Consider the following 576,716-nt stretch of genomic DNA (forward strand, 5'->3'; position numbering starts at 1 on the left):
GGACGGACATACATAGCTAGATCGACTCAGCTCGGCGAGCTAGGAAGATCCATATATACTTTCCTATATGGGAAACCAATATTTCGAGGTGTTACATAAATTCTGGCCCAATCAAACTTATAATACCCCCAACACATAGTGTTGTAGGGTATAAATATATATATATTTGACTCAATCACTATGTTTCTGAAAGTGGAGGTATGTGTTAAAAAAATTGAAACTGATTCCTAAAATTTAAGAAAATTTTCCGGTAGAATTAAAAAAAAAGTAAGTAACGGCTATAGTCGTGCGGGGCCGACCATGTGATACCCTACAACACTACAATATTTTCGAAGTCCCCTTATATCCAAATCCATTTAGGAAGATTTCGTTTTTGAAGTAATGCCAAAGAGCCCCACCCAGAGGTTACCCTTAATTTCTTGGCCCGGAGAATTGGGCCAATATTTGCACACTCCGTGGTTTTGTAAGTATTCAAAGCAATTTCACACGAAAGTTGTGGTCCATTTTACAGCTAAATATTATTCAATGGCCATCCAAAATACTAGACTTCTTCCCTGTCCTTAACTCTCTTCTGATGCGAAATTCCGTGTGGATTAGTTTTCAAGTGTGGCCTATGAAGCCACTACAAAAATAGGAAAAAACATTTTTATAAAAGTTATAATAGTATTTTATGACATAGATACCCATGGGACAACTCATGCTCACCCATTTTGTAAAAAAATGCATAATTTTACAAATGTGGGGTTCTCATCACAGTAGAAGCATCACTGTTCACAAGTGGGCTTACATATTACTTATAACTATCCATCCTCTTGGCCCGAGTTTTCAGTCCGTTTGTTTTAAATGTTGGACATACGTCTACACAACCAAGACCACACTGGGGTACAGGGTATTATGTCTTTGTGGATTTGTTTGTAACACGAAGAAGGAAACGAGGTAGACCCATGGTTCCTTTCGAGGATCTTCTTAGAATCATTATCTGAGTCGATTTAAGCAAGCACGTTCGTAAGTCTCTCAATGTATTTTTGTAAACAAAGTACATATTCAAAAACGATCATAGTTGGTATGAGCTACTGCACATAAATTGAGAGTAAGATCTTTTCGGGTTTATGATCTACAGAATATATTTACCGAAAATGACCAACCATATTCGGATTTCACAGAAATTGTTACATATTTCGAGGTGTACTTACATCTCCTTATGTAATGATAACACTAAAAAAACTCAAAATAAAAATATGTTTGAGCCTTAAGAGCATTTGAATCTCCAATATTTTCGATATGAATATAAAGGAAGCAACAAAGTCAAATGCCATAATTTTTACATTTTTGTAGCTTTGTAGCATTCTTAGCTCCCACATTAATTCTAATGAGATCTAGAAAATCAAAAATTAAATTTCTTCAAACGTCCTAATTTAGTTAGGGATTTGTTGAGCTAAACTTAGAGGTATCTATGAACGGGAATGAAACTCTTTTTCACATATTCGCACATTTCGTCGCTTACCCATTATTGTAAAAAAATTTCATGAGTACAAGTTCGCCATAAGTTAATCGTATCAGGAAGTCCTATAATATATCTTGCATTGACAAAAAAAAACTATTAAAAATAAAAAACTATCTATCTTGAAATTTACAGTTCGAAATTTATTAGAGTTTAAATAAATTCATGATTTAAGCGACATTACTCACCGTAAATGTTTCAAATTTGGTACTTGAAGTTCGTAATGGATACTACAGCCTATGACTGAAAATTGTTCGTGCAGGTTCACGCCTTCGTATACCCCCCATATAAAGGCACCTCCCGATATTCGGCATTTTGATGATCGTAGTGACAATATTCACCGAAAATGTTTCAAATTTCGTATTTGAAGCTCGTAATGGATACTACAGCCTAAGACAGAAAATTGTATGTGCATGTCCATGTCTTCGTATAGCCCCCTTTTAATGGTACCTTCCTATTTTCGGTATTTTGATGATTTTAGCGACAATATTCACCGGAATTATTTCAAATTTGGTATTTGAGTTCGTAATGGATACTACAGCCTAAGACAGAAAATTGTCTGTGCAGGTCCACGTCTTCGTATACCCCCATATAATGGCACCTCCCGATATTGTGTATTTTGATGATTTTAGAGACATTATTCAGCGGAATTGTTTCAAATTTGGTATTTGAAGTTCGTAATGGATACTACAGCCTAAGACTGAAAATTGTTTGTGTTTGCAGGTAAACGTCTTCGTATAGCCCCATATAGCAACATTATTCACAGGCTTTCCTTGTTTTTATTTATTTGTGTTTCTCCTGCTCAAAAGGTGGTTGAAAGTTGTTGTTACTAGAGGGGATTAAAAAAATGTTTTTAATTTTGATTTTAAAATACCATACGAATGTGTTTTTTTGTTAAAAAAAAAAACAATGTTCTATCTGTTTTTCCTTTAATTTGGAACATGAACTACATTACCAACAATAGAAAAAATCTCGCAAAGAAGGTTTAAATCGGATCATATCCAAAGATACGTACATCCTCAATTCTATATAAAATTGTTTAGCAAAAATCTAAATCTTGTTTATTGAGGTAAGAAATCTAAATGTTTAATTTCAAATCGAAATCACCAAAATTACGACCTTTATAGTGATTGCAAAGTTAGGATAAACTCTGGATGGAGAGGAACATCCTAATTGACTAAGAACTGGATATGGAGACGGAATAAAAGTATAATAAACTTCTTATACCCTCTCAAACTGTGCTGTAGGTTTAAAAAAGTTTTGTGGAATAGATAGAAACGAATATGGTTGTCTCACCGAAAGAAAACAATTTATCCCAAATGTGAAAAAATATCACTTGTTTACAATATTTATAGGAAAATTAGTTTATCACAAAATAGTTGTAGAATTGTGGATCTTTAATTTAAGTCGCATTCACAATCATTTTATACAATACTCTCTAAAGGTGTGCGTAAATAATTACAAATACGCGTACATACACGAGATACCTGATTTTCTACAAAAACAATATGGCGTAAGCAACTATGTACATACATACAAACGGTCAGACACTCGCACTCAAACTATGTATCATATGGAGTCATTTAATGTATCATTCTTCAATTATACGCACGCAATTCGTCAATCAAACCACAATTTCTTCTACAACAAAATACATTTTATTTACCTTTTATTTGTTTGTAAGTAACATTATGAAAGGAGAGTAATGAATGGTGAATGTAATAAGACTACGCGCACCGCTTTCAAAGTATGAAATATTTTTTTTATTTTTCCTTTACTTTTATTACTTATGACTTTGTGTATCGCGTATAAAGAAAATATTAAACAAAAAAAAAAAAAAAAAAAAAAAAAACAACCCACAATGATATGCTTATGGTGAAGGCCATCATAACTCTTTCCATTTCGGCAGATTTTCCATTTGTTTTTCATCCAACACATAAAACCGTTGCAGATGTTCCACAAAAGTCGTTATGATATGCCGTTTTATTTCTAGGTCTGGTTACAATGGATAAATATTCCGCAATAATTACTGTAGATTGAGAAAAGTGTATATATGTCTATACAAATGTCATTTATTCGTATGTCGTAGAGAAAAAATAGTGATGGTGATAGTGATTTACTTTCGTATTTTAAAACAATAACTTAATGCGACTGTATTCAAATATAGGTTGAATTTATTTTTAAAGTTCTTTGTTCTGAGCTTTATAGACGGATATCCATTTACACCATTTATTTCGGAGTAAATTTCAAATCCAAAGAAAAAAATATAGTTATCGTAAACTGTGATCAATATATTGCAGGCAATCTCTGTTAAACAAAGAACTAGAAATTTAAATCTTTTGCTTAATCTTTTTTTAATTTCGTAGAAAGATTCGCAATACAAGTTTACATGCTAAATAAAATTATTATTCAAGTGAATTAAAAAACAAGTAAACAAATGCTATAGTCGTGCGGGGCCGACCATGTGATACCCTAAAACACTACAATATCTTAGCAGCCTCTTATGTCCAAATCCATTTTGGAAGATTTCGCTTTTTTTAGCTAACATCCCCTTCCTTTGTATATATATATATATCTATATTGTATATATTTCGCTATATATATCCGACATATTTACTATCGGCATCTACGTAACGGTCAGAATTGACCTTTTCGTCTAGTTGTGATTTTGCCGGGATTAAAAATATTTGCGGTAAAATGAAAATTTTACTTTTATTTAACACACATGTTATGGTCTATTTCACCCACTAAACATTACCCGATGACGATGAAAATTGGAAGGCTTCTGCCCAGCCCTAAGCTGTAGCCCCATGCCAATTTCCGTTTCGATTGGTCTATGTTTGCGTCCTGAAGAGCAACTGCAAAATCAGGATTTTTTTTTGTTTTTGGTCCATTTCAACCCTTAAATATTATGCGATCATCTCAACAGTAATAGGCTTCTATTTAAGCTCTAGCCCCACCTCCATTGTAAATTTCGTGAAGATCGGACCATAATTGCGACTTGTAGATCGACTCAGCTCGGCGAGATAGGAAGATCCATATGTACTTTCCTATGTGGGAAATCAATATTTCGAGGTGTTACATAATTTTTGGCCCAATCAGTCTTATAATACCCCCAACACATAGTGTTGTAGAGTATTATTATCAAATATCCATCAACAAATTACCTTGGCCTTTATAAGGCAAACATTTCAAGTAAAAATACAATATTCAGTAAACACTTTCAACAATGAAAAATGTTTTATGACTTTAAAAATTTCTGTGAACAAACTTTTTCATTCTCGGTATAAACATTGTCAAATGCCATCAGTATTTCAAAAAATATTTCACAATTCATTCTCATTGGCTGAACTTTTAGCAAAAAGAACAACATCCTGTAAAATTTCACTCAAATGGTCGAACATATAATACCCTGACCCTCTATATATGTATTACTACTACTTAAAAAATGCTCCTAAAATGCTAAAAATATAACGGCTCGTTTTCTAAATTTAGATAGATATTTTCCATTCAATCAATCCTCATATATCTGAAGCCTAAATTTTTCTGAAGAATACGTTCACTAGGAAAATATTTCATGTATGACCCATTAAATTCTTGCAAAATGGGTTGTCTTGGATTTTGCTGCAACCCCGGCATAATCAGCATCATTGTAAAAGTCAGAAATTTTCTTTTCATGTAGGGTGAGTGTGCCTAAGTTCGGCATGTCCCAGTAGTCGGCACTTTTTATTTTTAAGCCCAAATAAATGAAACTATTATAACTAAATGCATTTTGTTTACTTCAAATATATTGTCAGCTATCTTTGTGTACAATTTCGCTAAGAAAAGATGATTTATTCTAATAAAAATTAAATTATATTTTAATGAATTAATTTATTATTATTAATAATTATTCTTACAAAAAAATTGGTATGCCGACTTTTGGAAAATGCCATACCGACAATTGGCAAGTGGTGCCGACTACTGGCAAAAAAGCATTGTTTTAATAAAACTACAAATTTATGAAATTTAATAAAAAGTTATTAAAACTTTATTTATTATTTCAAAAACTATACAAAATTTCGAATCTGAATAAATTAACTTTGTAATAATTGAAAAGTTCCACTGAGAATGGTGAGCGATTAAAAACGCGAAAATCCAAAAAGTGCCGGCTACTGGTACACATACCCTATATGAGATTTAGCTTTAAAATAATTTTTAGCGTCTAAAATGTTCGCAGTTGAATGAAAATGTTGGTATTTTTCACACGAAAGTAAGTTTATGGTAGGTCTCTACCATATGCTAAACACTTACCCCATTCAAAATTACAAGTCGATTGGGCTATTATTGTGATTTGTAGAACGACTACAAAATCGACAGAAAAACAGTTTTATTTTTATTATTTGTATGTAGTTATATACAATAGTTAGCCAATTGGGTTCAACGTTAAAAAGTAGTGTCTTTTACGAGATAGGTATATCCATGGTACAATGAAGAGAAGGTAGGTCAACTTTGAAAAAATTGCAAATATAGAGGTCTACCTGTTTGGCTTGTAATGTCAGAATTACTATCAAAACAATAAAAAAGCAAACAACTTGTTGCATTGATTTTGAATAAATAATTTAAAACCGCGAAAACTGAATGAATGGTCAAAATTTCTTTTCAATATCAAGTTCTACATGTCTCTTATGGTTTATTTCGCGACAAAAACTGTAGATTTTGTCGATGCATTCGTTGCAATAAGCATTTTGAAAACACCCGAATTTGAATATTTTCTGAACAATTATTTATTATTGAAAAGAATACGCACACATAAAAAAAAATATAGTTGACATATTAAGCCAGAAAAATAAAAAAAATTGAAATCATATGGTAGTTCTGCCCTACCTTGAATTCATTGTACCATGGGTATATCCTGTTTTATTTAGGGTCAAGAAAGAACTATTATATTTTCTCAAAATTCTATTTTCGACATCATCTCTGAGGCATATAATGCGATCTTTAAAAATAGGACGTAAAACATACACTGTGGCTTCGGCTGTGTAGTATATAGCGCCGTCCTGTTGAAACCAAATGTTGTCAATATTCTCCTTTTCAAATTTTGTGTGCGACAAACGATGGGATAATTAATACTGAAAAAAGATATACAAATTTAACAAAATTATTTTTAACAAAATTTAGGATTAGAATAAATATTTTTTGTAAGAAATTGCAAAGTTTAATGAAAACTAATAAACTAACATGAAAAAAAACAAGTAAGCAAAGGCTACAGTCGAGCGGGGCCGACAGTTGAATACCCTACAACACTATAATAAAGGATACAGTTTATATAGGCGAGATACTCGAAAGAATTCCACAAGATATTTTGACAAATAATAAAAGATAACCATCAGATTTCGTTCTCTAATTTTCGAATAATAGCAACTTAAACTAATTTGCTGATTTCCAATTTATTGGTTGATGTTCCTAGATCTGGAACCAATATTTCCCAAAGACCTATAATTTCTCAGAAGTGGCAAAAGATTAACATTTATTATTGGTTTTTGACTGAAACGCATCTATATGAGATACAGACATTTGACTATATTCTTCAACGAAATCAGCGTTAACGAAGTAGTCAGAAATGAGTCTTTCCTATATTTGTGAATTCTCCAAAAAGTCACTAGAATGGACATTTTCGTATTTTGTCTACAAAAGTTGGAAAACTCCTTAACACATTGAATATTTTTGGATGGCCATCCAAAACTGTTTGGCTTTTGGAATGTCCGGTAACCCCCATTCAAATGTGCGTGAGGATCGGGCGATAATTACGACCTGCTGACAATTTTGCAGTTTTTTTTTGGTCCATTTCAACCCCTAAATATATGGCGATCATCTCCAAAAAGAGTAGACTTCTATTCTGACCCGCATCTTATTCCCATGAAAAATTTCGTAAGGATCGGGCCATAAATGCGATCTGTATATGATATCCTGACATCCTAACTACTTAGTTTTGTTAGCTGTAGAAATATTACCAAATGTTTAGTTCAAAATGAAAACATGCCAAAACTATCACAAAACTAAAAAAATATGAGAAAATTTTACAAAATCAATATTATCATCTTTAGAGAGATATTTTTATGCGATTTTTTAGACGTTTTTTCTTTCCTGCCAAAAGGCCATTCTGAATTAATGAGAACTGTCGAAATCAGTTCAGCCGTTCTCGACATATATGAGTTCTTTCAAGCATATCTTCTTTGATAGACATATATATCGCACATATTTTGCTATATATCCGATTTGTTGGATGTTAACATCAATGTAAAGATCAGAAGTAACCCTGTCATGGCTTTGTGATTTCGCCGGGATTTAAAATATTCGCGGCTTAATGAAAAATTTTGAATTTTTTTTTAACACAAAATATATGGTCTATTTTACCCGCTAAATATTATCCGATGACCACCCAAATTGGTAGGCTTCTTCCCTGCCCTAAACTCTAGCTTCCGCGTCAGTTGGTCTATAATTGCGACCTGTATAGCTACTGCAAAATCCGACATTTTTTCAGTATTTGGTCCATTTCAACCCCTAAACATTTGGCGATCATCTCCAAAAGAAATAGGTTTCTATTCTGATCCAAACCTCACCTTCGTGCAAAATTTCGTAAGGATCGGGCCATAATTGAGACCTGTAGCGTGATTACAAATTAACATGGACAGACGGACGGACATACATAGCTAAATCGGCTCAGCTCCGCGAGCTAGGAAGATCCATATATACTTTCCTATATGGGAAACCAATATTTCGAGGTGTTACATAAATTCTTGCCCAATCAAACTTATAATACCCCCAACACATAGTGTTGTAGGGTATAAAAAGTACAATAAAGACGTCGAATCAGTTTAACTAAACAAAAATATTATATTTTAATAACGAATTAATTTATTATTAATAATAATTATTCTTACAAAAAATTGGTATGCCGACTTTTGGAAAATGTCATACCGACAATTGGCAAGTGGTGCCGACTACTGGCAAAAAAAGCATTGTTTTAATAAAACTACAAATTTATGAAATTAAATAAAAAGTTATTAAAACTTTATTTATTATTTCAAAAACTATACAAAATTTCGAATCTGAATAAATTAACTTTGTAATAATTGAAATGTTCCACTCAGAATGGTGACCGAGTAAAAACGCGAAAATCCTAAAAGTGCCGACTACTGGTACACTTACCCTATATGAGATTTAGCTTTAAAATAATTTTTAGCGTCACAAATATTCGCAGTTGAATGAAAATGTTGGTATTTTTCACACGAAAGTAAGTTTATGGTAGGTCTCTACCATATGCTAAACACTTACCCCATTCAAAATTACAAGTCGATTGGGCTATTATTGTGATTTGTAGAACGACTACAAAATCGACAGAAAAACAGTTTTATTTTTATATTATTTGTATATAGATATATACAATAGTTAGCCAATTGGGTTCAACGTTAAAAAGTAGTGTCTTTTACGAGATAGGTATATCCATGGTACAATGAAGAGAAGGTAGGTCAACTTTGAAAAAATTGCAAATATAGAGGTCTACCTGTTTGGCTTGTAATGTCAGAATTACTATCAAAACAATAAAAAAGCAAACAACTTGTTGCATTGATTTTGAATAAATAATTTAAAACCGCGAAAACTGAATGAATGGTCAAAATTTCTTTTCAATATCAAGTTCTACATGTCTCTTATGGTTTATTTCGCGACAAAAACTGTGGATTTTGTCGATGCATTCGTTGCAATAAGCATTTTGAAAACACCCGAATTTGAATATTTTCTGAACATAAACAAATATAGTTGACATATTAAGCCAGAAAAATAAAAAAATTGAAATCATATGGTAGTTCTGCCCTACCTTGAATTCATTGTACCATGGGTATATCCTGTTTTATTTAGGGTCAAGAAAGAACTATTATATTTTCTCAAAATTCTATTTTCGACATCATCTCTGAGGCATATAATGCTATCTTTAAAAATAGGACGCAAAACATACACTGTGGCTTCGGCTGTGTAGTATATAGCGCCGTCCTGTTGAAACCAAATGTTGTCAATATTCTCCTTTTCAAATTTTGTGTGCGACAAACGATGGGATAATTAATACTGAAAAAAAGATATACAAATTTAACAAAATTATTTTTAACAAAATTTAGGATTAGAATAAATATTTTTTGTAAGAAATTGCAAAGTTTAATGAAAACTAATAAACTAACATGAAAAAAAATCAATATGAGTACTTCTCACATACAAGCATGGTACAATAAGGAGGTAGAACAGCTTCGTAAAACTACAAAAATACAGCCCTGAGGCTATGCCCGCTTCCTGTCAAATTTGCATGCAACAAGTTGTTTTAATTTATTCAATATTTTTCCTCATTTTTTAAAATCAATTAAAAAGCGGGAAAATTAATGAAATGCCTGGATTTTCTTTCAAAAATAAGATCTAAACAGTTCTATCTTTCAATTCCATGGCAAACCTGGCGAATAGCTTTAATGCGCGTCTCGCAATTTACGCTTCTTCCAATCCTTGATTTTGAAAATATTGTGTTTTTATTTTTCAAAACAATAAATACATACACAAAATTGGCAGAAGACGGGCACACTTAGAAAAAAATTGTAATCAGCTGGTAGCTCTACCTTACCTTTTTATTGTACCATGCATACAAGTGATTTTAACTACAAAGTTTTATTAAAATACTTAACATTTTTTAAAAGTCAACACTTATCAGCCATAAAAATCATTATCAAATTTATCACTGTGATAGTGGGCTTGTTTCGAATGATTCCAATTAAAAATCATATTTTATGAATATAAATGACTATTTAAACGGAGTTTGTGTACAATACAAAAACACGGTGTATGCTTTATTAATATAGAGTGGTATATAACACAAACACATACACACAAACATTGATATGTTAATTAAGTTATTATTAATTGGATTGTCGCTTAAATTTTTAACTTTCATTTCTTTTCAGTATCTTAAAATTAAACAGCTCAATTAATTTTCACAGGTTACAACTTATTCGAAAAGATCTCTTTGTCTCGCTGTTGCCGTCCATTTTTATAACGAACCTCTGTCGGAATTCGAGTCAACCAAAAATAATAAAAATAAAACAACAACAGCCATTGGCGTACGTACCTTTATTCTGTCTATAGCGTTTTTGGAATATGGCACCAAAATAGAGGAGCAAGAGTGGGAAGGAGACATTTGCCGACATAAACCGTCGGAGATTCGAAGGTATTAATATACAATTTCTTAAGTATTGTCACTACCGCCATATCCGAATGATACAATCATTGATTGTTGTTGTTTTGTTTTTATTTTTTCGTTCGGTTTGTGTTTTTACTGATAACGATCTTAAGAAAAGGATCTTGTTAAGTGTTTTATTTACTTTTTTATTGGTGTTCGAAAGAGTTATTTAGTAAGCACCTAACAATTTTTAAAGACAGAGAAGATACAAGATTTTTTAAGATGGAAATATGTGCTAAGATTACAAAACATTTCTTTTAAAGGTAAAATATCTTACTTACTCTTTTTTGACAGGAAATAAAAATTATATTTGGACTAAGATTTTCATTTATGATGGTGCTCCATCGATTTGGGATGATTTTTTCGAATATATTTATAGACTAGATTTCCAAAGCTCGTAAAAACCCATTGATCATAAGGGAGTATGTAAATTACACATCAAAATTTACCCTTACAGCTCTTACTCTTGCAATGATGCTAAACAGAACACCAAAACCTTCCTCCAAGAAAGTCCAATGCCTCTAATTATGCGCCAGGCAAACGGCGCCAGGCCGTTAGTCTCACTTTATTTCAAAAATAAAATTTAACATTTTCTTCGATATATGCAATAACCCTCTTATGTGCACACCTCAGTTAAAAATGAATATGTGCGAATGTGTTTTGTCGCTGTTTTGGTTTCATTAAATAAATGAGCTTCATTATAATGTGACAACTTAAAGTTCTGGTGAAAATTGTTTGCAGTCACTCTTAAATTGAAAATATTTGTATAAATTTATATGATAAAACGATTGATTGCTGGTATTTATCATTTAATTAGTTTGTTTCCTTTGTTTTTTCATTGTCCACTTCAATGTATTTCGCAGAGAACAGATGAATCGACCAAATAAATAGATCTTACAATGCTTTGTAGACTATACCAAATATTTAATAAGAAATAAGCATAAATTCGCATTTAAATTATCTCTACGGTTTCAGCTATGAGTTATTTCTTGGCTAGTTTTATTCTGTAGGTTGCACTATGGTTTTTTTTACGTTTATTTTGGCATAAACTCTAATTTTTAAGCTATTGAATTGAAATTTGGTTTGTATTCATATTTTATTCTCCCAAGATGACCTACCAATTTTCATATGATTTGGGACACTATTTCATATAGCTGCTATATAGCCGATCTGGCCGATTTGCCCCAACTTTTTTGTTTATGAAGCTATTGAAGTGAAATTTGGTTTGTATACATTTTTTATTCTCCCAAGGTGATTTGGAGAAACATACTGCTCATCCATTACTATAATTATACTTTTGCTAAGCCATTTTGAATGTTTATTGTAAATCGCTCTAATTTACGGTTGCACTTTGGCAAATGCTTTTTTATATAATTAACAAAAAATTTAACTTGTTTTGATATCAAACGCATTTGGTCTTCATTTAAACTGATATTATTGATATTCTGTAACACATATTTCACAAGTGCATCTTCTGAGCGATTGTTGCTGCTCCAAATTTCAATAAGCGCTGCATGGGCAAAAACATGTTTATCTGCAAAACATGTGTTGGCACAAAATAGAACAAAAAAGGCTAGTTACTCATTAATTAACACACTTTTGTTAATAACTTGGCATTTATACCTTTTTGCAATGCTTTGCCATTCACAAGTTACACTCCACGGAACACAACTACAATTTATAGATTTTATATAAAGTTATACATAAACAAAACATTTCACATTATTACAACAACAGACAATTATGACAAAAATTGCATCTCGTCTTAATTTTACATACCTGCACTAACGTTTTCCATAATTACACATTTTAATTTTTTTCAATTTTGTCAAATCACACTAAGCTAATCTTTACCGCCAGTTGTACCAAAACAAGGTGACTTTCAAACAGCTGACTTTAAAAGCTCGCCAGCAAAAAAGGGCTGTCACCCGCATTGATATTAAATATTTTTTTTCTAATATGGGTATCTACATTTAGGAAATCAGTTTAATTTCAAAATATGAAACTAAAAAAATGACTTTATGCCAAAAAATCATACTTTTTACCCACAGTGGGTTGTAGGGATTATAAGTGATTTATTGAAAGTTTCTAAGGACTTAACAAGTATTAAAGAATGAATATGGTCTGTCCGAGATCTTCAAATGTGCGCCAAAACCTTGTAAAAAATTGAGTTCAGTAAGGTCGAACTTTAATAATTTCAATTTTTAAAATTTTTTTATACGAGAACTAAACGATAACGTGTATTCCAAAAACCAAGGCTATAATAATTCTGTTAAAAATTGCTGAAATCGGGAAAAAATAGAATATCGAATAGTATCATTAGATAGGAGATGTGGGCAGTACATATAACTAATTTTATGTCATAGAAAGTGGTACCAATTTCGAACTCCAAATACCAAGTTTGAAAACATTCCGGTGATATTAAATTTATGTATTTTTTGCATGCCTAAAATTGTAGTTATAGATCATCTTTTCCTCAGTTTCTAGATCACATTATCCTTAGAAAAGGAAACCAAAATTCCCATATCCGTGGAGGAAGTAAAGAACAGTGTGCTTAAAAGAAAATGTGTGTGAGAGAATCTTAAGAGGGGAATGTTAGGGTGACTATTTAAAATATATATATATATATATAAACTTGTACATATATCATTCAGTGACTTTAGGTATACACCAACGTGTTTTCACGTCAGATATAGATAAACTTCCTTGAGTATTGATTTTTTCCCTAGATTGTCATGTAATGTATATAAGAAAATTGTAAACTTCTAGGCACCTACATAGTATATTTATAATAAAAACATTGTTTTTAATGATTTCTTTATTAAAATAAAAAAACAATACAACAATAAGAAAAATAACAATAAACTTTTTTTATAAGAAAATGACTCCAAAAGAAGGTGTGTAAAAGCATTAATCAAACTATTAAAACGCCATTAACTTTATGCGCCAACCTGGCTTATAACAATAACAACAACAACAACATCACCATTAAAACAGAACAAAAAAGAACCCCAGGCACAGGTAGCATGGAACCTCTAAGACCAAACAGGACGGCAGAGAATGAATTGCAAATATATCATCGTACACGTCATCGTCGTTATTGTTGTCGCTATAGCATGTCTCATGACTACAGTGTTTTTTAATGATTTGAATTTTAAATTAAAAGAACAAAACTTTAAAATTGTTGTCTGAATATTGGGAATGCTGCGCTGAAACACAGTGTATCGCACGGATGGTTGATCGAATAAAATATTTTTGCATGGCGTTTCAGTGAAATTAATAATTTCGTATGAAAAGCAGTAAAAATTGCTTCAAGTTGCCCTAACCTAATGCTTAATAACCTTCATCTTGCGGGAATCTTATATTTCTGTATAGCACAATACCTCTTAAGGGCTATATAGAGAAGTTAATCGGTTTTAGATAATTTTTTGTAAGAAGTTTCATTCTCACAAATACTATCATTCAAAATAAAGGCAATTCGGATATGACTTCTGAATGATTGGAATTTGGATGTCGCATGCTACACTAAAAACTAAATTTTTAATAATAACTAACTCGATTTCAACATTGTATTGGTAATCCCGGGAAGAATTGCGGGGAGCTAAAAAAGTGCAGAAAGTTATTGAATCGACAGAGAGCGAATGAAACACGGGGGTATAGACTTAATATGGTACACGTTGATTTCACTAATCCAGGCACTAACAACCTCGGTGGAACAGATCCAACATCGACACCCGGGGATCTAGTATTGTGGAGCAGTTCTTTTCGAGTGTAACTGGGTTATATTAGTATCATAGATTTGACTCTCTAAACGGGTCAGTTAGATACATTTATTTGGCGAAGAATGGTTGTAATGGTAATAGTTACATTTAAAATTTAAAATCAGTAAAGAAATTATAAAAGTCGGGCGGGCCGATTATATGATACTCTACAGAACTATGTATATTTAGTAGAGCTACCCGCTACAAATAATCGTTTATATTGGGAAATTATTAAAGTAGAACGTATCAATTATGGAATTATAGCTTCAGAGCAGTTGTATTTGAAATCAGAGTTAACTAATATTTAGGAGGTATACCAAACTCTGAATCGGTTTCCATCAAATTTAACGGAAACATTTGTAAACTCGTACCAAATATCATTGCTATAGGGTGCACAATATGACTTCGAGAAGGAAAAATTTACATATGAGCAATAGATACAGGGGAATCGAGTTTCAAGAATTTCGTACTTCCTTCCAGAATAAATACACTGGAATGTAAAAATCCATCCAATTCGGGCTGATATTACATATTTGGTGCACAATAACCAAATCAGATGAAGATATATGTGGGAGAATATTTGTGTAGAGGTATTTCTGAGCTGTATCTGATATCTGGTTGTGGAGTAAATATTACGAATGTGAGGTACTAGAACACCAAATCGGATGAACATACCTTAAACGATTTTAACCAACTGAAGTATTTGCTTTAAGTCTGAATTCGGTGGTATGTGCCAAAATCCAGTCCATTTGAGCTAATATAAGCCATATGGTGGCTTTATCCAAATCTGATCCTATTGTCACTAAAATAAATAGAGTTCGTCCTTTAACCAAACAACTGATTTCTGCAAAATTTAATCTGGATCGGACAATAAATGCGACCTGTATTTTGCTTAAAAATACATGAACGGATGGACTACAAAGGGATTCTATGAGGATCCTCAAATGTAACGATCGGTCAATCTCGTTTTTTTGCATGCTACAAAGAAATGTGCAAAGGCATAACTCCCTGTACCACTGTGTGGCGAAGACTATAACAATATGCTCTAAACATTAAATTGAGTAAGGACCCATAGATGCGTGTAATGATTTTTATAGAATCAGTCGGTTTATTATGTTGGAAAGGGGAGTTGTATACTTTAAAGTGTACGAAATGCACTAAAAGGTTTTTGCAATTTTTCATAAGCCTCACTCTTGGGGATAAATCAAAATTTTCGGAATTCCGTGCTTCAACGTCACGAGACGTAATTAAAAGTTTAACATTGAACTGAAACTTTAAACTTTAGCATGATCCCACTTTAAATGTTGTAAATTTTCATTATGGATCGTTAGGTAGATTTTGGAAATTTGGTTTGAAGACCAGCCTTAGTTAAGATAAGGTGGGATTTTCGAACTTTCATACCCTAAATCAACGAAACTTGTTAAAATTATAATACGGCATAAAATTGTTATTAAAATATCGAGTTAGAACAAGTTAAAAAGCAGTAAGTTCGGCCGGGCCAAACTTTGAATACCCTCCACCATTTGGAACGAATTTGGAAATTTAAAACAAATAAAATCCTTAAAAAATTCTGTTAAATTTTAAAAATACCGAATATTGCCGTTATATTGGGGTCTATACGACGTGGACCTACATAGGCATTGTTTGCCATTAGCCATTACCATATTCAAATTCGAAACTTGAAATAAACGGTGAATAATGTAGCTAAAATCATCAAAAGACCTGGACCAGCATAGACAATTTTCTGTCACAGGCTATAGCATCCATTACTTACGTCAAATATGATATCTCAAACAATTTCGGTGAGTATTGTACCTAAACTCGTCAAAATACCGAATATAGGGAGATACTAATATATGGGGCCTATACGAAGACCTGGACCTGCATAGACATTTTTCTGTCACAGACTGTAGTTCCCATTACAAACTCTAAATACGTAATTTGAAACAATTCCGGTGAATAATGGCGCTAAAATCATCAAAATACCGAATTTTGGGAGGTACGGTTATATGGGGGCTATACGAGGACCTGGACCTACATGGCCTATTTACGAACTTAACCTGCCTACTGGAAAAATAAACACGTGTGCAAAATTTTAGCCTTCTATCTCAATTCGTTCGAAAGATAGAGTGATTACAACAGACAGACGGATAGACAGACAGACAGACGGACATGGCTAAATCGACTTAGAATTTTACGCTGATCAAGAATATATATATACTTTGTTGGGTCTGACATGAGTATTTCGAGGAGTTACAAACGTAATGACAAAGTTAATATACCCTCCATAGTATGGTGGAGGGTATAAAAATGGTACAAATTGTTATAGATAGATTGATAAGAGCATGATTTTAAATCGGGACAATCTAGTCATAAAGGGACTCGATAAGGGAGTTTTTAGATATATAGTACTTTAAGTGTACTAAATGTACTGAAGGCACAAAGTGATACAACGTTATTATTGAACGATCCGATTTATTGAACGAATACGATTTATTAAGAAAAACCATGAAACCATGAAACCTAACATTAAGCGTACGAAATGGTAGAAAACTGTAACACATTTCTAGGGATCAATCGATAGCAACTTCAATTTTGCATGGGGCCACCTTATATTTAATGAGCAGGGCACTGCGGTATTTTCGGGACTTCATATTTTAATGGTACGAAAAGTACATTTTGTACAATATAGATTTTGTCGATCGATTAAAGCTAGAACTTCGTAGACTAAATTGTGTATTTATTATTTTCTGCCATTCAAATTTGTATTTTGTAAGTACCAAATACCTGAAATTGTTGTTGATAGAATTTTCATAATATTGAAATTTTACGGTATTAGTTGTATATACATAAATAAAGCAGAATCTAAGTAACATTAATCCAAACTTCGTTGCATTACATCTTCAGCTACAACCTATTGCAGCCGATGTGATAATTTATCTTCTTAGAAGTCATGGTATGTATCTTATATCAATAAAATTCTGTACGAGACATTATATACAGCCCAGAAATTCGTCTATTAACTTAGGTTGATATCATTCCAGCATACTACATACGTAATACCCATGCTAAAATGAGAATATTTAGTATGAGATTTATAACTACCCGTGAAAAATTTATATATTGTATTCTCCTGATATCGCAAATTGATCCAACGTTCGCGTTAAGTAGGGTATCGTGTAGTTGCCCCCGTCAGTCTTTGCCCTCTCCTTACTGGCGCTATTACATAGAAATGCATTACATATTTTCATTACTCACACATTTTATTCCAGAATTTGTCGTTCTCTAACCAAAGCATGATTTTCACATTTTTTTTTAATTTTCAAGTTTGAGTTTCAAATATACGCATGGTTTAATGTTTTTGTTTTGAAATCATAATCGAAAATTGATACCAAATACTAGAGTTTCATTCAACATGGGCTAAATATGAGAACAGCTAGAGCTACAAATACAGCAACAACGAATTGTCGGACAAAACGGAAACAAATGCTCAAAATCATATACCTACGCACATACAAACAAACACATTTGTGAGTATGCAAAAGAAAAATGAGCATTTTGCTGATGGCTGACGGAATGCTGCCTGCAGGATGTCAAACTAGCTGGGGTAGGAGTATCCTTTTTTGTGTTTTGTCTTTTCTCCACAGTTTGTGAGTATTTCGTTATTTCAGTTGAATATTTCCTTTCACATGCTGCTCTTGTTGTGAACCGCTAGCTGGCTCAGCTCCCTGCACGGGTGCCTTTGTGCGCGTACGGACATATATACGATTGTATGTGTGCCACTCGCTCAGATATTCCTTTCTCTTCTGGGTTATGGGCACGAATGACAAATGGCGACGAATTCGTCAATGTCAAAATCAGACTGTTACAAAACAGCTTAGCTTGTATGCGAGGAGTGCGGAGCATTGTAGCATTGGTATGTATCGGCTACTGCTGCTTTTGTCGCTGTCATTTTTGTTGTTATTTTCCAACCATGTTGCGTAGCATGACGACATGATGTTACGCGACTTTTGGATCAGATGAATATGTATGTATGGATGTGTGTTTTTATTGGTAAGGCAATGTGAGCGCCTGGGATGCATTACAGGAGCGAGCATTGGGAAAGACACCGCAAACAAATTCAACTGAACCGAATTAAACCAAATGAAAAGATAAGTAATTTTATTTTTCTTTATTGTTTTCCATTCCTTCTGCCTTGGTTTGTTTGCCACGATGTGTAACAAAATTATGTATTGAATCTCATAATTTCTTCTGATAGAATATTGTATTAAATGAAAATGTCTGTGTCCATTGCAGTATTTTTCTTTATTTAGCATCCCGATTGTAAAAACTGGTTCTATGTGTTAAATGCCAAGTCAAGACTATTACCGCTGATCTTCGAATATCGATCTTCATATCTCTAAGAACTGCGCTATGTTTGTCCGTCAGACTGTCATGCTAATTGGTAATTGTTCTGCAGTTCATATTTATGGTCTTGGACATACAGTTGTTTTAAAACAGAATCCTTGGACATACTTAAAATTTTATGATTCAATAATTAGAGACAATGCCAATTACTGGACCTAAATTTAAAAAAAAAATCGTAAGCAAATAACCTGAATTCAAAAAAAAAAAAACACGATTTGTCAAACATTTTCTGATTTATTTAGAATACCGAAAATTAGGAGGTACAATTACATGGGAGCCTTAAAAAAAACGTGGACAGATGTTGCCCATTTTCAATATCAATCATCCTATATAATATTGTATGCAGAACACGTATAATATAATATATGGAAGCTCTAATGAATTTTTGAGGTGTTAGTCGCGAAATAAAAATGTTGAAGCAGAGAATCTAACTTCCCATACATGTTAAATATTTTGCGTGGATGCAAAATTCAATCTAATTCTAACAATTTAAAGTTGTCTATATTGTTAGAAAACTTTACGTTTTTAAAAAGCCTCATGATAGGAGGATACTGTCGATTTGATAGTTTTTTATACCCTCCACCATACATAGTATGGAGGGTATATTAAATTCGTCATTCCGTTTGTAACTCAACGAAATAATAATTTTAGACCCAACAAAGTATATATATTCTTGACCAGCGTAAAATTCTAAGACGATTCAGCCATTTCTGTCCGTCTGTTGTAATCGTGCTACGGTCTAAACGAATTAAGATAGGAAGCTAAAATTTTGCACAGATTCCTCTTTTGTCTGCAGGCAGGTCAAGTTCGAGGGGCTATATCGGTCTTTGATGATTTTCGGTATTTTGATGATTTTAGCCTCATTTTCTAATGGAATGGTCTGAAAATCCACACAAGAAGTTCCTTGTGGTACTTTATCCCTTGGAAGAGAATTATCTATATAGGTCCACGATATCGTATAGTCCCCATATAACGGTACCCTCTGATATTCGGTATTTTGATGATTTTAGCCACATTTTTCCACGGAATTGTCTGATAATCCACACAAGGAGTTCCTTGTGGGTAAATTATCCCTTGGAAGAGAATTATCTATATAGGTCCACGATATCGTATAGTCCCCATATAACGGTACCCTCTGATATTCGGTATTTTGATGATTTTAGCCACATTTTTCCACGGAATTGTCTGATAATCCACACAAGGAGTTCCTTGGGGGTAAATTATCCCTTGGAAGAGAATTATCTATATAGGTCTACGATATCGTTAGCCCCCCATATATCGGCACTTTCCAATATTAGATATTTTAAAGATTTTAACAGAATTTTTAATGGATTTTATTTTTTGAAAATTTTCTAATTCGTTCCAAATGGTGGAGGGTATTCAAAGTTCGGCCCGGCCGAACTTACTGCTTTTTTTACTTGTTAAATATTATGTCTTTTAAAGGATTTTTCTTTCAGATGGTTTTTTATTATGCTTCACGTTTGTCAAAAAGCCTTCCAAGTGGAGGATACTGTCGATTTCATAGTTTTCTTAATATTATAGTTTTCTTAATATCTTTTAAAGGATTTTTCTCTCATTATTGTGTCGATCCCTTCTACAAAAACAATTAGTTTTCCAAAAAGTTATGCTCCTCTTTTATTTCCTAAGAGGGTTAATCTAACAAAAAACATTGCATGTAGGCAAACGAAAAACGTTACATGGGGTGCTTCACGAAGACTTCACAATTTTCTCTCATAGGCTGTAGTATCCATTACGAACTTCAAATACCAAATTTGAAAAATTTCCGGTGAAAAATGTCGCTTTAATCACCAAAATACCAAAAATAAGGAAGTATAATTATAAAGGGACTATACTAATACCAATAGTTCAGCAGACATAATATACATTTGAGTAAAATTTTATCAACATACAACATTTCGTTCGGAAGCTAGAGTGATTTCAACAGTTAGAGTGATTTCAAAAGTGCAAGAACTTACACCGCAACAGAAAGAAAATAGACTCAAAAAAGCTAAAGATTTGCTTCGCTTGTCCGAAAATGGTAAACTGCCGACTTTGGTTTTCTCCGATCAGAAAATATTCGTTATCCAGCAGTTTGTAAACAAACAAAATAATCGTGTTTACTTGTCAAAGAGGTCAGCTGAAAATGTGCACCTTCGGTTGACCTCCAGAACTCAAGTGCCGGCCATGGCGATGGTGTGGGTCGCCATAACAGCCGATGGTCGCTCTCCGTTTGTATTAGTCGACCGTGACATCAGAAAAAAAATGCCGGATATTATCGCGAAAATATTCTGGAGGGTGTATTAAAACCTTGGGCATGCAAACATTTTGGCCGGAGACCTTGGACATTCCAACAGGACTCAGCACCATCGCACTCAGCACGCGCCACCCAAGAATGGTTACAAAATGAGGTTCCTCGCTAAGTGCCGATCATATCAAGCAAGTGCTTCGCCGGGAATGATCCAAAATACCGCAGAGCAACATTCGGGCAGCGTGTGACGGTTTCATTGGCAGATTGAAGGCCATAATTCGTGCCAAAGGTGACCAATTCGAACAAATCTAAACTTATTCTAAAATTTGATGCTATTTCCGACATTTTTTGCTTTCATTCAATACAATTAAAAAAATTAAAATTATGGCGTTTGACTTGGTTGCAGTTTTTTTTATCTAACTCTATATATAGCTGCCATATATTTTCCAGGCGAATTGGGACATTTTTTGGGGTTTTAGTAAAAATTTTCAAACGAGTTCATTGCAAAGCTTCAGTTTCTGTTCTCAAATCTATCCACACATTGTGGTGTGGATCCCGTATTAAGGAACCACCCGATATTCGGAATTTAGACGATTTTAAACACATTTTCTCCAAAATGTTATATGAATTCACACATATAATATAAAAGTACCTCTGCCGGTAGTTGGTGATTTTAGACAGAATTATTTTGGCACATTTTTCAACTGAAATATTTGAAGTATATGTCTTAAAGTTCTGTTGGATACTGCTGAGAAAATATGAATATAGTCCCTGCATTATACAGAAAGTTTCTAATAACAGATATAATATACTTCGGTCAAAAACTGTACTTCGGCACTTTAAGAAATATTAAAAGGTGTAATCTTGTAAATGATGGAGGGTATTTGAAATACGGCCCGTCCGAATATAACACCTCGTTTGCTTTCTATACCGTACACCACAAGGTGGTCAGGGTATTATGTCTTTGTGCATTTGTTTGTAACAGGCAAAAGGAAACGAGATAGACCCATAGTTCCTTTTGATGATCTGCATAAAATCACATTCTGAGTTGATTTATGTATGTCCGTCCGTCTGTCTGTCCGTCCGCCTGTCCATGTATTTTTGTAGACAAAGTACAGTTCACATTTATTACCCTATCCAAATGAAATTTTGCACAAATCCTTTTTTGGCCCAAGGACGAACCCTATTGAAATTGGCGATAATCGGTCAAAGTTTAGATATAGCTCCCATATATATCTTCGTCCGATTTGCCTTTTATTGTGCACCAAACGTGTAATATCAGTCCGAATGGTATGGGATTTTGCACGTACGATCAGATTGGATATATATATATATATATATATATATATATATATATATATATATATATATATATATATATATATATATATATATATATATATATACATATACATATATATATATATATATATATATATATATATCTATATATATATATATATATATATATATATAGCTCCCATATATATTGTTCATCCGATTTGTTATTTTTGTCCTCCGCAGCCGTAATATGCACTTTAGTCCTTTGAACTTTAAATTATAATTATAATCATAGCGTGTATGATTGAATTCTCCCATAAAAAATAATTATTATGCGGAGCTCTACTAAATTAGCAAAGTGGTGTAGGGTATCATAAAATTGGCCCCGCCCGACTTTAAGACTTTCTTCACTGGTTTTATTTAAAAAAAACGTGTTTATTGGAAATATATTTAAATTAAATCATCGAATGCCTTAGCCAAATTGAAACCACACAAACTGAATTTAATTATTAATATACCAATATTACATTTCATGTAAACAGTAAAGTGTGTAAATGATATGTTCTTTCGTCAATATGTGATATCTGTTAATTACAACTCTACATTCATTTGTTGTACACCAATGAAGAAAACGTAATTTGGTAGCTCAGAAAATAATGGTTTGACAAGTGGAGAACATCTAACCTACAGGCTATTAACTGGTCGGTCATCTACAAGAATGTATGTCATTCAAAGAGATAGTGGACAACACAAAACATGGACGAGAAACTACACCAAAAATAACAACAAAGGTATACAAATAAAGACAACATCCAAGAGACATGTCAAAACCAAATTACCGCGCACTCGGTCATTATCACAATGCCATAAATTGCTGAAATTAATCTAATGTTGGACTTGGGTTGGTTTCTTTATTCGCTGTTCAGTTTGTTTTGGGTAATGTTGGTTTTGTTTTTGGATTTCGATATTTCTACAATGCGGTCGGCGTTTTGAATAGACAACAAACAGATAATTTGAAGTTTCAGCCCTAACTGAGATGACATATTTCGGTGTGGTTTTTTTAATGTTTTGGTTGCGATGATTTTTATCTATGAAATTAGTTTTCCGTTTTTAGTTATTTTTTTTTTTTTTTTTGTAAAATGTTATGCTAAATTACACAAAGAGAAAACATGGAAGCAAAAAATTAGAATCATGATAAAGAAAAACTGTTATTAAACGCCATTTTGGTTTACTTGTTCCCAATGTCAGTGCTCATGGGGGATTTTTATTTCGGGAGCAAAAAGGGATGAATTTGAATGATGTGCTTTATTTACTGCAAATACTTGTTTCAAACTTATATTCGAATAACAGTGGGAGAAATAAAAAACAAGTAAAAAAACATTAAGTTCGGCCGGGCCAAACTTTTAATACCCTCCACCTTAGGGTAAAAGAAACATTAGAAGAAATGTGGCAAAAACCATTAAAATGCCGATTATGGGGAGGTACCGTTATATGGGGGCTATACCAAAACGTGGACCTATAATTACAATGTTTCGCCACCGGAGCTGGAACCCATTATGACCCACAAATACCAATTTTTAGACAAATCAGTGAAAAAATGTGGCAAAAACCATCAAAATACCGAATATCGGGAGGTACCGTTATATGGGGGCTATATCAAATCATGGACCCATGCATGCAATGTTTCGCCACCGAAGCTGGAACCAATTATGACCAACAAATACCAATTTTCGAACAAATCCCTGAAAAAATGTGGCAAAAATCATCAAATTACCGAATATCGGGAGGTACCGTTATATGGGGGCTATACCAAAACGTGGACCTATAATTACAATGTTTCGCCACCGGAGCTGGAACCCATTATGACCAACAAATACCGATTTTCAGACAAATCCGTGAAAAAATGTGGTAAAAAAACTAAAATACTAAATATCGGGAGGTACCTTTATATGGGGGCTATACCACAACGTGGACCTATACATGCAATGTTTTGCCACACGCTCAGGGACCCGCTATGACCTACAAATACCAATTTTAAGACAAATCCGTGAAAAAATGTGGCATAAATCATCAAAATACCGAATATCGGGAGGTACCGTTATATGGGGACTATACTAAATTATGGACCCATACATGCAATGTTCCGCCACCGGAGCTGGAAACCATTATGACCCACAAATACCAATTTTTAGACAAATCGGTGAAAAAATGTGGTAAAAAAAAACTAAAATACTAAATATCGGGAGGTACCTTTATATGGGGGCTATACCACAACGTGGACCTATACATGCAATGTTTTGCCACACGCTCAGGGACCCGCTATGACCTACAAATACCAATTTTAAGACAAATCCGTGAAAAAATGTGGCATAAATCATCAAAATACCGAATATCGGGAGGTACCGTTATATGGGGACTATACCAGAACGTGGACCGATATATCTCATTTTCAATACCAACCATCCTAGACACAATGCAAATAGCTCCGCTAAATTTTGGAGCTCTACGTCAAATAATGTGGGCTGTATCGTGATTTCAACAGACAGACAGACGGACAGACAGACAGACAGACGGACAGACAGACAGACGGACATCCTTAAATCGACTTAGAATTTTATGCTGATTATGAATATATATACTTTATGGGGTCTAAAACGAATATTTAGGGATGTTACAAACGGAATGACAAAGTTAATATACCCTCCTTTCCAAGGTGGAGGGTATAAAAACTATGAAAAATATTGTGTTATGTATTTTACAAATATCTTATTCTTTTATAGAATATTACCATTAATACGCCAAATAATCCTAGAGGTTTGTCAGTGCTGTAAAATTAAGACCTACAATTTAGTGGGAAGTAGCAGGCGCCTTAGAACGAAGGAATTTATACACACTGAAACTAAGATTTAGCATTCCAAATTTTAGAATATTTTATATTGTGATGTTTAAAATTTCGGTAAGTATTAGGAAGAGATATGGCCGCTATGCAAAGCAATATTACGACATAGAATGTTCAATCAATTCGGGCACTGCTTTCATGTTGTATGAAATTGACGAGTTTAACATTGTTTCCGATTTTATTCAAGAGATGGGGTTAATAAGCCTATGTTCAAAATTTACCTAAGTTTGGTCCGAGAAGAAGAGGTTATATTTTCATCGTTTCGAATATCATTCGATTAATCGCGATTTAGTAACATAGAAAGATGAGTTCCATTTTGCCTAAAGAGAGTCATTTATCACTATTTGATTCGTATAAACAATATAGCTATAGCCTTTACTTGTTATTTTTTATACCCTCCACCATAGTATGGAGAGTATATTAAGTTTGTCATTCCGTTTGAAACACCTCGAAATATACATTTTAGAGACCCACAAAGTATATATATTCTTGATCAGCATAAAATTCTATGCCGACTTAGCGCTGTCCCTCCGTCTGTCCGTCTGTGGAATCTATTTTGCTTCCGAACGAAATAAAGTAGGTTGATAAAATTTTACTCAAATGTATGTTATGTCTGCAGGACTTTTGGTATAGAAAATGGGACATGTTGTTCGAATGTTTGGTATAGCCCCCATGTAACGGTACCTCCCGATATTCGGTATTTTAATGATTTTAGCAATATCATTCAACGGAATTGTTTAAAATTTCGTATTCGTAATGGATACTACAGGCAATGACAGAAAATTTTCTTTGCAGGTCCACGTCTTCGTATAACCTCATATAACGGCACCTTCCGATATTCGGTATTTTGATGATTTTAGCGGCATTATTCGCGAGAAATGTTTTAAATTTTGTATTTGAAGTTCGTAATGGATACTACAGCCAATGGCAGAGACATGTCTTTGCAGGTCCACGTCTTCGCATAGCCCCCATATAATGGTACCTCCCGATATTCGGTATTTTGATGATTTTAGCGACATTATTCACCGGAATTGTTTAAATTTTGGTATTTGAAGTTCGTAATGGATACTACAACCAATGACGGAAAATTGTCTTTGCAGGTCCACTTCTTGATATAGCCCCCGTAAAAGATACTACAACCTATAACAGTGAATTGTCTTTGCAGTCCAAATGTTGGTATAGACCCCATATAATAGTACCTCTCTATATTCGGTATTTTGATGATTTTAGCTACATTACCCACCGTTAGTGTCGTATGGACACCTAGTATAATGGCCACATTCGGCATTTTTAAGATTTCAACATAATTTTTAATGGATTTTATCTTTTTCAAAATTGCCAAATTCGTTTCAAATGGTAGAGGTTATTAAAAGTTCGGCCCGGTCGATCTTACAGCTTTTTTACTTGTTTTTGATTCGTGATTTCAAATGTATTTTTTTTAAATTTCTGACTTTTTTAACTTTTTAAAATTTGAAACCCATATTGGCAAGTAGGTAAAATTAAATGAAACTATGTACCTTTTGTATTAAGAGAGTGAATTCACACAAATAAGATAGTTTATTGTTATATTATGGAAACTTTGCTACAGCACATCATCCCCCACTGTACACACATAACTCAAATGTCGAAATTTAACTTTTGACAAATTACCTGATTGGACATTGAAACATTTTATCTGCCCATGCGTTTCCATGGGGATTTTCAAGTGCTATTCTGGTCATTTATCTGGACACTTACAAATCAGCCCCCTATGCCTACATGTTGTGAGTGAGGGGATTTTTATCACAGGTTGGATTACTATCGTGTATTGTATACAAAAGTATGTGTGCAAGAGCATAGACAAACTTGCTATTTGCTATGCCTCATATGTCTCATACATACATACCCTTCAACGTTCATTTCATATGTACGTACGTACGTAACGACGCACAATGCCTCGACCGTGGCGAAAAATGGTCAAAACCAAATGCCTCGTAGTACAATTTTTCATGGAAATATATAGAAAACATATCAATTAAAAAAATCTGAATTTTGGTATTGATGCGTCAAGTATTTTCCTATATGAGGACTTAAGTCCGACTATTGTATTTAATAGATGTTTTTTGTACCTTTTTGTCTAAAATTAATGTAGTATATTATGATCAACTATATGAAAACTTAAAGCATCGGTCGCTACAAATGTAATTAGTAGGCTTTCTTGGAATGTAATAAGCCTGGCTCAACTTTTATTTGGGTGTAAAACATATCATATGGTGTTTACACTTACACCGTCTGTCCGTCTGTGGAAATCACTCTAGCCTCCGAACGAAATGAAGTAGGTTGATAAATTTTCACTCAAATGTATGTTATTTTTGCCTGACTTTTGGCATTGAAAATGGACCATGTCCACTTTTTGGTATAGTTCCAATATAATGGTACTTCCCTATTATCGGTATTTTGATGATTTTAGCCACATTATTAACCAAAAATGTTTCAAATTTGGTATATGAATAGTGACATTAAAACGAGCTTTTAATTTAAAATATCCGTGGAGATGATTTCCAGAGGAAATCGAAATATTAGATGACGAAAAAAGGAAGAAAATCAAAAATAAAAAAAATGGTTTTTAATGACCTTAAGTCCAGCAGGTAATAAGTAAAATAAATATAACAGGTCAACAATATACAACAACAACGTTTGTAATACATACTATAGAGAAAATTGTCCGTGCAGGCCCACGTCTTCGTATAGCCCTCAAATAACGGTACCTCCCGATATTCGGTATTTTAATAATATTAGCGACAATATTCACAGGAATTGTTTCAAATTAATATTTGAAGTTCGGAAAGTTGAATGGATACTAGAGCTTATGATACCTCCCTATATTCGATATTTTGATGATTTTAGCTACATTATTTAACGATTTTTATACTCTCCACCATACATAGTATGGAGGGTATATTCAGTTCGTCATTCCGTTTGTAACTCATCGAAATAATAATTTTGGACCCAACAAAGTATATATAATCTTGATTAGCGTAACATTCTAAGACGTCGTTTGTAATCACGCTACATTAAAAACGAAATAAGATGGGAAGTTAACATTTTGCACAGATCTGTCTTTTGTCTGCTGGCAGGTCAAGTTCGTAGATGTGCTATATCGGTCCATGATATCGTATAGCCCCAATATAAAAATATCGCATAAACCCCCCCCAATTTATCAACACCTTCCGATATTCGGTGTTTTTAAAATTTTAGCAGGATTTTTAATGGATTTTATTTTATTCAAAGTTCGGCCCGGCCGAACTCATTGCTTTTTTACTTGATACTTTTTATACCCTACACCACACGGTGGTCAGGGTATTATGTCTTTGTGCATTTGTTTGTAACAGGCAGAAGGAAACGAGATAGACCCATAGTTCCTTTTGATGATCTGCATAGAATCACATTCTGAGTCGATTTATGCATGTCCGTCCGTCCGTCCGTCTGTCCATGTATTTTTGTAACAAAGTACAGGTCGTATTTATTGCCCGATCTAGATGAAACTTTGCAAAGATCTTTTGTTTGGCCCAAGGACGAACCCTATTGAAATTGGAGATAATCGGTCAAAATTTAGATATAGCTCCCATATATATATTCGTCTGATTTGCATTTTATTGTGCACCAAACGTGTAATATCAGCCCGAATTGTATGGAATTAGGCCTGAAAATATGTATGCCAAATTTGATCGAAATCGGTTCAGATATAGCTATAGCTCCCATATATATTGTTCATCCGATTTGTATTTTTGTCCACCGCCGCCGTAATGTGCATTATACAACAACAATATTTGGGGAAATATATCAAATACAGCTCACAAATACATTTGCTAAATTTTATCGAGATCGGTTCAGATTTAGATATAGCTCCCATATATAACTTCGTCCGATTTACCATTTATTGTGCACCAAACGTCTAATATTTGTCCAAATGGGATGGAATTTGGCACTTACGACCGAATTGCGTCTAGAAGCTAGTATGTCAAATTTGGTGAAGATCGGTTCAGATATAGCTATAGCTTCCATATATATTATTCATCCGATTTGTTATATTTGTTACCCACAACCGTAATATGCACTCCGTAACAACGATATTCAGGAAAATATATCAAATACAGCTCAGAAATATCTTTGCCTAATTTTATCGAGATCGGTTCAGATTTGGATATAGCTCCCATATATATCTTTATCCGATTTCAATTTAATTGTGCACCAAATGGGCAATACAATTCCGAATTTAAAAGATACAAAGGCTTCGGCATATTTAGTCCTTTGAACTTTAAATTATAATTATAATCACAGCGTGTATGATTGTATTCTCCCATAAAAACTTTTAATTGTTATGTGGAGCTCTACTTAATTAGCAAAGTGGTGTAGGGTATCATAAAGTCGGCCCACCCTACTTTAAGACTTTCTTTACTGGTTTTTTTTTTAATTTTGCATTTGAATATTTTTATGGATTATGACAAAAGTTACCTATGCAGGTACATCTTAAGAGAATTTTTAAAGGATTTTATTTTATTTGAAAATTGCCAAATAAGTTTCAAATGGTAGAGCGTACTCAAAGTTCGGCCCGGCCCCAGCTTTTTCTCTTGTTTAAGTTAAAATCGCGAAGTAACATAAATCTAGGGGGCAAGAACCCCAATTCTTATTAATTTTTTGTAAGTTTTCCGATTAAGATTACTTGAGTTCTTTATGTTTTAGCTATATAGTGCTATTGGTACTAGTAAGAACTAGGCGAATTTGTATATTGTTGTATTTGGTTTAAGGCAATCTTCCGACAGATCATCCCGCTTTCTACACTTTTCCAAAAAAGGTACTTTTGATATTTATTGGTAAAATCCAATCCAATCGTAATCCATGCGTAAGGAACCATATTTCCTTTTGATGATCTTCATAGAATCACATTGTGAATTTATATGCATGTCCGCCCGTCCATGAACTTTTGTAAGCAAAAAACAGGTCGAATTTATTATTTGATTCAATTTTTGATCAAATTTTATATATATATATATATATATATATATATATATATATATATATATATATATATATATATATATATATATATATATATATATATATATATATATATATATATATATATATATATATATATATATATATATATATATATATATATATATATATATATAAATATTTTTGTAAATAAATAAAATATTATATTTTACAATAGTAGTAATTGGAAGCTAAATATTTAACGTTATTTCACTCACTCTAAAAAATATACTATTTTGTATATCACCTGCAAACATTTCGGTATACGAGCAACTAATATGGATGCCATATAACCAACCCCCACAATACGGTCAAACATGTAAATGCAACTGTTTTTAATGAGAAAGTAATTTAGATAAATCTGTTGATAATTATGGCGCCAGTCAGGTATAATTCTATGTGATATCTTACAGAAGTACGATAAATCGACATCACCATCCCCAATCGAAATCAGAACGCACATTGGACATTAATTTGCTTTGGCCGACCTTTGAAGTTGAATGAAGGTGAACTATGTACCGACGTATAAATGTACAAAATTGACTGCTTCTGTAGTTGAAGTTGAAATAATTATTTTGTATTAAGTGTAATTAGTTGGTTGTTGTAGTCGCTCTCATTGAACCATACAGCTGTGTATGTATGTTTGTGAAATTTATTTTGTATATATATTTACCGAACTTCTTTGTTATTGGCCGTTGCTTTTAAATTGGAAAGAGAAAGTGAAAAATTGTACATGTGTACTTACATATGGGTAGTAACGGCGCAATTAGTTTAATAAGTCTCATTTGCCGGGAGTTTTAATAATATCCCATTTCGATTCTACTGTTTTTGAATAATAGTTACCTCACCCCCTTTTAGTGTGGGTAATGGTAAGAATTTCGAAATGGCGCACCACTCACCAAAAACATGCCATGAAACTGATCTTTTCCCCGATTAAAGTAGTCATTTTGAAGTTGCCGACTAGATCGATCATCCAACTTCATACCACAAAGGAACTAACATGAACAATTTGAAATACCACTGTGTCTCATATTTTCCACAAAAAATACGTCATTTCATTTGACAGAAGATAAGCCACACAAGATACAAACAAATATAACAGCCGATCTCATGGTGCTCTTCAGCAAAAAGTTTATCACATTTTATAGTCATACTTCTTAATAAATTCACTAAAAAATGTTAACACCCAATCTTGATCACTATATATCGGTGGTAGTGGACCGATATTGTCTATTTTCGCACCTGATCTAGCATTGATGAAAATATTAGGATTTGAATAATTGGAGCAAAATCGGATTATCGTTTCTCTTTATGTGCAGTCAAATATTTTTTGAACATTTTGACTCCAGAAGGAGTTGAACGATATTGCACATCTCCGAACTCGATATAAGTTTGATAATAATATTGCGATGTATCAAGTTTGGACCAAATCGCATACTCCCTTTCAAAGTTATTGTGCGCACCAGCCAGACAGACAGTTTCGAAATGTCCTGAAACGAATTTGGTCCAAAGAGACCCAGGTATGTCATGTTTTGGCCGTATCAAAATATATATATATCTCTCTAGCCAGAAATTTGATAATTAAAACTTACCCAGAAAATAAATCTGTTTTGTGGAATGTTTGAAAGAATATGAACATCAAAGCCCCGTATTTTTATCAAAGTAAGAAAAAATTCACTACTTCTTAGGTTTTAGATCAATTCTAAAAGCTGACCCATTGACAATCTCTTCCTCCCAATTCTTCTATCTTGCAGATTGCACTAAATTTTATCCAATAGTACAATAAAAGAAAATTATAAAATTCTCTTCAATTTGACTAAAATGCATTATAGGAACTTCGTATACATCATTCCGTCAACTAAATGTGAAATAAATGCTGATATTTTTATTTGTTGGCATGTAAAACAAAACCGAAACACAGAAACCGCGACGTTATACTATAAGGCAAACATAAAAAACTGAACTCCAAGAATTATTATTAATTGCTTTGTCTCGAGAATTCTGTGTTCAAATAACGAGGGACAACAAAGTTTTGATTTCAATACCCAAAATAAGTCCCACTGCCATACATTAGCATTACAACACAAGAATGCGCCTGTCAATGGTGGAGTCTCCAGAAATGTAAAACTTATTTTAGTGTTGGTGAGGCAAGAGAATGGAAACGAAGATCCTAAAAACTTACAAACACTTTGTACTTTATCGAATTACAACAACTACAATATTATAAACAATAACTGCATTACAGTCTGTTCTTACTTTCGATTACTTTATGTATATATGTATGTATGCATTTGTGAATATCCCTTAAAGTCATTTAGACGTGTTTCCTTAAGACTGCGGTGTGACAATAGTTATTAATCAGTTCTCAATTGAGAATTAAGTAAGACAAGACATTTTTAAATTCAAAATACAATGTTCTAGAGGAACAACAGAGGGTGTGTGTGTTCAGAAATATTTAAATTTTATATGCCTGCATTGTTTTAGAGTATTCAAGTAAAAATATATTTACTTTTAATTTGGGTAGGTGTCTGTATTTTTATACCCTCTACTATAGTATGAAGTTTGTCATTGGAGTAAGTTTGTCATATATTCTTGTTCAGCATAAAATTCTATGTCGATTTAGCAATTTCCGTCTATCCGTCTGTGGAAATCACTCCAGCATCCGAACGAAATGAAGTACGTTGATAAAATTTTACTCAAATGTGTATTGTGACTTTTAGTGTTGAAAATGGACCATGTAGCTCCACGTCTTCGCATAGCCCCCATATAAAGGTACCTCCCGATATTCGGTATTTTGATGATTTTAGCGACATTATTAATCGGAATTGTTTCAAATTTAGTATTTGAAGTTTGTAATGGATACTACATCCTAAGACAGAAAATGAGCCATGTATGTATGTCCACGTCTTCATATAGCCCCCATATAAAGGTACCTCCCGATATTCGGTATTTTGACAATTTTAGCGACATTATTTACCGGAACCATTTCAAATTTAGTATTTGAAGTTCGTAATGAATACTACAGCCTATGACAGAAAATTGTCTGTGCAGCTCCACGTCTTCGTATAGCCTCATATAACGGAACCCCATATTCGGTATTTTGATGATTTTAGCGACATTATTTACCGGAATAATTTCAAATTTTGTATTTGAAGTTCCTAATGGATACTACAACCTATGCCAGAAAATTGTATGTGCAGTTCCACGTTTAAAACCCCCATGGTGCCTCCTTTTATTCAGCATTTTAGCTACATTATAAACAGATTTTTTTCAAGTTTCACATGTAATAACATGTGACAAAAGTTACCTATGCAGATCCACGTCGTCGTATAGACATTCGGTATTTTTAAGATTTTAACAGAATTTTTAACGGATTTTATTTTTTTGAAAATTGCCAATTTTGTACCAAATGGGTATACAAAGTTCGGCCCGGCTGAACCTAAACCTGTACGAATGTATGTGTGTTTGTAGGCAAATTTTTGCAAAATTTTCTGAAATTCCTTAAGCCCAGTAGCTTTATTTTGACATTACGCACATCAAACTGCCAAACCCAACCCGGTGTATCTATTTAATTTTAAAACACTCACCAACACATCTCTTTTTAATTAATTTCAAAAATGAAAATGTACAATTCATATATGTTAATTTATTTATATTTAAATATTTTAGCAGTATTGTATTCAGTGTGTGCTGCATATGCCACGTCGAACTTCGTTAATTGTGAGATATTTGATACGAATCCATGGTTCATTGCGTTTAGAAAATTCCGTGATGTTTCAAATTCCAATTTGAAATGAATATGACGCACAGGCAACATATGGCGTCATATCGCCTTCCGAATTCTTCCAATTGATTAATTGCCATACACGAAGTGACAACAACTGGAAGAAAATTAAAAAAAACATATTATTTCATGTAATGAAGGTAATGCGCAATATTTAAACAGTTTTTGAGATTGTGTATTTAGTCAAAACTAGAAAGCATAGAATATTTTTATGAAATTTCGGATATTCGAACACTTAACCTATTTTTCAATGAATTCGACTTCTGCAAAGTTAGAAACACCCTATCTTAATATAAACGAAGAATAGTTGTAAGAGAAAAATTTAGATATGCATGGGATCTCCATTAAAAGGGTGAGGGTCCATCGTCCACAAGTTTAGTTTTTTTCTCATCCATACCACATATGACACACGTCATTTACCGGTTTTGTGAAAAATTCGTTTGCATATAGCATTTTTTTGGAAATGAGTGAAAATAGTGTTATATGCGACTTGTATTACTAAACATAATATATGAACTAGTTAGAGAGGGTTAGAGAATAACTTACTTACAGTGCTAGTTTTTCTAAATCAACAACTTACCGTATATCGAAACACGTTCATAGTGACGGTGGCCAAAAATAGGAGTTGGCAAAAGTGAATGAATTCCCGATATACGGTATTTTATCGATTTAAATCTCATCTTCTAATGTATTTTGTTTCATATTCGGTATTTAGATTTCCTAGTGGATTCTACCACCTTTGGCAAAACATTGTCTATATATCTACGTTTTCCTGTAGTCCCCATATAACGGTACCTCAAGGTATCCAGTATTTTTATGATTTATGCCATATTTTCACCGAAAGTGTTGTTTGGATTACTGTCTTTAAATTCGTCCACATGTGACGACGAAACACTGTCTATATAGGTCCACGTTTTTCTGCATCCCCCATTAAGGGTACTTCCCGATATCGCGAATTTTTATGATAATTGTCACATTTTCAATGTAATTATTACAAAACCCTGTAACAGAAAGTGATCTATGTGGGTTCAAGCTTTGCTATGTCCTTTTATATCATTGCCGCCCCTTATAGTATTTTAAGATTTCAAGTTTTTAACATGTTCTCCAACAGAGTTATAAGGCATTGACAGTTTAAATAAGTATAGCTTGTTTGAGTACTGCAGGCTCTTGGGATAGGTATTAAAAGTTCTGCACGGCTGAACTTAACGTGTTGTTAATTCTTCATATTTTCGACAATAAACAAACAAAATGTTGTTATAACTTCCGTCAAAGTCGATGATACTATTTACCCAATTTATCGGTGTATAGTTCTGGAGGAACTTTCCATGTAGACAATAAACGTGAGTGACCTCTTAATGTAGAGTTATAATAATAATAATAATAATAATAATAATAATAATAATAATAATAATAATAATAATAATAATAATAATAATAATAATAATAATAATAATAATAATAATAATAATAATAATAATAATAATAATAATAATAATAATAATAATAATAATAATAATAATAATAATAATAATAATAATAATTTTCTTAATACTTTGTAGTAATTTCAATCATAGGACAATATTTTTTCAGATTTGGATATTATTTTATTAGGAAACAAAGACCACCACGCCTTTGCAATGCTATTAGGCTAATATTAAAAAAAAAACTACACAATAATTTAATTGAGGCTACGATTCTCACGGGAAGAACGTCGGTTCAGTTGTGGTGCTACATCGAATCCCTCTAATAGGAACAGAAACCCAGTTCAACTTTAAACAAGTAAAAAAGCCCTTCACCGTTTGGTAAAAATTTAAAAATTTTCAAAACAAAAAAAAAAAAAAAACGTTAAAAATTTTGTTAAAATCTTAAAAATACCGAATGTAGTCGTATATTATGGTCTATACGACGACGTAGACCTGCATAGGCAACTTTTGTCACAAGCTATTACAATATTCAAATGCGAAACTTGATAAAAATCTAAAATCATCATGGGGGTTATAAAACGTGGACCTGCACAAACAATTTTCGATCATAGGCTGTAGTATCCATTACGAACTTCTAATACAAAATTTTAAAAAAAATTCCGGTAAATAATGTCGATAAAATCATCAAAATACCGAATATCGGGGGTTCCGCTATATGGGGGCTATACGAAAATGTGGACCTGCACAGACAATTTTCTGTCATAGGCTGTAGTATTAATTATGAAATTCAAATACTAAAATCATCAAAATACCGCATTTTGGGAGGTACCGTTATATGGGGGCTATACGAAGACGTGGACCTACATGGCCCATTTTCAATACCAAAAGTCCTGCAGACATAATACACATTTGAATAAAATTTTATCAACGTACTTCATTTCGTTCCAAAGCTAGAGTGATTTCCTCAGACGGACAGTCGGACGGACATTGCTAAATCGACATAGAATTTTATGCTGATCAAGAATATATATATATATATTTGTGGGGTCTAAAATGTATATTTCGAGGTGTTACAAACGGAGCGACAAACTTAATATACACTCCATACTATGCTGGAGGGTATAAAAATGCAGTTTCCTCTACCCTTGGTATTTGCTGTGATAAATAGTAAATCGCAAGGACATTTTTCTTTAAAAACCACAAATTATTCGTATATAAAATTTTGAATGCATATAAAATCAAAAAGTGTAGCGAAGCGCCCCGCGTTCCGCTAGTTATCTATACAGGTCCAATACGTTCGTATGATACCCATATGACTGCACCTAACGAAATTCGGATTTTTTTATGATTTATATCACGGAATTGTTTTAAATGTGATATTTGTAATTTGCAATTAGTAACACTTCCTACTACCACATAGCATCACCTCCCTATGTTCTCAAACTCGAAATAGGCATCGCCTTCGCAGGCAGCTAATTGGTTTCAGAAGTGCACGTTTTCATATCGCCTCCATTAAACTGTGCCGCCAGATATTCGGAATTTTAATAATTTAAGCTGTAACTTTCAACTACATTTTTTGAAATTTTGCAGTTCGGCCGAAATTAATTGCGTTTCAATGCATCTATATATATGTGGATATACAGAGACTGTGTAAGGAATTTCCTGTCATAGAAGGTACTAGAAACTGCAGTTTATAAAATTTTAAAAGAATAAATAAAACAATTCCATTGAATAATGTAACTAAAATCGGGAAGTACCGTTGTGTGGGTCTATGCGAAAACGTGGACCTCTGTGGTCCATTTTCAATACTTATAATTCATTTGAGTAAAATTTTATTAATCTACTTCATAGCGTTCGGAAGAATTATGTTATATATTTTGTGTGTATGTATACGTACGATTTTTATTTTTATTTATTAGCCACAAAAACATATACCATTAAATACATATATTCTATAACAACTCTAACCAAAACAGAATATAAAAAAAGTTAGTTAAACACAAAATCCTATCTACTTGAATTTCTTTCGAATTCTATTCATCCCTGTGTCCTTTCCACACGCTGTCTTTTTTTGTGCACACTTTGTTCTCGTCATGTCCATCGAGTGATTTTGATGAATAGCTGTCATTAATCTATGACGTACACAGCTCGAATAGTACGAGTTTACAAACAACAAAAAGGATACCAACCAACCATCACTACCATGGATAGCATCACCATCATCCTAGCAATCATCTCCAGGGTACCACCACCACAGCTATTTCTGAAGGCTATGTCTGTCTCTGAATGTTTCAAAGTATTCCTGTAATCTCACAGATGAAACTCTTATTATGGCCAAAGTTAAGCTACGCAACTAAATTTTGCCGGCATGACCAGAGCGGATCATGGCATGAATGTGAATCTTTTGCCATTGCTATTGTTGTTATTGTTGCTGTTCACTTAGAAATTCAAAACGAAAATTCGTAGCAATCATATCAAGGGATTACACAATGGCATAACCGACAAAAAGGACCTCAGGGTGGTTTCGATTAAGCATTAAAAGTGATGCCTGTGCCACTGCTGCTATTGTCCAACTTCGGTGTAACTCGTAAGAGGAGCTGGCGGGAAGTAGGATGGGCAGTAAGCTAGCTTTTTGGTATGATAACATATTTTGTTTTCAGACGATTCCATCATGCTCATTTTCTTCTGTTGGGTATCCTTGAAAAATATATGATGATTGTGTGTAATTAAAATTACTATGTGTGAAAATAGAATGAATTGAAACAAGTTGTGGCCCGAATTGAAACATTAACATCTGTACTAGACTTCTTTGTTTGCAATGGTAGGTTTTTCATTTCGTAAATTGAATTTTATTCGAATTTTATTAAATAAGTAATTTGAATTGAAGGTTTCTCAGGGGCGTATAGTTTAATTTTCCAATGTATTTGTTAAAAAGGTATAGCATGTAGGATATGCTATTTTACTTTCAATGAGAGATCAAGAGAAGTTCTGTAAATTATTTAATCTTTGTAACAATTGTTAGCACTGTGGTTCAAATTGGCGCTCAATACTTGGGGTGGAATGCGCTATTTGGATGATAGCGTAAATTGAAATGTTCTCTACTAGAGTAAGCTACTTCGTCGGCCAAAATTCAACTTTCCAATTTTAGTTTCGATTCAAGTGTGTTAAACCTTTTTAGTATTCAAAGTGCTAAATTTTTTCAGTTTGAACAAATTTTTTTAATCAAAACCTCATGCTTCGTACTAGATTTTCAAACATTCAAGGTGTTAATTATTATTCACTTATTATACCCTACAACACTATGTGTTGGGGGTATTATAAGTTTGATTGGGCCAAAAATTATGTAACACCTCGAAATATTGACTTCCCACATAGGAACCTATATATGGATCTTCCTATCTCGCCGAGTTGAGTCGATCTAGCTATGTATGTCCGTCCGTCCGTCTGTCCGTCTGTCCATGTTAATTTGTAATCACTCTACAGGTCGCAATTATGGCCCGATCTTCACGAAATTTAGAATGAAGGTGGGTCTAGGGTCAGAATAGAACCCTATTTCTTTTGGAGATGATCACATAATATTTAGGGGTCGAAATGGACCAAATACTGAAAAATGTCGGATTTTGCAGTAGCTATACAGGTCGCAATTATAGACCAATCGACGCGGAACTTCGCATGTAGCTAGAGTTTAGGGCGGGGAAGAAGCCTACCAATTTGGGTGGTCATCGGATAATATTTAGCGGGTAAAATAGACCATATCTTTTGTGTTGAAAAAATTCAAAATTTTTCATTAAACCGCGAATATTTTAAATCCCGGCAAAATCACAAAGCCATGACAAGGTTACTTCTGATCTTTACATTGATGTTAACATCCAACAAAACGGATATATAGCAAAATATGTGCGATATATATGTCTATCAAAGAAGATATGCTTGAAAGATCTCTTATATGTCGAGAACGGCTGAACTGATTTCGACAGTTCTCATTAATTCAGAATGGCCTCTTGGCAGGAAGAAAACAACGTCTAAAAAATCGCATAAAAATATCTCTCTAAAGATGAAAATATTGATTTTGTAAAATTTTCTCATATTTTTTTCAATTTTGTCACATTTTTAGCATATTTTCATTTTGAATTAAACATTTGGTAATATTTCTACAGCTAACAAAACTAAGTAGTTTGGATATCAGGATATCATATATAGATCGCATTTATGGCCCTATCCTTACGAAATTTTGCATGGGGATAAGATGAGGGTCAGAATAGAAGCCTACTCTTTTTGGAGATGATCGCAATATATTTAGGGGTTGAAATGGACAAAAAAACTGCAAAAGTGTCAGCAGATCGTAATTATCGCCCAATCCTCACGCACATTTGAATGTGGGTTACCGGACATTGCAAAAGCCAAGCAGTTTTGGATGGCCATCCAAAAATATTCAATGTGTGAAATAGTCTGCCAACTTTTGTAGACAAAATACGAAAATGTCCATTCCAGTGACTTTTTGGAGAATTCCCAAATACAGGAAAGACGCACTTCTGACTATTTCATTAACGCTGATTTCGTTGAAGAATATAGTCAAATGTCTGTATCTCATATAGATGCGTTTCAGTCAAAAACCAATAATAAATGTTAATCTTGTGCCACTTCTAAGAGATTATAGGTATTTGGGAAATATTGGTTCCAGATCTAGGAAGACCATTTAAGTGCAACATCTACCAATAAATTCGAAATGAGCAAATTCGTTTAAGTTGCTATTATTCGAAAATTAGAGAACGAAACCTGATGGTTTTCTTTTATTATTTGTCACAATATCTTGTGGAATTCTTTCGAGTATCTCGCCTATATAAACTGTATCGTTTATTATAGTGTTGTAGGGTATTCAACGGTCGGCCCCAATCGACTGTAGCCTTTGCTTGCTTGTTTTTTTAATAATAGTAGGAAAATGTTTACATTTACCATTGCAAATGGACCCACATCCAATTTTTCTGCCCAAAACAATTTCAGCGTCTTCATATGTAAACCCTAGAAACCAACAGTGATCTTAATATCAAATATAAGAATTTCAGCTCTATCCATCCAATACCAAATTTAGCAACAAACAATCGATCAATCCATACTGAATCTAAATTAGTACCATTTTGTACCCTATAGAACGCATTTGCCGCATTTTGCATGATTTCTGGTGGCCAACCGAAGGTGCACATTTCAGCTGACCTCTTGGGCAAGTAAACACGATTATTTTGTTTGTTTACAAACTGCTGGATACCTTATGTTTTCTCATCGGAGAAAACCAAATTCGGTAGTTCACCACTTTCTGCCAAGCGAAGCAACTCTTTAGCTCTTTTGAGTATATTTTCTTTCTGTTGCGGTGTAATTTCTTGACCTTTTTGGAATTTCAATGGCTTTACCCTGAGCTCATTTTTCAATATTTGCCGAATGGAATATTGCTACCACTTCCTTGACAAATCCACCTTCAATAAATATTTCAAATTGATATTCGTTTAAATAAATTTATTGTAACCGATTTCTACCTAAAAATATGAGCTACACCTTGATCTGATATACTTTCTTTTATAAAATATAGTACCATTCAGTACTTTTCGTACAATTATATTACATATTATCGAAACCAACTTTATATGTTTAGGCTACACTTGAATAGCGACCCTAATACCAAATTTTATATTTCAAGAACAATCTGTTCACCCAATACTAAATTGTACCAAATATACTACTACTACACACACTTAGTACACATTTTCAAAACCAACTCTGAAATTTCAACTTCATCCGTTCACCCAAAATCAAATTTATTACAATTTAGTGCAGTTCACCACTTAGTACACATTTAAAAATACAAAATACCAAATTGTACAATTTTGGAAAATTAGTACCATTTTAGAACTTTTTCCAAAAATTTCCAAATTTTCAAAAACCGTTTGGTACATAAATCCTGCACTCAATCATTCAAATTTCAAAATTTAATTTCTTTTCGTTTGTCCAATCAAAGTATTAAATTTTTAGTTCATTTTAGTACCCCTTTATTTCGAATTTCCAAAAACCAAATATTAATATTCTAGTATCGGGCGTTGATTCCCGATTGATATTGATAGATCGAAATTTATGTGTTATTTTAACACATTTCAGGGAAGGCATGTCTTCAATCGAATCAAACGTGGAATAGTTTTGAAACCCATTTTCATACTTTTTTTCTAATATATTAAAATAAATTACTTTTAAAGAAATAGGGCGGGCCTAAATTTGTTCTCTGATTTTCAGTTCAGAACAACATATCGTGCAGGCATTTGCACTGTCTTAAACTCTAACTGCATTGGTCGATTTGGTCCATAATTTGGACCTGTAGTGCGACTGTAAAATCAAGAAAACTTTCGTTTTTCGATCATTTCATTCTCTTAATATTTTGCAATACTTTTCTATTCTGGCACTTGCTCTGATCGGACCATAATTGCCAGCTGTAGTCACTACAAGTTAACATTAATAGAAAGACGGATTTTCATAGGTATGACGAGATATGTATGATGATCGGTGTACTACATGGGGGGTTTAGGATCAATATTTCAAGGGTTTATAAACATTTAAGCATCAATATATACCAGAGCCCAATATATTTCAAAAGTAAATATAACATAATTTATGAAAAATAACTTCGTATCGGTAATTTTTTTCCGACTGGCTTAAGATGTTTACATTCTATATTTATTATAATATTTAGAATTAAACTCTATATGAATTTAAAATTAATACAGATTTTTCATATAAAATACTATGTCATAGTTTCTATATTTTTCCTTATTCTTACGTCACTGCAACTCCAAAAATAACAACAGTTGTTGGATACAAATTGACAGCAGGCATTTATCAAATCAACAGTAGCAAATCATACGGAATGGCACTCTACAATGTTCACGCTTCAATAACTTACATTTTCTCATTAAAAGAGACTTTCTTATACGAAAATCCACCAAAAGTAACTACAATTCCCACCATCATCCAGATGCAAACAATAACTATACCCCTAGCATGGAGAGGGGGTGAAGCTAACAAACCCTGAATGCGCCCATCAGTAGCTGCCTTCTTAGAATTACAAAGTATGCACTAGATTCGAATAGAAAAATGACTAATGCCTCACACATGCCACAACGTGTCCCCCAATGTCAATATCCATCCACCTAAAGGTGAGGGTGGGTGATGATGGTGGAGTGCTGATGTCTACCCAAAAGAATGCAAATATTTGTAATGGAAAACAATGGAATTCAAATGTGGCTTGAGCAAACACACACACCGATTTTACTATCCCCCTAAGAGAATTTCAAAGATTGACACTCCCATTTAACACCAAGAAGAATATGGACAACAGAAAGAGCACGAAGCCAATTTTGGAAAATAATTTTAATAAAAAAACGCATAACAAAAATAAATATTTGACAAGGAATTCGTCAAATTCATGAAGTTTACTACACTTCTTCACTACACACTGGAAGCCGCAGAAGGGTGATTCATTCACAGTGGTTTGCGTGGCTGTTTTCGCGTCTTCAACAGTACAACCAATAAAAACAAATTAACCTTGATTACAATATTAGAATACGAGGTTTAAGTTTCGATATGTTATTGATCATATTCTTTAATGTTGCTGGAAAGTTCGGCGCTTGTTGATTTATATTAGTCTCATTTATACAATTTTTTTTCAACTGTCAGTGGAAGTGCAATAGTTTTTCAGCGCTGAAAGATTACAAGATTTTATTGAAGCTATTTACAGATTTTATAAGAGCGATTTGATCCATTAAATGTTGATTTCAAAGGTATATATTTTAAGAGCCATAGACCCACTAAATTTAAATTATTTGAAGCTATTTTTCAATTTATTTGAAGGTAGTTTTATAAATGTTTTTTTTTTTACATATTCTTAAAAGTCCATTTTTCTAACAATATATGCTCTGTTCCAGAACTACAAGAATGTGAAAAGTTTCACTACTAAAATTGCAAAACTTGTACATTTTTGCAGGTTCTGGAACAGAGAAATAATAAACGTATTCTATGGAAAGGGTGTTGAATAAATGAAAATTCCTCAACAAAGCATTAGGAAAAACATGGCATTATATTTCCGTTAAAAGTAAAACTATACGAAAACATTCGAATCAATTTTGAAGTACCCAAAGAGAAAAAAATTGCAGGTGCCAAAAAATGTTCATATCAAGGAGAGGGATAGACGGGGCCTCCGACCCCCTCCCCTACTTCTTTGTAAATACTGTAACCATTTTGAAATTGTATATATGGTGAGGCTAAAAGAAACATATTCTGAAAAATTAAAATCAAAAAGCATCGTTAAGAAGAGTATATTTCAAAAAGCAGACCTAGGTTGTACTGATTTTAATAAAGAGGGTCTATATGATCAGAACCAAGGATATGATATTTTTACCGGAGTCTGACTAAATTGCACTCTACTCCCAAGTTAAACAATTTTTTGCCTCGTAGACATTTTTATACCCCCCGCCATGCTATGGAGGTTATATTAGGTTTGTCATTCAGTTTATAACTCCTCGAAATTAGCACATTATACTGCAAAAAGTATATGATGAAGAATCCATCTATTCTATGTGGATTTTGCTATGCCCATCCTAGTTTTCGAACGAAGTGAAGTAGGTGGTTGTTGGGATTTTGGCAATAGTTATACACTGAATTGACTGTAAATCAGCGGTTGGATTTCCAGCGGAGAACTGTCCATATACGTCCAATTTGTAGTAGGTATTTGGATCGTTTAAAATACATTATTTTAGGGAATTTTCCCAAATTTAATATTTGGAATTCGTAATAGTTTCCGCTATCTGCGGTAGAATATTTGTCTATCCATTTTTCAATAGAATGGTTTCAAGATTGGTCTTTGGAGTTCCCAATAGGTACAACCTTCTAAGGCAGATAATTGCCTATACAGGATCTAGTCTTTTTGTAGCTCCCATATAACAGATCATCCTGAATCTTAGTATTTTCAGAATTTGAAGAAGGTGAAGGTCGCATTTATTATCTCATTGTGATTAAATTTTCCACAAATCAGTTGTTTGGCCCAAGGACGAACCCTCTTGTGAGAATCGATCCAAATTTAGATTTAGCTCCCATTTATATCTACGTCCGATTTAAATTTTATTGTGCAACATATGTTTAATATTCGTCCAGGATGTATTTTAACACATACCACCGACTTCAATGTAGGAGCAATTACCTTGAATTTGGTATGTTTCATCTATTTTGGTATATAAGTCTCTTTCACACATCACACGCTGCCCGAAAGTTGCTCTGTCGTATTTTGGCCCATTCCCGGCGAAACGCTTGCTTGAGGTGATCGACACTTCGGTATTTTTTAGTGCCAACCTTGCTTTCCAAAACACTCCAGACACAATAGTCCAACAGATTGGTATCAGGCGATTTTGGTGGCCATTGTGCGCTGGAAATGAAGGTGGAACCTCATTTTGCAACCATTCTTGGATAGCGCGTGCTGAGTGCGATGGTACTGGCCAAGGTCTGTGGCCAAAATGTTTGCGTGACAAGACTTTAATACACTCTCCAGAATATTTTTGGATAATATTCGGCATTTATTCTGATGCTACGGTCGATTATACGAGCGGAGAGCGATCATTGGCTGTTATGGCGGCCCACACCATCAACATGGCCGGCCCTTCAGTTCTGGTGGCTGACAGAAGGTGCACATTTTCAGTTGACCTCTTTGGTAAGTTTGTTTGTTTACAAACTGCTGGACAACGAATGTTTTCTCATCGGAGAAACCCAAAACACTTCACCACTTTCGTCCAAGCGAAACAACTCTTTAGCTCTTCTGAGTCTATTTTCTTTCCTTTGCGGTGTAAGTTCTTGCACTTTTCAGAATTTCAACGCATTTTTAATGTAATTCGCCTCGAAGCCATATCAAGCACTCTATAACAAGCTTACAAATTCTATAACAATGTTACAAAAACATCTGTCAAATTTGGTGCAAATCGATTGGGGGTTATAGAAGTACCTCTCGTATATTATTGATCTAAAGCTATGATACGCTTTCCAAAAAGGCTCACATTTGGTATTATATACTTCATATAAATTCTCAATATATCGGTTTATTTGTTATGTAGGATATCATATAGTCGACGTTGACCTACTTTTGATCGTTCCAGACTTTTTTTTAACTTAGTATACCATTGAAATAATGGCCGTGTAGCTTTCCAAATGGTGGAGGGTAAAAAATAACTGATGAAATGGTATGTACTCTTTTCTCCTGAAGATATTCCCCTATGTACAAAAATGAACTCAGTCTTTAAAACCAATGTCATTTGAAGCAAAATTTCTAATGAATTTTGAAAAATCGGCTTACTGAAATTGTCCTCGCCGTTATACACGGCACTTTAATATCACTTCAATAGTGACAAAAACACAAATATCTGATATGGTAAGGGCAGTACGAAGAGCAACCCCCAATGAAAATTTCCACATTTTTTTTTTTTGTCAAGTTGTTATGCGTTTTTGTTACACTCCTGCCATTAGAAATTCACTGAAACAGAAAAAACAAAAATGTCTGACATTGACAAATGCCATCCGTCATTGTGAACATAAGATTGATATAGATTGGAATGTGACATACACACAGAGAGACATCTATCCATCCAGTCATCTATTTAGACACCATAGGAATAAGTAAAGCAACCACCACACCAATACCAAGAGCCTTTATAGACAATACCACTGCCACCACCACCGCCAATCTCATCCTTGTAGTTGTGATCATCATCAGGCCATAATCATTGGGAGTCATACAGCACACTCACTCACACACGCACAGCCCATAATCTGTGTGTTTCGAACAATGGAGTATAACAATGAATACAAAATACGCATAATGGTGCGTACTGCGTGGCGTACACACTGACACAGACACAAGTTGACGAGCGACGACGTCTGTCCATCACATCAGTCACCCTTGTCCTGGTCGTTCCATTGCTGTCGTATGTTTTTTTTTTTTCTTTTTCAAACATTTCACGTTCCGTCATATGGCTGAGAACGTTCGAAGGACAGCATGTTTCAATGAAATCCTGCATAAACAATAGAAAGAAGATTAGTTCCCCCCCTCGCCCATAGAAATGTGTGCTAATCCACGATAAAATTATGTAGATTTTTATGTATTTATTAAATTGACCCTCCACAGATTTCTGGCCAATTTAGCCAATAATGCAATATCCAAGATATAGTAATAGAAATCTACGGCCAACCTCAAGGGTGTAACCAAACATTCTTTTTACAATGGGTAAGAGACTATAAATTACAAGAAGTCAGTAAATGTTGATTTAATTTTTTTAATTACTTTAAAAATAATTCGGTCCTGCCGAAGTATGTATGCCCACATCCATGTAAAAACTTAAATTGAATTGGAGGATAGTTTTACATTGTCGATATACGAATATCAGTAAAAACTAAATATTCCTGCTAGATACTTACCAAATTGTAGCTACGACCTTCAAAATGTCATTAACATGAGGATACCGTTATATGAGGATCATTGTTTTACATGAATCAAAATTGAACAGTTTTTAAAACTAAACAAAAAAACTTGTTATACCCTACAACAATATGTGCTGAGTGTATTATATAAGTTTAATTGGGGCAAAGTTTGTAACACCTCGACATATTGGTGCTGGACGCACGAAGTTATGTATCGATCTTTCTATCTCACCGAGCTGCGTGAATCTAGGCGTGGTAAAATAATTACATGGTTGGGCAGAATGATTAAATTTGAGAAACACAACCCTCTACCTAGAGACTTGTAACTTCTAATTTACCAATGACATATGCAACATTTTTGTTATCTTAAACTTTTTTCCCAATATAGAAAAGTATATATATTCATAATGACTATAAAATTCTAAGTCGGATTATTCTACACGGAGTAGTCTAAAAATTGGTATTTATTTGCCATAATGGATTCTAGCTCCGGCGGCGAAACATTACATACACGCAAGTCCAGGTTTTGGCACAGCCCCCATATAACGGTACCTCCCAATATTCGGTACTTTGATGGTTTTTGTCACATTTTTTCAGGGATTTGTCTGAAAATTGGTATTTTTAGGTCATAATGGGCCCTAGTTGCAGTGGCGAAACATTGTATGTATAGGTCCACGCTTTGGTGTAGCCCCATATAATGGTACCTCCCGATAATCGGTATTTTGATAATTTTTGCCGCATTTTCCCACGGATTTATCTAAAAATTGGTATTTGTTGGTCATAATTAGTTCTAGATCATTGCATGTATAGGTCCACGCTTTGGTATAGCCCCATACAATGGTACCTCCCGATATTCGGTATTTCTATGATTTTTGCCATATGTTCCCACGAATATGTCTAAAAATTGTTATTTGTGGGTCATAAGGGGTTCTTATATTTCCTTTATCCAAAGGTGGAGGGTATTAAAAGTTCGGCCCGGTCCAACTTAATGTTTTTTAATTGTTCATTCTAAAACGGAAACATTTTTTTTAATTATTCAAAAATGTGAATATAAAATCCTCCTTATATTCATATTTGTTTTTAAATTGGAAATTAATACACTTTTTGAAAATTAGAGAATGAACCTCGGAATATTCTAATTATGTATCCCAATAGCTTGAGGGAATCGTTTATTCTACAGCAAAAGTAGTGTTTTAAGGTATCAATTTGTAGGTCCCGCCCGACTGAAGCGTTTTCTTATTTGCTGTACTAGTATTTTTAGTAATTCTGAGAGTACAATCCATGCAGTTAGACTCTTTTCTCACAACTTTCTCAAACTTGTCTTACCTTACATTTATTATACCATCGGTATAAGTTCGTTTTTAATTGGTTAAAAAGATGACTTCCAGAATTTGCGCAATAAGTGGAAGGAAACTTCCCAAGACGAGGTTAAAGAGATATTTGACAGGTCAACAGAAGCAGCTATAGCTCTCATGATTTTAATTCCTACATATTGTCCTGAAATGGCAGCCTACTTAATGATAAATTTTGAGAGGGTATTTTTCTGTTCAAAAGTTATGCACTTTTTACCTAAAAAAAACTATTCCGAATGTTTCTGCGTCATAACAAATTAGGGTCACAATCTCCATGCTATTGTTGCCCATTCATATGAAAACGGCCGGATTCGATGAATTTCAGATTCCAAATTTTTCCATTAAACGGTTCCTCCAATGCCGATTACTATTTTAAGCCGATGTGATAAAGATCAGCTTCAAACATCTCCCATTACTCGGTTCCAACAATTCTGAATACTATTTTCATTTGCGGATTTGCGCGAAATATTGTGGTTTGGATTGATAATAGACAGCCTTTGGAATTACTCCAATTCCTATACTCATAAAATCAGTTCTAAGAGCTACCCTCGTATTTATGATTAAACTTTACGCCAAACTCAATTTGAGTATCTCCTTCTTCTATGCTTAAAAGTTCCCTTACATACATTCTTTATTAATGTGTCTTTCAGAAACCTTGCGCCAAATTATTTTAATCATGTAAGTCGTTAGTCATTCTATAAAAGTGTTGAAAATTCCCTGAATAATAATCAAGTGTTAATTATTTTATGGTTTTCAAAACTTAAACTTTTCACATTTGTTGTACGTTTGTCGTCTCGCCAAAGCCGCCCTCCAAGAACACATACCGCAAATTATCATTCAAGATAACCATCGATATCACCAAAGAGCTTTTCATCTAAAAATAAACGAGAAGCCGAAAAGCGTTTACACAGGAATACACAAAACGACGAACATTAGCTACTTACATTTCCTTTCCGGTATAATAATGAAATTTCCGGCTTCTGGGAGGACACACACATCCAATAAGTTTATATCAGTGCTGTCTTTGTTTCGGCGTTTGTATAATGGCGAGTGCCATCATCTTCATTCTCATTATTTTTTGGCTGGCAAGTATAACACCCACCTCTTTGATGTTACAACTTTTCTTCTTTGTATTTTGAATTCGAGGCGGTCTTCCAAAGTAGTGTTCTTCACTTTTAGTTGTAATGGCTGGTGCAAAAATAATGTGATGCCATCAGTTGACGATGGCATTCAGATTAAGCTTCTGGCAATGACTGAATGAACTCTAAGCGGTGATAAAAACATTAATCATCGAAGACAGTAAAAAATAGAAACACCAGCAGCAACAATGACGATAACTATTAGAGAATTTCGTGGTAGCAGCACTGAAGTTTATAGTGTGAACATTCCAAACAAAGGTTGAAGGTGTGTTCTCTCCCGGGTTGGTGAGTTGACCGATTCGTTTCAGAATATATCAAGCTGACAGTAGTCTAAAATGTAGATGGTTTATCTGGAAATTAATTAAAATTAAATTGTTAATTGCTAAAGCGGAGGAAAAGTTATTATATTAAATTTGAGATTAGTTTAAGTCAATATAATGTGTCCTTTAAAATAAATTTTGCCTGAAAATAAAAGTTTCTATGTCCGATTAAAAAATCAGAACTACTTTCTTATAGAAGTTATTAATTAAAAAGTAAGCAAAGGCTATAGTCGTGCGGAGCCGACCATGTGATACCCTACAACACTACAATGTGTTAGAAGGCCCTTTATATCCAAATATATTTTGAAAATTTTCGCTTTTGAAATTATGTCACGGAGTCCTGCCCAGATATTACCCTTAGCATTTTGACCAGGGATATTTGCCCAATATTTAGGCAGTCCATCGCGCTGTTAGTTGTTATAGCTAAATATGGTCATCCAAAACGCTAGACTTCTTTCCTGTCCTTAACTCTTTTCTCATGCAAAATTCTGTGTCGATTTGTTTCAATTGTGTGATCAGGAAAATTTTTCTGTTTTCGGTTCATTTGATCCCCGAAATATTTTGCGATCATCTCCAAATTCAAGAGACCCCTCTGTATCTCAAAATTTGGACTCATCTATATGATTTGCTCGTCTACAATATTTCGTCAACGAAATCAGCATAAAAAAGCCTTTTGTGTATTTCGGATATCACCTGTAAGTAATGTTGGTATTTTTTCACACAAAAGTAGTGAGCAATTCCATCCGCTGTCCTAACTCTAACTTCAAGCGAGATTCCGTGTCTTTTGGTTTATATTTGTGACTTTTATAACGGCTGCAAAATCGGGAATATTTTTAGGTGTTGGTCCATTTCAACCTCTTAATATATTGCGAACATCTTTGAAAACGATAGACCTTGCCATTCTGAACCTAACCCTACCTTTGTGAAAAATTTCGTGAGGATCGGACGATAACTGCAATCTGTATATAAAAACCCCAACCTGTGTTGTAAAGTGAACAAATATTACAAAATGTTTACTTTAATATTTCAAGTCAAATTGAAAAAATCGCATGCGATAAAAAATATGAAAAATAAAAAAATGTCACAAAATACAACAAAATCTATATTAACATCATTATTGGCATCTTTTTATGCGATTTTTTTGGATTTTAATCTTTATGCCAAGAGGGCATTCTGAATTGACAAAACATGTCAAAATCGGTGCAGCCATTCTTGAGATATAAGCATTCTAGTTAACACCCCATTCTTTTGTATATAAACATTATACATATTTCGCTATATATATCCGATATATTTACTGTCTATCAGAATTGACCTATTCGTCTATTTGTGATTTCGTCGGGATTAAAAATATTCGCGATTTAATGGAAAATGTTATTTTTATTTTACCCAAATGTTATGGTCTATTTCACCCACTAAATATTACCCGATGACCATCAAAATTGGAAGGCTTCTGCCCAGCTCTAAGATCTAGCCCCATGCTAACTTCCGCTTTGATTGGTCTATAATTGCGACCTGTAGAACAACTGCAAAATCAGGAATTTTTTCAGTTTTGTCCATTTCAACCCCTAAATATTATGCGATCAAGAAATAGGGTTCTATTCTGACTCTAGCCCTACCTCCATTCTAAATTTCGTGAAGATCGGACCATAATTGAGACCTGTAGAGTGATTACAAATTAACATGGACAGACGGACATACTGACGGACGGACATACATAGCTAGATCGACTCAGCTCGGCGAGATAGGAAGATCCATATATACTTTCCTATGTGGGAAACCAATATTTCGTGGTGTTACATAATTTTTGGTCCAATCAAATTTATAATACCCCCAACACATAGTGTTTTAGGGTATAAAAAGCCTGTAGATATTTTTTTTAATCACCAAGGTATTATTAGGTATATTAGATTTAGTTAATAAAGCCACAAGAGACGAATTGGAGTATTCGTTTTTTTTTTGCCTTCAGCAACCTTTGAGTGTAAAACATAACTAAAATCGCCTTCTTTTCGCCGCAAATATAAAATTGGCTCAAACATTGAACCAAATTGGATACCAGTTCAGATGGTTTTAAATCCATGACATTTCAATATTTTTGACAATTGACTTAATTTTCTTTTGTATAATATGGTATTAACGTAATTTCAAAATTATTGCCTTCAGTAAGAGTAGAACCAAAGCGACGAATGTCATAATTGGACTCCTTTGCACCTTTAGTGTGATGCTTATTAAAAATTTCGAATCCTTGTATATGAGTGATAAAAAGAATGGGGTTAAAATTTTAGATTTTCGCAACTGATATAATCTCAAAACATTCTACCCTCTTTCTATAACATACAGGGTGAGATAAAAAAACTGCAAGAAAGTCAAACGCCATAATTTTTACATTTTTTTAATAAAAAAATAGCATCACATTTTAGAACAATTATAAATTTGTTCGAATTGGTCACATTTGGCACGAATTATTGCATTCAAATGGCCAACCAGCCTTGCTTTCCAAAATAATGCAGACACAATAGTCCAACGGATGGATACCAATCCGATTTTGGTGGCCATTGTGCGCTGGAAATGGAGCGAGGAACCTCATTTTGTAACCATTCTTGGCCCAAGGTTTTAATACACCCTCCAGAATATCTTCGCGATAATATTCGGCATTTATTCTGATGCCACGGTCGATTAATACGAGCGGAGAGCGACCATCGATCAAGTTGGTTTCGACCAAGTTAATATACTATGGAGGGTATATTAACTTTGCCATTCCGTTTGTAACTCCTCGAAATACTCATTTTAGACCCAACAAAGCATATATATTCTTGATCAGCGTAAAATTCTAAGTCGATTTAGCGATGTCCGTCTTTCTCTCCGTCTGTCTATCTTTCGAATGAATTGAGATAGATGGCTGAAATTTTGCACACATGTTTATTTTTCCAGCAGGCAGGTTAAGTTCGAAAATGGGCCATGTAGGTCCACGTTTTCATATAGCCCCCATATAACGTACCTCCAGATATTCGGTATTTTGATGATTTTTGCGACATTATTCACCGGAATTGTTTCAAATTTGGTACTTGAAGTTCGAAATCGATACTACACTCTAAGACAGAAAATTGTCTATGTTGTCTACGTCTTCGTATAGCCCCCTTATAACAGTAACTCCCAATATTCGATATTTTGATGATTTTAGCGTCATTATTCACCAGCATTGTTTCAAATTACGTATTCAGAGTTCGTTATGGTCTGTGACAGAAAATTGTCTATGCAGGTCCAGGTCTTCGTATAGGCGCCATATATCATTACCTCCCTATATTCGGTATTTTGACGATTTTTGGTACAATACCCACCGAAATTGCTTGAGATGTGGTATTTGAAGTTCGTAGTGGATGCTACAGCCTGTGACAGAAAATTGTTTATGCATGTCCAGGTATTCGCACAGTTCCGATATAACGGTACCTCCCTATATACAATATTTTGATGATTTTAGCTACACTATTCACCGTTTATTTCAAGTTTCGAATTTGAATATGGTAATGGCTTATGACAAATGCCTATGTAGGCCCACGTCGTATAGACCCCAATATAACGGCTATATTTGGTATTTTTAAAAACTTAACAGGGGCTACGCTACCAGTATCACGGTAACGAGTGATGATACAAGACACAAAAGATTTATTCACATTTAAATGCTAGAGTGTTCTACCGATAGTCAGTTGTGATTTTCCAGCCAAATAAAATTTTTTTCTTTAAAATTCTCACCAAAATGCTTTTGTACGCTTGTAGACAGTATAATAAGCTGTCCCTAAAATAATTTTAACAGCTGTCGGACGAGTGGCTTAGAAATGATTAATTTAATCATTTGCAAGGGATGTACAAGAAAAAATAGAGGAATTTATCCCATTTTCACGAAATATTCAATGTTGAAGATCCGTTTAATTTATATCTGATTGACTTTGATCATTCGTGGGAAAGGTATAACAAAATTGTCCAATTTATCCCATCCAGTATTGGCGGAAATATTGAGATTTACGAAACTGTAATCTTTTCATGTACTATGAGAGTTATTACAATTATTTTTTAGCCCACCGGGGGAAATAGCGGAGGAAGATATATTCTGTTTGTCTGACGCAAATTTTACGATGAGCTTAATTGGAATCTACATTCCGCAATACAATTTATATGTACAAATTATAATATTCAAGAATTGGGCTAAATCGCATTTCAACTTGTGGGTAAGATGAAAAAACTTCAACCAACTTCAGATTGTCGCATTTCTAAGCCACTCGCCCGACAGCTGTCAAAATTATTCCAGTGACAGCTCATTATATTGTTTACAAGCGTTTAAAGCATTTTGGTGAATAAATCTTTTGTGTCTCGTACCATCGCTCGTCACCGTGATACTGGTGCCATAGCCCTAAGTCCAAGAAGTAAACAGTAACATCAGCAGAAACGGTTCGAAAAATAAAGAAGCGACTTGATCTAAACCCACGTCGCAGTGGCCGAAAAATGGCTCGTGAGCTGAAAATATCGCAATATTCCGTTCGTCGTCAAATATTGAAAAATGAGTTCGGAATGAAGCTATTGAAATTGCAAAAAGTGCAAGAACTTACACCGCAACAGAAAGAATATAGACTCAACAGAGCTAAAGAGTTGCTTCGCTTGGCCGAAAGTGGTAAACTGCCGAATTTGGTTTTCTCCGAATAGAAAACATTCATTGTCCAGCAGTTTGTAAATAAAAAAAATGATCGTGTTTACTTGCCAAGTAGGTCAGCTGAAAAGATGCACCTTCGGTTTGCCACCAGAACTCAAGCGCCGGCCAAGGTGATGGTGTGGGCCGTCATGACAGCAAAGGTCGCTCTCCGCTCGTATTTTTCGACCGTGGCATCAGAATAAATGCCGAATATTATCGCGAATATATTCGGGAGGGTGTTTTAAAACCTTGGGCACGCAAACGTTTTGGCCGCAGACTTTGGACATTCCAACAGGACTCAGCACGCGCCACCCAAGAATGGTTACAAAATGAGATTCCCCGCTTCATTTCCAGCGCACAATGGCCACCAAAATCTCCGAATACCAATCCGTTGGACTGTTGTGTCTGGAGTATTTTGGAAAGCAAGGTTGGCACTAAAAAATACCAAGCAAGCGCTTCCCCGGGAATGAGTCAAAATACCGCAGAACGACATTCGGGCAGCGTGTGACAGTTTCATTGAAATGTTCTTGCTAATAAAGGATGAGGTTATATCATTATATAGAATAGATAGAACATGACAATAGGTAAAATAATACATTTTCAAAAGAAATACAAAAATTCATTCGAAGAATACAAATATTAATTAAATTTTATTTTAGCATTCTGCAGGGTCACTTGTATGAAATAAAATATAATTTCATTACATACAACCAGTATCATTAATTTTGTGTAAAACAGACCATTACGATTATCCGAAAACAAAATGTCCAACTTTTAATTACATTATTAGGAATTATTTAATTTAACGCATATTAAACATGGAACACAAAAATCATTATCATTGATCATTAATCATTGGTCCAGAGGTTGCATTTCGGAACACCAAGACCTTGGAACAAATGGAGAATAAAAGTGTTGTAAAGACAACAGGAACTGTCAAAACAATGCCACGACATCATTCAACATAAGGCGCACCAATAACGCAAAATACCATTAAAAAGGGATTCCCAACCATAACAACGAACACCCATGCAGCAGCTATGCGCCTCTCTTTCCACCTTTGCAGATCATAACAAACAAATAATCATTTGTACAAATAGCCATTCAAAGAAAATGAAATTAATGAACTGAAAACTTATTTTTCGATATGCAACGTGAAATCAACAGAAGCAACAACAACAACAGCAACAAAGACAACAGCAATGCTATGAAAAAGCAGCAGGTCAATTGGCTGTCGGTATACAATGATTATTGTATGACCTAAGATGTACAGAGTATTTTTTTAAAACTTTATTACAGCTAAATGTTTGCTCTTTATGTTTGCATGATTGCTTTGGTAAAAAATATTCCTAGGTACCGTTATATGGGACCATACAAAAACGTGGACCTATACATACAATGTTTCGCCACCGGAGGTAGGACCCATTATGGCCAAAAATTACAATTTTTAGACAAATCCGTGAAAAAATGTGTCAAAAATCATCAAAATACCGAATATCGGGAGATATTCCCCCTGTATGGGGGCTATACCAAAACGTGGTATAGAATACAATTGTTCTCCACACAAGCTAGATCGCATTATACCAATTTTTAGACAAATCCATAGAAAAATGTATCAAAAAGCAACCAAATGCCGAATATCGAAAGGTACCGTTATATGGGGGCTATGCCAAAAACGTGGACAGATATATCTCATTTTCAATACCAACAATCCTACAAATTGTTTTGCTAAATTTTGACGCTATACGACAAATAATGTAGGCTGTATCGTGATTTCAACAGACAGACGGACATTGTTTAATCGACTTGGAATTTTATGCTGATTATGAATATATATACTTTATGGGGTCTACGATGAATATTTAGGGATGTTACAAACGGAATGACAAAGTTAATATACCCTTTTTTCCATGGTGGAGGGTAAACAAATTATTCTATTTCGTGATAGATTGACCATACATTTTGGTCGATGTGGTTACAAATATACATATGTATTATCTTAGGCTGTGGATATATACATATCTGTCGGAGAACCGACCAATACTTTTTAATGTGTTTTTAATAAATTGAAAAATGTTAATGGTATATAACAATAACTTCGTCAAAAAAGCCTGTAAAAAATTGCAGCTGAACATACAAATTGTAGGGCTCAACCAAAAAAATGTATATCCCATTTGTAAATCTGGAATTTTATCATTATTATACAATCAACATTAACTCTAACACCCAACAATATCAACAGATAAGGAATTACTAAACACTTAAATACATTCTGTTCAACATCATTAATAACAAAACGCAACAAGAATTTTCAAAATTAATGAATTACTTTTCAAAATCAACGGCAATGTCAGGACCAACGATGTGTAGATGTTGTGAAGTGTAACTTTCCACCGTAACCAAATGGAAGGCAAATAAAACACCCAGCGAGTTGATGGAATGTTCTCTACTCCGTTACGTATATCAATATTTGCTGCCAAACAGTCTGCCAGTAGTCGGTCATGAAGGAGATTTTTAGGCGGTCCGGACAGTGAGTCAAGCACATTCCAGACAACCTATTAAAGTGCATAATAAACTGTGTGCTAACTACTTTTGCCACACTGAATCGATCTGAGACCATTAAAAATTGAAATCCTTAAGAGGAAAATTAATGAACTTTTGTTGAAATATCAACGAAAACATCATTAATGAGTGGGCCTACAATTGAAGAAACATTGAAAATGCAACAACAACACCCGAAAATGCAAACAAACGATAACACAACAAACAACAAAATAACATCATTAACAAATTTAAAAACATTTAGTAAATTTCGACAGTTGCTATGTGGACGTTTCCAGCCCAAAAGTGTGTCGAACATTTTAACACTCGCCAAAAGCAATTTGGGAACTGAAAAATGGGTGGATGCTTCAACTCGAGTCATAAAGTCTACTGCAGAATCTTATCCAAAATTGGTATATCCCTATCATTGCCAGACAGCTTGATGATTATATTTATTTGTTTGTTTGGCTGGCGTTTAAATATCGGCCACTTATAGTGGAAATCAAAGCAAGTATTTAGTTTATGTGCAGTTCATTGTGCTAATGATTGTATACGCTTAAGTACTTGACAAATTGTTTGATGTATTGCTTCACTAGAAACTTTAAATTCAGTATTTATGCAGGGTACAACCAAAACCAAAACTTATTTAGATACGCTGTAGAACTAAATGTCTTGCGGTACCACCCTATAGGAAATGAGGAAATGGCGCTGTATCTCTATTTCAAAGACAACGTATTTAGAGGAAAATTTGATCAGGAATTTCTATAACTCTGGACACATTCCGTTACAGAGGACACATACCGTTAGTTATGGCAAAAAAGTATGTCTGTTTCGTTCACACCATACTCTCCAAAGTAATATCCAGTTTGGACCAAATTCCTTAAATATTTGACAAATTTGGATACAGTTCGAAGCTGAGTAATATCAGTAAACTCCTCTACCTTTTGACACCTCTTCAAATATAAAATATTAATAATATTATAAAATTTGGAGTGGAAATTTTTTGTAAAATATGAATTAAATCACAGATGTTCTCCAAACTTTGTGCGTTCCAATATTTCTCTCAACACCACATATACGACAACAATTTTACAAATTTGTTTGTAACTTTCACATTGTTGATCTCAAATCAAGAAATACCGAATTTTAGAACAATGTGGTCTAAATCGTAAAAATATATGGAGGGCTATTATATGTGGTCTATAGGAGAACATGGACCAGTATAGACAATGTTTTGTCACAGGAGTGTGTTTTCCACTACAGACGTCAAATACAAAATTTCAAAAAAAAAATTGGGTAAAATTTGGCTAAAATGATTAAAATGCTGAATATTGGTAGGTACCGTTTAATAAACGTGGCTTAAAATGTCAAAATACCGAATGTCCGAAGGTGTTACGAGTATATGGGTGCTATAGTAAAACGTAGACATGCCTAGATAATGTTCTATTCTAATGTTCCTATATTAACTCTAAATATAAAATTTAGAATAATTCCATAGAAATTTTTGGCTAAAATCGTCAAAATACAGAGTATCAAAGGGTTCCCTTATACGAGGGCTATAGGAAAATTTGGACCTATATATCTTTCAATTTTAAATTCCCATCATTCTAGACACAATGCAAAGTATCATGCCATATTTTAAAGCTCTACGTCAAATAATGGGGGCTCTATATTGATTTCAACAGACAGACATCGTTAAATCCGACGAATATTTGAAGAATCTACGAACATAATCACATAAAAATAACATCCACCATAGTATGGAGGGTATATTAAGTTTGTCATTTCGTTTGTAACATCTGGAAATATACATTGTAGACCCCACAATGTATATAATTTTTAATCAGCATACAATTCTATGTCGATTTAACGATGTCCGTCCGTCAGTCCATGTGATTTTGGTGTGCAGGACTTTTGGTATTGAAAATGATTAATATCGGCCCACGTTTAGGTATAGCCCCCATATAACGGTACCTCCCTATATTCGGTATTTTGATGAGTATTCACCGGAATTGTACCAAATCTCGTATTTGCAGTTCGTAATGGGTGCTACAGCCTGTGACAGAAAATTGGCTAGGCAAGTCTACCTTCTCGTATATCCCCTTATAACGGTGCCACTATATATTCGGTGTCGAATTTGAATATTGTAATAGCCTATGACAAAATTTGCCTATACAGGTCCACGTCTTCGTATAAACCCCAATATAACGGTAATTCCCTATTCAGTATTTTTATGATTTTTAACAGTAGTTTTCAACGTATTATTTTTTTTTTTAATTTCCAAATTCCTTACAAATGGTGGAGGGTATTGAAAGTTCGGCCTGCGGAACTTATTGTGTTACCAAGAAATGCACCCGTAAGGGTTGTTTAAAGCCTTATAACTTCGTCAAAGCCAAGCTGTGGTAGAGGGTACTATGTCTTTGTGCATGTGTTTGTTTTTAAACGCAGAAGGAAACGAAGTAGGTCTATAATTACTTCATAGAATCACATTCTGAGTTTATCCATATCTTTCCGTCTGTCTATGCATTTTTGTAAACAAAGTACAGGTCGCATTTGTTGTCTGATGAAATTCTCTACAAATCATTTGTTTGGCCCAAGGACGAACCCCATTGAAATCCCATATATAGCGTCGTCCGATTTCATGAGCATTGTGCACTAAATGCGTAATAACAGACCGAATCAGAAGAAGTTTAGCACATAGCTCCCATATGTATGTTTCATCCGATTTGGGGCTTAAGTCCCTCATATTTGTAATATACACTCCACAACAATGAAATTTGAATCCTGATATCAGATATACCCCAGTTGTTCCTGTGTAGAAGTAAATACTTCAAAGTTGGAGAAAATCGGTTTAGATAAAGCTATATCTTCCATAAATATGTTTCATCCGATTTGGTGTTTTAGTCCCTCACATTCGTAAAATGCCCTTCACAACAATGATATTTGATATAAGATACCAGATACAGCTTAGAAATGCCTCTGCCAAATTTTACCCATATCGCAGGAATTCATATACATCAAAAACTCATTTTATTCAAACGGTTTTTTCGAGATGATTCATAAAGGTAAAATAAAATTTCTTTTTGGGCAGAAAGAGCCAAAAAAAGAAATACCCTGCACATAAATTTCGTGTAGTGTATAAACCATATATCTAGGTTAAATAGTTTTTTAATAAAACTACATTCGAAATTGTTATATTACAATAGGAAATTATGTTCAAGTCTGTATACCCTCTACCTCGGAATATACATTTAAGACCTCACAAAGTATATATATTTGATCCGCATAAAATTCTATATCGATTTAGCAATATACGTTCGAATATCTGTCTGTATGCCTGTGGAAATCGCTATAGCTTCCGAACAAAAGAAGTAGATTAATGTGTTTTAGGTATGCAGGATTTTTGGTATTTAAAATGATACACGTTTGGGTATATCCCCCCATAAAAATTTACGTTCAGATTTAAGGTCATCAAATAAACCACCAAAAGTTTAGTCACCGAATATGCTGTAAATTGGCATTTTGTGTCCCCATGGATAGTACATAGAACTATCCATAATAGTCTAAGTATTTTGTGTAGTCCCCAAATAAATGTACCTTCCTATATTCGATCCATGCCTTCGTATTGTCCCCATGTAACGGTACATCCCAATATTCAGCAAATTTTCTGTACAGATCAACCCTTTGATTTGTGTCACTCTTTTCATTGGATTTGTTCAAATTTGCCATTTGGAGTTCGTAATGAGTACTATATACTGTGACAGAAATTTTTCTGCGCAGACCCACACGCCTTCGTAAAGCCCCATATAACGGTACCTCCAATATTCTACATTTAAAAGATTTTGGATAATTTTTTCAACAGAATTATCTCAAACTAAGTATTGGAAGTTCGTCTTGACCTTCTCTGGCAGATAATTTGCTATAGGCCCATACGTTTTCATATAGCCCCCATAAAAAATACATTCCTTTATTCGGTATTCTGATGAATTCGAATTCGTATTTTGATGATTTTGGTCCAAATTTATTGACGAAATTTATTGAAATTTGGTATTGAGAGTTTGTAATGGGTTCTATCTCTAGTGGCTGATAGGTCCACATCCACTGTCGATATTCGGTATTTTTACTATTTAGGCCACACTATCGGATTTGCTTCAAATTCGGAATTTATAGTTGATACAATATTGGTTCCATATCGGTTCAAAATGTCCAAGTAATGGTACCTATTGATATCCGGGTTTTGATGGTCCAAGCCACATTCTGCCACAGTGTTTTGTTTATTGCAATTGGCTGTAGATGTTCATATTTTCGTATTGCCATATACAACCGTAACATCAGATTTTCGAACTGTTCAAAATTATAGTCGCGTTTTTCAATGATTTGCGATGCGAAAACGCCGATGTCATAATCTTCTTGACTTTTTCGTGTAATTATTGAAAAATTATATTTTGTCTCAGGATGCATCTAGCGGTATAAATATACTTAAAATCTAAGATTGGCAAATTTAAATTATTATGAGTTTTTGTAAAATTACTACTGACTAGTTCGAAAACTAACGTTAATTTTATACAGACTGTCAGTCTCCCTAAATAGACATGTAATGTCCTGCTAACAAATGGTAGTCTTTTGTGTTACAAAGAGAACGTCTACCATTTAATGGATCGTATATACTAAATATGTCCTTCCGAAGGATCATTTAAACGACCCAAAAGCATATCTTCACAAAAATTTCATCGTGTGTATATACTTTATTAAATTAAATTACACTTTATAAGTGAATTACATTCAATTCTGTTATAATTCTCGTTAATATACGAAATACTACTAATTCTTATCAGACACCAATAACAAGGAAACAATTTCAAAACAGTAATACCCAAAAATAAAAGAATATAAATGATAAGCTCTCATTTATAACCATTTATGTTTTTCCCTTTCATTATTATTTTTTGATAAATGATGTGCTAAACAATTCATTCCTTTGTATCGCCAACAAAACGCAATAAAAACAAGAAGCAAATGCCAAAACCACGAAAAGAAATCATTAAAGTGAAGTGGTAAATAACAAATGACAGATCGATTGATTTGACGCTTAGCACTAAACGCCTCATGCTACTACCAATACGAAATATTGGACATCACACAACAATGTTCGATGTTTGATCATTAACTTTTTACCACTTTAGTTCTTTTTTCGCGCTCATAAAAGATATATACCATGAAATATGGTGGACAGGGACGGATCTACTTACTGGAATCGCCAATATAATAGTCTATGCCAGAAAATCGATAATAAAATAAATAATAATAATAGCCAAAATACTAAAAATATGAATATGGTGTATTCATAATAAATGCGTTCCCTTGAAAAATAAAATACTATGGACAATAAAGTAGCAAAACTAGTTTTTATAGTATGAGAAACAGTTTGAAGCCTTGCATCCGAAGAAACCACCCCAGAAAACCTATAATACGCCTTAACACTACACCCCTTGTTCCGCTCCTGTACTTCATGCATCAACAAAGAACCACATCTCCACCCATTGATATGTTCGGCTACAACTTATTCCACTTATTCAGTCCTTTCAAATGCCTTCAGCAAAACTGAAGAGCTTGTGTTGCACGAAAACCTATCAATCGATCGCCATAATGCAACGCGATCACGACTCATTAATTATCCTTAAACGGTATGTGGCAGCAGTGGATGTTTGTTTGCATGCTGGCGCATTAGTCCAACTTCTTTGAAATAGTTTCGCTTGAGATGTTAAAGTTCCTTTCGCTGGTGCTGGTGGTGTTATTGCTTTGGCAGATACTTGTTTCTGCTCTCGTTAAGAGAAAAAAAACTCCACTTATTCTTAAGTTCGATTGATGCTGGCCAACCAACAACAGGTGTGCTGTGAATGGCTCATTTTTTATATTTCGAAAATATTGATTGATGTCGTGTTTCTGTTCGTACTTTGGAGAGGTTTATTTTTAGTGTAGACTAAGATTTCTAGCTAAATGGTATTTGAAAAATCGTCTATTTGTTCAATGACTGCAACTGTAGTGTATGAACACAGTGCTTAAGTACTCTTATGGGAATTTAAAAATAGCACTGTATTTCCGGGTAATATTTTTGGAAAATCGTAAAATGATTTTTCGTTCAATATAATACTTTTTGTTACTTCCTAAAACTACGCCTTATTTATTGTTCTTGTCATTTGTTCTGGTAGTACAATTTGTTTGTCCTTTTATCAATCTGTCCATGCTAATTTGTAATCACTCTGCATGTGCAATTTTGACCCGACCCCAACAAATTTTGGAGACTGGGTTAGGGTTAGTTGAACAGGAATTCACATTTTCCAATATTGTATTAAATGTTATTTACTACGATAGAGGACGGAAATATGAAGCAATTGGAACGTTATTATGACTGGCCCCGCCTTTAAGATCAAAAACCATGTTAGCTCTTTTACATGACTACACGACATCGTGTCGGGAATTTAAATGAACCAAAGTAAAACTTACAAGGGCATGAAGAACATGATAACTTGGAAATCAGAAATTTTTGATCTTTCCGGCAGAGAGAACTCAGAACGATCGTAGGTTTTTGTTAATAATTTTTTTCCAGGTATATGAGGATTATACGAAAGGTGAACCCAAAAACCACAAAATCTGGCTTTTAATTAGAAATGAACTCATTAGTTATAACTCCTAATAATAGAAAACTTTTTCTGTATATGTCCATGTTTCCCTGTAACAGTAACTCACGATAATCGGTATTTTGATAATTTTGTTCCAAATTGTTGCCGAAATTTATTGAAATTTGGTATTGAGAGTTTGTAATGGGTTTTATCACTGGTGGTTGATAGGTCCACGTTTTACTATATCTCTCATATAACGGTATCTTGGGATACTTGGCATGTTGTTGATTTAAGATTCATTTTTTTCTATCGAATTTGTCTAAGATATTTGTACTTCGTATTTGGTTCTAGGTTCAGAAAATTGTATCGGTCATTGTAGCACATTTATTCGCAATTTTTAATTTGGTTGTTACAGTTTTTTTATGGGCTTTACCTCTCGTGGTATATCATTGCTCATATAAGTCCACGTTTGACACGTTTGAACCACGATACATTTATTATTATTAATTTTTTTTTTTTTTTTTATTTTATTTTATTTTTTTTTTTTGTAATAAAAGATCGAACCTGCCGAACTTAATGTTTGCGTGTAGCCCTCAACAATCGTTATTTTGATGATTTTTGGCCAATTTTTCACGTATCATTACCATTACAGGGATGCTCAAAACAAAAGGTACAAAAAAGTCAATATTAACTATATCGAGGGTCCCCAGGTCGCCCCAATGCGCACGATTTGGTTTTGAAATTCCCTATCGGTTTGTTTAAAATTCGGTATTTGTAATTTGTAACGGTTTATAGCTCCGGTAGCAGAACATTTGCTATATAGGTCCACGTTTTCATATATCCCCTATATGACAATACATTAGGTCATTCCGTGTTTGAATTGTTGTAGCCACATTTTTCAACCGGACCGTTTTAAATTTGCTATTTGAAATTCGCCATTGATAACACCACCACTATAGCAGACGTTTTTATATAGCGCCCAACAATGCGGCGGCCGCAATGGTAATTGTACTGCCAAATAGATTTCAATGACATTTGCTGCTTAAAATGGAACCTGAACAAACATTGATCCAGGTGTTTGAATGTTTATATGATTTTCTTAATTTATATGGGAGAGTCATAAACCGTTTTTATACCCTCCACCATACATAGCATGGAGGGTATATTAAGTTCGTCATTCCGTTTATAAGTTATCGAAATAATAATTTAAGACTCAACAAAAAATATATATTTTTGATCAGCGTAACATTCTAAGACGATGTCCTTTCGTCTGTTTTCGTCTGTTGTAATCACGCTACAGTCGAAACCAATTAAGATAGGAAGCTAAAATTTTGCACAGAACTGTCCTTTGTTTACAGGCAGGTCAATTTCCACGATATTGCATATCCCCCATATAACGGCGATATTCCGTATTTTTTTGATTATAGCCACATTTTTCAATGGAATTGTCTGAAAATCCACACAATGAGTTCCTTGTGAGTATTTTATCCCTTGGAAGAGAATTATATTTATAGGTCCACGACATCGTATAGACCCCCACATATCATATAATATTCGATATTCGGAATTTTGATGATACGTCAAGGAAGTGGACGGGAGGAAGCAAGAACATCAGCAGAAATGGTTCGAAATGGAAAGAAGCGACTTGATCGAAACCCGCGTCGCAGTGGCCGAAAATGGCTCGTGAGCTGAACATATCGCACTATTCCATTCGGCAGATATTGAAAAATGAGCTCGGAGTAATGCAATTGAAATTCCAAAAAGTGCAAGAACTTACACCGCAACAGAAAGAAAATAGACTCAAAAGAGCTAAAGAGTTGCTTCGCTTGGCCGAAAGTGGTGAACTGCCGAATTTGGTTGGACATTCCAACAGGACTCAGCACCATCTCACTCTGCACGCACCATTCAAGAATAGTTACAAAATGAGGTTCCTCGCTTCATTTCCAGCGCACAATGGCCACCAAAATCTCCGGATACCAATCCGTTGGACTATTGTGAGTGGAGTATTTCAGAAAGCATTGTTGGCACTAAAAAATACCAAATTGTCGATCACCTCAAGCAAGCGCTTCACCGGAAATGGGCCAAAATACCGCAGAGCAACATTCGGGCAGAGTATGGGGGATTCATTGGCCGTTTGAAGGTCATAATACGTGCCAAAGGTGACCAATTTGAACAAATCTAAACTTATTCTAAAATTTGATGATATTTCCGACATTTTTGCTTTCATTCAATAAAAATAAAAAAAAAGCAAAAATTATTGCGTTTGATTTTGATGCATTTTTTTTTATCTCACCCTGTAGGGTGATACGTCTTCGTATATCCCCACTTAACGGCTTTCATTTAAGTGGTATTTTTGACGGATTTTTTTTTTTTTTTTTTTTGTTTTAAAAAATTTAAAATTTGTTTCCAAATGGTGGATGGTATAAAAAGCTGCTTAGCTGATTATTTACTTGTTCATGTTAGTTTTCAAGTTTCTCATTTATTTATTCGATTGTCCTCGAAAGGAGTACCATATTTTGTTTTACCACTTTATTAGCACTTTAGATCGATTAATACAGTATTGCCATTTTTTCATTTAACAACTAAAAACTACTAAAAGTTTGACCACGCCAAACTTTTTATAGCCTTTACGATGTTGATATATGGGGTCGAATTCTTCAAAACACGCAAAATTAGGGGTCTTTATATAGGGACTGTCACAGAAATTAGCCTAATGTCTAATATTATTTCAAGGAGTTTAACTACACACAGAGAACTTGAAATATTATATTTCAATTAATTTGGATGGAATATCATGTCAGAACCTTCAAAATACCTAAATATGGACCGATATACCAAATATCTTACACAAACATCTACGACATATATTATTATTTTATTTTTGTATTTTTGTTACGTCTATATTTGTTCAACAGGCAACTTTGAATTTTGTACTGACTAAGAATATATTGAATTTATGGGGTTTTTGATGAATAGATGTTATAAGCGTTTTGACAAAAATATGAAAAAAATATTCACTTACCGAATTAATATAGTCTTGGTTTAATTCGACTTTAAAATTTTGTTTCCAAAAAAAAAAAAAACGCCAACCAAACTCCTCCTCTTTCGGTTCATGTGTATTATAGACAGGTTCGCCTGGACTTTTTCTATTCAAAAGACTAACGCATTAGCCTAATTGCAGGATTTTGTTATTTATTACGTGGTCATTGAAATGAATGTGTACCAAAGCATTTATATTATTTATTTATATATTTACATTTATCTTCCATATGTTTTAATACTTACAAAAACTTTCCAAAACCGTTGCTGCAGAAAATCCGAATGCAACAAGTTGAACACTACGCTACTAAAACGGTACTGAAGTCAGACATGCAGTTGTCCAACATTAGGACCCACAAAAACTACTGGAATTCTTACATTATTCTACTGTTTGTTTGACAACTGCTACCTAGTTTCACATATGCAAATAGTGAAATCAATTGCAGAATTTTCTTGACCTATAGCACGACAATGCAAGGAAGGATTGGAAAAAGAAAGTGAAAAGACCATATGCAATAAAATGGAAATTGTTCCAGATTGTAGACAAAACAAAATCAATAGAATCCGTCGGATTAAAACTAATCTGGGAAAGTTATTTTGCCCGATAAGGAGATACGATGTCGTAGACGTGACCTTAGCATAACCAGCAGTGGGTCAGTCTTTGTTGACATAGTAGAAGGATTTCATTTTAAAGGGATTAACTTTTCCTTTTTCTCCCTCTATGTGGCAATTCTTGACTTTGTAAATATTTGCGTATGCATTTGTTACACAGCCACGCATTCACTACCCGTTCGTTTACTACACTCACTGCCAGTCAGACAGGCAATCAGCTTGACATCATAAAACAGAAGAGTCAAGGACTATAAAGGGATTAAGAGGATTTAAAAGTCAATTGTAGGCGGTATGTATTTAAATGTAGTTCAGCAATTGATCCTTCGATGAATGATGGACATCGAAATGGAAAGTGACAAATATTTGGGTGATGGTGATTGAATGTGTGTGTGATGTGTGTTTGTGCAGTAGATTAAATTCCCGAGGATGTTTGTTTAGGATTAGTATTATGGAAAACATACTCTTAGCCAACGTGGGAAGAATATATTCTTCCCAAAACTAAAGAAGTTTATGACTTTTCGATCAATGACTTGTTTTGACAGGAAATGATCTACATCGAGATCATTATTTCGGAATAAATTTAAAATGTATTAATATTTAATTTTTCTTATAAATCTTAAAGGTATTGTGTTTTTATGTGATACTAGTATAGAAGGCGGAAAGAATAAATAACTGATTTTGGGCAAAGTCAATAAAAATAGATAGCTTAAAAGTTATACTACTTAAATGTTAATGGATAATACATGCACTTACGATAATCATGGAAATAACATGTAAAAGATTATTTCCTTTTAGCAAATAAATTATGTATGTGCATTAAAAATATTCCGAAATTATGACCAGAGATCAAAAAACAAATATATATATAAATATTTTGCGATCATCTCCAAAAGCAAGACCCCCTACGTATCTCTAAATTTAGACGCATCAATATGACTGGCTGGTCTACGATATTTGGTTATATTTATCAACGAAATCAGCATAAAAAGCCAGAAGTTCACCTTTTTGTGTATTTTGGATATCGCCTGAAAGTTATTTTCAGCGTTTCGGCATAATGGAAATGTTCGTATTTTTCACACAAAAGTATTGGTCCATACAACACGCTGTCCTAAACTCAAACTTCACGCGAGATTTCGTGTCCTTTGGTTTCTATTTGTGACCTTTATAACGGTTGCAAAATTAGGAACAGTTTTAGTTGTTGGTCCATTTCAATATCCAGTTGTTGATCCATTTCAAAAAATATATTGCGGACATCTTTAAAAGCAACAGGCCTAACCCTTCTACCCTTATGAAACGATAATTGCAATCTATATATAATAACTCCAACCTGTGTTATACGGTGAAAAATTTTACAAAATGTACACTTCAATATTATGAGCCAAATTAAAAAAAAAACGCATGCGATAAAAAATATGAAACAATAAAAATTGTCACAAAATACTACAGATTCTATATTAACATAATTTTTGGAATAATAATTTTTGGAAAAACCGCATAGGTTTTTTAAAATTAATATTTTATGCCAAGAAGGCATTCTGAATTTACAATATTTGTCAAAATAGGTTCAGCCATTTTTGAAATATAAGCATTCTGGCTAAAATCTCTTTCCTTTGTATATATACATTTTATATATGTCTCTATAAATATCCGATATAATAACTATCGGCATCAACGTGACGGTCAGAATTGAGCTGTTCGTTTGTGATTTCGCCGGGATTAAAAATTTTCGCGGTTTAATGGAAAATTTGACTTTTATTTAACACAAATGTCTATGGTCAAAATGGTCTATTTCACCCACTAAATACTACGCGATGGCCATCAAAATTGGAAGGCTTCTGTCCAGCCCTAAGCTCTAGCCCCATGCTAACTTCCGTGTCAATTTGTCAATAATTGCGACCGTAGGGCAACTGAAAAATCAGGAAATTTTCCAGTTTTTAGTCCACCCCTAAATATTATGCGATCATCTATAGCAATAGGCTTCTATTCTGGACCTAGCCCCACCTCCATTCTAAATTTCGTGAAGATCAGGCTATAATTGCGATCTCTAGAGTGATAACAAATTAACATGGACAGACGGACGGACATACATAGCTAGATCGACACTGTTCGGCGAGATAGGAAGATCCATATATACTTTCCTATGTGAGAAACCAATATTTCGAGGTGATGTATAATTGTTGGCCCAATCGAACTCATAATACCCCCAACACATAGTGTTGTAGGGTATAAAAATAATAATCCTTTTAATATGAGAATTTTTTTATACCACTCGTATAAAAAATTATGAAAGCGAAATATGTTGTGAAAATTTAGCTTTGTTTTAGCAAAAAATCACAAAATTCAATTTCCTTCACATATTTTAATTTGAAACAAACATCACATCATCTAAAATATATCAAAATATGATTACTACTTTCTTTTAAATTTCACCGAAATTAAGATCTAGAAAAGGCGTGGAATAAAAAAAAAATAATGAATAAAAAGTTGAATTTGCAAACCATCTTTGTAAAAAATTATATTTAACGAAGTCACAAATAGTTTTTCTTACATTATCGCTTTTATGAAAATGGGATCAATAAAACTAAACAAACGGTAGGGCCACTATGCTAATATTATGTTACAAGGAGAAATTTGTCAGCATTGTTTTTACCTACGCCACAGTGTTATATAGGAAAGTCAACTTATGCGTGTCCACGTCCGTCTTTCCGTTCGTCTGACCATATATTTTTGTAGGAAAATAACGGATTTCATTTGTTATTGTCGATTGCAATAAAATTTATTGGTTTAAGAATTTGTTTGGTTTAAGAATTTGTTTTGTTTAAGAATTTTTCTTGTTGAAATTGGTGGTAATGGGTGTAGATTTAGATATAAATTTTATTTAGTTTCCATATATAACTTCATCCGATTTCGAAATGTATGTTTTGGCACATATGACAGATTTCAACCTAGATGGATATTTTTAATCTTATTTTCTGTTTACATCCCCAAAGCCGTAATATATCAATAAGTAAGCAATGATTATAGTCTTGCGGGGCCGACCATGTGATGCCCTACAACACTACAATATGTTCGAAGTCCTCTTATGTCAAAATGCATTTTGGAAGATTTCGTTTTTTTAAATAATGTCAAAGAGCCCTGCACTCCGTCTTGTTGTAAGGTATTCAAAACAATTTCACACGAAAGTTGTAGTCCATTTTACAGCTTAATATAACCCAATGGTCGTCCAAAATGCTAGACATCTTCCCTGACATTAACTCTTTTCTGATGCGAAATTCCATGTCGTTTTGTTTTCAACTGTGGCCAATAGAGCGACTACATAGAAATATGTAATTATACCCTACAACACTATGTGTTGGGGGTATTATAAGTTTGATTGGGCCAGAATTTATGTAACACCTCGAAATATTGGTTTCCCATATAGGAAAGTATATATGGATCTTCCTAGCTCGCCCAGCTGAGTCGATCTAGCTATGTATGTCCGTCCGTCCGTCTGTCCATGTTAATTTGTAATCACTCTACAGGTCGCAATTATGGCCCGATCCTAACGAAATTTTGCACGAAGGTGGGGTAAGGGTCAGAATAGAAGCCTATTTCTTTTGGAGATGATCGCCATATGTTTAAGTGTTGAAATGGACCAGATACTGAAAAAATGACTGATTTTGCAGTAGCTATACAGGTCGCAATTATAGACCAATCGACGCGGAATTTCGCATGTAGCTAGAGTTTAGGGCGGGGAAGAAGTCTACCAATTTGGGTGGTCATCGGATAATATTTAGCGGGTAAAATAGACCATATCTTTTTTGTTGAAAAAATTCAAAATTTTTCATTAAACCGCGAATATTTTAAATCCCGGCGAAATCCAAAGCCATGACAAGGTTACTTCTGATCTTCACATTGATGTTAAGATCCAACAAAACGGATATATAGCAAAATATGTGCGATATATATGTCTATCAAAGAAGATATGCTTCAAAGATCTCATATATGTCGAGAACGGCTGAACTGATTTCGACAGTTCTCATTAATTCAGAATGGCCTCTTGGCAGGAAAGAAAAAACTTCTAAAAAATCGCTTAAAAATATCTCTCTAAAGATGAAAATATTGATTTTGTAATATTTTCTCATATTTTTTCAATTTTGTCATATTTTTGGCATATTTTCATTTTGAATTAAACATTTGGTAATATTTCTAAAGCTAACAAAACTAAGTAGTTAGGATATCAGGATATCATATACAGATCGCATTTATGGCCCGATCCTTACGAAATTTTGCATGGGGATAAGATTAGGGTCAGAATAGAAGCCTACTTTTTTTGGAGATGATCGCCCTATATTTAGGGGTTGAAATGGACCAAAAAACTGCAAAATTGTCAGCAGGTCGTAATTATCGCCCGATCCTCACGCACATTTTAATGGGGGTTACCGGACATTGCAAAAGCCAAGCAGTTTTGGATGGCCATCCAAAAATATTCAATGTGTGAATGAGTTTGCCAACTTTTGTAGACAAAATACGAAAATATCCATTCCAGTGACTTTTTGGAGAATTCACAAATACATGAATGACGCACTTCTGACTATTTCGTTAACGCTGATTTTGTGGAAGAATATAGTCATATGTCTGTATCTCATATAGATGCGTTTCAGTCAAAAACCAATAACAAATGTTAATCTTTTGCCACTTCTGAGAGGTCTTTGGGAAATATTGGTTCCAGATCTGGGAAGACCATTTAAGTGCAACATCTACCAATAAATTAGAAATGAGCAAATTAGTTTAAGTTGCTATTATTCGAAAATTAGAGAACGAAACCTGATGGTTTTCTTTTATTATTTGTCACAATATCTTGTGGAATTCTTTCGAGTATCTCGCCTATATAAACTGTGTCGTTTATTATAGTGTTGTAGGGTATTCAACGGTCGGCCCCGCTCGACTGTAGCCTCTGCTTACTTGTTTTTTATTCCACTTGAACCCTTAACTGTACATCTTAAGAACAGTAGGCTTTAATTCTAACCCTAACCTTACCCCAATGAAAAATATCGTAGCGGGGTGTACAGATTTAGAAAATTTACAATTCAAAATTGTAAATCAATGTGACTAAATCGCACGCGACAAAAAATATGACAAAAATAGAAAAAATATATTCAATTTTATTGGTATTTTTTTATCCCTTTCTAGCAAGAAACCATTCCGAATTGTGAAAATCGGCTCAACAGTTCGGGACTTAAAAGCAGAATAAATAAGATATATTTCTTTTACATATATATTTTACCTATTTTGCTATATATCCGATTTCTTTGCTATCAGCGTCACTTTAACACATTTTAATGTATTTTTGATTTAGCTGGGATAAAATATATTCGCGGTGTAGTGGACATTTTCGTATTTTCTTATATAAAAATTAGGTTCTATTTTACACTCTAAATATTGTCCGACTACCATCCAAATTGGTAGGCTTCTATCCTTAACTCTAACTCCATGCAAATTTCATAACTGTGGTCTATAGAAAACTGCAAAATATGGTTCTATACTGACCCTAACCCCACCTTCAACTTCAATTTCGTAAGGATCGAGCCATAATTGCGACCTGTAGCTTGTTTACAAACTAACATGGACAGGCGGACGAACGGACATACATAGCTAGATCGATTTAACTCGGCGAGATAGGAAGATCCATATATAGGTTCCTATATGGGGGACCAATATTTCAAGGCGTTACAAAATTTTTTGCTAAATCAAACTTTCAACACCCCCAACACATAGTGCTGTAGGGTATAAAAGCGGCACAAAAATATATTTGCCAATTTTTTTGGAGATGGGTTCTGATTTTGATAATTTGATGTAAATGAGAAAACAACGACGCTACGTTTTTCCAATTACGATAATTTACGGATCACATGATCGATTTAAGTTTGACAAAAGGATTACTAAGTACACTCCTTTCTTGAGTTATTTTCCTTGGTAGTCAACGGAAGATCGATATCATATTTTGAAAACTCTATAAAAAATTATATTTAGCTTAAAATGCATAGAAAATCTTAAAATTCAAAAAAAGTTTATTGAACTTTTTTCCTGTTTATAGCTTAAAAAACGTTTCCATCATGATCAAATTTAATACAATTTCAAAATAGAAAAAAATCGGTCGGTGTCAATATTTTCTCTTTTACCTGCCTTCAAACACATTGGCCACATAGGCAACAAGCACCATCACAATCGTCAGCAACTGCAACGGTATCATCCAATGATCAGCCATTGACCTTAAAATTATTTACAAAATACCTTTTGTGTTCACCTTTAACCAGTTTCCATATTACTTTTGTTGTTGGTTCTTTTGTCTCCCCTTTGATCATCCTCATGGACTTGTATCGCATTTGAGTCGTAATGCTCTAACGCTCGTACCGAGTACGCCACCATTACTGCTGAACTACGCACCATTTGAGAAACACAAAGGTATAAATTTTCTACCTGTCAATAGAAAGCCACTGCCAACAACTTGCCGTACCCGTGTTTGGTGGTGGTGGTTATGTAGCACCATAGTGGCTTAAAGTGCCCTTAATTAGATGTAGCTGGAAAGGAAGGTGTTCGCAGCAGTTTCAAACAAAAATTTAGTTAAGCCAACATTACACACACACTTACACAAATATTTCCGCTAAATAACCCTAACAAATATCTCCAGTCGGTTGATCAAAAATATGCCGTTTAGCCGTCTAGAACATGTTATAATGATGCCGCCTTTATACACCATACGATACACCAAATCTTATGAAGAGCTGACCAATTTGGTGGATAGCTGTGCATCGAACGAAGTTCAAAGTAATATTAAACTAGACAAATATTTAGACAAAATGGAGGTATTGCTATACTCTACTGGATTTCTGAGTGAGCTCTTTTACGGGGAATGGTGGAGATATGGAAGGCTATTGAGTTTTTTCTAATTATCATAAACAATTGATTTTGTGGATTTTTTAAGTGCTAAAAAATTTAACCCGCCGTAAACCTTCTCAGAAACAAGATACACTTTTCAGTTAAATATATGAAATAAAACTAAGGAAAATAATGATTGAGTTCTTTGAAAATATGTCAACCAAACTAAAAGTTGAAAGTTTCTTTTTTGAACCGATATTTGTTTCTTATACCAAGATTTTAAAGAACATTATTGTTTCTATTTTCTTATGAATTTTGCAAATTAATACAATTATTAGAACTATTGACCCTTGGTATTTCGATAATTTTTAAAATAGTTGAATTTTGTTTCAGATGTCTAAAGGGATTCCACCTATCATGCATTATATTCAATTGTAAACCTTTTAAAGAAACTTTATCTAAAAAGAAGTAAGCAAAGGATATAGCCGTGCGGGGCCGACCATATGATAACCTAAAACACTACAATAAGTTAAATGCCCCCTTACGTCCAAATCCATTTTGGAAGATTTTGCTTTTGAAATTATTTCATAGAGCACTGGCTGTTCAAAAAGCTAAGGGTTTTTAACAGGGAACATTTGCCCAATATTTACGAACTCTGTCGTGCTGTTAGTTGTTGTGGTCCATTTTACAGCGAAATATAATCCAATGTTCATCCAAAATGCTAGACTTCTTCCCTGTCCTTAACTCTCTTCTCCGTGTCGATTGGTTTCAATTGCGTTATCAGGAAAATTTTTCTTGTTTTTGATACGATACAAGAAGTTCCTCTGTATCTCCAAATTTAGACTTATCTATATGATTTGCTTGTCTACGATATTTGGCCATATTTGTCAACGAAATCAGCTTATGCCAGCCAGAAATTCTCCTTTTGTGTATTTTGGATTTCGCCTGTAAGTTAGTTACTTTTTACACCTTAATTTTGTGACGTTAATAACGGCTGCAAAATCAAGACCATTTTTAGGTGTTGGTCCATTTGAAGCCATAAATATATTGCCGACATCTTAAAAAAACAATAGGGTTAGACCTTATGAAAATTTTCGTGAGGATCGGACAATCTGCAATCTGTATATAATAACCCCAACTTGTGTTGTCAGATGAAACAGTATTACAAAATATACACTTCAATTTGAAAAAAATCGCATGCGATAAAATATATGAAGAAAATAAAAAATATCACAAAAACCTACAAAATATATATTAACATCATTAGTGGCATATTTTTATGCGATTTTTTAGATTTTATTCTTTTATGCCATGCGATTGACAATTTTTTTCAAAATTCTTGAGAAGCACATTGCATATATTTCGCTATATATCCGATATATTTACAATCGGCATCCATGTAAAGATCAGAATTGACCTTTTTGTGATTTCGCCGGTATTAAAACTATTTGCGATAATGGAAAATTTGATTTTATTTAACAGAAATGTTATGGTCTATTTCACCCATTTAATATTACCCGATGACCATCCAAATTGGAGAGCTTCTGCCCAGCCCTAAGCTCTAGCCCCATGCTAACTTCCACGTCGATTGGTCTGTAATTGCAACCTGTAAAACAACTGCAAAATCGGGATTTTTCCATTTTTGATCCATTTCAACCCCTAAATATTGTGCCATCAAAACAATAGCAATATTCTGACCATAACCCCACCTCCATGCAAAATTTCGTCAGGATCGGGCCATAATTGCGACCTGTAGCGTGATTAAAAATTAACATGGACAGACGGACCGACATACATAGCTAGATCGACTCATCTCGGCGAGATAGGAAGATTCATATATACTTTCCTATATGGGAAACCAATATTTCGAGGTGTTACATAAATTTTAGCCCAATCAAACATATAATCCCCTACCCCTAACACATAGTGTTGTATGGAACAAATATTGGAGTAGAATGCCGCATGGCCTTATTTTAGGGCTTAACGTCTATATATGGGCTCTATAAACCAGTAAGGAAAGGTCAAAAATCGGACAGGCCGACTGTGTGGGGTATCAATATTTATATTTATATAGGGAATATATAAAAATTTATATAGGGAATTTATGTATTATACATCAAGTTAATTTGAAACCGAAAGGAACTAACTAAGAGGTGGCCTCCTATCATGCTATAAATTTTACGATTGGCAATTGCATCCAAAAAACATCGGAAGTATACTTTTGTGCCACCTTGTATGTTAGATATACCATACATTACATCGATTGAATCGATAAATTTTACCGCGGCATTTGGGTATTTCGACTTTGTTAAAAAAGTTAAAAAATTCCCCCAAAATCTATTCTATTTGAGCTGATATTACACTTTTGTTGCAAATATTTGTTTGTGCAAAATTTCACTTCGATCGGACAATATATGCGACCTGCGGCGGCCAGACTTCCATAAATCGACTGAGAAAGTGATTTTATATAGATCCTCAAATGTAACTATGGGTCTACCTCGTTTCCTTCTCACAGTTACACACAAATGCGCAAAGAATGCACCCTGACCACAGTTTCATAAAATTCAAAAAAAATCTATTTTTTAATGGTCCATCTATCACCAATTTCTAACGATAACAATTTTAGAAGATCTTATATTAATTTTTGGTATCTTATATACAATTCGAATCGAAACTAGAGAAATCGTTTAATTTTATAAAGTAGAAATTCGAGTTTGGGGTCATATCAACCATTACGTATGGAGAGGGAGATTTGGAAATATTATTATAGGAAATCTAGGCAAAGTTGTCGAGGAAAAAAATTTGAAAAAAGCGTACGTTCTCTTAGCGTACTTTTCCAGCTTGAGCGAAATCTTTATTTAAAATACTGAAAAATAAGATTCTTACAGAGATTTCATCATTCAATACTCTGTTCTACTCCATTATTAAATTTCTCAGCATCACCGAAGACAACATTGTACAAAGATCACGATCCTTTCGCAAAAAAAAAAAAAAACGACATGCCGCACACATGCATCATTTTATATTTTGCATCTGTTTAAACTTTTTGTGAATACGCGCTGTTAATGTATATTATCCTTCTGTGTAATACCAATTATATTGCGTCCTTTGTAAGGCTACATGTTCAATATGATTAAGCCATTAAAATATCACCCTTATTATTATTCGCATGTTTGCAATCGATTGAAGCGTATCGCTTCTCCACCGCTCATACAACAACAACACCAACGCTGTTATCATCTGTTTCAGATTCTGAGCTCATCACAACAGAAATGATAGTGACCAGTAACACCAATGATCAGCATTGAGAGAAAGTTCATTTAACCTGAAACATTCACAAGTGCTTCACAGATTGAAGCCTACTATGGAAGTCAAAGCCACAATGTGGAATGTCTTCATTTCGACCATGTCCGTAGGGCCACCATTTTATATTGCACCGGAATATAGTAATTTTGCTGTGCACAGAACTCATGTTGTATGAATATCATTTAATACAAATTATTAAAGCCAACTTATTTTTTATTTAAACATATGTACATATATTATCGTTGGCCGTGGATGACGACGTCAATTTAAACCAATGCGCAAGCAAGGTGCAACAAAACAATTTAAATATAATTACTGCCATTCTTGTTAATCATACATTTTGCACCACTTGGCCCCATGTGCATGACAAGTTTATTCTCTACAGTTCTGTTTTCCCTTGCGCAAAAAAAAAATTATTATTATAGACATGGAAACATATTCATTTAGAACTCATTTAAAATAACATGATGCAATATATTTTGTTCGCATCCAACAATTTTATATGGATGCGTTTTTACAGTGACCCTTGGTGGTAAAGGCTTCCTATATACAGTGATGTAAAATATTATTTATTTATTATGTAACTTTGGACACACAAGATTTGGACGATAGCCCGTCAATCTAGCGATAAAACTAAATACAACTTTATATATCAGTCTAACTGTTCAACCTTGATTCTAAATGTCAATAGAACTTTTCGTAACCTTAAAGTTTAATTTCCCCAAACCTCTTTTGTACATCTATCCTCCATCAGTGACTCTCATTCCAAATTCCGGAATTTTAGCTCATTTCGTTCGTCCAATACAAGATATTCAATTCCTAGTAGTATATTGTACTTTACTTACTTCTTTAGTACAAATTTCCAAAAATCTAGAATTATCACACGCCTATGCACCAAGACTAGAGCTCGTGCAAAATTTCACGATTCTAGCTTCAGAAGTTTTATAACCTTCATTTAAATATTAAGTTCAAGGTATGTGGTAAACGTAGGGTGACATCTATCTTCCGATTGCAGACAAAAGCTGGACATTTACTTTAGAAGGTCCTGAAGAAAACGCTAAGGATTTTACCGTAAAAAAAATCATATCGTCAATACTATGGTCGTTGACGAAACAGGTATATAATGTGCCGATCAAAAGAATGTATTTAATCTCCCAAAAAAAATTGTACTGATCAATATCGCGAATATCCAAGTTTTTGTAAAAACGAGAATTTAGAAATCATTATTGATATTCGCTAACAATTTTGCAAAATTCCGTTCAAAAATGTACCTAAAATCGTTATCAAGATATCATATCGTTATTGCATATGTAATGTTTTGTCATAGGCCATAGTACCCATTACGAACTTTAAATACGAAATTTGAAACAAAACCGTTAAAAATAGAGCCAAAATCATCGAAATAGTGAATATCGGGGGCTATTCGATATCGTGGACCTATATAGACAATTCTCTTCCAGGGGGTAAAGTACTCAGAAGGAACTCCTTGTGTGGATTTTCAGACAATTCCACTGAAAAAATTGGCTACAATCATCAAAATACCGAATTTCGGGCAGTTTCGTTATATGGGGCTTTACGATATCGAAGACTGATATAGCCCATCTGCGAAATTAACCTGCCTGAAGACAAAAGACTGATCTGTGCACAATTCTAGCTTCCTATCTTAATTCGGCTCAAGCGTGATTACAACAGACCGACTGACGGACAGGGCCAAATCGTCTCAGAATTTTATACTGATCAAGAATATATATACATTTTTTGGTCTAAATTTTTATTTCGATGTATTACAAACTGAATGACGAACTTAATATATCTTCCATACTATGTATGGTGGAGGGTATAAATATATGGAGTAATATTCGTAAAAGAAATGGGAATTACTAACCAAAAAAAAAACATGTAAATATGCTGTAAGTTCGGTCGGGTCGAATTTTGAATACCCTCCACCATTTGGCAATTTTACAAAAAAAAATCAAATCCGTTAAAAATTCTGTTAAAATCTTAAAAATACAGAATGTAGCCGTTATATTAGGGTCTACACGACGACGTGGTCCTGCATAAGCAACTTTTGTCATAAGCCATTACAATATTCAAATGCGAAAGTTGAAAATCGGTGAATAATGTAGCTAAAATCTTAAAAACGCCGAATATAGAGAGGTACTATTCTATGGGGGCTACACAAATACGTGGACATGCACAGACAATTTTTTGTCTTAGGCCGTAGTACACGGAGGGAAAAATTGTCTTTCTAACATATGTCTCCAAACTTATTTTGCAGCAAACATATATATGTTTGCTACAGTCTTAAACATATAATATTTTTGGGTACTACAAGTAAATATATGCTTAGATGCAAATATATGTATATGCTTGGATGCAGGTAAAGTTATGCGTGGATACAAGTATATATATATATATATATATATATATATATATATATATATATATATATATATATATATATATATATATATATATATATATATATATATATATATATATATATATATATATTTATATATATATGTTTGGATGTAAGCATATATGTACTTCAATACAAACACATATATGAGTAAAGTAATAAGTATATATATGTTTGTATCGAAGTATATAATTTAATATATATGGAACAGTATTGGCTTGTTTCTTCGGGATACCATAGTATTTTGTTGTTGCAAAATGGTCAGTCTTAATCCCTTTATTGTTGTTAAAAAAAAAAAAAAACAACGTTTGTTTATTAGTGGAGAACGATGGTAATGTTTACTATGGGGTAAGGCAGGGAATAAAAATGTGTGAGAGCGCTATTATTACGCTCTGTATCACAAAAATTTTCTCTCATTCGTAAAAAATATTTTCTAACATAAAATATATGTTTGAACCCAAACAATTAAAATTTAAATATGTTACAAAATGTTGCAAACTCATATATACTTCGACCCAAGAATAATATGTTTGCATCCAAATATATATTTGTTTGCAAGCAGCCCCAAATATATACATACTTGGATCCTAATATATTTCGAACGTTTCTGCGTATATCTATTACGAACTTCAAATGCCAAAATTGAAACAATTCCGTTGAATAATGTCGCTAAAATCATGAAAGTACCGAATATGGGGAGGTACCGTTATATGGGGGCTATACGAAAACGAGGACCGACATGGACCATGTCTCTTATGAATATTTCGAGGAGTTACAAACGGAATGACAAAGCTGATATATCCTCCATAGAATGGTGGAGGGGATAAAAACGCATATTTAAAGTTATGTCATCACAGTGTTCGGTTCACTGGGTATTATGTATGGACCTACTAAACTTTTCCGGTGGCTTAGTCTTATTTATACTCGAATTATACAGTTTCATCAAGTGTTAATTTTTCAACTAGTTTCTATTTCTATTATTTTTAAATAATATTACCACAACACCACTGTATATAAAGTGTCTCCTCTAAAGGTTTTGTTGCTGGAATATATATTTACTGTAATTGTTGTACTTTAAATGCAATCTGCAAAATAATTACTAAGTTAATTATAAATGAGGAACAACGTGTATATAAGAATGTAACAAATTAAAAACTTTTAGTTGGAATTTATAAAATTTTATAAAAAAAATACTAAATTTGAATTGCGTAGTATATCTTTAAAATGTTTTATATTTTTGGAAAGGAACAGATTCATATAAATTATTGAAACATTACCTACGCACTCGCCATTAATTGCTAATGTTGACTAATACATATTTATTGATAATTATTATAATTAAAGCACGTTAATTGAGCGAATTTCATGCATCGTCAACAGCTTTGCTACTGTTGCTGACGTTGATGGTGTTAGTTGTTACTTTTTACTCAGTCTATGTTATTCATTCTCCCCTATGGGGTTGTACGAACATTTTCATCGGACAATATCGAACAAGTGCCGGCCGACTCGTTTCCCACTCCAAACTTTTCTCGGTTTATAATTATTAATTGCAATTCAACAGTCATGGGAGACCCCTTTTTAAATGAATTTGCATATTAATGGTTTAAACGATTTACGAATCACCTGAACCGTTAATAATTTTATATGAGAAATTTTAATTACTTGTACTTTCACAAATAATTGCCGTGGAAATCAGCTATTAGGGGTTTTTGTCTGATTGAAATGATTTCAATAATAATCACAGTTAATTTTAAGAATGCTAACAATTTAATAAATTAACTTTCTAATGTTTCAACATAAATCAAATTCTAAATCAAAATAATAACAGTAACTGCACACAGATCTCCCTATGAAAGAGCTCAAGTGGTCTTCAATGGTCTCAGTATTATTTTGGAGCAATAAAGTATGGCAGCGATGTCAGTTGAATTGTTCAAAGAATACAAATGGTTCCTTTGGCTCATATGTTGCAAGCCATTTGAAATTTTTATTTTCTCTCTAATACAAAGTTATAACCATTGTCTACAAGATAAAAATTGTCAGGGTATTTTTTATACCCTAAGCCTTATGGCTACAGTGGGTATATATCAGTTTATATGGCTAAATCGTGTCTTATCAAAATAACGGTTTGAGAACCTAAGACTCTTTGGATCAAATCCGTTTAAGGACGTTTGCATTCGATAAGTTATTTTTATACCATAAGCCATAGCTACAGAGGGTATAAATCGCTTGATATGGCCAAAAGGTGCCTCATCGAAATAACGGGTTTAGACCCTAGGTCTCTTTGGACCAAATCCGTTTTAGGACATTTGTCAAACTTAGATCAAGTTCCGAGATAGGCAACATCGATCCACTAATTTCCAGAATAATTTACCTCATAGAAAGGGAATAGACCATTCGATTTTGTGCAATCCAGTATGTTTGTCAGTGCTAGGTGTTAGGTTTGACTCCCAAAAGGATCCAAATTTTCGAATAACTATCAATATCTATAAAAGAGGAAAATATTTGTATGTTTGCTTGTTTGTTTGTAATTTATGGACTCGAAAACCACTGCACAGATTTTCCTGAACATCGCCTGAAAGTATCATAGGCTATATAAATATTGAAATTCCTCTTGGAACTGGAGATAAAGCATCACAATGAGAGGCACCTGCCAAAAATTTAGATTTTATTTGCACATATCTATTGATCGATTACAGATACAGTCTTTAAATTTAGAATGCATAATGGAATTTGGAGCAAAATGTGCGAAATTTTATTGAAATCGGTTCAGATTTAGATATAGCTCCCATATATATTTTCGACCGATTTCACGAATTTGATGCATTTAATACGCTGTGTATGCCACATTTTCATGAAATTTGGAGTGTGTAATGATGGGAATTTGTATAAAAAATGTATTTTCAAATTATAAATCGGTATTTGGATATAGCTCCCATATACTCTTTCGGCCGATTTCATGTATTTGATGCACCAAACACGCTATGTATCTCTAATTTCAATGATATTTGGAATATGTAACTGAATTTAAAAAGATTTGGATATAGATCCCACATGTATTTTCGACCGATTTCGTTTATTTGATGCACAAAACACGCTATGCATGTTATATTTTAATGAAATTGGGAAGTAGTGACAGGATTTCATCAGAAAATAAATTTGTCAATAAAATATGTAGCGAAACGTACCTGGTTCAGCTAGTAACTCTTATAAAATGAGAAGTAAGATTCCGATTGTCTAAAAATTCATACATTCCAATATATTTATTAACACAAGTTCAGGTGTAAAGGTGGGCTATATCGCACCCTCTTCTGGTATCTCCCCCACAACGGGTCAAGATGAAGTTCGTAAAATACGAAATAAGTATCAAATTGTCTTCCAATTTATAAATCCCAATATTTCAGTCAACGCCAAACCAGGTGTGAAGTTGGAATATGTCGGACCATTCGTCTTGGAACATCTCCCACAACTGGTAAAAATTTTGAATAATTGTATCTTTCATTAAATGGGATATAATTTTCCACATCAAAACATTTCAATTAACACAAAACTAGGTTTGAAGAGGAAATATATCAAACCAATCCTTTTGGTTCTCATATTCATAAAATGCGACAGAAGCCTCAGATTCTCTTCAAATTTCACATATTCCGATATTTTACTAACGCAAGGCTTACCCTCTCTGGTACCTCTCTTCCTTTTGGTTCTCATATTTATAAAATGCGACAGAAGCCTCAGATTCTCTTCAAATTTCACATATTCCGATATTCTACTAACGCAAGGCCTACCCTTTCTGGTACCTCTCTCACAAAGGTTCACAGTTTCGAATGCTCATATCTGTCATAACGTGCGAAAAAAAGTCGGCGGTTCTTTTCGAACTTGGTATATTTACATATGTTTCTCAATCAAAGACCTGATGTGAACATGGAAATTATCGGACCACTCCTTTTGAATTACACACCTTATACAATGTACTGCAACATTATGGGAATCATTTAGTTGTTGTGGCCCAATATTTGTTTTTTTATGAACGCGCTATTACTACTGTAATGCAAAAATAGTTTAACTGTGTAAGGCCATGATCTAACAGTTGAGTTAAACTTCTTAGGTAGCGAAACAAGAAGCGTGTAACAATGTCTTTTTGTATAGATGTCAACGATTTAATTTGTTCTTGTGACAAATTTGCATGGTACATTATGCAACTTGAAAAATAGCACAATGTAAGTATTACACAATCGAATTAAGAAGTGTGCCGAAGATCAGCATGATGCCATAAATAGGAACAAAACAGAAAACACATGTTTTAAAAAGGAAAAGTGAAAGTGACATTTAAACAGATTTTACAATAGGCGCTCGTCTTGCTGTATCTACTTCGTCATAAAGTAAAAGTGTTTTGTGAAAAACGAATTCCATTTGATTTGAAAAGGAAGAAATCTCAAAATGAGTGCACGTACTATGTCCAATTTTTCGTACATTGTTTTTCATGTCATGTATACATACGGAATATAATTGGTGCAACATATGTAGGTATTAGTCATACAATTAAACAATTCGAAGAATGATAATTTTTGTTAAGTTTTATTAAGATTAGATATTAAATGATAGGTTATGTATAAAAACACTAGGCAGTGAGTATATGGATTTAAAAATACGCTGTTCTACAAATAGATGTTTCTATATCGTACAAAACTAAAAAATTAAATCTTTTATTTGAGAGTTGGACCTTGACGGCAAACAATTGCTTTTAGCATACACGAAGGGTTTGACCTTCGGATTTATTAATTTCATAGCAAATGCCAATAGTGCTTTAAAAAATTCTATGCGGCAACATACTTCCCTGTAATAATTGTATCATCAATTAAATTGTTGTGTAGTTTTTTACTGGTAGCCTAATACTATTACAAAAGCGGTGTGTGTCAATGCTTCTTAATAAAATCATATCCATATCTAAATCGATTTCAATATAATTTCACAAAATTTACTTTTACACCAAATTCCGTCACACCTTATATATTTCATTGAAGTCATGCCGTGTTTGGTGCATCAAATATGTGAAATCGGCGAATACATATATATGGGAGCTATATCCAAATCTTAACCAATTTCTAATTAATTTATCAAATTTATTATTGTAACCAAATTCCTCCTTCCTCCTGAATTTCATTGGAATCGGACATACATATCGTGTTTGGTGCATAAAATACATGAAATCAGCCGATATAGATATGGGAGCTATATTCAAATATCAAAGGATTTCAATATTATTTGACACATTTATTATTGTTCAAATTCCGTCACTCATTCCGAATTGCATTGGAAGCAGACACATATGTCGTGTGTGGTGCATCCAATATATGAAATCGGCCAAAAATATGTATGGGAGCTATATCCGAACCTCAACCGATTTCAATATAATTTGACGAATTTATTTTTGTACCGAATTTCGTCATACATTCCAAATTTCCTTGAAAGTGGGGATACATAGTGCGTATGGTGCATCGAATACACGAAATTAAATCCTAAATTCCATCACTTATTCCAAACTTCATTGGAATCAGACATTCATATTGTGTTTGATGCATCGAATATATTAAATCGGCCGAAAAAATATATGGAAGCTATAACAATATCTAAACCGATTTCAATATAATTTTACAAAATTATTTTCGCTCTAAATTCCGTTACGCCCTCTATATTATAAGACTATATATGTACACAATCAATAGATATGTGCATACAAAATCTAATTTTTTTGGAGGTACATTTGCTTACAAACTCCAGTCGCTTCCGTTGTTGAAATAAAATTGTTGAAATTTTAGACCATATAAAATGTTGTTCTAAACTACATATGCATTTATTTTAAAATAAGCTGTAAAGAAAGCCTTAAAGTCGGGCGGGCCCGACTTTATGATACCCTACACCACTCTGCTAATTTAGTAGAGCTCCACATAACAATTAAAAGTTTTTATGGGAGAATTCAATCATACAAGCTATGATTATAATTATAATTAAAAATTTAGAGGGCTAAATATGTCGAATTTGTATCTTTTAAATTCGGATTTGTATTGCCCATTTGGTGCACAATCAATTTGAAATCGAATAAAGATATATATGGGAGCTATATCCAAATCTGAACCGATCTCGATAAAATTTGGCAAAGATATTTCTGAGCTGGATTTGATATATTTCCCTGAATATCGTTGTTACGGAGTGCATATTACGATATAAAAAATCGGATGAAAAATGTATATGGAAGCTATAGCTATATCTGAACCGATCTTCACCAAATTTGACATACAAGCTTCTAGACTCAATTCGGTCGTAAGTGCCAAATTCCATCCCATTTAGACAAATATTAGACGTTTGGTGCACAATAAAAGGTAAATCGGACGAATATATACATATATATATAGCTATATCTAAATTTTGGCCGATCCAACCCTTATTTCAATAGGGTTCGTCCTTGAGCCAAACAAATAATCTGTGCAAAATTTCATCTGGATCGGGCAATAAATGCGACCTGTACTTCGTTTACAAAAATACATGGACAGACGGACGGACGGACATGCATAAATCGACTCAGAATGTGATTCTATGCAGATCATCAAAAGGAACTGTGGGTCTATATCGTTTCCTTTTGCCTGTTACAAACAAATGCACAAAGACATAATACCCTGACCACCTTGTGGTGTAGGGTACAAAAATGCACACATTACAAAGTTAAAGTAAAACACAAGAATATTTAAAAACATAAGGATAACAGTACATGGAATCAACATTATGTTTTTTATAAATGATATGCCATTACGATTTTCATTACAGCCATTAAAAATTGTGTGTTCTTCAATTTTTTTCGAAACCTTTTAACTTTTGAAAAAGGCGTTAGAAACAACAACAACACATGGCAGAAATAAGAACAGTAGCTGAAATAAAAGAATAAAAAGAAAATAAACCTCATTTCTTGCGTTTGTATTGTTGTGGATGCTGCCTTAGGTTCTCAAATACAGTCTAATGGTGTTCCTTTTGAAATGGACTGCTGCTACACCTCCTCCCACTCTTAACAAGTTGACTTCAAACAAGAATGGAATAAAGACCGACATCATGCGTCGTAGTAAGGGTACAAAACAAAGAATGAATGGAAAAGAACAAAATTAATAGAAACGAATGTAAAAACAGCTCTTAATCAAATGGTTGATCGATTACTTGCGAGTTAAAAGCTCACCATAAAATGAATGTTTTTCAAATGCAATCGTCTTTAAAAGCAGAAATGTGTCACATACATTGTGGAAACCACATTGGCTAGTTTCAATGTGGTCAGGGTGGTCAACTCGCTAAAAAATATTATGTTTTCTTAGTCCAACATTCATTAAAAAAATGTTTAGTTTTTTTTTTTTAGATTAATTCCATAATTATCATCATATTTCAGGCAATTTTCAATTAAATAGTAAAATGTATGTTGTTGTTTGATAAAGAATTTTGTGTAGAATTGTTCCATAATGGCTTAATCGAAAAACTAGAAATTCTTAGTGAAAAAAACTTTGAAATTTCCAACAACTCGATAACAATTAACAAAAGCCTGTATGATATGTCATTCAAAATGCGAACAAAAAATCAGTGTAAGGGAAAATATTAAAAGGTTCTGCTATATGAGGAATTTACATATCTTATATATATATATATATATATATATATATATATATATATATATATATATATATATATATATATATATATATATTTTAATTCTATAATAAAGCGACAACGGACAAAACTGTTATTTATTAATTTTATGTATTTATTGGGTAAGTGGGATTGTGCGAATAATATAATTTGGAAGATTTCGGTTTTGAAATTATGTCACGGCTGTCGGCTGCCGTCGTGCTGTTACTTGTTGTGGTCCATTTTACAGTTAAATGTAATCCAATGGTGATCCAAAATGCTAGAATTCTTCCCTGTCCTTAACTCTCTTCTCAGGCGTCTAGATTGGCTTCAATTGTGTGATCAGGAAATTTTTTCTGTTTTTGGTCCATTTCAACCCCTAAATATGTTGCGGACATCTTTGAAAACATTAGGCCTAGCTCATCTGAGCCTAACCCTACCCTTGTGAAAATTTTCGTGAGGATCGGACGATAATTGCAATCTGTATAAATAACCCCACCTGTGTTGTAAGGTGAAAAAATATAAAAATATCAATATTAAGTCAAATGAAAAACTCGCATGCGAAAAATATATAAAAAAAACAGTGTTGGCTTGTTTGTTCGGGATACCATAGTATTTTGTTGTTGCAAAAATGAAAAATATAAAAACAAATTCACAAAATACTACAAAATTTATATTAACGTCATTATTGGCATATTTTTATGCAATTTTTAGATTTTATTCTTTTATGCAAAGAGGCCATTCTGGATTGACAAAATTTGTCAAAATCGGTCGGGCCATTCTTGAGATATAAGCATTATAGCTAACATCCCCTTCCTTTGTATATACACATTGTATATATTTCGCTATATATATCCTACACATTTACTATTGGCATCTACGTAACGGTCGGAATTGACCCGTTCGTCTATTTGTGATTTCGGCGCGAGTAAAAATATTCGCGGTTTAATGGGAATATTCGCGGTTTAATTTTACCCACTGACCAACAAAATTGGAAGACTTCTGCACAGCCCTAAGCTCAAGCCCCACGCAAACTTCAGTGTCGATTGGTCCAAGAATCGGGCCAAAATTGCGACTTGTAGCGTGATTACAAATTAACATAGACAGACGGACGGACGTACAGACATACATAGCTAGATCGACTCAGCTTGGCGAGATAGGAAGATTCATATGTACTTTCCAATTTGGGAAACCAATATTTCGAGGTGTTACATAATTTTGGAATTCTGGATTCCTATGCCAAATATTGTTAAGATCCTTGTATAGTTTTGACTCTTATAGTTCGAGATATATTTCACAATAAATATAATAGACCTTAGAAATTTGGTAGAGATCATTGAATTACATTCAGAATTATTGGTACAGAAAATGGTCATATCGGTCCACTTTTTTAACTTCGAATTCTAATATTTTTGCCGTTTTGGTCACTTATTCCATTTAATTTTGCCAAATTTATATTTTGAGTCCTTATTATGTCCTTATTAGTCCTTATTATGTAGAAAGTGTTTTTACAAAGTTTTTGCAAGGGTCTTGGTCATATTTTCCAATCGATTTGGCTTTATCTTGGGTTGGGGATTTTTGGCGAATTAAAAAAGGATGCTTCATCCTTTTTTAATTCGCCAAAAATTTCCCAAAAGCCGATCAGATAGTAGTATTCGTTTTGTAGATCAAACCAAAACCTAATTTCGGTTTTCCAGGTCAAGATTTTTAAGGCCTTTTTGTACCCTTAACCATCTCCCCAATTGATGAAGATATGTTAGCAATATTTAATATCGAGAGATGAGGTTTTATTGATAGCTTTGGATTATACAAAAAATCATTGATTTTAAAAAGTGGGTCACGTCAGTCTACTTTTTGGCATAAGATCGATATTAGTGTTAACCCCGATTTCAAGTATATATACGTTTGATATGTTGAGTTCTTACTCATATTTTCTTCATTTTTTTCTTTTCTAGGTTTCTATATATTCTTATATCAATAGTTAATTGTTAATACTCTTTTTAAATCTCTTTTTTTAAGATTTTTCGAAAGCTATTTTTCTACACGATATTGTTTATCATAGTAAAACCTACATTTACAAATTAAAAAAAAAAAAACTTTCTCTTCACGACACTCTTTAGTGGCCATTACTAAATTCTTAAATACTTATTGAGATACTAGAATCCATTCGATTTTACTTTTTAGGCCATCGGAGCGACAAGAAAAAATATTTCTAAGTCATTGAGATACTAGAATCCATCCGATTTTACTTTAGAGCCTATCGGAGCGGCATTTCAAATACTCCTCATTAAACAGAATAATATTCCGAATCTGCAATTTCTTTCTGATCCGCACCAAAGAATTACAATGTTGGACCAAAAGCTGCATGGCCACTCTGTCGAATACAATGCTTCACACCAAATGGCAATACAAACTCATTGTCCGTACCTACAAACATCCATTCTTGTATTTAATGGCTGTATCCGTTTTTCGTCTTATTTTGATTGCATGAAGCTTTCTATCATTGTCGCTGATGTTGAATTTTTTTTCTTTGATTTTTTTTTATTCCCATTCATTCCTACAGTTTCAACGTAGCATCGTTGTTAAGATTGTGTTTTGTTTTTGTCCTTTTCATTCTATATAAAGATTTTATTTATTTCGATGTTTGCTTTCACTCTGGAACTTTTGTCAAGGATATGTGTGGGTGTTTGTGTGCGCTCAAATTGTGGAATTGTGTAAATCCACAACTCCTGCCAGTGTGAATGAATGAACGAATGTGTGTAAGGGTGTTTGTGCAAATGTTAGATTGTTTTGCTTCTTTACAGAATACAAAGATAAATTGGTTAATTTCCCCTCGTCATTGTTGTTCACCCATCAATCGATGCCTCAAGTTGTAATGGACTGAACTTATTAATATACTCCCATTCTTCTATCCATCTTTTTGTATGGGCCCTTAACACCCCGCACCGAGGCAACATACCAAGCAAGCTGCTACCATGTAAATGTAAAGGTTTATTCTATGCAAGTCCTTACCAAGAGGAGTAAATTCTTTATGCCAATGTCACCTAAAGTGGCAGAGGAGTCACAAGAAGGCAACACTTTGAAGAATTACTGCATATTTTAACAAATATTTTGAAATTCAATTTGAATTCTTTTTTCATTCAGAAAGTAGAAACATTTTAATAGAATTCATTCGTGAAAGACATGCTGCTGTAGTTTAACACTTTACCTGAAGCTCATCTCGGAATTATAAGAGTCCACCAACTCATTGTCAGTTTTTCCTATAGTCAAGGCTACTCCTTGTCTATTCTCCATTTCCCCAGTCTTTTCACAGTTTCTTCTGTAATACACACGCACATGCCACCATTAACCCACCATCATTATTGTAAAAATCTCTTCTGGCAGGATTCTGGGTTGAGTTGGGTTGGAGGACTAACAATCAACCAAAGGAAACAAGCAAGTGAAACAAAACCGACAGCAACAGCAACAACAAACAAAAAAAAACTGAAATACTGTTCCATCATTAAATTTAATATCGCTCCCATTTAATGAAATTGCTGTCGATTTGTTTCAAAAACACTCAAACCCAACCGAATATTGTATGTGTTCAAGCTGAAACTATTTCATGTTGTTCTACGTGTTTGTTCCGTTTTCCAGAATTCTCAGACACTCTACAAAAGTAAGGAAATTGAGTTGATATACCGATCAGGGTTCTTTCAAAAATTTCATATTAAAAAAGCTCCACATTCTTAAATATATAATGCTTTACTCTAAGGTTTTATGACCTTAGTCTGTATTTGCTTTTTCAAGTGTTGACTAACTTTTTTAGATATACAATCTTAATTCATGAAATGGTTTGTAACATACATGCATTCGTTTTGGTGCTTTTCATAGAATCAAATTCTGAATTGTCCTATGCATATCCACTTGTAAACGGTGGCAGTACACGTCACATGTATTGTCCGGTTGAGACGAACATTGTCACAGTTTATTTCTTGGCTCATGGAGCAACTCTATTAAAATTCTTGATAGTTGGCTCAAATTAAGATATAGCTCTCATATATATTTCGTTTTCAAGTTTATTGTGTACCGAACTTTTCCTAGATGCAAGTATGCCAAATTTGGTAAAAATCGTAGCTATAATTAAACCGATTTTTATCAATTTGGCAATCTTTCATATGCACCATCTGATTTGATATTTAAGTACCCTAAAGCAAATATCAGATAAACCCTTGCCAAATTTTATCGAGATTGACTCAGATGTTGATATCTCCCTCCAATTCGGTATAAATGATACGTTTGTCTAAGTAGGTTAAACTTTTGATCATACAACCAACTTTCGTCTGGAATAAAGTCTGTCAAGATTAAACCAAGTTGATTCAGATATATCTTAAAATCCGATATATATATACGATATATAACGCACTCTATAGCAAAGATATTTGATGTGAGACGTAATATACAACACAAAAATGCCTACATCAAACTTCCATATGCAAGTTCCATTCACTTTCAAATGTATACCGTTCTAAAAGGTAACACGAAATCAGTAGCGATCGCAGTTTGAATGATTTACAGGTTAAGATAAAAAATTGCAAAAAAAACAAGTAAGCAAAGGCTACAGTCGAGCGGGGCCGACCGTTGAATACCCTATAACACTATAATAAACAATACAGTTTATATAGGCGAGATACTCGGAAGAATTCCACAATATATTGTGACAAATAATAAAAGAAAACTATCAGGCTTCATTATCTAATTTTCGAATAATAGCAACTTTAACTAATTTGCTCATTTCCAATTTATTGGAAGATGTTGCACGTAAATGGTCTTCCGAGATCTGGAACCAATATTTCCCAAACACCTATAATCTCTCAGAAGTGGCAAAAGATTAACATTTATTATTGGTTTTTGACTGAAACGCATCTATATGAGATACAGACATTTGACTATGTTCTTCAACGAAATCAGCGTTAACGACATAGTCAGAAGTGTGTCTTTCCTGTATTTGTGAATTCTCCAAAAAGTCTCTGGAATGGACATTTTCGTATTTTGTCTACAAAAGTTGGCAAACTATTTCACACATTGAATATTTTTGGATGGCCATCCAAAACTGCTTGGCTTTTTGAAATGCCAGTAACCCCCATTCAAATGTGCGTGAGGATCGGGCAATAATTACGACCTGCTGACAATTTTGCAGTTTTTTTGGTCCATTTCAACCCCTAAATATATGGCGAATATCTCCAAAAAAAGTAGGCTTCTATTCTGACCCTCATCTTATCCCCATGCAAAATTTCGTAAGGATCGGGCCATAAATGCGATCTGTATATGTTATCCTGATATCCTAACTACTTAGTTTTGTAGAAATATTACCAAATGTTTAATTCAAAATGAAAATATGCCAAAAATGTGACAAAATTGAAAAAAATATGGGAAAATGTTAGAAATTCAATATTGTCATCTTTAGAGAGATATTTTTATGCGATTTTTTAGATGTTGTTTCTTTCCTGCCAAGAGGCCATTTTAAATTAATGAGAACTGTCGAAATCAGTTCATCCGTTCTCGACATATAAGAGATCTTTCAAGCATATCTTCTTTGATAGACATATATATCGCACATATTTTGCTATATATTCAATTTGTTGGATGTTAACATCAATGTAAAGATCAGAAGTAACCTTGTCATGGCTTTGTGATTTCGCCGGGATTTAAAATATTCGCGGTTTAATGAAAATTTTTGAATTTTTTCAACACAAAAGATATGGTCTATTTTACCCGCTAAATATTATCCGATGACCACCCAAATTGGTAGGCTTCTTCCCCGCCCTAAACTGTAGCCACATGCGAAATTCCGTCGATTGGTCTATAATTGCGACCTGTATAGCTACTGCAAAATCCGACATTTTTTCAGTTTTTGGTCCATTTCGATCGATCATCTCCAAAAGAAATAGGGTTCTATTCTGACCCTAGCCCCACCTCCATTCTAAATTTCGTGAAGATCGGGCCATAATTGCGACCTGTAGAGTGATTACAAATTAACATGGACAGACGGACAGACGGACAGACGGACGGACGGACATACATAGCTAGATCGACTCAACTCGGCGAGATAGGAAGATCCATATATACTTTCCTATGTGGGAAATCAATATTTCGAGGTGTTACATAATTTTTGGCCCAATCAAACTTATAATACCCCCAACACATAGTGTTGTAGGGTATAACAAACGCCATAATTTTTACTTTTTTTTTATTTTATTGAATGAAAGCATTCAGATATTCCCGACAAAACGCTTGCTTGAGGTGATCGAAACTTTGGTCTTTTTTAGTGTCAACCTTGCTTTCTAAAACACTGCAGACACAATAGTCTAATGGATTGGTATCCGGAGATTTTTGTGGGCATTGTGCCCTGGAAATAAAGCGAGGAACCTCATTTTGTAACCATTCTTGGGTGGTGCGTGCTGAGTGTCATGGTGCTGAGTCCTGTTGGAACGTCCAAGTTCTACGGCCAAAATGTTTGGGTGCCCAAGGCTTTAACACACCCTCCAAAATATTTTCGCGATAATATTCGGCATTTATTCTGATGCCACGGTCGATTAATACGAGTGGAGAGCGACCATCGGCTGTTATGGCGGCCCACACCATGGTGTCCAACCGAAGGTACACATTTTCAGCTGACCTCTTTGGCAAGTAAACACGATCATTTTGTTTTTTTATAAACGGCTGGACAAGGAATGTTTTCTCACCACTTTCGGCCAAGCGACGCAACTTTTTAGCTCTTTTGAGTCTATTTTTTTAGTTTCGGTGTAAGTTCTTGCAATTTTTTTGAATTTCAATGGCTTTACCCCCAGCTCATTTTTCAATATTTGCCGAATGGAATATTGCGATATGTTCAGCTCACGAGCAATTTTTTGGCCACTGCCTCGCGGGTTTCGATCAAGTCGCTTTTTTACTTTTCGAAAAATTTCTGCTGATGTTGCTGTTTTCTTCTGTCCACTTCCTTGACGTCGAGCTACGCTACCAGTATCATGGTAACGAGCGATGATACGAGACACAGAAGATTTATTGTAACGATATCCACTTGTGGTTTTCCAGCCGAATATAAAGAAATCACACTATCACGCTTGAATTCCATTACGAATAACTCTTTTTCTGGAAAATTCTCACCAAAATGCTTTTGTGTGCTGTCGGACAAAATGCTTTTGTACGCGTTGGACGGGTGGCTTAGATATGACAGCAGTCTGAAGTCGGTTGCAGTTTTTTCATCTTAGCCTGTATTTCACTTTTTTTGTCAATACAAACGTTTAGTATTTACTGGTAGCTCTATTAAGTGTACATAGTGGTGTAGAGTATCATATAGTCGACTCTGCCCTTTTGTTCTTTCTTTGCTGGTTTTAGATTCAATATGTTATCACAAAAAAGGGGAATATAGTAGCCTGTTTTGTAACCTAATCTGTCGTGATGCTATACTTCGCGCCCGGTACCAAGAAATTAGCAATGCGGCACGCTACTAAAAGCATGGATGCCATGGATCTTACTAAGCCCCTCCACCCAAGACTAAAAAAAGCTACGTGTATTGACACAATGGCTTTGCACGTTATATCCACACTCTAAAGTCGAGAACTTAACCGGACCCTGAGGGTGAATAGTGAACCTGCGATTGAGTTTAAAATGTTGGTTTATTAAATGTATGTCTTGACGCCATTCACCGGCATAATTATCCCAACCCAGGAATTGGAATCCGGGATTTTTCCAATATGCTGTGATATCTCCAGATCTCTTCCACCCATGATTTACCATGCACAGAAATTAAGAACTGATATCTAGCGACCTCTTTGCCAATAATTGGGTAATGGCAATATATTATTTTGTAAAAGAATTTATTTAATTCGGAAAACCAATAGGACATATAAATCCACTATATTAAAATAATATAAAAAAATTCCTTGCAACATGTTACTTTTATTTCATATTCAAAGTTGTAAAGAACGACGAAAGATGTAGCTTGAAATACTATGCTTAAAATTGTCCCAATTATTTTCCATCAAAGCTGTAAACCTATGCCCAATTGATTCGCGACTTTAATGTGCTTGCGGTGAATTTGTGCTTACATCGCAGCACGATGTGTTCAATAACTTCCTCCCTAATTAGCACAGCCAGATTCGCTGACTATACCTTCTAATGTAACATAAGATTACAAAACTTTTCTTGCATACTTCTATTAAAAACTACTTTCAAACCCTGAAAACCTAAATAAAATGTTCAACATACATAGTTCACTATAAAGTCGACTTTCTCCATGGCAAGTAGAACAGGAACTGGTGCTCAACTAGTTTCATATGTTTTAAGTACGTATTTATTTCCGCAATACATTAATGCTGTGTGAATATTGTGTAAAAGTGCTTTATTCTACTCATATCCTTACATCAATGTTCTTATTCTCACACATAGTACATACATCTCTACCTACTGCTTTGCTTCTTACCATCCATTGATGTACCATGTAAACTTATCATGATGACTCTGTTACCCATGGTAATAAAGAGAACACAAAACTAAAGTTAGTTGGCTAGTTACGTCCAGCCATATATTGTTTGTTGTCTACGTATATGTGGGTGATTCTGTGTATGTGTTACAAATGTCGGTATGTATGGGTTTTATTTTGCAATAAAAATCATACGTATTAACAGCGTTCACTTGCATACAAAAAAAAAAACAAAGTATATATGTCTGTGTTTTTGCATGGGTGTAAGGTTGCATTTGTCAAAAAGGAGAAAAAAATTTCGCAGTCTTAAAACTGTTAAGTGTTTGCTCATTAGATTCAATGTTGTCTCTCTTGTAGTGTTTTTTCTCATTGTTGATATTGTTCCATGGTTATGGCAACTTGAAGACAATATTGCAGGACATTTCAACATTATTTACATACATACACGCGCTCTCATAGAGGAACTAAAAGTGGGTAGCATAATGTAAGAAATTACATTGGATTACATGTTAAAGTTGAGGAAATCTAGAAGCCAATACTGCAAATGGCAGCAATGCCAGTGTCAATGTCGAACTTAAAAATTAACCACCACTATCATTAGCACTTTAAACCACATATTATATTATGGGTGTCTATATATCACTTTAGCGTTGAGATAAAAGCTTGCCCACAATAAACAATTTAACTTCTTAACGAGCGTGAGAAATTTAAATGTTCTTTATAAACCTATGCCAACAATGTATATTATGGCACAGAAGTGATGAAAATGCGAACAGATATTTGCACTAAACGTCGTAATAGTTCTAAGACATGTCTAATTATTGGAGTAATATTTAACACAAATAACACTAATTTCAATATTATTTAAGGAAAATGTGGGATCTGGGACAAATTCTCTCATTATCAATTAATTAATAGTTTTTGTGGAAATTTGTGCAGATAAAAATGTCCTCAGCAATCGTTAGTAGTATTATTCTTATAGATCCACTAATATGACTATTGCATTTAAGTCAAAACGAAGTTTCACCCAGAGCTATCTACCTTCCTTGTCCTTCATATTTATTGATGATACATATTTTTATTGATGATACATTAATAGTTTGCAGTTAATTTCATTTAATATCAGATTTACGGCCATATTTAATTGTGGTAGCAATATATGGAACAATTTGTATCATTTTTACCTAAAGAGGTTTGTAAATTCTAAATTGCATCCAAATCGGTTAAAAAATAACGCTAACATTTTTAAACAATTTAATTTGAGGTATCTGTACTTTAAAGTGTAGCCATTTTGTCAAATTTGCTTCCTATGAAGAATCGAATTTTCAAAGTTACAATAAAATTGAGTGAAATAAGTTTTGTATCATATCAATCATATATGGGTGAGATACTTAAACCTTTTGCCCATACCGACAATAAGTGGTAACTTTTCATATAAAAATTGAAATAAAAGTTGCAAATATTGTTTCCATCGGTTCGACTTGTCAACGTCGCAAATTACCCAAAAAATTTCGTAATTTACCGAAAGCAATTGATGTTATAAATATTTGTCTATACTAGTTACAGGTATATAAGTACTTATTTTCATAATTAACTTACCCAACAAAAGTATATAAAACTCTCAATCCTTGAAATCCACCCACTTTTAATATATTACCAGCTTTTCGATCCGTTCTTTCATTACGTCTAAATTGAAGTTGTCAGACGAAAAAAAATATAAATCCACCAAATATATCTCAAATTTTTCTCCAATTTATAAATTTAATTAATTCGCCTGAAAGTTTTAAATTGCTGCAGTTATAACATAATTTTATATATATTAATTCTCATACGCAGGTGTTTTAACGTAATTTGACACATTATTTGGACCAAGTGACTTTCTAATACTTTCCGATAAATTATGGCATATTTACTCCATAAGGTACATATATTCCTGATCTGCATACAATTCTAAATCGATTTAGAGATATCCATCCGTTCACCCGACAGTCTATTGAAACCATGATAGAATTACGGAATATATGAAATTTTGCATTGGTGTATCCCGAATATGTTTGTATTGAAAATGGTATGTCCCAAAATCCATTCCATTTGCGCTAATATTAACCATTTTGTGGAAAATAAACTTGAATTTTGATAAAGATATCCAAATCTAAACCGATTTTCAAAAAATTTGAGAGATTATTTGTGGACTGTATCTGATATCTGGTATAAAATATCATTGTTGTGGAGTGCATATTACGAATGTGGGTATGGTAAAAATCAGGGAGTGTTGAAAGTTTTAACAAATGGTAAAATATATTTAAATTCCAAAGTGCAAAGAAACCATAACAATTTTACCACAACCATTACGAGTATTTTTATACCCTCCACCGTGGAAAGAAGGGTATATTCACTTTGTCGTTCCGTTTGTAACATCCTTAGATATTTATCGTAGACCCCATAAATGTCCGTCCGATGTCCGTCTGTCTGTTGAAATCACTATACAGCCCACATTTTTTTTTTTTTTTTGGCGTAGAGCATTAAAATGTAGCAGAACAATTTGTATTGTGCCTAGGATGGGTGGTATTGAAAATGAAATATATTGGTCCACGTTTTGGTATAGTTCCCATTTAACGGTACTGCTCGATATCCGGTATTTTGTTGATTTTCACCACATATTTTTACGGATTTTGTCCATCAATTGGTATTCGTATGGGTCAAAATCGGTTCTAGCTCGTATGGTGAAACATTGTATGTATAGGTCCACATTTCGGTATAGCCCCGTATAACGGTACCTCCCGATATTCGGCGTTTTGATCATTTTTGCACATTTTTAAAGGATTTGACCAGAAATTGGTATTTGTAGTTCGTAATGGGTTGTAGCTCGTGTGGCGAAACGTTGTATGTGTAGGTCCAAGTATAAAATTGTCTATAGAGGTTCCCTTTTGGTATGCCATATAACGGCCTCACTCACCTTATGTTTTTTTATAAGTTTAACTGCATTATGCAAAAGGTATTACAGGTATAGGATGTTTAAAATCACGCTTGAATTCGGAAACTTTTTATAAAAATGTTTCCTTAACCCTAAGGTTACCCTATTAAAAGTTTTTTTTTATGTTTCAAAATTCCATAGTTTCGAGTGAAAGTTTACTATTGTATTAAATTCAATACAGCTAGATAAAAGAACAAAATTTCAATAAGTTTTTATTAAATGTTATAATTTTCTAACTGAGTGGACATTGTCGCAAATCAATTTTGTTTGTTTGTTATAATTTTCTAACTGAGTGGACATTGTCGCAAATCAATTTTGTTTGTAAAAACTGAATTTTTTATATAAGCGTTTATTTGAATTTAATAAAATTGATTTGTTATTGTAAATTTTAATTCATTAATTCAAAACTCTGCCGATCTTAGGGCCTGTTGTTATCCTATAGTCGGATGCGGCACTCTCACTTTAAAGGTTAAAAAAATAGTAAATAAACACTAAATTTCATTTGCTGTTTGATAATATTTTAAAGTTTCATTTACTAATTTGCAAATTTTTGGCTAGTTAAAAAGATTAAAATGCTCGCATGTCGACTTTAGGCGGAATCAGTTGAATAATTATAAATATGTTATAATAATATTCTTGACTTAAGAGTAAAGTTTTTAAAGTTCGTTAAAGTTATTTTTACTTAATTAAGAATCCTTAAAATTTAGCATCTCCAATATTTTCTTTTTAAGAATAAGCTTGGTGTCCATGAGGTCATAATGTAAATTCCAAAAGATTTTATTATCTTTTCTGAACCAAATTTTACTCAAAGATATCTGACAACCTGTTCGAAGCTAATATCAGTTTAATTTTCACATTAACTCATAAAAAATATTATTTGTGTGAGTTGAAATGTATAAAATGTTCGACTACTTGGATAATGCCGACTTTAGAAACGGTTTTGTACAAATGGAATCTTTAGAAAAACATTTATTAATTTTTTTTTTTTTTTCACAACAATTATACCTTAGGTCTGACCTTAAAATTAACCATTAATAGTTTTCTCACAAAAAGTCGCCCATTTAAACAATTTAGAAAACTAACATCGAACATTAAGATATTCAAATCAATGTCAACACTTAATAATTTATAGTTCATTGTGTGGCGGTTTAGCAAAACAACGAGCCAAGCATGGCGCTAAATGAAAATAGCCAACGGATAAGCAAATGACACAGACATACAAAGTTCATTATTTTTGTTCTGTGAATTTTATTTTTTATATATATTTTTTTTTTATACAAATGTCAAAGTAAATGAGGCGTGCGTTAGCTGACAGTTTCAAATTTCACCCTCACGAGCAATGTGGTGGCAGATGGAAGCATACCCAACATTATCCATATGTATTTTTCGTTGGGAAGGGAGGCAAATTCCTACTCCATCAAAAATTCCCAACAGTATGAAGCACACATTTCTCACACATGTTTGTTGTTCCTGCAGCACAAAAATTGGGCAAATTGGGGATCCCCTCAGCAAACGCTGGCATCCATCCACTGTTTGCGAAGTATCTCATTTCTTTTCCAGAACAAAATGCGACGGATAGCTACTGTTTGTTTAATGCCGTTGGGAGTTCACGTGGGTGTGCAAGTGTTGGTGTTGTGTATTTCAGAGGAAATGATGGCGCTCTCTGTTCAACTCTCCTACACACAATCAGCATACAGCGCCATACAATACAATCAGCCATATTGGAATTCATTGAAGTATTTCGAAATTAGTAGGCGGAGTTTTGTACGATGTCATTGTGTTGTTGTGCTCTTTGACAAGCTATTGTGAAGCAAGTGTTTGTTTCTTCTCTGCGACAAGTGAGAGTGGTAGCAATACCACAGAGAGTTTCTTTGAATGTGTTGCGACAGACAAACACACACAAAACGCTTCGAGTCGCTCGTTCAGTTTTACAAGGGGACGTGTAAGCTACAACCATACACAGTAGAAAGAGATGTCGACTGTTGCATTTGTTGAAATCGCCTGAATAGGGGTTGTACACTTTCGACGGAAATGAGAATTTTGATGGTTGCTCTTGACACGCATGCTCGATACGTAAGAACGACGTTGTCGGTACCAGGACTTTTTGACAAACTGATTGCCTATTTCGAATTTTGAGCCAAACTCTAGGTATTCGAAATGTGATGACATGAGGTGATGAGTATGTGTGTGTGAGAGTTTCAGACATTTAACTTTGTAGTGGTAAATGAAAATTTTCGAAAATTTCCTTAGTTCTTCTTTATTTAATTTCAGAAGAGAGGATAAAATTTAAACAGATTTTCGAAATGGAATGTTCGGTCTTCTCTTAAAATATTTAAACTTCCTCTTTCGAAAATAAAATAATTCACTTACACGTAGGTACCTGTCCACACATTGGTAGATAGGGTAGGCAGTATCTTCGTTTTAGTTATATTCTTGGTAATTTCATCAACAAATATCCCAAAAACCACAAACGATATTAGATTATTTACTTGAATTTTGCTTTTTATTTGGTTTGTTAGCCGCTGTTGTTGTTGCTGCTCAGCTTTTTGTGTAGATCTTCTTCGTTGTTGCGGCAAAGTTAATATTCTATTAAAGCTTCATTTGTGGCGATTGCCATCAAATGTGGCCAAGGATATTGCTGTATTGTAGGTCTGTTTCCTGTTCATATGTAAAGATATGCGCTTTATTTTTCTGTATTTACCGAATTCAATGTTGTTGCTGTTGCCGCTGTTGTTGTTGTTGGTAATGTATACTAATGTCCTTAGTAATTATGCCTGAATTTCTATTTTGTCGTTGTTTCGTTTGCCATTTCAGTCATTAGTTTAATGGCAGTGCAATTTTTCATTTCGGCCACATCAACTCAAACATACTACTCGCTCACACATTTGATTTGAATACGCTTTTGTATTTTGTTTTAATTCATTCATACACACTTTAGAGGCCGAATTGAAGAATTTTGTGGAGGATTCTGTGGAAGATTCTTCATTGGTACTTAGACATACATTCGTAAAAAATAAATAGTTGTTAACTATAATGGACTTTGAAGCACTGTAAGATAAACTTAACAAAATTTTAATAATTTTTTGTTAAATTGGAGAAATTTTTAAATTAGCTAGGTAAAGTAGTGTTTCTGTGCTGATAGTCGGCACCACTTTCCAATACGGCATGACTCGTTCTTATAATCTCTAATGTTGTGAGGAGAAAATAATATATTCGATAAAATATTTATTTTTATTGTTATTACTAGCTGGCCCGGTCCGCGTTGCCGACCCGTACTTTTACTTTTTAATGCATATTTTTTTGAGTAATGAATCCATAGTAATTTCTAAATAGAAATAAATATTCATGACAAAAATTATAATAGATTTTCGCCTACCGTTGGTGTCAGATATTTTGAATAGCCTGATCTTATTTTTCAGCTATAACCTTTGATTTGACTGTTAAAAACCTATATGATATAGAACATTTATAATATCCCCAGATGAAAACCCAGTTCAGTTTTCTGTATTATAAAGAGCTTAGAAACATTTTCCATTCAAATGTGCTGTAATTTGGACTTTGTATTTCGCGGTATTTAATTTTGTCTAACTCGTAATTGAGGGCAGAATGATGTTAGAATAGTCAAAGATAATTACTCTTTTATTCCCGTAAGATGGGAACTATTTTTTTCTTGTCACTTAAATTGTGTGTTGGAGACCCCATAAACTCCATATTTTTCATATTAGCATAATTCGATTATGATCAAACAAATGTTTGGTCACGTGCTACTTTCTTATATTCGTAATTTTTTCATGTTTCTGCCGCAATTTCCGACTAAATGAGTCTTAGTTTCACATTTTGGAGTTTATTTCATATGCACGTACATCCCAAATCTACATTCCCATTCAATATTTTTTGGGTGTCACAAATTTAATAGAATACAAAAATGTCTATTCTGGCCACACATGGGTTGATAATGCCTAGGTAGACAATTATCTGTAAGATGGTTCTCTACCCCAGAGTAGCCTAAATACAATTTTAAGCCAAATCAATTGATGAATGTGGTCAAGACCAAAATGGGCCCTACCATGGTAAAATTAAGAAGGTAAAGTAATTTCAAATTAGCATACCCATCTCTGCATTTTTCTGTAATTTACCTTGTCAAATTTCACTTCACATATGTTTGCATGTCTTTACCTTCTTCATTCTACCATGGACCGTACTCAGAAAATTTTAAAAGATGCCAAATAAGGGCCAAAAAATGAAAAAAAAATGGCCAAGACCTCAAAAGTAGATTAAATCATATGAAGGTTTTACCAAAACCTAATAATATTTTGCAAGGATGGTTTCTTCTCAAAAAATTTGCTGAAATTAGACTGAAGAATATATACTTGAACTCTGGTAGTACCCTTATCCGGAGTTATGACCCATATGATGACCTGCAAAAGCGATTTAAGTTATATTGAAAGTTTAGGAAGAAATCCATTTCCTACTAAATGTCCAATCCGCTCTACTATTTTGCATCCTTTATATTCCGTATTTCACTGACTGCAGTCCCAATGAATTTTGCATTTTGAGTTCTCATTGGACGGATTATTGTCATGTGAAATTGAAAGGTAAATGCTACTTTTATACATGAGCGATCGCCATTCACATTTTTATTGGCAAATTTTCACGGGATTTATTATTATTATTATTATTATTTCTTTTTTTTTTGGCAAGATACCATTTCGAAATTATATGAATTGTTAAATCCGTCAAGCCGTTCTTGCGTTTTAAGCGTAGTAATTAACATTACTTTATTTAATATGGTGGAAATAATTCTATATTTTCTATCCCCTTCTAAATACCTTAAATCTATAAATAGCATTCTGTCCATTGTTGCTTTATATTACAGTAAAAAGACTACATATCATATTAATTTTTTAAAAACAGATCAAAAATTAAAAAAAAAAAACTACAAATGTACATTTGAAAATAGTAAGTCAAAATGAAAAAAATCATGCAATATAAAACATTACTATTGTACATTTTAAAAGTCAAAATGAAAATGTTCAAATTTCACATTTTTCCCGCGATTTGCTTGGATTTTATGCTTTTCTGCCAAGATCAGATCGGCGGTTCTTGAGTTATAAGCGTAGTAACTAACAGAACTCTCTTTTATATATAATTAGATGTATGGATAGATTAAAAAGTAGGCGTGGTCAGTTCCTCAGCCCCCAAATAAATACTTAGGGTTGGTGGGAAAGTCAACAGTATCTCGTGTAATAATTTTTAAACCGATATCTTCATTATTTGGGAAATATAAGGATTTTAGATAAATCGAAATAGTGGGCGTAAAAGGAGGCGTGGTCAATATTTTCTTCTTTAAGAACCTAACTCGGGGTATGACGAACTTTTGTACCGAAAATTATGCAAATCGGTCCAGCCGTTTTCAACTGATTCCATTACCAACAAACAACAATTGATATTTATATATATAGATTATTATTTTTTATCCATATAATTTAGACAAACAAAATTAATGAATATTTAACTTTCTCTTTTAGAACTTCTGTCGACTTTGGAATTGCTGTTATCCGTCATACTGACTTTAAAGGTCGCAAAAGATTTTAGTTTTAAAATGTGCCGAAAGCGGACAAACGCTCTAAAATAATTTCATTTGTCAAGTAATAAGATTTTGAAATGTTTGTTTTGGTTCATACGACGGCATCAGAAAAACACCCTTATTATTAATTATTTCATAATAATATACTTAAGAAAGTTCTTTAATATTTCAAAACGATCCTCCAAAGAGAGACGGAGCCTATATGATTTACATTCACATATAACATGAAAATATTTTTATACCATCCACAATTCTATGGAGGGTATATTAACTTTGTCATTCCGTTTGTAACTCCTCGAAATATTTATAATAGACCCCACAAAGTATAAATTTTCTGGATCAGCATAAAATTCTAAGACGATCTAACGATGTCTATCTGTCTGCATGTTCGTCTGTCTCTTTGTCCGTCTGTCTGTTGTAATCACGCTATCTTTCGAAAGAATTGAGATAAAAGGCTAATAGTTTGCTTACATACATAGCTTACCAGTAGGCATATAAAGTTCGTAAATGAGCCATGTCGGTCCACGTTTTCGTATGGCCCCCATATAACGGTACCTCCCGATATTCGGTATTTTCGCGATTGTAATGACATTATATACCGAAATTATTTCAAATTTCATCTTTAAAATTCGTAATGGGTACTACAACAATTTTTGTATGCAGGTTCACGTCTTCGTATAGTCTCATATAACGGTACGTCCCGATATTCGGTATTTTCATGATTTCAGCAACATTATTCACCGGAATCGTTTCAAATTTCGTATTTGAAGTTCGTTATGGGTCCACGTCCTCGAATTGCCCCCATATGACGGTACCTCTTGATACTCGATATTTTTATGATTTGTGAAACATTATTCACCGGAATTGTATATATATCTAAAAATTAAATATCTAAAAATTAAATATCTAAATATCTAAAAATTATTTAATAAAATTATATTAAAAATTAAACTAATAGAAAAAAAACGAATATCTTCAAAATAATTACACAACATTGATGTATTTTTAGTAAATTTAATATCATTGTATCATGTTTTTTTTTTTTTTTTTTTTAAATAATAATGTCAACAAAATCATTTTATTATTGAATATTTTAAATATGTTTTGATTTATAGCCCATTATTTCAGATCATAATATATGAAAATACTCCTACAAATAATGTGAAAGATGATGTCTTTAAATTAAATTATAACATGTATATATTGACTTCTCATGTAATATGGGTGTATATTAAAATTTATAGAAATAAAGCAATTAGTAATTGATTGTGTTTACATATGCTGAATCGATTTTTTAGAATATTGCTGTTCTTAAAAATATACGATCTATGAAAGTGCTGTTTCATGGATGTACAAGGTCAAATTTGGGCAAATGTTACAAACTTAGCACTGAGTTCTCTTCTATTATATTATATCTCTTTCTGGGACAACTGACAACTTTTGTCTGAAGATACTTTCTAGCCAATCCCCATGGAAAAATATTTAATACATTTTTAATAGAAAAAATTAATTTAATATGCGCTTAAAAGTTGTTGTAAAAAAGTTTTTGTTATAATATCAATTTAGAATATTGTCACAATAGTTCGTATTGTGTCCGTTTCTGAATATATGGAGCCGATCTAGTTATATCCATTTATCCTTCCACCTGTCAAGGAAATATTTCTGCCAAAATTGGTTCGGTACACTCCTCCTGTTCCTTCACAACCATCGATCAAAAGCACGAATCCCCCACAAACGACCAAAAATACCAAGAGAGAGAAAAAATTTAAGTCAGAAGCAATAATTTTTAATATCCTTCACCATGAAGTAAAGAAATCTTAACAAATAAAAGTATCGGGATTGATTTGAATATTTCAAGAATTTAAATCGGTTGGTAAAAAGTCTTCAAAATACCGTAAAGTCGATAGTACCGATTTTCTTGTTACAGTAGTTGTAATCCATTGCGAGTTCTTTTAAATAAAAAAGTGGTAAATACCAAATATTATGAGGTACCGCTATATGTAAATGTATACATAGAGTGTCTACAATCATCAGAATACCGAATATCGAGAAATACAGTTATATGGGGGAAGCAGTCTTTGGTCATATAAGGCAGAACCCATAACAAGCTCTACATACTGAATTGTAAACGATTCCACTGAAAATATGGCTACAACCAGATAAGAAAAGCTTTAAGTCAAGCGAAATTTGTGTCTGAACCGATATTCATAAAAATCCATCCTATGATATTACATAGCTGAAATCCATAGCTGATATTACATTTTTTAAGCCCAATAAACATGAAATCGGATGTAAATATAAATGGGAGCTACATCCACACCTGAATCGATCTCTGGAAAATCTAGCAGAGGTATTTATTTTACGTATGTGATAACTGGAGCCAAATGTCGCTGTTGTGGTGAGCATGCACTTTCTTCCAGGCAGAATTCGTTCCTATGTGCCAAAATCCATTCAATTCGGGCTTATATTTAACAATTGGTGCGCAATAAACTTGAAATAGGGTAAATAGGAGCTATACACAAATCTGAACTGACATCGATATAATTTGGGAAAGGAATTTCTGAGCTGTATTTGGTATATCTCCCCGAATATCGTTGTTACGGAATGCTTATTACGGTTGTGGAGAACAAAAATAACAAATCGAATTTTTTTAGACTAATATTACACATGTTGCGCACATTAAAATGTAAATCGGATGGGAGCTATATCTAAATTTGACGGATTATCTTCCATTTTAATAGGGTTCGTTAGGCCAAACAACTGATTTGCACACAATTTCATCTCGATCGGGCATAAATACGAGCTGTACTTTGTTTACAAAAATACAGGGACATGGAATGTGATTGTCGCTTCCTTCTCTATGTTACAAGCAAATGCACAAAGACAGAATGCCCTGACCACAGTGTGGTGTAGGGTATGATCATCAAAATACACAATATCGGGATATACATTATCGTATAGGGGTTATAGGATAACTTGGACCTATGTCAAAGTACTGAATTTTAAACGAATCTTTTAAAAAGTGTGACCTACATCGACAAAATGATATATATATATATATATATATATATATATATATATATATATATATATATATATATATATATATATATATATATCTCAAATGATATATATATATATATATATATATATATATATATATATATATATATATATATATATATATATATATATATATATATATATATATATCATTTTGTCGATGTAGGTCACACTTTTTAAAAGATTCGTTTAAAATTCAGTACTTTGACATAGGTCCAAGTTATCCTATAACCCCTATACGATAATGTATATCCCGATATTGTGTATTTTGATGATCATACCCTACACCACACTGTGGTCAGGGCATTCTGTCTTTGTGCATTTGCTTGTAACATAGAGAAGGAAGCGACAATACAGCACGACGGAGTGCGAAAATATTGACCGAATTCTCCGGGTCAAAAACCTAAGGGTAACGAAAACGAAATCTTCCAAAATGGTGTTGTAGGGTATCATATGGTCTGACAATGATATATTGTAAACTTATATATATATATATATATATATATATATATATATATATATATATATATATATATATATATATATAAGTTTACAATATATCATTGTCAGACCATATGATACCCTACAACACCATTTTGGAAGATTTCGTTTTCGTTACCCTTAGGTTTTTGACCCGGAGAATTCGGTCAATATTTTCGCACTCCGTCGTGCTGTATTCAAAACAATTTCTCACGGAAGTTGTGATCCTTTTTATAGTTAAAAATAATTCAATAGTCATCCAAAATGTTAGACTTCTTCCCTGTCCTTAACTCTCACCTAATACGAAATTCCGTGTCAATTAGTTTTCAATTGTGGCCTATAGAGCGAACACAAATTTAGAAAAATTTTAATTATTTTAGTCCATTTGAATCCCTAAATGTACATATTAAGAACAATAAACTTTAATTCTGACCCTAACGCAACCCCATGAAATTTCGTGAGGATCGGACGATAATTGCGACATGCATATAATACCCTCAAAGAGTAGTATTGAGGGGTGTAAAAATTTAGAAAATTTAAAATTCAAACTTGTATGTCCAATTGAAAAAATCGCATGCGATAAAAAATATGACAAAACTTGAAAAAAATGGAACAAACGATATTCACTCATTTATTGGCATATTTTTCCGCGATTTTCTTAGATTTTATCCTTTCTTTGTGAAAATCGGCCCAGCGGTTCTGACTTATAAGCAGAATAAATAAGATCTATATACTTAACATATATATTATTCCTATTTTGCTATATATCCGATTTCTTGGCTTTTAGCATCACTTTAATGGTCAGAAGTGATTTGGCTGGGGTTAAAAATATTCGCGGTTTAGTGGAAATTTTCGTATTTTCATACATAAAAGTTAGGGTCTATTTTACCCGGTAAATACTGTCAGATGGCCGCCCAAATTGGTAGGTCCTAAACTCTGACTCAACGTAAATTTCCGCGTCGATTGGCTCATAATTGTGGCCTATAGAGAAATTGCAAAATTAGGAAAATTTTCTGTTTTTGGTCCATTTTAACCCCTAAATATTTTGCAATCATCTCCAAAAACAATATGGTTCTATTCTGACCCGAACCCAACCTTTATTTTCAATTTCGTGAGGATCGGGCCATAATTGCGACCTGTAGAGTGATTACAAATTAACATGGATCGACTCAGCTCGGCGAGATAGGAAGATCCATATATACTTTCCTATGTGGGAAACCAATATTTCGAGGTGTTACATAATTTTTGGCCCAAAACCCAACACACAGTGTTGTAGGGTATAATGAGTATTTATAAATCCATTTTATATTGTAAATAGATTTTATTATTTTATATCACCCCCGTCAAATTCCGTTGACTTTTATATCTACCGAATAACTGTAGTCTAAGAAAAATTTTAAAATTGTAATTATTTTATTCTGATATAATAATTGAATTTTTCTTATTGGATGATGAATTATTTTCTGAACTCACTATAAATTGATAATATGGATGACTACCAGTATAATTTTTTATATTACGATTTTGCAAGAAATTTACAAATATATGTGGCGTTCATATTGCCAGTTCATTGATTATCCTTTTAAATTTGTTATATTATTTCAAGGTATCGAATTTATTTTATTACTGACATTTTTAATTCCAAAGAAACTTATGTTACTTGAATATCAATTTTAACTAAAATCTGGCAGTATTAAGTCAGACTAATTTAAGACTAGATTGGTGTCATTTTCTTTTAATTTTTAATAAACTCTCTATACAACATTTTCAATTTCTAACGACATAATACTTTTGTATACATCCGTTGCATAAAAACGCCAATCTTACATGGCCGCAAACAACAAATCCACAAATGCATCATCAAACCCTAAAACAAAGTTTTTTTTTAATAATAATTAAGTAATCCATTGATGGTGATTCAGAGAAAAATATATTATTGTTGTGTATACAAAACACAACACGACACTGAATTCTCATAAATCATTAATCAATGCTCAACTTAAAATAAAAAGGAGAAGAGTAGAAAAAAAAAAACATGGAATTAAAAACAACAACTACACATGTCAATGCACATGCTGAGGAAGATCAAGATGAAGATGAAAATCAAATGCTGGCTGGCGGTGGTGTCAATGACGTACTACAAACGTATGATAAAGTGTAAAATGGTGATGGAAAGAAGGTGGAGGGAGGAAGGTAGGTAGGCAGGCAGTGAAGAAAAAAGGAAGATATCTGTCGTTGACTCGAAGCCACTTGAGCTAATGTTGGTGAAGAAGATGAACAAGTGATCATCATCATCACATGGACTATACGACCATCGGCTCTTGTATGCAGATGTACCTAGAGAGATGGTCCGTCCGACATAGGCATATATACGGACGCACAGACTGCCAGCAGGTTCACACAATCGATCATTACAAGATCAGTCAAGCGATCTTCCCAATTTGAAACGAGAAAAAAAAAACACAAACTAAACAATTAACGAAAATGCTATTGGTTGTTACAAGGGCTCATTGTATACCCGATCAGATATTTTCAATGTATTGCTTGATTTTGTTTTCTAGATAATTATATTCACATAAGTTGGGAGATGCTCAACACTTCCACAGCATATTCGAGAACATCATTAATCAGTATCGTTGTATTGCATGAAAAAACAAATGTTTAGAAGAAAATTGAGTTGTTTTTAGCACATGCAAGCATACATGACCGACAGACAAAAGTGTTTTCTAAATATTAGGTTACATTATATATTCTAGATGGTAACTATATTTATAACGATATTTGAATGAAAACTGCCGCAATTATACTCGAAATAAATTTACATCCTGTTATTGGAGTAGGCTTCATGTACTGGAGTTTGTGCTGGTAGTGTCAGGAGCTTTTGAATAGATTCAGAATATGACTTTGGAAACGACTTTCATTCACATTAGTTCAATTAATAAAAAATGAACTTCGTAATAGAGCCTTATTATAGATAGATAGATTTTGAATAGATTTTGAAAGAATGCAAAAATTGATTTAGCTATTTAAAGTGTACTCAAGAGTGTTGAGGTTTTTGAGGAGATATTTGTTTATACCAAAACTGTAAAATGTGTTCCCTTTAAGGTCGAAATATAGTTCTTTTAATTGCATTTAAGGTGTAGCTTTATTATACCTTCTGTTGTTGTGCCATTTAGGTTGCTAATGGTTGGGAGGAATAAATGTCGAAATATGTATCCACAATTTCAACGAAATTTGCTACAAAAAATAAATTCACCAAATCACATTGAAATCGGTTCAGATTTTTGATGCAGTTCCCGTATATATTAACTCTCTAATTTCAGTGAAATCTGGAATGTGTAACTGAACTTGGTCTACACATATATTTGTCAAATTATATTGATATGGGTTCGGATTTAGATATAGTTCCTATATAAATTGTTCGGCCGATTTTGTGTATTTAATGAACCAAACACGGTATGTATGTCAATTTTCAATGTAGTTTGGAATATGTTTCGGAATTTGTTCTAAAATTCTTACAGTAAAAAGTAAACAACAATTTAATTGAGACTACGATTATTACAGGGATATATATATAGGTTCCTATGCATTGCTACACCGAATACCACTTTTAACAAAAAGATTGCAGTTGCCTGTATATTTGGCGTTTACTATGACAATAAATCCTAAGCACAAAGTCTCCGTGTACACTAAATAATTTAAAATTTAATTTATTTAATATTTTTTTACATTGCTAGATATAAGTTTTTTTTTAATTATACCCTACAACACTATGTGTTGGGGGTATTATAAGTTTGATTGGGCCAAAAATTATGTAACACCTCGAAATATTGATTTCCCACATAGGAAAGTATATATGGATCTTCCTAGCTCGCCGAGCTGAGTCGATCTAGCTATGTATGTCCGTCCGTCCGTCTGTCCGTCTGTCCATGTTAATTTGTAATCACTCTACAGGTCGCAATTATGGCCCGATCTTCACGAAATTTAGAATGGAGGTGGGGATAGGGTCAGAATAGAACCCTATTTCTTTTGGAGATGATCGCCAAATGTTTAGGGGTTGAAATGGACCAAATACTGAAAAAATGCGGAATTTCGTATGTAGCTAGAGTTTAAGGCGGGGAAGAAGCCTACCAATTTGGGTGGTCATCGGATAATATTTAGCGGGTAAAATAGATCATATCTTTTGTGTTGAAAAAATTCAAAATTTTTCATTAAATCGAGAATATTTTAAATCCCGGCGAAAACACGAAGCCATGACAAGGTCACTTCTGATCTTTACATTGATGTTAACATCCAACAAATCGGATATATAGCAAAATAGGTTATATATCGCATGTCTTTGATATGTCTATCAAAGAAGATATGCTTGAAAGATCTCTTATATGTCGAGAACGGCTGAACTGATTTCGACAGTTCTCATTAATTCAGAATGGCCTCTTGGCAGGAAAGAAAAAACGTCTAAAAAAACCGCATAAAAACATCTCTCTAAAGATGAAAATATTGATATTTTAAAATTTTCTCATATTTTTTCAATTTTTGTCATATTTTTGGCATATTTTCATTTTGAATTAAATATTTGGTAATATTTTTACAGCTAACAAAACTAAGTAGTTAGGATTTCAGGATATTATATACAGATCGCATTTATGGCCCGATCCTTTCGAAATTTCGCATGGGGATAAGATGAGGGTCAGAATAGAAGCCTACTCTTTTTGAGATGATCGCCATATATTTAGGGGTTGAAATGGACCAAAAAATTGCAAAATTGTCGGCAGGTCGTAATTATCGCCCGATCCTCACGCACATTTGAATGTGGGTTACCGCACATTGCAAAAGACAAGCAGTTTCGGATGGCCATCCAAAAATATTCAATGTGTGAAATAGTTTGCCAACTTTTGTAGACAAAAAATGCCCATTGCAGTGACTTTTTGGAGAATTCACAAATACAGGAAAGACGCACTTCTGACTATTTCGTAGAAGAATATAGTCAAAAGTCTGTATCTCATATAGATGCGTTTCAGTCAAAAACCAATAATAAATGTTAATATTTCGCCACTTCTGAGAGATTATAGGTCTTTGGGAAATATTGGTTCCAGATCTAGGAAGACCATTTACGACATCTACCAATAAATTGGAAATAAGCAAATTCGTTTAAGTTGCTATTATTCGAAAATTAGAGAACGAAACCTGATGGTTTTCTTTAATTATTTGTCACAATATCTTGTGGAATTCTGTCGAGTATCTCGCCTATATAAACTGTATCGTTTATAATAGTGTTGTAGGGTATTCAACGGTCGGCCCCGCTCGACTGTAGCCTTCGCTTACTTGTTTTTTTTTTTTTTTTTTTTGAGAATGCATATAAATGCGGAAGGAGTAGCGAAGAGTGCCGGGTTCAGCTAGTACAGGGTGAGATGAAAAAATTCTAACCAACGTCAATTCTAAGCCATTCGTCCGACAGCTGTTTAAATTACTCCAGTGACAGTTCATTGTATTGTTTACAAGCGTACAAAAAACATTTTGGTGGGAATTTTCCAGAAAAAGAGTTATTCGTGATGGGTTTCAAGCGCGATCGTGTGAATTCTTTATATTTGGCTGGAAAACCACAAGGAGCTATGGTTAGAGCACTACAGCTTTTAAATGTAAATAAATATTTTGTGTCTCGTACCATCGCTCGTTACCGTGAAACTGTTAGCGTAGCCCGACGTCAAGGAAGTGGACGGAAGAAAACAGCAACATCAGCACAAATTGTTCGAAAAGTAAAGAAGCGACTTGATCGAAACCTGTGTCGCAGTGGCCGGAAATGGCTCGTGAGCTGAACATATCGCAATATTCCATTCAGCAAATATTGAAAAAATAGCTCGGGGTAAAGCCATTGGAATTCCAAAAAGTGCAAGATCTAACACCGCAACAGAAAGAAAATATACTCAAAAGAGCTAAAGTGTTGCTTCGCTTGGCCGAAAGTGGTGAACTGCCGAATTTCTCTGATGAGAAAACATTCGTTGTCCAGCAGTTTGTAAACAAACAAAATGATCGTGTTTACTTGCCAAAGAGGTTAGCTGAAAATGTGCACCTTCGGTTGGCCACCAAAATACAAGCGCCGGCTAGGTAATGGTGTGCCATAACAACCGATGATCGCTCTCCGCTCGTATTAATCGACCGTGGCATCAGAATAAATGCCGAAAATTATTGCGAAAATATTCAAGAGGGTCTATTAAAGCCTTGGGCACGCAAACATTTTGGCCGCAGACCTTGGACATTCCAACAGGACTCAGCACCATCAAACTCAGAACGCGCCACCCAAGAACGGTTACAAAATGAGATTCCTCGCTTCATTTCCAGCGCACAATGACCACCAAAATCTACGGATACCAATCCGTTGGACTATTGTGTCTGGATAATTTTGGAAAGGAAGGTTGGCGCTAAAAAGTATCAAAGTGTCGATCACCTCAAGCAAGCACTTCGCCGGGAATGGACCAAAATATCGCAGAGCAACTTTCGGGCAGCGTGTGACGGTTTAATTGGCCGTTTTAAGGTCATAATTCGTGCCAAAGGTGAGCAATTCGAAGAAATTAGATGATCGCATGATATTTATATGATATGATATATACAGGTCGCAATTATAGACCAATCGAAGCGGAAGTTAGCATGGGGCTAGGGCTTGAGACTGGGCAGAAGCCTTCTAATTGTGATAGCTGTAAAATGGACCACAACAACTAACAACCCGACGGACATAATTTTAAAAGAGAAATCTTCCAAAATGGTGTTGGACATAAGGGGCTTCTAACATATTGTAGTGTTGTAGGGTATCACAAGGTCGGCGCCGCACGACTATAGCTTTTGCTTACTTGTTTAGTTCTTGAATTTGTTAGGTTTGTTTTTTGTTTTTGATGTAGCGAAAAAGTACCGAAGCGTGCCGCGCTCAGGAATTATATAAAGACACTGCAAACACTTATAGTTTTGTGTCTGCAAGTCTTATGACATTGAAAATAGGATATATCGGATTATATTTGTCATAGACCTAGATATAACGACACGATCAGTTTTCAAGTGTTTTCAAAATTTCCAGCGGAAATAGTTTTGATGATTTGGTTTGATGCTTTTGTTTTTTGATGATTTGACCACATTTTCATACGGAATTAACTATTATTCAGTACTTGGAACTTCTGCGCTGCACAAATAAAAGGAAATATAACAGCTCAGCCTGATTTTAGGTATTTTAAAGATTTCTATAGATTTTATGTATTTTAAATGGTATCGATTCATGTTACACTACTTGTTTAATTTCAAATATAATTTTCATTAAATTGCGTTAACATTACATATTTGTAATGCGGGTGATTTTTATCCTCCTTAGGTAATGTCTTAATACGACTTTGTACTTCGTACATAATTTCAAAGGTAATGACATTTCCTAAGGAGTGACGTTTTGTAATTAACGCCTTTACAGTATTCTGCCGACTCTTCGAGCACAAACAAGCATAGGCTTACGTCCTACTGCCAAAAACCCTTTGTACGAAGGTAATCTTGTTCCACGAACAGCCACCATATAAAATGTATTCAGTCCACTACTCTAGTTGGAAAAATATTAATAATTTGTGTTTTTATTTTTATCCAATTTCTCCATTTCATTTTGCTACACAAACTACTTTTATTTACATTTTGCTATTTCGACTTCTCAAGGGATATTAAACTTCCTAGCAAATTGTTCGATACAAGTCTATGTGGCCACATAACCACATATTTGAAGGGTTTACATAACATATCAGAAATCGTATGGAAAATTTTGTACCGGGTGTATTCGGCCATATTTTCCACTGTTTTCATGTCATCATTGCAGAGGATATTTTGAATTCGACCGCGAAATTGACTCATTTTTTTCAGTAGATGTAAAGTGACTTAATATCCACAGAAACATCTTCATAAACAAGTTAAAAAAATATAAGACGGTCTCCTGGTATACCCTTAGCTTATGGCCGCTTATGGTATACAATATTTATTCGAAAGCCAAGAAATCTGTTAAAATTCATTTTTAATAAAAACCCAAGAAGTAAAAAATAATTAAATCATTACCCAAAAATATTTCACCGGTGTAACATGTAAAAGATTTTAAGAGTATTATTACTAAAATATTTTTTCTTTTTATTTAACTGATTCTTGAACAACGACAAATTATGTACAAATGTCTTGAACAACATAAAACGAATTGATTGCTGCTATGTCCTTCTTATGGACAGATAACGAAACGATCTCAATAATCTGACATCATAATAAGTCATTAATCAATTGGTATTATAATGAATTTATTATAGAGTTCCTATGATTGGTGAACAGACTGACCGGCTAGCTGGGTTGCTGGTCGACTGGGTAATGGAGGGAAAGAAAAAGCCTAAAGCATGATCGTATATTTCACAAATCGCCACCGACAACCAACTACTGTGAATGAAAGGCCGCGCTACGGCAAGAGATATTCTTAGAATATCAAATGTTGTTGCATGCAACAACGAGACAAGATTATTTAACAGCAGCGACACCAACACTGCCATCGCCAGCAAAATTGGCATAAGCATCAATCCGCAAGAAATATTTATTCACAATTGTACGATTGAACGAAAAATACAAACAAGAATTTATATTTTTATTGTGAACTAAAACACATTCAATTAATAAAGATACCAACTGTGAGTCGACAACCGAAGTATCCGAGTATATTTCAAACTTGGGATGTTGTTGCCATTATATGGTGGGCACCGTATTTCAAGTATGAAAAGGAGTTTAAAATTTTTAAAGAAATAATTTCCGATTTATCAAAGTAAAAACGTGTCAAGCATATGTAATGAATATTAAAAGGAGTTCCAAGATAGACTGCAAATTCCAAGGAAGTAGGTTAGAAAATGGAGTTAATCCTTTAAAAATTCATAAAGATGGGGTTACGGCTATATATATGCTACACAAAATCGTAACCCTAAAATTTCAGCTACAGTGTTTGAAACTACTACGAACTCAAAACATCAAGTTTGAGATAATTCTGTTGAAAATCTAGCCGAATTTGAAACAATTCTGTTGGAAAAACCTAGCTAAAATATTTAAAATACCGAATCATTTTTAATACCAAAAATCCTGCAGACCTAAAGCACATCTGAGTAATACTACTTAATTTAGGTCGAAAGATATGCTTGACACGGAGTAGCGGAAATCACTATTACTCCGTGTCAAGCATACGTATTGAATATTCAAAGGAGATTCAAGATAAACTACAAATTCCAAGGAAGTAGGTTAGAAAACGGAGTTAAACCTTTAAAAATCCATAAAGTTGGTGGCACGGCTATGTATATTCTATACAAAGTCGTAACCCTAAAATTTCAGCTATAGGGTTTGCAACTACTACGAACTCAAAACCAGAGATGGGCATAATGCACAGTATTTTTAGTGCACTAATAATTTCACTATCACTGTTCATTTAGTGGTAGTGCAATTTTTAATTCCACTACCACTAAAGGGTTAGTGGTAGTGAAAAATAAATTGCACTACCACTAACCATTTAGTGATATTTAAAAAAATTGCACTACCACTAAGTTCTAGTGGTAGTGAAATTTCAATAGCACTACCACTAAATTTAGTGGTATTTAAAAAAACTTGCACTAAATTAGTGGTATTTAGAAAAATAATCAAATTTTATGAATATGTACTATATATTCTGGATTGTTGTTTCCTACTCACTTCAATAAACTTCATTATAGCTGGTATAATACTTATATAAATAGTGTTTTTTTTTTGGCTTCTCTAAAATTTAGTGCTAGTGCAATTTTTTTTTTTGAAAAATCCCTAAATTTTGTGGTGGTGCTATTAAAATTTCACTACCACTAAAATTTAGTGGTACTGCAATTTTTTTTAAATATCACTAAAGGGTTAGTGGTAGTGCAATTTATTTTTCACTACCACTAACCCTTTAGTGGTAGTGGAATTAAAATTTGCACTACCACTAATTATTTAATTCTAAGTGCACTAAAAATTAAGTGCAATATGTCCAACCCTGCTCAAAACATCAAGTTTGAGATAATAATAAAATCTAGCCGAATTTGAAACATTTCTGTTGGAAAAACATAGCTAAATCATTATATCAAATACCGAATATTAAGAGGAACCATTTTCAATACCAAAAGCCCTGCATACCTAAAGTACATCTGAGTAATATTACTTAATTTAGTTCGGAAGATATAGTGACGAATATCAATATAGAATTTTAACCTGATCAAGAATATATATAATTTGTAAAGTGTAAAATGTTTGTAAAGTGTGATGTTTCGAGGTGTTACAAACGGAATGACAAACTTAATAAACCTTCTATTCTATGAGTCAGGGTATAAAAAGACAAGGTTTACAAAAAGGCAAGACAAGAAAGTCCATGGTATCCCATCCAAAAATCCGTACCAGTTCCGGTGGGGTTTGTTTGGCGATATTTTCTGTAAGTAATCAAAATCCACAGTAGGGCGGGCCGATACACTACAATACTGCAATAATACAATACAGATTATAAGGTCATGATACTCGAACAAACTCCTCCGGATATTTTGAGAAATAATACATAAACGCGTTTGAAATATTAAAGTTCGATCTCTAATTTAGTAAAGCTTACAATTTTTTATTGGCATAGTTTTTCGTGATTTTCTTAGTTTTTATTCCCTGTCAAGAGGCCATTTCAAATTGGTGAGAATTGCATATATATGGATGTATACACAGGATGAGATGAAAAAACTGCAAGCAACTTCAGACTCATTTCAAAGCAACTCGTCCGACAGCTGTTAACATTTTTCCAGGGACAGCTCATTATATTGTTTACAAGCGTACAAAAGCATTTTGGTGAGAATTTTCCAGAAAAAAAGTTATTTGTGATGGAATTTAAGTGTGAATAAATATTGTAGCGTACCCCGACGTCAAGGAAGTGGACGGAAGAAAACAGCAACATAAGCAGAAATGGTAAGAAAAATAAAGAAACAACTTGATTGAAACCCGCGTCGCAGTGTCCGAAAAATGGCTCGTGAACTGAACATATCGCAATATGCCATCCGGCAAATATTGAAAAATAAGCTCGAGGTAAAGCCATTGAAATTCCAAAAAGTGCAAGAACTTATAGGTCAACCGAAAGAAAATAGACTCAAAAGAGTTAAAAAGTAGTTTCGCTTGGTCGAAAGAGTTGAACTGCCGAATTTTGTTTTCTCCGATAAAACAACATTTTTTGTCTAGCAGTTTGTAAACAAACAAAATGATCGTGTTTACTTGTCAAAGAGGTCAGCTGAAAATGTGCACCTTCGGTTGTTGTGGGCCGCCATAACAGCCGATGGTCGCTCTCCGCTCGTATTAATCGACCGTGGCACCAGGAAAAATGCCGAATATTATCGCGAAAATATTCTGGAGAGTGTATTAAGGCCTTAGGCATGCAAACATTTTGGCCGCAGACCTTGGGCATTTGTGTCTGGAGTATTTTGGAAAGCAAGGTTGGTACTAAAAAATATCAAAGTGTCGATCACCTCGAGCAACATTCGGGCAGAGTTGTGACGGTTTTATTGGCCGTTTGAAGGCCAAAGTTGACAAAGTTGACGAAAAAAAGGGAAAATTATGTTATGCGTTATACTTTGTTGCAGTTTATATATATATATATATAAATATATTTATATATATATATATATATATATATATATATATATATATATAAACATCGACCTACATTGAAAACTTTCTTCTACCCCTTATACTCTAAGATGACAAATAGAGGCCAAATCAAAAATATAGCGGAACAAGATAGCATGTCATAGCATTTCGCGTGATTTAAATAAGTAAAAATAGTTTTATTCACCTCATAATTGCGGGCAGAATGATAAGATGGGAATTAATTTTATTTGTCATTTAAATTGTAAGTTGGAGACCCCATAAAGTCCATATTTTTCATCATAGTATAATTCAATGATGATTAAACAAATATTCGGTCCCGTGCTACTTTCTTATATTTGTAATTTGTTCATGTTTCCACAATTTATTTCATATGGATGCACATCCCAAATCTACGTTCCCAACCAATATTTCTTGGGGGTTAAAAATTCAATAGAATACAAAATTTTCTTTTCTGACCACACATTAGATGTGAAAGTGGACTTGGGGATACTCCAATGTGGGGACTTTACTTAAATAAATTCCTATGTGGCAATTATCTGTATGATGGTTCCCTACCCCAGGGTGGCATAAATAAAATTTTTTAGCCAAATCAATTGATGAATGTGGTCAATACCAATATGGGCCCTACTCTGAAAATTTCAAATTTTATGCGAAGAGGTTATCTAACCCTTAGAAACAAAAATGTCAAATAAGGGCCAAAAAATGAAAAAAATGGCCGGCCAAGACCCCAAAAATAACTTAAATCATAGATGGTTATATAAATATGAAATCGGGTTGTTCCCTTATCCGTGAGTTATGATCGATATAAAGACCTGCAAAAGTGATTTTAGGTATTTTGAATGTTTGGGAAGAATTTCTGGAAGGATATAAAACATTTTCTTACTAAAAGTCCCATTCGCCCTACTATTTTGCACCTTTTATTTCAATATTGGTATATTACTTATTATTCTCCCAAAGAATTTTGCATTTTGAGCTCTCATTGGACGGATCATTGTCACGCTTTGAAATGAGCCCCACTAAGCTTTTTCGGTCATTTTTTTTGTTTAAATGTGTTCGCATCTTCCAGCTAACCCACGATGTAGGCCCTGGAGTTGAAAGGTAGATGTCAGTTAACATCCTATTTCGCACTTATTTAATTTTTTAGTGAAAAATGATTCTTTATTTTGTTCACAAAAAATCCACTGAATTCAATATGATAATACAAATTGAAATTGACAAAAAAAGAATAACAAATTGAAAAAGTCTTCAACTTTTTCGCTGATTTTTTACAGCAAATGTTTTAAGATCCTTCCTTACAAAGTTTGTCAATAGAATGTACTATTACTTTAAAATTCGATTCCATTGAAAATGTTTTTTTGATTTTTGCAAGGAGATCTTTTTTTCATGATTTTTCAGCGATTTAGAAAAAGTAATTATCTTTTAACTTTGGTGTGACCGCGTTAAATTATTTCGATATCATCTATTCCGTTTCGCCACCACATAATTCGCTACTACACTTCCATGTAACCCGCCATCAATTTCAGTTCTCAAGAAATCAAGTCAATTAAATAAATTGGTATAAATATTCGAATTCAAAAATAAAATATAAAAAAACACTACAAATGTACATTAGAAAAAAGTAAGTCAAAATGGAAAAAAATCATGCAAAATAAAACATTACTATTGTACATTTGAAAAGTCAAAATGAAAATGTTAATATATCACATTTTTACGCGATTTTTTTGGATATTATCCTTTTCGGAGAGTAGACAACTCCGAATTTGTGTGAATCGTTAAAATTAATCCAGCGGTTCTTAAGTTATAAGCGTAGTAACTAACACAACTTACATTTATATATATAGATATATATATATATATGGGAAAGTTTATATATATATATATATATATATATATATATATATATATATATATATATATAAGTTAACACACAATAATCCAATAAAGTATAGTTTCTTTTATTAATAATTATTCCAAAGCAATCAATTCTCATGAATCTGCATTGCAGACGTTTGTCTGCTCCAAATATTTTCCCAACATCAAATTCCGATTAATTTTAATGAACCCAAAAATGCATTTCCGGTAGTTGACTTCGTCAACCCATGCAATGCTTTACGCGTGTAGACGAAATTAATAAGAATTGTTTTTGGTAACAGCAACTAAATTTTAAACAACAGAGTGGCATGATTTCATGGAAAATAATTTTGTTAAATAGGCAAATTAATTTTAAAATTTAATTCTTACTCGAATATTGTAATGTAGTTTTTAAGACACTCTTTGATCAGCAGCCAACCAATAAAGTTGATTTTAATAAATAGAAAAATCGTGGTTTTAATAATAAATGCTGCAGTAAGTTCAATTTCGATAATTGCAACTTACAGGATCAAAAGTAGTCCGCGATCCTTTTTGATAAAGTGACGCGTAATAAAAGACAGCGGTAAGTGCAATTTCGATAATTGCAACTTACAGGATAACATTAAATCGCGAGCCCTTTTTGACAAAGTGTCGCGTAAGGATCACGTTGATCCAAATTTTTTTTGATACCTTATCACGTAAGGATCTAACTGGCGCCCGAGCAAATCAGTGTCGCGTAAAGAGTGAAGAAACGGCCCCTTAGTACAAATTGGGAAAAGGACGCGTTGCACGCTAGCCACTTCACCCGCGATAAATAATAAACAAATAAATAAGAACATTTTTAAAAGGATATGTAAAAAAAAAAAAAAAAACAACAAGTGAAATTTTTAAAATTCTGTTGAAGACAGACGAAACGTGTTTAAAAAAAAAAAAAAAAAAAAAAAAAAAAACAAAAGTTTTACTAAAGCTAAAAAAAGCCGATTCAAAACAAAAATACGTTTTTATTTTAAGGATAACTCAAATAAAGTGTCAAAACACCAAGTGTAATTATTAACTTGTTAAAGGAGAAACGTATACTAAAAAGTAAAAAAAAATTAGTGAAGTTATTAACATTTAGTTGGATACGAATCCCATAAAAATCATTTACAAAAAAAATCTAAATTAACTTATTTGTGAACTCAAAAAATCACAATCTGTGAATGACCAAAAACCAAAATACAAAGTGTTTGAAAAAAAATGAAAATATTTCCAAAATAAATATACGAACAGTGTTGAAAAAAATAAAACATTTTTTATATTTTAAAAAAATAAATTTGCAAATTGGTGAAAACATCAAAACAAAATTACAAAAATTGGTTGAAAAAAAATTAAAAAAAAAATAATTTTCCAAAATACATTAAAACTGTTCTATAAAACTAAGAACTTAAAAATTGCTATCTGTGACCCCACGACACAAACATCCCAATCTAAGAAGAAATCTTGCAGCTACGAAAAGGATCAACAAAGTTTTGAGCCCCACAATAGATGACCAATAACATCGTTACAATAGAAGGACCTACCAACATGACATCTTTAAACCTGCTATTACTATTGTAAGTTATTTTTATATTTATAATAAATTATAAATAGACATAAAATAACCGCATAAAACATACAAAATATTTGTAAACTATATTAAAAAAATAAGCACTTTATACCTAAATACAAATACAATTTCAATACCCTTGTTAAAAAGAAACTTAATTCGTTTAAACGTTGTAAAAAATACAAAAGTTAAATTTAAAAATAAATAATTCTTAAATTGCATCTGAATAGAATTATTTTTAAAATAAAATGGCAAATCCTAACAACCTAGTCCGTCCACCAATTCTAAACGCACCTACACCAAATCCTTCCCATCCCCCAAACCAATCTAACAGACCTGAACCAGGACAGATAAACTTAACAGACCTTAGGAATATTATATTAGAAATAGTCAATAGTCAGTTACCTCACGTACTACAAGCTACATTAAATCCGAACGCAATTCAGACAAACGCCGTCGATCAAACCATTGACGCGGAACACGTAGGCAGTATAAGTGACCTAGATAAGATCCCCGATGTTGTCAAATGTCTGAGGGAATTTTCAGGGAAACCAGGAGAGTTTAACTCTTGGAGAAAGAGCGTGGAAAGAATTTTAAAAATATATGAAAACCTGAAAGGTACTCCAAAGTACTACGGTATTTTGAACATAATTAGAAATAAAATTGTAGGTAATGCGGACATAGCATTGGAGTCATACAACACTCCTTTAGATTGGCCAGCAATTTCCAAGTGCCTTACTCTACACTACGCCGACAAACGAGATGTATCCACATTAGAATACCAGATGACAGGTCTAATTCAAGGGAACTCCACAGTACAGGAATTTTATCAGGCAGTTTATTCACACCTATCCTTGATACTGAACAAACTAGGAGGTTTAGAAGCTGGAAATGAGGCTCTATGTCTACTAACACAAACTTATAGGAGCAAAGCCCTCGATACGTTTATAAGAGGATTAAATGGCGACCTACCAAGATTACTAGGAATGAGAGAACCAGCGGATTTACCCCAGGCTCTTCATTTATGTCTCAAATTAGAAAACCAAAAATTCCGTACTAACCATGCCCAAAATCAAAATATTCAACCAATTAAAAAAACCTATTATCAAACAACTCCGTCTCAAAGATATAATTTTCAAAGGAACAAACATCAGTTCAATCCAAACATAGCCTACATACCTAACCCACAAAATATTCCTAAAATGAACAATAATTATAATATGGGTATTCCAAGTTTCGGCCACCCAAGACAGCCTCCACCACGCCCAACGGCACCAAAGCCAGCGGAGCCAATGGATGTTGATCGCAGTATTCGATCCCAACAAATCAATTACGCAAATAGACCAAATCAAAACCAATTCTTAGGTAAAAGACCACCCAATCCACCGTCAAAACAAAACGTTAGTCCACCGAAAGCCCAACGAACATTCCATATAAATACAGATACAGGAGATACATTCGAGCCCGACAACATTAATTACGAAGATTATTCTGAAGAACATACACCACAAAATTACGACCAAGATCCGGAAAACTATTTCAATGACTCTTATCTAGAAAATAATATACCAAACTATGAAGCAGATTCCGAACTTGATGACATTCATTTTTTAGAATGACAAGCTCTTCGCTTCCATATTTTGAGTGTCGGACGAAGAGCGGGAAAATCTTAAGAATCTTGATTGACACGGGATCTAGTAAAAACTACATCCAACCGGACTTAGTAAAAAAAATAATTCCAAATGAAATTCCATTCTTTGCAAAATCTGTTGCAGGTGATGTAAAAATCACATCACACACGTACATAAACCTTTTCAAACTAGACGACAAACTTAAATTCTATCTAATGCCTAGTCTAAAATCCTTCCATGGCATTCTAGGTAATGACAGTCTAAAAGCCTTAGACGCAGTTATTTACACAAGTAAAAATTACATGATCGTTCGCAAGCATACGAAGGTTCAACTTAAGCAACATGCCAGTCAAAGTGTAAATACTATAAAATTACGAGATGACCATATGAACCCCAGGCAAATGAAAGCCATGAATTGTTTAATAGATAAATTCTCTAACCTCTTCGCAGAGCCAGACGAAAAATTAACTTACACAACCAAAGTAGTTGGAGAGATCCGTACATCAAATGATTCTCCAGTGTATACCAAATTCTACCCTTACCCGGCTTCATTAAAACGAGAAGTCGAAATGCAAGTAGAAAAACTTTTAAGCGATGGAATCATACAACCATCAAGATCACCATACAATTCACCTGTATGGATAGTTGATAAAAAACCTGATTCCCAGGGAAATAAACAATATAGAATGGTCATAGACTACAGAAAACTAAATTCCGTTACAATTTCAGATAGATATCCAATTCCTGAGATATCCGATGTTTTAGGAAAATTAGGAAATAGCAAATTCTTTTCTGTCTTAGACTTAAAAAGCGGATTCCACCAAATTCCATTAAAAAGCTCTGATGTAGAAAAAACTGCATTTTCTATAAATAATGGTAAATACGAGTTCACTCGCTTACCATTTGGTTTAAAAAATGCGCCGTCGATATTTCAACGAGCTCTCGATGATATTCTCCGCGAACATATAGGGAGAATATGCTACGTATATATCGATGATATAGTTATATACAGCAAATCTGAAGATGACCATATTCGGGATATTCATAATGTCTTCAAAACTTTAGAAGAAGCTAATATGAAAGTCCAATTGGACAAATGTCATTTCTTTAAACAAGAGGTAGAATTTCTCGGATTTATAATATCCGAAGCAGGTATAAAAACCAACCCCAAAAAAGTGGAAGCTATTGCAAACTTTCCACAACCCAGAACTATTAAAGAACTTCGATCCTTCCTAGGCCTTGCCGGATATTATCGCCGTTTTATAAAAGATTATGCAAAATTGGCAAAACCGCTGACGTCACTTTTGAGAGGTGAAGAGGGTCGAATATCGAAAAGACAATCGTCTAAAATTTCTATAGAGTTTAATGCAGAGGCGGTAGAAGCTTTTACAAAGATAAAAAATTCCTTAATATCAAGAGATATTTTGTTATACTATCCAAATTATGAGAAGCCCTTCGAGCTAACAACTGATGCCTCAGATTATGCTCTCGGAGCAGTTTTGTCTCAAGGAGACAAGCCCATTACATTTATATCAAGAACTCTGAATAAAGCAGAAGAACATTACGCTGCGAATGAAAAGGAGATGCTTGCTATTATATGGGCCCTTAACAGTCTTAGAAATTTTCTATATGGAGCGGCCAAAGTGAAAATATACACAGACCACCAGCCACTCACCTATGCTCTAAGTAATAAAAACAACAATAGCAAAATGAAGCGATGGAAAGCCATATTGGAAGAATATGACTATGAACTCTTTTATAAACCAGGAAAGAGTAATGTAGTGGCAGATGCCCTTTCCAGAGTGCCTGAAGTGTCGCAAGTTAATTCTATGTCGGAAATGACGCATAGTGACGATAGTTCCTCACATAATCTTATTTATAGTGTCGAAGCTCCAATAAACGTTTTTAAAAACCAAATAATCTTTGACCCTAACGCAACAAACTCCTATAAATTTGATATTGTATTCCCAACCATCCACAGGCATACACTTCCAGAAACCGATTATACCCCTGAACAGCTAATCCAAATTTTGAAAAAATACTTAAATCCCTCTGTAATAAATGGCATCAAAGCACCCGAAACATTAATGGGAAAAATTCAAGAAATTTTTCTACAACACTTTGCAAAATATCGTATTAGATTTACTAGCCTCCAAGTAGAAGATATTAAAGACAATACCCAACAGGATGAAATAATTATCAGCACACACAAAAGAGCTCACAGAAATGCCAGAGAAAATAAAATACAGATTCTCGAAAAATATTATTTTCCCAGTATGAACAGTAAAATTAACAGAATCGTCAAGCAATGTACTACCTGCAAAGAAAACAAATATGACAGGCATCCTCCGAAACCTGAACTAAGGGAAACACCAATACCCTCATATCCTGGAGAAATCCTCCATATTGATATTTTTAAAACGGAAAATAAACTTGTCCTCACAGCGTTGGATAAATTCTCAAAATACGCACAGGGCAAAATTATTATGTCAAGAGCTATTGAACATGTAAAAGAACCTTTACGAGAATTAATATTTTTATTCGGTGTTCCAAAAATTATAATTTTTGATAATGAGAAATCTTTTAATTCAGCTTCAATAATTTTTATGTTACAAGACCAATTGAATATAGAAATCTACAAAGCTCCACCATATACGAGTGTTGTGAACGGTCAGGTTGAACGATTTCACTCCACCTTAGCTGAAATTATGCGTTGCCTTCGAACTGAACGGACATATCCTACCTTTATAGAACTTTTAGATAGAGCAATTTATGAATACAATTACACAATACATAGCACAACAGGACAAAGACCACTCGAAGTATTTTTCGGACGACGAGTTAGCATAGACCCCGAAATGTATGACAAAGCGAGACAAGATAATATTCAAAGATTACGAGACAAACAGATAACTGACCTTAAAAACCATAATAAAAAACGAGAACCAATCAAACAATTTGACCCAGGTGATGAAATTTATGTAAAAATCCATAAGCGTTTAGGGACTAAATTGTCTCCAAGATTTAGAAAAGAAATAGTAAAAGAAAATAACACTACAACAATACTTACAGAATCAGGAAAAATAGTACATAAAAGCAACATCAAAAACTGACTTCATTTTTATATATTTCCTTTTACAGAACATTAACATTTCACTACACTTCTTCACAAAGCAACACACACCTTTTTAACTTTACACAATCATACCTTGTACCCATTCATAATGGACTATCAAAAATTCAGCATGCAAATAAAACTAAGATTTACAAAAGAAGAACTAACAAATATTAAATTTGGAATACAATGGGCTAAGTTAAATATTGTAAACACATTTTTGTTAAATAAAAAAGAAATGACAATTGCATTAGGAAAAATTAAAAACGATAATATTATTGTAACATCAATAGAAGAAGCCCTAGAATTTGCAAAACTAAAAGTAATGTATAATCAAGAAAAACTTTTATATATTATTAAAATACCATTAACTAATAAAGAAAACTATCAAAATTTTTTGATAAAACCTGTAAAAAGAAATAATAAAATCATAAATATTAAATTTAATGAAATTATTAAAAGTAATAATAGCATATATGGCGTAAAAAATAAATGCATAATGACAAAAAATGTAAAAATTTTTCAAAGGGACCAATCAGTAGATATTTCCAACGATACTTGTATCCCACCGTTACTAAACGGAATGAATTCATCTTGTCAAATTACTCATGGGTATCATATTCCTCAGATAGAAACTATTTCGCCGGGTATTATATTTCTTAATGATTTTAGTGGGACAGTAAATAATAAATCTTTAAATGGAACATTTTTAATAGAATTCCAAAATGTCACGCTGCGTATTAATGACAAATTTTACGAAAATTTAGAAGCTCCATTTTCAATAATTAGTCCACCAGCAATACAGCAAACACCCGACGAAGATGAATTCATAAATCTTTTATCTTTGGAAATGTTAAACTATTTGCATATTAATAATACTAAATTCATCCATGAACTCAAGTCGGAATCAGTTGTTACTAAATTTACCTTTTTTTCTTTATTTTCGATTTTTGCTATATTTTTATTGATAATTGGGTTTTTAACAAAGAAAAAACAAAAAATATTCGTTCATACAGTTACCCCTAGCCAAGAATTAATACAGGTCCCAGTCACTCGAAACACAGTGCAGGTACCAGGACCACAAAAGGTCGATGACTTACCTTATTTCTAACGATTGGGGACAATCGTTTTTAAAGGGGGAGGAGTTAACACACAATAAGTTGTTAATCCAATAAAGTATAGTTTCTTTTATTAATAATTATTCCAAAGCAATCAATTCTCATGAATCTGCATTGCAGACGTTTGTCTGCTCCAAATATTTTCCCAACATCAAATTCCGATTAATTTTAATGAACCCAAAAATGCATTTCCGGTAGTTGACTTCGTCAACCCATGCAATGCTTTACGCGTGTAGACGAAATTAATAAGAATTGTTTTTGGTAACAGCAACTAAATTTTAAACAACAGAGTGGCATGATTTCATGGAAAATAATTTTGTTAAATAGGCAAATTAATTTTAAAATTTAATTCTTACTCGAATATTGTAATGTAGTTTTTAAGACACTCTTTGATCAGCAGCCAACCAATAAAGTTGATTTTAATAAATAGAAAAATCGTGGTTTTAATAATAAATGCTGCAGTAAGTTCAATTTCGATAATTGCAACTTACAGGATCAAAAGTAGTCCGCGATCCTTTTTGATAAAGTGACGCGTAATAAAAGACAGCGGTAAGTGCAATTTCGATAATTGCAACTTACAGGATAACATTAAATCGCGAGCCCTTTTTGACAAAGTGTCGCGTAAGGATCACGTTGATCCAAATTTTTTTTGATACCTTATCACGTAAGGATCTAACTTATATATATATATATATAAACTTTCCCATACCTCACATTGGGCTATATATGGATCATCTTAGTCGATCTATGTCCTTTTGTCCGTATCAATTTTTGATCGCTCAAACCTTGGAATATTACCATCACAGAAGCCGACTGAAGCACTTTTTCATTGCATCGTTGCACTTCAACACTTGCATGTGTTGCACTTCAATTCATGATGTGGTGCACATACAAACTTAAATTTGTTTTTCTATATGTCTCCAGAACACTATGCACAGTTTCTCCGGTTTCTCATTTCGGTTTCATTCTGCAGTTGACTGCTGTTAACTTCAAAGTGTGTGACACGAAATGAAATGAAAAATTTCTGAATACATTTTTCATAAATGTATTTAAATACTTTGCAAACATACGTACATATGTATATATTTCTCGGCTTTTCTCATATGTTTGCTTGTAGGCCGAACGAATTTGTCTCTTTATTACTTAAAAATGTTTATGACCTATGCTTGATATTTTTGCTAATGTTAATCTACAATACGAAGGGATACGTTTTTGCCGACAAATCACAAGAGACCGTATATGTTGTTTTACTTTCTTTTTTGCTGAGAAGACAAAATAAATTAAAAAAGGTGTAAACAGAACATCAGAGATTACACTGAAAGAATAAGAGATGAAACTTAATCTAGATATGTAGCAACTTAAATATAGTGAATGTCCATTTGTAAGCAATGCCCTTCCAATACTTAAATGTATACTTTACACTCTGTATGTATAGTAGTAATGAAAAATTAATATGCGTTTTAGAAATATACAGTCAAAATAGTCTTTGTCAAACCATAAGTGATTCAACTTACAAATATATTTTACATTAAATGAGGATATCAAAAATCCAGTTATTTTGCTTAATTAATACAGAACGCTAATAAAATTTTTCCAAGTGTATTGTAAAAGGTGTTGTTACAGTTGTTGATGTCTTTATATAAACATGGATGTATTTTTAGTACTGGGAGGAGACATAGACACACATTATGCATTTTGAATATTAGCCAATAAACTAAAAAATATTATCTAACACGACATTTGATATCACTACTAGACCTTTTTAAATAGTGCATTACCCTGGGTATCTCGATTGCAACTCGAATTTTCCACTTTATGTTTGAATTATTCGATTAGAAATTCGATTTTTAATGAGCTATTCGGATAATGTAATTTGCAAAAATAATGAAAAAAACGTAACTACTATTTCCAAATTTCAGGTGGAATAAGTCAAATTACGAATAGAATAATTCGAATTGAAGTGGAAAGTTCATTTGGCAAATTAAGTAATTCGAATTTTAAATGGTATTCTTCAATTCATTGAATTAAAAAGTCAGGAAAGACAAAAGTATGGCTGGGCCGACTATATAACACCCACACCACAATGCAATAGCAAAAAGTAAACTTTTCAATGCAATATATACAAAAAAATTAAAGAAAAATAACTTAGATAGCGTATGTCCCTGATCCTAATCGTTTTCCACCAAATTTATGTTTTATGTAACATTTCGTGTCAAAACCATTGCAAAATAGTATATGATATAACATTTAGAAGGCTTCAATTTAAAGCCAGGTGAAACATATATATCGAAGCTAAATCTATATCCCAACACATTCGGTCAAAACTTGTCTGACTTGATCTTGGAATGGAACCTAATTTGACAAACGAAGCATGGTTTACATCAAATTAGAAGGAAATATGTATGGCTGTTATGTCCATATCCATGTTTCTTGGCTGTGTCTGATATCTTACACCCAAAATAATTATTATCGAGGGCATATTGCGGCTTTGGGGACTTATATAGCTGCATTTTTTTTTAATGAAAAGTTTAAATCTTTAGTTTGTATGTTTAAGCTTAAGACAAGATAAACTAGTAACAATAAAAAAACATTAAGTTCGTCCGGGCCGAACTTTTAATACCCTACACCTTAGGGTAAAGGAAACATTAGAACCCATTGTGACACACAAATACTAATTTTTAGACAAATCCGCGAAAAATGTGGCAAAAATTATCAAAATACCAAAAATTGGAAGGTGGCGTTATCTATATATATACTATATCGTGGACTTATCTATATATATACTATATCGTGGATTCATACATATAATATTTCGCCACACCAATACCAATTTTCAGAAAAATCCGTGAAAAAATGTGGCAAAAATCATCAAAATACCGAATATCGGGAGGTACCATTATATGGGGACTATACCAAAACATGGACCGATATATCTCATTTTCAATACCAACCATCCTAGACAAATTGTTCTGCTAATTTTGATGTTCTACGGACGGAATCGACTTAGAATTTTATGCTGATTATGAATATATGGCGGTCTACGACGAATATTTAGGGATGTTACAAACGGAATGACAAAGTTATTATACCCTCCTTTCCAAGGTGGAGGGTATAAAAAAGAAGCTAAGATCGGCCCAGCCGATTTCAAAATAAAATCCGTCGAAAAATACTGCTCAAATGAAAACCGTTATATTTGGGGCTATAAGAAGACTTGGTGCTGCACAATTTGTCATATGTTGTATTACCGATTCCGAACTTCAAATACGAAATTTGAAATAATTCCGGTGAATAATGTCGCTAAAATCATCAAAATATTGAATATCGGAGGTTTCGTTATATTGTGACTACACGAAGACGTGGACCTGCATAAGCAATTTTTTGTCATAGGCTGTAGTACCATTACCAAATTAAAATACGAAATTTGAACATTTGAAAAAAATTGCTGAAATCATAATCGTATAGCACCTATACGAAAACGTGGACCGACATTGCCCATTTACAAACTTAACTAGATATGAAAAAAAAACTTTTGTTTGAAAAATGAAAAGCTCGAGTACTTCAGAAAGGGTTGTCATATTCAATTTAGTAAATGACTTTACCTCTATTGTTTTGCCATGCTTACTTCTAAGTTTGTTCGTTCTATTTGTGCTGATATTATAAATTTGGTTCGAAATTAAATTCAAATTCTACAGAAGCTATACCTAAATCAGACATGATCTCAAAAAAAGTTGAAAAGATATTCCCAGGCTGTATTTGTCAAAAACATCATTGTTATGGAGTTTTCATTAGGAATTTGGTTTTATTAAATATAAAATCCTTATTTAACCGATTTTCACCAAATCCGATATACATTCTAATAGGTTATCATCAATTTTGTTCTAATTTTATAATGCTCACCAAAAACATGATATATTTTATTGTCTCTTGGCAACACCTTGTTAAAAAGTTAAAAAATCGAAAATTGATTTGCAGCTTAGTTCAGGTCAGTTCGAACTTTCTATACCCTCCACCATTTGGAAGGAACTTGCAAAATGTAAAAATAGTCCGTTGACAAATGCCGCTATAATTTAAAAAATCAGAATTTCAGGTGTTCCAGTTATATGGAAATATACAGCCAATTATGTGACAAAGAGGATGGTGCGCATTACGAAATATAAACACCAAATTTATGATAATTCTGTTGACGAATATAGTTTAAATCATTAAAATACCGAATATTAGGAACTTCTGTTATGTGGGTCCTATAGGAAGACGTGAATCTCTATAAGCAATTTTAAGTAAGAGAAATAAGTAACCAAATGCCAAATTTAAAAAGAAAATCTGGTGAAAAGTGTGACACGAATCATCAAAAAACAAAATATCTTGAAGTACAGTAATATGGGGCATATGCAAAAAAGTGGACCTCTATAGCCAATTATATGGCAGAGTAGGCGGTGACTATTACGAACTTCAAATACCAAGTTTGAGATAGTTATGTTTGAAAAGAGTAGCTAAAATCCTTAAAATACCGAATATTACAATCATCCAAATACCGAATATCTGGAGGTACAATTATTATACAAAACAATCAATACGCCCTAAATCTGACGGTAAAGTTAAAACGTGAACCTACTTGGCACACTTTCAATGCCAAAAGTCCAGCAGAAAAAAAATACATATAAGTAACAATTTATCAACCTACTTCTCTTCCTTCAGAAGCTGGAGACTGACAGGAAAACGGACTGAGGTCGACATAGAATTTTATACTGATCAAGATATATATACTCAATGGAGCATAAAATTTATATTTCGGGATTTTACAAACGGAATGACAAACTTAATGTCGTGGCATAAAAAGAGTTGAATTTAATTTTATAGAGCTTTATTCTTACACCCTCCTCTACAAATTGAAGGGAATATTGACTTTGTAATGCCGTTTGTTACACCTCGATATAATCTGGTAGTACCCAACGAATTTTATATACTTGGTCAGTGTATTGCGTGTCTATCTATCATTCCGCTACCTTACGAAGAAATTGTGATGGAAGTAAAACTTTTTTTGCCACAGGATTATTTCAACTCCTGCAGCAGAATCTTGTTTATGTCTGTTCCGTTTTTATAGTGTATATGTATTTGAAGACTTTAAGTGCAGTTCAAAATGCACATCGTTCGGATTTCAGTCCCGATAATATATTTTTAAAGGTTTCTTCACCGCATGATGCAGAATATTAAAATTTCAGCCTAGTTGTATTTATCGGTGTTTACGTGCTCATTTTGTTCGTTAGGTTTCCTGGGAAAAGGTTGAACTGGCGATCCAATTAATGGGTTTGTGATCAATTTCTGACAATCGTGACTTCTTGCAAATAAACCTAACCCATTGAGTATGTCGCCGAATTAAAAGCTTATTCTTTGGACACTAAATTTCGGCAAATAAGTATAACCAATTATTTATTTTACGAACATGAAGGTTTCTTTTTCAAGTCTTACATCTACATCAAGTATTTAATGTATCTTATTTTGTTTTTCTTTATTTGCCGATGCCAAATCTCGAACTCACCGGAAAACCCAGAATTTTACTAGTAAGGCGGAAGATAGTTTATTTTATATACTTTATCTCATATAACGGTATTTTCAACGTTTAAACCTGAAAACATATTCCTTATATGTTATTCAATATCAATAAAAAGTAAAATTCTAGCCTTCACGCAGAAAGTTATTACAACTATCTACAATGATGAAAAATACACTAAAATTCGAAGGTATAGTTTATAGTTTTTCAAAAGTGAATTAAACCTATTCCCAAACCATCTAAATGAATGGTTTACTGCAGTTAGTGATACACTTGATTTGTGTTCTGTTTATGAATATTACAAAAACCCGATAGTAATTAAGACATTATTTATTTATTCAGAACAAGTTTGCAATAATTATTATTTATTGTATTAAATTACTTTCTAATGGCGTCAATAAATTTCATTCAGCAAATCGTATGACTTTATAGGGAATCCAGTTGTGTCGTTGTCAACGTTCCAATGCTAATGTTCATGCATCACATTCATCACAATCGCATCTCTGCCTTTCATGTTAGATTTGTTAAAGAATTTGTTAAAATTTTCGGTCTGCTGAAATTATTTTAAAATTCTTGTTTAAATAAACGATGTAGAACGATAGGAAATTTAATTAAATCATTTCACAATTAAACAACAAAATCTTGTCGCTTGTTTTCCTAAGACTAGTCTCCCGTGGTGTCTACCGATTGAACTGATGCTAGATTATGCGCCGAAGGAGGCGTGAATGTTCTCGCACAAATATTTCACATTCACGGATATGTGAAAATTAATGTTGGCATTAATTCTACGTACATAAATTACAATATAATTGGATAGATTGCAATTGATTTTCCAAAGCGAAATATTATTGTTAATTCTGAAAGGAGAGAAATTAATGTAGGCCAAATGATTATTTCTGGTGGAATAGAATACATTTATTTGTAGTAAAGATATTTTAAATACATTGTTCAAAGAACATTTTGTAAAAAGTAATATTAATGTGATTCTAATTAGAGCCATTTTATACACAATAAAAAAAAACTGTAAAGAAAGTCTTAAAGTCGGTCGGGGCCGACTTTATGATACCCTACACCACTTTGCTAATTTAGTAGAGCTGCGCATAACAATTAAAAAAAAATTGGCGAATTTTGAAAAAAATCGATAAAATTTGGCAAAGATATTTCAGAGCTGTATTTTATATATTTCCTTGAATATCGTTAATGCACTCCATTTTACGGCTGTGTGTAACAAATATGACAAATCGGATGAACAGTATATATGGGAGCTATAGATATATCTGAACCGATCTTCACCAAATTTGACATATTAGCTTCTAGACTCAATTCGGTCGTAAGTGCCAAATTTCATCCAATTTGGGCAAATATTAGAAGTTTGGTGTACAATAAAATGTAAATCGGATGAAGTTATATATGGGAGCTATATCCAAACCTGAACCGATCTCGATAAAATTTAGCAAATGAATTTCAGAGATATATTTGATATATTTCCTCAAATATTGTTGTTACAGAGTGCATATTACGGCTGCGGAGTTCAAAAATAACAAATCGGATGAACAATATATATGGGAGCTATATCTGAACCGATTTCGATCAAATTTGGCACTGATATTACACGTTTTGTGCACAATAAAAGGCAAATCGGGAGCTATATCTAAACTTTGACCGATTATCTCCAATTTCAATAGGGTTCGTCCTTGGGCCAAACAAATGATTTGTGCAAAATTTCATCTGGATATGGAAATAAATGCGAACAGTACTTTGTTTACAAAAATACATAGACAGACGGACGGACAGACGGATGGACGGACATGCATAAATCGACTCAGAATGTGATTCTATGCAGATCATCAAAATGAACTATGGGTCTATCTCGTTTAATAATACATAATACATAATCCCTGACCACCTTGTGGTGTAGGGTATAAAATTTAAAAGAAAAGTATTCAAAATCAACGTGTTAAACGAATTCTCTTCAAATTATTTGAGTTATAATACATAAAAATTGACTAAATATACCCACATCTCACTGATGAAAAGTTAATAACTTCTTAGTTCATTTTGACATTTTTTTGTCTTGAACAACCTTTTTTGTCTATATATGTGTGCTCTTCGGTCTGAAATTAACATCAAATTTCAGGCCGCATTTTTAAACTGATTGCCTCGCATACCAGGCTTCGATATAATGGGCTCCAACAGTTTTTGGTGATGAGGGCAAAAACATAATTTTTTGCACGACATTAAATTTTATGTACAGAGTGAGATGAAAAAACTGCAACCAACTTCAGACTGCTGTCATTTGCAAACGACTTGTCCGACAGCTGTTAAAATTATTCAAGTGACACCTCATTATATTGTTTACAAGCATACAAAAGCATTTTGGTGAGAATTTTCCAGAAAAAGAGTTATTCGTGATGGAATTCAAACGTGATAGTGTGATTTACTTATATTTGCCTGGAAAACCGCAAGGGGCTATCGTTAGAACATTCCAGCACTTAAATGTGAATAAATATTTCTTGTCTCGTACCATCGCTCGTTACCGTGATACTGGTAGCGTAGCCCGACGTCAAGGAAGTGGACGGAAGAAAACAACAACATAAGCAGAAATGGTTCGAAATGTAAAAAAACCGGCGTCGCAGTGGCCTAAAAATGGCTCGTGAGCTGAACATACCGCAATATTCTATTCGGCAAATATTGAAAAATAATCTCGTGGTAAAGCCGTTGAAATTCCAAAAAGGGAAAGAAAATAGACTCAACAGAGCTAAGAAGTTGCTTCGCTTGGACGAAAGTGGTGAACTGCCGAATTTGTTTTTCTCCGATAAGAAAACATTTGTTGTCCAGCAGTTTGTAAGCAAACAAAATTATCGTGTTTAATTTCCAAAGAGGTCAGATGAAATGTGCACATTCGGTTGCCCACTAGAACTCAAGCGCAGACCATGGTGATGGTGTGGGCCGCCATAACAGCCGATGGTCGCTCTCCGCTCGTATTAATCGACCGTAGCATTAGAATAAATGCCGAATATTATCGAGAAAACATTCTGGAGGGTTTATTAAAGCCTTGGACACCCAAACATATTGGCCGCAGACCTTGGACTCCGCACCATCGCTCTCAGCACGCGCCACCCAAGAATGGTTAAAAAATAAGGTTCCTCGCTTCATTTCCAGCGCACAATGGCCACCAAAATCTCCGGATACCAATCCATTGGACTATTGTGTCTGGAGTATTTTGGAAAGCAAGGTTGGCACTAATAAAGTCCAAAGTGTCGATCACATCAAGCAAGCGCTTCACCGGGAATGGGTCAAAATACCGCAGAGCAACATTCGGGTAGCGTGTGACGGTTTAATTGGCGGTTTCAAGGCCAAAATTCCAGCCAATGGTGACCAATTCGACCAAATCTAAATTTATTCTAAAGTTTGATGCTATTTCCGACATTTGGAGTCAATCTAGGGATGCTCGTCGTTCGTCTGGCTGGTGCGCTCAATAATTTTCCTAGGGAGAATCCGATTTGTTCCAAACTTGGTACATCGTAATCGAGTTCGAAGATGGGATGTATCGATTCACTCCTTCCGGTGCCTCAAACATTTTCCAGAAAACTTATAGAACAAGAAAGGAAACTTCAAACTTGGCAAAATCATAATATTTTATGAATTTTCATTAACATAAGACTAAGTGTAAAGATGGAATATATCGGACCTCTCCTTCTGGTACCTCCCTCACATAACGGGTCAAAATTTTGAATAATTATATCTCTTATAGAATACAAAATAGGCATCGAATTCTATTCAAATTTCACTCTACTCAAAATTTTTATAACGCTGTATCTGGTATGAAGATGGGATAAATCTCTCCACTCCTTCTGGTACCTCACCCACAAAAGGGTAAACATTTAGAATAACCATGAAGCTCATAAAACGGAAAATGAGGATCTCAATATTACTTTTAACACAAGATATGGTGTGAAGATAATAGATTTTTAATACTTATATATCTCATAACTTGCGAAACAAGTCAGCAATTCTATTGAAACAGGGTTTATCTCAATATTTCTCTCAATCAGAGATCTGAGGTTCATATGGAATTTTCTGCCCACTCTTCATGGAACCTTAACTTAAAAATGTTAAAAATTGGATTTACAATTATTCACTTTATGTTGGGAAAGCTACAGCTACCACATATATATTTCATCCCATTATATATTAAAGTCCCCTAAAAGTCGTTATTTATATGCACTCCAATGCAGTGATATTTTATATAAAATATCAAATGCAGTCTAAAATACGTTTTCCAAATTTTATCGAGATCGGTTCTGATATCCAAGCTCTACAATATATTTTCGACCGATTTCAAGTTTATGGTGTATTAAATGTTTAGTATTAATCCGAATAGGATGACTTTTGACACATACCACGGTGGTCCCACATGTAGGGAAGGTGTGAAAATAATGTTTCTATAAAACCAATCGATCTGATTTTTTTATAGCAACTTCATAATGAGTAAAAAATAATGTAGTCAAAAACGATTTATCGTTTGGGTATTAATCCCAAATAACAGTACCCTCCGATTTCAAGAAATTTGGAGATTTTAGGTACATTTTTAATTCAAATGACATCTGGAAATTTGACATCTGGTGTTATTAATGGGTACCTGAAATCCTTACAAAATAATGTTTATATTGGTACACAATTTGATTCAAATTGAAAATGTTTTTGAATTAGATCCTATAGAACTCTACCCCCAAATTGAGGGATATTCAATGTTTTGGCAAAAATTGTCAACAGATTTTGATGTATTTTAGATTATAAATACAACATATACTTTCTTACAAAACATGTTTGTAAGAAACGCATTTGCCGTATTTTAAAGGTTAAAAGAACATTTTGTAGCCCAAGTAGTATCCAAAGATGCGGATGTATGCATTTGAAACCAATTTTTTGCGGAATCTACACACTTTTTCAGTATTTCAAAAACAACTTTTGATAGTATACAGGGAAAAAATGCTAAATATGGGGATCCCTAAGAGTTTATTTCTACTGCTGTTAGAAATTAAAATATAAATATGTCTTTGAGTATAAAATATCTATATTAAACTTAACCATAACATTCCATCAAATATTTGGTGTGATTTCTTTTTTGTACTGACTATACTGCAATGAGTACTTCAAGTTTATACAAAATCATAGAAAGATAATTCAAATGCCTTCTTTGGGTTACCAAAAGTGGTTGTAAAAGTAAAAAAAAAATGTTGGAATATTAAAAATTTATATGTTAAGAAAATATTTGGAGCGCTAATGTAAAAATTGTTATGCATTTAAATTTTTGATTTTTGCCGCTGTTTGCCATAAGGAGTGGCCGTTACATTATTGAGCCACGGTCAATGAATTTTTGTTCACTAAAAATTGAAGAGGTGGATATTGGCAACATTTGGTTTCAACAGGATGGCGATACGTGCCACACAGCCAAAGCTACACACGATTTGCACCCTTTATTATTCTTTAAAATTTCTAATGCAGAATTGCAATAGTGTATTCCCTCGACCCAAAATAAATTTTATATTGGCTAGAAACCATCTGTTTGAATTAACAGAATTTAACTGAAAAATCTTTTCCGTAAAATGGTTACAATTCACAGTATAAAAATTGTCTTAACTCCCTTTTCAATCCTTACTTATTTACCAAAAAATTGGGAAAAAGTTGGCATCCAATACATTGTTTTAAATATTGTTTAAAAATAGCGAATACCCTGACACACTGACTATCAAAACACCTTATTTGTATTTTAATATTTTTATTCTTTTATTTCAGATTTTCTTTATTCTAAAAATTATATTTACAGTAATAGTTTTATTTGCATCTTGTCTGTTTATAATATTACAAATATTTCCATTTTTTAATTTAGTTTGTATGTAAATACATTAAGAGTTTTTACTTTTTGTTCATTTTATTTATTTATTTTTTACTTTTTTTGTAAAATGCTTTATAATTTGTTGTTATTCTTGTTGTGGTTTCATCATTATTGATATTTTCTTATAGAAATAGGCCTAAAAATTTACGTATTTTCGGGAGGTTTTCTCATTTGTTTTTGCTTGTGCCAAATATGATTCTTTTTTAATTTAAAATTAATTATCGATAATAATTTTGCAAATCAATATTTTCTTATGTTGTTTGCCAATTTTTTTCATAAATTTAGATTTCTTTAAAATTCAGTGAATTAATTCGAATCGTTTTGCTTTGATTTAACATCACAATTACAATTGAACCAACAAAATAATAACCATACAATAATATTGGGTTTAGGAAACAATCACATTTACTGAAGTTATTATGTTATTATCAATTGTAATCCCTTTTTTATATTTGTCAAAAGTTGAAAAAAAGCAAATAAAAAAGTTTCTTGAAATAATGCATAAAAAACATACAAAAAAGCATACATTTTTGCCAAAGTGAGTTAATTAATCAATTTATTTTATGACGACCTCACTTTTGACGTCATCTTAGTCCTATTGGTATCGAAATTTAAACAGTGTTCCCAATTGAACCCAAATCAAAGAAATTAAATACTTCTTAAAACCGAGGAATGAGTGAATCCTAATGCTTGACTCCTAAGTATTTTCTTCAACAATGTGAGTAAAGCAATTCGCCCTCAAATATTAAATTACAAAATCATATTCTCCTTTAAAGAATCCTATTGGTCTGTGCCCACATGCGGTTGTTTTAACAGTGTTCGTTTTTCTGCTGCGATGGATGTTCTCAGAGTACCTCATTGCATTGTTCTAGATCCATAAACTCATTTCTCTACATATGAAGACCTCCTGACCTGGCTCTCTGAGGGAATTCCATGTTGGAATGCTGCTATAAAATTTCGTTGCAGTGATGTTGTAGATGATGGGCATTTTAGCGAGTCCAAATATTGTTCCGTAAAGTTGAACTTATTCCAAGATGGTATCCAGCGGCATGTGTATCATGCTTCTACTTCAGAAGATCAAGCGGATTTTAAACATTTCACTTATTATTTTGGGGTAGTTAATGGGCGAAGTCTTAACATTATCAACTAATATATTGAAGTGGAACTGGATTTTACATTATATTCATCAGATGACACTAATGCTACCGATAGGTTATGTTGGTGTTACGCCGTTTATATGGTCTTAGAATATCAGATATTTGGTAGGTAAGCGTACCTTTCACTTCTTATTTCTGAGTTCAGATATACACAACTAAACTCCTATTTTATTCAATTTTTATTTGAAAAATTGAAAATTTAATTCGCAAAAGTGTGTGGTAGTCGTGGAATTGATTTTACATTTCTTCATAGTAAGTGAAGAAGTTTTTCAATTTTGTCGTCATTTTTCTCTAAAATTAAAAATGCATATTTTCTCTTAGTTATTCAGAACGACAGAAAAACGTACATAAACTGGTGCTTATTGGAATTTAATGTAACCCTCAGCATTGTGCCATTTTACTTGCATGTTTTCTTCAATATTTTCAAATTAAGCACATTAGTAATCTGGGTAGTCAGAAAACACGTTATCAGAACAAAGTTCACTACATGGTTCTGGGTTGGTATTTTTTTATATTAATATCTTAACACACATTCTTCTCAAAAGACCAAACTCTCTTCGCATATGAAGTCTTTTATTATTGATATCTTCGGATGGATGGGACCTGCCAAAAGAATACTGATAATATTGTTACCTGTTTATATAAAATACCACCTTATATTATATTACTTTAGAGAAGAAAGGAATATACTTTTAAATAGCTTGTATGGAAGAAACAAAAAGTATACTACACCTAAGTCTGTTTTTACACGGTAGATTGGTTCCAGAAGAAGCCGTGTAAAAAAGAAACGTGCAAAAAAAGACATTGATCTTATACAAAAATGGGTGATTTGTTCCTAATCTCTAAAACCTATTAAAATTAATGAAAAACAAGAATTTTAATTTTTTCTTTACCAAACGCGACTTATTGCATTGACAGTTTACAAAATATTAACACGTTTCAATTACTCTGACCAGTAAATTTTATTGTATGCACATAAAGGGAATTCCCCTAAATTAGTGCTATTCACATTTGCTTTGACCAGAAAAAATTGTTTGTACGCGCTAAAGGGGAATTCACTTAAATCTTTAAGCTAGTGTTCGCAAACTATCGATACTATCGATGGTTTCAGACTTTTTTTCTTTCATAAATACTTTTTTGTGATATGAACATACTTCGCAAAAATTAAATTTGACAAAACAAACTTAAGTACATAAAATTTCAAATCGTGCTAAATGGAATAAAATCGTGTAAAAAAATTAAAAATATTCAATTTTCAAACCGTGTTATATCAAAACCGTGTACAAAAAGACCGTGTAAAAACAGACTTAGGTGTACTTATATCTGTGTTATTTTGGGCCAGATCCAATGACTTTTTTACCAAGGCTGTATTCGAGGTTTCCTAAAAAATAAGCAAAAAAGATGAAGTAAAAAGGACGTTAAAATCGATCAGATCGAACTGTGTTTACGGCCCACCATACCACAAAATCTTAATTATAAAGAAATCAGTTGTCTAAAAATCTCTAAAAATCAAATTTTTGTCATAGACTGTAGTACCCATTGCGAACTTTAAATATGAAATTTGAAATAATTCCGGGAAATAATGTCGCTAAAATCATGAAAATACCGAATATGAGGGATATAAGAAAATGTGGGCCGACATGACCTATTTACGAACTTTACCTGCCTTTCGTTAGAAAGATAGCGTGATTGCAACAGACAGACGGACAGACAGACGGACATCGCTAGATCGTCTTAGAATTTTACGCTGATCCTTTGTAGGTTCTATAATGAATATCTCGAGGAGTTACAAACGGAATGACAAAGTTAGTACACCCTCCATAGAATGGTGGAGGGTGTACAAAATGGGCAATACCTTTATTGCGACAGAAGCTCCTATAATGTCTTAAAGCAAGAGGTATATTTATAGGGTGGTTTAGCAACTACTGAAGCTATGCAGAAACTTGTTGCGAGGAAAAATGTAATGCCGTTGGAAAATGGTTCAGAATCTCAACAATACGGAAATTAATAAGGTATCCTTATAAGGGAATTATGCCAAATAGTGGATTTGTATTAATTATTATTATTTTTTTTTTTTTTTTTTTTGCTAGCAGTAAGCACGTGAAGATTTAGTTCATTCGATTGGATATTTTTCCAAAAACCCTGAACATTCCGAAAATTAGGAGGTACCGTTATATGTGGGCAATAGCAAATACTGCACCTATGTACGAGAAGAAATGCAAACTATTTGAGCCCGAAATGTCAAATATAAGCTCGCTGTAGCAGAAAACTCAAAAACAAAAAAAAACGGTGAGTGCAGTAAGTGTAGTAAGTGGACAGAAGCAAACAACAACATCAGCAGAAATGGTTCGAAAAGTAAGGAAGCTACTTGATCGAAAACCGCGTCGCAGTGGCCGAAAAATGGCTCGTGAGCTAAACTTATCGTAATATTCCATTCGGTAAATATTGAAAATAGACTCAAAAGAGCTAAAGAGTTGCTTCGCTTGGCCGAAAGTGGTGAACTGTCGAATTTAGTTTTCTCCGATGAGAAAACATTCGTTGTCCAGCAGATTGTAAACAAACAAAGTGATAGTGTTTACTTGCAAAACAGGTCAGTTGAAAATTTGCACCTTCGGTTGGCCACCAGAACTCAAGCGCCGGTCATGGTGATGGTGTGGGCCGTCATAACAGCCGATGGTCGCTCTCCGCCCGTATTCATCAACCGTGGCATCAGAATAAATGCCGAATATTATCGCGAAAATATTATGGAGGGCATGCTAAAGCCTTGGGTACGCAAACGTTTTGGCCGCAGACATTGGACATTCCAACAGGACTCAGCACCATCACCATAATTCGTGCCAAAGGTGACCAATTCGTACAAATCCAAACTTTTTCTAAAATTTTATGCTATTTCCGACATTTTTTGCTTTCATTCAATGAAATTTAAAAACAAATGTATAAATTATGGCGTTTGACTTTATTGCAGTTTTTTTATCTGATCCGGTATAAGGTATACTTATATGGGAACTACGACAAATAGTGGAACTGTATTGATTTTTTTCCTAGAAGAAAATATACCTATGAAGCACTTTAAGATTTAGCTCATTCGATTTTTGTATTTGTATTTGAAAAAATATCCTCATTAATTGACAAAAGTATGCTGTACTATTTACAAATTTTCTACAATAGAAAATTTATTGAACTTTGGTATGAAAACGAAAAGGCGAAATATCTTAACAAATTAAAAAAAAAATAAACAATGCTAAAACTAAATTGAAATATGTATGTGGTAACCAAAAAAAAAAAAAAAAAAAAAAAAAAAAACATTCATAATGAATGTGGACATTTTCTTTTTGTTTTAACAAATGTATGAGATTAACTTGTCTAATTCGGTATACATAATATCCTGGTATTATACGTCATCAAATTCTTTTCGTTTTTTGTTTGTTGGTTTCTTTCTTAAAATATAGCAATATAATGAGTTTCGAAACAGGATCTAAGAATATTAAGCCAATTTGGAAACAAAGAAACTATATAAATTTTTCTGGGCTAAATATAAGTTTCCTTTTGTTTTTTTAAGGGAAAAGGGGGTAGGTTTTTGTTGGTTGTGTGAAAAAGAAAAAAATGTTTTTTTTTTTGTTTTATTTTTGTAATAAATTTATTTAATAATTATTATTGTATATTGTTTGGTATATCTTTGTCTAAATGTATAATCTTTTTTAACTTATTGTGTGTATGGTGTGTTGTGGTTGTGTGTATGTGTTAAAGTGTAATTGTAAAAGTGCATGCCTTCGTTTATTGTTTTGCATGCTCTTTTGTGTTATTTTTTATAGTTAATAATATTTTTTTTAAATATTAATACATTACAATTTTTTTGTTTAAATTATGATTTAATTTTTTTTGTTCTTTTGTTTTGTTTATAAATATAAATAGATTTGTTTTTTTTTTTTAATACACCATTATTAATTATTTTTTCTTTTTATACATTGCAACTTTTTTCGTTTGTTTGTTTGTTTGTTTTATAAGTAACTTGGTTTATCATCTTTCACTAAGATTAAATCTAAGCCTATGTGGGGGTTTTCTTGTGTTTATAATGTATATATAATAGCTTACTTATACATAGATTATAAATAAAATTATTACATTATTTTTTTATAATTTGTGTGTAGGTTTTTTTCTTATTTTGTTTTAGTATAATTATCATTAAATAACTTATACAAATTTGAGGTCACATGAGTTGGTTTTGTTTGAGTTTACTTTACTACTATTATTTACTTGTTGCTATTTGTTTTAAAGTTAAATTAAAAGATCGTTATTTTTTACAAATTTATTAATAAAGGAAACAAAATTTTAGTAAGATATTGAAATTATGGAAACTGTAATAAATAATTTGTTGAAGAAATTTAAAAAATATAAACAATAATTAATTGAAGTTTAGGCAGATGTAAATTTTGACCCAAAATGCTTTTTTAAAATTCTAACAAATGAATATTTTTTGAAATATATAATAACATATACCGTGGGGAATTATAATTTCAGCAATTGTCTTTTAAGTGAAGAGAGGTTGTTGTTTTCCTGACCTCTTTCAACTACAAAATTACACTTGAGACAAATATCAATGCCTAATGTAAATCAAAATTAACATCTGACCTTTCTTAAACTGAGTCTCTTTTTGTAAAACATGAGTTTTCACTGTTTAATTCTGATTGACAAGCAAAACAGGAATATTGACCAAAAGTTATTTTTAACAAATGTAAAGAAGGATTTTTTTTCATACTTTTTTCATAACAAAATAAATAAAGTTTCCCACTTCAAAATTACGTGTTTGGTTTTTTTTTTTAATTTTGCCTATGGGTTTTCAGTTTGTCAAGATGTAGTATAGTAAGTTTTAGTTTCTTTAGAATATTTTCCAATTTTTTTTTTTTTGTGTAATTACATTTTTAATTTTTATTGTGGACTATTTGGTGGTGTAATCTCATCACCTTCGCCACCGGATCCGGGTTCACCCTTGGTCTTGTTTTCCTTTTTCCATTTCATGCGGCGATTTTGGAACCAGATTTTTATTTGTCTTTCTGTCAAACACAAGGCATGGGCAATTTCGATACGTCTTCTACGTGTCAAATAGCGATTGAAATGAAATTCTTTCTCCAGTTCCAGAGTTTGATAGCGAGTATAGGTTTGACGGCCACGTTTGCGTTCTGTGGGGGGTGAATAAAAAGAAATTCCGAAAATTATTTTATTTGTAAAAAAATTAAATAGTATACACCATTTATGCTACAGAAACATGCTAACTAAAAAATGTAAAAAAAATATATACCAACAACCAAAAAACACATAAAAAATCATTTTTTCTTATTTCCTTTTTCTGGAGTCTATGGCCTCCATTCGTATTTATACTTGTCAAATTCACAACATGTGTTGCTTTAAAGAATATGGGGCTTCTTCTTTTTTAGGTTTTTGTTTTTGTCTTTTTCATCTTCTTGTAATCCAAAATGGTATTTTATGCTTATTATAAAAAACCCGAAGAACCGCCAAAGCAGCATACAAAATCATATGTAGATTATAACATAATCATCTCCAAATGCAGGGAGTGTGCATTATTTTTTTTTTTTTTTTTTTTTGTGGAACATCAAACAAGCCATGATGACTTTGTGACTTTATTCCCAGCTCCTATCATACTGCTCGCATGGCTGGCTGTTGATCACAAATACGTATAATAATAATAATAATATTGTGCTGGTGCTGATGAGGAGGAGCCCTCATCTCTCTCTACGTATTCAAATCAAAAACTTTAACTAATTATATGCGTAGCCTTAAGACATTTATTAAAACTGTAACCATTCCACCTCGAAATTTGTAATGGTCGTGATTTGATGTTGATGCTGCTGCCTTTTCGTCTGGTGAGCTATGCTACCGAGAATTATACATATGCACTTTGCACGTTTCTAAGACATTTGTAATCAATCAAGATTTTGAATGCAAGTGTCACAAAATGATGATGATGAACACATGAATTTTAATTGTACAACGGTTTATGTTTTTGATGTGATTTTGAAATATATATGTGTATATAATTTAGAGAAAAAAATATCAATGATCACATGGATGAGCGATTTTTATATATGCCATTGAATTGCTGATTTAATTTCATAATTATTGGAAAATTACATCAGGAGATTTTTACAATTGCTAGAAGGTCCTTGATAAAAATAGGTTAAAAGAACTGAAATTTGTACAGATCAAAAATGTCTGCCACAGTTGGCGAATGAAAAAGGACTCCATTTTTAGGTAGATCATAAAAAATTATTTTAAAAGCTCAATCTAAAAGTTAACACTCCTACAAAATAATGGCATATATACCGGCGGCTTTTGCAAACGTTGCATGCTAATTAATGAAAGACTCCATGATAAAAAAGGATACATTTTGTGGTTACCATATAAGTCTAATGCCATTGGCGATGCTAAAGTCGATGATATGCATCTTAAATGTTTTTAGCATCTTTTTTGAGCTGGAGCTAACGTACCATGTACCAAACCCAAAATCAATTGTCTCTCAAAACTGACATATTGGTCTCTCAGTTGCATGGCCATGAAGAAAAGGAATTTTATTTTTAATTGTCAAATTTGAAATATTTTAAATGTCAGATTAGAAATATTTTTAAAAATGACATTTATTTGTTATTATGCTAGAGTTTTATATGACCTTTATCAATATTTTCATAGATAATCAGGGATACCTTTAAGCACCTTTTTTAGAATATTTTCTAAAATGTATAGAAAAAAATCCAGATTTTCCGATTTATATTATCAGGATATTTTAAGAACCAACAAAAAAATTATAGATTTTCAGTGATGTTTTCGAACTAGATATGGGTCAACTTGTAGTTTTTCGAGAGAAGCAATGCGTTTTATTTAAATATTATTTTTTTCAAAGTTTGCAGATTTTTTTATAGAAACAGAACTCATGAAATTCCGAGTCAATTTATGTGAAACGTCCATGGTATTGTCGACATATAATGATTTTGTATACTATAGGATGCTATTGCAATCCTACAGGATTTGCGTTGATATATTTGCTGATGGATGGAATTTTTGGGGATATTTTAAATAAAACGTAGAAGCAAGCTTTGTAAATACTTGAGCCTATTGTTAAGAAGCAATGCTTGTGAATATTCAAGGATATCTTCGCAGAAGCAAAGTTCGAAGATTATGAAGAATATCAACCTAAAACAGTAATTGCAGATTTTGCAGAATATTTTCTGAGAAGCAAAGCAAAGGCTTATAAAGAAAATTGTGACGGAGCAATAAAAATTTGAGAATAAATGTTTTTGTACAACCTTGGGAATAAAGACTAGTTCATACTCTAAGATTGCATTCTATAATTCTGAACGTGGTTGATTTTGAACCATCTTTGCTTTTACCATTGTTTTCTTGTGTATTTTCCCTCTCTCCCAATCTTCGCCTTTCTTTAATTTCAACCATAATTAAAAAGTAATATTAATTTATACTGCAAAAACCCATAAAATGTAATTATTTTTAATGATTTCCTTTGAGTTTAAGTTTCTACACAAACATTCGGACCACAGCAAACGCACCCATTTACCTTTCATATCATCATCAACAAAAGCGACAACAACAATAACAACTCAAAAATGTTGGTGGTAACTCTCTAACATTGGCCCCCAAATGGTTATTTGGCCAGCCAGCCTGTCGGACGGCCGGTTGGTCGGTCGGCCGGCTCGGATCCGTCAGTCAAATTAATATGGAGAATGGCTTTTGATATTAAAGAAATGGAAGTGATGGTAATGGTGGTGGTCGGGGGATACCAAAACTACTGAAATTTGTTATTATTTTTGTTGTGGTAGTTGTTGTTGTTGTTGCCTTTATACCAAAATGGTGGCCTAATCGCTATTTAATTACAATATGCTTTCATATCAAAATAAAAAAAAAACAACGTAAAACAACATTACACCAATAACAACATCAAGTAACAATCTAGCCAATGTAAAAGAGTATAACGCAAAACTCTATTTAATTCTGAATAATTTTTGTGTTTCTATTTTTTCTTCTTCAAACTATTTGATGGTTCCTTTTTCAGACTTCATCTATGACATGGGATGCGTGAGCATTGGGCCACAAAAAGTAATGCTCCTCTAGTAAACATATTTTGCCTTGTTATTATTATTTTTACCCGCTAGTGTGTTTCAGTTTAATGCCACAAGAGCGATTTTTCAAATCAAAACGAATTTGAACGGCAAAGAAAAGACGAAGAACACAAAAAGCCGCTTCTAAAAATTTACTAACATTTTTTCCCCGTCTGATGTTTGACGTTTGAAGTTTGATGAACAATATCAATTTAATCAAATTTATCACTTTGTCTTTAACCAAGAAAAAGAAACCAGCCAAAAAAACGGGGCATTAAAAAGGCCACGAAGTAGAAAAAAATGATTAACGCGTTAAAGGCGCCTTGTGCCATAAGGAAATTTATTATATTTTTAGATTTGTTTTTCATGCAAACGCACACACTCATTCATTCCAACAAAGACACAGGTCATCTCTCATTGTGTCTGGCCAGTTGCTCCTCTAAGCCAGAGTCATTAAAATGTAATTTCGCTTATGGTGGCTCTACCCCCCAAAAAAACAGCAGAGACCAAAATTGCCAGCCTTAAGACAAAGTCGTCTTATTCATTTCTTAAAAGGTCCAGAGAACACAAAAAAACGAATAAAATTCAGAGAGGAAGGCCAGTCGATACACGAGGACAAAACACTAGGTGGTAAGGGCCACAGTAATCCAAGGTGTAAAACTCATATTTATAATGTTTTCTTTATGATTTCATAAGATTTTGCGTAATTTATCAAGTGTATTTAAGCCACTCATTTCATTTCGTTTCATTTCATTTTAGTTGAGCATCGTTGGAAAAAAGTCATTCAAAAAAAAAAAAAGAAAAAGCCCAGAAACCTGACAACCAGCATATCAAATTGATGCTGGGTATTGAAATGAGCCAAAGGAAATAAAATACGACCAGGGTTACATCTGCCATTAAGAATGGGACCGGCAATGCAATAATGAAATAGAACCAACGGCCGTTGTTCTTTTTTTTTTTAAAGGGCTATTAGGGATTTGGACATGATGCAATCCTCCATGAGGAAAATATTTCCGAATACACCAGTTCCTAATTATTTGATTTCCGACTATCTAAATTGTAAAATATCTTTAATTTTTTCACAATTGCGATTGGTGAAAAAAGAGAGTGGTAAAAAAATAGAGTCAAATATTCTAAATGGAAATGTACAAATCGGATGTACCATTACATATGGTATGTTGATCCTTTCAATAGCTGGAGTGATTTCCACAGACGGACAGACAGAACAGTTCAGTTGAATTTCAGTACACCCTTTTTCCCTTGATCGAACACAATGCGATCTCTGATTTATAGTTAAACAAGATGTTGCACGGCTATGAAGACTTGCTTAACTTTCTAGACTAAAATCTATCGGTTTTGTAGTCAAACACTGTTTTGTAGTCAAGCAGGCACACTCTGTGCTTCTGTTACTCACTACTTTGTAACAGTAATATTTTTCCCCATAGTATCTAACCTCCTGGTAATGCAAAAACTAGCTTCATGTGGCTTCCGAATTTCAGTTTATATCCACTTAATTGGAAAAATGGCATCCACCAATTTGAGATAGTAGTGACCAACAAAAAACAAATTTTCCCGCAATTTAGAATTTAAGACATCCACTAATTTGAGATAGTAGTGACCAACCAAAAACAAATTGTCCGACAATTCAGAATTTTTTCCTTTGATTGAGCATAGATCTCCTTAATAAAAAAATGAGACGAAACTTTTGCTACAACTCCATACTTCCTCAAAATTAATGATAAAGTACCAAAGATTTAGGTTGCAGGGGGAAAATCTGACCAAGGAAAATGTCCAATTAACGGAAATTACCCCAAAATTTCATATCCCTTTTTTGTTAAACAAAAACCAACGAAAATATGAAAATAATAAACAAACAATTCTCCAAGGAAAACAAAAACTAATTTGATTTACATTGGCCCTCACTCCATCCACAAATGGAAAGATGAAATTTAAGGTCCCATTATACCGCACAGGAAATGTTAATGTATACACGTGAAATTTTCGTTAAAAACCCCACACCACAAACCCCCCCGTCCCAACCAAATACAAATATTCTTTGTGTACAAAGAAATCATTGCTGCTGCTTGATTACTAAATGGCGTGGCCATATTACAAAAGAATCCAAAATAATTTCATGTTTCTTTTTTGGGCATTTCGAAATGTTACCTTTACCGTTGATAATTAACCTTATTTTCCGCCAGAAAGCAAATAAATGCCCCCGCACAAGAAAAGAAAACAAAAATTAAAAATGTCTGATGAAAATCCCACGATTGACATATTTTTTTTCTTCGCCTTTTTGTTGAGTTTCGTATAAGTTTCTTTTGTATTGTGGGCGCCATAATTACATTTTTTTTGTTGGCAAAGCTACGCAGCCATTGTCAATGCCATATAAATGTCATCAGTCTTAGGGTTTTGGTTATTTTGTATAATACACAATATTATCAATTTCTATCTTTCCATCAAAAAAAAAAAAACTGCTCAGAAAAATAACATAAAATCACCACCCGCATAATGACGATCATTTGTTTAATTATTAAAATAACAACTAACGGTGTGCATTGAATGCTTGAAAAAATTAATATTTATAATAAAAAATGCAGCTTTCGTAAAATCAAAAGTAAAACAAAAGTGATATGAAACCTGTACCCAAACTTAAGACATTTGAATAAAAACCACAACTAGGCACTTTTGTTTGTAAAAAAAGAATTCAAATTTTCCGTTTAATTTAATTTTAATTTCCAAGTTATTTCATTGTGAAAATTGGCCAACACTTGTGTGTCTAAAACCTTTGACTTTTGTTATGATTTATTTAAATTGTCTGTATTAATTGCGGAAATTAAAGATTTAGAACATGAATACAAGTGAAATGTCACAACAATTTCTTAGTCATTGGAGAACAATGTACCACAACTATGATATCTCATATATGAGAAATGCCATGTGATATAAGCCCACACAACAAAAATATGGTCGTCACAAAAGCAAATTTTCATACTACAAGTAAAGACAAGATCATATCTTTTGCATTACAATTTAGTTGAAAAATAATCAATTATTACTTAATTTTTCCAGCAAAAATTAAATAATCCATTACAAGGTAATATGAAGAAACTACAGTTTGTATTAGCAAAAGGTTGAGAAATAAAGGTTTATTTAAAAATTAAAAATGATTATTCTTTACTAATTACCATATAATGAGTAATTGTGGAACATGTTGCAACAATGCAGTGTGTTCTGAGTGCGATACTCAACGTCGGCAAACAATAAAAAATAAAAGCGAAATCGAAGAACTTCTGGTGAAGATGTAAGACTTCAAACAACGCCCAATAAGTACCTGAAAGCTATATGAACACAATTGCCGACTAAGATGTATGTTTAAAAAAGCGGGTTAATCTTAAAAAAAAATCAAAGCAAAATAACTTATTTTCCTCATTACCGAGCAAGGAGTGACGTGAGCACAGAGTGAAATACGATAAGTCTTTATTGTAATTGTAAGTATCTAAACAATCCGTAGTTTATTTGAATGAGTTCGAACAAATAGAAAAGTGGATTCTAAAAAATAAAACAAATAATTATTTGCGACAAAAATACCTACTTATTTCGGGTAATATAGCCTTGTAAAAATATGGGTTTAGTAACCTATTATTTGGTAATGGAAAATATTGCTAGGAAATAATGGTTTTTAATAGTGGTACAGTTTGTAGTATTTTTGAGTGTGACATGCCTTGATGCTGTCCGAGAAATGACTGTGTATATACAGGGTGAGATGAAAAAACTGCAATCAAATGCAAATAGACTCAAAAGAGCTAAAGAGTTGCTTCGCTTGGCCGAAAGTGGTGAACTGCCGAATTTGGTTTTCTCCGATAAGGAAACACTCATTGTCCACAGTTTTTAAACAAACAAAATGATCGGGTTTACTTGCCAAAGAAGTCATCTGAAAATGTCCATCTTCGGTTGGCCACCAGAACTCAAGCGCCGGTCATGGTGATGGTGTGGCCGCCATAAAAGCCGATGGTCGCTCTCAGCTTGTATTAATCGACCGTGTCATCAGAATAAATACCGAATATTATCGGGAAAATATTCTGGAGGGTGTATTAAAGCCTTGGGTATGCAAAAATGTTGGCCGGAGACCTCGGACATTGCAACAGGACTCAGCACGCGCCACCCAAGAATGGTTACAAAATGAGATTCCTCGTTTCATTTCTAGCGCACCAAAATCTCCGGATGCCAATCCGTTGGACTATTGTGTCTGGAGTATTTTGGAAAGCAGAGTTGGCACTAAAAAATACCAAAGTGTCGATCACCTCAAGCAAACGCTTATCGAAGTAAGGGCAACATTCGGGCAGCGTGTGAAGGTTTCATTGGCCGTTTGAAGGTCATAATTCGTGCCAAAGGTGACAAATTCGGGTAAATCTAAACTTATTCTACAATTTGATGCTATTTCCGACATTTTTTGCATTCATTCAATAAAATTAAAAAAAAAAATTAAAAATTATGGCGTTTGACTTTGTTGCAGATTTTTTTATCTCACCCTGTATTAGTTTTTATAGGTGTATTATCGAACCCACTATATATTTTTGAATTCGGTAATGTTAAAAATTATCATTAAATTTGAATTTTTAACCCTGTGCAAGTCCAGACTGTGAATTTTCTTAGAATCTACACTATTTTGACTAAATTAACCATTTAAAGTTTTATAAAATCTCTCACATGTGAAATGCTTAAGAAACCAGGATGAAAAACCATTGTAACATGTAACCACAGGCATTATTAATGTGTATAAATTTATTATTAAACAAAAAAATAAAAGCATTTCGCAAAGGAATATAAAAATTCGTGTGTGGCATTTGTAATGTCATCAACAATACTCAGAGAGGCACACACACACTCACTCAGATACAAAACAAATGGACATATTGTCGGCAAACAAAAGATGCAACATTCAATTTTAAAGAAAGAAAAAAATGAATGAAAAAAACCTGCCAAATCATTTTGTCTTGAGTTTTTGCAAATCGGAGAAGAAAAAACTGGCGAGGGGAATAAGCCAAGATCATTTAGTAACAATGTCAGATATTCCATCCAAGGAAATAAGAAGCGATGAAACTGACGATGATGATGATGACTATGACGATTGGCGGTGAGTATGTACAACACTTGCCACAGCGATTAAAAACTAATAAAGAATTTTTAATTGTGATTGCAAAATAATAAGCAAAGCTGAAGAAAAATTAGCTATGAAAGTTTTGTTGTTGTTTGCGTTGTGTGTGTGTGGTAGAATAAAAATGATATTTCATTATTTCAAATAAATGAAATAAAAAAAAAATAAACTATATTCATAGAAAACCATAGAAAGAAAACAAATCACTTGGACCTTTAGAGACCTACAATGGGGGAATTTTTCCAGACCACACACATTCATACAGATGTGCTGTTTTCCATTTGGCCTTTCTGGCTTTTATACTCCAAGGAAAAGCCATGTAAATGTGTAAGTTTTGTCTAATATGTTTCATATATACGTACATCCATACATGTATTTTTTTAATCTTATTCTATTTTTCAGTTTAGCCATTTGGTTTTGTTCCATTCCCATATTAAACTCTTATATTCTACAACGCTTCGTATTCCCCAAAGTCAGCTTCCTCCCAAATTGGAAAAACAAAAACTTTCATTTTAGTTTTTTGACACATTTCAGCTGTTATGTTAACTTTATGTGAGATACTTTTTTTTGCTCTCGTTTTTTTGAAGGGTTCGTTTTTGTTCATTTCAGTTCACATCAAAAAACCTAACACCAAACCAAGGCTATTTTATCTATGACCTCATAGAGGGCCAATGTTGGGTACAGCTTAAAAAAATTTTATTTTTATATTTTATATTTGAATATTCAAATTTGGTGTGTCTATGCTAAAATTATGTTTTTAAATAGAAAAATAAATTAATACACCTCATTTATAAGGAAATTGTAAGAATAGTAAAACGATTACTAGAAATAAAACTTTAGCAGATGATAATTATTATTTGGTGGGATTTTTTCTTTTTCTGAAAAAGTACGTAACTCCTAAATCAATGCATATGCGATTAAAGCTTTTTCTCAAAAAGAACGTGTTATTTTATTTTGATCGGTTTATTTTACGATAAAATAAATAGATTTTTTAAGATCTTGAATCTATTTAAAAAAGCTGGAATTTTTTTTTTTTTTTTTTTTTTTTTTTTTTTGGACCAACGTTTTCAATAATGTACAATAATTTACACCATCCAATTTAACTGATTTTTTTCAGAAATCCACAGAAATATTTATTTCTTTAATACCTCCTTTTATGAAAAGGTTGTTCATCACTGTTTCGCATGTCATATTTTTTTTAATTTTTTATCCTGGCAGGACCCATTGGACGAGGGGGTGGGTTAGATGAACAAAAATTGTAACAAATGCAAAAATGGTTTGATGCCTCTTGACAGTGTCTGACCAAAGCATATCCGATGAAAAAACCAACGTTTCACAACTACCATTGGAGAAAGGGAAAAAAAAAACAGCAAACCCAAATACCAAAGTGGGTTGTGATATCCATCAACCTCAGCAACCAAATGGTAGTAGGCAAAGGACATCCCAAAGTGACATGGTGGTGTATACATTCATTTCCACCACTTCTTTTTTTTCTGGCAGTAAGAATTGTTAATTTCACTCAAAGTCATTTCCAGGGATTTGGTGTTGAGCTTAAAAAATATTTTTTAATTTTCATAAATTTTGTTAATAAATAAAAAGAAAAATATGTTGCAGGTTTTAATTAAGATTTTTTTTTTTGGTATTCAGTACATTTTTTAGAGGTTGATGGGAAAATAAATATTCAGTTATTTGCTTTCATTTGTTCACCCCAGGCCCAAATGGGATTTAAACAACCTGTTTGGTGATTTTTATAAAACCGAATTACTAATTTTCCTCCCTAGACTTTCTTATCAAATTAGGATTGAATGTAAAAATCAAATGAAAATCCAAATTATCTTTACTTTTTTCTCAGCCCCAATCATCAACATGAGAATACGAGAGAGTATTTTCCCAAAAAGGGTCTTCCTTCTATATCTTCTTATTATTTTTCATTTGATTTCTTTGTTAATTTGAATTTCTTTCTTTTCTTTTAGTTTCTTACTTTTGTTTTTGTTGTTGTCAAGAGGAGAAATATTCTAGTTTGGTACATATACACACACACATAAAGGCAGTCATATGTACATGCATATACCCAATACAATACGATTTTGGAATTTTTCAGCTTGTCTTGGAACCCATGTCAAAATATTTGACAGCTGACTAAAACATGCCATGTGAAGCCATGTCCCATTGCGAAGCGTCCAGTGAAGCGCACAAACAAATAATAGAGCAAACCAAAGACCAGAAAAAACAACAACATTAACAACTACAGGACTGAAGCAGTGGCAATGGTTCAAACTAAACTCATTTCAAAACTATGGCTGACTGTCTGTAACCTAAAGCAATCATCCAGGCAAGTTGCCCCGGCCATTTTAACCAACCACAATTGTGGCACAAAAAAAGGTTTGGTATTTGGTCTTACCTAGCATTGAATTAATACCATTACCAATGGGGGTGACTGGTGGAAGAATATCTTTGATGATTTTGAAAAAATGAAGTTTTTTTGTTAAACAAATGAAGAAAAATTGTTTTTAATTTTGGAGAAGAAAGGTAAGAGGTGTATAGGAAAATATTAATTACTGGGGAGAATGTCAAAAATGCAAAACATATGAAGTTCAATGTTTTAAAATTTCAAAAAGATCAAATCGAATCAATTCAAATCTTACTACCCAAAAACTGTGATTCAGTATTTTTTGCTAGCCAATACCCCAATATTGACTTCATCGATTCCTAATTTAGATACGGAATAGGATAATAAGAATATTGAAATTAAAAAATCAAAATATTGGAATGTTTAGACATGGCATGATCGAAAAGACGATGCCATAAAATGGTGGCTTATTAAATTTGTCATTCTGTTTGTCAGAACGCGAAATATTCGGCAAAGGCCCAGTGCGAATCATTTGGTATGATTGGTTCAGAACTGTAAGAATGTAAAAGTTTTTACAACGATAATCGTTTTTCCTTTCATGAAAAATTGCAAAACTAGTAGACTCTTGCAGGTTCTGGAACAGAGCAATTGAAAATTAAACATATCGATCCAGGACATTTGTTGGATTTGGTCAGAAAGCCTTACCAATTTCAGGAAAATTGTTAACCTGTAGATGTATTTAAGCTATCAGCAAGTGATTTTTCATTAAGAACCGAGAATGAAAAAAAGTTGATTTTTATCTGAATTTCTTTAGTCTCCACTGTTTTTTTCCAAAGAATCAAATAAAGTTCATTTAAGAAAATTATATACTGTGACTTTCCCATATTCGCTTTTGTTATTTCAAACTGGCCCACATATGCTGGCCATTATTGTCAGTAAAATACATAAAATCCATAACTGCTTGAAATTCATGATGTAGCTTAAAAACAAGAATTTCCAATACAAAAACTTTGTAAACTGTTTTCGTACGAGAGGAAAATTGGTGAAGAAGACACCAGAAAAATCTTCACGCAACTTGAAAATTATCTTTTGATCCGCGCACTTAAATTTCAGCAAAAAAGAAAAACAAACAAAAAACACCAAAGGAAATTTCAACGGAAACGGAAATAACCAAGGAAAAAGCATGACTTAACAAGAGACAATCAGCATTAAAGTTAATGGCGATTGTTTTTTTTTTTTTTTTTGGTAATTCTCAATATAAAGTGACTTTCAACAAGCCAAAACCATAATGATGCTACTCCAAACATAGATTGATGTTTTAGAGAACAAAAAAAAAAAACACATTGTCATTTTCCATAATTTCGTTTGTTTTTTCTGTTTCCCAAGATTTTGTAAACCCCCAAACCCAAAGTTTGTAAAAACACATTAAAGTAAAGTTTGGATTGTCTAGCTTTTCTGCTTGTTCTGCATCTTCCTTTCTTCTAAAATACTTTGAAGCATTTTTATGCTACATAGGAGTTTAAGCTTAGAAAATCATGGCCTTAAGTAGTTCTTGTCTTCATGAATATCCTTGATATTTACGTTGAAATGTTCCAGCCAAAAGTTTGTTGGAGGGGGTGGGAGTAGAGGTCTGCCATACAAAAAATAAATTCCAATAGCTTTGCGTAGTTAAGGCCAAAATCCTTAAAAAAACGAAGTTTTGAAATGTTTTACTGGCCAAAGTGATTCGATGAACTTCAGAGCGTTGGGAAGTGGAGATTTTGAAGTGACGAAGAGCAACAACAATACTGACAAAGCAATAAAGTTTTATATTTTTCTGCTCTTTTCATTTGCTGTGTTTTTGGTTTTTGTTTTTGAGCAAACGAGCGTTGAAAACTTTACTTCGATGTTGACTTTCAAATAGTTGGAAAACAAAAAATAAAAATATTAAAGAAAAAAGTTATTGAAGTCGGTCTATAAAATGCTTATTTATAATAATCATAGAAATTCGAGTTGTACTTGAGGAAGTAGAAGAATAAGGAAAATTAAAATTTTAAAAGAAATTTGGGAATGTAGATTTAGTATGAAAGTTATAATAATAATTCTAATAATAATAATAATAATAATAATAATAATAATAATAATAATAATAATAATAATAATAATAATAATAATAATAATAATAATAATAATAATAATAATAATAATAATAATAATAATAATAATAATAATAATAATAATAATAATAAGATTAATAATAAAATATAATTCAATAATTTAATCAACGAATAGTTGCAAACTTTATTTGTTATCACAGGGCACGAGTAGATGTTTAAGAAGTTTACCTAGCTGAAATAGTTGGAAATGGGGTTGGTATTTCTGAAGGACTTGAACGCCTCTAGACGTGTTGTCAGGGTTTTAAACGATGCTTTTTTGTAATTACAAAAAACTTTACAAATCACTCATTGCTTAAAAAGTTAAATATTATATTAGCAAATAGAAAATGTATTTAAATTCTGCCTATTAGATTGGAAAACTTGTCGCATATATCCCAACTTATAATTCGAAAAGTTTGGACAAAAATTGAAGGTAAATATGCTATTTTTTGGCTTTGAAAATAATATTTCCCAATAAATTTAGAGTTGCAATTTTTCTCTATAGATTTTGCAAAAAAAAAAGTTTTTTTGTCTATCCTACTTAAGGGTCAGGCAACCTAAACCTTCAACTTTCTAATAATTCCCCCAGGCTCATATTTCCGTTAAATGACATTTAAAATAGATTTCTTATGCGTGCTGAAATATATCTAACACCATCTGCCTTCTGTTTAAATTTGAGTTCAGGATATATTGCAATTTGGGTTTTTTCTTTCTTGCATTAGCCATTTACATGAACATCTCAATTTAAGAAGAGTTTCAGTTTGCGATTTGGTTTTTTGTTCACTCAAATCGTGACCTTAAAGTTTAAAGGAAAGCAAAAAAAAATACATTTTTAAAAAAGTTCCGTACTACTACTTTTTTGTCTTATTGGTGTTGCTGTTGTTTTTGTTTATTTTAACATATTTTAGAACTTAGTCACGTTTGCAAAACTAAGGCAGGCAAACACCAAGCCAAGTTTGCCCTGTGCTATGTATATCTGCTTGCAATATTTTTTGGTGATATTGGAGACCCATAGCTGGTCATTTATAATTTTAATGGATACAAGCAACTTAAACAGGCGTTAAGTGGTTATAAACGACAAAGACACTGTGGCATGGTTTGGACATAATTCGTTTTAGCAGTTAACGAATCTTTGGCGAAGTTCAAAAGAATTTCGTTTGAGTGAAACACTGTTCAGCAAAGAAAGAAATCGAAAAGGAACATAGTTTTCGCATGGATTGCCTGTGGTTTGGATGTGATAAACACTGGGGTTTTTTCGCAATAACCCAGCAAACCCAGCGGAATACGACATAAATTTTCAAAACATGTTTACCAAATTTTGAAAATTAACAGAAGTTGCTATTTGACAATAATACAAATAAATTTATACAAAATTTATTAAAATGGTCATTAAACTCATTGAGGTTTAAATAAATTTCTATTTGAAAAAGAGGATCTGCAATGAAAACAATCTTTACAAAAATCCGATATTATGTAAGGAATACCAAAATTTTAATTTTTGTTCTCCATCATTTACAATAAGTCTTCCCGTCAGCTTGAAGAACTTGACAACATGAACATAGCATCATTTACTCAAATAAAAGACACATTTCAAAAAATTTAAAAACTCATTTTAAGTTATCGATTTAAATTTGACATTCCGAATTTAGAATATTGTTACAAATATATATATATTTTTTTTTAATTTTTTAATTTTGTTTTCAAAAATTCCCAAAAAAAATAAAGACATTTATTTGCAACGAGATTACCAAATATCAGTGCTAAATGTATATGGAAGATCAAGTATGGGTAGAGGTATTTAAGTGTTGTTTAGTTGACTAATGCCAAACTCCAAATAAAAAAGCTGTAGCTTCTTGAGTTCAACAGATATAAACATGCCAATGTGATAGAAAAATAAAAGAAACAAGAATTTTTAAATTAAGCCACCCTTTGAGTAAATGAGCGATGTATGTTTGCAAGTGGAATCTAAAAGGAATTGAGAATTCGTAAAATTCAAGTCAAAAGCGCATTATAAGACCGGCTTTTGATCGCTTTGCCTCTCTCATTTATCACTGGGTTACTATTGAAAATTCATGCATTTAAGGCTTGCAGTTCATTTTTTTGTTTATTGTCACTGTTTCTTGGCAAAAAAAATAAGCCACAACGGATCTGCACTTCAACTCCAGCCAGCCAGCCAACCAACCAGCCAGCATCCAGCGGACAATGCGTGAGTTTAAACTTGAGAATAAGCAAAGGCTTAGCAGAAAAACATGAATGAATAAATGAATTTGAATGCACAAAAGGATAAAGTCAAACAGGCCAACACTGAAAACAAACAAACAAATAGAAGCAAAAGACGAGCGAGAGTAAAGTACAAACCAAAATACATATAACAAAAAAAAAGCGAGAAAAAAACACTATATAAAAACGCGAACCGTCGTGTTCCAAAGATTAATAAATTGATGGCATCCATTGCACATAACGTGTAACTAATGGCTGTAATCAATTTTGCTTTACATCTCAATCTACAAACGAAATGGAAGAGAGCAAGGAATAATAACAGCAACAACAACAAAATGGCCATATAACAAACAGAGAAATATCCCTGAACTCTGAAATTGAGAACAAAATACAAAAATCGGCAGACAGACAGACAAACAGATACAACCATCAAATGGAAGGCAAAAGTAAACAAATGAGAATCCTGTCTAAAAAATATAGGTATACTACAACTATTCACAAGGACTGTTGGAGTTATTGGGAACAGAAGAAATGTATCATAAGGGGGCGAGAAGGTGGAAGGAAAATCATTTGCTGGCCATTAATAAAGCGTTTTTGTCAAAGGGTCAGATATTAAAATAGGATATTTCACGAATTATCCAAAAAAAAAAAAAAACAAAAAAATTATAGGACTTTGTGAAATGGGCGAAACGAAACGAAAGAGAGAGAGAGAGAAATAATTTTTATAATATATATAAATTTGTTACTTGTTTTCATTAAAATTAAAAATGTTTTTAAAACTTATTTTGCAATAGGACCAAGACTATTTAAAAAGAACTGTATTCCCACCTTATATGTAATTACTTAATTTCTTTTAACGAGCACAAATTATTTAATGAAATTCTTTAAAACCAAAAGGTCCACCCACTCACTCACCTTTTACTTTTATCTTCACTCCTCTCTCACTCTTTTTATCCCTCCCTTTCTATCCCTCACACAATAATTTACACTGGCATTACACAAAGAAGAAAGCAGACATGAAATAATGTATCCTTTTTAACCTTGACTTAAAATAAATGTCTTTACATTTAGCCTTGATATACCCCTTAAATGAAAACAGACAAAATTTATGGACCTTCACCAATCAATCAATAGTTGGGAAATTTTTTGAAATGCAGAAAACACCGACCACAGACTTTCGGACAGACAGACAGACAAGTAGAATACCTGACATTTGCGAATTACTACAAACACACACAGACTCACCCTAACTCGGCATACTGCAATAGCAATAAAAGTGAAATTGTAACAAAACCCATTCTTGTAAAATAGGATTAAAGGTATTTAACTCTAAAAAGAGGATAATAGCTCTAAATAAATCCCTAAACAAAACCAACAAGGGTAATGTTTTGAAGAAAGGCGGCTTCCAAAAGGATAATGTGGCGAATTTTGCAAATTCAAGTAAATGGCAAAACTAGAGCGTAACTAATGTAATTGCTGGAAAATGAGAGAAGGCAATGTGTTTTCTTCGTTTTGTCAGAAGAGAAAGGCAAAGAAAAGGACGTAATACTATCGATTCTGATGTAAACTTCTGCAATGATTGGCATATGTCAATGCTGTCGATTTATTTTTTTCGATTTATACAACAAAAAAACTGGTATTTTAATAAAGCTTTGAATGCAAACATTCATGGGAATTATTTAATCGATTTTATAAATTTATGAAATTGTATTGTTTTAGTTTTCGCACGTTCTTCTAAGGGTCTGCATTTGTATGACGAATGCGAAAGAAAAACACCATTCCAGATTTATTTTTGGAATTTATTATTTAAAGTGAAAAAGATTAAATATATTAAAAATGTATTTGGAATTGTGTTTTATATCTCCCTCACTGACGTATCGTTATATAGAAATTATCCTTTATTTTGAAACAAAAAAATTAGCATATTTTCAGTTTCGTATTTTCCATCTACCACACCACTGTGCTGTACGCTATCTCCACCCTGCGGCAATTTACGTAACTATATGCCACCGCAGTTAGCAAAGACAACAACCTAGTAAACAATTTCAATTTTTTGTTCTTCTTATTGGTAAAATATTCCATATAGGATCTCTCTATGTATTTCAAATTAGAAAAGATGAATCACAAACTCAAAATGTAAACGCCGAAAAAGTTTTCCTAACAGATTTTGTGTTTTAAAAAATAATATTAAGGTAATGCAACTTAAAATAATGTATAAAAAAATCAAAACTACTTTGTGTTCAAATTTAAATTATACTACATAAAACACAACGTTTACAAAAAAATAGGGATGCCAAATTGGGGTATATTGAAAAACATATTTTTTTCTAATATGAATTTAAATTATTTGTATAATATAAACATTTCTTCAAGAAATCTGAAATTTTTACAATTTTTTTGGTCGCTATCTGTAAAAACCTTTTTTCTTAAAATTTTAAACGCCATACTTCTGTTCAAAGCCTTTCTGTTGTAAATAATTTCTTGCATAAAAATAGAAACATTATATATCATATCTGTATGCGCTTTAGATGGGAAACTTTAAAAACCTGGTATTCACTTCTTCTATTATAAATTTTGTCAGCTATTTATGATGCTAAATTTCGACAGACAGATAAAGGCATTCTAATTCAATTTGCCAAAAAACGTGTTTATAAGATCTAAGATGGTTGTGATTGTTGACCGTTCTACCACGGTTACTACAAGGTAAAATTATTTCTGCAAAAAAAAAATATTTTCTAAACGACCTTTTCTTAAGTAGATTAACATCACTTTAAGAAAATTTCCCAAAAAAGTATTATCTTTCCTTATACTAGTAGTTTTATGACCTATTGAACTCTTTATAGCAGATCTATATCCATCAAGTGATGTATAAAACAACGCCTGTTATTCTATTTCATGCTGTCAGTGTGGAAACAATACTAAATTAATTATGGCATTTTTTTCCGGTAAATAAACCTGAACCCCTTTATTAATACATATTCAGGAAATTGTCCTGAGGCAGTGCTAGCATTTGACAGTATTTAGTTATATTTTGCTAATTAGGTTTCCCTTTTCAATGCACACTAATAATATTCCAAAGTTCACAGACAACAGCCGATACGTAACCTTGTATTGAGTATGCATTACTAGACTTTGCATACGATTTAAAAGTCCAAATCGACTTTTCATCTTGGTTTTGCTCTATATCTAGTGTAGAAAACGATGTAATCGATAGACGCATAAGTCGAATTTGTATTTGAAACTAAAAGTCGAAAAGTGTAAAAATCAGCTTTTCACATGGTAACATGGGATTTCTCAGAACTAACGATCTCTTATATATTTATTGTTGTTAATGACCTTTTTTTCAAATATCTCAAATTGCAAAATATATGTAAACAGTCCTAAAAGAATTTCTCACATCTCCTAGTATATTCAAACCAATCCCCTCAATTTTATAAACAATTTGGCATCCCATATTTTGTATCTCTTTTACTTTGGTGCAACCGTCAACCATGTAAAACAAAATAACTAACCAAAAAAAATGCAACTCTAACTACACTCAAACAACTACTTTTCGTTGGTAGAAGAAGAAAAAATTCCACTACTTTGTGTGGAATGGCGATCACTTTCCTTGACACTTACCAAATTGACTTCGCATCCAGGGATACAGAGGCGAAGGCATCCCTGATGGTTGTGAATTTGGATTTTGTGATGGTGGTGTATGCTGGCCGGGGTGTCCTTGGTGCATTTGTGGTGGTCCTTGACCCTGGTGCATCATGCCCTGAGGTGGTCCGCCAACTTGGGGTACGCCGGTTTGTTGTTGACCATACATGCCCATGTTGTGATGATTTTGATGAACCTTAAAACGGAGGAGATTAAAAAATGTTTAAAATAATTGTTATCCACAAAAATATGAAACTACTGCAAAAGAAATAAAAAATCTAAACTACAAAGAGTAAGATTGGTAAAGCCCAATTCAAAAGAAAAAAACATTTTACGTGAATAAAGGTGTAAGTACATAAGAAGCTTGAAGTCATGACTAGGCATATTTTGTGACGTTTCATAAAGAGATTACAGAGCCGCACTAAAATCCTGCCATCGTTTTCCATTATAATTTGACATTGATATGCCTAGCTATGACTTCAAGCTTTTTATGTTCAAGTTTTTCTCTTTCGACATATTCCAAACAATCGCTTGCTTAAACTTCTTTTCACATTATAATCAAGTTAAGGTGGGAATACATAAGCAGCTTGGCAGCGTTCCAAGGCATATTAGAGCTAAATTATAAGCATAGTGACGTCGGAATTCAAGTACGACTCGGACATTTCTTTATAATGTATCACATAATATGCCATGCGACGATGGTTATGTATTCTCGCCTTTAGCAAGTTCACTTATAAATAAAATATATCAAAGGAAGGGAAAAGTCTTGATGAATTTCCTTATGTTCGATTTTTTGAAATTTTGGGCTAAGTAAACAGAAAATAGACTAAAAATTCCTTGTTAATAAAACGAACCAAACTACAATCTCTTTTGGTTTTCTAATCCAGGTTATTTACACAATTCTAAAAGGACACATTTGAAGAAAGAATGTCTTACCTCCGTAACATCGGGTACTCCGACATCATTGTAACCCAACTAAAATAAATATGTAGACAAAAATCGCGAAGTGAATAAATAGGTTTACATGATATAAAATAATAAGAAGAAAATTAAATGTTATATTACGGAATTGAAAAATAACTTGACTCCATATCTGAAATGTCTAAAGACATTTGGTAGTCAACTAAATAAAAATACCTAGAGGCATTTCACTAACACCGAAAATGTGTTGGAGGAAATGTGGAACCTTTAGGTGACAACTAAAACATAAATTTAGAGTCAAGTTGTAATAGAAAATAAAATTCATGCTGATAGTTGCTTTTTTTTTTATTTGACATTTTTCTTACCTCCGTAACATCGGGTACTACGACATCATTGTAACCCAACTAGAAAAATATGCAAATAAGATCGGGATGTGAGTAAATTTATTTTGAAGTTAAAAGAATTAGACACGAAAAAACACACAAAACTGAAGAGAACACACAGAAAATGAATTAAAGTATCCCGATCCAATTATGGTGCCAATTAACAATTCTCATTTCATCGACTAACTTGAAACCATATAACAAGTTGATGTCGTAGCAATCTTTTTAAAATGTTACAAAAATTCACTCAATTTTTTAAACATAGGTTCCTTGTCTTCTCATTAAAACTTTTAACATTTTATTAAAATTTGAACAGATCGTTTTACAACTATCGATGTAAGTAGATCTGCATAACCTATGTTACCTCCGAATAAGTATTTTAAAAATTTATTTTCGTTTCATTATCCACAACTAAAACGACTGAAAGATTTGTCCGTGGCGTCGCGTCTAATGTTGCCAACCAAGCGAACACAGAAAATCAATGCGAATCACTTCTTTCTCTGAACGCAACACAAAGATCAAGTGTTAATTGGGCTTGAATCTTTCACCGGATTCAAGGGGATATCATGAGATATAAGGGGATATCATAAATATTTTTCGAATCCAGCGACCAAAGGTCCGATCATGTAGTCTTGAAAACCAAAACACCGAACAATATGAAGTCAACAGAAGCGATACCAACTATATCTGATGATATGTGATTTAGCGGCAAAATTTCAAAATTTATTAACATTATGTTAACAATTCGCTTATATTTTGTATTTTAATTTTAATAACAGTAAGTGTTTTTGCACCTGATCAAATAATAATCTGTGATAAATGGAACATCTTTTTTTTGCCATGCTCCGAATAATGGAAAAATGTTGTATGTTTTGTTTAAAATAACTGTTAGTTTTGCTTTCATTTGTGATTTCAATAACAACTCAAGGACAACAAGGTGAGTACCATCTTGTTCTATTATGATCTGATCTAAAGCCATATAATATAATGAGACATTTCGTTTTTGTTTTGATTCAATAGATGGTGTTTGTAGTAGAAAAACATGTTATAACATAACATAGCTGACACTTTTATAGGATTTCCAGTGATTTTTATCGATTCCATGTACAAGATAGCGCTCTGAATTGAATTTTATGAGCATGTATCTGTTGCTTTTCTCAGCGGTTTTCCCCATTTTTTTCGCGTTTTTGGAATAACATATTTCTGTAATTTTTCAAATGCATTGACACAAATTTCGTCGACTTTATATTTTCTACAAAATATAAGACCTATCCTTAATTTTAAATAGTTGGGTTTCTATTTCTCAAACAAAAAATGAACAAATCAAAATTCGAAAAGTGTCTTGCAATTAAACACTTGTTGTTGAACGCGAAAATATTATGCCTCCACCGACAGAATAGATTAACACAATTTTCTTTTTGTTACTCACCTGAGCCTGTGAATGCTGCATATGATGCTGCATGGCCATTTGAGGATTCATATGATGACCGCCAACCATTTGATCCGCCAACGGTGGAGAACCGCCCTCATGTACCATACCCAAACCGCCGACAGCCGCTTGCAGTTTACAGCTAGCATAGACGACAGGTTGATGTTGTTGCTGCTGCTGTTGAGGATGTTGTTGATGCGCCGGTACTTGTTGCTGTGTTACCTGTTGTTGCGTCACCTGCGGATGATGTTGTTGGTGGGCATCGTTTAGCGGTTGTTGTTGCGGTGGACCCTGTTGTTGTGGAACCATTTGTGCACCATTCGCCTGCGATGGTGGCACACAGCCACCCACCTGACTTGAGGGACTGTCGGGTCGGGAATAGACACCATGTTGGTCCATACCCTGGCCATTGTAGTAGGGCATACGATCATAAGGCGGGAAACGTGGATAAGGCATATTGCCCTGATGATTTGGTGTCTGACTGTAGTGATGCATCTGTTGGGCATCGAGATCGGCAACACCGTTACCCGGATAGTGACCATGGTGCATGTCGGCACCCATATAGCTGTTTGTAAAGTATGACGTCATACTTTCACAGTTATTTGTACTCATAGTCATCTTGAAGCTTGGAGTTCTGTTGCTGTGTACGCGAGAGGGAGTTGGTGTTGTGCAGGTGTTGGTTGTTTTTTTGGTGAATCTTACGATCTAATGACTTCTTTTGCTAGAAAGCAAATTTACTTTATTTAGTTATTGTTCCGGGTGGTTTTTGTTTACACAAGAATTTACAAACTAGGAGTTTGAAATGTTGCTTGAAGCTAATTGTTTTTGTTATGTTTTCTTGTCTATACAACTTATATTTAAAATATAATATATGATGTTGATTTTGTTTTAAATATTTTTTTTTTCTCTCAGTGGCTTGTGTAAATCTGTAACGGGAAATTTTTGCAATTATTAAATGAATTCTTTAGTTTTTTTTTAGAAATGTATACTTACCTTATTGTTAACACTTAAGTACAAAAATTTACAATTTAAAAGTGTTGAGGTATAAAAATGATTACGTTTTATCCGATGTTCCTTTCAGTTGCTCGGCTTTGTCTAGTCCTTGTATATGATGATTTGGATAGTATGAAATTCTCCCAGGAAAACAAATATAATAGTCAGCAGCAATTTGTAGTTTGTAGAAAAATTTAACTAAGTATAGTTATTTTGAGGCGGGGCAGCAAAAAAGTTTCCAAAATTACTTTTTATACGTTCAGGCTTTTCAGTGATATAGTTTATCCAAAAAGAGGTGTCTTGATTGTGAAACTCTAAAAAGAATTATAAAAAATTGAGGGGAAAGTAGTGATATGAGTATATACTTAAAAAAACCGACGAAAAATAAATAATTTTTTTTATTATTAGTTTTTTTTTAATTTTACAAATAATTATATATTTATTTTTTTTTTTTTTTTAATATTTAATCCATAATTATATAATATTTCTCGCAGTGTAATGAAAATCGCTATTAGTTGAGGGTCCGTGCTGAAAAGGTTCGTGTCCATGATATAATTTTTTAAGGTTTCACTTGGCAACGTTTCGTTTATTGTGAATGGAAATTAATATCAAGGTTCGCGTCTTAAATGTTGGTTATACTAACTTAGGTAATGAGTGTAGCCCAATAGTTTGATTATGTATCAAAGAAAATAACCATTGATATTTTCAAATAATTGTGAACGGGTAATAACCTCATGGTTGATAACTTGGAACTAAACTTGGCTTTCGACTTTAGTTGGTAATACTAATTATTTTAATGTTGGAAATTTTTTCCACTTTATAAGATAATAAAGTGAGGGTAGATGGCTAGAGACAGAGCTGAGTTTCGAATTTACTAAAAAAAATATCACATAAGGTGGATGTGCGAAAAAAATTTACCAGTGTTACCAGCTCTGGATATACCGTGATTACTATTATTGGGAATGTCTATTTACTTTTCCAGCAAGATTTGCTCCCTGAGTTTTTTAGGGATAGACCATGGTAGAAAAATACAGGTAGATGCATCAACGCTTAGGAGCATTGATATGTCAAAAATTTTGAAATTTCTTTTCAAATAAAAGTAGGTTTTTATATGTTTTCTTATACGACGTCATTCGGGGGTTATTATAATATGCCCTTTTCAACAATTTTTACAAATTTAAATAATTTTTCATTTAACATTTTTAATTCCAAAATTGGTTTGACAGTTCATTGTCTCAGCAGCTGCGTCGATGCGTCTACCTATATTCTTCTACCATGGGATAGACGGAAGATGGTTTTCTTTTTGTATACAGAGAAATTGGTAAGCTCTAGGATCATGAAAATAAACAGCTTATCAAAAAACTACTGATCGAACATTGTTCTCCTGCATCGTCCAGTCATCTCTCAGCACCAGTGTTGCCGTTTGAAATTTTTATTTCAGCCCATATTTTACGTAGATACCGATAGTAAATATATCGGATGTTTATAGAGAAATATATACAATGTATATATAAGAGGGAGGGGGATGTTAGCTAGAATGCTTATATCTCAAGATTGGCTGTACCGATTTCGTCAAATTTTGTCAATTCAGAATGCCCTCTTAACATAAAAGTATAAAATCTAAAAAAAAATCTCATAAAAAGATGCCTATAACGATGTTAATATAGATTTTGCAGTATTTTGTGACATTTTTTTATTTTTTCATATTTTTTATCGCATGCGATTTTTTCAATTTGACTTATACTATTGAATTGTACATTTTGTAATATGTTTTCATTTTACAACACAGGTTGGGGTTATTATATACAGATTGCAATTATCCTCACGAAAAGGGTAGGGTTAGGCTCAGAAGAGCTAGGCCCATTGTTTTCAAAGATGTCCGCAATATATTTAGGGGTTGAAATGGACCAACAACTAATAATGTTCCTGATTTTGCAGCCGTTATAAAGTTAACAAATTGAATCCAAAGGAAATCTCGCATGAAGTTCTAGTTTAGGATAGCGGGTAGAATGGACCACTACTTTTGTGTGTAAAAAAACCAACATTTCTTACAACTTCTGGCTTTTTTTTGGTGATACAGATGGGCCCTTTGCTATTGGAGTTGATCGCAAAATATTTAGGGGTTCAAATGAACCAAAAACAGAAAAAAATTCCTGCTCACGCAATTAAAGAGAGTTAAGAACAGGGAAGAATTCTAGCATTTTGGATAACCATTGGTATATGTAGCTGTAAAATGGACCACAACAACTAACAGCACAATTGAGTGCGTAAATATTGGGCAAATGTCCCTGGTCAAACCGCTAAGGGTAATATCTGGGCAGTGCTCCATGACATAATCTCAAAAGCGAAATCTTTCAAAATGGATTTGGACATGAGGGGGCTTCTAACATATTGTAGTGTTGTAGGGTATCACATGGTCGGCCCCGCACGACTATAGCCTAATGTATTATATATATATTACTAAAAAACTTAACAAAAATCTATAAAATAAATAACGATTCATCTCAATAAAAAAATATAAAATTCAGTTAGTAATAAAAAAAATTAAATTACATAAAAATAAACAATGAAAAATAAATTTGTACCCAATATGGAAAAAATCCGCCCAAAATCCGCCCAAACCACAAAATTTATCTTTTTTCCGCCCAAATTTGAGCGGAAACGCCCAAAACGGCAACACTGCTCAGCACACAACGATTAAGATTTTCCTCTCATTTCGCTTTCTATTACAGATATTTACGACCAACATCGTAACAACAAATTCAGTACCATTTTGAAAACATGTTAAAGAAATATCGAGTATATCAAACAAGTCCAAAGTAATGTTAATCCTATTTCATTACCCAGTTTGTCTATAGAAAATATTTTTTTCTTAAAATAAATTATAAATTATTTAAACATTAGTAAACCAAAAATTTTTCTATTCAAACTTAGTTGTTTAACCTAGACCATTTATTAATATAACATTTGACCCCATAAATCATAATATTTAAACACAATAACCCGTTCAACAACACAAACAGATAAGCAGACAGAAGCATAAAATGGAATTTAAACAATTTAAATGGATATTCCATTTCGCTATTATGTAGCCTTTACAAGAAAAGGTGTCACGTTACAAAAAAATAAAAAATCAAATTAAACAAAAAACTAAAATATTTTGTATAGAGCCACCCAAAAGAGGGAGAAAGGTCAAACATTCCATTTTTGACCTGTTAAATTTTTTTGTATCTCTGCTTTTCTTCCTCTCATAACGAAAATCTGAGCCTTGAAACAAAACAAAAAAATCAAACAATCTCTTCTTGTTTTAAACTCCAGATACTCAATCTGCATGGTAGCTAAGAGAGCATTGGGGTGTTGCATTCTATTCTATCGAGACATGGTATGTTGAAACTGACAAAACCAAAGCTTCCGTTTCAATTATTGTGAATACCGTTATGGCAGAACAATGCCGAACCGGAAACAAATATGCGACGACAATGCCAACAACAATCAGACAACAAACTCCAAACCAAAGGCAAACAATGCTAATAATAATGGCATCAGGCATTTAAACCTCACATCATACTTTCTTCTCCCACGTACAGCACACAAAAGAATGCCAGACACATGCGGAGGGGCAGAGATATCGTTTGGCTGGCGGGCTAGGTTGGCCACTCATTCTTTCTTTCACTCATTCATTTACACAAAGTTTGCAATATTCATATCACGACAATATCAATGCATGTGTGTTTGTGTGAAGTTGGGAGGTATATGAACGGATGCTGTCTAATGTCTGCCATTCATAAAGTTATCAGCTATCATGGAGAGGTATGTTGAACAGCCCATAGACCTTTTTTTGATTGAGGCAAAAGAGAAATGTGCTGCTTTTTTAACAGAGGTCGAAAAGCAATAGCTGCTAAGGAATTTCAAGGCAAAAGAGTATTCAAAAAGGTATAAAAATGTCTTAACTCGACACAAAAATTAAATAATAATTCATAAGGAAATGCGAGATTATTAATTATTATTATCTACTATCAAAGTGTTTCAGCGCAAACTAAAAATAATAGAGTTCGAATACAAGTGAAATTCTACAAAAAATATTGGAAAATAGGCAGTCAGTGAACTTTATCGCCCAAACCTTGAATTTTATATAAAACCATAGTAGGACACTGAACCAAACGTTGATTTTTAGTTCTAAAATTCGTAAGGGAACTTTGTCGCCTTAAAGAAGATTGTTTCTAATTTTTGTAAGAAAACTTGGTTATCCCTCCCTTTTTTGACAAAATTCGTAGCGGAATTTTTCTGCTCATACTTTACAGGCCCAAATATATAAAGGTTTGAAATAATAAGGAATTTTATTTGTATAACCATATTGTGAATGACATTTATTTCTCTTATGATATTTCATTTATTGATTATTCCATTGCAAAAACCATTTAAGCGGAAAAATTAAGATAACACATTGTGGATTTCACTCAAAGAAAATGTATATATATTCATATATGTTAACATATCATTTGTACAAAAAAACCAAAGCATACTTTAGGGGTTATATTAATGAATAGAATTGTTTGCCCCCTAGTGTCGACATGTCAAATTATCAGCATTCGTGAATCGACTAAAATTATTTCATGTGGTTGAAGACTTGGGTATGGTGTGTTTGTGTGTTCGCTATGAGGCAATAGGTGGCAGTAAGTTAAACTCAAAGAAAAATGCTAGTAATTAAATATATAAAGTAAGGAAATACATTTTTATATTTATTTTTATTTTTAATATAAAACTTTTTACTATGATAACCGATTTTCACTTTATAATAAACCGAAAAAGAGCAAATCTAGTCTTATATGTTTTGGAACAGAGCAAATATGTTGTATATATGTAATAAACATTTTGAATCGGATGGTCATTTGTTACTTTTTCGTACCATTTAATCTTAATAATTTAATTAAAATATTCCTATAGTAAAGAAAGTGATTTCAATTTAATATTAGAAATTAATTATATTAGACTGCAAGCGGAATATCTAATTAGCTTATTCTACTAAGAGATAATTGATATAAAATATGACAACCTATTTAACAGATTTATTATTCATTGAATACTATGTGTAGTGAATGAAATGATTAATTAAGACAAGTCATTTAATGTTAATCAAAATTAATTATATCTTAAAATTACCTAATTTATTGAACTACATTTTCAATAACGAAAACTTTCTTACTAAAAACTATCAAAAAATTAAAGTAAAAATCACAATTTGTGCCAGTCACACTTAACTGTCGGCAATGTCCATGAAATTAATATTTTACCCCTATAAGCGAAGGAACACACAAAATCGATGAACTCAAAATGTCGACCCATTTAGAGGTGGACACATCATGTTGAACTGTATAGATAATTGCCGCAACATGATACATTGAAATCAACCACTTTTATTCCTTGGTTTGGGAGTAATAAACGCCTGAAATTGAACCATAAAGAAAAGAAAGAACATATGTGTACGCTCCCACAAACTAAAATTAACAAAAAAAATCTGAAACCTTTTTTGATGGAAGAGTAACCTGGTCATAGCAGGGAATGCAATGCAAACGCCTACAATTTTCGTAGATGGCGGCAAAAATAAAAAAAACTACAATGTATGTTTAGTATCAGCGGAGCTCAGCTGCAAAAATAAAACGCAATAAAGCGTTTAAAAATTTAAGCTGAAATTTGAGATTTGAACTCAAGCCGGAGATTATTTGAAAACTATGAAATTTCAATTGAAAATTTCAGATATTTACCTAAACAATTAAACTGAAAACAAATGCTGGGACATCTATCTGAAAGAGAACCATGAGTAGTTTTTAGTCTTCATATTAAAAAAAGTCTATGACTATTCTAGAAATAGTAAGAAACTCTCTTTTTTGTTTTTTTTTTTTTGTCGAAATTTTTATTATGATGTTTACAACATCCAAAAAAAAATTGCATTCGGCTGAATTTGATTGTTCTTATTAGCTGAAAGGTTTATTCTGAAGGTTTGCCTTTAAGTTTTGACATTTTACTAGTTTTTCATTTCGGTACTTTGTGGGTAAAGTGTGGCGAATACAGTATATCCTAATTTAAATTCTGAATCTCTCATATTTCAGATTATTCTCGTATCAGCCGTAATTGTTTCAAACATAATTTATGTTAAAAATAGCAACATTAAGTGTGATTTTGCGGAAGTAAGCAAGTATGGGATTTTTCCGAATCTCATAATTATAAAAACAAAAAAATTAATACAGCCAAAGAGGGAACTAAAAGAACAAACAAAATTAGTTTAACAACTCAGGAACTAATCTAATTTACTGGTTGTCTGCTATCTTGGCGGCAAGAAATCTCAATGATTTCCCCCTCAACAAAAAAAAAACCGAAATTATAGGCAAGCAAATTTTTAGTTCAAGCCAAGCATAAATGTTAACTACAGTGTGGCCCTACCCGACAAAAGGCAAATGTCTGAAAAAAAAACGTTAGATTTAACAACGGATCTGTGGTGTGGAAGGCGAGAAAAAATCAACAACCAAGAAATAATAGAAGATGAACGGTATATTCCATTAACTTGCCCTCCACCACTAAAGATTGGATGGTCGGATGGATGGATGAATGGTTAGTTGGTGGCGTCTGGCTATGACGATGAACAACAACGACAACGACGACTACGATGGTGGTGATGACGATGATGACGACGACGCATCACTGAGTTTTTACGCTTCCCCTCACATATATATACACACACAAACAACAATACATTAAAGTCGTAAATCAAAATGGCTGATAGTTAAATGTTTGAGAAAACTCTAAAGAACAAACGAACAGTGGCAGGCAGGCTGGCAAGCAGCATTGAACTGTGCTGAATAGTGTCAGAAAAACGCTGAAATGAAAAGCAGCAGTCACCATCATCAAACAGAGCATAACAAACATTCAAACTCTCTCAGAGCCTAAACAAACGTAGTAAACTTGTAATCGTTCATTCGACTTCAATCAACATCATTTGGACGGTGTCACAGGCAGTAAACAGAAAACGCCACAAAGGGACAAAAAAAAATTAAAAACAAAACATAAACGTAGAATACATGGGATAAGGAAGTGGTGATAGATATTGAAAATATTAAGGTTGTGGAATTGAATATGTGTTAGGAAAATATTAAATTTTTTTGGAAGATCAAGCAATGAGAATTGGAGAAAATAGTTCATACCAGACAGAATGTAATGTATGTCGAAAGGTCTTTAACGGCATGTATTTTTTACAGATCACTAAATCCCTTTTCCAAATCATGTAAATTCTAGCTACAACGGCAGATCCTTATACTTTTATCCAGCTCCTAATGGAGTTTTGTTTAGTTTGCGGTAAACATTTGGAAAATCAATTTTTTGTAATCGAAAATCGAGATTAACATATCGAAAACTTGTATTTTATGTAGAAAGTAAAAACCGACGAGTCAAAAGAACGACTTTTGCTTTTGACAAGGAGATCCTTTTATCAAATTCCAAAAGAGATCCCTGGAGTTTGTTAAATTTCGAAAAAGTTCGACGATGGAACAGTGAAGGTGCTCTGTTTTGTGGATACAATGTGTATTTCAAATAACAGCTTAATTTTGATTTAAAATGATCTGGTGGGTTCGGAAAGCTATATGCAAATAGGTACCAAACTTGATTTCGAGTGATAAAACTATGTTACGAATTGACACCTCATCTGCCAAATTCTTCGAATATAGCCTCATCTCGTATTTTCTTTAAAGTTTCGACTCACTGGAAAGAGGTCTACTTGATGGGCCACGAAGCGTTATAAATTTTGGAAGATGACAATGAACGAAACTCTTTCAAACTTTGGGAGTAGTCAAATAGCTGATTGTACTTGAATGGGTGTGTGTTGCTTTCTATACAAATAAAAAAGAACTCGGGAAAGTTGTTATTACATAAAATAAGTAAACGAAGATTTCCGTTCGGGCCTCAACACAGTAACATTTATAATTATTTTTTTTTTATTTTTTATAATGCTTTTATAATATTTTTGGGTATTTACAAAGCGATTGTAGCTGATTTTTCACAAATATCTATATAGGTAACTAGTTAAAAATATTTTTTCTCGGCTTATTATTTGTCATAAGCTCCTTAAATGAATCACTTTTTGTTTTTAATTTTAGATATTTTATTAGATCATTAAAAGGTATTTAAATACCTATTTGCATTACACATTCCGATCCCAGAGGACCTCCCATTAAGCTTATACTATATCCCTCGAATTCCATTCAAAGCCCCTCCCCATTTTCTGCGCCTTATTTGTCTAACAATGGCTATGGCAAATATAGTTTGCATTGGCTCATAGCAGTCATAGTTAAACATTAGCAATAAGTCTCTTAGGTAAACAATAGCAACAACAAAGCATTCATAAACCGATTCACACATAGGGCACACACATGTGTGATTTTGATGTGTGTCGTTTGTGTTGTTGTTTTTCATTCGTATTTTTTTCTCACAGTCCATACAAAAACACACATTCGCTTGTTTGGTTGGCTGGCTGGCTGGCTGATTTAACTCTATAAGTATTGTTTGCCGTTGATGTTGTTGTTATTGTTTTCGTTGTTGCTTCGTTTATCGTTATGAATGCGAATGAGGAATGATTGATTGTCTTAAAGAGAGTGAGCATTCACATGTCATATGAATGAGTATGGCAATGGCCATTCTCAGATATTCCATCTCTTTTCCTCGTAAGTGATTTGTTGGTGTGCCATTCAGCGTCGGGTTGAGGAATGAGAAAATTTGTGGCCAAATGAGATGATGTACAAATGTATTTCAATTAAAAATTCATGGCAAAACGAGCTACTCAGTTTGTTACTGGTTTTTGATGGCTAGTAATGATTTAAGCCAAGTCTTAATTAAAGCTTTGTTAGCGGATTTGAAATATGAATAACTTGTTGTGTGTGTTTTTATTTTTTTTTGTAAGAAGTAGATTAACAGTTCCATTTGAAAAGAGATAGCTGTTATGGGAATACAATTTGTTTTTGTCATTTTTTAAAGAATATTTAATGAGAGCGTAAATAAACATTTTTTGCTCTCTTTGTGGTATGGTATGACCACAGAGGTGGGTTGGGTTAAAAAAATACAAATTGGGTTATTGTCTTGGCTAGATAAATAATAAATGCAATAATGGCCGTCGGCAAATAAAAATGGGGATTTTTCAGAGTTTTTCATTAGAAGAATTTTAGTTGAATAATTTGATTTTTTTTTTTGATGATTTTCATTATTGAACCTCAAAGTTTTTTTTAGAGATTTGAAGAGAGACAAATTTTTATGAAGTTTGCTATTAAAAATATATATTTGCAATTTCATCACCATCCAAATGCAGCTCTAACTGTTTACTTTCCGGCACTACAGTATGTTTGCATTTTCCGGAAGCATTTCTAATGCAAATTGATTTACTCTTTGCGGCATTAATTTTAAGGCCCCATTGCGAATAAAAATATTTCACTCGGTTAAGATGCGATGAAACATGTTGAAGAGCAACTGACGGGGACTCATCGTGAGCGTAGAGAAGAGAGTCGTCGGCATAAAGTAAACCCTTGGATCCATCAAATACATGGGGAAAGTCGTATATGGATATATTATATAAATGAGATGCTAATATGGATCCTTGCGGCACGCTTGTGTTCCATATTTAATATTCTGAAAACCTGAAGAACAACGAATTTCGAGTGAAATGGTAATTTGGAGAGATATATTAGAATATGTAAACGTTAAATGAAGGATATGTAATTACATTATTGCTAATTTTGAGCTATTACCTATATATCTTTATTATTATGAAACTCCATTATATGGAGGGGATATAAAAATTAAGATTTAGTTCTAGTTTATATAGGGAGCTATATATTAATCCAGAACTGAACAAAAAAAATATAATCTGTTCATTATTTTATTACATTACAATAAATAAAATAATTAATAAATAAACGTTTTTATTTTTTCTCGTCATCTTTAATCTTAAGAAAAAAAACGTCCCCCTTTAATGGTATTGATAACTAATTTAGTTTTCGGAAACTTAAAATACAAAACTATTGCATGTTCTACTTATTTTTTATTGCATTCAATTTAAAGCGCCTTTGTTCAACATCAAAAATTAAAAAAAATAATTACATGACATTCATGCAATGTGTGCTAATCAGCTCAAACTTAGCGAACAGAAAAACAAACTCATGTCCTCAACGATTTTAATGAAACCCGCTCAATAATGCTCTCACTTAATTGTAAGTTCAATTTAACAAAATCATCAAGTATTACAAGAAACCAAAACTCTGTTGTTTCTTAGACTACAAAAAAACAGACTGGGAAAGAAGTGACTGACTGAATTGGCGATTAGGAAAAAATGCGACATAGCATGGCCCAGGGAGGCTGGCAATAACTATAGTCAGACATGGCAAACATTTTCGCACGCAATCATTGTCTTCTTCATCGCCTTAGTCACCGCATGATACCGTCGTCTCGTATACTACAGCCATATACAACAATATATTTTTATTTTCATACAAAAAATACTATATTTTTTATAATCACTAAACATTTCAATTGGTCACCACCATCAGACATCGTTGGAAAGTGGGGTTCGTTTGATAATTCGTTTTTTTTACTATTGATAGAACACTTAAAAAGCCATTAAATAGAATAAAACAACTTGTAGGCTGCTTGTTTGTCTGAGTGTGAGTATGTCATAGTTTAGAAAAAGATTTTAAAAATAAACATAATAAAAAGTATGGAGTTACAGTGGATATTTGGGTGTAAAAGTGATGTTCTTTTTTGACGAAGCGAAAAAAGGTATGCAGTTGGGATTTTGTAGGATTTGTCTGTTTTCTTCTGTCATATATATTTATAAATCATGAAGCTTGTTGTTTCTTTCTCTTGCATTTCTTCAATATTTTATTTAAAAAAACGAAAACTATAAATTTCAGATACAGGGTGAGATGAAAAAACTGCAACCAACTTCAAACTGCTGCCATACTAAGCCACTCATCCGACAGCTGTTAAAATTATTTCAGTGACAGCTCATTATATTGTTTACAAGCGTACAAATGCATTTTGAAAAAAAAAAATCGTTGTCCAGCAGTTTGTAAACAAACTGATCGTGTTTACTTGTCAAAGAGGTCGATTAAAAATGTGCACCTTCGGTTGGCCACCAGAACACAAGCGCCGGCAATGGTGATGATGTGGGTCGCCATAACAGCCGATGGTCGCTCTCCGTTCGTATTAATCGACCGTGGCATCAGAATTAAAGCCTTGGGCTCGCAAATATTTTGGCCGCAGACATTGGACATTCCAACAGGACTCAGCAAGCGCCACCCAAGAATGGTTACAAAATGAGGTTCCTCGCTTCATTTCCAGCGCACCAAAATCTCCGGATACCAATCCGTTGGACTATTGTGGCTGGAGTATTTTGGAAAGCACGGTTGACACTAAAAAACACCAAAGTGTCGATCACCTCAAGCAAGCGCTTCGCTGGGAGTTGTCCAAAATACCGCAGAGCAACATACGGGAAGCTTGTGACGGTTTCATTGGCCGTTTGAAGGCCATAATTTGTGCCAAAGGTGACCAATTCGAACAAATCTAAACTTATTCTAAAATTTGATCCTATTTCCGACATTTCTTATTTTCATTCAATAACATTAAAAAAAAAAATTAAAAAATTATGCCGTTTGACTTTGTTGCAGTTTTATTATCTCACCCTGTATAATTAAAAATATGTTTCAAATACTTCAAAAACGTAATTTCTGAAAATGCGATTGTTTTAAATGTAAAGAATATTTTAAAAATATCTGCTAAACGAACTTAAAGAAAGTGTTTAAGTAAAAATACAAGGTAAGCAATGATTAAACAGCTGTGAACCATTTTTGCCCTAAAAGTAGGCAATGACATATTAACATGTGTTAGAGAAAGTAAAATAATTAAATCTTCGCTCAATATCCAAACACTGTGCTTCTCTCTAAAACACTGTCACTCAAAGAAAAAAGAAGAAAAAACTTAAACCCAATGTAAAGCTGTTTTAGCAATGCGTGCTTTTACGCATTGCTGTTAAGGTTTCTTTCAGCTGGCAGTTTTTTGTTTTTGCTTTTACGTTTGTGATCATTCGCTTAAATAATTGTCCGTCCTTCTTGGTGTGTTTGGCAGATAATGCCAAAGTTGTTGGTGTATAAAGTGAAGATCATGATGTTATTTCAATGATGACGTATTATTTAAACTCTCAGTGTGTATGTGTGTATGAATTGTTTTTTTCTTCTTGCGCAAACAGGAACAAAAACCTGAGCTTGTATCTATAAAAAGAATTTCCTTCAAAAGCTGAAGTTTTGGGCATTTAATGAAAAGACCTCACACAAATCAAATCACATTCGTGCTCACTGGCTGGCTGGCTGGCTAAATGGCTAGCTTGCTTGAAGTTGTATAATGTCGCGAGCGTTCTTTCGTTTTCTTATGTGGCGTGTTCATTGTGTTTTTCGTTTGGTGTTCTGTTTTGGAAATTTTCATGTCTCTTGTCCGTCCGTCTGTCTGTTTGTCTTGGTCATTGGAAACGTGCTCATGTGCCAATCAATATGCCATGCTGAAGTTACATTATTATATACTACGTAGGGATCTTTAATACATCCATCTAAAGGCGCTTTCCGTAGCGCGAGTGTGGACAAAACAGACAGCAAACACAATAACACATCATAGCTGTTGTATGTGTCGTAAACTTTTAAACTGCAACTAAATAACCAACCAGGTTATCGATCTTGTTGGAGGGCAGTTTTTTATCTTAGCTGCAGCTTTCATGTAATGTGATCGAGCAATCGATCGAAGTTATGGATAGATGGATGTTTGAAGTGATTGGTTTTAAGGAATTGAAGGTAATGCTGTTGGGTTTTTGTAGGCATTCGTACAATGTACTCAATTATAAAAGGGATTTGGTTGTGCTCTTATTAAAATAAAATTGTTGCAGTAATAATTAACACCATTTTGAATTCAGAATCCAAATTTTGAAAGGTAAAAAAAATAATAGAAAATGTGTTTTCTGCCTAAAAATATGCAAAATGCAGTAATTTACAAATTAATGTTTCAACCTAATTATACTAAATAGTAATTAAATTAATATATCTTTCCTTAAAGTATGAATAAGTTCTGAAATAAAGCGTAAAATCGGAATACATGGTCCTATTTTGTTTTCCTTAGGCAAGTTGTGACAATTCTATGAACTATTTTCAACTTTTTAATTCATACTAAAATAATTAAATTAAATCTTATAAATAAATTCAAATACTTTAAAAACCCACACAAAAATACTTATGTATACAAACAAAGATATAATATATTCTTATTCTAAGTTGAAAAATCTTGCACGTAAGCTGAGCTATATTTTTAATTTCAAATATTGGATTTAACTAAGCTCTAATTTTATTATTTTTTTTTAATTCAACAACAAATTTTCAGATGATCTTGCTTTAATTTATCCTGCTGTACAGGAGGCCAATTGGCAATTGTTTTTTTCAAAAAAAAAAAAAAAAAAAAATGATATGTTTTTAAAACTAAAATAATGTTCTTGTCAGGGTTTGAACCAATAACGTTGTGTGTTCGAACTGAAATTTTGATGTTTTTGTTTTTGCCTTAAACTATGCAACATACATCAAAATTCGTTGATTATTTTTAGTTTGGTATTAATATTTATTTAAAAAAAAGTTTATCAAAAGACATTCGCCTGCATTATTTCTCCAATTTCCCCCACTGTGCAAGATGTCAGCATTGACAGTTCTATTGACATTACTTATTTCTTCAATAAAAAAAAAAAAACTATATTCATAACTTCTTTCACACAATAACACCTATCGACGCCTTTTTAAGTTTCCCTACATTTCCCTTTCTATTCAAGACAGCTTTTTACTGTCGCTATAACTCCTTTAATTGGATGGGCTCTTGAACACAAAATTAGCATTTAAAAATGGTAAATACAATCAATCACCGTGTGTCTCATACTTGAAATCAAACTGTGCGAAATAATATACATGAGTTTTATTTGATAATTGTATTAAATTATAAATAGTAAATGACACCAAATGGCAATCGAAGATTGACGTGCGGCAGGATTGCAGCAAGAAAAAAAATAAAAACAGGCAGCCTACGAAAGCGAAAAGGCTACTCTATAACCATAAACAGTTTCAAAACTGCCACAAATGACAGACTAAAAATCAACAAGGAACTTGAACGTTTGAGTTGTGGACTCGTATGTAATACCACCAACAACAAAATCATTTTGCACTAACCAACAGCTTGTATGTGCCAGTCTTGGCCCGTATCTTGGCCGGGCTTGGGAGTGAGTGAGCTTGAAAAGACAAAAAAAAAATAAATAAATAAAGCAGACAATCTCTGCTTGCACCTGTTTAAAAGTTCAACACCACTTCACACAATCAGTATGCGCTGTCAAAGTTTGACAGTTAATATACTTTAGCATTAATGCTATATTGCAATGCTTGCTTGGCTGGCCAAAGTTCGCTGCTAGCCTTCTGTTGTTTTAGCCAAGACTGGAGTGTACCATGTTCTAGCTACAGACACATACATGTACGAGCCAATATTTTTTGCTGCTGTTGTTGTAGCATCTTTTTTGAGAGTAAAGCTTTACTAAATGATTGCGTCAGGGGAAAAGCAACAAAGTCTGGATTGTTGTTTCAACTTCTACTCCTGCTGCATTTCATTTTTATTCATTTCGTTTGCTGAAGAAAAAAAAATGCAACGAATCAAGACGTGCATCTTAAAGATAGCTGGAAGCTTTTTCTTCGTGCGTTGCAAGTCAGTGTGTAGTTTTCTTTTTTTTTACTATATTTTGCTAGACAAAACGCAAGTTGTAACATTATTACCACTGGGAATAATATATGAACATGTGAAGCAAAAGAAGCGTACCTTAAACACAGCGCGTTTTCTGGGGAGATTTAAGCATTTATAACGCGTGTGCACAAAGTTATGAAAACAATACGAAAATCACACGCCAACAACGACAACAACAAAATAAGGAATCGTAATCTGAAATGCAACAACGACAAGTAACAGTCATTTAAGACAGTTAAAGTTAACGCTCAGGACAAAAGGAAACAAACGACGAAAATAATCATCGACAATTTTTGTGATCTGTAATCATGACCAAGACTTGAGACAACATCGGAATATTATCTTTGACAGTGCATCGAAGTTAAACAACATTTTGTGATAATAAATCTAATTGTCACATTCGCATTAATATGAAAGTTGGGAAAAAAAGAAGAGAAGTGAAAAAAGCTATAAAACTACAAGACAAAAGGATTGTTATGAATGATAGATTAGACATGTAGCCTAAAGGGTATAATGCTTATTATAAATATTTATGTGATATTGGGTAATTAAGAGTACAATTTTGAGTATTTAATTTTGTTATGAGAATCAGATAATTGGAATTGAAAACTAATACATCAAAGGAGGAAAAACATGAGATCTAGAAGATTTACAACGCACGTAATTTTGTATTATGTATTGCTTGGATTTGTAATTGTCCTCCTTCGAACATAATGTAAATTCAATACAAATATTGATAAACCAATTAATTTTGCCTAAAAGTATGCAACATTCTTCACAAAACGTTGCCCATTTTTATTCTGAAACAAATATTGATACTCAATACATATCCAAAATTAGTATTAATAGAAAAAATCGAAATGATTTTTTTAATTTTAGTCCACCGACCAGTATATGACATCGCTTGAATTATTTCTAAAGTTTTCAATAAGCAAACTGTAGGCAATTACACCTACCCCTGTACAGGGTGAGATAAAAAAAACTGCAACTAACTTCAGACTGCTGTCATTTCTAAGCCACTAAGTCTGACAGCTATTGTTTACAAGCGTACAAAATCATTTTGGTGAGATTTTTCCAGAAAAAGAGTTATTCGTGATAGAATTCAAGCGTAATAGTGTGATTTCTTTATATTTGGCTGGAAAACCACAAGTGGCCAAAATACCGTAGAGCAACTTTCGGGCAGCGTGTGACAGTTTCATTGACCGTTTGAAGGCCATAATTCGTGCCAAAGGTAACCAATTCGAACAAATTTAAACTTATTCTAAAATTTGATGATATTTCCATCATTTTTCTGTCATTCAATTAACTTTAAAAAGAAATGTAAAAATTATGGCGTTTGACTTTGTTGCAGTTTTTATATCACCCTGTATTTGAACATCAAAAATGTCTCTATATTCGAAGAATTTTGCAGCTTGGATGTTGAAGCCAATGCAAGACCCACTTGATTTGAGCTTGTACATTTAATTACTTTAATTTGTTGCGTTCTAATGGCAAATCCATCCATTTTGCTTACTTTTCTCAAAAAACAAAAAAAAAAAAAAACATTTCTGAATCTGTCAAACAAAGTTAAGCGAATAAGAAGTTGCAAAAACGCCCGTCAAGATATTGAAAGACGTAAATGGAATTTTGTTAATTTAAGCACACTTTTTCTTGCTGTTCCAATTCATTTGATTTGCTAACAAAATCTTTACTTCCCAAAACGGGGGTTACCTCTAGTGACAGTGTCATTTGCTGCTCCCCCTCTTGGGGGACAGACACTAACACACACACACACACCAAAATACATAAGGTAGCCAAGAGGAAATAACATTAGTAGCAGTCATCACACAAGTGGAGGAAGAGAAACAAAACAAAATGAAATGAAAAAGAAAACAGAAAAGGCAGAAGTTGAGTTTTTTCTTAAATTTGTTGTGTTGCTTTGTTTTTGTTATGTTGCTTGCTTTTTTGTTCTTTAGTGCTGTTTTGTTTTTGTTCTTGCTCATGGCCTGTCACAGAAATGTCAGCCTTCAGTAAGACAAGCATAAGCAAATCTTCTAGACTTAAGATATACTCATACACAACAATACACTGACTCTTATATTGAAAAAAAAAAAAACAAAAAAAAAAAACACAAGCGGACAGACAGACAGACAAATATACAAACTGACACACTCTATAAATGAATTATTTAAGTCTTTAAATATGGAGAGCAAAACAAAAAAGAAAAGCACAAAAATATTCTTACCAACCCATATGAGTTAAAACAAAATGATACAACAACAAAAGTAACTGACAGTTCAGAGTATAAGAATTTTTTTTGGTCTTTAAGAAGTTACTCAGAAAACGCAAAATAAAAAAAACTAAAGCAGCGTCACTGCTGACACCCTGACAAAAAGAACGTATTCAAGTGAAAACATGCAACAAAATATTTGTCAGTTTTGTTTCAAGAAATGGTGCCAAGAATATTATAATTTCTTTCAACTATTTTTCCGTTTTTGACATTTTTATATATATAAACAATTTTGGTTGTTTCTATTTTGTTTGTTGTTGTTGCTGCCTTTTGTTACACAAAGAATTTGACATATTTTGAGTAGGCTTTTTTGATGACGATGTTGACAATAAATATGAGGCATAAAAATAAATATGAAATAAATGAAATAATATTAAAGGGATTATGGGGTTCTTTATGGGTGTCGAGAATGCTAGACATTATGGGAGGAGAAAATGATTGAAAAATTTGTAGCATAGGGGGAAAGTTTGGGGTATTTGAAATTAGGAAAAAGAGTTCGCTACGAAAGAACAATCAAATCATGAGGTATTTAATTTTCTTTCTTATATTTCTTTTTAAATTTATTCGTTTTTTAATGCAAATATACAAATTTTTGGTTATTGAGTTTTGCCTTATTTCGATGAAAATCATATGTTTTAGTTTTTGTTTGTGGTTTCTCTTTTTCGAGACGGTCTTAATGATCAGAAATTTGCAGTGATAAATAAAGACGGAGAGGAAATAGCACACATTCACCACTATGCAACGCATTTCGTTATTGGTTATGCGACATATTTGGTAGGGATGGTGGGAAATATAGATTTATTTGAAATTAAAAAATAAATAATTCATATTTTTAATATATTTTTATTTACTGTTACAATTAATGTAGAAAATAAATGATACTGTTTTAAGAAATCGTAACACTTTTAAGTTCGGCCGGGTCGAACTTTGAATACCCCCCCCCACCATTTGGAACGAACTTGGCAATTTTCAAATAATAAAATCCGTTAAAATATAAAAATAAATATAACAAATAAAATATAAAAATAAATATAAAAAATAAATAAAATAATCCGTTAAAATATAAATAAATATATTTCGAGGAGTTTCGAACGGAATGACAAACTTAATATACCCTCCATACTATGGTGGAGGGTATAAAAAGACTTTTAGGATTCTCAATATTCACAGTTTAACAAACAACATATTATTTGCATATCATAAAACGAAGAATCTTCTAAATTCTTTTTTTTTTTTAACAAATACCTACATTATTTACAAATCCTATACCAATATAAGTTTCACCAAAATATAGTCCTTGAACCAATTCATAAACCCAATAATAATACATAAACTTTTAATTACTTGTTACAAATTCAAAACAACAACAGCAGCAACAAAAGCCATGCAACAAAACTGTAACCAAACAACTCCAACTGTTATGGTTTTAAGGCTACAAATGTGTTAACCACAAACTCATTAGCCTCCATTGGTTGCACACTAATTTGATAATTATGTTATGTGTTGTGGTAAACCTACATTTACCAACAAAACAAAGTTCACACACACACACAAACATACACTCGTGTATATATTTTCATCAACTCTATGCTGGAACCTACAAAAAATAAATAAATTGTAATGTAAAAGTAATGTTCTCCTCTGAGTACACTAACAAACAAAAGTATGTCTGTATGTTTGTATATTCGCACATACATACATACCAACACCATCACCAACAGATAATCAGAGCGGAAGAGACAAATAGAAAAGTATGCCTAGTTGTAGTTGAGTTTTTGGCTAAGGCTTTCCAGCAAAAATAGCACACGTCAATGTTAATTCAGTCAACAAAAGGAAAACAACATCTCCTACATAACAACCATCCAAACCAGCAACCAACCAACTACCATCATGGCACGCCAGTCAACCGAACAAGAAACCAACCAAAAACTCCCAGCAAAAAAACCTACGGACCAAAATCCATGGGGTATTTTAGATTTGTGTATTTTTTTGTCTTTACACATAGGCAAATGGATACACAAGCTTAACTACCGGGTTTTTGGAGTACATACATACATAGTTGTTGTTGTTTCGTACTATTTTGTTGTTGTTGTTATGTCATGGTTGTGGTTGTTGTTTGTAAATGTTGCTAATGTTTAGTAGTAGGTTTGTTTTAACTCTGTGCATAAATGTATATAGTTTTTTCAGGGAGGTCTTGACGTTTCGGGGGACGCAACAATCTCTAGGCTGGCCCGACCGGCCAGCCAATGCCTACTATACTAAGAGTATATGTCTGTATATGTACAAGTAGGTGCGTGTGTGTGGTGGTTATGTCAACTTTCATAAACTTTGTTTAGTTGGTAACATGATGAAGTGAAGTCTAATGAAATGTAATGTTGTTGCTGTGTTGTAATGCAAATGTATGCCATACATGGCCGTTCGTTCCACCGTGTCGTGCCCACCGTGAGCTGACCAGTCTTTTGGCCATCCACATACGCCCATTAAAAACATTAACATTAGTTGGCATACAAGTAATGTGTAATCTGTCTTAATGCAAAATTACGCTTATTAAATAAAATGTCAACCTTGTTAGCGTTTTCGTAACAAATGAAAGAAGCAAAGCAAAAAAAAAAAATGGTAACGTGGGAATGTAGTTAGCTTCCTACTCTGGAGGCCATCATGGCAGCAAGCCCAAGGGAAATAAATGGAAATAAGCTAATTAATTTTTGTTTTAAAGTAAAAAATCCTTGGTGTTAGCTCTACTAAATATGCAGAGTGGTGTAGGATATCATAATCTTTACTGGTTTTCTATAGGTAAATTGAAGCATTTTAGGTATTGAATCTAGTAAAAATATCATATTTTTTTCTATTGGGCATCCTAATATTTTTTTGAATATAACACACATTTGTTTTATATGTATATTTCAACTTCAATTTGCTCATGACCGTTATCAGAGACATTTGGTATTATGTTTGTTTCATTGGGTTTGTTATTCGTCTGTCTGTCCTAGTTTTTATGCTGATGTTGTTTTTGCTTTTCAAACGTTTCATTAAAGAACCAAACTTTTATCTTAACTCCACCCTCTAACCATCAACATAAAGTTTTGTTTTTCTTTTCTTGCAGAAAATAAGTTTTTCACACTTCTTTTATTTGTATGGCAAAGCAGAAATAAAACATAAGTGTAAGAAATCGAAAACTGAACTGAAAAACAGGGGATGACCCTTGTGACAAAGAAATGTATTTTTAAATGGAAACATTTGGTAGTAATGTCTAGCGTCTGAAGTGTGAAAATGAAAATTTAAAAATAAACGTGGGTATGTGAATTATGTTGGATATGTCTTAAGTTCAGGAATTATATAGTTATTCGTTTTATAGGTATTATACCTTTAACTGCTGTTTAGACTGTGATCGTGAATTTTAATAGATATTTGATGTGATGTGATGCGAGCTATGAATGTTTTTTTTAAATATATTTTTCAGGAGCTATCAGATTGATATTTTTAATGTATAATAATAAATTGCTATTTTGATTTGATTTTTTAAAAGACTAGTGAAATATTTAAATATATATTTTTTATAGCCTCCACCATACTATACTATAACTTTGTCATTCCGTTTATAACTCCTCGAAATATTATATTATTATTTAATATAATAGACCCTACAAATCAGTCAGCGTACAATTCTAAGACGATCTAGCGATGGCCGTCTGTCTGTCCGCCTGTCTTTTGTTATCGCGCTTTCTTCCGAACGAATTGAGATAGAAGGTTAAAATTTTGCACATATTTGTATTTTGCCAGTAGGCAGGTTAAGTTCGTAAATGGATCATGTAGCTCCATTTATTAAAATTTCATATTTAAAGTTGTGTACTACAGTCTACGACATGTGTACTAATGTGTACTACAGTCTTCGTATAGCCCCCAAGTAACGGTAGCTCCCGATACTCGATATTTTTATGATTTCAAATTTTGTATTGGGAGATCTTAATGGTTACTACACCCTATAGAAAAAAATTTCGTCTGCAGATCCACGTCTTCGTATAGCACCCATATAACGGTGCCTCCCGACATTCGGTATTTTTATGATTTTAGCGACATTATTTATAGGGATTATTTCAAATTTCGTATTTGAAGTTCGTAGTGGGTACTACTACAGCCTATGACAAAATGTTTTGTATGCAGGCCCACGTATTCGCACAGCCCTCATATAACGATACCTCCCGATATTCGATATTTTGATGATTTCAGCAACATTATTCACAGGAATCGTTTCATATTTCATATGTGAAGATCTTAATGGGCACTACAATCTATTGCAAAAAATTTCGTTGCAGGTCCACGTAATTTTTGCAACATTATTTAACGATATTATTTCAAATTTCGTATTTAAAGTTTCTAAAGTTTCTTTTTTGAAAATGTTCAAGTTCCTTCCAAATGGTGGAGGGTATTAAAAGATCGGCCTGTCCGAACTTATCTGCTTTTTTATTTGTTTTTTCTTTTTTCAAAAAATTTTTTTTTTTTTTAAATGCATTGCTTTAAATTTTTCAAAGATAAGAAATCGCGTTTGTACATTTTATTAAACCTTTGGGGAGCAATTTTTTAAAGTCAAAGACTTGGGGAATACACCTAAGGAAATGTAGAATATTTTTCGAAATATTTCGATTTTATTTGCCTTTTTGAATAACAATTTATTAATTGTTAAATTTTGATAATTTAAAATTTTTTGAAAACTACAACTTTGATGACTCTTCATAACTAAGAAAATACTTGTAAAGGACTATCGAAGTTTAATTGTCAACCGTCCATGTAGCACTGTGAATTTCATATCATTCCCTTATCCATACATTTCCCTTTCAACAATTATTTCTTACAATTTGTTATTTATATGGCAATAATAGGGGCTTCATATATAATAAGTAATTTTATAGCAAAATGTGTCATTTAATTGAAACTAATTTTAATTAATTTACACACATTCTCATTACATTACCTTACCTTATCATTGAGTTTTATGAAAAGGCATCGCCATACCCAGACAAAAAAAAAACACTGACATGTACACTTTTATTGCAGCTATTTAAAAATTACACTCAAATCAAACATTTTTCGGTAAAATTAAAAGTTTGCGTTTCTGTTTGAGTTAACAAAACAAAAAAAATTAATTACAAGTACGTGTTAATTTAATGACTTCATTTACTTGACTCGTAAAAACATGTGGCCTATAGCAGCCAGAGGGTTCGGAGTGGCAATGATGAGATATGATTTACGCATAGATGGCTAGTTAAATGTATGCGTTGGGTTGTAGAGCAATAAAACCAGGTTAATTACTGAAATGCCAACTCAAAGTGGTTGTTGTTTGTGTTGTTAGAGGGCATGACCAAGGGTCTTTCAACAAGATGATGACACAAAGTTAAGTAACACATTAAATTTGTTAAATAGCTATTTAGAACAAAACAACAATAACAATTACTTTGTTTTATTGTGGAAAAAAAAAGAACAACAAAAAACATTTTTGTATGCTTGACCTTGCTCTATTTTGGTCGTTCGGTATCATAAAGTGCATCATCTACTTTATGACTTTACCTTGACTGATGCAATTCTATGCAATTGTCGATGGGAAGCAAAACAGCACAAACTTTCTCCTTGTGCAGCTAACCTGCTGGGCCAAGAAACAACACCATCACCAGCAGTTGGATTAATAAACGTACAAGGCTAATATCCCTCTTAGCCATTGTTAATGAAATGTTAAACAGTTTGTTGACTGCTGTTTCGAGCCGATGTCACAGCATAAAAGAAAACAAGGAAAATGGTATCCCAGTGTCGGCAGGTTCAGCAGGTTTGTTTCGTTGGTTTCGGTAGAACAAAATAACAAAGAAAGACAGAAAATATACAGCTGTTATACTTGTACCTATTCTTCGATGTCCATTTGTAGGTAACTATTATGCAATAGTGTTTGAGATATTGAACAATGTACGACAACGCACATTTTCAATAGTCAACTGTGAGGCAATAACAAATTCAGCTAATTTGCATATGCTTTGATTTTTAACCGGAACTACAAGACTTCAAGTGGCTTTTGTTAGAAAGAATTCCAAAAAAAATATATATGAATTATTTTTGAAAAATATGAATGTTTGGGTTCAGAGGTATTGTTTTAATAATTTCATTAATGTGTTTTAAATATGTGACACATGTGTTCTATTCTCCACTATTTACTTATTTAAAATTACCCTGAATTAAAATTATGTCAAGAAACATTGGCGTTCATGCCTTGATCTTCCAAATAGTTAAGAGTGATAAGATATAAGACCGTATTTTACGTTGTAAATGGTACAAACTGTATTATTTATACAATAAGTCTCATTTATTGGGTCCAGAGGTTTGAAAAAAATGCCAGCTAATCTTCTAGTTTATAGCTTCAACTTTAGTGTCGTTAAGGAAACAAAACTCAGAGGGATTTGGCAGAAAGCAGATATCATTTTGCCCAATTGTATTGTTCTTCTATTTTTCTTTCATTTTAGAACCATTTGGGATGAAATTTTATGTTTCTGAGGACACATAGAACAAAATTTATTATCAGAAATACTGGCATTGGAAGTCTAAGTCTTCGAGCCTCAAATACAAATTATCGGTTTTATGCTTAAGCGCTTCATAGGCCTTTTGCCAGTTTTAAGACAAAAATGTAATTTTCTTAATTTTTCCTTATCCATATATTTGATACAAAAATTGTGTATTACATGGACCAAGTATATGAGTTTTGAGCTTGAAAATCAAAAAATAATATTCTGATTTTTAAATGAATATAAGAAATGGATCTAATCATGAAATAATTGAAACTTCCAGACAATTTAGAGTTGTATAGATATCTTGAAAATTAAAGCAGATATTAGAAAATTGATCAAAAATTAAGAAAGAGCTTAACAATAAATCTTATTGATTCTCCACATTTCAAAATGTGAAAAATGTCGTGTGGAACATTACACTGACGAAATATGACTGACTTGTTTAAAAAAAATTACTCCAGATTAAAACCACAGAAAGATATTCCTGATTTAACCCATATTGATACAACATCTATTTCACGTTTTACGTTGAAAAAATGCCAAAAACTTTGACTTGGAACTAAATTGGTGACAACTGCATTAATTTGGGCAGAAGAATTCCATTTAAATTCCAAATTAAAATAAGATATTAAAATAACGCCTAGAAGTATGCATTATTCCTCTCTTTGCATATGATAGTAACTTTTAAGATTTTGGAAAGTGAGAGTTTTCTATTTCTGATATTTGTATCACCGTCGCTTTAGTCTGTATACAAAACTATATACTCACATAAATACATATTTACCAATTAATTTCATGATCCACTTTACTGTAAATATTTACCTGCAAAAAAAGAGAATAACAGTCAGTTAATGAAATGTCACTTACATTAATCTATAATTAATATGGCGAACAAATAATATAATTAGATCGAATTAATCATCATCCCTTAATACAAAAACACCCCAAAACGCAACCGTTCCGTTTGAATAGAACTTCTTTCGAACAAAGCTAGAAATAAATACTCCATAATAGTTAAAATGTCACCCACATTCATACGCCCATTTCAACTTGTTATTGCCAATTAACTTTAGTTTATTAATTTCTTTTAGGAAAACAAAAACAAGCACGTTTGCTTTTTCTTGGCGATTGGTGGACACGTAAGTGCGCTCACACACACGCTCAGCAAGCAAAGTTCAATTGCAATTAACGCCGTTGTTATAAATGTTTTCTGTATTTTTTTTTTTTTTTTTCATTTAATTCCTTTGAAAAATTAACCATAAAAAGGTGTTACACTACACGAATGCAGAAAAACTAAAAAAAAAAAACGATATTTATGTGAAAAATTAATTAATATGTGCATACATGTACAGCAAAAAGTGGGCAAAAATATGAAGGAAACATATTTTCAAAATTGCTTAATTACTAAAGGCATTTACGTTTTTTATATCTTGGAGAGATTTTGTTTTTTGAGACAAAAAGAGGATTTTAATAAAAATGAAAACGACTAAATATCACCCTACTGCTATAGAAAATAAATCACTGAGGTCTAAGAAAAGAAAAAAGTTTATGATTTTGGCAATAGGTATTAAACACTGTTGCATGGTTTTAGGCGTTGAATAGTATACGCATTTTTTTAAAACCACTGCATACTTTTAAGTGTAGTTGATAAACTGGAATACTAGAAATCTACTGCATATTTTAAGGTGTAGTTGATTAAATTATTTTAAAACAAAACAAAGATTAAATTAGGATGGGAAATATATAACCAGAACATATTTGCATGACCCCCAAGCCCCAAAGATATGTCAATTTTTGTATGTTGTTTATATAATTTAATTTTTTAAAAATTAAACTATAACCATTATTCAAAAAAATAGAATATATATTTTTTACCGCATCCAAAGAATATTAATTTCAAAATTAATATTTCAACATATGGTGTTCACATATTTAAAACCATGAGGATAAAAATATACACCATAATTTTCTGCTCGCCTTAAGAAAAAAATTGTATTTTTTCAACTCTTTTGACCCAAAATAGGGTGCCTTATATTTGTCAATAAAAAATACAACATCTACATTATTTTTATGGACATGTCTTCAACTTACAAGTCCTTACCAAAACTGTTGTCGTCATGAATGATGTTCAAAAAAGGCGATGTGTTTACCTTCCTTCAGCCAAAGACTTGGGACCCAATAAAAAAATAATGCATCCACACTGTAAGTGTAAACTATCATTTTGATATTGAATTGAAATGAAATATTCATTATCACCTTAAAGAATTTATAAAGATTTTTTGTGTGTTATGGCCACGAGTCCACACATCCCTCTCTCGCTCTCTCGAACACACAACGAGACATCGCTGCCATAAAAAAAGAAGGAGTTAAAAATCACACAGTCTATTGATGGGAAGCAAAAGCGACAATGCCACCACGACTTGTTCAAGTTTCATGGATGACGGCGAGACGACGACGTCGATGTGAAGAACCACAAGGACAAGGCTGATGATGAAGTCAAGAATAAAAGAAAAACGTAAATCAACGATGCTGATGTTGCGTTTATGCACGTCGGTTTTGCTTGTTCCCAAGGAATGTTCAGACCCTTTAATGGAAAGGAACGCTTGGGCTAATTATCACAATTATTGGTTAAATTTACAAATTGATATGAAATTGATTAGAGTATGTGTTGTTGGAGCTAAGAAAAGATGTGAGTGTCTGCGTTTAGATGTTTGAACGTTGAACACCACACAAAGTAGCTGTCAAACGTGTTTTCCAGAGATTTCCTTAGGGCAATTTTTGTTACCATTGAAAATTTTTTATTCGAGGAGAGAAACGGAATGTGTGAATAACAGAATTTTTAATTAAGTCCACAATTTTGTATTCTCTTGCATTGTCTTTCTATTTCGATAACATTTACACTCACTTTGGAAATTGGTTTATTAGAGGATGGAAGCTTATGCTAATGCACTAGGCATTTAGGCATTCAATTCGTTTAGTCATTGAAAACTGTATTTGGATCACATAGTGCATACGTACAAGTCTATGTTGCTTATGGAATCGTTTAGTTTGTTATCTATATTCTCTTTATTATATTTAGATTAAAATTGCAAAAAATAATAAGTTTTTTTTGCGTAGAAACTTAAGATCAAAATACAAGCATTTCCTTTCAAAGCAAATGATCACAACGAAGCAAGAACTTAATAATAACTTAATCTCAGACAAAACAAATAAAAACTCTGTCTTCTCTGGGCACAGATCTCTTTGTCAGCAGCTCTATGCAAGACACCCAGCAAGTGCAGTGAAACAAATCTCGCACCAAGCAATCATTTAACCACCAGTATTGATTGTCAGTTTCATATCTGGACATTATGTTAATGGTTTTGACATTAAAAATGCGCATTTATTGATTAAACTCAAACTCTTGGACATTTATAACTTTATATGGCTCATGGCTGTTATTATGGCACAAATCGAAATAATAAAAATAAACTGTTAGCAGAAGGAGAACAACCACACCGACACGTTACCGACTAACTGACGACCCGCTATGGATAAATGTTTGATTTAATGAATCATTTTAAAATGCAATGATTTAAAGTAGATCATTCTGAAATGGTACGATATAATGGAGAATATAAATATTATTCGGATTTAAAAAAAGGTATATGGGACAAGAAAAGGCTGTAAAAGCTAGGGTTTCCTAATTTTAAAAAATGCTTATTTTTCAAAGATCGCTTCATCAAGTCCAAAAAATGTGTTTCATTATTTTGTTTGATATTGGAATAAATCATTTACTCCATCATAGATGAAGATTTTGAGGCATAAAAAAATATTTTTAAGGACATAACTTAAAAAAATTCTTTATTATTTTTCGTGTCTATGACATTTTTTTAAAAACACAGACTATTTGGTAATTTGACATAAGCAAATACTATAGAAACGCATTTCTCTTAGCATTCCCTAGATTTTCTGCACGCTTTTTCCTCCCCAGTGATCAACTGTTAACAATTTTCAATTAAGACATTAATTTTATTTCATAAAAGAATTAACTTTAATTTAAAGCTATTGTCAAGCCGCAACCACACAACTCAACTCAACAGCCAGCCATCATAGTTGTCCGTCCATGCACTATGCTCAGATGCCAGAGAAAATGTTTTCATTTTATTTGTGCGTCCAAACCATAAGTGGTTTAAGCTCATGAGACATTATCACCATCAACAGCATCATATTTTTGGTGTCACTTGAAATCACCATGGCTTTTTCGCGCTGACTTTTTTTCGGTGTGTGTGTGAAAAGAGCAATGACAGCGCAATACCGGCAGCAGAAGCAGCAACAACAATATTAAGCTTTATTGTCAACAACCTTTAAAGAGAGCACAAACAAATGTCCATACAAAAGTATATAACAAAGAAAATTATCATCAACAAATTGTTAATATATAACCAAACATATATAGCATCACAGCATGTGTATGAAACAATAACTGAACCTTAAAGGCCTAAAAAAACAGGAGCGAAAAAAATGTTTTTAAATACAAATGAAGTACCATGCAAAATTGAATTAAAGAATCAGCTGTACTGCGAATATGCTCCCAAAAGCATGCTATATGTTTTTAAACAAAACTTTCGTACACAATTTTTCATGATAATTCGAAAAGAAGCCGTCAACCAAAAAAGGTTAACTTAAGATGCTCTAAAAGTATCTTCATTGTGATGCCTTATGGAGCGGTGAATCACGTCCTTTAATTAAATAGAATAATTGAGGACTTTTTTTGGTGGAGACATTCTAAACAAATATTAACAAAATTATAATAAGTTTATACCAATTAAAATATGGAAACATTTATTTTTCCCTAAAATATGCTATAAAAATTACACTGAAGAACGATGAAAGTTAGAAGATAGTAAAATCAAATTAAAACAAAAACCAATTTGTATGCAACTTTTGCTCTGAAATTGTCCTAAAAGAATAAGACAGGAGAAAAAATCGGAAAATATAGTATAACGTTTTACTTTTAAATAAACTATTTTTATAATAATTTTTTTTATAAAATAAATTATATCCTTTGCCTGAAAATACGCTACAATTTTCGGTCACCATTTAGTGTAATATTTTTAATGAATTGTAGTAAAATAAATTGCAAAAAGTTGATGAAATACTTTCTGCAGTGGAGTTGCCAAAAATGATTTATTAAATTTAGCTTCGACATTTTAAATTGCCACCAACTTCACTTCTAATTTCCAAAAAGTATGCAATACATATATTATTAAACGAATTAATTTATTAACCAAAATATGTTAAAAAAATAACAAAACTAATATATCCGGAATGATATGAAACAGAGCAAATGTTTTTTTTTAATATTGAAAAATATTTAAAAAATCATAATTCATTTTTTCATGGAACGTAACTTTGTTCCTGCTTCTCGGTATTCTCTCTGTGACGTATGTTTGTTTCTGCTTTTGTTGTCGCACACTTTAATAGAAAAACACAAATAAGAATTATTATGTGTTAAAAGGGTTAAAATTGACCAAATAACCTTTAACAAAAGTTATTTATAAACTTCCTCATGGTAAATGAATTGAGAATGTTGTTGTTGATGATGACGACGATAAACGAAATGCAGGCAAAGCATAAGAAACAAACTGCTTATGCGCACACAGTTGGCGGCAAAAATGTTGCAAAAAACAAACAACAACCAGCTAAAGAAGAAGCACCAATTTCAAATATGGCCATCCATACATAAATAAAGCGAAAATTTTCCCTTTTGTTTTCGAAACCCTAGAAGGCCGCCGAATGCGAGTAACATTACCTCCAGTCTAGAGCCGTCCTGTGCCATTGAATATCATCATCATTCTCAAAGTAACTGATGTTTCAGCAGCCGGTTTAATATCAAATAAAAAACACAATAACGTTGACATTAATGTAGTCCAAAAAGTCACCAGGAAGATCCAAGGCAAAAAACACAAACATTCTTTAGATAATAAAACAAATAAAACAGGAACATATAGCCACTAAACCAAGGGCCAAGAGAAAGAAGAAAGAAAGACAGAAAAAAACCCATTGAAAGCGCGCAAGCGCACATGTTTGCTCTGGCTCATTTTGTATTCCATGGAATGAAACAATAGGAATCCCCTTTTGGCAGACGTGTTTTTTCTCCAGTTTGTTCTCATTATTACTGCCGCGCCGTCACCACTACCCTCGCTGCTGCTCCTGCCAGCCACAAGCTGTCTGTATTTTTGTAAGTTGGCCTTTGTTGCATAGCATGTGTTTCAGGTGATTGTTGCAAGTATTGTTGTTTTTAAGGGCATTTTTTGTATGTTACAACTAAAATTAACATACGTATAACATTGATATTAAGTTGCTATTGCCGCCGCCATCACCGCGCCATTGACTCATTGTCCGACATGTGTTGTATGAACGACTTTAGTACAGAATACTTTTTTTGTGATATGGCTTACTTAAACTGAACAAGTTAATACTCTTGACTATTTGTTCGTTTACAAATAAGGATTAAAGACCATCGAAAACAAAAACAACAGCAGCAAAAACTGCTAGAACGATTATAGCAATTAATAAAAATTGTGGTCATTTTGTGGGGGGTAGAGACTTCGGAGCTGTATTAATGTTTTGGAATAATCAATTTGTATGTTAAGAAATCTCCCTCATGAAGAAGATGCTGAAGTACAAAGTACTTTGTTATCATATGTGGGACAACATAGGTGCGTGTTCCATAAATCTTCCAACTTATTTACTCATTGGAAATTTCTGGAAATGTTATATACAAGGGGAGATGAAAAAACTGCAACCAAATTCAGACTGCTGTCATTTCTAAGTCACTCCCCCGACAGCTGTTAAAATTATTAAAGTGACAGCTCATTATAGCATTTTCCAGAAAAAAAACAAACAAAATGATCGTGCTTACTTGACAAAGAGGTCAGCTGAAAATGTCGATGGTGTGGGCCGTCATAACAGCCGATGGTCGCTCTCCGCTAGTATTAATCGACCGTGGCATCAAAATAAATGCCGAATATTATTCCGCAGACCTTGGACATTCCAACAGGACTCAGCACGATCGCACTCAGCATGCGCCACCCAAGAATGGTTACAAAATGAGGTTCCTCGCTTCATTTCCAGCGCACAATGGCAGCCAGAATCTCCGGATACCAATCCGTTGGACTATTGTGTCTGGAGTATTTTGGAAAGCAATGTTGCCACTAAAAAATACCAAAGTGTCGATCACCTCAAGCAAGCGCTTCACCGGGAATCGGCGAAAATACCCCAGAGCAACATTCGGGCAGCATGTGAAGGTTTCATTGGTCATAATTCGTGCCAAAGGTGACCAATACGAACAAATCTAAACTTATTCTGAAATTTGATGTTATTTCCGACATTTTTTGCTTTCATTCAATAAAATTTAGAAAAGAAATTATGGCGTTTGACTTTGTTGAAGTTATTTTTATCTCACCCTGCATATTTCTTAAGCTACTTATCATATCATATAAGAGTCATTTGAAAAGCGTTTTCTTCATATTTATACTATATTTATTCTATATATTTCTACTTTACATTGATAAATCAGTGTGCAAAGTGCCTAAAAGTATGCTATAAAAGGCCAATTTGTGAATAAATCACTTTACGTATGACTCCAACCGGGTGTATAAACCAGCCTTCAACAAATTAGGCGCGCCTTGTTAAAAATATTATTTTCCGCAGTGCTATCGTTTCGCAAAGAAGCATATTATACTACCCTCGTTTGATTAGTAATATATCCACTTTTGATGAATTATTTCGTTCAGTTTCTTTAGCCAAGTGCACTTGCGTAGGCTGCTTGAAAATGTCAACTTGACTCTATGGCAACATCCTCAGCATAAACAACCACTCCCTGGAGAATTTCCCCAATCCACAGAGAGACAAGAGTGTAATACTACAACCAAAGATTAGCTGCGGATTTTGAAGAAAAAAACCCAACAACTTTGTATGTTTTTTATTGTTGTTTTCCGTATCTCGGTATTAGTACCCAAGGCGCTCCACTCTTGCGTATGGGCTGAGCGCACGAGCTGATCTTAACAATGGATTAAGTCAATTGTTCAATTGTTTTACAACACGATAACTTAATTAATGTTGGTGGAATGGCAGAAAGAGAGTGAGAGAGGGAGCAAAAACAAATAAAAAATACTGGCAACAAAAAAGTAGGTGCACAAAGATGTGGAGAGAAAAAAACTAACAGAGCTAACTTGCAGCACATACCATTTTTAAACATGACAAATTTTCAAAGATGCCAAGATTGGCTTCTTGCTTAATTGATTACGTCAACTTGTAAATATTTCGTGTGTGTGAATATATTTCTCTCCACTAGTGTTCTGTAATTCACTTTGATCTAAAGCGCCAGTAATTTGCTTATCTTAATTTTGTAATTCTAAAAAAACTCACATATAAATGGCAACATAAAAGACGAAAAGTACGGGAGACACTTCTCCGTACTCCTTAATTGAAATAAAGTGCATATGTCCATGTTGTTGTACCCACTGGCTGGTGTTTTGTTTTTGGTGAGTATGTGCCGGTTTTGTATTGTTTGAAATTAATTAAAAATTCACTTGTTCCAAGAGCGAAAAGAGACTTCTCCATAAACGCAAAGTTACAAATGCATGCGAAATAAAGGACATGTGTGAAGCTTTAATTGAAAGGCAAAACAGCCTAACTGCAAGATTGTATATACTTCTTTTTAAAAAAGAAAATCTTGTTTATTTGATAAACAAACACTTTAGAAATTTGTTGTATTTTATAAAAAATATTTATTAATTTCTTTTGTATTTTACCTTATTTATTTTTATTTATATATTCTCTTGTATGGTAACTTTGTTATCCCCCTCCAGAAAAAAACAGAGTATCTAGTCAGTATGTGGTGAGGCATGTAGAACCGTCACACAGCAACGGCGGACACATTGGACAGACACAATTGCAAGCAGCATATAAAGCGGATACCGAAATTGCTGATGGCGCTGATAAACTTATTAAAAGCACATAAAATGCCACCATCACAGTGGCAACACTAGTAATGCTAAAGCCAAACTCAAACTCTCTGGCGAATGCCACAAAGCAACACACTCAAATTAAAATGTCCGTGCAAAACTGTTGCTATTTCGTTTTTTTTTTTTTTTGTTTTTAAGTTTTAGATTTCCTTGCTGGAGTTGGCTGAATGGCTTGCATGTGAAGTTTGATTGACAATTATTTCAAGATTGTTATCGATAAACACGTTTCTTTTCGAATTTTTCCAATTGACAAACAAATTCTACTGCTTGTGGTGTTGCCTAGATGATCAGATGTCGTTCGTTGTGGTCTACGTTCATCAAATTGACAATGACCAATATGGATTGAGTCATGCTCTGCAATTGAATGGTGGTCAGAGCCAGGAAGGTAAATTATCAAAAAGAAAGAAACCAAAACAACGGCAGTTACAAATTGTCATGTTGCTGCAGCGGTTGACATACAAAAAAAAAAAAATATATATATATATAAAACTGTTTAAATTTGTTTTAGATTTTGTTTTTATAAGATGTCAATTCATGGCGGTAAGATAATTATATACTATGCCAAGTGCTTGTTTGACAACTGGTAATCGCTTGTTGTGCCAATCGATTGGGGCCTGGCGTTTTCTTCTCCGCCTCCGTTGGATGTAGGTTGCTTCTTATCATTTTGGTGCCAAAATAGTTTCATTTGACATCTTAGTTTGGCCGATTATCTAATGTGGAGATTTCAAATACTTGGAATTTAAATGAGGGAAGTAAAAATAAGAATTTGAAGCTTTTGAATGAGACGCTAATTGAATTATAAATTCCACATATTGTGTGCGGAAAGAAATTGAAAAAATATTTTAAAGAGCCACGATTCAAGTCCAGTAATCCGACTATAAATATAAGAACTAGCTAAAATCAAAATCTTGGTCACCAAGTCCTCGGGAAATCTTGGTTAGACAAAGTGTTTAAGGAGATCTCGATCAAAAACTAGTTCAAAAAATATTAACCTAAATTTATTTCGTGATTTTACGAAATTTTGGAACTCAAAGGAGTAAAGCTGTATATTGTCAGAGTGCATCTAATTTCAGGACAAATATAAGGATGCTAGATTTTTTTTAAAATAAAAAATAAAAAAATAATTTATAATTCTTTGGTACATTTGTAATGATTTTATATTGGAAAACATATTCGAATTTGTTAAAATTATTAAAATTTGAAATGTTGACCTTTTGTGAGGGAGATACGAGGAGGAGGAGGATTGGATCAGCATTTCACGTTTTCCCATCTGATCTAATCCGGACATATCTCCTTGTGTCAAACTTCTATTATATTTTTTGTATATTTTGGGGGAGGAGACACAATGAAAAGGTTGTTATATTCCATTTTCATACTTGATCTAATATTGCCAAGAATATTGGTATGGACAAAAATTAAAGAAACTTGGAACCCGATTTCTTTTTCTATAATGGGTGAGATGATAAAACTGCAACCAACTTCAAACTGCTGTCATTTCTAAACTACTCGACCGGCAACTGTTAAAATTATTCCATTATATGACAGCTTATTATATTGCATTTGGTGAGAATTTTCCAGAAAAATGTTATTTGTGATGGAATTCAAGCGTGATAGTGTGATTTCTATATTTGACTGGAAAACCGCAAGTGGCCATCGTTAGAGCAATCCAGCATTTAAATGTGAATGAATCTTTTGTGTCCCGTTACTGTGATACTGGTAGGGTAGTCCGTTGTCAAGGAAGTGGACGGAAAACAGCAATCAGCACAAACGGTGCGAAAAGTAAAGAAGCGACTTCATCGAAACCCGCGTCGCAGTGGCCGAAAAATGGCTCGTGAGCTGAACATATCGCAATATTCCATTCGGCAAATATTAAAAATGAGCTCGGGGTAAAGCCATTAATATTCAAAAAAAGTGGAAGAACTTATTAAACAAACATCTATTCATACTTGCCGGATAGATTTCTCAGTAAAAAAAAACTGACCCTTAGTTTAGCTAAATAAGAGTTTCTTCCATCATAGATAGACATCATGACATATTTTCATTATGAAAAAAAAAAAAAAATGTCTTTGCCTAATTGGTAAAAAAAGTGTGCAACGTATTTATCATTGTTGTATGCTCTGTTCCCGCCTCCCTCTATGCTCCTCATTTTCCAGTGTATCAATTTTAACAAGCTTTGTCTCTTTCATTATGCGAAAAATAAACAGAAATACAATTTTAACAACTGTGCACTGCTGGCTGCCGCCGCTTACCACTTGTTAAACCATAAGAGACTATGGAGACATATAGAAAGCAACAACAATAACAACAGCTATGGAAAATAATCCTTTCAATTACAACAAGTAAACATTGGAAAAACCTATAAAAGTACAAAAAAAAAATGCAGCAACAAAAGTAGCAACTACGCATGTCATTGAACAGTGCAACAGATCTTTTGGGTAAACATAAACACCACAAGTTCTGATTGTACAAAACAAAACAAAAAAGTTTAAAAAACTATAAGCTATGAAATTGCATAGAAAACTTAAATTAAATATAAACCTCTAATAACTATTATAATCATATTTTAACAAAATGCCCATCATAAATCACAACAATAAATCTGTGTGTGTGTGGTGTGGAGGGGGTGTCAGGAGGTTTGGCCAACTTCGTTTTCTAGCCTATTTTCCATAATTCATGTAATTTTCTTAGCCACCAACTATAATTATGTAAAACTCGTAAAATATAGGGTTACAGAATGTTCACAAAACATTACCACCGACACCCAATGTCGGTTTAGGCTTTTGACGCCACTAAAGCCGCAGTCTGGTGCTGTTGAAATCGAATATTGTGGGGTTTTTTCCTGTAAATGTTTTGCATTTTTTATACCTCCAACTTAACTCGGTTACAGTTTGTTACCATTTTGCTTGGTTTTTTTCTATTTCAGCAGCATATTGGCAATTGAGTGTGAGCTGGAGGAGTAATAAGTAGCAGTACTACATAAACATTGCATGATAACACGCAATTTTCTGTTTGTTATTTTTTTCATGAAGGTTTCTTTCTGCTGATCCACAGCAAATGCCAAAAAAATAATCGTAATAACATTTAACGTTGGTGCTGTTGTTGTTGGAAATCCCGAGCAGTGTTGTTGTTGACGATGACGGCGACGACGGTGTTTTATTATAACAACACGTAAATAGAATTACAGCCACCACTACCAACAACAAGAACCACCATCATCACCGTTGCCGACGCTGACGCCGATGCCGAACCGACACCAATACCGGCATTATGGCATTACTAACTGGTAGCAACCATTTATTTATTAGAAACTAAACTGTTGGTAACAAAACTCCATGAGTTATAATAATAAAATAAATAAAATAAAACAAAAAATAAATAAAACATTGGTATAACGTTAAAATAAAATCATGTTTGAATGAAATGCGTTAGAAAAAAACTTGTAAGAAAAAATAGACGGGAAACCCTATATGCAATAATATAAAAAATTGTTGGAGACGTAAAGGGTGTTCACATATGGTAGAACACTATTTATTTTTTTTGTAAAAAAGCGACATTTGAATTTTATATACAAATATTTCTATTTGCATACATGTTTAAAATATTATAAATGATCAAATAGTTGTTCCTTTCATGTCGATCTTTAGGGATTACACTGCATATTTATTTTCAAGTATATTACACCAAAAGCCAATAGTTTATATTGTATTTCAAAAACAACCCTTTTTTAACATTGGTTTTCCTCTTTTAGAACTGTTATAAATCTAAACTAGGCAACTTGGAATATAAAAGTCTTTCCCATAATTATAGGCCTATTGTAAATAATAATAACAATAAAAAAGTCTTTCTTCTTACTTTGCTATAAATAAGCAGGTGTAATGTTTTACATTTGCATAAAAACACATTGCATTTTAAATGCAATACCCATACCAAAATAAACAAACTGACACACACACGTACATGCATACGTAAATGTGCCCCTACTGCATGGCTACCATAACTACCGCAATCAAAAGGAAAATTACAAGCAATTTCTTTTCACCGGCTAAGGTGTTTCCCCAAAGTGTTGATATTACCTGTTTTTTATTGTCTAGATGAATGGCTTCAATTAAGAAAGGCGAAAGGTTAATATCTATTATTTGGAATTTCGACTTTGTCTTAAATTACTAACTCACTGCAAAATTGTTCTGTTGTTGTTGTTGATATGAAAACAAAATAACAAAAATACAAAATCACCGCCTCTCTTACAGATACAATGAGATATGTAAAAATTGGAATAAATTTGAACTCAATTTCCATTCATCATTTAGCAGAACGTTAATTGTCAATTAAAACATGACTGTTAATTGTTGGCAATTGTTGATAATGGCAACAACAATAGCCACAGCTACGACGTATGTGCAACAACAACAAAAGAAAAAACTAACAAACTGCAACCACATAGTAGCATTTAACTATGCATAAATAAATGCATATAGCAAACATGTGAATGAATATTATGTCAAAACCAGAGATGGGAAAACTTGCAAGGAAACAAATTAATAGAAAATAATGAAATACAAATAAAATTCCGCACAATATGATTTAAAAAATTGAAACTCATTTATTATTATTATTATTTTCTATTTTTTTCTTAAATAAATCTTTCTCAAATAAATCCAACTTTAGTAGTTGATGTAGGCAACCATCGAGACTGGAAGAGAAGCACAACCATTGTTTAAAATTAGGAAATACTAGGTTTCAGCAGTTGACTTTCAGACTTCGATTTTTGCCTAAACAAAGAAGCCGATTTTGGGATCCATAGATTTTGATTATATGTATCCTTCCTTTCTACCTTTCTTGTCCTTAATAAATTAGGAGAGAAAAAGTCGAATTTGACTTTTAGACTTTTCCAAGGCAAATATCTACGTATTGGTAACATGGAGAACGAATAATCTATGAATCGGGCTGCAAAGACTTAGACATCAACAAAAAGTCAAATTATTCTAAAATTTATTATCATTTCTTTTGGTTCTCAATTGTTATTTGTGCTGCATACATATATGTACTTTCAATTTAGTAGAACATCATATAGTATGGGGATAGGCAGCCGAAAGAAAGTTGCAAAGTAAGATAAACAAAATTTACCTCTACTTCGTAATACTTCCTACTTATGATTTATTTTGCCAAAGGTTTGTATGGTCGACATTTCCATCATTACTAAAGACTAATATAGGCATAATGCTAGAGGCATATGTAATTCTACATTTTCTAAATTTATATTTAGCACTTTATAACATACTTTAAGGCTCTTCACATAATTTGTTGTTAATATAAACTACAGTGGTTTATATTAATATTTTAATTTATATTTCAGAAAGTGTTAATTATAAAATGTGAAAAAATCACTTTATATATGACTCTAACGCTATGTGTAAACTGGCCTTAATATAGTATTAAATCATAACTTAAACACATGTATCGTTGCATACTTTTAGGCTCACCAAAAAATAAAATTCTCTATCAAGACAAAACAAAACAATTAATACTTTTTTTCAACCAATTACTTGTAATATAAGAAGTTTTAGTGTGTGGAATGTAGATACCAGACCCAGAATAATGGATTGACAGAATCATGCACAAACCTCTTTCAGTGACTGCTGTTAGATTTGTTAGATATTGACATAGTTTTTCAAAGTATTTAATCGAGATTATTTGGATAATATATTTAAAAAGATTGTATAATATAACTGTTTTTAAAACGCTTGAGCCACTTGGACAAAAACGTTTCATGTCGACGCATTGGAAGAGATAAAAGATTTTATTCCTCTTCGGAATTAATACTCTTTACAGAGTTAATACAATCGAGCTATACTATCAATATTAAAAACCAGCTTTCGAAGATATCGATCGCTCTGTCTTATAGTCTCGAGAAAATTTAGACGATTTGGAGCGAGCAGAACTTGGTAGAATATAAAGATTCGTTTACAGTTTTCGTCGGTGGCAGGGAGCGATGAATGATGAATTGACGCTGAAGAGTCGGAGGACGAACAAAGAATATTATCAGTAAGTTATGCGCATGTTAGGCAAAGCAGCCCATCAGAAATGTCGTGTTTTGTGGAAAACACGAAATGGCTTTTGTAAATGTTTTTATAACACTCCTCCCACATCTTTAATAATGCTCTAAATTTAAATAATACAAAGTATGGAAAACCCCATATTTCCCTATGAGATTTTGTTCCCTTTTCCAAAGAGAAGAAAATTCAAAATATTTTTTTGAAGACCTTTATACTAAGGTAGTTTCTTCCAGATTTAAAAATTGTTTTTAATCCGGATTCAAATATCCTCCATTTAAATGTTAGTTAAAACACAACGAATAATTGCTACTTAAGAATCTCCCATAGATATTAAGTCAAAGAAAATTCAATTGCAAATTATTCATAAAACTGTCAACAACATATTTGAAACGGTGACAATAGCACAAACTTATACACACAAACACCGGGTTAGACAAATAACACAAAACAAAAATTAATACAACGCAATCTAACATACGTCAAAATCTGATTGTCGTTGTAAATGGAAAACAAAAGCACAACAACAGCAAAAAATATGACAGTGATGCTAACCTAAGCACAAAACCTAAAAGATACAAACATTAGATAGCAATATTTAATAAATACATACGAACGAACATACATTCATTGCTATGCATTACAATTGGCAGAGAAAGAGGAGCGACAGATTGCTGGCAGATGGACGAATAGTCACACAGTCATAGGTAAAGATAGTGTGGAGATTTCATGGTACAGATTATATGGTGACAGGTGACAATGACAGCTCAATTACTATTATTAAGTATTATTACTATTATTAAATATTTAATGTTAAATTAGTTGGTTGTTATGTGTTGTAGAAAACAAATGATAGATATTAGGGGATCCTTGCCGTGGTGTTATTTTAAACAGAGATGTTATTCAGAATAAGGTTTGAGTTTATTGGAAATATGGAAAAGAAAACAAATAAGGACGACATGAATTTGGGAAATTTGTTTGCAGAGAAACACTTTTGAACATGACATATTGAAGGTAAGTTTCCACATCACATTAGAATCATATCGTTTATTTAATGAAGGCCCAATACACATTATGTTTAAGTCACATATAAAGTGCCGTTTCCATGATTTTATTTCATATTTTTATAGCATTTTAAGTTATCGATTGAAATTTTACGTTTCGAATTAAAACAGATTGTTATAAAAAGTAATATAAGTACATAGAAATTCATTTTCAAACAGTTCACCAGAGACCATTGCTAAATTTCTGTGTAGAATCAGCATGGTTTAAAGTATGTGAGTGCTTCATAAAGTCAATGTATTGATTTTTTGATTTATACCAAAATCCATGTAAAAGCTGTAATTTCTTGCGTTCTAAAGATTCCGATTTGTTTAAAGAAGATTTTGAAATTGCCTATTAAAAATGGATACATGAGCAAAATGTAAAACGAAATTTTCATATTTTATTTAGCACGGAGCATTATAGCGTATTTTTAGGCGCTGCGCAATATTTTTATATGATTATACTATTAATATACAACATATTATTAGGTTTGTTTATTTTAAAACAAGTTTTGATCTTCTAAAATTATAGTATAAAAATTGGAAAATACTGTACTACTTTTCGAGACCACATACATTTTTTTCATGCATGTTTTAAAAAAATGTCAGAAAAAAATCATCTGGTAGGCGCCTGCTGCTTTTCCACTTTTTCCAAGTCACTTTGCATTTGAATCTAAATTGACGTGTATAGCAAAAAGTCGACTTTTAAACCTTTCCTCTTTTCATTCTTAAGATTTGCTCCAATCGACTAAAAATTAATGTTTGAATTTGCCGATTTTTGGTTACAACTACGAATCTCCATATCATTGCATATATTTTGGCTTGTATATTCCTCATTCCGATTCTTTTATAAATACGATTCCGAATACAAACTCCAAAACTCTGCCATTCTCATTAGCCATAATATTGGGCACATTAAATTGAAAAGAGAAATTATTGAAAGTTTCCTTTCTTAACCGAGTGTATTTAATTCCCTGCGTTGTTAGAAATGTCAAATTCAAAACTCTTGCTAAACTTATTCAAAATTCATAAAAACATGATTTTAGTTTGTTGTTCTTCCTCCTTCTCTCACTCTCTCTCTCTCTCTCTTTCCTTTCACATGAACAAAACAAAATGTTTTGATATGAAAACAACTAGAAGTTTTCACTTAAAACAGACTTCAGACTTTTTGGTTTCGCATTTTTGTTTTGTTTTATTCATGTCTTCCACTCCCCTTCATTGCTGTTACAATGTTGTTGTTGTGCCAGCTATATGCAAATAGAATAGCATTTTTTGTGCATTTCTTTGTTTTTAACAGAAGTGAGATATAGAATTTTGTTACACTCCGTTTGTCTGTTGGTGTAGACTACTCTGCGTAAACGATATGCAAAAGAAAAATGTCAGTCAAAATGTCGCTTCCAACACGCGCTTACAATATTCAAAAGCTATATTGTCTACATATGTTTGTCTAAAAGTCGGACTATTACTGTTGTTACGACTACTATGCCATGCATCTCTAATACACTGTTCAACAGGGGAACAACAAAAACAGCATCATTTGACGTGAATGCACGTTACGTTAGTAGTCTCAATTCAACTGTAGTTTGCAAGTACCTACCACCACCACCAGCACCGCCACTACATGTCTCAACTGCCATATGATGACTACTTGACTAACTGAATCACTATGACTATCAAATAACAAAACAAATGTACTAAAACACCAACAACAACAACAAAACAATCATCTTGTCTGGTGAATATGCAAAATGTACTAAAACCATTCGCATAAAAATCTCTTCCTAGGTAAATTATGCAAATATTAGTATAAACGACTGACGATTGTCGTAAATGTAGGTTCACTGTGTATGTTTTTCCTAATAGAATTTAATATAATTTGTTGTGAATAATTTAAATGCAATGAAAATTACGTTTTATTAAAATTTATTCAGTGAACCTTAGTCGTTATCGTATTTCATTGAGTTGAGATTTAAGTGTGTGGGGAATTCCCAAAAACAATAATAATAATTACAATAAAATATAATGTGTTCTTTTGACATCTTGAATGAACTGCAAAAAAAAAATGTATTATTTACTGCACATCGAGATACAATTGGGGATTATTAAAATAATTCTTATAAAACTCCATTTTTAAACAGAAAATATAATTGGTACAGTGTTATCTTAAATTTTGGTTTGGTAAGGGTTACCATTTATTTTTTTTTATATTTTTTAAATACTGAAAAATGTTGAGATTGACACATTAAACCACAATCTAACCAATTAGCACTTGGGCATTAATCATTTCCATCGCCAAATTAAATATTTTGACCAATCAGGTCAATGTTTACCGATGAAATATACATTAGTGTCTGCAGAAAATAAAATTTAAATTAATCATTTCTTTTGCAAAAAACAATTAATCACTTTTATTTTATATTTGATTTTCAGAGAGGGAGGAATAACAATGAGTCGTTGAATTGATGACTAATATGAATTTAAGCATATATAATTAAGTTCAAACATATATACCATAGGCACAATGGGATAAAAGGGTACATAAGTGGGATTTTTAAATTGATGGAGCGATTTAGAAAGCTGAGTAATGTTTAGAACAGGGCAAGACATGCCAAATTAATTTTGTTAGTGTTCGTATTTTTAAATAAAAAAATTGCATATGTTTTTGCCTCTATAAACAGGAAGAAATATTTTGTTAGTTTTCGTTTTAAAATATCGTTTTTCCCCACAACTTATTTGGATATAACGTGTAAATTGGTATAAAAATTGTGTCAGATAGAAAATCAAATACAAATATAAAACTGTACAGCTGTAACTTTTACGATTAAGGAAATAATGTCTTAAGTTTTATTTATGTACTCCAATAACCGAAACATTTTTTGTTTACAATTGAGCACAAAGTCATCCCATGGGACTCTCTATGCCTTATTCTGCTTTAGAATATGATTTTGTTTCTAATTTATGATTTGATCATTTCAAACAACTGTCATTTCTTTATACTTTGAAAAATATTATAAAATAAAATCAAAAAAATATTTTAAATATTCTTATTTTAAAAATATTATTATTGTAGAAATTATGTTCATCCAAAACATAAACACATGTTGATGAATTTAATGAAGTGGTTTACCATGGAACGTTTTAAAATTTCTTCACAATCAGGTAGTAAATATTAATGCACATATTTCGAAAATATTGAGCAACATATGTTGCCTGCAACCCATAGTAATAATCATATTGCAGGGTAATTATAGTTTAACAACCGCACCCATAATAATGGGCGTAACATTCACATAAAGTAGTAACATGTGTCATGCATTTTATGTTAATGGCGTCAGGACTCCTGTAGGGTTTGTATAACTTCATTTTGTATTTTGCAAGGACATGACATTGGTAATATGGCATCTTTGAATTTGATGGAGAAAATAAAATGGTTGTACATTCACATTTTTTAAAGAATATATTAATTTTTTCGATTTTTGATACAAGGTGTGTATTGGCGCCCAAATGTACACATTGTATGCACAAAAAAACTATTAACAAAAAATTAACTTTAGCTAATGATGGCAATCAATATAAATATCACAACATCATTAATACAATATCAGTGTAAATCAAAAGCTGGAGCCCTAAATATTTTTAAATTTTTGCCTATAAAACTTATAAAAATTTTGTATGCAATATGGTATGATATGTGCTACATAGCGCCCAAATGTACTATATTATAAAAAACTATAAATAAATAAATGTTAATGGCGTTCAATACAGCATATTTCAAATCCAGTCGTGTTTTGCAATTTTCGCAGAATTCTTGGGAAAATGTTAAGAAATCTCAATTTATAACACAAGTTAGACTTAAAGGAGGATCAACGGCAAACATTCAGAACACTTTTTTAAATTGTTTGATATCCAAGTATATCGAATTGCATACATTGAAAACAACAAAATCGAATTATACAATATTAATAACCCTAATTCAGAACAGTGTGGCTTGTTTGTTCGGGATACCGTAGTATTTTGTTGTAGCAAAATGGTCAGGCTTATCCCTTTATTGTTGTTTTTATAAAAACAACGTTTGTTTATTAGTGGAGAACGATGGTAATGTTTACCAGGGGGTAAGGCAAACTTCTTTTTTTCACAAACTCACTGATTCTTTATGCAAACTTTACAAAAACTGACCCTTTGCTAAATTGTCAGATTAAAATTAAAAGATCAGAAAAATGTTGTGACTTTTAGTTATTTTATTCGACCTTTATTTTAAATTATTCCAAATATAAGTTTAATAAAATTGAGCTTGATATTGTTTCTGATGATGGTTTCCTTCGGAGTACGAAATATCGAAAATAAAAAATAAATAATATGAAACAACAACAAAGACCTCGAGCTCAATTTTATTAAACTTACATTTGGAATGAGTTCAGGAAAACTTTTAATTTTTAGAATAAAGTAAAAAGTCCGTTTTTGTATGCATCAAAAAAACTGCTTGCAAAACTTGGAATTGGACAAAGTAAGTACCATCCGAGTTAATGCCAAGAATGGTCCCAGAGCATTATATATTGGACTCATAGTGGACTATCTAAGTTAAATGCCTAGAAAAATGTTTATTATAATTTTTTTATGAATTGAAATAGGTCATCCCAAAAGCCCTAAAGAATCCAGAAAGTAATCAAACTTTAGGGTTTTGAATTGAATACCAAAGGCTACGTATTTTATACCTAGAAATTTACTAAAACCTAGATTTCAACACTTCAGTTCAAACCTTGATACATTTTCAAACAATCTCCCAACTTTTAGAGAACCTAAATAAAGTCCTTAAAAAAGCCAACAAAATGAAGACAAGCCGCCATAAGAAAACAATCAACAGTAATTCTTACAAAAAAAAAAAAAAAAAAAAAAAAAAACGTGGAAATAAAAAGGAACAGCGCAGCCAAATAAAAGAGAAAGAGAGAGAGGCAAACAAGAATGAAAATAATAAAAACAACAACAGTAACATTCAAATAAAAATATGTGCAAAAATATGAGTAAAAATGATTTATGGCCGGCAATGATGGGTATTGTATTGTGTTCTGATGATGATAATAATAATAATGATGATAATTGTGATGATGATGACGTCGTCGTCTACAATGGCAAAAAAACGTCGACGTTGGGCAATTTCTGATGAATCCCTATGTTTTCATTGTTGGTGATCATGGAGGATTGGCTGGGTCATATGTTTGAGTAGTAGTGATGGTCACAAGTCGGTCGGTCGTTCGGTATGGTTTGATTAGGGGCCTCTCTGGTATTAAGTAGTTTGACACACTGACAACAATAGCAACAACAACAACAAACACCGTCGACAAAGAGGATGCATACATTTAAGCATTACCCTCACATGCATACGACTGAGTACAAATGGGGATTGTGTCGGTATTGTTTGGTATAAGTTTCTGTAACTTGTTAAATCATTCTTACGCTAATTATTATGATATGATTGTGTATCGTGCAACTTGTTAGCTAGTGTCATGTGTATCATATTTATTTATATAGAACTTTCTCTTTGTGGGAGAGCAGAGAAAGAATCAATATTAGCCACATGCTCATACAAATGGAAATTATTTAGTGTGGAATGGCACTTATTAATTATGAATTAAGTTCCTACTTTCAAGGGACATTCAATGTTCATACCCATATTTTGATTAGTTTAGCAGAATTCATATTAAATGTTCGCAGCGTTTAGTTGATACTTGATGGATTTATATATTTTGATCCAAGAGATAAGTAAGCAGCTGTCAAACCTTGGCATTTTCCCGCTATTTTGGCAACATAAATTTCACGACTCATTAATAAAGGGTTTTAAATATTAAGAACTGGTTAAGTTAAATTGGCCGTAGACCGAAACGTGGCCAGAAGGGAAAAAATCACTTGGGTAAAGACAGTTCCAATGGACGAAATATAAACGTTTTTTGTATGAAATTGGCGAAAATTTCGGCATATCAAGTAACGAAAATATTCTGATACAGCTTTTTGACCTATAGCAAATCCTCTTCTGTTTTTTTTTGACAAAAAATCCTAATAATGCTACGGATCAAAAAAAAATTTATCTTTTCCCAAATCACTTTAGCGGGCATTATCTTTTTAGGAATTTTGAAATAATTCAGCCAAAGTACGTATCTTGATTTCACCGCTCGCCTCACATTATTTTCATGTGGGCATTGTTTTACCTTCAAACTGTTGCTGCTGTTTGACTTGGTTCAGTTTCATTCTTTTGCAAAAGATTTATGTTTACAATTAAACGCTTTAATTAAATTGCAATTATAATTACAATTTGTGATTAAATATCATGTCTTATAATTAATTATGGTAATGAATTGTGGGTTTTTATAAATTTTCAACTTTGTGTTTGCATTTTGTTGATCAGAGTCTAAAACACGTAAACCATACAACACATTGATGTCTGAATGCAAGTGTGTGTGTGTTCGAGATTGTCTTTTCTTACTAGCTTCTCATCAATTAATTTTATTGATCGTTCCGTTAAAAGCTTCTAGTATCAATATGTTGTTGGTTGTATATGCTTGCAAATTAATCACATTAAATATTTTGTCCGGAGAACCCAGCGATTATGTTAATTGTTTATGCGCCGCAATGTTCATAATGAATATTTAATACTTTCCTTCTGTTTCTGCTTTGAAAAGTTCACACACTTTACCAGCCGCTTATTCAAATTTGGATTTTCGATTTGCTAGTTTTTGTGGTAATAAATGAAATATTTATTCAAAACATTGTTGGTGCCTAATTTAGAAATATTGGTCAAATAGTTCTGAAGAAATAAAAGACTAATCATGGAAAAATATTTTGAAACATTGGTTATAATTTTTACAACAAGCAAGAATATGAATCTGAAAATTTTGTTCAGAATTTAAGCCAGAAAAACTGCAAAAATACATAAATGAAACTAATTTTTCTATAATAAAATATTTTATTTTTTACTTAACTTTTAGGAAAGAAAAATATGTTAAAGCGAATAGAATATGCAGAAAATACTGGGTCATATAAGCTATTTTCTTTAAAAATACATATCCAGCAATAGTCAAACAAATTATTTTTTGTATATTGTAGTGGAATATTTTGTCACTATTAAAGCGTTTTCGTTGTTGTTGTTTTTCTGGAATAAATATATTTTATATATATACATATATATGTATATGTTGTGCATATACGCCTAAGGTTTTGTATTAGATTTTTATTATTATTATTATTATTATTATTAAAAAATTGTAGTGATTGCCCTTAATCATTTTATAGAATAAATGATATATTTTACTTAACGTCTTGGATTAGAATTAGGGCTTTATAAACACAATTTCTGAATAATTATTTGGAAAAAAAATAATTTGGGGTGAAATATAAAATATATAATTATAATTGTACATCAATTAAAATATATAATAGATTTTAATTGATGTACAATTATAATTTTTGTTAGTCTAAGTTTTGATAAAAAGGAGATTCTAACAAATCGCAAATCAAACATTTTAAAATAATTTCTGGTGGTTTTACATCAATAGACGAAGTCGCTAGGTTCTATTTATTATTTTTACATATAAATTTTAATTAATTCAAATGGTGACCTATCATATATGATTTTCCATCTCCAGGAAAAACTATTTTCGGGGTGGTTTTTTATTGTTGGAAATGAAAATGGCGAAAATTTTCAATACCTTTTATTAATTATGACAAATGCCCATTGTTAATATGATTTATATGTGATTTTTGAAACAAACAATGGAAGGAGCTGGAATTATTTTATTGTTACAAAAACAATATGATTTATTATCATTAAGGTCAAATAATAACACCTAGACAGATTTTCTAAATTGTATAGTATTGGGATTTTTTTATGGCGAATCCTGTTACAACCTTTCAGAACAGTTTTCGTGATCAAATATTAATATTCTTGATTATGGAAATTCATAATTTCCATACTATATGGAGTTCTCGAAGGGTTGAACAGAAAATTGTATTGTAAATTATGACTACAGGAGCATTAAATGCATTGAAATGTGATTCAATACTGTTTTTTTTTTTCTGAAAAATGAATTGCAAAAGGAACTTTCGATATTGTCTACAAAAAAATAGAGAAATTATTAATTTTAAGAGTCATTTGATAAATAGTCACGTCCGTACACGTTCCTGGTTAGCACACATCTTAATATATTACCGGACTTAGTTCCATTTTAAGGATGGAGATTTGAGAGAAGCCGAGAATGTATGGATAACAAACTCAGGTCCCATGCCTGGTGGATTACTCTCCACTCCACCTCAACAAGTCCTATCCAAATCGGTAGTCGTCATCCTAATGGGAATTATATCAATGACATCATAATGCCCGATTAAAATGATTTTAAAGGCAAGGCTAACGTGCGTGTGGCTCGCGTAATATATTAGGAGGCAATAATCTAAAAAAAATATATGTAGACACTTTTACACTCTCTAATAAGGACAAGGAATTAATCAGGATATGGCATGGAAATAATCAGATATATGGGCCCGCTCTGGTTCAGTCGTTCATCAATTTACAGTATTCTAATCACATACTTTTAAAAAATGTGTTTAGACTCCGTTTATATATTTTTCATAATTTTGCAATAGTTCTTTTTTATTAATTAGTATTTTATAATTATTTTATTGGAAGGGGAATGTAAAGCGCCTTGGCTTCAGTTTCTGAATCGTCGTTTTCAGTTTCAATTATATCAAGCTACAATACAAATATTCCCCTTTTTCATAGAATGCATATTACCTTTTTTCTAATAAATATTTAATGGTAACCAATTCATCTCATAAAAACGGAATGAGGAACACACATTTTTGTAAAAAAAATGAATCAGGCGCCGAAACTAAAAAACAACATCTTTTTCGCTGATTTCCTTAAAAAATAATTAGTTCGGTTTCTGTAAATGTCGTTTGCAAGAACTAAATCGAAATATTTTTATTTAAATTAAAATGGAGGACCCCTTATTGTATATTTTTCTTTAATTTCATTCTTTTTTATCTGATAAAACAATGAATTCCTAAATATTTTGTACAGCAATGAATTGAATATTAATCTAACGAGTAAATTAAGCCTTTAAAAATGCCAAACAGAAACTTCTCCACCCTTTAATATCAAGCCCGAAACCCTGGTCCTATGTAAATATTCTCCAATTTCTCAACTTATATAAATATAAAAAAATAAAATTGACACATACCTTGAGTTAAAAGGGTTTGTTGTTTGTAGAATGTTTTTCTTTAGACAGTTGTTGGTAGAAAAAAAACTAAAGGTTCTTCTAGGCTTCCGTTTGTGGTGTGTATATATAGAGATGTAGGTATTTTTTAAAAAATATTTATTTATATACAAAATTTATGTAGATTGTAGACTTAAACGCGAATTACTTATTAAATTTAATATCACAATACTTTTGTTGTTATATTCTTTAGAAAAAATTACACTTATTTTAAATTTTTCTTTTATTTAATTTAAAAAATATATTTATTTATTTACACAAAATGCTTTGGAAAGTTGATGAATATTCTCCTGCTTCTTCTGCTCTTTTTTTATATACAATTCAAATTGTTTAAATTATTCACTTCACATAAAATTATTGTTAATATTTTCGGTATTAAAATTTTCTTAATATTTTTATAGACATACAAGAAATGCACAAAATAACTCGGGTAACGTTCTAGAGACGATTTTTTCCAAAAGAAATGTTGGGCCAAAATCAATTTGGAGTTCACGTTTGTCAGAATGATATTGAGAAAGATGCGGACACTATTGAGAACCGAGATAAACGTAGTGGTAAATAAGCAATAATAGAAGTAAAGCGTTTTTGTAATTATAAAATGCAAACGTAAATAATTTCGATAATGTCTCAAGGACTTGCGTTTTCTACCCATAAACGAAAAGTATCGCAGGAAATTGGAAAATTTTGTATTTTTATTATTATTGTTGTTGTTGTATAGATTTGGTGTAGTAAAAACTGCAAACATTTATCACAACTTTTTTGGGGAGTGGAGTGGCAATTTTTATATCTAATAACAATGATGACAGTCTTTATCACTTAAAAGTTATTCAAAATTGATTGTTGCCGTTGATGATAATTATGTCCAAGATAATGCTAATTATGATAGAGATGATGATGCTGCTACAACTGATGCCACTGTTGATGACGAGAACGGTGCTGCTGTTTCTGCGCACAAATTTTGGCAACATTGTGGTCTCCGTTTCGAAAAAGCATCAAGTGTTGGTGACATTTTTAAAATTCATTTCATTTTATATATTTTTTTTTTGCTTGCTTGTCACTGATTCTCAATTCACTCTATTTGTGTCGTGCATGTGTTTCACGTTTTTGCTACTGCTGCTGCTGGATTTCAATCTTCAGTTTTTGTGCTCCCAACGAAAAACAAATTTATTTTTGGAGGGGTTTCGTTTTTTGTGTTATAGACCAAAGAAAATAAGTTCAAGGTTAAATAGTGATAAGATTCAAAACAACATTGATACAGATTTAAATTTGGTGGGGGTTTTGGTGTTCTTAAATTATTGTTTGCTAGCGAATTTGGATTTTTATGTAATTTTTCTGAAGGTGTGCACTTTTTTTAATTATTAAACAAATTTCCGACGTATTTTCCACGTCATTTTCTATTATTTCAAAAATAAAACACCATGAATTTATATATTAAAATAATTTTTTGATTATTTCAAAATTATCAAAATAATTCCGTCTCTTTTGTATATTTTTGCGAAACACGCTCACAAGTTTGTGTGGTCTAACGTTTCGTCAACGTCGTCTTTGTGTTTTTGTAAACGCGCGCGCTTATCGTTCGTTCTACTACCACAGTCGTTCGTTCACACGTTCATTTCATTCAAAAATTCAAAAACAACTAAACAAACGTTCAAACCCAATGTATGCACAATGAGTTAATATTGTAGAAACATTCCAATAAATCTATTTCGCATGTTGCCTTGACTCTTCAACACTCCAGCAACAGCGATAGCAACATTTTGTGTTCTCGCACACACACACACATATTGTGATATGATGAATTGCTCTCGAGGAAATGAACACACAACCATATTCATTCCCATCCACGCTACATCAAACTCGACGCTCCAGCAACCTTTGTGAGTGTTTGTTTCTAGTTGGAAGTATGACAGCAGCATTGTGGCAACATTTTGTGATACATTTTGGAGGATTTGATGTATATTCTTTAAACTGAATATTTTATGAATCAATCGTTGCAATGCGTCATACACAGGGCTTCAGTTCTCAACTTGATCTCATAAGATTGGGATATCGTTTTCGAAGTAATTAAAAGTACAAAATGATAAAAAATTAGAAATAAATTACGTTTATAAAAATGCATTAAGACGAAGAATCACCAAATTTCAGAATAAAAAGGGATATTAGATATATTTAAAAAGATGTATAAGAATCTAACACAAATAATATGCAGCGGTGAAACACTCCATAAAAGCTGTTTTGAGAAAAGCAACATTAACAATAACCACGGGGATATGGCTAATCAAGTATTTCTGAAAATAAATTCAGGTTATGCTTAGAAATCGGCTTCGTTTATGTCATGGGATTGAATAAGTGGCGAAAAGAGCAACGGATAAAAATGTTATGATTCTAAAATATATAATAATAAAAGAAAATAAAATAAACAGTAGCTTCAATAATCCAAGGAAATAAACAAAGGACATTTAATTCAATCGGAAATAATTCCAAAAAAATATAACAAATCGCATTCCAGTTCTGTAGAAATGTATATTTTTGGAGTCTCTTTTTTATTACAACATAAAATAAAAAGTAAAAGTTTAAACTTATACAATATATTAGTCCAAATCAAATTGGGGTTAAAACAACTTTTAAAAAATATTTTATTGCCGTAAGATAATAATAATTTAAATACAAAAAAAACTCTTAGGAATGAACTTTACAGGAAATATATTACGTATGTCAAAAATAACTTTTATTTGTCAATTTTTTAATTTTAATTTAAATTTTCATTTACTATAACACAATCCAAAACAAATTAGGACATAAATAACTTATGAGAAGAATAATAAAATATAAAATGCGGAAGATAAGTGAAAAACAAAAACAATGGAGTATTCTTCCGAAAAGATAAAAATATGCGACGCATTTGGAGGTTGTTTTATGTTGAGATATTCCTTTTTTAAGATTACTTTTAATGGAGGATTTAATACAGAGCTGTTCAAGAACAAGAGCTCTCTCGCCAGTCGGATTTCTCTTAGTTCTTTCAAATCATCAAGAAATGAGTGTTAAAATACATTCATTTAAAAAAATTAAACGAATCGTTAATATAAAGAGCAATAGCATTTTTGTTTCCTCTAAAATCATTTATTTTTATGGACAGCGAAACCACTGGATGCCCGTGAACATCAATGATTTAATACGATCTTGCACAAAAAAAAAATATATATATATAAAGAAGCAAGACTTTGACTGGGTTTATTCGCTGTTTTTTTGTATTTGTAAAGTTTTCTCCTAAGCGAATTACTAGACGGGGTTAATCAAGGACTCCCTTGTTAGTTACAATAATATTCCTTTTTTGGGTAATCCTTTATGAAGGATTAAATATATATAGTTCATAGATCATTTGGTCATTCATCGTTCTTCGCTTATATTAGTTCGGCAAATCCCCATTGCAATAGTGTTCACTCGGTTATCTGAACTGATTGTCATATTTTTCTGTCCCTACCGTTTGAGAAATGTAGCCTAGTGTAACTTGTTTTCTCTGCAACATTTGTTGCTAACACCATCCAACACAACTGGAATAAATCATAAAATGTTGCACTGGAAGCTAACACGTCGTCGCCGTAGCAACATTTAGTATCAGTTTTAGTGTTGCAAGTAAACTTCATTGTAGCGCTAAGATAATTCCTTATTCCCGACTAGCTACTGCCTAAAAATTAATTCATTACAGTGTTTTCTTATGAAAGTCAAACAAACGATGTTGCCATTAACATCTTTGGAGACCAAGAGATTGAAGTTCACAAAAAAGGCTTCGTTGGCGACACACAAACGTAAAATGTTTAACCTCCCTTTGTATAGCACGTGCAAACAGCTCCGGTGGCATTCATCTGCTTTTTGCATTATGGTCTTTTTCGTTTTACTTCATATGTTTTTTTTCTTTGGCCCAGACATTTGTTCAAATCTTGAAATCTTGTGGTATTCTTGTTGAAATTATTATTTAGCACAGCCAGCGGCGTTGTGATGCCGGCAAGGACCTTTATTGTATGTGGCTGCTGTACGACACGTTTTCTGTGTGTGAGTGAGTGTGTTTTTCACTCTCTCTCACTTTGGCAACAATAATGAGTTTATTTCGTTTGGCCTCTTTGTGACACTTTCGCTTTTTAAATGGGGTTTCCATGGATTTCCATTGCCATTGTTGAAAGTCAAAATTTATGGTCTTATAATTGTTGAAAGCCAACAAAAAGGATACGTTTACTGTGATTATTTTTTCTTTATGTTGCTTCTTGAGATTGAATTATAATGGCAACGGCGACGCGCCGTTGGTTGGGAAAAAGAAAAGGATTCATTGTGTTTTTATGAGTTTATAATTTGCATAGATTTGAAGATTTTTGAAAGATTTTTTTATGATATAGATATATTTTTTATGTGTATCAGATAAGAAAGGATTAAGTGAAAGGATGAGTGACATAATGAATATGTTCCGTTTAAATAGACGACTTTTTGTTCTAAATATTTTGTCAAATAGAAGAAAATTTGTGAAATGAAAAAAGGGACAAATTCTTAAAGGAAATTACAGGAGATTGTCTGTGCAGGTCCAAAAATTGTGAAATAAAAAGAGGGACAAATTCTTAAAAGGAATTAGAGGAGATTGTCTGTGCAGGTCCACGTCTTAATATAGCCCCCATATAACGATACATCTCGATATTCGGTACTTTGTTGATTTTAGCGACACTATTCACCGGAATAGTTTCAAAGTTGGTGTTTGAAGTTCGTGATGAATAGTTCAGCCTATACCAGAAAATTGTCTGTGCAATTTCGTATAGCCCCCATATAATAGTACCTTCCTATATTGATGATTTTAGCTACATTTTTAGCTAAGTTTTTTTTTCAAGTTTCGCATTTGAATATTGTAATTTCTTATGACAAAAGTTGCCTATGCAGGTCCACGTCATCGTTTTGACCCTAATATGACGGCTACATTTGGTATTTTTAAATTTTCAACAGAATTTTTAACGGATTTTATTTTATTGAAAATTGGCTAAATGATTACAGCTTTTTTACTTGTTAATTTATTTACTATTTTCTACTAATTATCAAGTTTTATTATTATTTATTTAGTTATTTATTTATTTACCTATGCATTTTTTTTTTATTAACTAATTTTATTGTAATTTATCCTCTGATTACTTCCAAAGCAATTAACTCGCAAAGCTTTGCTTTACAAAAAATATTCCAATTTGAGTTTTTAAATTGAGATGTCACATTTACAATCAGGGGAAATTTTCTTGAATATTTTAATACAGCAACAAAAAAGTCAAATAAAATTTATTGCTTCACGCAATTAACACATTATCCAGACATCTGACAATACTACTCAGGTTTTTTGTCGCACACTCAGCGAGCAGCAAAGTACAAAAACCCCAAAAACAAAGCACAAACTCAAAATGTATCTTATTGTTTAGTTTTTCACAAAATATGAATATTATAATGCACTTGAAATTTTAAATACATAATGAAGCAACAACAAGAATAAAATTTTTGGCTATGGATGATGTCTCTTTCACTTTTATGCATATATAATAACATAAAGTTATTGTGTTTCGCAACGCATAGCCTTTATGCCTATATCAAGTGAGAAAGCGTAACTTATATAGGGGTAGACGCCAGATAATATTGGTCGAACGGCTGGTTGGCTGGCTGGCTGGCTGTAGAGGACAATAGCATCCACAGCAAAATTTTTTTACTACTGACCGTGTCAGTGCCATCGTCCATGATGCTGCTGCCGCCACCATTGCTGTGCGACGACATTCGACAACCACTTTTCCATGCTTTTCACTTTCAACTGAAATTAAGGTTTTGTCGAGTTTTTTTCGGCTTTGTTTTGAATTAAATTTTGAATGAAATCAGGAAAACGCAACGCTCGAAATACACATAAACCAGATACAAAAATTCACAATCTCTCAAAACTATTTAAGTGATTGTTCCAAACGATTGTGGTGGTGCAGCGCAGCGCAGCGTTCATTGGGAAAAAATGGGTGGCGTTCAACAACAAGCGAGACAAGAGCTAAGCAAAGCAAAGAAAAGAAAAACAACAACTACAAAAAAAAAGCCATAAATCTTTTTCAAAAGTACGGTGCGTACACGTTTTTAATTCATTAGTTTCTTTTTTGGCTGGCGTTGTAGTTGTATTCCTGCTTTCTTGTTGGAAACTTCTGTTGTTGCCATAGTAATGAATATTATTGTTGTTGTTTTTTTATTTTGGTATGAGCGGGCTTTTGCCTATTTCTTTTTATCTGTGAACTAGCTGGAATCAAGTTTAATTTTCATTCATAATTGTGTGGAAATGTGCAAACTTGGGCAACATACACAGGCATACACAAAGGGTATGCAAGACATCTTCATGGTCATTAGTTTTTTCGCATTTGAAAAGCTTTTCACATTTTGGCCAATTGTTGAATGTGTTTCGGTTTGATTTTTTTGTTAAATATAATGGGCTTGGAACGCAATGATATGATCAACAGGTGAAAGTGGAGCACATAGTAGAAATGTGACACTTTCTTAAGATTATAACAAAGTTATATATGACCAAAAAGATGTACACATGTATAAAATCAAGAAAACGTGTATTTTAGTCACTATTTATTTTAATTGTTCCCAATTAGATGTGCTGACAAAAACGACATTGCTTTGAAGAATAACGATTGGTCGCCGTGATAAAGGACTACAACTAAAATGCACATCGTTTAACCAAGGCCAACACTGAAATGCAATGTTTAAATGTATATGCATTCTTCAATTACCATCCATTAAGTTAATGAATATTGTGTTCGCGAATGAAATAAATATATACTTTTTTAAATTTTTTAGCAACATTTGTCCTAAAAATCAGTTAATGATATGTTTCTTGCATGTTGCCTAAATTACCAGCAACCATTATGAACCACCCCCAAATTGTATGCCAAAAAAAAAAAAAAAAAAAAAAAAAACACCAAATGGACACATGCAACACGCGATGTTATTTTACAAATATGTGAATTATTTTGCGAGTTTTTATTGAAAAAGAGATTAAGTCAATTTATTATTCCAAGGTGTGATTGCATAATATTCGATATGAAATATAGAGTGTCTATTTGATGTTTGACAAATGAGTTTGATGCGCAATATTCACCTGGAAGCTTAATTTTTAGGCTATTGAGTGAAAATAGATATTTGTTTTATTATATATCGGCCAAATCGAACTGGATTTCATGTATTTAGATGCTATTAGCCATCTTCTGTCATCCAAAGAAGGGGCATTTGAATTTTTCTCAAAGTAGCTTAACGCTGGATTAATTGATCCACCTCAACTCATCGGTGATTTCATGTCTCATATAATTAATGGCCTCCCTGCAGTCGGGGATAGCTGTCCATGAATATACAGGGTGAGATGAAAAAACTGCAACCAACTTCAGACTGATGTCATTTCTAAGCCACTCGTCCGCCAGCTGGCTGGAATACCACAAGTGGCTATCGTTATAGCACTCCAGCATTTAAATGTAAATAAATCTTTTGTGCCTCGTACCATCGCTCGTTACCGTGATACTGGTAGCGTAGCCAGACGTCAAGGAAGTGGACAGAAGAAAACATCAACATCAGCAGAAATGGTTCGAAAAATAAAGAAACGACTTGATCAAAAACCCTCGTCGCAGTGGCCGAAAAATGGCTCGTGAGATGAACATATCGCATTCTATTCTATTCGGCAATATTGAAAAATGAGCTCGGTGTAAAGCCATTGAAATTCCAAAACGTGCAAGAACTTACACTGCAACAGAAAGAAAATATACTCAAAAAGAGCTAAAGAGTTGCTTCGCTTGGCCGAAAGTGGTGAACGGCCGGATTTGGTTTTCTCCGATGGAGAACATTCGTTGTCCAGCTGTTTGTAAACAAACAAAATTATCATGTTTACTTGCCAAAGAGGTCAGCTTAAAATGTGCACCTTTAGTTGGCCACCAGAACTCAAGCGTCGGCCATGGTGATGGTGTGGGCCGCCATAACAGCCGATGGTCGCTCTTCGCTCGTATTAAACGACCGTGGCATCAGAATAAATGCCAAATATTATCGTAAAAATATTCTGGAGGGTGTAAAGCCTTGGACACGCAAACATTTTGGCCGCAGACCGTGTGACGGTTTCATTGGCCGTTTGAAGGTTATAATTCGTGACAAAGGTGACCAATTCGAACAAATCTAAACTTATTTTAAAATTTGATGCTATTTCCGTCATTTTTTGCTTGCATTCAATTTAAAAAAATGTAAAAATATGGCGTTTGACTTTGTTGCAGTTTTTTATCTCACCCCTGTATTATTGAATTTCTGAATTTCAGTCAGATTAAATCTTCAGCTACATTCAAGCAATTTGCTACCTCCAGTACCGCTTGTAGAGCTGATATTTGAAAAAAAGTTTGTTTGATTTTAAATATGTTTCGTAGGAACATTTTTCAGCCAATTAGAATCCAAAATTTTAAATTTACATCCAATCGGTTTTGAAATTTAGGCATTAACTTCCATGTGCCTGAGATTTTTAATATAAATTTACAGTTTATTTCAAGGCCTATACAACGTTTCTGTATATCTTACACTTTACCATCTCTAGGTGATTTAAATACATGAACTCACTTGGCTAAAACAATATAGAAATATTGAAATATCCTTTACCAGAGCGTGACATAATTTCATTTATATATATTTTTTAATTGGACTTAAGTCACTTTATAAAAAAATTATTGCAGGACAGCTAAAACAAAAGTGCAACCTTTCAAACCCTTTAACATTTATGATGGATGATTACAATGATAGAAATTTTGGTCGTTGTCGTTTTTTTGCTTATCTGACAACGGAAAGGATTTTAAGCGCCTGATGTTTGTTGTTGTTTTTCGAGGTGGGTGTTAGAGAGAGAATGAGTATGTTCTAGGGCATTAAACCTTTCTAATGGGTGGATTGATTTTGCTGCTGCCGCTGCTTCCGTTTGGCCGGCTACTGTGATGATAGGTTATGTTGTGGGTTATTGTTTGTTTTTAAGGGTTTTTGGTTGAGAATGATGATTGTTTTTGGTTTTCCCATTTTTTTGGTCTTGCTCTGGAAAACATGAAAGCGGCCCATAGATCCTTCAAATGTTTTTGCCAGCAACTAGAATGCATGATTTCTTTCCGTTAAGTTTTTGACACAACTACCACGTACGCCCGCTGCCGTTTTGTGGTAGCTAGCTAGATGGTGGTTATGGCGTTTTAAGGCCGCCGCTATTTTGGATATGTGCTATTGCCACACACACGAGAAAAATTGGTAGGATTTTTGCTGTTCAAATTGCTCGTGTGTGTACGTCAGCGTCCGTGTCGGTGTCCATGTCCGTATGTGTGATATGCGCCCATGTTTGTTCTTTTGACAGCAGTCAACCCGTCGTCATTTCATTTCTATTTCTCTACATTTTGTTCGTGTTCATATTTTGTGGGATTCTTGTTTTTTGTTGTGTTTATTTTTTTGATGTGCTGTTGCTATTGCTATTGTTGTTGTTGGTATTTCAGGCTTTAGTATTCATTTTTGCGTTTTCCAAATTCATTCATTTGTTAGTGAGCGCAACGAGAGAATTTAGTTGGTTCGTTTGTGCTTTTGCAACACCCTGCTTCTGTGGTATGTGTGTTGAATTTTTTTGATAGCGTATATTGTTGTTGTTGTTGTTTTTGTCCTGGAATCCCTCTTGTCCCTTTTTCTCGTATGTCCCATTTATACCCTTAACAATTTCATTTCCCGTAAGTGGTTACCACCGAAATACGAAATTCTGTTATGCCTCGAATTGATTGTTGGCATACAGTATTTGGGCCATTGATTAGGACAAAAGGCAAAAATTAAATATACTTTGAAATTTGTCGGAAAGTTAGATGATGTGATATTTTAGTTCCAAGGCATGGCCTATGGGTTAACTCCAAAAGAATTGTTTAAGAATGCATGGGCCCAAGGCATGGCCTATGGGTTAACTCCAAAAAAAATTGTTTAAGAATGCATGGGCCCATTTTCCATACTTCAATATTTTTTTATTATTAGTCTTATTATTTGTATCATTATTACTCGTATTATTTTATTATTTTTATGATTATTACAGCTTTAATTATTATTGTTTTCCTTATAATTACCACTGACTTTTTTGCGTTTTTCATTGATATGGTTTCGAAAGACATTTCTGCGTAAGTTCGTGATTACTACTATTATTGACAACATAGTATAATTTATTAAAATATCATTTATGAGTCGCATTTTCAAATGATCAAGATAACTGATGATTTTAGTCTATTTAACATAAGTCACAATTTAATAACGTGTTGCATCAATTTACCGGTTCAACTCCCGGTGCACTTCCAATATTCCAATAGTTTCCTGTAACAATACATAGAAAAACACAAACTTTTAAAAAACATAACGCATTCATCATTAATTGGCCATAGACTGTATATCCACCTCTGTTCATATTACTACACATATCGAGTCGAATCATCACAGTTTTGCCTACCTCTGTGTGTCTGTGTATTTGTCTTCCCCTATACATATACACATTTTGGTTCGATTGTCTGTGTGCATGTCCGTCCTGCCATTTTGATTTATGGCCATTTCATATCATCGTTCAATATCCCGAATAACAGCAGCAGCAACAACAACAACAATAGCCAGCCAACAAACAAACGAAAGCCGGCACATATAAACATACAATATGATTTGGATTTTGTCAGCATGTGAAACAACTACAACAACAATATCGCACAGAACTAATAACAACAACATCAACAACAAAATACTTTTGATATTAGTTTACGCAAAAATTTTGCAACAAGGACAATGTTAGAATAACAACAACAAAACTGTGTAGAAAATCTTTCAGGCATTTCGCTTTTTGTTTCAAAACTTTTCCAAAACTCCTGTTTGACACATATTTGAGATTTGGATTCTAAATAGTATTCGGTATACAGCTCTGCATCAACATTTTCAAATTGCCAATTTCCTGAAATGGTAAAGCCCTGATTTAAACTATGGCATTGGCATTGATTCACATCCTATTTCTAGTTTTCCATTTTCCTGAAAATAGAAAATGCTGGTGGTTTTCCGTAAGTGAGCTGCCACCACCATGAAATTTTTAGTTGATTTTTTGGGGGGTGTTTGTCGCTCTTGATTTGCTGGTTAGTTAAAGTTGTTTGTCTGCCTTCCTGAGCGAGTGACTCAGTGGTTGGGTCCGTTTGGTTTGTTATGTGATTCTTGATATTAAAGGACTGCCAAAGCAGTGCTGGGGAAGGTACAGGCAATTGTCGCTGTCATTGTCATTTTCAATGTCATTGTGTTAGCGTTTGATGCCCGTTCGCCTGCAATTAAGAGAATTGCCGGCTTAATGGATGTTAAATGTATTTTTTTCAATATTCTCAAGCAGATGCCGTTTTAGTTTTAATTAAGTGACACGGACAGACGTGGTTACCCTGAAATCACACTGGGAATTGTGTCAATCGATGTATACCTAGTATGTATGTACTTACATGAAATAATGTAACAGTTACAGGGAATAATATAATATAAAATCTGGGCCTGGCATCAGACTTCACGAATGAAATAAAAAATCATTTGGAAAATAATGCTCCAAATGTAAAATTTTGATAGGAGAACATTTTATTTTTAGGAGAGAAAAATGCGAGATTAACAAATTATCCACAATTTTTTGGAAGGGGTCCTCTGAAAACAGACAATTTATTCAAAATTTCATGAAATTGCGACATCATGTAAAGGATTTTTCACCGATTATGTGAATTAATTAACCTGGAAGTTCGAAATGACTTGATAACTTTTTATACACCCCACCATGAGCGGTATGACAAAATTTTAAAAATTTTCAAAAATCGAGAGAAAGCATTTAGGAGAATATAACATGGATCTTTAAAACATCCGTAGGTAGGGTCCAAAGTTATTTAGATCTGTTCCAAAAACAAAATTTTTTCGGGAACATGTTATATTTATTTCAATTTATAATATTAAATTTCAATCACTCTCAAAGGTGAATGCGACCATGGATTCAAATAGTACCCCATAGTGGTTCTTACTGCTTTTGGTATTTTGAGTATTTTAGGCACAATTTCCGAATCAAATGGTTTTCATTAAGAATCCTGAGTTCTCGTGGAATTAATACTGGTTCGTTTTTAGATACAAATCCCATATAACGTGGATATATATTGGCACATTTAATGTTGTAAACAAATGCATTATTATTTCTGTCGTAATTCCTTTTCTTATGCGCATGCGTCTCTTGGCTCCAACATTTTAATTATATGCTCCATTGGCCATCTCTGTTTGATACACACACTTCCATACTACTCCATCATGTCTTAACCCAACCCTGAACTCTGGACATCATCCATACAACTATAATTTTGATTTTCTATGATGGCTGACTCTAACATGGAGGTTAAAGTGAATGATTTGTTTTTTGTTTTTGTTTCAAACAAACACCACCACCACCACTTTGAGTGACAGAAAAGTGACGTGTAATCATCAAAACCCAAAAATGATTTGGCCATGATGACGCTGGCTGTGGTGTATGATGGGGGATGAATGACGTTTATTCATCATCGCATTAGCTAAGGAGTGGTAGGTTTTTATCAAGACTTTCTTTCCACTCACATCGAAGGTGGTTGTTTTTTTTCGAGGGTAATGAGCGTTTTGAAATGATTGATTACCATATAAAGAAGTACTTGCACAAGTACACATACATACATAAATGTACATGTACTGTATTTCAATATGTTTGATGTAAAATTAAAATGGAGTCGATTGTATCGTAGCAATGGAAATCACTAGGAGGAATGGAGTATGATATAATTTTTAACATCCTTAAGTATTCGTCGTAGACCCCATAAAGTATATACATTCATAATCAGCATACAATTCTAAGTAGATTTAACGATATCCGTCTGTCTGTTGAAATCACGATACAGCCCACATTATTTGACGTAGAGCGCCAAAATTTAGCAGAGCAATTTGTGTTGTGTCTAGGATGGTTGGTATTGAAAATGAGATATATCGGTCCACGTTCTGGTATAGTCCCCATATAACGGTACCTCCCGATATTCGGTATTTTGATGATTATTCCACATTTTTTCACTGATTTGTTTGAAAATTGGTATTTGTAGGTCATAACGGGTCCCTGTACGTGTGGCAAAACATGGCATGTATAGGTCCACGTTTTGGTATAGCCCCCATATAATGGTACCTCCCGATATTCGGTAATTTGATGATTTTTGCCACATTTTTTCACGGATTTGTCTGAAAATTGTTATTTGTAGGTCATAATGGGTTCTAACTCCTTTGGCGAAACATGGCATGTATAGGTCCACGTTTTGATATAGCCCCCATATAACGGCACCTCCCGATATTCGGCATTTTAATGGTTTTTGGCCACATTTCTTTTAAAATTTTCTTTACCTTAAGGTGGAGGGTATTAAAAGTTTGGCCCGGCCGAACTTAATGTTTTTTTACTTGTTTTTAAATGACCTGAAACGATGATCTGAAATTTGCAGTGAAAAGGAAAGCCAGAGAGACGCTATTACACACTATTAAAATTATCATATTTCTATAACCAAAAGTCCATGAATTGATGAAATTAAATTGTTGTTTGGCGTAATTTAATTTTTTATACCCTCCACCATTCTATGGAGGGTATATTAACTTTGTCATTCCGTTCGTAACTCCTCGAAATGTTCATAATAGACCCAACAAAGTATATATATTCTGCATCAGCGTACAATTGTAAAACGATCTAGAGAATTTTGCATACATGCATAATTTACCAATAGGTAGGATAAGTTTGTAAATGGGCCATGTGGGTCCACGTTTTCGTATAGCCCCCATATAACTGAAATTCGGTATTTTCATGATTTCAGCGACATTATTTACCGGAATTATTTAAAATATCGTATTTGAAGTTCGTAATGGGTACTACAGTCTATGACAAAAAGTTTTGATGCAGGTCCACGTCCTCGTATAGCCCCCATATGACGGTACCTCCCGATACTCCGTATTTTCATGATTTTTGAGATATTATTTACCGTAATTGTAACAAATTTCGTATTTGAAGTTCGTAACGGGCACTACCGCCTATGACAAAAAAAATTGTGGTATAGTCCCCATGTAACGAGTTTTAAGTAAGTTGTAGTTTTCGGATTTTTTCAATTTCCTTCGAGATGGTGGAGGGTATTATTTGCTACTTTTTGAAATTTGAATTACTTCTAGTGGTATTATTTCAAAAATGAAATTTTGAAAACATTTCAAATGTGGATTTAATTATATTCTCTATACCAAACTCCCGTGAATATGCATGGTATTCTATATCATACGTCAAAGTTTAATGAAGTCTCCGTACAAAATGATAGATAAGTGATACTCTGAGATGGAGGCAATGGCATATTTAATCCGACAGTTTATCACCTCGAACTAAATTTACAATATTTTAATTCCAAATTTACTTATTTAAAATATCTATCATAAAGTTTGGATGACACATAAAAAATAAATAAATATTTAAAATAGAAATGCGTATGTTCCTCCTTTTTAAATATTTACTTTTAAAATACATTCATATCCCACACCTATTAAGGAGGAGGGTGACCAAAATAAACACCGTTTGTGATGAACAAGTTTGAATACACAATCACATGTTTGATGCTCCAAATTTGTATTTTTCTTTTCAATTTTGCTCGGAGATTTCTATTATGACTGAAAAGGCATCTAAAAAATCCATCAGTCATTGTCGTTGCTAAGAACCAGTGAACGAACGATAAGACATTCCCCCCATTTCGAACTGAACTTCCTTTTTTCCATGTCCGCTATTTGTTGGTGGGACTTTTTGTTGCTGATCGACGAAACTGATGACGACAATCAGGGTATTGTTTTCTTCTTTGTTTTCCCCAGTTTTTGGCTGATGCTGCCACTATTTTTTTTTTTTTTTTTTTTTGAAATGTGTTTGGTTCCTATGATAGCACAGCAGCAGCTAAAGTGTCATGTGTAAGAGATGCTGTGTGAAATGTCAGTTTCATGTCAAATGCAAAAAATTTAATATCAAAAGACAAGTCAAAGCAACTGCCTCTTGGTCTGTTTTTTTTTCGTGTTTCCTCAATTTACTTTGTTATTGTTGTTGTTGAGTGCAAGTGTAAGGAACGACTAGGCCTGGGAATTATGGGGAAATGCTACGAACCAAAAAAAAAATCGGAAAAAGAGGAGACAAACAAAAATCAATCTAAAAGCTTTGTAGTGCAAAGAACAAAATGAAAATATCAGAAACCAGCTAGCGGCGGGATGAGCCATGGGTATTCTGGTTATATCTGTTGTTGGATTTGTTAATTCAATTCAATATTCAAACGTGAATGGAAGCAAGCGACAACGAAGCAACAACGACAACAACAATTCGTTGCTATTACACAACATCACTTGGCTCGAAGTTCGTGCGGCCTTCTCTGATGTGTAAGAGAATATCCCTGTCGTTGTTAGCTGGCTGGCTTGATGTTGTTTTACTTTTTGACCCAGTACCATGTTTTCTAGTTATTACTCGCTGTTGCTATTGTCCAGCAGTATGTAGGGGGCTGTTTGCTGTCTGCATGCGTGTAACCATAGTTTCGATTACATCATGTGCGTTAGACACTCAATTTGAATTTTGTGTTGTTGGTTTTTTTTTGCTTGTGAGTGCTGCGTTTCGTTTTTCATTTAAAAATTTTCAGTTTTTTCCTGTTCGTTCATATTGATGCAATGTTCAGAGTTTTCAATTGCCTGCTCTTCTTATGAGAGTTCTATTTTTTTAACTGTTTCTATGTTGTTTCCTTTTTGATTTTAATTTTTGTAAAGGCGGAAATCATGTCAAAAAGCTATTCATTTGTTACTTGCCATGGCCTTTATTGTTGTAATATTGAACACAAATAGCATTTCAATTTACACTTGATATTGGCATCTATTTTAGAAAATGAAATGAAGAAGTGTTATTTTTTTTTTTTGTTTTATTTTTATTTTGACGATGGAAATTTTGCGCAATGAAAATATTCTACCTTCTATGAATTATTTTCCGTTTCCTATACACACAAAAAAAATTAAATTTAAATTGAAAGACGGCGCCATAGAATATATTTTAAAACCACCTTCTTCCGTTCAAAAGCCACAGAAATTTGAAAAAGAAAAACGAATTTAAATCATTAAATCAGCGGATCTTTCAGTTCATGGTCTCCAAGGATACCCTTGGGGCACAAAGCAAATCTGACTTCTTAGACAACACTATTTTGTTTAATGCTAGTACTGTCGCTCCATTGTACGGGTTTTCTCATCTACAGGGTGAGATGAAAAAACTGCAACCAACATCAGACTGCTGCTGTTTCTAAGCCACTCGTCCGACAGTTGTTAAAAGTATTCCAGTGACAGCTCATTATATTGTTTACAGGAGTATAAAACACATTTTGGTGAGAATTTTCCAGAAGAAAAGTTATTCGTGATGGAATTCAAGCGTGATAGTGTGATTTCTTTATACTTGGCTGGAAAACAACAAGTGGCTATCGTTAGAGCACTCCAACATTTAAATGTGAATAAATCTTTTGTGTCTCGTACCATCGCTCGTTACTGTGGTACTGGTAGCGTAGCCCTACGTCAAGGAAGTGGACGGAAAAAATAGCAACATCAGCAGAAATAGTTCGAACATTAAAGAACCGACTTGATCGAAATCCGCGTCGCAGGGATCGAAAAATGGCTCGTGAGCTGAACATATTGCAATATTTCATTCGGCGTATATTGAAAAATGAGCTCGGGGTAAAGCCGTTGAAATTCCAAAAAGTGCAAGAGCTTACACCACAACAGAAAGAAAATACAATCTAAAGAGCTAAAGAGTTGCTTCGCTTGGCCGAAAGTGGTGAACTGCCGAGTTTTGTTTTCTCCGATGAGAAAACATTCCTTGTCCAACAGTTTGTGAACTAACAAAATAATCGTGTTTATTTGCCAAAGAGGTCAGCTGAAATGTGCACCTTCGATTGGCCAACAGAAATCACGCGCCGGCCATGGTTATGGTGTCTACCGCCATAACAGCCGATGGTCGCTTTCTGCTCGTATTAAACGACCGTGACATCAGAATAAATGCCGAGTATTGTCGCGAAAATATTCTGGAGGGTGTATTGGCTGCAGAACTTGGACATTTCAACAGGACTCAGCACGCGCCATTCAAGAATGGTTACAAAATGAGGTTCATCGCATCATTTCCAGCGCGCAATGACCATCAAAATCTCCGGATACCAATCCGTTGGACTATTTTGTTTGGAGTATTTTGGAAAGCATGGTTGGCACTAAAAATACCAAAGTGTCGATCACCTCAAGCAAGCGCTTCGCCGAGATTGGGCCAAAATACCGCAGAGCACCATTCGGGCAGCGTGAGACGGTTTCATTGAAGGCCATAATTCGTGGCAAAGATGACCAATTTGAACAAATCTAAACTTATTCTAAAATTGAATGCTATTCCACATGATATCTGATGGCGTTCAAAGGGGTTTCCATAGTAAATTGGTCACTTCTCCTAAGGGTTAAATTTGAGTAACGCACAATGCACATATATTTTCGAATTCATATGCGGAAAATAAGAAGCAATAAATGTTAATTTGAGAATAACAACATTACATATAGTGTTGGAAATTTTTCAAATTTAATATTTGAAAGAAAAAAAAAATAAATAAATGCGTGGTAGCTTGTTTAATTAATTTTAATCTATTTCCTTTTATAAAAATAGTAGAGATATACATTAGGGTGGTGTGGGGGTTTTAATAAAATATGTTCGCATTGTTTGTGATACCGTAAAAAACCCAATTTAAAACAAAAAGTGTTAAATAAAATAAAACAAATCCGATTGATCTCTCTTACACAAGGTTGATATTCAAAGTTAAAAATAATCAAATATATTGAAACAACTTTATATCTAGTTCTCCTACCATCCAACCTAATAAAAAATAAAAAAACCATAACAATTGTTAACATTTTTTCAACAAAAAAATTTTGTGAAAATAATACCTTTTCCATTTGTATGGTGGGTAAAAAAATATTTTTCTGATATAGAAAGCGCGAAGTAATTCCGCATCAGTGACCTTACATTTTTGGTGTGTTCCTCCATACCCTAACCGTTAGTCCATCTGCTTTATAGAAAACCAACCAACTTGGGGGGGTTCATGGTTTGTTTAATTCCCTGCCTAAAAACTAAACCAAGCAAAGTGTGCCTTTTTACATAGCTCAAAATTAACACTCTTGGTAAAAAGAGACCAAACAACAACAACAACAAATGGTAAGCAACACTAACCCCAAGAACGGCAAAAGACTATCTGGCATACCCCTTGGAATGGACAGTTTGTTTTAATTTTCTTCATTTTTTCAGTTTTTGCTTTACTCGTCTTAAATTGGTTGCGCTTGATGGCTATTCGACCGGAATCACATAAGCAAAAGGTGGGCATTGGAACTACCATGAACCTATACATAAAACATACAACAAACCCAACCACTTTCGAACACAAAGACACAACATTTGAATTATTAGTTAGTTCCGCTGGAATTTTAGACATACCTTTTTCGGTTTCCACCAGCCCCTAACCATAAAACTGAATAAAAAGAAAACCTTAATTAAGGTTTATTCATAATGAAATGGGCCAGTTCAACACGCTCCCCTTGTTTTGTGTTTTTGTTTGTTGCTGAAATAGTCTTGTAAGCCCTAGTTAAAAATTTGTTTAAATTAAAGTTTATTATGTGTGAACATTGTTCTTTTATATGATTTGTTTTGGTTACCTGCTGTTAATACACAATTTCTGTTCGCATTGGTATTTTTTCAAATGCAAGTTAAAAAAAATTAAAAAAATTCTTTACCAAAGAATTTAAAGAATTAATAAAGCACACACCTGCAAAGAAGAAAAAATGTGTAATTAATATTTTTGAAATAATTTATTAACAAAATTAAAAACTTATATTACTTTAAGTTTTTAATTTTGTCCGTTTTTTAACCTGACTCTCAGAGAAAGATTACATCAAACAGTTAACAAACAAAAGTAAAGCATGTAGTCATTTTTTACATTCTGCGACTAGAAGTCGAGCCGTTATATCTTGGAGTGTCAGAAAATCCTTAAATATTACTCGATTCGATCAATTTAAGCTTAAGATTTTTTTATGTTATGATTTTTTACGAAAAAATATTATACAAAAAAAGAAAAAAAGTATATATATATATAAAAAAATAAAAATTTTCAATAAGTTCCTTGCTTCAAAAAACCTAAAATCTGGGAATATATCAACCCAATGCCATTGTCTATAAGCTTGAAACTTATAAGATCAAAATATACCAGCAAAGTGTTAAGTCCTTAAGTCAAAATATCGGTAATAATTGTTTTCAGAATGCTATGGCTATATCTAAGTTCTAACCCAGAAAATGACAAATATCAGTCATGCTACAGCAAATTATTGACCTACATTGGGCACCATTTGTTGGAAAGGGATTTAATCTACTGAGAACTCAAATTTCCAATGGAAATTCTTGATTTCTAAATGGACATTTTCGTATTTAAGCAATACGATTGGATTTGGACACAAATCCTTTACGATTTTTCAATGATTCCTTAGTCTTCAAATTCAAACCGATTAATTTGAAAGGGTTTAGTTGGACGGTTACATTTTTCTATTGTATATTTTGATATCCTCTGCCATACATAGTATTCCGGTTGTAACTCATCGAAATAATAATTTTAGACCCCTGAAAGTGATCAGTGTAAAATTCAAAGACGATTTAGCCTTGTACGTCCGTCTGTCTGTTCGTTTGTTGTAATCACGCTAGAGTCAAAACGAATTAAGATATGAAGCTAAAATTTTGTTCAGATCTGTCTTTTGTCTGCAGGCAGGTCAAGTTCGAAGAGGGGCTATATCGGCCCACGACATCGTATAGCCCCCATATAAGGGTACCCCCCGATAATCGGTATTTTGATGATTTTAGCCACATTTTTCAATGGAATTGTCTGAAATTCTATATAAGGAGTTCTTTGTGAGTAATTTACACCCTGAAAGAGAATTGTCTATATAGGCCCACGATATCGTATATCCACCATATAACGGCACCTCGTAATATTCGGTATTTTGAAGATTTCAGACAAAATTTTCAGTGGAAATGTATCAAAATTCACACAAGAGGTTCCTTCTAAGTACTTTACTCCCTAGAAGAGAATTGTCTACATAGGTCCACGTTTTAGTATCGCGCTCATATAACGGTACCCCCAGTATTTTCGGTGTTTTCATGATTTTTGCGACATTACTCACCAGAATTGTTTCAAATGTCGTATTTTAAGTTCGGAACCATTACTACAGCCTATGACAAAAATACTTATGCAGGACCACGTCTTCGTATAGCCCTTATATGACGAGTTTCATTTAAGCAGTTTTTTTCGACGGAATTTTTTTTGAAAGTTTTTGAGTCAAAAATCTTTATACACTAGGGCATCGAATTGCCTCGTTAACGGACAGAACAAACGACGCAACTCGAGTCACCTTTGCATACAAATACACGGAAATTAGTTTAATGGGAATTAAAAAAATAACATTTTCGGGAAAGTAAATCCATTTACCTCCTTATGGTCAAACATATTAATTTTCTTTGTTTAGACTCACTTTTTACGTGTTTAAGCTACGCGGCAATTCGTGCAACATCCAGGCAAGTTTTGCAAAGAAAATAGAATTGACCTTTCTAACGTACAGGTGACTTTGTAGAATTGCTAAAAATAGACCTATACAACTTGAAATTCAGAAAAAATAATCGGATTTGTCAGTTATAAAGAATTGACGCAACTCGGGACCCAGTATAACATTTCCGATCGTATTTTGGTCCTAGTCACACTCTTCAAGCGAAATGGGTATAATTTGATATTTTAAAATATGAATGGGTCATATGTTCGCCACAATGATCAATGTTGGACCCGGCTCCGGAATATCATTTAAATAGTGTAGACTCTAAGTAAAGGTGTTTTGAGAATCTCAAGTGTTTATTACAGGATAACACGTTTTACACGCTTATAGATTTTAGAATGGAGCGAATTGAATTTTCCCTAAATTTGGCCATAATTGAAGTTTTTTAATGGTGGAGAACATAAGAAGTTCAAACAGTTCAACATAAATCCATTTTCACTTGTTTTTTTATGAAAGTTTACGGCTTGGCGGACAAGGGTTGGAATTTCCCTTCGTTTTGTGAATGTTTGGCAATTTAATAAAAGGAAACAAACGATTTCTTAATTTCATTGGCGTTACGCTTAAATAAATATTTCTTAATATCAATATATAGCGGAATTGCTTAAATTAAAAAAACCCTGTATGTTAAAACACTCACTTCCTCTTCCATACTCGATTCCCTTTTTTCCTCAAACATTGTTTACACTCTTCGCAAATCATCTATGCCAGCAACGAACCATTCAAGCATTCAATTCATTGGATTGGTATTCACTCCAAACATAAATACATACATACATATGTACATACATAGCTGACATTGTTGGCAACAATGGTAAGTAAAGTAATTTTCAAAATGACAACAATGTCATTTTTGGGTTCGGGTGGTGTGCTCGCTTTTTGTTCGTCAAGCCAAAATACACAATCGACAAAATAGTACAAAAGCCATGGAAGGATATGCCTTTAACACCCATGAAGCGAAAAGAACAAGTTGGAGTAAAACTGACTTCTCCCCCGCTTTGTGACTTGTCACAGGCATTACAAACATTTTTGTTTGCCATTGATTTGCTTTCGTTTCCATTTATTTTTCTTTTATTTTCCTTATTTGAAATGGTGGGCGAAGTAGTGTGAAACTCACTTGCTCTTGTTGTTTTTGTCATGTAGTAGGAAGAAACTTTGCCATTTCTTTTTGCCATCAGCAACAGAAACCGAACAAAAAACGAAATGTTGTCATATTTTTTGTTTGCCATTCATTTCATTTGTTGTCTACAACTTTTCACATACTCCGACTAACATGTACTGCAGAGGCCATGGTATTTAGTCCTGGATTGGCTGCTCTCTAGACTTACAATATTTTTCAATTAGAAATTATTCTGTTGTAAGTAATTCGATTATGTTCAGTCGTTTGAAACATTTTCGTTTTGGATGTCGTTTTTTTGTGTTTGTTGTTACACACCCTTTACTTTGTGTTTTTCTCGTCTGTGTACGTTTGAATTTGCTGATAAGGATATGTGTAAGGATATGGTAGTTTAAAGGCTATTTTATTCAAGAATTTTGGGGTTTTAAATTAATTTTATATTAGTAATTTCAATTTCCAGAAAATCTTTATTCGTTGAACAAATTTTTCTTTAGCATCTTCAGACAATTTATTTACAATAAACAACATAACAACTTTATCAACTGGCCCAACACTCAGCGGAGGCTCCGAAACAATACACCAAAAAAAAAAAAAAAACCAAGACAAAAAATATCACACAGACAACACTCAGTACATCACCTGACTTGAGAATAACATGCCGACATATGCGACAATAACGACAAACGTCAGGCAGACATACAGGGAGACAGTCAGACACACATTTTGTCCGTCTGCAGTAAGACTCAGGGTACATAACTTACAAGATGCCATGCTGCCAAAATGCCTTAACTTGCAAGTTGTTGGACATTGCAACTGGAAACAACTTAATTTCGTCTAAAATCAAAATCTCAGACGAGGATACCGACACATATACACACCATGCACGCATGCGCAAACAAACAGTCAAATTGTAATATAATAACAACAACATAACAATTTCAGCAAACAATTGTTGTAGATGTTGTCATCATTGTCGTGAAAACGTGTGTCGCAGTCAGTCACCAGCTAAAGTTACGAGAGAGTCGTCCACATCGCCGCTGCTGTTGCCGTTGACATGGGCCAAACAAACAGCAAGATCCAAAAGTTTAATCCGAAAAAAAAAACGAACGCTGAAGCTGAAAAACTCATGCGGCAATCATACCTGTAATTGTAAGTAGTTGTGGGTAACACAGAAGTTGAACGTCTTAATGTTGTTGCTGTTGCTGAAGAACGATTCGAGTTTTTGCCTTTTAGTGGCGCACCAGCCTGTCGTTATGGGGCCCATGAATAATACGTGAAAATATTATTTTTGTCAAGTTTTAATGAAATGATGCCATGCCGTGCAATTGTGGACAAGAAAGAAAAACGCACATACGAGTACACAAAAAAATGCATTCATTTGTGGGGACACTGCTCGACTTATTATTGCTAAATTGCGTTAGCCAAGTCTCAGAGCAGGCGTACAAGAAAAAATGCTAACTGTGCGTAACATAGAGCGAAATTTTTTCTTGATAACACCGTTTCCAACGAATTAAATTAAAATCATTATTCTGTTAACTTAATTTTTTTATGATCTTTTTTTAACTGCTTGCATCGAAAATATACCAGTGGCGCCCAACGTGGGATAATAATTTATTAAAATTATTATAAATGTAATACTGTTAACTGCTATAGCCATACGTCAAAATAGCTGAATCGCCGCGAATCAATTATGCCGCCTAAATCCACATAGACAGATTTTAAAATATCTGATTGATTTTAAGCAAATGGGATCTTTTTTCGGCCAGCGGCTACCACCTCAGTATACATTTTATCTTTGCGAGCAGCATACCTTAGTAAGCTTTTCGGTGCGAATATGTTTCGACTCGATGTTTTACATATTACCTCAACTGCAGCATGAAGTCGGAGAAATATAAAACGCAAAATAATTGCGTTGTTAAATTACAATGTGCCAAAGAAAGTAGAACCAGATGTGAGGGGAACTAGCGTTCCCTATCAACCCTATCTCGAACTGTTGCGAAAAGGAAGGTTCCAAGACATCGACGGAATTGCAGACAGCAATATACCTTGCTGGTCGAATAATTGTGGGCTTTGGCAGCCCGACTATCCTAGAGTAAGGATAGATATTGAATAAGCGGATAAGGTGGCTAGAATTGGAATTCTTATTTTTTCAATTTTCAATGGAATACGATTATTCTTTCAATCGTCTTTTAATTTTTAAACGTCTTAAATCCGACTGTTGCTTTTTGGTGAAAACATCGTGAGGTCGGCTTTTGGGAACCAATTTTACATTTTTGTTGGATTGTTTAATAAATTCAAAATGTATGCAAAAATTCTCCTTTGCATCATTAAATCTGAAATAGATGCATTTTGTACTGGGAGGTTAAACAGAAAATTGTTTTTCGATAGACTGAGAAGTCAACATTTGTGTTAAAAGCAAAAGTCTTAAAGTCTAAAAGTTGTGCTGTCGATCTACGTAGTAGAGATCAAGGCCAGAATAAATAAAGGGATTGAAAAGCCCTCCACAACCGCGTTTAATGACTTAATCTGCTAATTCGCCCTACATTGTGGGGATGGCGTGCGAAGCGAATATGTTTCAGAGCTCTAAAAGATGACGAGGTGGTAAGCGATGTTGCAAATATCATTGTAAGCAATTGAATATGTCGAGAGTCAACTATACAAAATTCACAATCTGTCTTTGCTTTCAATTTTAAAAATTTAGGAGCTACGGGCTTTTGGAAACATGTTATTGAAATTCTGCTAAGACATATATACATAGTGATGTGATGAAGAGGGTTATGTAACCGCATTTTTAAAGAATAGTTTCCCTCAAAAATATCCTCTATTTCAATTACTTATCCATCATAATAATAATTGTATGAAAAATTTATTGTAAATGGTGTTCAAACCTGTTCGGTAAACATCATTTATTTGAGGTTTGGGAATTGTTTGTCGGCATATCAACTTGTTGCCAGAGTTATGAAATAAATGACACATTTTTTACGAAGGTGTTGTCAACTGCAAAAATGTAAATGCTTACACCTACAACACAAATAAGAGTTATGTGGCTGTTTATGATATCATGACAATTTCATTACAAGACAGCTAGTACAGGAGCAGTTTGATAACGTAATTATTATTTTTGTATTTGATATTAGTTGTAAGAACAGGATTAAACATTTTCATTTTTAATTCAAATTTATAATTTTAAATTTGTAAATTGAAATTATATATAAACAGTTTTATTTTCAAGTATTCTCACATATTTTTAGAAAAAGTTTATTTTTATTAATATATGTATTCAAGCACAGATTTTCGTGTTAAATACAAAATTATCATAAATTTTATTTTGATTTATTGTTCAAGAGAAAATCATATCCTTTAAAATATTCCTTGAAAACAATTAGATTTTCATTTTAGAATCAAATAGCAATCTGTGAGTCTGTTTTGTTCAAAAATATCAGGGAAACCTTTAACAAAATTGCCCTCAATTAATTGACCCTTAGAAAAATTTGACATTCATTTAAAAAAGGATGCAAAAGCCTCCATCATCATCGTCGTCATAATCCTAACTTTCGAATGAATTTTGTACAACTAAATTGGCAAATCCCCCAAAGTTTTTTTTCCCTTCTGTTTTTAGTTCTTGGTTCAAAACATGCCAGTTAGCCAGCCGCATTGATTGTGAGGATAAACGAACATTCAACGCACAACAGAATTTCAACTCCTTTCTAGACATAAGCCAATCAAACAAAATCCATGTACCACTCACCCAGTCTATGGTCACTCGATCGATCGATTGTTTGTTTAGTTATTTTTTTCTTCTTTCATTTTATGTTGCAAGATTTTGTATAATATTAGGTTTTTTTTTTGTTGGCCCAGCTTGTGGTAATTTTGTGGGCGTTTTTACTTATATTAGGTCAAGAACGTGCTTTGAATAACTATATCGGCTGCCCCCTCGAAGGATGGCCAAACTAAGAAGGCGACTCCCCCAATCACCATCTATGAGGCTGGTGTGAAGGAAGTGAGGACCGTGCTGGCATCGTCGCTCAACCCCCGCGACTTCACCATAAAGATGCTGAGGAAGGGTGTCATAACCCTTAGTTTAAGTAGCCTTAACATATACGATAAGGTCAGGGCTCTTCTTGAACAGAGGGCGTATAAGTTCCACACCCATACGCCAAAAGATAGGTTGCCTTACACTGTAGTGGTCGACAGGCTTTCCGGCGAATTCACAGCCGATGAAATTAGGGCTGAGCTAGGTACGCTAGACTTCCCAGTCTTCGTACAGAGTCTGGTTAACATTGCTCCAGACAAGTGGCTAGTTAGAGTAGATCGGAAAACCGATATAAATAAATTGTACAAAGTTAATAGGCTTTTTAGTCTTAGTGTAGTCATCCGAAAGGATAAAGCTGTAAGCTGTTGCTACAACTGTCAACGGCATGGACATATAGCTGCCAACTGCGGAATGCCCCCCAACTGTGAAAAGTGCAGCGAAGGACATCCGACCCACCTGTGCCCCACGTTTGGAGAGGACAAGGAGACGGACGCAGTACCCAAATGCGTCAACTGCAAAGTGGAAGGCCACTCTGCAGGTTCCCCTTCCTGCCCGAAACGGAAGGCAATTTTGGCCACTCGGACCCAGAGGAAGCTGGAAGCCGAGTCCAAACAAAAAGCCAGGTCTGGCCGCATCGCTGATGAGAAGGCCAAGCTGACTTACGCTGGTATTGCGGGAGGAAAATCTGGACAGCCCCAGAAACCCACCCGGCCATCTACCACCCCCATATCTCCTGCTGCCGCCGCTCGCCCATCCGGACCCACCCAAGACATTGGAGGACTGATGAGCAGCATGCCCAAGGAGTTCGGAGACCTATCGACATTAGCCAAGGTTAGGTCGTTCGGTCCCAGTTTTAGGCGTATCCGCGAAGAAAGGGGAGACGCGGAAGCTTGGTGGGCCCTAATGGTCCATATAGCCTTAGAATAAGTATGTTGAAGTGCGTTTTTCTAAACGTCAGCTCCATAGTTTCTAAAACTAGGAGGCACTTCTTGCGGAATTTTGTCCTAGAGCATCAGCCGGACATTATTCTGCTGGCAGAAACTTGGCTCTCTCCCAGCCAAAAGTTTTACTGCCAAGGTTTTAAAATCTATAGGCAGGATAGGCTGACAGGCCCAAGAGGGGGCACTGCAGTCTTAGTAAAAGATAGGTTCCGCTCAGAAAAAATCCCCATTTCCTCAGGGGATATAGAATCTTGTGTCGCTAGGGTCTGGAGGGAAGATGGGTCCTCCATAGCCTTCGCTTCTGTTTACCAGCGCCCTGTTGGTCCCTTCCAAATTTTGGATCTGGACCCCATACTGGCTTTACGCGGCAGTGGCGACCTTGTAGTTGGTGGAGACCTGAACGCGAAACATCCCTTATGGGGTGGTGCAGAGGTCGATACCAGGGGAAGAGCAATCTCTGCCTTCCTTCTCGATTGTCCGGATGTAGCAGCCATTCCATCTGATAGGCCCACTAGGCCCAATGGAACGGCAGGGTCGTATATCGACTTCTTCCTGCACACGCCAGGCGCAGCACTGGCAGCGGGTAGATCGACCTCAACGACCCACTACTTTGAATCCGACCATAGGGCGATTCTCATAGAAATAGAGTCAGGCTCCTTACAAAATGGAGAAGTCAGGTCGTTCCACAACTTCGACCGGATGAATATCCGTCGATATAGGCAGCGCTTGCGCAGCGGCTTGGAGGAGGTAACTCTGCCAGCCGACCGCAACGTATCCATTTCGGATATTGATAGCTGCATTGAGGATTTAGGCTCCGCCTTCCGAGATGCCATAGATGCTTCAGTGCCCAAATATAGGGCAAAAAGCACTATCCTGGGCAATCTCCCCCCTAGGATCGCGAGTTTTATTAGGGAGCGTAGACGGCTTTGTCGAGTGTTGCGTAGATCTGGTGATCCTGAGCGACGACTAGTCCTCACGGCTGACATCCGCAACCTCGACCAGATTATTGAAGCCAATATTCGCCGATTCGAAAACGATCGGTATAAGGACTATCTCGAGGGAATTACGGTCAATTCCAGGACCTATGGTAAGGTCAAGCGATTGGCCGGCCTCTCCTCTCGAGATTCAGTCAGTCCTCTCGTAGACTCCACTGGTACCAGGGTGAGCTCTGACGAAAATAGGGCTGAGATGTTGGCGGACCAGGTGCAGGGAACGCTTCGACATGGGGGAGTTTCGGTTGCCGATTCCTTCCAGCGCCAAGTCAGCTTGGCGGTGGAGGGGATTGAAGACCACTCTCCTGTTGTGTCGTTTAGCAGTTCATTCACTGCTAATGGCTCCTCTGTGGACAACATCTCCCTTTGGGAAGACAGCGGGTTTGTCTATCCCAGGAAGGTTGGTTTTGCGCTTTCACGCCGACCAGCCCGTAAATCCTGCGGTATGGACCAAATTCCCGATGTAGCTTTGAAAAGGGCAGGAAATGTAATTCTGTCCTTTTTGACAATTCTTTTTAATCATTGTCTGAATTTAGGGTACTTTCCTACGGCTTGGAAGGAGGCCAAGATGGTTCCCATCCTGAAGCGGGGTTCTGATCCCTCTCAGTGTGGTAACTACAGGCCTATTTCCCTCCTATCGCCGTTTGGAAAGTTACTCGAATCCTTTATTCTGGCAAGGATTAGAAGAACCGTAGAAGATAGGAGAATTCTGCGGGATTGTCAGTTTGGTTTTAGGTCTGGTCTCTCCACGACCCATGCCTTAACGGCTTTCAGCAGCTTCGTTGGGAAAGGTTTTGATAGGAAGTACGGAACTATAGCCGTCTCCCTAGATATCGCCAGGGCTTTCGACTCTGTCTGGCACGATGGGATTTTATATAAATTCCAATCGTTTGGCTTTGACAGACAATCCTGTAGAATGGTCGCTAGTTTTCTTAGGGATCGATTCTTCAGGATTAAGGTGGGTGAGCGACTCTCTAGTCGCCGCCCAGTGTTGGCAGGGGTTCCTCAAGGTTCCCTTCTTGGCCCGATGTTATACAACATCTTTTCTTGTGACATCCCGGCTCCTCCTCCTGGTGGTCTTCTCCTGACCTATGCCGATGATGTCCTCTTAGCCTTTTCCGGTCCGCTTGCTAGGTCGGTTAATAGGCGCGTTAACGAGTACCTCGATGCCCTCCATCGGTACTTCGTTACATGGCGCCTAAAATAGAATGTAGGGAAATGTTGTGCTACGGCCTTTCTTGGTCGGCCAGGCATAGTATACCCTAATTTTAAGAGGTTTCAGCCGGTTCTTAGAATAGGTTCTGAGCAGGTTCCAGTTTCAGACAAGATGAAATATTTAGGTGTTATATTTCAGGAGAGGTTCGACCATATTCGGCACATAGACTACGTCCTGGCTAGGGCTAAGGGTCTATATTTCGGATATAGTCGAATCTTGAGGATGAGGGGTGGTCTTTCCCACGATGTTAGGCTTTTGATCTACCGGCAGGTGATCAGACCTATCGTCGCCTACGCCTTCCCCGTCTGGTTTGACATTTCGTCACATCAGATGGAAAGGCTAAGGTTGTGGGAAAGAAAAATACTTTCCTCTTGTCTGGGACTGCGCCCCATCCTTAGGGCAGATGGCTCCTATAGATCCTATTCCTGTAGGGCGATCTACGATAGGGCGAAAATAGACAGGATAGATGTCTTTATGACTAAGACTGGACTGGCATTTTTCGACAAATGCCAGTTCATAGACAATAGCATCGTTGAGGGAACGTTTAGGTGCTTAGAAGATGCGGACCAGCTACGAGCTCGGAAGCATTTGCCGCCAGCCGCCCTTTACAGGCTGAACGAGCTGGGCTTACTCCATGGGGATGAAGGTCTTCTATTCTACCATAGAAGATTTTTATCCTCGGACTGGAGTAGACTGGTGTACAACACCGCCCAGCTCTCTTAAGTTAGGTTAAGTAGTTTTAAGTGTATTGTAAATATTTAGTTTTAATTTAGTTTTAATTTTTTCCACCTAGTTCATAAGATTTTCATGGCCCTTTTTTTGTATTATTCTATTTTTCGGGGCATAATTTAAGTTGTAGCCATAAGGCATAAAGTAGCTTGTTGTGATCACAAACTTGTTGTGACACTTTTTGTTAACGTAAAGTAGGCGTTGTACAAATGCATGTTTATTTATAGTATAGTTAGGTTTAAGCCATTTAACCTATGTTAGTATTAAGACTTGAATTAATAAAATGGCCATAGGCTAAAAATGAAAAAAAAAATGAAAAATGATGAATAACTATAGTTATTTGTTGTTGCCATTGTATTTGATTTCATAATATTGTTCAAAGTCAGCCGGTCAGCCAGCCAACTAGTATTCGAACAAATGTGTTAGGGATTTAGTTTTACTTTTTCTTTAAAATCCTTTCCTTAGCTGCGAGGGTACTGGTTTGGTTTGGTAGAATTTGGGGAAAAACGCCAAATAGTGCAGAATAGGTTAGAAATGTTGTGCAATATAAACTTATTGACTATCAGAGGCTGTTTGGTAAGTACTTACATTGTATGTCACATCCCTGTTAGGGTAAGAGGAATAGTGACCTCTTGTAAATAATCTTTTTCGAAACTGTTTTACTTTAGAGGTTACTTGCCATTTGTCAAATGTAGGCAAAAGAAAAAAATAATACATTTTCCCAGACCCAAATGCCGATGTTGTGACGGAAATCGTTTCAATTATTTCATTTGTCGAATTAAGGTAAAAGTAAAATTTAATGAAATCTTCCCAGACCAAAATGTCAGAGTTGGGACAAAAATCTTTCCGGAAATCATTGACAGAAAGACATGTGAAGGAATTCACATATTCTCTAGACAAACATTCAAAGGAAAGGCCAATGTTTTCCGAACGAAAGTCTAGTGTTTATAAAAATTATGTCATTTGGAATTAGAAGTAAAATTTCCACTTAGATTTCAGTTAAATTTTTTTTTGGCATAATATGCGTTTAAGCTTTTGAATCTACAGAAATAGTGCAAGTAATAGCGGAACATTGACTTTTTTCGGAGTAAGAGACAAAATATCCCATAGACTTCGAAGTCTCACAATTTATTTGTATATATAAGAGGAATATTGAAAAGCTTTAGATTTGTTGCTCTATTCTCGTAAAACTTTATAAGGCCTAAGAAATCAAGTAGTTCAGTGTTCAAAATTTCAAATTGTCATTTTGTAGATTTTTTTGTATTATTATTGTACGTTTTTATTATCGCTTTTGTCTTATGCTTTTGGAAAAAGAATCGTTTTTTTACAATTATCCTATTTCAAAAACGTGGCCTGTAGATGAGTCGTATCTTTTTTGTTGTTGTTCTTTTGAGCAATAATTTCACTTGTTTGTGGCTCAGTTAAAATCGTTGGCTTTAATTGTAAACGATCAACCTCACGTTGTTTTGTCATTGTCATCATCACTGCTCTAGCCATCACTATGTCCAGGAATGAAGATGATAATGATGTTAGCCAATGCCACCGCCGCTAATTCTACTTCTGCCGATATCGTTGCCATAGTTGCTCGCAATTGTCTTATGGCCCAATATATGCAAGTTAAAAACATAAATCAATGTCAGCCATAATCATTTAAAATCAATCAAAATACGAACGCTTTGGCTAAAACTAAAAATTGCCCTGTTTTGTTGTTGTTATTGTTCTTTTTAGAATGATGTCTGTCCGCATGTGCTCTGTTTCTAGCGCTGGAAAGCTCTCGGCCTTAGCTTTGGCTCCCGCTTCTCTGTTCGGCTTGGTCCTCAATATTCATGAATGTCCGGCTATTTGGCTGGTGTCTGTCCAGTCGTCTGTGCGTCCATCTATGTATGTATCTACCATCTATCGTCATATGAGCGCTCTATTGGTGGCTTAGTTGAATCAATCCGAAGTTTTTTCATTCTTCTTTTTTTTGGAACGTCCAAATTGCTTTAGAAGTGTATATTGTTAGCTGGTCGTACGTCCGCCTTACTATCTGCTGTCTAAGATCTATGCTATGTTGGCTGACTTAGTTTTTATACATATTTTTGTTTCTTTTTTTTTGACTTCATGGAGTCTTCTGATGGTCAGTTTGTGTCTGCCTATTTGTCTCTCTGTCCGTCCATCTGTGGCCTTTTTGCCACACTAAGCTTACCTGTCAAGTGTGTGTGCGCCATATACAAAAAAAATTATGCGATTTTTTGCTATTTGCGTTTACTCCATTTTTCCTTATAGGGGAGCCAAAGAGCAACAACACGCACAGAAAACGTTTTTTTCAGCTAACGCATGACTATCTAATGTTTGCAGTATATTAACATATCGATTCCCGGGTTTTCATTATTTTTTGTTGCCCCTGTATGGATATTCGCTTATGTTTGAATGTCAGCTTGTGTGTATGCGGACAGATGGCCCTCAACTTAATGAAGTTTCTGGGTCAAGAAAGAATTTCATGACAAATTGGTTTTTATTTTCTTTAAATCTATTAAAACAGAAGTTTCGACAAAACACTTTAACCCTTTTTTAATAATGTAAAGCAAGGCTTTGCTTAAAATAGTTATCACTTTAGTGTCGAATATGGATGTCTACTGGGAAAAATTAAAATAGGCCTTATTTGTATATCCCCCATTAAATTAAACTTTATAGTCAAATAGTCTGTGATATGGGCCCTCCATTTAGCGATTTCTTCTCGTTTTCGTTATTTTGAAGGTTACAGCAACAATTTCAATCGAAATCGTTGTAATTAGCTTTTTTTTGGTTCTATTTTGCCCTTCGAACAATTTACAATAAGGGTACACTTTCAGAGTGATTACTCATATATCGCCTGCGTCACAGCTTAGTTTTGCTGCTGAAGTGCCAGTAATTTATTTGAGAAATATTAGTATATATAAAAAAAAATTAAAAAAAAAAAATAAATCTTTCAATATATCTCAAGGTTTTATAATCATGTTTTGAAGTTCTCAGTCATATTTTTTACTGGGTGTACAAAACTCTTATTTACTTATTCATTTTCTAATAATTTCGTTATTTTTTCGACCATTCATAATAATATTGAAGTCTATATGAGCCGATTACAAGTCGCCGCGTTAATCCAGGGCCACCTGTAATTGCTACAAATATGTTGTTGTTTGTTTTTAAGAAATGATTTCGTACGTGTCCGTGTCATGCGTCCAACGTTTGGCATAAAGTGACTGACTGAATAACTGAATGACTTGAATGGATCGAATTTTAACGTTAGGTGTCTAAGTGGTTTTTAAGCTACAGGGTGATCCAAAAAAAATTTTTACAGAAATTGTATTCTATGTTAAGAAAATATTTTGAATTACTTTTTAGGAAGTTTATATATATAACACATTCTAACAGAGAAACACACAAGACTGAATTTTGAATTCCTAATAGGGTGTGGTGTGTTGGTGTGGTTAAATAACAGCAAATTAACATTCCTTGTAAAATATATAAAACATTGCCGAAAAGTAGTCACTTCGGAAGTATTCAGTAAATGGTCCCCATCCTTGCATTCATCCTTACACTGTTGCAATTTGTCACTGCACCACCCTGTCTATCCATTTCCATGCCACTCAGTTTGATGCCTGTTCAAATTCTTTGCCAGGGAATAATGACGACGACGAGTAACATAACACACCAACAGTCACCATGGCATGGTGAAAAAATCTATAAAAATTTGCAAATAAAACATGGCAGTACCACCGGGTTTGTTATAAATTTTTTGCCATATAAATACCGGCTAGATTTAAAGTAGCGTTAGTCATATACCTACGGCAATATTTGCAAATGTGAATTGCATTCAAGGTGGTTCAGCTAACATTGTAAATATGAAATGAAAATAGACTCAAAATCTAATTGGGACACAGCTTTAGATGTTGCCTATTATATTCGTTGATATTAAATAATTCTACAATTGCACCGATTTTTTTATTGGTTTTATTTTATTGACGTTTAACAAAATTTTGATTGTTTGTTAAGATTTCGTTGTGTAGATAGGAATAATAACTGATATGTCAAGGTTTTAAAACGATTGGAGATAAAGTGTAGGCTATATCATATTTTTTAAGAATTTGGGTTAATTCTTCTGGAGTGTTTTCGACCTTGTGAAGAAAATCCCATTTTCATAGATGTTAGATTTTACCAGAGATTATTAATAACTTTTCACTGTTTGTTAAAGACGTAAAAGTTATATAATTTATTAAAAATTTCTGATTTTTCTTCTAATAAAATAAATAAATAATTGTTGCCTATAGTCCTTTTTATGTGAATTAATTTTTATAACTCCCACAATGAATCAAACACCAAACCCAACAAAATTAAATTCATGTAAAAAAAGAAACAAGCAACAGTTGATGATAAAAACCTAATCTAAAAACCATAAAAACGAAATCAACTTGTAACGATTATCATCACAACTTTAAGGAAGAGCGAGAAAGCGAAACACAATGGCAAGCAATCCCACCAACAACTACAAGATATATGTCGACACAACCATTTGCTGTATTTAATTTTATGAGGTCATAAAATGTAATCATTTTGCAATTTACAAACAAGTTCAAATCCATTGCCACCCAGTTAGCCATGAAAGCCAAAGAGCGAGAGAGAAAGTGGGAGAATGAGAACAAGTACTGGAATGAAGGATGTTACAGAAAGAAGAATGTCAGGAAAATGGAAAGTAGCACATAAAATATTTGAAATAAAGAAGATTTCTCTTTATATATATTTTCAGAATGACATAAATAAGCAACAATTGTCTAAACAATCTGGTAATGACCAAAATATGCCTGCATTTAATCATATGTTTCATTCAAAGACAAACAATTTGGCGCCTAATTTCCTACTAATGGAACGAACATGTGCTAACTTTAACAGTGTAGGGTAAAATTATTCAAACTAGACTAATGACTTCCAATACAAAAAGTGATCTAAATTGAATTTTTACACGCATTTTTTCAATGTCACTTCGGACGATTCTGGCTGGCTCACACGGTAGCTGTCGAAAAATGTAAATATAACGATTTTGAAGATTGCTTGAGATTTGAACTTCGGCGGGACCGATATTACTTGTCTTTCTTCTCGTTGAAGTAGGGATGCAAAAGATAACAATATCGTCCACTCTTTCTAAGAAAATCAGTGTTCCACTTTCTTCAAATCCCACACATTAATTTTTCCTTCAATATTAGATCTATTTTAAATATGAGATATGACGGGCAATCTTTCTGAAACCTTCCTTAAAAAATCTCATATCACTTATAAAGATAAGTGGGCCCATGACAAAGTCCGAACTTTGTGTTCATCCGAACTTCGAATATCATAATGTTTTTATAATATTTCAAATAATAAAATATTTGGCAAAACATAGCCAAGGATCGCGAATTTTTAAATATATTTTCAATGCTTTCCTGGTGGAGAGTCGTAATTTTGTATCATTTACAACTTTATTACTGGCTAGGATTTGTGATTCTTTTAATGACTTCCTGAGAATTGTGTATTTTTGGAAATATCTTTCTTAAGATCATGGCTAAATATAAAGCGTGGATATTGGAACATATTTTTCAATAATATCCTACCTTCAAATAAATCAGGGAACTTTTGATGATTTTAGCGACATTATTCACCAGAATTAATTCAAATTTGGGATTTGAAGTTCGTAATGGATACTGCAGCCTATGACAAAAAATTGTCTATGCAGGTCCATGTCATCGTATGGTACCTGCCGATATTCGGTATTTTGGTGATTATTCACCGCAATTGTTTCAAATCTGGTATTTCAAATTCGTAAGGGATGCTACAGCCTATGACAGAAAATTGTCTTTGCAGGTCCCCGTCTTCGTATAGCGCCTATATAACGGTACCTCCCTATATTCGGTATTTTGATGATTTTAGCGACATTATTCATCGGAATTGTTGCAAATTTGACATTTGAAGTTCGTAATAGAATGACCTAATACAGAAAATTGTCTATGCAGGTCCACATTTTGGTATATTGGTATCGATGATTTTAGCTTCATTATTCACCGAATTCTTTTTCAAGTTTCGCATTTGAATGTAATGGATTATGACAAAAGTTGCCTATGCAGGTCCACTTCATCGTTTAGACACTAATATGACGGCTACATTTGGTATTTTAAAATTATAAGAGAATTTTAAACGGATTTTATTTTTTTTGAAAATTGCCAAATAATTGAATTATTTTTTAATAACATCCTGGGGAAAACATGGAAAGCTCTCCAATAACATCGTAACATCATAAAAATTCTTAATTTTCTTGTAAAAATAAAAATATAAAATGTTATCGATTTTTCAAACAGAACTTTACATATAATCCTGGACTTATTTAAGAAAATTATGGATTTTTGCTGATTTCTTTTAACTACTGTCCTATAAAAAGTGAATTTTTAAGAATATCTTTAAGGACTTCCCGAAAAAAAAGTTTTTTTTTTAATATTCACTGCTGGTTAGGAAATACTTTAATATATAAATTAATGGCCATTTTTTGACGGTATATATCAAAATAAACCTAAACCTTCTAAATTGTTTGTGTTAAACTTTCTACGTGGAAGAACCACATTTAAAACGTTCCTGCATATACCAAGCTTACTATTGACTCACTTTTATTCTTCACTGTAACTTATTGTTTATAAGAAATTTAAATATCTTCTCCACCAAACGACCATATGAACTTTTCTCATTCAAAAGACGCCACTTCGTTTTCCCACTTTATGTTGCCCTTTCCATTGGACTTCACTAAATATTGGTTTCCCCCCATTCCACAAATGGAAATGGATGAATGAATTCTTATAAATGTGGAGATCTTCAATTATGATCATAAATCAATCGTCACCGTCCCATTTTATTATTTTGTTTATTATAGGCGCAGAACGCATACATATGCAGAGACCCCTTTTTGGAAGAGTGTGTTTACGCTGCCCTCACCGCCATCCCCCTTACTTTAGTAATAATTCTCATAATTATATTCCATGTTAGAATTTCAGCTAAATATGGTGTATAACACTTTATTAAAAGAAAAGGAACCGGCTGTTAAAAATCCAACGTTTTGCAAGGGGTAATTTTGTATAGACTTTTACCTGGCGGCGCTGTCGCTAGCGGTAGTGTTTTTTTTTTTTTTTTTTTTTGAAAATTTATTCATAAGAAAGTTGATTGAGCGAAGAGGAAGTGTTTAAGAAATATGTTTTGTTGTTGTTTTTTTAATATATTCAGGGCCATATCATACAGATACAGTTCTTGAGAAATTCAGTGGATAGGTGGTAATTTTTTTTTCTTTCTCTAGTGAGATGGAACCTTTATTCATTTTTTTTTCAATTTAGATTTAGTTTAAGGAGATAATTATATTCTTATGATTTATGAACATAATTGCCCAGATTATGTTAATGCATATGGGGTCTTAAAGCTCAATATTAAAATGTTGGTTGTTTAATTCTTTCTTAGCTTGTTTTTATTTAGCATTCCCGATATCGCTTTTTGAAGTAGTAATCGATTTGCCAATTTTTAATAAAATTAAATATCTTCTTTGCGTAAAAATCGCCCTCAATCGTGAACAAATAGATTTGTTACATTATTTGTATTCCATTTGCAAAATATCACCCCCAAAAATTAATTTCCTTGATGTTTATCAGAAAAAAAGACACAACCCCATTTGTGTAATCCATGCATAAACGTTCGTTCGTACATTCTTTGGTTTATTCATTCACCCTTCCGCTAAACGTCGCCATTCCGTTTTACTCCAGCCAGACAGCGTTACCACGGAAGTATACCCCGGTCCTGTTACGACGGAGATTGAAATCACAATTCAATAACTCCTTTCATCATATGCCACAGATGTATGGTCTAGGTCTTTTTCCGAAAACGTCGCATATCCTTTACAAAAAGGAATTGTCGTTTTAATCATGATTGGATGGCTTTTGATGTTGGCTGGCTGCTGGCTGGCTGACTGCTTTCAAATGCCATCAACAACATGAGTGTTCAACAAAAATGTTTGCGTAATGAAATGAATTTCTCACAATCAGTCGCGAACGAGTATGATTTGTGCAAATAAACAATGCTTTGCAAACAAACGGCAAAAAAATTATGATGCTGCACAGTGGAAAACTAGATAAAAATTTGAATTGACATGTTGGTATGTTCTCCAAATATATTTTTTTAGAATATTCTGTTTACCTCCGAGAAAAATAATTATACCCTTCACAATTCACAACAGGAAATAATAAAATTGTGATTACACCTCTAAATATTCGGAGTCGGAGAAAGGTCTGTCTGTCCAGAATGGTTGGTACTGAAAATTAGATATATCGGTCCACGTTTTTGTATAGCCCCTCCAATATTCGGAGTTTTGTTTATTTGTGTCATTTTTCTCCACGAAATTGTTCCAATTTGGAATTTTTGACATTGCAACAGGGCCAGGGTGGCAGAACATTACCTATATAGATCTACGTTTTACCATAGCCCCATAAAGCGTTACCTTCGCATATTAGGTATTTTGACGATTTAAGCCACATTCTCTTACGAATTTGTGTAAAATTGTGGATTTGTAGTTTGTGATATTGATCAACGGTTTCCATAAACGGCACCCCATGATATTCGGTTTTGTGATGATTCTAGCCACTATTGAATATTTCAATTTACTTTTTTTACCCTTTATTTGGGTGTTCTTTTCACTGTGTCTCATCGTTTTGATGCTGATGTATTTTGCCCTATGTTACGTTAAATGTTGAGAATGTGGATGATTACAACAGACAAAGGCGGAAATTTTTGTGACGTTGTGATTTCTGGCATGCTGCGAACAGTATGACAAGGCTGGCTGGTCTTTCCGTGGTCCGTGGCCATCGAGCACGCTGTCTCTTGATGTGGTGCGTTGCTTTTGGTTGGCTGGATGGCTGTTTGGTTGATTGAAATGGCAAGGATTGTTAGTTCCCAACATACAGCTGGTTACGTTTTACGTTCATTGAAGCGAACTTTACCACCATTGCCGCCACCCTGTATTTTGCAATTTAACCGTTTAACTAAAAAACAAGTGCAGCGCACACTGAAGAATGGGGCAACACACATCAGCAACATCAGCGGGGGAAGAAAATTTTCATAGAAGAATATACATATTTTCATATGACAAGGATGATAATATGCTTGGAGTTAAGGGCAGTCATTGCTTGATGCTGTTTCATTGCATGGCATAACAGCAAGCAGGCATCCGAGGTTGTGGCAGGCGACTGGTTAAATAGGAAACTGACACAGCTTGAGGGCAATATTATCAACAGCGGTTGTAAGGCCAGCGCCTTCAGCATCAACAATGTTGATGATGGCAAGAGAAAAATAACAAGGGAGATGGAGATGAGATGAATGTTAAAGATAGCTTCAGATAATGTTGTAGACAGAGAAAATAAAAAAAAAACAAAAAAAAAAAGAATCTAAGGCGTAGCAAATTCAAACGAAATTTAAAACTTTTTGATTATTTCAAAATATATTTAAAGGATGTTACTAACTCTGTGCTATGTGATATTATGTGACAAAAAGAAGAGGATTTCAAGTGTCATAACAGAAATTAACGTTAATACCTTTCGATTGGCTATACTTCTTAAGGAAATCCGTAGAAAGTATGCAAATATTTTTCCCCTCCTTTGCATCTCAAGCTACACCATTTCCGTGTTCCACCATTTCATTCATAAATTTTTAATAAATACGGCATGTAAATATAGCGCAGATGTTTCATCTTCACAATGTCAATGCTCGTTACTTTGCATGCAAAATATTCATTGTGAAAATTTTGCGTTTTCAGTTATGGAAGAGAAAACTAAAAAAAACAAACAATACTATGTTAATATGTATGTATCCTTAAAGTATTAATATCAAACCGAGCATGGTTTACCACAGTTTCATACAACCTGCACAGTGGGTGGTCAAAAAGGGCAAGGAGAAGGAGGCACCGGAAAACCAACGGTGGAAAATATAACAAAACCCTGCTTTGTCATCGACCAATACTCACACCCTTTAGAATTTTTGCAAAAACCTAGCTCCACCATCAGCTGCAGAGGTAGGAGGAGTCAAATCACCAGCAACCTTTATCGTTAATATCTGTACCCTTTGTTAAGGGCAAAGCTTTTGTGTCAACACCATCAACATGCTCGAAATCAAGTCTATGGGTAAGTTGTTACAAACAAAAAAAAAAATCTGATTCATTCCGCCGATTTTTCTGAAGGAAGTCAGTGTAGTGATTTACCCAATGAACAATAAAACCTATATGGATTTAATTAAATATTCCTTTTTTTATAATACAAATGTCGAAATTTAAAAAAATCCGAGGGTTTCAAATTGTGTGTAGAACTCTAATTACGCAGGGGAACGCAATGCCAAATACGTCAAGTTTACTTTATTTTTACGAAAATTTCGGATATTTCCTTAAACCTAAAGCAAAAGGTGCAAGTTCCACCTTTGTAATATGAGATAGTCTTCTAGAGAAATATAACACCTCCGGGATTTTTATTGGATACAGAAGACCTACAAATCCTCCATAAGTAGTAGAATAATCGTAGGACTTTTGTAGGAAAGGTAAGGGAAGATTCCTAGGTCTTCTATAGGAAACATAAGACATTTGGGGTTTCCAAAGAAATGAAATACATATAAGTCATCCATAGAAGATAAAAAGCCAGCGGTAGAAAATGAAAGATAGCAGGCTACAAGGTATCGGTGCAAACATTAGAAGATTTGATATATCTTCAAGGTCTTCTGCATGTAATATAAAACTACTTGGTACTCCTCCTTACAAGATGACAGATCATTGGGTTGTCATAGAGAATGTATGAAATCGGTGTACTGTATCGAGAATAAAGACGTTTGATTCCTATGTATACGAGAAGACTCGTTTGCATGCTTAAGCCCATAAAAGAATACTTGGCCTTTTTTAAGGCCTTGGTCTTCTACAGCTAATAGCCTTTGGTCTTCTATAAACACTAGAAAGGGACTTAAAGAAGTTTCGATGTCTTGTATTAATAAAAGCCAACACCACTCTGTTCAAAAAAAGTATTTTTTTATTGTCAACTGGGTTAGCTACGCATTTTTTTCGAAGTAAATACATGCACATGGGTCTCATATTTATATATTGAACAATTACTTACATATATACGTTTATGTTTGTATTTTTTTCAATTTCCATTAAGGTATGTGGGAAGTAAAGTGAAAAAGTCTCGATTGGGAAAGAGTAACAAATTCACACTGACTTGACTATGACGACTTGAGTCCTTATGCACAATCTACCACCCACACGGCACATACTCACTCATATGATCATCACACATACATCTTCATACATATACACATCACATTTCATTGGAGGGTTGGCCTACAATAGCCTGGTGTTAACGCAAGCTTCTTTGAGCTTCATTCACATCTTCTTCTTCCTCTTCTTCAGGCTTCTTCCTTTCATTACAATGCGCTGTCATGCGATGTGCACCACCTTTCATGTGCTGCTTGTGTTTGCTTACACAGCAGGATTGTAATCTTACATTTCATTGTCATTTCATATCTTTTGCATTTTTGTTCGAACGTTGATGCATGCATGTAAGGAGGAAAGGGGGAAGTGTAAAGAAATCTCAGCGGTATATTGCTTTCATTGCTTCTGCCATTTCCCCCCGACATTTTGGCCTGGCTTATTGTGGTGTCGCACTTGTCAATCGCAGTGTGGCTTGACACAAAAGGAAATAAGAAAAGTTATGAGTTTTTGTTATTTAACAAAAAATAGAAGGAAAACAACAACAGCCACATTTTTTGTAAAGTAATGAGGGACCCATACCTTGGTATAAAGTAAAACATTGATTGATACATACCCACAGTATTTGTGCTAAACCAAGAGATAGTTTCTTCGAAATCAATTTTGAATCGATATTAAAGAATTCTTTCATTTCATGGTCATTTGCATAGATTTCTAGACATAGAAATATTTTTGGAATTGCATCGACAGTTGTATTGCATTCTTCTCAGATATTCTATAAAATCGAATAATGTCTAAAATAATTCTAACATCAAATAAATTCTCAGGCCTTGAAGCACAAAATTGTCCATGTTCCTTTTATGGACGTATTTTTTTATCAAGCAAAAAAAAAAAAAATGAATGGAAAAAAGTAACCTCCCTCACACTATAAATTCTAAATTGTTCAAAGGACATCTCTGCAAGGCAAGGCTCAGCAGAGATAGTGTACTATTAAAAACAACAAACAAAAACAAATTCAACAACATGAAAAAAATAGCAAAATACCATTGGAAACGATTGAAAAGTAATTGGCCATAAATTAAAAAAGAAGTGAAACGCTGCAACAAGCCAAGCAACAACCTAAACATTGGCGACAAACGACAAGTCAAGTGTTTGGCATGTGAATGTAAAGTGACAATTTGATTAAAATTTGTGTTGTTGGTCTCTTCGATAATATTTCAAAGAATAACAAAGAGAAGCAATGAAAAACACGACAACAACTATAAAATGTATATGTATGCCAATTAAAATTGCCAATTCCAAAAAAAGGAACAACAAGTGGCAGAAGGAGAGAGAGAGAGAGAGAGAGAGAGAGAAAGCTAGTCACTAAGTGACAGGATAAAGTAGTTACTTCCGGACACCAATGCAGACACAGTCATACAACTGAACTAACCCAGATCATCACCATCATACCATTGATTCTATATAAAACAAATAACAAATTAATTAAAAAGTCAAAGTGAAAGAGAGTATAAATCCACTTAAATCTACGCGCATATTTTGTGGTTAAACTCATACAAATGTATACATGGAGCTGTGATACGACCACAGGATACAAAATATACAGTGTAGGGACAAACTCAACAGCAATAGCAAAAAAACACCAACCAGTTTCTGAAGCTGTTTTAAGCTTTTAAGTGGCTAATTTCATTTAACAAATGACACGTAGTTGCACATTATAAGCACACTAAGGTATCTTTGTATGTGTGTGTTTGGGAGAAAGATAGATGCAAACAAATAATAAAACAATGGGATGTATTTTTAAAAATTGTTAAATCGATTTTCACAGGAGCTAATTTACAAAAATTCACATTTGAAAATAAAAATTCTTAAGGATTCAAATATACCAATAGTCAACTGGCCTGCGTTACTAAACATAATGCTAAATATAATTTTTCAGTTTGTGTGTTCTATCGAAGCCACTCGTTGAAATATTTCTATGAAAAACATGTGTATTTGGGAAACAGCGGGGATAAACAAACTGTAGAATTTCGCGGAATGTCTACAAAAAGGAAAGAAAGAAATGTTCAAAATATACGATATCGATTCGATCTACAGTACCTCGATTGTTTGTCAGTTTACGATAGCGATGATCCTCCATGAGAATAATAGATAAGTAAAAAAGCAGCTAAGTTCGGCCGATCTTTCAGTACCCTCCACCATTTGGAAAAAAAAACTTTAAGAATTCAAAAAAAAAAAAAAAAAAAAAAAATCCGTCAAAAAATACCGCTAAAATGAAAACCCTTATATAGGGTCCATACTAGAATGGGTTCAGTCTTATGTTTTATTTGTCATAGGGTTTATTACCGATTCTGAACTTAAAATACGAAATTTGAAACAATTCCGGTGAATAATGTCGCTGAAATCATCAAAATACCAAATATGGAAGGTATTGTTATATGGGGCTATACGAAGACGTGGACCTGCACAGACAATTTTCTGTCTTAGGCTGTAGGATCCATTACGAACTTCAAACATCAAATTTGAAACAATTCCGGTGAATACTGTCGCTAAAATCATCAAATTATCGAATATCGGGAGTTACCATTTTATGGGGGCTATATGAAGACGAGGACCTGCACAGACAATTTTCTGTCTTGGACTGTAGTATCCATTACGAGCTTCCGATATACAGGGCGAGATGAAAAAAACTGCAACCAATTTCAGACTACTGTCATTTCTAAGCCACTAGTCCGACAGCTGTTAAAATTATTCCAGTGACATGTCATTATACTGTTTACAAGCCTACAAAAGAATTTCGGTAAGAATTTTCCAGAAAAAAATGTTATTCGTGATGGAATTTAAGCGTGATAGTGTGATTTTTTTATATTTGGCTGGAAAACCACAAGTGGCTATCGTTGGAGCAATTCGGAAAAATAATGCAATTGAAATTCCAAAAAGTGCAAAAACTTTCACCGTAACAGAAAGAAAATGGGCTCAAAAGAGCTAAAGAGTTGCTTTGTTTTGCCGAAAGTAGTGAACTGCCGAATTTAATTTTCTCCGATGAGAAAACATTGTAAACAAACAAAATGATATTGTTTACTTGCCAAAGAGGTCAGCCGAAAATGTGCACTTTCGGTTGGCCACCAAAACTCAAGCGCTGGCCATGGTGACAGCCGATGGTCGATCTCCGCTTGTATTAATTGACCGTTTGTTTGACCGATTTATTCTGATGCCGCGAAAATATTCTGGAGGGTGTATTAAAGCCTTGGACACGCAAACATTTTAGCCGCAGACCTTGGACTCAGCACGCGTCACCCAAGAATGGTTACAAAATGAGGTTTCTCGCTTCTTTTCCCGCGCATAATGGTCCCCAAAATCTCCGGATACCAATCCGTTGGACTATTGTCTAAACTTATTCTAAAATTTGATGCTATTTCCGACATTGTTTCCATTCAATAAAATTAAAAAAAAAAAATGTGACAATTATGTCTTTTGACTTTGTTGCAGTTTTTTATCTCACCCTATATATACATATGTATAACTATTCCATCCGGTTGGAAATTTAAGTCCCCATTATAAAGATATTTGGTACAAAATGAATGATATAGTCTAGGAAACCATTTGACCATTTTTGTCGAGAACTGTGTCTCCCAAAGCCGTACTATATAATGCAGATTATTCACTAACTGTGCTATGTTTGTCTAGTTTGGTTGAATGGACGGAGGTATTGAGCTGGTGATCTTCTGATTTATAGTGGGGCGCAACATGTATTGTTATGGACGTTACTTTTATTTCTAACGACTTGTATGTGCTTTTACAAACTCTTCATATTCTCTTCCCTTTTTGCCACCTATCTATTACACCTAAGTCTGTTTTTACACGGTAGATTGGTTCCAGAAGAAGCCGTGTAAAAAAAACGCGTAAAAACAAGACATTGATCTTATACAAAAATGGGTGATTTGTTCCTAATCTCTAAAACCTATTAAAATTAGTGAAAAACAAGAATTTTTAAGAACAAGAATTCATGTTTATTTCATTAAATGAAATATATAATACTTATTTTCACAAGCATGGTAATTAATGATAAAAATATATGTACTCTAATCTTTAAAGTAATATAAATTAAATGTATGGCAAGTTCAGGAATTAAAAAACTATGTTGTGAACGAAAAGAATAGGTTATTCAATTTTTAAGGTAAGGTAAGACTTTTTTCTTTCATAAATACTTTTTTGTGATATGAACATACTTCGCAAAAAATTAAATTTGACAAAAAAAAATTCAAGTACATAAAATTTAAAATCGTGCTAAATGGAATAATATCGTGTAAAAAATTAAAAATATTCAATTTTCAAACCGTGTTATATCAAAACCGTGTACAAAAAGACCGTGTAAAAACAGACTTAGGTGTATATAGTAGTTATTTTTCTTAGTAAATGCTATATGAATAACTCATTATGTTTGGGTTACTGATAATACAGAGGGTATGGTATGTAGTTGTCATCACTAGCAATGCTAAAAGTAGCACAAATGCCTACCACATGAAAGTGGTGAAATCTTTGGAAAAATACCGACAATTTTCTTGGCAAAAATCAAGAATCCGCTATTAGATCCTATACCAAAATGAGAAAAACATGGTTGCACAAACAGATATTCTTAAGACAATCTTACTCTCTTGTGCTGCTTAAAATTACCACAAACTTGTGAAAATCTTTATATTTTTTATTCCAGACCATAGTGCTTGAATGAAAGTGTCTTTCACTGGTATTCACAAAAATCCTCCAGCACATTTTATAGTTGCTAATGGCGAACGCATCCCAGACTAAAACCATTTGTAAGGCATAGTACATGCACTGACTGGCATGATATTGCCTTTTACCATGTGCTAGAGTTATGCATAAAGCATAAGCATACATTATTGTTATTATCCGGATTGAAATGGCTGCGTTTAAGTGTGTGTATGTGTGGGTTACCACTCGCAGCAGCATCGGTTACATTGTAGTGCAACACAAAAGAGCTGGCTGCTGCCAGCAGTTTCGAATCGGCTACGATAAAAGCTGCAATAAAACGTCAGCCAAACAATGGCAGCATAACAACGCCAGCTATGCAATATTACAAATTGCAAACATTCTATTATTCTTCACACCCTCCCACACATACACAGGATAAGGAGTCGGGCGGCACATCAACCAGTTATGGTCGAATGGAGTTTGGGTCCTTTTTACATTGCAGACATTCATTCATGGTGATGATGGCATTTTTCCTATTTGAAAGTAAAACAATTTTAAATTTCACAAATGATGATGACCATGGTTTGCTCTCCACTCCACCCCCAATACATTCTCATTTAAATTTTACTATTCCAACACCATTGAAATTTTGTTGAAAATCTGTTAAATGTTCGTTCTACTGTTTTGGTACAACAACAAGTTTGGCCTTCTGTCAACCCAAAGGCTAGAAGGTTTTGCCTATTATCTGGCATTTTAATTTTTTTTTTTTTTTTGTTTTGTGGATATCTGTGGACATTGTTTTTGTATTTGTTGTCTATGTAAAATGTAAAATGAAAATTAATATTATTGATTAAATAATTGAATTTGGCTACTAGTGTCAAAATTTTATGAATTATTATTACCATACAAAGGGCATTGTAAAAGACTATGAACATCTCTGGCTCCCAATGTTACATTTTAGCATTTAGTTTGTGAGGAGACATAGAAATAATTTGGGGGAGTTTTGCAGAAAAAATTCCAAATTTTATTTGTTGCAATGTGACATATTCTGGACTATATTGCATTTTTTGTTTTTGGAAACTATTTTATTATAATTAAATTGTGAATGTATTGCAAGATGCAAATGTATAGCTGTTGTTGGAACTATTTACGCTCCACAAAATTGGTATTTGTGAAAAATAAATTGAAATAAAATGAATTTAATTAAAATTCTAGGTTGCATGAGGGAACTTTTTGGAAATGTTATTTTAAGATAAACCGCGTTTACACGAAACGAGCTATTTTTCTTCACGGACTTGTTAGTATGATTGGGCCAAAAAGTGTGTAACACCTCGGAATATTGGTTTCTCACATATGAATGTACATATGAATCTTCCTATCTCGTCGAGCTGAGTCGATCTAGCTATCCATCCGTCTGTCCATGTTAATTTGTAATCAAGCTACAGGTCGCAATTATGGCCGGATCCTCATGAAATTTTGCATGGAGGTGGGATAAAGGTCAGAATAGAACCCTATTGCTTTTGGAGACAATCGCATAATATTTAAGGGCTGAAAAATTTCCTGAATTTACAGTTGTTCTACAGGTCGCAATTGTAGACCAATCAACGTGGAAGTTAGCATGGGGCTAGAGCTTAGGGCTGGGCAGAAGTCTTCCAATTTTAATGGTCATCGGGTAATATTTAATAATATTTGTGTTAAATAGAAGTCAAATTTTCCATTAAATACCGATTTTAATCCCGTCGAAATCATAAATAGATGAACAGGTCAATTTTGGTCATTACATAGACGCCTATAGTAAATATATCGGATATATATAGCGAAATATGTACAATGTATGTACACAAAGGAAGGGGATATTTGCTAGAATACTTGTATCTCAGGAATGGCTGGACGGATTTTGACAAATTTTGTCAATTCAGAATGCCCTCTTGGCGTAAAAGTATAAAAATTTGGTGGTTCGTATCTTCTTTTCCGACGCACATACCACAATGTTCGTAACTGTGGTGTGTAATACTAGCACTCAGAAGATTTGAAGTTCAACCCCATTATCAGGCAAATAAAGTAACAAAACAAAATATGAGGTATGGTGAAATTAAACACAAATCCACACAAAAACACAAAGTACTGTTTTTTTCTTATTTATTGGCTCTCGGTAAGTACTTACGTCCTATGACACTCCCATATTAAAATGGTGCTTAAATTTACATAGACCATTTTTTTGGTAATGTGATTTTTTGTTTGATTGTTCATCCAATTACTTCCAGAAAAATTCCCATTACCAATTTTTTGGAAGTCCTACCTACTTACATATCAACCAACTAATCCATTATTGTAAAAGCGCATGTCATTCAAAATTAGTTGTAATTTTCTGGCTACTAAAAGTTCTACTAAAAAGTAGAAAAATTGTATGTTTTATTTTTCAATCCACTTTTCGACATAAATTCACAATTTTTGTAGTCAGACACGTGCCCATTACCCATTTCTTTAAAACAATTTCAATTATTGGCCACCTTACTTTCAACCACTTTACATATTTTCACCTCAAAACGACGGAATTCCTTAAATGTGATTTTAACTTCACTTTACACACCAAATGACATTCGGACGATTATGTAAATTGAATTTGAGTTCATAAAATACAAATCAAGCTACAAATGTCTATAACATCTCCAAAGAGAACATCTTAATATGCATTTATCTTTCAACGTCAATGGAAAATATTCAATTGATGTGGCCTGCACATGCTGATGATGACGATGGTGCCGTTGCTTAGCCCTGGCAAATGCACACCAGGGCATCCACAACATGCCATTCCAACCATAGGATGGGTAAACCAAACGTTTTGTGGCTACATTCAAGTCAATTTTATTTGAAGTGATTGTGAAAATCCCACAAAAGCTGTTGCTGGCATTGCTGCTGTTGCTTCTACACGTTTGCTAGATCTTTACAGCTCTGTCATTTTTGCAGATGTGAATTTTCTGAAAAGGCAATGTCAATATGCAGAAATATTTAGATGAACATGTATGTAGGGAATCCAAATGAGACAAAATTTGTGAATTATATGAAACATTGTACTAGTTATAGTCATGACTCTTCGAGTCGTCAAAATTTGGAAAATTTTCTATTTTATCAACATAAGGCATATCAACGTAAATTGGCATCTTTAATATTCTAAAATAGGACCATCATCAATATTTTTTCCATACGGACCAATTAAAATGTATTTATCTAGATATAAATACAATAGTAATTGGAGGAGTAGCGTGAATATTTCTGGTCGATATTAGAAATTTGAAGATCATTACAGTAAATTACAAACTTCCAAAGGACAGTTTATCGGTTTAACAAAATGTTGGTTGAGTTCCTATTTTATGCCATGTTCCAATCGTTTTGGTTCAAAAGCAATCCGTAAATACCTCGATGTGTAGTGTTGATCTTTCTCATTTGGAATCTCTTTTTTTTAATCACCTTAGTATGCTTACATTCATATGTATGTAGCGCTGTACTAGACTAAAGCCAAATCAATGCAACTCAGTCAACACATATGCACATACATACGACACAATGTACGTGCAGAAGACAGACATTGAAAATTGTGAACGTTAAGAATTTTGTAAACGTGTGATAAAAATGTGCGACATTCAATTTAATACGTATGTTACAAACTGTGAAAAAAGTCACCAAATGCAAAGTGCTCCTTTCGATACACAAATCGTACAAGGTGAGGCCATAATCGATGGAAACAGTTCCTTATGTCTCTTAGCCACTGCTAGCAAATTCAGTAGATAGCCAAACAGCCAGTCAGCCAGCCGGAGCACAACCAAATTAAAGGTGATTCTATGCTGTCAGTGACAGTGTCGTATTTTGGCTGCGGCGCTCTAAAAGTTGCCCAGACTATGTAAAGCAGCAATAAAGTTAAGTAAAAGCCAAAGACGAAACAAGAGTTGGACTAAGTGCCCAAACAGGCAAACAACAAAAACTGCCGACCAACCCCAACATCACATCAGAATGCAGTTCAACACTTATAGATGACAATGTTGATATCACTAATCGTATGAATAAAAATGTAAATTGTGGTGATTTTTATTTTATTTATTTCGCTTGAGTATTTCTTCTGATCCTTTTCATCTGTTTTTGGTTTTATTACTGAACGAGCACGTAGGACTTTTAAAATATTTTAAGTTGTTTTGTTTCGGTTTTGCATGGGGGTTTCCTTGGTCTTGTGTGCTCCACACACAGGTAAGGTTGTGATTTTTTGTCGCTCACAAAATAGTTTAAGTGAGCTGTTTCATAATGAGATTGGGTTTGTGTAAATGATAAGCCTTATAAGAAATAAAATAATTGGATATGGCGAGATAATATTATTGAATGCTATTTTGATGTGAAAAATATATATAAGGTGTTGATTAGACAAAAATTTGAACAAAAAACAAAATATGAAAAAATACCTTCTTATGAAATTTGGGAATGTGAAAATTATTTCCTAGCAAAAAAGCGAAAGTCGATATGTAAGTACTTATACAAAATCCATTAGTACTTATTTAATCTTAGTGGCCAAAAAGAACTACTCAATTTGTGCCACAGATTGCTAACCGAATTTGTAGCGAGTACTTTTGTTGACACATATAAATGTTGATTTTGAAAACTTATCGGTATTTCACATCTGGTTGAAGAGAACGATCCAACCAAAAACTACACCAAACAATGAATATTTAATTACATTTGACGACAATAACTACTTACAAAACAGCACCCTTTACCTAGGAAGTAAGTACTTATCAAACTGCAAATAATAGCCGATAAAGAGTATATATATTCTTGAGCAGCATAAAATTCTATCTCGATTTAGCACTGTCCGTCCGACTTTCCCTCTGTGGAAATCATACTAGCTTCCGAACGAAAATGAAGGTTGATAAAATTTTACTCAAATGTATATTATGTCTGCAGGACTTTTGGTATTGAAAATGGACCATGTAGGTACACTACAGCTTATGACAGGAAATTGCCTGTGCAGGTCCAAGTCTTCGTGTAGCCCGCATATAACGGGACCCACCCATATTCGGTATTTTGATGATTTTAGCGACATTATTCTCTGGAATAATTTCAAATTTGGTATTTGAAGTTCGTAATGGATACTGCAGCCTAAGACGGAAATTTGTCTCTGCAGGTCCTCGTCTTCGTATAGCCCCCATATAACAGTACCACCCGATATTTGGTATTGTGATGATTTGTCTGTACAGGTCCATGTTTTGGTATAGCTTTAGCTACATTATTCAAGTTTTGCATTTGAATATTGTAATGGCTAATGACAAAAGTTGCCTATGCATGTCCACGTCGTCGTATAGACCCTAATGTAACGGCTACATTCGGTAGTTTTAAGACTTTAACAGATTTTTTTACGAATTTTTTTTTTTGAAAATTGTCAAATTAGTTCCAAATGGTGGAGGGTATTCAAAGTTCGTCCCGGCCGAATTTAGAGCTTTTTTACTTTTTTTGTAATTGGTAGAAATAAAAATCTAATTTTATAGTCATTAAAAATTTATGCTGCAGAAAATATACTTTGGATTGTTTCCAATACCAGAATGACAGTGGGGTGAAATGAAACAACAAATAAACTGCTATGTTCTTTAAAAATTTTCTTAGAATTTTAGTGGCCATATTTTACCCATTACTTGGTAATGAATTCTTTTTTATATATTTGATAAATTTACAAACATTTGAAAATTTTTAAAACACAGAATCAGCTTATATGTGTTAATAAATTCTTTAAATTCAACGTTAAATAGTGTTCCATGATTTTCTGCTCCAAAATAATGTTCATGACTTTAGTGTAGTTCTTGTTTGTCTTAGAACAAAGCTGCAATAACTAACTGTCTTTCAACCAACAAGCGTATTATTTTTATCTGTTAAAACCAAAAGGCTAAAAGGAAAAACGTTATTTTTATTTTCTTTGGCCCTTAAAAGGAACTGGTGCAGAAATAATGCAAAAAGAAAGACAACAAATACACACACTCTCTCTGCAAGAAAGTAAAAGAGAAATATCATTGAAGAATGTACAACATGTAGCAACTATATCAGACGCGACAACCGGCAACACAATGATGATGATAAGACGTGTGCCCTCTCTCACACACACACCCATGCAACAAACTAAGTGGTGGACATCATCAAAAGGCCAAAAGCAAAAAAACGAAACTATTGAGCCACAACCAGTTAACAGCTAGTAACATGCTTAAAGGAAAACGGTAAAGTGAAAGGCGGCAGCATGGCCAATAGCGAGTGGCAACAAAATACAAATGTACACAACTTTAAAAGGGAGATCCAAAACATATGGCAACAGCTGATGTAAAAATGTGAATGCTGGTTTCTTCTTCAATGATAAAAGTATGTTGTTGGCCCATTAAAAAAGGACGTGGAAGTGCCACAAGCAAATGGAATAAAATACAAATAACAGCTGTTAGTCTTTGATATAAAAACAAACTGGCGGTCATGAATGTCAATGTTGAAAAGGATATCTTAAGATTGTGATATCGTTTGAATTAGCTCCATACAAGGACAACAGGCAACCATGAAAAAGTCTATATGTGTGTATTTGTACGTGTGAATGACGCTAGTGTTGCCAAAACAAATCAACTAAATGGTTTTCACACCTCATCTATCACCAACCGGTAAGAAACAGCAAGCAACACAAATTGCATTCAGAAAAAAACAGAAAGGACACAGAAGTCAAGTCGTTTAAACCATTGCAAATATTTGCCAATTTTATTTGTGTTTCTTTTACTTAACTACTCGTACTACTAGCCATTTGGGCGTTTTAATCCTAACTTAGTCTGTCAACAAAGGCAACCTGTTGTTTTATTACTTTATTTTCACGTATGTCCTTCCTCGAGGACATGCACTTCTTTTTCTTAATTCTTGTGTTTTTGGGAGGAATTTCCCTGCACCTCATTTCTGTGTCTGTTGACCTGTATTGTTAGGTGCATTGTGTGTTTTTGTTTTGAATTTGCGTAGCTAATCCTTTTATTGCCTGCATCCTATGTTGGTGTACTTAATCTTTTTACTGAAAGGTTAAACACAACGCCTACAAAACTGCACTAGTCACAGATTTATGTTAATCTGGAAAATAAAAGGCCTTCAAACGAAGTTTTATGCAATATCTGTGGCGTCCAATGAGCTGTGCAGTAATATAAAATTGAAGGTTATACTCAGAGAGATAGAAGATGACATTCGCAGGAATGAAACGATTTTCACTAAATTTGACGGAGACATTTTAATCTTTTATATCAATAGCATTGCTATAGAGTGCGTGATATCACTGTGCAGTAATATAAAAATGAAGGTTATACTCAGAGAGATGGAAGATGACGTTCTCAGGAAAGTTCATTATATCCATTATTGCTGAACAATTCTCAGGACGATTATATTCCAAAGAAACGTTGAGCAAGGTTTTGCATTATTTATTTTCATGTCATTTAATTAACATCCTTATTACCACATACATTAGAACCTGAATGTAACCTGAAAAAATGGAAAGACCAAAGGCGGGCGGGCACGACTATATGATACCCTACACCACTATTCATATTTAGTAGGGCTCCCGCAACAAAATCATTTATTTGAAGTAGATCATACCACCTATCAACATTTGGCTTTAGAGCAGTTATAGTTTGGTTCCAGAGGGAACCAATTCTGAATCGATTTTCACTAAATTTGACGGAGACATTTTAATCTTTTATACCAATAACATTGCTATAGAGAGCGTGGTATCACTTCAAGAAGGATTATATTAAAAAATATATATCGAAGAGGAGTTGCACAAAATGGAAACGTAAGTTCTGAAATTTACTTCATTTGGGATGATATTAGCCATTATTTGCACAATAAACTTGAAATCGTACTAAGGATATGTATGGGAGCTATATCCAAATCTTAGTCTTTCTAAATTTTGACAAAAGTATTTCTGAACTCTATAAAATACTTGTACCAAATATCATTGTTGTCGAATGCATATTACGGACGGAGGGACTTAAACACCAAATCGGACGAAAAATACATATTGCAGCTATAGCTATATCTGAACCTATTTTCTCCAAATTTAATGTACTTGCTTCTAGACTGAATTCGTTCGAAAGTACCAAAATTCAGGTCATTAGGACTTATATTGGCCATTTGGTGCACAAGTAACCCGAAATCGGTTGAAGATCTATGGGAGCTAATACTAAATCTGATCCGATTATCACCAATTTTAAAGGGTTCATCCTTGGGCCAAACAACTATTGTTTGCAAAATTGTCCCTCAATCGGATAATAAATGTGACCTGCATTTTGTTCACAAGAATAAATGGACGGACAGACGGACTGACATGCAAAAATCGTCTCAGAAAGTGATTCTATGCAGATCCTCAAAAGTCAATTTGGGTCAATATCGCTTCCTTCTCCATGTTACAAACAAATGCACAAAGAAATAATACCCTTACTGCTATGTGGTGTAGGATACGAAAACATCAAGTTCAGCTGGGTCGAACATCTAATAAACTCCAAAATTAGGATAAAAGATAGGTGCCAAAAGTAATTTTAATTAATAATTAAATGATAGGTTAGATTAGATTGAAACGCTTTCGTTTAATAACTCAAAAATTAGTTAACAAAAATAAAGAAATTGTAAATGATGAGATCGCAAAATTAGGAACTAATATATTACAAGCAACAAATGTTCATGGCAAGGATATTCCCACAAAACTAAACCGAAAGAAAAAAACATTTACTTATCTCATATGCCTGTGTCCTGTGTATTTAATATTATGCAACATCACGACTGTTGGTGGTAACAACACTAACAACAACAAATTGCAATAAAATGCAACAAATAGCATCAGAAACACTTAACAATGTCAAGGTTACACAGTCATAAATATATACATGTATTTTACGACAAAAATCCTCTGTTTGTATTTTTAGTGGTTGTTGTGTAGAATTTTCCGCAGAAGAAAAATTGCAATGCTGTGTAGTTTTCGGGTCTGTGAGTGTATGTGTCTTGGAGTTTTTGCTCTAGAAATTTAATGTGTTTTTTATGACGAGAGAATAGTTCATTGTCGCCGTTTTCTGGGTAATATTGTGAGTGTGAGTGTCCTGTGGTTGCAAAAGTGTAGCAAGGTCACCACGTTTTTAGATTTAGTTTTTGTCCTTTTTATTGTTTGCCTGACATTTTACAACAATTTGTTTGGCAATTACTTCATATTTTTATGACTGTTTTGTCTAGCATTGCAAATGATCTACGTTTTTGGTAGTTTTTCTTTTCGTGAGAATTTCAGTAACTGCTCTAGTTACTAATGGGTTTTCCCACATGCGGTGTCCTTATTTGAGAGCGCAAAATTTGTATGTCATTTTACGTAACAGTGATTCAAGGTTATTTGTTAAGAGCAGAAATTTTTTTTTAGACTATGAAAGAAGTCATGAGAATTTTGTAATGTTTTTAAATGTCTTTCAAGGTTGAACTATTTATATTTCCATTAATAATGCAAAACAAACTAATTACACACTTTCACTTTAAGATGCATAAGTCAAGGTCTCTAACTAAGAAATTATTAGAAATTTCCCAAACACAATTGGAATATTGAGTTCGTTGTGTTATTTTTCGTTACAGACTCTTTGAAGACCTAAGGATGTATTTTGCTTGGTACAAATGTCAAATTGGTGGAATTTTCGATTTTGTTGCAGAACTGAATCATATTTTTAACAAAATGCATTTGTTAAAAATATTTCTTTGTTGAAGGTTTTAGTGGAATAAAAATTCAGAAAAAATTAAAGGGAGTTAGTGAAGCTCGAAATTTTTGAATTTAAAAATTATCTCATCTCCAAAACGCTTTTTGAGATAACATCTCTGCATACATTTTTACCAAAATATGTTAAGAAGTATCAATATGCTTAAATCATCTCCAATGGGTCTGGCTATATCTCTGCCAAAATATCATTAGCAAATGATGGCAATTTTATGATTACATTACTTGCCATAACCGCTTATTTTAACATGGGGATGTCATAGCAAATATGTACTTTCAAAACTGCTACTAAGGGCCAATAAAGAAGTACCAAGAAGCAGATGATCTAATTTTTGACCACGATAGTAGATATTTTGATTAGTAATCGGGCACATCCATCATTATAAACATTTGAGCTGAACATATCGCAATGTTCCATTCGGCAAATATTGAAAACCGACCTCGGTGTAAAGCCATTGAAATTCCAAAAAGTGCAAGAACCTACACCGCAACAGAAAGAAAAGAGACTCAAAAGAGCTAAAGGGTTGCTTCGCTTGGCCGGAAGTGGTGAACTGTCGAATTTGGTTTTCTCCGATGAGAAAACATTCGTTGTACAGCAGTTTTTAAACAAACAAAATTATCGTGTTTACTTGCCAAAGAGGTCAGCTGAAAATGTTCACCTTCGGTTGGCCACCAGAATTCAAACGCCGGCCATGGTGATTGTGTGGGCCGCCATAATAGCTGATGGTCGCTCTCCGCTTGTATTAATTAACCGTCACATCAGAATAAATGCCGAATATTATTGCGATAATATTCTGGAGGGTGTATTAAAGCCTTGGGATCGCAAACATTTGGACGCAGGCCTTGGACTGTTAAAACTCAGCACTATCGAACTCATAACCCGCCACCCAAGAATGGTTACAAAATGAGGTTCCTCGCTTCACTTTCAGCCCAAAATGGCAACCAAAATCTTCGGATACCAATCCGTTGGACTGGAGTATTTTGTAAAACAAGGTTGGCACTAACAAATACCAAAGTGTCGATCATCTTAAGCAAGCGCTTCGCCGGGAATGGGCCAAAATACTACAGAGCAACATTCGGGCAGCGTTTGACGGTTTCATTGGCCGTTTGAAGGCCATAATTCGTGCCAAAGGTGACCAATTCGAACAAATCTAAACTTATTTTAAAATTTGATGCTATTTCCAAAATTTTTTGCTTTCAAATAACAACATTTAAAAAATAAATGTAAAAATTATGGTGTTTGCCTTTATTGCAGTTTTTTATCTCACCTTGTAATAATGTGAATCTGAATAATCACATCTATTTTTTATTCTTTGCGAAAAAATCTTATTTTTATTTCATTTTTTTTTTAATTTCCGGAGAAAGCAACAGTCTTATCTCATAGCACTGGGCACTGTAGTTTAGTCAATTCCAACTTTTTGTCGACGAGTAGACTTTAAAATTAGTAAAAATTGTGTGGTGATATAAAACATTATGGTTCTCTGTAGGTCAACCAACCGATTTTTTTAACCTGGCAAACAACTTTCAAAGGTCTTACTTCGGGTGGGCTGATGTATTGTCGGAGATAACACCAAACACGAGCATGTATTACCAATTCCGAAAAAGATGAACTTTTAGTAAACTATTTTCCATATTATATAACAATTAAATTACAAAATAAATTTACCGGATGATGATCAATTTTGTAAATGTATTCACCTGGAAGAAATATATAAATAAAAACTTATTAGTTTCATATGTATATATATGTAGGTATATAATTATATATAAATTTAAATTACGTATATAAACAATATAGCTTAACTAAAAAATATATACTAGGTATAATCACAATCTCATTTTTCTTTAATTGAACCAAACTCTAGCATTGTTTAAATTCTACTTAAATTTCTAGCACTTGTTTTACTTCATAAATTTTAACCCTGCCAAAAGCTATTGCGGAAAAGTTATCGTTACTGCGAAAATCCAAAAAAAAAAAAAAAAAAAAAAAAACAACACATACCAGTTGGTTCCAAACAATAACAACAACGAAAATATTGTTGGATGTTTTTATCGAAAAGTAATAATTCATTACCAGAAAAAGTGAAGAAAGAAATTTCTGTTTTACTTTTTTTGCCGGTTGGTCTTTTCAATTTTTGGTTTGCACGTCATTGCGTTAAGCACACTTCCAACAGATAGACAGACCAACAGACAGATATGTACTCCAGAACTTCACGAATAGCTTGCTGTTTGGCCAGCAGACAGCGGCGGTGAGTATATGAAAAAAGTAAACTGAATGAATAATAAAGACTTGAGGGAAAATAAAACAAAAGTGGCGATGGAAACGATGGAAACCTGAAAAATGTCAGGTGAAAAATATGTTCGTATTTCTTACAAAACTTAAAAAATTTAATTTAAAGCTATCAAGAAATTAAGGCATATTTAAGTGATTAAAATTTTATTTTTGTTTTTCAAATAATCCCAAGAGTAAAGCTACAAAATTCAAATTGTTAAGGGTAAAATACACTCCGAAAAGGGTGAAGTCTGAGATGAGCCAAGAGAACAGCAAGAGCAAGAACGAACCCTTGTCATACCCTGTTCAAAGGAATGGAATAAAAAACTTGTTTAATTAAGCTGTATTCGAATGACGTCTGGAAAAAATCTACATAAAAATAGCAAACAAAACGAATAGAACAAAATAGTAACTAACACGTATGCTGTTAGAATAACAAAAGTTTCGTTTGTAAATGGACTCTGAAGGGATATCTTTTATTTGCCATAGACACACTGCTAAACTTACTGTGGGACTATGCATAGTTGTCAAGCAAGTGACTTTCTCCCTCTCAGAGAGTTTTGTTCAGTTCTCCTTCATGTGTGCATGTATGCATATGTATATATACATATACAGTTTAATTAACTAATTATACACAAAGGAACAAAATTCATATTACCATATCTGTTCATAGTAACCAGTGGTCGCTCGACTGGTTATTTGTCGGAAAAATCCCCAATGGGTTACATCACACTCTAAATTTAGAGAGGACATTCAAATGATGGACACTGCTAAATTATAATAATGAAGGATGACAAGTTTGGACTAGCGGGACATTAGCAGTTGAAGTAAACACAAATGTGTCAATTTGTTGTTAAACACATGACAGGGTTTTGTCCTTTCTGAAATTTTGGATAGTATGTATTTAAATATATTTGCTGATGATAATTGTGGTTGGTGTTTAGACTCCTCCTCTTTTTTGAGGATTATTTCCAATTCCACTTAAACAGCTCACAATGTGCCTACATTTTCGTCTTAAACTAAATTCGTAGATAGTTTCCCAAAACTAAATCTACAAGATGTCTGTGCATATTAATATGGAAACACATATACTATCTTTTTGAAATCAGAAAATTAAATCATTTCTTGTTTGTCGCCTCTTACAGGATATTAGAAGCAACTAACTTTACTTATTCTACCAATGCCGTCTGACACGTAGGCACACACACACACGAAATACGATAACAAGATGACAATGTATTCGACAGAGAAAAAAGGAAATTGGATGCTTCTTTTTTAGTAATTTCTTTTGAAATTTTATGAAATCGCTCTCTTTTTTTGTGCATGTCTAATGTTTTAGCATGCATGTTTGTACGACTATATTCATATTTGATTTCTTATTCAGTATAATGTTGTTTAGGAGGCACTCCCTCTGTTCGTTCATGTTGGTTTGAAGTTGTTCTCTGGTTAAAGTGTATTCTCAAGAGACTACTCTGTTGACGCTGTCGGAAATTTCTAATAATTGAAAATGTATTTAGTTTCAAATGAAGATGAATATTTACAGATGCAAATTGAGCATAAGGGTGGACCGAACATGTATTCATCGTAGTTCATGATAGAAAATTTAGTAGGTTTTGAATTTTTCCCAATAATTAAAATGAGCATATAAGGCTGCTTAAAGCATTTAATCCAGGGCTAGTAAATGGATAGAAAAAAGGAGTTTATCAGGGAAATATAGGTAGCTTTAGGTCCCAGAAATTACTAGGCTTTGATCTTTTTTTTTTTTTGAATTTTTGATGTTTTGGCCCTTTTACATTCCATAAAAATGTATGTGGGTTACACTCAAAAATTTTTTTTAAATATAGGTTCAAAGGGTTAATTTCGAGTAGGCCTGGGTATAGTCTGGGTATAGTAGGCCTGGGATAAGTCTGCGAGCACCATATTATGTGAAATAAAGGAAAGGGCCAATATACCGCAGAGCAACATTCGACCAGAGTTCTAAAGGTGATCAATTTGAACAAATCTAAACTTATTCTAAAATTTGATGCTATTTCCAACATTTTTTGCTTTCATTCAATAAAATTAAAAAAAATGTTAAAATTATGGCGTTTAACTTTGTTGAAGCTTTTTTATCTCAACCTCTCATCCAGAAGAAAATTAAAGAGCTGCCTTCAACACCTTGATATATATTAATTAGTAAATAATTTCAGGGTTTTAACTTATAACCCTTGTGAAGGTTAAAAAATTTGGCTATAAAATGGAGTATATGTATTATATTTTTCATTATATTTTGTAACTCCTTAACATTATTGTTGAAGTCCCTACAAAATATAAGTTCTTGATTAACATGAAATTCTGCGTTAAAATTTTTAAGTGGATCCGTCAGTAGCAATCACCCTATATTCCTAAAAAAATCAATATATAGGCAAAATTTTCCTGAAATTTATGATATGTTCGAAGAATTATTGTGGAGATGATATAAATATAGCTATACATAGCTCTCATGTAATGTAAGTGGTCCATTTTAATTTTAGGTGTTTCAGTGGTATTTTTCAATTAAATTGTGTGTTTCCTAAGGGTAAAAACCCTCCTAGCAAAGTACTTAGCTTGGCAGTTTGGAATTCTTAATAGAATCTCTTTATACATGAAAGTTTATTTTTACTCAACAATTGGGTATAGCCTTTATATAACGGTCCCATCCTGCGGAACGGATCAAAGGTCAATTTTTTAGACCATATACGCATTTATAATTTTTAGCACTTTCAAAGTTTCGAACATATACTGAAAATTAACCGAAAATACTTAATGTGTCATAATATAAGCCCCACATAGTGGGTCTAGCCGATGTTGGATAGCTTAAAGCATTAAACCGCATTATCCACGGCTGATGGCTGTAATTTGCCAATTTTTTGACTTATAAATTGGCTGGAACTTACCTTATTAGGTATCCCACGGAAAAATGCTCGATGAAATGCTTTTCGATAGAGCTATTCCGCTTGGAACATGTATAAGACAAAATTGTTTGAGGATTCACATTCAAAATATCTCTGATAATGAATTTTGGTTTTCCTTTTTTTCGATTTTAAGTAATTAATCATTAACTTACAACATTTCTAAAATTATGTTTTATTTGAGCTTAGTAAAAATTTACCACATCTAATCCCACACTTTCTTACAAATTCATTCTGCATGTGCCAGGGGCAATTAATAAATTTGCCACACCACAATGCTATGAATATTAAAGTAGTACAGTTGTCATTCATCGTAAATGCCTATGAATAATTATGCACTTTTCAATGGCAGCAAAAAATATTGATATACCTTTACAACAACAACCATCACAGCAATGAATTTGTATTTCACACAAAATTTCATAGTATCATCATTTGGCATTATTTGCAGGGACACAAAAAAACAGATATTACAAGTATTGCACACGATTGTCATATTTATGCATAAACGTATCAATACACTCACACATACATTGTGTGTATGCATATAAATATATATGTATGTATATGTACTTGCAAATGAATCTATTTATTAATTTGTGAACAATTCAAAAATCGACATGTGACACGCGCATTCTTTTCCTTTCATTTGCAATTTATGCAAAATGCAAAACGAATTGCATCGAAACAGACAGACGAACGGACGGACGAATGAACACGCCGACAGACATATTATTGTCAAACCAATTTCATTTTTTGCACAACTGCCAACTGGTGGATGGAGCAGCTATGAAATGTGCATCCTGCAACAATTTTGTGAACTATGGTATTTATATGCAAGTGAATGTGGTGGGTAAAAGAGAAAAAAGAAAGGGCGGTAAGGCACACATATACATTGGCCAATCTCCATAAGAATTTTCAGTATGTGTATGTATGATTTTATGTTCATTGGCATTTGCCTGTAGTGCATATTACATGAGACATGGTGACATCCTTTTTTGTCACAAACAATTTTCGGGAAATTGAAAAATCGCACATCGACACCAGCCAACCAACCAACCGAGAGACAGACCGACCAACATCATACAGAACAGACAAACAGTCACAAACCAAACCAACATTGTGCGAAACACTTTTGCGGTTCAATACACATATCCAACTCAACGCAATGGCAACATGAAGCACGCTGGATGAGTAAGTGATCAGATGGTTTGATGTAGCGAAGTTAGTGAAAAGCATTTCAGTGAACAATTTACAGAAATGTTTTTTCCTTCAATGATGAGTGCAACAATATTCACCTGAGTAATTGGATAAATACAAATGTGTATATATTTGTATATGGAAATATTAATGTGTCTTTTATTTCATAAAAACATATATTGAAAACAATTTCACCAAATTTAATCCAAATTTAAATTGTGTTATAGATTTTTTTTTCTGTCCTGCTTTTTAACGAAAACCAAAATTGGTTATCCACCTATTTCAACTACTTTAAGTATCTATAAAATACTTTTTCCAGGGGATTACAATATTTTCCAATACTATATTTTAAAAATTGAATCTTAAAGATTATTTAACGGGATAAACAGGCAGTTCTAGCAGTTGTCTTCAAACTATGACATATATCATATGTTACGCATATTGTTTATAAACAATTATAATCAGCATCAGTTGTCATTCATTGTCACAAACTATTTCCGTTTGCACTCTACTAAAATTATTTCTTTTCTAAGTTGACCTCGTGGGATTCAGATCAAAATTTTGGAGATCAATCCTTAGAACTTGGCTCCATAAAAAAAAAAAAAAAATAATTAGAGCCATTAGACTAGCTTCTAAATTCAGTTAAAAACAAATAGTTTACTCAAAAAGGAATATTTTGTCAAAACAAGAAAAGTTAAATTATTCTCCAGACAAAACAAGAGAGAAACGACCCAACTGAGAAGCTTGGAGGTTTCCAATCTGTGGGCAAAATTTCAATAAGCTCGCAGTTGGAATTAAGGCGAACCTATTTACATCTGGTCCACGACTTACCATACCCGCCCATCCATAGCATACAATCAGCTCTAATAATATTTAGAAATAGACATAACTAAATAAGTTGAGTTAACTCACCTTGTCTGGTGCAACACCTCTTCAAAACAACAAAAACTTCCATTGGACATCATTCCAAGAGAGACTGAAAGGCATATAATCCATCTTTGGGAAAACACCAACAATAACCCTTAACGAGTTTTGCACATGTCTCCTCTTCAAGCAATCACAACAACAATAATCTAATGCAGGTACCGTATTTTAATTGGACAATAATATCACAAAGTACTGATTTCACTAGATCCATAAATGTTAAATATAGCCGAGAAAATCAATTTTTAACTTTATAATCATTCACCAAACAATTTAAATAATTACTACCCGAAAACTATTACTTTTCCTTGTTAACTAAATAGACACTCCTTATCTTTACTTTGTCAAACACCGGTTTTGTTTATAATTTCTTCCAAATCATCTTATCTTCGTTTCTCTTATCTGCTTGCTCTTCATATTTCATTTTATCTGCGTAATCAATTTCTTTAAATTGCCAAAAAAATAGAATAAGAAGAAGCATAAGATCAATTAGAAGAAACTTATAATCAAAACAAAAGCAAATAGAAAATAAGAATCAAAGAACTTTTTTTTTTTTGCACTAAAGGAATTCAAAAGACAGAAAACAAAATTCTCGCATGCGATAAATTTTAGAAGTATTGCAATGTTAAAATTATTATATAAGAAAACAACTTAATTATTATGTAAAATTGTAATTATTATTATTATTATGTATTTTATCCTTTAGATTTAAGAACATAATCAATATGAATTGCTAATTCTAATTATATAGAGGAATATGATTATATGAAGTACCTAAATGCCCAAATTTTGATAGTTCAAATATGGGGTAATCTTAACTAAAATAGAGTGAAGGATTACCAAGGATGGGAAGGGGTAAAACACTCAGATGACATAATATCTCGTCATCAAAGGTAGGTATTTGCTATGGATATTGTTCAAGAAAAAAAAAAGATATACTGCTCTTTTAAAGAATTATTTGGTGATCGTATAGGCATGATGATTCTTATACTATGTTGTCGTGTTCCGTCTGCTTTAAACCAAAGAACCTCGCCATTCCGACAAGAGCTAGTCGATGAAAACCTAGCATGCCACTCAGGTCTAGAAGCAGATGGCTGACCAGAAATCGGCACGTAACATAGATGGCGCCCAACGGTAGACTTTTAACATAATTGTTAATCATTAAATAACATTTTTGAACAATTTCCATTCAAATACCTTAAGCTATACTCTTTCAACTCCATGTAAACGCGATACTTTTGCTTGAGTTATGAAAATATATGAGCCCAGGAAGCAACTACGAACGAAACAGAGTTCTCTTTAGTGGTCATATTATTCATAATACAACGTAAAAGAATTTTCCCAGTCAATCTTTGGATTTCGAAGTCCGATACTATTACTTTAAAGGTGATCTTTGTGTTGCGAAATTTATGTTGGCAATTTAAATATACACTCGTATAATGTACACATGGAATTCAAAGAGAAGTAAAACAAAAATATTGGTCATATAATCTCGTTTTAAACAGTTATTTAAGCAAATATAAGGTTCTACTAGTAGAAGGCAGGTTTGAAATTTAAAACACTTGAAGCGTCTACTTCCACTGCTAGTACGAACCCTGAATTATCTTTATTTTGGCATTTAGGTAGGGATTATAAACATTATTCCTCGATAAAATTTTTCTTACCACATATTACAAGTTAAAATTTCACAAAAACCTATATTCATTTCAAAATTAGTCTGTATTATGATAACCAGATCTAATTCAAACAAAAATAGCGCTATTTGTAAAAATTCGCCTTCTATTCGAGGCAGAGGTAAACTTATAGTGAGTAACGTACCTAATAATTCTTTTGATAGCACTGAAGAAGCATTTAGATCTATGCCACGATTAGTTTATTCGCCGCCACGAAGCTCTTCCGAAAAGCCCTCTATTTCAGCCAATAAACCTAAACAATCATTAATTTCATTAGAGCAAACCTTAATCAATTCTAATACAGAAGTGGAGTGGGCAGATCAAACAGGTACAATTCTTCATCCTACCACCTCATCTCCTGCTAATATTGCAGCATCAAAAAACACTTTGAATAGTGTGTCGATAGAAAACTCTTTGGCAGATGCCACTCAAGCCGAAACTAGTTTGACAAATCAAGAACAACCAATATGTGTTAATGTTTCAGAGACAACAATAGAAAATTTAACTCACTCAGACTTAGAAAATCTTTTACCTCAAACCGAATTTATAGAAAAATCTCATCGTTTACAAACTCAAATGAATATGGCTTCCACTAGTTCCAGCAATATACCAGCGGGCAGCAATACAGATTATAATACCGCCCCTGTAGCCTCTCAGCATGTCCCAGAATTAGATGCACTCCTGACATCTATACATCAAACTATTCTTGATTCCCAAGCGGAATTTCGATCAGAAATCAATGCGATAAAAGAGACCATTTCAAATTTGTCAATCAGTAACACGAGGAGCACTCCTCCTTTAGAATCGGCAACCACCTCGACTTCTCAACAATTATTAACTACCTTTAGAAAACCACCAGAACTTAAAGACTGGAAGGTAAATTTTGATGGTACAGGAAGCGTTTCGGATTTCTTATTCAAGCTTGATACCCTTTCTAAGCGCAATCAGTGCAGTAATGACTTCTTATTAAGTAACTTCCAAGTATTTTTGAGTGGTAAAGCTGAAACTTGGTATTGGCTTTTTATTAAACAAAACAGGGAGTACACCTACCCCTATCTTTGTTATGCCATAACAAAAGAATTTGGCAATTTGGAGTCAGATCATGAAGTCATGATGCGTATATCTCTTAGGAAACAACATCCAAAAGAATCATATGATGAATTTCATACTTGCTTGGTAGCCATGAATATTCGCATGCAAGATCCAATATCCGAGAGATCCTTAATAAAAATCATTAAAAACAATGTAAATTCAAACCTCAAACTCATGCTATTTAGTGCTGAACCGAAAAATCTTGAGGACCTTAGGGATATAGCCAGAAAAGCTGAAAAACTGATTAAGGAAAATAAAGTTCAGACAAATATACAAAACACAGGCAAACATGTGCATGAAGTCCATGCAAACATAAATGAAGAAGATCCTTCAGACATACTCAATGATCCACAAATTGAAGCATTTAATTTAAATCGTTCTTCTCCAAAGTCAGACTATTCCAAAATCAAATGCTGGAACTGTTTGAACTTTGGCCACTCATACATATACTGCCCAGATGAGAAACGAAATAAATTTTGTTACAAATGTGGCCAACACGGTGTTCTCACCACTAATTGCCCAAATTCGCATACGGGAAACATGAAAAGGAACGAGATGGCTGTCGGGGACTCTCGTTACCAAAAGTAAACCCCGAGCCTCACGAGGATATAATCTGTTATCTTCCACAGGAAGATACAGATATCATGCACAATAAAATAAAACTTTTATCAACATCTAATGTTCAATGTATTAAAAACAAGATTTTAAAGTGTAGGAAACGCTTTAACACTAGGAAGAAATATAGGAAAATTATTGAATCCACTAAGCTTATTGAAAATGGTGATGATAGACCTTTTGTCAAGGTTCAAATTTTAGATAATGAATTCACAGCCTTATTGGATTCTGGAGCTAGTGTTTCAGTAATGGGAAGAAATTGTAATGAATTTTTAAATAGAAATAATATTGAGTTGCGGTGTTTTAAATCCTATGTATCTACTGCAGATGGATCTAAAAGAGAAGTTATTGGGCATTGCTTATTACCAATTAGATATAAAAATGTTACCAAGGAACTTAATTTCTATATGGTTCCATCCCTGTCGCAAGAAGTTTACCTTGGCGTTGATTTCTGGAGATTATTCGCTCTTGCCCCAGAAGTAATCCCTCAAATAGCGTCTATTGATGAATCTGATTCAGAAGAAGGTGATTTGCTGTTTCATGAATTAAGTCCAGAACAAAAATTGCAACTTGATGCTGTCATTTTAAAGTTTCCTTCATATGAAAAATGTGGTTTAGGGTGTACCGACTTACTTGAGCATCACATTGACACGGGCGAGTCAGTACCCATTAAATCAAAACATTACCCTTTATCTCCCCCTAGACAGAAGGAAGTGTACGAAGAAATAGAAAGACTTCTTCAACTAGGCGTTATCGAAGAATCGAACTCGCCATGGTGTAGTCCAGTGGTAACAGTTCGTAAGCCCGGTAAAGTGAGGCTCTGTCTTGACTCTCGAAGGGTAAATGCCTTGACGAAAAAGGACTCATATCCTTTACCCCACATCAATGGGCTGCTAAGTAGATTGAAAGATACCTTTTTTATTAGTGGTATCGATTTGAAAGATGCTTTTTTTCAAATTAAGCTTTCAGAATCATCGAAGGAAAAGACAGCATTCGCTGTTCCAGGAAAACCTTTATATCAATACCGAGTCATGCCTTTCGGCCTCTGCAATGGTCCACAAACCATGAGCAGACTTATGGACAAGGTAATACCTTCTAGAATGAGAGAAAATGTTTTTATTTACTTAGATGATCTGCTAGTTTGCAGCCCAACTTTCGATGAGCATATCAAATTGCTCGGGGATGTTGCTAACCGCCTTCGAGACGCCAAATTAACAATAAATGTTAGCAAAAGCAAGTTTTGCCAGAAGGAAATAAAATATTTGGGCTACCGCATAGGTAATGGTTGCCTAAAGGTAGACCCTGACAAGGTTAAGGCAATCAAAGATTTCCCTATTCCAAAATCTCCTAGACAAGTTAGAAGATTTGTTGGTATGGCCAACTGGTATAGAGGTTTTATAAACAATTTTTCAGACTTATCGGGTCCTCTCACTGACTGCTTAAAAAAGAATGGCAAGCCATTCCAATTGAACGGTGAAGCCAAAGCAGCATTTGAAAAGCTGAAAGAAGCACTCAGCAAAGCACCCGTGTTGGCACAACCCAATTTCAATAAGGAATTTATCGTCCAATGCGATGCCTCACGGGTTGGTGTGGGTGGTGTTTTATTTCAATACACAGATGACGGGAAGGAAAAGCCTATTGCGTTTGTATCGCAAAAGCTTAACAAAGCACAGCGCAATTACACTGTCACTGAGTTGGAGTGTCTTGCAGCAATTGTCTGTGTACAAAGATTCAGACCATATATAGAAGGCTTGCCATTTCGTATTATAACAGACCACTCTAGCCTACAATGGCTTATGACCCAAAAAGATTTAAGTGGTCGCCTTGCACGATGGAGCCTCAAGCTCCAACGATACGACTTTAATATGGAGCATCGTAAAGGGTCACTTAATGTTGTCCCAGATACCTTGTCACGTATTGATGTGGATGAGCTCGACTTGACAACAGCCTTTCCAGAAATCGACATTAACAGCGAAGAATTCATCTCCCCAGAGTACAACGCTTTAAAATCTTTAATTTCTAAGAACAAATCGACTCTTCCAGATTTGGATATTTCAGGAAATCAAGTTTATAAGCGCGTTAAATTCAGAGAAGGTCACGTAGATGAGGAAGATAGTCTATGGCGTATTTGGCTACCCAAAGGTTTAACGCAAAAAGCAATAGAAAATGCTCACAATGCTACTTGTCACGGTGGATATTTCAAAACTCTGGCGAGAGTAAGGCAACTTTACTTTTGGCCTAAAATGGCAAAAGATATTAGGATGTTTGTCCAAGAATGCGATGATTGTAAAACTATGAAACCTGAAAATAAAGTTTTGCGGCCTATAATGGGTACACAATTCAAAACATATCGGCCTTTTCAACGGCTTTACTGTGATTTTTTAGGACCGTACCCTTGTTCAAAGCAAAAAAACACGCAGCTATTGATCGTTCTTGATCATTTTACAAAATTTATTTTTCTTCAGCCCATGCGATCTGCCACGTCAATAAACACAATCGACTTTCTTCAGAATTATTTATTCTCAACATTCGGTGTACCTCAATATATTCACACCGATAATGGCAAGCAATTTATCTCTAACGAAATGAATGATTTTCTTAAATTGTATGGGATTTCCCACATTAAAACTGCACTTTACTCGCCCCAGGCAAATGCCTCAGAGCGAGTTAATCGTGAAATAATTTCAAAAATCCGCTTCCTTTTGAAAAAAGAAATAGACCATACGAACTGGGATAAATGTATTCCAAAAATATTGACTGTGTTAAGAAGTGACTATCATTCATCTATAGGCTATAGTCCTTATTATGCTGTATTTGGCCAAAATATGTGTCTACATGGTACATCATATTCTTTATTAGAAAAACTTAATATGATGGAAGATGATACTATAGTTCAACACAACGATCGCATCAGCAAAATTAGGGAAAGAATATCGAATAACTTAGATGATGCGCATGAAAAAGCAAATAAGGTATATAACCTGCGGTCGCGTAATGTATCATTTATCCCAGGACAAATTGTATTTCGTAAAAATCACACTTTAAGCAATATGCAAAAAGGGATAAATTCGAAAATGTTACCAAAATATATCAAATGCAGGGTAAGGAAAAAAGTTGGAAACTGCCTATATGAGATAGAGAGTATGGAAGGAAAAATAATAGGGACATTCCACGGCAGCGATCTTAGAACCTAATCAATTGCAGGTAATGCCAGTATGATATTGCCCGGCTTCGTGGGTCGAGCCACACGCTTGAGGTTAAAGTAAGAAAAAAAATCCTTTTTTCTTTTCGTTTAACGGATAAATCCGCTGAACGAAGCAGATTTGTTATAGATTTTTTTTTCTGTCCTGCTTTTTAACGAAAACCAAAATTGGTTATCCACCTATTTCAACTACTTTAAGTATCTATAAAATACTTTTTCCAGGGGATTACAATATTTTCCAATACTATATTTTAAAAATTGAATCTTAAAGATTATTTAACGGGATAAACAGGCAGTTCTAGCAGTTGTCTTCAAACTATGACATATATCATATGTTACGCATATTGTTTATAAACAATTATAATCAGCATCAGTTGTCATTCATTGTCACAAACTATTTCCGTTTGCACTCTACTAAAATTATTTCTTTTCTAAGTTGACCTCGTGGGATTCAGATCAAAATTTTGGAGATCAATCCTTAGAACTTGGCTCCATAAAAAAAAAAAAAAAATAATTAGAGCCATTAGACTAGCTTCTAAATTCAGTTAAAAACAAATAGTTTACTCAAAAAGGAATATTTTGTCAAAACAAGAAAAGTTAAATTATTCTCCAGACAAAACAAGAGAGAAACGACCCAACTGAGAAGCTTGGAGGTTTCCAATCTGTGGGCAAAATTTCAATAAGCTCGCAGTTGGAATTAAGGCGAACCTATTTACATCTGGTCCACGACTTACCATACCCGCCCATCCATAGCATACAATCAGCTCTAATAATATTTAGAAATAGACATAACTAAATAAGTTGAGTTAACTCACCTTGTCTGGTGCAACACCTCTTCAAAACAACAAAAACTTCCATTGGACATCATTCCAAGAGAGACTGAAAGGCATATAATCCATCTTTGGGAAAACACCAACAATAACCCTTAACGAGTTTTGCACATGTCTCCTCTTCAAGCAATCACAACAACAATAATCTAATGCAGGTACCGTATTTTAATTGGACAATAATATCACAAAGTACTGATTTCACTAGATCCATAAATGTTAAATATAGCCGAGAAAATCAATTTTTAACTTTATAATCATTCACCAAACAATTTAAATAATTACTACCCGAAAACTATTACTTTTCCTTGTTAACTAAATAGACACTCCTTATCTTTACTTTGTCAAACACCGGTTTTGTTTATAATTTCTTCCAAATCATCTTATCTTCGTTTCTCTTATCTGCTTGCTCTTCATATTTCATTTTATCTGCGTAATCAATTTCTTTAAATTGCCAAAAAAATAGAATAAGAAGAAGCATAAGATCAATTAGAAGAAACTTATAATCAAAACAAAAGCAAATAGAAAATAAGAATCAAAGAACTTTTTTTTTTTTGCACTAAAGGAATTCAAAAGACAGAAAACAAAATTCTCGCATGCGATAAATTTTAGAAGTATTGCAATGTTAAAATTATTATATAAGAAAACAACTTAATTATTATGTAAAATTGTAATTATTATTATTATTATGTATTTTATCCTTTAGATTTAAGAACATAATCAATATGAATTGCTAATTCTAATTATATAGAGGAATATGATTATATGAAGTACCTAAATGCCCAAATTTTGATAGTTCAAATATGGGGTAATCTTAACTAAAATAGAGTGAAGGATTACCAAGGATGGGAAGGGGTAAAACACTCAGATGACATAATATCTCGTCATCAAAGGTAGGTATTTGCTATGGATATTGTTCAAGAAAAAAAAAAAGATATACTGCTCTTTTAAAGAATTATTTGGTGATCGTATAGGCATGATGATTCTTATACTATGTTGTCGTGTTCCGTCTGCTTTAAACCAAAGAACCTCGCCATTCCGACAAGAGCTAGTCGATGAAAACCTAGCATGCCACTCAGGTCTAGAAGCAGATGGCTGACCAGAAATCGGCACGTAACAATTGCCTACAAATAAAAATGGGAACAGCTAAGGTAAAACTAGTTAGTATTTTTTCTACCAAATGTGTAAATTATGTAAATAATTTATTATTGGTCCCACCTAATAATAATCGCCACATTGAGCTTGTCATACCCTCAATCACAACGCTGCAATTTTTTTAAAATACATATAATTTAGGTTTCCGATACCCAGAATATGTAAAACTGGAGTAACAGGTCATTTTTTTCGAGTTTTTAACTACTGATCCTAAAAAAATACTTTAATTATTACTTGTTTTACATAGTAATGTATTTAAACCCTTGAGATTTCAACATGAAGCGAGGACCTTCAAAAAATGTGAAATCGGACGTAATTCTTATTCAGCAAGGGCCCATAATGTCAAATAGCCGGCAACACGATTCGAAATTTTGACCAACATCTTTCAAAGTTCTAAAAAAAGAGATACAGGACCTATATCAACAAGTGAACCTGCATTGGAAATTTTCCACAGAAAATGTTTATATCCTCTGAAAACCCGAACCCTCAAATTGTACATTATTTGGGATTTAAATATATTCAATGCAGATATTATAAATTGCGCGAAACTCTTATACGGGGACTTATGCGGGGACTATACATTAAAAAACACAAACCTGAAGTTAGAGTCTCGTAACTTCAAATTTACTAATAACAAATCCAACAAGTTTTATTTCTTTTAACACTTTTCTCCTAAAATTTTATTTAAAACAAAGTAGGGAAAAACGAATGGAACGCCGTGGATTTTTCCCAGCATATGTATTTCAATTTCCACAGAATTAGAATTTTTATACCGTCCACCATGGTATATTAAGTTCGTCATTCCGTTTGTAACTCATCAAAATAATAATTTTAGACCCAACAAAGTATATATATTCTTGATCAGCGTAGACGATGTATATGATCTAAGACGATGTATATGTTCACGATATCGTATAGCCCCACATAATGGTACCCCCCGATATTCGGTGTTTTGATGATTTTAGCCACATTTTTCAATGAAATTGTCTGAAATTCTTCACAAGAAGTTCTTCGTGACTACTTTACCCCCTATAAGAGAATTATTTATATAGGTTCACGATATCGTATATCCCCCATGTAACAGCACTTTCCGACATTTGGGCCACGTTTTCAATAAAATTGTCTTAAAATCCACACGGGGGTTCCTTCTGAATACTTTACTCCTTAGAAGATAATAGTCTAAATAGGTTCATGTTTTAGTATAGCGTCCATATAACGATACCCCCAGATTCGGTGTTTCTTGATTCTTCCGACATTATTCCCCGGAGTTATTTCAAATTTCGTACATAAAGTTCGGACCCGTTACTACAGCCAATGACACAAATTACTTATGCAGTACCACCTCTTCGAATTATTACCAACAAATCTATAAATAATTATTTAAAACTGATTTGTTGATGATTTAAAATAACTAAGAGTATTTGTACTAGTCTGCCCACTTATGTGACCATTTATGCTGATCACGGAGATATATTCTGTTTGGGTTGTTGCTACTGGAATGATAAATTTCAATTTCATTAGTTATCGATGCCCTTAGAATTCAATAATTATTTTGTCAACATACGAATTCTTCTCATTTTCATTCCATTTTATCAGATTTTTTATTTTCAACTAGATTTTTTAAGTGAAAAACCTTCTCACATGTCTCCCTCCATTACAACGAAACTGCATCATCATAGCAGTCATCATAATCAACGCCAATGGCAACATCAGCGTCAATGGCATCATCAGCGCTCAACAACAACGGATATGTTCTCCAGCGTTTTTCCCATCTCTACTTTTTGTTTCAACGTTGCACCTACTTCAGTTTTATGTGTGAAAGTGGCTGCATTTGCTGACATGGTCCTTGTTGTTGTTGCAGTTGATTACAAGGTTTTTAAAGTTTTTTTTTTTTTTTTAACTTTTTTTTGCAATTTATGGTCATAAATCAATGTTCGATGTTCGTGTGTATGTGTATATGTATGTTGAAAATGACAGTCTTTTTTTTTTTGAAAAGGACACGCGTGTAGAATCTACAGGACATTATGTTTGGGACATGTTTTCCTCGTTTCAGTATTTTTTTGCACTCAATTTCCAACAATTGCAATGATGCAAAAGTATTGAAACATGGATATATTCAAATGATTTGGTGGATGACAGCAATGGAAAAAACAGAAGTTGAAACTGAATGCACTTTCATATCCGTTGAAAAGGGAAATAAGGATTTTTTCAGGAGAGCTTAAAAAAACTACAACTTTTCAAAAAGACTTACGAAAAACTAGTGCTCCAAAAGAGTAGGGATTAAATAGGGGCTAAATTTTGACTGAATGTTTGGATATACATTTTTATAAATTAAAAAGATTTATATCGCTTTACACTTTTAAGTATCTCACATTATACTACCAAATTGTGAAATGAAGAATTGGTAGGAGTTAATATCCTTTTTTTCCATCAGTAATGGAATGTTTTTGGATTAATTTTCGTAAATTAGTGGAATTACTGAAATTACTGAAATATGGCTATATACTTTTAAATATTTTCATTTGAAATTTCGGAATTACCGATTACAATTTAATAACCATTATCCGGTATCCATTGGATGGAATTTTTCTAAGTCTATATTTCACTAGGTCAGTATCAAATTAATTATATATTCTTATCAAGACATGTTTGTTGTGTTTTCATACAGGAACGGAAAACTAGTAAAAAGTCTAAGTGGATTGTAATCTTTTAAAATAAACTTTTCAGACAACCAGAAGCTGGGAAGCATGGTACTATTTTTTATTCGGCCAAATTTGCGTTTATTTGGTTTTCATGTACGGGAACGGTGTTCAGGTAAATTATTTTTAAAAAGTAGTACAACAACATAACTATTGTGGGCATTCAGAAAAGCTCAGTAAATTACAAATAGTTATCACGAGTGGCTGGGAAATGGGATTGCTTTCATTTGAAAAAATAAGATTTAATTTAAACATGTCATTTAAGAACCAAAGGCCTAGAGAAGTCTACACAAACGACTTCTCTCTTATACAAGGAGTTTTTGGATATAAAAATATCATTCAAGGACTCTGAATTCTTTACAATAGTAAATAGTAAATTGGCTTTTCTTAAGAAAATATTTAATTCATTTCATATACTATTCTCAACCATCAACATTTTCAATAACTCTATTGCTTAGAATTCTAGAGGTTAATTATCAATCATCTTGATGAATTACTGCAATCGCGAAACAACAAAAATTATTGCCCAATTTGATGAGTTTATTAATAAAGTTCATCATTGTTCAAATATTTACAAAAAAATATGAAAAGAAAAACAACGCCGACATGAACTTTGATCTTTTTTCCTTCACTTTTATCCAGGTTGAATCATCTTCAACTGGCGAGATTGGATTGTTAGCTTTTGTTAGGCCATGAACATTGGCCTAGCATGACATGGATTTGTATGGATGCAGCCAAGTTATGTTTAACTCCTTTAATGGCAACAGCTGCATTTAACATCTTCATTATTATTGGCCAATAACTTTGGGCTGAAGTAAAAATGTTGAATACAGCATTCATATTTGATTCTTGAATTACATTGTACTTTGAGAGTTCTATGGAAGAAACGAAGCTTTTTTTGCTTTGAACTTCTTATATCTTTGGTCTAACCTTTCATTTGTTTAGTCAGTTTTGCGTACTTAGTTTTGATTGTTTGCGGGAAACCCAAAAAGAAAAAAATGAAATCCGTTGTAAACAAAATAAAAAGTAACAATTGTATGATGTTTGATAATTTCAAAGTTTTTCTGCATCGTTCACCAAGAATGTAAATGTTGCCATGAATAAGTTGACTTGAAAACCCATGGAATCGAAACGAAGAAATACGCAGTTATTGTTGAGGAAAAAAGTGCTGTTTTGATTCATAAAGAAAAAACTGGGAAATAGGGACAAGAAGCATTTACAATGAAAGAACAGGGACGTGGTAATATTGGGAGTTTGCTTAAGTAACTATTTAGATTTCTTAATATTTCCCTTTAATGATGTTAAAAATTGAATATTTCGAAAAAAGATTATTACAACGTCCCTGAAATAGTTGAAAACAAATGATGCAGAACACAGCATCTTAGAACTTGTTAATAAACCAATTGAGACGAAAACTTAAATTTGAGTACATTATTAAGTCCAGAATATTTCCTACAGGAACAGGAGAAAAACAAAAGTTAACTTGCATAATCCAGCCAACCAAGCAAACATACCACAAACCCTAAAGAGGAACTGCAAAATGTTGGCAAACAAAAATACAGCAAAACGTGATTGCAGGTCGAAAGCAAAAAAAAAAAAATAAAATAAAATAAAATAAATGCACTGGTCTAAAGAAGAGAAGAACAAAATACTTTTTTTTTCGAAGAATGGACCCTGTTTGTGGTTACTTTTTGGCATTGGCGGTGATTACACACAATACATGCTCCATTAACCAAAACTGCTGTAGTTAACATTTCAATATTTGTGGTGGACGAAGCGAGTAACAGAATTAAACGACCTTAACCAACTGTTGGATTAAGTTGTGAATCGTGATTTGGCCGCCAAGTGTAGCCTATGGCCATAACAACCACAACGAACTTCAAGTTAAAACTAAGGTGTCGGAAGGGGACACTGCAGAAATCCAAAAATGAATCAGCCAGCCAGCCAGTTGAGAAAAAAAACTAACTAGAGGCGATCAGACAACCATCAGCCGCCAACAACACGCATATTTCTTAAAGTTTCCACGGAAAAGCAGGTTAATGCCTAATTCTAAAGCCAGTCGTCGGTTAGCATGTAGGTGTAGCCAAAAATATAAGCATTCAACTCAAGGAAGCAGCTTGGGACTTTTTCTGTTTCCCCCCCAAAAACAGAAAAGCAGATTTTAGTGGAGTGTGATGGTGATACTTAACCACTGATTATAATGTTTGTAAATTTTATTTCACCTTGTGGCCAAATTGTTTATCCACAACAAAAACAATGAAAAAGGAAAAAAGATCCATGAAGAGAAAACTGCACATATAGCTTTTCTGAGAGTGTATGTGTGTGTGTCTTTCGGTTGCAAAAATTGGCTCTGTAGAATTTATTCATTGCCAAAGTATGGTTGGGAGTCACAGTAACCAGTTGGCCAGGTAAACTAAACCTAAACTGAGATGATTCGAAGCTGAATTTTGGAGGGACCAGCTGAATGCCACATCTGTTGTCAGTTATTTTTATACATACACATACATATACATAAATTGTATACGTGTGAACAGAAAGCTTTATTGAGATGACCGTCAGTTTTTTTGCGCATCTAGGATTTTTTTCATTCCATTCTGCCAGTCAAGCGCACTTTACTCATAGTTAACCAATTCATTATTGCTGCAAATTGATTTTTATCCAAGCTTAATCGATTGTTTATTGCAATACATATGAACACATACATATACACATGTATGGACAAAATGTTTGTTGCAATGTTACTGTGAACAGTGGTTTAGAACTTTTACAAAGGATATCCTCTATGGTTAAAAGATAATCCGAAATATATTCTGCAGATAGAAGAACTTGTATGGGGAATTAAAAATGAAACACCTCTATAGTGACGTTCTCCCCTTTGAATAAATAAAAGAGTTTTTAGAGATATTTGGATCTGCAAAAGATTCAGTAGTACTTCTAATATAAATAAAAGAGGTTTTTATTGTCTAAAATAAGTTTATATAATCAAAAGTACGTCTAGAGCCCATCAAAATATATCAGAATTATGCGGATCTTCCAAATCTGTAGCTGTAGCTGTCCTTATATAACTACACAATAATTTTTTAAGTTTTTTCTACAGGTATTTTAGAGATACTTAACATGGATAACTTAACAGAACTTCTATAATAAACGGAAGTGATCGTGGGATTTTTATATATTCTAAAACAGCTGGAAAAATATTAAGAACCCTTCGAAAGAAAAGATCTTGAAACAGGGTCAGTTTTTATGAGTCGTTATGAGTATTGATGTTCACAGTTGGGGAGTCCTTTCAAATAGCATTGTTTTTGTTAGAATCATACAAACACACACACACACATAACCCTTCGTAATAAGACTTAAGTGTACGCTTTGTGCACGGAGGGGTCCAACAAATTATGAGATAATTTTCTTGCCAGCACAGAGTTTTTATTTGTTCTTTACCTCTTAATTACAGAAAGATTCAAATACGTAGCTTCAGCTAATGAGATAATAAATATGTTTTATTCACATTCATTCTCATTGTCGTTTTTTTTAAAGTATGTTTTCAATGCATCATTTCTTTTTCCATACCACGGTTCGAAAAAGCAAAATCTTCCATATCCGATCATTTCCTCAACTATGTCTGCAACAGACAACCAATAAACTGCAAACTAACAGGATCCACCTCAACTACACAAATCAGCCTAGTTTAGTTTTTCACTATAGCTCAACTGCAATTTGTGCTATTGATGAGCGTAAAACACGACGGGAAGGTGGGTTACTATAAGCATCTCTTTATCAGAGGATAAAATGAAAAACAACAACAAAATCATGCTCTATGCCCAAAGACAGAGAAAGAGATGGATTAAGAAAATTATTTATGTTAGTTCACACGTTGTTTTACACATAATTTATTATGAACACACTTACATGGTTAATCATACATACTATTGCTCACTTGGCATCACACACATACAACCGACGATTATTGACAAATGTATTACACTGAGAGAAAAGTAAGGCATATTTTAATAGGTGGTTTGTAGCTAACATTAAGACAAGTTGTAAGAAGTACGAGTTACAGGCTTGAAACTAAAGAAATTCGATTGGTAACTGATAACTAATTTTTGGTGTTCTATTGTCGAAAAGAAGCCACTTACGACCAATATTTATTCAAAATAGCAATACTGCATTTTCTCAAAACTGAAGAGAGGATTTTAGGGGGAAAAGTCTATGAGTGGGTAGTTAGATCTGGTGTACACCTATAAATTTTATTTATTTATTTTTTTGTATAGAAACTGTCAAATTCTACTTTTTATTCCATATTCTTTTCAGCATCTGAGTGAAACGAGTAAATTTTGCCTTGAGATTCGATTCAAAATAAATTTTTCTGGATAGTATTACCTCAGATAAATAGGAATAATAAAAGCTTTGCTAGGTGATGTCGAGTGAGAACATCTATCTTTACCCTGAGAACTGGTGACTTTCTAATTGAAACTTGCTTCTTTTTCGGGCAAGTGGATTTCAGTATTGTAACAGTATTTAAAATTCAAAACATGGAGTATCCTAAATGAAAAGCTATAGAAAGTTTCCATATCTCCAATATAAGTTTTTAATTTTTTAAAAAATGTTCCCTTTTTCCGAATGACTTTTTGTCAGTGCACTGCACATCATATATCATTTTCATCTTTATTTCGTTCATATGGATTTGGAGTGCACTACAAGTTGCATGTCGTAGATTTTAAGTATTTTTTTTGCTGGTTTTTGCTGATTTTATGACCTTGGGGCCTGTTTTCATTTGTCGTGTGTTTACATCGTTGCAATAGTTTTTCCTTAAACATCGTTTGGCTGACTGGTGGCGTTCTTTTTTATATGGTTTTAAGGTGCTTTACAACTTCTCAAAGATACAAAAAAAAAAAAAAAAAAGAAAACAACACAATAAGTAGAGGTGTTTTAGCAAATTGTGGTTCGGTGCGGCTGGTGCTTTAGCAAAATGACCATTTTGCATTCATGATTTTGTAATTTTTCAAATCATTAGTATTTGAAATTTATGGCATCATGCTGTTGCCACCGCTCACAGAATGAATCTGACTGTGGATGATTACAACAATTTATTGGCCGATTGTTGTAGCTCAATTATGAGTGCAGCGACGCACACCAGTTGTGCAGCGTTCGTCAGGGGCCGTAAAGGGTTGGTCGATTTTCTATGTAATAATGTGGTTTTAGCAGGAGATTTATTAGTATTTTACGTGGCTTATGTGGGATAATGATGTGTTATAATTACAATATAATAAGAATTTTGGGAATTTTTTTGTAAAAGTAGAGTTTCCAAAGTTTCTACGTATTTGTAAGGACCATATATGTAATAGCATTACGAATGAAGCAATATTGTAGATAATAACTTCCTTGACAGAAAAATTCAATGGAAAGGTCATAAACAAGTAATGGTGGCTGATAGAATGTGTGTCCGACTTCAAAACCAAGGGTTGTGAGTTCTAAATTTAGCGTCGGCAAACTAACGCTACAATATGAGCCCCTCTAAATTATTCTGGGAGACATATGAACTGAATAGCTTAAGGTAGTGTAAAAAAACATATTTTTCATTACCTGAAGGTTGTAATGAGTAACTTCGTCACACAGTATTCAGGTCCGACTACGAAATTGAGCGTTATGAGTGTCGACGAACAAACAAAAAATTAATAACAAGTAAAAAAGCTATTAGTTTGACTGGGCCGATCTTTAAATACCGTGCACCATTTGGTAATTTGGCACTTTCTAAAAAAAAAAAAAATAAATAAATAAAAGCCTTTAAAAATTCCGTTACAATCTTAAAACTACCAAAAGTAGCTGTTGTACAGGGTTGCCCATATTCGACGGACCTTTGGGCCCATTCCAATCGACGAGGCTTGTCCGCAGGCAACATTCTTTGCGTCAATTGAGTTTTGTACGGGAACAAATGCAAATCAATGCGAATAATCCGTTGTAAAGTGGACCGAGCCATGCCCAACTGCTGAGAACGGCGTTTTTGGGATGTTCTTGGGGACCTCTCAACACTGGATCGTACGGCAGCGATATTCTCGGCCGATCGCCTTGGTCGACTTTTATATGGCCTCTTCGGATTAGAAAGAGCCTTACCAGTCGAAAATTTTTCGTATAAACGCTTAATGGTGTTCTTAGAAGGCGCACTTCTCACATTTTTTAATGTTTTAAAAGCACGTTGAGTTTTCATAATTGATTTGAATGTAAATTTCAACTATTTCAGAGCGCTCGCGTGGCGTGTATTGGTTCATGGTAAAAATCTGCTTGGACTGACGCTTCAAACGCGGTATGTCATTAAGCGATGTGACATCTCTGTCAAAAGTTATGGCGTTGCCAGATGGGTCCGTCGAATATGGGCAACCCTGTAGTAGGGCCTATACGACGACGTTGACCTGCATAGGCAACCTTTGTATTCAAATGCGAAACTTGAAAAAAAAAACATCGGTAAATCGGTAAAATCATCAAAATACCGAATATAGGGAGGTACTGTTATGTTGGAGCTATACGAAGACGTGGACCTGCACAGACAATTTTATGTCATAGGCTGTACGTACTTAAAATACCAAATTTAAAACAATTCCGTTGAATAATATCGCCAAAATCATCAAAATTCTGAATATCGGGGATATCGTTATATGGGAACTATACGAAGACGTGGACCTGCACAGACAATTTTCTATCATAGACTGTAGCATTCATTACGAACTTCAAATGCTAAATTTCAAATAGATCCGGTAAATATGGTCTCTAAAATCATTAAAATACCACATATCGGGGGGCTATATGAAGACGTGAACCTACATGGCCCATTTTCAATAACAAAAGTCCTGGAGGCATAATAAACAATTAAGTAAATATTTATTAAACTTACTTCATTTCGTTCGGAAGCTAGAGTGATTTCCACAGACGGACGCACATTGCTAAATCGACATAGAATTTTATGCTGATCAAGAATATATATACATTGTGGGGCCTAAAATGTATATTTAGAGGTGTTACAAACGGAATGAAAAACTTAATATATCTACAAAGTAGATAAAATTGTGGGACGTCTTAACATATTATTCCGAGACACAGAGAGCTTGTAGCTCCATATTCTCGATCCTTATAACTTCATAGTCAAATTAACTATTGGTCATAAGTTTGCGGTTCGCATTAGACATCAATTCTCTTTGTAGAAACTTGTTAAAATAAAGGTTTGGAAAAAACCAGTAATCTATATTAATTATCCTTATTTTCAAAAATGTTCAGTGACAATAATCTAATTCTCATAATCTATTTTGTGTAGAAGTTCAACAGTTTAAATCACGACAAATGTATTCAAATTCAGATCGTGCTTTGAAATTTGTTCTAAACTAATCAGTTTCTTATATTTTTCTTACGTCTCTTGACAGACAAAGTGTAACTTTATACATTGACCAATTCCAGCTTAGCGGCAAGATTAAAAGAGAAGCAAGAAAAACAATAAATTCCTGCTCGAAAGCGCTTATGTCATACAATGGACATAGATTTTCTACAACAATTATTTATACAACAACAACAACAACCTTATAATCTAATCTCTAAAATCATACAAACCTTTATACTGTCGGAATTTTCGAAAAAAAGTAGCAAAGCTTTTGATAATTGCTTGGCGGCTAAATATTTTTGTTTGATTTTTTTTTTTTTTTTTTTTTTTTTTTGAAGACACAAAGCGATTTAGCAAACTACCCAAGATTTTTATCGCAATAACATAGAAACAAATTTGAACTTTTAACCAAACAAAACAAAAAACAACAATTCAAAAAAGGAGCGCAGCGAATGTTTTGGTTTAATTTTTGTTTAAACAATTTAATTGTTTTAACTATCCTTTTTTTGCGTTGAAACGACTTCGCTATTTGCGTACTTTTTTACGTTTAGTTCTCCAGCGCGTTTTAAACTTTTTCAATATTCTGGCAAAGAAGGCGGAATTACAAAACGATTTTAGGATTTTTGCACAAATTACTGGCAACATGATGTTCGCAATTTAATAAAATGCCACACAAGATTGAGAAAACACACGGCCACAGCAGTAGTTTTAAACGACATTTTAACACATGACTTTGGGGGGAAAGGCAATTTGTAATATTTTCTTTTTCGATTTGCCGACGGTAAACTGAATTTGCTTTAAAACATTATTTTGCTTATTGCAAATGTTGTTTAAACTTCTACGTGAAATTTGAATTTGGGGTTTCTATGAGCACTTTGTATATATTTTAAATATTTAATTTTTAGAGTTTTATTAATTTGTTATAATTTAATTCTTTTTTGCGTTAACGCTTTCGGCTACCAACCCCATCGTGGTCTCGTTTCACTTCCAACTATTTATGTGTGTTGTTTTCTTTCTTCGTTTTTTCGACTCTTTTGTAATAATTCATTGTTATTTTTTCGGCTTTCCCTTCTCGAATCGGCTCTGAGCGTCGATTGTCGTGGGCCATGTAAGTTTGTGTATACTTCTTTATGGGAAAATTTATTTTTATATAATGTGGTAATTTTATGGAGGAAATCAGAAAATATGTATATTCTGCTCATTTTCATTGCTCCAAAAGTTTTCTTGGCAAACACCAACACACACACACAATTGTGGAAACCTACAAATCATGTGATGTTGCTGCAACCAAAACAGAGAAAAATCTCCCTAAAACGAATATAAACACCAGCATCAGGAGAATACATCTCCCAGCTAAAATTTATAATAAAATTCCCATTGATAAAATTTACCATCAACAGAGAGGAAATTTTAAGGTTCGTGTTGTGCAGAGAGATGTTGTAATTTTACGGCTTGGAGTGTGCTCTTAAATAGTCGGGATAATTTTGAAAACAAAATAATATATGGGATGTAATAACAATTATGTTAATAATAATGAACATATTTGTTTATTTCCTTTTCTTTTTATTAATGACTAAAAGAGTGATATTTTACAACGCCAAAAAATACTATCACAGTTTAATAACCACTTAGCAGTCGAAATGCAAAATTTCCAATGTTTGAAAGTAAAACAAAAAGAACTATTACCTCAAAATATTTGAAGTGTTTCTATTAAAAGTTTTAAGTCATTAAAAAATGAATATACATTTGCAATCTACTGAAGTAGATTTTTTTCGTATTAATAACCTAAACTTCCAATTTATGGACGATCGATTGATAAATCGACTTTTATTATTACAAAGTCTCATAGTCGAAATTGACTCATGGAATTTAAGCGTGATAGTGTGATTTCTTTATATTTGGCTGGAAAACCACAAGTGGCTATCGTTAGAGCACTCCAGCATTAAAATGTGAATAAATCATTTTGTGTCTCCTACCATCGCTCGTTATCGTGATACTGGTAGCGTAGTCTGATGTCAAGGAAGTGGACGGAAGAAAACAACAACATCAGCAGAAATGGATCGAAAAGTAAAGAAGCGATTTGATCGCGTCGCACTGATAGCAGTGGCCGAAAAATGGCTCGTGAGCTAAACATATCGCAATATTCCATTCGGCAAATATTGAGAAATGAGCTCGAAGTTAAGGCCATTGAAATTCCAAAAAGTGCAAGAACTTACACCGCAACAGAAAGAAAATAGGCTCAAAAGAGCTAAAGAGTACCTTCGCTTGGACGAAAGTGGTAAACTTTTTTGTTTGGTTTTCTCCGATGAGAAAACATTCGTAGTCCAGCAGTTTGTAAACAAATAAAAGGATCGTGTTTGCTTGCCAAAGAGGTCAGTTGAAAATGTGCACCTTCGGTTGGCCACCAGAACTCCAGCGCCGGCCATGGTGATGGTGTAGACCGCCATAACAGCCGATGGTCGCTCTCCGCTCGTACTGATCGACCGTGTCATCGACGGGAATGGGCCTGTGACGTTTTCATTGGCCGTTTAAAACCCATAATTCGTGCCAAAGTTGACCAATTTGAACAAATCTAAACTTGTTTTAAAATTTGATGCTATTTCCGATATTTTTTGCTATCTTTCAATAAAATTTAAAAAAAGGAAAAATTATGTACGTGGTATTTATTCAAAAACTAATAGACTGCCAAATAACAAACATTTTGATGAAAATGTTTGTCAGAAATCTTGGAAATATTGAATAAAATAGACATACACGCCACTCCATATGGCGATTGTACTTCATAGTGGACCTTTATTTCATAATCTGTAGTTTGGGAACCTAAAAACTGCAAGCCACTCCAATCAGATATAAATTTTGGTTAAAAAATATTTGTATTCAGATTATGGTCTTAATATTTTCAGAAATAATTTATCCAAACTAAGTTGATGCCGTTGAATTCAACACTTATATTTACAATAATTTATAAAATATCCTTCTCTACATGTTACCACCATCCTTCGCAGAACTGCTTCACAACATAATCTCTTCAACCATGTTTTTTGTTCTCAATAAACATGCGCACTAGAACTGTTTGCTCCCAATATTGGCATTATAATTGTCAGTAGTCCTCATGGTAGTTGGCATTATGTTCTTTTGTCAAGTCTAATATTTTTGTTTGTTTTCCAAACATTTGCCATATTTACACTGCTGTTGCCGCTTATGATGACGACGATAATAATAAGAAGCGCCAAAATACAGGAAAAAAACACCCCTCCCCCACATTGGCTACCAAAGAATTTTAAAACTTTTAGAGCTCTTGAAAGTGTCATTGTGTTGTCTTCGTTCTTTCGTCCTTTGATATCAAAAGTAAAGGTAGGTGGTAGGCAAACGAAACACTTGGCATCGACACTGAATCAACGAAATGGAAAAAAAATCTCTGATAATTGAAATCAATATCAGCGAAACGTGCCCTAAATGCTGATTTGCTATTAGAGAGCAAGTAAACAAACGTGTCGTTTTTTGTTATGAATATCGAATTTTGTTGTTTATTCCTTTGCCAAAGAACAACAAAGGAAATGAAAAATAAAAAAAATGAAATGTGGTAAATACAATTGAAGTGTTGTAATTGAAAATAAATATCATAAATGGAAGATAAACGGAATGACAAAGGCTAGAAAACCATGCCAATTTGATTGAATTAAAGCAAATTGGGATGAGGAATACAAATCTGGTGTAATGCATTTTAGAAATTATTTTTCTTAATCTAGAGCATTTGAAAATTTTTTGTTTTCAGTAATTAATTGATTAAATCTTTTTATGGGTTTTTTTATTAAAATTAAATAATTTTTTTTAATTTAAAGAAATGATTATATTTGTGTTTATAGTAATAATTTTCTTTTACTCATGACTGGATTTCCTACCATTTCCACCTTAGGGGACAATTTGAAATTTTTTAATTAAATTAAAATGCCTTTGATAACGCAAACACGACTCTTGGCATTATGAGCCTGTCTGCCCAACAGCCTGTAAACTTTTAGCTTTGTCGTGTTCATCATCATAAGTATTTAATATGTTCCGGGTTCTTGCGTACCATGGTGATGATGATGGCTAAGTAGCAATGAGAAGTTGCCACTGCTGCTACTACGTGAAACACGACAAAATAAATACAAAATTTTATACATAGCTATTGTGATGAGGGTATTTGCAGAAGTTTTGGTAATAAATGCGATAATAATAAATGCTAAACTGTTTCAGAATCTCCAAAATGTAAAAATTTCGAAGAATTGTTAAATGAGTATAGCATTTAAAGGAAAAACTGAATTGAGTTTGTTTAAAATCTTTCTCGACTTGAAATATTTGAAAAAGTCCCTCCAAGTTCTCCACCATATAAAAGCTCGATCGAACTAAACGAATTTACTTCTTTTCTCTTTATGCCGCACAATTTAAGGCTTCAACAGAGATTTATTCTCTACATTGTATGTTGGGAAGTATATTAATATTGCTTTTCTACAAAAATTGGTCTTATATTTTGGATGATTGGTCACGAAACATGGCTATATCGGTCAATTCTTTAAGGTTTTATAACCAAATAAGCTATAGTATACTTAATTTCTTTATTTTCTTCTCAATAGATTACTAACCCTTTAAAAAATCGGAAATAATTTATAGCTCTCATTTCACAGTACCTCCAAATTCTGGATTTTTATGTTTTGGGTTCACGTTTAATAAAAATTAGAACTGCGAAGAGAAAGTACTTCGGCGAGTAAAAAATGAAATAAAGTGTGCTCTTTTTTCCATTACACTCGAATTTTACTCCCACTCGCAAAAGATCAGATTCCACTATTGTAGAGTACCCTTTTAGGTATTGTCATAACGTTGTTTTATTTGTAAGTATGTAATTGTTTTCTACAGGCGAACAAAACAAGAACAAGTAAAGAAACAGTTTTATACCCTCCACCATTCGGAAGGAACTTGAAATTTTTCAAAAAAAAAAGTCCGTCAAAAATACCGCTTGAATGAACTCCTTTATATGGGGGCTTCAAATATGAAATTTGACGTTATATCGGTGAATAATGTCACGAAAATCCTGGAAATACCGAATATCTCGGGGTAGCGTTATATGGGTGCTACAATAAAACATAGAACTCCTTGTGTGCATTTTCAGACTATTCCATTGAAAAACGTGGTTAAAATCATTAAAATATCGAATATCGGGAGATATACACGATATCTTGGACCTATATAACCAAGTCTCTTTCAGAGGGTAAAGAAAAATCCTTGTGTACATTTTAAGCCAATTCCATTGAAAAATGTGGCTGAAATCATCAAAAACCCCAATATCGCGGGACACCATTGTATGGGGACTATACGATATCGTGGACCTATATAGACAATTCTCTTTCAGGGGGTAAAGTACTCACAGAGAACTCCTTGTTTACATTTTAAGCCAATTCCATTGAAAAATGTGGCTAAAAAATATAATATCGCGGGCATCATTGTATGTGGGCTATTCGATATCGTGTACATATATATGCTAACAAAGCACATAGTAGTGAATTTTCTTGTGCTCTTTTTGTACCCAAAATCCATCGGCGCCCTTCCACACAAAACTAAATAGTGGTGAGAAAACTTCTTGTAAAACTAGTACTCTTCAAGCAGTCTCGCTCGCGATTTTTTTCACTCGAGTAAATCTGAGTTCTGATAAAAATAGGAATTGTTCTCCCATTTCAAATTGTTTACAAATGATATTTTCTTACCAAACTTGTAATGCTCTTACACACAAATTTACAAATTTACCCTCGTTCATGTATTTGTGTGGTATGCAAAAATAAGACAATGTTGTCGGCAGACTTGTCAGAATATTTTCCTTTTGAAGTGCTTTTTAAAATATTTTTTTCAAATCTTTTTTCTCTGTCTCTCTCTCGTTTCCTATGTTTCCTGCTCTAGCCCGGTGGCATACCCCTACTGAACAACATAGCAGGGAAAATAAAATGAAACGAACATCTTTTCAACAAAATAATGTCGTGTCTAATGTTCAGACAGCCTTTCATGTTGGGCTCTTTTCATATTTTGTGCGTGTGTGTGTGAGAGCGGAATAGTGTGATACAAGTAATACTCAAGTATTAAGGATAACATACAATGTAATGTTAAACTATTTGTTATCAATGTAGCAAAAGCCAAGTCAGGCAAAGTGTTGAGTGATACGAAAAGGCATTTTAAAGTTTTATGAGAAAAATTAAAGGCAACAATAAAATAACAAGAAACTGAAATATATACATATATATATATATATATATATATATATATATATATATATATATATATATATATATATATATATATATATATATATATATATATATATATATATATATATGTATATTTGTTTTAAAAATAATTTGCAACACTTTTTAGGGAAGTAAACCGTTTGGTTCCACTTTATCGTCTCTTGCTTCTAGGAACTGCCAAAGATATTTGTTTTTATTTTTCAATCAAAACAACACAAACATTGGATGATTCTAAAGACAAACCAAGGAATCAACATCAAACAGAATCCATACATACTTCAGCATTTGCCAGACAATCGAAAATCCACACAAACAATAGTTGGGAAAAACAAAAACACATTTTTAATATAAATATACGTATGTATATTTTTTGTTTTTATGTTATATATGTATGAATATAATAATACATAAATATTTGACATATTTCCAAAACACATAAATCACTCAAAAAATGACACAATTTTTGGGTTTCCCTCATAATTAGGAAATGAGACGCCAAAGATAATGTTTAGGCAGCCACTCATTCACCCATTTGCCCAGACACTCGCCGCACACCCACATGTATACACCAAACGTATAGCAGCAGAGGCTTAATAAAATCACACACAAGCGCGCACACAAAATAGACATAGGCTTGGAAAGTAATAGACAGTAAGTGGATGTGGATTTCTAAGGATAAATTTTTTGTGTGTATATGTGTGGGTGATGTTGTTAAAGTTTAAGGAAATTGAATGGATGGATCTTTAATATTGAATACAGCGATTTATAGCATTGAAAATAAAAATGGTTGAAAATTTTCTATATTTTAAGACTTTGGATTTCAAATGATTTGGTTTTATTAGCAAAACCTCAGTGAGGGGAAAAAGCTTTTAGGGGAATCAGATAATTTTTTGATGTTTTCTGGAGAAACTTTTTGGCAAAAATTGCCAAAACTGTTTAAGAATGGAATTAGTAATACAAAGGAATTAGGGTGATCTAGTTAAAATTATAGACCGAAAAAGAACTGAGCCATTTCTTATTTTACGTCAAAGGCAGCTAACGACAAAAGTCAGAAAAAAATCGATGAGTCAATGATGATAATATACAGGATTTGCCTAAATTTGTAAAAAATGGCTTTTGAACCACAACAACGCCCCGAAGGCATCATTGATTACGCCCGAATTTTTGACCAGCATTAATATAAAGTCAACTTTCGAGTTTTCTGGGCTTAACTCTGGTTGGCAAAGCCTCCCCATTTTTTTAATACTTCAAGCGCAGGTTAGTCTATAAAGAATATATTATCTTCATCATCGATGGGTTCTTATTTTCGGATTTGCTTCTATTGTCTATTCAAAGGTTAGGTTGAAAAGAAGGGCGAAAAATCGTAAAAAAAGACGTATAGCTTTCAGTTAATTATATAAGGAATTCCGTTGCCTTAACAAAATTCCTTAACTTATTTCATTTACTCTAAGAATTGGCTTTTGATATTTTAAAACACTGGGTATTGACAGAGAAATGCACCAACATTTTATCGAGTTCCCCTCATGCCCTCATAAATGGGCTTCTAGGCCCAGGTGACGCGTAAGGAGGCCTGTTATCCTACTAATCTCTTTCTTACCTATTAATAAAAGGTTCTTCGTTTTTACTTCATTGGGGTCTTCCTACAAGAGTTTTGTGTTTTTCCCTACATCTTCATTGTTACATAGGGAAATGTGGACTTTTTTCACCATACCTTTAACTCTAGACGTGATTCATTTAGCTGTATTGGATTGTCTAAGTTAACTAATTTCCTATCTGTTTTTTGCGAGGGAGTTCGCAATCTCATTACCTCTTTTCCCCTCATAACCGAAAACCAATATAATGCGTACTGAGACATGTTGATTGAGATTATAGATTCCAACATAATTTTTTATTTTACTATCTTGGATGTTATGGATTTTATTGCGATCCCTCTTTCTGTTTCGACGTTTACGACAGTCTGTCTCGTATCGTATTATGATCGGGCAAGAGAAAAGAGATTACGGTGTATGGGAAAGAGAAAAGAGATTATATATATGGTATATAAAGAATTCCAGTTCCACTCTCTCCCCTAGCACTGATCCATCTGTGAAACAACTGTTTCCAGTAGGATAGGAGCCTCTGGTAGAAATTAATGATTCAAATGAGGCAACGTTCTTATCCGTTTTTATACCCTACACCACAAGGTGGTCAGGGTATTATGTCTTTGTGCATTTGTTTGTAACAGGCATAAGGAAAAGAGATAGACCCATAGTTCCTTTTGATGATCTGCATAGAATCACATTCTGAGTCGATTTATGCATGTCCGTCCGCCCGTCTGTCCGTCTGTCCATGTATTTTTATAAACAAAGTACAATTCGACTTTATTGACCGATCCAGATGAAATTTTGCAAAGATCTTTTTTTAGGCCCAAGGACGAACCCTATTGAAATTGGAGATAATCGGTCAAAATTTAGATTTAGCTCCCATATATATCTTCGTCCGATTTGCCTTTTATTGTGCACCAAACGTGTAATAGCAGCCCGAATTGTATGGAATTTTGCATATACACCCACATTAGGCCTGAAAATATGTATGCCAAATTTGATCGAAATCGGTTCAGATAAAGCTATAGCTCCCATATATATTGTTCATCCGATTTGTTATTTTTGTCCACCGCCGCCGTAATATGCACAATGCAACAACAATATTTGGGGAAATATATCAAATACAGCTCAGAAATACATTTGCTAAATTTTATCGAGATCGGTTCAGATTTGGATATAGCTCCCATATATAACTTCGTCTTTTTAACCTTTTATTGTGCACCAAACGTCTAATATTTGTCCAAATGGGATGGAATTTGGCACTTACGACCGAATTGAGTCTAGAAGCTAGTATTTCAAATTTGGTGAAGATCGGTTCAGATATAGCTATAGTTTCCATATATATTATTCATCCGATTTGTTATATTTGTTACCCACAACCGTAATATGCACTCCGTAACAACGATATTCCGGGAAATATATCAAACACAGCTCAGAAATATCTTTGCCAAATTTTATCGACATCGGTTCAGATTTGGATATAGCTCCCATATATATCTTTATCCGATTTCAAATTAATTGTGCACCAAATGGGCAATACAATTCCGCATTTAAAAGATACAAATGCTGCGGCATATTTAGTCCTTTGAACTTTAAATTATAATTATAATCACAGCGTGTATGATTGAATTCTCCCATAAAAACTTTTAATTGTTATGTGGAGCTCTACTTAATTAGCAAAGTGGTGTAGGGTATCATAAAGTCGGCCCTGCCCGACTTTAAGACTTTCTTTACTAGTTTTTTTTTTTTTTTGATTATATGCCAAATGACCTTTATCTATATATGTCGCTCTATTTTCTATTTTTTTGGTTTTATTTTATATATGCTAGAATATAAAAAAAATATTATTTTACAAATTTATAGAACAATAAGGCCTTGAATTACCTCTTTATAAAAAAAACCTAGAAGTTTTTTATTTTTTTTTATCCTTTTCAGATAGAATTTTTTAAAAAATTTTACCTTTCGGGACGCAACATCTATGTTCAAAAAATATTTAAAAAAATGTCATACTTGAGATATCGGAAAAATATTCAAGTAATCCATGTTACAGTCAGAACAAAATTTTAAACCCCTTACTTACATGAATACCACCGACCCGAACGTAACTTAATTTTTACTATTTTTTTCAATTTAGACCATTTTCATCTTAAACATTTTCCACATTAGGTATATTAAACTCCCTTTAGAACTTGTTAAATGCTGTGAATGAATGTATGACGTTACTTTGCTTTGGTTGAAGTTCTAATTTTAGCGTGGTGGGTGGAGGATGAGGGAAGGGATTGTTTTATTCAACATTTTACTACGAGACAGCATATTACTTTCCGCTTAACAATTTCTCCAGAAAGCACTACAACTTTTCATGCTTCTGATATTGTTCAGATGTTTGTTGCTGCTGTTGCTTCAACGTCTTTGTCTTTCTCTTGGTTATGTTGGTGTTGTAAAATGTTCACTTGGCTTTTGGGTTGTGTGTTAGAATTCGCTTTAAAAATTTGCGTCGTTTCAAGTCTCTTGTCTTAAAGGATATTGTTGGCAGACAGCGACTGAATGGTGTACGATTTGCTAAATGCAATGACGTGGACCCAGACAGATAATAACAGTGATGTTGATGATGTTAGCAAAGATGATGATGAGTACTACGATGGTATTTTCCACTAAAAACATTATTGCCATTAGGCCACATTAGTCGAATAACTCATTACGAGGTAACATTAATAAACTAATGATGGCATTACCTATGGGTTTGAAAAAGTTGTTGTTTATTTTTTATTATATACTTAATCTAACTATATGAAATTAGTTAGACATGGGAATAAGAAAAATTGCATTTTCAGCTTAAAAATTAGGTAAATCAGCTTATCTTCGTTAAGGCGCAGATATAATTAAAAATATTCCACTCAAAATTATTCTACAACGTATTTCCCTCGAATTCCAATCGTTGCTATCATCCAATACGCTCTAAATGCCCACCAATCTCTGATGTGACCGACAGGATGGAATGGATCTAGTGTTCCTTTTCATTGAACGATTCTAAATATGCTGTTATAATTTTGTTGTTACCTTTTTTCGGATAAATTTACAAGGGTCGGACGCTCCACACGGAAAACAGTTTCGCTTATTCACATCTGAAGATGGGGGGAGAGTATTTTTGCCTGGATACGCGTGTAAAAATCTAACTATATGTATATGTGTGTCGGTACGTACGTCGGTCGGTTTGTCTGAAATAAACGTTAAAACGCAAAACTCTTCCAGCTAACAAAATGCCAAAGAATAAGACAAGCAGAACTGAGCTATACTGACAGGGCAGCACAACGATTTTTGTTGTACGTTCAAGTTTTGTTTTCTTCTTTTAACAAAAATTTTGTGCGAAAATTTTGTTGATGTTATTGTTCTTGTTGTTGGGATATAGCACATACATACATACATACATACATACATACATACATACATACATACATACGAAGTACAATGTAGTATATAAGCCGGTATATCGGACGGTTGGTCGTTGTCTTGTAATGTATTTTCTTGTAAATTGTTTGTTGTTATTGTTGCTTTTGTAGTCCGTCCATCCATCCAGTCAGCCAACCAGCCGACAGTCTTTCATTTTTAGTCTGTTTGTCTGTCTGTCGGTTCGTTGCATTGTGAAGATTTTCTCCCCATTATATTTTGAAGTGTGAGTCAATTTGAAGCAATTTAAGCGATTTTTTATTAAGTGCAAAATGCTATAGTCAGGAAATTGGAGCACTTTACTTTGCCATGGATGTACAGAACAAAAACAAAGTACTTCGGTAGAAAAAGAAAAACAAGAGTTCATACACAGCCAATGATGATGGGTATGACCGAATGAAAGATAGACAGACAGCTGAATTCTTTTGGGAGGAAGTGTTTGTAAGCAACGAATTGTTTTTTGGAAAAATTGATTCAAACAAATATGCCGACCGATCTAACCCAAGATATTACATAATTTTAATCCATGATTGCCGATTTTTTAATCTTGAAATTTTTTTGCCTTTTTCCATTTTGTTTTGGAGAAACAAAAAAAAAAAAAAATACTTCCCTTGCTTGGCACTGTTCACATGAACTTGTTTTAATTTCCGTTTGAAATTTAATTTCTTGTTATTATGAAGCAGCAGTGAGGGCTTGTTCATTGTCTGTAGTGACATTTCCGTTTTGATATTTTTAGAGTTACCAGCTTCCAGAATTAAAAATTCAAAGTCACAGGAATTTGTCAAATGAAAGCAAATTTGTTCAAAGAATCTTTTTTGTAAATTTTGGTACTTGCCCCCTCTACTAAGATGACCAGCCCTTGAAATTTATGCTAATATAATGTCAGAAAAAACAACAATTTTAAGAACTACCAAAACAAATGTATGAAAAATGTTATTGAAATTTTGTGGACATTTTATTTTCTGTCACTAAGTGTTTGCATGTGAGTGTGTCCGTTTGGTTGTTATTTGTGCTAAATTTTAAGCAACAGCAAATAACACAACATATATACAAATTCTTAGAATTTATTTTTTAAATGACAACATCTACAATAATATTCACACACATAGTATCTGAATTTCCAAAAAACCAGACCCTAAATATAGTAACAACAATTGCCGACAAATGTTGAAATTTTAAATCCCAAGGAATTGCAAGTCAAATAAAAGCTTTGAAAAGGCAAAATACAGCAAGTCGCAAGAAAGGGAGCCGAGGAGAGACAGATATGTGAGCAGCAAAATATGGCAAAGAAACGCAAGAACTTTGACATTTTTCTTGGTTTGTTTGCTAGTTAGCAGAAGCAGAACCAAAAACAGAAGAAGGAAGAACACATTGACATGATATTCTTAGAAAGTTTTAAATAAATAAGCAAGACTTTGAAACAAATGTGAGCTCATATTGGGGTGGTCCAACGAAGGAAGATATTCTCAATATATTATTAGAAGCTTAACATTTTTGATTGCCTTTTTTATACCCTTTACCATAGTATGGAGGGAGGTAACACCTCGAAATATAAATTTTAGAATTATAAATTCTATTAGATTAGCCGATGTCGGTCTGTTTGTCTGTCCGTCTGTAAAATCACTCTAGCTCCCGATCGAAATGAAGAAGGTTGATAAAATTGTACTCAGATGTGTGTTTGATCGGCAGGACTTTTTGTGTTGAAAATGGGATACATTGTTTTGATGCAGACCCTATATAACTGAACTGAAACATATTTTTATGTCTTTGTTCGCAGTATTCACTGGAATTGTTTCAAGTTTTGTATTTGTAGTGGTCAATCACAAAAATTACCTGTAAAAGTGTAGGTATTCGGCCCAATATAACGGTAACTCCCTTTATTAAGTATTTGACGATTTTAGTATTTTTCAAACTTGACCTCCGTCACTGTAACAAATGCCTAAGATATCGTGAATAACGAACTAAAACTACAGCAGCTACAGCTACAAACATTTCCAAAACAAATCAAAGTCACATTTACTGGTAACAATGATAGTGAGCGAAATGAAACTTCTCTTAAAAGTCTCTTTTCTAACATACATTCACCTCCACGAAAAAATTGGAAAATATTAATTTCTGTTCAAGTGAATTCGTTGCGATTACACTAGCCTTAGAGATTGCTATAAAAGCGCTGCGAACAGCAAACTGAATTACATATATATTATACATATATTTACTGCATTTTTTAATTTTCATATATTTTTTGAATTATGTATTTGGCTTGTCTAAAATATCACTGTAATTACACTGTCATTCTAATGTGAAAAAGTACCAAGTCAATATTTTGCAAAACAAAAAAAATATATATATAATAATAAATGAATAAAAATATATAGGGAGTAAACAAGGTAACTACCATTGATGATTCTATGCTTCATTACCAGCCAACCGTTGGTTTGTTGGTTGTTAACTACATAATTGTACGAATATAAAAATATCTATACACAATTATCGTGATTTTGTTATATCTACAACAATTAAGCAAAGTTCTAAGGCAATCTCGATGTTAAGTCATGAGACCAAACTACCCATGCTCTAAAATCTGTTCATCGTTTTGGATTTGTTAAAATTGTTGACTTATCCCCATTTGTTTCTCAGAGTAACAATTTGTAGTTCATGTTTGTTCTTTTAATGAGCTATCAGTTTAGCAGCGGACCATTACAACTGTTTTGCTATATCATATGAATTATGATCATTTTCTCTTTATTGCAGTGTGAGAATAATTATGAGTCACTGTTGGTTTACTCTACGATCAAAATGATAAAATGCAATCTAGATTTGTTATTAATAATAAATTAAACGAAATTTGTGAGATTTTAAAACTACAAATTAAGACAGTGATATATCATAGATTCAATTCGAAAAGATAAAGAAGAAGAAGAAGTAAAATTTGTAGAAAGGCTGATGTACATAAAACTTCCTCCGACACATTGTATTAATTTTTTTCTTTTACTTCAGGTTTTCTCCATCTTATTTTTATATTTTCCAATTTTCTCATTAACGTCAATCACTTTCTACTAAACCACAAACCCTGTTGTTTCTGGCCATTCTGAATTTGATGTTTTCTCGTTGAAACAAAAAAGGTAGACTGTCGTAATCACTGAAGCATATAACCTTTTGTTGCCTTGATGGCGTCGGTGTTATCCAACAAAAGGTATGGGAACCGTTAAAAAAAAACACAAAATATACAGAAATCTAATTAACATACAAAAGAAATAACGAAAAAAATATAAAAGTTGACCATGCATAAAACTGGAGGAATTCTTCTATTCAGGAAGGAAGTACAAAACTATTTATATTTTTTGGCGTATTATATAAATCATAAAAAACAACCGGTAGCATTTTGTAGTTAATTTTGTGCATAAAAGTTTTATACCCAGGAATTTGGTAAGCAAAATTTGCATAGACCAAATTTGGAAAAATTTTAAGAACTATATGCCTTAATGAATATTTTAGAACTCTTAAAATGTATTTTAAAATAACACGGAACTGCAAGGAAAAGTCTTAAATTCTTATGTGAATAAGAAAACCTCATTTCTGTCCCCCAAAAAATGCAGAAACGAATAAAAATTAACTTTTTTATGTAAATAATACGAAATCTGACTAAAACAAAAGAGTCATATATATGGAAGGTTAGGACAAGCGAGTCTCCATCCTGTATACGTCCCAACAGTTATTATGTACATTTGTCAAAGTAGCCAACACTTTAAGGTTGTACTCATTTTTGAATTCAATTTATTAGAGTTTAATTCTAACTCAATTCTTTTAATTATAGTAATGAAGTGTAATGTATAAATCCTTATAACATCGACTAAATATTTAGGTAAATAACCACTTCCCTTTTCTTAAAGAAATCTTTGTCGACATTTATCGGAATTGTTAAATTATCCTTCATAAAATCCCTTAAAAATTCTATCCAAATCTTAAAAGTACCATCCCTTTTCTTAAAGATGTAATATCTCTATCGAATATTATCGGAATTTTTAAATTATCCACAATAAAATCCGTTAAAAATTCTGTTCAAATCCTAAAAATACCGAATGTAGCCGTTATATTAGGGTCTATACGCGACGTGGACCGGAATAGGAAACTAAACATAAATTGGTAAATAATGTAGCCAAAATCATTAAAATACCGTATACTGCGAAATACCAATATGGGGGCTATACCAAAACGTGGACCTGCACAGACTATTTTCATTCTTAGGCTGTAGTATTCATTGCGAACTTCAAATACCACATGTGAAACAATTTCGGTGAAGAATGTTGCTAAAGTCATCAAAATACCGAATATCGGGAGATACTGTAATATGAGGGCTATACCAAAACGTGTACCTATATGATCCATTTTCAATACCAAAAGTCCTGCAGACATAATATACATTTGGGTAAAATTTTGTCAACCTACTTTATCATCAATCAATATATTTTTCTAAAGTGATTTTTAAGAAAATGAATTGTATCGGATTCTGAATAACCTTAAAGGTAAATTTCAATTGAATAAGTCCTCTTTTCTTTTGTTACAACAATATCAAATTTTATTTTTGAGTATAAACATTAAAAAATGCCGACTTTGGGTTTTTTACCAAGCAGAGATTTATTAAATGATTAAACGTCCGGCTTTAAGAATTTATAATTCATTTATCCGGAAGGATGAACAAAGTCCGATTGAAAATTTTTGGCTCCTCCAGAAGTAAAATTCGTGAAACGGCGCCCTCTAATTGGAGGAAATTAATTAAAACACTATTCGAGAACTTCAGGCACGGCTGGAACTCAACATTGGCATATGAAATATTAAGATCAAATTACAAGCAATTTTATTTAGAAATATTGTTTAAACAATTGTGTAGCATTTTTCGTTTTCCCAGCAATTAGTTAACAAACTGCACCTTTGTTTTTATTCATTTTACCGTCGGAAATTTGTCAAATAAAATATTCATAAAAGCAAATATTTATTATATATTAAAATTTAAAAAAAAATCAAATAAATTTATTAGCAACTTTTAAAAATCATTCATTCTAGTTTTCATTTTTCCAACGTTGCAAACGAACCCTTTCTTCCACATTTCATATTTTTAATTTGTTCAACATGTAGGACAAACAATGAATTGCCGAAAAAATGAATAATGGCTGATTTGGTTTCTGGCGTTCGACCTCCATAAAACATACATCCGTCGATTCACATTGATCAACCCATAAATATTACACACACTCTCAGCAAAAACTCACATGCAAGCACTCATCCGCATATACACACACATAGTTGCAAAACAACACACACACACACACCGGGCTCTTGCCATGGCAACCCGCAATAATAACAAGAACAACAAAACGAAAAATGAATATGCAGGCGGAGATTTTAGCCAGCCATTGATTGCCGACGGCAAAATATCAACAGCCATTCTTTTGTACAGCTGTTTCAAACTCAACGCAACAACTTTTGCGCTGTTTGTTTTGCTCTCACAGAGTAGTAACAAGGAAATGGCAACATTTGTCATAACGAGTCAGCCAACATATTCGTAGTGGTTGCATGCACACGAGAAACTCTCCCTCTCTTAATTGATAAGAAAATCTCTTTCCCTCTCAAAAACGAAATGTTGTTGCCGTAGTAATGTCCTTGTTTACCGTTGTAAATTAACTGTGAGTGAGAGAACAACATCACATAAATATGATTAATTGCTTCGTTGTTGTATTCTCTATCTCTGTTGTGCACACACGCAATTGACATAACTGTTCCATGATGGCCTGCAATAATTTACAATCAGCTGTTTCCCGCCAAAGTTGAACGCATGCTCGTAAAAAATTAAGAGAATATAGTCGTTCTCTTTTGCTGGAAAGTATGTGTTAAGGGTACAATGTTGACTGGAAGGAAAATGTTGAGGGATACGAGGCATGCAATCATGTTGAGATGCATTGAGAAATGTTGCAAAAAATTTTGAACAATGATCTGCAACAAACGAGCAATTTAATTTGAAATGTTAAGATGTTTTGGATTCAATTATAACGGACAAATAGAAAGGTAGTCGATATCAGTCATAGTCATTTTATTTCAATTTGAAGATTGTTTCCTTTAGTTAAACTCATGTACAAAAACTGGTTTCGTTGTTCTCGAATTGCCTTTGAAAGTAAAGCAATTTTCTAAGCCAAATAACTTGAATTCTGGAAAATAGTTCGTTATGTTATTCAAAACAATCTGATCCTATAAAATACTATTTTTGCCAAGGTTACAATTATTTGCTTTTTATTTTCGTACGCAAACATACATTGTGCTTATGTCACACAGAAAAAAATTTGATTAATGTAAGATAAAATGTAAGTCATTTTTAAGTGGGTTGTGTTACATACCTGATAAAAATTACGGAAATCTTACATAAAAATTGGAAGTAGTTCGCGTTTTCAGCAGTTGGTTAAATCTTCTTAAAATCTTGCTGTGATATCGAACAGTTATTAATTTAAATGGTGTCCGTAATAATTAATCTAAAATATTGCAAACAAAGCGACTAATTCCTATTTTTTTTCTATATTGATTCAGAAGCAAAAGCTCTAAAATATGCTTAAATCGGTATTACCTAATTTTATTATAGCTCGTCTTTATTTACTGAATTACATTTTACCAATATCTTGAAAACGTGTGGTAACATCGTAAGATTGGAAAACGTCCTAGAAACGTAACACACAAGCAAAAACATTACTTATATTGTATTTTGAGGAAACTGTACAGTACTTTTTCTAATGGCACACTAGATATAAATAAAGCACTGTCGACATGTAGATGGTGCTAAGTAGATTTTATTAGCTTGATATACAATAGATGTCTGTGAAAGATCCATTAAACTTACGTCGTAAAGAGATTGGGTCGGCGGGAGTTAGAACGCAGCCCCGTTTTTTCATACCATCCACTACAGTATGGAGGGTATATTAAGTTTGTCATTCCGTTTGTAACACCTCGAAATATACATTTTAGACCCCACAAAATATATAATTCTATGACGATTTAGCGATGTCAGTCCGTCTATCTGTCTGTCCGTGGGTTGTTAAAATTTTACTCAAATGTATATTTTGTCTGCAGTACTTTTGGTATTGGAAATGGGTCAGGTAGATCTCGTTTTGGTATAGCCCCTGTATAATGGTACCTCTCGATATTTTGTATTTTGATGATTTTAGCGACATAATTCACCGGAAATGTTTTAAATTTGGTACTTGAAGTTCGTAATAGATACTACAGCCTACGACAGAAAATTGTTCGTGCGGGTCAACGCCTTCGTATAGCCCCATATAACGGTACCTCCAAATATTCGATATTTTGATGATTTTAACGACATTATTTACCGATTTATTTTCAAGTTTCTTTAATATAACAGATACATTCGGTATTTTTAAGATTCTATCAGAATTATTAACGTTTTTTTTGAAAATTGCAAAATTCGTTCCAAATTATGGAGGGTATTCAAAGTTTTTTTTTTTTTTTGAAATCGTAATAAGAATGTGCAGTACTTTAGCAACCATGTAGATACACCTTGAAAAATCCCAACTGGCGAATATTTTTTTTACAAATATGCTTAATTTTGGAATAAAAACAGAAAATTGCATTTTAGTTAAATAAATCTAGTTTTCTAATCTTACTTGCATATACTCCCAATGAGTCTCAATAAACACATTCGTATAAAATCGGAATGTCTGCTAACCACTAAACACTGACCAACATCAACAAACAATTCATTTGACGGCAAATTGAAACTATTTCTCTTTCTTTCTTTTCTTTTGGCCAAATATACGTTGTAAGAATGAGCGAACAAACGATCGATCTATCGACGAATAGATGGATGGATATATTTTCATACAATTACAGGACGTCGCTGTGCAAAACGAGAGTACACATAAGGTAAAAATGTTGAACTTGTTTAGGCTAAAATTGTCCAACAGCCGGAGGAGCAGACGACAGCAGTCAGCCGCAAAGCATTAACAATAAGCATCGATATTAAAAACAACAACAACTACAACACAAAGCCAACAATTGTGAACAACATTTGATGCAAACACCTTTAAGACGTTGCACGGCACAAAGTAAAGAGAATTCACATTCAGGACAGAGTAGACAGAAGGAAAAAACTGATATGGGAAAAAGTACACTCATAAAAAGGGAATTTACTGAAATTAGGCGGCCGATGTGGCAATATCTACTTAAAAATGTACATGTGAATTATAAATAAGTTAAAAAGCAGTAAGTTCGGCCGGGCCGAACTTTTAATACCCTCCACCATTTGCAACGAATTTAGAAAATTTTCAAAAAATAAAATCCTTAAAAAATTCTGTTAAAATTTTAAAAATACCGAATATAGCCGTTATTTTGGGGTCTATACGACGTGGACATACAAAGGCATTGTTTGTCATAAGCCATTACCATATTTAAATTCGAAACTTGAAATAAACGGTTAATAATGTAGCTAAAATCATCAAAATACCGAATATAGGGAGGTACCGTTATATGGGGGCTATACGAAGACCTGGACCCGCACAGACAATTTTCTGTCACAGACTGTAGTTCCCATAACGAACTTCAAATACCAATTTTAAAACAATTCCGGTGAATAATGTCGCTAAAATCATCAAAATACCGAATATAGGGAGGTACCGTTATATGGGGGCTATATGAAGACGTGGACCTGCACAGCAATTTTCTGTCTTAGGGTGTAGTATCCATTTTGAACTTCAAATACCAAATTTGAAACAATTCCCGTGAATAATGTCGCTAAAATCATCAAAATACCGAATATATGGAGGTACCGTTATATGGGGGCTATATGAAAACGTGGACCTACATGGCCCATTTACGAACTTAACCTGCCTACTCAATTCATTCGAAAGATAGCGTGATTACAACAGACAGACAGACGGACAGACAGACACGGACAGACAGACAGACGGACATCGCTAAATCGACTTAGAATTTCACGCTGATCAAGAATATATATACTTTGTTGGGTCTGATATGAGTATTTCGAGGAGTTACAAACGGAATAACAAAGTTAATATACCCTCCATAGTATGGTGGAGGGTATAAAAATAACTTTAGCTTATTTAATCAGCTAAAGCTAATATCAGCTAAAAGTTAATATACATATTTACATTTATTGTTACTTGACTCCACATTTTTCCCAATGTTAACACAAAAATATAAAGAAAATATCTGTTTATGTTGTCTTTTTACACAAAAATTCAGTTAAACCGGAAAATTTCACTACTTTTAGCATTACTAGTAACGACAACTTAATCTGCATTAGCAGTAAGTCAAAAATAATGACAACCACATACCCTCCTAATTACCGGTAAGTTATGAAATAATAATATCATTCCTAAATATTTAAGAAGAGAAAATAACTTACTTTTATCATAAAAATAAATAAGAAACGACTGCATGGATTGAGCAAGTTCGACCATAAAACAAAAGGCCGCTGATTCAAATCTTCGCGATTTAAATGCCGACGCAGCTGAAATTGTCTGACTTCAACTAAAATTTGACCATTAAATGAATGAATAGCTATAATTTGCAAGAATAGAGAAATACGTGAACAATGCATCTATGAGATCTACTTCTTTTATTTATTTGTGACAGACTTCATAATGGCTCTTAAGAAGGTGGAAATATTTTTGTTGTCACATTTCAACAAACATCTAAATATATAACTATATTTTGCCAGAGCTACCATATTGAAAGGGGTTTGATCATTTTATTTTATATGATTCGCTAATTTCTCTTTCACATTCTTTTCTCGCAGTGTGACATTCATTGAGAATGCATTGTTAGGGAATTAAGTTTTACTAAATGGTCAGACAGAACATAACAATCGTCCTCTGGCTATATTAACAATGGTAACTAAGTAGTTGTGGCCTTAGAGAGTAAAGTGCTTGTTGGTAAGTTGTTGTATTTGGATTTTTGTTTTAAGCTTTGGCTTTTAGATCTTTTGCAGGCAAACCTTAAAAGGAAAGCTAGCTAGCTGGCTGGCTGACTAGCCAACTTGGCAGTCAGGTAGTTGTGGCTAGAAGGTAATATTTGTATGTCCGACTGTCTGTCTGTCCGTCCATCCGACCGTTCAATTGTCCAGGTCAGCTACAAAACGCACATGTTCACTGCCAAAGATCAATACATTTCTTGGCTGGCTGGATGGCTGGCACATAACAATACGGCTGCGCCGTGGGCTCTCCTCTGACCAATGAACAAAAAACGCCTTCTTTGGATGGATGTTTTTGGTTAGCCGGCTGGCCTGGCTGACTAGTCAGTTATCCGGATGCTTTTGGCATAGGGATGAATGGTGGTGTCTGGCAGGCTGGATGGTTATTTTGTAAAAAGTGGAGCGTTCCATTTGTTCTTGTTTACGTTCTATACAAACATATACACATACATACGTATATAGGTAGTACGATCGGGACGAGAGAACACATTTTTAGCTTGGCCTTAACATGCTCCAACAAAATGTCTTGTTTAGCAAAGTTTGAAACGGAAACAAGCAACATTTTGTAATGCTCTTGTTAGTTGTTTGGCTTTGATTTTCTTGCGTTTTTAGAACACAACAACAAAAGCAACAACAACAGCAGCAACAAAAATTGTGGCGATGCCACGTTTGTTAACCATTCGTCCAGAGTCTTGAGTGTGCGCTTAAGAGCAAATTAAACGAAAAGTGCGTTTAAAATGTTCATGTTGTTGTTGTTCGTGTGTATGTTGTTTACTTGCGTTTTAGCGAAAATAACGAGAGCCCCCAAAAACCGATAATGTGTGCAAGCATGCGTACACTTTTTCTTACCGTGTTCATCTTGTGGTCGGTCACGCACATTAAATTTTTGGGGTCTGCATCTTAAGTTTTTTAGTTCATGTTTAACGCTTGCTATTTTGTCGGGGCGGAGTGAGAGACAGTGGGTTCAGTGAGAAATTAGTTGGCGGTAATTGCGGTTGAGTTATACGAATAGGAAGATTAAACCTATAATTCGAAATTATTTAAATTTTTTTTCCTAATTACAAGTTGACTGTTTCTGATGATGTTGAAAATATTTATTTGGAATTCTATAATTGGTGTACAGGGTGAGATAAAAAACTGCAACAAAGTCAAACACCATAATTTTTACATTTTTTAAACTTTATTGAATGAAATCAAAAAATGTCGGAAATAGCTTCTAATTTTGGAATAAGTTTACATTTGTTCGAATTGATCACCTTTGGCAAGAATTATGGCCTTCAAACGGCCAATTAAACCGTCACACGCTGCCCGAATGTTGCCCATTCCCGGCGAAGCTCACGCTTGAGGTGATCGACACTTTAGTATTTTTTAGTGTCAACATTGCTTTCCAAAATACTTCAGGCACAATAGTTCAACGGTTTGGTATCCGGAGATTTTGGTTTCCAATGTGCGCTGGAAATGAAACGAACAAGTTCGAAGGAACTATTCCTAGAAACGAACAGTGGGAACTATATCCAGCCCTTTCGTCCATCTCGTTCCTTGTAATTCACACAGTATTTTAACCCTTCATTATAGAAGTGTAGGGTAGATATACGATTTTAACATTCTATATTCTAAAGGAACCAATCTAGATGGCTAAAATTTTGGTCATACGCATGTTATGATTAAATTTTTGTGGAATTAAACATGTGTTATATAGATGTACGTTTTTGTACTACACCATTTGTTCGTTTGAACAAAGAATCCCATGAAAATACTTTCCCAATCCCAATGAATACTCTAGTTATTAAAGGTGTTTTTTTTATCTTTTTCTTTGTTTGTTGTTGCTTCGGTTTTACAATTGTCCTCACTTTCTCTTGAGAAAAAAGGATAGATAGAAACTAATAATATAATTTAAGCCAAAAAGGCATATATATTGTTTGAGTACAACTTTATTTTTGTTGCAAGGACAATAAAAACGATGGAAGTACAAGGAAAGATATAAAGAGAAAATGAACGACTGAGCTTAAAAATGAATGACAAAATGGTTGGCTTACGTGAGAAGGAACGAATCCTTATCATAGAAACTTCAATTACATAATATCGAAGATACAGAATTGAACTTCACTTTTGATCTATATCTCAAGTAGCACCATAAAAAACCATAATCATTTTTTACCACTGTTCCAATGGCTCTTTGAGAATTACTCCATTTAGTTTTATTTGCCTGATGTTTCTTTTCGATTTGATATTTAACATTGCCGGGAAGCCAAAGAATGACTTAAAAATTTAACAAGGCTCAAAACACAATTTAAACGCATGCAAATTCGTTGTCAAAAGCTGAAGGAAGAAATAAATGCAAAGCAAAAAAAAAAGTCCTAAAAACACCATCAACATAAAACGCAACATTTTAAAGATAAATAAGTGAACTCCGCACCAGCAACAACATGATTTTTTCTATTGCGTTTTTTTTTTTTTTGTTTCTTGGTTTGTTGTCTTCGCCATTTCATGCATATGACTTTTGTTTTGGTTCCTTACTATGCCATGTTACTATGTTTTCCTTCTAAAGTTTGGCAGACAAGTGATAAACTCTTGTGGCCCCGTTAAGCCCAGCTCTCCTCCAAATGGCATGTCCATGCTCTCATATTACCTTGATATGAAGGTGTTTGCATATATTTTGCAGGATTTAAGAAAAGCCACACTCTGATGTTTCTATCAGTTAGGCCAGCTTGGAAAAAGGCAAAAAAAAAATTCAACTGAATGGCAACTCATATGCATATGCCAGCTACCATTCCGAATGCATGCATTTGGGATTGAATCGACAGTAAGGTTCGCACTTTTTTCTGATATTTTTTATGAACCAACAACCTGCTGCTTTAAGTGTTTGCTTGCATTTTATTTTTTAGATTTCAGCGCCTTTCAATATTGATTTCTTAGCAGCAACTGAAATCTTTGTTTCTTTATGTAAATTCGCCTCCTCATGCCATGTGCTTGGATGGACGCGAGATCCCAAAGACACACTAAAAATAACATTCGAGGACTAATTGATTAGCACCAAACAAGATTTTTATCTCAGTTTGAAAACTTAATTATTTTTTGAATGAAATGAAAGTTAAAATAAAGCAAAAAAATGAATCGAAAATAAAAAGCATTAACAGTGAAAAGAAACCGGTTTGTTTGAGGGAGGAATTAAAGATTCTAGATTTTATAAAATATTCAACTTATTGATAAAATCGAATTATTTTGAGGGAATTTTAATATCTGTATCGGCTTGATTTAGAAATAGATTTATCAATTTATTTGCCATCTACTATATGTTGAATCCCATGTAAAGTATTCACAATTCTTTAAATGTAGTTTTGAAATATGGATATTTGAAGCTATACATTACATGTTTTATAAGTTAACCACTTTAATGGGGCCAATTAAAATTACTCAGATTTAGAATATTTCTATAGTTATTAATTTTTTGGGATGGATTATCCTAACAAATATAAAGCTCACCAACAATAATAGCTTTCGAAAAATAAAAGATATTTTCAAGAATTACTTACGGATTTTCACAACATGAAAAAATGTTTGGGTTATCTAATATTTAAGATACCGGTTGTTTGAAATACTGAGGTTTTGACTAGGAAAATTTATCTTTAAACCATGATGTCCTTTTCATTAGGGCAGTAATCGCTCGACTTTTCTTTAAATCAAAGAGAGCTTTGGTGAGTACCTTTTGGAAATATAACAGCTTTGATTGATTCGTTAAAAGGTTTTACTTTTCTCCTAATGATGGAGGTTGTAAAATATTTGATTAGACCTATAATTACATGTGTTTATTGGTGGCCCCATTTTATAGTTTGCGCTGTTGAAGCTCCGTTATTTATTTTTTTAATATAAGGTAAAGTTGGTGAGTCGATTGAAAAACGTAATATTTCGCGAAATATTCGTAGTATTCGTATTTAAACATTTCAAAAATAACAGTATTTCATATTTTTGGAAGGAATCTGAATGGAATTTGCAAATTTTCAAAAAAAAAATCAGTTGAAAAATATTGCTAAAATCATATAAACGGTGTTACCAATTTAATGGCGTTACTGTAACATTGAGGCCTATATGGAGACGTGGACTTACATAGGCAATTTTCTTTCATTGGCTGTGGTAGGCAACAGATGATTTTGACAGATGGACAGACAGACGTACGGACATCGTTAAATCGATTTAGAAATTTATGCTGATCATGTATATATATATATATATATATATATATATATATATATATATATATATATATATATATATATATATATATATATATATATATGTAGGGCCTACAATTTGGATGGCTTTTTCAAATAAACGGTAAGTTTATTTTTTCAGATTTCCGAGAATTGGTACGTTCTGATTTAAATTTTCAGGCACAATTTCTAAGCAAATTGTTTTTACTGTGGTATTTTGAATTTTTTGGATGAAAGTTCGCCCTAATTTTTAATATCGGCCCACTTTTTGCCTACAGCTTTATTTACCTGATTGAGTGTGCATTTGGGCTTCTCTACATTCCGACTTTAAACGAGTTTCTAGAACCTTTATATATCTTTGGAAAAGTAAGCATAAACTTCCGCTCGAAATGTTTAGTGAGTTTTACCTATGCTTTATTTTGCTCGAGTCTCCAATATCTATATTATCTATCTGTCCTTTTCTATAACCCAGTATTTATCATTGGTTCTCATATATTTCAATCTTAAATAGATGTTTCCGTTTCTTGTAACTTATTTCTTTCTTCTTCTTGTAATCACTTTTAATGAAAATGTCTTTTGTCAAAAGGTAAATTGTCGTTGTTGTTTTTGCGATATAACAAACAACATAACACGTTACCATATAAGTCACAAATGGAAGACAACAACATGTTACATCTTGGTTGCAAAAACACAAGAAAACGAAACGAAAATAATATCATCGGAAGGCCTATTAAATTGCCCCTCATTCGCGACATTATTTGCCATTGCCAAGGGGCAGTTAGTAGTATTAACGTACAAAAAGAAAATTGTGAAAAAACTGACTATGTCATTTGGTAATGCTAAGTATGCAATTTTAACATCTTCTTTAAGACCATGTCCATGCTAAATCTGAAACGACTTGTTGGTATTTCAGCAAACAAAAAATCTACAATACAATGACAATAAACAAAAAAATTAAACATGATCAACGAAATCACCAAACAACAAAAACGCGTTTAAAGCTGTGTTTAATGTCACATAAAAATGTCATTTCATTTTGCTTAGTGTTGCGAAGCGACGCGACAGTTGCAAAGTAATTTCTTCAATAACATTTACATGAGAGCCAATAAAAAATTACCGGAAATTTGTAATCAATGAATGAAGGAGCAGATAGTTACAAAAGGCCACAATTTGCATTGACTTAACATCGTACATTGTGGCTAAGACAGAAATGGCAAATGAAATGTTATTTACCTTTTTTGTTTGTAACAGGAATAAAAGTTTCACACAATTTTGCAAGAAAAAATCCTTGATTAATCCACAAAAGAGGTCAAATGGGAAACTGAAAAGAAAAAAATAAACAAATTTTATTATAGCTATAAAAATTATGTTGTTATATATTCCAGTTTTCAATAGCAGAGTCATCAACCACCAAACATGTTTTTCTAATAAGAAATGCTAATTAATTTTGCAATTCCCAATTTGCTAATGTGAAAACTGCATAATAATAATTTAAAACGTCATTTTAATAAAAAATTGTTTTGAAACTTCATTCAGTCTGAATAAATCTTTTGTGTCTCGTACCATCGCTTGTTACCGTGATACTGGCTGAGTAGCCCTACGTCAAGGAAGTGGACGGAAGTAAACAGCAACATCAGCAGTAATGGTTCGAAAAGTAAAGAAGCGACTTGGTCGAAACCCGCAGTTTGTAAACCAATCAAATGATCGTGTTTACTTACCAAAGAGCTCAGCTGAAAATGTGCACCTTCGGGTAAACACCGGAACTCAAGCGCCGGCCATGGCGATGGTGTGGGCCGCCATAAGAGCCGATGGTCGCTCTCCGCTAGTATTAGTCGACCGTGACATCAGCATAAATGCCGAATATTATCGCGAAAATATTCTGGAGGGTGTATTAAAGCCTTGGGCACGCAAACATTTGGCCGGACACCTTGGACATTGCAACAGGTCCACCCAAGAATGGTTACAAAATGAGGTTCCTCGCTTCATTTCCAGCGCACAATGGCCACCAAAATCTCTGGATACCAATCCGTTGGACTATTGTGTCAGCATTATTTTCGAAAGCATGGTTGGCACTAAAAAATATTAAAGTGTCGATCACCTCAAGCAAGCGCTTCGCCGGGAATGAGCCAAAATACCGCAGAGCAACATTCGGGCAGAGTGTGTTGGTTTCATTGGCCACTTGAAGGCCATAATTCGTGCCAAATGTGACCAATTCGAACAAATCTAAACTTATTCTAAAATTTGATGCTATTTGAGACATTTATTGCTTTCATTCAATAAATTAAAAAAAACATGTTAAAATTATGGTGTTTGACTTTGTTGCAGTTTTTTTTTTATCTCAACCGTATGTCCAGATTTAGATTAGAACGTTAATTGCGACAATTATTATCTCTCCTTCCAACTTGTCGCTGGTATTTTTACTATACAATTGCTTTTCAGAAATGTTTATATTTCATGGCTGTCTTCTCTAACATTTTTATTTTTGTAGAAAATCATAAAAGGAATTTTCAAAAAAAAAAAAAAATAGCCATTGCGATCAATATATTTTTCCAGTTCAATTCTTCTTAATACTGCAAAGAGATCTAGCCAAAATCAAACTTGGGTAATGTAAACTGTGACTATTTTCCCTTTTTTCTCTTCATTTATTTTAGATACAAATTAATTAATTGATGAAAAAAAGTTTTAGGCATATTTTGTTTGGAACCAACACGAATGGCAAAAAATAGCAAATTTCTGTAACGACAAAAGAGGTTGGCATTGTTGCGAATGGTTATGGCGCCATCTGTCATCGCATAGCTAACGCATGAAATATTCTTACTACATACACACAAATTCTTTGTCCTAACAGAGATATGAGATGTTTATCTCTAGGTTTGTGTTATGTTAATTTTGATGACACGCCAACGCATCTGCCACACTGCGGCGGATATGTTTAGGTACAAATGTTATGAATTGGAAAATAAATAAATCAATCTATTGGAATTAGATCTAATAGTTTATAATTTTTTAATTTTACATAAGATATTTTTAACAGAATCTCATTAATTTGTATTTATTAAACATCTGAAGGAAACAGATTTTCAAAATGACGTTTCAAAGGCCAAATTATGGGTTTAGTTTGGATATTTAGTAGTTATATTCTGACAAGACCTAACTAGAGTCATCAATTAAATCAAAGATTTAAAATAATGCATTAAATTCTATGTTGATGAAATCATTTTAGCTTCTCGGTGCGTGTATTTTTTCTTGTGCATACATTTGTTGTTAAATTTATAAAATAGCTTAGCGATGACTGAGTGATTTATTCATCAACGTCCAGGCTTAACAGCTGAAGCTAGAATCTTGAAATTTTTGGAAATTCGTACTAGAAGGATATAAGATTTACTAAGAGGCACTAAAAATGTTATCCATTGTATTGTTCAAACTGATGGAATTAGAATTCTAAAATTTAGAAAAAGGGTCTTTAATGGGTTGTGGTAAAAATGTATGAAAGGTTTCTTTGTACAGGGTGAGAAAAAAATTCAACAAAGTCGAACGCCATAATTTTTTTAATTTTATTGAATGAAAGCAAAAAATGTCGAAAATATCTTAAAATCTTAGAATAAGTTTAGATTTATTCGGATTGGTCTCCTTTTGCTCGAATACTGCCCGAATGATGCTCTGCGCTATTTTGGCCCATTCCCGACGAAGCGCTTGCTTGAAGTGATCGACACTTTGGTATTTTTTGCCAACCTTGTTTTACAAAATACTCCAGACACAATAGTCCAACGGATAGGTATCCGGAGATTTTGGTGGCCATTGTGCGCTGGAAATGAAGCGAGGAACCTAATTTTGTAACCATTCTTGGGTGGCGCGTTCTGAGTGCGATGTTGCTGAGTCCCGTTGGAATGTTCTAGGTCTGCGGCCAAATGTTTGCGTTCCCAAGGCTTTAATACACCCTCCAAAATATTTTCGCGATAATATTCGGCATTTATTCTAATGCCACGGTCGATTAATATGAACGGAGAGCGACCATCGGCTGTTATGGCGGCTCACACCATCACCATGGCCGGCGCTTGAGTTCCAAGTAAATACTATCATTTTGTTCGTTTACAAACTGCTGGACAACGAATGTTTTCTCATCTAAGCAACTCTTAAGCTCTTCCGAGTCTATTTTCTTTCTTTGCGGTGTAAGTTTTTGCACTTTTTGGAATTTGCCGAATGGAATATTGCAATATGTTCGATCAAGTCGCTTCTTTACTTTTCAAACCATTTCTGCTGATGTTGCTGTTTTCTTCGGTACACTTTCTTGAGTAACGAGCGATGATACGAGGCACAAAAGATTTATTCACATTTAAATGCTGAGGTGCTCTAACTACTCTAGCCACTTGTGGTTTCCCAGCCAAATATAAAGAAATCACACTATCACGCTTGAATTCCACGATAAATAACTTTTTTTCTGGAAAATTCTCGGCAAGATGCTTTTGTACGCTTGTAAGCAATATAATGAGCTGTCACTCGAATAATTTTAACAGCCGTCGGACAAGTGGCTTAGAAATGACAGCAGTCTGAAGTTGGTTGCAGTTTTTTCATCTCATCCTGTATACTGGCGAACGCAGCGGGGAAATTTTATCGAAAAGAAAGAGAGTTTTATGAAAAAAAGAAAGTTGAATGAGTTAAATGTGACTTTTCAAGCCATTCTCTTCTCAAAAACTTTTTGGCAAACTTTACGCGTGTGGATTAAAACATGTGCAAATTTTGTACAAATTCCATTTATTACTTTGAATTAATATTGCCAAAATATGTCAATCATATTCACGTCAGTCGACACCTCAACCTTGTAGCGAAGCAATAAAATTAACAATTAAAAAAGACAAATAAAATAATTCAAAATAATTATCTTGAATATAAATCACCGTTTAGTCAATCAAAATCGTTTCAAGCCACCAACGATCATAAATAATATCAATCGAATAAATTGTTATTTTATGCAAATTTTTTGCTTTGCCAAAGACCACCCACGAGCCTAACAATAGCAAAAAAGTGTTTTTGCTATCATTGTCTTTATTACTATATAAGGTTTGAGTTTTTCTCTAGTCTACGCCACGCTAGAGATTATTGAATTTCAACAAATAGTTTTTTTTTAGTTTATTTATTTTTTCTATAATCATAAATTAAATATTTAAAGCACACAGAGAGCAATTTAAGCGCCAAAACCATAAACTATTGTTGTGTCAATTAATTGAGTGTTAAACTTGGAACACAACAGTCAACGGTTTATGTTGAAAAGCTCCACCCCTGGTTACACCTTTACCCCACCAAAAAAAAAAATATATATATAAATATAAATTTACTTACAGTGGGACCCAGTTATAAGGAGTTAACTTATAAAGATTTGGTCCTTTTTTAAAAAAAGTTGCAAGTGTTTATAAGCCATTGCGTAGAAATGGTTATAACAAACAAAACTTGAGCATCCATTTAAATCATGTTCTGCTGTACGTTATAGACACACAGTGTTAAATAATTGTATGTACGATAAAAATCGTGTTGCATGGTTAATAATTATTTTATATTTTCCGCTGAAACACGGTCTTATATGGAAAAATTAAAAAAAAAAACAACAAAGTCTTGGCAATTTTGTTTTTTTTTTTCGAAGTCAAGAGAATATAAATACAAAAAAGAAGCAACAAATGGAAGTGTTAAACTACAAACAACATCACATTACAATAAACAACGAATTTGTTGAACACAGTCAACAGACAACTTTTTAGTATGCATATGTCGAAAATTGATTAATTGCATGCACTCACTCAATCGTTCATTTAATGATTTTCTTCATTTGATATTGCTGTTGTTGTTATTTCTGTTGGCCGAAATGCACTTTACACACACACAGACAAAAGTATTTATGTAGGTATGTGTGAACGGAGTGCATGACCACAGACGATCAAATAAATGATCGATCGCCACTGATGATGATTACAATCAGTCACATACAGTTACAAAGCAATTTGCTGCAATAAAAGTGTGAAAATGTTTAGCAATCATCAGCGACAAGGCGACACCAGCAAAAGCCAAGCTGTTGTGTGTGTCCCTCTCACAGTCAATGTGCCAGGCAGCCAACAACTTATAGTGACTACTCGACTATGGCCATTTAACATAAAAAATCTTAATTGTTTGATAAGCTCATAAAGTAGCGCTTTTTATAGAGATAGCCATAAAAACAATGCAACAATCACTGAAAGAAAAATGCCAACAACAACAATGAATAAGACAACAAATGCCGAATGAAGGAACAGAAAACCATTGCGTAGAAACAAATTAACTAAACCTCAACTGATGCATACTAATTTCAAATGACCCGCTAAAACAAATAAGGAAATTTATGTTAATTGTTTTTTTTTTCAGTTTACTGCAGTTCAGCATTTGCTGTTTACTGAATGAAACTGAACTGTTATACACTGAAATATTTTGGCAACAAAAACGCGTTTTGAAACACTTAAAAAATAAAGGAATCCAGTAAATTGACATTCTCCAATTTTGAAGTAAATCCAGTATAATAAATAGATTAGTGCTCCTAAGGACTACATGTGCCATTTGTCGGCAATTTTGCAAAAACAAAAAAAAATACTTTATAATATTTTTGGCATATGGTGGAATTATGGAATTTTACACTGATCGATTAAACCGATTGAATTCTATATAATGTTTCTGTTTTTAAAACAAATGAGAAACATTAAGTTCGGCTGGGAAGAACTTTGAATAGCCTCTACCATTTGGAAAGAACTTTCAAAATGTAAAAAAATAAAACCGTCAAAAAAATGTCGCTATGATTTAAAAAATTTTCTATATCAGGTATAACGGTTATATGGGCCTATTACGATCTCCAAACACCAAGTTTAAAAAGTTCTGTTGAAAAATGTAGCTAAAATCATCAAAAGTCCGAATATTGGGTGGTACCGTTATATGGGGGCTATACGAATGTGTGAATTTGCATAGGAATTTTTCTATCACAAGAAGTAGTACAAACTCCAAATATAAAATTTTAAACATTTCCGGTGAAAAGTGTGACACAAATCATCAAAATGTCAAGTATCTGGAGGAACAGTTATACGAGGCCTACATTGAGCCGTGCACCCCTGCATCCAATTATATTTCAGATAAGGTGGTGGTTTGGCTGTACCAAAATTCCTGGGTAAAATTTTATCAACCTATTACATTTCGTTCGAAAGCTTGAGTGATTTCCACAGACAGACAGACGGACGAAAATAGCTAATTCGACATAGAATTTTATGCTGAGGTGTTGCAAACGAAATGACAAACTTAATATACCCCCATACTATAGTGGGGGTATAAAAATATGCATTTTTAAACAACAAAAAAATTATCCCAAAAACTAAAATAAAGAAAAAATTGATAAATTTAAATTTTTAATAAATAGTAGAATAACGGATTTTTATTCAAATTTATTATTTTTAAAAACGCACTCGTAGGTTGGACGCCGATTTTTGTATCAGTATAGTGAAATAAAAAATCGTACTACGCTCCCTTCTTTGTTATAAATGCCTATGGGCACCAATTTCCGTGGCGAAGGTACTTTTTACACCTTTTCAACCATCTTGGAAGAACTTTAATCTCTCCTAGAACTACCTCAATTGCCACAAAAGCTTTTTAGCCCTCTCAAAAACTTTGTACAGTTTTTCTCAAGAGCACAAGTATTTATTTCATATTTTTTTATTTTAACACCCTCACATCTTCTCAGTGTACGTTACGATTTTTGGTACATATCATCCCCTGTGTTTACTGCCTCGAACAGTTTTCCTTTTGTCTCAACTTTATAAAAATATTCCTCCATATCTAGTAAGGTTTGTTGCCATGACGATGATGATTGTCTCAGCTTAGTCTACAAAACCTTTATGGCTTTTACTGCTGCTGTATGTGCTGTGTCAATTGTTTTCATATTCGAACTTCCAAAAAATTGCTGGCTAAATAACAAAAAGCTGAACACCGACACAATTAACACTCTTTGCCCTGGCTGCTGTGAAAACCTATGTACATGGTGTCGAACCAAGTGCATACATGTGTCAGTCTTATTGTAATAAAGCCTCGATGGCTGAACGACGACGGCATCCTTTTGTGTGTACTCAGAAAAAAAAAACAAAACAAAAAGCTCAAATTATTTTTAAGCTCAAACAAACGAATTAACTGCAATTTTTTGTGAACAAACACCAACTGTTTTCTGTATTGACAAAAAACCCCGAAAAGAGTATGTGTGAACATATGGATGGATATCTTAAATTGGCCAAATCAATGGGACTGCCAAAGAGACGAAGAAAAACAAAAAGAATACCACACTACGTTGCCGCTGACTGTCGTAATCTGTTTAACGAGGGAGTTTACAAAACACCGCTAAAACCTAAACTGTAACTTCTTTGTATGTACGTGCCACGTATGGGAGAAGCCACCAGGAGCTGTTAAGGAAAACAAAATCGAGAGTTTGAATAGCTTCTAAAGCTTACTTAGGTCTTGCCACATTTGGCGAGGTGACAATGGTTTAAATGAATAAATTCGAAATGTGTCGCTCTGTCTGTCTGGTGTGTGTCTTTGTTTCAATGTTTGGTATTTTGTTTGTCTTTTTTGTTGCTTTTTGTTTTTGTTTCAATTTACAATATGACACCCTGCAATTTTCTTGGCTTTTGTCACAATTGTTATTTTTTCCCGACTTCATTCGGTCCATCTTTGAAGCTGATATTCTCTACAGCAATAGTCTTTATATGGCTTTCTGTTGGATTTTTTGCAAGTTTTCGATTTGATGTGTGCTGACATTAAAAGCTGGGAAAGTGTCAAATAAATGTTGAAGTTATATGAACAAGGAAGGTAGAGTTAACAACGCCACTAGGTATGGCAAAAAAAAAAAAAAAAAAAAAAACAGGCAGAAATTTTTATGAAAAAATAACGTAACGACAAGACAATTTGTTTATTTTATTATTTTGTTAATGTTTATGATATAAAAAGCTTAGCTTTTTATGAAAATCTTGTACAATTTGTACATTTTTCTCAAGAGCTTTTATTTTATAGTAAAGCCATTTGAATTTAAGTAAGGGTGTATCCAATAAAAAGCTTTGTATATTCCCATTAAGTCAAGCCAACAATCATAAAAGCTTTCAGGACATTTGACTTTGGTTTACATTTTGCTCGCTAGGAATGTTAACATTTTTCTAGTTTATAAATGCAAATGCTGTTAACCTTAACAGTATTCAAGTCATATGTTATTAACATAAATGTAAAGTAACATTTGGAGTAAGTATCCGTATTACATTCCTCATGTTACAGGGAGGATTCAGTAATGTTATTCAGGACATAACATTAAAAATAAACTTGTTCGTTCTGCGAACTAATCTAATTCCTGTAAATAATACAATCATTCATTAATTGCCTCTTTTGCCATTTCAGATTCCCATTTAAATTAAAATTCCCCACATAATAAACCAAAATTCAATGTCATTACTAACCGGCCATACCCCTGTGGAATACTCAAACAAAAAAATCACAAATCGAAAAAATAAATAAAAATGTGTAAATTAAAAAAAAAATGTGCCCTCATAAATTACACATATATAATGTTTTAAACATTAAAAATACAATAATTTCCTTTTAATTTAATGACTTTACCGACACGTTAAGTATAACAACATCTATTTGGTAAATAAATTCACATACAAAAATTACGGGAACATGATTGCCTGATGTAGTCGTCGTCGTCGTCGTTGTCGTCGCCATCAGATCTATGATAAGTCACAAAAATCAAAGAAATAAACATTTCAAAGACGCCCGCCTAACACTACAGTAACAACAACAAATAAAGCGCCAACACCAGAAGCAACAAAAATAATTATTGGTATAATAAATTGTTCAACACACAAGTTTGTTGTGGTCGACAACACTATGGAGTTTAAATTAATTTTTTTATTTAGGTACTCTACGAACGGTTCAGTAAAGTTCGGAGAAGTTTTGGTGTTTCTTCGAGAAGAGGGGAAAATGTTGTTCTAAGAAGGCTAGAATGCCATCGAGAGTTCTATAAAAAAATACTCCTGTTATTTTATAAAAATATATTTTAATCTTCCAAAAGTTGTATTCTTCTACACCTTCTGATTTTTTTTTTAATTCTTTAAAAATATCTCGCAACACAAAAAATTTCACAAACAATCTCATCCATCATATTAGCCAGATTTCGGCACTATGAATTCTATAGGTCTATGTAAAAAAGACTTTTTAAAAACATAACCCAAATCGTGTTTGTTAAGTTGTTAATTTGTCTAGAGTTAGCAAATTCCGTCAGAAGGGCGTATTACGGTCCAACTAGTGAAAAGATTTGAATTTTCAAAATTTCAGTAATAATTCTTGTTGCTTTTGTTGTATGTAAAGTAAGGCAAAAGTTATCCTCCTATCAGAAAATGCTATAAATTTTACGATTGGTCCCTAACGTCGGAATGTCTGTCAAGTACATATGCATGTACAAGGTGGCGCAAAAGTTAACTTCCGATGTTTTTTGCTGTAATTAAGACATTAGGGGCCAAACGTGAAATTTATAGCATTTCCTGATAGGAAGATTACTTTCGCGTCGCCTTATCTGAAACCCGGAATTCATATGTCTATGAATTCCGGGTTTCAGTATTCGAACGGTATATATCATTATACCCTTTTTGGAACTTAAAATTTCAAATTAATAAAATCTGTTAAAAATGTGGGTAAAATAATTAAAAAAGAGAGGCACAGGTATTTCGGGGTTATATGAGATTTGGGCCAGTGAACTCGGTTTTCCGCCCGACAATGTAATATCTATTGCGAACTCTTATTACCAACTTCATATCAATTTCAATAAAAATTGTCAAATGGAACTATTGCCAGAGTCATAAGACTTTTAGTTTTCAAAATATTTGCGATTGTTTAAAGTTGAAAGGCAGCAAAATTTCGTTAAAAAATATAGCCAAAATTCCTAAAACAGCTTAAAATTGGCGGCCCATATGACTTATTAAGTTTAAACCTAACCTAAAAACATATGAATAAAGTTTGATTCATCTACTTCACTACGCGTGAAAGTTATAGTATTTTTACAAACACAGCACTTCGTACAATAAGGGTACGAGAAAGGTAAAAATATACAACATTATTATTTAGCGATCTTTAAGAAACATAATATACAAATTCGCGTGTAGGTGAGATACTTTAAAGGTTCGAAATATGCTAAAAAGTACAAAATGGTATAAGTACCACATGGTAACTGATCGATTGTAGAGAGCTACGACTTTTTAAATATGGAAAGACATATCAGTCTTTCAGCAAGGAGATATTTTGGAGTTCGTAACAATAAAGGCTACGAAATGTACTAATAAAGCATAACGCCTTCGAAATTGAGCTGTAATTAAAAACTTTGCATGTGGATTACTCTTCTTTTAAAAATATCCCTCTTTTAGGGTACTTCTACTTTATTATAAAAAAAACAAAACGTCCAAGAAGTTATAAATTGGTATGAGGCTCTCATTTTTGTATATTGGACAATTCAATTCGAAAAATACTTAAAGGTACTAAATTTATAAGCTTCGAATTGAACGGATCGGAAAGATAAAGTTAATTTTGTAGAAGACGGGTAAGGATATTTCGTTTTAAGGCCGTACAAGAAATGGTACCACTGTTCGGAAAGAAACAACATCTCTGATTATTTGTATCCCAGACAATGAAATAACCACAAGAAAGGATCTTGGGGATACCACCCAAAGACGTAAGAAATATATTAAAAGGTCCTAGGTATTGAATGGTTGACATATTCTGAACGAACAGATCCAGAAAAATAATGAATAATAGTTACTAAAAAGGTTATTGAGAGCGGACGAATGAAACTAAATTTTCGAGTTAGTAAACCCCTTGAAAGGAATAGTTTTTAGAGATTCGTACCATAAGATGAATGAATGGTCAGAGCAGATTGAAAAAAGATGTAAACCCAACTGTTGGTGTGAGGAATTGAGGTATAGGAGAAATGCTACATACAACAAAGTTTCGTAACATTTGGTACTTTCAAATTAAAGCCTAGTTACCATAGTTCGCCTGCTATGTAGGCGGTTTTAAATAGCCGAGGTTTGTAGATCCTTACACACAGGATTAATTTTTTTCCTTAGCCTGTGGATTACCCAGTCTATGGGATAGATGTTATTAAAAACGTTTTCAGTACAAACGTACATATGGCATGCTGGTGAAATAAATGTATTCTCTATTAGGTTTTTTTTGGTGTAGTGTGACTGCAAGCAGACAATTACCCACAACAATTATTAAATTGATTTTATTTTAAAAACATGCCTAGAATTTTGATGAATTACCGACGCCGAAATTTCGGTAAATTGTTTGTGGCGCGTTTTTTTTTTTGTCTCACAGACTTTCACATGCATGGTTTATGGTTGCGGCTAGAGTAATAATACTTGTATACATATTTATAGGTAAATCATTTACATATAAAACAATATTTTATGACAATATGTAAGGCTACCTACAAGTATGGATATATATAACACAACACCAAAATCAAAAGGAAGAAGAAGACAGGAACATGTGGTGATTGCACATTGAATCATGATTTCATATAAACAGATATTTAAAACCATCAGACAAATGTTTGGGAACAAATTTTGTGACTGATTTTTTTTCTTGTTGGTTTTTGGCTTCGTTTGTGTTTTAAATTCGGAGAAAATTTGTGTGACTGGAAATTTTAATTAAGCCCACATTAAGGCAGAGAACTCGGAAAGGTTTCGTGATTTGTTGTCTTATTTTGCATTTGTTATTGTTCGGCGATTTAAAAACAAATGGACAGTCTGGAGTTGTCCCCTCATTTACTCCCGGTAGGTATTTGTGATGTTTTGAAATATAAGAAAAAATAATTTAAATTTATGTTTTATTTTTTACGAAATGTATGAAGTGTTTGCGTTTACACTAACACACGTCATTGCAAAAAGGTCACGTTATATACGAAAACGTTTGTTCTCAAAGCAAGATGCCGCAACAAAGTGGACTTCAGCGGACAATGGTGATAGCAGAGTGCGGGGTCATAGTAGATTTTTATTTATGATTGTCTTGAAACGTTGTAGCTTTTAAAGCAACTATTTAGATTTGCCTGCCCGCAAATTTTTTGCCGTCTGGTAACAATGTAGAGTGCTTCTGTTGCTGTTGTTGTTGTTGTTGTGTTATACATATCTCCAAAAACCCCATATAGATGAGTTACACTTCAATTTTGAGAACGAGGGGTTTGTTTGGGTTTTTTTGCGATTTCTAGTGCTCGAACATGTTATGAATGACAAGACACTCGGTAGTACAACAATGATAAACTGTGAAAGATTTTATCACTTATTAAGCGTTTTTTTGTCGCAGTTTCTTGTCGATTCTGTTTGCTGTTCTTTGTGTTTGACCGTATCTTCCTTCCTCCACTCAAAGGCATGGCTATAAAAAATGTACGAATATCACAGCAGCTAGCTGGTCTTTTATGGTCTAGTATTGTTGTTGTTGCTGCCTGTCTCAAAGGCGGACAGGCATGATATGGTCACTCATACAGAATTGTTGTAATTTTACATGTCTCCATCGGAATGGAGATCAAAATGCTTCGATAAAAATCACTTTACGCGCATACATGACAATATAAATTGAAGGCGGTATTTTGTGGTCTTTTGTGGCGGCAACTACTGCTGCCGTTGATTGCATTAAAGTTCTTGTATTGAGCGTGTGATTTAGCCGCCAACGCCGCAGACAGACATGCAGTAACTTGTATACAAATACCGCCAGTGATTGATGTTTAAGATATGCAAAAAATGCAAAGATGAAATGAAACAAAAAAAAATTGAAACATCAAAGATCTAGTTCGCATACTGATAGAATTTGGTAAAGAAGTATATATGTGTACATGAAGAAGAAGGAAGAGTGATAGCCTCAATTTAAGGAGGTTTTGAATGTTTTTGGATTTATATTTTCGGAGAATGCGTTATTCTATCCCTCCCCCTGTCATTTCCGTCTTTGGCCTTTTTCGTTTATGTTGTGTAGTTAAAGCAAGATTTTATTTATAAATTTAATTATTCTTAATTTTTTGTCGAACACAAAAATAAAGATTAAAATGGAGAATTTATTTATCTTCCTTAGTTGTTAATGAACAAGGACACCCAGAATGATGATATTTTATAAATAAATAAAATGTGAAAACATATACAGTTTTCTTGGCGAAGAACCATTTTTTCTTTGCCTTTTTTCCTATACACAATGAGAGCATCTGCCCCAAAAGAGAAAGTGTCAAGATGGTGTGTTTCAAAAACCAACAAAAACATGACATTGATTTATTACAGCATGAACCTATCATTGGAAATGGAGAAAAACTACATAAAACACTTAAAATGAAGAATCTCAAAAAAAAATATATTTGTTGAATATCCACATAAATATATAAAAATAGACACACATGTACAACAATATAAGATGGAATTTTTCCTACATGAAATTTTCAATGAAGGTTTTTGGTGATAAGGAAATACAACCATGGTCAATGAATCGATTTCTTGGAATTCTAACAATAAATTATCTATCAAAAGCAATATGTTGAAAATTTATTGGAATTTGGAATGAAATGTTTTCAGTATTGGATGTTTCAAAACCACATCTAAACCGCCCCATACGTTTACACCCACGCTTCTGAGAAATGTTTAAAAATATGTAGGAAATAACAAAAATATAGGGGATCTGAATTTATATGAGAGCCTGAAATGGATGTCAAATGGATGTAATATATAAACATAATGAAAAGTGATGATTTTCCCAAGTCTTATTGACTGATGAAGTTTAGAACTTTTTTTATTCAAAACCATGATACAACTAATAAAAGTCTTCATATTCCTAATAATATACATAACAAAAAAGCATATGTTTAAGGAATGTACAAATGATAATGTTTCTCAAAATCAGAAAGTCGTTCTTACAAATAGCCTGGAATTAAAAATACATAAGTTTACAAATTGTAATATTGTATGTAATTCCACTAACAATTTCGTGAAATGTTCAGAAGTCCAGAAATAGGACAAAACTTGTTGACATTTTCTTTAAAAGAATTAAAAACTTGATACTACCACAATGAGGTATTGTAATTATTTGCCGTTTTGTGGAAATAAGTTTGTCCGGCTATGAAACAGGTAGGCACTTTCTTATCACAACTCCTACCATAAACTGTCTGAGGGTATTTTTACAGCTCTGCCAGGCAAATGACGTTATGACACTTCTAAAGTGAAATAATCCAACAATCCAAAATGACGTTATGACACTTCTAAAGTGAAACAATCCAATTTTGCTAAAAAGTGGAAACTAATCTAGACCAGTGAAATGGTACAAAAGAAAACAAATATTAAACTTTCAAAATCCAAAACAAGTTTAACATGAAAAGTGGTTTAAAAGACCTGAAATCGGACGAAATATGCTGAAATGACAGGCTGACGAGAAATTAAATGTCAATTGATAACTCTTAATGTCCCATGAGCCAAGGGAAATTCTCCCTATCCGAATTATTTGTGTTAATTTTCCTGAATGGAAATTCCGATTTAATCGTGTTAAATTTAATGTTAGAAATATATAGTGATGTGGACCTATATCGAACTTGTGTGTTTGTATGTTAAATATCCATTAAAAAGTTTCGTCCCGAGGTTTATGCGCCCATTTTCTAGTTCTAAAATACAGACAATTCCGTTTTAAAAATTTTCGAAAATCTCAAATAAAAAAATTATAAATACGTCAGGTGTCGTTATATGGAAGTTATATAAAACCTGGACCCATGGATATCAACTATTTCTAATAAATATATTAGGTACCCATCAATAACTTGAGTACCAGATTGCAGACAATTTAAAATAGTTTAAAATAGATTCCAATATTGGACCCTATATTAGAAGGTGAACTCATTTAATTTTTTTTTAAGTTGACCTACCTAAAGTAAGTACCGCTATAAGGGGTTTCCAAAACGGAGGGCCGATATCAATACATTTTCAATCCCAAAAAATTTACAGATATAACACGTTTTTAGCTAACTGTTATTTATTTGGATCTCTACACACAATTGAGTAAATGCCTCACAACCAATATCTAAGAGTTTTTTTTTAGATATAAACACAATCAGAAAATACAAAATTAAACCTAATCAAGTTGGAACATATGATTAACGCCACAAAATTACTAAAATGAATTAATTAAAAAATAACAGATCAATTCAGTCTATTTTCTAACGTGATCTATGTTCAGATAAAAAATAAACTTCACATTCCCCAAAAATCATGCACAATTACTAACTATGAGTAAAATATGTACTCGAAATAAAACATAAATCTATGCAAACACTTCTTTTAGTCCTGCAGACAAAACTTAAAGGATACTAGCCTTTAATTCCAACATGATGCCTGCATGCCTACCTTCCCTTTCTGAGCTGCAGTTGGGCAAATACTCAAAGCTCAATGGCTTATTTGGTCCCCAGTAGCAAATATTTACACCAGGGGTGAATTTCGAATGACCTTGGCATCCAACATGTGTATGACAAAAACATAATTTAAATACAGCAGTAGTTTCAGCAACCAACGCCGAAACACACACACACGGCGACAAATGGCCAAGAATAAACCTAACAAACAAACCGACACACACCCCTTACTGGAAGGGCCAAACAGCTTCTTCGAATGACAGGGAGGAAAAAGGAGCAAAACTTTTGGGCACATCGTTTGCTTTAGTATTAAAATTCATTTTATCAAATACAGACATTTTTGCCATCCGTACAAAGTGAACTGCTAACTACTACCTAACCCCCTCACAAAATTCAACTCTGACCAATTTAAAGCCCTCAACAAATGTGTGGTGTACAAAGATATGACAGTGAAACACAACAAGCCTCGACTCAATCAAGTCCTGTGTGGTAAAGGAAGTTTATTAGAGAGAAAAATCTCTCTTTGCTTTGCCCGCAACAACGACAACATTACTATGGGGAGATCTAAGACTTGGGGAGGGGATATTTTGTTGCTTGTATGCGTGTATTTTGCTAATTTACTAGACAGGCATACGCCTTTAAACCTCAAAGCTCATTTATTATAAAACAACCAAATCATTTCAGCCCAGCCAACAACATATTGTGACACATACAGCCTTACTCATACCGTCGCCCGAACATGGCGAAGAGACAAAATGACAGACAAAATTTTACTTTTACCCCGACTGCTAATTTAAGTTTATTTAAGGTTTGAATTTGTAAAATGGTGATGATGTACCCATGCCCTAAATTTTTGTTGCATGATTTTTAAATACAATCACAATGTATTGCATACTTTTAGGCAATGTTAACCCTTTAAGACAAATGGGAGTAAAGGGGTAAATGAATGTTGTTGATATATGAGTTTGCATATATATTTTAATAAGGATGAGTGCTAAAAGCAGAAAAATGCTATGTGTTAATGTGTATGTATGTACACTCATACATACAATACCTATTTGTTGGAAACTTGTTCGTAAGTGTAAAGGAAGAAAAACAAAACATTGCTGACAAACGAGTTCTCCACTCCACTCTGAGATTTCTGTCTGTGTGTGTGTGCGGCGGCATACGTTTGTTATATGAGTTTTTAATTACAAAATTAGTTTTTCCGTTTTAACAAACTCATTTTCAACAGCCACGCCACTTGTTTGTCACGATGCCGAGTGGTGAGTGTCTAATGAATTACTTTGGCTTAAAAAAGGATTTCAAATAGGATAAGTGTACCAGTAGTCGGCACTTTTAGGATTTTCGCGTTTTTAATCGCTCACCATTTTGGATGGAACATTTCAATTATTACAAAGTTAATTTATTCAGATTCGAAATTTTGTATAGTTTTTGCAATAATAAATAAAGTTTTAATTACTTTTTATTAAATTTCATAAATTTGTAGTTTTATTAAAACAATGCTTTTTTGCCAGTAGTCGGCACCACTTGCCAATTGTCGGTATGGCATTTTCCAACAGTCGGCATACCAATTTTTTGTAAGAATAATTAATAATAATAATAAATTAATTCACTAAAATATAATAGTTTTGTTTAGTTAAACTTATTCGACGTCTTTATTGTACTTTTCTTAAGAATATGAATTGTTGAGGACTTTCACAGACAAAAATTTAATTTTTATTAGAATAATTCTTATTTTCTTAGCAAAATTGTGCACAAAGATAGCTGACAATATATTTTGAAGTAAACAAAATACATTTAGTTATAATAGTTTCATTTATTTGTGCTTAAAAATAAAAAGTGCCGACTACTGGGACATGCCGAACTTAGGCACACTTACCCTATCTCGGCGAATAAGTGAGTGTGGATTTTTTATGGCATTGCTTTTTGGTAGGCATAGCACTGGTACATTGTTTGTTAATTCTAATCAATTGTTTGCCGATGTTGTGGGTGTGGGGCGCCTATGTATTGCGCGTGATTTCTTATTTTAAGAAATATGGTAGGTTTTTCTAGGCAATTTTTCAGTACACATTGAATAAACTTATTATTTTCTTAATAATAATGTTTTTATAATAATAAGCGGCGTTTTCTAGGCAATATTATAGCACTCATTAATTAATATGATATTTTTATAGTCGCATTGATTGGAGGTCCATTATCTCGGATTTTTTTATTAAAACTTGAAATTTTGGGTTTTATATTTTACCTGTAATATTATTTCGAAAGCGTTTTATCACAATAATCCAGAGTCTTGAATTACCTGCAAACAAAAGAAAGATTCTGATCAGAAAATTTAAGTACAACAAAATACATAAAACAAATTATAAGTTTTAAAGCCTAGGTGATGGATTGTTCTGCTAAAATTCTTGTTTAATAAAAATCGCAGAAATATATTTCGATGTTTTAATATTTTAATTTTAATATATTTTGAGATATATTTTCATAATAAAAATTTTTATTTCACATTTTTATAGAATGAGAATAGAGCCCAGATCCCATACAACGATACCTTCCGGTTTTTTATAAGATATCAACCATAATGTTCCACAGAACTGGTTGTAATTCGATTTAAGATTATCACTGATTGAAAAATTTTGAAAATATTATTACCATAGGTTCACTATTTATATCGTGCCAGACTATTCTATTGGAATTGGATGGAAATTGACAGGAACAGGTTTATATTCCAATGTCGATTTATGGATGACTTATTCCTTGATGTTTACTCTGATAAAAAGTTAGTGTCTTATCATAAAAAGTTCTTGCCAAATTAGATCATACCACATACAACGTTATGTTCCTTCAATCCTTAGCACACGATTTCATTAACTTTTTTCAATGTGTTTTTCTTATTTGCCCAACGCATGGCATAAAAGGTAAACCTACAAGGAAAAAATAATTCCCTTTTTGTGTAGGACACCGACAATCTCCTCACATATTGTTAAAATTAAATTAACACTAACTGAAATTATTTCAAACTTCAAATCCAGAAGCCAAAGAAGTTTTATAAAATAAACGCCTTGTTTTAACTGGTTTTAATGCTGTGCTGCCCCACTTGACTGCCTGAGTGCCAGCAAACCAGGCAATCTGGCCTCCAGACTTCTTATTCTTTTGCTTCAACATTAATCAGACACGTAACTTGAACAGAGATTCCATAAATAGTTGCCTTTAAAGCTTTTTGGTGCGTGAACATGACTGACTTGGTATATAAGTGACTGAATGAGTGACTGTTTGAATGTTGTTGGCTGGCATGAAAACATGTGTACTGGAATTGTTGGCTTGCAGCATGTTTTCCAAACAAGGCACAAATCCCCACTACAAATAATATCAACTCCATACAAGGAGAATAAGTTTTACTTGGAGGGAGCAGTAAACTGATTTAGGAGGCAGTAACGTACCATCATTATTATCCCATTGATATTACATGTGATTAAGTGTTTAAATTTTAATTATAGTGAATTTTCACATGATATCAAGGCAAAGTCGGATTGCATTTGTTGTGCAAACAATGGGTGAGTAACAAAGTTATGCGGAATTTAAAGTTAGGCTGCTGCGTGGCGCTTTTATGCGATCAGATAAAATTTCAATCATTTGAAAATGTATTCGTTATTTTTTGATAGAAATCTAGAATCTTTTTGTCTTGTTGAAAATAGTAATTTCCTCATTGTTTCACAGTCCCAATTAATTTCCAAGTTGCCATTAGAATTTTAAAATGTCTAGTTAGCGGACTATCTTATCTTCTTTGGTATCTAAGCTTTAATGTTGAACCATAAAACACGTATGTTGCACTTAGAATTTCATGAAATTGTAATATGTTTTATTAATTTTTTTTTTACGTTTTTAATTTATTTGAGGTAGTAGTTTCTCATTGAGCATGGATATATTTGGAGTATTCCTTTCGGACATGCCTTATTCAAAAACAATTGCATCTAATTTCTCTTTAGTATTTATGACCTAACTTTTGTATGGGGAAACTAGTTTTATACAAAAATTATTCTCATTTTACTTTTGGAAAAAATGGTAAAAATTAAAGTATTTGTTTTTTACTAACGTAACCTTTGAGTAATAATTAAAAACTTCTAACAGTTGAGCTCGAAATCATTTTCTAGACATAGCTACTTCTAGACATAGCTACTATTATTCAGTGTTCATTGCATCTTTCTACAAATTTTGAGTGGTATAATTTTTATCTTACATCTTCATATTTATACAAATTCTTAAATACGAAACAGGAAAAAATAACAAATTATGCCACAAGTTTATATATGGTCTCATTTTCTGATTTTCAATTAATGTCTCATTCTTATTTTGCAAAATTAAATGTCACAACTGTTGGTGTTATAATGATGCATGTCTACTTCAAGTCTACTGTGTTTGTTTTGAAATCACTGAATCCTGTTCATTTTGGAAACTTTTATCACATTTGTAATTCATTTGCAAATCGTTAAAATTGCATGCAATTAAACATGTAGAAATAAGGGTAAAAATGAAATATAAAATGATTACATTCAGAAAAAAAAGGAAAAAATTGCCATACTACCAACAAAAGGTCTTCCTGGGATATCAAAATTAAATAGTTGGATACATGGATTCGTGGCCCCAAAAGAAATAATTGATGTTTTTGTCCCTAATTGGTACAAAAAATCTCATATTAATATGTTTCCCTTACAAACGCATATAAATATTTTTATTGGGATAGAAAAAAGCTGGCACAAAAATCTTTCAAATAGGAAATTAATCGTTCATATATATAATATTTACAAAACATAAACACCTCATCTAAAGCCACAACATAAATAGGATGTCTTATATCGAACCGCCAGAAATTGATATTTTTTATTATCTACAAACTGTATGTATTTTCAAATTTATTACCAGAATACTAAATTGAAGGCTGGGTTTTCTTATTCTCTTATTAGGAAAAGGTTTACCAAAAGTCATTTATAGTAACGCTTCCATTGACATTTTAACGTTTTTCATGGTGTTTCCTTCGAAATTTTTACTTTAAATTTTTTTCAATTTTGAACATATTGATTGAAACATATTTATTTATTTCAACTATTTTTTTTCTGAGTGTTTTTACAATAGTTCTAAGCTACATAAAATATTTTCTCATAAAAATTTGTCAAATATGTGTAAATAAATTTCCTGTTTAGGGTTGTGAGTGGCTCTCTTTTTCCACTTGCATATAGCATATATGTAAACGGTGCAGCAACGACAAATAAACCACTGTTGGAAAAACGAATAATGGAAATAATTCATAATGTCAACGAATGATGATGACGACTTTTATACTACGAAGGAACCGAAAACAAAATTTCTCTACATAAATGGAAAAAAATAAGAAACCCTTACAGTTTGTGAGAATTCAGGCAAAACTCACTTTTGCCCGGCCATAAAAGGATGTCAGTTGGCGCGTAATTCAGCGTTTTTTTTTTTCGGTTATGCAAATGTAATTACGAATTTTCACTCCATCACCAATTTTCAAAGCACTGACTGCTACTCACAGCAGCGATGCAGCTATTGTCAGTGATGCCATGGCCATGGCCGTTGACTTTTTTCCGAGTTTGTCCACCGCACTACTGCATGCATACATATTGTGGATGAGTATGATAATGATGACGATGGCGGTAGGGACAACGATAATCATGACGGTCTAGAAACATACAATCGCAGATATGCCGCCACATTCATATACTAACTTTAACATACATGCATGTTAAATTTGTTAGCCAGTGTAGTGGTGTAAGAGACTGACTGTGAAAGAGTTTGTGCAACCTTTTGCTGCAGGACGTTTGTTGGCTGTTGGTTTGCCTTTGATATTTCAAGGGGTTTTTGTTGGATTTCATACTCTTGGCACAATGTTACAAAATTGTATATGTAAATTTATGCAAAAGTAATTAATCATAGTCACACATACATTGTTACAAACATATATATGAGATGACAAATAAACATTTATATGTACATATACATGCAAAAACACACATACATACATATATATTTTGATAGCCAAGTAACACCACATGGCCATACAAGAAGAAATTCTTCAACATTAAGGTGGGTTGAAAAGTCCAGAAAAAAATTATTTTAAAAAAGTTTAAAACTCTTGAATATTTTTTCGGCTGTGTAATTCCCATCAAATTTTTATAACCTCCACCATAGTATGGAGGTTATATTAAGTTTATCATTCCGTTTGTAACACCTCAAAATATACATTTTAGACCCCACAAAGTAAATATATTCTAGATCAGCATTAAATTCTATGTCGATTTAGCGATGTCCGTCCGTCTATCACTCTACCTTCTGAACGAATTGAAGTAGATTGATAAATTTTAACTCAAGTGTATATTATGTCTGCAGGACTTTTGGTATTGAAAATATACCATATAGGTCCCCGTTTTGGTATAGCCCCCAAATAACGGTACCTCCCGATATTTGGTATTTTGATTATTTTAGCTACAATATTCACCGGAATTGTTGCAAATTTGGTATTTTAAGTTCGTAATGGATACTCTAGACTATGACAGGAGATTGTCTGTGCAGGTTCACTTCTTTGTATAGCCCCCATATAACGGTACCTCCCTATATTCGGTATTTTTAAGTTTTTAGCTTGTTTTTAAGTTTCGCATTTGAATATTGCAATGACTTATGACAAAAGTTACCTATTCAGGTCCACGTTGTCGTATAGACATTAATATAACAGCTACATTCGGTATTTTTAAGATTTTAACAGAACTTTTAACGGATTTTATAGTTTTTGAGAATTGCCAAATTCGTTCGAAATTTTGGAGGTTATTCAAAGTTCGGCCGGCCGAACTGACAACTTTTTTACTTGCTTTGTATTAAATTCAATATCTAAAGTATATACATAATAGAAAATGCTCCCCACTTTCATGTCCAAAAATTACAAAAGTTTCCGCACAGTTTACCACTTTCTGGATTCCAATTCATTTCCAACCACATCAAGTATGTAAACTGGACAACAACAGCAACAAACAAAAAATTCGTCTACATCTCTGCGAACTTGATCGGGTGTGAGTGTGGCAAAGTGTCATTTCGAACTACTGGGATTTCATTAAAGGCTCATTGGGCTGGTTTACACAACGGCTGACATCTGTTAGACAAATGCGGTTGGTCAGGTTGTTAAGAATGCAATTGGATAATATTTTATTAAGGTGGCAAATGAATTTAGGCAATTTTGAAAAATTATTTTGAAATTGGACTTTCATGCCAATCGATCGATTGAAATAAGAGAAGAAGGCGTAAAATATATTTTTATAAAACTTCAGCATAGAGGACTTGATAAAAACATAAAGTCAAAATCAATCTTTTCCATAATGAGTACACAACAGGTTTATTCCAGTAAATTGTTGATTTGATGTCGACTGGGGTTCCAATCTTGTCGACTGAGGTTCAAATCTTATCTTCGCGCTATTTAATTGTTATTCGCTCAGAAAATATTGAAGAGACAAGGGAATTGGAAATTGAATCTTAAAATAACGATTAAGGGAAGAATAGCGAGATGAAAGGAATCAACCGGATTAAACGTTAAAACTTTAATATTCAGAACTATGCATCAATTGGAACTAATGATGCAGGGAACTAAAGTAAGCGAATGAACTAGCTTCTCTTAAGTTCAGGATACCTAAGGTCTAGACTAAACATTTATTTAAAAAAAATTGATTTAACTTCTGGTTTGATTGTCGATAAGGTAAAATACAATTTATCTGATCAAGACAACATTTTATGGGACTAACGTTTGTCTATTAGGTTCGTGCCAGTTTTTTTTTTAATTTCTTCCGTGAATTCTCTGTACGATTTGTTGGGTCTGATCACCTTACTCTAGCTACTTCACAGTCTAGCCACTTACAATCTTTAATGCCGTTTGTCTTCCGAAATGTACAACCTCATCGTCAATAAGCAGACAGCCATCGAAACGATATTTTCAACTCGATCATCAACGCCCTATGAACTCTGTCAATGTGTTCAATACCTGAGATTTTTCTACAACTGTTGTTAGCTTGCAATTTCGTTTTCTCTGTTTACCTAACTCTTCCATCTAACCTCTCTTTCAGGGGGTCAAAGTATCCCCGAACCAACATGTACAACCAACTTGTCAATTAGGCAAAAAATATTAAACCGGGTTTTCACCTAACCGTGAACGTGCTGACTACCTTCGAACCGATCATTAGTTACCAGTCCCATCCCACCCGACTATAATTTTGTTATCGCAATTCGAAACTGTTAATTTTCTATCGGACTCAATTTCGATCCAGCATAAGTCAATTGTAAAACATTCGATTTCGTCCTAGCGCAGCTGCTTCCAAGAGGACAACCTCTGCACCATGCTCCGTAAATATTTTTTACCATCCACCATAAGAGCGAGGGTATATGACTTTAGGTGGGTATAAACCACTGAATGCATAGGTCCGAGTTTAAATATAGCCCCTCTACGTATTTTAGCCACAATTTCCGAATAAATCGGATATAAATATCTTCTTATATCTGACCTATTAAGTTTTCTAGTTGAAGGGTTTAAAATGATTCCCATTACCATTTTCCCATCAAATATTTCGTAATTTCACGTTTAAGTATTATAGAGGCTATAACGATTCAAAACAGATTTATTGTTTGGTATAAAAATTTGGTACCATCGCTGATATAAGTCTCATATAACTAATTCGACCAATTTTAAGGATTTTGAAGCTCTTGGTAAAATTTTATAAATAGTTACGGGTATCAATCTTCTCACAAAAATATTTAATGTATTTTCCAAATATAACATTAATTTGATAGAATGTATAACGCGTTCGGTATCGGTGAATATTTCATATTTTGGATTTGTCTATACCTTGAAAAAATGTCATTTGTGGTTCTGTATATATATGATCTAGTATTATGTGCCGATTTCGTAATTTGTGCTTCTATTTCCCCAGCTGCTCATAGTTCACCCCATTTTAGTTCGCATAACACGCATTTAAACAAATACTACAAGAAAATAGAGGGAAACCCAACAACCTTTCACATTACTACCTTACAAACCTTTCACCGTAAAATAAAAGCTTTTGTAATATGCGTAAATGGGTGCGTGCGTTTCCATGCCTAAGTGTATACACATACATACATATATACAACGTAACATGCTTGTGGCATCATGGATGGTTTTACCTTCCTGCCCAGTGCGTGTCGGAGTGGTCATTGTGCGTAATCAATGAACTCGCATGTTGTCACTGCATATATTTCTGATTGTGGTAATTTCAGGTCATTTATTATATTTTTACATTTCTGCTGCCTTGTGGTTGTTGTTTTAGCTTTGCTTTCTTCCTTTATCCTGTTTTTCTTCTCCTAAGATTTGGGGTGTGGTAGTTTGAATATTTGCAAAGGGGGATGATATTTCGATTTGTACGGATGGGAGAAAGTGAAACCGGCTTGGCACGCAAACCGACCCATAATGCACATTGGCACTTGAGGTGTGAGTGCTAAGTGGTTAGTGGATTGTTATTTGGTGATCCCAGTAATTTGTTTGGATTTATTTCATTTTTAGTTCGTTTTTTCCTCTGATTCTCTCCAAAGAAGTCGGAATATTAATTAAAGGGAACTTGATATTGAAATTTGATATTTTGTGCTAGAAATCCTCCTAATGGTGGAAACTAAAATCCATCCATCCTGAACACATGACACTATGACAGCCATGCTAAATGGAGTCTAGGGACAAAGGGAAAGTTAAAATGGTGATAGTAGTGGTGGTGGTGGTGGTCGTGGCTGCTGTTATGGTGGAGAGGCTTAACGCACACATGTGTTCACCTTATGTTGAGACATTCCGTGTTATGGGGTGCTATTGATAATGGTATCGTCGTTGCTGATGGAGATGGATATGGCTGGCAATATTAATGCTGCTGCTGTTGTTGTTGGTGGTGGTGGTAGTGTGATAAACAAATATGGTGAATACGATGACTTAAGCGGAAACTCATACCAACAACATGGCCCTGGTATGTAGATTTTTGGAACATCAATAAATCATCTGCCCAACAAAACAAGAAGAGAAAATGGAGCATGTTTTGGTGATTTCCACGTTGCTGTTGTTGTTGCTGCTGTTTCCCTTTGTTGAAAAGTATCTGCTTGATAAAAAAAGCAATAGAATACAAAAGGCAATGGTGGACGAAGTGTTTTTGTACAAAACAACAAAAATATCGATTTTCACATGGCAGTGAAAATGGCGTAAAGGAAATGTAATACAAACCCTCTTTTCAATAGCACAAATACATACTTATATTGATATATGTATGCAACGTATATGTATACAAAAGAATGTAGTTTATCTTATTCAAAACGAAAAAAAAAAACAATCGTGAAAATGCACTAATTGAAAAGGTCAAATAACACAGTTGCAGCTGTTCTGAAAACTGTATAAATTTGTTTGAAAAAAAATTCATTTTTCTGCTTTCTTAATTTGTTTAATTAAATGAATTCTGTGTAAGCGCACTAAAGAACATACACAAACTAGCAGAAATAAAGATACAGTATCATGCCATGAATTTATGAAGGTTGGACAAAAAATAACATTATGGAAAAAATTAAAAAAATAAATATACATATACATAAATATGGGGAAAATTTCGTTGTTTTCAAAATAATCGGAACACTGGGGACAAATGCAGTTGTAAATCTGCCCTATGGTCAGGTGGTTGATAATTGATGAACCACATATTATAATGACTGGGAATACGCCATTTTTTAAAAATTAAATTTCTTTATGGGGAATTTAAGCGAAATCAATTAACTTTCCAAGGACCTATAATTTGGTCAGATTTGGATATTGCCGCTAATCCAAAACTTGAATGGATATTATTTTCACAAAATAAAAGTGTTATTCATTTTCTCACAGGAAACTTCCATTATTGGTCCACTATTTGATGAAGGAAATTCCGTATGTGGGGCAAAAATACGGAACATTCTTATTTTCTGTATATTAATAGTTTGACATTTTGGATTCTCGTTGTACGAGATTTAACTCTGCGAAAATTGTGAACATGTGAACGTTAAAATATAAGCTGTTTAAGTCAGTTCCGTCCGACTGTAGAGGTTTTATAGGTTTTAGCTACATTTTCCAGACGAAGTGATTGCAACTTGAAATTTTAATAGGTCAAGCAAAAAACCAAAGCTTTTGTCTGAGACCTGCCTCATTATTTTTCTGTCATAACCCATAAGCATCGGTAACCCGAATTTTAGAAATGTTAAAGCCCACAGACTTGAATACAATTTATGTTTTTTTCATGATGAAGGAGCTATAAAATTCGGGTAGAGCGAACTGAACGCTGTTTCTTATTTTTCGTCTCTCAATGATCCATTATTCTATATAAACCAAAATATAAAAAGTTATATCCCTCCATAATTCCAATTAAAATGACTGTAACCACCTCCTGCTCTACATGGCAACATAACTCATTATTGCTTCACTACGCACATTTCCACCGAGTATAATGTGCAGCATTTTCTGGAATAGTCTGGTGGTCTAAACGGCGACCATTGTCATTCCAATCGGCATCAGCGCAATACCTCAGTAGACCATTCAAAACAAATGTTGTCGTTGAGACGAGAGTGGACCATGTGTACATACATTTACTGTTTCTTGGCTGGCCAAGGGATATGGAATACCCTTATACCCATATGCCACTTATTTTGTTTGGCTTTGAGCGCGCTGCGTTGGCTGGTACTTTTGCATTATTTATGCAACTGTTACAAATTCCATTTCAGTAGCATTCCCCAGAGGTCGATGTATGCAAAAATAAAAGTAAAGCAGAATGAAACACTCACAAACACAAAAATACGCAGCAAGTGAGCTAAGGGCATGACATAAATGCGGGATGACAATATTTTCGTATTATTGTATAAAATCGTTTTTGGCTTAGACTTGTAATGGAAATCATTTAGAATATTGTAAATTATATTGTTGGGAGCTTTAATATGAACGTGATATTGAATTAATAGTCTTCTTCTTCTGTTTGTCTCTAGAAATAGACCATTAGAGGATAACAAATATGAATCATATGTTATCAAAGTCTACAAAACTAGCTTATCGAATTGTCGAATTATTATCTTAATACCCTCCATCTTGAAAAGAAGCGTATAGTAATTTTGTCATTCTGTTTGTAAAATCCCTAAATAAGTACATATATATTTATGATCAGCATATAGAATTATAAGTCGATTAAACGATGACCGTCTGTCTGTCTGTTGAAATCACAATACACAGTATTAGAGCTTCAAAATTTGGCAGAACAATTTGCATTGTATCTAGGATGTTGATATTGAAAATGAGATATATCGGTCCACGTTTTGGTATAGCCGCTATATAACGGTACGTCCTGATATTCGTTATTTTGATGATTTTCGCCACATTTTTCGAGGATTTATCTAAAAATTGTTATTTGTAAGTCATAATGGGTTATAACCCCGGTGGCGAAACATGTATATGTCCACGTTTTCGTCGTATAGGCCCCACATAATGGTGCCTCCGGATATTTAGTATTTTGGTTATTTCTGCCACATATTCCCACATTAACGTATGGTATTTGTAGTTCATAATGTTTTCTAGCTCCGGCGGCAGAACATTGAATATTTACGTCCACGTTTTCCTATAGCGTACATATAACGATAACCACCGACATTCGGTGTTTTGATAATCCTAGTCACATTTACCCCCGAAATTGTTCCAAATTTGACACTTAAGAAGATTTGGTAGATGATAATCCTTGAAGTATGATATTGTCTATAGAGGTTCCCGTTTTGGTATGGCCCCTATACAACGACCTCAACCACTTTATTGTTTTAAACAGTTTAACAGCGTTATCCAAACGGTCTTATGGTATTTTTAGTTTGAAGTGGAAATTCAGATATTTCTATACATAAATATTTTCTTTACCCAATGGTGGGAGGTATAAAAAGTTTTATTTCATAAAAAACAGGACATTTAAAAAAAACTATTGATAACGCAATAAATAAAATCACATCATCAAGTTGATTCCGACCAAGATTCAATCAATAATAACAATAAAATCAAAGAGCGTGCAATTACCTCCCAGTGGTGACTCCACATTATCCCCACTGGGAGGTAATCCCCAATGCCAGTTATTTGCAAAATGCATCTCAATTTTCAATGTTGCCTTTCTTAATTTTTCATGGGAATCATATCATCTACCAAAATACTCGTCAGACAAATGGTCCCCAACTCCCCCTACTTTATATACGCGTGCGCATTCGAAAATTATAAGAAAAAAATAACAATTATTCTGCCACTGTATTTGTCTTTTTTCTGTTTTTCGCAATGAAGAAATGAAAATATAAATTGCAATACAAACAACAGTACATAAATATGAACAGAATTTTCTGTAATATATTTCATTTCAATTCTACAATAAAACATAAAGCACTGCTCTTTGTCTCTCTCTTCTCACTCGCCATTCTTTCACATATGAGACGTGTGTTGGTTGGCATGGTATTATAAAACAAGAGGGTCGACAAGGGCAAGAGAAATTGAAATAAAAAACACTGAAGAGATTTTATCGGTGATTCTCACTGATTTCATGGCAAATAAATCGCTCATTTTCGCTTAATTGGAAAATTATGGCTGCATAGTAAAATAAGCTAGCACAAGCAAATAGTGACCAAAGGACTGGCTAGTGAAATGCCTTCAAGAGGGCCTTTGTATTAACAACCACGAATTGAACAAAATTTAGGTTTCTAAAATATTTTAAATTTTAAAGGGTGATTATTATTTTTATCTTTTTATCCATATCTGTACCAAAGACCACAGAAGCGTACGCTCTTAAGTAGTCAGAATAAATAGCCCATTTTGTGTATATTGTCCTCCAACATCTGTTAATGTAGTCTGCTCTCTACAAGTTTCCTCTCCAAGCTTTCTATCTAAGATTAGCTTTCTATTTATTTTACTGATTTCTTAGTTTCCTAGTTCACGGGGTATATCTTTATTTTTTATTTGAATAACAGTACTTTTCAAATATTATCAAATATAATCCACCATTATATATATTTGAAAAAGGCTCTCAGAACAACACTCTTACAGTGGCGGTTCCTTACCAACTTTTCCATTTATGGTTACGCATTGTCGCTCTCAGATTATATATTTGTTCCCGATCCTGTGACTTCTTCAGTCCCTAAAGATGGGATTCAGCCATAGAATCTATGATCCACTAATCTTCCTTTAGAAAATGCATGTTGTTTTTACTTTAGCAGATCGTTCGGATTTTTCCACATATAACAGTATCGAAAGAACATTCTACAATTTAAGTAATAATGTATTTCAACCTATTTATAGATAATAAATAAAAATATATACTATGAAGGTATATGCCAATTTTAGGCAAAGTTTGAAAATTTCGGCTTAATGAGACGAAAAAATTCACTTTTTTTGGAGCATTGCCGAAATAACGTTGACATTTTAGTATAGCACCTATAAAACGATCCTCCTCCTATAATCCTCAATTTCCATCCAATGCAAATGTTGCTATCTTGAACACTAAGTACGTAGAAACGCTTCAATGAAAGAATTATCACTTTTGGTATTACTAATGCTGGTTTTAATTATATTTGGTGCTACTGTAGATTTTCAGTTAAAAAATTTAATTTGAAAAGTCGGGCTCTCAGCTCAAATATTTTGGAACACGTTCCCAGAGATGATTAAAATCCATATGTTTCCAGGCAAGTTTTATTTTTTTTATGAGTCAATGGGAATTTTTTATGAAATATTAAAAAATACATATACTATGTTAAAAGTATATTAAAAAAATATATTTTTTTTTATTTTTAATATAACATAAAAAATTCCTATTGACCGATAAAAAATAAAACTTTGTAGATGATTTCCTTAAGTGATTATCTTTTCCTATATACAGGTTTGTTATGATCTATGAGGCCTTTATCACTCCGACCCTTCATTTACAATCTGCATATCTCAGTTGCTGTTGCACTCAATATCCTCCATTTGGTTAGTTAGCCCACAGAGTACCGGCCGTTGTTGCATGAAATGAATCTTTTTGCATACATTAGCATTTTCCTACCATTATACATACATACAGCCGATGACATTCATATATATGAAATATACACAAAAATATTTGTATGTATGTATATACTTTTCAGAAATGTTTGTGCATACCCGTGTGTATGAATGAATCTGTAGTAAAATTTATGCTGTCGTTGATTCAGTTTTTCTTTTTTGCATTTGTGAAATGCAACTGCATAAATATTCAATGAGAAAAGGGTTGGAGAAATGTATGTGTGTATGTATGGCAGAGTTGACCAACAACACACGAGAATAATGTAAAATGTGTGAACTACAAAAATTACACTTTGTTAAAAAGTAAAATTCATGCATAAATTGACATGCGGATAGACAGACAGTAAAGCCCGACAAATGAATGAGGTGGGTGGAGGAGGTAGGTGCAGTAACAATCGTTGCAGAAAATAATAATATTCAGTGTTGAGATAAGTTAATGATAACGATTTTTTGTGGAAATTTAAAATTTTTCGCTATTTAAGTAAATGATTGAATAAATTCTGTATTGAGTTGGGAACTTATGATTGAAATAAATAAGGTAAATAAGAAATAAATAATTATGTATGCGTTTAAAATGTATTTAAAAATTTAAATAATCCTATTTATGGTTTTCTGAAAAACTACATATTGAAGTCCAAAAATTTAAAAAATATGGAGTAAAAAAATAAAATTTGTATTGAATATTGTTAATAAATTCTCCAAATGTAAATATGGCCGTTACTTTTAAACCGATTGTTATGACGGAAAGTTCTCGGAAAATGGACCAGCCTAGTATAAATAAAGCAAACTTGATGTAAGCCGAGTGGTACTGTTTTTTTCAGAAAATAATATTCATTTAAGAACGTTAAGTTTGATATTTTTCCATATTAGTAATCTGCTGTCCATCTAAAAAATTAATAATAATATAAATAATTAATAAATGGTACCTCCCTTTTTTCGGTATTTTGGAGATTTAAGCGACATTATTAACCGGAAAGGTTTACAATTTGATATTTGAAATTCGTAATGGGTACTACAGCCTATGACAGGAAATTGTCTGTGTAGGTCCACGTCTTCGTATATCCCTCATATAACGATAACTCCCGATATTCGGTATTTTGATAATTTTAGCGACATTATTCACCGGAATTGTTTAAAATTTTGTATTTGAAGTTAGTAACGTATACTGCAGCCTATGACAGAAAATTGTCTGCGCAGTTCCACGTCCCATATAGCCCCCATATAACGGTACCTCCCGATATTCGGTACTTTGATTTTTTTAGCGACATTATTCACCGGAAAGGTTTAAAATTTGATATTTAAAATTCGTAATGGGTACTACAGCCTATGACAGGAAATTGTCTGTGCAGGTCCACGTCTTCGTATATCCCTCATATAACGGTACCTCTCGATATTGGGTACTTTGATAATTTTAGCGACATTATTCACCGGAATTGTTTAAAATTTGGTATTTGAAGTTAGTAACGTATACTGCAGCCTATGACAGAAAATTGTCTGTGCAGGTCCTCGTCTCCATATAGTCCCATATAACGGTACCTCCCGATATTCGGTACTTTGATGCATTTTAGCGACATTATTCTCCGGAATTGTTTCAAATTTGGCATTTGAAGTTTGTAATGAATACTACAGCCTATGTCAGAAAATTGTCTGCGCAGGTCCACGTTTTCGTAAACTCCCCATATAACGGTACCTCCCGATATTCAGCATTTTGATGATTTTAGCGACATTATGCACCGGAATTGCTTAGAACTTGGTACTTGAAGTTCGTAATGGATACTACAGCGTATGACAAGGTCCACGTCTTCATATAGTCTCCATATATCAGTTTTATTTATTTTTTTTTTTTTGAATTTTTCAAGTTCTTTCCAAATGGTGGAGAGAATTAAAGGTTCGGCCCGGCCTAACTTAGCTGCAGTAATTTCAATTAAGTTAATTGCACATTAAAAATATAGCAATGCTTTCATATTTTTGAAAAATTTTCCCTTCCATGTAGGGAATAATTTACAGATATGTGTAATTTTAGGTGTCGCTATAGCAATTTTTATACCATCATTGTTCCATTACCATATTTTTCAAGCTTTGCTTTGTCACAAATATTTGCATATTTTCCTTTTATATTTTTTTGTTTGTTTTTTTTTTCCTTTGCAAGCTATTAAATTATTATCAGCATGTCTGACGGTATCTGCATATTAATGGCAAATGCAATCGGCGGTTAATACACAAAGTGAAAATTTATGAAAAATTAATTTTTGTTTTTGTTAATTGAGTGTTTATTGCGTGTATAACAACAAAAAAAATCTCGCCATCCCTATAACAGAAAAAAAGAAGAATCACCAAAAAGTTAATGTTCAACTACATTATATGGTGTTGTTAACAACATTCAGTATGTAATAAAACAATTTAATTATGCCTACTGGGTATAAGGTATGGATGGTTTACAGAACGGAAGGACAAGCATGGAGTGGTATTCAACGGTATTTAATGTTGAAATTTGTTAAAAGAAGCTTATGAAAAGTTGCCAATATTTTCTATGAATTGGATGTATGTTAATCAATTACCATAATATATCTATTATTTTTATACCCTCCACCTTTCCATGGATGGTATATTATCTTTATCATTCCGTTAGTAACTTCTCGAAATATTCAAGATAGACCTTCCAAAGTATTTATATTCTTGATCAGCGTAAAATTGAAAGACGATTTAGCGTTGTCCGCCTGTATGTCTGTTGTAATCACGCTATCTTTCTAACGAATTGAGATAGAAGGCTAAAATTTTGCACAAATGTGTGTTTTGCCAGTAGGCAGCTTAAGTTCGTAAATAGGTTATGTCGGTCCACTTTTTCGTGTAGCCCACATATAACAATACCTCCATTTATTCGGTATTTTGATGCTTTTAAAGACATTATTCACCGAAATTATTTCGAATTTGAGGATCTAAGTGGATACTTACTTATGCAGGTCTGCGTCTTCGTACAGCCCCCGTATAAAGCTCGTCATTTAAAAAGTATTTTTCGGAATTTGGTAAAAATTTTCTAGTTCCTTCCAAATGGTTTTTGGGTTTTTAAAAATGTTCTTGATCCAATGCGATATATACTAAAACAACATATATACTCAAACCTTTGCTGCATTTTGTTGTTTGTATAATCAACAAATAAATTGTTTCTAATTTTTTTTTTCATTTTTTCACATAAAAAATCAGAATTCATTCCAAAAACATAGCCAATCACTCTATTTATCTCTAAAACAATAAAAACTAAAACTTTCTAAATTCCCAGAATAAACGCCATACTAAATAAACAACACAAACTAATTGTTTATAATAACTGAAGTAAATAAACTAATTGCAAGTGGAACATTTAAATACGCCAATAATATCTTATCTTCGTTTCAGAATATGTGTCAAAACACACACGCCGTCACCACCCCCAACCAACACTCCAACAAACAAACTTAACCTTCCAAAGCACCAACAATTACACCTACTGTGAGCTTACACATTGCGCCAGTTTTAACGCCGCCACATGTCATTCCATATTTCCATATATTTTTTTCGTAGTTGAACATTCAACCTCTACCACTACTCCTTGTCTATATGAAAATTTCCATAAAAATCTAAATCATTTTTACCAAATGCTCAAACAAGAACAAATAATATTTCCCACATAAATTCACACTTTTTTGTTGTCGTCGTCATTCTTTGCAAAAATCGACAACAACAATTTGCATATAATCTACATACATACATACAATCATAGTTATGACGATGGTTCCACCATACTCCATTCATATATTCGTAGATATATGTAAATATATGTCAATATAAGGGGTGTGCTCCGAGCCTCTAATGTGTGGAAGGAGTTAAACATAGTGTGCCCAAATGCCATATATGAAACTGAAGCAAAAAAACGAAAACGCAACACACAATTTTTGAAATGGACAAACATATAGTTATTATTATGAAAAAACAAAAAACCTGACAACGTCAAAACCAACTTTACTTGTAGTGTAAGACAATTTTTCATCTACTTCGGCCACTTTAAGTTTCTTCTATACGTCCTTTGGAATTTCGTATAGGTGAAACTCATTCTTCGCGAATTTGACTTTTGATAAAAAAAATATAATTTGACCTTTAATAATCAAATGTGGATTTACATTTCGTAATTAAGGGGAAAATCCATCCTTTCGAAGTTTCAATGGAACAACTTGAATTTTAGACAGATCGACTGGATTTAAAACCAAGTTAAATACATCTGTAAAAAATATAAAATATTTTGAAAGAAATTCTTCTATTTTGTTACGAACCCAAATTACCAAATTGTAGACCGTTCAGCTGAAAATGTCGCTAAAATCTTTGAAATACTAATAAATAATGTATAGTGTTTTATAGGGGCCTTTTTAACTCCTGGAAATCCGTTGAGTATTTTTTGACCGCATGTGCTCTACGTATGTATACTGTACAATAACAATTTACATTTACGAAATGTGGCAAGCATTTTCAAAATACCAAAAATCGGTCGGAACCACTATATATAGCCAAATTTGAGTCAATTCTTGAGGGAATTGGGACTATCAAGAGGTAGCGAAACTGTAAGAAATAGTGAACGAATACAAAAAAAAAAAAAAACAAGTAAAAAAGCAGCTAAGTTCGGCCGGGAACCATTTGGAAGGAACTTGAAAAAAAATAAAAAAAAAATCCGAAAGCTATCACTTAAATGAAAACCGTTTTATGGGGGCTATACAAAGACATGGACCTGCATACAAAATTTTTTGCAATAGCTTGTAGTACCCATTAAGATCGTTCAATAAGAAATTTGAAACGATTCCGGTGAATAATGTTTTTGAAATCATGTCATGCTGTATTGTCCATTACGAACTTCAAATACTAAATTTGAAACGATTCCGGTGAATAATTTTACTGAAATAATCAAAATGCCAACTATCGGGAGGAACCCTTATATGGGAGCTACACAAAGACGTGGGCTTGCATACAAAAACTTTTATCATAGACTGTAGTACATATTACGAATTTTAGATATGAAATTTGAAATTATTCCGGTAAAAAATGTAATTAAAATCACGAAAATACCAAATATTGAGAGGTACCGTTATATAGGGCTATACGACAACGTGGACTCACATATTTACGAACTTAATCGAAATCGAAAGATTACAACAGACGGATGGACATCACTAGATTGTCTTAGAATTTTACACTGATCCAGAATATATATACTTTGTAGGGTCTATTATGAACATTTCGAAGAGTTACAAGCGGAATGACAAAGCTAATATACCCTCAATATAATGATGGAGGGTATAAAAAATTATCTGTCAGAATATTTTATATCCTCTGAGAATCTGAAACGCCAAATTAAAATTAATTTATTTGAAAATAATCTTCGAGATTTACAGAATTTTCAAGTAAAATTTTCGAAAATAAACAAAACTTTACCATTTCCAAGGGGACGTAGACTGCTCTCTGTCGTCGATGTTTGAATCGTCAGAAATAGACATTTAGGATTATTTGATCATTAGTGGGTGAGGCTTTAATTATGTCAATTTTCGTATCTGACCTATGTTTAGTACCAGGATTTACATGTACGCTCAGTATTAACTGATACATTTGATTCTAATCATTTGAGATGGTACCAAGCAGTGGATATTAGCGTTTTATGAATTTTTGCATAGTTTTGGGGTTCGCAGAAAGAGGCGTCTGACATTGTCCATTATTGCAGATGATACTAGTAGAGCAACATTAGTTTGGAACAAGTATACCTATGTAATATAGAAGAAATATTGGGTTGTGCAAAGTTGGGAGAATGTTGGGAAAATCATTTCGCATATTTTATTGAATTATTGACAAATTTCACCATTTTCGAAGAGGTACCAAGCAGTGACCTAATATTGCTAATTTCGGCATTTCCGATTTAAGCCATTTTGTATGTATCAAATTTGTGCACAACCCAATAGTACAAACTAATTGAGGGTGTAAAAATGAGTTCGCTTGTTCTTATAACTTTTAAAACAAGTTCTCGATGAGATCCTTTGCAGGACTTAGCAGGATCGTCCCTTAAAAAATTAGAAAGACATTCATTGCCAAACTGCTACAAAAATACATGTTTTAAAATGTTGCAAGGTTTTCCTGTTGCAAGGTATTCCAGAATTTTTATTATAGGCTTTTCCAAGGTTTTTCAGAATTTTTATTAAAGGCTTAAACTATACCAGCTATAATTTTTGCTGAGAGAAAATCACTTGGCCTCCTATGAACAATTTTAGAAATATTATACCAATTACATTTTAATACTGGTTTCGAAATAAAATTATCCTGTTTTCAATTGCTAATTATATGATTCAAAAATATATAAAGGATGATGATACTCAAAGATATTTTCTAACGAATACCGAAACATTATTCCTTTCGTATTATCAAACTGTTACCTGTAGACATTGTACACACACATGCACATATGACACTGATGATTGTTTCTATGTGAAATTATTATTTATTTATTTGCTTTAGTTTTATGAAAGTTTCTTATGCCATTTGTTTGTTTGTTTATTTTTTACCTCAATTTGTTTTTTTTTTCTTCTCTCTCTTTATTTTTATTTTAGTTCAGTTCGAGTATTGTTTATGATCACAGTAAATTGCTGTTATCATGTATAATTTTCATAACAATTTATTTTCATATGCAAAAAAGGGGAAAAGTTTCAACTGATGTCGCTGTGGCTGTTGACTTACCTCCTCCTCCTCCTTTCTGTTAACAATTTAGGCAATTTTTCACGTGATTTTGCAAGAAGACATCAACCAAAAAACTGATTTGCTTTTTTTTTTTTTTTGGGAGTTTTGTAAACTTTTTTTTAAATTGCTGTATTTTTTACCTTATGGCTGTATGTGAAGTGTCAAATGTTAGTAAATATCAGTGCATATATCTATAGACACTTATGTATCAAATGTTTGTATATGTATTGCCGTGGCCAAAAAATGGCCAACCTCTAAATCACTTGACCACAGAAAGAGTAGCGACAAGAAAAATGGTGACTAAATGTAAATTTCCCTTTGATATTAATAATAATGCAAGAAGCATGCCTTCAACCAAACCATGGATGGCCAAGGGACTGGAAGGGTGAAAGTACGAACAGTGTATAATGAAGTGACCAAGACAAGTTGTTTTCGAAAACTTTAAATCATAAATTAATGTCATGTTGGCAGGGATTTAATAACATGTTCGCTTTTAATGTCTGCCAAAATGAAGGAAAAAGGGTTCAAAATAAGGAATTGTAAAGAAATTCTTGTTAAACACTCCTCTAAGGAATGTGCCAGTAGCTTAAAGAGGCCAAGTTCAAATGATTTAGAAATAAGGTCTGCCTTCTCTCTGGGTAATAATGAATACAGAAAAAGTGTAAGGTATTTTGGGTTAAATTTCTTTTCAAGTTTTTGCTAAATGAGTAACTGAAAAACGGGGCCTCGTGTTACACTTAATAATTAATAAATCACGCCAAGGGCGCTAAAGGATTTCATTGTGGAAAAAAATTAAAATTTCCTTAAGGAAATGCGACCAACTATGACCGTGTTTGTTATACAATAGAAGGAGATCCCTGCCAAGTTTGACATTATGAATATTTTCTTGAATATCTACCCAGGTTTCCTACTAAATAAGTTATAAACCAACATGCCATAATTAAGGCGTCTATCAAATGTGTTTGTGACACGCAGTTTTTAGTTTAATGAAATATATGAATATAGATAGGTTTGTATGAATGTGGAGGTTTTTCATATGGGTGGCTTTATTACTTTGGACAACCTAATTTTAAATTAAGAAAATTACTTAGTTATATTTGGTGTTAATTTAATTCGATGGTCCCCTGCCTAAGTCTTCCGTATCTATCGAAATGGGTAAAATAAAAGCTAAAACAAATGTTTATAGAAACAATTTAAGTAATAAGATTCTAACCAAATTGGAAAAACACAGGCGACAGACTCAGTGAAGACCACGGGTCTACAGTTTCTACATACAATTTCAATACACTTCTCAAACTACAATATTTGATAACTGTCTAAAATTGCTAGCAAGAGTTATTTTTGTGCATTCGTTTGCATTACATTTTCTGTCTGTTGACATCAAGAAATTGGCCACAAAATTTGACTAATTTCAAATTTGTTTGCAACTGCAGAATCAGTTGCAATTAACATTCCGGGCCCTTAATACAATTTCAAGTTATGCCCACTATTTTGTGACGGCCTCATCTAGATTTTAAGTATTTCAAAGCGTTCATGTCAATTTATATTCCTACACACTTTTTTTATTTAGGACCATAATTTGGTGTATCCCCAAAATGAGTATTTGTAATCGGGCATCTAGGGTTCTAATAAACTAAAAATTCGCCTTACAAAAAAAAAAATAAAATAATCGAGTCCATGTTTCTACATAAGCCTTACATAACTGATCCTGTCACTTTTGGGGTTTTTAAGGTTAAACTGCATTCTGCAGAGAAATTGGCTGTAGGTTGATTCTGATAGGCAAAACAATATCGCAAAAAATGGTCAATATTACTTAAAATAAAATAGTTAAATAGAATTAAAATGAGTTAGTTAAATAAAATTAGTTAAAATATCTCCAATGTAATGATAGCACAAAGACTTTGGTGTTTGAAGGTTCAAGCAAAATTCAAAGAATATTATGTATTTCTAAAACTTCTGGTATACCGCATTTGAATCCAAATTTGTTATATATTTCGAAGCCAACCATGTCGAAGATATAAAATGTTCGCTTGTATTCATTACCGATTTTACTTTTTGTCATTACATTAGCCAATATACTTTAGTTTGTTCAATCAAATGATGAGAAGGTGAGGAATGTGAATTTCTGGAGGTTAGTCATACTTAACTTAGAGGGCCTAAGATCAACTTTCCAATAAAAGTTGATCCGAAATGCAAAATTGTAGATACTTATTTATGTGAAATAGAGTTCAACGTCAAACACAGTCAAATTTTAGTCACTATAAAGCCGAGCGAGATTCACTACTCAAAGTCAAGCAGGAGTATATCTGGGAGTAAAAAAAGAAGACGAGTATGTTTACTTTCTCTAGATCACTAGACTAAGAACAAGTCTGCTTATATATACTTCTATTCGAAAACGAACACATTCTACTATTGTTTAGTACCATTTTAATTTTTGTCACACCATTGTTTTATTTGTATGAATGAACATTTTATTATCCCACAGCTGCAAAAGAAACCACAACAAAGACGTTAACGAAAAGCTAAGCAAATGACTTCTGCCTTTGTTGTTTTTGTACACCAAATGCACCGGTCATTATTTGCTACTACAAACTCAAATAAGTAAAAGCTATTTCCTATCGATTTCACTCTTAGAGTAAACTATTACCCCATTTGGAACATTTTTTTTTAAACGGGAGTATTCGCCAACCATCCCACTATAACCCCCTTGAATTTTTTACTTGCAAATTCAATTAAACCAATAGAAGCTCTATTCTAAAAATTCTTACCCAGTTTAGACAATTTCACTGGAAAACCAAGAAACTAAAATCATTATGTGTTAGGGCAATGTGACCTTACAGTTCACGTTACACTACACTGATATTATCTGATACTATTTACACTGATTTATTTTATCTTCGATTTCATTACTTTCAAGCTATATTCCTCTTCTATAATCTCTGCGAGCGTCGGTTGCAAAGATATAACCATGCTACCTAAAAAATAAAGATTACAGTCGAGTTTTTATTTAAGCTTAAAATAATTTATCCAAAAAAAGTACTTTCAAAAAGTGTTGTCCATCTTTTTTTTCAAACTCCTATCATTCCCATGTAGTTTTACCCTTTACCCCCTCAATTATTATACTTATAAATAAAATGCAAAAAATGTAAATAAGAACTGATGTTTTTATATAGAAAATGATAAATGGTGTGGTAATGTAAAAAATAAAGCGGACAAACCAGCAGGCGGTAATGAAAAAATTCAACGGCAATACTTTTTTGTTGTATTGTTTGTTGTTTTTTCCCCCGAAAGACAGCAAAAAAACCAAACAATTGGTAGAATTTGGACGATGGTGGTTTATATGGACATTATGGTATTTCATTTTACTCTGGTAGCATGGAGTCCTTTTTTCTAACACATCCAGGCACGCACACGCTGGCAAAAATGATTTAATTCAAAACTTTTTGTTTGCATGTGTGTTTGTGCGTATAAAAACGGTTTTTTCAGAGACTACAAACTTTTGTTTATTTTTTAACAAAAAAAAGAAAAAACTAAATGTGAGAAGTCCAGAGGTAGGGAAATGAAAGTTTTAAGGGTTTTATTTTGCTGTGGTATCTTCATGCCATGCTCTCCAACAGACAGACAGGAAAGTTAAACCAAAATGGACATAAAAGAAGCAAAACAAAGGAAATTATCACACCCAGTGACCTTAATTTTACAGTTAGGTCTATGGAATATACGAATACATAAAGAATGTTGGCTATATGGGGCTGGATTGCTGACTGGTTGGCATGTTAGGTGGTATATAAATATTTGGGTTTTACGTATTTATTTATTTTTGTTTCTTTTTTTTTTTTTTTTTTGGAATTTTGTATAATTTCTTTAATTTTGCTGCTGTTGTTGTTGCTGCCTTTCTCCCTTGCCGAGTTAATTTGAAATATTTCACAAATTGTTTGTTTATATTTTTTTGTTTGTTGGTATATAATTCCTCTTTCCTTTTTTTATTTACATCATTCATTTATAAACTTCCCTTTCTTCTTTTGTTAATGCCCAAGGCTTTTGGGGTATTTACGTTATTTATATGGTTACAGAGAAGCGTAAGAAGAAGAAGAGGGGAGTAATACTTTGATACCATGTTCACATCACACAGTTGTTGTGATGATGAACTTACGGCATTTCTTATCGCCAAATGTTTATCAAACCGCCTGTGTAACGCATGAATGAATTTAGGTCTAAAACTAAAATTGGCAACAGCTATATGAATGTACGCATGTATGTGTGTGTGAACGTTATGTGGGGGAGAGAGGTAATCAACAACAAAAGAAGTTGATGTCTAAAAGCGAAAGAAAGGGCCAGGAGGAATCTACAATTCTGACGGCATTACTGTTAGGCCGACTAGATATCAAGATTGTAGGGCAGACTTAACTGAAATGTTTGCTGCTCAAAATTGATATCGACCAAAAAGCCAGGCAACTGCAAGTACAGCAGAAAACACAAAGAGGAATAAGACTGTATGAATGTGATAGTCATGGAGAACAGCAGGACCTTCACAAGTATATTTAGCCAGGGGAAATGAACAAACGGAAAGGAATTCCAATTGTCTGTTTCTTTTTCTTGCTTTTGAAAATGATAAGAATTTTGTGAATTTTTATAAAATTGACTAGCACGTACATGGGAAGGGAATGGTGTAGATTCCTCAATACAAGGTTTAAAGTAGAAAATATTAAAAAATGACAATAAATGTACTAAACAAAAATGTATTGTAGTTGAAGTTTAATATTAAGTATTGGGAGAGAACTTTGGATCTTTTATCAAAACTCTTGAAAATGTTTCTCTTTAAGGATCTTAATGACCCGTCTCTAGTGGGGTTAGCCCACACCAATGCGAGAATTTGGAGAAGTTTGAATTTATTTTAATGAAATGGTTTTAGCACATTTATTCTTAGAGATCAGTAAAGTTATCATAGAATTTTTGTTTTAACCAGAAAGGTGCTGTCTGTCGATCGATTTGTTTATTTATATCCATATGTATATACCTTCAAAGTGTAAACTAATACATCAAAGTCCAAAATTAAATTTTTTCATAATATTCATACGCATAACTCTTTAAATAGTAAATTATAAAAATTTTGATATACCGAAAATGGTTATACAAAAATGTTGAACTATGTAGATAATAACTAAAATAATTTCGTTGAACAATCTCGCTAAATCTTCAAAATGCCCAAAATATTTAGGTACCATTATATTGGAGCTATACGAAATCGTGGAATAGTGTAGAAATTTTCTATCAAGAAGTACCTATTACGAACTCTAAACTCTATAAATTTGAAATAGTTCCTTTGAAAAATGTTGCTAAAATCGTGAAAATACCTTCGATATGTTTATCCTATTTTTCGTCGTGAGACGTAGTACCCATCACGAACTCTATGTACCAAATTTAAAAATATTGCGGTGAAAGCACCGTTACGATGGCAAGTACAAAAATTGAAAATTTCAGGTGAAAGTTCTAAATTTGAAATAGTTCGCTTGTTAAATGTGGCTAAAATCGTAAAAATCGGGATGTACAGTTATATGGGGGCTATACGTTGACGTGAATTTGTTTAAGAAATTTTCTGTTAGATGATGACTATACCAAATGATGTACATACATAAAAAGTCCTCACTAGTATTTTTTCTACATACAGGGATCACAAACGTATAAATTACAGAAATTTCGGCTTTAAATTGTTTTTAAACACCTAAAATCTTCTTATATGGGGGTTATACTTAATACCTCTCAATACCAAAAATCCTGCGAACCAAAGATACATCTGAGTGAAGTTTTGCCAACACTCTTAATTTCGTTAGAGCGATTTCCAAAGACTTATGTGCGTTGTTCTTTCGTGTTTACGAAGACTTTTTTTATTTTTTCTAATACGACACCCATCGGGGTTTTTAAAAAGGTCCCATTTATTATCTGATTGAAATGAACTTTTCCAAATATTTGTTTGGTCCAAGGACGAACCCTTTTGAAATTGATGAGAATCGGTTCAAATTTAGATATAGCTCCCACATATATCTTCTTTTACGGTTATCGCTCACCATATATGTAATATTAGCCCAAATTGAATAGATTTTTGCATATTCAACCGAATTTTACCATTTGGTCCGGTATATTGCTCCAATAATTATTTTTAATATAATTCTTATCGAAGTTATATCATACTCTATACAGCAATGTAATTAGGTACTATAGGTACAAAAGCCTACGTCAAATTTGTTCAAAATCGATTCAGATTTGGATATTTTGACTACTATAAAACCGTGATACGCATTCAAATAAGGTTCATAGTTTGTATGCTATACTTTACATAAAATCGCAATATATAACTTTTTTGTTACGTTAGCTGTACTAGATACGAATAGTGGTGTAGGGTATCATATATAGTCGGCCCCGCCCGGTTTGACCTTTCCTTACTGGGTTTTCATTCAAATATTTTAATTCCAAAAATGGTTTGACGGTTCATTAGCCCAGCAGTTATGTCAATACGACTACCTGCATCCTTCTACTACGGATTGGCAATATATATACAAATGAAACAAATACCTGAATCGTTTTATTCCTACGAAAATTGAGTCGAGTCAAATGGGTGATTGTTTTAAAACAATGCCTGATATGCAATCATTAATTTTTTAAGTGTTGAGGGAGCTAGAGAACTTCCACCAGATCGAGGACAACTTGAAAAATTTTCGATTTACTCGAATTTTTTAATTTTTTTTTTAAATTTCGATTTACTCGAATTTTTTGATGTCAAAATATCTTTCATATGTGAATTTGCAAAAACAAATGCTTCGAGTATATTTCTCTATATTCTTTTTCTATGAGATTTAACCACATGGTGAATCCCTATCAGTTCGCAGCTCAGCTTTTAACGTTTCGAATTGATTATATGGGATTGGGGAGGCAAAGTCTTTGTGGTATAAGTGAATCCATATTGTTAAGATAAAAAGCACGACATATGTATGTGTGGATGTTAGGTGATTGTTGTCTTGAATTGAAATGAGATAGGGAGTCAAATCTTTAGAAAACTCAATTTGATAAGGAAGAAAACATCTTTAAATACTTTTCTAAAAAAAAAAATAATAGCTATCTAAATTATTTCAAATGCAAATTTAATTAAATTGAGCTCGAGGTCTTTGTCATCTAAATTATTTGCTTTGGATTCCCTTAAACAATGAATTCCCGTTAGTGTTAAAAATAAACATTTTTAAAATTTTCTAAAACTACATTTTTTCGGAAAATTTCGAAGAAAAGAGTCATTATTTAAAAACTCACCTTTTTATTCACGCCAAATTTCGCCCCGACAGAATGATTCTGAAAATATAATAAAACAAAATGTAGATTTAGAAAATAATCATAATTAAACCCTACACCACAAGATGGTCAGGGTATTATGTCTTTGTGCATTTGTTTGTAACAGCAAAAGGAAACGAGATAGAACCATAGTTCCTTTTGATGATCTGCATATAATCACATTCTGAGTCGATTTATCCATGTCCGTCCGTCTATGTGTCCATATATTTTTGGAAACAAAGTATAGGTCGCATTTATTACCCGAGCCAAATGAAATTTTGCACAAGTCATTTGTTTAACTCAAGGACGAACCCTATTGAGATTTGAGATAATCAGTCAAAATATAGATATAGCTCCCATATACATTTTCGTCCGATTTTTCTTTTATTGTGCACCAAACGTGTAATATTAGCCCAAAAATCATCCGATTTTTTATATTTTTATTTGTTGTCGGCATCGCCCGACTTTTGTACTTTCTTTATTGTTTTTTTATGTTATAGAAGTAACATTAATATTTCCTTTATTGTCTCCTACTCTCCAATCAGCACACTAAATTTAAATTAACATAACATTAAACTCCTTAGAATTTAAGAATTTTATTAAAACTAAGACAAAATAATGACTCAGCCAATATGCCATGAGACATTGCAAATATGTACGTACGTATGAATTTGCGCCAAGCATACTAAGAAGCAGCAATGTATTTAAAGTTCATAATTTACGATACACCACGCACGATTCTTTTTTATTACGGATGCAACACAATTATGTTGTTGGACATTTTTGTCTGTTTGTGTTTAAGTGACACAAAATGACAATCATGCCATAAAACACATTCAGACATAACCCAGCAAACATTTGGAAATGAGTAATAGTGAAATATATATTTTCAAAGTTCGCTAGAGCATCCTTTTTTGAGGGTCCCCATTTTTTTTAACTGGAATAGAATGGAATTTTATTAATCCAAACAGACTGTTTCAAATCGAAATTGGAAGTGAGTTAGGACCTGTTCTTTATGACGATTTGACGAAAATGGATGCGAAAATGTTGTCTGTGTTTCGAATATACACTCAAGGCGATTAAAAAAAATTGAAAAAGAAGGTGCATGAGTAAATGTAAACTTCCAAAGTTTTTGTTTTTAATGTTGAAAAGCAATGGGCGTTTTTTTTTTTTTTTTTTTTTTTTTTTTTTTGTATTCACTTTCAAATTTTCGTACAAAAACAAGCCCTTAACTAGCTACTGCAAAAGAATCTCTCTCAAAAGACAGAAGGAAAGGTGTTTTGCTTGATTTTCCTTTCTTAGGTTACTTTGTAAATAGAGAATTCAAACATTGTCTATTTTAATTCATTTCCTGAAAAGTATGCAATACACCAAATAAAAATTTGTGAAAATTATCCAACTTTTATAAATTATTTCACAAATTTACAGCTGGGTTATATCTGTCTCTTCGGCCATAACTCAACATATTAATGTATGTCTGTCTATGATGGGACACCTTAAATAATACCAAACCAAGAACAAATGATAAAAAAAACTTTCAAGCATATTTATGAAGTTCTAAGCCACCTGTCGTATGGTGCCACTAGTTTTCAATTTTGTTCATATAATTCCCTCCACCCTCTAAATGAAATGCATGTGGCTTGTTGTTTGAGGTATGGATGGTGGTGAGGACGACGACGACGATGGTCACCAAAGAACATTAAACAAATTTGCACGTTATCAACACTTTTTTTGCTTCTTTCACGTTTAGCCCCCCCTGTACGTTTAAATGCTTCAAAACGAACTAGGAACAAAAGCTCGGTAACAAAGCTAACAACAACGCCCAGTGTTTCGTTTGAGTTTTTTCGTTTTTTGGTGCGGACAACAACGTCGATTGCATGCATCGCAGGCAGTTTAGTGGACATGACATGTATTGTCTGCACAAATGCGTGTCAATGCAATAAACTCCGGCTGTTTAATGACAAACATAACCATTTCTAGTGTTTGACAATTATGGCACATGGCTTGAAGAGTGGGGGAGCGGGTAAAGGTAAAAAAAATCTTGAAATAGGAGATAATTTGGCATTCCTCAAGGTTTAGGAATTTAATAAAATAAACATAGAATTCCTTCATATGGGGTAGATGGCTTGAATATCCTATCAATTAATATAAAGGTTGGTAGAATTTATATTTTTCTATTTAAAAATCGACTTCGTGACTTCTTCAACACCCCGTGGATAGTGTTAGATATATAGAGATAATTTGGAGTGTTAACCTGATTTTTTTTGCCAAAAATCTATCAATCAAACCAAGGAGAGACTTGATAAAAAATCGAATTAATTCTAATTTCTTAATTATTACATTTATACAGCATTTCGTAGGGTACACCTAGGCAAATTAAAAAAGGCCACAAGAGACAAATTCTCTTGCTGTCGCAGGAGGCAAATTCGGACCTAAGTATTCTCTTGTTTTCATTATTTGCGATAAATCCACCAAATATCAGAAAAATTATTTCTGAGATAATACAATTTAATTTGAAAGTTTTAGTGCTTTGGTGTTGAAAATGGGCCATATAGGTCCACATTTTGACAAAAAAAAAACATATAACTGTACCGCCGGATTTAAGGTATTTTTGTTTTATTTTTACCCGAAGTTGCAGTAATTTGACAGTCTGCGTCCTTAGAATTTAGAAAACATTATTGCATAGATCTGTCCATTTTGGTCCTAGTTTTGGTATAGCCTCCATATAATTATAACTCCAGGTATTCGGTATTTTTGCAACTTGTGTAACACTTTTCATCGGCTTTGTTCCAAATTCGGTATCTGAATGGGTACTACCTTAACAATTTGTTGTACATATTCACGTCTTCGTATAGCCCCAATATGATTTTAGCCACAATTTTCCCCAGAATTATTTTAAATTCGGAGTTTGGTGTACACATCCAAGTCTTCGTATAGTCCCAATTCCTATGAGAAAAAATTGCCATGTCATCGTATAGATCTTTTTAATGGTACCTCCCAACATTCGGTATTTTGAGTAATTGGTATTTGGCAATAGATACCATATTCATATAACTGTAACACCAATTGTTTTTAAAATTTGATATACCACAGGTAGCTCTATTAAATATCCATGTTGGAGTATAGTACCGTAAAGTCCGTTTTTACGTCTCCCTTTTAAGACTGTAAAAATCGGTACACTTTTCGGATATATTCTGTATAAGAATATAATTAAATTCACTGTATTCAGGAATTTTTTTATAGCTAAATAACATCTAATTTGTTAATACTTTAACAAAAATTCAAAATGTAAACCCCTACAAATTTTAACTAACGTTGTCATTTACAATTAGCACATTTTCCCCTGACATATTTTCATAATTCTTAGCTGACAGTCCAACTTCGTGATCGGCATTTATCAAAAATGCTAAAATGCCGCAATTTGTTGGCGCAGGCGCTAACAACAAAAAAAAATTCTGATTTTCGCTGATAAGCTTGCTGCGCTTAGTTAGTCATAGGAAAAGTGGTTGAAAAAAGAAAAACAAGTCGTGTAACTGTTTGAAATTCAAGACGTCTTTTCGAAGCGCCGTCATATAAGTATTTAAATAAAAAACGAAATTTCCGTATTGAGGAAATTTCACAGTCATTAACTTGAATACATAACTAGATAAATTAAAAAAAAATAAATAGATAATATGCCAGCCATATGAAAAATGGGGTTAATTTGTTACATAGTATTTTTTCCCTAATTTCATAGAATTTCAGTTTCAAAATTAAAGCTTTACATTTCTAGGAATTAAATGTGTTTCGAAATTGTACATTCCATGGCTTGAAGGAAGGGGCGCTGGCTGTTCCCTTCGACATAGTATATTTTTTGCTGTATTTTTAAAATCCCAAATATGTACGTGAGCGTGTTGCTTGTTGTCTTCTTTGACTTTCTTTGCTTTACTACTACCATTTGGTTAACTTTGGTTTAGTTTAGGTTTTTTTCTCGTGTCATTTTGTGCCAACTTTGACATGTGTGACTTTTGGTTGCTTTATTTTGCGACATATTCTCTTGATTTCCTTCCAGGCCACACTTTGGACGTTTGTTTGTCTGGCTGTTTGACTTCTCTAAAAATCCCGGGGAAATGAAACAAAAAATGCAAACAACAACGAATGTTTCAACAAAAATGTTTTATTGCATGTTTTGCCAACATGTTTTTAACTGAAAATCAAAACGTTAACCTTTTTCGGTCTTCCGCCGCATGAGCGCAAAAAATCGCCACATTGTTGTTTTTGCCTTCAGACCAGAGACAATACAAGTTTAACGGCTTCATTTCCTCACCATTCCATGAAATTTGGCAAAACAACAACAAATTGTTATAATTTCTCATAGATTTCTAAATAAAACAGCGGTAGCTGAAGATTTCTTTAAAGTCCGTTTTCATATGCAAAACACGTTGAACCAGATTGTGAAAAAATAGAGCATTTCTAATCATATTTTACGAAAACATGTCTGTGTGTCTATTGTTTTTTTTGTTTTTTTTTTTTTTTGGGTTACAGGGCGAGGAGAATCCCAAAAACATTTCCCTGTTTTTTTTTTTTTCATAATTCATATTTTTATTTGTTTGCATTTCATAATTTAGTCGCCGACTACCGTGAAACTGTGGTACGCTTTTATTTGACCGGCATATTTTTATGGTTTTATGAGTACATGTGTCCGTCGTTGCAACAACAATTTCCCCACAACCATTGGCAAGAGGTAGTAAATTCTCATACTAATTTCGTTTCTAATCCTCTACGGTTGCCGTCGAATGTGTTCGCATATGCAAATGTGCAATGTTACGCAACAAAGCATCCCAGGCGGTCACAATGACGGCAGCGGCGGCTGCTGGGCCAAAGCAATGACGACACATACCATGTAGTTTTAACTTGCATATGTACATTTCCTATATGGGGTAAGTGCACCAACAACATTATATTTTCATATTTTGTATTTTAAATTTTGAAAATTGTGTTGTACTCTATGCCCTTTATTCTATTCCGCCCGCCCACTGCTAATGTTTTTTACTTTAATTTCATGTTTGTTGTTTCAATGTTTCTGATGATATTTTTAGAGTCACAACTGAAGAATCTTCCTGCTTTTTTCTTTTTTGGTGGAAAAGAAGAGATTTATTTTTTCTCTGGGATTTTTTCATAGCAAAGATTTATTGTCATCTTTTATGAATTATTGACTGTGTCTTGTAAATAAATCACCTAAAGTTGAACGACGGGCGAACCAACATAAAGGAGATCTGTAGAGGGTATCAGCAGCATCAGCAACATCAAGATATGTTTGATTTTCTATTTCAGTTTTTGTAGTTTTTTGTTTTCTTAGTTTTTCTGTTTCATATTTTTTTCTTTTCATCTCCTTTTTTGAATCTTCCTTTTCATATTGTTGCATTGCATTGCATTGTGTTATTTGATGTTTGTATAAAAATATTAGAAATATTGATAATGATTTATTGCCATGATACAAACTTTTTTGTTTTATGAATGAAATGCCAAAAACATATCACATTGAATTAAAACCCAAAAACAATGCTAGATTTCTATAAATGCCAGTGAAATTTGAAAGAATAGCGTTTATATTGTTGACGGTGTTGAGGCAAAACGAAACCACAAATAAAAATCCAAAGTTGACCTATAGAGATATTCATGTTATAAAAAAGGATTGTTTCATTACGTCAGAAGGAGGGATTAAAAAAAATATTGTGCTTATACATACTTTTAACATTAAAAAAGAAAACATTTCACCCACAGTGAAGGAGAATGTATATTTTACAAACCCGGTTTTAGTACATATAAGTATTTATACACACAAGGGCGGAAAAAAGCGACGAAACGAGAGTCACAATACAAATGGGGGACATTTTTCTAAAAAAAAGTTAAAACGATATATATTTTTGATTATAAAACAGGTGTGTTGTAGTTTTTCTAGGAGTCTTTCAGAGATAGTTTATCACTTTCTTGTCTTGAATCAAGAAGTTGGCGGCAATTTCTCAGGAAGTTAGTTTGCATGTGAATTTGTAAAACGAGATTTGTTCTTCTGGAACTGTCACTTGCATGTCAGGGTACAAAATCCACAGAGAAATTTGTGAAAAACCACTGAGCAGGCGAAACCACATTTTTATGCATTTATTTCTATTTCGAGACGTGTTCAATGATCTAAAATTTGCAGTGAAAAGGAAAGCCAGATAGACACTATCACACACTCACCACAACGTGTTTCGCCGTTAGTTAAGCGGCTAATCCGGCATATTTGGTGTGGATGATGGCTCACAAGGGCCGTCCTCTGGAAAGTGGTATTTATTTCGATTTTATTGCTATTAAGCATATGCGAATCAAACACCATGAACCCTCTAAGTTCGACTCAAGTTATACTAGCAAATCTTTTTCACGGGAACTTCTCTCGCTAAATTTTAACAAAATAAAATAAATAACTCCGGCATATTTTCAAATTGTTTCTTAAATATAATTTGGATTAGAAGAGATTTGTGGGGAAATATGAATAAATTGACTCAGAAGTCAATGACAACCAAATTAAAGAGGTTGATAAAATGTGTTTTTATTTCTTTCCAAGCTGGATATTTTGTTTATCCAAAATCAAACATTTAGCAATTAAAACCGGACAAGGCTGTTCTCAAAAGGGAGTCTACAGCTTGAAATATGGCACAACAGTTTGTTTTGGATAATAGGTATTAAGAAGGAGATGTATCGGTTTATTCAGATTTCGGGAGCAACATCCAACCGCATCAGCTCTAATTCGACATTTCGTATTCTCGGAAAGCAGAATCTCTCCTACTAAAACCATTACAATATAATTCCAATTTTTGTTACAGTCGCTTCATAATTGAATATTACCGAATATTTCGTTGGTAGGGCGATTGGTTTCATAAGGAATTTCTGGTTTAAGGTCGCAAAGCAACATCTTAATGTTCAAAGTTCACTGAGCTATAGGTTTAAAGACACTCTTTCCTTTTTTGGATATCCTTATGGAAAAGAGCCCTTATGGTATTGTCTTGGTCTTTTCTTTCCCTGCAGCCCAACAATCTGCTTAAGCCACGTTTTTTCGATGCAAACTAAAAGATATTAAAAGAAACACATTTTTTCCGTATGAGCCAGAAAATACTAAGTTCGAGGCAAATGTATATTTTTTCTCAATCTATTAATTTCAGATATGCCAAAAATCATGTTTATATTGATTTTTAATTTTTCTCCCAACAATTACCAATTTCCAAAATTACTTTCAACTATTCTTCTATAATAATTCCATTCCCCTCTTTCCCTGTTATAGATTTTTTTTTCTGTCCTGCTTTTTAACGAAAACCAAAATTGGTTATCCACCTATTTCAACTACTTTAAGTATCTATAAAATACTTTTTCCAGGGGATTACAATATTTTCCAATACTATATTTTAAAAATTGAATCTTAAAGATTATTTAACGGGATAAACAGGCAGTTCTAGCAGTTGTCTTCAAACTATGACATATATCATATGTTACGCATATTGTTTATAAACAATTATAATCAGCATCAGTTGTCATTCATTGTCACAAACTATTTCCGTTTGCACTCTACTAAAATTATTTCTTTTTCTAAGTTGACCTCGTGGGATTCAGATCAAAATTTTGGAGATCAATCCTTAGAACTTGGCTCCATAAAAAAAAAAAAAAAAATAATTAGAGCCATTAGACTAGCTTCTAAATTCAGTTAAAAACAAATAGTTTACTCAAAAAGGAATATTTTGTCAAAACAAGAAAAGTTAAATTATTCTCCAGACAAAACAAGAGAGAAACGACCCAACTGAGAAGCTTGGAGGTTTCCAATCTGTGGGCAAAATTTCAATAAGCTCGCAGTTGGAATTAAGGCGAACCTATTTACATCTGGTCCACGACTTACCATACCCGCCCATCCATAGCATACAATCAGCTCTAATAATATTTAGAAATAGACATAACTAAATAAGTTGAGTTAACTCACCTTGTCTGGTGCAACACCTCTTCAAAACAACAAAAACTTCCATTGGACATCATTCCAAGAGAGACTGAAAGGCATATAATCCATCTTTGGGAAAACACCAACAATAACCCTTAACGAGTTTTGCACATGTCTCCTCTTCAAGCAATCACAACAACAATAATCTAATGCAGGTACCGTATTTTAATTGGACAATAATATCACAAAGTACTGATTTCACTAGATCCATAAATGTTAAATATAGCCGAGAAAATCAATTTTTAACTTTATAATCATTCACCAAACAATTTAAATAATTACTACCCGAAAACTATTACTTTTCCTTGTTAACTAAATAGACACTCCTTATCTTTACTTTGTCAAACACCGGTTTTGTTTATAATTTCTTCCAAATCATCTTATCTTCGTTTCTCTTATCTGCTTGCTCTTCATATTTCATTTTATCTGCGTAATCAATTTCTTTAAATTGCCAAAAAAATAGAATAAGAAGAAGCATAAGATCAATTAGAAGAAACTTATAATCAAAACAAAAGCAAATAGAAAATAAGAATCAAAGAACTTTTTTTTTTTTGCACTAAAGGAATTCAAAAGACAGAAAACAAAATTCTCGCATGCGATAAATTTTAGAAGTATTGCAATGTTAAAATTATTATATAAGAAAACAACTTAATTATTATGTAAAATTGTAATTATTATTATTATTATGTATTTTATCCTTTAGATTTAAGAACATAATCAATATGAATTGCTAATTCTAATTATATAGAGGAATATGATTATATGAAGTACCTAAATGCCCAAATTTTGATAGTTCAAATATGGGGTAATCTTAACTAAAATAGAGTGAAGGATTACCAAGGATGGGAAGGGGTAAAACACTCAGATGACATAATATCTCGTCATCAAAGGTAGGTATTTGCTATGGATATTGTTCAAGAAAAAAAAAAGATATACTGCTCTTTTAAAGAATTATTTGGTGATCGTATAGGCATGATGATTCTTATACTATGTTGTCGTGTTCCGTCTGCTTTAAACCAAAGAACCTCGCCATTCCGACAAGAGCTAGTCGATGAAAACCTAGCATGCCACTCAGGTCTAGAAGCAGATGGCTGACCAGAAATCGGCACGTAACATAGATGGCGCCCAACGGTAGACTTTTAACATAATTGTTAATCATTAAATAACATTTTTGAACAATTTCCATTCAAATACCTTAAGCTATACTCTTTCAACTCCATGTAAACGCGATACTTTTGCTTGAGTTATGAAAATATATGAGCCCAGGAAGCAACTACGAACGAAACAGAGTTCTCTTTAGTGGTCATATTATTCATAATACAACGTAAAAGAATTTTCCCAGTCAATCTTTGGATTTCGAAGTCCGATACTATTACTTTAAAGGTGATCTTTGTGTTGCGAAATTTATGTTGGCAATTTAAATATACACTCGTATAATGTACACATGGAATTCAAAGAGAAGTAAAACAAAAATATTGGTCATATAATCTCGTTTTAAACAGTTATTTAAGCAAATATAAGGTTCTACTAGTAGAAGGCAGGTTTGAAATTTAAAACACTTGAAGCGTCTACTTCCACTGCTAGTACGAACCCTGAATTATCTTTATTTTGGCATTTAGGTAGGGATTATAAACATTATTCCTCGATAAAATTTTTCTTACCACATATTACAAGTTAAAATTTCACAAAAACCTATATTCATTTCAAAATTAGTCTGTATTATGATAACCAGATCTAATTCAAACAAAAATAGCGCTATTTGTAAAAATTCGCCTTCTATTCGAGGCAGAGGTAAACTTATAGTGAGTAACGTACCTAATAATTCTTTTGATAGCACTGAAGAAGCATTTAGATCTATGCCACGATTAGTTTATTCGCCGCCACGAAGCTCTTCCGAAAAGCCCTCTATTTCAGCCAATAAACCTAAACAATCATTAATTTCATTAGAGCAAACCTTAATCAATTCTAATACAGAAGTGGAGTGGGCAGATCAAACAGGTACAATTCTTCATCCTACCACCTCATCTCCTGCTAATATTGCAGCATCAAAAAACACTTTGAATAGTGTGTCGATAGAAAACTCTTTGGCAGATGCCACTCAAGCCGAAACTAGTTTGACAAATCAAGAACAACCAATATGTGTTAATGTTTCAGAGACAACAATAGAAAATTTAACTCACTCAGACTTAGAAAATCTTTTACCTCAAACCGAATTTATAGAAAAATCTCATCGTTTACAAACTCAAATGAATATGGCTTCCACTAGTTCCAGCAATATACCAGCGGGCAGCAATACAGATTATAATACCGCCCCTGTAGCCTCTCAGCATGTCCCAGAATTAGATGCACTCCTGACATCTATACATCAAACTATTCTTGATTCCCAAGCGGAATTTCGATCAGAAATCAATGCGATAAAAGAGACCATTTCAAATTTGTCAATCAGTAACACGAGGAGCACTCCTCCTTTAGAATCGGCAACCACCTCGACTTCTCAACAATTATTAACTACCTTTAGAAAACCACCAGAACTTAAAGACTGGAAGGTAAATTTTGATGGTACAGGAAGCGTTTCGGATTTCTTATTCAAGCTTGATACCCTTTCTAAGCGCAATCAGTGCAGTAATGACTTCTTATTAAGTAACTTCCAAGTATTTTTGAGTGGTAAAGCTGAAACTTGGTATTGGCTTTTTATTAAACAAAACAGGGAGTACACCTACCCCTATCTTTGTTATGCCATAACAAAAGAATTTGGCAATTTGGAGTCAGATCATGAAGTCATGATGCGTATATCTCTTAGGAAACAACATCCAAAAGAATCATATGATGAATTTCATACTTGCTTGGTAGCCATGAATATTCGCATGCAAGATCCAATATCCGAGAGATCCTTAATAAAAATCATTAAAAACAATGTAAATTCAAACCTCAAACTCATGCTATTTAGTGCTGAACCGAAAAATCTTGAGGACCTTAGGGATATAGCCAGAAAAGCTGAAAAACTGATTAAGGAAAATAAAGTTCAGACAAATATACAAAACACAGGCAAACATGTGCATGAAGTCCATGCAAACATAAATGAAGAAGATCCTTCAGACATACTCAATGATCCACAAATTGAAGCATTTAATTTAAATCGTTCTTCTCCAAAGTCAGACTATTCCAAAATCAAATGCTGGAACTGTTTGAACTTTGGCCACTCATACATATACTGCCCAGATGAGAAACGAAATAAATTTTGTTACAAATGTGGCCAACACGGTGTTCTCACCACTAATTGCCCAAATTCGCATACGGGAAACATGAAAAGGAACGAGATGGCTGTCGGGGACTCTCGTTACCAAAAGTAAACCCCGAGCCTCACGAGGATATAATCTGTTATCTTCCACAGGAAGATACAGATATCATGCACAATAAAATAAAACTTTTATCAACATCTAATGTTCAATGTATTAAAAACAAGATTTTAAAGTGTAGGAAACGCTTTAACACTAGGAAGAAATATAGGAAAATTATTGAATCCACTAAGCTTATTGAAAATGGTGATGATAGACCTTTTGTCAAGGTTCAAATTTTAGATAATGAATTCACAGCCTTATTGGATTCTGGAGCTAGTGTTTCAGTAATGGGAAGAAATTGTAATGAATTTTTAAATAGAAATAATATTGAGTTGCGGTGTTTTAAATCCTATGTATCTACTGCAGATGGATCTAAAAGAGAAGTTATTGGGCATTGCTTATTACCAATTAGATATAAAAATGTTACCAAGGAACTTAATTTCTATATGGTTCCATCCCTGTCGCAAGAAGTTTACCTTGGCGTTGATTTCTGGAGATTATTCGCTCTTGCCCCAGAAGTAATCCCTCAAATAGCGTCTATTGATGAATCTGATTCAGAAGAAGGTGATTTGCTGTTTCATGAATTAAGTCCAGAACAAAAATTGCAACTTGATGCTGTCATTTTAAAGTTTCCTTCATATGAAAAATGTGGTTTAGGGTGTACCGACTTACTTGAGCATCACATTGACACGGGCGAGTCAGTACCCATTAAATCAAAACATTACCCTTTATCTCCCCCTAGACAGAAGGAAGTGTACGAAGAAATAGAAAGACTTCTTCAACTAGGCGTTATCGAAGAATCGAACTCGCCATGGTGTAGTCCAGTGGTAACAGTTCGTAAGCCCGGTAAAGTGAGGCTCTGTCTTGACTCTCGAAGGGTAAATGCCTTGACGAAAAAGGACTCATATCCTTTACCCCACATCAATGGGCTGCTAAGTAGATTGAAAGATACCTTTTTTATTAGTGGTATCGATTTGAAAGATGCTTTTTTTTCAAATTAAGCTTTCAGAATCATCGAAGGAAAAGACAGCATTCGCTGTTCCAGGAAAACCTTTATATCAATACCGAGTCATGCCTTTCGGCCTCTGCAATGGTCCACAAACCATGAGCAGACTTATGGACAAGGTAATACCTTCTAGAATGAGAGAAAATGTTTTTATTTACTTAGATGATCTGCTAGTTTGCAGCCCAACTTTCGATGAGCATATCAAATTGCTCGGGGATGTTGCTAACCGCCTTCGAGACGCCAAATTAACAATAAATGTTAGCAAAAGCAAGTTTTGCCAGAAGGAAATAAAATATTTGGGCTACCGCATAGGTAATGGTTGCCTAAAGGTAGACCCTGACAAGGTTAAGGCAATCAAAGATTTCCCTATTCCAAAATCTCCTAGACAAGTTAGAAGATTTGTTGGTATGGCCAACTGGTATAGAGGTTTTATAAACAATTTTTCAGACTTATCGGGTCCTCTCACTGACTGCTTAAAAAGAATGGCAAGCCATTCCAATTGAACGGTGAAGCCAAAGCAGCATTTGAAAAGCTGAAAGAAGCACTCAGCAAAGCACCCGTGTTGGCACAACCCAATTTCAATAAGGAATTTATCGTCCAATGCGATGCCTCACGGGTTGGTGTGGGTGGTGTTTTATTTCAATACACAGATGACGGGAAGGAAAAGCCTATTGCGTTTGTATCGCAAAAGCTTAACAAAGCACAGCGCAATTACACTGTCACTGAGTTGGAGTGTCTTGCAGCAATTGTCTGTGTACAAAGATTCAGACCATATATAGAAGGCTTGCCATTTCGTATTATAACAGACCACTCTAGCCTACAATGGCTTATGACCCAAAAAGATTTAAGTGGTCGCCTTGCACGATGGAGCCTCAAGCTCCAACGATACGACTTTAATATGGAGCATCGTAAAGGGTCACTTAATGTTGTCCCAGATACCTTGTCACGTATTGATGTGGATGAGCTCGACTTGACAACAGCCTTTCCAGAAATCGACATTAACAGCGAAGAATTCATCTCCCCAGAGTACAACGCTTTAAAATCTTTAATTTCTAAGAACAAATCGACTCTTCCAGATTTGGATATTTCAGGAAATCAAGTTTATAAGCGCGTTAAATTCAGAGAAGGTCACGTAGATGAGGAAGATAGTCTATGGCGTATTTGGCTACCCAAAGGTTTAACGCAAAAAGCAATAGAAAATGCTCACAATGCTACTTGTCACGGTGGATATTTCAAAACTCTGGCGAGAGTAAGGCAACTTTACTTTTGGCCTAAAATGGCAAAAGATATTAGGATGTTTGTCCAAGAATGCGATGATTGTAAAACTATGAAACCTGAAAATAAAGTTTTGCGGCCTATAATGGGTACACAATTCAAAACATATCGGCCTTTTCAACGGCTTTACTGTGATTTTTTAGGACCGTACCCTTGTTCAAAGCAAAAAAACACGCAGCTATTGATCGTTCTTGATCATTTTACAAAATTTATTTTTCTTCAGCCCATGCGATCTGCCACGTCAATAAACACAATCGACTTTCTTCAGAATTATTTATTCTCAACATTCGGTGTACCTCAATATATTCACACCGATAATGGCAAGCAATTTATCTCTAACGAAATGAATGATTTTCTTAAATTGTATGGGATTTCCCACATTAAAACTGCACTTTACTCGCCCCAGGCAAATGCCTCAGAGCGAGTTAATCGTGAAATAATTTCAAAAATCCGCTTCCTTTTGAAAAAAGAAATAGACCATACGAACTGGGATAAATGTATTCCAAAAATATTGACTGTGTTAAGAAGTGACTATCATTCATCTATAGGCTATAGTCCTTATTATGCTGTATTTGGCCAAAATATGTGTCTACATGGTACATCATATTCTTTATTAGAAAAACTTAATATGATGGAAGATGATACTATAGTTCAACACAACGATCGCATCAGCAAAATTAGGGAAAGAATATCGAATAACTTAGATGATGCGCATGAAAAAGCAAATAAGGTATATAACCTGCGGTCGCGTAATGTATCATTTATCCCAGGACAAATTGTATTTCGTAAAAATCACACTTTAAGCAATATGCAAAAAGGGATAAATTCGAAAATGTTACCAAAATATATCAAATGCAGGGTAAGGAAAAAAGTTGGAAACTGCCTATATGAGATAGAGAGTATGGAAGGAAAAATAATAGGGACATTCCACGGCAGCGATCTTAGAACCTAATCAATTGCAGGTAATGCCAGTATGATATTGCCCGGCTTCGTGGGTCGAGCCACACGCTTGAGGTTAAAGTAAGAAAAAAAATCCTTTTTTCTTTTCGTTTAACGGATAAATCCGCTGAACGAAGCAGATTTGTTATAGATTTTTTTTTCTGTCCTGCTTTTTAACGAAAACCAAAATTGGTTATCCACCTATTTCAACTACTTTAAGTATCTATAAAATACTTTTTCCAGGGGATTACAATATTTTCCAATACTATATTTTAAAAATTGAATCTTAAAGATTATTTAACGGGATAAACAGGCAGTTCTAGCAGTTGTCTTCAAACTATGACATATATCATATGTTACGCATATTGTTTATAAACAATTATAATCAGCATCAGTTGTCATTCATTGTCACAAACTATTTCCGTTTGCACTCTACTAAAATTATTTCTTTTTCTAAGTTGACCTCGTGGGATTCAGATCAAAATTTTGGAGATCAATCCTTAGAACTTGGCTCCATAAAAAAAAAAAAAAAAAATAATTAGAGCCATTAGACTAGCTTCTAAATTCAGTTAAAAACAAATAGTTTACTCAAAAAGGAATATTTTGTCAAAACAAGAAAAGTTAAATTATTCTCCAGACAAAACAAGAGAGAAACGACCCAACTGAGAAGCTTGGAGGTTTCCAATCTGTGGGCAAAATTTCAATAAGCTCGCAGTTGGAATTAAGGCGAACCTATTTACATCTGGTCCACGACTTACCATACCCGCCCATCCATAGCATACAATCAGCTCTAATAATATTTAGAAATAGACATAACTAAATAAGTTGAGTTAACTCACCTTGTCTGGTGCAACACCTCTTCAAAACAACAAAAACTTCCATTGGACATCATTCCAAGAGAGACTGAAAGGCATATAATCCATCTTTGGGAAAACACCAACAATAACCCTTAACGAGTTTTGCACATGTCTCCTCTTCAAGCAATCACAACAACAATAATCTAATGCAGGTACCGTATTTTAATTGGACAATAATATCACAAAGTACTGATTTCACTAGATCCATAAATGTTAAATATAGCCGAGAAAATCAATTTTTAACTTTATAATCATTCACCAAACAATTTAAATAATTACTACCCGAAAACTATTACTTTTCCTTGTTAACTAAATAGACACTCCTTATCTTTACTTTGTCAAACACCGGTTTTGTTTATAATTTCTTCCAAATCATCTTATCTTCGTTTCTCTTATCTGCTTGCTCTTCATATTTCATTTTATCTGCGTAATCAATTTCTTTAAATTGCCAAAAAAATAGAATAAGAAGAAGCATAAGATCAATTAGAAGAAACTTATAATCAAAACAAAAGCAAATAGAAAATAAGAATCAAAGAACTTTTTTTTTTTTTGCACTAAAGGAATTCAAAAGACAGAAAACAAAATTCTCGCATGCGATAAATTTTAGAAGTATTGCAATGTTAAAATTATTATATAAGAAAACAACTTAATTATTATGTAAAATTGTAATTATTATTATTATTATGTATTTTATCCTTTAGATTTAAGAACATAATCAATATGAATTGCTAATTCTAATTATATAGAGGAATATGATTATATGAAGTACCTAAATGCCCAAATTTTGATAGTTCAAATATGGGGTAATCTTAACTAAAATAGAGTGAAGGATTACCAAGGATGGGAAGGGGTAAAACACTCAGATGACATAATATCTCGTCATCAAAGGTAGGTATTTGCTATGGATATTGTTCAAGAAAAAAAAAAGATATACTGCTCTTTTAAAGAATTATTTGGTGATCGTATAGGCATGATGATTCTTATACTATGTTGTCGTGTTCCGTCTGCTTTAAACCAAAGAACCTCGCCATTCCGACAAGAGCTAGTCGATGAAAACCTAGCATGCCACTCAGGTCTAGAAGCAGATGGCTGACCAGAAATCGGCACGTAACATCCCTTTCCATGTATTCAATTTTCAAAGTCTATAAAAATATCCATCTAAATTACTCAATTCCCTTGTTTTCACCTAATATTGAATTTCTGTTAACAAAACCCATGGCAAGGAAGACGAGGGCAAAGCGAAGAGAATAACGTCCATTGCCAGGCCATTTGTTACGCCGATTAACTTAAACGTTTCATTATGCCAGAGATTACTTTTATGGCTTTCGGAGGAAACAGAAATTGTACCGAAACAGAGAATAAACTTCGCCAGTCATACAAAATATGAGTGTATCACAAAAGGAATTAAAGATTTCCATCCACTTTGTGGTAGAGTCGGATGCTTTGGAGTTTTATCTTGGAACAATGATTTTCCAATGTGCAAAGGGGGGTGGTGTTTGAGATTATTTTAGCTAATGGTAATCTAGGGAGAAATATTATGGCCTAGAAGGGGGTGGTTGTTGGTAAAGTTCTTCATTTAATTTGACAATATGGTGATTTTTATGGGAATTTAATTTATAGAAAAATAAAATACAGAAATCAAAAATTATAAAAGAACGATGGTAATTTCTGTAAAAAAAAACTTGAAAATGCTTTGGTAGGGACTTGAATTTGTATAGGAGTCAATTCCCCTTGCCATCGACACTAAGTCCATAGGATATATGTATAATCTAATGTCATTATATCACACACACGCACACATTCACTCACAAACGGATTTGATGATTGCCTAATATTCGTCCATGTTTACCCACTAACTGCCCTGTATAATCTTCATCAAAATGTTTCAGTTCCAACCGCTTCGTTTATTTGCCGTCGCTACGCTACGCTTCGTATCCAGATTAATTTTGAGTCAAGAGAATGAAAGATGAAAGCCAAAGGAACAACAACAACAGCAAAAACAACCACAACCCTAGCAAGCAGGCAAATGTACAACAAAAACAATACAAAAAGGAAAAAAAAAAGAAATAAGTCAAAATGATTAATGCCTTTAATTTTTGTTTTTGGTTTCGGTTCAGAATTTTTGTAGTCTGGTTGGTTCTCTTTTTTTTTTTTTTTTTTTGGTTTTTGATAATGGCGGGGTGTTTCGGATGAGGAAGGTGGTGGCTGTGAAACCAAAAGGGGGCATCAACTGACATATACACCACCATGCACATGTATGCGTGTGCGTTTAAATACCGAGAAGAACAAAAGGAAAATTATCTTATTTAATGCTTGGGTTTTATTTAGTTAGATACGTTGTTCAATTCCCATCTTCTTACTGATTTGAATGTAAAAGTTCCAAAATTCGATTCATTTGATGGTTAGTCTATGCTATTGATATTATTATGATTAATGTTTATTTCGAATGAGAAGAATCGTGTAAATGGTTATGGTGGGGACGTTGTGTGGGAAACAGTGGACATGTACATTATCACTTTAAGGGCGATTGATCAATTAAAAATTAGAATCTGTGAATATATGTCCCGAGCAAATATGTAAGAATTAAATGGACCTTATGAAATTATGAGTAAATAATGTACTTAAACTCATTATATTTTTAATATACCAAAACACCGAATTTTAACCACTTCGTTTGGAAATTGGTGTTAGGACTCTCAAAATACCCACAATTTATTGTTATGTCGCTATATAGAAGCGAGAACTCTTGTTCTGAAAACGCGCAAACTAAAATGAGGTGAAATTGTTAGTCAAATTGTGGACCTAGAAAGATTTTATTCATTGAGAATTCAAATTGCTAAATTATTTCCTGCAAACTGCTTAAAAGTAGGAAGAGTAATGAGGAGACTATATGAAGTCTGCTCGAAAAGAATACATAATTATGAATTTTTGTTCTGTATTATATTGACAATCATATCTCGAATTAAAAAATAAAATACTCAGAAACTGTTATCAATATCTGCTTAATTTGTTTCGATACCGTTCACAATTGGATAAATGTTTAGTAGGTCCGAACATCTCAAAACTCGAGGAAATATTTGACATGTAAATTAATTGTGTAGTATTACACTGTACGACACGATTTTTCACCCATGATCAAACTGACAAAATTCTGAAAATATAGCTCAAAATAAAATATACGTATCTCCCAGTTTTTCTAGATCAATTCATTTAAACTTTTTACGAGCAATTCAATTTTTGGAGTATTAAACATTAAAAAACCTATTTTTATAGTTGTAAATTAAAAGGTAAAACTTAACAGTTAAATTAATTTGAAAATTTTATACGCTTGTTTTGACGTTTGTACATATCGGTTCTTGTCTCACGGCAAAGTGACCAACAGTATTGAGCCAGCATATACTTCATGCTCTTTTTTCTATGGGACTAAGCATATTTTGAAAGTCTATTCTGCTTAACAGTTGTTTGATTTGTGGACAACATTAAGCACTTACCCGTCGTGATCTTAGCTTCGCTCATTTTTGGAAAAATAGCTTTAATAAGCTTAAACGCTGCGCTGTCTGTGTCAAGTGCTCTTACAAAACTTCGAATTAAACCCAACTTAATATGGAGAGGGGGTAAAATTACTTTGCTGGATTCAACCAATAGTACATTGTCAATACTAAATTGGCCCAACTAAGCATCTGCACGAGGTTCCCATTCAAAATTGGTATAGTGAAGATCTTTTCTGCGTCCCTCCCAAACGCAAAAAAAGCATTGGTGCCTCGAAAATCCTTTTTTTACACAGGTAAGCAGAGAAACAACTTGAAGATCACAACAAATCATCCATGTGTGTTTCTTGTAGTCTATTGAATCCAAAATTATCTTCATATTTTCGTACGTAAGCAATTGGTACCGATGGATATTCATTTCCAATATGAAGCAATACCGCCTTCAGACTAGTCACTGAAGAATCGATAAACAATCTCCATTCCTGTGCTATATGTGGATAACCAATTACTTTAAATAACGCATCAATATCATTGCAATAGCAAAACTGCTTTCCAAAATCTTCATGGAAAACAAAGTATTCACAAAATGGCTCTGTATTCCCTAGCTTAAGTGCAGCTGTTATTTTAAAGTCGTTATCTACCAAATTCCATTGCTTTAAACGAGAACCCACTACTTCTGCCGACTCTTTTGACATTTTAGCATCGCGAACCAAGTCATTAAAGTCACAAAATGTGCTGCTTCTGAACCGTATTCACTTGTCGGAAAAAATTCTGTAGAAGATGGTTCTCTTATGGACAATGAATCAACTTCAATTTCCTGGCAAACTATATTCTTTTCCGAAGGAATTGTTGGAAATTGTGTGCATCTACATTGTGCCCTTATAACTGATTGATGGTTAGGATAAACAATTTTTTAGCGTGTGTTATAACGGAACCCACGAGTCTCTGTTTAACTGAACTAACATTGTTCAGATGAGTGCTCAGTCCGTCGTAATGAAATTGTAGGCCGGACATATTTCATTTTATGTACAACCGATCCACTTTTCCATCCATTTAAACACCGATAGCAATAATCGCAGATTACTTCTGGCACGTACCATAGGTTTGTAACATACGAAACAACGAAATACTCTTCGAAACCTTTTTCAACATTTGCATTAATGCATCTTAAATGCTTTGGAGGTGCAAATAAGCCACAAACGTAACAATTTTTTTTTTGACACCCCATTTCTTAACCTTTTGAACACTTACGCACTGTTGTTGATAACATCAATGTTTTTAATATGTAGGGTTACTAGGAAATTAAACATATATAGGTATATACTGGCTGAATACTCTAAAAATTGAATAGCTCGTAAAAAGCTTAAATTAATTGATCTAGAAAAACTGGGAGAAACCTATATTTTATTTTGAGCTATATTTTGAGAATCTGGTCAGTTTGATCGTGGGTGAGACCAAAAGTTTAAATTTGTCGTACAGTGTTATAGTATACTCACTCTCTCTTTCTATTCAAAAGCTAGTATGTTTTGGCCAGTGAAAATGATTCTGACTCACTATGAGCGGAATGGTCATTAATCTAAACAAGGTCTTGCCACACTGTGGTACAGGCTATTATGTCTTTGTGCATTTGTTTGTAACACGCATAGTTCCTTTTGATGATCTGCATAGAATCACATTCTGAATCGATTTATGCATGTCTGTCTATTTGTTTATGTATTTTTATGAACAAAATATATGTCGAATTCATTGCTTGATTGTGATTAAATTTTGGCCTAATGAAATTGGAGATAATCGGCCAGGTTAAATATAGCTATCATATATATATTCGCCCGATTTCAGATTTATTGTGCACCAAATGCGTGGTGATAATTATTTGAGATATAGCTATGGCTTCCATATATATAAGCTTCACCCCACAACAATGATATTTGGTATCAGATACAGCTCAGAAATGCCTTTGCTGAATGTAATCAAGATCGGTTCAGATTTGGATATAGGTCCCATACATATATTTCTCCGATTTCACGTCTATAGTGCCGCAAATGGTTAATATCAACCTAAAAGGAGTGGATTTTGGCACATGTTTTATGAAAATCAATTCAGAAATAGCTTTAGCTCCTATATAGATATGTCTCATCCTATTTCATATCTAAGTTACCCAAATCCGTATTATACACTCCATAAAAGGGATTTACAGGTACAAGATATTAGGTACATACAAATTAAAGGTATCATCAAGTTTATATGAGATCGGTTCAGATTTTGACATATCTCTCACATATATTACACTACATTTTACCAAATAAAGTTGTTTCATCTGGTTTCTTATTGAAGTATTCTAAAAACACTCCATGCAGAGGTAACATACGTTATAAATTCACCTCATTCAAGTTTAGTGGAAACCATTTAATATAAAGATATTATAGGTTCTTTAACCTCTTTCAAATTGAAACCAATCTAAAGCCCTAATGTGCAAATAAATCCCGAATGGTCAATATTAAATTTTATTTGCTAGACTACTAAATATTAAAAGTTGTGTTAGGTAACATAAAGTCGCACCGCCCGACTTTTGTGTTTCCTTACTGGTGGTACAAGTCCGAACTTATTTTGGCTTCATGAAACTCTACCCTCCCATTTGACATTTCACAGCGTTACCTAAAATTCGACGTATTAAGTCGACGTTTTTCACCATACATACACATTTAAACACACGTTTTTATATAAGTGTTACCCAAATACGTCGGACGTTCGAAAATTCAAATTTAAACATTTCAACATTGGCAATTGAGCGATTTCTTGAAAATAGAAACGAATATTACAAAAAAATAATAATTGTAATTGGGAATTATTTCAATAGATTCAATTTTTAATACGTTATTATGTGGTAGATTTTAAGATATTGACCTGTCGTATTTGGGTATAACGAACGTAAAAAAACATTTTACCAAAGTGGCAAAGTTGATTATTTGTGTACGCTACGCCGAATTTTAGGCAACGCTATCAAGTTAATCTTATGGTGGGTAATGCAAAAAGCTAATGCCGGTCTAAATTCACGCCGTTTCAATTATTTCGTGTATTTTTGATTTGAACGGATATTTTCTAATAAGCATGACATTAAATTTCATTTTAATTATCTATAAACCAGGAATGAATTATGACAGTTCTGCAGCTGTAAATTGGACATGTCTTTAATAAAAAAGATAATCGAATAATCGCACAGAATAAAGCCGAAATATACAAAGATTGTAGAGATCTGATGATGTTGGACCGACCACACAAATGTCATGCATCCCTGAAAAACAAATAGCAGCAAACTAAAAAGATCACATGCATACACTCGCACACATGCTCTCTAACAACCCTACACACAGATGCTCTGACGATCATCCATGTCAAACGGAAAACTATAATGGCTGCTCTTTTATAAAAAAAAACTTTGATGGTGGTGGTAATGTTGTGTGTTTGTGTCGTTAGGGCCACAATCCTCCACTGCTAGACAAATTCGGCTGGCAGCCAACTAAACCAGCCGGCCATGGCGTTTGTCATCATATGGCATTTTATTCAAGAAAATATATAATTAGATTTGATGGTTCATGGTTTCTGTTTTTTTCTTTGTCTCTCTAGCTGGTTACTTAATTTTGTCGGACATGCTTCTTATGTTACCAAACATTAATTCCTTATTTCTTTTTAAGGATTTTCCATGAAAATTGTGTTATTTAAAGAAAACGTATTTTTTCAATTTCATTTTCTAAACAGAAAAGTTAGTTTTTAATTTAAATTTATTCCAAGAAAGCTATCCAGCGGCACACACACTTAAATGGTAAAGTCCCTCGAATAAACAATAACTATACAGTGGAATATTTAAATAATTGTAGCAGACAAGGTGTTCAACACTCAAAGAAAACATTTTGTACTTATATGGACTATGGCCGCATAAGGAAAATAAAAAATACTCCAGATATGATCATATAGACAAACACGAAAAAAAAAATGATTTTTTAACATTTTTAAAATTACTGTAAAAAAATTACTGTGATAATTGAATGAAAGCAAATAACGTCGAAATAGCATCAAATTTCAGAATAAGTTTAGATTTGTTCGAATTGATCACATTTGACACGAATTATGGTCTTTAAACGGCCAATGAAACCATCACACTCTGCCCGAATGTTGCTCTGCGGTATTTTGGTCCGTTCCCGGCGATGCGCTTGCTTGAGGTGATCGACACTTTTGTATTTTTTAGTGCCAACCTTGCATTCAAAAATACTCCAGACACAATAGTCCAACGGATTGGTATCCGGAGATTTTGGTGGCCATTGTGAGCTGGAGGGACCTAATTTTGTAACCATTCTTGGGTGCCGCGTGCTGAGTACGATGGTGCTGAGTCCTGTTGGAAGCCCAAGGTCTGCGGCCAAAATGTTTGCATGCCCAAAGCTTTAATACACCCTCCATATTTCCATATGAGCGGAGAGTGACCATCGGCTGTTATGGCGGCCCACACCATCACCATGGACGGCGCTGGAGTTCTGGTGGCCAACGGAAGGTGCACATTTTCAGCTGACCTCTTTGGCAAGTATACACGATCATTTTGTTTGTTTACAAACTGCTGGACAACGAATGTTTTCTCATCGGAGAAAACCACATTCGGCAGTTCACCACTTTCGGCCAAGCGAAGCAACTCTTTAGCTCTTTTGAGTCCATTTTCTTTCTGTTGCGGTGTAAGTTCTTGCACATTTGTGGAATTTCAATGGCTTTACAATATTTGCCAAATAGAATATTGCACACATTTAACTGCTGGAGTGCTCTAACGATAACCACTTGTGGTTTTCCAGCTAGATATAAAGAAATCACACTATCACGCTTGCATTCCATCACGAATAACTTTTTCTGGAAATTTCTCACCAAAATGCTGTTGTAATGAGCAATATATAGAATGAAATGCAAATTTATACGTCACATGTCCCCACGAAAAAGTAAGCGAATATCTCCATTCGTAGTTAAAACCAGTTTTTAAATATTTCAGCTGAAATACTCATAACTCATAACGCTCAAAACCCAGATATATGTTTAAAAACCAATAAGTCCAAGTAGCTGTTAAAAAAATGTCTGAAAAGTAACAATTCCTCTAGGGCTCCAGTTCTTTCAACCAATTAAAGTTTCTGGCGTTCAATGTCTCTTAAATTTAAATATCATTGAAATTCCTGAACACACTAATTGGAATATAATTCTGTTCGACATTAAGAATGTGAACGATTCCAGTTTAAAAATTGACATTTAAACGATTTTCTTTGAATAAAGCATTAAAAATGTCCACATTCCACAAACAACTAAATTTATTTTCTTGGGTGTAACTTTAGTGGAACTCCTCGTGTACACACACGCCGGCCCGGCCAAATAGGCGATTATATTGGTGCCAAGATTTATGGCTACGATCAAGTATTTCCCGTTTCTTAAAGTTTTCTTCAAAATAGATTTCTGCATCTCTTTCTTCTTCTGCAACTACTTCGTCATCGTCATTGCCTGCCATCAGTGGGATTTCCAACTAGACTTTTTTTAGGTGCTTTTATTAACCGTTGATGTTCCTGGCGATGTCTGTCCTCGATGATTCTTGTAATCTGGGCTAAACTTCTTTTATTCCAATATATTTTTTTATTTCGTTCAAAACTAATACAAGAACACATCTCTAGATGCTAGATGAGAATGACGGTGCATTGGGTCGGTTTCGCTTGCTGCTAAATATGTTGCAAGTGAGAAAAAGACTAATGTCTTTTGGGTGTATCCATAATATGTCGAAGTCGTAAATATTCCGTTTACTTGGTGGGTATTTTCAAAACAGTGAACGACGGTGTGAATTTGTGGAGTGGTACTTACACGAGATGAGAGAGAGAGGGGAATTTACATGTGCAAGTGTTAAGGTTTAAAGATATGCACGTATTTCTAGTGTTGTTAGTAACAATTTGATGGATTTACAGATGCCATCTGAAGAATGTAAATAAATTATGGCAGGAAAATTCAGTAAGAAACTGTTTTTTTTTTTTTAATTCTAATTTTATCTTATTGTCCCAATACTTTTTGTATTTAAATTATATATGAAGAATAACGTGTCACATTTGCTGTTTAAAATTCAAACACCTTTAGTTAAGTCTAATTTTCCTTCCTTTGATACCCATACACATGCATTCATGGCCACCTTTCAAAGAGATATCATTACAAAAGCATCCTTTCGGATGGTGTGTACAAGCATTTTTGTCTTCAATATTGTTGTTATATCCTTACTAGCTGCAAACTCTAACTCATTCTATGCTGCAGTAATTCTTTCCTGTAGACATTTCCAAAAATACACTCTCTCGTTTTCGCTCTCTGTCTCTTTCACCTTTTATTTATCTATAGGTTTAACTCACAATTTCCGTCGACCTTCTGCTCATAGTTCAGCAACCCTTATTTCCTTCTTTTCTTGTTGGCAATATTATGTTGGGAAGGGTGGCAATGGCAGTTGCCTGGTAAATGAGTGTGTGTGTATGTGTGTGTGAAAATATGCAATATGCACTGTTTACCTACTTTACATTGAACAATAGAATTAAATTCGTTGTGAAATAAATTATGACTAAATTTTACTTGAATTAAAGGATTTCAGGAATTTTAATTTTTTTATACACGGCACCGCATAGTGGTAAGGACATTATGTCTTTGTACATTTGTTTATAACATGAAGAGATAGACCCATAGTTACTTTTGAGGATATTTATAGAATCACTTTCTGAGTCGATTTATGCATGTCAGTTTGTCCGTCCATGTATTCTTGTGAAGCAAGCAAAATCAAATTTGGTGAAAATCGGTTCAGATATAGGTATAGATCCCATATATAGCATTTTCAGATTAAATGAAACCTTTTGCAATTCAAATGAAACTTTTTGCAGTGGGAATGAAACCTTTTGCAGTGGAAATGAAACCTTTTGCAGTGGAAATGAAACCTTTTGCAGTGGAAATGAAACCTTTTGCAACCGAAATGAAACCTTTTGCAACCGAAATGAAACTTTTTGCAAATCAAATGAAACTTTCAGATTTTTAGAAGGAAAAATAACAAAACATTTTTATTTTTAGTAGGTTTAAAATTAAATCAGCTAATTATAACTAATATATAGATAAAGAGGAATTTTTATTGATTATTAATATTAATGTTTTTATAAAATTTTTTCTTAAAGCTTCCATAAAACACAAGTGTAGATGCAGAAAGATTGAAAAAAGTTTTTCAAGGTATTTTTTTCAAAGGACCCGAATTAGGTATCTTTTTATAATCTCCTCCATGGAAAGGAGGATATATTAAATTTGTCATTCGTAACACCTCTAAATATTCGTCGTAGACCCCATAAAGTATATACAATCATGATCATAGTTGATTTAATGATTTCCAATTATCTGTCTATTGAAATCACGACTGCTCTATCTCCATCATCAATAAAGCTGGGAAGCGGGTATTAGGTAAGATTAATAGTATACTATAACTATAATAAATTGTGGTAAAGCTTAATTTCACATTTCAGTCCTGGCCATACCTATAAAGGCCAAAATTTGTTTAAATTTCTCTTTTTAGCGTTAAGCATTTGGAATTTAATAATATAGAATAGGTTTCATTTCCGCTGCAAAAGGTTTTATTTCCACTGCAAAAGGTTTCATTTCCGCTGCAAAAAGTTTCATTTAAATTGCAAAAGGTTTCATTTAATCTGAAAATGCTATATATATTTCATCCGATCTGGGGTTTTAAGTCCCTTACATTCGTAATAAGCATTCGACAACAATGATATTTGGTACCAGATATCTTATAAAGATCGGAGATACCTTTGCCAAATTTTATCGAGAACGGATATAGCTTCCATATATATCCTTAATCCGATTTCAGGTTTATTGTGCAAATTATGGCTAATATCAGCTCAAATGGAGTGAATTTCGGGACGTTCGTTTCCATTTTATGGAACTCGGCTCCGATATATATTTTTTTATATAACCCTTCTCCAAGTGATATCATGCACTCTATAGAAAACTATAACTGCTCTAAAGCCAAATGTTGATGGTTGGTATGTACTACTTGAAATAAATTATTTTGTTACGGGAACTCTTCTCAATATGCATAGTAATGTAAGGCATCATATAGTCGGCCCCGCCCGACTTTTGTCTTTTACTTACTGATTTTTAATGGAAATTTGGTTAGCCACCAAAACTCGAGCGCCGGCCATGGTGATGGTGTGGGCCGCCATAACAGCCGATGATCGCTCTCCGCTCGTATTATTCGACCGTGGCATCAGAATAAATGCCGAATCTGCCGAATCGCGAAAATAGTCTGGAGGGTGTATTAAAACCTTGGGCACGCAAAAATTTTGGCCGCAGACCTTGGACATTCCAACAGGACTCAGCACGCGCCAATAATGGTTACAAAATGAGGTTCCTCGCTTCATTTCCAGCGCACAATGGCCAAAACGTCTCCGGATACCAATCCGTTGGATTATTGTGTCTGAAGTATTTTGGAAAGGAAGGTTAACACTAAAAATAGTGTCGAGTCCTTCGCCCGGAAGCCAAAATACAGCAGAGCAACATTCGGGCAGCGTGTGACGATTTCATTGGCCATTAAAAGGCCATAATTCGTGCCAAAGCTGACCAATTCGGACAAAACTAAACTTATTCTAAAATTTGATGCTATGATATGGCATTTGACTTTGTTGCGGTTTTTTTATCTCACCGTGGACTATATATCGCAAAAAAACTCACTTTACTTAACACTAAAATACCAGAATACCAATTTACCCAAACATTGGCAAACCTTTTTCAAAACTAATACCACAACATTAACAAACTAATTTAATAAAAACAAATTTTATTTGAAACCAGCATCGAATCGGAATCAATAAAATTAAAAGATTAATGTATAACAAATTTACAAGAAAGGTGATAAATCAGGTGACAGTAAAATTAAATGAGTTATTTCGGTGAGATGCCATGAAGACAACAACAGAAGAAGACGAAGACACCAAAGCTAAGATTCAGTCGAACTCTTCAACAGACAAATAAAACAAACTGAAAACATAACGACAGACGGCCAACATGATTGGGCGTACAGAAAACCATCCAACTCCTATAGAGGGCAGCTAAAATACTGCAAACGCCTTTAATAAAAAAACATCAGAAAAACTACAAAACAAAAAAATAATAACAACTAAAAAATGCTAAAGATGTTGTTAAACCAGAGTAGACAAGCCAACACCAGCACCACCAACGACATTTCGAGGCATTCGGAAACGATGCATTTCGAGGGCAGCAGCAACATTCAAAAGAAAAAGAAAATCAACATGCAGATAATAGTGGCAATGATATTGGGATGATGCTAAGACAACTTTGGATGATGATGACGACAGCAACGCAGCATATGGAGCTGTGTTGAAAACTCCAAATGGAAATTGAATAACAACTTTATTATTTCTCTTACAACCAAACAAACAAACACAAATACGACACTGAAACATGCTACAACTCTAAAAAAAAGAAACTTTAACACCCTGACAACCAACCGAGCCGATGATGACAACGATCGTGTTGATCAGCTAAATTTTGCAGCATTGAGGAAATGCGTTTTTCATTCGTTTTTGTTCAGTTTCTTGTGTGGGGCAGGGTCCAACATGTTGTAGTTGTTGGCAGTGTAAATGATTTTTGTGTGAATTAATTTGAACAGGATTGAAAAATAAGATGTTTAATAAAATCTACAACAACTTTGACAGTATGTTTTTTTATTATCTCGAAATTTGATTCAAGTTTTTTTTCGCATCTTCGTAGACATGTGAGAAGAGAAAAGTTAATAAAAATTAGTATTGAAAATTTGCGAAAAATATGAAGTAGAATTGATATTATAGGGTTGGAGATACATATTTGATTCCCACTACCATCGCTGATGACCATGAATGATATCAGGAAGTAAATGCACAGAATTCAATTGTTCAAATCTAATGACCTGTATATTTCTATTATTCTTATTTAGAACATATGAAAAGTTTGTTAAAACGAGCCAGAACACATCCGACGGCATGGCTAAGAGGTGAGTATACGCCTAATTTTTACATTTTTTTCTAATTCTATTGAATGAAAGCAAAAAATGTCGGAAATAGCATCAAATTTTAGAATAAGTTTAGATTTGTTCAAAATGGTCACCTTTAGCACCAATTATGGCCTTCAAATGGCCAATGAAACCGTCACACTCTGCCCGAATGTTGCTCTGCGGTATTTTGGCCCATTCCCGGCGATGCGCTTACTTGAGGCGATCGACACTTTAGTATTTTCAACGGAGATTTTGATGATTTTCGTGCGCTGGGAATGAAGCGAGGAACGTCATTTTGTAAACATTCTTTGGTGGCGCGTGCTGATTGCGATGGTGCTGACTCCTGTTGGAATGTCCAAGGTCTGCGGCCAAAATTTTTGCTGTGACCAAGGCTTTAGTACACCCTCCAGAATATTTTCGCGATAATATGCGGCATTTGTTCTGATGCCACCACCGATTAACACGAGCGGAGGACGATCATCGGCTTTTATGGCGGACCACACCATCACCATGGACGGCGCTTGAGTTTTGGTGGCCATTTGCACATATTAAGCGGACCTCTTTGGCAAATAAACACGATCATTTGGATCGGATAAACACAAATTCGGCAGTTCACCATTTCGGTCAAGCGAATCAACTCTATAGCTCTTGTGTGTATATTTTTTCTGTTGCTGTGTAAGTTCTTGCACCTTTGGAATTTAAATGGCATCACCCCGAGCTCATTTTTTCATATTTGCCGAATGGAATATTGCAATATGTTCAGTTCACGAGCCATTTTTTGGCCACTGCGACGCGGGTGGCCATTTCTGCTGATGTTGATGTTTTCTTCCGTCCACTTCCTTGACGTCGGGCTACGCTACCAATATCACGGTAACGAGCGATGGTACGAGACACAAAAGATTTATTCACATTTAAATGCTGGAGAGCTCTAACGATAGCCACTTGTGGTTTTCCAGCCAAATATAAAGAAATCACACTATCACGCTTGAATTCCATCACGAATAACTTTTTTCCCGGAAAATTATCATCAAAATATTTTTTTACGCTTGTAAACAATATAATGAGCTGTCACTGGAATAAATTTAACAGCTGTCGGACGAGTGGCTTAGAAATGACAGTAGTCTGAAGTTGGTTGCAGAATTTTCATCTCACCCTGTATACCCCAGAAACAGCTCCGTCAAATTTTATTCAGGAACGATTCAATTCTAGTGTAGTCAAAATAAAGATATGGAGCCCAATGAAACATATATTTTTGGTCAGCGTAAAATTCTGGGAAGTTTTTCATATGTCGACGAAAATGGTGAAATGTTCGTCCATTACCATATTTGCATATCGTATTGTATTTAAAATGGGACATATCGATCTGCAGTTTGGTATAGCCCTCCATGCAACGGATCCATCCCATTGTAGGTGTTTTGGAGGTTTTTAACGCATTTTTCGGTGGAAAAGTGGGAGAAGCCTTTGTAGCTACAATAAAAATTGTACCTATTTCAAAATTGTGTTGTACCGAGTTTATATTTTAATACTGACAACTCCAAACGTAATGTTATAATTAGTTCCGATAGAAATGTGGTCAAAAACTTCAAAATACCCAATACTGAACCACAAAGTTACCAAACCCTCTTCACCAGTTAACCAACCCAATGAAAAATCCAAATACCAATTATAGTTAAGTATTTGGATTTTTCATTGGGTTGTTTATCTTGTGAAAAGGGTTTGGTAGCTTTGGGGTTCAACATTGGGTATTTTGAAGTTTTTGACCACATTTCTATCGGAATTTATTTATTTATTAAATGTTATTTTAGCTCCCATTTAGTGGCACCCAGGCTCCTCTCGATATTATATTTTGTCAGACATTTTGATGATTATATTTTTGTTTGAATAAGAAAAACCTATGTATCAGCCAAGGGACTTCCTGGTGTCACCTAAGTATTGCAGAACAAAACATACCACTCAATCTCTCATTTACTGGAATATTGGAAATTTTGCAGGCAATACCTTAATTTTTTTGTTATCAACATCACATCATGTTATGCGGCATGATTCCGACCAAAAAACAGAATTTTGATGTCTTTGTATGTATATGTGTGAGCCATATATATGAAATGTTGTTGTTACATTTTTTTGCAATTTTCTGTTTTTGGCTATAACGAAGTTGAAAAGAACTCTTCCCTGTCTGATTTTAGTTCGTTTTTGTTTTTTATTTTGTCTTTTGTCGCTTTGCTCGGCTCAAACATGATGATATATGAAGTATTTCATTGTATGACATTAACAGCACACAGAACATGTTCTACGGTTATTTATTGAGTTTTCAGATATTTTGAAAGTATTAACATTGAAACAAATTATTATGATTAAAAGATTTATTAGGATGTATCAAATGTACGAAAATGCAGTCCGCCGGCCGCATCGTACGCTGGTTCGTTCGCCTGCTACACACGCGTGAAATTGAACAAAATCAAACTGTATTGGATGGATATTTTTATGTATGGATTGGTTTTTCGATTGGTTTCGGGAAAAAAATACATAGCAGATAATCTCTTTGAAATGCCACAAAAATTCACTTCCACAAAGATGGCATGTATTGAACACAAAGTATTTTAATAAATGATTTATAATGCTTTAAAATGGCAAAAAAATTGAATGAAATGCAGAAAGCAAAAGAATTTTTGTATTATTTGTCTGTGTGTGTTGAGTTTGAGCTCTCGTTGACACATGTCCTTTTGTTTTTCAAACGTGAGTATTTTAAAAGAAAAATTCCATGGTTAATTTTCTTTAATATTTAGGAACCTATCATAAATCATATTTTCCTAAAATAATTGACAATAGAAAAAAAACAGCCTCATTACTTTTAAAATGACAAATTTCATACCTGTTTGTTAGAATGGGAACACACACAATTTCTAGGCCAAAAAATGCAATACACCTCCCCTAGAGAGATACTGAAAAAACACACACACCGGTACTTACACACAGTTGAAATTATAAAGTCAAGTCGTTACCTTTAAAAGTCATGTTTTAGGGATCATTTAGAGCTGATGTAAAGTTAATTAGCCTTTAAAACGAAGGACGCATATTAATTTTTATGGCCGTGGACAATTGATTGCATAATTTCGTTGTGACATTGACCTGTAGTCAGACACCCACAGTCAATGGACATTTGTCTTTTGGACAAAAATTGCTTGGTTGACTAGCTAGCTGTGTATGCAGGTGCCTTTTTTGGCGGAATTTTGGCTCTTTCTATGTGGTATATTCTTTTGTTAATTGTATTTTTAGGAAAATTATGAAAATGCAAGTGTTTTCGAAAAATGCCAATGTCCGTCAAGGTTAGTTTTTAGCTAAAATAACAAATTGTTGTTGCAATTTCAAGGTCACAAAATGTATTAAAAAATAAAATATTATTTGTTGGTACATTGCCGTAAGCAGCAGGTAAGAATTCTAAAGAGAACTAAAACATTCTTCCAAAATATTGGATAAATTACACTAATACATATGTGTTGATATATTGTTGATCTAATACATGGTTATTGCGGCTAAGCAGTCAGGACCCCCCTCCGAAATTCTAAACCAGAAACGCTAATTAGTTGCCGTCTTGACGAGGCACGTTTTGGGCTGAGGGTTTAAAAATATTAAATGTTAACCCCATGTTATTAATCATCGATCTCCATTGAAATTTTGGTATAAAACTTAATGCATCCAGAATCTTAGAATTTTTTTATTTACATTATTATGGTTTTTACAACTCTTGTGTGATCATTGTGAATGGAGGATCTGAAGGGTTTTAAGTTGGTCAAGGTCAATGTTTTCGTTAATAAAGTTCTTCTTTAATATTTACTAACACTTAAAATGGTAAGAGTAAGCAAATGAATTTGACAGTATGCAATACTAACCCTTAGCATTTTTGTAAAAACAGAATTCTTTGCAATTTCCAACTAATAATTTCAAATCTTAGTATTTTATTTTAAAATTCCGTATTTTGTACAAAGTCAAAGTTTAATTTTTGTTCCTAACAACAACAGTCTTTCAGCTTTGTGTTTCTATGAAAATTGATCTTGTTTTGAATAAATGTATTTACAATAAAAACCATTTCATTTTCATACCAACACATACCAACTAAGCTATGTAGTCTGGTATGTATGCAAGGATGTTGAACTACATACATATACATCGATTACAATGTTCATACATAGGAATGTTTCTGTAAATGTATGTAGTATTTGAGTGCGGTTATATGAAAGTATGCTTTTCAGCTCTATATTGGTATGTTTGAATGTCGCATATCTCTTTGCAATAAATCATTGTCACCCTCTCTTGTGCAATGTCACTGTAAGCGCCCCCTGCTGGGCTGCAGTAAAAGAAGTGCGCACCAACAGCAAAAAACAAAAATGCAACAACAACAACTCTTTAACAACATTTTTAAGTACATACATATAGATTCGTGTGAATGTATGTATGTATATATATTTCACAATTGCACTTTTTCTCATTTGGAATACAAAGAATTTGTTGAAAAAGAAGTGAAAAAATGAAAGGCATATAAAAAATAATTTTAAAAATAAAAATTATTCAGAGATGTTAAATGTTTAGAATCTTGGGAAAAGGATAATATTTTTAAACCAAAATAAGTAGATATTTTCCCTATGTACATTAGTTCGTCACTTATGGAGGATTTTCTTAACTTAAAATTTATTTTCTCAGTGTAAATCCCAAAATGAGTTAAATTTTGCAAATTTCTTTAATTTATATGTGGTCTCTCAAACTCAAGAATCTTTCGAAAATCCCCAAACGTTTAAACCTGCCGTCAAGCACAACTTGCTAGACTTTTGCACAAGAAGTCGTAGCAGAATAAAAAAATTAAAAGAAAAACAGAAAGTAGTATGAAAATATGTAAGCATTTTGAAACGCTTTCAAGTTCTTTGGTATTTTCAACAGATTGCGTTTTTTGTGACTACTTTTGTTCTTGTTGCTGTTCGTAACTAGCTTCACCGCACAGAGTCATACATCAAAATCACACAGGATGAATGAAAATGTTTAAGGAGCAAAACACCGACTTACACAAACACAAAAAACCCATTGGAGAAATTGTGCACTTTGAATGCAATCGAATCGAAAATGTGTTGCACACCAAAAAAGAAGGCAACAACAAAAACTTCGACTTTGTGTGCGGGCAAACTAAACTGAAAAAAAAAAACAAAATCTACTTCCAAACTAGCAACTATTTTCTGTTCTTACATTTTTCATACACCCCCTCTGTGCTGTTTTCAGACTGGCAGCCTTGATGACACTTGGGCCAGACCACTCGTCTGTAGACATAGTCAAGTTTGAAAAAAGAGTACAAAAATACAAATCCTTCCACTGCAATCATCCCCAAGGTTTACCTTCTCTCCATTTTTTTTTTTTTTTTTTTTTTTTTTTTTGCTTAGCAGAAGTTGCGCCAAAATTTTTACTGAACAATAATCTAGTAAATCCTTTTGTCTCACTCAACTGGGTTTTGAATTCATGTTGTAAGCAGAGCAGAAATAAAAACAAAATAGCAAAACAATAGTAAGGCAGCCAACATGACAGTGGTGCGATGTTTTTTTGCTTTAATTTTTGTTATTTCGCAGCGTAAAAATGAGGTTAAAGAGAAGGTATGGTTTTTTTGCTTTCGTTGTATGGAGTTTAATCAATAATTTGAGAAAAATAATTTAAAGCTCTACAAAATAATTGAAAATTTAAAGTGAAACAGTAAACAGAGAAATAATTGAGAAAAATATTGATAGACACATGTGCCATTTTTAGCACTGTTGATAATGATAACTGCATTCCACCATAAGTCAAAAAATAATAAATATTTCCTATAAAATAACTCCTACGAAGTACTAAGTAACGACGGCACAGAGTTCTGGTTTTAACATCAGCGTAAGCAAACAATATAATTTCCATGGCATATTTGTCAATGCTTTTGGTAAATACTTAATGTATTTACTGATATCCCAAAGTACTTAATAGCCCCATTATTTGGTAATAATATTGAGGAAATATGCTGGACTTGAAGGCAAACGTAATCAAATGAAATTCGCCATTTGGAACCAGTTTTCAAAAAAAAAAAAAAAAAATCCCTTAAAAATTCTGTTGAAATCTACAAAATGCCAAATGTAGCCCTTATATTAGGGTCTATAAAAATAATGTAGCTAAAATCATCAAAATACCTAATATGCGGAGGTACCGTTGTATGGGAGTTATACGAAGACGTGGGCCTGTACAGACAATTTTCTGTCATAGGCCGTAGTATCCATTATGAACTTCAAATACCAAATTTGAAACGATTCCGGTGAATAATGTCGCTAAAATCATCAAAATACCGATTATCGGAGGTACCGTAATATGGGGGCTATACGAAGACGTGGACCTGAACAGACAATTTTCTATCATAGGCTGTAGCATCCATTTCGAACTTGAAATACCAATTTTCAAACAATTCCGATGAATATTGTCGCAAAAATCATCAAAATACCGAATATCGGGAGGTACCCTTATATGGGGGCTATACCAAAACGTGGACCTACATGGCCCATTTTCAATACCAAAAGTCCTGCAGACATAATATACATATGAGTAATTTCGGCAACCATTCGATATCAAGTTCCATCATTGTATTTCAATATGGCCACCAATATGGCAGTTGTATTTACTACCCACCCGACTTAGAAACCCACCCCTATTTGTAACAACCATCAATTGAACACAACTTCAAAATGCCCAATGATCGCATTGAAAAGAAAAAAATCAATAAAAATACATGTAAAATCAAAATAAAATATAAAAATATTTCGAAATGCATATATTTTACATCTTGATACTAAATTAAAATAAAATTTATACAAATTAAAAATTTATTTATTTTAAACAATTTGTTTTTTTTTTCTGTTAAACCATTTTTAAAAATCCAATGAAAAAACTCATCACTCTCAATGACACCTCCTTTTTTTGTATATTATTGTACGATGACAAATGTTTCATTTTTTTGCAGTTAAAGCAATTTTTTAGGTTTTTTGTTAACCGAAAACGTATGAAAAATGAATGAATTCATATAAAATACAATAAAAAACCCAAAAAGCAATATTTCAAAATAAAAATTTAAACTTGTTTAGTTTAGAATTTGAAATAAAAGCAAAATCAGCAAAATCTACACAGACAGACACACACACGATTAAATGCCATCTTATTTCAGATAATATTTATTCATATAACAAGACACGAATTTATTTACGTATTTTTGTATGTATATATAAACAATTTTTCAAACACATTTGAGAAAAAAATCCTCCTAATGATAAATTATGGCCAAAACGACAACAACGCGCTATACCAAAAAAAAAACACAACATATTCTTAATTAATCACAGAAGAAGAAAAAAATTAAATATGTATAAGCATCAATATATATATATATGTGTGAATTCGAAAAAAATTAAGATGACATTAACAAAATTGAAAAATCAAATAAAAATTGTTTATATAATTAATGTGATCGATATGGAAGGAAGATAAAGGGATTATTTAATTTATTAGAAATAATCAAGTAATAGTTTTTAATCGGCCGACGGTTAATCCTTTTTCACAAGTGCAAAAAAGTAAGACTTTGGAAAAAGTGAATCTAATAAGGAAAATTCCACTATTCTCAGGCCCTCTGTACAAAATATGCATATTGCGGCAAGATTTGCCCACAATTTTTGTCCTTTATATTAAAAATAAATATTTTATAAAATAAATTAACAATGAAATTATTGGGCGAGCAAAAAATTTATTATTGGGAATATACAAAAATAAAGAACATATCTATCTGTACTGAGAATTTTATGGTAAAACGGACCATCAAATAATCCGAAAATAAATCTGACGTCCATCCATGATTCAAACTTAGATTATTTGGTCATTAACGATTCCAAAAATATTTTAAATAGTTTGTTTGAGCCTCTAAATAACTCTTTCCTGGGACATACCCTTGTTAAAATACGCCCCTTAAAAAAGAAATGGTGGAACCTGCAAAAGGGAAATGGCTATTGGGTGAAAACTATGTCGTGTTAATTTGATATACTTTATAACTATAATATTTAGATTTTAAAATATTTATTTACATAATAGTTCCAAAATGGGAGTGCTCCTGCAAGTAAAAACAAGAGAAAAGGCAGTAAGCTCAACCGGATCGTACTTTGAATACTCTCCGCCATGATAAACTCATAAAATACCGACGGTTATATTGGGGCTTTTGTCATAGGCCATTACAGTATTCAAATACAAAATTTGAAGCAATTCCGGTGAATAATGCCGCTAAGTCATATAAATACCGAATAATATGAGGCCTAAACGAATACCGGGCATAGGCACTTTTTAGTCATTAAGATCTTCAAATCCCAAATTTGAAACATTTCAGATGAAACGTGTTACACAAATCATCAAAATACCGAATATCTAAAATTTATTTAAATTTAACATAATTGTGACAAAAACAACCAAAAAATACAACTGTATTTTATCATCATCATATAGGGGTTACGCCAAAACGTGGACCTATATATTTTATTTTATCAATTCGTTTGGAAGCTAGAGCCACTATACCACTCAAATAAGCGTGAGCAGACTTTGCTCGGTTGGAAGTAAAATCCGCTCGATCAAATTCTACTCTCACCGATTACTCAATTAGTTTTTTGTCAAAAAATTCTTACTTCATTTGAGCGGCTTCCAGATGTGCACTCTTCATTTTCAAATTATAGTAATCGCGAGCACTTATAAAACAAAATAGTAGAGGATAAACTTCGTACAAAACTCATACTCTCCCTCCCGAGAATATCACGCTAGTGAGTAAAACGAGCAACGAAAGCGATTACTGCCTCATCGGCTAGAAATTCGATAACCTAAAAACCGGTATAAAATTAAATTCTTGAAAATGATCAATTACGTCCGATTTGGAAGATACGGCTATTTAAAATTGTCTTGCCGACTTATTTCTTTCCTCTGAAACAATCAACAAAATCCTCTGAAACAAAATAAATCTAATTTGATTGGAAAATACGTTTAAAACACCACAAATCGTAACATTAAGACGTATAGTTATAAATGAGGCCAAACAGAAGAATAAATCCATTTCAAACAATTATTATAAGGACTTATTGAGTGTTTCAAATATACCTCAAATCCCTAAAAATCGATCTTAAAGTTAACTAATATAGCCCATTTTTAATACCTACCGTCTTCGACGTATACAAAATCACAGACGTAACCCGAAATGCCTTTCGAAACAATTTTGGGGATGGTTCAACCGGCCTAAAATTAAATTTTCAACCAAAATTTCCTAAAAATATTTAAAAACTTTTCGTATAAGAGGGAGGCTCCATACCTGGCTATAAAATATAAACAATCTTTCATGATTTAGGCAGACCAGACAGGCACTATTAAATTCAATCAGGTCCTGAATATAAATTTGATGGAATCTCGAGTTATCTGCAACCAAAATGACTATGTCAAAAAAAAAAAAAAAAAAAAAAAACATAAGCATAAAATATTTAACATTTCAGATTAAGCCCTTAAATTTATAAAAATATATCTATCCTATTCTGAGTTAAGCTAATTTTATACAAAGTTTCAACATCACAAGGAAAACGGTTGAAGGTATTAATTTGTCGGTACACAGTTGTTGGTCAAAACATAATTTTTCATCTAGTTCTAAAGTCGATTTCTTAAGAAAATGAGACAAATCCTTAAATTTTACTGAATTGTTTTTTTTCTCGAAGAATGCTCCCGAAAACATAACTGAAATTTAATATAAAACGTTTTCAACTTTAAATTTTTGCGAATATTAAATGCGTACATTGGATTGAATTGATGACTAAAGATTTATGTATTTTTATTCTGTTGTTGACATGTATATTCTATTATTGTACTTTAATAAATTTTAAATTATTTTTCACTAAAACGTACAAATGACGTACGTACGTATAATTCGCAGTTCTATGTCTCCCCCATATCTCATAAATATACAATTCTTTAACATTAACTTGAAGCATATTTTGCATGGCCTGGCCTGTCTCATATGTATATATGTATGTATGAATGAAAATTTGTCTAAATTGCAAACATAGCTAGTTAGTAGTCAGTCAGTCAGTTGTATGTCCTCACATTTTATTTACATTAAAATGTGTGTATAACAACATCAGCAACAGTACGTATTGCTGCAGGAGTAATTGAGTGTGCCAGTCAAAGTTTTATGTGAGAAGTTATGGTAGCTTTGAACTTGGTACTTGGGTTTTTGAATTATGATTATTTACCAGTTAATGGATGCATTTTACAAATCTATGTTTGTTGTACACACAAACATAAGTAGCATGTAGTAGATATATTGCAGATAGATTTATGCACTCTCCGGAATTTACTCTCAATTCATGGCGTTTTCTCTTTGCCAGACAGTTGTATAATAATGTTGAGACGGAATGCGTATGCACGTACAGTAGATGAGTAGTGGATTCGATAATTGTTTTTGTGTTCGAATATATATTAACATAGTATTACTTCCGTTCTGAGCCACTTAATTCACACTGCGTCATATTCAAATTTAGAAATCAAAATGTTTTATGAAATTATAATTATTAAGTCTACGATTCAAAACCGCGATTTCATGCTTACGCCACATGATGCTTAATTCCTTTTCTTAAAAAAAATACTTTTTTAATAAAAAAGTTTAAATAAGTTTTACACAATTAGTTGAACACAATATCGAATATATGCTTTAAAAATGGTATTTGTTTCTTTAGAAAAGTTAAACACATATTTATACTATGTAAGTATAGATATTTTCTTAGAAAGAGAATTGGATCTCTAAAATTGCAAATTTCTATATTTTGAGCACTTTTCGACATTTGAAGTTTATAATTTTTACTTTTTTCCAAAAATTTTCAGAATAGTTTGTCATTTCTATAACGTGAATAATTTGCTTAAGACTAGCTCCCAATTTCGTAAAAACTATTTTGGAAAATAAATTTTATTCTGTAGAGTTTTTAGTACTAATTACTAGTGCGAACAGTGAAAATATTTAAAAGATGACTCTTTTCCATTACGTAACAGTAAGTTCGCTATATTGCGGCCACTTTACGAACATAACAATTTTTTTATACCCTCAACCATAGTATGGAGGGTACATTAAGTTTGTCATTCCGTTTGTATCACCTCGAAATGTACATTTTAGACCCCACAAACTGTATATATTCTTGATCAGCAGTTAACGATGTTCGTCCGTCTGTGGAAATCGCTCTAGCCTCCGGACGAAATGAAGTAGGTTAATAAAATTTTACTCATATGTATATTATGTCTGCAAGGCTTTCGGTATTTTGGTAATTTTAGCGACATTATTCACCTGAAAAGTTTAAAATTTGGTATTTGAAGTTCGTAATCGATACTACAGCCTAAGACAAAAAAAATATCCGTGCAGGTCCACGCCTTCGTATTGCTCTCATAAACCGGTACCTCCCGATATTCGATATTTTGATGATTTAAGCTACATTATTCACCGACTTTTTTCAAGTTCCGTATTTTAATATTGTAATGGCTTATGATAAAAGTTGTCTATGCAGATCCACGTTGTTGGATAGACCCTAATATAACGGCTACATTCTATATTTATAAGACTTTAACAGAATTTTTAACGAATTTTATTTTTTGAAAATTGCCAAATTCGTTCCAAATGGTGGAGGGTATTCAAAGTTCGGCCCGGCCGAACCTACAGCTTGTTTACTTGTTTAAAATAGGAATAAGAATTTTTAAGTGGCTTAAAACTAGAAAATAAAATACTAATAAAATGGATTTAAATCCGTCAAGTACATGAGAGTATTTTTTTCAAAATAAGAATTTGTTTAAAAATGATTTCCAAAACAAACTTCTCAAAATAATATATTTTCCTAACAAATATGTATTAAGTCAAATTCCCGACGGAATCTTTAACTAAATTTACTTATTCACCAGTTATGTACCTTCAATCAAAAAGTTACAAAGACTCCTTATGTGCTCACAGTGCACCAATACATATGAATATTTGCAATTTCTGCATCTCCTATTCTCTGGTAATAGTGAGAGTAATTATTATGTTATTATTTATTGATTTATTTCAATTGATATCATTTTTACCCAATATTTTTCATTTTTGCATTTTCTGTCATTGTTGTCTACTGGCCTGCTGTTGATGATGTTTAAGCCCTGATGATGCTATACAATACAAATGTACAACATTCCTACACATGTATATATCGATGCATGCATGTTGTATCTGAGAGAACGACACATATTCATCTGTGGGTAAATTTTTCAAGTCTATAAAAGCGGCCGTATAATGAAGTGTACATGTTGTGCATTTTTGCAATTTTAAAATTTATGAACTTCCATGAAAATTCCATTCATATTTTCACAAAAATTGTCTATTCTATATGGGCATCGGTGGATATCCATTAAATGGACAAGCTACAAGAGGGATATTGAAAAATTCAAAAAAGAAAATGCATTATGGATAAAATACTGTGAAATTTTTTAAATTGAATTAAATGAGTAAATAAGGAACAAAACAAAATTGATGGGAATAAACCATTAAATAATATGTTTATACATGGGAGGTAGTGTGAATACGCGAATTGCATTTTTTATAAATTGGGGTACAATATAAAGCCGTCGGTTTTAAATGGTTATAAATTAGTTTGGTTTTAAGGGTTAAGGTACATATTTATTTTCCATTTTAGCAAATGTTTAGTAATTTACGACGAAGTACATGTTTTCAAAATTGCGTTTAAATAAAAACAAGTTCAATAAATAATTACTATCGACAAAAAATACAACACGAACAGATCAAAGACAGGGACGAATTGTTTTCTTGGCCTCAGTTGCAAAACAACTATGTGATAATTTTATAGTGTAATTTTTCAAACTATACAGGATAGAAAATAGAGAATAACGAACTCAAAAACAATTATTCAGGTATGTTATGTGAACCGATTAGATTTTTGGAATCGGAAATGTATAATTTTAGTAAATTTTTTGTGATAAACTAATAATTCTTGACAGAATGCTCTTTTGAATTATAGCTTTAGAGTTCAATCACAGTTTTTATAAAAAAGATTAGACAGAGTGAACGAAAATGTTGTTCACAGCACCTGATTATTTATGCACCAATTATAATTAATATCCCTGAATAAGTGCAAACCCTAATATATTCAGTTTTTTTGTAACTGCTGTTTTTGTAGAAATAAAAAGATTTCCAAAAGCAGTTATAAAACATACCTATTAAAATAAAAATGTTTGATGATGTCTTACAAGCCATTATGAATATTCAAAATCTTTAGATCGAACCACATAAAATATTGCATGCTAAAGAAACAATTTATGTGGTAAACTCTTTTGGATGGAATAACATTTCGAGACGGAAAAATAGCCTCTCATGAAAATTGTAGCATTGTAACAATATATAATATTAGGTAATTGAAATAACCGAGATTATGGTTAGCGATCCTTGACTCTAAGTAACTGTCTTTTGTTAAAAATTTCATAGATTTAAATCGGTTCTGTTACTGTTACTATATTACAGTTTTAACTAAATATAATGCCCCTAAGAAATCATTGATATTTTTTCCCCCAACTACAAGGTTAGATGAAAAAACTGCAACCAACTTCAGACTGCTGTCATTTTTAAACCCCTCGTCCGACAGCTGTTCAAATTATTCCAGTGACATCACTATATTGTTTACAAGCATACAAAACATTTTCAAGAAAAAAATTATTGGTGATGGAATCTAAGCGTGATAGTGTGATTTTTTATATTTGGCTGAAAAACCACAAAAGGCTATCGGTAGAGCACTCCAGCATTTAACTGGGAATAAATGTTTTGTGTCTCGTACCATCGCTCGTTACGTGATACTGGTAGTGTAGCCCGACGCCAAGGAAGTGGACGGAAGAAAACAGCAACATCAGCAGAAATGGTACGAAAAGTAAAGAAGCGACTTGGTCGAAACCCGCGTCGCAGTGGCCGAAAAGAGGCTCGTGAGCTTAACATATCGCAATATTCCATTGGCAAAATTTTGAAGAATGAGCTCGGGGTAAAGCCATTGAAATTCCAAAAAGTGCAAGAACTTACACCTTAAAAGAAAGAAAATAGACTTAAAAGAGCTAAAGAGTTACACCGCTTGGCCGAAGGTGGTGGAATGCCGAATTTAGGTTTCTCCGATGAGAAAACATTCGTTGTGCAGCAGTTTGTAAACAAACAAAATGATCGTGTTTACTTGTCAAAGAGGTCATCTGAAAATGTTAACTTTCGGTTGGCCACCAGAACTCAGGCGCCGGCTTTGGTGATGGTGTGGGCTGCATTACAGCCGATGGACGTTCTCCGCTCTTATAAATAGTCCGTGGCATCAGAATAAATACCGAATATTATCGCAAAAATATTCTGAAGGGTGTATTGAAGCCTTGGGCACAGAAATATTTTGGCCGCAGGCCTTGGACATTCCAACAGGACTCAGCACCATCGCACTCAGCACGCGCCACCCAAGAGTGGTTACAAAATGAGGTTCCTCGCTTTATTTCCAGCCCCAATGGGCAACAAAATCTCCGGATACTAATCCGTTGGACTATTGTGTCTGGAGTATTTTGGAAAGCAAGGTTGACACTAAAAAATACCAAAGTGACGATCACCTCAAGCAAGTGCTTCGCCGGGAATGGGCGAAAATACCGCAGAGCAACATTCGGGCAGCGTGTGACGGTTTCATTGGCCGTATGAGGGCCATAATTCGTGCCAATATTTATGCAATATTACAAAGAAGAATCTAAAACGAATCTAATTTAATAATCGTATGGAAAATTCAATGAGCTAAATGCTATTCCATCTAGCGATATAGCCTGATTGTATTTTTATTGAGGTCTTTTTGAGGGATCTAAGATACAAAATATGAACTTTTTCATATAAAATGTACAATCAATGTCTAAAAATTCAACATTTCGGTAAGACATGTCGTCTTTTTGGATTAGGTTAATAAACTTTTGAAATTTTTGGATATTTAGTAGATTTTGGTAGAGATCCGAAAATACTGAGATCCATAAATACTAAATATTTTTTATTAAACCTAAAAATTGTAAAAGCTATTATATAGTTCTATATCTCATCTGAACTGACGAAGCCAGAAATGTCTTGGCTTTGGGGGAACCCCAAGTAAAAGAAATTAGCTTTTCTACCAAAGTACTTTAAAAATGTGTAAAAAGCATAGAAAACATAGAACGAATTTATAATATTTTTGATTATTATGTTTCCGGCAAATACTTTGGATTCTTTCACCAAAGGTTCTGTCCATACCTATCCTCGTTGTTCCCAAAATGAGTTTCTATTGTAAATTTTCTCGCCATGCTGCAAAACAGCCAACATATTTCTACTTTTTGCAGTACTTACATTTAATCCTTTGCTAGTAGAAAATGAAATACAGCTCCACCCCAAGGACTCCAATGAAATGTCGTTTTCCTCGTTGTTTTGTTAGAAATGCAAAAAAACACACAAAGATTGCTCTTTTATCTTGCTTGCTTGCTCCTCATTCATAGAATTTGCACATACACAATAAAAAATGTTTCGAAAGTTATGATGCACTAGTTTTTTTTTCTTCGTTGCACAAGCAGATGACAATGGATTGACAGTGGTAACAGATTTATTATTTAATATTGAAATATTTTTGTTTTTTTTTTTTTAATTTTGTAATACAAATTAATTTATTTAAATTAAATTTTAAATTATTACTAATTTCATTAATGATGAGACTAGAAAGATTAACTATGATTTCTTTTATGGTTGTTGTTGTTTCTTTTTTCTTTATTTTTAAAATACTTTTGGCATTAATTATAATAAGAGAGGGGGTGTTGCGTTTTGTTTTCTATTACATAAAGTTTTATAACCAATTTCAATGTTTCAATTTGCTTTTTTCAAAATTTGATAATTGGCACTGTATGATTCTTTTTTATTTTTTGTTTATTGCACTAATTTTGTTTGTTTATTATTTTTTCGTGTTGGTTTTTTAGTATTTAATTAATTATTCCTTAATGATTTATTTTTATGTGGTCTTCCACAACTATGCCTTCTTTTTTGTTTGTTTTGAATGGATGTTTTTAATTGTTGTTGCTTCGCTCCTCTTCAGGTGTTTAAGTAATTTATTAATTTTTGTTTTTGGTCTTTGTTTTTATTGCCATTCATCTACCGGCCTTGTATTTGCCTTATGTTTAGATTGTTGTTGCTGCTGCTGATTTTTTGTATCATTCTTTGAATTATAGTTGTTTTTTTTTGTCCAATTTTTATCTGTGGCAGCAGTTAGTACATTGTAAGTTCTTTTGTTTTTGTTGTTGGTAGTTGGTATCTAATGCCTTGATTATGTCTACCAACGCGCTACCGTTTTGTTTGGATGGACTGTAAACATACGAATAAATTTCAGTTTTTACGATTATTGTTATGATTATTTTTATGACTGACTGACTGCCTGTCTATGATGTGTTGTGTTGACGACCGCGTAGCAGTAGTATTAGTCTACCGAACGATATAAGCATTGATGATGATCCGGCAATGGCGATACGGAGGACGCTGTTTGTTATTGATGATGGCTGCTGCCGTCTTCTATGGCTGCCAGCCTGCCTATGAATGTGTGCGTGTGTGCGATATTTGTTGGTTGTTTGGTTGGTATTGCTGCCGCTGCTGCTGCTTCGCACTTCGTACATGCACTGGTAGCTGTAATTGTTTTTGTTGTTGCTCTTGTCAATGTAAAACTGATGCCGGAGTGTGCCTTCCCCTAAATACCGAATTCATCATCATCAGCAGCCAGCCATCCAGCCACCACTTGTGACTTGTGTTTTCCTATGGCTGCTCTTCTAACAGCCCTTGTATGCCCTTTTTTCTTATTGTCAGTCCCTTTGTAATTGGAATTTGTTTTTAAACTCCTACGTTATTTTTTCCTATTGTGGCCCAAAACTATGTTATTTACGAGGTTACAGAGTTTGGAGGTTCCATACAATAGTTTATAGAAAGGAAAATATTCATTCACAAATTATAAGCCAGCCAGCTTATGACATTATCACTATTTCGAAAACCATTTTTTGACCATTTTGCCGAGACCGTCGTCTAATTTTATTAGTTTGATATTTATTCCCCGATTTGTGGTCTACAAAAGTTTGCCTTTTTATGACCGTTTCAATTGCATTTTGTTCTTTTGCTAATTTTTTATGGCTATTATTTTATTACTATTAGTATTGTTTTGTGATGATGTTGATTTCTTTACGACTTCTATCGAACTAAACCCATAAACTATACGTTTCGTAGCATATACATGTGAAAAATTCGAGCAAAAACACTTTGGCTTGCTGTGTTTTGTGTCGTTGGTTGATTTTTTCTTCTGGTTCCTTCTGACTTTCTGCTGCTTTTTTCTTCTGGTTCTTCTCGTGGTTCTGGTGCTGCAGAAGAGCGCCGCGTAAACATGTAGAATTTCTTAATTCAATTCGATACGAGTCGAGTCGGAACACACCAACAAAAGGCAAACCAGAGATCCGTAATGAAATTGTAGTATAAAAAGAAATTTATTGCGCCGCACAGCGTTTGAACGCCGACGTTGTTGTCGTACGTCAAAAGCTACGCCACCGCAGCCGCCTCCGGCAATGTGGATATTCAGAAAAGCTACTAAACAACTCATCGGGCAAACAAACATATGCTGAACGAACAAGCTAGTCTAGTAAAAGGGGGAAAGGAAATTCGTATTGTAAGCAGCCTGAGTACGCTGAGCAAAAGGCAAACGACGACAACAACAATGGCCACACAAAACCTCAATGTTCTCATATAAATAATACAGCACACATGACAAACACACAAACCTACATATGTACATGCGTGTATGTGTCCCTTACAAAGAGTTCTGCCAATGACACAGCTGACGGCTCTGTTGGCATTTCCAACTTCACTTTATAAATAATCTTATAAGACACTCAATGAGCTGAATCACAAAAAGAGCACAAACATTGCAAGCAAGCCACCTACATTGCGAGCGACCAGCCATCTATTCATCCAACCTACCCGCCAATCTTCTCTCATTTTCCAAGCACTGTTCTCTTCTGAGACAATAAATTCATCACATAATAAAACCCACTGTGCACATAAAACTATTACTCTGCTGAAAAAAACCCCTCTCTAACTCAGCGGGTGTTCTTCGTTGACTCATATTCGGTTATTTATGTTCTCAGCGAAGCAGCCAACATCAACTGTGCCACATTGCCGGCGTCAACATCGCCGTTACGTTGACGTTGCGTCTCGTAAATTTTGCGGCAAGCAAATGTTTTGAGTGACCACGCGTAGCGCCGAAGCAATAAAGTATTCCTGGGTCTGTTTTGCGAAATTTATTGTGTGAATTTTTCTTTTCACAGTGCTTTTGCAGGGCTCTCCACAGAATATAACAGAGACCCACGCACACACACACACAGTCAGACTACAATGTGAAGAGTATAGAGAGGGAGAGCCCTATGCTGGTTTCTTCGTAGAATTTGAGTGAGTTATTGTGATTTGTTTCCTTTGCAGGGTTTTGTTTTGTGTATATTTTGGGTTCTTCCTTCGGTTTTTACTCACAACATTTTCTTTGACAAGTTTATGTGAGAATTTTTGTTGGTTGGCTGGTGATTTTGTTACTCTGTGCGTATTTAAGTTAGCATGAATTGAAGAATGCAGAATAGGATTGCTTATTTGACATTTTTATTTTTAAAAATTTATAAAAAGAAAAATATTTCAACTCGTCATTAATAGTTTTTGTCAATGTCAATTCTGTCAATTAGCCTGTTCAAATTGAAGTTCTATATTTATCGAAAAACTATAAAAACTGCACAGGGTTACCAAAACAGTTAATGTACACCTGTTCGTGGGATCATACATTTAGTTAATGCGATTATTATATTTTATCCACGATGGGCCTTCAGTACTAGCGAAGCAATACATATTCTTAAGAATAAATTAGTGGAGATATTACATTAAAAAAATCGGAACATTTACATTTTACGAGCGTCGTTTTATTCCCTCCTCCATAGAATGTATATATATTCTTGATCAGCATAAAGTTCTATATCGATTTAGCTATGTCCGTCCGTCTGTGGAAATCACTCTAGCTTCCGAACGAAATGAAGTAGGTTGATAAAATTTTACTCAAATGTATATTATGTCTGCAGCACTTTTGACATTGAAAATGGACCATGTAGGTCCACTTTGTGGTATAGCCCCCATATAATGGTACCTCCCTATTCTCGGCATTTTAGTGATTTAAGCGAAGTTCATAATGGATACTACAGCCTATGACAGAGGATATTCAAAGTTCGGCCCGTCTGAACTTACAGCTTTTTTACTTGTTAAGATATTAAGTAATGTTAATAGAGCTCTTTATACAAAAACATCTGTGCAAAATATTTATAATTATTCTTTTTTTTAATACCGCCCTATGGAACACAAACATTTAGAATTTTTTAAGAACTTGAATTTTGGCCAATATCAAGAGGAGTGCACCATCTCATCTTTATACGAGATCCTATTTATACCCTACAACACTATGTGTTGGGGGTATTATAAGTTTGATTGGGCCAGGATTTATGTAACACCTCGAAATATTGGTTTCCCATATAGGAAAGTATATATGGATCTTCCTAGCTCGCCGAGCTGAGTTGATCTAGCTATGTATGTCCGTCCGTCCGTCTGTCCGTCTGTCCGTCTGTCCATGTTAATTTCTTATCACTCTACAGGTCGCAATTATGGCCCGATCATCACGAAATTTAGAATGGCGGTGGGGTTAAGTTCAGAATAGAACCCTATTTCTTTTGGAGATAATCGCATAATATTTAGGGGTTGAAATGGACCAAATACTGAAAAAATGTCGGATTTTACAGTGGCTATACAGGTCGCAATTATAGACCAATCGACGCGGAATTTCGCATGTAGCTAGAGTTTAGGGCGGGAAGAAGCCTACCAATTTGGGTGGTCATCGGATAATATTTAGCGGGTAAAATAGACAATATCTTTTTTGTTGAAAAAATTCAAAATTTTTCATTAAACCGCCAAAATTTTAAATCCCGGCGAAATCACAAAGCCATGACAAGGTTACTTCTGATCTTTACATTGATGTTAAGATACAACAAATCGGATATATAGCAATATATGTGCGATATATATGACTATCAAAGAAGATATGCTTGAAAGATCTCATATATGTCGAGAACGGCTGAACTGATTTCGACAGTTCTCATTAATTCAGAATGGCCTCTTGGCAGGAAACAAAAAACGTCTAAAAAATCGCATAAAAATATCTCTCTAAAGATGAAAATATTGATTTTTTAAAATTTTCTCATATTTTTTCCATTTTGTCATATTTTTGGCATATTTTCATTTTGAATTAAACATTTGGTAATATTTCTTCAGCTAACAAAACTAAGTAGTTAGGATATCAGGATATCATATACAGATCGCATTTATGGACCGATCCTTACGAAATTTTGCATGGGGATAAGATGAGGGTCAGAATAGAAGTCTACTCTTTTTGGAAATGATCGCCATATATTTAGGGTTGAAATGGACCAAAAACTGCAAAATTGTCAGCAGGTCGTAATTATCGCCCGGTCCTCACGCTCATTTGAATGGGGGTTACCGGACATTGCAAAAGCCAAGCAGTTTTGGATGACCATCCAAAAATATTCAATGTGTGAAGGAATTTGCGAACTTTTGTAGACAAAATACGAAAATGTCCATTCCAGTCGCTTTTTGGAGAATTCACAAATACAGGAAAGACGCACTTCTGACTATTTCGTTGAAGAATATTGTCAAATGTCTGTATTTCATATAGATGCGTTTCAGTCAAAAACCAATAATAAATGTTAATTTTTTCCCACTTCTGAGAGATTATAGGTCTTTGGGAAATATTGGTTCGGAACCTGATATTTTTCTTATATTATTTGTTAAAATATCTTGTGGAATTCTTTCGAGTATCTCGCCTATATAAAATTTATCATTTATTATAGTGTTGTAGGGTATTCAACGGTCGGCCCCGCTCGACTGTAGCCTTTGCTTACTTGTTTATATTTATGACATTAATTGGTATGCAAAAGCTTTCTATTGACCAATATATGCTCACATGAAAGTATATGTTCGTAAATATCAATCCAATCTCACCATTAATTTGTTGATGATGAATTTCGTAAATATGATACCATAAACAGCTATAATCCCGATATAAAATTCGATACAAGGTATCACATACTGACCAAAAATGTTTCTGCTAAAAGTTGCCAAGTGCTAACTAGCTTCCATGCATAATTTTCTCCGAATTTATGTATATAACGCACAAAAATGATAAGTTTCCATTTATAATGAATCTTGCATCATACAATCAAGTGTCGACCAAAAAAGTATACCAAATATAAAACGAATTTGTTTAGATGTAGTTACAAGCCCCATATAAATGTTTCATTTGATTAATATAAGCCTTGCTAATGTAATAATATGCTCATTATAGCAATGCTATTCGTTACGAAATAAGACAGCATACGTAGAAAATTCAATTTAAAATCAAATCAATCAAAATCAATTTTATATATTTAAAGTTTCGATCTTAATCAATTGATGTATATATTCACTTTTTATGTAGACTTCAGTAAGCAATACCTTTCAAGATTAAGTTTTAATTCAAACGCATTTCCAAACAAATACGTTGTCATTTTTCGTTTCATATTCTCAAAAAATGGAGAAGTTCTCTCTCTATAACATTTATAAAATTGGTTAACTATTTTGTATAAATCCTAACCAATCTGTCCGGATTTTCTCAACATAAGGCTTCCGTCGAATTTTAAACTCATTTGTCTTTAAGTTGTAATTTTGAGTGAAATATATGCACTACAAACGCATTTTAATATCGTCCAACAACTCCTCGCAAAACATGTCTAAGATATACAAAGCCCCCATATAAAGACGGCTTCCGATTGTTGGGACGTGTAAGGTCGTGTTGTTGTAATTGTTTTGAAAGAAAAAAGTATTGAAAATGTTATTTTTTAAGGGCAGATAATGGTTTTTGCTTTTTTGTACCACTCGACAAACTAAAAACAAATTATTGATTTTTGTAATCGAATTCTAGTAACATTTTTTGAAGAAACCCATTTCTATGAGCAATGTTTCGATTTGCCGATTCCAGTTACCATTCGAGTAAAAGGCAGAAGTAGATATTTACAGAAACCCAAACTGTACATGTTTTAAGTTGGAATTAGGCCGCTATTTAAACTTGGTAACCCTATTTCAAAATAAATCTCTTCCTCTCTGAAATGGCAACGAATTTATGTTGGTTAAGAAAAATCCAAATTGAGCTCATAAACCATGCAACTCTACAAAGCTAATACTCTGAATAAGGACTCAGAACAAACTTAGAGGGCTCTGGGTAGAGGGAAATGAAATGTGTAACACATTCTCTTGACAAACTCTCAACATCAAACATAAGACTACAAACCCACGGACACATTGCAAATATGTATGCATGAATGTTGTCGTGGAGCACAATCAAGGCAAGCTGTGCTTAGTTTCATGCAGGGAATTCCTGAATCCCTCAACGGCACAGCACAATATGAGTGAGCTCCAAACTATGTTGCTTCCCGGGGATGTAGAAATGAGAGGGTATTAATGAAATGATATCAAAAGGGGAGCAACAGACAAATACCAAAGTTAACTGTAGTCTTATTTACGGGGAAAATATACAAAAGCGAAACACTTTAGTACAGAATGATGCTCAAACAAATACAGTGGCGATGGTGTAAGATGCCGACGGAGTTCACCGAGTTACGTGATTATTGTTGAGACTTGGCAGACCTCTAAAAGAGAAGCCAATACGATTTGTGAAATATTAATTTTGGAATAAGATAAAACAGTTAAGTTTCAAAACTTTCTCAACATGGTCCAAATCTCGCAATTCAAAAATATTCTAACAAAGTCTTCAAACCTTTTTGATGACTTGCCGCAACGGTATTCATATAGAGTCAAAACATATAGCATGCATACGTTTTCTAATTACTTATGATTAATGGGAGATCTGCTTCCGATGACTTTGCCTCTGAGGGTGGAAACAAGCAGATCCACTTAAACAAAGAACAAACTAACGACCATTTTTGCCGTCGGCAAAATAATCATGGCGTAAAATCTCTGAAGTAACACAAAGAACACCACCAACCAACACACCAAGATATATTACAACAACTGCGTTGTTTATGAGCACAACACTCAATTTCTCACATCATTCATTTCAATGTATTGTCGGCAAACTACGCAAAGAGTTTGACTCTTTGTGTTTGATAATATAGCTCTCTCGCATTGGATTGCTTCCTCTCACTTCCTTGGCAATTATTCTCTCGCAGAAACCACGTGCGTTTCATAACAAACTCTTCTTTTTTAATTTGAAATGACCGTTTGACGCGTGAAAACAACAAAGACTCGGCAACAGCAACAAACACCATACCCACTTCCAATTGGCAATAAACCGGGCCACAAACGGGGAGGAGTCGAACTCATAAAGCATTTTCATTTCAGTTTTATCAACTGACAAGAGTCTTTAGCAGAGGCGTTGCCGTCATCGTCAACGCAACGTTGTCGTTGCCTTCACAACAATAAAGTTCCCTAGGTCTCGAAGAGAGACAGCTGGCAGCTAAATTTTGTGCGTGAATGAGTGTTGGTTGCGTTTAGTTGAGCGATGGTAATAACGATGTCTACGAGAGTAATTCATAAAGATGAATGACTGGGAGAAAATGAGATGATCGTATGCAAGTTTACCATGAGAGCAACAGAGAGGGATGCTTTCGGATGCGTTAAGTGTGACGAATTACATTATTATTTTGCTTTATGGTGTGTCCCATGAGTGAGCCATGTTGTTTTCTACTCGACTGTGTGTTGTTGTTGTCGTTTCTATCATCGTCTATGTTGTTGTTGCAATACTTTTTCCATACTCTGTTGAAAGTATTCACACATAAATTTGATTTTCAAACGATGCTAGACTAGGCATTTGCTCTAACGCTAGCATCATCACAGCTGAACTGAATTGCTGTAGGGCAAATACAAAACAAAAAAAAAAAAAAAAAAAAAAAAAAAAAAACACGAGTCGAGACCGTTTGGTACCAGATTGCCTGACATGTTGTACATAGCGTACGTTTTTTGTTGGGGTTTCGAACTAACTTTTATTACTGACATCGTCAAATTGTTATTGCATTAAATCATATGAAATACACATAAAAAATTAGTTGAAAATCAAAACAAACCATAAAGTGCCAACATTATTTTAGGGGTGGTGTTGCATGTGCAGTAAGTTTTTTTTACCCGACTGACTGGCTAGCTTGACCGCCTAACCATTAGGTCAATTTCATCTGTCAACATTGTCGTAGCATTTAGTATTTATTTTGAAATTTTATGGTTTCATGCAAAGGTGTGAAAAGTGGACTCATTGCAATGTAATTTTTTATGAATAAAGATTGTGAAGAAGCTAAACTCAAGGGAGTACTTTTTGAAAGAATTCTATGTTATCATGCTGATAGAAAATCTATTCAATATAAAACTATGGCACAAACATAAAGGTAGTCTAATTTGCAAAATCGAATACTCATAACATTTACTATCATACTCGAGCTTCCAATTTTCAAATACAATATATTTCAGATCTATATTTGAATTAAGCGTACAAAATGTTTAATCGGGACATGTTACAATGTTTTGTACGTCCGTATTACCGAAATATGCCAGGTCTATATCCTAAAATCTACAAACTAATAACGTTGGGAATGTTTTTGATTGACCCAACTGTATTTTTCAATGACAAACAATTACATTCTAGTTTTAACACAAAAAAAGGATTAACAATGTTAAAAAATAAAATGGAAACATAAGTTTTCAATTTTCTGCACTAAACTAAATGGCGATTCGACTTAAAAAACGAAAATAGTTCGGTACTTGTGTTGATTTTTTAGATACATGTTGATGTTTACATATCAAACTTTAAACCTATTTTTGAAATCTACTTCTTTGATAGAAGGTGTAAAAGGCTTGAAAATTAAACAAGTAAGAAAGCAGCTAAGTTCTGTCAGGACGAACTTTTTGTACCTCATGTAATAATATGTCTCAAAACCCCAAAATTCCAGCCTTCAAAGGGTATGCGTTACTTCTGTCATTAGAGATATAGAATCTATATTTCAAACAATTCTATAAAAAATATTCGAATACGTTAAAAACTGAGGCTAAAATGATTAAAATAGCGAATATGGGAATATATATATAGAGGCTATAGGAAAATATGGACCTCTATATACCATTTTCTGCGACAGGAAATAGAACCCACTATAAACTGTAAATACTCAATTTTAATTTCGGTATATCATCAGAAATTGTTGCTAACATCATCAAAATACCGCAAATCGGGAGGTACAATAATTATACAATCAAAATACAGAACATGGGGTCAATACTGTTATGGGGGCCAACTGCAATAAAGTCAAACGCCATAATTTTTAATTTTTATTGATTTTATTGAATCAAAGCAATAAATGTCAGAAATAGCATCAAATTTTAGAATAAGTTAAAATTTGTTCGAATTGGTCACCTTAGGTACGATTGGCCTTCAAACGGCCAACGGTCACACGCTGCCCGAATGTTGCTGTGCGGTGATCGACACTTTGGTATTTTCCTTCCTTTGAGTCCTGTTGGAATGTCCAAAGTCTGCGGCCTAAATGTTTGAGTGTCCAAGGCTTTAATACACCCTCCAGAATATTTTCACGATAATATTCGGCATTTATTCTGATTCCACGGACGATTAATACGAACGGAGAGCGCCCACCGGCTTGAGTTCTGGTGGCCAACCGAAGGTGCACATTTTTAGCTGACCTCTTTGGCAAGTAAACATGATCATTTTGTTTGTTTACAAACTGCTGGACAACGAATGTTTTCTCATCGGCGAAAACCAAATTCGTTACCAGTATCACAGTAACGAGCGTTGGTACGAGACACAAAAGATTTATTCACATTTAAATGCTGGAGTGCTCTAACTATAGCCAGTTTTTGTTTTCCAGCCAAATTTAAAGAAATCACACTATCACGCTTAAATTCCATCACGAATAACATTTTTTTTTTTGGAAAATTTTCACCAAAATGCTCTCACCGATTCTCTCACCAATTCTCACCAAAATGCTGGAATAATTTTATCAGCTGTCGGACGAGTGGCTTAGAAATAACAGCAGTCTGAATTTGGTTGTAGTTTTTTCATCTTACATTGTAGGGAGGGAGCATTTGTATGGAGGGATAGTAGCAACGCAGGATTAAGAATTTAAAGTTACACATTATTTAATTTGCAATTCGGGGTTAATTAGCGTTTTTGAGGATCTCACACAACTGTGCGTCGCTGGCACGTGGGCTTTTTTCGGACGGAATTTATATTAAATTGGTTTAAGATCAAACAATACTCTTAAAAATACCTCAAATAAAAGGTATTTTTTATATCACTAAAGAGTATTCTTTAAATCCTCAAAAACCTGTCGGAAATATTGTATGTGGTATGTATAGACCACATACAATATGTGAATCGATCGACATACAATACGTGAATCGATTTCGATATTTCTTGTTACAAATTAGATACCCTAATAATTATAAATGGTCAATTTAATTAGAACATAGGATCAAAACTATCAAAAGATTTAAATTGGGAGGAACCGTTATATGTGCTTTAAGAGGCAATTGATACATTTCAAACCGACATATCTAAAGTATGGTCTTTTGTAGGCTCATTTTTTTTTTTTTAAATTTCTTCAAAAATTCAATATAGTTTTTACCTTGGAAAGGAGGGTATATTAACTTTGTCATTCCGTTTGTAACATTTCGTCGTAGACACCATAAAGTATATACATTTATAATCAGCATATAATTTCGAATTAACGATGTCCGTCTGTCTGCCTGTCTGTTGAAATCACGATGCCCTAAGGTGGAGGGTATTAAAACTTCGGGCCGGTCGAACTTAATGTTTTTTATTTGTTTTAATTTTTACAATTTAGTTATACTACGGACATACTTAGTTTATATCGGCTATTTCATAAGAAGTTGCCTTAACAATACCCCCAAAAAATAAATGTTTGTCAAATTTTAACAACCTTTAGCCATATCTCATTACCGATGGGAATTTGTAGAAAATTAGGTAAGTGTAATATAAATTGTACCTAGAGTTATTTTTTCGATATGGTACAAATTTATCGGACAAAATTCAATTATTATATTAACAGAAATCTCTATTTTTTGTGTGTGGTATCAAATTAAGGTCCGTGGTAAAGAAATAATTTACATTTGAGTGAAAGCTGAGTAAACTAATTTTTTGGGATTTGATATGAGGTTTGGTCAATTTGGGAAATGTGATCAGAGTCCTCAAATGATCTCAAATTTCGAGCTGATGTAATATTGGTGTTATATACGAATTTTATTGAAGAGTGTTAACAACTCATTATTTAATTTGTAAATATGTAGTTTTATTTTAGTAAAGATCAACAATGGTCTTTTTTAGTCTGGTTTTTGTTTTAAGTGTGCAGAGATTCTTTCTATATAGCAATACAGTTTAATTGTGTTAATTTGTTTTTTTTTTTTTTAAATATTTTCCTATATTTTGTTGCCATTTTTTTGATTTAACCACATAACATTCAACACAACAACATGTTAGTTATGCCACTTTAAAAATCAGATACGTGAGGAATTTTCTCAAAATGTTGCATCTTGAAATCGTAAAATAAACTTTTTGATTTAACCGTTGAACTTTGAACATTCCTTATGAATGATGATTTTTAAGACAAACATGTTACCCCTTTTTTTATGCAAAAAAATTAACCTGTTTAAACAAATAATACTAACCTTAACATGACACAATGACAAATGTCGCATATCCATACACTAAACTCAATCTCATCCAGTGCTTGTTGGTTCGTTCATACACCGTCCAATATTTGAAGTCCCATATCCATGCCGGTTGTTGTCTTCTCCTCCACCCCATAACACTAATGTTATCGTGACAATTCGATGTTTCACCTCATAAATTGTATTTTCGACTTCATCGATCACTTTTGTTAAGCTTGAATGCATTCTGTTGCGCCGCCGTTCTTGTCGCTTTGTATGTATGTATGTTGCACGCATAAATGCTGCACAGACGATGGACGTTGTGTTCCCCAAGTTTGTCGAGAAATGAATGATTGGATGGTCCGAGGACGTTATACGCAGCAAAAGGCACGCGTTTTATGTGTTATGGGGTTTTCTTTTTGTTGTTCACATTGTTTTTGGTTTTATTGTTTTCACAGTCGGCTATGTCGCAGCTTGTACTGAATGCTGTTTTTTATTCAACTTTAGCTTTTGAATTGCTTTTTAATCACTGGCTCTTGGCCTTGTTAAAACGGAAATCAAACCTGATCGCAAGGATGAATGGACGCTATTGGATGAATGGTTGCTTGCTTGCTTGGCTGTCCGGTTGCTTGATTGGATAGATGGATGAATGTTAGCTTTTCCTTTATTTATCCAGATGATGCATGAACCACTCGCAAGGATGCTTCAGTATTTATGAATTAAAATAAATCTTTAGCTCACGCTAAACAAATGTTCACAAAGGTGTTAAATACAATTTGTAGAATGTAATTTTAGAGAAAAAATATTTTATAAAAAAATAAAAAAATTTGGCATATTTTTCATTGCATTCACTTTTACTTGTGATATGTCGTAATTACCAAAATACACAAAGTTAATGTCTCCACCAATAACCCACTTCGCTTTAGTTATGTTGAAGGCGTCTCCCGATTTGGGTTGGTTCGGTTCAATGGGTCATGCTAACTTTTGAACCACGGTTCGGTTTTTTAAATGATTTTTTGACGGGTCTGTCCGTGGTTTTGGGTTCGGTTCGGTTCAGTGATATGTGTAAATAAATACACATCACTATGACTAGCCTCCAAGCAATTTTTAATACATTTATACTAAAAATATATTTAATTACAAGGTGAGATGAAAAAGCTGCAACCAACTCAGCTGTTAAATTATTCCAGTGACAGCTCATTATATCAAAGACATAAAACTGTAAAGATTGAACAAAATTCATATGGGCTTTAATTTTTCCATCAGGTAATAGATGGCAGGTGACATAAAAGAAATGCATTGGAAATTTTAGAAAAATATGTTATTCCTCAAAACTATATATTTTAAAATAAGTTATTGGGTGCACCAGCCGGGTAGGAAATCGGTAAAAACTTAAAAGATTCAGTATTTTTATTTTTTTACCAGCATGTCCTTAACAAAAAGATCATGATTTTGGAATAAAACCCAACTAAGATTTTTTCGAAAGGAAGTCCATAAAACCCTATTTCAAAAGTTATAATTTTATGCCTGGATACCAAATAAATTCTTGCAAAAACCACGCTTCAGTTTTGGAAGTCCTTAATCTCGGGAAACCTTAAATATATATTTATTTTTTTTTTAATCGACGACTCAAAAATATTCTTAAAAATTATAATACTTTTTCAAAATTTAATGAACATACTAGGATGCGAAAAATTGGACCAACTCAGAGACCTCGTCCGAAGAATATGTGATTCATGATGTTTTAAAAAATTGGAATTTTGGGACGAAGGTAGAAGAACAATTGATATAAGGATTTATGTTATGTGATGTTCTGTGAAATTGTGGGCTTTCAAAAAGAGAACGCACCTTTAAATCAAAAATATCACACTTCATCGCCAGAAATGTCAAAATATAATGTCAAAAATGCTCAAATTTGCGATATTTGACAAATATTATACCAATATGGACAGTGTTTTGACACAGGTTGTAGAACCCATTATGAATTACAAATACAAAATTTGATACGAATCCTTTAGAAAGTGTGGCTAAAACCTTCAGAATACCGGAAATCTAAAAGTACCGTTATATGGGGGCTCTACGAAAACGTGGATCTATATGTACAATGTTCCGCCAGCGGAGAACCCATTACGAACTACAAATACCATTTTTAGACAAATCCGTGCAAAATGTTGCAAAAATCATCAAAATTCCGAATATCAGTACGTACTGTTATATGGGGGCTATACCAAAACGTTGACTGATATATATCATTTCCAATACCAACAATCCTAGAAACAATAAAAACAACTGTGCAAATTTTACGTCAAATAGTGTGGGCTGTATCGTGAATCCAACAGATAGACAGACGGACATCGTTAAATCGACATAGAATAGGGCTTTATGACAATTATTTAGAGGTGTTACAAACGGAATGACAAATTTACATAATGAACGCTTTCCAAATATTTATCCTACTCTTCTTGTAATGTCTATTCATAACTTTAGTTCTTCACATAAATATTCCAATAAAGGGTTAATCAAATATTTATAACAAAACCAAAATCTAATAAACCTCCAAACGCAGTTTTGATTCAGCAAAAAAAAAACTAGTCAATGTAACAAAAATAAATCTAGTCGGTGGGCGTAAAAAAGAGGTGGCTACATTTGTCTATGTTAACAGAGTGAATTATTGGAAAATTAATAGAAAACTGCGTGCGTTGTAGAATCGGCAAAACAAACGAATGAACAACTGACAGATAGCAAATAAATAAATAAAATAAATATGGTGAAAAAGTGAAGAGAAAGCACAATAATAGTTAACGCCTTTAATGGCCTACCATGTACATATGTACATACACACATATATACAAACGTTGTAGAATCGAAATACAAAAACGCAAACGTTAGTAGCATGTTTTGGGTATTCCTCTCTAATATTATAAAATATTGGTATATTAGAATGTATCGCAAAGTTGTACGAAATTGTTTGCATTCTGTGAATAAATTAAAAAATTTTTCCATTACAATTTTGCACGGGACATTTTCAGATACATTTTTTTGCTATAGGACTTTCTAGGCATGCTTATGGAGATTTTGATCTGCTCCTTGACTAGAGAACTATGTGGCCGGTTTGTCCACTTATCTGATAATTTTTACCCCGAATTTTTGCTCCTGATTTCATTTGTTCGAGCCGCATCTGGACCATAATCGGTTTTGGTTTTGATCTGTTTGATTTGATCGAATCCACCATAGGTTGTTCTCGTTGAGATGTAACGGATGCAGCGAGTGGCTGTGTTTCCAGAAAAGCTACATCGACAGCATATACACCAGCACCACTCTATCCTGTATATTCGCTATTTCGCTTAAGCTTGACCGTTCGTCCAGTGCAGAACCGCCGTTAGATTGCTGCGTCTACGTTATATTCTTAACATTGGTTTACTCTTGGAAGACAATAACTTTCTGGTGCTCGGAGATTTCAACGCATATTATAAATAAAGGCATTCGGCCCTTGGTCATGACCAGATGTGCATGGCGCTGATTGAGTAAATTGATGGCTTTACATTTTGGCCAGAGAATAAAGACGTACCCAAAAGCAGACTTTCACAGTTCATTAAACCCATATTCTATCGTGTGCCCACAACAAATGACGTAACTTGGCAATCCGCAATTTCTCTAAGTTCAGATTAGCCCATTACCATTAATTAATTGAACACAAGACACACAATGTCTGAACGCTGCTCTTCTCTCTCGCTTCAGAAAACTCACCTACTCATCTGATGTTTAGGTAAGATACCGGAGATTTCGGGATATAGTTTAAGCGGCAGCAGTTCGCTGTGAAACATCTTGTTGAATATCTGAAATAAGAAATATTCCAGGAGGACTGGCAAATGAGCGTGACGAGCATTGAGCACTAGCAAACGAGCGGATACTAGCTGTGAGGGAAAAAAGTTAGTTGGCATCTGAGAGAGAGTTTTTCAGCAGCTGAGCTCCAATACGGTTTCTGGAAACAACATTTCTCAACAACAGTTTTACATGGCTTTTACACGCATAGTAGCTGGGGTTTCTACAATTTTACACAGTCAATTACGCCGTATTGTTTGAGGAATTGAATGTAATATTTTCCTGTCAAGTTTGGAGCGTTAGGTCGTGTGAACGCCAGTCATACATACAAATTTAGAAACAATAAGTCAAAGGTCAGTAGAGTGAAATGGAGAGTTCCCTAAGGTGGAGCAATATCTCAGGAAGTAATTTCTACGTTTCTGGTATTTCACGCCCTCCTGACAACATTGAGACAATCACGTGTGTGGATGATTGTACACTCGTGGCGTTTAGACCCATTATCGATTACATTTCCGATCAGTCTTATAAAAACCTTGTTGATCTTAACGCCTTTTTATGCCCTCCACCATAGTATGGAGGGTACATACAATTTGTCATTCCGTTTGTAACACCTCGAAATATATATATTAGACTCCACAAAGTATGTATTCTTGATCAGCATAAAATTCTGTGTCGATTTAGCAATGTCCGTCTGTCTATCCATCCGTCTGTCTTTCTATGGAAATCATTTTAGCTTACGAATGAAATGAAGTAGGTTGATAAAATTTTACTCAAATGTATATTATGTCCGCAGGACTTTTGGTATTGAAAATTGGATACCACGGCCTATTTCATTAAATTGTCTGTACAGGTATAGCTCCCATATAACGGCACATCCTGATATTCGGTATTTTGATGATTTTAGCGACATTATTCACCGGAATCGTTTCAAATTTGGTATTTGAAGTTCTTAATGGATACTGTAGCTTATGACAGAAAATTGTCTGTGCAGGTCCACGTCTTCGTATAGCCCCCATATAATGATACCTGCCGATATTCGGTATTTTGATTATTTTAGCGAATTTATTGACCGAACTTTTTTTCAAGTTTCGCATTTGAATATTGTAATGGCTTTTGATAAAAGTTGCCTATGTACGTCGTCGTTGTCGTATAGACTTTCATATAACGGCTACATTCGGTATTTTTAAGACTTTAAAAGAATTTGTAACGGATTTTATTTTTTTGAAAATTTCCAAAATCGTTCCAAATGGTGGAGGGTATTCAAAGTTCAGCCCGGTCGAACTTACAGCTCTTTCACTTGTTTATTGGGAGGAAATGAAAATATGTGAATATGACCGTCGATAAGTCACATTCAATTGACTTTCCCGCTCATACCACAGCTATCTGCGGTAATATAAGAGGTAGGATTAAAGTTCTCAAACTTTTGGTGACAACAACTTGTCATCCTCTACTAACGTGATAGACCGGCCTGTGGTATAGTATGCGGCCCAGTATACTCTGTCAAGTTTAGTGGAACAATATTGAATCATGCCAAAATACCGACATTAGAAACACAATAGAGTGAATCCTAATGGCCACCGTCTATCAGGCCTTACTGGTGCGATTTTATCTTGCTTTTTTGTTACAAAAACAACCATTTCAACCCAGGGCCAAAAAAAGTAAAAAGGCTATAGTCGTGCGAGGCCGACCATGTGATACCTCATAACCCTTATGCTTACTTATGTCCAAAACCATTTTGGATTATTTCCTTTGTGAAATATTGTCATAGAGCCCAAATGTTATTTATACCTATGGGGGCATTTGTCTAATATTTACGTACTCCGTAGTGTTGTTAGGTATTCAAAACAATTTCACACAGGATAGTTGTGGTCCATTTTACAGCTAAATTTAATCCAATGGTCTTCCAAAATGCTAGACTTCTTTCCTGCCTTAATTTCCTTTTCAAGCTAAATTCCGTGTCGATTGGTTTTCAATTGTGACCTGTAATGGGACTACAAGATCAGGAAAATTTAAATTTTGTTTGTCGATTTAAACCCCTAAATGTACATCTTCACGCATGCGATAAAAATATGACAAAAATTAAAAAAAATGTAACAAAAAATATTCACTTTTTATTGAAATATTTTTACGTGATTCTTAGATTTCCCTTTCTGGAAACGACCATTTCGATTTGCTGAGATTTGCTAAAATCAGTCCAGCGGTTCTTGACTTATAAGCAGAATAACTTGGATCTGTTTCTTTTACATATATATTGTATTTATTTCTTAATTGTCAGATATGACCTTTTTATGTATTCGTGATTTGGCTGGGCTTAAAACTATTCGCGGTTTTTGACATAAAGCAGTTTTAAATATCCTATTTTTACATTTTTATTGAATTTTATCTAATATTTTTATAAATTGTATTAAATTTCGTCACGTTTTCAATGATATTTTTCCGTATTTAGTCAGCCGTATTTAGGATTTAATTTTAGTTGCAGCATAAAAGGAAGTATATTTTCGAAACAATAATTTTCTTTTAGTACTGCATCCTATTATACAACTCGGTTTCAAGATAAACCTGCGTTTGTAGTCGTCGCAGAAAGGATGTCGAGACATATTCGACAATGTGATGTGGAAACACATTTTGAAGAAAAAGTAAGCAAAGTAAGCTTCGCCCCCAAATGTTTCGGCATTGATTTTGGGAACCCATACATGCGTGTGAGTAGTATGTAAATGCCGCATTGTGAGTGGGGAATGGACAATACTTTAGGACAGAAATAAAGAGGAAAACAAATGTGGTGCACGCACAAAACTTCGTTTGGGTATAACACCAACACATGGCACACATTGACATCCGGTACGTGTTTCAATGTACAATAAATGTATACCCTGAGTAAGGATGTATTCAAGACAGATGGGTGCTACTTTGAGGAGCATTTTTGCACTTACTAAAGCAACATTGAGGACTATTAAGCGACCATTGGGATGGATGAAACACTGCTACAACAATGAACCCCAATAACAAACTCCACCAATTGGAATCTTCTGCTTGAACTTGAAGACTATTTCATTGTACAATAGACAAGATGCACATTGGGTTGAATATTAAATAGTTTTATTTCAAATATTTTGAGGTCCTCAACAATGAAATGTGCTAGAGGATGATATTTGGTATAACTGAAAACATGCCAGAATTCAAAAGAAATAGATTAACTACGCCAATTGATATCATAATATTTTGGAATATATTATTTTTATCCAATGTGCACGCAAGGAACTTAGAAACAAATAAAAGGTATTCCCATTCCATAGACATTCGCCAATGGGAATTCTTTCCTTTGTGTGCTCTTATCGGCATGATTTGTGATGTTGGGTGTCGACGATTGTGTGCCACTTTTTATCATCGTAGTCATCATCATCATAAACATAATTCCTATTTACTTATGGAAAAACTATCTTTAGTCATTTCAATTTTGGTTTCGGCATTGTAGGGTAAGTGTTAATATATTATCCTTTTGTATTTCATGACCACACATCTGCCAAAAAATAGTATACCATATATATATGAAATCTTATAATATAATAAATTAAATATCAAATATAAACAAAAATAAATATTTTAGGATATAAATAAAAAATTGAAACTTAAAATATAATAAATGTATAGACTAGGTTTAATAAATTCGATATAAATCTGAATTCGTAATTTATAAAGATTACTTTAATTAACTTCTCGTTGATCACTTTTAACAATTGCATACTCTGTGTATTACAAGTAGGCAAAACATAGAGAAAACTTCATAAATTCTGCATTACCAGTCTACTAGTGGATGATACCTGTAATATTTACAGGACAAAAGGACGCACGCGCTTACCTTGTATGTGAAAATAAGTAAAATAGCAGCTAAGATCGACCAGGCCCAAGTTTTAATACCCTTCTCCATCTGAAAAGAACTTGCAATTTTTCAAAAAATCTGTCGAAAATAGAGTTTAAATGAAAACTGTTATATGAGCGCTACAAAAACGTGGACCTCCATAAGTTTTTTTTTTTTTTGTCACAGTTTTGTTAGAATGGAATTCGGGAAACTGTTTTGGCGTCTGAGAATGAATCGAAAGTTAGAAAAGAGGATGGGATTGTGTCTGTTTTTTTAAGATACGAAACATTTATCGCTTGTTTGGATCCTAAGTTGGAGATTTGATCAAACAATAGCTCGACGCAGAATAAAAACAAGTAAAAAACAGATAGTTTCGACCGGGTAGAACTTTTAATATCCTCCACCATTTTGAAGGGTTTTGAATAGTTTTCAAAAAATCCGTCGAAAAATACCTCTTTAATATCGATATCATGGACCTCTGGACAATTCTCTTTCAGGGGGTGAAGCACTTAGAAGCAACCTGGTGTGGATTCTCAGACAATTTGGCTACAATAATCAAAATACCGAATATCGGGAGGTACCGTTATGGGGGGATATACGATATCGTGGACCTATATAGACAATTCTCTCCCAGTGGGTAAAGTAGTCAGAAGGAACTCCTTGTTTGGATTTTGAGAAAATTCCATTGAAGAATGTGGCTAAAATCATCAAAAGGCCGAATATTGGGAGGTACAGTTGTATGGGGACCATATGATATCGTGGACCTATATATACAATTCTCTTTCAGGGGGTAAAGTACTCAGAAGGAACTCCTTGTATGGTTTTTGGGACAATTCGACAATTCGATGGACAACAACTACTTATAATATGAATTCAGTCAATTCTACTGAGAGAGTAAACAATGAGAATGTTCTTTTTAAAAAGAATATGCTCTCTTTGGTTTCGAAACGGCATGACAAGTTTAAAATATCCCTATTTTTCTAGTGAAGTGTTTAAAACTTATAAGTATTTCAACGTAATAAAGGATTTCTAGACTAACTTGGTTTAAACTTAGACTTGATTTGAAGGCACATTCATTATACCCTACAACACTATGTGTTGATTGAGCCAAAAATTATTTAACACCAATAAATAAATAAAATATTGGTTTCCCACATAGGAACGTATATATGGATCTTCCTAGCTCACCGAGCTGAGTCGATCTAGCTGTATATCTCCGTCCGTCCGTCTGTCCGTCCATGTTAATTTGTAATCACTCTACAGGTCGCAATTATGGCTCGATCTTCACGAAATTGAAAATGGAGGTGGGGTTAAGGTCAAAATAGAACCCTATTTCTTTTGGGGATGATCGCATAATATTTAGGGGTTGAAATGGACTAAAAACTGAAAAAATTCCAGATTTTGCAGTCGCTCTACAGGTCGCAATTATAGACCAATCGACGCGAAAGTTAGCATGGGGCTAGAGCTTTGGGCTGGGCAGAAGCCTTACAATTTTGATGGTCACCAGGTAATATTTAGTGGGTGAAATATTCCACAACATTTGTGTTAAATAAAAGTCAAATTTTCCATTAAACCGCGAATATTTTTAATCCCGTCGAAATCTCAAATAGACGAACAGGCCAATTCTGACCGTTACGTAGATGCCGATAGTAAATATATCGGTTATATATAGCGAAATATATACAATGTGTATATACAAAGGAAGGGGATGTTAGTTAGAATGCTTATATCTCAAGAATGGCCCGATTTTGACAAGTTTTGTCAATTCAGAATGTCCTCTTGACATAAAAATATAAAATCTAAAAAAATCGCAGAAAAATATGCCAATGAAGATGTTAATATAGATTTTGTAGTATATTGTGACATTTTTTATTTTTTCATACTTTTTATCGCATGGGATTTTTTCAATTTGACTTATAATATTTTGTAATATTTTTTCACTTTACAACACAGGTTGGGGATATTATATAATTATTGCAAATATCGTCCGATCATCACGAAAATTTTCATTAGGGTAGGGTTGGGCTCAGAAAGGCTTGGCCTATTGTTTTCTAAGACGTCCACAATATATTTAGGGGTTGAAATGGACCAACAACTAAAAATTTTTCCTGATTGTGTAGCCATTATAAAGGTCACAAATATAAACCAAAGGATACGAATTCTCGCATAAAGTTAGAGTTTAAGACAGCGTGTAGAATGGACCACTACTTCTGAGGGAAGAAATACTAACATTTCCATTCTACCGAAACACTGAAAATAATTTACAGGCAATATTCAAAATACACAAAAGGCGAATATCTGGCTTTTTTATGCTGATTTCGTTGACGAATATAGCCAATTATCGTAGACAGCAAATCATATAGAAGAGGCCTCTTCCAATTGAAGCCAATTGACGCGCCTGGGAACAGAGTTAATGACAGGGAAAAGTTCTAGCATTTTGGATGACCATTAGATTATATAAAGCTGTAAAATTGAGCGCAAAGACTAACAGCACGACGGAGTGCGTAAATTTTGGGCAAATGCCCCCAATCAAAATACTAAGGGTAATATCTAGGCAGTGTTCCGTGACGTAATTTCAAAAGCGAAATCTTCTAAAATGGATTTGGACATAAGGGAGCTTCTAACATATTGTAGTTTTGTAGGGTATCACATGGTTGGCCCCGCACGACTATAGCCTTTGCTTACTTGTTTTTTTCATATTTTTTATCGCATGCGATCTTTTCAATTTGAAGTGTATATTTTGTAATATTTTTTCACTTTACCACACGTGATGGGGTTATAATATACAGATTGCAAGTATCGTCCGATCCTCACGAAAATTTTCACAAGGGTGGGGTTAGGCCTATTGTTTTCAAAGATGTCCACAATATATTTAGGGGTTGATATTGACCAAAACAGAAAAATTTTCCTGATCACACAATTGAAGTCAATCGACACGCCGGAGAATAGAGTTAAGGACAGGGAAGAATTCTAGCATTTTGGATGACCATTGGATTATATTTATCTGTAAAATGGACCACAACAACTAACAGCACAACGGAGTGCTGGGCAATGCTCCGTGACATAATTTCAAAAGTGAAATCTTCCGAACTGGATTTGAACATAAAAGGGCTTCTAACATATTTTGGTGTTGTAGGGTATCATGTGGTCGGCAACCCACTATAGCCTTTGCTATTGGAGTAATGAAATTAATAAGTTGAGAAATTTTTCAAGGTCAAAGAATTCATTAATTATGTGTATACCACGAGTCTCCCATTGGAACCAACAAATAGGAACACATTAACTGGTTACCTTCGCTTATCATCCGCTTAGATACATGTCCACATATTTGCTGCAATAACTTTTGTAACTCATAAGGCCTCGTGGCTTTCGAAATTGAGTCTATGTTATGTTTTCTATTTTTTCATGGTGGGAAATATCAGTAAGTCTTTTTGGTACCTTCCAACAAAAGTTCAAAATTAAAAATTTTAATTCTCATTGACAGATATATGTTCGCGGAAAATAATTTAATTTTGCTTATTGAAGTTAATAAAAAGTAACAATTCACGTGTCCCGTTGAAGTCTGATGTGAATGTTGTTTGAAAATGTTTTTAATTTAGCGATCGACTAATTGACTCTTTAATAATAATTATAACTTTTGAGTGAAATGAAGGCCTACAAAAAACCCGTAAGCGCTCAAACAAATTAAATAAATAAAAAAAACTTAACTAAAACATATAATAATATACGTTGGGCAATATCCGCAGATGTATTGAAAGTTCACTCTCACTTATATACTAAGCTAGACTACAATGAGTTGTATTACAGATGGACAAAAGACAATAGCAACAGCATTAAGACAAAAAAATCAGCAACAACTTCAAGGTATTGCGGCATAAACACCACATAAAATAAAAAAAATATGAACTTAAAAAACTCTCAGACATATATTCAAGACTAGCGGGGCACGAGTGTGTACAAGTGTTTGTACAATGGTGAATAAGTATCAAAGCGGGTTTTTACCATGGTTGAAGATTCATACACACAGTTATACATGCAAGCGGTATCATATCTTAGTTTTTATACGAAAAAGAATTTGGAGATTATATATTTGGAGCCCTATAGAAGTTTATTTTGTTAAGTGTAAGAATTGTTACAAGTAAAATTCATATTCTGGAAAGTAGTCAGAACTTATGATATTGCTATGGTATAGACGTGATCGTTGGCTCTAACTTTAACTCCAAATGTAAATATTCAGTTACTTAAATGGGCTATAGCCATACATCTGCGAATTAATTGCAATGAATTTTGGCAATACAGCCTAACAGAAGTAGAACAGACGTTTGAACGTTCTTATCAACCCGCTTCCAATGCTAATTGGGATGGCTGAACGTAGTTGGGTCAAAACTTCCCTGGTCTGAAAAACCTGAGTGGAGGAGTCCCATCTTCACTCAAGCAACTAACGAAAGCATACCGGAACAACCTTCGCCTACAACCTTCACCGTGACCACCATCAAGAGTAGGAATACAGTTGTAGCTCTCAGTCCTGCGTTCTGGGAGTGCCAGAGAGTGACCTTTGATTTCGTGGTGCCAAAAAGTTACTAAGTCTTGTCTCGTGGCATTTGTAGAACGTGTGAAACTAGAACTTATAAATTTATAATGGGTGTAAGGAATGAGATATCGCAGAGTATTAGGAAATGTGTACGAGTAAAATTAACATTTTGGCCAGTAATGGTTCTTACTAAAAGCTACAACTCAAAATTTTGAAATATGCGCAACTGGTATATTCATATTCTGTACTTTTTAATTAAATGTTTTTTATGAACTAATTGGTGAGGTTTGGAAATACAAAGTTTTAAAATTCGACTGAAACTAAAGTTTTTCAATTGTCACTTTTTGAATATTTTACTATAATTGTTGAACATTTTAAAAATCACTTCAAAATCATTGAAAAAACTAGGCCGACTTTATAAATCCCTACACCACTTTGAATATATAATAGCGCTTCACATAATAAATACAAGTTTTTGTGGGAAATATGTGAGAGTTAAATTATACCAACTATAATTATAGTTATAATTCCTAAGTCCTAAGGAACTAATATATGAGAGGTATATCCTCCTCTGAATCGATTTCTATTCAATTTGTGCGTTTTCAATTCAGGTTTGTATTACAAGTTTGGTGTATAATAAAAGGTAGATCGGATAAAGATATATATGGGAGCTATATCCAAATCTGAACCGATCTCTGAGCTGTATTTGATATATTTCCCTAAATGGTCGTAATATGCACACGACCGTGGAGAATACATATAAACAATCGGATGAACATTATATATGGGAGCTATAGCTATATCTGAACCGATTTTCACTAAATTTGACATACTTGTTTCTAGACTAAATTTGGTCGTAATAGCCAAGTTTTATTCCACGCTTGGTGCACAACAAAAGGCAAATCGGAAGAAGATATATATTCGAGTTATATCCAAATCCGAACCGATCTCGATAAAATTTAGCAAAGGTATTTCTGAGCTGTATTTGATACATTTACCCAAATATCGTTGTTACAGAATGCATACAGCATTTAAATGTGAATAAATCTTTTGTGTCTCGTACCATCGCTCGTTACCGTGATATTGGTAGCGTAGCCCGGCGTCAATGAAGTGGACGAAAGAAAACAGCAACAACAGCAGAAATGATTTGAAAAGTAAATAGCGATTTGATCGTGAGCTGAACATATCGCAATATTTTCATTCGGCAAATATTGAAAAATTAAATTACGGCTGCGGAGGACAAAAATAAAAAAATCGGATGAACAGTATATATGGGATACTTGGCATTCTTATTTTCAGGCCTAATTTGGTCGTATGTGCAAATTTCCGTACTATTTGGGCTGATATTAAAAGTTTGGTGCACAATAAAAAGCAAATCGGACGAAGAAATATATGGGAGCTATATATAAATTTAAACGGATTGTCTCCAATTCTCCAATTCTTCCTTGGGCCAAACAAATGACTTGTGCTAAATTCTATCTAGATCGGGCAATAAATGCGACCTGTACTTTGTTTACAAAAATACATGGGCAGACGGACGCATAAATCGACTCAGAATGTAATTCTATGCAGATCACCACAAGTAACTATGGGTGTATCTCGTTTCCTTTCGCCTGTTACAAACAAATTCACAACGACATAATACCCTGACCACCCAGTGGTGTAGGGTATAACAAATATCGGTAGTTGTAGTTATATAAAGGCTATATAGAACCATGCAGATAATTTCCAACCCATTAAAAACTTAAAACACAACATTTCGAACAATTTTATTGGAAAATATAGATAAAACATCAAAATACCAAGATTCGCTCGTATAGGGAATTACGAAAACGTGAACCTAAATATGCAATTATTTGCCAGAGAAGGGGCCGAACTCCAAACACCAACTTTGAGAAAATTTCGTTGGCAATGTGTCCAAAGTCAATGAAATACCCAAAAAGCAGGGGTTATCGTTAAATGTGTTTTGTACCATCATTTGGACCTATATTGGCAGTCAGAAATACTAACTAGTTTTGTTCTAAGGCTCCACATTCACAATTTTTTCCGCTGCTGGAATTAAACCCTCAACCTTCTTATTTCTTCGTTTAAGTTGTTAATAATTACTTCTGTTTTTTAAAGAATAATTGGTTATTTTCAAACGAATGGTAATACAGATTTTTTTAATAATTTTCAATAGATTATAGAATAGATAGTTTTTGTTGGTCATGAATATCATTTTCTGAAAAACTGAAAAGTAAGATTAAAAACTAAACTTGTACCATTATTTTACCAGAGTCTGCTCTGACGTCAAAAATGAAATGTTGTGAAGTTACCGTCAATTGCTAGTATTGAATATTTTTTTTACAAATGACAAAGGTAGCACAATCCCAATTCGATGTTTACTTGCCATCTTTGAGTATCAGAGTGTACCCCAAACGCCAGATGTATTCATAGCAGTCATCATCGTCGTCACCATCATAGTCAGTGCCATCGTACGCGTATTCAAAACTAAGATACGTTTCTACATACATTTATTATTATAATGCGGATAAAAAGATACAATTTCATTGATATCGTCTAAAAGTCCAATATAATAAGATTTATTGCTCGGTCAGTTACAGCAAAAACAAAATAAAAAAAAAGAAATAACAAACGAAGGCGAAAAAATCGACGATGGCAATGTATACATGAGCGAAAAAAATATACCCAAAATAATTCCCGAATAGACATATAAGAAGATGAAGATGCTGAAAGAGAGCATTTGTTACTTGCAGAACGAGCTTATGAGATGTTGACTTTTCATATTTAGTAGAATAAATAAAGAGAAAAAAATAAATAAAAAATAAACGCTATATGACAATGTCGTCTGTGGTTGTGATTATGATAAATTTTGTTTTCGCTTTGTCTCGGACATATGGGTATTTCAGTATTGTGCTTTACTTTTATTAGATTATATTAATACAGCAACAAATATTTGGGGAAATTTCGAAGGACTATTGAGCGACATTTTCTTGAAATAAGAAGATGATTTATTAAGTTATTAGTTAAGCGTAATTCTGATCTTGTGTAATCTGAATAAAAAACGTTAACTATACCCTGCGTCATTTCACGAACAAATATTTTGAAATAGTTTGTAATGTCCCATATAGTAATTGTGCAAATATAAAGGCTGTCTCAGATTTTTGTCGATTATTGGCACAAAAAATAAGACGGTATTTCCTTTTTTAACTTTTGTTATGTTCTTCTTTTTGGGGTGAAGGGAATTCATCTTTTTATTTATCAAATAATGCCTATGCTCTCAATTCCTATAGAACTCGTCAAATATTCTTCAGATTTATTTGAGTTTGTATACTTTATGTCCATGCCCATCTTAGGTTTTAATGTCTATCCAAGCACAAAGGAAAGTGCGAGCGAATGATAATTGATAACACAATAATTTTTATACATATTTTGTTTGCATTCTTTGTGCATTGATATATTAATTTTTTGAGTTATGATGATTTTGTTAATATTTAAGGAGTCACAACCATTTCAAATTCTATATTTTTATATATTAAAAAAAAACTAAACAAATAAATAGGCTAAAAACGCCAAAATGTTAATATTTTAGGATTTGCAGCAATTTTAAAATACCCTATTTTTCGTTCTAGAAAAGCTAAAAGAAATAAATAGTCTAAACAGGCCGAAATGTTAATATTTAAGGAGTTACAGCAATTTTGAGATACCCTATTTTTCGTTATTAGAAATCTAAACAAATAAATATGCTAAAAGCGCCGAAATGTTATTATTTAAGGAGTTACAGACATTTTAAAATACCCTATTTTTATACCCTACACCACACATATTATGGAGGGCATATTAAGTTCGTCATTCCATTGGAAACTAATGGAAATAAACATTTTAGACATAACAAAGTATATATGTATATATATATATATATATATATTCTTTTTTTTAGCAAATATATATATATATATATATATATATATATATATATATATATATATATATATATATATATATATATATATATATATGTTTGTTGGTAATGGAATCAGTTGAAAACGGCGGGACCGATTTGCATAATTTTTTGTACAAACGTTCGTCATACCCCGAGTTAGGTTTTTAAAGAAAAAAATATTGACCACTATCTTTATTTATCTAAAATCTTTATATTTGACAGATAATGAAGATATCGGTTTGAAAATTATTACACGAGATACTGTTGACTTTCCCTCCAAACTTAGGAATTTATTTGGGCGCTAGGGAACTGACCACGCATACTTCTAATCTATCTATATATATAAGGAAGTTGTGTTAGTTACTGCGCTTATAGCTCAAGAACCGCTGATCTGATTTTAACGATTTACACAAATTTGGAATTGTCTCTTGATAGAAATGGATAAAATCCAAAAAAATTGCGTAAAAACGTGAAATTTTAAAATTTTCATTTTGACTTTTGAAGTGTACAATAGTAATATTTTATTTTGCATGATTTTTTTCCATTTTGACTTACTATTTCGGAATATACATTTGTAGTGTTTTTTTTTAATTCTAATATGATGTGTAGTCTTTTTGGGTAGTAGAAAGCGACGAAAATAATGGAGTGGCGGAACTGAATAGATGATGTCAAAATAATTTAATGTGGTCAAATCAAAATTGCTAAAAAATCAAAAAAGATCATATTGCAATTTTTTTTCAATTTGTTTATTAGTTACTATGCTTATAACTCAAGAACGTTTTGACGGATTTTCACAATTCATACAACTTCGGAATGGAATCTTGCAAAAAAAATTGCGTAAAATATGACAATAAAAATATAAAAGAAAAAATCCTTTTGGCGTGAAATTTTTTCAATTTAAAAACTATATAGATGTGTACATTTTTTATTGTTTTGAATTCTGAATGAATAATATCAAAAATGAAATAGTACGCAATAAGATGTTAAATGGCGATCTTTCATGTCTGAAATTGGCATTTAGTTTTCAACTCCAGGATCTACATCGTGCTTCAGCTGGAAGATGCGAATACTTTTAAATAAACAAAAATAACCGACAAAACGTTATGGGACTCATTTCAACAGGTGGACCTACCTACTTCTATCACATGACAATAATCCGTCCAATGAGAACTCAATATGCAAAATTCATTGGGACTGCAATCAGTGAAATACCGAATATAAAGGGAAAGGGATTTCTATTCTTTCAGAAATTCTTCCTAAACTTTCACGATACCTTAAATCACTTTTGCAGTTCATGATATGAGCCATAACCCCGGATAAGGATACAACCCGATTTCAAGTATATCTTACATTTTAACCATATTTTCATACTAATTTCGACAAATGTTGGTAATTTGGGAAGAAACCATCCATGCAAAAACTGATCACGTTTTGTATAACCATCATATGATTTAAGGAACCGGACATTTGTTTAATCGTCTTTAAATTATACTATGATAAAAGAAATGGAAATTATGGGGTCTACATCGCGCAATTTCAATGACAAATAATTCATATTACTTTAAAAGTAAGTAAAAAAATTAAGTTCGGCCGGGCAGAATTATTACTATCATCAAGTTGTGGGTAAAGGAAACATTTTTATATAAAAGTATCTAAATTTAAGCGTGTTTCACTTTAAACTTCATATATCAGTAAGACTGTTTGGATAATGCAGTTAACTTATCAAAAAACCATAAAGTGAAAGAGGCTGTTATATGGGGCCACGCCAAAACGGGAACCTCTGTGGACAATTTTATACTTCAAGGATTGTCATCTATCAAACCTTCTAAAATACCAAATTTGAAACAATTATACGCGTAAATGTGTGGATTATCAACATACCCAATATAGGTAGGTATCGTTATATGTGTTAGACAAATCCGAGGAGAAATGTGACAAAAATCATCAAAATACCGAATTTCCAAAAATACCGTTATATGGGGACTATTCCAAAACATGAACCGATAGATTATTTTCAATACCAACCATCCACAATACAAATTTTTGAGCTAAATTTTGAAAAAAAAACAAACAGACATACAGACGGACAAATCAACTTAGAGTTTTATGATGATTATGAATATATATGCATATTTAATGGGGTCTATGACGAACATTTAGTGATGTTACAAATGGAATGAATAGTTAATATACCCTCCTTTCCAAGGTGGATGATATAATAGCATTAAAGACTAAAATTACGGGCCGGCAAAGCGGACCGGGCCAGCTAGCTATATATATATATATATATATATATATATATATATATAATGATCAGTATAAAATTCGATTTAAGTCGATTTAACTATGAAATCACAATACAGTCCACATTATTTGACGTAGAGCTTTTAAACTTGACACGATAGTTTGTGTTTAGTATGGTTGTCCACATTTTCGTATAGCCCACCATATAACGGTACCCTTTCAATTTTTTAACGGAATGGTTCCAATGATATCAAGAGTATGTAAATTTTAGTCACATTTGTTCACGATTTTTATAGGCATTGTTTTAAAGTCAAGGTCCATTAGACTGATTTACACAATTCTCATCAATCTATAATCGCATGCGATTTTTTCAATTTGACTTACAATTTTGATTTGTACATTTGGTAATATTTTTACACCCTACAACGCCTGTACTACATACAGGTCACATTTATCGTCCGATCCTCACGATGTTTTGCATGGAGGTTCGGTCAGGGTCAGAATTAAAGCCCATTGTTTTTGAAGATGTGCATTTAGTTGTTCAAATGGACTAAACAAATTAAAACATTTCTGATTTTGCAGTCCACGGAATTTTGCATGAGAAGAGAGTTAAGGACAGGCATGAAGTCTAACATTTTAAATGACCATTGGATTATATTTAGGTGAAAATTTTGCAATTTCGTGGGAAATTTTTTTGAAGCTAAGGTCAATAAACTAAGTGTTACATCTGGACAGGGCCCTATGGCATCATTTCAAAGACGAAATCTTCCGAATGGTTTTGGACATAAGGGGCCTTCCAACACATTGTAGTGTTGTAGGGTATCACATGATAGGCCCCGCACTATAGTTTTTTCTTGCTTGTTTTAAATACGTGATGTATTTCAAAATAAAATGGGACTTGTAACTTTTGATTGTCGGATGTGTGGTGAAGTAATGGGTAGTGTTTTACAGTAAAATTTAAAACATCCAGGATTTACAAAATAGTCAACCAAAGGGGCTTAATCCAGCTTATCACAATACGAGTGATTTCAAAGTTCCGCCCGAGGTAAAATAATTTCAAGCTGTATTGTATTTTGCATTTTACATGGGTGGTAAAAGTAATTGAAATTATGAGAACTTTTGAACTTTTTGTCCGTATACCAAATTTTGACAACATTCGTGAATTTTGATCTTCCACGTTGGCGGTAAAAGAAAGAATTATCCAATATTTTCTGTTTTCCCACTTGAATTTTTAGAAATCGGACATTTTACAAAAGCTATTGGTGTTCAAAATGTTGACTTTTTGGGAGAGCTCTGAGAAAAGTTATGCCTAATTTTTTAACTTTAGATCATGGACAGACTTCGGATTTATGAGGAAGCCGATCCGATCTATTAAGGATGTATGTATGCCATTTTTGTGGTGAGAAGAGATGCTTAACAAAACTGAGCGGACCAATATTGCCCCTTTTTAACCTGATTTATGACTCATATTTATATAACAACGAGCCAAGTCTGAAATTTTGAGGAGAGGGAAAAATATTGGGATGTGCCATGTTTTATCAAAATTTGATATTACATTTATTATTGGTAGAATATTGAGATATACGAGTACGAGTTTGAAGAAAATCCCTGACTGTTATGCGAGATTAAATTATTTACAATTTTGATCCCTTGTGGTGGATAGGTATTTTATACTGCACTGTGTGAGATGAAACAAGTTAAAAAGCAGTAAGTTCGGCCGGACCGAACTTTGAATATGCTCCACCATTTGGAACGAATTTAGAAATTTTCAAAAAATAAAATCCGATAAAAATTCCATTAAAAAGAGCGAATATAGCCGTTATATTGGGGACTATACGACGTGGACCTACATAGACATTGTTTGTTATAAGCCATTACCTTATTATAAACGGGTATAATGTAGCACCTTCAAAATACAGTATATAGGGAGGTACCGTTATATCGGAGCTATACGAAGAACTGGACCTGCATAGACAATTTTCTATCACAGGCTTTAGCATCTATTACGAACTTCACAAACGACATCTCAAACAATTTCGGTGAGTATTGTACCAAAAATCGTCAAAATACCGAATATAGGGAGGTACTGATATATGGGGCCTATACGAAGTCGTGGACCTGCATAAAACATTTTGTGTCACAGACTGAAGTTCCCATAACGAACACTAAGTGCGTAATTTGAAACTACTCCGGTGAATAATGACGCTTAAATCATCAAAATAGCGAATATTGGGAGGTACCGTTATAAGGGGGCTATATGAAGATGTGGACCAGTTGTATCCATTTCGTGATAGTGTGATTTCTTTCTATTTGGTGGAAAACCACAAGTGGATATCCTTAGAGCACTCTAGCATTTAAATCTGAATAAATCTTTTGTGTCTCGTGATGTCAACGAAGTGGACGGAAGAAAACAGCAACCTCTGCAGAAGAGGTTGATCGAAACCCGCGTCGCAGTGCCCAAAAAAAGGCTCGTGAACTCGCAATATTCCATTTGGCAAATATCGAAAAATGAGCTCGGGGTAAAGCTATTGAAATTCCAAAAAGTGCAAGAGCTTACACCGCAACAGAAAGAAAATAGACTCAAAAGAGCTAAAGAGTTGCTTCGTCTGTCCGAATGTGGTGAATTGCCGAATTTGATTTTCTCCGATGAGAAAACATTCGTTGTCCAGCGGTTTGTAAACAAACAAACGATCAAAACGATATTATCACGGAAATATTCTGAAGGGTGTATTAAAGCCTTGAGCACGCAAACATTTTGGCCTCAGAACTTGGTCATTCCAACAGAACTCAGCACAATCGCACTCAGCACGCGCCACCCAAGAATGGTTACAAAATGAGGTTCCTCACTTCATTTCCAACGCAGAATGGCTAACAAAATCTCCGGATACCAATCCGTTGCACTATTGTGTCTGGAGTATTTTGGAAAGCAAGGTGTCGATCACCCAAGCAAGTTCATCTCCAGGAATGGGCCAGAATACCACAGAGCAACATTCGGGCAGCGTGAGACGGTTTAATTGGTCGTTTGAAGACCATAAATCGTGCTAAAGGTGACCAATTGGAACAAATCTAAACATATTCTAAAATTTGATGCTATTTCCGACATTTTTTGCTTTCAATTATGGCGTTTAACATTGTTGTATTTTTTTATCTCACACTGTATACCACATTGTTGTGCGACCAAATTGAGTCTAGAAGCATGTATGAAATATGTTGAAAATCGGTTTAGATATAGATATAACGCCAGTATATGTTGTTCAGTCATAGTATAAACTCCATAGCAACTATATTCGGGAAAAGATTTCAAATACAGCTCAGAAATACATTTGCCAAATTTTATCGGTTCAGGTTTCCAAATGAGTCCCAGTTTTGCCATTTTAATCTTTTTTTTTTTGAAAAGTTTTAGAATGTTCTCAATTTTATTATAAAAAATTTTAAAACATAAAAAATTCCATTTCCGATCAATTGTCTTTTCATTTGTTAAGCCTTCCAAAAGAAGTGAAGTAGTTTGATATATCGTACAAAATTTGCATTAGATCTGACAAGTTTTAGTGTTGAAAATATGTCATGGAAATGTACCATTTGGCGTACCCTGATCTTCGGTATTTAGATTATTTTAGCTTCATACTTTAACGGACATTTCTTTAGATTTAAAGATCGCAGTAACCCCATCTTCTCTTTTATAGAGTCGGCATTTTAGTCCCAATACTCTATCGAAACCACCGTCTATGCCAGATAGTTTTTTATATATTTCCCCGTCTTGGAATAGCTTAGATAATTTTGTCCACAATTTGGTATATGATGTTCGCAATGCACAGTGCTCGCTGTCATTTCAGTTAAAGTTTTTATTGTTTTCCCCCCTGAATCCTCCAATGTGATTTTTTTCACGCCATTAGTAATGGTCCTAAGATTCAAGAAGTGCTAATTTAACTTTCAGATTTTTTTCAGATTTGTATGTTATGCCCAATATACTGAAGTGACTTCGTTCCAATTTTGTCAGTTCTATGGTTCTATGACATAGAATATGTTTTCGTTGTTTGGGATCGATAAGGATATAATTGAGGGGTGTTCAATAATGTTGCCTGCATTGTCTTCTGGGTATAATATTAATGTCCAAAAATTTAAGGCCTTTGCACTGGAAACGGCTAAAGAGTTAACTAATAAATATCCATGGCACTATCTTTCACCCACAGCTAATAAAATTTTAATACAGGGTTGCCCATATTCGACGGACCCATCTGGCAACGCCATAACTTTTGACAGAGATGTCACATCGCTTAATGACATAACGCGTTCAAAGCGTCAGTCCAAGGAGATTTTTACCATGAACCAATACACGCCACGCGAGCGCTCTGAAATAGTTGAAATTTACATTCAACAGAAGGAGTCAATTGTGAAAACTCAACGTGCTTTTAAAACATTAAAAAATGTGAGAAGTGCGCCTTCTAAGAACACCATTAAGCGTTTATACGAAAAATTTTCGACTGGTAAGGCTCTTTCTAATCCGAAGAGGCCATATAAAAGTCGACCAAGGCGATCGGCCGAGAATATCGCTGCCGTACGAGCGTGTTTTGAGAGGTCCCCAAGAACATCCCAAAAATGCCGTTCTCAGCAGTTGGGCATGGCTCGGTCCACTTTACAACGGATTATTCGCATTGATTTGCATTCCCGTACAAAATTCAATTGACGCAAAGAATGTTGCCTGCGGACAAGCCTCGTCGATTGGAATGGACCCAAAGGTCCGTCGAATATGGGCAACACGGGATTTGTATAAAAAATACTTCTATTTTTGGAGGTACCTTTACAGAGAGACTCTACCTGAAGGCGGGCCGTTCCAAATAATTTTCAGTAAGACTACTACTACTACTCTTTAGAACGTAAAATATCAAATAATAGAACAATCTAGTGTAAAATGTGACAAAAATTGGGCAAATAACCCTTATTCGGGATGTACGTTGTAAGGGGACCATGCCAAAGCATGCATCGACCATATCCATTTTGTCACATTTTTAATTTTTATCCCATCAAAGTACCATAACCAAAGAATCATATTGATATCTGCACTGAAAGTATTTTTGGCCGCTGTTCCAATACGACCTCGACCACTGTGCAATGGTTACCAAACCATCCGGTAGAAAATGACATGATTTTAGTGTTGACCTCATGTAAGCCAAGATCCAATAATAATTTGCGTTTTGATAAGTTTAGAAACATTTTTCAATAGCATTGGCTTTATTGATTCCTATTTTTTTTTTTTTTTGTAGACCCCAAATGAAAGTACTCTTCTGTTACAGTATTGAAAAAGTTTTTTTCATTATTTTCAAGGTATATCGTGTAGTTTGCAAGTTTCAATTAATAAGGATTTTTGAAATATTCTCTACCTTCTGGGAAAAATTCGAATAAATAATAAAAATGACAGATGAAAGTTGAACATATTACATAATGAAAGAACCTTGGAATGTTTACAGTAATTATTAATTGTAGGTAGCATAACACCATCCACCCACACTAGTTTAGCGTTAGTGGTACAACATTTAATGACTAGACCATGTAACAATATTTAATGCCGGCAGTAAAAGTCAATAATCCTTGTGGAATCGTTTACCTTGACATAAACAGATTTTATTGATGTGAAATTGTTTCTTTTACAAAAATTGAAGACATTTCCTTTAGTCTCCCTCCTAAATTGTACTTACGTGTTATTGCGTTAAAACAAAACCAAACACACACACACAACTCTGTACCTGTACACTGGTGCGTGGTAATGGAATGTATAACCAACTTGCCCATTTTATGATCCTAAACAAATGAGGTAATGATGACAAATAAAAGGTTTAATTGTGCGGCTGGAATATTTAGGTCAAGGTCACCGCAATTATAAAGGAACAATGGCAAACCAAGTCATTCCTACCGATTATCAAGATCAAGGTTGATTGTTTCAATTCTCTTAAAGTAGGAAAATTATGTAATTTGTGTGTGTAATAGAAAGTGCAAGTGTTTTTGAGCATAACATTTTAAATATTGAGCAAATGTTATGTGCTTTGTTATGATTCCACCTTTTGTGCATTGATATATTATAATAGAGTAAAAGTATACTCGTATGAGGACAACGAGCACATAAAAATAAAACAATCCCCGTGAATCATTAAACTGCAGTTGAAACTGAAATTAAAAATCATCAGGAGAAGGGCGTTTTTAAATATTTTTTTTGGAGGAAACTAATACAATGGTTTTAAATTACAGACACTAGTTACGTCTTTTTGTTTGACATTATTCCTAAAAACAATTAATAATAATGCTGGTCATTGATTAACTTTGTTACATCTACTAAATCGTCAATTTATATTCAACTAGTTGAATCTGGTGCACTGTGCAACCGTAGCTAAAATGAAGTAGCAAATGTTATCCATTTTCCTAAATTACTATGAAGGGCATATTACCTTTGTAGATCCAATAAAGTATATATATTTTTGATCAGCGTAAAATTTAGGACGTCAGGACGTCTGTTGCAGTCACACTATATTTTAAACGAGTTGAGATAAAAGGCTAAAATTTTGCACTCATGTGTGTTTGGCAGGAAAAGTTCGTAAACGGTCAACGATTTCTTATCGCCCATATGACTATACCTTCCGATATTCGGTATTTTGATGATTTTAGCGACATTATTCACCGGAATTCTTTCAAATTTGGTATTTTTCAAAAAATTCTACTATAGACAACATCAGAAGACATCAAAAATATAAATCTTACCTAAACGACAGAAATATATATATAGATATAAATATATCTATATATATAAATGTAAGTTGTGTTAGTTACTACGCTTATAACTCAAGAACCGCTGATCTGATTTTAACGATTCATACAAATTCTGAATTGTCTCTTTTCCGAAAAGGATAATATTAAAAAAAATCGCGTAAAAATGTGATATATTAACATTTTCATTTTGACTTCTGAAATGTACAATCGTAATGTTTTATTTTGTATGTTTTTTTTTTTCTATTTTGACTTACTTTTTTCGAATGTACATTTGTAGTGTTTTTTATAATATTTTTTTTTCTTTTTGATTTGAATATTAATACCAATTTATTTTGACTCGATTTCTTGAGAACTGAAATAGAAGCCGGGTTACATTGAAGTGTAGTACCAAATTATGTGGTGGCGAAACGAAATAGATGTTATCGAAATAATTTAACGCGGTCACACCAAATTTAAGTCAAAATTTCTAAAAATCTTGAAAAAAGAGATCTCATTGCAAAAATTCTCAATACGGGGAAAAAATTACATCTATATATATAAATGTAAGTTGTGTTAGTTACTACGCTTATAACTTAAGAACCGCTGGACTGATTTTAACGATTCGCACAAATTCGGAATTGTCTCCTCTCCGAAAAGGATAATATCAAAAAAAATCGCGTAAAAATGTGATATATTAACATTTTCATTTTGACTTTTGAAATGTATAATAGTAATGTTTTATTTTGCATGATTTTTTTCCATTTTGACTTACTTTTTTCTAATGTACATTTGTAGTGTTTTTTATATTTTATATTTGAATTCGAATATTAATACCAATTTATTTAATTGACTTGATTTCTTGAGAACTGAAATTGATGGAGGGTTACATGGATGAGTAGTACCGAATTATGTGGTGGCGAAACGGAATAGATAATATCGAAATAATTTAACGCGGTCACACCAACATTAAAAGATAATTACTTTTTCAAAATCGCCAAAAAATCACGAAAAAGAGATCTTATTGCAAAAATTCTCAAATCGGGAAAAAATCGAAAAAAATTTTCAATGGAATCGAATTTTAAAATAGTAGCACATTTTATTGATATACTTTGTAAGGATCTTTAAACATTTGCTGTAAAAAATCAGCGAACAAGTTGAAGATTTTTTCAATTTGTTATTCTTATTTTGGCAATTTTTTTTCAATTTGTATTATCATATTGAATTCAGTGGATTTTTTGTGAACAAAGTAAAGAATAATTGTTCACTACACACAATTTTTCAACAAAAATGACATAAGTGCGAAATAGGATGTTAACTGACATCTATCTTTCAACTCCAGGCCTACATCGTGGTTCAACTGGAAGATGCGAGCACATTTAAATAAACAAAAATGACCGAAATAGCCTAATGGGGCTCATTTCAAAGCGTAGAACTACTTATTTCATGTGACAATAATACGTCCAATGAGAGGTCAAAATGCAAAATTCTTTGGGAGTACAATCAGTAAAATATCAAATATAAAGGATGCAAAATAGTAGAGCGAATGGGACTTTTAGTAAGAAACGGATTTCTATCCTTCCAGAAATTCTTCCCAAACATTCAAGATACCTTTAATCGCTTTTGCAGGTCATGATATCGATCATAACTCACGGATAAGGGTACAACCCAATTTCATATTTATATAACCATTGCATGATTTAAGCTATTTTTGGAGTCTTGCCTACTTTTTTAATTTTGGCCCTTATTTGGCATCTCTTTTCCTAAGGGGGTAGAGAACCTCTTCGCATAAACTTTGAAATTTTTGGAGTAGGGCCCATTTTGGTCTAGACCACATTCATCAATTGATTTGGCTAAAAATTGTATTTATGCTACCCTGTATGATGGTTCTCCTCATACAGATAATTGCCACATCGGAATTTATTTAAGTAAAGTCCCCACATTGGAGTATTCCCAAGTCCACTTTCACATCTAATGTGTGGTCAGAAAAGAAAATTTTGTATTCTATTGAATTTGGCCTTTATTGGGCATCTTGGCTTTTCTATTTCGAGGGTCTCCACCACATTTTCCAATCGATTTTGCTGTATTTAGGCTACTTTGTGAGTAGAGAACCATCTTACAGAAAAATGTCAACATAGGTAAATATTTTGGTACAGTCCCCATATAGTCCCCAGGGGCGCCGATCTTAGTGATTTTTACCGATTGGTAATTAACTTTGACTATTCAGAAATTATTTTGCCCTCCTTCCATATTTCTATTTAGTCGGATCAATATTTATGTTAAAATTTGTTCACCTTTATGAGCTTTGTGAAATATTATGCTATACAAAAGTTGCATTAAAGACTAAAACTACGGGCCGGCAACGCGGACCGGGTCAGCTAGTCAGATATAAATAATAAAAAGAAATCAAAACTATCATTATTTCAAATCTATTCACTCAAGTAATCGATTATGTCAAATCAGTAACGTGATTCCTACACAAAACATTCAAACATTCAAAATATTCAATTTTTGGTTGTTTTTTATAATAACCTTTCCATATTTCCCAATAGAATTTTTATCGGTACGATGTTTTCCAAGAAATAAAAAACACGAAATATGCATGTATTCAATTTATTTTTAAAATATTTCATTTATGGATGGTGGAATGAATGAATACATGTTTATAATTTTTCTCATGGAAATTGGATATTGTCATTTCCCCATAGATTCATATAAACGTTTTTCTTACCCCACAGATTTTGTGTGACTGTATTATGAATCGATGATCATAACGATGATTGGTAATGATGTTTTTTTTCTGCAATTGCGAATGGAGAGGAGCAGATTTTGGTTTCCCAAATTGGGAACAAGGATACAAAACAATTTCGAAAGACATAACATAGGAACGAAATAGAAATGAAGAAATTGTGTGGTTTTAGTTACGGTATTTTCGTGTATGCTTTAGTATTACTACCATTTGGGGTGGGTTTATTCAGTACGGAAGATTCATTTGTAACTTGGTTGCGTACTGGGATGATGTAAATATAAACGAAGAAAATACTCGCATGTTTCTACTTCTACCTACATTTATGCACTTTTTTATGGAAAGTTAGTATTTGACTACCCCGAAATAATTTCAAAATACATACTCGTATATGTACCTGTTTCTGTTATCTTTGAGCCGTTAAAAATAAGTTTTTTTTTTCGAAGTTGGACTGATAACACGAGGTAACACTACTATGTCGAGTAGTAATTGTAGTCATATTTCAGACCGCTCGCTACGAAATTCTGAATGTTAGTAGACGCCTTAACCCCAGAGCTACACAGAGCGGAGTTATGGTTTGATTGACGTGGATTTTACAAGAATTTTAAGTTGAATATATGTTAAACAATTACAAGGTGGGGTAGATAGGAGAAAATCTGAAAATCACAATGTGTGGACCTTAATTTTTTTGTAATTTGTTTGAGTTTAGTATAAACTAGCTGGCCCGGTCTGCGTTGCCGGCCCGTACTTTTAGTCTTTAATGCATATTTTTTAACACATAATAAATCACGGACCTAACTTATGTAATTGACACAATTTATATTCATCACAAAGATTGTAATAGATGTTCACCTACCTTTCCTAGATATTTTAAATAGCTTGTTCCTATTTTCAGCCATAGTCTGAGTGTTAAAAACCTATATAATATAGAACATCTACAATAGCCCCATGTGAAAAATCAGCTTAATTGTTGGTGTTGTAAAGAGCTTACAAACATTTTCAAATTAACTCTAATTTGGAATTTTGTATTTTCATAACGTGCTGCGTGATGTTTTGTTTTGTCCACCTCATAATTAGGGGCAGAATGGTTTAAGAATAGTCAAAGAATAGGATAAGAATGGAATAACATTTTTATACCCTCTACCATAGTATGGAGGGTATATTAAGTTTGTCATTCCGTTTATAACACTTCGAAATATACATTTTAGACCCCACAAAGTATATATTCTTGATCAGCATAAAATTCTAGGTCGATTTAGCGATGTCCGTCCATCTGTCCACTTATCCTTCTGTGGAAATCACTCGAACTTCCAAACGAATCGAAGTAGATTGATAAAATTTACCCAAATGTATATTGTGTCTGCAGGACTTTTGGCATTGAAACATGAAATGTAGGTCCACGTTTTGGTATAGCCCCCATATGACGGAATATTTATCGGAATTGTTTCAAATCTGGTATTTGAAGTTCGTAATGGATATTAAAGCCTATGACAGGAGATTGTCTGTGTCGTATAGCCCCCATATAACGGTTCATTCCAATATTCGGTATTTTGTTGATTTTAGCGACATTATTCACCGGAATTTTTCCCTCCCGATATTAGGTATTTTTATGATTTTTAGCTACATTATACACCGATTTTTTTAAGTTATGCATTTGAATATTGTGATTGCTCATGACAAAAATCCCTAATGTAATAGCTACATTCGGTATTTTTAAGATTTTAACAGAATTTTCTTTATTTTTTTGAGAATTGCCAAATTCGTTCCCCAGAGTTGCATAAATAAAATTTTTTAGCCAAATCAATTGATGAATGTATACAAGACCAAGATGGACCCTACTACGAAAATTGAAAATTTTATGAGAAGAAGTTTATTTAACCTCTTAGAAACAAAAATGCCTAATAAGGGCCAAAAAAATAAAAAAGTGGCAAATACCCCGAAAATAGTTTAAATCATATCATGTTTATCCCAATAAGGAGATAATTTTTTGCAAAGATGGTTTCTTCTCAAATTACCAACATTTGCCGAAATTAGTATTAAAAATGTGGTTAAAATGTAAGATATACTTGAAATTGGTTTGTACCCTTATACGGGGGTTATGATCCATATAATGACATGTAAACCGATTTAATGTATTTTGAAAGATTAGGAAGAATTTCTATAAGGATATAAATCCTTTTCTTACTAAATGTCCAGTTCACTCTACTAACGTGGAGAAGGAAGCGAGATAGACCCATAGTTATCCTTGATTATCTTTATAGAATCACTTTCTGTGTCGATTTATGCATGTCATTCAGTCCCTCTGTACATGTATTCTTGTGAACAAAATGCAGGTCCCATTTATTATCCGATTGAGATCAAATTTTGCAAGCAATATTTGTTTGGCCCAAGGACGAACCATATAAATTGATGAAAATCGTTTCATATGACCAATATCAGTCCAAATTATCTAAATTTTGACATATGCGACCGAATTCAATCTGGAAGCAAGTAGATTATGTTTATTGAAATCGGTGAAAATCCCATATATATGTTTCTTCCGATTTGGTGTTTAAGTCCCTCACATTCGTAATATGCACTCCACAACAATGATATTTGATACCAGATATCAGATACAGCACAGAAATATTTCTGCCAAATTTTATCAAAATCGGTTCAGATTAACATATAGCTCCCATATATATATTCTACAAATTTCGGGTTTATTGTGCACCAAATGTCCAATATCAGTTCAAATGACCAGAATTCAGTCTAGCGGCAAGCACATTAAATTTGGTGAAAATCGGTTCAGATATAGCTCCCTTATATGTCTTCAACCGATCTCGGGTTAATTGTGCACTAAATGACCAATATCAGTCCAAATGACCTACACTTTGTCACATCCGAACGAATTCAGTCTGGAACTTTGGTGAAAATCGGTTCGGATATAGCTATAACTCCCATACATTATTCTCTCCAAAGTCTTGTACCTTAGAATTTGGGAATCGAAATACTAAGGCGAGTGAAAAAAGTCACAAACCGTTTGAAGAAACAATATTATTCTACCAAATATAATAGTGAGTTTCTATGTAATTTTTGCAAGAAAAACTGAAACTTATTTCACTTTTTTATATGCCTCCATACCCAGGAAAAGATCTTCGTTTATTGTTCTTCAAAACAGAAAAAAAACTTTCTCAGCTTGGATAGGCTAGTTATTTGGCTTAAATCAAATCGGAACAAAAAAGGGGAAGATTCAATGTTGATTGCTTTTGACAAACTTTTTGGGAAACGCAAAATTCTAAACAATTTCTTGGGGTTCTTTGTTGTTGTTAATGGTTTTCGTTTTTTTTGTAAAGTTAACTTGGTTTTGGCAGTTTTGGTATTTACGGGTGTTCACTTGTGTATGCTGCTACAACGCTTCGTTTAAATTCACTGTGTCTCATTGCCAATATTTGTATCTTTCGTTTCTCTATTCCAATTCGGTGGGTAGAACTTTTTCCTTGCTCTTTTAAGTGGTATCCTTTTCCAGTCATCTTCAGTTTCGATTGAACAGCAATTTCAACGAAGCATTTCAGGCAAAGTGAAGAAAAACAGTTTAAGAAATTTTCTTAATGTATTTGAATTTATTGTAATTTTATTCAATTGACAAATCGGAAATGTTTCAGAAATTCAATGAGGTGCAGAGTCTGCGGGGATGGCAGAACGGCAAACTGTGGGTGGGTGGGTTATTTGCGGATAATTTCGATGGTTTATTTCGATTTGAAAACCACAAAAAAGAAACTACCATCATAAATTATGTTTAAATCCATAAATTTCTTTAATTACTTGTTTTTCTTGAAAACGAAATAAAACTTTGTCAATTCCTTTTTTTTTTTTTTTTTTTTTTTTTTGGGAACTGAATTTTTGTTGATGCTCTTTAAAGAATAGTTTACATGGGAGTGAAGTAAAATTGAAAAATTAGTCATAAAAAACATTATTTCTTAACTTGATCAAGGGATAAAATAAGAGCGTAATATATCTATATATATGGGGTGAATGATGAAAGAAAGATACCGATTTCTAACTTTTGGACACATGTACAGTTTGTCAGTAGGCAAGTTAAGCTCGTAAATGGGGCAGGTAGATTCACGGTTATACATTCTGTTTTGACGATTTAGGCCTTTCAAACACAATTATTCATATTCGGTACTTATAGTTGGTAAATGTTCCTTTTCCAACGGAACATTTACTATATAGACCACGTTTTCTTATATGCTCACACAACGGTACCTTCCGATATTTGGAATTTCAGGAATTTAAGCCACACTTTGAAACGGAATTATTTAAGTTGTTTTTTTTCTAGTTTTTACAGTGGGGTTTACCATTTGTGTGTAAGTCTACATTTTCCTGTAGCCCACATAAAACGGTTCACGTTTTCCCCACATTCGGTGTTCTGAGAGTTCGGTATGTAGAGTTAGTAATAGATTCTGTCTTTAGTGGAAGAGCATTGCTTGAATGGATGTTTGGTATTCTGGTGATTTTAGCCACATATTTGAAAGACTTGAAATTCACAATAGATGACAACTTGAGGTGAAGTTTCTGTAAATCTGAAACATATTTGATAGAATGAAGAGTCCATTAAGAAACATCCCCACACATCAAAATAGCAGCGCGACGTCTACTTCTTAGCTATGATTTCAGCCAACAAAAAGAAATATTTATTTTATGAAATGCAATCGGGGTTTTATACATGTAATATTTACATGTACAGATAAAGGAATTAATTGAAGGCTATTAATTAAAATGCTATTTATTTTTTGTTTTGTTATTGTTGAATATTGGATTAGATGATCTCTTAAGTCTGGGGCAATCTACCTCTGGCTTAAATTCATATTACTATCCATTACAGAGAGAAATGTCTTTCACAACGAAATTTAGAGCTTTGCAATATTTGCTAATCGCTACCAATAACATGATTTATTTTAGGTTCCTCGCTTCATTTCCAGCGCACAATGGCCACCAAATTCTGCGGATACCAATCCGTTGGACTATTGTGTCTGAAGTATTTTGGAAAGCAAAGATTGACACAAAAAAAATACCAAAGTGTCGATCACTTCAAGCAAGCGCTTCACCAGGAATGGGCCAAAATACCGCGGAGCAACATTTGGGCAGTGTGTGTTCATTGGCCGTTTGAAGGCCTTAATTCGTTCCAAAGATGACCAATTCGCACAAATTTAAACTTATCTAAATTTGATGTTATTTCCGACATTTGTTTGCTTTCATTCAATAAAATTTAAAAAATTTTAAAAATTATGACTACATTGACTATATGCAAATCTGAACCCATTTCAATATAATTTGAAACATTTATATTCTGATCAAATCCCGTCACACATTCCAATTTACATAACATACATATCGTGTTTGGTGCATTACATAAAGGAAATCGAAATCATATCGTGTTTGGTTCATTTAATATGTGAAATCGGCCGAGAATATATATATTACATCCAAATTAGAACCTATTTCTAATTAATTTGTCAAATTTGTAACCAAATTCCGTCACACATTCTGAACTTCATTGGAATCGGACTTGGTTCATAATATACATGAAATCGGTCGAAAATATGTATGGGAGCTATATCCAAATGTGAACCGATTCAAATATAATTTGACAAATATGTTTTTGTACAAAACTTAGTCACTCATTTGGGAGTTAAAAACGGAATGAAAAAGTTAATATTCCCTACATACAATGGTGGAGGGTATAATAAACTTTGATTATATGACGCGCCCGATAACATATATACGTTGTTTATAAATTTGTACGTTGACAGCACACAACCATTAATATATGTATTCGACTGCTCATTCGTTTAAAACGAAAATGGCAGTAGCCAAAATCCGAGATATTGCTTATTTTGTGTGCTGAAGTTTCAGCCTTATTGTTGGTTAGGGCTAAACAGAAATAGCAAGCTTATCAAAAACGAGGTGAATATGCACTGGATCAAATAGCTAATATCGTGCTATTTAAGCCGTGGCTGTAAAAATTTTATAGCAGTTGCACTGTACAACTGAGGCTAATTTCAGTAGGTGCTGGTTTTTAAATCCTGATCGTACCTAGAATTCGTAATGAGTACTATAGTCTATGACATAAAATTGCTTATGCAGGCCCACGTCTTCGTATAGCCCCCATATATCGGTACCTTCCGATATTGGTTATTTTGATGATTTTGGCGACGTTATTCACAGGAATTGTTTCAAATTTGGTATTTGAAGTTCGTAATGGGAACTACAGTCTATGACAGAAAATTGTCTATGCAGGTCCAGGCCTTCGTACAGGCCCCATATATCAGTACCTCCCTACATTCGGTATTTTGATGATTTTCGCTACATTATTCACCGTATTTTATCATGTTTCGTATATCAATATTTTAACGGCCTATGACAAAGTTGGCTCTGTAGGTACACGTCTTCGGATAGACCCCAATATAACGGCTATTTTAACAGAATTTTTTGGCGAATGTTATTTTTTTGAAAATTTAAAAATACGTTCCAAATGGTCCAAAACGGCCCGGCCGAACTTACTGCTTTTTTACTTTTTTGTTTTTTTTTACATAAAAGTTATGATCTATTTCGCCCGCTTAATATTATTCGATGAATATCCAAATTGTCTATAATTGTAACTTCTAGAGCAACTGCAAAATCGGGATAATTTTCGTTTTGGTCTATTTAATCCTTAAAAATTTTGCCATCGTTTCAAAAACAATAGGCTTCTATTCTGACCTTAATCCCACCTTCATTCTACTTTGAGGATCTGGCCATAATTGTGAGTAGGGTAATTTAACATGGACAGACAGACATATATTCATAAATCGGCTCAGCCCTGCGAGAAGGAAGATCCATAAAAAAATCCTATGTCGGGGAACATGTTTCGAACAATATATTTGTTGTTCCAATCAAACTTATAAAACCCCCAACACATAATGTTGTAGGGTACAATAACTGTTTAATCCAGATTTTGTGAAGGATGAAAGAAACCTAAAATGGTGAAGGCATAATGATGGGAAAACTGAAAATGGAATTTATTGGAGTGAAGTAAAAAAAATATTTTCAAAAACTTTGAAGGTGTTGATTGGAACCTAGTACTACTTTTATGTGCCTTTGTCATTGTTTATGAAAAAAAAAAAATGAGAAGAAGTAGTTCAAGAAGTTAATAATAAAGTCATTTTAATAACATTTCATAACAATTCAAAGTAAAAATACCATACCAATCCATACTAATAAATAATTTTCTTTACAATTTTTAGAAGCTGTGGTAATTTGAAATTCATTGCATGAGAAATGTATCACTTGACAATTTGGTAGATTACATCCACTTTTTTGTGAAAATTTCTAGAAATAACTTTTCCATCAATTCCAAATCTAAAGATATACACACAAACAAAGACCTATTTTGTCTGGCACTTTATATTAATAGAACTTCCACAAAACACAATTGATGTTTTTTATTTTTGCATGAGCGTTCGTCAGACTTACTATAAACTCAGACAACCAGAAACTTTTGGCAGCACAAAACTCAAAATATATTCCATTCACGTTTTAATTAGATTTGTTCAGGTGTATTCTGGCTACTATTAGGTTTCAAACGCATCAATATGACTAGTTTATGTATGTAGAAATAGAATGCAGTTTTGTAAACTGACTTAGCCCACCTATGCATCGACTGACAGCAAGCCCATTCGTATTTTGGGTGATTCTTCAAGCACAAACGATGACTGGCAGACTACTGCTGCAATACTCTTCTTAACAACTTTACATACAATTCTCGGACGGCAAGTGCCCTGCATGTAAATATGCTCATGACTGCAAATGGAAAATTATAATGTATGACGATGATGACATTTGTCCGCATTATGATGATACGTATGACTTGCATATGTATATGTACAGACAAACATAAGAACGTTACTTGAGTTTTATGCACTTGTAGGATTCACATATGGAGCTGTCCATTCGCAAGTGTCATGAACTTATTCACAGTACTTTTAGGTAGTAGTTACATTATGGGACAAAATGTTAAAGCACTTCTCAGTCTCGAATGTTCCCATATAAACCGACATCAATTTCAACGTAAATAGAACGTACCAAATAACAACTACTTACATTCTCCATTCCATAATCATTATGATGACAATGACACAATGCTGATTGCAATCGCTTCGTGGGACAATTATTACAGAAATCAGCAACACAATACAAGAGGTGTACACCATACGTACAAACATTTACCATGACATTTACTTCCAAATAAATGGCATATTTCCACAAGAAGTTTGAAAACATCGAATTGTCAATACCCTAAATTATAGTTGAATTGTAAGTGTTGGGCTAAAGTAGAAACAAGTAAAAAAGCTTATTTCGGCCGGGCCGAACTTTTAGTACCCTCCACTATTTGGAGGAAAATTTAAAAAAACTTCCGAAACTACAACTTAAATTAAAACTGTTATATGGACACCATACGAAGACGTGAACTTGCTAATGAAACTTTTTGTCATAGATTGTAGTACCCATTACGAACTTCAAATACCAAATTTGAAATAATTCCGGTGAATAATGTCGCTAAAATCATCAAAATACCGAATATCAGGATGTACCGTTGTATGGGGGATGTACGAAAACGTGAACAAACATACGATTTTTTGTCATAGGCTGTAGTAACCATTACGAACTTTAAATACGAAATTTGTTACAATTCCGGTAAATAATGTCGCTAAAATAATGAAAATACCGAATATCGGGGCTATACGAAGAGGGGGACCTGCATACAAAAGTCTTTGTTATAGGCTGTAGTACCGTTATAGGCTGTAGTACGGTCGATTAATACGAGCGGTGAGCGACCATCGGCTGTTACGGCGGCCCACACCATTACCATGGCCGGCTTTTGAGTTCTGGTGGCCAACAGAAGGTGCACATTTCAGCTGACCTCTTTGGCAAGTAAACACGAATGTTTTCTCGTCGGACAAAACCAAATTCAGCAGTTCTCCACTTTCGGCCAAGCGAAGCAACTCGTTAGCTCTGTTGTGTCTATTTTCTTTCAGTTGCGGTGTAAGTTCTTGCACTTTTTGGAATTTCAATGGCTTTACCCCGAGCTCAATTTTCAATACCTGTCGAATGGTATATTGCGATATGTTCAGCTTACAAGCCATTTTTCGGCCACTGCCATGCGGGTTTTGATCAAGTCGCTTCTTTACTTTTCGAACCATTTCTGCTGATGTTGCAGTTTTCTTCTGTCCACTTCCTTGACGTCGGGCTACGTCACGGTAACGAGCGATGGTATGCGCCACAAAAGATTTATTCACATTTAAATGCTGGAGTGCTCTAACGATAGCCACTTGAGGTTTTCCAGCCAAATATAAAGAAATCACACTATCACGCTTGAATCCCATCACGAATAACTTTTTTCCGGGAAAATTCTCATCAAAATATTTTTGTACGCTTGTAAACAATATAGTGAACTGTCACTGGAATAACAGCTGTCGGCCGAGTGGCAGTCTAAAGTTGGTTTGACAGCAGTCTAAAGTTGGTTGCAGTTTTTTCCATCACACCCTGTATAATCCTGACCAGCATAAAATTCTGAGTAGATTTAATATAGTCTATCTGCTGAAGTCACTATACAGCTTACGTAAATTGAGTTTAGAAATTTAGGTGTATCAAAGTACCCGTCCGTTTTCGGTATTTTATGTGATTCTAGCCACAATTGTAATATAGCAATGGATAACAATCCTTATAGCTGAAAGTTATCCCTATAGATTCCCGTCTGTTTTCTTAACCTAATGGTGAAGGGTATTAAAAGTTCGTACCGGCCATGAACTTAATGTGTGCTTAATTTTTTGGAGTGTGTTGTTTACAATGGGAGGCCTTATTAGTGAGAACCACAATAGCTGTAGTCCACAAATACGAAATGTACTAACATTTCTTTGTTATTTAATCACAAATATTGAGATAATTAAACAAACTACTGTAGGGTACTCCGTTTGAACTTTAAGTTGGCATTATGACCAGTCATGTATGAAAATGCAACGGACAACTATGCGCCACTGATATACAAACGTCATAATGACAAAATATTTGTCGTCTGCCTGATGTCCGCCGCCGCCGCCGGTGTCGACCTCCTCTCATCATGGCCGATGTCTGTGTTGTTCTGCCTATTTACTTCAGGCGACGTATGACACATCACCACACCATGCTATGAATGGCCAACGTACTTACAGCTTTGTGCTACATCTGAAATGAGAGTGATTTGCAGTCATAGTACAATGTGTTAAATTATATTTTTCCATTCGTTTTCAGCGTTTTATAACTTTTCCATTTCCATGTCGGTTGTGACTTTTGGGATGGATTCACTCGACTGCATGTGTGTGTCGTTGTCGTCTCCAACGCGTATGTGCATGCCCAGCTATCTTTATGCAGTTTTACTAAATTCGGTTGAAAGTGAGCTTGCAATTCGTTCATGGGCCTGTTTGTTTTCCGTCCAGTTGTAGACACGTATTCAAATTAGGAATTTTTACTTTTTTTGCTCGGTACGCAATTTTTTTATTTTTATCTTCTGATTTGCAAATACGTTACAGGAATTAAATGTTTTGTTTAGATTTGGTTTTGATGGCTGGCTGCATGACAAGGCGGATGGTTGTATGGTTGGGTTTGGTTACGCCGTACCTAGGTTTTGTTGGTTTTCCATTTTTGACGAGCCAAATTGCTGGAATGTGTTGGAATTTTTATGGCATTTTGTATGGCTTGCCCGTACGTATTATGGCTACAACATCAATATTTTTTAACCTACCGCATGTTTTCAACGTTAAGCTCTGGCAGTGGTCAGCTCTTATCTATTTTGACAAATTGTTAATTCATATCGGAAGGATAAAATCATATTTCAAATATGTAATAAAATTCCGATTTTGTATGAAGTGTTAAGTTATTTATATTGTTGTTCGAAGGCCAGGCAAAGAGGCGGAATAAGCTGAAAAAAGAAACATTTATTAAGATATGGTGTAACTCTGAATCCAATTGAATATAGGTAAATAGATAAACGTATTGAGACATCAGGCTACAACTTTTCATCTTTTGGTAGAAGGAAGGTCAATTTCGTAAATGGGTAATATTTGTACAAAAACTTGGACCTGTATCAACCTATAATGCGATTTTAAGAATGGACTTATTTCAAATTCGGGAATTTGGGATCGTAATGTCTACATAAGTCCTCGTTTTTTATAGCCTGCATATGCTGATACGTTCAGTTATTCAGTATATTATCCAAAATTTTTAGAGGTTATAAAGTCGTTCATATTTGTTACTTCAAAGTCGCATTAGATACCAACCCATGTAACAGAAAATTGTCTACGTATGTCCATTTTTTTGCACGACGAAACCTCTTACATTTTTTAACGTAAATTGTAAAAATTTAAGGGTTATATCAACCGCTTATATATTATTATTATTATTATTATTATTATTATTATTATTATTATTATTATTATTATTATTATTATTATTATTATTATTATTATTATTATTATTATTATTATTATTAATATTATTATTATTATTATTATTATTATTATTATTATCATTATTATTATTATTATTATTATTATTATTATTATTATTATTATTATTATTATTATTATTATTATTATTATTATTATTATTATTATTGTTATTATTATTATTATTATTATTATTATTATTATTATTATTATTATTATTATTATTATTATTATTATTATTATTATTATTATTATTATTATTATTATTATTATTATTATTATTATTATTATTATTATTATTATTATTATTATTATTATTATTATTATTATTATTATTATTATTATTATTATTATTATTATTATTATTATTATTATTATTATTATTATTATTATTATTATTATTATTATTATTATTATTATTATTAGATCATTTCCCATATAAACTAGCTTTTTTCAAAATTTCTCTTCGATCTGCATATATCTATACCCTTGTCCCATGAATAAACAGAGCATATATTTTTGATCCAATCTAAGTGTGCCACATCGAAATAATATTTTTAGAACCTGAGATAAAGCCTTTTAGGGGCGTTTGGAGATATCATATTTCTATTCTATTATTCGTGATAGAATTCAAGCGTGATAGTGTGATTTCTTTATATTTGGCTGGAAAACCACAAGTGGCTCGTACCATCGCTCGATACCCTGATACTGGTATCGTCAATTAAGCGGACGGAAGAAAACAGCCACATCAGCAGAAATGGTTCGAATAGTAAAGAATCGAATTGATCGAAACCCGCGTCGCAGTAGCCAAAAAATGGCTCGAGAACTGAACATATCGCAATATTTCACTTGGAAAACCTTGAAAAATATGCTCGGGGTAAAGTCATTGAAATTCCAAAAAGTGCAAGAACTTACACATCAACAGAAAGAAAATGGGCTCAAAAGAGCTAAAGAGTTACTTCGCTTGGCCGAAAGTGGTGAACTGCCGAATTTGGTTTTCTCCGATGAAGAAACAGTCGTTGTCCAGCAGTTTGTAAACAAACAAAATAGAAAAAAGTTCAGCGGAAAATGTGCACCTTCGGTTGACCACCAGAACTCAAGCGCCGGCCATGGTGATGGTGTGGGCCGCCTTAACAGCACTCCGCTCGTTATAATCGACCGTGGCATCAGAATAGATGCCGAATATTATCGCGAAAATATTCTGGAGGGTGTATTAAAGCCATTTTAGCCGCCGACCTTGGACATTCCAACAGGATAATTGGTTTTCTCCGATGAAGAAACAGTCGTTGTCCAGCAGTTTGTAAACAAACAAAATAAAAACAAGGTCAGCGGAAAATGTGCACCTTCGGTTGACCACCAGAACTCAAGCGCCGGCCATGGTGATGGTGTGAGCCGCCATAACAGCACTCCGCTCGTTATAATCGACCGTGGCATCAGAATAGATGCCGAATATTATCGCGAAAATATTCTGGAGAGTGTATTAAAGCCATTTTAGCCGCCGACCTTGGACATTCCAACAGGACTCAGCACCATCGCACTCAGCATGCGTCACCCAAAAATGGTTACAAAATGATGTTCATCGCTTCAATCCCGGCGTGCAATGGCCACCACAATCTCCGGATACTAATCCGTTGGACTATTGTGTCTGGAGTATTTTGAAAAGCAAGATTGGCACTAAAAAATACCAAAGTGTCGATCACCTCAAGCAAGCGCTTCGCCAGGAATGGGCCAAAATACCGCAGAGCAACATTAAGGCAGCGTGCGACGGTTTCATTGGACTTTTGATTGACATAATTCCTGCGAAATCGGACCAATTCGAACAAATCTAAACTTATTCTAATATTTGATGCTATTTCCGAAATTTTTTGCTTTCATTCAATAAAATTAAAGTAATAAAAATTATGGCGGTTGACTTTGTTGCAGTTTTTGTTTATCTCACCCTGTTTAAGTTATGTACAATAATATACCGTAGCAGAGAACTCCTTTTAGTTCTTCCTCCACGAATGACCAAATATTGGAACCTTTTCGGCTATCCGAGTTGAACTCAATATAATGTTTTATGATATTTTTGTAATTTAAGACTCCTTCAGATGCCTCGGTTTAATATTAAACCTTGAATGGGGGAGATAAACGATAAAAACAAATTTTTGATTTTAAATTGTGCAAATTAGTCCGATATTTTGATATAAAATCAATTTAAAATATATATACTCAGGTTCAATTTGGTATGAAGCAAATTCATTGAATACAAAAGTTGCATCGAATTGTATTTCAAGTCGGTATACATGTGAATGATTGTGTTAAGTTTTGTATTTTTGTTTTATTTTTGTGGCAAGTTACAATAAACTATAATGGGCAAACATTTATCTTCACGTCGTATGTGTTACGAGTATAAACAAGAAAATTTGTAATATTCTCATTTCAATTCAACATTTGTTATCACACATCTGGGAATATCATCAATTCCTCTATCTGCTGTTTCGTTCGTTCTTGGTTTCGGTCCTTTTTTTCGGCCATGGTTTTTGTGTTGCGAAATGAATGAATATGAGGCGAACAAGCTTACGCTGAACTTCGGGCTTTTCTTTTTTCATTCATTTCCATGGATGATGGAAAACTGTGAGTAACGAGTAGTATCAAGAAGAATGGTAGTTGTAGCGGTTGGGAGCTGCAACAACAACAACCAATTATTTTTCGATTAGTTTCGCTATCATTCCTGCCAGTGAGCAGCGCTTTGCTGTTTTAGCCATATTTGGCAGAACCATACTGTCGAATACAAAAACAGTGTTGAGCAAATAAATAAGTGCAGCAAAGACGTTTTTTGAAGGCCAATAATAATAATAATGATAATAATAATAATAATAATAATATTGGTTGGGAACGTAGATGTGGGATGTACGTCTACATGCCATAAACTCCGAAATATCAAATTGTGGCAGACACATGAAAAAATCAAGTATATTATTTTTTTTTTTTTGATCGTTATTGAATTATACTATGATGAAAAATATGGACTTTATGGGTTCTCCAAAGCACAATTTAAATAACAAAAGTAAATTAATTCCTATCTTACGGTAATGGGTGTAAAAGAGCAATTATCTTTGACTATTTTGAAATCATTCCGCCCTCAATTATGAGGTGGACAAAATTAAATACCACGCAGCACGGTATTCTTAACATTGGAAAAACAAATTCCAAATTACAGTTAATTTGAATGGAAATTTTAGTAAGCTTTTTACAATACTAAAAATTGAGCTGAGTTTTCACATGGGGCTATTATTATATATTATATTCTATATAATAGGCTCTTAACACTCAATTATAGCCTAAGGCTAAAAAATAAGATCAGGCTATTCGAAATATCTAAAACCGATGGTAGGCGATTATCTATTATAATTTTTGCCATGAATGTTTATTACTATTTAGAAATTGCTATGGAGTTATTCTTCTATAATGCTGTAAAAAATATGCATTAAAGACTAAAAGCAAGGGCCCGGCGGACCGGGCCAGCTAGTAAGAATAATAATAATAACAATAATAAATAATAATAATAATAATAATAATAATAATAATAATAATAATAATAATAATAATAATAATAATAATAATAATAATAATAATAATAATAATAATAATAATAATAATAATAATAATAATTATAATAATAATAATAATAATAATAATAATAATAATAATAATAATAATAATAATAATAATAATAATAATAATAATAATAATAATAATAATAATAATAACAATAATAATAATAATAATAATAACAATAATAATAATAATAATAATAATAATAATAATAATAATAATAATAATAAAAATAATAATAATAATAATAATAATAATAATAATAATAATAATAATAATATTATTATAATAATAAGAATAATTATTATAATAATAAGAATAATAATAATAATAATAATAATAATAATAATAATAATAATAATAATAATAATAATAATAATAATAATAATAATAATAATAATAATAATAATAATAATAATAATAATAATAATAATAATAATAATAATAATAATAATAATAATAATAATAATAATAATAATAATAATAATAATATAATAATAATAATAATAATAATAATGCATACGAAAGTTTTTTTCATAGGCTAGTGTATCCATTACGGTCTTCAAATACGAGATTTTAAATAATTCCGGTAAATAATGTGGCTAAAATCATGAAAATACAGAATATCGGGAGGTACCGTTATATGGGGGGCTCTTCGAAGACTTGGACCTGTTGCTAAAAAAAGCAAAATACCGAATGTCGGGAGGTATTATATGGCCGCGAAACCAAAATGCTAACCTGTATACAAAATGTTCATCCACAGGGAAAGTTATATATAGCGATTCTTAAATGACAATTTTTAAACAATTAATTGGTAAATATGGCTAAAATCATCCAAAAATTGAACGTCGGGAAGTGTATTTACATGGGGTTATAGGAAAACGTGTACTTAGATCAATACCTATCATCCTAGACATTATGCAAACTATTGTGCCAAAGCTCCACGTCGAATAATGTGGACCACAGACGGGCATTGTTACTTTCAGAATTTTATGCTTCTATTGAATAAATATATTGTGAATGGAATATTGCCAACTATTTTTCTTTCTCCTTTTTCGCTCATATGCTTCAATAATTTCCTTGTTTTCCATTTTTATATACACTAGAGCCCCAATATACCTCTTTAATGGGGACCGGAGAATCGCGACGCAACTCAAAACGACGCAAATCGAATCACATTTTTCTATACATATACAAAATGCACTGAAATTAAATATACTGGGGAAAATATTCAAAACAAAGTAAAAAATATATGCTTTTGATAAAAAACAAGTATGAATACATTTTTATTTATTCCATTTACGTCAAAAAAGTTCAAAATTATTATAAAGAAATAACAAAACAATAAATTACGAAAAAACATAACAAAAATTAAATTCATTTACATATGTATGTACATATAGCACCATAAAGAAAAGGGAATTCCCCTTATTTCACGCAATTTGAAAATTGGTTAAAGTACAGGTGACGATCAGTGTTGCCAGAAGTTATAAAAAATGCTAAATGACAGAAAAGACGACGCAACTTGAAAATGGAACGATGCAAATCGAATTTTCAGGTTTTTTATAAAAGCGACGCAACTCGAAATGACGCAAATCGGGACGACGCAAGTCGGGGTTCTAGTGTATTTATATAATAACATAACATAATAAACACAAGGACAATTGGTTTCTGAGACATTTTTCAAATGAAGAAACATTGTACTTATGAATATTATCAGCAATGTTCCAATTTTAAATGAACAAACAATGCTTACAGCAGCACCAACAAAACCGTAGAAACAAAAAGACATCCATCTTTCTACAACATCTAAAACACCAACAATACCACTACCACCACCACTTCCTCAACCACTCCCAAATGCTACTGACAATTTCGATGGCACAATCACCATCACTGAATGCCACCACCATTACCACCACTAGTGCCATTGCCATCAACATCAGTATTGGCATCATCATCCTGATCAGGAAAACTCACCCCAAATGAAGTTCATAGGAAAGGAGGCACGAAAAGGAAAGTTTAACGAAAATACGTTACGGGCTTTAGACTCCTACACCAAGAACAAACACACACGTTCGCACTGGTGCAAAACACATAAATATGTATCAGAAAGGCAGCATCTGAAAAAAATAAATAAATAAAACATATAGAAATACAACAACAATATCATCGTCAGCAGTAGCATCCGCGCGCACCAACCTACGCTACTGTGCCAACACCAACAGCGACGCCAAAAGAAATAAATCTTACTAAAAAGCCATAAAGCATTTTCACCATTCGCAATTTAATATACGAGTGAGTATTTTAAGGGTACGCTCACAATAACAGCAACAACAACTGCACAGCACCACCCCAATATATTTGCGTGATGAGCTGGAATGGGGTGTGGAATGAGAGTGTGTGTATTTGCACCATTCATGTATAATGCGGCCGCACGCATACTTACACATGCGAAGAAACCCAGAAAAAAAAGAAGCACAAAGCCTTGCTCCAGGACACATTAGAATGTTCAAAGAAATTAAAGCTGTTTCCAGTATCCTTATCACAAAAAAGTTGGGCTAACTAAAGAGGTGGGCCTTATCGAATTTTAGGTACACTTTGTGGAGTTTTCAAGGAAAGGAGAAAATAAAAAAAATTGTGGAAACGTATGCGAATATTCTGACTTTTACTGAATTGGTTTAATGTATAAATTGACATACTTGGGGGGAATTTGAAGTTTGGCTTTTCGAATGTGCATCTTCGAAATACTTGTACTGTATCTTTCTATTATAATACTTTTTGAATATGGACTATGCTGGTTAAATTTTTTTTTGAAGATTCTCTATAACGATTTTTTTGCTGATTTTTAGAGAAAGAAGTAAGAGACATTCTAATAAAAACGTATGCGTTCAAAGTTTTTTTTTTTTTTTTGCAAAATTATTTTTATAAAAAGAAACATTTCTGAAAAGAAAACAAGTAAGCAAAGTCTATGGTCGTGCGGGGTTGACCATGTGATACCATACAACACTACAATTTGTTGGAAGGCACCTTATTGCCAAATCCATTTTGCAAGATTTCATTTTTGATATGACGTCATAGAGCCCTACCCTTAGCTTTTTGACCGAGGGCGTTTCCAGGATATTTACGCATTCCGTCGTGTTGTTAGGCATTCCAAACAATTTTACACGAAAGTTGTGGTTCATTTTAGAGTTAATATAATCCAATGGTCATTCAAAATGCTAGACTTCTTCCCTCTACTTAAATATTTTTCCATGCAAAATTCCGTGTCCACTGATTTTTAATTGTGTCCTATAGACCGACTGCAAAATCAGGAAAATTTAAATTTTTTGATCCATTTGAACCCCTAAATGTATTTCTTCAAAAACAATAGGCTTTAATTCTGGATCGGGCCTCAATTACAACCTGTAGTGTGATTACAAATTAACATGGACAGACGGACGGAAATACATAGGTAGATCGACTCAGCTCGGCGAGGTAGGAAGATCCATAAACATATACATAAACATATAGTTTCCTATGTCGGAAACCATTATTTCGAGGTGTTACATAATTTTCAACATCAACATTATATTATAAATATTAATATAGTTCTACTTTTGATATAGGCTCTACTGAATGTATCCTACTTCAAATTTCTTTCTTCGTTGTTTAATATTGTTATACCATACAACACTATGTGTTGGGGGTATTATAAGTTTGATTGGGCCAAAAATTATGTAACACCTCGAAATATTGGTTTCCCACATAGGAAAGTATATATGGATCTTCCTATCTCGCGGAGCTGAGTCGATCTAGCTATGTATGTCCGTCCGTCCGTCTGTCCATGTTAATTTGTAATCACTCTACAGGTCGCAACTATCGCCCGATCTTCACGAAATTTAGAATGGAGGTGGGGATAAGGTCAGAATAGAACCCTATTTCTTTTGAAAATGATCGCACAATATTTAGGGGTCGAAATGGACCAAAAACTGAAAAAAATCCTGATTTTGCAGTTGCTCTACAGGTCGCAATTATGGACCAATCGATGCGGAAATTAGTATGGGGCTAAAGCTTCGGGCTGGGCAGAAGCCTTCCAATTTTGATGGTCATCGGATAATATTTAGTGGGTGAAAAAGACTATAACATTTGTGTTAAATAAAATTCACATTTCCATTATACCGCGAATATTTTTAGTCCCGGCGAAATCATAAATAGACGAACAGGTCAATTCTGACCGTTACGTAGATGCCAATAGTAAATATATCGGATATATATACAATGTGTATATACAAAGGAAAGGAATGTTAGATGGAATGCTTATATCTCAAGAATGGCTGGACCGATTTTGACAAATTTTGTCAATTCAGAATGCCTTCTTGACATAAAAGTATAAAATCTAAAAAAATCGCATAAAAATAAGACAAAAATGATGCTAATATAGATTTTGTAGTATTTTGTGACATTTTTTTATTTTTTCATATTTTTATCGCATGCGATTTTTTCAATTTGACTTATAATATTAAGGTGTACATTTTGTAACAACACAGGTTTTTGGATATTATATAATTAATCGTAATTATCGTCCGATTCTCACGAAAAGGGTAGGGTTAGGCTCAGAAGGGCTAGGCCTATTGTTTTCAAAGATGTCCGCAATATATTTAGGGGTTGAAATGGACCAACAACTAAAAATGTTCCTGATTTTGCAGCCGTTATAAAGGTCATAAATAGAAACCATAGGACACGAAATCTCGCATGAGGTTAGAGTTTAGGACAGCGGGTAGAATGGACCACTACTTTTGTCTGAAAAATACCAACATTACTTACAGGCGATAGCCGAAATACACAAAATGCGAACTTCTGCCTTTTTTGCTGATTTTGTTGACGAATATAGCCAAATATCGTAGACAAGAAGATTGTATAGAAGAGTCTAAATTTGGAGATACAGAGGGGCCTCTTGCTTTTGGAGATGATCGCAAAATACGACGGATTGCGTAAATATTGGGCAAATGTCCCTGGTCAAAATGCTAAGGGTAATATCTGGGCAGTGCTCCGTCACATAATTTCAAAAGGGAAATCTTCCAAAACGGATTTAAACATAAGGGGGCTTCTAACATATTGTAGTGTTGTACGGTATCACATGGTTGGCCCCGCACGACTACAGCCTTTGCTTACTTGTTTTTAGATATGGTTGTTCTTGAAGGCATAACTGTTCAGTAGACATTATTCGCATTCGCATTGGCCTATCTGAAATTTTAATGTATTTGACATACGTTTTCGAGGCATAAAACATACGTTAAAACTTCGTAAACCTGACTTGGACAGACTAAAACATTATGAGGCAAAAAACTCCTTCAAAAAGTATTGGGGATCAATATTCGAGTGAGTTCCATTTTAAACTGCAAATGCCACTGAAATCAAAGTATGGTAAAGAGGGTGGTACGATTATACGGAGGACTAGCGAATGTCCTCTGTACGTATGCGGAAAAAACAATTTGTTTTAAGTGAATTTATGAACCATTTTTACTCAAATAGAGAGAGAGAAAAGATAATTTTTTAATATCGTTTTATAAATTAATCAACTAATTTTAATACACTTTGAAAATCGTTGCCTTATATGATAATACATTTCTAAAAATGGGTATACAAGTATACGCAGTCTTGTTTTTTTTTTTCTAACTTGTAAAATGGCAATAAAATTCGCACTTACTTAACATTAGTACTCATTTCAAACACCACCTCCTCATATCAACCCTTCTTCTCCAACTTAATTCTTACACCAAATATCTCTATCCGTTCACATAGTAAAAATAGTATCAAACTTACTGCTTTTTAGTACTCCCAGTACACTTATAGTTGAAAGTAAAAAAGCTGTATGTTCGGCCGGGTCGAACTTTGAATACCCTCCACCATTTGGAACGAATTTTGGCTATTCTGAAAAACAATAAAATCCGAAAAAATTCTATTAAAAATCTAAAAAATGCCGAATGTAGCTGTTAGGGTGATATTGACATTAGGTTCTATACGACGACATGGACCTGCATAGGTAACATTTGTCATAAGTCATTACAATATTCAAATGCGAAACTTAAAAATTATCGGTAACAATGTAGCTAAAATCATCAAAATACCGGGAGGTACAGTTATATGGGGGCTATACGAAGACGGTACAGACAATTTTCTGTCTTAGGCTGGAGTATCCATTACGAACTTCAAATACCAAATTTCAAAGAATTCCGATGAGAAAATGTCGCTAAAATCATCAAAATACCAAATATCGGGAGGTACCGTTTTATGGGGACTATACGAAGACATGGACCGGCACAGACAATTTTCTGTCTTAGGCTGTAGTGTCCATTACGAACTTCAAATACCAAGTTTGAAAGAATTCCGGTGAATAATAATTTCGCTTAACTCACCAAAATACCGAAAATAGGGAGGTACCATTATTTGGGGTCTGTACCAAAACGTGGACCTTTTCAATATCAAAAGTCCTGCAGACATAATATACATTTGAGTAAAACTTTATCAATCTATTCCGATGAATAATGTCGCTAAAATCATCAAAATAATTTCGCTTAGCTCACCAAAATACCGAAAATAGGGAGGTACCATTATTTGGGGCCTGTCAATCTACTTCAATTCGTTCGGAAGCTAGAGTGATTTCCACAGACGGATAGACGGACGAACATCGCTATTTTTTGTTTATTTTTATTTATTTTATGTTGATCAAGAATATGTATACTTCGTGGGGTCTAAAATGTATATTTCGAGGTGTTACAAACGGAATGACAAACTTAATATAACCTCCATACTATGGTGGAGGGTATAAAAAACAATTAGAAAAGCAAAAGAACTTTGAATATCCCCCATCATTTGGAACGAATTTGGAAATTTGCAAAAAAAAAAAAAAAATAAAATCCGTTAAAAATTATGTTAAAATCTCAAAAATACCGAGCATAGCCGTTATATTAGGGCCTACACGAAGAAGGACCTGCATAGGCAACTTTTGTCATAAGCCATTACGATATTCAAATATGAAATATAAAAAAATCCGGTGGATAATGTAGCTAAAATCATCAAAATACCGAATATAGGGAGGTGCCGTTATATCGGGAATGTACGATATTTTGGACCTATATAGACAATACTCTTCCGGGGGGCTAAGTACTTAGAAGAAAATCCTTTATTGGATTTTCAGACAACAATTATATAAGGGATAAACGATATCGTGGACCGATATAGCCCATTGACTTGACCTGTCTGCAGACAAAAGACTGATCTGTGCAAAATTGTAGCTTCCTATCTTTATTTGTGACTACAACAGACGGACGGACGTATAGGGCTAGGTCGTCTTCAAAATTTTACGTTGATGAAGAAGATATTTATAATTTGTTATGTCTTAAATTATTATTTCGATGAGTAACAAACGGAATAACAAAATTAATATACCCTCGAACTTAATATACTCTGTTTTCTGGAAGGTGTAAAAAATAGTAATAATAATTTCGTCTGGGCGTTGATGAATTAAATTAAAATTTAGATATTTCCTTTTTGGAATACCCCAAAATGGAAATATATAAATGCCATCTCAGATTACTACTGGCTTACTTCTACTTGAGATTAGATATCCAAGCAACCTAGAGTTACCGAGGAATTTGTCAGTATTATTCAGGTATTTTTATAAACCGGGGCATGAGTGGCCTTTCTGTTCATTTTTACGGTTTAGCTGTGTCGTTGAGGTTCACTTGAACTCCACGGCTTCAAAATATATCTTGAGACGCTGACGCTTGAGAGCTGACGAAATTCAACATACCTAGTCTCTGGCGCTTAGAATTTACTGAGTTGTGATCAATCGTAGGATAACGCTTTCCCAAAAAAATGTCTGCCTTTAACAATGTCTTCCAACGGCAACACTTCCCTTAGTTCTTGGCATTAGCCAGAGAGTTGTACTCTACGGTTTCGTTGCTATTGTCTTTAGTTATTTATTCTGAGGGGTTATATGAGAATTGTCCTCCTAAGAGGTTGAATTGCGACAATTGCGTTGATAGAACTTGATTTTCCAAAACTAATTCACGTATTCAATATATTTTTCGAGGGGAATAGATTCACTTTCAGGCAGAAGATTTTTTTATTATAGATATCATAATAAAATATTTGAAAAATATCTTATCTATATTAAAACTTTAGCTTAATACAGAATACATTATACATAGTGTAGGGGAATCTGTTTGAAAAAAATGCTGAAGAGGTTTGAATAATTTCTTTAACTACAGATACTGCTGATAGTCATTCATTCGTATATTGAAAAAAAAAAAAAAAACAACAAAAGAACAAAATCTCCAAGAAAAAGGAGAGACCTATGCACGCACTAAGTGTGATATATTTCCCAGGATTATATAAAAGAATGTTTTATTATCACAACTTATTGTTGGTGCTGTTGTTGTTTGTTTTCATCTTAACATTTGTGTTGTTGTACTGTAGCTGTTGTTGTCGCTCTTGATAAAGCAATAGAATCGACAAACAAAAAAGAGCTCGAACGAAGGCTGAGAAAAACTCATTTAAAAGTGCGAAAAGAAAGGATATTAAAGGTACAATATAAGGATATTAAACAAATAACAAAGCCAACAACAATTCTGAAGGGGAAAAAGCCTTGCCTTCGTGGGCATCATGTCTTCCAATTTACCCGGCACCCCAACACACGCCTTCTCCCTCACCGCAATCATGCCATGTGCACCGAACAGCATCTGTCTTATGTTTTAGAAGGAAACAAACGGAATGAATTATTCGTTTCGTATTTCACATTTTACTGCTTCATCTTGAATTATTATAGCGGTTGAATGATAAATGTATAATTTAAAAGTTGATTTTTTTATTACTCGAGTGTTCTTCTTATTTTCTTTCTTCCTTGGTAATTCGCATTTGTTAGGTTTTTTTTTTGTTTTGTCCGCATGGAGTTTTCCATCCCATGCCCTTGTATTGCATTCTATCAGGTGTTATATAAAGATATGATTAGAAATCCTTGGAATTTTTTTTGTTGTGGATTTAATAAGTAGTTTGTTATTTATCGTGTTTGTTTTATGTCGTCTCAAATCAAAATTTTCTGAAACCATATTGCAGTTTTTACACAGGAGTCAATTTTCCCTTACATTCCGAAAGTGGAAATTTTCATTTTTGTACCTTCTCCATAGTATGGAGGGTATATTAAGTTTGTTATTCCGTTTGTAACACCGCGAAATACACATTTTAGACTCCACAAAGTATTCTTGATCAGCATAAAATTCTATATCGATTTAGCGATGTCTATCCGTCTGTGGAAATCACTCTAGCTTCCGAACGAAATGAAGAAGGCTGATAACATTTTTACTCAAATGTATATTATGGCTGCAGGACTTTTGGTATTGAAAATAGGCAATGTGGGTCCACGTTTTGGTATAGCCCACATATAATGGTACCTCCCTATTTTTTGTATTTTGGTGAATTAAACGACATTACTCACCGGAAATATCTTTCAATTTGGTATTTGAAATTGAAATACTACAGCCTATGAAAGAAAATTGTCAGTGCAGATCCACGTCTTCGTTTAGCCCTCATATTCAGTATTTTGATGATTGACTGAAAGCCATTTCAAGCTAGAGATTGTCTACACCCATAATCAAAGCGAAATCAAAGCCAATCCAAAGTAGGTGAAAATGGATATACTGCTGTATTAGATTTGTACACGTTTGAGTTCAGATGAATATTTTCATCGTACTTGATATATATCTATAACTGAATGTTTCCAATTTCTGAGGTATGATTTAAATTCCGTACAGCATTAATATACATAGAGGTAAAATCTTTTAAATAAGTTTTTTTGAGGAAAAAAGGTTCAACGTTCAATCCCTATAATTTAAATGTTGGTGCTAATTGATAAAATATTTCTTTTTTTTGCAGACATTTAGACATTTATCCTTCAACAATTAAAAAACGTACCTTTAATTTGCCAAGTAAATCTAAAAATTATCGTCGTCATCTATTCGATCTACTCCACCCCTCGCATTGAGTGTTGAAAAGTTCATTGATGTCAGCCGAGTAGACTTTTTCCGTTTCATTTGGTAATAAATAAATTTACATATGAATAGATTCATAAATGAATGAAGAATGATTAACTGATTACAATTTTATTATTTGTGTGAAATGGAATAATGGGAATGCTGTGGTTTTTGTGGTTCAACACCAAATATTATGAGAGTAGTCAGCCGACCATTCGATAATGGTGTCGGTTAGCACATCATTTCAAAAATGCAAATAAAAAAGTGTGTATATCGTTCAGAACAAAAGCCATATGGAAAACGGATAAGGAATGCAACGGCTAACGGGAACAAAATGGCGTTGGGAAGTCAACGTTTATGAACATGAAAGAATTGATGATAATTTAAATTTTCTGAATAATAAAATTCAATGAATACATTAATTGAATTTATAATAAAATACTCGCCATTGTCTGTTGTATGCGAATGAAATAATTTTATGAAATTTCCTTTGGGTGTGTGTTGGTTGACTTGTACACAATGTACCACACAGAAATAAACGGCAGGAAGATGGTGCTGAATGCAACGCTGTGAAAAACAACAAAGCAGGACTCCTGCTACAGAGATAAGATTACAAGTTAACAAAAATTAAAGTTATATTACCCGATTGTGAATTTGCATTTGGTTTAAATTTCAGTTGACATTCGTTGGCACAAAAAAAGTGTGGGCAGCTGCTCGTTTGTCCAAGCCTTAGCGATATGAGAAAATTTCGTTCACTAGAGTTTTCAATTAATTACATGTGTGACCGACCGACCGACCATTGTATAGTGGTGGTCGACATGTGTGGTTTTTGGCATTGATGTTCCACGCAGTCAGCAAAGAACTTTTGTAATGTACTCCAATCGTTTGTTCCTGTGCAGTTGTAAAATTCACTCATTGCACATGTTTGTAATTTCGTTTGGTATGATATGTTTTTCTGATCTCAGCAAAATGTTTCGTTTAAATAGAGATCCCTTATACTACTGATATACGGATAGATTACATTATAATGTGGTTAGATCATTATAAGGTCATACCTTATCAATATATGGATGTGCAAATATTCCGGATCAACGTAGAGATAGAACTCCAATGGATTTATTTTTATTTGATTTGTTTGTATCTCAATCACGAAGAGACAAGTGAAGGGATTGTCTCGGAAACGTTACATATCCTGCTGGGTGAAAGTAAGAAAAACTTTGTTTTTATCGTGATTTCATAGGGGTGAACAATACAAAAATTGGGTAAATTTGAAGCTACGAACTTGAAAATTGAATATAAAACTATGGTATTATTATTACCAAAGCGATGTTATTATTTTGGCTCAGGGAACTGGACCATTCAAATGTAAGAATGAGGAACCATTGATGATAGGGACTTGAAAATTTGCATACGGGATCAAGGTATCATTATTATTGAAGCGATGTACCTAATTTTGGCGCCTAGATGGCGGATCAAATTTTTTGAGAAAATGAAATTTACAAATATCTTTGCGCTATTTAGCAAATTTTTTTTGTAGACTTTAACATAGGACAACAGAATATCAAATGGTCTTTTCAATGGAAAATACAATAGGTGTACTTAAAAATCGCTATAATTTTTAAGAAAAATATTTTTTGTAGATATTATTAGTTTAAGCCTTGAATGCTTATATTTTAGGATTAGACAATTCCATTAAATTTGTGGATCATAATGTATTCAATTATAATCCTCAAATTAAATAGAATTGTCTAAACCCTATGAGTTGCAAACTGGAGCTTTTCTGATTGAAACTCTGATAAAAATATCGGCTTTTATCTGTAATCAATCTATCAAATTACGGGCTTTATTGTTTAACATTATTAATTATCCCTTGTTTTGTAAGTATTGGTGCTGTATTTCACATTTATCTCATTTATCTAACGAGCTCACTATGCATGATGAATGAATGAAATTTTAAATGAACTGCTGTATCACACCTTCAATATCTAAAAAAGTCTCCTTGTTAGTAGATATTTTTGTACTTGAAGGTTTTGCTCACCGAATCGGCATTTCTAAATAGAAATACACAACTACTGTAAAAGATTCTGGTACCGGTTATTGGTTACATAAGGTTGTCACTAAATCTTTCAAGAAACAAGTTAAAAAGTATCTGTCGGTTTTGCCGACATATGTATACCCTCAGCCAATGTTTATTTAATTATTTAAATATATTTTGACCTCTGTTGTGATTATTCAAATTGTTGACCCTCTATGATGTAGGTTCTGATGGAATGGGCCAATTTTGTTCATTTGGAATCAAATCTATTTGGCTGGAAAACAACAAGTGCCTATCGTTAGAGCACTCCAGCATTTAAATGTGAAAAAAAATATTTTGTGTCTCGTACCATCGCTCGTTACCGTGACACTGGTAGCGTAGCCCGTCGTCAAGGAAGTGGACGGAAGAAAACAGCAACATCAGCAAACTTGCTTTTTAAAATACTCCAGCGAACGTACTGGTATCCGCATATTTTGGTGGCCATTGTGCGCTGGAAATGAAGCGAGGAACCTCATTTTGTAACCATTCTTGGGTGGCGCGTAGTGAGTGCGATGGTGCTGAGTCCTGTTGGAATTTCCAAGGTTTGCGGCCAAAATGTTTGCGTGCCCAAGGCTTTGATACACCCTCGCCATAATATTCGGCATTAATTCAGATGCTACGATCGATGAATACGAGTGGAGAGCGACCATCGAATGTTATAGAGGCCCACACCATCATCATGGCCGGCGCTTGAGTTCTGGTAGTCAACCGAAGGTGCACATTTTCAGCTGACCTTTTTTGGCAAGTAAACACGATTATTTTGTTCGCCGGACAACGAATGTTTTCTCATCGGAGAAAACCAAATTTGGCAGTTCATCACTTTCGGGCAAGCGAAGCAACCCTTTAGCTCTTTTGAGTCTATTTTCTTTCTGTTGCGGTGTAAGTTCTTGTACTTTTTTGAAATTTCAATGGCTTTACCCCGAGCTGATTTTTCAATATTTGCCGAATGGAATATTGCGATATGTTCAGCTCACGATCCATTTTTCGGCCACTACGACGCGGATTTCGCGATCAAGTCCCTTCTTTACTTTTCGAACCATTTCTGCTGATGTTATTCTTTTCTTCCGTCCACTTCTTTGACGTCGGGACACGCTACCAGTATCACGGTAATGAGTGATAGTACGATACTCAAAAGATTTATTCACATTTAAATGCTGGAGTGCTCTAACGATAGCCACTTGAGGTTTCCCAACCAAATAAAAAGAAATTACACTATCACGCTTGAATTCCATCAGGAATAACATTTTTTTTCTGGAAAACCAAAATGTTTTTGTACGCTTTTAAGCAATATAATGAGCTGTCACTGAAAAAATTTTAACAGCTGTCGGACGAATGGCTTAGAAATGACAGCAGTCTAAAGTTTGTTGCAGTTTTTCATCTCACCCTATGGCTGAGGATAAAATTTTTCTGCCAGCCAGGCAACGGGACGGACATCGCTAGATCGACTTCAAGTGTCCTGAAACGGAACGGATCCAAAGAGACACGTCGGTGAGACACTTTTTGGCTGTATCAAATGATATATAGGGTATATATAGCTAGCTATTTGGCAGAGGGTATAAAAAATATACGCCAACGGTTTATCTCAATTATTTGAACTATAAAAAAAGTTTTTGCAATTCGTAACTTAGAAATCATGCTGCAAGGTATTTAGTTTTTCCCACCCCATGGTAGAGGACATAAAGAGTTCAGCCAAACTTAACTCCATAACCATAAATTGGGGGTAATTTACATTGTCTTCAGATTGAAACAACACAAAAAAATTCTCAGGGGACCAAGAGAGTAGAATTCTATGGTGATCATGATAGAGGTCGAATTATTCAAGATAGCTTTTTCAAACTATGCGCAAACGTATACATTATTACATGTTTCTCCCAAATTTCTGGCCGCATAAAGCCGCTATAATATTCAGATTTGTGAAGATGTGAAATAAACTCTTTTAGGCATAGCCCGATTTAACAGTACCTGAAGTTTTTAAGTATTTTGATATTTTATGGTCCTGACAAATTCTAATATTCTGACCTTCACTAAACCTAATTACGATTTCCGACCAAATGGGCTGGTTTTTAATGTTTTGTGTTCATATTGGATGTCGATTTAGGATCTAATTTAGGATGCTATTGTCGATTTAGGATCGAAGTCCCAACTGCCATCTTATTGCGCACTGTTTATATTTTCTTTACTTTTTAATAAGAATTAAAAACAGGGCATTCCGAATTGGTGTGAATTGTGCAATCAGTCCAGCTGTAACTAATGTCACTTTCTTTAATTTGCATAGATATAGGAAAGAGGCAATGAAGGTAAAAGACTCATGTTTATTATACACGTTTACACAAATCTGAGAACAAAGTAGAAATACTATTTTTACAATATACATACCAAGGCCATTTTAATAAATCCAGTTTAGAAATGCAAATTGGGATTATCTAATATTTAAAGCGACTTGCACAGCGTCCGCCAAATCCGAAAATCCGAAAATTCTGTTTTTAGTACATTTCAACCCTAAATATTAAACATTAAAATGGACAGATAAGTAGATCGATATACTACATGATAGGTCTATGACCAATATCTTGGGGTATTATAAACTTGTTTGCCAGGTCAATCTTATAATACTCATACAAAACAGTATTGGATACAATGATAAATAAGTTCCAGATATAAAATGGTTTGCAATTTAAATTCAATTTTGAAAATCGTAAGTTTTTTTCGATTTCATAATAGTACATTCAGTTTCAGAAAAAAAAGTAATCATTCGTTTTGTTTTCTGTTGGTGAAGTATAACAATACGAATTTGAATATCCTTTTATTTGTTAGGATAAAATAATGGTAGAACACTTGTCTAACAAGAAATCATCATATCGGTATTGGAACTATGACGAAAAATAGAGATTGTGTTCAAATTCTATCACACACGTATGATCACACCCTTTCGGTTTATGCCTGTTGATAATATTAAAAGCTATTTGAACACATTTCGTGTTTTCAGTAGAATGCATTTGGCGTTTTACATTTTGGCATTGTTTTTGTATATTCGACAGAGTCCCGTTGATGGTGATCATAATGATGACGATTTTCCCGATGTTTTCCAATGGAAAACAATGTAAACTTGTGAATGGTTAGCTTGTCAGAGAATGTGTCGTGCCACGCATAATATGTGAGGTTAGTGGTATATAGATTACACACACGCAAAACTGGCCGAAATAAAATCCGTTCAAATGCAAAACTGTGAGACTAAGGCAAAAGCTTGATTAAAACAATGTGTCATTGGAATTTCAGTAATGTCACAATATGGGCGATTACAAAAATGGACACATTTAGAAGGCTTGGAACTTTGTGGTTTTCGTATGATTAAAAAAAACTAAAATCAAAAATTTATGCATCAACAACTTCTTGCAGCAAAACCTTCATTTTATTGAAAATACACTGTCAAGTCTCAAACTTTAATATTTCTTCAATTCGAATTAAAAAAGACGCTACGCAAAATTGTGTGGGCGAAGTTCCTTTATGATAACTTTTTTTGGCAGAAAGTTACTCCGAAGAACAAGGAAAATGTGGGCGAAGAAAAAGTCATAGCTACCGCCTGTCTGCCAGCCTGCATTTTGTTTTTCTATAACAAGCGGAGGAAGGGGAAAATCGTTTATATCGAAATAAACAACCACCAAACCCTCTGTTTAGTACACTTCACCATAATTTATGATGTCATTCATCATTTTTATCGGGGGAAAACAAGCGAGAAGAGGAAGAAAAAAAGAAAACATTTTCCTGCCTCAGCCTTATGTCATTGGCCAAGGACTTTCACTGCCGTAGTTCGAGCTGCTGTTTTGTTGTGTTCCGAGTCTCTTCTCGTTATATCGAAAGTCCTCATCCTTTTATCCTGCAGAGCCACCCTCCCACGTACATACATCTGTTTGAGAGTTTTTCCTTTGAAAATGATTTTGTCAGCCATGGCAAAATCCAAAGAAAAAAATTTAATTTATTTTTTCCTTATTCGGGAAGAAAAAATTTCGAGCATGATTTTAATGATTTGAACAACCCCCACTTAAGTCAAGCGATGACTGATGATGAGGAGTAATCTTTCTCTGTCCATTGTCTTGATCCAGAATGATATTGGTGGTATTCTTTAAATGCCAGTTTTTATTGGACATACATATATATCAGGGTCCCCTCAAAGAGTATTGACGCTCGAAATGATTTAAGTTTTGTGGTTGAAATATAAATTTCAAATATTTATGTACATAAGTTGGTTGCAATTGTTTGTATTATCCGACTTGACAAAGTCTTGTGATAATGCAAATTATTTGGGTGGTTTTGCTATGTTTGCTTTATTTATAAAGCCAATGATGTACTTTTCAAATATTTGTCGAGTCAAATAACTTTATTATTTATAATTGCTGAAGTAAGCTAGAAAGTATATGGTAATCTAAATATTTTCAGATTTACAAAACTGCAGACTTCTGAGTGCAGTTATTCTCAGATAACTTGTGCCACAAAGTTAATACTTTCAGATTATTAACAAAAATGTTTTTATATATATTTGAAACTCCCACGGGAGTTACTGTCGATCAGACAGTACAATTTAACAGTTTCAAAATAAGACATTATCTATCTACAGGGTGAGATGAAAAAACTGCAACAAAGTCAGACGTCATAATTTTTACATTTTTTTTTTAATTTTATTGAATGACAGCAAAAAATTTCGGAAATAGCATCAAATTTTAGAACATGTTAATATTTGTTCGAATTGGTCACCTTTGGCACGAATATGCAAAATATGTCACCTCACCAGTTAAAGGTTATTGTTGATCTTTCTTGACTAGTATCTACTTTTCCAACTGCAAGACCTACATCGCGCCTCAGCTGGAAGATATTTTTTATACAAATTGCATGTTTTTCGAACTTATTTCATGTTTTTCAAACAAATTTCAGCAAATTTAGGTAATTTGAGTTTTTATAAAAACGATGACAGGATCCTACTGATCTCACCTATTTTGAGTCTTGACTAATTAGGCTAAAATGTGTATTTAGAGTACCTCGGGGTAAAGAACGAAATAATCGCCATATAACAGTACCTCCCAAATACATCGATCTATATGGATTTTAACCGATTCGAAGACAAACAGACGGGCATTATTTAATCGGATCCCGAACATAATGCCCAAGGGCACTTATGGGAATTATGAGCGGTTTTTTTCGGTCATAGCCACCATAATAAAGTGGGGATGATGTCCGCTTCCACAACGGACATAGTCACCGTGGGTAGTATGACCGCTTGCTGTGGGGACAACTTACAAAATGTTTAAATATAGAGCGGGACATATCCAGAGGAAAAACTGAAGCCAAAGGCCGTCTACTTACAAAATGATTAAACTTTAGAAAGCTTCGGTTTGTGTGAACCTGTGTCGGATATACATAGAGGAGAAAGTCTCAAGCCCCGTCCGGCTATTTATAGAAAGTTTAAAATTTGTTAAATGTAGTAAACTTGGGCACGCGTTGGCCGGTGCCGGACATACCCAGAAAAGAAATCTTAATTTTTTCGCACACCCGTATATGTTCGCATTCCTTTTGGACATACCCATTATTGTGGGGTTTATGTCCGGAACATTCCGGAGATTATGATCGATTTTTTCTTGGACATAATCCCCATTTCATAGTGTCCATAATAGTATGGGGATTATGTCCGTGGAGATTATGACACGGCACCTTTTTAATCGTCATTGAATTTTACTACGATCTAAAACACAGGCTTTGTGGGTACTCTAACGCATAATTTGTGGTGCTACTTTAATGGGTGTAAAAGAGTAATTAGCTTTGACTATTCCGAAATCATTCTGCCCTCAGAACGATCTTCTAAACACAGAAAATTCGAAATACAGCTTATTTGGATGGAAAATATCGCTAAGCTCTTTACAATACTAACAAGTAAGCAAACAATACTACAAAATGTTAGAAGACCCCTTATGTTTCTATGCATTTTGGAAGATTTCTCTTTTAAAATTATGTCACGGAGCACTGCTCAGATATTACCCTTAGCATTTTGACCAGGGGAATTTATCCAATACTTACGCACGTGCTGTTAGTTATTGTGGTCCATTTTACAGCTAAATGTAATCCAATGGTCATCCAAAATGCTAGAATTCTTCCCTGTTCCTAACTCTCTTATCGATTGTCTTCAACTGTGTGATCAGGAAATTTTTTCTCTTTTTGGTTCAATATTTTGTGATCATCTCCAAAACAAGAGGCCACTCTACATCTCCATATTTAGACTCATCTATATGATTTGCTTGTCTATGATATTTGGCTATATTCGTCAACGAAATCAGCATTAAAAGACAGAAGTTCGCCTTTTGTGTATATCGGATGTCGCCAATAAGAAATGTTGGTATTTTTTCACAGAAAAGTAGTGGTCCATTCCACCCGCTGTCCTAAACTCTACCTTTATGCGAGAAATCGTGTCCTTTGGTTTCTATTTGTTACCTTAATAATGGCTGCAAAATCAGGAACATTTTTTAGTTGTTGGTCCATTTCTGCCCCTAAAAATATTGCGGACATCTTTGAAAACAATAGGCCTAGCTCTTCTGAGCCTATCCCTACCCTTGTGAAAATTTTCGTGAAGATCGGATGATAATTGCAATCTGTACATAATAACCCCAACCTGTGTTGTAAGATGAAAAAATATTGCAAAATATACACTTCAATATTATAAATCAAATGCAATAAAAAAACAAGTAAAAAAGCTAGAAGTTCGGCCGGGCCGAACTTTGAATACCCTCCACCATTTGGGACGAATTTGACAAAGCAATAAAATCCGTTAAAACTTCTGTTAAAATCTTAAAAATACTGAATGTAGCTATTATATTAGGGTCTATACGAGGACACGAACCTGCTTAGGTAACATTTGTCATAAGCCATTACAATATTCAAATGCGAAACTTAACAAAAATCTGTTATAATGTCGATAAAATCAAAATACCGAATATCGGAAAGTACCTTTATATGGGGGCTATACGAAGACGTGGACCTGCACAGACAATTTTCTGTCGTAGGCTATAGTATCCATAATGAACTTTAAATATAAAATTTGAAACAATTCCGGCGAAGAAATTCGCTAAAGTCATAAAAAAAAAGAATATCGGGAGGTACCGTTATATGGGGGCTATACGAATACGTGGACCTGCACAGACAATTTTCTGTCTTAGGTTGTAGCATCTATTACGAACTTCAAATACCAAATTTGCAACAATTCCGGTGAAGAAATTCGTTAAATTCATCAAAATGCCGAATATAGGGGCTCTACGAAGACGTGGACCTGTACAGAACATTTTCTGTCTTAGGCTGTAGTATCCATTATGAACTTCAAATACCAAATTTGAAACAATTCCGGTGAAGAAATTCACTGAAATCATCAAAATGCCGAATATCGGTAGTTACCGTTATATGGGGGCTATACGAAGACGTGGACCTGCACAGAAAATTTTTTGTCTTAGGCTGTAGCATCTATTACGAACTTCAAATACCAAATTTGAAACTATACCGGTAATAAGTGTCGCTAAAATAATCAAGATACCAAATATCGGGAGGTACAGTTATATGGGGGCTATACCAGAACGTGGTCCATTTTCAATACCAAAAGTCTTGCAGACATAACATACATTTAAGCAAAATTTTATCAATCTACTTCAATTCGTTCGGGAGCTAGAGTGATTTCCACAGACGGACAGACGGATAGACGGACAGACAGACGAACATCGACATAGAATTTTATGCTGATCAAAAATATACGGAATGACAAACTTAATATTCCCTCCATCATATGGTGGAGGGTAAAAAAAATGTCAAAAAATACTACACCGTTCTAACTTCCGCGTCGATTGGTCTATAATTGCGACCTGTAGAGCATCTGCAAAATCAGAAAATTTTCCAGTTTATTATATTATATTTTGGGATCAGCTCCAACAGCAATTGGCTTCTATTCTGGCTCTAGCCTCACCTTCGATCTAATTTTCGTGAATATCGGGCAATAATTGCGACCTGTAGAGTGATTACAAATTAACATGGACAGACGGACGGACATACATACATAGCTAGATAGACTCAGCTCGGCGAGATAGGAAGATTCATATATACTTTCCTATATGGGAAATCAATATTTCGAGGTATTATACAACTTTTGACCCAATCAAACTTATAATACCCCCAACATATAGTGGTATGGCTGAAAATTGAAATTGTGCCACTCATATGAGCCAGATTTGTGAATTATTATGCTTTAAAAATGTCAGCTATTATTATTATATTATAGAATAATTTTCATTAACATGTGTTTTTCCTGTATTTAAATTGAAGTACTACTTCTCAAAATCTCTCCCGAATTCGATCACTGAATTATACTATTCATTAGCTTTTACAACTAGATAAAAACATTTTCGCGAATTTATTTATCAATATATCAATCACCATTTCCGATGACCGTAAGTATTGCGAATCACTTCATGTGTCGATTTTTTCTTGTCATGTCATTACTCATACGTTGCATATTTTCTTCCATCGTTCATATATACATATGTTGATATCGTGCATTCGCAACAGCAGCACTATATACATATGGTCTAATACACAACGTACATTATTCCGTTAAGCTTGCTAAAGCTTCACCTTGTTGTTTGTTTTAGTACGGAAAGCGTTAGCGAAGAATTGACTTGTTTTTTGGTAGCTGGCTTACTTATTGGACCTGTATGCGGCAAAGCTCAAAAGGATTATCGCAAAATATTCTCGTGGCCGCCGTTGTGGTCTTTGTCATCATCGTCACCAGCGTGATGGTTGTGGCAGGCAATGTTGCTGCCGCATTCACACTTTGTTCGGCCGGCAAAAATGTAAATTTTCTTTTGCATTCAATGCGCTTTCGCAACTATTATTCAAAATGTTCGTTTATTTTCGTTCAACAATTGCAAATCTTGTTGGACGTTTCTGTTGTACACTTAAGTCGGAGTTCAGTAGTTGTTGCCAGTGCTATGGGAGGTTTTTCATTTATGGTCATGTTGTAGACGTAGCGTAAGTGTGAGCGAACAAATAGTAATACATGTGAGCAATGTTTGAAAACAGTGGATCAACAGTAATTAAGAATAAATAATTATGGAAAACAGAATACTTAATCTTGAGCTAGATTAGGTAGTATCCCCAGGAACATATTAGTGATACCAAAATAACTATTTTTACTCGATTGATATATCAATTTCAGTCATGAGATGATGTGATATATGTTAACTGCAGGGATATGATATATTATATATATTATCTACTATATTATCTACTTCCCATGGACAAATCCTCCTAGATGATGATTATAAAATTAATTCACAGTGATTATATTTTTTCACTAGCAAGTGGCAGCTACTTCGTTCCAACAGTTCGTGTTCGTCCTCAAAATGCAAAATTTGTTCATGATTTCTTGGACAACATTACCGAACAAAACGTCATGCATCGTAGAAAGTGAAAATCACTCTAGCTTCCAAACGAAATGAAGTATGTTGATCAAATTTATGGAGATGTATTTTTTTGTCAGCAAAACTTTTGGTATAGAAAATGGACGAGGACCTACCTCGTTTCGTATATCAACCATTAAACTGTACCACCAGATCTAAGTTGTTCTGGTTGTTTTAGTCACAATTTTTACCCGTTTATGTTTATATGACTGTACCTCCAGATATTCGATATTTTAGGGATTTTAGCTACATTCTTCAACACAATTAAATAAAACATGGTATTTGGAGTTCGTAATAAGCGTCGAGAGAGGTTCACGTTTTCTTATAACGCCATGTAACTGTAAGGACAGATATTCGAAATACTTTTAATTACAGAGGAATACTTAACGAACATATAATAGTTTGGTTTCTCACATAGGAAAATATATATGGATCTTCCTATGTCGCCGAGCTTAGTCGATCTAGCTATGTTCTGTTCATGTTAATTTGTAATCACTCTACAGGTCGCAATTATGGTCCAATCCTCCCGAAATTGAAAAAGGAGGTGGGGTAATTTTCCAGTTGCTGTATGGGCCACAATTATGAACCAATCGACGCGGAAATTTACATGGAGTTAGAGTTTAGGAATGGGCAGAAGGGCGGCCATCGAACAATATTTAGCGGGTAAAATAGAACCTAACTTTTATGTAAGAATATATGAAAATTTCCACTAAACCGTGAATATTTTTAATCCCGGCCAAATCACAAGTACATAAAAAGGTCACTTCTGACTATTAAAGTGATGCTGATAGCCAAGAAATTGGATATATAGCAAAATAGGTACAATTTGTATTTAAAAGTATAGATCTTATTTATTCTGCTTATAAGTCAAGAACCGCTGGGCCAATTCCCAACAATTCGGAATGGTCTCTTGCCAGAAAAGTATAAAATCTTAGAAAATGTCGGAAAAATACCAATAAAAAAGTGAATATCTTTGTTCCATTTTTTCAATTTTTATCATATATTTTATCGCATGCAATTTTTTCAATTTCACTTGCAATTTTGAAGTGTAAATTTTCTGAATTTTTACACCCCGCAACACTACGTTTTGAATGTACTATATGCATGTCGCAATTATCGTCCGATCCTCACGAAATTATGCATGGGGTAGGGTTAGGGTCAAATTATTGTTTTTTAAATGTGCATTCAGGGGTTCAAATGGACTAACAAAACTTAAGTTTTTCTAATTTTGTAGTCCCTTTATAAGCCACAATTGAAAACGAATCGACACGGAATTTTGCATCAAGAGAGAGTTAAGGATAGGGACATTATTATTGACATTATTATAGGGAATCACATCGTCGGCCCGGCACGACTATAGCCTTTGCTTACTTGTTTTATATTGTTTTATCTGTATGTTCACATTGTACTTAGGCCACTCCAAAACATGTACATATGCCGATGATTTTTATTTAGGCAGCAAATAACCTTAAGGCGACTTTGAATATTTTTGAAGACTAAAGACAGGGTGGCCTGCTTTGACAATTGAAATGTAAGTTACCGTTACCGTTGCCTCTCGCCAGCTATTATTGAAAATCCGGAGAGCCTAGCTCAAAAAGTATCTACGGCTAACCACTGATTGAACACACACGCGGACCATCGAGCTCTTTAGTACAATATTCAGCATTTAGCTCTGTAAAAATTCCAAATGTTTCACATTATATTTCTATGTACGGTTTATAAAAATTTACATAGAAACCACTGTTCTCTAAACTTGGACATTCTTTTTTGGTAATAGAGACGATTCAGATTAGTCCCAACTTTTACTTTGCATGTTTGTTGGTGTTGAATACCTCCTCTCAGACTCGCAATGAATGAATGAAACGAAAATCGTATGAATTCATAATAGCTTGGAGAGAACTTGTGCCGACTAACAATAGATGGAATAGTTCCTCACAATGTTTTGGTAGATGTTATGCAGCACCCAGTACCGCACAGTACAGTAAAACACAGCATAGCATATATGTTAGCAGAAGCAGAAACATGTAAATTCTTAAACTGGTACTTAGCTTTTATTATTTATTATTTTAACACTTTTCAACACCTCTCAACAAGTTAGCTATTTTCCTTGCTAGCTGAGTTGCATGCATGTAATAGACGAAATATTACAACTCCGAAGAACTCTGTACTAACTCCGACTACAAGTATTAGTATTTATGGTAATGCTGCTCTTGTTGAATTGTAAGTAAAAAGGCATGAATCAAAATTTTGGAGTTAAAAAATTGTTCGTGAATTAAGTTCGAAACTAATGAAGAGACAATTTTGGGTAAATAGAAAATGTTATTTAAATACATAATACATAAAAAGTTATAAACATTCTTGGACATGTTCTATTTTTGCTACTGTTATACCTTACAACACTATGTATGAGCGGAGAATAAATCTGATTGTGCCAAAAGGTTTGCAAAATCTCGAAATACTTTTTTGTGACACACCATGTTATATATCGTTCTTCTTCCTAGCTAAGTTGACCTAGCGTATCTTTCCATCCGTCTGTCCATGTTGATTTGTAGTCACTCTACAGGTTGCAGAGCCAGAATTGAAGCTTATAGTTTTTTAAATATTCGCAAAATATGGTTTGAAGTGGAACAAAAATTCATTTTTCTGATTTTGCAATCGCTCTACAGGCCATAATTGAACAATGTAATTTTTCGGCTAATATTTGTGTGAGACACAGCAAAATATTTTTATTGCTAAAAAGCATTTCCCAGCAAAATCAGAAACTCACGGAAAGTTTCCAAATCGTTCTACATGACTATTTAACATTATTGACAAAAAATTTTATAAATTTTATGATTTTAGCAACATTATTCACCGTGATTGTTTTAAATTTCGTATTTGTTCTTCGTAGTAGATATTACAAATACGCTATGGTTATAATTATAATTTAAAGTTCAAAGGACTAAATATGCCGAGGCATTTGTATCTTTTAAATTCGGACTTGTATTGCCCATTTGGTGCGCAATAAATTTGAAATCGGATAAAGATGTATATGGGAGCTATATCCAAATCGGAACCGATCTAGATAAAATTTGCCAAGGATATTTCTGAGCTGTATTTGATATATTTCCCTGAGTATCGTTGTAACGAAGTGCATATTACGGCTGTGGGTAACAAATATGACAATCGGATGAACAGTATATATGGGAGCTATAGCTATATCTGAACCGATCTTCACCAAATTTGACATACTAGCTTCTAGACACAATTCGGTCGTAAGTGCATTTTTTCTTCTGCAATTTCATCCAATTTGGCCACATATTAGACGTTTGGTGCACAATCAAAAGTAAATCGGACGAAGTTATATATGGGAACTATATCCAAATCTGAACCGATCTCGATGAAATTTAGCAAATGTATTTCTGAGCTGTATTTGATATATTTTCCCAAATATTGTTGTTACAGAGTGCATATGAGTGCTGCGGAGGACAAAATAACAAATCGGGTGAATATATAGCTATAGCTATATCTGAACCGATTTCGATAAAATTTGGCATACTTATTTTCAGGTCCAATCTGATCGTACGTGCAAAATTCCATACTATTCGGACTGATATTACACGTTTGGTGCACAATAAAAGCCAAATCGGACGAAGATATATATGGGAGCTATATCTACATTTTGACCGATTACCTCCAATTTCAATAGGGTTCGTCCTTGGGCCAAACAAATGATTTGTGCAAAATTTCATCTGGATAGGGCAATAAATGCGAACTGTACTTTGTTTACAAATTACACTAGAGCAACTTCAAAAACAAGAAGCAACAATAAGCTTCTATTCGGATCATAACCCCACCTCGGCCCATAATTACGACATGTAGCGTGAATATAATTTAACATGGATAGACAGACGGACATACATAGCTAGATCGACTCAGCTTGGCGAAATCAGAAGATCCATATTTGGTGTCCTAGGTGTTGGATCAATATTTCGACGTGTTACATAATTTTTGGCCACATCAAGTTTAAGATACTCCCAACACATAGTACTGAAGGATATTAATGACTCTGCCGAATTGTGTGAAGATCGGCTTCGATATATACTTTTATACTATATCACGTAAAATGTGAATCATTTAATATCAGCCCAAATTGCATGGATTTTGAAACATACTATAAAATTTGGCCAAGAAGCATGTGCCTCAAATTTGGTGGGGATCGGTTCAGATATAGCTTTACCCCCCATATGTATGTTTTACCCGATTTTATTCAGAGTGAGCTACTTTTAGTTTTATTTCATACTTTTATATGACAAATGTTGTTGTTTTTGGAAACAAAATACACTAGTCCCTATTCTCTTCTGATTTTCTCTTCTTTAATTTTGTACGCTCCCTCACACAAAAAACAAACAAAAGACATAAAGTTCGGCCGGGCCGAACTTTTAATACCCCCCACCATTGAAATAAAAAAACATTTTTATATAAAAGCATCTGAATTCAAACGTGTCCCACTGCTGTCGAACTGTTAAAAATCATTAAGACACCGAATATTGGGAGTTTACGTTATACGGTGGCCATACTAAAATGTGGACATATACATAGAATGTTTCGCCTTCGGAGAAAGAACCCATTATGACTTAAAAATACGAATTCTCTAAATTAAAAAAAAATCATCCACAAATGTGGAAAATCATCAAAATACCGAATATTGGGAGGTACCGTTATGTTGCGGCTGGACCAATATATCTCATTTTCAAAACCAACCATCCTATACACAATACAAATAGTTGTGCCAAATTTTGAATCTCTACCTCAAATAATATGTGCTTGATCGTGATTTCAAGGGACAAACAGACAGACATCATTAATTCGACTTAGTATTTTATGCTGATTATAAATATATATACTTAATGGGGTCTACGACGAATGTTTAGGGATGTTACAAACGGAATGACAAAGTTAATATACCCTCCTTTTCTAGATGGAGTGTATAAAAAGAGTGAAGAGTAAATCCGTATAAAACTCCCACTATTCGAGTAATTCTGCTTCCGAAAAAGTTTTGCTCCCAAGTAGAAGTTTGCAAATCTGGGATCTGGCAATAACTACCAAAATTAGAGGTATTTTAGCGCATTTGGCCGAATTTAGCATATAAGCAAATATTTTGTTATGGTGAGCAAGTAGTTCAGATAAAGCTTTATTATCCATATATGTTTTTCATCCTTTTGGTACTTTAGTTTCCTTAAAGTCATAACATGCACTCTACATCAATTACTTTTAGTACGTAAAAATAGTTTTTCATATTCAAATTTTAACAGTTCCGTAATAAGCTATCACTTATGATCATAGTTGTATGATCTACGTCACATTCACATCATTCCAAATACAAACACTTATTTGTTACAAATAGCTGTATCTAAGTAGTGTAGGACATCTTAATGGATTTTTTATTACGTTTATGTAGAACTGCAGTTATTGTAGATTTAAGAAGGTCACTTTGTGCAATCATGTATTAGTGATTTTTTTAAATTATACTTTTAACAACATCTCACTGTCACACTGTATATTCATAAATCCATTGTATATAGACAAATCAATGAAGTTGAAGTTGTACCTCTAATATACTTCCTCCTAGTCATGTTGTGTTATTGGACTCCTCGGTGATCTACTTAATCTTTTGCAACAGACTCTGATATAATGTTATTAACTTTTACTTTGGTACCTAGCGTATATAAGCCCAGCGTATTATAAAACGTAAAAATGGCTTCGTGTGCTCTTGATCTTCGCATTTATATGTACTTCCAACATTTAATGGTGTTCGATTTTGTTAAGTAAATTCTCAGAAGCAAAATTAAAATCTTATTACTAGAAGCTATTTTAAAGTTACTTTCTATATTTCTACATTATCATTGTACGCATAGTTTTTCCTACAGTATGTTTTGACTGTTTTGTGAAAGTTGCATGAAAACAGTAATGTAATTTTGAAAAATACAGCAATTTCTTTTACCCTACCAAATCTATAATCTACTTAAAATGTTTACATATGAACATGGATCATTGTCAGCACCTAATCAATAACGACTTCATTCTCCATACCAAATTATTTAATAACTTTTTCGTGAGCATTTGTATTGGCAAATTAAATAAATTTCAATAATTTCTTTATCATTTTGTTTATTTCAAATTAAATCTGTTGCCGTATCTAGACGCCAACGAAAGAAGGAAAAACCACCCAGCAACAGAGAAACTAAAACGATGAGCAATGTTTCAGGGTCGTGGGCAATAAATCACGTTCGGGACACCACTGGCAGTAGCTACAGCTACTGATGCAGCACAACCAAAAAACAATTGCAGTTTTTCTTGTTCGCCAAACGAATGTATCGCCGTGTACCACTTGAATGCCACCTTCTTCCCTCAGTTGGCATCTGGATACATTGACGCAAAAAGAATGTAACCACCATCAGCTACGATGGCAGCACTGAAATGAATGAAGAAAAAACCGCAAGTATTCGCAACCCTAAAACTGACTGAAATGGGGAAGAAATTGGAAAATGTGAAGAACTCGTAATTTTTCTTTCCATCTTTCCCAGTCAGCAGAACTTTTCAAATCTACGGCGTGAATAACGTGATGTGGTGGTTAAAAGCTTAAACCCCTCTTTGGCAAATAGATGCTTAGAACCTATACACGCTTCTGCGAAATCGACCAGAACAGGCAGAAATACCACCCGATATCCGACACTACTTGGCAGTGTAGAGCGTGACATGAAGATAGATGGAAATTCAGTCGCATTGCTGGCAAAGTGGTATTTATGCACTGGTTATATAAGCACAAACAACAATAAGGAAAAACACCAGCCAGAGCTGTAGTCACCAGCAACGACGGTGGTCCAATGACAGCCACTTCATTTCTAGCGGATACAGCAACGACACCGCACTCGTACACCTAGCCACGAGAGGGAATAAATGAAAAAATAGTGGGACTGGGTGGGAAAAGATAGATGAAAATTTTGCGAATGTGTATGCAACAATGGAAGATGGCGATGTTAATTCAAAATGTTGAATCTTGTCAATAAACAGTAGGTGTATAATCAATAGGTAAGGTCCAACACCTTTGGATAACTCCCTATGAACTGCCCTGGAGACATTAAATTTAAAAGACTCGTAACTTTGGTAAAATTTACAAATTTTCAACAGGGTCTTTTTAAAACACTAAATCTTTAAAAGAGGAAAATGATTGTACGTTTGATTGTTTGTTTGTAATTTATGGACTCAAAAACTGTTAAACAGATTTTCCTGAAAAACGTCCGAATACACTACAACTTTGCCTGAAAGTAACATGGGGTATATAATTTTTTGAAATTTCACCTGGATCAAGAGATATAGCATTAGAATCGGAGGTGCCTTTACAAAATTTGATTTTGAATGCACATCCCTATTCATCGATTACAGATGCAGTCTTCGAATTTGGAGTGTGTAAAGAAATTTGGTACAAAAATAAATTCCGCAAATTATTTTGAAATCAGTTCAACATTGGATATAGCTCCCATAAATATTTCTGGCCGAATTCATGTAGTTGATGCACCAAACATGCTATGTATCTCCGATTTCAGTGAAATTTGAAAAGTATAACAGAATTTGGTAGAAAAATAAATTTGTTAAATTATATTGGAATCGGTTCAGATTTGGACCATATATATTTTTTCGACCGATTTGGTTAATTTGATGCACCAATCACGCTATGTATGTCAGATTCCAATGAAATTTGGAAAGAGTGACGGAATTTGGTATAAAAATTAATTTGTCGAATTATCGACTGAGGTTTGACCATAGCTCCCGTATATATTTTCGGCCGTTTGATGCACCAAACACACTATTTACGTCAAATTTCAATGAAGTTTGGGATGTGTGACGGAATTTGGTATAAACATAAAATTTGTCAATTTTTATTGAACTCGGTTCAGATTCGGATATTATTTTAGTAATTACCTTTGCTATGGTACTAGCGTAACTGTAAACAAGTTAAAAAGTGTCAGAAAATTAAACCAAATTTCGAATCTGAATAAATTAATGTTTATACCCTACACCACAAAGTGGTGAGGGCATTATGTCCTTGTGCATTTGTTTGTAACAGGCAAAAGGAAACGAGATAGACCCATAGTTCTTTTTGATGATCTGCATTGAATCACATTTTAAGTCGATTTATGCATGTCCGTCTGTTCTACGTCCGTCCGTCTGTCCATGTATTTTTGTAAACAAAGTACAGTTCGCATTTATTGTGCGAGCCAGATGAAATTTTGCCCAAATCATTTGCTTGGCCCAAGAACGAACCCCATTGAAATTGGAGATAATCGGTAAAAATTTAGATACAGCTATATACCTTCGTCCGATTTGCACCAAACGAGTAATATCAGCCCGAATAGTATGCAATTTTGCACATACAACCAAATTAGGCCTGGAAATAAGTATGCCAAATTTAATCGATATCAGTTCAGATATAGCTATAGCACCCACATATATTTTTCATCCGATTTGTTTTTTTTTTTTTGTTCTCCGCAGTACTCTGTAACAACAATATTTAAGGAAATATATAAAATACAGCTCAGAAATATCTTGTTAAATATTACCGAGATCAGTTCAGATTTTGATATAGCTCCCATATATAACTTCGTCCGATTTACCTTTTATTGTGCACCAAACGTCTAATGTTTGCCCAAATGGGATGGAATTTGGCACTTACAACCGAATTTAGTCTAGAAGCTAGTATGTCAAATTTGGTGGAGATCGGTTCAGATCATAAGGAAAGCTCTATTGGCACTATACACTTTCTTATGAAAGATCCTACGTAAACCTAATTTGGAATGTAATACACTATAACGAACGAACGAACTTTTAATATCCTCCAAAAAATAAAATCCATTAAAAATCTCTTAAAATCTTAATAATATCAAATGTAGCCGTCATGTTAGGGTCTAAACGACGACGTGGACCTGCATAGGCAATTTTTGTCATAAGTCATTACAATATTCAAATGTGAAATTTGAAAAAAAAAAAAAAAATATCGGTGAATAATGTAGCTAAAATGATCAATATAGGGAGGTACCGTTATGTGGGGGCTACACGAAAACGTGAACCTGCACAGACTATTTTCTGTGTGAGGCTGTAGTATCCATTACGAACTTCAAATACCAAATTTGAAACAATTCCGGTAAATAATGTAGCTAAAACCATCAAAATAGCGAATACCGGGAGGTACTGTCATATGGGGGCTATACTAAGACGTAGGCCTGCACAGACAATTTTATGTCTTTGGCTGTAGTATCATTTTTTAACTTTAAATACGAAATTTGAAACAATTCCGGTTAATAATCTCGCTAAAATCATATAAATACCGAAAATAGGGAGGTACCGTTATAGCCCCCATATAACGGTAACCAAATATAACCATAATATGCAATTGAGCAAAATTGTATCGATCTACTTCTTTTGGTTCGGAAGCTAGAGTGATTTCCACAGACGAACAGACAGACGGACATCGCTAAATCGTCATAGAATTTTATGCTGATCAATAATAAATATGGGATCTGAAATTTATATTTCGATGTGTTACAAACGGAATGACAAACTTTATATACCCTCCATACTATGGTGGAGGGTATAAGAATATCTGCCAAAATGTTGTTCTTAGAAACACACTATGTATGAAATTGAAAATTCCAGGAAGAAACATAAAGTTTAGGATGATTTTTTTAATGGTTCACTTATACTTATACTAGAAATATACTATCCTAGCATAAAAGTTGTAGTGTGTGGGGTATAACAATACTGACATTATTTTATAATTAAGTTCTGCGTCAATTGGAAGTGGTTAAGATCATAAGACCCAAAATGAGATCACTAATTATCATACATTTGGATCTTACGAATTAACGTGTTTATTTAAGAGTTGCAAATATTGGAAAAACTTTCGTTGATTTATATTTTTCCCCTACTGTTTAAGAATTGTGTTTCAATTGAAAACATTTCCTCGCTCTTTAAAACTTCGCCCGTCGTCTGTTCAGTTCCCCATTCACAAAATGTTAGAATACAGAGTTGCCCAGCACGTTAATAACACCATGGAGTAAGAAGGTATTGCAGTTCGAGTATCAAGGCAATTCTCTACTGTTCAGTTGAACTCAAACTCACGCTTTCGTGTGTACGAATGTAACAACTGTCGGACTTGTTTAACGCACAGCTGTGGTCCTCTTGGGCTCTTTCAGTTCACCGTTTCTATTTTCCAGGATATCGTGCCAAAATGTTTTAGTTCCTCTAGGACATGGCTCACAAACGGAAAGCGCAGTTAGTCTAGGAATAAAATGTCGATGTGGTTGGGTATGGCCACCTTTGTTGGTGCAGAGAACGTGTTTTCCGGCAACAGAGTGCAACATATTGTCGAGCAAACGTTTTACTGTACATCATTCTTCGTTACTACAAATCTCCTTCCTTATTAATTGTGAGTGCAAATGTTATATATTGGGAAAAATTAAATAATCGTAGTGTTTTATACCCACTTTTGTATTTTAAAAAAGGGAGAATATATATTAGTTGTAACGTCTCACACACCACTTGAGTGGTGGATTGAAGTTAAAAACACATTTTATTATATCTTTGCCTGTTATCTAGAACGAACATTGCATGGAGTTAAGACTCTGAAAAAGATGACCTCGATTCATCAATAGCTTCCATTGATAGATGATGGGTATATCACCTTTACATTTGTGTTTGTTATAACTCTAAACATTCCTCGAAGTTCTTGTCAATAATATGTATATAGACTATTAGCATAAAATTTGGAGTTGTATTTTAAGTATGACCTCCCTTTGTTGCAGTTATGGTGAGTCGAATTCGGAAATTGGAAGAAGACTGCCGACGAAAAATTTATAAATTGACTTTTAAGTAGTAATCTCTATATAACAATGCCTCTCGACCAACCACATATACAATGTCAAGTTTTAATTATTTAGAATCATTGCCCATATTTGTATGTTGTACTTCCAACCATTTAATTTCCTCAAAAAGTACTAAGAATTTCCGAAATTATCTACTAATATCAAGTTATTCATGAAGTTCATTCCACCTTTTTCAAAAATCTAGTCTCATCTTAATCTTACAACAACGATGACTATATCACAAACTCTGAAAATAATAATTAATTACTTAACAGAATGTTCAAGTATTTTAAACAGAATTTTATTTTGTATTCTCCTAAATGAAATAACTCTGTTTCATAACACTGTATTTTAAAAACTTTAGTATCCAGCAAAATTTCTGATAACAAATTTGGATACCAACCTATTTATTATTTACCTATTTATCAACAAAGACAGCTTTTCTTTATTTCCACACACCGATTGTTTACCCTCCACCATAGTATTGAGAGTATATTAAGTATGTCATTCCGTTTGTAATACCATACACATAACACACATTTTGGACCCCACAAAGTATGTATATTCTTGATCAGCAAAGTATGTATATTCTTGATCAAGTGGAAGTCACTCTAGCTTCCGAACGAAATGAAGTAGGTTGATAAAATTTCACTCAAATGTACATATGTTATGTCTGAAGGACTTGTGGTATTGAAAATGGTCCATGTAAGTCCACGTTTTGATTTAGCCCCCATATAATGGAAACTCCCTATATTCGGTATTTTGGTGATTTAAGCGACATTATTTACCGGATTTCTTTCAAATTTTGTATTTAAAGTTCGTAATAGATATTACAGACTAATACAGAAATTTGGTCCTGCAGGTTCACGTCTTCGTATAGCCCCCATATAACGGCACCTCCCGGTATCCGGTATTTAAATGATTTTAGCGACAGTATTCATCGAAATTGTTTCAAATTTGGTATTTGAAGTTGAAGCTTATGACAGAAAATTGTTTGTTCAAGTCCACGTCTTCGTATAGCCCCCACATAACAGTACCTCCCGATATTCGGTATTTGGATGATGTAGCTAAACATTATTCACCGAATTTGTTGTCAAGTTTCGCATTTCGTCATCGTATAGACCCTAAAATAATGGCTACATTCGGTTTTTTTTATTTAATTTTTCGGCGCGGCCGAACTTACACCCATTTAATTTTTTTTAGTTTTCTTCCATAAACAAAGTTTTATCTCACCGCTTCATAGTTACTCATATCCAAAAGTTAGAGTTTCGAACTTACGATAAATATCCTAACACAGTATCTGCTACGTTTTATTACACTTTTAGGTCGATTTTCCGTAAATTTGCCTGAATTTCTCCACTAAACCTTAATTATACCCTACAACACTATGTGTTGGGGGTATTATAAGTTTGATTGGGCCAAAAATTATGTAACACCACGAAATATTGGTTTATTGGTGGAAAGTATATATGGATCTTCCTATCTCGCCGAGCTGAATCGATCTAGCTATGTATGTCCGTCCGTCCGTCTGTCCGTCTGTCCATGTTAATTTGTAATCACTCCACAGGTCGCAATTATGGCCCGATCTTCACGAAATTTAGAATGAAGGTGGGGATAGGGTCAGAATAGACCCCTATTTCTTTTGGAGATGATCGCAGAATATCTAGGGGTTGAAATGGACCAAAAACTGAAAAGTTTCTTGATTTTGTAGCTGCTCTACAGGTCGCACTTATGGGCCAATGGAAGCAGAAGTTAGCATGGAGCTAGAGCTTAGGTGTGGCTAGAAGTCTTCCAATTTTGATGATCATCGGGTAATATTTAGTGGGTGAAATAGACCATAACGTTTGTGTTAAATAAAAGTCAAATTTTCCATTAAACCCCGAATATTTTTAATCCCGACGAAATCACAAATAGACGAACAGGTCAATTCTGACCGTTACGTCGATGCCGATAGTAAATATATCGGATATATATAGCGAAATATACGCAATGTATATATACAAAGGAAGGGAATGTTAGTTGGAAAGCTTATATATCAAGAATGGCTGGACCGATTTTGACAAATTTTGTCAATTCAGAATGCCCTCTTGGTGTGAAAGTATAAAATCTAAAAAAATCGCATAAAAATATGCCAATAATGATGTTAATGTAGATTTTGTAGTATTTTATTTTTTCATATGTTTTATCGCATGCGATTTTTTCAATTTTGACTTATAATATTGAACGAAATTTTCACAAGGGTAGGGTTAAGCTCAGAAGGGCTAGGCCTATTGTTTTCAAAGATGTCCGCAATATATTTAGGGGTTGAAATGGACCAACAACTAAAAATTTTCCTGCTTTTGCGTCCGTTATAAAGGTCATAACTAGAAACCAAAGGATGCAAAATCTCGCATGAAGTTAGAGTTTAGGACAATGGGTAGAATGGACCACTATTTCTGCCTGAAAAATACCAACATTACTTACAGGCATTATCCGAAATACACAAAGAGCGAACTTCTGGCTTTTTTATGCCGATTTCGTTGACGAATATATCCAAATTTCGTAGACAAGAAAATCATATAGATGAGTCTAAATTTGAAGATACAGATTGGCCTCCTGCTTTTGGAGATGATCGCAAAATATTAGGGGTTCACATGAACCAAAAACAGAGAAAAAGTCCTGATCACACAATTGAAGCCATTCGACACGCCTGAGAAGAGCGTTAAGGACAGGGAATAATTCTAGCATTTTGGATGACCATTGAATTATATTTAGCTGTAAAATGGACCACAACAGCTAACAGCACGACGGAGTGCGTAAATATTGGGCAAATATCCCTGGTCAGATTGCTGAGAGTAATATCTGGGCTGTGCACCGCGAAATCTTCCAAAATGGATTTGGACATAAGGGGGCTTCTAACGTATTGTAGTGTTGTAGGGTATCACATGGTCGGCCCCGCACGACTATAGCCTTTGCTTACTTGTATTAGATTGCATTCTCAAAACTCCACGTCTATCTCATAATGGCACAACATTTAGTGCTTTTGTACCTTTTTAGCAGCAATTTCCGAAGATATAGCCGTTCCTTAATCCTATACACCAAGAGGGGCCAAATTTTATCAACCAAGTGTTATCCACTCACTGAATACTGAATGAGATTTTTAAATACATTAAATCGGATGGTACCTTTTGATGGACGACAATTTGAAATTTTTGATAAGAATTTTTGATTTCACTGTCTAACACAGAGAATAGTTAGCCAGATGCTGTATTGCGAATTAAAATAGTAAAAACTGGCGCAAATACCCTGATGGGATTTTCACAAAGGTTTTTATCTAACTTTAACTAGGTTCATAACTGGATTGTAAAAGCATTTATTGAAGCTAAACCTTAATAACCCCTTTCAGTTCTTTACTTTAAATAAACATTCCTAGCATATTCCTTGTATATATTGCTTTTTGCGACTTGTTCTCATAAATAAGAGTTTGCAATCATGCGTATTAATACAAATAAATTATCCAGCAAAATCAATTGGCGAATTTGAATTATAATGTACTTAAGTCAAATATGTAGTTTATTGTATGAGTTTTAGCATTATGTCACATACATATGGATGACTATTGGCTCAACAACAAATATTTCTTCTCATGGCATTTGGAAATCCTTTTATTTTATTGCAAAATATTGCAAATTTTCAACAAAGGTAACCACTGAACTGTGAATGAAAAATGGATTGGAATTCGATTGACAAAATAAAAAGAAAATAACAATTCATTATTATACAAGTTGTATTGAACTTATTGCTTGTACATATGTGCGTGCAAATGTATGTATGCATATGCGTGTGTGTTTTGTCCATGAAAGAACACATGTATTTGGTTCTTAAGAGAACATGTTATGTATGAGTGTATGACACATGTTGTTATGTTTGTGCATTCTCCGGGCCTCTTGTGATGGGATGGACATATTTTTTTTAAGACAAGAAAAAATATATATACTTATGTCTTGTATTTGCAACCACTTCTGAATTCAAAGGACTGTACAAGAAATTTCAAATCAGTAAAGACAAAACACTCAATAATTGTATATGTTAACGGGATGGAGTTTTATTCATAAAATATAAACGTATAACATATTTACTCTCACGTTCATTGTGTTTTCTTGCTAGGTTTCTTTTTATAGATGCATCATTCCTATGTGGTCCAAAATATTTTTGTATATCATCATTATATATATTATGGCTTTGGGAATTTAATATTAAATCGGGTGAACTATATATAAGAGAGCTATAACTAAATCTGAACTGGTCTTACTAAATTAACTTGTTTCTAGGCTAAATTCGATCACATGCCGAAAAACCAAATCCAATGGCTCTTTCCGAAACCTAGGTATTCCCTGCCCTACCCCCTGGTAAACATTACCATCGTTCTCCACTAATAAACAAATGTTGTTTTATAAAAACAACAATAATGGGATTAAGCCTGACAATTTTTGCAACAATTTTGTTATAATTTTTACTTTTTAATTAACATTTAGAAGTTTCGCCAGGTTCGTGGAGGATTGGGAAATTGAAGGTTTTACTGATTTTAATAAAATGAAGCACAAATAATTGGTGACATCAAAGAAACAAACAAGTAAAAATGGAGCTAAGTTCGGACGATCCGAACTTTTCATACTCTCCACCATTCCGAAAATACCGCTTAAATTAAAACTGTATACGTAACTTTTTGTCATATGCCATTAAGATCTCCAAATACGAAATTTGAAACAATTCGGGTGAATAATGTCGCTCGGCAAAATAGAAAGATCCATCAATAGTTTCCTATTTTTTAGGCCAATATTTCGAGGTATTACATAATTGTTGGCCCAATCAAACTTATAATACACCTTATAGTGTTGTAGGGTATAAAAACGAAAAATTTCAATTGTCAGTGTTGCAATTAGCATGTTCAAGCTACTTCTTCAGTGAAAAGTCTACCTTGAAATTTTAGATTCGTTCCGTCAATTTGTTCGACCTTTTTGCCATACATAGTACGGAGAGTATATTAATTTCGTCATTCCGTTTGTAACACATCGAAATAATAATTTTAGACCTAACAAGATATATATACTCTTGATCAGCGTAAAATTCTAAGACGATTTTGCCCTGTCCGTCCGTGCATTAAAAAACGAATTGAGATAGGAAGCTACAATTTTGCAGAGATCTGGTTTTTGTTTGGAGGCAGGTCAAGTTAGAAGGTGGGCTATAAGGGGCGATATCGTATAGCCCCCATATAACGGTACCCCCATATTCGGTATTTTGATGATTTTAACCACCTTTTTCAACAGATTTTAACCACCTTTTTCCCCTGAAAGAGAGTTGTCTATATAGGTCCATGATATAGTATATCCCCTATATAACGTTAACTCCGATATTCGGTATTTTAACGATTTAACCACATTTTACAACGGAATTGTCTAAAAGGAGTTCCTTGTGAGTACTTCGTCCCCAAGAAGAGAATTGTCTACATAGCTCCACGATATCGTAAAGCCCCCATATAAAGATGCTCCCATATTCGGTATTTTGTAATTTCAGCTAAATTGTTCAATGGAATTGTCTTAAAATCCAGAAAAGGAATTCCTTGTGAGTACATTACCCCCTGGAAGAGAATTGTCTATATAGGTTCACGATATCATATATATCCTATATAACCGTTATTCATCGGAATTGTTTCAAATTTCATATATAAAGTTCGGAACAGTTACTACAGCCTTTGACACAAATTACTTAGGACCATGTCTTCGTATAGCCCTCTTATATCGGTTTTCATTTGAGCAGTATTTTCCGACGGATTTTTTATACCCTCCACCATGGGTAGGAGGGTATATTAACTTTGTCATTCCGTTTGTAACACCTCTAAATATTCGTCGTAGACCCCATAAAGTATATACATTCATAATCAGCATAAAATTCTAAGACGATTTAGCGATGTCTGTCTGTCTGTCTGTCTGTCCGTCTGTCTGTCTGTCTGTCTGTCTGTCTGTCTGTCCGTCTGTCTGTTGAAATCACGATAGAGCCCACATTATTTTACGTAGACCTTTGAAATTTGGCACAAGTGTGTGTATTGTCCCTAGGATGGTTGGTATTGAAAATGAGATATATCGGTCCACGTTCTGGTATAGTCCCCATATAACGGTACCTCCCGATATTCGGTATTTTGATGATTTATGCCACATTTTTTCACGGATTTATCTGAAAATTGGTATTTGTAGGTCATGACGGGTCTCTGAGCGTGTGCCAAAACATTGCATGTATAGGTCCACGTTTTGGTATAGCCCCCATATAACGGTACCTACCGATATTCGGTATTTTGATGATTTATGCCACATTTTTTCACGGATTTGTCTGAAAATTGGTATTTGTAGGTCACAACGGGTCCCTGAGCGTGTGGCAAAACATTGCATGTATAGGTCCACGTTCTGGTATAGTCCCCATATAACGGTACCTCCCGATATTCGGTATTTTGATTATTTATGCCAAATTTTTGCACTGATTTGTGTAAAAGTTGGTATTTGTGGGTCATAATGGGTCCTAGTTCGTGTGGCGAAACATTGTAATTATAGGTGCACGTGTTGGTGTAGCCCCTATATAACGGTACCTCCCGATATTCGGCATTTTAATGCTTTTTGCCACATTTCTTCTAATGTTCTTTTACCTTAGGGTGGAGGGTATTAAAAGTTTGGCCCGGCCGAACTTAATGTTTTTTTACTTGTTTTTTTTTTTGAAAAGTTTCTTACAAATTGTGGAGGGTATAAAAAGTTCGAGTCGGCCGAATTTATCTGTATTTTTACTTGTTAGTACTCAGGTTTAACACAATTTTTAATCAAAACGTTATGCACCGTACTCAATTTCCGGACTTTCAAGATTTTTTTATACTACTTAATTTTTTCTTTCATCGAAAATGGTAATTGAAAAATGTTTACTTTTTTTACTAAAAAGTATTCAAAAATTTTCGTTATCAAAGATCACATTAGTTAAACTCTTGCACAATGGTTCCACATCCATATTTTCTGTGCAAAACTATTTCAACTTCTTTATATGATAGAAATTGGCCACCATATCTAAGAAACCTACGGTGACCTCAATATCAAATTTTAGGATTCAAGTCTCATTTCACTCAAAGGCAAATTTATACTTTTCGAACAACCGTAGTTCGCATTCCAAATCCATCTCCTTCTCAAAACTCAATAGACTAACAGTATTTTCCATATTAAATTTTAGAATTCCATCTCTATTCTAAGACCCAATTCTAAATTTATTACCTTACTAGACACCAACATTGACCTCATAAAAGCGATACCAGAATTTCAGAATTTCATTTCTATCCGAACACCCATCGCAAATATTCAACACCCTATTCCCTCGCCTAATCTAGTATAACTTAGTTTCTTTCAGCAAATATAGTACACATTTCCGAAACCACCTCCATATGAACGTCTATGCTTGCGCAAAGCTTATCTTAGCAGCAGCAAGCAAATTGAATAAGAGAGTTTATATGATATTATATTTCTATTTTAATCTTCAAATTGCATTTGAGATCGTAAATTAAAGATATTAATTTTTTTTTTGTAAATATATGTAGGAATTTAATAAATTATACGATTTATTGTTCTTAATGCTTTACAAAACTAGTTAAATTGTTACTGGAGAAATATTTTCTGCTATCATTATCGAACTCTGCGATTAACGAAAACCTGTTGTGACGTCTATGAAAGGATAAACTTTTGGGAAGTGCAGTCATAGCATATGACGAATTAGAATTCTTTACTCTCCATTGCATAGCCACTGCGTTTGTAACTCCTCAACAGTACAACAGAAGTAGCTATACTCTTGATCAGCGTACAATTTTAAGGCGATTTAACCATATCCGTCCATCTGTTGCTCCCTCCGAAGGATATTAAAAAGTTCGGCCCGGCCGAAGTCGTTTTCATTTATTAATATTTAATATTTGACATAAACTCATAGATTAAAAAATTATAACATATGTTTCGCATATCTTTGTCCCTTTCTTTCTGTCATAAATGAACCGATATCGAAAAACTACATTTTTGTTTGACATTTTGTTCAATATGTATTGATTTTGAAAATCACTTATGTAAACAATAAATGTGAATAAAATTATAGTTTATTGGTATTGTTTTTTTGTTTTGTCTCTATTCTTTAATATTTTCGTCTGAAATTTTTCCCAAAGAGAATTGACGATGCTTTTGACTGCAGTTGCCGTATTGTGGTCGTCCTCCGTTTCAAATGTTTCTTATTCGTAGTAATGTTTCATTTCGATGTTGTTGTTATGTGGACTTTTGGTCAACATTGCCATTTTTATGTTAGTCTTTATGTAAGACCCAAACATAGCCACCACATTTATTGTTTGCACTTTAGTTATACCATTTTGATGGTTTTGGTTTATTTATGTAAATTCTGCTTAACATGGTACAAACAACATAAACGGCAACTTATATTAGAATGGGTAAGTAATAGAAGACAAAGAATTTGGTATGGTTACATTGTACCAAAGGTACGAATAAGCGGACATAAGAAATAATTATTATTAGGTGTTGCGAGCGAATGATGAATATCATCATGATTTCAATAAGATGCTCTAACTATTTTGAGAATTTTATTTATTTTATATATAACGCACTCATAATACTTAGAACCTTACCCTGTCTCATATATTAATCTAATTGTATTTGTAGTAGTTTTATATAATACATTCCAGTTGCTTTACAATAATAACAACACTATTCGTTAGCAGTAATTGTTTGTAGTGGCAGCAACAACCAACCCACAGGAAATAAACCATTTCATTGGTATTGATTGTATTGTCGGTGTTAGCTTTTCTCGGCAGTGTCATGTAGTCGGTGACATGCTTAGATGCACAATATGGTATTTTAAACCTTTTGAAAACTGGTCATTTTTAGATTTTCGTAAAAGCAAAAAGTTATCTATATATATAAGAATGTTGTGTTAGTTACTACGTTTATAACTCAAGAACCGCTGGTCTGATTTTAACGATTCAGACAAATTCGGAATTGTCTCTTGGCGAAAAAGGATAAGGATTGCAAATTTTCATTTTGACTTTTAAATAGTACAATAGAAATGTTAATTGACTCGATTTCTTGAGAACTGAAACTGCAAGCGGGTTACATTGAAGTGTAGTAACGAATTATGTGGTGGCGAAACTGAATAGATAAATATAATAAATCGAAATAATTTAACACGGTCAGGTCACACCAAAGTTAAAGGATAATAACTTTTTCAAAATCGCAAAAAAATCAAAAATGTAAAGAGACTTTCTTATAGCAAAAATTCTAAAATCGGAAAAAAATCTAAAAAAAAAAAAAAAAATTTATGAAATCGAATTTCAAAATAATAGTACTTTCTATTGACAAACTTCTCAAAGACCTTTAAGCATTTGCTGCAAAAAACCAGCAAACAAGTCATAGATCTTTTTTCTCTTTTCTGTTCTTTTCCAATATTCTGTTTTTTTTTTTTTTTTTTTTTTTTTTTTTTTGTTTAAATTTGACTTGTTTTTTTGAATTACTTCCTTTTTTCACATGACAATAATCCGTCCAATGAGAACTCAAAATGCAAAATTGATTGCGACTGCAATCAGTGACATACCGAATTTGGTAAGAAAACAATTTCTTCCTAAACTTTCAAGATACCTTAAATCGCTTTTGCAGGTCATGACACAGATAAAGATACAACCCGATTTAAATGATTTCTTTTCTGGAACTGTCATTTACAATTTGAACTGTCAAATTTTAAATGACAGTCGATTTTATTGGAAATACTGACCGAAACCTGCTACATATCGAAAATAAAACGAGCCGTTATATGGGAGCTATTCTATAAAGAAGGTTTGTATTGAATATTCCATGCGAGGAGTTAAATTGCCCACTAAAAACTTCAAATGTGAAACTAAAGCTGATTTAATTGGAATATGGTGAGGAAATGCCTAAAACGGTACCAATATACAGGGTTGCCCATATTCGACGGACCTTTGGGCCCATTCCAATCGACGAAGCTTGTCCGCAGGCAACATTCTTTGCGTCAATTGAATTTTGTACGGGAACAAATGCAAATCAATGCGAATAATCCGTTGTAAAGAGGACCGAGCCATGCCCAACTGCTGAAAACGGCGTTTTTGGGATGTTCTTGGGGACCTCTCAACACTGGCTCGTACGGCAACGATATTCTCGGCCGATCGCCTTGGTCGACTTTTATATGGCCTCTTCGGATTAGAAAGAGCCTTACCAGCCAATTTTTTTTTTTTAATGTTTTAAAAGTACGTTGAGTTTTCACAATTGACTTCTTCTGTTGAATGTAAATTTCAGAGCGCTCGCGTGGCGTGTGTTGGTCCATGGTAAAAATCTGTATGGACTGACGCTTCAAACGCGGTATGTCATTAAGAGATGTGACATCTCTGTCAAAGTTATGGTGTTGCCAGATGGGTCCGTCGAATATGGGCAACCCTGCATTTCATTTTCAATACCAATAATCCCAGAATTTATATGGTCAGGAAGAACTTGATTTAAAAATTTGTATCATTTGATGGAGCGATGTAGCTATGTCGGTCTATCTATCTCTTGCCTCGAATCTCTGACTGATGAAATCGAAATGGAAACCATTATTTCATTATTATTTTATGTAGAGTTTTGAATTTTGGTAAACAAATTGATATTACGTTAATAATTATTAGAATTTAAAATTGTCTACCATACATAATGCTAACGTATAACAGTAAATTTATATTCTCCGTATTTTAAAATATTTTATTTTAAATGGCTGTTTTACATATAGCAAAATTTCAAATATTCAAAAGCTTCAGAAAAAGAAAATTATTGGCTATAATATAACAATTGCATTAAATGAAAATTTGTGATATTCCAATACGGTTCATTATTAAAAATGTTAAATAGTGAAGCAGTTTTCGGAATGACCGCCTATATAACCGTATAACCCAATTATTGGTATTTTTAAAACCCTAGCCAAATTTATATCTGAATGGGCACTGATCAGGTAAAAACTTTCTTAGAGTCTTTACAGATATTGGAATTTAATGACCAACCAAATAAGCATAATTAAATCTTTTTCCTGGTTTGGAATCTTTTAAAATACAAGCTGAAAAGAAAAACGCTTAAAATTATTTTCTTAAAAAAGAAAATAACTCTAATGCTATACAAGCTGAATTTCTTTCCGACCTTAGTTTTGTTGAAATAAAATAAAATTATGACGATAACCTCTTCGGTTGCATGCCCTACGAATATTTCCACAACATATTTCTCTAAACGTTTTCTAACTGTCGGCTTTTATTTTATATTTCGATATTTGCTTTTGCATCGTTTGTAGATATTCCAATTGATTCGTTGTTATTTATTGTTTTGCATTAAACTATTAAAATATTGTTTGCATCGGTTTCGGTATTGTTTGTATTGGTTTGTTGCATTGGTACTAAAATATTTTGGAATATTTGTCTGTTGCCAGTTGCTACGTTCTGTCCTTACACCGCCTTATATTCCGGCATATGGATGGATGCATGTATGCCTAACATCGATATCGGGGGTATTCTCTTTACTAGAATTTGTGTGTAGACATGGAGCTTCTGCATGAATGAATAATATTTGTGGCGTCGTTCGCTTATTGACTTAAGTTGAGCAAATAATTTGATTTGGGCAGTAATAAATTTAACACAAATATGTGTTGTTTATGTGTTTCCAGTTTCTAGTTTCGCATTTTCCATTTTTTGGAGTTGGTCACATTTTTCTCGTTGAAACGATGTTAGTTTTAAGAAGACCAAAAAGGAAAATGTATAAGAATAGTGTTTTTACAAATATTTACAAATATAAACATAATAGTGGAACATAAATATATATTTTTTTTAATAATATATTACTATATCACTATGAATTAAAATAATTAAATTGCTGTAAAGCCAATCCAAATTGTGTGCATCTTTTCTACTGCACCAACAGAGGAATGATACTTTACACTCTCGATCAGTGTTGCCAGTATTGAGGATTTTTCCGAAAAAAAAATTAATGGGAACGCAACATTTTTTCTTTTTAGCACGTGCTTTCTTTGTGAATTAAGTGGCGACATTATAGTGTCGAATTGGAATATATCAGTTGATTTCTTCCGGTCCTATACTAGAACAGCTTCTACAACAGATGAAAAAACAGCAACCAACTTTAGACTGCTATAATTTCAGACAGCTCTTAAAATTATTACAGTGATAGCTCATTATATTGTTTACAAGCGTAGAAAAGCATTTTGGTTAAAATTTTCCAGAACAAAAATTATTCGTGATGGAATTCAAGCGTGATAGTGTGATTTCTTTATATTTGGCTGCAAAACCACAAGTAGCTATCGTTAGAGCATTCCAGCATTTAAATGTGAATAAGCCTTTTGTCTCTTGTACCATCGCTCGTTACAGTGATACTGGTAGCGTAGCCCGACGTTAGGGAAGTGGACCGAAGAAAACATCAACATCAGCAAAAATGGTTCGAAAAGTAAAGAAGCGATTTGATCAAAACCCGCGTCGCAGTGGCCGAAAAATGGCTCGTGAGCTGAACATATCGCAATATTCCATTCGGCAAATATTGAAAAATCAGCTCAGGGTCAAACAATTGAAATTTCAAAAAGTGCAAGAACTTACCCCGCAACAGAAAGAACATAGACTAAGCAATGTTGGCACAAAAAAATATCATAGTGTCGACCACCTCAAGCAAGCGCTTTGCCGGGAATAGGTCAAAATACCACAGAGCAACATTCGGGCAGCGTGTAACGGTTTCATTGGCCGTTTGAAGGCCATAATTCGTGCAAAAGGTGACCAATTCGAACAAATCTTAACTTATTCTACAATTTGATGATATTCCGAAATTCTTTCTTTTCATTCAATAAATTTAAAAAAAATGTTAACGGTTTTTTAGGAATCTGAGCCACATTTTAGGCGAAATTATTTGAAATGCGATTCATACATTTCATAGTGGGTTCTACCTATTGTAGCAAAACATTGCCTATATATGTCCATCTTTTTCCTGTTACCATTATTTAAACTGAAATTCCCTTTATTCGGCATTTTGATCAAAAAATGCATGTGATTGGCCTCATGTTGAAGGGTATTAAAATTTCGGGCCGACCGAACATAATCCGGTCTTACTTGTTAATACTGAAAGTCACTTTGCGAAGATATTCCTTGTACATAAAAGTGTCACATCTGACCTTTAAATTTCAGAGTTATATTGTCAGAAATCGGAGATACAGCAAAACATATACATGAATCTTAATTTTCAAATGTTGTTTCTAATTCCCATAAACACAAAAGAGGGCGTAAATGCTACGCAAGTCTTAACGGCGTGCTGAAATAATGACTTAAAATATAATGAACTTAATTTTTTTTGAAAGTTTATTACATTATTCAAAAGTTTATTACATTATTATTGACCTCTTAAGAATCGAACCTGATGTTTAGAATAATAATTTATACTCATCATTTGTCTATAAAATAAATATAGTATCTTTCTTTTCAGAAACAGGCTTGGAGGCTTTTTTGAGAAAATTAAATTAAAATTGAAGGTTTCTTAAGAAAAAAAATAGTGAGGACAAAGAAAAAAATATATAAGTATATGCATTCCCTTTTAACACCAGGAAATGTTAATTAAGTAGCTTAGTCTTAAAATTTTTACAATAGAATCACATCGAAATTTTGACCATGGGAGTAGGTTAAGACAAGATTGGTGACGATAAAACGCAGCACACAGTCCAGTTTTCTTGAAATCATCTTTTCGGAGTTAAACAATTTAACTGGAGTCTGATTGAGATTAGATTTTTGTTTCATAATAATAATAATTTTGGGATTCTTACTTTCATAGATTTAGTATTGAGCCCAGGTTTATGTGGAGCTTTAGTGACGCATTTCAATTTTTTGTAGTTTATGACTGTATTAAATATTTCTGGTAAAACATTTTGTATTTCAAAATGAAAATCATTCAATTTCTGCACCACTTAAAGTGGAAACAAAACAATTGAACAGTCCATTAGTTCTATAATCATTCACATGAATAGGGGGACTCAACAAGAGTCTTGCGACGTTAGCATCACGCCGTGATCTGATTGATTTTATCGTAAAATACCATAGACCACTATGAAGCCAAACTAGACAATTACTGCATGAAGTTCAAATACATGAACATTTACGATTGCTGTGAGACAGTGAGGGACAAAATTTCCATATGTCTACTAAAATAATACATACTTGTGTAACATAATATAATATATTTCCAATTTTTTTTACTTCCACAGTATATTTTATTACCGCTTGTGATGCACTCTTTCAAGCATTTCATAATCTTGTGGTAAATATTCGAACAGGATACACTTGAGAGGCTTATTATGGCCACGAATATTGCTACACTAACAACATTATGAATGCATAAAGACAATGATGGTTTCAATTGCATTAAGTGCGAATATGAAGAATACGATCAAATCCCATTCAGTTTTCCATTCGAAGGCACCGCGAAGAGTAACAAAAGTAAGACAAAGCGTCGCAAATCGTCTGAAATGGCAACATCAAACGAAAGTGCAACACCAAATATTGGCTTCAAGTCAAACATCTGAATACATAAATCAAACATTTATAAGATGTCTGTCTGTCCATCCGTCCGTCCGTCCATTCCGAGGGTCGTTTGTCTGCCCGCCTGTTCGTTCGTATACTGTCTCATGGTACTTGTGCCTATATGACTTAAGAATCTATCTGGCCATCTAAAACCGTTGCACACTCCATGGAATAAATTCAGCCTTTATAGCACCGCTTAATCACACATGTGAAAATATATGAAAAAAAGAACAGCTTTTGTACAAACGAATGTGCCTTGTGTCTTATGCCCGCCACGGAGTACGTAGAATGGAAATCTTTTTTATGACTTATATATCCAGAGGATTGTAAAATGTACTGCAATGAAAAGAAAAAAAGGCATCTTGGTATTGAATCGTAGGAGAAGATATGGCACAGCGGTGTCTTCCAACTTAATGTCATGATTGATGGCTTAATTTGAAGACTCTGTAATGTCTGGCAAGGCCTTGGTGTGAAGTGATATGAATAAAATATTTGGGAAAATTGCAAATGAGATTATGAACTTTTTCTTTGACATCACTGATTGCCCACAAGAATTTTAGCAGATGTTTGATATTATTAAAAAAAGTGCATTCAAAAGTTAAATTATTTTTCGGTTATAACGTCGAGAATTTGTTCATCCCACACATTCAGGGTCTGAAATTTTCGTTAAAATACGAAATTTATATTTTGTTTTTTTTTTCTTTCTTTGTAACAAATGATACTATAAGATGTGGGACACTTTCGTTATGTCGTTTCGTTTCCAGAATCTCGAATTTTCGTTGAAAACCTCAATAAGTGCATACTAACTTTATCAACATGAAATTCAAAGTAGAGTAAACAATGTTCGTCTGTCTGGGGACTGTCTAATGAAACCACAATAGATACTACCCAAGTGTAAGCAACATTGAATTTTGAAACAAGTAAAAAAGCAATTCGACTGGGTCGAGCTTTGAATATGGGAATGTACCGTTATATGGGGGCTATACACATTAGTGGTCCTCAACTGAATATTTTTTGCAAGGAGAGAACAGACCTACCGAGGCCGTCAATTGTTAAGTTTCATCTAATTTGGTTGGACAATGTGGAACAAACATTCAAAATACGGAATATCTGAAGGAGGCTATTTGAGGTCTATACCAATTAGTGGTCCTGTACTGAATATTTTTTGTAGGGAGAAAATAGACCTACCAGAAACCCCAAGTGTAATGTTCCAGCTGATTTGGTTTGAAATTGTGGCAGAAACCTTAAAAATGCCGAAAATCTAGAAGTACCGTTTTACTCGTAAGTGGGCTATACCTAAACGTGGACCAATATAGCCCATTTTCAATACCAATCAGCCAACATCTATATCTATAAAAGAGGAAAATGTTTGTATGTTTGTTTGTAATTTATGGAGTCGAAAACCGCCGAACAGATTTTCTGCAAATTTCCATGTATACTACAACATCTTCTGAAAGTAACATAACCTATGTAATTTTTTCAAATTCCACTTGGAACTGGAGATATACTATCAGAATCGGAGGTACCTCCCAAAAATTTGGATTTTACATGCCCATATTTATTGATCGATTACAGATACAGTCTCCAAATTTGGAATGCGTAACGGAATTTGAAACGTAAATAAATTTGCCAAATTATATTGAAATCGGTTCCGATTTTGATATAGCTCTCATATATATTTTCAGCCGACTTCCCATATTTGTGCACAAAACACGATACGTATGTCCGATTTCAATGAAACTCGGCATGAGTGACTAAATTTGGTACACAAATATATTATATTGAAATCGGCACCGATTTGGATATAGCTCCCATATATATCTTCAACCGATTTCGTTTATTTGATGCACCATACACGATATGTATGTTCGATTCCAATGAAATTTGGAATGGGTGACGGGATTTTCAGAAAATAAATTTGTCAAATTATATTGAAATCGGTTCTGATATAGGTCCCATATATATTTTCGACCGATTTTACATATTTGATGCTCCCAACGCGATATGTATGTCCGATGCCAATGAAATTCGGACAGAGAGACGAAATCTGGTACCGAAAAAAAAAATTATATTGAAAACGGTTGAGGTTTGGGTATAGCTCTCATATGTATATATATTTCGGCCGATTTTATGTATGCACCTAACACGATATATATGACAGATTCCATTGAAATTTAGAATGTGTGGCGGTATTTGGTTACAATAATAAACTCGTCAAATCAATGGGAAATGGGTTAAGATTTGGATATAGCTCTCATGTATATATTTTAGACCGATTTCACGTAATGAAATATGGAAGGTGTAACGGAATTTGGTGTAAAAGTAAATTTTGTCAAATTATATTGAAATCGGATTGGGATATGATTTTTTTAAGAAGCATTGACCCACAACGCATTTGCCACGGTATTGGGCTAACAGTAAAATACTACACAACAATTTAATGTTGCTACCTCGAATTCACTAATTGCAACAGAAATGTCACTCAATTTAAAAAGGTTGCATTTTTCTGCACGCTTGGCATTTGAAATTAATTAATCCTTCGTTTCTGCGGATTAAATTTGGTATTGGGATTTTTCACACTATATAAAAACCAGGTTCTCAGAGAATAACAACCTATCCACCTGGTGTCAACTGTGACATAAAACGACAAAAATGATTTCAAAAACACTTCAAACATGTGAAATTTTCGAAAATTGCATTGAGTTTAGCAAACTAAAATTTAACATTGTTACAATTTCAGAATAAAATAAACAACCGAACAACAACTTCAAATGCCTAATAATTGCTTTGACGTGGAAAAAACGACGAGTTGACAATCCAATGGTTAAATGAACAACGTACGTCCCGGGCAAAACCATCATGACTGCAAGGTGATTTATTTATCAATAGCGAACAGCTACAGTGTGGCGCTTTAGAAAAATAGACGCTACGTGTTGCAAATTCAAAATATCCAGAACGCGCAGATATTTGCATGGGTGTGTGTGTGTCGTTGTATGTTGCACTTGTAGCATTTTTACATTTAATGCAAATGAAAATGCAAATATGATGACTGACCGGACTAGACCATACCGGCTAGACCACTTCACATTAACACACTCCGAAGGGTGGATGCGATACACAAGCTCCCTTGTGTTGGCTTTTAAGCATTCTCTTTTCCGCTTGGATTTTACCAGGTCCTTAGCGATGTCCGGGCATCTCTGGTTTTGTTGGTGCGTATGAAATTCCGAAAGGAGTTCGATGCACAGTCTGGCGGAATGTTAATGCAATGTGGAGGGTTTGGTAACGATGTTCCTGCTATAATACCGTACAACTATAGTTTGCCTTTGGTTAATTTCGACTTTGTTTTCCAGGAGTAGATGTCAATGCATTTATAAAACGATGCCAAAAAGTTCTATGACGTATCCCATGCCCACAACGAGAACAACAACCACCTAGAGCAACAGCCAACAACAGATGATGGTGTTCATTTTGTACAATTCAGGTTGGGACTCCCATCCCAAGCAATAGTCGGAAAATACCAATAGAAATGTGTGTATGCATAATCGTACATACATATGCATACATATGTATGTACATATCTGTTTGGATGTTGGCTGCACGGCTGCATTGGTAATGGATCACATGCTGCACAACTGCATTGTAGCTGTATATTTTTGCTGTTCTTATTTCATAACTTTTTTGAAGGCTTGATTTTTTCCGACACTGTCGATGGACACTTTAAAAGTATTTTGAAAATATAAGAAATGAGATGAGCTTCATCAACATCCGGGTAGTACCTTAACTTCATGAATTATACTTTTCCGTTCATCTATCCATGTATTTTTGTACACAAAGTACAGGTCGCATTTATTGTCGGATTGAGATGCAATTTTCCACAATTCATTTGTTTGGCCCAATGACAAAACCTGTTGAAATTGGTTATAATAGACTCAGACTTGGATATAGCTCTCATATGTAGTATCGTCTGATTTTATAAGTATTGTGTACCAAATGCGTATTATCTGTCGGAGTCAAATTCATTTTAGCACACATAGTTCCGCCTTGAAGTATGTCTGGCAATTTTGGTAAATATCGGTTCAGATATAGCAATAGCTCCAATTCATATGTTTCATTCGATTTGAGGTTAAGTCCCTCACATTCGTAACATGAACTCCACAACAATGATATATCGATCTATGATTTTTACAAAAATCACCTGACTTAACAAATCTGTGAATAAATTTAAAGTTTGCAAGAAACCTTTCAGAAATTAGCCTCGTTATTTTCACATCGAGATGTATATTCAAATCCCCCCTATACATACTTCAGTTTTTGCTGTTATATTTACGAAACAACAGACATTTTCACATGTGTAACGCACACTGTGTATGAATGCTGATGTGAACTGAAAATGAGTTTTGCAACAGTGAAGACATGGTTGCATATGCCACCGAACTAGAGCATTATTAAAATTGTCAAACCAATTTCTAGTATTAACTTTTAAATTATTAAATCAATAAATAAGAATATAAATAAATAAACGACACGTTATTAGTTATTTAAAAATTAATATAACATACATATATAAATAAATAGGTAAGAAACTAAATACGTAACAAATAAGACATTTAGTAAATAAATGTGTTGATGAATAAATAATAAAATAGTTTTAAAAATACAATGTCCCATAACTATGTGAAGAAAATCGAGGAAATTAGAAGAATACCATATCAGCTCTGAATAAGTTTCTCGCCTTGAGATTAAGTATTAGTTAATATTTTTGAACAAAAACTGCAGAGCCTTTTACATCCATTTCTCTGGAAACAAGAATAAAATGTTGGCAAAAGATTAAAACTCTACTTAAATAAAAACTAGCTGGCCCGTACCGCGTTGCCTGCCCGTACTGTGAAAACTCAGCTCAGTTTTTGGTATTTTAAAGAGCTTAGCAACATTTCCCATTCAAATGAGCTGTAATTTGAATTTTTTTATTTCAATTGATGGCCTTTTTTAACCAATTCAATTGATGAATGTCGTCAAGACCAAGATGAGCCATACTCCGAAAATTGAAAATTATATGCGAAGAGGTTTTCTACCCCCATAGAAAGAAAGTTACCAAATAAGGGCCAAAAAAAACTTCGAAAATTATTTGAATCATATGTTGGTTATACTAAAATGGGGACAGTTTTTGCAAGAATGGTTTCTTCTCAAATGAACAACATTTGTCTAAATTAGTATGAACAAGTAAGTAAAGGCTATAGTCGTGCGGGGTCGACAATGTGGTACTCCACAGCTGTACAATATGTCAGAAGCTTCCTAATGTCCAAATCCATTTTAGAAGATTTCCTTTTTGATTATGTCATCGAGCACTGTCCAGACATTCCCTTAGCAACAATATTTACGCACTCCGTCGTGCTGTTAGTTGTTGTGGTCCATTTTACAGCTAAATATAATTCAATGGCCATCCAAAATGCTAGACTTTTCCCTGACCCTAACTATCTTCTCATGGAAACTTTTGTGTCGATTGGTATCAATTGTGTGATCAGGAGCATTTTTCTGCTTTTTGTTCATTTGAACCCATAAATATTTTGCGATGATCTCCAAAAGCAAAAGGCTCCTCCGTATCTCCAAATTTAGACTCCAATAAATGACTTGCTTGTCTACGATATTTGGCTATATTCGTCAACGAGATCAGCAAAACACCAGAAGTTCGCCATTTGCGTATTTTGTTATCACCTGTAAGTTATATTCAGCGTTTCGGCAGAAGGGAAATGTTGGTATTTTTCACACAAAACTAGTGGTTCATTCTACCCGCTGGACGCCAGACGGACTGGCATCGCTAAATGGACATAGAGTTTTATGCTGATCAAGAATATACATACTCTGTGGGGTCTAAAATGAATATTTCGAGTTGTAACAAACGGAATGACAAACTTAATATACTCTCCATACTATGGTGGAGGGTATAAAAATTCGGTGAAGAATGTAGCTAAAATCATCAAAATTCCGGATATAGGGAGCTACCGTTATATTGGGTCTATACGATGAACCTTCACAGACGGTTTCCATTACGAATAGTATCCATTATGAATTTCAAACAGCAAATTTGAAATAAATTCGGTGAATAATGTCGCTAAAATCATCAAAATAGCGAATATCGAGAGGCACCGTTATATTTGAAGACATGGACCTGCACAGACAATTTTCTCTTATAGGCTGTAGTACCTGTTACGAACTTCAAATACCAAAGTTGAAACATTTCCGGTGATTAATGTCGCTTAAATAATCAATATACCGAGAAAAGGGAGGTACCAATTTATGGGGTCCAGACCAAAACCTGAACCATTTTCAATACCAAAAGTCCTGCAGACAGAATACACATTTCAGTAAAATTTTATCAACCTACTTCATTTCGTTCGGAAGTCAGAGTGATTTCCACAGACGGATAAATGGATAGGCGGACGGACATTGATAAATCGACATAGAAATTTATGCTGATCAAGAATATATATATTTTGTGGGGTCTAAAATGTATATTTTGAGGTGTTACAAACGGAATGAAAAACTTAATATACCATCCATACTATCGTGGAGGGTGTAAAAGGAAAAAAACATATTGAACATGTTCGCTGCTTTTTACAGCAAAAGTTTAAAAGCCCTGACGAAGTTTGTCAATAGAATGTGCTACTGTCTTAAAACTCGATTCCATTGAAAAAATTTTCTCGATTTTTTTCCCGATTTTAGGATTTTTCCATGAGATTGTCTCTTTTTTTTGACTTTTTAGCGATTATCCTTTAACTTTGGTTTGACCGCGTTAAATTATTTCCACGTCATCATACACAACCACTGCCGCTTTATACTCCCCAAACAGACTACACATCATATATTAGGTCAAAATACATCAAAATAATAAGTCAAAATTAACAAATAAGCAAAGAATATAGTCGTGCGGGGCCGACTATGTGATACCCTACAACACTACAATATGTTAGAAGCCCCCTCATGTCCAAATCCATTTTGGAAGATTTCGCTTTTGAAATTATGTCACGGAGCACTGCCAAGGAATTACCCTTAGCATTTTGATCAGGGACATTTTTCCAATATTTATGCACTCCGTCGTGCTGTTAGTTTTTGTGGTTCATTTTACGGCTAAATATAATCCAATGGTCATCCAAAATGCTAGAATTCTTCACTGTGCTTAACTATATTCTCAGGCGTGTCGATTTTGCGATCATCTCCAAAAGCAATTTGGCTATATTCGTCAACGAAATCAGCATAAAAAAGCCAGAAGTTCGCCTTTTGTGTATTTCGGATATCGCCTGTAAGTAATGTTAGTACTTTTTCACACAAAAGTAGTGGTCCATTCCACCCGCTATCCTAAACTCTAACTTTATGCGAGATTTCGTGTCCTTTGGTTTCTATGTGTGACCTTTATAACGGTTGCAAAATCAGGAACATTTTGAGTTGGTAGTCCATTTCAACCCCTAAATATATTGCTAAAAAAATGTCACAAAATACTACAAAATCTATATTAACATCATTATTGGTATCTTTTTATGCGAGTTTTTTAGATTTTATACTTTTATGCCAAAAGGGCATTCTAAATTTACAAAATTTGTCAAAATCGCGTCAGCCATTCCGGAGATATAAAAATTCTAGCTAACATCCCCTTTCTTTGTACATATACATTTTATATATTTCGCTATATATATCCGATATATTTACTATCGGCATCTACGTAACGGTCAGAATTGACCTGTTCGTCTATTTGTGATTTCGCATTAAAAATATTCGCGGTTTAATGGAAATTTTTACTTTTATTTATCACAAATGCTATGGTCTATTTCAACCACTAAATTTTACCCGATGACCATCAAAATTGGAAGGCTTCTGCCCAGCCCAAAGCTCTAGCCTCATGCTAACATTCGCTTCGATTGGTCCATAATTGTGACCTGTAGAGCAACTGCAAAATCAGTTTTTCAGTTGTTAGTCCATTCCCCTTAATATTGTGCGATCATCTCCAAAGGAAATAGGGTTCTATTCTGACCTTAACCCCACCTACATTTTAAATTTCGTGAAGATCGGGTCATACATAATTGCGACCTGTAGAGTGATTACAAATTAACATGGTCAGACGGACGGAGGGACATACATAGCTAGATCGACTCAGGTCGGCGAGATAGGAAGATCCATATATACTTTCCTATGTGGGAAATCAATATTTCGTGGTGTTACATAATTTTTGGCCCAATCAAACGTATAATACCCCCAACACAAAGTGTTGTAGGGTATAAAAAAAAAACCATGCAAAATAAAACATTGCAATTCTACATTTCAAAAGTCAAAATGAAAATTTCCAAATTTCTCATTTTTACGCGATTTTTTACAATCATTTTATCCTTTTCTGCCCAGATACAATTCCGGAATTCACTGAATCATTAAAATCGAACCAGAGGTTCTTTAGTTATGAACATAGTTAAAAACACAATTGTCTTATATACAGATGCTATGCGATTTGAAAGTACTCACGAATTCGTTATATCATTGACATGCTGTACATCATGAAAACTAAAGAACAACCAATATTTCTGTTGCTGGATTTGTTGCTGTTTCTCTGTAGAAATGTGTGTTCATACGCAAATGCAGCCATGATTTATGATCTGAAACAATATTGAGCGTACGAAAATTTATGGAGTGCTCCTCTTTTGCAAATAAAAGGAAATAAAATTTTTGTCAGTTGAATGTAGAATGTACGTTCGACTATGACTACGCCGACGACGGACAACGGACGAGTCGTAAGCATCCATGGCATCCATTCAACAACAGAAATTTCCCAACCATACCACTTTAGCAACAAAACAAGCACCAAAATCCAAAACAAACGTATTTTTCAATACTTTTTGTTTTTGGATTTTTACCAGTTGGTGTTGATTTTTACCAGTACCTTTTTTTGGTCTGTTTGGAAAACTGGCCCAAACTTTGCATACCGTCCACTCAGCTCAGCCTCCCAATGTGCACACCTACACCGCGCCGTACACCAGCTCTCACATATTTTTGCAATTGTTGTCCTTTTGTTGCTCTTGTTGTTTTTGTTGCACTAGAGCGTTCATTCATTCATTTTATATACGGAGTACATTCATTTTGCCCTCGATTTATTTCATTTCCGTATTTATTGTGGGAGCAGTGTTACGATGGTCAGAGGCAGAGTGCGGTCATAGGCCATCGCCTGGCCTGGCGTATATTCGTCTATATATTCGACAGAAAAAGAATTATTTGGCTTCACTATTTAAATATTCATGTTGCATGTAGCAACAACGAACGACAAAAAATGCCACCGAAAATCATATAAAAGATTTGGGTTTTATTCAGTGTTAATCTTGAGCGTCTATTAAATCAAATAGTTTTTGTAGACAAATGATATATTGGGGACATTAAATTAAGTGCAAATTGTTGACATTTCATGTAAAACACATTTATTACATGATTTTCACAAAAACTCAAATCTCTGGCTGGCATGCGAACACGTAAGGGCATAATTTAAAAATTTTTGCAGTCAATGAAGGTGCTTGAGCTTTGAAGAAACTGTAATTCATAAATCATGAAACATATTTTGTAATTTATAAAAATATCAGGTTTCACGATTACACTTTTTCCTCGATGATAGAAAGCAATACTTACGACTGTATTTTCTTAAAGAAGAAAGACAAATTTGATGCCAGTAGTTTAACATAATATAAAAAGGTAAGATAAAACAAGTAAGCAAAGGCTATAGTCGTGCGGGGCCGACCATGTGATAGCCTACAACACTACAATATGTTAGAAGCCTCCTTATGTCCAAATTCATTTTGAAAGATTTCGCTTTTGAAATTATGTCACTAGGGACATTTGCGCAATATTTACGCTCACCGTCGTGCTTTTGGTTGTGTGGTCCATTTTACAGCTAAATATAATCCAGTGGTCATCTAAAAGGCTCCGACGTGTCGATTGGCTTCAATTGTGTAATCATGATTTTTTTCTGTTTTCGGTTCATTTGAACCCCGAAATATTTTGCAAAAACAAGAGAGTCCAAATTTAGACTAATCTATATGATATGCTTATCTACGATATTTGGCCATATTCGTCAACAAAATCAGCCAAAAAAAAGTCAGAAGTTCGCCTTTTGTGTATTTCGGACATCGCCTGTAAGAAATGTTGGTAATTTTCCACACAAAAGTAGTGGTCCATTCTACCCGCTGTCCTTAACTCTAACTTCATGCGAGATTTCGTGTCCATTAGTTTCTATTTGTGACCTTTATAACGGCAGCAAAATCAGGAACATTTTTAGTTGTTTGTTCATTTTAACCCCTAACTTTATATTGCGAACATCTTTGAAAACAATAGGCCTAGCCCTTCTGAGTCTAACCTTCCCTTATGAAAATTTTCCTGAGGATCGGACGATAATTGCAATCTGTATATAAATTAACCCAGACCTGTGTTGTAAGGTGAAAAAATATTACAAAATATACACTTCAATATTTCAAGCCAAATTGGAAAAATCGCATGCGATAAAAAATATGAAAAAATAAAAATATGTCACAAAATAATACAAAAGCTATATTAACATCATTATTAGCATCTTTTTATGCGATTTTTTTAGATTTTATAGTTTTACTAGTATAATTGTAAAAAAATTACTTTTACACCAAATTCCGCCACAACTTTCATATTTCATTGAAATTGGTGCATCAAATATGTGAAATCGGCCGGGAATATATATGGGAGATATAATTAGAATTTTTGTACCAAATTTAGTCACTCATGGCGAATTTCATTGGAATCGGAAATACGTATGGTATTTTGTGCATCAAATATGTGAATGCGGCGGAAAATATATATGTGAGCTATATTCAAATCTGAACCGATTTTAATATAATTTGACTAATTTATTTTCTAATCAAAATCCCATCACATATTCCAATTTTTTTTTTTTTGGAGTCGAACGTACATTTCGTTTATCGTGCATAAAATAGATGAAATCGGTCGAAAATATATATAAGAGCTATATCCAAATCTGAACCGATTTTAATATAACTTGACTAATTTATTTTCTAATCAAAATCCCGTCACACATTCCCAATTTCATTGGAATCGAACATACATATCGTGTTTGGTGCATCAAATACCCGATGACCATAAAAATTGGAAGGCTTCTGCCCAGCCCTAAGCTCTAGCTCCATGCTGTCTTCCGCTTTGATTGGTCTATAATTGCGAACTGTAGAGCAACTGCAAAATCAGGAATTTTTCAGGTTTTGGTCAATTTCAATGCCTAAATATTATGCGATTATCTCCAAAAGAAATAGGGTTCTATTCTGACCATAGCCCCACCTCCATTCTAAATTTCGTGAAGATCGGACCATAATTGCGACCTGTAGCGTGATTACAAATTAACATGGACAGACGGAATCACCATCACGAATAACTTTTTTATAATGATCTGTCACTGGAAAAATTTTAACAGCAGTCGGACGAATGGTTTAGAAATGACAGCAGTTGGTTTCAGTTTTTATCACACCCCTGTATTTCTGGAAGCCTTTAATATTATTGTTTTACCTTCAACCATAGTCTGCAGCTTTAAAGCTATTAGATTCCTAGTGCTTAGATAATGTCTAGAAATTTACCATTTTAGAATAGACCCGGCCTCCGGGCTATCCCTCTGACTTCATCGATACCTATGCTCTGTTCTTTAAACTGTAGAGAAGGGTGCGACAAAAATTTTTCTATACAGCTGAATCTGGGACATGTGTAGGGTGGAGGCACAGGCCGACATATGGCTACAGAAGATATATATCATTTAATACGGCAAAATTGAACATTTGAAAGATAATTAGTTTTATCCTTCCACTGAACGTAAGTGGAACGCATTTTTGCATACAGAGGGTACATATCATTATATAAGATCAAAACTTGCCTTATCGAAATAACTGACCCTAAGTCTCTTTGAACCAAATCCCTTTCAGGAAAGTCGGAGCCGGTCTAGGGTTGGGGAACACGATAATTCCCTAAACGACCATTCCCCAAATATAATAACATTAAATGATGTTCAACTCGCAACTTCCCCGGATTATCTACCAAATAAATATACAAACTGGATGAAGTACAAAAAATATGTCAGTACACATGTGAATTCTAACACTCCTCTAAAGTCCGGAGAAGAATTTGACAATGCAGTTAAAATATTTACTTCGATAGTCAACACCGCTGTCAATGTTGCCACTCCCACTAAATTTTCTAAATTAGAAAATAATTCCTACAATCCAGAAAAGAATGGCAGAAGCACCGCTCACCTAGGTTTCGGGAAAAATTAAAAGAATGTGAAAAACTCTTACAACAAGCACTCAGATTAAATGAAGAACGAAACCAAAAAATATTCCTAAATAACCTGGATCCCACAGAGAGAACTGACTACAGCTTATGGAAAGCCACAAAAAACTTGAAAAGACCTATCGCCCAATCTCCAATTCGCCAAGAAATGAGACTTGGGCAAGATCTACAAAAGAAAAAGTAAACGAATTTGCCGAACACCGTGAATCTGTATTTACCCCAAATCCCGGACCATCGTCATTTGTTCAACCTTTCATTGACGACATTGTTCCGAATCCAATACAATTTTCTCTAAAAGAAATCGTAAGTTCTATAGCCTCGATGAAACTAAAAAAATCCCCGGGTAAAGATAGAATTACTCCAAACATGCTCAAGAAATTACCAACACCGGCCGTTAAACTATTGTTATTTATATTTAACAGCATTCTTCGAGTGGGGTACTTCCCGTCTGTATGGAAAGAATCTGGAATAGTAATGATTCCGAAACCTGGAAATGATCCAACGCAGGTAAAATCGTATAGACCCATCAGTCTTCTATATATACTCTCAAAGCTGTTCGAAACAACATTACTAAGGAAGTTAACTCCCCATATTACAAGTAGCAATATTATCACCGACCACCAATTCGGCTTCCGTAAGAACCACAGTACTATTGAGCAAGTGCACCGCATAGTCACAAACATTAGAATGGCATTCGAAAGGAAGGAATACTGCTCCGCGTTATTTATAGACATTTCCCAAGCGTTTGACAGAGTCTGGCATCTTGGAATTCTATACAAAATTTGTGAAACTCTACCTAAAAACACTCATAAACTTTTTTGTAGTTATGCTCAAGGTCAGGTGCGAAAATGGACAATATCCACCCACTCCATCGAGTACCTGCCCCACAAAGGAAAAATTATAACATTTATACAATGTGAAATAAGAGGAAGGTTTCCACATTTCCCTACATTCTTATTAACACAAGATCTTATGCGGAGTTGGGATATATCTGTCCACTCCTTCTGTATCTCCACCACAACGTGACAACATTTTGAATAGCCATTACTATTACACTCGTAAATCGTGATTCCTTTTTCAAACTAGACATATCTCAATATTTCTATCAACACAAAAACTGATGTGGAGATGATATATATCGGCTTACTCCTTCTGGTACCTCCCCACAAAGTTTCGACATTTGGATAATTACATCATCAAACATCCCAATATTATTGTTAATACAAGATATGTTTTGAAGATGATAGGTATCTGCCCACTTCTTCTGGTACATCCCACACAAAGGCTTAAATTCTTGAATAAACAAAACGATTATAAAATGCGAAATAAGCATTCGATTCATTCTAAGCTTCACTCATCCTAATATCTCAACTAACATAAGAACTGGTGTGAAAATGGAATACATCGCTTCACTCCTTCTGGTAGCTTCCCCGCAAAGGGTCAACATTTTGAATAATTATAGCTCTCCTCTAATTATTTTCATAATTGGTTTATCTAAATAGTTGTCTCAACCGTCCCACTCATTCTACTAATTGTATATGGTACATCGCCAACATTTGAACATTTTCCAAAAATATCACATATCTCATGTAAAGTACAGGAAGTATACGATAAAGGCCAAATCACCTGCACAGCTGATTACGCCATGGCAATCTCAGAGCTGCGTTTTTCGGGGTGCCGTCAAAGATAGTTGTTACGCTACAAGCCAGAGACAACTTACGCTTTCAATGAATATTCGTGTAACCATTGGTGAAATAAAGCTACTCACAGTAGATAACGTGTTTAAAAATTGGACAGCTCTTGTAGCCTATTGCATGACCAAAAAATACAGCCATTTAAATAATATTATGCTCCACTTTTACCCGCTCGAGTTTCGAAATGGACAATGTCAGTCCAATCTTTCGATCGACATTTTTACAGAAAATACCTTACATTGGCAAATTCTAATATTTTTATCAGTGTGAGATCAGGTGCGAAAATGTACAACATCGGTAGACTCCTTTTATTACATTCTTAACAAAGGATTAACATTTTTAAAAATCATAATTCTTTTAAAATGTGCAAAATGAGTTCAACTTTCTTCAAATTTTGCACATTAATTGCAGGTGATTGCGATTTCAATCGAATTTCTAAAATCTTGTCTAATACCCGACGTTCAGTATAAAATACTACACATTTAAAGTTCGTCCAATTTTAATTTTTTCCAATTACAAACATTTTTACTTATTTGGAAGTAAGTAGCGTTTTAGGCAACGCTGCATAAAACATTGAATTCTCCAAAATTTAGCCTTTTCCATATCTAAATGTTCACAATCTTTATATTATTCGTTTTTATTTACGCCATACAAAAATCTGTTCTGTCAATGTTAAATTTGTTCAACTTTAAATTTATCACGATCGATATATTTCTGTAGCATACGTGTATTCAAGTTATGTGGTAAAAATAGTAGTAGGAGTACGTTATATATTTGGTAGGGGTGTAAGATCTAAGTTTTATCGTTTACTTTAACAGATTGAAACTATACGAAAATTCGGTTCAAAAACTCACATAACCATATCTGTTGACCAAGAAAAATTATATTAGTCTGTTCTTTATGAACATTTATGTTATATACCTCAATCCACCCAAGTTTTATCTATATAAAAATCCATTGTTGTTCGTTGGTAATGGAATCAGTTGAGAACGGATGGACCGATTTGAAAAATTTTTTGTACAAACATTCGTCATACTCCGAGTTAGGTTTTTAAAGAAAAAAAATATTGACCACGACTACTTTTACGCCCACTATTTCGATTTATCTAAAATCCTTATATTTGCCAAAATAATGAAGATATCGGTTTGAGAATTTTTACACGAGATGCTGTTGGCTTTCCATCCAACCCTAAGTACTTATTTAGGGGCTGTACATATCTCTCTATATGTAAAAAAAAGTTGTGTCAGTTACTACTCTTATAACTTAAAGACCGCCGGTCTGATTTTAACGATTCAGACAAATTCGGAATTGCCTCTTGGCAGAAAAGAATAAAATCCAAAAAAAAAATCGCGTTTAAATGTGATATTTGAACATTTTCATTTTGACTTTTAAAGTGTATTATAGTAATGTTTTATATTGCATTTTTGACTCATTTTCCATTTTGACTCACTATTTTCGAATGTACATTTGTAGTGTTTTTTTTTTTTTTTTTTGGAATTCTAATTTTGGGTAGTATAAAGCCACAACGGATAAAACTGTTATTTATAGATTTTATGTATTTATTCGTATTATCCAATCAATACATAAAATCTATAAATAACAGTTTTATCCGTTGTCGCTTTATATGAAAATTCTAAAATCGGGAAATATCGACAATTTTTCAATGGAATCGAATTTCAAAATAATAGTACATTCTATTGACCTTTAAAAATTTGATGCAAAAAAATCAGCGAACCAGTTGAAGATTCTTTTTCTTTTTTCTATATTGAAGTGTACATTTTTTATTGATTTGAATTCTGAATGAATAATATAAAAAATGAAATGAGGGTGCAATACGATGTTAAATGCTTTCTACTCCAGGACCTACATCGTGCTTCAGCTGGAAGATGCAAACACGTTTAAACAAACAAGAATGACCGATAAAGCGTTATGGTGTTCATTTCAAAAAGAGGACCTGCTTCTTTCATATGACAATAAATTGTCAAATGAGAACACAAAATGCAAAATACATTGGGACTGCAATCAGTCAAATACCGACTATAAAGGACGCAAAATAGAAATTCTTCCTAAACATTCAAGATACCTTTAATCGCTTTGGCAGGTCATAATATGGGTCATAACCCCCGATAACGGAACAACCCGATTTCAAGTATATTCTACGTTTTAACCATATTTTTCGTACTAATTTTAGCTTATGTTGATAATTTAAGAAGAAATCATCTTTGCAAAAAATGATCCTGTTTTGGTATCACCATCATATTTAAAGTATTTTCGGGATCTTGGCCACTTTTTTCATTTTTTGACCCTTATTTGACATCTTTGTTTCTTAGGGGGAAGAAAACCTCTTCTTATAAAATTTTTATTTTTTCGGAAAAGGGCGCATCTTAGTCTTGAGGCTACATGGGGTACAATATCATCTTACAGATAATTATCCACATAGGCATTTATTTAAGTATAGTGGCCACATTAGTATACCCCCAAGTCCAATTTCCTAACCAATGTGTGGTCAGAAAAGAAAATTTGGTATTATATTGAATTTGTAACCCCCAAGAAAATATTGGTTGGGAACGTAGATTCGGGATGTACGTCTACATGAAATAAACTCCGAAATGTCAATTTGGGACTCATTCAGTCGGAAATTGTGGCAGAAACATAAAAAATAAGAAATTATAAAGTAACTTTATTGGATATCCACCGCACAATTTAAATGACAAACAATTAATGTCCATCTTACGGTAATCGGACCAAAAGAGTATTTTTTTTTTTTTTTTTTTTTTTGCTATTCTGACCACATTCTGCCGTCAAGTATGAGGTGGACAAAACTAAATACCACGCAGTACGGGATTTCAAACGTTGGAAATTCAAATTATAGCTCATTTGAATGCTTTTCACAATACCAAAAATTGAGCTGAATTTTTATATGGGGTTATTATATATGTTCTTTATCATATAGGCATTTAACACTCAAATTAAAGCCTATAGCTGAAAAATAAGAGCAGGCTATTCAAAATATCTAAAACCGACGGTAATTATAATTTTTGCCATGAATATTAATTTATATTTAGTCATGGAGTCATTACTCATAATCAAGTCATTACTTATAATCAAAATTGTGCCGCCTGTGATCTGTGATTTACTATGCTTTAAATACTAAAATACGGGCTGGCAACGCGGACCGGGAAAGCTAGTATGTTATAAAAAGCTTAGAAAACCGATAGACAGGTAAATCACGACATGATTCAATTATTTAATTTTCAACACAAAACATTGTGATCTAATTATTTCACGGTGGAATTAACATAGTTTTTCATCAAGTTTACTCTAAGTAAGAAATTAAAAAAATATACTTTTAAAAGACCTTCATGTTTGAAGTAGTTTCAAGGACTTTAATTTTTGATGTTGTACAAATACATCTTTAAAAAGGTTCTTTAGAACACATTTTTTACCCTCCACCTTGGAAAGTAGGGTATATTAACTTTGTCAGTCGGTTTGTAACATCCCTCAATATTTTTCGTAGACCACATAAGGTATATAAATATTCTTAAAAATAAAATTCATCGATTTAACGATGCCCGTCTGTCTGTTCAAATCACGATACAGCCCACATTTTTGCCGTACGATACAGCCCACATTTTTGGTATTGAAAATGAGATATATCGGTCCAGGTTTTGGTACAGCCCCCATATAACGGTACCTCCCAATATTCGGTGTTGTGATGATTTTTGCCACATTTCTACGTGGATTTGTCTAAAAATTGGTATTTGTGGGTCCTAAAGGGTTTTAGCTCCGTTGGCGAAACATTGTACGTATAGATCCACTTTTTATAGCCCCATATAGCGGTACCTCCCGTTATTCGGCATTTTGATGATTTTTGCCATATTTTCCCACGGATATATCTAAAAATTGGTAGTTGTGGGTCATAATGGGTTCTATTGTTTCCTTTATAAAAAGTTCGACCCGGCCGAACTTAATGTTTTTTACTTGTTTTCTTCCTATTTCTACTTTCTTTTCCTAATTTTTTATACATTTTAAAATTTTGAAATGCATTGGTGTGTACACGTGTGATATTTATCTTCTTTTATTGGCTTAAATTTGCCATTAAACAAGATCAATTTTATGCAAAACAAAATCATAACCGAAAAAATTCACCCGAAAATTTTTAATAAATACACTATGTCAACTGCATGCATATAAGTAATTAAAAAATACTAACTTGTAACCCAGCAATCAATTTTTAAAATTATATCAATTTGTGCAACAGCGGAATATTATTCAAATTAACTGTGAATCAGTTTATAATATGTGGCCATGGTTGGATGTGGCAAATTTAGGTTTGACCGATGGTTTTAGGCTACACCGACCTAAACCTTACAAGGATTTTACATAAGACAGGTCAATAGAGATCATGTATAAATTTAAAAATAACAAAATGTGCCTTCTGGCGTATGCGTCCCAATACTCGTCGGGAATCTTTACTGAAAATCTTATATTTTTATTAATTTTGCTTTTCCCAAATTTATTTTCCCAATATTATAATTAATTATTTTTTCATTTTAGGGTTTCAATTTCAAATATTTTCTCGAGTGTTTAACACAACCAAAACATTTTTGGTAGCCATTGTCCATCGTGTGCATTGCTTCTCCTCTTCATTCGATTCATTCGTTGGTATTATAATTGTCGTTGGTGTTGCTGCTACTGCTGTTCACTGGCCGACTGCCTCAAAAGTTGCACGGCTGCATGGCTTGTGAGTTTCTGTAATTTATTCGATCTCAGATAATGCGAGCCTGCTGTCCGAAATGTCTCATAAAAATTGCAGTTTAATTACTCCATCGACAGTATCAATTTGGAAAAATCTTTTATTAGAGATGAATTGCAGTACGAAATTTATGAAATCATTTTCAGTGTATATTTTCAATTTGCTTTCGGTCCAATGGCCCCAAAACATTATTATTGGCAATAATATGTTAAATGCTCCAAGCATTGTTGCCAATTTGTTTGCATACAAATTTATATGTGGTAAGATATGGTCTAAATTACATTACTGTTATAAGACACATTAAAAATACGTGAGTTGTAAAAGTTTATGATATTGATAGAATGGGTGAAGGTGTGCGGCGATATCAAGCATCTTCACAACAGATCTTGCACGAACAGAAATATTCTTCTTTGCAAAGTTTGCACAAAATCGAATGATCCTTTTTCTATCCATAAGTCAATTTATTCCATTTGAAAATTTTTAACTTTCGTGGGGGAGGCAAGTGTAGCAAATTTGGATACTCCCTTCGACAGTTATCGTGCGCACCAGCCATCCAGACAGACAGTTGGGCCGACACCTCTAGTTCGACTGCAAATGTCGTGAATTGGATTTGGTCTAAAGAGACCTAGGGTCTAAAACCGTTATTTCGATGAGGCCGTAACAAAGGATATATACCCTCTGCAGTCATATGTCAGCCATATGCAGCCATATACATCAGTCCTCGTTGAGGTATAATGTTATCTCCTAACATTCGTCTACCAAAAAGAACATTTAATTTCTTCGTAAAGTGTAGTATATTTCGAGATATAAACGTTATCAGAATCAGTTTCAAGAATATAAATCCTTTTGTCACCAAACTACAAATCCTTCAAGAAATGCTTAAAGCAGGTCCAGGTGTTAAACTGTCCCCATTCCACTTACATTTTTCAACTAAAGGGGCGCAATTTAGGATCGAAGTCAATCAATTACAATCGTATTGTTAACTAATTTCTGTTTACTTTCATTAAAATAAAAAAAAGCTCTTCCAAATAGTAAGTCAAATTCTAAACATTCCTGTTAAATCAAAACATGAGATAATTGTGTCAGAGAAATATTTTTATTTATAAATAAACGTACCTTTAGTCTTTAATGCATATTTTTTGAAGCATAATAAATGACTGACTATAAGTCACAATTTTTATAATAAGTAATGACCCCACAGTAATTTCTAAATAGAAGTAAATGTTAATGACAAAAAATATAACAGATGGTCACCTACCGTCGGTGTTAGATATTTTGAACAGCCTGATCTTATTTTTAATTTGAGAGTTAAAAAACATCTATAATAGCCCGATATAAAAACTCCGAACAATTTTTGGTATTGTAAAGAACTTAGCAATATTTTCCATTCAAATGAGTTTCAATTTGGAATTTGAATTTCCAACGTTTAGAATACCGTGCTGCGTGGTATTTAGTTTTGTCGACCTCAAAATTGAGGGCAGAATGATTTCAGAATAGTTAGATAATTTTTCTTTTACACATTTAAATTGTGCGTTGGAGACCCCATAAAGTCCATATTTTTCATCATGGTATAATGCAATAACGATTATTCATGTCTCTACCACAATTTCCGACTGAATGTGTCCCAGTTTGACATTTCGGAGTCTATTTCATATAGACGTACATCCCAAATTTACGTTCCTAACCAATATTCTCTTGAGGGTTACAAATTCAATAGAAAGCTAGATGCAAATTTAAGACATGAAAAGTCGCCATTTAACATCGAATTGCTCACTCATTTTAATTGTTGATGTTATTTATTCAGAATTCAAACAATAAGAAACATACACTTCAATATAGTATGTCAAATTGAAAAAAACTTCAAGGCAAAAGTATTTTTTCATTCATATTTATACCTTACATCACATAGTGGTAAGGGTATTATGTCTTTCTGCATTTGTTTGTAACATGGAGAAGAAAAGGAGATAGATCCATAGTTCCTTTTGGTGATCAGCATAGAATCACATTTTGAGTCGATTTATGCATGTCCGTCCGTCCGTCCGTCCGTCTGTCTGTCCATGTATTTTTGTAAGCAAAATGCAGTTTGCATTTATTATTTGATTGAGATTAATTTTTCTAAATAACATTTGTTTGGCTCAAGGACGAACCCTATTGAAATTGTTGAAAATCGGTCCAAATTTAGATATAGCTCCCATATATATCTTCATCCTATTTTAGGCTTCTTGTGAACCAAATGGCTAATATCAGTCCAAATGGTGAGAATTTTGGTACTTCCGACCGAATTTAGTGTAGACATAAGTACTTTGAATTTAGTGGAAATCGGTTCAGATATAGCTATAGCTTCCATATATATGTTTTATCCGATTTGGTGTTTAAAACCTTCACATTCGCACTGTTTGTGGGGTGTAAACATGATATTTAGTACCAGATATTAGATTCAGCCTAGAAATACGTAATTCAAATTTTATCAAGATCGGATCAGATTTGGATATAGCTTGTTGTGCATCAAATTCAGCCCAAAGTGAGTGAAAAGTTGAACTTCCGAACGAATTCATTCTAGAAGTTAACATTTAAAACTTGCTGAAAATCGGTTCAGATATAGGTCTACCTCCTATACCTATATGTTTCATCCGATTTGGTGTTTTAATCTCCAACTTTCGGAAGATGCACTCTAGCATAATCATATTTTGTACCAGATATCTCATAGAGCTCAGTAATGCTCAATATAAACATTTCTTTTACGAGAGCTCAACTAAATATGCATAGTGGTGTAGGGTATCACATAGTCGGCCCCGCCCGACTTTTTTGCTATCCTTACTGTTTTTATAACGATAATGATACATGTTTTTCACCCGATACCTTTAAATTCTCAAATGTTTTAAAAACTACACAAATGTATCAAACTATTTTACTATGGCCAAAACATTGCTAAGCCACTTCAAAGACGTTTACAGGATTTTGAATTACTTCGTAACACAATCCAACCGTGTAAGTTTTTTTTTCACTCCTTCCCATTCTTCTGTAAAACATTAAGTTTATTATTACATTTTAATGTAAAAAGGGCTTTGTACATTTACGTACATTTTTTGTGTACGTCATGATGTTTATTATGTTAGAAACAAGAAATATGTTCTTATTTCATAATTTATCATTAATATCTGTTCAACACAGCCACACGAATTTGAACATAAAGAAAATAATTCTACACCTATTGTTGTGATGATGAGTTTCTCGCACTTAAAAATTAATTTAATATCCTGTAGCATCTTTTCATTTCACGTTTTTGTTTCGATCCAAAAAATTCCATCCTTCTATTCGCATGTTTTTAAGCCATAAACATAACAATGGAACAAAAGACTGAAATGAATTTATCCCAAACATGACTAAATAATGTAGAGTACTCTCTCAGCAGTTATTTTTTTGCAAAATATAGTTAGTGCGAAATTTATTCCATGCTACAGTATTTTAGTCCCTTAATTGTAAGAATAGATCCAAGACCACCAATACTTAGTTTGAATGGAAATTTTTTTCAATCCATTTAAGTACAACTCAGGTCGGAAAAAGTTTGGTAGTCTAATTATTGAGCAAACTTGGATTCAGATTATACGTGGCTCGTTTCAGATCCTAGGGGGTAATCTAAAAATAATGACAACGCCTTTAACCTCATAAGAAAGTGTATGAGCAGGATCTCTCATGACGCATATGGTTATTTTTCTATGCCATATATCGATCCTAATTGGTGTGGAGGCCCAACTACATTACAGAATTAGTTCGATTTGTCAGAGGATCTACTTCGTAAAAAAGTAGGGCAACACTGGAACTTGGTGATCCGATTTGTGTAAATGGAGCGGACTAAGCAAATTTCTTAGAGTTTCGTTGCCAAAGCTCTGCAAGTGGGATGCCAGGGCCTTTAATATACTAAATTCCGAGGCTTCAAATCAAAGCGATTTTCGGATATGGTTTTACTTTCATGGATCACACTATTAATACTTTATGCGTGGTGCTGTCCACAACACTGATAAGACCCCAATCGCATGAGAGAATACGTTTGACTGTATCCTGTAAACATGACCTACAAATCTCATTACGAAATTCTGTTTAACAGGGCACTAATACATCACACTCTATAACTTTCTTCCAATGGCTAGCAGATATATATATATTTTTTTTTTTTTCAAATAATTTTCCTAATAGTTTGAACAACTAACAGTATGCTATCAAAATATGTAGCAACTTATAAAACAGCATCCTCTTCCAAGGATTCGAAAAAAGAAGCTCTCATGTATCCAAAGAAATTCATGCCCGTTGGCTGGCTGGATAGCAGACTATGTGAATGGTTGCCAGCCAGTAAATGATGTTTGGGATATAAGATGAGAAAATATAATTATGTCGACTAAAATCGGATCCTTGCAGGATTAATTAGTGAGCATTATGAAACGCACAACAAACATGCGAATTCCCATCTTCCCCACAGCCTTGTCTCGTACAAATGACTTTGGCTATGATTATGTCGTGGTCGAGGTTTGAGAGCTAACAATTCCTCTAGTGGTTTAACTCGAACTTGTCTGTATGAATGTATCTATGTGTGTGTATAAAGTAAAGTTGGGGTTTTATATGTTTTTGTGGCTATGGCAATATTATTGTGGTTTGAGTTCCTTTTTTACCCCTTCGTTTTTGGGTAAAGTTCATAACATTAGTCTAGTTTGTGCATGAGTGTGGAGAATAAGACACTGACATGAATGAACATTGGAGCTAATTAAGAATCCATGTTATGAGAAATGGCTGAGAAGTTGTTGTTTTGTGTTGTTTATTCTGTTTCAGTTGCGCTGAAGACCTTGCATTGTTCTAAAAATATACAAGAAACAGGATAATTAAATGTTTTTTTCTGTGTTTGTGTTTCTAAAATACTTACTTGAGATCCTTAATGCTTTTGAAGAGGGACGAGGCTTTTTAAAACGTATTTTCCCGATGTATTCTTTTTCCCGACAACACTATGTGTTGAGGGTGTTATGAGTTTTATTTTTCCAAAAGTTTGTAACACTTCGAAATATTGATTCTAGACCTAGATACAGTTTATCGGTCTTCCTAAATTTTCGAGCTGAGGCGATCTATTTATGTGTGATCCATGGTTATTAAATTAAATAGCTTGCAATTATTAGCAGTTCCCCACGAAAATTATTAATGAGTAAGATTTAAATATTTAGGGGATGGAATGGTCCTGATTTTGAAGTCGTTATTGAGGTCACAAACCAATTGATGCGGATTTAGCACGGGGTTAGAATTTAAGATAAGAAAAATGAAATCTTGTAAAGACATCGGAAATACTAAACGTGACATTTATATGGAAAATACAAATTTTTTTGGATAACGAAATTGCTCTTCTTTCCTAAAAAGCTAATTAGGTACTTGAAGTACTTGGGACATCTGCTTTTTCAAATGCCGTTGTTGTTTTAAGAATCGTATGATCTTGGAAAATACAGGGTGAGATGGAAAAAACTGCAACGAACTTCAAACTACTGTCAATTCTAAGCCACTCGTCCGACCGCTGTTAAAATTATTCCAGTGACAGCTCATCATATTGTTTACAAGCATACAAAAGCATTTTGGTGAAAATTTTCCAGAAAAAAAACTTATTCGTGATGGAATTCAAGCGTGATAATGTGATTTCTTTATATTTGGCTGGAAAACCACAAGTGGCTAAAGTTACAGCATTCCAGCATTCAAATGTGAATAAATCTTTTGTATCTCGTTCCATCGCTCGTAGCGTAGCCAAAGTCATTTGTACGTAGCCCCACGTCAAAGAAGTGGACGGAAGAAAACAGCAACATCAGCAGAAATGGTTCGAAAAGTAAAGGTGTAACTTGATCGAAACCCGCGTTGCAGTGACCGAAAAATGGCTCGTGAGCTGAACATATCGCAATACTCCATTCGGCATATATTGAAAAATGAGCACGGAGTAAAGACATTGAAATTCCAAAAAGTGCAAGAACTTACTCCGCAATAGAAAGAAAATAGACTCAAAAGAGATAAAGAGTTGCTTCGCTTGCCCGAAAGTGATGAACTGCCGAATTTGGTTTTTTCTAATGAGAAAACGTTTGTTGTCCAGCAGTTTGTAAACAAACAAAATGATCGTGTTTACTTACCGAAGAGGTCAACTGAAAATGTGCACCTTCGATTAGCCACCAGAACTCATGCGCCGGCCATGGTGATGGTGTGGGCCGCCATAACACCCGATGGTCGCTCTCCGCTCGTATTAATTTACCGTGGCATCAGAAATAATGCCGAATATTATCGCGAAAATATTCTGGTGTATTAAAGCCTTGGGCACGCAAACACTTTGGCCGCAGACCTTGGACATTCCAACAGGACTCAGCACCATCGCACTCAGCACGCGCCACCCAAGAATGGTTACAAAATGAGGTTCCTCGCTTCATTTAAAGCGCACAATGACCACCAAAATCTCCGGAATATTCTGGAAAGCAAGATTGGCACAAAAAAATACCATAGTGTCGATCACCTCAAGCAAGCGCTTCGTCGGGAATGGGCCAAAGTACCGCGGAGCAGCATTTGGCAGCGTGTGACGGTTTCATTAGCGTTTGAAGGTCATAAATCGTGCCAAAGGTGACCAATTCGAACAAATCTTAACTAAAATTATGTTATTTCCGATTTTTTTTTTGCTTTCATTCAATAAAATTAAAAACAAGTAAGCAAAGGTTATAGTAGTGCGGGGCCGACCATGTGATACCCAACAACACTACCATATGTTAGAAGCCCCCTTATATGCAGATCGATTTTTGAAGATTTCTCTTTTGAAATTATGTCATGGAACACTGACCTGACCAGGGACATTTGCCCAATATTTAAGCAGTCGGTCATGCAGTTAGTTTTTGTGGTCCATTTTCCATCCAAAATGCTTGAATCCTTCCCTGTCCTAAACTCTCTTCTCAAGCGTGTCAATTGGCTTCAATTGTGTGATCAAGAAATTTTTTTCTGTATTTGGTTTGTTGTGCGTTGGTATGAATAAAACCACAACAATTTAATTTTTTTTTTTTTTTAAATTAATGTTTAATTTCCAAAAGACAAAATAGAACTCTCTAGAAAATGTAAAAATTATTTTGTTGTCACCAAATACAAAAACTGAAAGTCAAGGCTAACTTGACGAAAAAAGAAAAATACAAAATCAAAGATGACTTGATCACATAAAAATAATATTTTTAAAGTAAATTATTATTGAGTACTTTCCGGCCGCCACAATACTCCCCCTCCAGCGTTGTCATTCAGCGAAACGAACTTTCTTTGTTACAGATTTTGGATTTTGTCCTTGATTGTTGAATTCATTAGATAATATACACGGTTTCAATCTGTCAATAGAAACTACTTTCTCTTTTCCTTCAACAAGAATCTTGAAAATTTTTCCGTTCCTTGAAACAACTTTATGTGGGCCTGTGTATGGTGGTTGTAACGGTTTCTTCACTGCATCATACCTTAGAAAAACATATTGACATGTTTTCAGTTGATTGTTGATGTAAATTTTGTTACTACTGTGACATCCTGTAACTACTGGCTTTGTACTATTCATCTTGTTCCGGAATAATGTTATCCAATCAGATTCATCTGAAAGCTGCTGTGTGTCAATAATAAGTTCTCCAGGCAAAGCTAAACTCCTTCCATAAACCATTTCAGCAGGAGATACATCAGTATCGGTGATAATTCGGGTTCGTAACCCGAGTAGGATGAGCGGTAGTGCACCTACCCAGTCATTACTATTTGTACATCTTATAGCTGATTTTAAAGTTCTGTGCCATCGTTCTACCAATCCATTTGTCTGAGGATGATAAGGTGTTGTGTGTTTCATTCTTGATCCGCATAATTTCGCAAGTTGCCTGAATAATCTGCTCTCAAATTGTTTACCTTGATCCGAAATAATTTCCAATGGCACACCAAATCGTGAAATCCATAGACTGACAAAAGCTGAGGCTACTGTTTCAGCCCTAATGTCTGCCAGAGGAATTGCTTCTGCCCATTTCGTGTACCTGTCAATACAAGTTAAGAGATATCGATAACCTTGACATGGCGTCAATGGTCCAACAATATCTATGTGGATGTGCTTGAAACGTTGAGTTGGTGGTTTGAATTCACCATACTCACTTTTCGTATGACGGTGAACTTTGGATCGCTGGCACTCGATACAACTTCTAGCCCATTCGCTCACATCCTTCTTTAATGACTTCCAGATGTAACGTGACCGCATTAAATTGACTGTACCTTTAACTCCAGGGTGTGACAATCCGTGAATAGTATCAAAAACTAACTTTCGAAATGATGGTGTTACGTAAGGTCTGATGGTAGAGCTTGATACATCACAGTAAATCTCAAATCCTTCATTCTTCATAAGTTTTAGCTGTAGACCGGACATTTTGCCGTTTAATATTGATTGCAATTCTTCATCGGATTGTTGCTCTTTTGCTAGTCCTTTAAAGTCAATGCAATGGGGCGTTCTGATTGTTTGCACACGCGACAATGTATCGGCCACCACATTATTTTTACCACTGATATGGCGTATATCTGTTGTGAACTGCCCAATGTAATCCAGATGTCGAAGTTGTCGTGGAGATGCCTTTTCCGGACGCTGCTTAAAAGCGTATGTTATAGGTTTGTGGTCCGTAAAAATGCAGAACTGACGACCTTCCAAGAAATACTGGAAATGCTTCAAAGTGGAATATATTGCCAGCAATTCACGGTCATATGCACTGTATTTAGCTTGAGCAGGCGACAATTTCTTAGAAAAAAATCCTAGTGGCTTCCACTCACCACTAACATACTGTTGTAGGACACCACCCATGGCAAAATCGGAAGCGTCGACACAAACTGATGTTGGTGCATTTTCGCATGGATAGGATAATAATGTTGCGTCTGCCAACTCTTTCTTGCAATTTTCGAAAGCTTGTGTCCGTTCCTCAGTCCACGTTATATCGCTGTTATCGTTCTTCACATTGGCGTTGTAAATGCTATGTAAAATTGCCTGTGACTTTGCAGCACCTGGTAGAAATCGTCTGTAGAAGTTTATCATACCCAGAAAACGACGAAGATCTTTGACAGTGCTGGGTCTCTTATATGCTTGTATTACCTGAACTCTGCTAGGAAGAGGTCTTAACCCTTCTTTTGTTACGAGATACCCAAGAAATTCCAATTCCGCAACTCCAAAAACACTTTTATCGATGTTGATAGTTAAACCATATTGGCGCAGTTTCTCGAATAATCTTCTAAGATGATTTTGATGTTCTTCCGCACTTACTGATGCCACGAGAATGTCGTCTATATAAACGTAAACGAATTCTAAGTCTCTACATACCTCGTGCATAAATCGTTGGAATGTTTGTGCAGCGTTGCACAATCCAAATGCCATCCTAGTAAATTCAAAATTTCCAATCGGTGTTGCTACTGCTGTCTTTTTTATATCTTCTTCTTCCACTGGTATATGGTGGTAAGCTTTAACCAAATCAATTTTGCTAAAAATTGTCTTACCATCCAGCAATGCACCAAAATCATGAATATGTGGAACTGCGTATCGGTCTGGGACGGTGCGAGCATTTAAACCACGGTAGTCACCGCATGGACGCCACTCACCATTGGATTTCTTCACCATATGTAGCGGACTAGCCCAACTGCTATTTGATGGACGACATATACCAAGACGAATCATTTCCTCGAATTCTTTCTTCACAATTTGTAGTTTTTCAGGTGGAAGACGTCTGGGTTTGCTGAAAACGGGTGGACCTTTCGTAGTTTCGATATGATGCTTAACTGAATGTTTTGCTCTAGATTTGAAATTAATCTTTGTTAAGTCGTTAAACTCTCGCAGCAATGACGTATATTGAGATGATCTCGAAATGCATTTAATAGCGGAATCCTGTACACTTGCTATAGCACCATTACATTTCCAATTGGTGTGGGGGTCTATAAGAGTATTATTCTTAATATCGATAAGTAGTCCATATTTCCCCAAAAAATCTGATCCAATAATAGGTTTTTGTACATCAGCAATTACGAAGTTCCATTTAAACAATCGATTCATTCCCAAATCTATGGAAAGGGTTTTTGTACCATATGTCCTAATCGGAGTTTGGTTTGCGGCATACAAAACAAGCTGACTGGGAGGTTGATTTCGCATGGATTGCGACACAGGATATACCGTTAAATCTGCCCCTGTATCTACTAAATACCTGGTTTTCGATTTAATGTCTCGAACAAACAGGCGACATATATCTGGGGTACACTCATCCGTCACCAAAGATGGTGCACCATTCAGTTTTCCGAAGTTGGAGGCTTATAATTGCATGGAGCAAGACATTTTCTGGCTTTCTCCCCAAATTTGAAATGATACCAACAATAAGGTTTTGATTTGCTTCCGGAATTTGACCGTCTATTCCTTGATGATGATGACTTGCTACGGCTTCTTGACTTCCTGAAGGAATTTATCTGCGTGCAGAGCGTTTGCAATTTCTTCTCAATTTCCTCTAAACGAGTGCTCGATGGAGAAAAGCTGCACACATCCGATTCACTGCTATCCGCAATCTTATCGGCCATCGTTGATAATTTGTCAAGACTATCTTCACTAACTGACAATATCGCCTTCATTTGTGAAGGAAGACGTTGCATCCACAACTGCTTCAAAATGTCGTTTGAAACCTTACCTTGAGACAAAGACCGCATTTCGGATAATAACTCTGAAGGCTTCTTGTCTCCAAGTTCAACGTTAGTCAAAAGCTTCTTGAGACGCTTCTCCTCTGAATCCGAAAAACTGCTAATAAGTTTTTCCTTAAGCGTGTCGTACATGTTTTCCGCAGGAGGATCGACGATGATGTTTGATACCTTCTCCAAAATACTGCTTTCAATAGATGCGACAATGGTATGGAATTTTGTGGAATCTTGCGTAATACCAGCCATAATGAATTGCGATTCCATTTGTTTAAACCAAAGCAGCGGGTCTGAACGCCAAAATGGTGGAGCTTTCACAGCTACTCGCGAAACTTCCATTGATGGTCCAGAATTTGTAGCGGTGGTTGCCATTAGTAGGTCTGATTTCCGTTCAATTGGCTGTTCTTATTTTTTGTCCGGGGTCACCAATTTGTTGTGCGTTGGTATGAATAAAACCACAACAATTTAATTTTTTTTTTTAAAAATTAATGTTTAATTTCCAAAAGACAAAATAGAACTCTCTAGAAAATGTAAAAATTATTTTGTTGTCACCAAATACAAAAACTGAAAGTCAAGGCTAACTTGACGAAAAAAGAAAAATACAAAATCAAAGATGACTTGATCACATAAAAATAATATTTTTAAAGTAAATTATTATTGAGTACTTTCCGGCCGCCACAGGTTCATTTGAACCCCTAAATATTTTGCAATCATCCCCAAAAGCAAGAGTCCCCTCTGTATCTCTAAATTAAGACTCATCTATATGATTTGCTTATCTGCGATATTTGGCTATATTCGTCAACGAAATCAGCATAAAAAAACCAAAAGTTCGGCTTTTGTGTATTTCGGATATCGCTTGTAAGTAGTGCTGGTATTTTTCACACAAAAGTAGTGGTTCATTCTACTCGCTGTCCTAAACTCTAATTTTTGGTTTCTATTTGTGACCTTTATAACGGCTGCAAAATCAGGAACATTTTTAGTTGTTAGTCCATTTCAACCCCCAAATATATTGCGGACATCTTAAAAACCAATAGGCCTATCCATACCAAACCAACCGGTGTTGTAATGCGAAAAAATATTACAAAATATACACCTCAATATTTTAAGTCAAATTGAAAAAATCGCATGCGATGAAAAATATGAAAAAATAAAAATATGTCACAAAATACCAAAAAATCTATATTAACATCATTATTGACATGTTTTTATGCGTTTTTTAGATTTTATTCTTTTATGCCAAGAAGGCATTCTGAATTGACAAAATTTGTCAAAATCGCTGCAGCCATTCTTAAGATATAAACATTCTACCTAACATCCCCTTTCTTTGTATATATACATTGCATATATTTCGCTATATATATCCGATATATTTATTATCGGCATCGACGTAACGGTCAGAATTGACCTGTTCGTCCATTTTTGATTTCGTCGGGATTAAAAATATTCGCGGTTTAATGGGAAATTTGAATTTTATTTAACACAAATGTAATGGTATATTGATGACCATCAAAATTGGAAGACTTCTAGCCACCCCTAAGATCTAGCCCCATGCTAACTTTCGCTTTGACTGGTCCATTATTGCGACCTGTAGAGCAACTGCAAAATCAGGAAATTTTTCAGTTTTTGGTCCATTTCAACCCCTTAATATTATGCGATCATCTCCAAAAGAAATAGGGTTCTATTCTGACCTTAACCCCACCTCCATTTTCAATTTCGTGAGGATCGGACCATAATTGCGACCTGTAGAGTGATTACAAATTAACATGGACAGACGGACAGACGGACGGACGGATGGACGGACATACATAGCTAGATCGACTCAGCTCGGCGAGATAGGAAGATCCATATATACTTTCCTATGTGGGAAATCAATATTTCGAGGTGTTACATAATTTTTGGCCCAGTCAAACTTATATAGTGTTGTAGGGTATATAAATGTAAAAATTATGACGTTTGACTTTGTTGCAGTTTTTTATCTCACCCTGTATTTGTTCCAAATCTACGATAATTTTTCGAAAAAAGGATCAATTGCGTTTAGCATTTGCTTTTGTTATGTAGTATACTAGCTGACCCGACCCGCGTTGCTGGCCCTTAGTTTTAGTGATAGTATTTCCCATTTATGGGTCAAGACGCATCTACTGGACTAAGAATTTGTGAAATTTTTTCAAGTTAATATGTTTGCATCCTAGCAACTCACGAAAAAATAGAGCGTTCTTAATAAAATACTTTTGTGGAAGTTTTTTGTAAGGAACAGTAAATTTGATGGTATTTAGACCCTAATTATAGAAAACAAAGATCCAATGTATATTTATCTCTTTGGGAAAAAAGAGAGGAAAACACCTCGAAAAGTCTATAGTTAACAAATTTCAAGTTGAAATACAAAGTAGTATGTCGGCAAAAGAAAATGAATAAGATACATCACTAAAAACTACTTTCAATCGCCTCTTTGCCTTTAACAATATCTTCGGTTGTTAAACTTACTACGACTCAAAGCTACCAATAATGAAACTGATGCTACATACATCCTCCCCATTGAAGTATATTGTTTTGAGGCTATTTTAATATTGAATAAACATTTTCCTTACGGATATTTCGAATTGGTATTTAAAGTCTTTAAGTCACATTTTCCTAAAGATGATAAAATTATTTAACTTTTGTTAAATTGGTCGAAATCTAGTAAACTTTGGGAACCAATTGTCTGAATCGTATAAACTGTAAACTAATGTCATTTCTGTTTAAAAAAATAATGTCTGCAGTCTATCGCTGTTTGGGGGAATCTTAATTATAATTATAAAGGTTTGTTGTATGGCACCAAATGGTTGGCCCCTCCTCGACTATTGTCTGTTGTGAGAGTTGTGTTAGTTACTACGTTTATAACTCGAGATCCGCTGATCTGACGTTAACGATTCAGACAAATTCGGAAATTTCTCTTGACAGAAAACTATAAAATCCAAACAAAAAAAAATATTATTGTTTTATTTTGCATATTTTTTCCCACGTTGACTTACTATTTTCAAATGTATATTTGTAGGGTTTTTTATACCCTACACCACAATGTGGTTAGGGTATTATGTCTTTGTGCATTTGTTTGTAACTGGCAAAAGGAAACGAGATAGACCCATAGTTCCTTCTGATGATCTGCATAGAATCACATTCTGAGTCGATTTATGCATGTCTGTCCGTCCGTCCGTCTGTCCATGTATTTTTGTAAACAAAGTACAGTTACCATTTATTGCCCTATCCAGATGAAATTTTGCACAAATCATTTGTTTGGCCCAAGGGCGAACCCTATTGAAATTGGAGATAATCGGTCAAAATTAGAATATAGCTCCCTAATTATATATTCTATATTCTAGCATCCGATTTGCTTTTTATTGTGTACCAAACGTGTAATATCAGTCCGAATAGTATGGAATTGTACACATACAACCAGATTAGGCCTGAAAAAAAGTATGCCAAATTTTATCGAAATCGGTTCAGATATAGCTATAGCTCCCATATACATTGTTCCTCCGATTTGTTATTTTTGTCCTCCGCAGCCGTAATATGCACTCTGTAACAACAATATTTCAAGAAATATATCAAATGCAGCTCAGAAATACCTTTGCTAAATTGCATCGAGATCGGTTCAGATTTGGATATAGCTCCCATATATAACTTCGTCCGATTTACCTTTGATTGTGCACCAAATGTCTAATATTTGGCCAAATTGGATGAAATTTGGCACTTACTACCGAATTGAGTCTAGAAGCTAGTATGTCAAATTTGGTGAAGATCGGTTCAGATACAGCTATAGCTCCCATATATACTGTTCATCCGATTTGTCATATTTGTACTCACAGCCGTAATATGCACTCCGTAACAATGATATTCAGGGAAATATATCAAATACAGCTCAGAAATATCTTTGCCAAATTTTATCGAGATCGGTTCCGATTTGGATATAGCTCCCATATATATTTTTATCCGATTTCAAAGCTCTACTAAAATTAGAAAAGTGGTGTAGGGTATCATAAAGTCGGCTCCGCCCGACTTTAAGGCTTTCTTTACTGTTTTTTTTTTATTTTTTTTTTTATTTTTTGATTTCTAGTATGATGTGTTGTCTTTTTGGTAACGGTAAAAATTTAACGCGGTCGAAACAAGGTTAAATGATAATTACTATTTTAAAATCGCTAAAAATCACGAAAAAGAGAAAAATTGTAAAATCGAGAGACATTTTTCAGTGGAATCGAATTTCAAAATGATAGCTCATTCGGAATGGTCATTTAACATTAAATGTAAGATATTGGAAAGAAACGATAGCACAGTACGATGTTTAATACTCTACTAGGGGCACTACATTAGGCGGACTAAACAAAATAGTAAGGCAAATTGGAACTTTAGTAAGAAAATGAATTATATCCTCCTGAAAATTCTTCCACAACCTTCAAGATACGTTAAATCGTAGATACAGGCATCAGGGGGAATATGCAAATAAGGAGTATTTACACTGTCCAACACCCAATATAGGGATTGGTAAATTCTAAGTGAATAGTATTTGGTTAGTAGATCAAAATACCTAAAGGGATTTACTTTCCCAGGGCTAAATTTTTATAGCCCATTATATAGCCTTGGTCATACACAAAGGGACTCAAATATGTTGCTCCATATTTCGCAACATTTAAGATAGAGCTTTTTAATTTTATACAGGCTTAGGATTATATGTAGCAATCTTTGTACAAACTATGGATCGTATCGGTCAACGTTTTGGTATAGCCCCCACTTTTGGTATAGCCCCCACTTAAGTATTTCGAGTATTTTTTATAAGTTAGCTACATTTTAGTGATTTGAATTCTTAGTAAACTATCCTTGCAGAAAGTTACCATATAACCGTCATATGAAGGTATCTCCTGATTTCAGCTATTGGTCACAAAATTGGCTCATTCGTTCTCGTATTTTCCCAAAAAAAAAAAAAACTAAAAAAATTTAGTGTTTGATTTCTCTTTCGAGACGAGCTTAACGATCTGAAATTCGCAGTGAAAAGGAAAGCCAGATATACACTATCACATACTCACCACTATGCGACGCGTTTCGCCGTTGGTTAAGCGGCTCATCAGGCATATTTGGTGTGGATGATGGCTTACAAGGGCCGTTCTCTGCAAAGTAGTATATATTTCGAACTTATTGCAAATTAGCATATGCGAATTATACACTAGAAACTCTCCAGGTTCGATTCAAGTTCTATTGGCAGATCTTTTTCACAGCAAAGTTTTTTTGTTTTTGTAGTGATGGATTTTTTGTCCACAACAACTACATTGCTTCCAATGCATACACTTGTTTTAGTGCTACTTTAGGAAGACGGGTTAATGGCTCTGAACGTAGAGACGGCAACTTCTAGTTGGCTGCACACCGAGGGATTTGAACCGCGGCTGTGGGACTTGAACCGCGGACCTCGGTGTGCAGCCAACTAGAAGTTGCCGTCTCTACGTTCAGAGCCATTAACCCGTCTTCCTAAAGTAGCACTAAAACAAGTGTATGCATTGGAAGCAATGTAGTTGTTGTGGACAAAAAATCCATCACTACAAAAACAATACAATACAATAACAATGCCAATAGAACTTGAGTCGAACCTGGAGAGTTTCTAGTGTATAATTCGCATATGCTAATTTGCAACAAGTTCGAAATATATACTACTTTCCAGAGAACGGCCCTTGTAAGCCATCATCCACACCAAATATGCCTGATGAGCCGCTTAACCAACGGCGAAACGCGTCGCATAGTGGTGAGTGTGTGATAGTGTCTATCTGGCTTTCCTTTTCACTGCGAATTTCAGATCATTAAGCTCGTCTCGAAAGAGAAATCAAACACATAAATCATAAAACATATGATCTTCGCCTTAATAAGGCAAAACTCAAAATTTAGTTCAGGAGCGAACATGGAAAAATTATCGCACTTTTTATAATATTTCCCCCAAAAGCTACATTTCATGAAGATGTCCACTGCTATCTCTCCCACTAGCGATGTTTTGGAAAGGTTTTCAAAAGATCGATTGCAATTGATTACCAAAGTAATATGGTTGGTTCATATTTATTTCATAAGGTGCCAAATTTTGATGAAACATTGAACACTATTCAAGTATTACGGTTATTAGCAATAGACTGTAAATGAAAATAAATAAGAATATTATATTTTAGTTTAAAGATTACACTAAAATTAACATTTTGAATTCTAATGAATTTTTTCACACACACCACCCGTTTTTTGTTTGTTAGTTTCAATTCAATTCATAGATTTTTTAGTCTCTGATTCAGCTGCCTTCCGCTTTATTCAGTGAAAAATACACAAGCGAAAAAGTTGCTCTTCGTAGTTTGTTTGTTTTCTTGTGGCAGTTTTTTTGTTGTCGTTGTCAAGAACATTGCACATCAATTGGAACCTATCCAAATGGTAAGTTTTCTCTTATTCGTATTTCTCAATGTGAATTTGAAATAAGGCGCTTATTTGTCGCGTTTCAAAGTTTAGTTTTGTATATTTTTCTCAGATGATGGTGACCATGTTCAACTTTTGTTTATTTGATAACTGTAAGCAAAATGTGGAATGTTGTATTATTTGGCCGGACAGTAAAACCAGATTTTTAAAGCTTAAACATTGTGATAAGTAATGTTTTGAGTACGAGAAACGATATTATAAAATGATGATATATACAATGCATTTATTTTATTTATTTTTAACAATATCATACATTCTGTATGCAACAGTTTTTTGTGCAGATTTTTAATATGTAAGCGTTAAATTTTTAAATGGTAACCAACTGTGCGTAAAAGTACAAAAGCTTTCTTGACCAAAATCTGTTAACTAAGATAGTGACTAATATGTTCACACAAAGAATTTAATTGAGTTCCATATACATCGAGAAAACCGATGTTTTCTAGATATTTCTCATATAAATTCATACATAATGTTCGTAAAATTTAAGCAAAATGCATTACAGTGAAAAGGATAATATTAGCGAATTTAACATATAGGAAATACATTTAAATTAAAATGAAAAGGAAATACTTCGAGTTCCTTTCAGTTTCAGTTATATTGTGCATTCCTCTTGTTTCTAGTTTCAGTAATGAAATATATTTACACGCATTTTGGCGTTCCTCTTCTTTTGCAAGAATCTCTCATTTTTAAAGTCTATATAAAACTCATAAACGTCGAAATCATATAATGTGCATCCGATTTTCATATACACCGAATCCATACCTGTTGAATTATTATGCGCTTTGTAAAATTCTTTTGGCGACGAAGATGTACCAACTGTGAAATATCCGTAAATTCGAAAATGTGTATATACTTTAGATGGTCATCCTATAAACATTACATTGCTCGGAACCCTATTGGATCTCCAAATTTTTGTTTAAATAAATTTTAAATAACTTTTAGTATCCGAATTCAAACGTGTTCCACTTTAAACTACAAATACCAGTAAGACCGTTTGGATAATGCTATTAAACTTTTCAAAAAACCATAAAGTGAGTGAGGCCGTTATATGGGGGGGCAATACCTAAACGGGAACATATGTTCACGATTTTATAACGCAAGGATTGTTATCTATTTCGATTTGAAACAATTTCGTGTGTAAATGTGACTAGGATTATCAAAACACGGAATATCGGTGTGTATCATTATATGTGCGCTATAGAAAAACGTTGACCTAAATTTTCAGTACTCTGCCACCGGAACTACAACCCATTATGAACTACAAACACCAATTAGACAAATCCGTTAAAAAATGTGGCAAAAATCATTAATATACCGAATATCGGGAGGTACCGTCATATGGGGTCTATACCAAAACGTTGACAATGTTTCGCCACACGAGCTAGAACCCCCTATGACCTAAAAATGTCCATTTTTAGACAAATCCGTGAAGAATGTGGCAAAAATCATAAAATACCGAATAACGGGAGGTATCGTTACATGGGGGCCATACCAAAACGGGAATTTTTATAGACAATATTATACTTCAAGGATTGTCATCTACCTAGTCTTCTTAAATACCAAATTCGAAACAATTTCGTGTGTAAATGTGACTAGGACTACTAAAATGTCGGCACCAAAGCTGGCGAAGCTACAAATACCAATTTTTAGACAAATCCATGGAAAAATGTGACAAAAATCATAAAACTACTGAATATCCGGAGGTATCATTATGTGGGGGCTACACCAAAACGTGGACCTATACACTATGTTCCGCTACCGGCGCTAGAACCCATTGGGAACTACAAATACCAATTTTTGGACAAATCATCATCATCAAAATACAGAATATTGGGAGCTACCGTTATATAGGGGATATACCGATACCTGGACCTATATACACTATGTTCCGTTAACAGAGCTAGAACCCATTGCGAACTACAAATACCAATTTTTAGACAAATCATTGAAAAAATGTGTTAAAAATAATAAAACTACAGAATATCGGGAGGCCAAATGCTGAAGCTCTAGGTCAAATAATGTGAGCTGTATCTTGATTTTAAGATACTGACCAATTTTTAGACAAATCCGGACATTGTTAAATAGACTTAGTAATTTTATGCTGATTATAAATATATACACTTTATGGGGTCTACGACGCATATATTTAGGGTTTTTGCAAACGGAATGACAGAGTTAAGGTGGAGGTTATAAAAACTGTGAAATTTACACATATTTTTTGCAAATATTTAAAAAGCGTATCGCGCTACTTAGTTCAATTAAATTTGCATTTCAAAAAATATAATGCGCCATTTCCCCAAAATTATATTTGCAGGTTTTCCAAATTTGATGGGTATCCTTCAAACAAGTTCATCTATTTGGATACAAAATAGATTAAGGACGAAAAGACTCATTAATAACCGTTCATATATATTCAGTTGTTTGATCATTTCTTGTGCTATGAAATATATATATATATATATATATATATATATATATATATATATATTTTTTTTTTTTTTTTGTGAAAATTTAGATCTTTTTTGAAGGAGATACCTGAAGGACTGGACCGACATCACCGAACAAGTTTGGACCAAATCGGATTCCCCTTTCGAGAGTTATCATGCACATCAACTAAGCCTACGGACAGACGGTCGGGCTGACGGACACTGCTAGATCGACTTCAATTGTCTGAAAAGGATCTGCTGCAAGGGGACGTAGGGTCTAAAACCATTACTTCGGCCGTATCAATTGATTTATAATCTCTGTAACCATATGGCTTAGAGCTTAAAAATACGTCAAATGAATTCTTCGAATACCAACTGTTAGCTGTTAAGACTGTTAAAGATAAAGCTTTTAATTGTCCGGGAATATATATGAGGTAATAATTCTAATATTCTCTTCGTCACACCTTGCAAAATGTAATTTAGAATAAAGAAAATAAAATTGAAAAAGTAACATTCGAATAAAATCAGAACAAATTGACAGAAAATTATTAATTTCTTCATTTCATACCGACAATAACATATATTTTAAATATAAAATGTCGCTATCTAAATAACTACAAAGGCGGAAATTGATTAAAAGTCAACCTCTGGTCATCCAAAAAAAATAAATTCGTGATTACGTGCGATACTATGATAACATGACAAAAATGGCTAAAATGGGCATATTTAAAAAACTAATGAGAAGAAATGCCAACTAACTAAATGCGATTGCGAATGAAGAAGAAACTGATAAGGATAAAGAAGATGCTGGTAATATACAAAATTCTTGAGGTTTCAGTGCATGGAAGACAGCACACGGTGTATAAATATTGTAAAGTGCAGCTAATTCGGGTGAGCCTTTAAATGGATTCTACGATACATTGTACCTCTATTTTTACGTTTCGGCAATAACTCGATACACAATTTCAGGATAAGCTATTTGAACAGCTGTCTGCTCTCATTTTCGTGAGAATTACAGCTTGAAATTAAAATTCTAGGTTTTCTCCAAGTTTTTATACCCTCCTGCTTAGTATGGGGGGGGGGGGGGGGAATATTAAGCTTGTGATTCCGTTTGTAACAGCTCGATATATATATTTTACACCCCATAGGGTATATATTCTTGACCCGCATAAAATTTCATGCTGGAAATTTGTCCGTCTCTCTGTTTTTTCGTCTGTGGAAATCACTCTAGCCTCCGAACGAATTGAAGTAGGTTGATGAAATTTTACTCAAATGTGTTTTTGGTCTGCAGGACTTTTAGTATTTAGGTATAGCCACCATATAACTGTACCCCTATGTTCGGTATTTTGATTTTAGCGTCACCGAAAACGTTCCAAGTTTTCTAATGAATTTTCACATGGGCATTACAGTCTGTGACAGAAAATGGCCATGCAGTTCGTCGTCCTCGTATAAGAATCATCTAGCTGTAACTCCCTATATTTGGTATTTTTATGAATTTTGCGATATTTTCACTGGAATTGTTTCAAGTTTCATATTTGAATATTGTAATGACCTATGACAAAAATTGTTTATGTGGGTCCATTTATGTTCGTACAGACCCCAAATTAATGGTATAACTCCTATGAATTTTCACATGGGCATTACAGTCTGTGACAGAAAATGGCCATGCAGTTCGTCGTCTTCGTATAAGAATCATCTAGCTGTAACTCCTTATATTTGGTATTTTTATGAATTTTGCGATATTTTCACTGGAATTGTTTCAAGTTTCATATTTGAATATTGTAATGACCTATGACAAAAATTGTTTATGTGGTTCCATTTATGTTCGTACAGACCCCAATTTAATGGTATAACTCCTATATTCGGTATTTTGTTTTATTTTTTTTTTTTAATTCCAAATTTGTTCTGAATGGCGGATGTTATTCAAAGTTCGGAGCTGACAGAACTTACTGCTTTTTTACTTGTTCTAGTTTATTTTGAAATCCAATCACGTTAAAATTTTTCCGAAGGGTAGGATAAACAAAAATCATAGATTTATTACGTTATATTTACTCTTCTTTAAAAATATTAGAACATGTAAAGTTTGGAACAAATCGGGACTCAGTTCGAGAGATATCGTGAAAGACCGATAGACGGACGGAAGCTACTTCGGCTCCAAATATCCTTATATTCGTCTGAAGAAGCACATGTTCAAATACTGACCGGGCAGTGGTGCACTTTTATGTTTTCCCAATTTTGTTGCTCCCTGATTAATTTATTTTTAATGGTACTGATTGGGAGTGTGGAGAGAATTACGCTCATTTAAGGCACTAGTGTATGCTTTTGCCCGCCCCAGGTCTTAAGCCATATATTTGATATTTAGGTCGCTTCAAATTATACGTATGATGTGGTAATATAAAACTGTTTGTTTATAAAACGCCTTTACTATAATGCGGCACTATACTGCTCATTTCCTACAGGAAGACACTGAACATACTAACAAATAAAATACAGAATTAAATTCATTTCTCTTGCTGATATAGCCAAATTCCAATATTCATTATTTTCGTCGAGAACTTATATTGACAAAATCTTAAGAAATATTTTCTGCGGACTGTCAAAAGCCAAGATGTCTAGCCTAATGGAAACTTAAGTCCTAAATCGCACCAAAACTTCAATGCGCCCAATGATCTCCAGATATTCACATCTGGGGCTTTGGCAATAATATATATCGCTTAAAACCAGCTTATGATATATATTGGGTTAATCGGACCCTAAATTGAACATTCGAAGCAACATTTTTATTGAACGTTTTGAAGAGAAACATTTTATGTTGAAATACCTTTCTTATTTTTTTACCCTCAGCCATATGACTACAGAGGGTATATATCATTTGATACGGCCAAAACGTGCCTAGGCGAAATAACGGTTTAAGACCTAAGGTCTCTTTGGACCAAATCCGTTGCAGGACATTTGTAGCAATGTCCGTCCGTCTGTCTGGCTAGCTGGTACGCACTATAACTCTCGAAGGGAGTATCCGATTTGATCCAAAGTTGGTACACCGTAATATTATTGTCAAACTTAGATCGAGTTCGGAGACGGGCGCTATCGGCCCACTCCTTTTGGTACCTCCCACACAAAATTTTAAAAGAAAATAATTTATTGCACAGAAAGAGAAATGATAATCAAATTTTGCTCCAACTTTACAAATCCTAATATTTTTATCAGTGGTAGGTCAGGTGCAAAAAAGGACAATATCGGTCTCCTCTATCAGGTACCTCCCCCACCAAGGGTCAACATTTTGAATAATAACAACTCTTGTAAAATGTGATGTAAGAGTCCGGTTGTCTTCAAAATTCACACATCCCAATAATTTTATTAACCCAAGGTCTGATGTAAAATGTATCGGTCCACTCCTTCTGGTACCTCCCACACAAAAGGTCGAAATTTTCAAAAAAAAGTATTTGTTCTGCACAGAAAGAGATTTTGTTCCAACTTTGCAAATCCTAATATCTGCGTCGGTTCTAGGTCAGGTGCAAAAATGGATGATATCGGTCCACTCCATCAAGTGCCTCCCCCACAAAGGGTAAAAATTTTTAATAATTATAACTCTTAAAAAATGTTATGTAAGAATCCGATTGTCTTAAAATTTCACACATCTCAATATTATTATAACTCCTAGATCTGGTGTTAAGATAGAATATATCGGTCCACTTCTTCTGGTATCTCCCCCACAAAAGGGAGAAAAACAAAACGATCAAAAAAGCGAAATAAGTATTCAAAACTCTTCAAATTTCACACATACAAACATTTTTGATAATACAATATCTGTTGTGCAAATCATATATATCTGTGAACCCCTTCTGGTATCTGACCCACAAAGGGTCACAATTGTCAATACTTTTATCTGCGAAACAAGTCAGCGATTCTTTACAACTTGCTATATCTAAATACATCTCTCCTTGCCAGAAACCTGAGATGAATATGAAATTTATGATTTTCCATAAATTATATATAATGTTTTTATATGTACTAGATGAAGCATGAAAATGGAATACTTCGGTCGACTATATCTGGCACCTCCCGTGCATGTTAACATTTTCTAAAACGTACCATATATGTAATGTAAAGTGAAGGAAGTTGACAATATAGTCCAAACCTAGCACGTCTCAATATTTATATCATTTTTATTTAGGTCCAATACGAAATGCCCAATATTGGCACATTCCTTTGGAACCTACTCCATAAGGAGTTAAACATTTGAATAATCAAAACAGAAGTCAAAATATTTTTAAATAATCGTGCATTGGCTGAGGGTATACATCTGTTGGCAAATCTGACAGATACTTTTTAACTTGTTAAACTTTATGTTTACGCATCAGAAACCCTTGATACACTTCACATGTATGTAATACCCACTGTAGGCCAAACAAGAAAATACTTTCAACAGCATTTGTTTTTTTTTTTTTTTTTCAATACAGAACCAAAAATAATATATAGAATTGTAATGAATAGAAAGAAAGAAAACTTTAATGGAACCAATATAAAAAGTCTATGAAATCAAATACGAAAATATCCCCAGACACACATTGTATACAAAACTTGTCATGAAATCATATAAATTTATAGTTTTTGTTGAAAATGAGGGTAACATCACAGCGACAAGTAACAGTCATTTATTATTTCAATTCAAAGAGTTTTTCTTTCATTTGTGTTTTCGGTCTCGGATTTTTTGGCTAGCAGCTTGGTTTCTATCGTGGAATTCGAGTGAATGAAAAGTTAGTTTATGAATATTGCCTTTTAAGTATGCTGCCGAAAGGAAGTGCTTCCACATTAAAGATTTGCAAGGCAAATTAATGAATCTAAAGTTGAGAATCTCAAGGAAATAAAATTCGAAATATAGTTTCACAGCTGAGGAAGGAGGTAATATTTTAAAGAGTTTTATAATTGGCTAGTTAAACAATAGTTTTAAAAATTTAAGAAATTGTCATTCATTGAAGGAATCTTCGGTCGTACCATACCATTTCACTATTTTGAAAGTGATATCTATCTATGTATATGTATGTATCTATCTATCTATCTTTTTTTTTTTTTTTGGACGTAATGATAGCGCACTACCAATAGTGGTCCTACACAGGAACAACCACCCGGGACCGCTTTCGCATTACTTCGAGGTGGTGTTCGTGAGCCGATCATACGGCTTTCAACTTATTTCTATTCCCCCGTCCATTCGATTGTGATTAGGGATTCGATTCATAACTGTTCAGGTATTTCACCTTTTCTGTCAACACTTTTTCAATGAACATTGAGCACTGCGACCATCTTTCCTTACTTTCGAACATGTTTTAACTAGATCCTCAACGGACCATTGAGTCGATATATTATAGACGCTTCTTTCGTTCTCCCAGCGTTTGCACCAGAAAAGTGTGTGTTCCACGTTGTCTTCGCTTTCGTGACATATTTCACAGGTTGCTTCATTTTTTAAATGAAAGCGATACAGGTAACTACCGAAGTTTCCATGGCTACTGAGAACTTGAGTTAAAAAGAAATTTAGTTCTCCATGTTTTCTATTTATCCACCTTTCCAATTGAGGTATTATCTTGAAAGTCCATCTACCTTTTTCACAGTTATTCCATATGGATTACCACTGTGCAAATAGTATATCTCTGGCTTGTCGTTTTATTTGAGACATTTTCGTGTATCCGATTGGTAATAATTTTCGCTTTTCATATATGTATCTCCTTTCGTCTAACGTTAGAGTAATAGGAGGCACTCCAGCTAGGAAAGCCAACGCTGCTGTGGACGTAGTGCGATAAGCGGATGCAATTCGTAATGCACACAAACGGTGCACCTTTTCTAGGTGCCCACGTAAATTCTTGTTTCTTGCTATGACATCGCTTAGGATTGGTGCGGCATACATACCTTGAGCGTACGCTACAGAAGCAATTAATCTCCTGGTAAGTTGGTTTGGGCCATTAATGTTGGGCATTATTTGAACTAGCTTGTTTGCAGTTCTAACTGCTTTCTCAGATACTGTTTTGACGTGTTGTGTAAAAGACAACCTATTGTCGAGAATTACTCCTAGGTATTTTAGTGAGTTTTCTATTTTAATATCATATCCGTCAACTATATCGTCAGCATACCCAACTATTTTTGCGCCTTTTGGTAATATTATGTTTAGCAAGCCATCATACATGAGGTTCCACAGGAAGGGACCCAAGATGGAACCTTGAGGGACCCCAGATGTTATTTTTTAGTGCTTGATACCCTCTTCTGTATCATACAACAGAGTTCTATTTTCCAGGTAGCTATCGATAATATTGATCAGGTATCCTGATATGTTACGCATCCTTATTGTGTGTTTTATGACATCCCAGTCCGCAGAATTGATGCGTTCTTGATATCTAAGGTGATTATCGCACAGTATCTCATTTGATTCAAACACATTTTTGCACAATCAACGACTTCCCTTATATCATCTATGGTGGATTTTCCTTTGATGAAACCGAACTGCATTGGCGAGAAACCACCGCTTATTTGTACTTCCTGTTCTAGCCTGTTTAACAGCAATTTTTCTAGGAATTTGCCACATGTGTCTAGCTTGCAAAGTGGTCTGTACGACGACGGATTGTCTAACGGTTTGTCGTTCTTACGTAGCAAACCTAACTGCTGCATTTTCCAAACTGGTGGAAACTCGCCCTTCCTTAAACATTGATTGAAAACATGTTGAAATATTTCTGGCCACGTTGTTCCAACAAGAGATATTATTTCGTTTGGGATTCAATCAGGTCCTGCTGCTTTCCTTTTCTTTAATTTTTGACAGGTCTCTATGATTTCTGCGGTGGTAAGGGACTCATAGTTTCTCTCCTGTTGTTCGGGAAATATTTCCCTTCTGTTGTTACACTTCGGAAAAGGAGTTTCAACTATTGTTAAAGCCCACTGTGGATCTCTTATCCCTTGTATAGCACTTCTATTTCCAATTTTCTTTGTGATAATCTTATATGGGAGACCCCAAGGGTCATTTTGCACTTCATTAATTAGTGATTCCCACGATTTTTTCTTTGCATTTTTTATTGCTAAGCGAAGATTTTTCCTAGCGACTTTATATAGGCCTGAAGCTTCTATGTCTCCTTTTTTCCTCGTTGCTACCCCTTTTGCTTTGATGCATTTTTTTCGCAAATCAGCAATATCGTTATTCCACCAGTAGACATGCTTTTTGTTGTTAACTACTGGCTTTGTTTCTATCATCCCATTCTCGCATGCTTGTGTGAGAACCTTTACAAGCAATTTGCTTGCACTGTTCACACAATAATTTTGTTCTATCTATCTATCTATCTATCTATCTATCTATCTATCTATCTATCTATCTATCTATCTATCTATCTATCTGCTATAATATCTGCTTAATCGTCTGTATATGTTTAGACTATGATATCCTATTAGCTTTAAAATACTTAGTTTTCAAATGTACGTTCCACAAAGGATGAAATTATGTCTAAAAATATCTCTTTATTTCGTTTAAATTAAAAGGGAGATATTTTCTATTTTAAGAATGAATTGTTTTGTGTCTATGAATGTAAGACATTGTTGCATTATTAGGTTTTAATTAAAATTCTTTTGCTCCCCTCTTCAGCAAGAAGCAATGAATGGACGTTTCATCATTTCGTGGTGATGAACTTTATGTCCAACATCTGATTTTAAATACCCATGATGATGACAAGATATTTTAATGGATATCATTAATTATTCTCTTGTTTTTGTATTATTTGGATGCCATTTAAAAGTGTTTTTTTAATTGGCCTAATATGTTTAATGGTATTGCCTGCATACAAATCATTTTGGAATTTTGCTCTTTTTATTTGCTAATATTTACGCGGACTTTTTTGGTTTCGTATTCAAACGAAACAAACCAATTTAAAATTTGGGGCCAATGTTAAATACATTTATAAATTAGAAAAATGTCCTTTTGTAAAACTTATGTTCAAAACATAACCTATTTCGTGCAACATGCTATAACACGGTTTTCTCGTCGGCCTAGGTAAGCTCAGCTGTGCCCAGGGTCTTTATAAACACCCACAAACCTTATGAGATAAGAAGAGTATATTTATCCACTTTACGGAGGTAAAAATCGGTTGTTTTATTGATTTTTAATATTCAATTGCAATCTACTTGTGTTGAAATATGAATATGGAATATAGGATGGTGAATGCAATTCGGGCATGTTCGGGAATACAATGTAGTGGTGTTCCATTAATGACGTTTACGATGTCTAGTAAGCAAGAAGGTAAACGACTCGTGGACAGTCGGGAACTATGCCCGGTTGGTTGATGTGGAGACGATTCCAAGGTGATCGGGTACTCATAGATGACTGTCGTAGGTTGACAAGTGAGAAAGATCAGGAATTACTATGCTTATGTTCGGCGTTCGGGGTTGTGACTATTTGAAGGTAATCGGAAACTTGTCGATGGTCGCCAAATGTTCATTGGTGCTAGAGCTCAGGAATTACTATGATTGTGTTCAGGTGACGCTGGCATGGTGACGGTTTGAAGGTAACCGGTAACTTGTGTGAAGGTGATCGTTAATATAGTCATCGGTTGTCGGGATGTTGACGATTCGGAGGTAGTCAGGGCTTACAATGTACGAGGTTAGGATATTGGTTTTCAAATAGTCGTAGATGTATAGACACTCGTTCAGGTTCGGCAGCCGGTGTCTAGGCCTTTGCAGCTAGATCGAAACACTACAGTCTACGACTACCTCTACTCCACTACCAATGTTTGAGCAATGATAGGGAATAGCGAGTCGAAGCTCCTCTGGAACACAGAGTCGAAGCTCCTGCAGAACAGCGTCCGAAATTCCGTCGGAACAGCGAGTCGAAGCCCCTGTCTAAATGAATTACTGGCCACTCAATTTAATGAGAGCCAGCATTGGAAAAGGTATTTCCAGCTAACGATTTTGTTGGTCTGAGAACAGAAAATGATTCAGAAAATCACTTACTACCCTTGGGCGAGCACCCTGCAACCAACGAATACTGAGGTGGTTGGTTGATGCTGTTTTGTCGCATGTTCTTGAAATCTTTATATGGTCGTTGTTGTTACTATTGATATAATGGATGCGATATGTGATCAAATCATCACGTTACAATGCTGTTGTTAAGAAAATAGTATAGTATACCGATTTTTAATGAGTATTTTTTTTGGAATATTTTAAATTATATTTTTTCTTATATTTTTTCTCAATTAGCTACATTTAGCCCAACAAACCCTCACACGACAAAATTTTGACCTAAACTTCTTGATTGTAGATTACATCAAGCTGTCATCATATTGTCTCCCTATCAAAATACAGGCATAATGGTACAAGAATTAAAATTTGTCGTAAATATAAATCAAATGTTTAAAATTACATTAGATAAAGAAATTATAATTATCTGAATGTGAAGAATGATGAATGCTTGTTTTTTACTGGAGTAAATAAATTCAATATGTACATGACAATGAATGAATGATTTCAAGAATGCACTTTCGATTACATGCCAGACATAATTAAGACATTTTATTTATGTTTATATTCAAAATGAAGATGTTGTTTTCGATCTGTGTATCAGTAGCCACAACATGTGCATTTGTGCAGGAATGTATGCTTGATTATATTGTTTAAATAAAACACGCGCACATAGTAATTAGGATTCGACCTGCATGGAACTATGATTGCAACTTGGAGAAACGTCTAACTTTTGATCTAGAGTTTGAGATTGGATTAGAAAATTTAAATTTGCTTTTAGAATTTAATTTTAAGTCTCCTCAGGTTCACAAAATTTTCAACTTTAATCTTCTATAGCTAGGCATTTGTAAAGGGAACACACTTGATATATACATCAAGCGGCGTAAAATTACGAGTTCTATAACTTCAATATGCGCCATATGTGTAATAATATAGGATTTATTTCGGCACATCTGACAGAATTCAGTCTAGCAGCAAGTGTTTCAAATTTGGCTCCCATACATATGTTTCATATGTTTCATCTGGTACCAGATATCATATACCTCACAAATTTCATCAATATCGGTTAAAATTTGGAAATAGCTTTTACATATATCTTTATCGGATTTTTGGTGTATTGTGCACCAAATGGTAAATATCAGCCGAAATAGCTCTGTCAATTTTATCGAGGTCGGCTCAGATTCCTATATAGCTTCCATTTGTCCTACAGCATCAGCACGACATTATCCTGCAGGCAGAAACTTGGCTCTCTCCTATCCATACGTTTTATTGCGAGGTGTTCAAAGTCTATAGACAGGATAGACTGACAGGCCCAAGACGGAGCACTGTGGTCTTTGTCAAAGGTAACTTTCGTTCAAAAAGACCCCCATATCTTTTAGATATATAGATTTTTGTGTCCTTAGGAAGTAGGTCCTTCATATATCGACAAATTATTGGCAATGGCAGGTGTAGCACTGGCAGTTGGGAAAACTACGTCAACGACCATAGGGCTCTTTACTTAAACTTCGACCGGATAACAATCCGGCGCTATAGACAGCACTTGCGTAACTGCTTGGATGAAATAATTCTGCCAACCGACGGCAATGTACCCATTTCGGATATAGATAGCTGCATTTGATATAATTCGTTAGATGGCGCCTAACTGTAGGGAAACGTTGTGCTACGGTCTTCATTGTTCGCCCGGACATAATTACCCTAATTTTATGAGGTTTTATCCTATTCTTAAGAAAGGCTCGTTGTAGTTTCCTATCTCGGATAAGACGAGTTATTTAGAGGTAGTATTTCAGGAGAGGCTCGAATGTGTTCGTCATATAGAGTATGTCCTGTCAAAGGCGAAACGTCTGTATTTCGGTACAGTGGTATATTGAGAATGATATATAGTCTTTCTTAAGATGTTAGGCTGGCGATCAGACCTATCGTCGCCTATGCCTTTCCCGTCAGGTTTGGCGTTTCGTCTCACAAAATGGAAAGGTTAAGGTTGTGGAAAAGAAAAATACTTTCCTTTTGTCTGGACCTCCGTCCCTTCCGAGAGGCAGATGGCTCCTACATAGAGCAAATGGATGGAATAGACGTTTTTATGACGAACACTGCACTGGCATCTTCCACCAGGACGGCTAAACGAGCTGGGCTTGCTTGTCGGCGATGATGGTCTTCTATTCTTCCATAGAAAATTGTTAGTTTTGAATTGAAGTAGCCTAGTGTACAATACCGACCAGCTTATCTAAGATAGGTTAAGTAGTTTTAGCGTATTGTGTACATTTAAGTTGTAGCCTTAAAATAGTTAGTTAATGTTAATGTTTAGTAGGTGTTGTATAAATGCATATTATTTATAGACTAGTGATATTTAATTGATGATTAATGATAATTAATTATACCCTCAGCCATATGGCTACAGAGGGTATATATCATTTGATACGGTCAAAACGTGCCTAGTCGAAATAACGGTTTTAGACCCTAGGTCTCTTTGGACCAAATCCGTTTCATGTCTGTCTGGCTGGTGCGCTCGAAAACTCTCGAAGGGAGTATCCGATTTGGTCCAAACTTTGTACATCGTAATTGTTTTGTCAAACTTAGATCGAGTTCGGAGATGGGCAATATCAGTCCACTCCCTCTGGTACTTCCCCCACAAAAGCTCGAAATTTTCAAAAAAAAATATTTTTTGCACAGAAAAAGAAAGAATAATCCAATTTTGCTCCAACTTTGGAAATCCTATTGTTTGCTTTAGTGCTAGGTCTTGTGCGAAAATGGACAATATCGGTCCACTCCTTCTGGTACCTCCCCCACAAAGGGTCAAAATTTTAAATAATTACAACTGACATAAATAGTGATGTAAGAGTCAGATTTTCTTCAAAATTCACGCATCCCAATATTTATATTAATCCAAGATCTGGTGTTAAGATGGATTATATCGGTCCACTCCTTCTGGTACCTCCCACACAAATGGTCGAAATTTTTTAAAAAAATTTTTAAATAAAAAAATGTTTTTAAATAATCGAACACTAGCTGAAGGCATACATCTGTCGGCGAAACCGACCGATAATTTTTACTTGTTTTAAACTTAATTTCATCACCAATGTTCAATAAATGAAATAACTCCTCATTGCTTCAAATCATGCCGTGTTGTATAAATACATATTTTAGTCATAGAATAGTTATGCTTCATAGATAATTAATGATAATTAATTTTTAACTTAATTTTATCACTAATATTCAATAAATGAAAGAAATCCTAAATGCTCTCCTTTCTCTTTTTTTGTCACTGTGTTTCTCATCTGACCAAAATCTTTAAATTGTCTATCATTATTTTGTATTTTATTTAAACTTTAGATGGTGGCAGCGATGAAACCATTGAACAACCAATAAAATGTGTGTTGATACCTTCATTTTTGAACATTCAATATTGTTTGAATGTAATTGAAATGACGCTGTATTTCCTTGCCCTACATGCAACCGGGAGTAAGGAAACATACACTGCGGTGATACACAAGAATCTGTGGGTACGTACACACACAAGTAATAAATAATATATATCTAAATAGGGTGCTTTTAATTGGAGAGATTACATTTGACTTTCTCTTTGCAATACAGAAGAAAAAAAATATAAAACATGCAGTGGTCTTTATCTTCGGCACTCTTTATAACATTATAACATTAAATATATTTCTTCTAAAAATATGTACTTTTTCAAAATATTGGTCCTAACTTAGGACTAGATAAAGGACGTAAATAAGGTGTATGCCATATTCCAAATGATTAATTTTGATATAATTTGTTACACTATATTATCTGACACTGTTGCCCTATCTTGAGGTCAGATACCTGTTCTGAGTCGATTTATGCACATCCATTCTTCGTTACACACACTCGTCCTTTTTTCACATATTTTTGTAAGCTTAATACAAGCCGCTTTTATGATCACCGTCTGTTGAAATCACGATACAGCCCAAATTTTTTCGTAGACCTTCAAAATTTGGCAGAACAATTTGTATTGTGTCTGATTGTTGGTATTGAAAATGAGATATATCGGTCCACGTTTTGGTATAACCGCCATATAACGGTACCTCCCGATATTCGGTATTTTATTTCCGTTTTTCCGCGGATTTGTCTAAAAATTGGTATATGTATGTCGTAGTGGGTTTTTGCTTCAGTTGCGGAATATAGTATGCCCCTATATACCGGTACTTCCCAATATTCGGTTTTTAATGATATTTGCCACCTTTTTCCATGGATTTGTCTAAAAATTGGTATTTGTAGGTCATAATGAATTTTAGCTTTGGTGTCAGGACATTCTATGAATAGGTCCATGTCTGCCGATAGCCGCCATATGAAGGTGTCCACGGATGTCCGGTATTTTGAATCATTTTTTCACATGTGGCATTCAAGACTCGTAATAGATAACAATCCATATAGTATAAAGTTGTCTAAATGGGTACCCTTTCTACTATGGCCCCAATAAAACGGACTCACTTTATGTGATTTTTTTTAAGTTTAACTGCTTTGTCCAACCGTTCCTACTGGTGTTTGTAGTTTAAAGTGGAACAAGGTTGAATTAAGGTACTTCTATATAAAAATGTTTCCTTAACCCAATGGTGGAGGGTATTAAAAGTTCGCCCCAAATTTAATGTGTTCTGGCTTGTTTTTCCCTGTTATTTGTTTCATGACCAGAAAAGTCTTCCCAATAATTTTACGATTAATTTATAATATAATTAAAGTTAACATCAAATATCATCACCTCTCTATTTATCACCCTTTGTATCATCTTTAACAGAAGATACCACGAGCTAGCTGATCGAATTTTAACGATTTGTTTTGATATTTTTTATGATTATGGCATCGTTTACACAACATAAATGGAACATAAAAATTCACATAACATGGCGGGATACAACACAGCCAATGCTCTGACTGGGCGCTAGAGCCAGTCAAACTGTCAGAGGATGTAACACTGATACTACCAGCACTTAACGTAAACACTCGTTCTATTCTCCATGCTGTTTTGCTTGCGTTATCTATGAAACAAAAAATGAAATGTTTACCAAAGGACAAACACAAACACACATATGCCGTGTATTTTCTTGTGCGGGTGTCTGTACGCAAAATTGATAATAAAAAATACTTAAAATCTTGTTTGACATTTGTGGGGTGGAGTCAAATTGTTAAGATGATGTTAATTCACTTATTTATCACATGGGATAACGCAATAAAATATTTGTCTGCGAATTATCATTTTATGTGTTTGTTAAAGCTAATCTCTCAATTGATAATAGTTTTGAGCCTTATGAAGATATTCTGAAAATATTTAGTCCAATGTGGATATTTATTTTTCAATAAACACAATTGATGGAAGTTGATATACTTATAAATGTGTCATCGATAAATCAAAGAACTTTTTCATATGCTGACAACATATAAAATTATTGCCTATGAATTAATTGTTCTGAAATTGGTTCTTGCTTGAAAACTGGTGTATCCTCAGTTCCGTTATGAATCCAATAACAAAACTATTATTTTTCATTCAGTTTCGGTAAATGCTTGTCCTTCATATTTCTAAATTGATTCAAATTATATTGAGTCTCATTATTTAAAATGTTTAACAAGATGAACTCACAAGGTGACACGGTAAGGTCAGCTGCAGTATTCTATTGTTAAAATATGCATTTAAACAAGTTAAAACGGATTTAAGTTTATAACAACTACCCCTATGTTTACCAAAGTAAAATTATATAATGAAAAGAGTAGAATATATTTACTTAGGATATCAATACGTTTTAATTAAAAACGTATATACCAATTAGTAACCTGAATCGAACATTCTTCGCAACGAGAGAACAGACCTTTGATTTGGTTGGGAATTGGGGCAGAAACCTTCAATACTCGTATACAGAAAATCGAGAGCTACCGTTATATGGAGCCTATACCAATTAGTGCACTTGAAGCGAACAATTTTACAAAGAAAGAACAGTCCTACCGAGAACCCCAATTTGTAGGTTTAAGCTAATTTGTTTATGTGTATCATAATGTGGGTTCTATCGTGATTTCAACAGACGACCATGAAAATATTGTTTCTTTCAAACAATTTTCTAAACATTCTTGTCATCGGCTTAAAAAGTAGAACAACTCGAGAGCTTCAGGCACATAATTCGTTAGAAATATACATTTTTGACACCACACCATATATATATATATATATATATATATATATATATATATATATATATATATATTGTACAATATATATATATATATATATATATATATATATATATATTTGTACAAAAAATTATGCAAATAGGTCCAGCCGTTTTAACTGATTCCGTTACCAACAAACAAGAATTATATATATATATATATATATATATATATATATATATATATATATATATATATATATATATATATATATATATATATATATATATATATATATATATATATATATATATATATATATATATATATATATATATATATATATATATATATATAAATCAATTCTTGTTTGTTGGTAACGGAATCAGTTAAAAACGGCTGGACCTATTTGCATAATTTTTTGTACAAACGTTCGTCATACCCCAAGTTAGGTTTTTAAAGAAAAAAATATTGACCACACCTACTTTTACGCCCACTATCTTGATTTATCTAAAATCCTTATATTTGCCAAAATAATGAAGATATCGGTTTGAGAATTGTTACATGAGATACTGTTGGCTTTCCATCCTACCGCAAGCATTTATTTAGGGGCTGAGGAACGCGCCTACTTTTTAATCTGTTTTTCTATATGTAAAAGAAAGTTGTGTTAGTTACTACGCTTATAACATAAATACCACCGGTCTGATTTTAACGATTCAGATAAATTCGGAATTGCCTCTTGGCAGAAAAGCATAAAATCCAAAAAAAAATCGCATAAAAATGTGAAATTCTGAACATTTTCATTTTGACTTTTAAAATGTACAATAGTAATGTTTTCTTTTGCATGATTTTTTTCCATTTTGACTTACTATTTTCGAATGTACATTTGTAGTGTTTTTTTTTTTTTTTTTTTTTTTTTTGGAATTCTAATATGATGTGAGTTTTTTTGGGTAGTATAAAGCGACAACGGATAAAACTGTTATTTATAGATTTTATGTATTTATTGGGTAATACGAATAATATCATTTCAGAAGAGAATAAGATATGAAAATTCTAAAATCGGGAAAAATCGAAAAATTTTCAATGAAATCGAATTTCAAAATAATAGTACATTATACAGACAAACTTCATAAGGACCTTTAAAAATTTGCCGTAAAAAAATCAGCGAACCAGTTGAAGATTATTTGTCTTTCTTCAATCCTTTCTTTTTTCTATACTGAAGTGTACATTTCTTATTGTTTCAATTCTGAATGAATAATATTAAAAATGAAATGAGTGCGTAATACGATGTTAAATGGCGATCATTCATGTATAAAATTGGCATCTAGCTTTCAACTCCAGGGCCTTCAGACCGAAAAAGCGTTATGGGGTTCACTTCAAAAAGTGGGCCTGCTTCTTTCATATGACAAAAATTCGTCCAATGAGAACTCAAAATGCAAAATACATTGGGACTGCAATCCGTGAAGTACTGACTATAAAGGACGCAAAATAGTAGAGCGAATTCCTTCCAGAAATTTTTCCTAAACATTCAAGATACCTTTAATCGCTTTTGGCAGGTCATGATATGGGTCATAACCCCCGATAACGGAATAACCCGATTTCAAGTATATTCTACATTTTAACCTACATTCTACATATGATTTAAGGTATTTTCGGGGTCTTGGCCACTTTTTCCATTTTTTTGTCAATTATTTGACATCTTTGTTTCTAAGGGGGAAGAAAACCTCTTCTCATAAAATTTTTATTTTTCAGAAAAGGGCCCATCTTAGTCTTGAGGCTACATGGGGTAAAAAACCCTGGGGTAGAAAACCATCTTACAGATAATTATCCACATAGGCATTTATTTAAGTATAGTCCCCACATTAGTATACCCCCAAGTCTACTTTCCCAACCAATGTGTGGTCTGGTATTCTATTGAATTTGTAACCCCCAAGAGAATATTGGTTGGGAACGTAGATTTGGGATGTACGTCTAGATGAAATAAACTCAGAAATGTCAATCTGGGACTCATTCAGTCGGAAATTGTGGCAGAAACATGAAAAAATACGAAATTAGAAAGTAACACGAGACCGAACATTTCTTTAATCGTCATTGAATTACACTACGATGAAAAATGTTAACTTTATTGCATCTCCACCGCACATTTTAAATGAAAAAAAAATTATGCCCATCTTACGGTAATCGGAACAAAAGAGTAATTTTTTGGCTATTCTGACAACATTCTGCCTTCAAGTATGAGGAATATGAATTCGAAATTAAAGATCATTTGATGAATGTCATGAAAATGTTAAGCTTTTTACAATAATAAAAATTGTGCTGAATTTTCACATTGGGCTATTATAGATGTTCTTCATCATAAAGGTATTTAACACAAAAACTAATTTCTATTTAGTCATGGAGTCATTACTTATAATCAAAATTGGAGTCATTATAATGGAGTCATTGCTTATGATGAAAATTGTGCCGCTTACATAAGTCAGATCTGTGATTTATTATGCTTTAAAAAATACGCATTAAGGACTAAAAGTACGGGCCGGCAACGCGGACCGTATATATATATATATATATGGATAGAGTTATTTGGGGAATTAGTTTGTATACTTCGCACTTTGTGGGGACATTTTCTGTATTTGGGGTCTGACCTCGAATTCTCAGCGCTGTAGCGAATTATTAGAGGACATTCTGAATTCGGGGACAAAATTTATACACATTAATTTTCTATGGCTATTTGATTTGTACTCATATTACTTTCTAAAATATATATTAATTTTTAATATGTATGCTCAAAGAATATGATTTTTTGGGTAAAAAACCAAAAAATATATACATAGAGTTACCCTGTTTCATCAAATTATCAACTATATATAACGCCGTTAATCATCGCTCTCCGCACTTTGTGCAAATAGTGCAAGTGACACCTATGATACTGGCTTTACAGATTCAACCATAGTAGAAGAATACAGGTAGACACTTCGACACAGCTGCTGGGACAATGAACTATCAAACCGATTTTGGAATTGAAAATTTTGAATGAAAAATTATTAAAATTTGTAAAAATTGTTGAAAAAATGCATATTGTTGAAAAAATGCATATTGTAACAACCTCCGATTTGCATCGTATAAGAAATTATATAAAAATCTAGTTATTTTTGACAAAACAATTTTAAAATTTTGACATATCAATGTTCGCAAGCGTTGATGCATCTACCTATATTCTTCTACCATGGATTCAACACAACAAAGAATCAAGAATATTGGTTTCTTTATAACGACTAAATAGTGGACGGGTTACAGATTTCATTGTCACACGTCATGGATAAAACAACAACCAAATGGAGACAATATTGTGCAACACGTCATTTAGACACTTTATGGTACTTCTTCGACTACCTCTTAGCCTGCTTTGGAATCGAAGGTGGTGGGGCACAAGTTCCCCTTCCCACAGCCGTTGTTGTTTCTAATTCATTTCCATTCTTTAATAAAAGACACCTTCCACCAAAAATCATTGTTATGGAGTGCATATTGTGGCTGTTGGGCTTAAAGAAGAAAATCGGATTAGACATATATATGGGAGCTAAAGCTATATCTAAACTGATTACACCAAATTATTTACAGTCACTTTTTGGCTCAACTGTCCATCCCATATGGGCTAACATTACATATTTGGTGCACAATATACTAGGAATCGGATGAGGATATATATGATAGCTAAATCTAAATCTGATTCGACTTTAACCAAATTACATAGTCACTTCTTGCTTAGTTTTGACCATACGAGCAAACTTTTATTTGGGTTAACATTACACATTTGGTGCACAATAAATCTTAAATTGGATGAAGATATATGGGAGCTATATCTAAAGTTGATTTAACTTTCACCAAATTGCACTCACTTCTTGGCTTGATTCGTTCTAATTATACCCTCAGGTATATAGCTACAGAGGGTATATATCATTTGATATGGCAACAAGTTAAAAAGTATCCGTCGGTTTTGAAGAAAATCGATTCTTGAAGAAAATCGTTGATTTATTTCGCACGTATAGGGGTTATAATTAATCAAAAAGTGGAAAAAATTGTGAAGGTACCGAGGGAGTGGACCCATAAATTTCATATTCAGATCAGATCTTTTTTTGGTAAAAATATTGTAATATACAAGGTTTGAAGAAATTCGTTGACCTACACATATTATACCTCCACGCTACCACCACCTCCACGAATTTGAAAAGAGTCGGAAACTAATTTCGCTTTTTAAGATTGTAATAGTTATTCAAAAATTTGATCCGTTGTGTGGGAGGTATCAGAAGCAAAAGATCGTTCTATCCGTTCTTCATACCTAATCTCGCTTTGGTAAAAATATTGAATTTGCGAAATTTGAAGACAATAGGACTCTTATCTCATATTCTGAAATAGTTATCATTCAAAATATTCTCCCTTCGTGGGGGAGGTATTAGAAGGAGTGGGCCGATATATTCCATATTCACATCTGATCTTGGTTTGGTGATATTGGGATATACGAAGTTTGAAAATAATCTGATACTTTCTTCCCATTTTTGAGCGATTTATTTATTCAAAATGTTGTCCCTTTGTGAGGAAGATACCAAAAAGTGTGAGCCGGTATATCCAATTTTCACACCATATCTTTTAATGGTTAATTTAAAGAAAATGTGATGAACATTTCGAATTTTATGAGTGGTTTAGATACTCCAAATCCTGACCTTTGTGGGGGAGGCACAAGAAGGATATATCCCATCTTCAAACAAAATCTTTTTGTAGAAATATTAAGATGTGCGAAGCTTGAAAGTAATTGGATGCTTACTTCGCATTTTATGAGCGATTTAGTTATTCAAAATTTTGACCCACTGTGGGGGAGGTACCAGGAATAGTTCCCTATATCCCATCTTCACACCATATCTTGTAATGGTAAAAATATTATTAGGTATGAAATTTAAAGAGAATGTGATGCACATTTCGCATTTTATGATTGTTTTAAATATTCCAAATTTGGACTTTTTTTGTGAAATAAGTATCCGATTCTCTTCAACTTTCACACATTCCAATATTTTTATCAGCCTAAGATGAATACTTCGGTCATATATACACACATTTCAACCTTCTTTAAAAATTGTGACATATCTTATTATCACATACATAAAGTGAAGGAAGTAGTCGATATGGTCCAAATCTGGCACGTTGTGATATTTATATCAGACAATAGGACTCTTATCTCATATTCTGAAATAGTTATCATTCAAAATATTCTCCCTTCGTGGGGGAGGTATTAGAAGGAGTGGGCCGATATATTCCATATTCACATCTGATATTGGTTTGGCAAAAATATTGGGATATACGAAGTTTGAAAATAATCTGATACTTTCTTCCCATTTTTGAGCGATTTATTTATTCAAGATGTTGTCCCTTTGTGAGGAAGATACCAAAAAGTGTGAGCCGGTATATCCAATTTTCACACCATATCTTTTAATGGTTAATTTAAAGAAAATGTGATGAACA

At 33.6% G+C, this 576,716-nt stretch overlaps 1 protein-coding gene and 2 long non-coding RNA genes across 11 annotated transcripts; 1 reads left to right on the top strand and 2 right to left on the bottom strand.

Annotated features, from left to right (window-relative positions):
• Positions 1–34,013: 34,013 nt before the first annotated feature.
• LOC109612025 (uncharacterized) lies at positions 34,014–66,824 on the bottom strand. 2 transcript variants are annotated; one of them, XR_009343043.1, is made up of 4 exons: positions 66,764–66,824; positions 49,385–49,929; positions 49,265–49,314; positions 34,014–34,268 (listed from the first exon to the last, which is right to left on the bottom strand). It is a non-coding gene; the product is annotated as an uncharacterized LOC109612025 (long non-coding RNA). The 2 variants fall into 2 exon arrangements; XR_002194263.2 differs by lacking the exon at positions 34,014–34,268 and having other exon boundaries at positions 48,242–49,314.
• Positions 66,825–141,069: 74,245 nt separating this feature from the next.
• LOC131804165 (uncharacterized) lies at positions 141,070–141,718 on the top strand. The gene is made up of 3 exons (XR_009342929.1): positions 141,070–141,151; positions 141,207–141,331; positions 141,390–141,718. It is a non-coding gene; the product is annotated as an uncharacterized LOC131804165 (long non-coding RNA).
• Positions 141,719–146,662: 4,944 nt separating this feature from the next.
• On the bottom strand, positions 146,663–427,738 carry LOC101901148 (homeotic protein antennapedia). 8 transcript variants are annotated; one of them, XM_059126635.1, is made up of 10 exons: positions 415,163–417,166; positions 370,717–370,755; positions 343,807–343,860; positions 326,336–326,423; positions 169,125–169,438; positions 168,132–169,057; positions 166,685–166,723; positions 166,335–166,373; positions 165,378–165,594; positions 146,663–146,947 (listed from the first exon to the last, which is right to left on the bottom strand). In XM_059126635.1, the coding sequence occupies exons 6-10, from the start codon at positions 168,747–168,749 to the stop codon at positions 146,697–146,699; spliced, it is 1,164 nt and encodes a 387-aa protein (XP_058982618.1). In that variant the 5' UTR covers positions 168,750–169,057; positions 169,125–169,438; positions 326,336–326,423; positions 343,807–343,860; positions 370,717–370,755; positions 415,163–417,166; the 3' UTR covers positions 146,663–146,696. The 8 variants fall into 8 exon arrangements, with proteins under 8 accessions (XP_058982618.1, XP_058982619.1, XP_058982615.1 ...); XM_059126636.1 differs by lacking the exons at positions 343,807–343,860; positions 415,163–417,166 and adding an exon at positions 427,661–427,738; XM_059126632.1 differs by lacking the exon at positions 370,717–370,755.
• Positions 427,739–576,716: the final 148,978 nt, after the last annotated feature.

Source organism: Musca domestica, unplaced genomic scaffold (assembly GCF_030504385.1).
Source record: "Musca domestica strain aabys unplaced genomic scaffold, Musca_domestica.polishedcontigs.V.1.1 4, whole genome shotgun sequence".
NCBI classification, from domain to species: Eukaryota; Metazoa; Arthropoda; class Insecta; order Diptera; family Muscidae; genus Musca; species Musca domestica.

Coding starts and splice junctions, on each gene's coding strand:
- LOC101901148 (XM_059126636.1), bottom strand. CDS start 168,749: ATGACTATGAGTACAAATAACTGTGAAAGTATGACGTCATACTTTACA. Junction 166,374..166,684: donor TAGTACCCGATGTTACGGAG/GTAAGAAAAATG, acceptor TATTTATTTTAG/TTGGGTTACAATGATGTCGG. Junction 146,948..165,377: donor CTGGATGCGAAGTCAATTTG/GTAAGTGTCAAG, acceptor CACCCCCCACAG/AACGCAAACGTGGCCGTCAA.